Genomic DNA, 576716 nt, shown 5'->3' with positions numbered 1-576716 from the left:
ATGAGGCCTCAAGGTAGGAGAAGAGGCTACTGCAGCAGCCGATTGGGCTGAATCTGAAAACAACAGGGGTAACTCCATGGGCGGTTCCGTTATGACTGAGGGGTTACTAGACCTCACAGTGCAGGGGATAATATTGGAAGTATCCAGAGTCGTCTTTTCTCTACAGTGCAAATGAACATCAGCTCTCTTACAACTCGGCAGGGTAACCGGCGTAGAGGGACCATCGGACAGGCGAACCCGTTTTTCAAGGGCCGCAAGAACTGTCGGGGCAAGGATGGAATTATCGGATGTTGAGATATTCACTAAATCATTCGGTTCATCCCCCATAATATATGGTTCATCCATTCGTATACTCATAAAACTCTTCCTAGAAGAGTTCAGACGAGCCGGAACACCCTCCCCAGTATCATTTAACAATTTCAGCATAACTGGAGTTTCTGCTTCCACATTGCACTGTGATCGCGCATATGCAAATGCCACTTCATGGCAGATTGTGTCATTTACCACTTCGAGTGACCGGCCAGATGGAATACTCGATGCGACCTGGTATTGGTCCATATTAGCCGTCTCAACAATTGGAGACAAATTAGATAGGACTATTATTTTTTTTGTTTTTTAGACTCTTTTTTATTGGCCACAGTTTTACAGGGGGGGGATCCACTGCGTAAAGAGTAAACCATAGGGACTATGCTGCAAATAGGCCACTGCCCTTGAGGTTAGTTTGAACTTAACAGGACTTTTATGTCGAACGGATATGTGTTTTATAAGTCAGACAATTAGTATTTCCTCAAATGATGTAATCATACCATTCATCCACTGGAACTGCAACGTAGCTACAATATCAAGAATTTGTAAAGTTCGAAATTGGAAAAAAATGCACTATTGCGTGTTGAGCGCAGAGTCTCTGTGATTTAAGTAAAGGGGCCAAACCTGTGGTCAAAGTTTACCAACCTCCAATTAGCCCAGGGAAGCAGCCTTGATTTTATATTATGGAGATAAACTTCAACAATTGTCGGCACACAAGGCTTTTTGCGCATACAGCGCCCCGCGCACCGCAACCCGTGAACCGTGAACAGTTAACAGTACTTCAAAAGTACTTGCACGGTGCGCGCGCGGGTGCGCTGGATGCGCGTGCTTTATGCAAGCCAGCGGGTGTGCCCACAACAGGGGGCGGGAAACGCCACAAGAACACACCTTCAAGGAACAAAAAAAATAAGTATTTTTAGTTAGCGAGCATTGCGTTGAGTGTTAACTCAATCATGACTGTCAAATGAAGAGGCGTGTCTTAACCAGGAGGCAAACCACCCTCAGGCTAAACCCCCTCCCACGAGTACAGCGTAAATGCAACGTGGTTATAGCGTAAATGCAACGCAGTGCAAAGTCCATGCACACCACGTAGAGAGTCACTGAGTGCACTATGGTTCGTGCCTCTCGTCTCGTTTAGGGTGTAATTCAAGTAAGCCAACAGACAGTCACCTTTTTTCTTTCCTTTCCTTTGGTCAGGCAAATGCGTGCAACCAATAATGACTTCCTGTCAGGTCCAGAAGCCACAGTCTCGCACGGCTTCCATACAGCGATTTCCAGGAGACATTCGGCAGCACCCGGCAGCACCCGGCGACAGTTAACAGTACTTAAAAAGTACTTCCACGGTGCGCGCGCGGGTGCGCTGGATGCGCGTGCTTTATGCAAGCCAGGGGGTGTGCCCACAACAGGGGGCGGGAAACGCCACAAGAACACACCTTTTTTCTTTCCTTTCCTTCGGTCAGGGAAATGCGTGCAACCAATAATGACTTCCTGTCAGGTCCAGAGGCCACAGTCTCGCACGGCTTCCATACGGCGATTTCCAGGAGACATTCGGCAGCACCGAAGTACCGAAGTACTTCCACTTTCTTATTTAGGGTCACTGATCAAAGTGGTACACTTGTGGGACCCCCTGTTATTTTTAAGAAGCCTGAAAAAGAAAGCCGCCCACTCTAGAAACAAGAGGTAGGCCCTGGCGACTCCCAAATAAAATCCCTGGAGCAGTGGGGTCTGAAGATTTTTTATTTTTAAAGAGGTTTAACCAGTGAATCTTTTGGCTCTTTCAGGAATAAGGCCATATGAACACAAAAGGTTCACAGCTTCAGACACCTGCGGAGCAATGACTGGCATAATCTCTTAATGACCTCTAGTGGTATAGAATACAGGGGAAAAGAGGATTTTAAACACAGCACGGCCACAAGGAGGTCATCTGGTGAAAGAAATGGAAAGAGGGACCAGGTACAAGACTGGCCCTGACCAGAAGCAGAAGCTGGGATAGGGCTAGCAGGTAGACCGGCTGAGGAGAGGATACTCCTAATGTCCTTGATTTGTTTAATAAAGAAAGCGGCCAAAGAGTCACACAGTGTCTGAGACGTAGAGGGTTTGGTGTTTTAAGAGAGAGAACGAACCAGAAAGAACAACTCCTTGGGATGATTCTGAGACTTAGCAACTTTATCAGCATAAAAGAAAACCTTAGCTTGTCGAATGGCCAAGTGGAAGTGTTTGGTGACTGATTGAAATATCAACCTAGCAGCCGGGGATTAGTCTATCTGCCATTTGCGTTCCACATGCCTCTGTTTAAGACGTAGAGATTTCAGGCTTCAGTAAACCATGGAAGAGAGGGGCAACGATCGGCTTTCATGGGTTCTAAAGGGGCCAGATGGTCAGCCAGCTACTCCTCGGATGCAAAACATTTTTTTCATCATACTAAGACAGCCTATCATAAGGCTGTCATTTAGGAAAAGAAATCTTATTTTACTCAGAAGGTGGAGATGGCACATAACCATCCCAAGGCCCTGTTTGAACTCGTCCATTCTCTTTCTTCCCTAGTCGAATCTGGGTCTCAGGCTTTGCCCTCTCAGGATCTCTGTGATTCACTTTCTTCTTTCTTTCAAAATAAGATCGACACTATTTGGCAAACTATTGGCCACACTGCAGAGCAGTCTGCAACCTCATCCCTTCCCTGTGCGTCTCAATCAAATGTTTACTTGGTCCACTTTTCCCATCTTCTCTGACCAAGATGTTCTTATGGCCATTCATCGGCTTAAATCAGATTTGCCTACTGACTCTATCCCTCTTGCCCTTCTCAAGGAAATCTTTGGTGACATTGTTTCTTTAATAACCACGGAAGTGAATGCCTCATTTCGTGATGGGTGTATTCCTAATGCTATGAAGCATGCACTGGTGATTCCCCTGCTCAAGAAGCCTTCTTTGTATCCCTCTGTTCTTGCAAACTTTCACCCCATTTCACTTCTTCCGTTTCTCATGAAGCTGTTGGAATATGCACCCATGCTATCTTCTTTTCTTGAGTCTTTTGGCTTTTTTGACTCATGTCAGTCGGGTTTTCGACCCGTGATGGGTATGGAATCAGTTCTTACTTTTGTGCTGGATGAACTGGCCCGCCTGGTTGGTCAAGGTGGGGTCGGCGTAGTGATATTGTTAGAACTATCTTCTGCATTCGACACAGTGGATCATCCCACCCTGGTCACCCGACTATTGGCAGCGGGATTATCTGGCCATGTTTTAGCTTGGTTCTCTACCTTTTTGGGCAGTCGATCTCAGTCAGTCTCTCTCCACCCTTTTGGTGCCAAACCTGTTATGTTATCTTGTGGGGTCCCACAGGGATCCGCATTGTAGCCAATTTTATTTAACATCTACATTAGGCCACTTCTCTGCCTCATTCAGTCCCATGGTTTCAAGTGCTACTCCTATGCTGATGATATGCAGATTCTGGTCCATCTTAACCTCTCTCAGCCAGATTCTGCTACACGGCCCAAGGGTTGCCTTTATGACTTGGTTTCTTGGATGACGGAGAACTGGCTTAAACTGAATGGTGACAAAACTGAGGTGTTGGTGGTTGGAACTCCCAACCCTCTTTCATTTTGGATGACCAGGTTTTGTCCTAGCTCTTTGGGCTCTTTCCCTATTCCTGCCCTCTCAGTAAAAATCTAGGCGTACAAATCTCTGCTTCCCTCTCAATGGAGAATCAGGTTGCATCTGTCTGTTGCTCTGGGCACTTTAAGCTTAACATTTAGCGGAAAGTCCATTCCAGACCCTTGATAGGGTTTTCACTAATGACACGTAGTATAACGTCACTCTGACCCATTTTGTGTATAAGAACCATATTTTGTGTGGAGACCATTGAAAGACTGACCGTACATCCATTGATGTTCACTGTAAACTCACTGTTTTAGATAATTGTTAATAAAACATTACTTTGCCATCTTCCTGAGTTGGTTCCGTTAACCCATCCATTCCATATGCACATTCCTAAGGGCCATAAACTCACGTGCTAACAGTGCGGATGGTTCCCATCTAAACCATTTCAGCCATTAGCTGGAAGATCACAGAGTTTCCTGTGGAGTACATCCGAAAGAAATAAACTTTCAAGAAGAATCGAGGCGGTGGGCAGGTTTCTCTTTGAAGAAATCCCTGCTCGGTTTCCACAGGCGCTCTGTGGATGGAAAGTGTAGTGCTCGGATTGAAGGAGGAGTCGATGCCGAAGGCCTCATGTTCATTAACGAATGTAAGTAGACTAAGGGAAATGGCAATATAAAGGGGCGGAATTGTCATATTTTGAGTAACGGAAAATTTTGTGTAGATAAAGGAACGCCTAAGTAATCCGAGTTCAAGGGAATTAGAAGAAGATGTCAAAAACTCCACTGGAGTAGCAAGATAAAGGGAATACGCACGGGCAGGACTCTGAAAGGTGATGTCTTACACTTTCTATAGGGTAAAATAAGTAGAGGCGAGAGAAGTATACCTCTTATTATAAGTAAGAGAAGGTGATCAGGAGGGTTATTAATGTGTAGTGTGTGATTATTTTAAGTGCTATCTTTTGTGTGATGTATCTTTTTTAAAAAAAAAATTATTGTAACATATAGTTTATTACAAACTTTTATTACAACACACCAGTAGAAAAATGTCAATTAATCACTCAACTATTCTCACATCAATCCATAATTCTATCTAAAAAGTTTACTATTGAGCAAGTTAGATGCACCGAGCTCCCACTCAAAATGCAGATCCATAAGTCGTCCATGTTCTCAGTTTTGGGTGCAAATTTACTCAGGTGTAGTGATCTAAGGTCATTGAGTTGATGGACATTCCGTTAGTAAATGTTTTAAGGATTCTGTATTCACTGAACAATTTCGACAGACATCGTCCGTTGTGTCGTCCATGTGTCTCATAAACAGCATTTGTTTTGTTTTATATGCATTTAGGTGTAGGTCGAAGAAAGCCATCACGATGATGTTGGGAAGGTAATTGTTTCAGATAATTAGGCATTTCCTCCAATTTGTTCATTGTGACTCCAAGATCTAATGCTGAGGGTAATCTTTCATACTTGGACACGTTTTGGATCCATGACCAATGTTTCAGTTTTTTTTTCTCGCAATTTGCGGATGTGCTGACAAGGTGTCCAACGTAATATTTGCTGCTTGCATAATCGCTTTCACCCTTTGAGAACAGGACAGAAGTAAACCAGTGTATAAATGGTTCTCCATTTGTGCAAATATTTTATATGCAGGTTCAGGATTGGGAAGAGACATCTTTTGAAACATCGCCATTGATTTCCATATCAACAGACCGTAAAGTCCGTCCAAGGCTAACTCATGTCTTATTATGGTCATGGATATATAGGTTGGCAGCCCCAAAACACGCCACCAAAAGATGCCTTTAAGCTGTGTCCAGATCTTAAAATTGATGTTCCATCTGGCTTCTGCCCCAAATGTTATTGCAGGGACTACTTTATGCAAGCAGAACGTGCATATTGGAATCATGGTAAATTTTCCAAATAATGTCTGAATTCGTGCTCCTTGTAAGGCAAACGTTCACATACGTTGGTATAAGTCTTGAACCTAACCCCCATTCCCGTATCCAAGTGTTGATAATATCCCCAGATATCGAATTTCTGACACTTCGTCAATCACTTTGTTGTAAATTTGCCACTTGAAGTTCTTATTTTTAATTCCTTTCGAGGGACCAAACTCCATGATTTTTGTTTTTTTTACATTTATCTTTAAGTCATTTCCATCCAAGTAGTTTTCTAATTCATGAAGGAGTCGGTGTAGCCCTATCTGTGTTAGGTCATCCAGGACCAGGTCATCGGCATAAGTTGCACAGCAGAGATGCTTGCCATTTACTTTTGGTCAACAACACCTCGCTTTCGCCAGAGCATTGGGAACATCCGCTATGAATAACTTGAATAGGGTTGCCGCCAACGGACAACCCTGTTTCACCCCTTTATTTGTGACAATTGGTTCAGATAAGTCACCTTGTTCATTTAACCTGATCCAAAATGAAGTTGAATATAATGCCTTTATTGGGTGCATCAAGGATTTTGGACAATTCCAATTAACAAGTTTCTTCCATAGCTTCTCGCGATTTATGGTGTCAAATGTCTGTTGCATATCAATAAATGCCAAGAAAAGATTTGACTTCCTTTCAATGGCATTTAGTTTCATCAGGTTCACTAGGGCCAGATTTATCTCAGTCCCAAAATCCTTAGTAAAACATGTCTGCCGCTCATCTGATGTATCCATCTTAATTGCCCATGTTGATATTTTTTTCTGCAAAAACGTGGCGAATACTTTGCCAATTGTGTCCAAAAGGGCAATCGGGCGATAGTTGGCCGGGTCAGCCTGATTGCCCTTTTTAAATATTGGCACAATTATCGCCTCTGACCACAAGGGCGGCAAAGCTCGATGATCTGCAATTACAGAGAACAATTTCTCGATGAATATGGACCACTCGTGGATATTTGCTTTCAGCATCAGATTCGTGATGCCGTCAGGCCCTGAGGCTCTCGAATTTTTTATCTTCGCAATGGCATTTTGTATGTCTTCACTGGTCTCTCATATATCCCAGCAACTTTCGTCAGGCTCAAACTTCTTAGATATTAACGTTTGTGTCATCGAGAAGACCTTCTGGAAATGTTTTAACCAGTCGCCTTCTGTGACCCCATTGCAGGTTGGTTTTCAAAGCCTCTATTCAAGATGTACCATATCTCTCTTGTATTGATTGTTTTAATTAAGAACAACATTTCCTCCCCACATTCTTGCTCTCATTGGAACTTGAACGCTTTTAACCAATTTCGATACTTCTGCTTTCTCTGTTTGATCCTTCCACCGGCCGATTCACCAAAGCGAGTTTTCATTGCACTTATGTCCTTCTTGAGCAGGTACTTTTCCTTCTTTAGGTTCTTGCTTCATGGATGAATATGAATTTTTGTGTTTTGTGCAAGGATCTAGAGTGTGTGCATGGTAATAATGCAGTGTAATTTGTCGGATCACAGGTTTCCTTATCGACTATCAGAAGGACTGTAGTCAAGTCAGTTATTTGTTTCGCTTTTAGCCTGAGTCTATTTCTCCCAGAGTTTACTTCCAAGGCTTGAGTCGAGTTTTCAACCTCAGTTCTGCGATCTAGCAACCACGACATAACCAAGACATCATGGTCACTGTTATCTGTCCGGACGATAGTCAAATTGTTGATTTTTGTCCACATGTTTCGAGACGTCCAGATATAATCTAGAGTCTTTTCATGCCCCATGTTGTGCCAGGTAAAGTTAGATGGTATATCGCCCTTGACATTTCCGTTTACCATGCAACAGTCCCGTGCATCAATTTCAGCATCCCATCTGGATCTTCTAGATCTTAGGGACTGTTTGACCCTAGTAAAGTCCAACATTGGCTCCTTATTTGAATCAAACCAGGTGATGTTCATGTCCCCGCATCACTGAAGAAACGAAAGTTGCAGAGGTGATCTTCAAGGGGTTCCAATACACATTAATCAGGAGTAGATTTTGCGTTATTTGTACAGGACCAGCAGGATGTCAAAGCAGTGTTGATTGCACATAGCTATTAGGGTTGATTTTTTCCATGACTTCCCAATTTGTGCCAGTTTTCAGCAGTGTTATTAGGCCGGAAAAAGGGCGACCTTGAGAATTTTTCTCAGCAGGATTTTTCAAGGTTAAATAACCATCCTTTACGGGCTGAGAGCGCATCCAAGTTTCCTGCAAACAAATGACAACGTTATTGGTCAAATCCACTGGGAAGTCATTGTAGGTGAGTGAATCCGCGGGTGTTCCAGGATATTAATGTGGATGGCCCCTCATGTCCGGTTTTCACTAGCTAGTGCTTTCTCATTCCTTGTTTGATGTTTCCAGATTGAGAAAGCGGGAATGATTCAATGGTCAGATGTTTCCTTATCTCATCACGTCGCTGCACAATAGATTATTTAGTGTTAAATTTTGCATTTCCATTGGCTTCGGCTTCACTTCCAATTGACTCATGTTCAGAAATGTCGAAGCCCAAACATAATAGTTCTTCTTTAGCAGCTATCATTGGGCCTCATTACACGGTAGGCGGTAAGGGTTTACCGGTACCGGTAAGGGCACCGGTACCGGTAAACCCTTACCGCCTTACTACGAGTTTCCTTTGCAGGACCCGACCTTAACAGCTGGTTTTACCAGCCGTTAAAGTAGGGTGCCGCAAAGGGACCTCGGTACTAATTACGGGGGGCAAAAATGGGAATGGGGAAGTGCCTTGGTGAATGGGGAATTACCGCCCCCGCTCACCTTGGAGTAGGGCGGTAATTCCACCATCCACCAAGGCAGACACGGTAAAATACCTGCGGCCACCATGGCGCTAATAGCACCATGGTGACCGCCTACCATGTAATGAGGCCCATTGTCTTTCTTACAGCCTGTGATTTTATGTGCAACAATACGCAATCAACACGGGCTTCAGACATGTATTCAACTATGCAAATGTCTTGTGACCGGATGGTCCTTAAAGCCGGCACAGAGTGCAACAACCTAATGACATTGCCTCTGTTTAAATTAACGTCATTATCATCAATGATCACGTTTTCAATCCGGATTTTCCGTATAAAGGGAGTGGATCCACCCTGGTAGATGTCATCAGCCGGGTGTGATTTTTTCATTTGGTAAGCTGCTGTGTGTTTCGGATTCAAAGATACTAGAGGCTTGTGCTTCCCGTCGAGGTCATTTTTTGTTTGCCTGGTTGAGATTTCTTTTCGAGCCTCAGACGGTACTACATTTCTTATAGGTGCAACATCATTCACATTTTTCTTCGGTAGTAGTTTGGGCAACTGCTGGTCCCCATCTGAAATCCGTCTTGTGATCTCCAAGGGACCGACTTGCTCATTGTTGGGCGCCGCTTGAGACACCGGACTGCAGTCCTGAGCAAAGTCATCAGAATAAGTAGACAAATTCCACGGATGAAGCCACTGAAAGAGTGGAGTTCGTATCCGAATCAATTTGCATTCTCTTTCTTGGATTTCCTGCGCTTAGTTTTATAGAAGCACCAACAGGTTTTGAAGAGCTTTCCATATGTTTGCCATTCTTAAGTTGATTCTCTCTCTCGAAAATAGCTTTGTTTTGGAAGATGTCGTCAAGTTCCTTATGAATTTTCTTGATCTACTGGTCTGCTTCATAGGTTTATCTATATTTTTCTTTTTTTCCGTTTTTTTTCTTGAGCAGCTCGCCACAGCTTGTGTTTTCATAGTATTTTCTTTAGGGATTAAGTTCTTTGCGGGACCACTGAATATCCCGTAAGACACTTTAGCGGAGGAGCACTGTTGTAAATCGGACGATTTTTCCACAGATATTATGGCCACGTGCTCCTTGTTTAAAGGTCCGGGTACCACTTCAGGGTTTCTTTCTGTATCCAACGGTATCCTGGCAGGCACAACCAACACCGATCCAATTGACATTTTATTCACAGTGACATCTTTACTCATGGTGTCTGGTGCACTTTGCAGCCGCAAGTTTTCTGCCAGCAGTGTTGGGGGAACAGTCAAACTGTGGGCAACCCTCGTTTTCGTCCCATCTGTGTCTCCACCACATTGTGTGCCGACATGAGTTCCAAGCGGCACCACACTCGATTTTGCCATTGGTAGTGTCGCATTGTGCACAAGCATTTGTTTCAAAAGGCCAGAAACCGACTCCATTGATCTGGATTTGTCCTTGTTTTCTTTCACCATTAAATCAGTCTGTTTAATATGGCTTCGTGACGTCCGGTTTCCAATTCTAATCGTGAATGAAGAGCCATATATAAACTTTCTAGTTTGATTATTTTTTCATTAATGTGGCCCAAAACTGCTCCATTGTTTTGTGTTGCCTCATTTAGATTTTCGTACAGTTTTATATAAGGAATTAAAGCCAGCGAGGATGCAGCCAACACATTATTATGTATCTGAATGGATACAGCTACAGACAGATTTGATTTTATGTCTGCTTCTTTCACAGTGGAGCTGCAAGGTCTGACATTACTTGTGTTTCCTAGATCATGGACACCACAGAGTGGGGAACTGCTGGCCCCTGAGCATCTGGGCGGATACGCCCTGCATACTCGGCGTCATGGGTGTGGAGCAGCTTCACGGCCTCTTTCCCCTTTGCTGAGGCTCACCATGTCATTGACGGGGAACTTCAGGTGCCACAGTTTGTGAGCCTGCATCGACTCCATGCAAATGTGTCATGACTGCGCCAGAGACTGCCACACTCGGACAGCCATCAGTGGACCTCTGTGAGGAAGGGCCCACATGGAAGGTATGTAAATGTACCCCTGTATCAAGTGTTTGTTGAAAAAAGCTGTATGTTTCATAGCACTCAGGCGTTTATTTTTTCCATCGTTCAATTTAAGGAAGCTCTCCAACAGCTGTCCTTTCATCAATTCAAAGTCTGCTTTTAGTCTCTCAGTCAGTCTAGCCTCTCGTCCTGCTAGGTCGAATCCCACGTTCAGAGTGACTGCTAAAATCGATGGCGACAGCAAACTGATATTTTCATTGCGGGGATCACTGGTCCTAATGGCGAGTAATGTCTCACTTGTGAAGTATCAAGAAGAAATAAGACTGTGAAGGGTTGAAAGTAACAGTGTTTGAAGTTAAGGTGAAGTAAACGATTGGCGACAAACAAAAGATAGATACGGTTAGTGAAACAAAAGAGAATGGATGGTGATTGCTCATATGTGTTGATTTCAGATAAAATAAAAGGTTTATTTAACGATCTGGTAAGTAGCGACTGTCAATCGAGACTTGTCATTATGGAGGATACTCCACTCATACATCTTTCAAGCACAAGCTCAAACAGTACAGTGCAGAATGGATAAAGGGCACAGGTGATAAAATGTTCATGCCATGGAGACAAGGAGCCTCATTGTCAAAAGCTGTATTGCAACACATGATTACATATGTTCACGCTGCGTACACAGGAAAGAAATTAGAGAAAAGACTGGCAATTTTAGAACTTTGGAAAATGTATCAAGAGGAGGAGGACACACCACTGGAGGGTGGGATTCTTAATCAGCATAAGGGGAGACATTTGAGCCATCATCTCCTCTTACCTTGTATGAGGTTAAGAGTGTTACAACAGAAGAGATAGGAGTGTATACGTTAAAGGAATTACAAGGAGTGGCAGGGTATAGTAACCTGACATATGAACCCCCTGCTTATAATAGTGATGACAGGCCAGAAGAGAGCCTAAGAAAGGAATACGCCTGTAAGTTTATTTGAGATAAGGAAGAAAGAGGCGGGAGATCAAATATATCGACAGATATATACTTAGAAATTACACGATTGAAAGGAGAAATGGACAGGGCTGACGAGGTAACGCTCGTACAGAACGTGTGGATGAGAAGACATTTACTACTCAAGTTAGATGGGAAAAGCCTGGAGGAGGTTAGACAGAGAGAAGATAAGGAAGAGTAAGAAAAGAAGGACAGGGAACGAGAAGGGAGATTAAGGGAGGATGAACAAGGAAGGAAAAGATGGATCGACAGGAACAGATTTACAGGGAAGAACAAGAAAAATATGAAAAACGGGCAGAGGAACAAAGGAAGTATAACAGGAAGTCTTACACAAAGAGCGATTGAAGAGAGGGAAAGGAAAGGAAATAGAGAGAGGTAAGGAAGAAGCACAAAGAGTGAAAGACAGAAGGTTGCAGAGGAGGAGAGAAAAAGAACAAAGACAGGAAGTAAGAAGGGAAGAATGAAGGCAGTAAGAAGAAAAGGCTAGAAGGGATGCGAGAACGCAAAAGGAAGTGGATGAAGAAATAAAACAGAATAGGAGGCAGCAAGGTCCGGATGCCAAGCTCATCCTTAAGGAAGAAATGACGCTGAGTGAAGAAATACAATCCGATAGAGTGAGAGAGATTCTCCCGATAAAGGAGATAATGCCAGAAACCCCTAGAGTGGCACTAGAGGAAGAAATATATGATGTGGAAGTCACTGGAGAAAGGATCGATAAAATATATCAGCAACTAAGATGAAAAAGCGAGTATGGAACTCGGGGGAGCAGGAACCGATCCCCGGTACCACAAACACAAATTGAGGAGGAAAATATGATTAGTGATGAACTCTAAGACTGTCTTTGAGTAAATTAAATCTAGATAGAGGTGAGGTGGATGATAATTACACTAGCTGTGGTTTAGAAATGTCAGGTGAAGAAAGAGAGTCAGGCCGTGAGGGAGAGGGTGCGTGCGCCCCTCTGGGAAGCCAACAGATGGATAAAAAAGTAAGATGGTCAGATCTGGAACACCCTAAAAAAAGAATGCCAGAACCCATATCATATCTTGAGCTCCCCCAAGACGATCATGTAGTGAGAAGGGAGAGTATCCACCATAGGTTAAGGTCACTTCCAGCAAGAAGGCAGATAGGGATGATTCCCCCTGCCATAGATAGACTGATAGTGGTATCCGAATACGGGATGGGGTTCTCACAGTTCCCTTTGTTAGAGAAGGGGGAGCAAGACTGCAGTACATCCCATGGCCCCATATGGACAAAGATAATTTAAAATGTAAGCTCCCTAGTCTGACTTCGGAACTGGGAAATAGATATACAAGCTAGAGAAAATGACAGCATGGAATACGTTGGCCATAGGGCATATAAAAGGCCTGCTGGCAGCTATTCTTGGGGAAAGGGCAGAGCACATGATGGAGCACCGTTTAATAATTGTAGGGCAGATGTTTGGAGGGCTCTCAGGGTACGGTATCCTGACACATCGGATATGGGTGCAATTGTGACATGAAAAATGAAGGAAGATGAAGACCCTATTGTTTATATTCAGGATATTCAGGAGAAATGGCAGCTTGAAACTCATGAACCATGGGAAAAGACAGCAGCATTATTTTAGCATATTTTGTGTCAGGGATTGCCAGAACCAGTACAAAGACAGATGAAAAAACTAGTGGGGATGGAAGCGAGACCATGGGCTGAGATACAGTTGACTATTGTGCATCATTGTCATTACTACAAGAGAAGAACTAAAAGAAGGCTGATAATAGATAAATTGAGGAAGTCAAATTGGTAATGAATAAATTGTTGACATTTGCCTTAGAAGGGGCGGTATTGACAAGGGGAGAAGGAGTAGGAATGCAAGAGGCAACAAATACATCACAGGTGAATAATTCACGCTCAATGGATCAAGGGGGGTATGGGTTTGCGCCACGAGGCAGAGGTATACGTTTTAGGGGAAGAGGAGTTCGATTTATGAACAACCAGGGTGGATTTCAGAACCCTCAGAATGAGAGTCAGAGTGTTCAGGGAGAATATAACCAAGGAGGGTTTGCCAGAGGGCCACCCCAAGTGTGCTGGAATTGTGGAATAACAGGACATATTGCGCGTGCATGCAGGTGCCGATGGAGTGTACAGAATGGCCAGTTTTCAAGAGGGGGTACAGCTTATCCACTGCCATACAGCACACAAACAAGTGAGGACTTTGCCCAGGATCACACATCCTATCAGGCACAGACATCGGAAGAACATCAGGTACAACAGCCGGGACAAGTGCAAATGCACCCACCACAAGGGCTGTCGCAACACGCGCCTATGCAGACACAACAATATGCGAATACAGGGCAACTATTGACGCCTAGACTAGGAGGTGTCACTGGAGTAGGAGGAAATCCTTTTTTTATGGGGACAGGGATGAGTTTATATCAACAATAGGACAGCTCACAGGGTGACTTGATATGTTCAGTACTATCAGTGAGACCAGACCCCCAAGAGGAACCAGGGGTCGATGTGACGATAGAGGGCAAATCCTTTTCTTTTATAATAGGCACTGGGGAAACCCAACCTTGCATACGGGAGGGAAAATATCCAAATTCAGGTATTGCCATGAATGCTAAAGGGTTCTTTGGTGCTACAAATTCAGTTCCTTTTACTGATAAGTTACCTGTTTCTATAGGGGAATATGACATGTCTGTTGACTTCCTATATTTACGACAGATACCAGTCAACAATTTGGGAAGAGATTTGATGACAAAACTCAACATGACAATTTCATTCACTGATCAGGGAATAGTGTGCTCCACATCAGGAATACACTATTTAAATGTGGGAGAGTTCATACTGGCATTTACAGGGCAAGTGGCTCTACGAGGAGTTCTGGTAGATCTTCCTACAGAGAGCATTTTGTTGACCTGGCTCTCTGGGCTAGTAGGTAAGAGAGTGAGCATACCTAATGAATTTTTATTCAGACCATGAATCCCTATGGATGATGAAGACGGACAGACTATTCCTATAGAATTGAAAGTAGCTATAGTACAAGGCGAGTTAGCAATGCTTGAAGGGGAAGATGACAAATGTAGATCATGGAGAACAGTGATAGCTCTTGAAGAGGGGTACAGATTGACTGACATAACAGATGAAGATATGTCCAGAGAAGAACATATCGATGACAAAGTGGCGTTCTTTATGAGCATTACATACTGATAAGGATCGAGAAAAGAGAAATCCCACAGAGAATGGCGATAATGCAGCAACGACCAGCATTTTTCCAGGAAGATCTAAAAAAGGTGCCATGTGTCCTGTGGGCCATGGGCCTCTATAACAAAGGTCTATTGAAGGGAATAAGGGAGATTAAAATAAAGCTTAAGCCAGGAGCAATTTGACCCGAGTGAGCCAGTTCCCTATTTCCTGAGAAGTTGATGAAGATATATTCCAGACTATTTCAGCACTGATGAATCAGGGTGTTCTAGTACCATCAGAGCCATTGTGCCATACTGCAGTGTATCCAATTAAAAAATCTAAAGGGGGGTCATGGAGATGTATCCAGGGCCTTAGGCCTCTTAATCAGATTGTAGAAGCAGAGTTTCCTTTAGTTCCTAATCCTGCAACAATATTGCATAGTATCCCAGTTGAAGCTCAGTATTTCATGGTGATTGATTTGAAAAAAGTGTTCTTCTCGATCCCTTGGCATAAAGACTCACAAGACCTAACTTGCTTTACGTTTAGAAAAAAAAGACTAACACATGCTTGTTTGCCTTAAGGGTATTGTGAGTCGCCATTGATCTTTAACAGGGTCCTACAGGTGGATGTAGGCAATATTAATCTTAAGAGTGTGGTGATACAGTACATAGATGAGATATTGATTTGCAGTAAAACAGAGGATGAATGTAGGCACGACTCTGTCCAACTAATGACTATTTTAGCAGACAAGGGAAATAAGGTGGACAAGGAGAAATTACAGTTTGTCAGGAAGAAGTGTTGGTCATAGGTCAGTTAATTTTACATGAAGGAAAGAAAGTGACGCCTAAAAGGGCTGAGAAATTATTAAAACTACAAAACTGGCAAAAGTGAGACAAATGCAACAGTTTCTGAGCTTTTGCAATTACGGCAGAGCCTGGGTGTTTGATTACAGCATGTATCCACTGCAATACGTACCCCCCAACATACTGACAAACTATCAACCCATCACCACAGTCCCCTTCCTTATCAAAATACTGGATAGAGTCACGTACCACCTGATCCAAAATTACTTGGAAACTAACAACCTCCTTGGCCTACGCCAATCAGGCTTCTGACCAAAACATGTGATGGAATCAGCATTATTGGACCTGAAAATTCTAATGGATGAGTTTAAAGACAAAGGTAAATTAGCCCTCCTTCTTCTACTTGACCTTTCAGCAGTGTTTGATCTAATCAATCACAAAATACTCTGTAATCATCTAGCATCAGCGGCCCACTTCTCATCGAAAAACATTCAGTGGATACAAACTTTCCTTATGGACAGAACCATAAGAGTATTCTCAGCCAGTGCAGCAGCACAGCCAACCCTGGTCACCTGCAGTATACCACAAGGCTCCGGTGTCTCACTCACACTCTATAATATTTTTACAAAACCTCTATTTGACTGCCTTGATGACTTGGGTGTCACCTACACAAACTATGCAGATGACACTCCAATCCTCATTCCCATCTCTGGTTCTCATGACAGTGATTCAGCCCCACTCAACGTAATCTGTCAAACTATCCGGACTTTGATGGCCCATCATGGATTATGCTTGAATGATGAAAAAACGTAACTCCTCCGCCTAGGATCACAATACCACCTTAACAAACGTGACAACTCCTTTAAAGCCTTCAGTATAGACGGCATCCCTATTAAGCAGCTCTAAACATTCCAAAAACACTCACATCTCCATGACAAGAAGGAATTCTCATTGGCTACCTTTCCAAGAACGTATCCTCTACAAAACTCTGACCTTGACACATAAATGTCCACATAAATCAGCTCCCAAATACATGGCAGACACATTCACTACCTCTCAATCCAACAGGCCTATGCGTTCAACACACCAGCTCCTGCTCTCTACTCCTAGATTTAAGTTGCAGAAAGCCAGAGGCAGCAGCTTCCAGTGGTAGCTGCCAGTTACTGGAACACACTACCAGCTACACTAAGGTTAGAAGATCCCTTCTGGACCTTCCGTAAACATTTGACAACTTGGTTCTTCACACAGGAACTACTAAACTAAGCTATGGTCAGCAATAAGAATGATATCCACAATAAGGACCGCTCAAAGTTATGATGACATTACTACTTAGCTTCTGTTATAATGTATATCATTTCATAGATGCAACCATGTAACCATTGCATTTTGTTTTTAAGAACAGCGCCCAGATGCCTCTGGGTTGGGTGCGCTATACAAATTGCAAAATAAATCAATAAATATACCAAACCACTTTTGCAAGCGTTAAAGAAGGAACACGTTGGTAGGAAAATGACAGAATGGACTTAAGAAATGGAGGAAGGATTTTAGGAGCTTAATAGAGCAATTTGTACAGCTCCAATTTTAGGGATTCCCAACTATAGCAAGGATTTTATTTATTTTTGCACACAAATGGGGCAGTCATGACAGCAGTGCTCACACAAAGGACAATATTGGGGTATAAGCCTTTGGCATACTACAGCAGGATTTTAGCCCGAGTTATGAGAGTACATTTTCTGTGCGAACAATATTTGGTTGCTGCCGCATTTGCAATTGAGAAGTCCATAAGTATTGTCATGGGCTGTTCTATGACTCTTTATGTGGAGCATGCCTTATTTGCCATTTTAGAGAAACCCAAGGACAGGATGTCCCAAAGAGCTTCATCTTACAAAGTAATAATTTCCAATCCAGTGATTAAAAACAAAAGATGTAAAATAGTAAACCCAGCCACATTCGTAGCTGACCCAGTAGAAGGAGGTGACCATGTGCATGACTTTGCAAATTATGTTGAACTCTATGATGATATACCCGGTGTGAAAGAGAATGCTTTGGTGGGAGTGGAGATTCTTTTTATTGACGGTTCTTTGAAAATTTACCAGACCAGAGGGAAGAGGCGTTCGTGCTCCACAGTAAGAAAAAACAAAGATTAAATGGTGAATTTGAGGTAGTGGCGAGTTCAAGACTAGCCTCACTTTTCAGCGCATGCAGCAGAATTAGTAGCTCTTATTTTTGAGCTCGAGAAAAATGAAGGGCAGGAAGTGACAGTGTACAGTGACTCCGCCTATGTAATGTCAACCGTACATGCATGGCTGTCACATTGGAAAAGGAGGGGCTATCTCTGCGCAGACGGCTCCCCAGATCAACATACACATTTATTAGATAGGCTCATTAAGGCCCTACAAATCCCAGTAGCCCTAATGGTCAAGAAATGTGCAGCCCATACTAAACAAAAAGACTATCTCTCGCGGAAACGAAGCTGCAGACATAGAAGTCATAAGGGTTGCATATTCACCTGATATTTTGAGTTTTGATACTGAAGACATTAAAGAAAGTTCAACTAGAAGCATGCTAGTATGAGAGGGGTTTAATGTGCTGTCAATTATGCACTGAATACAGATTCAGGGAAGAGCCCCACAGGAAGAGCAGGAGCCATGGAAACAAAGGGGGTTTTCTCTATCCCTCATGTAAGAATGATGACGACAGGAAAGCACTGGAAAGCCATTGATGCCAGTGACATTTTTTGAAAGTTGCACTTGAACAACTGCATTACCCCGAGCATATAACCAGAGAAAGTCTTGCTGTCACTATTGCAGAAAACTGGTTTCATTCCAAATCTGCTGAAACACGTTGCACATGGTGAATTGCATCGTGTGTCAAAAGGTTACTGCTGGGCATACACTAAGAACAATTAGAGGAGTAATACCTCGACCGAATGATCCATTGAAATATTTACATATCAACTATGTTGATATGATGCAGACATATAATGGGTACACGTAGTGGTGGTTTGTCTCTTCTCTAGGTGGAATGAAGCCAGTTCTAGTGCACACTCCGATGCCACTTGCGCAGCAAAGTTTCTAGTGCGTGAAGTTGTCCTGAGGTGGGGTGTGTGTCTAGTTCTTAGAGCCGATAATGGGCCACATATTGTCAATGAGTTATTTGAACAAATAGGACTTCTATTGAGTATAAGGCACATGTTTTCTTCTGCGTATCACCCGCAAGCAAACGGGATACGTGAGAGATTCAACGGCATCCTCAAAGAGAGGACTGCCAAGATTAAATTGACCTTAAAGAAGGGATGGCTATATTGCATACCCCAAGCTTTCTATGCCTTTCAAAATCAGCCAATTTCTGACCACCAACTCACCCGTCATGAATTAGTGATGGAGGGCGTCACATGAGAATACCTCTTATGCCTCCATCTATAGTAAGGGGTGATGCCCAGAGTGTAGTAAAGACTTTAGGTAATGAGATGCATGATTATTTGACATGTATGACTGCCAGTGTTTCTTTCATTTTAGATCAAATCAAACATTGGAAGGAGGGGCCAAGGAACAGAGAAGAGGACACTCCAGCAACCAATCCAAGTGAACTATTGCCACCGCCAAAGTTATATGTTATATGTTGGTGACTTGATTCTCATTAAGAATTTTACCAGAAGGTGGCACAAACCTAGGATTAATGGCCCCTTTATTGTTGAGGGAGTCTCCCCTTCTGCAGTTAAGGTATCTGGAAGATGAGCTTGGCTGCATCTACGTAATGTGAAAGTTTATAAAGGCGAGACCCAACCTCGGTTGCTGACCCAGAAGCAAGACAAGAAAAAGAATTTCTGTGTGTGCAGACTAGATCATTGACCTAGTAGAAGGACAATAAAGCAGCGAGTTATATATTTTACCAGGAAGTGTAAGGACTTGCAAGGAAATTCCAGAGGCTGAAATGAACTTTTAGAAATTATTTGAAGAAACACATTTTGCATCAGCATTATGCTTAAATGTCAGTTCTTGATTAAAAATTGGAAGAGGGATCAATGTCCAGATTCTTAACTTAATTGATAAAACACATGATACCTGTTGGCAGTAACACAAACAGTGTTGTGGTTGCTATTTTTGTGTTCATACTTCAATCCTACCATGCCCTTGTTAGGAGAGATGTTAACATTCACACCTTTTTTACATGATCCCAAGAATGGTCCAATGATAAGGAAAATCTTAACAGAGATAATTGAATAGATTGTGCAATTACAGATGAGAAATTGAATACTTGAAGTAAAAATGATTTGAGTAGAAGATAATGTGATTATAGAAAGAGCACATGTCCAACAAGTATTAGAATGGCACACTAAATGTTTTTCCAGACTCCTATGCCTGATATTTATGTATATGTATTCTTTTTATCTTTCTGTATCTTACATTTCTGAAAATCTATTTCCCTACTGATCAAATTGAAAAAAGATTGTCTATGATTCTTCCAAGTGCGGGTACAAATGATGATGATTTTTTTAATCTTTATGAGCATGTTCAGCGATTTAAGAGAGATGCAGAAGAAGATAATCAGGATATAAATACCTACCTTGATAATGTAGCTCACCTGGGGAATGATATGTGGTATCTGCACATGAAAAAGGTGGCAGAGAGAGCATCTGATGAGAATTGCTATGTCTGCTCTCTCATCCCCTATGCCACGAATACTGTCAAAACCTTAATTTCAAAAGAGATGCCGGCACAAGATGCAAAGTGCCTCAGTCATTTAGCAGCATGCACTACCAGAGGACAGTTCCAAGCGAGCTGGGCACATTGCAATGGAGATCAAGACAGTGGTTTCCATACCAGGATGATTATATCAAAACAATACAAATGAAGGAAACTGGATGGACAGATAGGATCCTGGTGTATCCTGCTGCAGACAAGGATGAGGTGATCATTGAAGAAATTAAGGGAATTAACTTTTCTGACATGTCGGAGAAGACTGGAATGCCTGGACGCTGGGAACGGTCACAGCTGCTGATCTATGGGTGAGTACCTACAAGTAAAGGATGGGAAGATGGAATGATGCCATGTGCAGCCCATCTGCCTAGGAAAGCATCAGTGCAAGGAATACAGAAGGTGAACGATGAGTGCTTGAAGTCATGGTCTAAGTAATCTAAATTACTGACATGGGTGGAGGATGAAGCTGGGTTAGTATCCGTAGTCCAATTAATTAATGCAACCATGTCCTTTCAAGGCAAAGGAAACATTATTTTGGAACCAATAAGGGGTGTAAAAACACCATGGACGTTCCAGGAATGAGGAGAGGGATGACTGTCCTAATGGATCGGTATTGGGCCTTTGGATCTAGAGCATATATGAAGTTGCCCAGGTACTGGGGTGGAGTGTGCTCTCCGGTATACATCCATGTTCCAGCATTAGTGATACCACAAAGTGACCTGAAGATTGAAGAAGGCAGCTGATCAAATGACAAGAAGAAGGTCAATAGAACTCTGGTGAAAGAGGAGATCAAATTACTTCTCAGAAAAATCAAAAGCAGCTTTTGATGATATTCCTGATGAGCACAAATCGTTCAGTAAAGCTGCAGTGTTGTTCAGATCTATGTTCATGCCTGTGGCCCATACTGCTGTAAACGCGAGATGGATACAAATTACCAGATGGGAGCTGCTGCAAACAATCAATGCCACTATGATTCAACGCGATACAAGAAGTGTTTAGGGCCATAAGGTTAATGACCCTCCAGAACAGGAATGTGCTTGACATGGTAACAGCCATCTAAGGGGGTGTTTGAACCAAGATCGGGCCTCATGTTGCACATTCATACCATTGAATGATGGAGAGAATGCAACATTGACAGAGGCCATATCGATGTTGACAGATTTGCACATGAAAATGGTGGACGAGACATCAGCAACTCAAGATGACAGTTGATTTGCTTTCCTGTTCTCATGGATTCCTTATTGGTTGGCAAACTTATTCAAGTTTCTTGGAGCTATTTTGGTGGTAATAATATTTGTATTCTGTATGATAAGGATAATAATTGGATAATGTGAATAAAACGGGCAAAAAGGCAGTAGGAATGAAGTTCATGATTGATGCCAAGGATGAAGCTGAAGTCAAGGAGCTGACTGATGATGCCATCAGAAATTACATAAAGGCCAGTATTGTAGCACCTGAGGGAACACAGTTCTGGTATCCAAAGGATCATATGAACTTCGTGGAATGATGTGTCAACTGTACCCTTAATGGACAGTTTAATTGCATGACCTGAAGTGTGGATGAAGACATTCAAACAGTGGGCACCCTGAGGGGGGTGATGAAGATATGGACACTGAAGAGACATTTTTTCAAGAGAAAATACAAAGGAGCAGACAAACTAGAGGACGTGGTCGAGGACTCGACCAGAGGAGGGAATGTAGAGGAGAAACTGTACATCTGCAGGCGATCCCGCCCCCTACCTCCCTTGGAGGGATGATATTGTGCCATGTCTGAAACCAGCCATAACACAAATACTGCAATGTATGTTTGAAAGAAGATATTCGTTGATGATTCGTTGACTACCATACCAAATGTACCACCAACGTGATGATAATCTACATAAGGAAAAACCAGCAGGAGTATGAAAAGAAGCTAAACAGGTGAATTGATGATGACATAAAGAAGTGTGCGCAATGTCTCAAGATAAAAAAGTATGACAAGGTATGAGTTCCAACCAATAAATAACGATGCAGGGGGTCAAATGAACTATCGATGTAGACAAGAAGAAAACTATGCAGTAAATAAGATGTTGCATAAAACAGAAGTTCAGCACCTGTACAGATGCTGAAATGCAAGGTAGATTAAGTCATCATAGAGGCCAGCTATAAGTATTAAATAGAATGCTGGAGAAACCACCACTGTACAGAACTGGACATTGGTATCATGAAATAAGTAAGACATAAAACCATTAAGTTAGACGGAAAGTTGTTTTGCAGCAGAATAGCGAGCTCATGTAGTTGTGTGGTGAGGTTGTCTGGCCCATAGTCAAGACTGAAGTAACCAAGGTCAGCTATCTATTCTGAAAAAGAACGAGCATGCAGAGGATGAATCTTTTCCTGTTAAGGTGTAAGAAAGAACACCAAGGATGACAAGTTTTTTTATACATTTAAGAGCATTTAAAACCTACAAAATAGAGCAGATCGTGGTCTCCTGTCACGTGAGCCAAGGATGGAAATAGAATTTGAACTTTTAGTCACAGACACGATAGGGAGTGCCCTCACACCCGTGTATTCCCAAAGATGAGAATACACTACAAGGCCAGGCACAAACTGTAATGAACCCATGGGGCCAACAGTAAAGACAGATCACAGTTCAAGGGTGTTTATTAAACTGTATGCAGGTTGGAAAAAGGCTGAATATGAATCTAAATCTAAGATGGGAGCAAGCATCGACCATCAAATGAAAAATAAGGCAGTCCCAGTGGCGTTGTGGCAGATAAAAGTGCCTATACTAAGAAAAACCTATTGCCAATCCTTACAACTAATACAAAAAGGTTGTGGGATAGTTTTCAAAAAGGAAAGAAGTCTTCACAAATAATACATCAGGATGCGGTAGCCTGGGTCTCCCTTTTGCACGTTTTGAGCATGGGGTAAGGAGGGGTTGTGGAGTGCAGTACACTCTCAACCTTCCCACAGCATGAGATGACAGTTCCGCTTTCAGTTATCAGGTCTGTCGATGGCCAAGTCTTCTTTCACTTGAAAGTCTCTTGCCTTTGAGGACCTGATGTATTCACGATAACAAAATCAAAGTTCCCTTAACAAATGATAGTTTGTTTCATTATGTTTGGGAGGATGAGGATTCCTCACCCCTGGGTCCCTCTCTTCTGGGCACAGACCCTCTTTACTTTAAGCGACCCTCTGCCGGGTTCACTTATGGCTTCTCCTGCTTTCATGAATCTTAATGTCTTTGTAACAGTTCCATTGGACATCCCTCTGCAGGGTTCACCGTTGTCGACACACTGTTTCTCAGGACTTTAGACTTTGCCCCCCTTTTATTGGCATCTCCCAATTGGTTTCACTCTTGCCGTTTCACAGTTCACTTTGCTTTTACTGATTGTGAGATTCACTTCCCTTCTTTTATCTACAGTTCCTAGGTTAAAGGATTTCAACTGAACAGGGATTTTGCTAGACCTCCTGTATGACCACTTTGACCTGTCTTGGCAGCCCTACTATGGCCTGCTGGAATCAGTAGTTTCATTCAACATGGAGTCGACCAGAGTCTCTCGAGTTAGCACTGACATGATTACGGTTCCCTGTGCAGGTGGTCTTCCCTTTAAACTTTATAGTTCTCTGAACTCTCCTCAATATGCTATTTGCAACCTTCGTATATCACAGTTCGGTTCTTATCGGTTTTCCCTTGATTCACTGGCTGTGATGAACCATTTTGACTTTCTTTGTATCTTGAGTGCAGGCCGATACCACGGTAGCCGGAGTTTCCCTCACTCGTGCATATCAACGTAGGCACGCTCCGTGTACCATCTGCATCTGCTGCAACACACTTGAGTTATTGTCCTCGGTTTTACGATTCCTTCTGTGGAGGTATTGTGGGTCTGAGCCGAAAAGGACAAGGTTGTGTCTCTCCTTGTCAGCCTATCCATATTCACCACCTTTCTCCTCCTCTTGAACTAATGTGCCTTGATAGCCGTCTTGTTGTGCGGTCTGCCTTGCTCGTTCTGTGCTCTGTTGCTCCACCTTTTATCCCTGTGAGGAAGGGAAAGGCCATCAGGTGTGTATGATTCTAGTCAATTGCCTGTCTTTGCTTGACCCTTGCATTGGGACATGTCAGGTAAACGGCTCCGGTGTTAGTCCATTGTCTTTCGTGTTGTGCAAAAGTGTTCATGTTGGAAAAGGGGGGGCAGTGTTTTTGAATGTCCTACCTGAGAGGATGGGAAAAATGTGTGGAAGGAAGGGGGATACTGCGTCTCACCAGTCTGTGTCCCACTCCCCAATTACCCACCATCCAGGTGATCCTCCCTCACTGGTCCACCCCCAGGAACTGGATCCAATAGCGATGGGCGTGTCATGGTCACCTCGATGAAAGATCCCCTGGCACTACCTATGGAGTTACCTTCAGATTTCTCACAAAAGACATTTTCATGGCAGAAGACATGGGCGAGGAGAGATGCTGGGCTAATTTGGTATGGGGTCATTTCATGCCCTGTCTCCTTGCAACCGGGTTTAAGTGCTGCTAAATGAACTGAATGTTCCAGAGATGGCACAGGCGTGCCAACCAATTGTATTAGTCCATATAACGAAGGACCTTATAGTTTGACGACCAATGCGAAACTGTGTTTCTAATGTTTCTGAAAGGACATGTTGTTAGAGGTAGGTATAAATTGTCCACCTGATAGCGGACAGCTAATAACAATCCTAGCTCCTATAGAAAAGTGTACTTAGATGTCTCCCTTAACCAATACCAACCCATAATAGGTTTTTCACTATTCCACATAGCATGATATCACTCTGACGCATTTTGTGTATAAGAACCATATTTTGTGTGGAGATCATTGCGAGCCTGAGTGTACATCAGTTGATGTTCATTGTAACCTCCCCGTTTAGGATCATTGTTAATAATTGTTAATAAAACATTACTCTGCCATCTTCCTGAGTTGGTTCTGTTATTTGGACTTAGAATTACTCTGGTGTTTTCCCATCCATTCCATATGCAGGTTCCTAAGGGCCATAAGCTCACTAGGTCTCCACACTCAGCCCACATTACCTACCATACCCTTTCTCCACACCTCCACAGCAGCTACCAAGACCCACAAACATGCTGCTATCAAGCCATCCACTCAGAGCAGAAACTGCTCTTCTATAAGATCCTCAGCCCCACCCATCAACCTCCTTCTCTCGAGCTTCCAAGGATCCCATAGAGCCTTGACGATACAATGTGCCCACTCAGATAAACATAGCGACCCCTCAGAAGCGCATCTACCCAAGGGGCCCCAGCCACCAAATGCGATCACAGTACCTGCAGACTCACAAGCCAAGTCATTCGCCAAGGGACTAGAACCTTGGACTTCAGACAGTGTATCACCAACCCCATGCCTACCAAAGTCTGCATTCTGGACTGGATAGCGGACCTCAATTGTCTGCCATCCATCAGCTCCAATTCCCCTTTCCCATGGACAGACCATAATGTCATCCTCTTCTTCATCTCACTGCCGAAGAAGCAGAAACGTGTGACCACTCCTCTACCTAATGCGCTAGCATGTAGCACCCACAAACTGACCAAAGAAAATCTGATGCCATTTCTAGAAGTCCCTGTCTTCAGACCACCCTTCTCAAGGATCACAAGGTTCTCGCCAACTTATCCAACTCCATGCTAAAACAGGAAGTTGTCTCCATAGCCCCATTAACGGCGCGGAAAGCGAAACCCATCAGACACTCCAACTCATGGTACACTCCAGAGTTAATCACACTACGAAACATGAAACACGTCACGCTTACCACCTGGCAGGAAAAACCCAGATGAATTTACGGAAGTAGAATTCATTAAGATATCTGAAAAAAATCAAAAAGGAAATCATCCGGGCCAAAGCTGCATCCTTCAACACTAGGATTGCTAATGCAAAATCAGTTACCAGGGAGATCGTCTCCATCTTCAGAGGGCTCAAACCCCAAGTCTTGACCACAAAGTCCCTGTCCAAAACCAGCACCTAGTGTACCAGCATCCAAACTGCATGCTCAGTAAAATAGACTTACTACATAGCAAGATCCAATCTAGTCAGAATAACATAAATACACATCATCACCCAGCCACAGCATCCACCCGAACACTCCCACCCAGGATCTCCCCCTTTCTCCTTCAAGGATGTCTTGGAACTCGAAGTTCTCACCCTACTGAAGAACCTTAAACCTTCAAAATGCAAAGGCGATGCCTGCCCTGCCACGATTATAAAGGACTGCACAGCTGCTCTGGCTCGCCTCTTCACAGCCTTTATAAACACCTCCTTTGCCTCTGGACTCATCCCCCCATGCCTCAAGGAAGCATGGGTATGCCCCCTCCTGAAAAAAACATAATTTATCCCACATCCCCCAACAACTACAGGCCCATAACAGTCCCCTTCCATCTAAAATTCTTGACAAGGTGCCATAATTGCAGGTCCAACACTTCCTTGAAACCAATTGTATCCTGGGATTATGTCAATCTGGCTTTCACCCCAGCCATGGCACTGAATCAGCACTGCTTGATTTAAAAAGAAAAACAGCTGGATGAGATTAAGGAAGTAGGCAAGACGGTTCTACTCCTCCTCTTGGACCTATCAGCTGCATTTGATCTAGTCGACCACAACACCTTTTGTCACCTCCTCACTACTTTGGCTCACTTCTCACCCATAGCTACAGCATGGATCATAACCTTCATAGAGGGAAGAGCCATGAGGGTGTTTTCAGAACAGGCATGCGCTGCCCCTGCTACCATCCATTTTGGAGTGCCGCAAGGCTCCTGTATCTCTCCCATACTCTATAATATCTTTACTAGACCAGCTACAAAGAAGACACCAAGGCCCTTAATGCAGCCTAATCCACCATTCAGGCCTGGATGGCAGCCAACTGGCGTTGCCTTAATGGAGACAAAACAGAAATACTTTTGGTAGGGTCCCAGGACACTGAACAGTCAATACACTGCGTTCACCATAGACAACATAGAGATTCCTGTATCATCCTCAGTCAAGACCCTTGGGGGTGTACCTAGATTCCATCCTCTCTATGTCACGTTAATTCAGCGCTATTGAATCCTCGGCAGCCCACTCTACCAAACTATTGAATGTAGCCAAGCCAGTCTTGTCCACCGAGATCTGCATCACCATTGCCAGAGCGGTAATAGGCTCAAGACTTGACTACTGCAAGTCCTCTTCGCAGAACCAAAAATATACTGAAATTATAACTTATCCAAAACAATGCACTCAGAGCAGACATCAGCATCCCCAAAAGAGAACATATCTCTGTAGCGAGGTGGGAAGCCCACCTGCTACCGATCAAAGAACGCGCCCTATTCAAAACAAGGACATCACTCACAAGTGCATGACCATCACAGACCCCCGTATCTCTCCCAAAAGGTAGTCATAGCAGGCTCATCCAGACCTACCAGAACACTGTACTCCCACCGACTCGTCCTTCCCAGAGTCAGACACGCCAATAGCATGTGGTGCCAGCTTCCCCTTCATTTCGATGAGACAATGGAACTCCCTGCCACCCACACTCAGAGCAGGACCTTCCCACTATGCTTTCCGGAAAGCCCTCAAAACCTGCCTGTTTGACTAAACTATTCACACAAGATCCTCATTACTGCCAGTTCACACTGTTGTATATACGTGCCCATGTAACTATGTAAATCCATGTACTTATCTCTGTAACAGAGCCTCAATGACTTGGGACTGCTGTGCACTTTTCAAATGAAAAAATAAATACATTTACATTTTTTTTTTTAAAGTTCCGTTTTTGAACACCGAGGTTATTGACGGGCTGGGTCTATTGGTACAAGAACTGTGTTGAATGCTTTCAATTTTAGCAAAGCACATACAATAACTTAACTTCATTTGTAGACCATGGAAATGTGCCACAGCAAATAAATAGTGTTGAAACGTGTGTCATGTGTTTCTGGTTGCTGTACTCTCATAACTCACAGGCAATGGAGTGCGTTGATTTTTGCAGGTCTTGTTTCACAAGCAGAACTGAACACATTGCCAATGATACTGGTGTCTGTCCTGTGAGTTGGAAGGCAGCTCTCTGTGCACTACTATAGGTGTCAAATAGCAGGACTAAAGAGTACATAAGAGTAGCAGCACAAACACTAATGGCATCTGTATCTAGTCAGTCAGCCCCACAGCTGTCAGTCACTAAAACAAGGAATCAACTGCATACTCATTTTCAGCAATGGCAATTGGGAAAGCATGGTGACTGGCTACTGGTGGTGAGAGGTCTTGTAGTTCACAGATTCCTGTACATGATAAACAATTAGGAAACTATGGGTTGTTCTCTATACTTGCACCAAACGTAACAATGCTCCTGAATCTGTTGTGTTTTTTCAGATATTTCCAGTATTTGTAAATACAATGGGCCTCATTACGACCCAGGCGGTAATCTTCCGTCATTACCGCCATGGCGTAATGAGCGTTTACGCCGTGGGCCGATGGCGTAAAGAGCGCCATATTACAGCCCATCACGCACGAGCATTACGCCATGGCGGTAATGCAATTAACGCCATGGCGGAAAAGGCCCCTACCGGTATCGTAAAGCGTAAGTAGCGGCCACCGTAATTAGCGGCCACCGTAATTTGCGGTGGCCGTAAAAAGCAGGACCGGAAATAGCGTCATCGCGCCGGAACGGGAAACAGCACGTCGGCCATCTTTAAAAACACAATCCATTGCCATCCTACCGAACAACACCAGATCCAACCCTGACACCTGTCCCAACCAATCACCCACCCATCCAACTACCCAAAAATGCCTAAAGCTGTTAAGAAGGCATGTGACCGCCAGCGCCAGGAAAGATTCAGCCGGGAGGAACTCTGCATGCTTGCGGAGACCCTGCAAGACAACGCAGCTGTCGTTTTCTCCCCTGAAATGACCAGGACAGCGATAGGGAAAAACAAGGCCATCTGGGCCCTGGTGGCCGAGCGCGTCAGCGCGGTGGGGACAGTACCCCGCACCCCACAGCAGTGCAGGAAGCGCTGGGACGACCTCGGCATACGGGTCAGAGCGGTCATCTCTGCGAACTGCAACCTTGCAATGGGTACCGGTGGAGGGTCGGAATCCCCACTAAAACTCCAACCGTGGGAGGAGATTTGTGCAACCACGATTGGCATGGAAGCCATTGAAGGCGTCGGAGGTATGGAAAGGGGAGCTCCGACATCAGGCGATGAAGGTAGGTGCCTCAAACAAGACATGCCATAGTCACTGCAGTCCATCCATGTGTAGCACAAGGTTGCCCTAGAGTGTAAATGCAACACATTTCCACACTGCCCATAGCCACATGCGAGCACCACCCTGTATACACTGCTGGCACCCGCATACCTGCATCCACATTCCACACTAAAAGGAGACAACCTGCATGGCCCTGCCTGAAATCTGCCTCATCTACTGACCAGAATAATGTCTATCATTGTCATTCCAAAGTCCGCAGACCCATCAATAACGCCCTCCCTCCTTTGCTCCACCACAGGCACAGATTCACACCCTGAGGACCAGGACACCCCTGCGACGAAGAGAGCCAAGAAGGCCAATTATACCGTCCCCGCACCCTCGACCTCAGCTGCAGTGAGGCAGACCCCACAACAAGCAGGACCCACTGCAAGCATACCGGACGTCCCACCGGCAAGCACCCCTGTAGTCAGCAGGCCAGCAGCAGCTGCTCCACCTCTACCAAAATTGCCTGCCACAGAAGGCACCGGGTCAGCGGCCAGCAGCAACATGGGTGAGACAGCTGCAATAGCTGCATGTTCAGACTCAGACATTGAGGAGCACGAAGTCCGAAGCCCCACTGACCTACTACATTTCCCCTGTTTGTCAGACACCAGCCCCCATGAGGATCACACACAGGGGCACACAGAGGTAGAGGAGTGGCCTTCTACCCCAGGCCCAGTCCTCAGTCCACAGGAGGGGAGCAGCCCCTCCATCACACCACCAGCACTGGCCATGGGCCAGCAGGGGCAGCAGTCCCTCGAGGACATCACAGAACGGCAGCAACAACTGTCCACGATGCTGGCTGAGCATGCCGCGGAATGTGTGGGGGCTAGGGCAACCATTGAAAAGGCCACGGAGACCCTAAGGGCCGAAGTTGCGCAGAGCACTGCCACCCTGAGGGATGCCATGCAGGCCATGTCCAGGGACATCTGTGCTGAACTTGCCGGCTTGCGTCGTGCGCTCACTGAGCTCACCCACACCCTACAGGACGGGCATGCAGGGGGGCAGGCAGGGACATCCTCCACTGCCAGTTCTGCACAGAGCAGCCCCGTCCGACGTTCCCTTGAGATTCACTTCCCTTCTTTTATCTACAGTTCCTAGGTCAAAGGATTTCAACTGAACAGGGATTTTGCTAGACCTCCTGTATGACCACTTTGACCTGTCTTGGCATCCCTACTATGGCCTGCTGGAATCAGTAGTTTCATTCAACATGGAGTCGACCAGAGTCTCTCGAGTTAGCACTGACATGATTACGGTTCCCTGTGCAGGTGGTCTTCCCTTTAAACTTTATAGTTCTCTGAACTCTCCTCAATATGCTATTTGCAACCTTCGTATATCACAGTTCGGTTCTTATCGGTTTTCCCTTGATTCACTGGCTGTGATGAACCATTTTGACTTTCTTTGTATCTTGAGTGCAGGCCGATACCACGGTAGCCGGAGTTTCCCTCACTCGTGCATATCAACGTAGGCACGCTCCGTGTACCATCTGCATCTGCTGCAACACACTTGAGTTATTGTCCTCGGTTTTACGATTCCTTCTGTGGAGGTATTGTGGGTCTGAGCCGAAAAGGACAAGGTTGTGTCTCTCCTTGTCAGCCTATCCATATTCACCACCTTTCTCCTCCTCTTGAACTAATGTGCCTTGATAGCCGTCTTGTTGTGCGGTCTGCCTTGCTCGTTCTGTGCTCTGTTGCTCCACCTTTTATCCCTGTGAGGAAGGGAAAGGCCATCAGGTGTGTATGATTCTAGTCAATTGCCTGTCTTTGCTTGACCCTTGCATTGGGACATGTCAGGTAAACGGCTCCGGTGTTAGTCCATTGTCTTTCGTGTTGTGCAAAAGTGTTCATGTTGGAAAAGGGGGGGCAGTGTTTTTGAATGTCCTACCTGAGAGGATGGGAAAAATGTGTGGAAGGAAGGGGGATACTGCGTCTCACCAGTCTGTGTCCCACTCCCCAATTACCCACCATCCAGGTGATCCTCCCTCACTGGTCCACCCCCAGGAACTGGATCCAATAGCGATGGGCGTGTCATGGTCACCTCGATGAAAGATCCCCTGGCACTACCTATGGAGTTACCTTCAGATTTCTCACAAAAGACATTTTCATGGCAGAAGACATGGGCGAGGAGAGATGCTGGGCTAATTTGGTATGGGGTCATTTCATGCCCTGTCTCCTTGCAACCGGGTTTAAGTGCTGCTAAATTAACTGAATGTTCCAGAGATGGCACAGGCGTGCCAACCAATTGTATTAGTCCATATAACGAAGGACCTTATAGTTTGACGACCAATGCGAAACTGTGTTTCTAATGTTTCTGAAAGGACATGTTGTTAGAGGTAGGTATAAATTGTCCACCTGATAGCGGACAGCTAATAACAATCCTAGCTCCTATAGAAAAGTGTACTTAGATGTCTCCCTTAACCAATACCAACCCATAATAGGTTTTTCACTATTCCACATAGCATGATATCACTCTGACGCATTTTGTGTATAAGAACCATATTTTGTGTGGAGATCATTGCGAGCCTGAGTGTACATCAGTTGATGTTCATTGTAACATCCCCGTTTAGGATCATTGTTAATAATTGTTAATAAAACATTACTCTGCCATCTTCCTGAGTTGGTTCTGTTATTTGGACTTAGAATTACTCTGGTGTTTTCCCATCCATTCCATATGCAGGTTCCTAAGGGCCATAAGCTCACTAGGTCTCCACACTCAGCCCACATTACCTACCATACCCTTTCTCCACACCTCCACAGCAGCTACCAAGACCCACAAACATGCTGCTATCAAGCCATCCACTCAGAGCAGAAACTGCTCTTCTATAAGATCCTCAGCCCCACCCATCAACCTCCTTCTCTCGAGATTCCAAGGATCCCATAGAGCCTTGACGATACATTGTGCCCACTCAGATAAACATAGCGACCCCTCAGAAGCGCATCTACCCAAGGGGCCCCAGCCACCAAATGCGATCACAGTACCTGCAGACTCACAAGCCAAGTCATTCGCCAAGGGACTAGAACCTTGGACTTCAGACAGTGTATCACCAACCCCATGCCTACCAAAGTCTGCATTCTGGACTGGATAGCGGACCTCAATTGTCTGCCATCCATCAGCTCCAATTCCCCTTTCCCATGGACAGACCATAATGTCATCCTCTTCTTCATCTCACTGCCGAAGAAGCAGAAACGTGTGACCACTCCTCTACCTAATGCGCTAGCATGTAGCACCCACAAACTGACCAAAGAAAATCTGATGCCATTTCTAGAAGTCCCTGTCTTCAGACCACCCTTCTCAAGGATCACAAGGTTCTCGCCAACTTATCCAACTCCATGCTAAAACAGGAAGTTGTCTCCATAGCCCCATTAACGGCGCGGAAAGCGAAACCCATCAGACACTCCAACTCATGGTACACTCCAGAGTTAATCACACTACGAAACGTGAAACACGTCACGCTTACCACCTGGCAGGAAAAACCCAGATGAATTTACGGAAGTAGAATTCATTAAGATATCTGAAAAAAATCAAAAAGGAAATCATCCGGGCCAAAGCTGCATCCTTCAACACTAGGATTGCTAATGCAAAATCAGTTACCAGGGAGATCGTCTCCATCTTCAGAGGGCTCAAAGCCCAAGTCTTGACCACAAAGTCCCTGTCCAAAAACAGCACCTAGTGTACCAGCATCCAAACTGCATGCTCAGTAAAATAGACTTACTACATAGCAAGATCCAATCTAGTCAGAATAACATAAATACACATCATCACCCAGCCACAGCATCCACCCCGAACACTCCCACCCAGGATCTCCCCCTTTCTCCTTCAAGGATGTCTTGGAACTCGAAGTTCTCACCCTACTGAAGAACCTTAAACCTTCAAAATGCAAAGGCGATGCCTGCCCTGCCACGATTATAAAGGACTGCACAGCTGCTCTGGCTCGCCTCTTCACAGCCTTTATAAACACCTCCTTTGCCTCTGGACACATCCCCCCATGCCTCAAGGAAGCATGGGTATGCCCCCTCCTGAAAAAAACATAATTTATCCCACATCCCCCAACAACTACAGGCCCATAACAGTCCCCTTCCATCTAAAATTCTTGACAAGGTGCCATAATTGCAGGTCCAACACTTCCTTGAAACCAATTGTATCCTGGGATTATGTCAATCTGGCTTTCACCCCAGCCATGGCACTGAATCAGCACTGCTTGATTTAAAAAGAAAAACAGCTGGATGAGATTAAGGAAGTAGGCAAGACGGTTCTACTCCTCCTCTTGGACCTATCAGCTGCATTTGATCTAGTCGACCACAACACCTTTTGTCACCTCCTCACTACTTTGGCTCACTTCTCACCCATAGCTACAGCATGGATCATAACCTTCATAGAGGGAAGAGCCATGAGGGTGTTTTCAGAACAGGCATGCGCTGCCCCTGCTACCATCCATTTTGGAGTGCCGCAAGGCTCCTGTATCTCTCCCATACTCTATAATATCTTTACTAGACCAGCTACAAAGAAGACACCAAGGCCCTTAATGCAGCCTAATCCACCATTCAGGCCTGGATGGCAGCCAACTGGCGTTGCCTTAATGGAGACAAAACAGAAATACTTTTGGTAGGGTCCCAGGACACTGAACAGTCAATACACTGCGTTCACCATAGACAACATACAGATTCCTGTATCATCCTCAGTCAAGACCCTTGGGGGTGTACCTAGATTCCATCCTCTCTATGTCACGTTAATTCAGCGCTATTGAATCCTCGGCAGCCCACTCTACCAAACTATTGAATGTAGCCAAACCAGTCTTGTCCACCGAGATCTGCATCACCATTGCCAGAGCGGTAATAGGCTCAAGACTTGACTACTGCAAGTCCTCTTCGCAGAACCAAAAATATACTGAAATTATAACTTATCCAAAACAATGCACTCAGAGCAGACATCAGCATCCCCAAAAGAGAACATATCTCTGTAGCGAGGTGGGAAGCCCACCTGCTACCGATCAAAGAACGCGCCCTATTCAAAACAAGGACATCACTCACAAGTGCATGACCATCACAGACCCCCGTATCTCTCCCAAAAGGTAGTCATAGCAGGCTCATCCAGACCTACCAGAACACTGTACTCCCACCGACTCGTCCTTCCCAGAGTCAGACACGCCAATAGCATGTGGTGCCAGCTTCCCCTTCATTTCGATGAGACAATGGAACTCCCTGCCACCCACACTCAGAGCAGGACCTTCCCACTATGCTTTCCGGAAAGCCCTCAAAACCTGCCTGTTTGACTAAACTATTCACACAAGATCCTCATTACTGCCAGTTCACACTGTTGTATATACGTGCCCATGTAACTATGTAAATCCATGTACTTATCTCTGTAACAGAGCCTCAATGACTTGGGACTGCTGTGCACTTTTCAAATGAAAAAATAAATACATTTACATTTTTTTTTTTAAAGTTCCGTTTTTGAACACCGAGGTTATTGACGGGCTGGGTCTATTGGTACTAGAACTGTTTTGAATGCTTTCAATTTTAGCAAAGCACATACAATAACTTAACTTCATTTGTAGACCATGGAAATGTGCCACAGCAAATAAATAGTGTTGAAACGTGTGTCATGTGTTTCTGGTTGCTGTACTCTCATAACTCACAGGCAATGGAGTGCGTTGATTTTTGCAGGTCTTGTTTCACAAGCAGAACTGAACACATTGCCAATGATACTGGTGTCTGTCCTGTGAGTTGGAAGGCAGCTCTCTTTGCACTACTATAGGTGTCAAATAGCAGGACTAAAGAGTACATAAGAGTAGCAGCACAAACACTAATGGCATCTGTATCTAGTCAGTCAGCCCCACAGCTGTCAGTCACTAAAACAAGGAATCAACTGCATACTCATTTTCAGCAATGGCAATTGGGAAAGCATGGTGACTGGCTACTGGTGGTGAGAGGTCTTGTAGTTCACAGATTCCTGTACATGATAAACAATTAGGAAACTATGGGTTGTTCTCTATACTTGCACCAAACGTAACAATGCTCCTGAATCTGTTGTGTTTTTTCAGATATTTCCAGTATTTGTAAATACAATGGGCCTCATTACGACCCAGGCGGTAATCTTCCGTCATTACCGCCATGGCGTAATGAGCGTTTACGCCGTGGGCCGATGGCGTAAAGAGCGCCACATTACGACCCATCACGCACGAGCATTACGCCATGGCGGTAATGCAATTAACGCCATGGCGGAAAAGGCCCCTACCGGTATCGTAAAGCGTAAGTAGCGGCCACCGTAATTAGCGGCCACCGTAATTTGCGGTGGCCGTAAAAAGCAGGACCGGAAATAGCGTCATCGCGCCGGAACGGGAAACAGCACGTCGGCCATCTTTAAAAACACAATCCATTGCCATCCTACCGAACAACACCAGATCCAACCCTGACACCTGTCCCAACCAATCACCCACCCATCCAACTACCCAAAAATGCCTAAAGCTGTTAAGAAGGCATGTGACCGCCAGCGCCAGGAAAGATTCAGCCGGGAGGAACTCTGCATGCTTGCGGAGACCCTGCAAGACAACGCAGCTGTCGTTTTCTCCCCTGAAATGACCAGGACAGCGATAGGGAAAAAGAAGGCCATCTGGGCCCTGGTGGCCGAGCGCGTCAGCGCGGTGGGGACCGTACCCCGCACCCCACAGCAGTGCAGGAAGCGCTGGGACGACCTCGGCATACGGGTCAGAGCGGTCATCTCTGCGAACTGCAACCTTGCAATGGGTACCGGTGGAGGGTCGGAATCCCCACTAAAACTCCAACCGTGGGAGGAGATTTGTGCAACCACGATTGGCATGGAAGCCATTGAAGGCGTCGGAGGTATGGAAAGGGGAGCTCCGACATCAGGCGATGAAGGTAGGTGCCTCAAACAAGACATGCCATAGTCACTGCAGTCCATCCATGTGTAGCACAAGGTTGCCCTAGAGTGTAAATGCAACACATTTCCACACTGCCCATAGCCACATGCGAGCACCACCCTGTATACACTGCTGGCACCCGCATACCTGCATCCACATTCCACACTAAAAGGAGACAACCTGCATGGCCCTGCCTGAAATCTGCCTCATCTACTGACCAGAATAATGTCTATCATTGTCATTCCAAAGTCCGCAGACCCATCAATAACGCCCTCCCTCCTTTGCTCCACCACAGGCACAGATTCACACCCTGAGGACCAGGACACCCCTGCGACGAAGAGAGCCAAGAAGGCCAATTATACCGTCCCCGCACCCTCGACCTCAGCTGCAGTGAGGCAGACCCCACAACAAGCAGGACCCACTGCAAGCATACCGGACGTCCCACCGGCAAGCACCCCTGTAGTCAGCAGGCCAGCAGCAGCTGCTCCACCTCTACCAAAATTGCCTGCCACAGAAGGCACCGGGTCAGCGGCCAGCAGCAACATGGGTGAGACAGCTGCAATAGCTGCATGTTCAGACTCAGACATTGAGGAGCACGAAGTCCGAAGCCCCACTGACCTACTACATTTCCCCTGTTTGTCAGACACCAGCCCCCATGAGGATCACACACAGGGGCACACAGAGGTAGAGGAGTGGCCTTCTACCCCAGGCCCAGTCCTCAGTCCACAGGAGGGGAGCAGCCCCTCCATCACACCACCAGCACTGGCCATGGGCCAGCAGGGGCAGCAGTCCCTCGAGGACATCACAGAACGGCAGCAACAACTGTCCACGATGCTGGCTGAGCATGCCGCGGAATGTGTGGGGGCTAGGGCAACCATTGAAAAGGCCACGGAGACCCTAAGGGCCGAAGTTGCGCAGAGCACTGCCACCCTGAGGGATGCCATGCAGGCCATGTCCAGGGACATCTGTGCTGAACTTGCCGGCTTGCGTCGTGCGCTCACTGAGCTCACCCACACCCTACAGGACGGGCATGCAGGGGGGCAGGCAGGGACATCCTCCACTGCCAGTTCTGCACAGAGCAGCCCCGTCCGACGTTCCGGACGTAACCTGCGCTCCACAGCCAGGGGTGCCCAGGGGGCCGGGAGAGGGGGCTTGTAACAGCCTGTGCCCACTGTCACAGGCATCTGTTGACACCTACATGGGGTGTGTTGGGGTGTGCAGGGGGGAGGGGGGAGGGGGTGTGTTGGGGTGTGCAGGGGGAGGGGGAGGGGGTGTGTTGGGGTGTGCAGGGGGGAGGGGGTGTGTTGGGGTGTGCAGGGGGGAGGCGGGAGGGGGGGTGTCACGACGATTCATAGTTTAAATACACTTTTTTCTTTCCTAAAATGAAATGTGTGGACATTTTCATTGAGTATGTGTGCTTTATTGGTGTACAGTCCACAGTGTGCATGTCCCAGAGACACACAGTGCCCCAAGTGCAGTCTCCATGTGATTCACACCAGCCGTGTGTGCTAGAAGCAGTGGTCGATGATACTTAGGCGCATTGCACACCCCTCCTGTGCAGCGCCTCCTCCATGGGGTGCCGCCCCATCTGCACCCTCCTCATCCTCATCGTCAGGTGGTTGCAGTTCTGCGTCAGGGGGCAGGGGCACATTCCGTCTGACGCACATATTGTGTAGCATGACACATGCCATGACGATCTTTGCCACCTTCTCATGGTGGTACAGAAGTGCCCCACCAGACCTGCTGAGGCTTCGGAACCGTGCCTTCAATAGGCCAAATGTCTGCTCTATGACCACACGAGTACGTGTATGTGCACGGTTGAAGTCCTCCTCGTGCTGGTTCTGCGGGTTACGGACTGGTGTAAGGAGCCACCTCTTCAGGGGATAGCCTGCATAACCTGTATGTAAGCGAGAATGTATGTGTCAGTCATGTCGTCTGATCAAGAACATGATGTGCCAACATGGCTTGCATCCAACTGTTACTTTGGCTCACTTCTACATGCACTAATTGATTCACACAATGCAACCAGTATATGCTCATGGCTCCCATGGCCTGTTTTGCATGCCATCACCCAATGTATGCAGAGGGGTTGAGTGCATTGTGAGTGCCCATCCTCTGTCTCCGTTCTCTGTGTTACTCACAGCCAGGTGGAGTATGCATCATTCTCCCCCCCCCTTTCAGCTAGGTGGAGTATGCATCATTCCCCCCCCCTTTCAGCCAGGTGGAGTATGCATCATTCCCCCCCCTATCAGCCAGGTGGAGTATGCATCATCCCCCCCCCCTTTCAGCCAGGTGGAGTATGCATCATTCCCCCCCCCCTTTCAGCCAGGTGGAGTATGCATCATTCCCCCCCCTATCAGCCAGGTGGAGTATGCATCATCCCCCCCCTTTCAGCCAGGTGGAGTATGCATCATTCCCCCCCCTTTCAGCCAGGTGGAGTATGCATCGGTACGTCATTCACCTGCCCACTTCCATGACATTGGACTCACCGAGTAGCCAGGATCTTGGGCCTGCATGTCGCTCCATGTAGCGTGGTATTGTGGAGTCCCTCAGGACCATAGAATCATGGGTTGATCCGGGGAATCGGGCACAACAATGTTTGATGATCTTGTTGGAGTCACAGACCATTTGCACGTTGATTGAGTGGAACTGTTTCCGGTTGCGGTACGGTACCTCCATGGCACGTGGGACCACCAATTCCACATGGGTGCAGTCGATGGCACCAATGCAACCGGGTATGCCGGCTAGTGCATGGAAACCCACTTTGGTGTTTGCAATGTCCTGGGCAGTCCGTGGTAATGAGATGTGGTCGTCTGTGTGCTTGAGGAGGGCATCGAGCACTTGGATGAGTGTTCGTGAGAATAATGGTTGTGAAATGCCATGCAAGTGCCCCACTGTGTGCTGGTAGGTGCCTGTGGCCAGGAAGTGGAGTACAGACACTACCTTCAGTAGGGGGGGGATGGCGGTTGGAGTTTCTATCATGCTGACGATGTCGTTGTGTATCATGTCTACGATGGCGGTGATGGTGTCCCGGTCCAAACGGTACAGGGTGTGGATCTGCTCAGCAGTGAGGTTGAATGGATTGGCTCTGATGCGTGGGATTGGGGGCTGCCTGCGTGGTGGCACTGGCTGTGCTGGTGGGGCTTGCTGGGCCTGCCTTGCCCTCCTTCTCCTCCTGCGTCTCCTCTGTGCTGCCTGTTGTTGTTGTTGCTGTTGTAGCACATGCATTGCTATCAGGTCCTCCAGCCCCAACATTGCTAGTCGAATTGGTATCATTGTGGAGTGTGACTGGGTGTGGGAAGGGGTGGGGTGTGCTCTTTTTGTACTTCCTGAGTCTGTATTGCCTTCACCTGTGCTGTTTCTGTGTACCTGTGGCAGCTGCATTCACTTTATATGGCCCTTTACGGTTGGTTCGCGATGGCGTAATTAGCACCATGGCGGTAAGGTACTTAACGGGCTGGGTGATGGCGTTAGGTGCATGTCCGCTTGGGTCGGCATTTGCGTACCTTTCCGCCATGGCGCTAAGTACGGTGTGGCCGGTCGCGTGCGCGCACCCTTAGCGCAGTTAGCGGCAGCGTTAACTACGATGCCGCTAATGGCATCGTAGTTAACGGTCATGGGTCATGATCGGACCTGGCGGAAAACGATGGCGGTAACCATTTACCGCCATCGTTTTTCACTTAGCGCCAGGGTCGTAATGAGGCCCAATCACATGCAAAAGAGGCGCTATACTGGATTTATTCCATTCTCTCAGCAGTGTATTAGTTGTTAAGGTGGTTGCGGTACTATTGTTACGTGTTTGAATTTGAGTAGCCTTTTATAGCATCTTCTTTTGTTTTCTTCCAGGCGATTTGAGAAGGGCGCAATCATTCCCAAAGCATGTCATGGATATGAATGTTCTACAATTTTTTGCTGTGCATGCCAGATAATTGCATTAAGAAATGCTGCAACAAATCTCTGAAATAGGTTGAAAAAACACACTGGACACAATTAGGATTGTCAAAATGTTGGTGCAAGTATAGGGAACAATTGATAGTTTCCTGATTTTAAATTTAGATTTCACCACTTTCCTCATAGCCGGTAATACTTTACACCATTTAAATCCACAATGTGGGTGACCTTTTTACATAGCTGGTAATACTTTACACCGTTTAAATCCACAATTTGGGTGACCTTTTTCCATTGTTTTATGTATATGCTGTTACAACCTATGGCACTGCAAAGAGCTGGCATCCAATGTGGTCCCAGATTTTCCCCTGCTCGCAGATTTATTGAACAGAGTGTGGGTGGTCAGATGCCGTCAAACTATTTCCTGTAATATGATGAACTTCCATTCTTTGTTCTTTCATGACGGAGCATGAAGAGGTACATCCCAAAAGCCAAGGGTGCGTTTTTGAGTGTTGCAGGTGTCACGTGCCGCACATTGGTGCTGCTGAACATGACCACCATGTACCTTGTCTCGCATTCTCTGTCATAACCTGCCACTGTGGTCTTTCAATAACCTCAGGCAGATCTGAGACTGGCAACAGTCCATAACCCAAGAACTCCCAATGCACCATCTTTGCAAGTCCACCCAGCCTCCAGGGATGCCCGTCACTCTTGGACTGCGGGTAAGCGCCTTGGTGCTTCTGCCCTCCCCGCACCTTGCTGTACCCCAACGCACTCCTAGGCCACCCGCGCCAATCCCTTATCAGCCTGATGCCTACGGCACTGCCATCGCTACGCCCCCACCGATTCTTATGAGGAATAAGTGCCTCAGGCTATGCACTCGGCTCACTGCCTGCATCCCACACCTCAGCCATTCTGCCCATCGCAGATATGCAGACCCTGCCCCATGCAATGGGAAACCACCAGTTCTGCTATCACTACGCACCATCTGATCCTCAGGAGGAATAGGTTCTTCGGACTATGTGCGCAGCTCACCGGGTGCGTCCCACACCAGGCTCCTCATCCATTCCAATCATCACAGATACGCAGACCATGCCCCACGCAACCTGTTACCTCCAGTTCTGCTATGGCTACAACCCCTCCAATCCTTACGAGGAATAGGTTCCTCAGGCTATGCAGGCGGTTCATCCCTCACTTCCCTCTTCACACTCCTGAGCCATTGCGCTCTATACATACATGCACGCCTGCCAGACCAATCCATAAGACTATCAACTGGACTCTAATCAATGCAAGATCAGTCCCGGCCCACGTAGCTGAAATCCATGACCTCATAACTTCCAACAACCTTGACTTACTTGCCATTACTGAAACCTTGCTCCACGCCACTGCAGGCCCAGCCCTCTCCATCGCCATCCCTCCAGATTACGCCATCCTAAAATGGAGGCAGCATCGCCCTCATTTTCAAAAACACCCTCTCCATCAGAGCCACGCACACCAACGTCATCCCTAACTGCGAATCTATAATCGCCAAGCTCTCCATGTCACCTACAGACTCCACCTACATCCTCCTTATCTACCACCCTCCGGGCCTCATCCTTGCCTCCAAGGGTAAATAACTGCAAATCATATTCTCCTCCATCGAGCCCAACTCAAAAATTGTAATTCTGGGTGACCTCAACCTAGGCCTCAACGATCTAGCAGACTCACTAGTCACCAGCATAGCCACTGCAATCAAACAAATTGGGTTCATGCAATGATCCCTCCAGCCCACCCATGACAAAGGCTGCACCCTTGATTGGATCAGCGACCTCAATTGCAACATCTCCAATCCTGCCATGTCCCCCTGCCCATGTTCTGAATACCTAGTCTGGCTCACCCTGCCAAACCTGAAGGTATGGCCCGCTGGACAAAAAACCTCAACGACACCAACCTTGCCCTCTACTTGTTACCCTTGCTCACCCCAACCCTCAGTAGCAGATCCAGCAGCTCTGGTTGACATCTACAAGCAAATCATTGCTCAGCAGTCGACACGCTTGCCCCATTCAAACGTCGGAAAGAAAAAATGTCACAAAAAAATGCTTGGTGCACACCTGAGCTCTTCAAAGCTTGTGCCAAAAAGTGTGCCTCGAGGTAGCCTGGAAAAAAGAAACGCCTCTCTCGCTAAAGTCCTCTTCACCACCCTCGCCAAAGACTATAGAAGGGAAATCCATGCTGCCAAAGCCAGCAGCTACAACTTCAGAATCAGTAATGCCAAATCCAACTCCAGGGAACTATTCCCAATCCCCCACGAGCTAGAGACTCCCCCCACTCAGCCAGACCTGATAGTGAACAGCAAAATCCCAGACACCCTCACTGGAAAATTCAACTCCCTCAAAGAAAAAATCCACTCCAAACTCCACTCCACTCCAAACAACTTGCCTGCCAGCCAAACCACAACCGCCCACAGCACCCAACGCCTTACTGCCCCCACCTGCGCCCCATTCAACTTCCACCCAGTCTCAGTCCCGGACATCACCAAGATCATCAAGAGTCTCAAACTATTGCATTGCAAAGGTGACACCTGCCCAGCCCCAATAATCAAATACTGTGCTGGGACACTTACTCCTATCATCACAGCCATCATTAATAATTAATTCTCCACCAATTTGGTGCTAATCTCCCTACAGGAAGCAGGGTTCCTACCACTACTCAAGAAATTCTCCCTCGAACCCTCCATACCTACAAACTATTGCCCCATTACTATGGTAGCTTACCTCCTGAAGATCCTGGATCGGGTAGCCTACAGCCAGATTCAACAGTATATCGAGGAGAATAATATCTTGGGCATTCACCAACCAAACTGCCCTACTTGACCTGAAAATTCAGCTCAATGCCGTCAAGGATACTTACAAACCTGGTGTCCTGATGATGCTGGACCTCTCCACTGCATTCGACTTGGTAGACGACCAAACCCAAACCCTCTGCTCACAACTTGCCTAGACAGCTAACTTCTCATCATCAGCCACCAATTGGATTGGGTAATTCCTAGCTGGAAGATCTTCATGAGTCTTCATCGATGACTTTTCCACAGCACCAACTCCTGTCACCTGCGGAGTCCCCTTTCTGGTTCATACGCTCAGGATTTAGCCACCACCTGCTCAGTGTATGAAGTCGTACAAAATTGGATGGCATCTCACCTACTTTGCTTCAATGATAATAAAAACGAAATCCTCATCGTCGGCTACCACTCCATTCTACACAACATAGACCCAGCCTACAAGGAGTTTGCCATCGACGGTTACCAAATCCTCACCTCTGCTGCAGCCAAGACCCTTGACGTATACCTGGATTCTAACCTTGACCTATCGCAGCAAGTAAACTCTATTGCTTCATCAGCATCCGACACAGCCAAACCTGATACATGCCAGCAAGCCTTTTCTCCACTCCCAACTGCCGCTCAATTGCAAGAGCCATCACAGGAGCCAAGCTCGAATATTGCCGTGCCTTATTTACCAGCACCTCCGAGCTCAACCTGAACAAACTTTGAACAATTCAGAACAATGCTCAGCGAGTGGCCATATGTCTCTCCAAATCTGACCACATTTCAGAAGCCAGGAGAAACTCACACTGGCTTCCCATCTGAGTAAAGATCAAATTAAAAAAACGTTCCTTTACTGATGTCTCTCCAACATAGCCCCGACCCTCCTCTCATGCTGCGTGGAGAAATACTCCCCAGCCCGACGTCTCAGATCTGTGAACTCTCATTTCCTCCAGATCCCAACTTCAATCGCCTATCATGGAGAGTAAGAGATTCCTGGTTGTTGCCACCAAACGTTGGAATACTTTCCCTCCACACTCAGAATGGAACCAGATAACTCTGCTCGTCCTAAGACTCATCATTCACCCTAACGCTTTTTTTCTCACCCCCAATCCCTTCTTCTTTTCCCCTCAATTTAACTAGTGCCTACATACCTGAGGGTTTTGTGTGCTGAATTAAATGCAAAAATAAATAAATAAATATGTGTGACTGGCCGTAATGGTACTGGTGGAGGTAGCAGAGTTTGTGCTGTGACTCCCTGTTACCGGCTGGGATTGGTCAAGAGACCCAGAGAACTTCGGTACCCAAGTTTATTTTGTTATACCTCCTCAAAAACAGTTAATTAAGTACTAGTCCAGGCTTGGGTGTTTGTTAACTCACAGGGACTCCTAACAAATGGAATTCTGTTGATTCTTACTGTGCCTCCCACATAGGCGGCATTCCGGGGTTAGTTTGGCAGTCCTCTAGGCCAGTCCTGTACTCTTCAGGTCTGGGTAGACCTCCCTCTATGGCAGCGTTCTACGGTCTCAGCTCCTCCGCGTTATTCCTTATAAAATTCCCATGAAGTAGAGCGCACTCCACTCCACTTCTTCTGTTCTGGCACAGATAACAAAAATAAGAGGTGGAGTGTGGTTGAGTGTCAGGTGTGCTGGACATGTTAATGGATTTGCTGCCTGTCCATTGTTTTGCTACGAGATGTGTGAAGTCTCTCATCACTTTCCTTTACAGACCTCCCCCTCCTGCTGATGCCCGCCTTTATCACCAGCTAGAAGGGCGGAGCAGAGCGGCGTGTGGTTGAGTATCTGGTGTCCGGTGGGCTGGGGGCCTAATTGGAGGAATGCAGGACCTTGAGGAGTGCAAAGACCCGGAAAGAAAGTGAACCGGCTCTGATGACACAAGCAGGAAACCTAAAGCGGACACCCACTCGTCTATTGGAGAACCGGGAGCTTCTTGCAGGTAAGACAATAAGTAAAACCGCAACTTTGAATATCGCTCTGCTCTCCTCCCCTATCTCACATGTTTTCTCACATGACAAAACTCCTCTCCCGGAGGTATACCAACTTCCCACACCATCAGATTTGTCAGCCTCTGGAAAACCAGTTACAATTGCTGTACCGGGGCTGGAGAAGGGTCCCTGTTGATGAACTTAGACCATATTGCCCCTAACGAAAATACAGACGAGCAGCACTATTGTGTGGTGCAAATGAACACTTCATCCAGAAAAGAAAAAAATGACATATTTACCATGATGTCAACTATCACCATCGCCCTGGCACTTAACTCTATGAACACTTGAATGACACATTAAAAGACCATACGACCTTACCTGCGATGATGCAGTCCAACCTTTTCTTCTTGGAGGGTTTTGTCACGTTGCACGAAAATCGAGCTGAACGAGAGCACCCCCACCTTGATTCCACAAGTGAGAAACATCAAAGAGAGTCCAGTCACAAAGTCTGTTCTTCAAAATGTAGGGTTTCTCAGACAGTGGATCCAACAGGAGAATCAATACAGGGATAAGAAGTAGCCCCTGTATCTGCCCAGACCAAGTACTGGAAGAAATCCAGGTTGTGGAGAAACCTTGCAGGGTTAAAACAAACCCAGTTCTCGCTATTTTTGTGCAGAAGAAGACCAATGAGAGTTGCAAGAACCAGCTGATGGAAAAACTGATACATGTAGACACCCATTAGACAAGTACTAAGCAACCTTTGCCGCAACAACAGAACCTCACTGTTAGAGAGAATTCTCCAGTATGGCTAATTTCCCTTACTTATTGAGTCCTTCAGCATCTTTACTGGATTTCTAGGATTTATTTTTTTTACCTGGTAAGAGTGTGAGCCTTTTTTCCAACTCTTACATGTGTTTTGCTGTGTGTTTTAAACTTTTGTGTTCTTAGACTGTGGCGTCTCACCTACTCATCATCTTTCTACTGTATGTCACACAGCATCTTTAGTGCAGTGACACTGGGTTGTCTTTTAGACTTTCCACTTTAAACTCCATTTTCTGCGACTGACTACTGTCTCCCAGAACATGTAAAGTTGCCATTGACTTTACTAGTCTTTTCAAATTTACAGACCTAGTACAAACTATCTTCCATAGAGACTGGAAGGGTTAATAGTTATCCCTTTTTGTCTGTTTCTTATGGAACATTATTTCGTTCCCCTTTCCCTAAGATTTGGCTTGTGGCAGTGGTATCTACCATTTTTTCCTACCACGGACTATGAAAATAGCCTTGGTACTGTTAGAGGCTATGGTGGTAGCCTCGAACTTTAAACCCCTTTTTATTTTATTTGCTTCCGGTTGGGTTTATTCACCATTTCTTTTTGTAAAGGTCTTTCTCGTGTTTTACTCTGCGTGCAAAACCAGGTTTGGTTCCTTTGTTCACCGTCCTTTGGCAGGCTTCTGCACAGAAGCCCTCCTTAGGCACCTGAGTGTCTGGGTGGACAGGATGTGAGGGAGGGGCTTGAGGCTCACTGCACAAGTCGCATTCTAGTTTGATTGGCTAGGACACCAGGACAGCCACCCTGCTGTGTGATTGACAGCCAGGCTTTGTGAATGGGGAAAAACTGCTTAAAAGTAGGTCTCTGGGACTTGGAAGGCAGAGTCGCCACTGGATCGAAAAAACCAAAGAGAAGCTGAAGGAAGAGGACTACTGCAACTACTGAACCTCCCGAATCGCCTGAAACTTCGATGACAGGGAAGATCTGCAAGGAATCTACTCCCCTTGAGCTGCTCGGACCAACCAGTTCGCCAAACACCAAGTAAGGCCTTCCTCTCCTGGTCGAATTTGCTGTGCACTGCTGAAGTGAACGAGATAGCCAGGAAGACCGGACCCTGATTGGGTTTTAAGGAGCGCACCTTTTATTCGTCGTTTTGCTCTGCTGCTGGTTTCTTCCCTAGGCAGTGCAGGACCCTCCAGTCTTCCTCCTTCTTCTTGTCAGTCTGACAGTCACTTCAGGAACCATGAGCCTTATGGACCTGCCAGGAACTTCTGCCTCAGCTACAGCATTCTTCTTCCACTAAGATACTGTTCAAATCTGGTCGTTCATTCCGTCCGACCATGGAGAAAGTGTTTGAAATCTTCCTCTAATCCGAGGGCTTGTCCTTCTCTACTCTTTTAAATAATTTTTCTTCCGACCAACTTCGTTTCGAACTCTTGGCAAAGACTTAACCGCAAACTACTCTGAACTGTGTCATCCTCTGCAAAGACACTGAACCATTAACATTGGCCAAGGCCTATTGATTTGAATCCTAGTTGTAGTAAGCCTTTTCTAGATTGCCCTGCTTATTACTTGTTGGTGCTGCTTGATTTTGAATAACCTTGTCTTTCCCTCCCTTTATAAATAGCTCGAGTTCCATTTTGCTCACACTTCATTTTGAGCCTAACTTGTCCAGAATTGACTGGGTCGTGTGTAGTGTATTAAGATTGTGATTTTCTTCTGCTTTATATTAGTTAACCGTTTTATAACTGATGGTGTAAATAAATGTATATTCTTTTATTCAGAAATCTTGAATCAGTGTTTGTTTGAACCATAGTAATTGTTGTCCTTTGTGTAACTTCTGATACTGCTCACTTTACTCTTGAGATAAGTCTGGCTGCTCAGTCTTAATTGTGTGTGGTGTTCCCAAAGGGTACTGCATATGATTCTGCCTAACACTCACGAGGGGAACTCCCAAACAGGCCCCAAGGAAAACACGATCAAAAGTCACAAGCTCTTCGTGTACCCCTGCCTTCGGGCTGCCTTCCACTGTTTTGGAAGGGTCACCCCTATGTGATCCCACTTTGGGGGTTACAAGTCCAATCCTCCAAATTATATTGGACCTCTCCACTTGCTCGATGCACGAGACAGTTTGCACTCAACTAGTGGAGACGTGTCGGTAGAATCCTCTGCAAAGTTAGCAGGGGCGTCTCTTCCTCCAGGCTCACCCATTAGGGTTCGTGCCACAGCACCATTTTCAACCATGTTGGAGAAAAGGAGAATGCTGACTGCCGATCAAAAACCTAAAGGGGGAATCGACATTAAATACTTGCCACTGAGTAAATGAAGATTGTAACAAGTAGGTGGAAATTCGACTCCTGGTTCCAATGTTGGACATGTTCCGACTCCTGTGTTGGTACCAAACCGACTTTAGAGTGCCTGAGGGGGCCCCCAACCAGTTTGATTCCCACAACCCTCGTCTCCCTCATCTGAGAACAAGATCAGGGAGAAACCCTTTGATACACGAGGCGGGACAGACAAACACCACACCCCAAGCTAACAGTGCACCTATGAGGACAAGAAATCAAAACCCGAATAATCGCTCTCTGAAACTAGAGAGAATCCGGGATAGGGACCACAATCTCATCCTCAATCGCAGAACAGTGCTGGAATTATTGCACTGTGTCCCTAATTTGAGGCAACTGACATATGCAGATCTGAAGATCATCGAGTTTGGAGATGAGCTCTGTAGGGATTCGATCTACCTTCAGGACACCTCTCTGGTTGTAAAGAACATGTTTACTGAAGCAACGGCAAGCCATTTGATGTTGCGCTTCGATCTAACTCCAATCAGGGTGCCGGAGCCTGATATTCTGCAACCGCCACAATTGGCCTTGCAAATCAACAATTTCAATGCTGCAGCCACAGATAGTAGTGAAACTGCAGGAGAAGCATGGAGTGTAAACCCTGCCGTAAATTACTTTGACCGACTATGGACAGGTAGGGTCCCTGCTGGCCTGGGGTCCAAATTGAATGTCACAATCCAATCATAGTCTTCATCTCGTCAAGTAGGGAGCACTAAAGCGCTGCCACCTTCACAACCGACGAGAAGTCAAATATCAGATTTGTCATGGTTGCCGAGAGCACTGATATTTCAGGAAAACCTCTAGCCACTCAGGCCAACTCAGGATCTGTCACCTTGGCCAACACAGACAGTGAAAAACACCCTGAGGATCACCCATTTAAAAATGGCCTCTTGGAACACCCGAGGCTTCATTCACCTTACTAAACCAAGCAGGACAAATCTGGGAGATTACGATTTTCTTTGCTTAAAAGAAACCTGGCTTCAAAAGATCCTCAAAGGTTTTGAAATTTCACTGAGTCAAGCCATCGAAGAAATAAAAAGGGCATCCATCTGCCAGTTTTCTAACAGCTGTTAAATCCGGCAGCTCATTGAACCCAATACAGACAGCCTCTTTTCGCAATGACTTTCAATCGGCTGGGAGGCCTTTAAAGATTAGATTGCTGAACTGATCGAGGACGCATACATAAACCAACCGACCCAATACGTTGTCATATGTGGTCACTTAAACACACCAGTATGGATTGGCAAGGCGCACGGATGTGACATGTCCGTTGAGAACTCGCGGCATACCAGAGGAGCCATGTGGAGCTCTCTGATGGATTCAAAAGACATGCATATGCTGAATGGTAACATCAGGGGTGATACACCCCCGCAGCCGACGTGGGAGATCATGGACTGTTCATCAGTGATTGATCACATCTTCGTTTCCAGAAATGTTCTCCCTTTGGTTACGTTGTTTAAAGTGGTTAAAAGAACTAATAGTGATCAACACTGCTACTTTTAGAATGGACAGCCTCTAAATCTAACATACAGGAAAGGATGCCTGTGGCAGTCTTGGTTTATAACGGTGGGTCCCGTCTGAAACTATCTAACTATAGCATTAAGAAACCTTTGGTGGATTTCCAAGTAGCAGGCTCCACAATGGAATGTGCCCCACTCTTGGAACAATATTCTATCAAGTGCATGAAGAGAACCCAACCAACTGTAAACCATCTACGCGTATTCAATGTGGAATTGGTGGTGCAAAGAAAAGAGGTTAGGAGGCTATTAAGGGTGGGAAAAAAAAACAGACTCCTCCAAGGACCAAGAAACTGCACGTAAAAAAAAAAGAAGTTACAAAAACGGCCTGCTCTCCATCAGATGGTCATGCACCAGAATGACACTTAAACCAAGCTTAGGGCACTGGCAGGCAAGAACTTGAGGGCCTTCTGGTCATTGATAAAATCAGTTGGGATCGTGTCTAATGACGGGCAGACCAATCTGATGAGTAACGCTGGCTGGATTAACTATTTTGAAAAACAATATGCTGCGGAACCAAATAACAATTTAACTCATTTCCCTGCTCAGGGTATCGAGCATTGGGTCTTTTCCAGTGACATCATCGACATTCGAAAACGCATTCAAAGGTTGAACAGATCGCAAGCACCTGGTATGGATGGTCCTACCAACTATATGTTGATAGAACACCTTGAAGAATGGGCATCCTTATACACAACTTGCTGACTCAAGTTACCACAACCCATCAAATTCCTAGTTCATGGAGGAGGGCGACAGTGGTCTCAATCTTCAAAAAGTAGAGCGGGAGAACCCTAAGAACTATCAACCCATTGCCTTGCTGGACGTAATTGTAACGGTACGATAATCTTGTACCACTTTCACATTTGGTGCACAAAAGCAAGCTACAACCCCTTTAAAACTGGTTTTGCCAATGATGTTGGCACTTCAGTTAACATAATATTACTTAACTTACTGAAGGGCAACACATGAGATGGCATGCCTAAGATCTTAATGGCCTTTGTCGATCTGGTCCAGGCATTCAACCAGATCAACCATTGCAAATTGTGGGCAAAACTCAAAGCCAAAAATTGCTCTGCAGCCTTTTTAGACTTTTCAAAAGCAATGCACTTCAACACAACATCAAGACTTTGGTTGGACAAATCCGGCCTTCTATACAACAAAATCACTACTTCGAAGGGAGTTAAACAGCAGTGTCCAATGGCCCTGGCTCTGTTCAATTTCTTCTTGGCAGACATGAAAGACTCCAACTTGTCAATAAGCTCTTTTCCTCCAAAGGTAGGGGGAGTCCAGCTATCCCGCCTACTGTATGTGGACAATGTGGTCTTAATCAACCAAACGCCAGTAGGATTGCAACAACTATTGGACTCACTTCATACTTATATCAAATGTAACAGCCTCAAAATCAACAAGGAGAAAACAAAAATCTTGAATTTTGGAAAATCGAACAGAGGGGAAAACCAATACTCGTTGCTCCTCTATGGAGTGGGAATCGACCAAGTGCACTAATTTAAATACCTGGGTGTATGGCTCAGCGATGCAATATCAGAAGCCCCAATGGTGTCACATCTTCAGGGAAAAACTAGAGCCCTTGTGAGTCAAACATGTGCTTTGAATTAAAAATGTGGCTGTTTTTCAATAATGACGGTATTGCTGTTCTACAAATCAAAAGTGGTTCCTGCCATAACATACGGAGCAGAGGCAATGCCTAACATCCCTGAGTCAGTATGGCCATAGTTGGAAGGCACAATTTGGAAAAGATTGCTGGGTATCCCCCGTTCCACACTGATTCAAATCATCCGGTGGGAGCTGGTGCTCTCGTCATTAAAACTGACTGTAGAATGGAACAGACTGGCTCTCATTAGGAAATGCTTCACAACTTCACGCCCAGCCACTTTGGAAATGCTTTGCAAAGAATTTACGGCAACTCAAAACTTCACACTGAATAAATGGAGACTGAAACGACTAGTCAACTGGAAGAGAACAGAGATTCAATACATCTACTAGTGACTAACCCTATATGGATCAAGAAAAAACTTAAGGAACAGGACTGGATTACAACCTTGGAGTGAGCCGCAAGTTATCAATCAGTCGCACATCTGCCTTCAGAGCCCCGAAAACTGAACATGGTTTGCAATGATCTAAAATAATTTCCCAACAGGAAATTTAGAGACCAGTTTTTGAGAACCTGTGTGAACCTACTCCCTACAAACAGGGTACGGGTGATCTGTGGCCTATCAGAAGGGAATAAATGTTTTTAATCGTAAATACGACTCTGAATGTGGAAACTTTAAATACTTCATCACCTCTTGTCTGGCTCTCACAGAGGCACGTACAGCTCAATTTGGCTCTTTACTATCTGAGTTTCGTATTCTCGGCTCTGATGTTTGGTGGAGAAGCTTGATGGAAGAAAGTAAAACTCAATTTGTAATTGCGGTGGTTACATTTGTAAACAAACTATTTTAAGGGAAATATGGAAGACATCCCTTAAAGACTTGGGAGGAAATTCCTGAATTTTGTTGTATTTAAACTGTGATCTCTTTGCAATTTTTTTTTTCAATTATATGCAATTTTTTTAAAAAATAAATAGAAAAAATAAACACGTTGTCCCTTAGTGGCGGCATTCCGCTTAGGCTCCCACCTGTCTGCCAGGCCCTCCTGCTTTGCTCAAACTTCCATTCCAGGCGTCCCTTACCTGGGCTGCCGTCTCGACTCCGGCTCCCATCTGACCAGCATTGGTTCCTCCTAATATGCCCAGGCGAACGCCTCCTCGCAGGCGGCCACCTCCAGCTTCCTAGCCATCATACACCTCGACCCCTCCTTCAGAACACAGAAAAAAACAGTCATTTTATTAGGCTCCCCGCCTCAGGCCTGTCCCAACACCTGTTCCTCCTTTCTCCCTTCTCTTGCTGCCAGTCCGTCCCTGCTCCTCCTTCATCACCCTCACTTGCCGTCCCATTGCCTCTATGCTCCCTGACGCCCCAGGACGTTACCTGCAGGCACCTTCTCCTTCACACTGCCACATGCTCATATTGTGCCCTTTCAAATTTGGCAGGCAGTCTTTACAAACCTGCGTACAAAGATGGAAGCATAGCTTTTCCACATTATCCTACCTCTTCTCCAGCTCTGGTTTCCAAAATCGTGTATTTGGGGTCCCGGATTCAAATGGGTCACCACCTTTATCTTGGTCCTCGTCATCAATATTGTCCTTAGACTCATGTAGGTGGGGTGAAACATTCCCATGACCTGAAACATCTTCATTTGTTCCTCACAGGTTATTAATAGATACAATCTGGTGCTTCACTCCCCAATCAGGCCCAAGGACATAAGGGTGAAGCTCCACCTCATACCACTCCTTCGGGATTTGTAGATGTTATAGGAATGTTAGCACACACACTGATTATGTATCAATTGCCAGAGGAAGATGGCATGTGCCTGACTTATTTGAAGCCACTGAATCTAATCTCCTTCTGCCTAACAAGAAATATAAGATTATTTACCTACATTCAACTTGCATTGAACAATTTGGTCCATGAGTATTTTGTATTTGGTATTACCACTCAACGTCAATAGACAGTTTCTTTGGAATGTATAATGGTCACCCAAGGAGACAGAGATGAGCGCATCTGGTGGCTGAAATCCATGGATTACTGGAATGGTAACCCAACCCGATCTGATCATAGAGCAGGATGCCAGCCATCTAGGCAGGGGTGCAAGGTCAGGTCATCTTTCCACAGTGTACACAGAGTAAAACGGCCCATCTGTGTTGCAACAATACCTTAAAATACTCACAAGCACATGAAAATGTGCTCTTCAAAAATGCACCAACTAATCAATACCAATTTACAATCTTCTAATTAAGGTGAAAAGGACAATTTCTACTTGTGTCAATATGCAATTTGCCAATTATATTAACAACCTACAGTTTGTATCAGGTACCTCCGAAATCAAAGCATCCTCATGTCAGTAAGGAATGAATCCTTGCTAACTCCTCCCTCTGGATCTCTGAGATGCCATTGTTCTAATTTTCTTTATTGCATACATGGTTTATTAAGACCTTTATATATAACATATCAAAATAAAATCACTATTACATAGCAATTCATTGATTACACTTGACATAAAATTAACATACATAACTTAAAACTTAAATTTACCACAGCTCATTTAAATACAAAAAGGTTTAGCACAAAGATTGCATTCAAAAATCCATCCCTAGCATTATAGACAACCTTAAAGCAAACATCCTCCCAAACAACAAAGTGCACATCCATAAACTAATTCCAACTACCTGAATAGCCACGTTTCTCCCCACTCGTCATAGATTTGCTTAGTAAAGGGTCTAAGTGCATTAGTTATCTTTACTTGGTTTCCCAGTAACAGCTGTAGCCAAAATTCATTTGAAGTCAAGAATTGATTTGCTTTGACAAGGGTATACTCTAAGGCTACTCTAGAAAACATATGGTGGGACAAATCGCGGGTATACAGACACTCCAAAATGAAGTGTTTCCAGATCTCTAAAACCCCTTGCCTCCTACAGAGACGAGCACATCCATCGTCCCTTGGCAATCCTGTCTGCAGGCCCCAGGTGTCCAAGGTGTGCAGTTGGTTTAATCTGAATCCCATGAACATCAAGCGATAACTATGGTTTGGGAAGTACTTAGGTAGCCGCGTGGTGTCATATTCCCTTACGGTGTTGGAATATTTTTTCAAGGAAACATATGTTTTTAAAGGATCACACTATTTAGCCCAGTCAAACTCATGCATTTTAAATTTTACTCTGACCGCGTTTACTTCCAAAAGACCTTCACCACACCGTTTCCCATACCTAATCCTTACATTCGTTCCCAAAAGAGTTTTACACCAGTGATGATTCCCTTTGAAGGATTTCTTTTAGGATCCCATATAAGGAACCTTTTTGCGGATATACATTTGTTTGCAGTATTATAATGGGTTGGGCCTCCCTCCTACACCTGATAGCATGATTAGCATGATAGATTACAGACTAATCACAGGACAGAGGGGCAGTTTCGTTAATTGGCGACCTGACTGTGTATGTCGTTTCCAGTAATGTCCCAGATGGACGTACTGTTCATTAGTTCAGAGAGAATCAATCAGACTCCTGCCTGTCTATTTTCTCCCAGCACTGTAATGTGATGCTGATTACTCAAAGGGTACAGCTGAAACTATACCCTATGTGATGGGCAGTCTGGAGTGAGCTTATACAACCTCAGAAAAGCAAAATACATCTAGCATCGAAATCCTTGTGCAATTCTACTCTCAAAGCGATCAAACAGGAACATGGGGCAGAGAACATTCAGTTCCTTGCAAATGGTACAAAATGAGAGCAAGGCTAAAATTAGAGCTAAAAGCAAACGCATGTCCAGAGCGGACAAGAGGCACTCCAACTACCTCCGCCTGCAGCTGGTGCAGCTGGTGGGTGTGAGGCGTGACAGTGTTTCTATGCAGGCTAACTGTACTGCTGGGATAAAATTAAAAACGACCGCCCCCTCCACCTGCCCCCAAGCCTAAACGAGGACAGAAAGTGCTGAGAAGCACTTAACCACTTGAACACCTCTTTTCCAATCCCCAAGTGTCCTTCCTTGGCTGCCAAGGCTGAACAGTAACCTTCACTTAGACTTGATTGCCATTTTCAGAGAAATCCGGATACAAACGTGCTTTTGATTCTGTTCATTCACTTGCATAAGAACTTCAAAAAGCAGAGTGGGCAGGGTGTGGAATGTCTTCTTCATGTCAGAGGTGAATACCTAGCAAGTGGCAGATTTTAATGCATGACACCGCCATCCAGTCCTGGCCCCCTTGCGTGGTCCAGTCCTTTTGCATGGTCAGAGGTCCAATTAATTATTCTTTAACTGTTTGTCCAAAAGGGAATATATAAAGTAGTGGGAGACCTGTTCTTTTAAAGTCAAAAGCATTTCATTTCATATAATTTCATCTATTTGTATTGCACTTATTCCTTAGGAGAATACTGGACAGAGACGCCTGGGCACAGTTGACCTAATGGAAGCAACAGAAGCAGGAAAATATTAAAACGGTTAAGAGAAGAGATGTGTTTTAAGCTTCTTCTGGAATACAGGGAGAGAGTCAAGCTCCTGAAGGTCTAGAGGTAGAGAATTCCAGGTGCGAGGCACAAATACAGAAAAACACCGTCCCCATGATGGACAAAATGAGCTGTGGATACCAGCAGAATGTTTTGAGCAGATGAACGTAGAGGTTGTGCTGGGGGATAAGGGGTGATCTTGGGAAGTTGGGGGCAAGACCATGGATGCACTTAAAAACAAGAAACAGGATCTTGAAGAGGATACTCTATTGTATTGGCAACCAGTGAAGGGATCTTCGGTGATGGGTTACAGAAGCAGACTTGGGGAGATTGTAAATAAACCCAACAGCAGCTTTTTGGGTGACTTGAAGATGATAGATTGGACTTGCCGGAATCCCCACATAGCATTGCAAACATCAAGAGTAGAATGTGTCAATGCCCTGACAACCGCTGATGACCCACCTCAAAAATGAGGGGAAGAATAGGTTGCAGGAGTCTGAGTCGATAATATATCGACTTTAGAGTCTCACTACCTGCAGATTATAATTCAGACTAGACTGCCAAATGCAATCAAGATTTTTTACATTAGGTGAAAAAGCGATAGGAAGATCAAATAGGTCAGGACAACAGGGGGGTTGATGTCGTTCTGCCAGAAGACGGTTGGGACCAAGAAAGATGACTTCTGTTTTAGTGGGATTAAGTGGCAGTTTGTCTGCCAGCAACCAGATTTTAATAGCTTCAGCACAGTCTAAAATCTGTTTAATGGCATCTAAAGTTTTATTGATTTGGATTTACATCTGTGTGCACAAAGTGGGTGTTTTGGCAGTCTGCAGTGTCTGCCGTGTTTGCTGGTCCTATCCCTTCACAAGTCTCTCTACGATTGCTGCTGTATTGAGCCCCGCCTCTTGCCTCCTGACACAGCTAACTCAGACCTTCCTGTGAAGCGGCCGCAAAGTGGGTGTTCAGTGGCACTCTGCAGTCCTCTGGCCAAGGAGCCAAGGAGGCTGACGCTGTATGGTCCTGCGCAGAGACGGAGTGTCACTCCCAACTTGTCTCGTCCGGATTTTAGTTGCTTATTTATACAATTGCCCCACCTGTGGTACTCCCAAGGTGTTTTCCAACGTGCATTGTGTATGCCATGTGGATGACGCCCGGCATTAGAGCACGGCGGGCACGTCAATAGAGGACATTCCTGAGACCATAAATTCTGCTCTACCGTCTATGCCTGCCAAAAAAAACCCAGAACAAAACAAAAGAAATGTCTTCATTTTTTAAGAAAAAACAATACACTGCTGAGCGTCTGAATAAAATGGAGCAGATCGAGCCCAACGTACTAGTTCATGAGGCACAAAATGCAAACACATCAGACCTCCATTCTACATTTGGTGGAATAGACAATAATTTGCTACTAGAATTATGTTACCAAGTTAGCAGCTCCATGCAGCCAGTAGTGGAGGCAGCTCTTGACACTAAAAACTATGAAGAAACTGTTCCTCTGGGGTCTTAGTAATCTCATCTGCAACTTCTTAAAGTCTAAATCCCGTTCCTGGGTTCTAAACACAGCGTCTGTCTACTTCACGCAACATGGCTATGGAGGAAGATACACTGTCTTCCAAACCCAATAATCATATTAATAGGCAACACAATTCTTTAAACTCAACATCGAGACCGAACATTGATGTTGTACATTTTGCAATAAAGATTCTACTGCAACTATGTGGGCACATTCATGAGGAGGTATAGAGGCCAGTACAATCATGGGTACACTACTTGAAGGCACTCAAATAAAAAAGCCCTTGTCTACGTTGGAGGAGAGGGCCAATGCCATGGCCAAATCGGTTCCTATAATCATTGAATCCCAGGATGTTGGTTCAATAAATGGCCCTGTTGAGGACTCCTTATCCTCATCCCTTAATTATGCCACAAATAAGGAAAGACCTTTAAAAAAACACCTAATGCTACGACTAAAAGTACCCAAGAAACCTCAAACTCGCAATCTGGGTTTAGATACTCTACCTCTGAATTCAACCATCGTTATCAATGACTGAACCTATTCTGCAGACTAAGAAAGTGAAGAAGAAGGAAATGCGGCGGAAAAAACGACTACATCAAAGTGGGGGCACTCTAACGAGTTGGCTATTGAAAGATAATAATATTAGCCAGGCCCCCCTACAACCTGAGGTAGTTCCGATTTGCATTGTAAATGAGCAGCATGCATTACCACCCTCTATCAACATTACACCAACACAAAGACATGAACCAATAGTCGGGAACATGCGTAATACTGAGGGCACAGTTCATGAAACCTCGATGCCCACAAATTTGATGCTGGACAATCGAATAGTAACCATTACTCAGGTGCACTCTACTAATAAGAAGGATGTAATTAACCGCCCGGTCCTGTTGAAACTATTTGTAAAAGTCCCTTCTCTTCACACCTTAAACTCCAATCACATTGACTGTGTGAAGCCTTTAGGCCCAAGTTTTATTGATATGACCAAAATGTATTGCTCATTACCAGCTACAGCTTCCTTGGTCTGTGCCCAAGAAAACTCACTGGAATTTTTGGGCAATAAATTAGATTCTTTACCGGTGATAAGGACTCATTCTAAAACTTGTGATCATTGTAAGAACATCTCAAAATGTGATATACAACAACCAACTTTACCGCCAAAGAAAATTGTGACTCCCGGATTTAACAATACACAGGGATGGAATTGGTCAAGGAGTGTTATTCCGGGTGTTGGGTTGACCCACGATTGAATGAATATAATTTCTTGGAATACACATGGCCACTCTCATTTTATAACCGGGGGTGGATCTCTTGCCTCCCTTATGAATTCTAATATAGTGTTGTTGCAGGAAACATGGTTATGTCAGCCCTTCTACTTAGATGGATATGTGATTCATCAGGTACCTGCAAAGAAAGGATTATTAGGCCGTCCCTCTGGAGGTTAATTAGTAGGGGCAACACAAGATTTCCTTTCAACACATATTGTGCCTATAGATGTGGAAGGTAACGTCTTGGCAGTGGAAGTAGGCTTAACACAGGGGGAAACCTTAAAAAGAATGCTAATAATATGCATTTATGACCCCCCCCCGATGGACAAAACAGAGCCTATTTTCGAATACATAGATAAGCTCATAATGTCCTGGATTGACGACCTAGAGCCTGACATAATTCTATTGGATGTGACCTGAATGCAAAAAGTGGTGAATTTGCGTCCAGAGCAAATTTTCCCCACATATTGAAAACAAATAATAGATTTCTGAAATAATCTAATATTAAGGGATGTGAATAGATCCTCTTTTTATCCAGCTGGGAACTCACAACCCTTTATGGTCGTTTAATGAATGATATTCCTGGTAATCCAATTAGGAATGTGGGCATGACATTTGGAAATTTGGACCAGTTATGTGGAAATGGACCACTGTTAGAATGTGCATTTTGATTGTGTGTCGCCCCTACCAAGTATAGTGATCATGGTATATTGGTGTTACACTTGAATGGAATAGGTGGGGAACCAATGGAAATAGGACCTGGGAATTTGGAGGTTAACCAGGGAGGAAACAGGATTCGCTGGTCTGAAGGAAATATCAGAAGGGCCATTAAAGTCATTTCAGATACCTGAACTGATGGGTTTAACTATTTGAATATAAGATATGATATGATATGATATGATATGATATAGCATTTATAACACATCTCTACACAATTGTTTCTAGGTGTGATACGCTTATATCGGAGGGTATTGAATCCTGGATGTCGGATACCACCTCAAAAGTTGGGGTGGTACAGGGAAGACCCCTAACTCTGGCGGAGAATAAAAGATCAAAGCCTTTTGATATGGAAATACAATTGGCTAAGCGCAGGTTACGCCGAGAAGTGAGATCCATTAAAAGTTGTACACACTCTGTTCATGATGCCCTAGCTAATACCAAAAAGGCCAAATATGTGTATTGAAATTGGCATAAAAAGCACAAAGCAGAAGGCTTAATGTATAAATGGCAGCAACTATTAAACATCTTGCTGAGCCATAATCCTAAAACAATTTGGCGTACCCTTTCTTTGGCTAGGGACCCGAAGGAGACAAAACAAATTATAAATCCTATCTCTGAATAAACCTGGTGGAAGTTTGTTGAAGCAAAGATGTGGAGACGCAGACAAAATGGAATAGAAAAGATAATAGAGAAGCACTCGTTGCCATTGTATTTTAATAGGAAATGAATAATTGAGATAATAAGAAAAGCAACATATTCATGGGCTCCTGGACTATTGCTGTGTTAAAGGCTGATCCTGAATATTGGGCAGTGTTAATATGTACTCTGTTTTTGGACGTATGTCAGCAGAGGAAGATTCCACTATCCTGGAATAGATCCATACTGGTTTCTATTTATAAGGCAGGAGACTGTTCATTGCCAGAAAATGACTGCCTGTTATTATTGTTAGACACTACAGGGAAAGTGTTTGCCACATGCGTTCTGAAACATCTACAAATATGGGTGGACAAAAAAGAACTTTTACATCCACTACAAACAGGTTTTCGTGCTGGTAAAGTATGAATTTTAATATCAGGATTCTGGATAGACTGATTACTAATGGAAAAAGTAAATCGAGCCGTTCTCTATGTGTAGCTTTTGTGGACTTTAAGTCTGCTTTTGACCTAGTCAACAGAGAGCGATGGGTTAAAATGTCTGAATGGTGCAGCTCTCCGTGGCTATCTGCAGATAAGCAAGTCACTTCATAACAATACCACCGCTAGAATAGGGTTAGAACATGGAAACCAACTCTCGGGTGAATTCAGTATAAATAGAGGAGTTAAACAGGGATGTGTGATTGCCACGCTCCTCTTTAATTTATATTTAGCGGATTTGATTCCCCAACTAGAGATTGAGGCCAGATGATCCCCCAGAATCCCCCAGAATTATGTATGCAGATGACCTTGTTCTTCTTAGCCATACTGTTAGGGAGAATTCTCCAGAATGGCTAATTTCCCTTACCTACTGAGTCCCACAGCAGCTTTGCTGGATTGCTAGGATTTATTTTTCTCACCTGGTAAGAGTGTGAGCCTGTTTTCCCACTCTTACATTTGTGTTGCTGTGTGCTTTACATTTTCTTGTGTTCATAGACTGTGGATCCTCACCTTCTACACAGGCATCATCTTTTTACTGTGTGTTACACAGCACCCTCAGTGCAGTGACACAGGGTTGTCTTTTAGACTTCCCAACTCAGACTCTATTTTCTGGGACTGACTACTCTCTCCCAGAACATGTAAAGTTGCCATTAACTTTATTAGTTTCTTTTAATCCACAGACCCAGTGCAAGCTATCTTAAATAGAGTACTGGAAAGGGTTAATACTTATCCCTTTTTGTCTGTTTCTCTTGGAGCATTGTTTCGCTCCCTTTCATAAAGACTTGGCTGGTGGCAGTGGTAACTACCCTATTTCTCCTACTGCAGTTATCTTAAATAACCTTGGTATAGTTTTAGGCTATCTTGGTAGCCTCGAACTTAAATCGGCTGGACCATATTTGTTTTAATTTGGTTCCAGCTGGGTTTAGTCACCATTTCTTTTTGTAAATGCTTTTGTCGTGCATTTCTCTGCATGCCAAACCAGGTTTGGTTCCTTTGTTCACCGTCCTTTCGCGGGCTTCTGCACAGAAACCCTCCTTAGGCGCCTGAAAGTCTGGGTAGGCAGGATGTGAGTGAGGGGTTTTAGGACCCCTGCCATGGGTTCCCTTGGTAATCCATGTCGCACTCCTGTTTGATTGGCTAGGTGACTGTCCCACCGGGACAGCCCCCCTGCTGTGTGATTGACAGCCAGGCTGTGTGAATGGGGGAAAACTGCATAAAAAGCAGGTCTCTGGGGCTGGAAAGGCAGAGTTGCCACTGGAATGAAAGAACTAACGAAGAGCTGACAGAAGAGGACCCCTACAACGAATGAACCTCCCGGTGAAGCCCTGCTGCAGGTACGAATCTTCATACTCCAACGACAGGGAAGACCTTCAAGGTATCTTCTCCCTTTGAACTGGTGGGCTGTCATGATTCCTGCCCCTCATGTCCCCAGCCCTCCAAGATGTCAGACTGGAGCCAGGCCACAATCACCTACATGGCTCTCAAGGGCCTCTCCATCCCTCCAAAGACCCACTTGGAGTCTGACTTGGCACTTGTGGCACCAGACTCACTCACTCCCATAGGATAACATTGGGGATTGGACTTGTAGTGCATTGATGGGGACAAGATGGATGCCCCCACATATTTCGGTTCCCAGAACTACATGCGCGGTCTAGTCTTTTGGGTGTGGTTCAGCCCAGAGACACCTGGGATACCCAGAGACTATTTAAGCCACACCCAGGCGGAGAAACATGCTTTGCGTTTTCTGCACCTGCAGCGTGACACTCACCGTGTTCGGATCGGTCTACAGTAGGCCTGCATCTTTCTTCTGCGTTCAGCTCCTGCAAGAACAAGAACACTGTTAGGAACAGCCTTACCTTGCGGTGCTTCTGCCCATCATTCATTGCTCCTACTGTTCTGCAGGCATCTTCGGCGGTGTCATTCCCATCCCGGTACGCCGCTTCCTAAGGAAAAGGGAAAAGAACAGAAAAAAGGCATTAGTAAGCATTCTGCAAATCTTCGCTTATTTATAAATACTGTACGAGCTTCAAACGCTTACCTGAATCCCAGCCACTCTGGGGGAACTCTGTCTCCGGAACTTCTCATCCATTTGCAAGAGGGAAAAGACACTCCATGTTAGCGTGGAAACATCTAGAGGCACTGCATACTGCGCTTACCACCGCATGTGTTCTTCATAACCGGCATCCGCGCTGAAAATGTTGCAGCACCTAAAAGACACAGAAAAATAACTCAATACAAATATGAAAGGGGTGCATAGCGCATCGCGCTCTCACTCACATTCAGCGCTACTCATCTCAGCAGCACACCGCCATCTCCGGATGCCGGCCATCATCTAAGGAAGGAAAGGAATGAAGTTAGAGAACTGTTCAAAAGACTCATTATACTCACCTGTCGGGCTCTTGCCCGTGAAGTAACTAGGCAGCAACGAGCCCGCATCAATCAACACGCCCCTGCGCTGAAAGCAGGATGGAGAGCACACTATCCAGGAAAACAAGGTGAGCTGTGGATCAAAGGGAAGGGTTGGACCCCGGGAAGAAGGGGTTCAAGCACACAGAGACAATAGGGAGTTAAACTCTACCAATCATGTGTTTCAGGCCCAGTCTCCAGTCGAATAGCCTCCAGGGAAGGGTTCGGGGTCGTAAGAGGTCAGAACAGGCTGAGTGACGTCCCCGTGGGTACCAGGTGAGCGTTACATGGGACCAACCAGTTCACCCAAACTACAAGCCAGGTCTCCTTCCTCTGGTCGAATTTGCTGTACAGAACTACAGTGAACCGGATAGCCAGGAAGGTTGGACCCTGCTTGGGTTTTAAGGAGCGCACCTTTTATCTGTTGCTCTGCTCTGTTGCTGGTTTCTTCCCTGGGCAGTGAAGGACCCTCCAGTCTTCCTACTTCATGTCAGTCCGACAGTCGCTTCAGGAACCGTGAGCCTGCAGGACCTGCCAGGAACGTCCACCTCAGCTACAGCTGCTTCTCCATTTTAAGGTACTGTTCAAATCCGGTTGTTCGTTCCGTCTAGCTGAGGTGAAAGTGTGTGAAACTTTTTTGCCAATCCGAGGGCTTTTCCTTCTCTATTTTTTAAACTAACTTTTCTGCTGACCAACTCCGTCCGGAACTCTTGCCAAAGACTTAACCCCAAACTACCCTGAACTGTGTGATCTGGAGCAAAAGACATTTGTCCTATTGACTTTGGCCGTAAGCCTTTTGTTTTGATTCCCTCACTGTAGTTCCTTTTTCTAGATTGCCCTGCTTACTTACCTGTTGGTGCTTCTCAATTTCTGCCAAACTTTCCCTCCCTTTTAAATTATTGGCGTGCCATTTTGCTCACACTTCATTTTTGAGCTTAACTTGTCCAAAATCTATTGGGAGTGGTGTGGTGTAATAAGAGTGTGATTTTTCAACTGCTTTACTTTCGTGAAATGTTTTACAACTGATGTGTAAATAAATGTATATTATTTTACTCAGAAACCTTGAGTCAGTGCTTGTTTGAATCATAGTAATTGCCGTCCTTTGTGTAACTATTGATACTGCTCACTTGCTCTTGAGATAAGTCTGGCTGCTCAGCCATCGCTACCACTTTACTGTGTAGTACAGGCTTGTACCAAAGGTGAATTTGTACTGTCACTTGTAGTCTTAATTGTGTGTGGGGTTCCTAAAGGGTACTGCATATAATTCTGCCTAACACATACTGTAGATGGAATTACGGGTTTACTTGGCGTACTGGCACGATATGCCAATGAAAACGAGTTGACCATGAATCTCAAGAACACTTAAAAAATAAATAGACCATTCATTGAAAACAAGTTGGACCAAATTCAGTACACTTCTTCATATAAATATCTTGGTCTTGATCTAATGCAGTCCGCGAGCTATGAAAACGTAATAAAAGCTAAACCCATGAAGGCAAGATGATTAATCTTTGTGATTAAAAGATTTGCAAGAGAAAGAGTTGGACTCTCTATGAGCAACACTTTATTATGATATATACAGTGGTTCTCCCGTTCTATATTATATGGTCTAGAAGCTCTTCAAATGTATAACCTAGACTGGTTGAATCGAATTGAAGTTTTTTTTGCTATAGTATGCTGCATTTACCACAGTCTACCACAGTCTACCCCAATGGAATATTTGCGACTTGAATTACGGCTTTTGTCTATGAAGACACTGATATTAAGGAGCATGGGTGAGCTGTTTTTTTTTTTAACACAAACTGTTAGTGATAACCCGCCTCTAACTCGTAAGGTCTCTTATGGACCCAAGGGGTTACAGAATGTTGATAAATATCTACAACTGATAAAAGAGCTGTTTCTTAATGTAAATTGGTACCTTGACTTCACCCGCAGGACTCAATATGAGGTCTTGAAGAGAGTGTTTGACAAGAAGGTAGCGCAGTGGGATTGGGTCTGTATTTATGACCATTTAGCTACGCTTCATGGGTACGCACCGGTGTCACTGGTGACCCACAGGTATATGAGCCCTAAAACCTATGTATTACTGTGCCCTTACCACGAGGAGCAAAGGCTCAGGCCTATGATCTGGACAAATCAGTTACCGTGCTTGCTACATTGGGGGGTCATTTGAAGCTGCATGATGATGACAGATAATGTAGAATGTGTAGGATCCCGGGGAATAAGGAAACAGCGATGGCATATCTTCACGGAATGTCCCAAATTGGGCTCACTATACATGATCTATTTGGGACACCTAGTTCATAGTTACTAGACCAGTAATTTTGGACATATTGCCTTGCTACAAATTCCACCTCAATCTATATCGCATTGTATCAAATTTGGCTTGTTGTTAAATGACATATTGGAAAATGATCCTATTAACATTCCCATGATCCAAAATATATACGTGTGCATAGAAAGACAGATATATTTACTATGTGATGTGTTGTTTTGTACTGATGATGGGTTTACACATTTTAAGCTTTTAGAGCTTTTAAAGTTTTACTGGGTCTTTGTGATAATGTGTTTGTTGATGTTAATCCGTATGTTTTATGATTGTGTTTTTAGCTTTTAGCTTTGTTTGTAACTTTGTGGTTTTGATGAGTATGAACGTTTTATGAATTAATTTTAAGTATGAGTATATGTGTGTTCAATTTTAGTGTAAAGTTCTAACAACTAAAAAAAAGTATAAATAGATATCTTTGTGTCATCAGCATTTGCGTGATAACCGAGGCCAGAGTTGGAAAAAAAAATGTAGTATTGGTCAAATATATAGGTTAAAGAGCAGGGGTGACAGATAGGAGCCCTGCTGAACACCGCAAGGAACAGGAAGAGTGCTGGAGTAATAGCCATTTTCACCTGTTGGGTCCATTCGGACAAAAAGGATTTAAATCATTTTAGAGCATCCTCTGACACTAGGGCAACTTTAGCTGATCTTAAGATGTCATCCCAGGGAGCGAGAAAGGCCTAAACCCTGTTTGAAACACATAAAGAAGATGCTATTCTTCCAAGAATTTCTGAAGTTGAGAGGTGGCGACATTTTTGAGCACACAGATGATTCGACTAAAGTTAGCCTGCTTTAGAGTTCCAATCCGTGTTCTTAGAACAAGTGGACTTTGACTTCTGACGTCAAACCAAAAGGAAGTAGAGGGACAGGAAGGAACGATAGAGGCAATACAATAAAGTCCTATAAATATGCAGCACCCTAGTGTGAGACCAAGCCTTTTGTGAATGGGTATGCCATTTGATTTCCTGCTCCCAAGCCAGTTTCCTGTAGAGTGGCTGTCTTCTGGGGAGGGTGTTACCTGCTGCGATGGGACTGATTGTGTCATTAATTCCTTTCCTATGGTAGCCTCTTCCCATGTGGTCAGGGACGGCCACCGCTAACTGATCCTGACCCTGTGAGCGGCTATGTGATGAAGGACCACATGGGGGGAGGTGACCCTCAGGGGATAACATGGCATCAACAGATGAATGCACATACCCCATTTTCCCTTTTAGGGATGTTACCTCTGTATCCCAAGACTTTATGGCTCATTGTAAAAGTTCTGTTCCGTTATCCACAAAACCTGCTAAAGACCTCTCCCAGTATCATGCATCCAAAAAACCTAGGAAAGTACATTTCCCTACATATAAAAATACTGAGACGAGGAGGCTGAAGAGAGTAATGTAGATCCACAAAGCCGAGAACTGTAGAATGACCTCTAGTAGTTACAAGCACTTGACAAGTGCCGGAAGATGGAACCTGAATGAGCAGAGGAGAAGCTACTTGGGTGAACCACTTTTGCTCGAGGACGTACAAGAGACTGGTGAGCCACTGTGGAGAAGTCTGTGGAGCCAACCGGCTCAAGACAGAAGGAGGAAGGCTGCAGTAACCAGTGCGCCCCATTGGGACCCCATCAGAGACAGATGGCCATTCTGGTCAACGGCAGTGGTAATCGGAGAACTGCGCCTCACCCCCAGGAACATGGACAGAGCCGTGGACAACAGGCGGCAGCCATGAAGGACGTGGAGGCTCATGAGAGATGACAATGAACTTGAAAACTGGAGGGGGGGCACTGAGTATACCCCGATGGCCCTAAGGAGTGCTTCAGAAAGCCAGTGAGTCCTGGAGAGAAAGAGAGGGACACTGGGGCACTTCAGGAATGATACCAAGAATGCTAATTGAGAAGTGAATGAAAGCGAGCCCACTTTTGTGAAGTAAACCCCGAGATAGGTCAAGGTAGGAGAAAACTCCTAAACTCATCAACTTTTGCAAAGTTGCAACAGCTCAGAGTCTGGGACCGATGACCAAGAGGACCAAAGCCCTAGAGTAGTTAAGGTGAGAGAAAGGAACCCCTGCCCTCCTGAACTTTTGCAAATGTACAAGTCAGCAAGTGTGTGTAAAGTGAAATACATTAAAAGCCCTAGCAGGAGAGAATACCAGGCAAGCATAAATCTGCAAGTCGGTGTAAAGTGCAACACATTAAAAGCCCTGGCAGGAGAGTATACCAGGTAAGTGAAAGTCTGCACGTGTCTATAAAGTGAAGCAGGTTACAAGCCCTGGCAGGAGAGTATGCCAAGCAAACCCAAGTCGATAAATGTGTGTAAGGTGAAACACATTAAAAGCCCTCGCAGGAGAATATACCAACCTGCAGCTCAAGTTTGCAAATTGTAGAACACAAGCCATCCAAAGAAATCCTGGCACAGGAGTACCCCAGGTAAAAGCCAAAACAGAAAGTAAAGAGAGATTGAAGATGAAAAGAACCTGGCAGGGAAATACACATGGGATTATGTATAATTGGAACCAATATCTAAAACTGTGTTAGAATACTAAGTGTTTTTGTTACTCACTAAGAAACATCAAGGATGTTTTGTGCCTTATGGAGTTTTGAGACACCCTGAACAGCAACCTGCTGAAGAGAGATATCCCCTAGAACTGTGAACCTTATCCATTGGGAACTTTGGTGTTGGAATACTTTCACATTTCCTTTGAACTTGAACATTTGTGCACTTCAAGAACAAAGACATTACCCCTTTACACATTAGAGTTACTTTAGAATGTGAGGGCAACTTTAGGATTTTGGGAACAGGAGAGTTTTGCCGTGGACATGTTGACATTGGACAGACCCTTAGCTTTGTTTGAGGAAGGGAAACACCTCTTAGAAGTTGGCACAGTGCAGAGTTGTGCAAACCCTTATTATTTAATAAAAGTCTATAACCACAAATATTGCTTCTCTGTGTCTTTGTCAGATCTCTGGCTCTGGCTCCTCACACAGTCCTCAGAAAAGGAACACAGAGAAGCAATCTCTAAGGCTACAGTCTTGACAGCAGTGGCAAGGACAGCCTTGTCTCTGAAGAACACACATAATCCTTTCACATCTGAGCTGGACTCACTGGGCTGATGCCTGTGATATAGAATTGATGTGGCTCTAATAATGAGAAAAAACATTCACCATGCCATAACTCAGGTATGACTTATATTTGAAAATGTATCTACCACCAAAACAGTAGACCCATAATCATAGCATTTTGGTACGGAGTGCATGTCCCAAATGCAGCTCCTGTCACTGCAACTGTCAAATGGGTACCTGTGACCACTGAACCTGCTCTGTGCAACTGGTAGAGCAGGCGCTGCAGATCAGGATACTGATGCAGCAGGGCACATGTACACTCGTCATTTGACATGGGGCATATGAAAGAGGAATCTGATTGGTAGATTCCCCTTCCAGAGATGGAATTACTTGCATCATTTTATTATATTAATAAACATCAAAAAGCCAGGCCTTCTATAGTCTTGCCAAATGGCAATCCATCACAACACATTGGACCGAGAATGAAATGTGTAGTGGACATGGCCATTGCTGATATCACCCTCCTGAGTAACTAACAAGATCCTGCCGACTGTTTCTGTTGTTCATGTTTCAACAAGACTGTGGGCCTCCCAGACACAGCCTGCATCCCTTAACCTATGCAAGTACCCAGATCCTTCTCTGATATGAATAATTCAGCAATTATTGGTATTCTTATTGGGGCTTATATTGAGTTTGGACCTAGATTCCGGAAGCAACAGAGCACTTTATAATCATAGGGTTTAAACCCAGTGAGGGAAGCAGAGAAATAAGGGCCGGGGAGTCCTAGTAATTTGACAGCAAACAATCTTTAATCAACCAGATAAGGAAACAGGAGGGAGCAAATCACCCGGTTTCAGGTATGGGGAGTGGAGGGAGTGTGCACCCAGGTGTTACGGAGAAGCCATTGCTTGAAGTGGAGGGTCTTGAGCTCCTTCCTGCACTGTGGAAGTGTCAGGGTGAGCCTCATGTTGACTGGGAGGATGTTCCAGAGTCTTGATGCACAGACAGAGAAGGCCTGTGTTGTTTTTCTTTCCTTCCTGCACCAGCAGAGTTCATGTCTGCACATGTACTTAATTGGTCAATCGCAGTCCTCCGTAGATGCTGAGTTTCTTAGTGAGGTAGCTTTGGTATTTCAGGGTGAGAGCCTTGTAGAAAATGAAGCATGCAATGTGTTCATGGTGCACTGTACATATTGGATGCATCCTGTGATAATGCATTTAGCACATTCAGAACTAAATGTAATCGTTCATGTGATCAAATATTTCATATACAAGCAAAGAAATTGGCAGGCATATCCAAATGTTGAGGACATGCACATGAGTAAACTACCTGCCAAGCAAAGACCAGAAGTATTTGAAAAGAGAACATGAACTGTGAATAGAGATCATGCACCCCAGCTGATCATTCAATGTATTGAGTAAAGTAAAGTAGATTTAAATATTTTCAATCAACACTGGGAAGTGTTATATGCCCAAGAGGTCATTAAGAAAGGCTTTGGAAAACAAGGTATTATTATGGTATTCATTGATTGCAGGCCTAGCTTTGAGAAGCAATGAAGTGCAATCATAGCAGGAAGAACAAGGTTAGGGAGTTAGGGAGTAGAGAAACAAGGGAGTGAGATCTAAAAACAAAGATGGGTCTACAAGTAAGCAGGGGGGAAACAGTGGGGAACAGATCACCCAGTCTCAGGTATGGAGGGGAGTGAATGGTCTATGAACCGAGATATTGAGGGGGAAAGGGTTCCAGAGTCTTGGGGCATGGACGGAGAAGGACTGTCTTCTGGATGTTCCTTCCAACTGTGAGCAATTGCCAAATGGCTAGCATATAAAATGATCTCCAAAGGAGGAATCTGCTAACCAGGTCACACCTTTGTTGCAGATTCATGCCAAAAGCATAGCACACTTGCGGCAGACAACATCAGCAGCCTGAACTGCATCACCCGCTCTGCTCATGATGTAGTGCAGGTTCTTTTTTTTCAATTAAATATTTTCATTGATAGCAATAGGAAATTCAGCGAACACAAGAAAATAGAATCACATTGTCACAGTTGCAGATACATCACATAGGTACATATTCATTAGTCTCAGGAGAGCCATCTTCAAAACAGAACATTCTCAGTCATCACATATCAGTCATCACATACTACGGTTTGAAGAGTCCAAGAATTCCATAGGTACATCAATAAGTCCAGACAATTCTCCCCATAATTTCAACATGCCCTCAGCCATATTCGTAAAAAAAGTCCTATATGACATCGATCTACTAAATATTGGAGTACCAGTGACACGATTGAGGTCTACATACAATTTTAGTTTTAATGTATTTATTTAATGAATTCTTATTTAATGCATCATGCCCAAAGGCCTCAGTGCACACATATGAAAACAAAACAATCAGGGGATAAACAAATCAAGATAGAGAATCAGGAATCCGGTGTCAGAAACCAGGCAACACCACAGGGGAAAGAACCCTAATCCTTAGAATTGAAAATATACGTGTTTATGGCCTTCTTAAAGCGGATGGGACATGGAATGTCAAGTGTGCTGAGTGAGATGGAGTTCCATAGACCTGGTGCACATTCGTAAAAGCTGGTGCCTCCAAAATTCTTCACCGTGTACCGAGGATTGACAAGTTTATTGGACCGTTAGATCAAAGAGTTTGCATGACTGGAGCCTTGTGGAACCGTTTTCAGAAAATAGTCAGTTGCTTTATCTAACAGACATTTGTTGAAGAGAGCAAGGATTTTGCGAGATACACAATGATGGACTGGCAGTGCATGGATCTCCTTGCCTTCGTGATATGGCTAGTTGGATCCAGTCCACATACCGCTCTCACTGAACCATTTTGGGCTACTTGGAGGGTTTTCAAGTTGTTTTAAGAGGTGCTGCCACATACACTATTACAATAATCTATTATGGGGTTTAATAACGCAGAAGCCACTGATTATATATTAGCAGTTGACACATTTGACTTGATTTTCCTCATCATTTTGGTGGCGTAGGTACATGAGGCTTTTACATGTGCAACATGCTTCTTCACATTGAGACCTCCTGAGTCAAGATAGACCCCCAGGGTCTTCACAGAAGACCTAACCTAAATTGGTACAGTCTGCGATTCTAAAGTCACTGTATTCATCCTTAAGTTTTTATATAAGTTGGTCCGACCCCATGATTATCTTTTTTTTTTTCCATTATTGAGAGCTAATGAATTTGTGATCATTCAAACCTGGATTAGGTCATTGGTTTTAATAATTTTTGCTGTGAATAGCCCTTGTTTTCAACTTCTGAATCACGTGTGAGGGGATCGCAAATCTGTCCACTTCGACCTCTTATTTACTGCTATTTAATTCAATTATGCTGGGTGTCATTGCTCCTTTTGGCCTCTAGAACTTGCTCACTCCATCTTGTAGGATCCTTATCCATTGATTTTTTTTAACTTTGTTTTTATTGAACATTATGCAGCATAGAAGAAACTCCAGGAAGACCTCGGCACATCCATAAAAAACACAATATCATGCTCCTCGAGGGTCAATCCCAACCTCTCCTTCCACACACGTTTAAAGTGTTGCCTACCCTCTAGATTTGCCACAATTCGAGTTTTATAAATCCTAGCAAGAGAGCCCCTCCTTGTGGGTGATGCCACCATCATTTTTTCAAAAGGCGTCAATGGACGGGTCAAGTCAGCAACCCATTTAGGATGGGTGATGATCCCTTTAAGGCGCAGGTATTCAAATGCCGTGGGTGGGTTATTCACCATCACAGCAGCCAGTTGGTCATACTCGATGAAGGCATTCTGGAGGAAGAGCTGGGCTGCCCTCTCCAGGCCCATGTCTGACCAGGATTGATTATCTCGGAAGCCTTTATTTCCCAGGTTAAAAGTGGGCCCCCGCAGGCAGGTCAGAGGAGATGGCCAGGAGGAAAGCAACTTATTGTCTTTGTCTATTTTCCAGGTTGCCCATAACACAGCCAGGGTTTGGTGCGATCTGAGTCGGGCGGGTAGATTTTTGAGAGAGGCCCATAGGAGATCCCTGACTTTTTTTTGGTGGGCGTGAATGTCCTCTATATAGGTCCAATATGTGCCCATGTCGTCCCTCATGTGCTCCAACATCACACAAAGCTGGGCTGCTTTGTAATATAACCGAAAGTCTGGGAGTCCAAACCCCCAACTTGATTTTTGTAAGGTTAAGGTCGAATGTTTAACCCTTAGCTTTTTACCACCCCAGATGCAGCGTTGGACACAAGCCTGCAATGTTAGAAAGAAGGCATCTGGGATTATAATGGGGAGGGCCAAAAAGAGATAGAGATGGCGGGGCAAGATATTCATTTTGATTGTATGCATGCAGCCAAACCATGAGAGCATTAGAAGAGCCCATCGCAAGAGATCTTTAGTTATCTTTAACAGGATCTGAGAAAAGTTGGATGCGAACACTGTTCCTAGGTCCCTGGGGATGAACACTCCCAAGTACGGAATGGCCCCACATTCTATCCTCATACCTTCCAGTTCTATTTTACCTTAGACCCCGCGGTCTCTGGCCCCCATGGGCATGATGCATGACTTAGATCAATTAATTTTTAGACCCGAGAAGACCCTGAAGCTTCGGATCTGGTCTAGGAGGCACGGGAGGGAATCATGGAGATTGGTCAAATAAGCTAGAATGTCGTCGGCAAATAGCGAGAGTTTGAAGTCAAGATCACCGCACTGGACTCTGGTGATTCCAGGGTCCGGGTAGCTACAAATTGGAGTCGACGGTAGTAAACAGAAGAATATTCGTTAAAAAGTTATTCCTACAGCTAGGTCTTTAGCAAACATTTTTTATAGCCCTACATGTGAGAATCCTTCTATAGAGTTGGAGCGAGCCCTAGTGTGGACTGGTGTGCCGCCTACAAAGAGATGTAGAGGTCCTGGCCCTTTCCTCTCTCACTACTTTCCTAAATTTCTAAAAAGGTAAGTGTGCACTTGCTGGTGGTCGGTGTTAGTCTTTATTAGTACCACCTCTGGTATGTGTGTTTTATCAAGGTTGTTTCTGTGACCACTAAGGTTAGAGAATAGTTAAAAAAGCTAGTTTTCTATTCACCAGACAGTGATTGTGTGTTGGGTATAGATAGCTTTGATAAATAGCTTTTTATACATTTCTTATACGATCCCTTATACGATCCCTTTCATCAATGTATATGGGGTCTCGGAGTATGGCTTATCAGTCCAATACTACTTCAACAAAGGGTGCGACCTGATCGCAATAGCCAGGGGCTCCATCGCTAAGGCGTATAGGAGGGAGAGATAGGGCACCCCTGGCAGGTACCCCTAGAGGGCATAAGGGATGCCGGAATAGTGCCATCAACAGATACCCTTGCCAAAGGGCCGTTATATAGAGTTGCAATCCACCAACGGAACTTGTCTCCCAGACCCATTTTTTGAAGGACCTTACCCATATAGGGCCATTCAACGCGGCCAACGGCCTTTTCCAAGTCCAATGAGAAGATATAGGCCTCTACATCGCGATTTGAAACCTCATGCATGAGGTCAATAGTATTACTTATATTGTCTGCCCCCTGCCTTCCAGGAATAAAACCGACTTGGTCTCCATGTACCAAGGACGGGAGGAGCTTAGCTAGCCTGTTGGCGAGAAGCTTGGCCAGGATCTTAACATCTGTGTTCAGGAGAGAAATAGGATGGTATGACTGACATTGGGAGTGGTCTTTTCCCTCTTTAGGGAACACCACTATAAGAGTCGACATCATTGATTGAGGGAGGGCTCCTGTATCCAACGCGGCGTTAAACATTTTGGACATGAATGGGGCGAGAGTGGAACGAAAAGCTTTATAAAAGCGGACCGTGAAACCATCATCCCCGGATTGATACCTCCCTTCAATGTGGAAATGGTGTCTATTACCTCTTGAGGAGTAATGGGAAGCTCAAGGGGACCGGCCGAATTGGGGAGGAGGTGGGGAATAGGCAGAGAATTTAAGAAGCGATCAATATCTGAACCGTTATCGTTGTACCCCGAAGTGTACATGTGTTTATAATATTGGCGTAACTGTTCCACTATCGATGCATCGCTAATGTGTTTCTCCCCCTCTGAAGAACGAATGGGGTATACCCTCCTGCTGTTTCTGCGTTCTGGCAACCTCCAGGCCAGAATCTTATCTGCCTTTTCCCCCTTCTCCATACATTTCTGTTTAGGAAAGGCAAGTTTTCTCTCCGTCTGGCCTACCAAAAGAGCTGCCAGTTTTGCCCTGAGCTGCTGAAGCTTCTCCCACTTGCCTGGAAACATTTGAGATGTTAACTTTCCCCCTGGTTGGATAGCTCTTATTTTCTCTCTTAACATTTTATCCTCCCTACCTTTCCCTCTTCTTCCTAGAACCCATTTCTATAAGAATACCGCTAGCTGTGGCCTTAAACGTGTCCCATACTCACATCAGGCCCACTTCCCCGTTATCGTTAAGTACAAGTGACTCCTTTACGGCAGCTAAGAGGGACTGGGACAGTTCCTTGTCCTGCAGAATGAGGTCATTACATGACCAACGGGACCCGTTGGGGGGGGAGCGGCGGCAGACTTAGATGGGTCCTGGCCATGTCATGGTCCGAACACGGGATGGATTCACATTGGAAAAGGTGATGCGTTCTCGAAGCGAGGCATCGACCAAGATATAATCTATCCTCGAGAAAGTAGCATGGGGCCTTGAGAGGAATGTGAAAAAAGGGTCATACCTCTGTTTAGGCGTCTGGGAGTCAAACAAGCCCAGTTCATCGTTAACCCTTTGGATGGAGGCAGCCAGTTTCTTCTGTAAGCGCAAATTCGTGTGCGGGTTAGCTGACTTTCTATCGGACTCCAGGTTGAGAACCATATTAAAATCCCCGACCACAAGTAGGGTACCCTCAGTGAAGGCTATCATTTTTTCCATCATCCCCTCCCGGAAGAGATCCTGGGCCTCATTCGGGGAATATATAGAGACAGTCATAATCATCCACCCTCTGACTTCCCCCTTAACCATAATGAACCACCCTCTGGGTCGACGCGCTGGGCCTTCTGGGAGAAGTGAGCCTTGGGGGACACCAAGAGCACAACCCCATGCTTTTTTGCTGTGTAAGATGAGTAGAAGGAATGCTGTATGGCGTGAGCACTAAGCTTCGGTTCTTTCCCCTTGACCCAGTGTGTCTCCTGTATAAACAGGAAGTGAAGCAGCAGTCTATTGAGTTCCCTAACCACCATTGACCTTTTGGTGGGCAAATTTATCCCACGCACGTTTAAGGGCCCCAGAGCCAGTCCATGAAAAGAGTCTTCCATGAGGGTAGTAAGCATCTCCTAAAGCGCCACTTCGGTAGCACATAAGTCCAAACTCCTTGTCTTGCTTCCATGGGTATTGGTTATTTTTAGAATGACCTAAACCATTTTGACCCCAACTAGCGCTTGGTAGCAGAAATCCACACCTAGTAAATACGAACCAGAACAAAACTCCCCGCCCCCCTTCCCGACCCCGAGCGCCTGGACGTCCGGTAACAAAGAAACTGCTGTAAGGTCAGGCCACCAGTGTCTACCCCCACCCAGGCTTCTGAACTCAAAATCTTCTTCAATGAGAGCCCCCCGGCCCCCATAGCTCAATACAAGAGACATTATAAGCACCTGATGCCCATACCGACCAAAGCCGGGAATGGGACAAAACACTGCAAGAAATAGAAGCAACATTTTGTTAACCAGTTAAGTCAGTCCTAGTCTGTGCCAGGAGACTTAAGCACAAACAGGAAGGCAGAAGTGTTGGGGAGATCGACCCTGAGGGCTGAGATGCAGGAGAAGCAAATGCAGTGGTCAGAAGCAAGGATGGAGGGGCATCCACATGAGGGTAGTCCTCCAGATGTTATGGATTACCAGGGCCGGACACAGGGTCCATCCACATCCCTGAGGCAATTTCCCATCCCGACTTTCCTCTAGGGGAGGGGCACCAGCTCCCACTGGGATCGCCCCCCACTCCCCTCCAAGGGCACCATGGGGTGAAAGGCAAGCCACCTCAAGAAGAACCAAAGCAGAGGCGGGTGTCCGGGACAACCGGCAGCAGGCTGACAAGAGGCTCCTCCTGGGCCGATGCAGGGCGAGGGAGGGGGTCGCAAGCCTGCACTGGCCGAGGTCTCCCGGCGCTCCTATGCAGGGGTTCCTCTCCTCCTGACGATGGCCTCAATTGCAGATCAGGCCCGCGGGGGGCGGGCGGCAGAACTCTCCCCGTCGGCCACCGACTCCAACCAGGCTCCAGCAACGGTGGCGGGCTACGCAGCAGGGCCGCGGGATGGTGACGCACAGGACACTGGGACTGCCTCAGCAGCCCCCCAGCCCCTGGTCGCAGCCTGCCGGTAGAGTCTCTACAGCTCTTCCCGCAGCCCCCAAATCCAGAGGCACAACGCACGCAGGGGAGCATGACGCGAATCACAATCACGGCGGCTCTGCCTCATACGACGACCCACAGATAAGGGCCATCAGACAGGAAGGAGAAGAGAATCTCACCGGGGGGAGGCAGGACAGGCACAGGACCGCTCGGCCCCCAGCAGCGGGAACGATGGGCCCGGCAGGCACCAGTAGATCGCAGGCAGCAGGCCCCTCCCCCACCTCGGGCTCAGTCCGATTGCTGCAGAGCCACGAGCAGGAGAGGAGGCCAGCACAGTCCCTCCCTGGAAAGCTGGCTCAGATCTCCGGCCTCGCAGCACCTCCAGGTGCCGGATCTCCCCTCACTCGGTGCCAGGGGGGTTCGCACGACTTCTGGGGGGGTCAGCGCTTCTCTCCTGGGGGCCTAAAGGGGGCTCAGATCCCTATTAGTATGCCCTATAGAGGAGACCGGTGGAGATGCTTCAGCAAATCTCGGCACCCCCTGCTGGCTGCTTATCCATTGTTAATTGTCCAAAACTTGACTCGTGCAAATGTTTTTTTTCTTTTTTAATCTAAAAGAAATAAGCCTCACGTCCATGGCATATCCATCTGCGTGTTTTGCAGCTATTCCTTGAAATAGCATCCTTGATCCCAGGCCAACATAAACTCCTCACCATCTTGCACACAAAGCTAATTCTCTAACGTCTCCTGACTAGCTGGATTGAATCTTTGTACGAACCGGTGTCCATTTTCCTATCATGGCCGTCCTTGCCACATTACATTTTCCTCTATAGCAAGCTTCTATATTTCTCATCTACCTTGCGTTGCTGTGTATTTACACCTATTGATCAGCAAGTTACTTTGTCTTCTTTGTATATGATCATTTTATCATTTCGTACATGTTTCTCTTGTCGCTTCAAATACATCATCACTCTTATGTATTTTCATATCGTTTCAGTATGTCCTTGTATATCTTCTTCATGACAGCACTACATGATGTCCAATGGTGCGTGCTGACATCCTTCGACAAGGCATCATTCCACTGTCTCAGTGCGAGGATACATTTGATACGGTTGTCTGAGTGCATATCATCTTTCACACATTCAATGCGGTATAGGCATAACACATGGAGTCCCATATACGGCTCTTCTACTATTACAGTATGACGGCGGTAAGGGGGCAGGAGTTAGAGATAATGGGTACACCTGCTTCTCTACATCCCCACAAACCAATTGATATTGCACAAAAGTCAGCTCCTGTGTGTCAGCTCTGCTGTGGAAGGGAATGTGTATTAGTCTCAGACTGCCTTTACTGCCACCTGGAAGGACAGCCACCCAGAGGTCTCAGCCTCGCTTTGATTCTCTTTGTGAGGTCTGTCAACCTCCCTTCCCTGAGAATGCTAGAGAACAGGCAGTGATACTGGGCCCAGGTATTAAAGGAGCACACCCATTATGGAGAAGTAGCCTCACACCAGAGTGCTTCATGTGTAAAGGTCATTATGTTGTCAGTAGGAGGTAACAGGATGAGAGTAGAATAGGAAGGAGTGCTCTGGCCAATGGAAGAAGCCTTCCACCATCTTGTTTCTCGCTGTCTCACTTTCCCTTTCCTGCCTCCTCCACATACCTTGGAGCAAAGCACTTTGGTTGCAAGATCAAGAGGGCAAAGTCCATTCAAGCCATTAGCAGGGTTTGGTCCCCTAATGCCGGCTAGCTTTAGACCAATCGCCTTAGGACTTGTGTGCTTAAAAGAAGGAGTCTTGCACCCCTTCAATAGAACACCTTCAGTTCCTCCTGAGTTGAAGAAGGAGCTGTCCAAGACAGATCTTCCCCCTAACCACTCCCAGGGACTATTAGGAGTTACCAGCGCTGCGGACCAGGACCAAACAATCTGCAACCGATCTTCTGTGCCAGAAGAGCAGATCCTGTAGTGGAGTATCCTGTCCTTGAGCCCTTTGTGAAGGCCTTGCAGCAACCTGGACCGCCAAACCTGCCGAAGCTCCCTGTTCTTCGCCGAACTGGTTGCTCCATGTTCCCCACATTCTAAATGAGAGGGAAGGTGCTGGTGCTGCATCTGCGCTCCTACAACCAGCTGAACTATTGCACTGCATCTCCATCAGCCTCAAACAGAATCGTCTCTTTACAGAGGTCGTCAACTGCCAAGGCCGAAGCATTGACTCAATGCCAGAAACCAAATCAAATCTCTGGAGGGTCACTCGCCAACCTTACCACACAGCTCGGCCCAGCTAGCCTGAGACCAACCGCCTTATTTCTTGCATCTTCACGCCCCCTTGATCACCACTCCATGCCCAGCGTCAGACAACTCGACCCGCTAGAGCATCAGTTGCAGACCTTTGCCAGTGGCTAAAGCCTGATTTGGCCAGGTCAACGTTGAAGTGTTTTTGGGACTGCCCCGACCTGCAGCACTTGAACCGCTGTCGTTCGACCACACCGAGCACCTGAATTCGACCCTGCGTGACGCTCGCTTGCTGCCAGAGCCTCAGCAATCCTACGTGCCCACAGCCTGAACAGCTCACATTAATGTGCAACCCCCCTGCCATATGTGTCAGCCCACCAAGACCCTAATTCAGGTAGTATGACACTGAACTGCCCCCCGACCCACTTAGGCCCTAGAGACAGGTTAGGTCACGATTGTCCCTGTCTGCACCAAGAGATTGTTTTTAGTAGTATTTTACCTACCACACCTGGAACGAAACTCAAAATGCTACGTCATACAGTATGTCACATCTTCTCTGTATTTTGTCTGGGGTGGGTTTTTGTAGAGTAAACACTTTTCGTTATACTTGGAGATGGTGGGCCTCATTAGGACCCTGGCTGAATGGGTTTAACGGCACCAGTAAAGGTCCCAGAGCCGTTAAAACCATTCTGCCCTATTACTAGGTCCCCTTGTGGGATCCGCTCTGGACGTCTGGTCAGACCAGATGTCCTTTGCGGGTCCGGCGAGGGGACAAGCATGCTAACAACGGGCCCGTTCATAATGGGTTGTTAGCATCATCCCCATTCCCATTGAGCCCAATGGGGATCAATGGGAATGGGGATACATTTTTACCAGGTCCATGGAATAGGCAATTACCAGCGGCATTACCAGGTACCACCAGGGTCCTAATGAGGCTTGGTGTGCTTTATTAAAGTGTTTATATTTTTATAGAACCTTGTTTGGACATTCCCTTTATTTTGAACTCTGATGCTAAGTTGTTTGGGTCACTGCGTGGAGTGCATTTAAAGGCCCGAACAGAAGTGCCTTCCACATGAATGGCACGATTTTAAACACTGATTAAAGAGCCATGTGGAAGGGGGCCTACCTGTCATTACCAATGGATAAGCAGCATTTTAATGTATGAAAGAAGTAGTAATCAAAGATCCCTGTCACATAGAAAACAGGATTTTTAAACATGGTGTGCGCAAATAAATAAAAGGTTTTAAAAAGTAAAACAAAAGTATCACTGCTCACAGAAAATGATTAGGAAAACAAAACATGATGTGCGGGTTGACAAAAAGCATTGTATATTATATTTCACCTACAAAACTCCATTGACATTTTGAAAAGCCACTGGGGCTCATTACGACCTTGGCGGTAAGGGGTTAACGGCGCTGGTAAAGGTGTCGGAGCTGTCAACCCCTTACCGCCCTACTACGAGGTCTCCTCGCGGGATCCGCTAATGACGCCTGGTAACGGGTCCCGCGAGGAGACCAGCATGCTAACAACGGGCCCGTTATCAACGGGCCCGTTGTTAACACCCTCCTCATTCTCATTGAGCCCTATGGAGGCTCTAATGGGAATGGGGATGTTCAGGGTCTGGTTTCCCTGAATGGGGAATTACCGGGCCCTCCAAGGTCGGAATGGCCCGGTAATTCCTCATTCAAGGAACCTGGACCCGGTACCCAGTAAGGGAGTAGCCATGCCGCTAATAGCGGCATGGTTACTTCCTACCTCATAATGACCCCCACTGTCTTTTGCTGGCTGTGAGCAAAATTTCACAAGAAAATCTCCCACTCCCAGCTGGATGTCACATCTCTTATCTAATGACCAGCGCAAATAACGCGTCCTGCTAAGGTGTCAAAGGTGTCAAAATTCAGTGTTCTCCAGACCTGCTGGCTCTGAAATCATTGACTACAAGAAAAGTTACTTTTCGCTAGAGCATGAGTAATATGTGTGAAAATGGGGGCACCCACTTCAAAGAACAAGCTTCCAACAGAAATGAGACTGATAAAAAATACTCTGGGTACAGGCTGACCCAATGAAAACAAATGGGCTGAAGGCAGGAGGAGGGCCATTTGTCTCACATGGATATTCATAATTAATTTAAAAGGACTATTATCATTTAGGCCTTTTTATGAGCCATCATAAGGAGGATGGATTTCATCTATGTAAAAAATTGTATGGAATTTCCAGTCGATTTTAGGGATATAAAATTCATCTACTTGCCAGTCTTGGAACTATAAGAGCTATCTAAGATGTGTTTTTGGCTGATTTGAAAATGTTCTAAATGTGAGAGTTGGTGAGCGGGTGGAAATTCAAATTAGGGATATGCTTAATAACTTACATATTCATAACTGTTGTGCACTTTATGGAAATGGCAGAAAGGTGCCACATGGCCGTGCTACATGGTACAGATGTGGTGGTCCGCTTATATAATTCTCCATGATTAGCTGAATCAGAAAATGTTAATTATGGTGGTTTCTAGTAAAATTATGAAGTTGTGATACATAACTAGTTTTTGCCACAAAGTTGAAAGGAATACAGAGGGCGATTACAAATGGGATTTGCTCCAGACCCCTAAACTAATCTTGACTTGCAGGCTGGTTTGGGAGGAGAGAGAAAGGTCATCCAATCCTAGTGTCAGGAATTATTGCAGGGTACTTCCCCAAGATTGTAAAATGGGTGGTTTCATTGACGATATGTAAGGGGGACTGCACAAGGACACAAAACAGACAGACAGACAGACAGACAGACAAGAGACAGGCCATCAGGAAGGCAGCTGATACTTATCATCTGACAGCTCTAAGGAGAAATCAGAGGAGATTGCTGAGATTGCATCTGGGTGGAGCTGTCTATTCCTAGGAAGGCCCCAAAGCTGACTGGGTCCTATGGTGTACAACCGGAGGCCATCTTTGAGAGTGGAGTGACCAGATCCCTGCTCTATCTTTCTAGAGTGTCCTGAGATGTAGCTGGCTTTCCTGTACCTTAAACAGAGCCATGCCATGTAAGTATAACTGAGCCCTGGGAAACCAAAAGGTGGGGGAGTCTGCTTGCCTTGAATCATTTCCCTTTATAGCGTGTGAGGTGGGGGGTCAAAACTGTGTAGATCCTTAGCCTATTTAACTAAATATATTAGTTAATTAATTCCCCATTTGGCAGAACAATATGGGTGTGAATTTTGTTAAAATTCGAATTCAACAAAGCGCACTTCACAGTGTGCGCTGAAAATTATAGCTTATAATTTAATTGGGTAATCCTTTTTGTCATGCAAACCCCGACTTCTTTACGGAAGAGGGATGTCTGTGTTATTAAATTAGTCCAACCTTTTTATCCAGCTTCCACAACAGAGGCCTTTCAGTAAGGGGGATCTGAAATCCAAAACCCCCAAATCATTCCAATTTTACTGTTTGAATTCCCAACACAGACCATGCAAAGGGGGTCTGAAAAACACACCGCTAAATCATCCTGTGTTTATTTTAAACCAAAAGTGTGGTGAATTTATAATTGCCATATGTATTTGTAAAAATCTTGAAATCCCACTGCTAGCTTTTTAAGCCTGCAGGAAAAACAAAATCGCACAACATTACATGATAAGTTCTTTGTTATTGATCAGTGTAATTATTTTGTTAAGGGAAATTTGCAGAAAGTGAAGAATTGTGATTGTGTTCTTTTTAACTCACTTTTGTGGTTTATTTATGCAGAGAGAAGTTGATTGTTATGCCTCTGATAAAGTGGTGTTTGACATTTTCGAGCAAATTTCTATAACTTTTAATTTAAATAAATACCAATATACTTCACATACTCCGGCCTGGTCCTTGGCTCATTGTTATCTCAGGGGAGAGGGATCCCAGGGGCATGATATGTGTCTGAGATAGGGCTAAAGAAAGTAATCTGTGAAACAGTTTGTTGCGTAACCACTTGAGTGGGGAGGGAAGGAACTCCCCGTGTTGAGGTTGGCTTCTCAATAAACATTTACAAATTGGGGCTCAGGCCAGGATTTAGCTTCCTATTCCTGAACCATGACATTTACATTGTGACAGTATATTCATTTTGATGCTATTTCATTAAGGTGGAGGGAACGTCAGCTTTGTTTTGTGTGCTGCAAGGACTTGACCCCTGAGTTCCAGGAAGGTGTACAGGAAAAATTAAGATTGTGTAAGAATGTATTTTTGTGAGGAAATCAATCAGGAACAGGGTGTTTTTGCAACTGCATAAAGTTTCACTAAGGTGCAAAAAGCCAATAGTGAAAATGACTATTGTACAAATTGATGAAGCAAGGGAGACATTATTTCTTAAAGGAGAAAGGGTTGAGGACAATGCAGGAAACTGGCATAAAAGAATTGTGTGGGAGGTTACCTCAGTAAGCAATGACATTTGGTTTGACAGTGGAATATTGCACAAAGCACTTGAGGCCTTTTCTATGACCACAACTGCTCGTGATGAACAGATACAATTGGCTCAGCTAACGGCTCAGTTATATTTTCATTTGCTGTTAGTGGAATAGCGCTGGCAAAATAGTGAGGCTAATAGGATGAATCAGGCTGGAGGTCTGTCACAGGCCCAGGATCGTGTTCAACAACTCAAAGATGAGTTAAAAACACTGCAGCGAGAGAGTGCAGAGCATGAAACACAGTTTTCTGCACTGGAAAATGCACATATAGAGTGTGCATAAAATCTGAGCGCACTGCAACACAAGCTAAAACTCCAGGCTGCTCATAATACAGTAATTTTGGAGGACATTATTGCATTCCAATCAGAAATAAAACAATCGGAAACTGAAAATAGTCAATTAATTATCAATGAGATGATTCCCAAAATGACTTTGATCAGATACATCAGCAGGTAAATACTCTGAAACAACAGAGGACACAGCTGTCTCAGAAAAAAGACAGCTTGAATCAGGGTAAAAGTGTCCTATTACAGTGGATAAATCAGTTGGAAATGGAGGTAGAAAAGGGACAGTCAGATTCTCAGGAACTGACCAGAATTACAGAAGAAAGGAACATGCTTGTAGAGCGAGTGAGGCAAATAGAAGCTGAACTATTAGAGGCAGCAACATGCAGGGATGAACAAAACAAAGGGATTCTTCTCCTGAAGGAAAGGTGTCTTAAATATGCATGCAGCATACAAGGCTCACAGAGGGAAAATGAATCACTTCAGCAGGAGGTGCAGCAAACAAAGGATCGGTTGGCAGCTCATAGCAGGGCGCATGAGATTAATCAGGTCTTAGTGTCAGAAATAAAAAGCCAGCTCTCTGACTACCAACTGCAAAAAAATAAAGAGAGACACAGGTGTGAGAGCCTCACCAACGAAATCAAAAATTATAAACAGGACCTGAGGCACCCCGACCATTCAGGATATGGGACAATGCCCACTGATCAAGGTGAGGGGCCCTTCCCAACAGGGGCCTCATGCCAGTCATTTACAAACTTTCATGCCCAAATGGGAGCTGACTTCATGCATGCCACCTATCCAGAACAGGGCGACATGAGGCAGTTGGACTTACACAGGCCTAGTCCAACTAAGCAAGCAGGCCAGTCACTGTCTGATATTGATGAGTATTCATCTCTACCACACAAAAGGGAAAGTGGCCAGACCAGTGTGTCCTGGGAAGTAAGGAATGATATGGTAAGTACTTCAGTCCATGAAAACTCTTATAAGGAGAAAGTCAAGGAGTTAGATCGGCTGATGATGTGACTACAAAGAGACCACCTTGCCCGCTTTTCTGAAGGAGAAAAGCCATACCTTCAGCCTAAGAAGGGCATTGTAAAAACCTCTTTATATTCAGGGGAAGGGGGGAATTCCACAGACTCCCTGGTAGGAGGTTTGAGGAAAATGGGTTCTATCCTTGGGATGAAAGTCAATATATGCTTCTTTCAGATAGTTCCCAAAGTTCTGATATGATCACCACAGTGTACAGCATACAAGTAACAGAAACGTTGAATCACCAACCTGGCCTTCGTATCTTGCTTGCAGAATGGAGTGATTCACCTGACGTCCTCTCTCCATGCCTGATAAGCAAGTACCGAGTGAAAATGCCAGGGAAACCCTTGTGGGGGAAAAACCCTTTGATGCTTGAGAGCGTTGGGTTGTACGCGAGTGCTGCCTTCGTAGCTAGAGAGCGTAGTATTTACCCGGCAAGAATGGGATGGACTGCGTTCTGCCTGAATGTCCAGTACCACAGGGAGGCTGCAAGACATAGGGACAAGATTATCAGGGAAAGGGAGTGTGGTCATACATCTCTGCCGAAAGCAGCAGCGTTACCTAAGTGGGGAGCCTTAGCAGATCAGCTGTGAATAAACAGAGGCGGGGTCTTGTGTCCCACTGGAAGGCGCCCTCCTTAAGGGAAACAGCAGAATCAATAAGGAGAGAAAGGAGAAGGCGAGGGGAGAAATGGAATCAGGGTTTATGAGAGCAACCTACCGGGAACGGGAAGCAGCAGGGTAAGTAGAGAAGCAGAAGATGTTTCCGTGTGAGAATCGAAGGGGAAGCTTGGGAATGTGGTCCCAGGAATGGAGGCACTTTGCTAGGACTCAAAAAGGAATGTGGCAATGTTACTCAGAGAGAAAGGGAGAGCCTGGACTGAAATGAAAAGCTGGTAATGAACGCCTACGTTGGCGGAACGGTAACTGAGATGCACCCTGCTTGAGGGGATTGTCGAAGAAATGACCACAAGGTCTACTGGTGAGTGAAGGGTTCCTGAGAGAGACAGAATCAGTTACGAGGCAAAAGTAAAGTATTCAGTAGTACGCCAATCGTGAAAAGCCTAGAAAGCGATTCTCACAAAGGGCGGCCGCTGTAAACAGTAGCAACGCACTGAAGCGTCGGATCCAAGACCAGAAGAAGGGGAGGAGCGCATTCCAAGCCATTTCAAAGAACTGAACCGCCACACGGCGGAGTGGACGCCATCTTGGGGGAAGCAACATGAATGCATGAGAGATGACGCCAACGGCGCCAGAAGGACCAGCTCCGAAGTCCACCCATAACAGTATGCTCCCTCCGAAGGTAGGCGAACCCCGGTTTACCTGGGTGACACCGGTGAAAGGAGCGAACAAATACCCCTTCCAGTCCACAAGGTACTGAAGGATCCCCCCGCCGGTAGCGGGAATCACATATACCCAACATCTCATATTCAGGACCAGTGTCAGTCAGAACCGGAGGGGGTGACCCTGCAGGAGTCCGATGGAAGCGGTTCTGAACATCTGGTTTCAGCTGTGGCACGTGAAAAGTGGGGTGGATGCGCCTCCAAGAAAGTGGAAGCTGCAGTTTGAATGCAGCGGACCCCGTCTTTGCCAAAATGGGAAAAGACCCAAAGAACTTAGGGGATAGCTTAGACAGGACAAGTCTTCAAGGGAGGAATCTGGTAGCCAATCATACCAAATCTCCGATCTGAATCGATGGAGCCAGGGTTCGATGCATGTCATTGTGCTTCTTACTCCTGGACTGGGCTTCATGTAGGGCTTCACGAGCATTCCGATGTCCCTGTCGAATGGTGTCCACAAGTCTATATATGTCAGGGAATGGGGATGCTCGAGGCATCAACGTGGGAAACACTGAGGGGTGAAAGCCATAGGAACAGAAGAAAGGGCTGGCTCGAGTAGCTGCATGTGTAGCGTTGTTGTACGTGAACTCGACCAAAGGTAACATCCCCTTCCAGTTGTCTTGGGCAGCTGATATATAGCACCAAAGGTAACCCTCAAGGGTTTGGTTGAGGCACTCCATCTACCCGTTCATCTGCGGGTGATACCCCGAGCTCAGGGCACGTGATATTCCCAGTATGTTGCACAGTTGCCTCCAGTACCTTGAGGTGTATTGTGGACCGCAATCAGATATGATAGTCTCTAGGAGACCATGAAGAGAAAAGATACAGCCTAGAAATACCCGTGCCATAAGCGCTGCAGACGGGATTGAGGGTAGTGGGATGAAGTGTGCCATCTTGGTTAATGAATCCACCGAGACAATGATGGTGGTGCAGATCTCGGATACAGGAATATCCACTATAAAATCTGTTGAAATTATTTGCCATGGTCTTGAAGGAACTTGCATCTTAAACAGTTCTCTGAATGGAGGTTTCCGGAGGGTCTTGGTCTGGAGACAAACGGTGCAGGATGCGATGTAGTCCTGAACATCCTGCCTGATGGTAGTCCACCAATAATGCCTCTGAATTAATTCTAGAGTATTTGCGAAAGCACGATGCCCGGCTGCTCGTGAATCGTGGCAAAGTCGTAATACCTCCTTGTGTAGATCTCCGTCGGGAATGAAGACTTTCTCATCTTTGAATATAAGACCCCTACTCTTGGTCAACTTATGTCTTGGGATCAGCTCTGGTTGAGTGGATTCCAAGTCCTTTGATCTGGCCTCAACCCTGTGTAAAATGTTATGAACCACAGGCACAAACACAGATTTAGGGAACATAGGTTCCGATTTAAATAGAGACCTTTTCAATGGGTCCCTCTGGGACAAGGCATCAGACTTGTTCTGCCTGGGATAAACGTAAACACAATACGAAAGGGAGAAAAGAAGTGAGCCCATCGAGCTTGGCGGCTATTACATGTTTGCACATATTGATGGGTGCTTAGGTTATGGTGGTCAGTCCTTACTTCTATCAGGTGCTGGGTGCCCAGGAGTAGATGACGCATTCTTCTAAAGCGCGTTTAATAGCCAGTAGCTCTTTTTCTAACACAGTGTGGTTGATCTCGGCAGGAGACAGGGTTGTTGACATGTAGGGTATCGGTCGCTGACGTTTCTGACATCAGGTTGGAGGAGCACTGCCCCCACAGCATGATGAGATGCATCACATTCCACAATGAACCTTAGATGTTGATCTGGCATAGCCAGGATGGGGGCCTTTGTGAAGAGTGTCTTTAGTTCATCAAAGGTTTCCTGTCTTTCCGCTGACCAACAGAAAGGTATACCCTTCTTAAGGAGGTGTATCAAGGGTTGGGTGAGAGATGAAAAATGGGGTATAAAAAGCCTGTAAAAATTGTTGAAGGCCAAGATCTCTGGATATCCTTGATTGATTTAGGAGCAGGCCATTCGGTGATAGCAGAGACCTTAGTGGGGTCCATGGAAATACCTTGTCTCGAAAGGATGTACCCTAAATATGCAACAGTAGATTTGTGCAATTAACATTTTTCTGTCTTACAGAAGAGATGATTCTGCTGAAGACGGTGTAGCACCTCCCGCACGTGCACGTAATCTCCAAACCCAGGTCTGATGCCCCAGGTGGGAAAAGACGGGAGGGAACCTCCTACAAACCATGGCTTCTAGAGGAGGGGGCCCGGGTGGAGGGGAGATGCCAAGCCCTTGAGTAAGCTTCCTTTCTAACCCAAACAGAACCCCTAAAAACCTCTCAGCCTGAAAGAGTCTCTCCTATGCCCATAATGTTAGAACCCAAAGAGCAAAGGGTAAGTAGGAGAGGCCAAAGAAGAACCCACTTTGTGGAGGAACTCCGGATTATCCACTTTGAAAGAAAAGAATCCCTGGAGGATTCAGGTGCGCAGACCCTCTCTTTAAAAAAAGGGGAATCCCTCCCAAAGAATAATGGGTCCCAAAAGACCCAGAGTGGAACAGGGTAAGTATGGAGACCAACCCAGAACCACACAGAAGGGAAATGCAGGGGGGTGTCCTTTCTCCAAATAGGTTCTGAGAACTGTTGCCAGGTAACGGGGGACAGCCAAGGAGCCGGGGAAAAGGAGGATTCCCCAACAAGTTTCAATGTTTTTGTTGACAGATTCCTGAAATCTGACACAAAAAATTGCCCAAGATCTCACAGTGTTGGAGTTCAATATTAAGAAAATGACCACTGCACTTTCAAAATAACTCACACTTTCTTTGCACCTTGTAGGACAAAGAAGGCCGAATGTATGCACTTGTTAAGGTGCAGGCTAAGTGTGAATTATCAGCTCTGGTGAATACTGGATCCCAAGCCACCCTCCTGTCGAAAAGGGCCTTTGACCAAATAAACTCAGGACAAAGGAGGGCCACCAAATTCCACTCACACCACTTCCCGGACAACTCAAAATGTTTGATGGGAATGATATTTCCATCGAATGGACTGCGGATATGGACATACAAATTGGACTTCACCCGCTGAAACATTCAGTGATCGTTGGAACTCCAGAGGGGACACCGTGTTTACCGGCAGACAATCTCCTGAGGAGGTTATCACCTCTGATCGACTGTGTAAACAAGGTCCTCTGGACTCAGACTAACAATACTATCAAATTAAAAATGAGTACCAATTATGTAAGAGTGATTGGTACATGTCATGTAATTGATCAACGCTCTGAGAATGTAGAGTTCCATTTAAAAAATAACTAATGCCCAGACATCACTGTCATCTCTGTAGAAAAACAAACTAGTAATGGGAACCCTTCTCCATTCTTGAAAATCAACCTTCCTCCCAGTTTTAAATGGCAATCCACATTGGAAGGGAACACCCTAACATTTTACACCAGTACAAAATCAGAAGAAACCTTGAGTCCTGTGAAAGCAGACAAGGAAGAGTCCGCTCAAAGTCTGATGGACATTCAGAAAAAGGGCAAGCAGTTGTTTTTCCCCATTCAGGTAAATGACGGGGAGGAACCGGTGCTCACTAGAGTATGCCTGAAAAATGGAAGGAGCTTCATCAGCGAAGAATTATTCAGGAAACTCCCGAAAGATCAGACCATTCCCACGTTTAAATTGATTGACAAATGGGAAGTATGTCTGGAAACCTCAAATTCCAAACATCTCCTGCCTAGCAGATGTATGCTAAAAATGTCCATTGGCAACAAAAGTATATAATTGTTGGGTAGTGACAGATGTCCCTTCCGCTTTTTGTCTGGGAAATGACATTCTCACCCGATTTGCAATCGATTTGGACCTTATTAATAATAAAGCCTGGTCCCGACTGGAGAGTAACCCCGTAGGCTTTGATAACATTGAAAAAGCATTCCAGTTAGCTCATTTTCTGCCTTATGTGGTGGAAGTTCAAGTGCAAGAAGAGGTTACCATCCTAGGACAGGTGCAACAATTTAATCTTCCCCTCAGAATTTAGCGTGGACAGAACCTCAAACATCAGAACGCATATATAAATCAAAATTCCCATCTCCAACAACAAGGATTATATTTAAATCTGACACCTCCAGTTGACCTAGAACACAACACCATTTCAATATTGTTGGATAACAGTGACCCTCGAAGTATCACTTTGGGCACAGACACCTTTATTGGAATGGCAGTTGATGCCCAACATTATTCTATTGATTTAGGTAATTAAATCATGGGACCAATCCCAAATGACTATTTTGAAATCAGCAATGGTAGTCCTCCAGAAAACATTTTACTAGGCACAGGGGGAATTTCCTGATGTACTCTTCCTGCCCCCACGGTGTGGAAGAGGTGACCTGTGACATTAGGAGGGAGGAGGTAGAGTTCAGAGTCAAGGACCACTACCTCGAATTCCCTGTCCAGGTCAACACCATCAAAAGAAATCTCTCCACCCAACTGGAGCATACCACTGAAATTGCCAAGCCCGAGGTCTTTCCAGGTTTCAAGCAGATGGTCGAGGAAAGGATCAATCTTGCTGATGCCTGTGAGACAGAGGAGCAAAGACAAAAGGTAAAACAGGTCTTCCTGGAATTCCAATATATGTATTCACTGGACTCATATGACTGTGGACGCACATCCATTCATTCAACCACCATTCCCACAGACCCTGAGATGACTCCTCTATTTGTGAAACAATACCGGTTACCTCTCGCATCTATGAAGTCACTCACAGAGATTATTTAGAATTTAGAATCCTGTGGGATAATTCGTCCAATCCACGGTACCTTCAACAATCCGGTACTGGGGATGCTCAAATCAAATGGAGACTATGTGGTGCTGACCTGAGGGAGTTGAACAAACAAGTCCACATGTCAAAATGGCCACTCCCCTACATCGATCAGGGACTTGCTAAGATCCAGTGGTGAAAGGTATACACTGCCATTGACCTAACCAGCGGTTACTGGACAGTACCCGTAAATAGGGAAGACTAGTACAAGCTTGCCTTTACCTTTGGGGGCTGCAACACAAGTGGACCCGAACTTCCTTTGGATACATAAACTCTGGCAATGAGTTCAACATCTTTCTACAAAAGGCCATGCCAATTTGGGAAAAAGGGGAAATCTGACCCCTTAGGATCATGTTTTGATTAAGAGCTCAACTGTTGAGGGACATACAGCAGAATTACACTATGTTCGTACCCAGTTGCAGAAGGCCAGAGCAAAACTGTCCTTTCAGAAGACACAGTGGTGTAAGAACCGAGAGAACTTCTTAGGCATGAGATCACACCTGAGGGTCTTAATCCCCCAGCAAAGAAGGTGGAAGCCTTATTGAAATTAAAAGACCCTAAAACCCTGTGAGAATTAAGAAGCCTTCTTGGACTATATATATTATAGTCCATAGTTCATTGAAGACTACACAGAGGTCACTTTTCCGTTGGTCCATTTATTAGTCAAGTGGGAGTAGGGTCCAGAATCATCCAAGGCAGTTAAACAACTTTCCCAGGCTCCTTGTTTGTCTTACCTCATGAAGAACAAGGAGTTCTTCTTGGAGACAGGGTTTTCAGATACTTGCCTAACAGCGGTATTGTACCAAAAGCATGACAAAGTCAACAAAGTTATCTCATACACGAGTAAGACTTTGTCCTCTGTGGAGGAAAAATTCAATGACTGCGAGAAGGCACTCCTGGCAATGGTGTGGGCACTGACAAATGCCAGCCCATACATACAGAGGGAGAACATCATTGTTGAAACTCCTCATCAACCCTTGCAATATCTACAAAGTGACAGAATCCGGGTGGAGAACGTTAGTAATTCCAGAATGACTTCCCCCATTCTGTCCATGGACGGCTTTCCTGTGGAGCTCAGAAATGGTCAAAACAAGAAGAGTCCCCCAGCGCAAGGGTTGGTGGACTTGCATGATTGTTCTCAAGGAAACTGTCTTGAGGACAAAAGTCTAATGACTAACAGCAACATGGAGGCATACTTAACTTTCCCATACAAGGTCTATGAAGAAGACATGTGTCAGGGGATACCCACAGTTTATGTGGATGGCTGCTGCTACCGTGTTGATAATGGGTAAAAAGAACTGGTGTCTGTCATTGGGAATGCCTGGGTGAATGATATCCTGGAAGCATCTTCTGGTTACAAAATAGGACCCTGAAGTAGTCAGGTTGAAGAGTTGATGGCCGTATATCAGGCCATCCTCACTGCAGTGCACCAGCAACTCACTGAACTGGTCATAATCACTGACTCTGATTATGCCAGGAATGGGTTTGAGGAGCACCTAATTAACTGGAAGAATCAAGACATGATTTGTGCCAACAACAAACCCATAAAGCATTCCAAACTCATCCAGTCAATCAATGATCTGGTGACCTCCAATGACATGACCATCTATTGGAAGAAGATAAGAGGTCATTCCAAAAAGTAGCCTGCCTTTGGCTCATGTTACCACAAAAGGTGAAGGAGGTATATCTCTTGATTGTCCCTTATGTGATACTTTTTTTAAAAACATTTTTTATTGTGATATAACCACATTTGAGTTTTTAAACATTCTTCATAAAATTACTCAAAGCCCATTACAACATATTGATACAAATGTATACAATTTTCAATTAATAAAAGAAGGAAAGGAAATAAAATAATTGAACAGCAACAGTCAAGAATAAAATATCATACAAACACATCTCCCATCCACTACACCAATTGAGTTACCAATATTTTTGTGGGATGAAGCCTCTGTATTGCAATAGTCTTATTACATTTAGTGTCAATTTGGTTTCGTGGCCGGCAATCATTCTTTCCCAAAAGGCACTTGATGACAACCGGTCGAGTGACCTGACTTGTGTCCCAGGTACCATTACAGAATCTCAATAGATGCTCAAGTGTTTTTTTACTTGGGTCTGAGCATTCCACACATAGGCTCCTAGTTGCTTCTGTAAGTCCCCATTTAGTCAATACTTCACCCGTCTTGATCAAATTCAAGCATACTTGTAAGAAAATCTGCCTTCTTTTCACATCTGGGAACTTCATCGAATACGTAGGAACAAAACCCTGCTTTTTCCCATACTTAAAAAAGATGTGGGGCTGGTAGAAGACCTCACCGTATCTATTGTGTTGATCCAATCTCTTAATGTCAGGGCTTTCTTGAACTTCAATGGGTTTGTGATCAATGTGTGTTTGTCTTGTTAACAGTAGATCATTAGATTTTCTGCCACCTGTCTAAGTTCTCTCAGAGTTAGGGAGGTGTCTGAGTTCAAGTTATCTAGAAGATTTCGTACAGTGTATTAGGCATAGGCGCCACAATAGCCCTATATAAAGAGAGTAATTTCCACTCTGCTGCGATTTTAAGAGATTTTAAACCTAATTCGTATCTAAGAGTGGCAGTCTGTGGGCCTCTGGGCAAACCTAATACCTGCTTCCAGATATAACTCTCAACTTTTTGCCAATCTATTGACCATAATAAAGGTTTTGCCTCGATTCCATACAGTAGCACAGGAATAATTTTTGCCACATAAAACTTAATTACTGGCATAATGGTAAATTTACCGTACAGATTCAAAATCTTCTTCATGTGTGCTATTAGTTGTGTACATTTGGTCAGTAGTTCTCCGTACTGTGTCCCAACTGTAGGGACCGCATGCAAAGTGACGCCAAGGTACACAACTTCTTTTACTACTGGAATCAAACGACCACCTATTGACCAAGGATATCTTGCTCCTTTAATACCCTTACTTCCAAAGGCTACAACCCTTGATTTCTCTGGGTTTACCACCAAATCATTTATTTTCATGTATGAATCACGTGCGTTTAGCAGTCTTTGCAGACCGACAGGAGTCCTATCTAGTAGGACAATGTCGTCTGCGTACATAAGCCATTTAATGGCTAATGAGCCCACCTTAGGGCTTGCCAATGCTGAGGACACTATAAACTGTCCAAAGTCTCCCAGATACAACTTGAAGAGGAATGGTGCCACCATACACCCTTGTCTTACTCCCCTATTTATACTTATGTAATCTGACAGGTGTCCCGCTAGAATTAGTCTTACTCTAGCTGAATTTCCTTCGTGGAGGTTTACTAGAATGTTTAACAGAGTTTTCGGAGCACCTTTCTGCTCCATCTTGACCCAGAGCTTATCCCGATTCACCATGTCAAAAGCGCTTGATAGGTCAACAAACGCACCATAAAGTCTACCTATGTTTTTTTTATCTTTATGGTTTGTTAGGGAGGGTAGTATAATACCATTCAAGGATGTGGAGTGGCCTCTCCTAAACCCTGTTTGTTGTTTGGGAATTATGTTATTCTCTTTTGCCCAGTTTTACAAATCTCTTAGTACTAAACTAGTAAACACCTTACTCTCCACATCCGACAATGTAATTGGCCTGTAACTTGTTGGATTTCTACGATCTCCCTTCTTGAAAATAGGGACTATAATCGCCGACCTCCAGGAGGGGGGAATCAACCTTTTGTCTATCACTCCCCTAAATAATGTATACAGGATTTCCGCCCACAACGTCCCATTTCCTTTGAAAACTTGATAGGTGAGGCCATTGGGGCCCGCAGATCTAGACGCAGAGGATTTATTGATCAAGTTCAAGACATCCTCTCTATCAAAGTTCAACCCCCAATTTCCACCTCCACCCCTGAAGATCGGCGCTCCCTGTGGTTTGTGGTATTTGTCACAAAAATGTGTCAACCAGCTCGATTCGGGTACATTATTCGTTTGAGCTATGTCTTGATCAATTTTGAGTGAGTTGATAAGAGACCAAAAGTTATGTGACAAGTTGTTTTGCAGAGCACGCAACATTTCTTCTCCATCGTTTTGCCACAACTCTTCTCTATGATGTCTGGACCAACTCCTAAAGTTGTTTGAAATTTTTTTTTGTCTCCACTACAAGGTCTAATTTACTCCTTGCCATCTTTCTTGCTAATCTTAGTTGTCTCTGTGTCTCACATTTTCTTTCCCATATTGCTTCATCAAAATGATGTTTATGGGTTTGCTGATGACCCTTCTGGATACTCTTTGGGCAATCAATTGACCATATGAAGTCATGAAAAGTGAGCGCCATGCAGTTTTGATATAAAACTTCGGGGCAATCCCAGTTATGGAGTCTGTCCAGACCATCATTTAGACGAGCACCTTCACTCTGATATTTAACCAGGCGATTTTTCTTGGCATTTACAACTACTTGATTGTCCCACACCTCTATTGTGTCCCTACAGCTCCAACTTATTTGTGTTAACAATCGCTTATGGTCACTTGTACCCCCGTCTTTAACGGCAAAGTGTGTACATTTCCCGAACCAGTTTGTGGTTAAGAAGACATCCTCATTACGACCCTGGCGGAAAGTGACTGACCGGACCGCCACAGCGTAAATAGCGTTTCCGCCATTGCACGATGGAGCAAAGTGCGGCCCATTCCGACCCATCGGGCACGAGCACCACGGCATGGCGGAAGTGCAAAGTCCGCGATGGCGGAAATGACCCCAAAACGGCCCACACCGCCGCCGTACGGCGCCCTAGGTGCAATACCGCCACCCATCATAGCGGACACCGCAGTGAGCGCCAACCGGAAAGTACGGTGACCGTAAATATACGGAAACGGAAGTAAAAACATGGGCCCGGAACGGGAAACAACACGCCGTACACCTATAAAACCACAAAATACACACAACCACTAAAAACACCACCCTGAGACACATCCCAACCCGTCATCCACCCTAGTGAAACCAAGAAAAATGGGAAAAGTAGCGAAGAAAGCGTGCGACCGCAAGCGGCAGGTCCACTTCTCCCGTGAGGAACTCACCGTGCTTACAGAGACCCTCCAGGAGAATGCCGCCGCCGTCTTCTCCACGCAAATGACCAGGACGGCACTTGCGAACAAGAAGGCCATATGGGCCCTGGTGGCACAGCGGGTAAGTGCGGTGGGGACCGCACCCCGCAACCCACAGCAATGCAGGAAGCGGTGGGACGACCTGCGGATACGCGTCCGTAGCATACTTTCTGCCAACCGCAATATTGCCACAGCCACCGGGGGAGGATCGGAATCACCCATCAAGTTGACCCCCTGGGAAGAAATCTGTGCCTCCACCATTGGAATGGAGAGCATAGAGGGAGTCGGAGGGATGGAGAAAGGAGTGCAGACATCCGGAGAATCAGGTAGGTGGCCCAAATAAAACCATGCCAAATCCACAATGTCCAATCATGTGATTCACATGTGTCCACATAGCGCAACAGCAACACATGGCCAGGAGAACGTCCACACACATTGGCCTGATAGCGCACGTTAAAACTCACAATAAATACATAAATAATTAAAAACCCCAAAAACACCCACTACACGTGCAGCAGGCACACCCTAACTGCAGGCTGCCAAACAACTGCACCCTCACTCCACACACAAATGAAAGCACCTCCAAGGCCCCGACCCAAATCACCCTCAGGTACCACCCCAATGCATGTGATACATTGCCATTCCAATTCCCACAGACCCATTAATAACGCTCGCCCTCCTTTACTCCACCACAGGGTCCGATCCAAACGACGAGCTCCAGGACACCCCTACCAGCACACCTGCAAAGAGGGCCAAGACCGACGGCCAAAGACCCTCCACCTCAGCTGCACGCATCAAGACACGGCAGCAGCACATATCAAGTGGCAGCACACAGGAGGGAACATCAACAGGCACCCCAGCAGCCAGCATGCCCACAACAGCACCACCACAGGTCCCCCCAATGGATGCCACAGAAGGTACTGCCTCTGGTGGCAGCAGCACCATAGGTGACACCCCATTAATGGCAGCATGCTCCGACACAGAAGACGGGGATGTCGAAGTCAGATCCATCCATGACCTGTCCCAATCCCCCTGTCTGTTCCATCCCGTACACCATGAGGATACCACGCAGGGGCACCCACAAGACGACGACTGGCCATCCCCCACAAGCCCTGTGGCAGGGCAACATGAGGCGAACAGCCCCTCTGTGACACCACCGCAAATGGCCATGGCACAGCACAGGCAACAGTCCCTCGACCAGTTAATCGTGCAACAGCAGCAACTGGCCACGCTCCTCAAGGACCATGCCGATGTATGTGGGGGCACTAAGGCAGACATAGAAACATCAACTGAGACACTTAGGGCACAAATGGAGAGTAGCACCGAGAGCCTGAGAGTCCAAATGGAGAGTAGCACCGAGAGCCTGAGAGTCCAAATGGAGAGTAGCACCGAGAGCCTGAGAGTCCAAATGGAGAGAAGCACCGAGAGCCTCAGGGGGGAACTGCATGCGACGTCCAAAGACGTATGTGCCGAACTTGCCGCAGTGCGCCGCGTGCTCACTGAGCTCTCACAAACCCTTAGGGACATGCATGGACGTGAGCAGGCAGAGACATCATCCGTTGCAAGTTCCGTCCAGGGCAGCCCCCAACGTAGATCTGGGAGGAACCTGCGCTCCACAGGCAGGGGTGCCCCTGATACCCGCAGAGGGGGTTTGCAATAGCGACTGCCCACTGACAATGAGCATCTTTGGACACTGGTGTTCGGGGGGGAGGTAGGAGGGTGGAGGGGGTGTGTTGGGCTCACTTGGGTGGCGGGTCGATAGGGTGTTCAACATGATATCACATATGCCATAAACAATGCACGATCAACCAATGAGATGTGTGGACAATGATCTTTGTGTACTAGGCCATCATAGGCGTACAGTCCATATTGTGCATGTACCAGACACACACAGTGCCACGAGTCCCGTGTCCATGTATCAGCCACCAGGCGTGAGTGCTAGAAGCATGCATCTATGAGATGCTGACGAATGTCACGGCCCTCCTGTGCCTCGCAGACTCCTTGAGGTGCTGCCACATCCCCACCCTCATCATGACCATCTTCAGGTGCTTGCAGTTCTGCGTCAGGGGGCATGGGCACATTTCTACGTACGCACATGTTGTGTAGCATGACACATGCCATCACCATCTTTGAAACCTTCTCATGGCTGTACAGGAGTGCCCCGCCAGACCTGCTAAGGCACCGGAAACGGGTCTTCAGTAGGCCGAATGCCTGTTCAATGACTACACGGGTACGTGAGTGGGCATGGTTGTAGTCCTCCTCATGCTGGTCCCGTGGGTTCCGGACTGGTGTGAGGAGCCATCTCTTCAGTGGATATCCGGCATCACCTGTATGTGGACGATAAACGAATTATGTGGAATGCCATTGCTACGTACGCACCCCCCCCCCCTTCCTGCCAGGTCATTGCCGCATCACATACCCCACATCATCATGCATGAAATGAGACTCACCGAGTAGCCAGGATCTGTTCCCTGCGTGTCGCTCCATGTAGCGTGGTATTGTAGAGTTCCTCAAGATCATAGAATCATGGGTTGATCCAAGGAATCGGGCACAACAATGTGTAATGATCCTGTTGGAGTCACACACCATTTGTACATTCAGAGAATGAAATTGTTTTCGGTTGCGGTACTGGGCCTCCATGGCATGTGGGACGACCAATTCCACATGGGTGCAGTCGATGGCACCAAGGCAACCCGGTATGCCGCCAAGTGCATGGAATCCCACTTTTGTGTTGGTAATTTCCTGCTCCGAGCGTGGTAGAGAGATGTAGTCGTCTGCGTGCTGCAGGAGGGCATCGAGCACTTGCAATAGTGTCCGTGAGAACAGTGGCTGAGAAATGCCATGCAACTGTCCGACTGTGTGCTGGTAGGTGCCTGTGGCCAGGAAGTGGAGTACAGACACCACCTTCAGTAGGGGTGGGATGGCGGTTGGGCTATCTATCATGCTGACAAGGTCAGCCTGTGTCATGTCCACAATGGCGGCTATGGTGTCCCGGTCCAAACGGTAGAGGGTGTGGATCTGCTCATCAGTGAGGTTGAACGGATGTGCTCGGAGGCGTGGGATTGCGGGCTGCCTGCGTGGTGGTAGTGGCTGTGCTGGCGGCCCTTGCTGGCCCTGCCTTGCCCTCCTCCTCCTCCTGCGTCTCCTCCGTGCGGCCGGTTGTAGTTGGTGTTCGTCTTCTTCTTGGAGTTGGAGTACTTGCAGTGCTATCAGGTCCCCCAGGGCCAACATCGCGAGTCCTGCCGGTAGCATTTCGGAGTGGGTGTGGTTGTGGGAGGAGACTGGGTGTGCAATTTATGTGTTTTCAGGCTGTATGGCCTCCACCTGTGGTGATTCATTCCACCTGTGCAAGCTGCTCTCCCCTTTGGGCGAGCACGTCCCGCACACAACGCTGCAATTCAAGGAATGGCATCTTGCTATTACAATCATGTATTAGTACCCGATGGCCGTGTAACATTGGTTGATATGTACATTCGGCTATGGTCCCATTGTTTCACGTACATTCTTTGCAGTCGCGAACAGACTTGTGAAGGGTCAGTGGAACGTAGTACTCGAGTAACGGTGGACCCTCATGCATCACTGCACCGGGGTTCACCGACGGGCGGGGCGTCCCATTTGTGAGTGAAGGCAGTTGCCATTTTCACACACAGCCGCACTAGATGGATTAATTTTTGATTTCAAGCGGCCACAGATGCCTTTTCGACGTGATGTTGCAAATGAGGAATTCGAAGGGCGGCGCTTTCGGTTTTCAGCTAGCGGCGAGGAGATGCCCACAGGTCTGACTGCAAATATAACGTTCTATTGTTCAATGTCCTTGGGACAGGGGCCATGGCGAGGATGCAATGATTGATATGAATAGTTTGGGATGCGCAATAGCGACGTGGGCGATGAGGCCGGACGTTCCCAGATACATGTTACTTCACAACACTGGAATTACGGGCTGGGGCACAGTGGATTTTGCAGGCTGCATAACGCACAGACTCAATGGAAATTTCACATGTCATGTGAGTATGGAAACAGGCGTTTTCATTCCGGGATGAGGGAATGATGTATGGATGCATGGACAGATGATTTGATACAGAGTTTGCCATGTACAGGGATTCTTGGAATCTATCCGCCTCCCCTGCGCTATGTGATGCAGGGCTGCCATAGTGGGACCATCGTCTATCTGGCCTTGTTGAGCCCTCCCTGTCTCGACGCGCCTTCAGACACTTGTGTCTATGCACGTTACCAATCCCATCAGATGGATTCTGTTTTAACAGACGCATGCACAGGTACACTCGTTTGTGATAGTGTTTTCACCTCGATATAGATAGTTATGATTCGCAAGTGGTTTTTGGGTGGTGATGATCCTTTGGAGTGGGCTAGCATGCATATGGCTGTGGATTTAGTGTGATCATTGAAGTGAGTTGTTCGAATGTAGTTCTGATGGCCATTCTATTCTTTTACTTTTCTTTTGGTTGACAGGTATCTCCTCCCCTTTTGCCACTGCCATCTGTATGCCACTCCTGCAGATGGGTTTTACTCCCGACACCTGCTGCTTTGTGTTAATCAGTGGAGCAGCATTACGATCTTATGGGACGATCGCCAATGGGCCACATGCCCTTACGCAGTACTAGTGGCTCGGAGCAACATTTCGGCCTTTCAGCTGGACTAGTGCCTCCCTATTGGGACGGCCCTGCGGTTCTAGGCGCTTCCATGTTGCCTTTTCGTACGAGAATGTAGCCCCTGTGTACCATGAAGGAACAGGGCGTCACACAAGAAGTAGCTGGTCATTTATTGCCGATGCAGCCCACAATGGTGAAATGTGTTTTGGAGTTCATGGCCTAATGGCTGTATGGGCTTGGTGAATTTGTTGTGCATTAAATTTCTATTCTGATATGGGCCGTGTAGCGTTCTTCTTTGCAAGTGATGTGGCATATTCCTATTTGGGGAGCGATGTATTGTGAGGAGATCTGCATTGGGTTCCAGCTTCGGAGTATAGTTGCGTGGTACTGTGCTGGGCGCGTTTGCCTACGAAGCCCAGTGAGGTCAGGGGTGAGGGCTGCCAATATGACTGTTTGAATGATGTCATGCTCAGGGGCGGGGGATTAGGTTTTGTGTAACAGATGCCGGTCAGCCAGGTGGATTGGTGGAATGATGTGATTATCGGAATATTGCTGGTCACAGGTGCCTGTGTTTGCGTGCGTTTCTTGGTGGGAGACTGAGGTCATGTCCATTGGAATAGCTTCTGTGTTCGTGCCATCTGTGCCCTGCAGCTCCCATTGGCCCCTCTTGTGATTCTTTTGTTCGTTGGCATGCATGGGTGACTTGTACATTTCACTGGTTGCATTGTGACTTCGTTGCACCTACGGGGAGTTGTACTATGTGGCCAGGGAGCGGTGTACAGGCACTCAGTGGGGCCGTTTACGGTTGATTCGCGATGCCGTACTTCTCACCATGGCGGAATGGTACTTTCCGCCGTGCTTGATGGCGTTAAGTACATGTCCGCTAGGGTCGGAATTCGCGTACCCTTGCGCCATGGTGCTAATTACGGTTTGGCATGGCGCGCGCGCGCGTACTTGGTGCAGTTAGCGTTGGCGTTCACTACGGTGTCGCTAATGGCATCGTACTTTACGGTGACGGGTCATAATCGCACCGAGCGCTATTCGATGGCGGTATTGCATTTCCTCCATCGTTTTTCGATTTCCGCCAGGGTCGTAATGAGGCCCATAGTCCAATGTAGACTCTGTGTGCCCCCTCCCCCAAGTGGTGGCAGGCGTTACATCCCCTTCTACCGATTCATTTAAAAGTTTTAGATCCCATTCATCAAAGAAATCTATGTTATTTCTTTCATTCTTTCCTTGCCAGATTTATGTTTAATTTGAATGTATTGTGAGTTTAAGTCTCCTGCAACTACTATAAAGGCCCCGGGGAAGGTAATCCTGATGCCACTAAGGACTACCGAGATTGATTCTAGAAATTCCGGTAATTTTTCCCTGGCCGGGTTCCAATATAAATTGAGAATTATTATCTCCTTAAATGATGCATTACTGGGGAGAGTGGCTGCTCTTACCACTAGAATTCCTTCTTGTTTATAGGGTATAGCTGTTATTTCATTAAATAAAGCCCTTCTACAAGCAATCAATAAACCCCCCATAGGTCGACCCTTGGCTTTACTGTATGCTGGTTGAATTGCCAGGTTGAAACCCTCCAGTTCTGGTGTATTGACTAACCAGGTTTCTTGTAGTAGAATCAAGTGACTCTCCCCGAATAACAAGGCTCTCATTTCATTGTTTCTAAATGAGATAGAGCCTCGTGTATTCCAACTAGTGATTTTTAGGTTTTTGCTACTAAAGAGATGCCTGCACTACCCCCAGCTTCTGACATACTGGCATGATTATTTCTGGTAGCATTGGCTAGGATAGTGGTTGGGACCCCTCTTTGGATTGGCCATCTTTCGTTTTATGCTGTCTGACTTGTACAAAAGGAACTTTTTCCTGGGCAGCTCCATTTTCCTCGGCTCTTTCAACTACTGTGTCATAAGACGGCAATTTATCATACACTTCGAGACCTAAACACTGCAACTTTTCTCTCACATTTAGAAAAGCCTTAACCCCCATTTTAGAAACGAATCCAACTTCAGCTAAATTGGTGCGGCCCGATTCTGGAAAGTAAACATAATCAATATCTTTTGTTGAAAATAGATATAATTTAGGAAGTTTTTTTACTAATAACAAAATCACTCCCCTATTGAAAGGTTTACCAGTCTGTCTATTTTCTTCATTAGTAAACCAAAGTCTCGGGACTGCATAAGGTGTTAGCTCTTCTTCGGAGTTCATAGTATTTTCAATCATAACTTCAGAAGATTGTGTTGTCAATGATGGAGTCCCGCTCCCTTCATTTCCAGTTCCTACGCATTGATCTGGTTTCTTAGTCTCCAAATTGGGTAAAGAATCTTTGGTCTCACCCTGTGAATAGTCTGTCTGAGGTTCCGGTGTGTCAACTGGACTTCCAATTTTGCTCTTGTCATGTTGAATATTGGGCCAATCCTCAAACCGGTCTCTCTTCGTATTAGGGCTCTAGAAACAATTTTCTGTTTAGGTAAGAATATTGGTGCAAGTTTTAGCAGCTTCCCTGTTGTCTTTGATCTGGAAGCGTCCTGCTTATGTGGATTTTTGTCTACATTTGTAGATTTTACTTCTGTCTGAGTGCCCGTTGATTTTTTGTCCATTTCGACTTCTTTTACTTTTTCTGGAACAATATTAGCAAGAATTTTTTTCTTTTGTTGTTTTTTTTTGCTTTTTTGATACTGTTCCTCCCTGATCCAGATTCCGTTCGTTCTTTTCCAGTTCAATGTGATTTTCTGGGTTATCCCCCAGGTCCGAGATCCCCTTTACAAAGCTATTTACATTTGATCTCCTTATTTTTGAACCCTTCATATTTTTTGTTTTCTTGTCCTGTCTACATCTAGACTTAGAGGACATGTGATTTGGTTTTTGGTTTTTCTGCCTTTCCCTTCTCCGTCTCTTATGAGATTGCTGTGTACTCCTCTTCCCTGGAGTTTCATTTGCAATTACTTCTTGTGCTGATATCTCAATTATTTCATCTTGGTTTCCTGGAGACTGTTTGAATAATAAATCTGCGACCTGTGCCAGGCAGCAGAATTCTTCCATCACAGACTCTGTTAGAGGAGTATCATCAGCAAGTATGTTCAACCCTGACTGAATGTCATCTTCTTTCTTGTCCGTTTCCTGTGGTTTTAAAGGATTTATTTGTCTAGAATTGATTTTTGATAGCAAATCCTTAATCTCAGAGTTCTCCGTTAGCAAAGAAGTTAGTTGTTGTTTAATTTCACTTAGATCTTCACTTTGTTTAGAGAAGCCGTCTTCCATCCTTGTCAGTGTGGGCAATACTGAGCAGTTTATTACATTGCTTTGCCCTACCACTGTAAATTCTAATTGTTCAATGTCTTTTGTCATTTCCATCAGGATTCCTGTGTGTGTCTGCACATCCCTTTTAAGAAGTTCAAAAACTTTCACCAATGAATTCAGAACATAATTCAAAGCTGGTAAGGTTGGATCCCCTTGCTTAAGATCTTGATTCTTGCCCCCACGGGCGTCCGTGGATCTACGGACAAGATGATCTATTTTTAGTTCATCAAATGCAGCTGACTCTCTTCGAAAAGCTTATGTTGAGTTCAATCTCTCTCCTTGATATGATGGATTTTGGGTTAAACTCAAAAGGTGATTAGGGGTCCTTGAAAGATATATTACTGAGACTGGTAGTTCTGGTTGTCTATTCTCAGTCATTGAGTTGGGATCCTGGTTTAAGAGCCTCAGGGAGTATGAAGTGAGGGCACTCAGGCTATTATGCCTACGTTTCTGGAAATGATGATCGATAGTCCCTTTTATATTTCTTGATGTCAGAGTGAAATCCCTTAGTAAAGTGGATGGAATGTTTTTAATTGTATCTCTCAAAATTTCTTCTGCTGGTGTCTTATCGACTTGAGGTTCTTGATGAATTTGAACCTCCACTAGGTTGGTATCATTTATCGGGGTAGTAGGAATATCTGGACCTGGAATGTTTTCTTCAGCCTGCAGAGAATTTTCCATGTACGAGCCATCCCACTGAGGAGCTCTTAGATCATCGGCAAAGGGACCACTCCTCAGATTGTAACGGGAGGACATTTCTCAGTTTTGCAGAGCTCTTTATTGAGTATCGTAATGGATGCTCAATACGAATTATTGTTATTCGTTTTGTAGGAAATTATTGTTATTATTCAAGTGCAGTTCCACACTTTGTTTTAGGAGATAAAATGGTATAAAAAGGGATCAAAGGAGTACTATCTCCAACAGTCTCCCTTTTTTCACACCTTTGTTTCTTCAACCTTTTGCCTGCAGTTGAATTGTATTAGGTCCGTTGTTGCAGTAGATTCAGAAAATAAACCGACACACAACACGCAAATGCTGCGTTTATCACGGTGGGTATAATCGGTTTGTAAACACAATTCTTTTACGAATCTATAACGGTGCAAAGAGCCTGCAGAAACTACCACTCTGCGGAGCTCTGCACACGTATTACCACCTCTGTTACCCAGTCAGTGGGATCAAAGAGACCCAGACTCCACAGTCTCCGACTGAACGCCGGCGCCAGGTAGCACACAACACACAGCGCAGAACAAAACACGCTACGCCCTCAAATTAAGTGCCAGTAGTTTCTTTTACAACTTAGTCAGCAGGTATAAGGATCAACGGATAAGTAGGCCAACTTCAAGTTACCTCCCACCCCTGCTGACTGCTACTGCCCTGTTCCTTTGCAGGCACTTATTTATCCGAGTTCAGGAAAAACGTACTCGGGTTCACTCATCTCGACTTTTGCTCGCTTTTGCTTGTTTTACGGGCTGCCACACGCTGCTCGGCTGCTCGCTGACGCTTCCCCTTCACTGGCACTTCACCTGCGTCCCGTGTCCATGTCTGCGTAGCAGTCAGCTCACCGGGCTCACCAGGCTCAGGCTTAGCCATCCTTAGTCGCTATTAGACACCAGCCAGAAGCCACCGAGAACCGCAGAGAACCACAGAGAATCGCACACTGGTTTGCGTTCACAGTGTTCACAGCGTTCCCGAACGCTCGCAGCAAACGCCCCCAACAGACTTCCCGTTGGAAAAGAGCACCTTGCGCACGTCACGATTACTGTCAAGCCGCACTGGGACCTGGGAACACAAACACAAAATCAGCCGCTTCCGACAGAATCTGGACGCAATCTCTCTTGGTATCGCTCTTATGTGATACCATAAGGCCAGGTAAAGATTTAGAGCACTACTGCCCCAACCCAAGGAGCGGTCATCCCATTTGTCACAAGGCCAATACAACTGTTTTTTCTGTTTTTCTACTTAGTTCCCATGTTCCCCAGCCCCCCTGTCTTGTTTTGTGGCGCCTGGAAATACTTGTGTATAGGCGCCACACAAATGTCTAATAAAAGCAACACAAATAAATACATTTGTATTACAAGTAGACGTAAAACCAAAGCAAATAAATTCCCAAAATTCAGACTCAAGAGTGGTGCGCTGGTCATGTCATTGCTGGCTACCTGGGGTTTAAAGGAGATAAGGGGGGAGCTGAGTCTGAAACGTTGTGTTATTTGTGATAGGAGGAGCAGAGGTGATGTCAATATATTTAGTACACGGTCGCGGGTGCTGCCTGTGTACGCTGTGGGGTCTGGTATAATGAGAAGGCCTATTGTCTTATCAAAACAGTTGCACGCACCAGTTAACTTTGAACGTGTCTGGATTGGGGGGTGCACATCACGTGACAGTTGATGATTTATTAGTGAATCAATATACTCAGTAGCCAATCCCGTACCTGAATTCAATAGTGATGATGTAGTGGACCACACAACCTCTTGAGTGGTGACAAGCTCCATGTCAGTTCTGTTCTATGGAACCTTCTGAGACCTTTTTGCATGTAATACACCTTGTTTTCCTTTGAAAAATAGTACAAACTGAATGGATTTTGGGTTACTGTTGTCTTTACAAATTCATGCGATACTGTATGTGCAGTATTTTGATTTTGAAAAACACATGCAATATGTTCCACTTGAATTGGAACAACAAAGAAGATAAGGCCCTGCCTTGCAGTGCTCCTGGCCCCCTTTGTGTCCCTCTTCGGCCACCATATCCCTTTCGGAAAGAGTATTTTACTTTGGATAGTAGTAGCATGGAAATGGAATATTTATTTTCTCTGGCCTTTGCTGTAGAACAGCTGCAATTGTACACAACAGAAATATATGCATTGAACATGAAGAAAACAATAACGTAAAATGTGTAATGATTAGGGATGTAACGGTATAACGGTATACCGTTAAAGATACCGTGAGCCACTCAATTGAACAATAATACCCGTTACATTGTTGATACCAGTATACCGTTTATACCGTTAAGTGTGCTTTTCAATCTGATTTGGAAAGGCTGCAGTAAGCAAGTGCTGCGCAGTCTTGGTCTTGCACAGTTGGGTGTGCCATCTGCCAAGTAGTTTCAGTTGGAGCAGTTTTTAATGCCATTCCATAAACCACATGTGCCTGACACAAAATCAATATGTTAGCAATAGGAAGAATAAATACAGTGCCAGTGGAAAAGGGTTTACTTTGGGTTGGCGGCTTTGGGGTTTATATATTTATAATGGATAATGTTTGCTACACATATGACAATGGGCGATTTCCCTGGTTCTATCTTTGAATTTACATATAATAAGTCACACTGCAAAATTCAGTCATCTCTGTGGGTATTCCCTGCTGCCATACCAAAGGGTAACACGTCTGTGATTACTGAACACCTTTTGGCCCGCAAGTAAACTAAAGGCTGTAACATAAAGAGAGCGTGAGTGTGCGTGTGTGTGTTTGCGCACAAGCTTATACTACCATCAGCCTCCATTGATCTGTGGCATGCAGGTTATAAAGATGGCAACATGTTCATCTTCACCAGTAGCCAGTGGGGGAGCTAAAAGCCTAAATGACCACTTAAGAAAAGCTATTCAGTTTGCTTTGCCAGTCGCAGAAGGGCTCTCCCTCCTCCTCTCCACACGTGCGTTTGTGTTTGGTGGAAGCAAGGGGTGGCATTTCAGTGGAAAGTATGTTAAAAATCCCAATTCTGGCCCTGGGTGCCTGGTTTTCTTTTTTATGATAAATCTGACAATTTATGATCTTTTAGAAAATATTTGTTAAGATTGGTTAACTCCACCTGCTGTACCGCGATAACCATGATATACCATCATTTGGCAAGAAGGTTATCGTACCATCATAAACTAATACCGTGACACCCCTAGTAATGATACAATTAATCAGTGCATCACAACGCAAGAGCCGATTGAAACCAGATTTAGACAGTTTGTAGATGAGAGTAACATGTATCACAATATTTTATAAAAACGATATGTTGATACATTTCAAATGATACACATGTGTCAAATTCTTCAATTTGAAAACAGGGACGCATGTGCTAATATCCCAAAGTTCTATGTTCCTCGTTTATATCAAATACAAATCGAGATATTTCTCTTAGATGCTTAATTGACTTTGTATTGAAACACTACATTTTAAACTGTATACAATTTGGTGCCACTATAAGGTCGAATAGTTTTTGTAAAGTTAAGTATTATTTGAAATATAAGTAGTGGTATAAACCTATGTGGCGTTATGGTGGCTAATAGTGCAATTGCAAGTACTATTGCCTGGGATTATATCATGCAGTTAATGCTGCCTTGGAGAGCCATAGTAAAGACTGGATGCTTTAGCAACAACATGCATGCTGAAAGAAATTAATTCCCATCATTAAGAACCATATGATGTACAATTGCTCTGCAGCCACCTGCCTGTCAATGTTCAGGAAGTAATGTGGGCAGGATGTGGGTATTAAAATAAGTATTGTTACTGGAGAATAGTACATCTCCAGAACAGAAATCTAAAAAGACTGAAAGCACTAGATGCAGGCCCTTTTAAAACTGTACATGCATCTAGATTGAAATGAATACATTCATATTTTAGGAAAGCCACACACATACATCCACACAGACACACACACACTCCCACACCAATAAACAAAAAGAAGCAAATGCAGGTTTACTGAAAGCCACATACACATGCTATATAGAGCTGCACCCACACATTCAGAAAACATAGGATACATGTGCGTTCAGCATAGAACATGTCATGCAGATTCAGGAGAACTTGCAGGAGCCAATGCAAACAAGTTACTTCTTGCTTGTACATGGCTGAACACAAAGGGCCTCATTATGAGTTTGGTGGTACTTTGGCAGTAATTCTGCCGAACTACCACTAAACTTGTTTACTATTACCCCTAGTTGGTCCTGCAGTCATACCGCAGGATTTCTACTGGTGGGATTGTGGTGTAAATCCCCATTTTCAGAGTCCATATGACTACATGGGAGTTTAGGGCAGAAATATACCTCCAGCAGTAGTTCTTCAGTGGTACTTCCAGCACAAAAAACAGTAGTAGGGTGGTGGAGTCACCTCTAGCTTTGTGATGGAGGTAAATCCTCCACCCCACCACCAAACCTATAGTCCATTGATGCAGGAATGCAGTGGGAATGCGACAGGAATGAAATTACTGCAGCATTGCTGTCATTGTCTAAATGTCAAGTGGCCTCTACATAGTTAAAACATTCACTATCTCATGCCTGCACAGGGATGGGTTGGAAGAGCGTAAAGTAGCTTGATTGTTATGGTTGTTATGGTTCCATTATCTTTCTCTAGTACCATACTTGTGTTGATGCTGGAGAAAATCAAAGATTTCAACCACACATGCATGTGAAACGCTTACATTGAAAAATGTGTGATGTTTATAAAGACACTCATGCTAAACAGAAATGTTAGTATGACTAGTGTATTTTAGATTACCATAATATTCAGAGGAAGACTGCATGATTCAAGTGGATTCCAATGTGGACTTAAAATAGTGAGATTCATATAGGCAGGTGACATTTTGTTTTGGTTTAAGTATTTATTTTGTATACATTCCACATTTAAGTGGTTTCCTGAGTGAAGCTGGAGTCCCAGTTGTCTGCAAATGAAGTTTTCTTTTATATACCTTTCGATTTTCTGAATATCTCAATCTCTGCTCTTTGCCCTGATTTGTTGGGGAGCAATTGTATAAATGCAAATATTAGATTGCAGTTTTACGTATGTGCAAACCTCCATCCAAAGATAAAAATACCGAACAGAGTTTAGGATTATAATGGTTATCAGACAAGAAATGCTTACCAGATCGCATGCGACACCTCGGCTTTGTGCCTGACCGTGGAATTGGAGGTCATCAGCAAACCGCCCTATCCATTGCTTGTAAATACTGTCAATGTATCACCTGATGGAGGCTGACAATTGTACGGTAGGCCCAAAAACTGATTGATAAAAAAAAATACAAGGGGTCAATACAGAGTGCATGTTTGCAAGAAAAACAAGTTTTATTACATATATTGGGGATTTATTTTTCAGATTTATTTTCTACATTTAGCTTTACACATGTAGTTCCAATGAACCTGCCATTTCTCAATGGGGGCAGTATATTCACAACATAGCTCAATATTCTGGCAATATCTCAACATCATGTCTTGCTCTCACCAGATTATGAAGAGATAATACATTCTGTTCTTAGCTCTTCTGGAATGCTCGGCCTCGCACCATTAACTACTATCTGTGCAGCACTTCCACTTCCCTCTAAGGACCTTGGCTGACTGAACACTCGCTAGGGGGAAGCAAGAATACAATCAAATTAAATTAACAAAACAGAAGCTCCAAATTGCAGCCTCTAATTCTGGCTAACAGAAGCTGCAACCTCTAACGGGCCTAATCCAAGATGGCGGAACACTTGCTAATGCAGCCGACAGTCCTTATGTCACTAAACTTCAACATCTATCCTACTAAATATCACCTTATGTGAAATCTCAGCCACCCTTCAAACAACATTTTCTAAATTCTCCTAAATGCACTAACTACAAAGCCCTTTAACTATTGCAGGCCTAAACTGTAACCATGATTAACAATATTGTTGCTGGTCACCCTTCCACCATGTGACGTTCTCTAAAGTGTGTTGAAGCTAATTACAAATAGCATGCGCGCAGAAATGCAGAATCAAATGGCAAAAAATGCTAACACTAAATAACCAGCTCTCTATGCTAATAAAATGTATGCAGTCTCAACCTCCTCTCATGGTTGGGACGTTGCACTTGCATACCAACACAGACATTCACTGGGTAACCTGCACGCCAACAATAACATGGTGGGAGAGGTGGAAAACTACTTGCTCTGGTTATCGGACCAAAATAAAAAACAGCGTTTTGGTGCACTGGTGCGTGGGACTGATGGCATGATCTTCTGTGCTGCATGAAGCAGATCATTAGCTTAAATGTTTTCACCAGCACTGACTAAACCACAACAAGTAATCACTTACGCTGGCATTTGGGTGACATTTGCCTAGTGTCTGTATCATTCCGATCTTTGACAGACTCCAGCGCATGCCTCTGATTACAACTGGATGGATATGGTGTGTGCACCCGAGAGCCTTTTGCACCCATAAACCAGTGCCATTGGTCATGTCCGGACTTATGACTCAGACATGATCCGCAACAACGAGAATGACACAAAGAAAAACCCACGTAGATATTCCAGGCGCCCCAGTAAAATGGATATATTGGCACAACTTGAAGCTATCCTGGCAGAGATGAAATCCATAAATCAATGTACTCAAGAGACTAACACCACAAAAACAGGATATTAGGAAATAAATGAAAGACATTAATAGCTGCATACATTTGTGAGCCGAATAAGTGCTGTGTAGGACATCCTTAAATCCATCTCAAATGAATTAGACACTGCTGTTAAAAGGCGTGTTGCAAAAATGGAAGAACAGGACAATCTATGCCTGCTGGGGGTCCCTGAAAATTTGCAAGGATAGGATATGCCTTAAGGGCTGCAACAGGCATCTCGCGTAAGGAACACATCTCTGGGGTCAGGAGGCAGGTACACTGGCTCCCCATCAAGGAAAGGGTGGTCTTCAAAACCTTGGCCCTAACACATAAATGTCTTCATGATCAGGCTCCTTTGTATCTGGCACAAAGGATCACCAAACAAACAGCGTCCAGACCCTCGAGGTCGGCCTATGCCAACCACATCACTGTTACACACACGCGCAGAGTGTGTGCAGGAGGCACTAGCTTCCCTACAATGGCTGCAACCCTGTGGAACAAACTACCAGCTCAGATTAGATCCATCGACTCTCACACAGCCTTCTGCAAGGCCCTAAAAACCATGCTCTTTATCTAAAGAGCATATCCCCATGAGCTCTATACTGCATATGTCACTATGTATAAGAAACCTATCTGTACTGCATTTGTTACCTTGTATAAGAAAAGAATAATGTGAACAACTGCAATGTATCAAACTGTAACAACTGTAACCTGACAAAATGTATCTAAGCATTCTTTCTTGGGCCGCTTATTGTAACCCTCAAGCAAGCCTCCTTAAGTTTCCTTAAAGCTCCTCGTTTCCTGTGGGCTGTAGTGCGCTCTACAAATACAAAATAAAATAAAATAAATATGGAAGGATTCATATATGCACTATTTCAGCACTCCCTGAAAATTTCAAACACACTCAAAACTATCATCGAGAGGACATACAGAGCTCTGGTGCCTAAACCCAATAAAGGCAAACGTCCAAGGAGGATAATATATATATATATATATATATATATATATATATATATATATATATATATATATATATATATATATATATTACACGGTTAAGTTGCTAAACCCATAGGAAGAGCACTTTTTGGGCGGTTTCTAACTTCGCTCCCCCTGTACGAATACACACCAAACTTTGCAAAAAAGTATATGGCCCATTTGTGATGTCATCTTTGATCTCCTGGGTGTTAGTCTTAGCAGTGGCGTGAGTTATGGTTGCTTAGCTTACCATGACTGACGAATTTGTGGGGGTTTTCGGTTTTACCTGTAACCAATTATTTTTCCCTAAGTGCGGAAATTATTAGTATTTGTGCACACATTATTTTTCCAGTGCGCCCCTTAATAATGAGGTAAGCCACATGTGAGTGTGCGTAGTAAGTGAGATACCATCTCCAAAGAGCTTGAAAGGAAATGTCCCCTTCCCAACCACTGCAATTTGTTACAAATCAGTGTAAAAGGTGCATTTTATAAAAAAAAAAATCAAACATATAGGCTAAAATAACAAACTATATTAAATGTGATTATAAGGAGAGCTCATCATCCAGTCCAGGACTTCAAGATATGCCATAATACCTACCAAGTGTACTCCTGTAGAGAGATAAAAAGTGTATGTGCAAAAAAAAGCTTTGCATGCTCAGGATAAACAATAGGTTTAGTTCTGGTTATTCATTTGTCCACATTGCTCAGAGACATGGCAGAAAGTGTTTAATGCCACTGGAAAAAAACACTCATGTTTATCACAAAAAACACATACCGCTTATCATTGATGTGGCTGTCATAAAATGTAGACAGGATACGATTTTTGCAAATGAAATAATGGCAACTAAAAGCAATGTGTCAGAAAACAATAGCTCATGTGCCACTTTAATGAAGTAGTTCAAGGGCCAGGAGTACATGCCTCTCATAATTTGTGTACTGACAATTGCATCAGAATAACTGCACCACAGAATATGATTATCAGAATTCCTTGGGCTCTGCTAACTATGCCGATTACACTGTCATGTGAGTTGTGACATTACTTAAAAACAGGAAAATGTGCCCAACAAAAACGGGAAACCATTAATTAATAGGAGCTTACACCCTGCTTCTACCCACAAAGTTCCACTGATATTTTTTCAAATCTGTGACCAGTACAGCAGTGGCATTGGTAGGAACTCAAATAATATTGCTGTCCGATATCAAGAAGAATTGTATGGGAAATTGCATTATAATAAGCATGAAATATCCCTACTCGCAAAGCTAATTACTTGTTTATTCCCTGAAAAATCATTTCATTCCAAGTAGGGAGCAAAATCAATTCAGAACCATGCTTGTAACCCTGACATATGAAGTGAAATGACAAGGCACATAACAAAGCTTATAGTTTTGCCCACCCTTCCTTACCACAGCCTAGACAAAATTCAACAGGTTTCTTCATGAGCCCTGTTGAAGACAATCACATATATTTGCCTTTTAAGTCAATAACAGCAATGCTCAGAGGTACAACAGATTCAGAGCCTTCTTCTTTAACTAGGGACCCCTCTTCTGCAATTCACTGCTATTAGTTGAACAAGACACATAAGGGTTGCTAGTGGCATTACATGCAAACACATGATTATATTGAAAAGCCCTCAGCAGCAGAGCATAGAAAGAAAGAGGGTGCAGTTCCCTGGACTGTTACTACAGTTTCCAATCCTTTAGCAGACGATCAATGCATTTTCTTCACTATGCTGTCAAAAGCTTTGATTTCATTTTCAAAAAGTTGCTGATTCGTACTTCACCCCGACGGACTGCTCTCCTCTGGTCTTCCAACCATACCACTCCAATGCTCCTGTGCTAGCCTCCAATACCAGTGTACATGGCTCTGTAATAAGTGAGGGATTGTAGCAGTAAAACACTAACTGGGATATTTGCATACCCACAATACGTTGTGATTAAAACATATTCATCAATAATTATGTGCATAATTACTATGAAGTGGATACAAGATTGTTTGCAATATAACCCATCTTTAAATTGTTGGTTTGGATTATACAATTGCTCAGTGCAACCGTTTTTGTGTAGAAGTGTATTGCCATATCATTTGTTAAGGTTCCATGCCTCATGGAACTCTGATAACTTGGGAAGGCTGCAGATTGTGTGAAAAACATTCCAGTTATCTGAATATTTGTTACCCTAATAGTATACACAAATAATGCCAGGCATAGTCCATACCGATAATCGCTTGCAGGCCAAATTATTGATGTTGCAATGTTGCTCTCCATTTGTAGAGTAATGTTAGCAATGCTAAAGTAGGCGACGTTGAGCATGACATTTGCCTACTCAAAATCCTTAGCGGGCAAATTAATATTTCAGTGTTATAATGTATTAAGTGGGCCGCTGCAAAGTGCTTGTGTGGCATATGTCCAATACACATCAAAGTAGCCTGCTTACTTATAATCAGTATCTGATATTTAAGCTGACAGTTGGGTTATATAGTCTACGTGACGCTTTTGCTAGGGCACCATGAGTAAAGAGAAATTGAATGTGCTTGAATGCCATTCATATTATAACAAACATAAAACAAGTGGATATAGTTCAAAGTCTGGTAACCTTTTAGAGAGATATGGTAGACAGTCAAGGTTGTCTGGTAATATCTGAATGTGGCCTGGAGTAGATGTTTGAGTCATAAGTTATGCATCAGGTAGAGTCAAGTATACATAGCTCTCAACTCACACGCTTTTGGCGGGTGTCACCCGCCTTGTAAAGTGCGGATTCACCCGCCGAGCCTCCAGCACGCCCATTCATTTCAATGGGCCTCTCACCCGCCAAAAACAAAATCGGGTGATTTCACCCACCTTTGTGACACAAATGGTTGAGAGCTATGAGTATAGGAGTCATGGAGGGAAGATAATTTAGCTAATGTGTGCAGGCATATCTTAGTTATACCTTCTGTTCATGGAGCCACTTTTCCATTTAACCCCTTGTGGGTGTATTCTTTTTATTGGGGGTTTAAGGTCAAGCTTGCATAGTAGGGCAAAGTAAGTAGGCTAGACCAGAATATAAAGACTAGATATTATAACTTAGCTACATTTTGAGAGAATCAAATATTAGGTACCTGCTGTGGCTTGTGCCTTAGTATATATTTATGATTAGATGGGAATTGTCTGTGTGCGCTGTAAAAATTCTTCTGAGCGGCAACCGGAAGGAAGCAGGGCAAGCGACATGTGCACAGCTTAGAGGGAACATTACCTTCAACCATAACGTCCCCGTAACAACATATTTCCATGTAATTTCATGGGTTCTTACTAGTAAAACTTAACCATAATGTCCCTTTAACAACGTTTTTTCACAGAATTATTATTATGAATGCACGAGCATTGCTACAATTCTGATTTCTAGGCATTGTGAGATTCTTTTGTTTTTTAGAGCTCTGTACATCTTTTACTGTCACTCTGGTAATTTTCCTTTGTTTTGTGTTCTGTAATATAGAAAAGGCTGAGTAGCAGTCGTTTCATCCAGAACAGAGGGCACCTGGTCAACGAAAGATTAGCATGCCATTCTGGTATTTCCATCGCCTGATTCAAGGCGGCCTCTGATGGCGCGCTTTGCGGCTCCATTCCATACTTGTTTGTGTTTGTAGTCAGTTCCAAGCCCGAATATCCTGCAGATGACACTTCTCTGCTACTCAGTGGGACTTCAGACGTGTTGTTTGTCTTGTTTTGTGATGATACGTATATACAATCATCATTTGTTGAAAGGTTTGGATCTAAACTTTGAGTAACAGGCTGTCCCACTCTCCTATTTTGAACCAAGGATTTCAATTGGAACAGTTCCAGTACTGAATTTAATAGGCATGTTTTGTCTGCTCTTTCTAGGTCCAAGGCCTCCTGCAGCTTCTCTTGGATTGCATTCGCACATTCTGCCTCATGGTCAATTCTAGATTGTAGAGATGTGACAAACGATTCACTGAATATAATTTTCGAATGAATCATTGCAAGGAGAGTGGCTTGATCTTTTGTGTTTTCATTCAAGGTCTCGTACAGTTTAAGAAATAGGGCCAATGAGATTGTAAGCACGGCCATCATGTTGCATTGTGACTTGAATCAAGATGGGAGAGCCCCCTGCCTCGGGTCACCCATTGGCTTGTGCGAAAATACTCTGTCATCCAAAGACAATGTAGCCGTAGACTGATGGTGCTTCAATGTGTGACGCAGGGTTCCATTTTCTGTGGAGAAGGAAATTAAGCATTGGGTTTTGGAGGGTAAAGCATTTCTTTGTAAGGAATTTCTGAATCCAAAATATTAGAAGCACTGTCTTTGATGATTGTTGGTGACATCAGTGACAATGACTGCACCGTTTAAGTCACCACCCTGTGGTTAGGCTTTATTTGTTCTCCTGTGGATCCCGGATCACCAGCCAGATCTTCTTTGTGTGGTATTAATTCAACCTCTATAACCGCCTCTTATTCTGCAGGTCAGATGCTGTTTTTACATTGATGGTGTTTTCCAGAGTGTCACCGGGGGACTTGTTAATCTCGAAGAAGATGTTGGGGAAAAGGACACAGTTCCGGCTATTACTTCATGAAACTGGTCCAAATGTGGAGCATCCTGCCTCAGACAAACACCTTCTGGGTCATGTATGGTGATATCTTCCATATTTCGGGTGAATTGAATCCCCAAATTCTTTAGCTACTTCCAGTTCATACAGTGCTTAGCCTTTTGGCATAGCTTCACTTTGCAAGATTTCCGTGTCTGTGAAGTCAAGAGTGACCCCCATGTGGAATGAAGTTCTCAGGGAAGTGTTAGGCAAGGCTTCGGTGGATCATGTTGGAATCTTCTCATTTATTATTGCAAGGATAGTGGCCTGATCTTTTGTGTTTTCATTCATGGTCTTGTACAATTTAAGAAATGGGGCCAATGAGATTGTAAACTCGGCCATCATGTTGCATTGTGACTTAAATCCAGAGGGGAGAGCCACCTGTCTAGGGTCACCATTGGCTTGCGTGAAAATACTGTGATATCCAAAGACAATGTAGTCGTGGACTGATGGTCCTTCAGTGTGTGATGCAGGGCTCAATTTTCTGTACAATTGGAAATTAAGCATTGGGTTTGGGAGGGTAAAGTCATTTCTTTGTAAGGAATTTCTGAATCCAAAATATTAGCAGCACTGTCCTTGATGCTCATTGGTGACAATGACAGCACCGTTTGAGTCACCACCCTGTGGTTAGGCTTTATTTGTTCTCCGGAGGAACACGGACCACCAGCAAGTTCCTCTTTGCATGGTGTTAATTTAACCTCTATCACAGCCTCTGATTCTGCAGGGGAGACTGATCATGGAGGAGCCTGGTACTCAGTGAGACTCTGAGGGTAACCAAGTAGCCAGTCGGTGCCACAAACAGGTGGTCAGCAGGGGAGGGAGAGAGAAAAAGCAGAGGAGAAAAGTAAGATCTTGAGCTGCTTCCGGAACTTCAGGTGGTCCGGCTCAAGTTTGAGAGGGGCAGGGAGACCATTCCAGAGGGAGGCACCTGCAGAGGAAAGGGATATACCCCACTCTCTGCCTGGAGAACCTTCTGACTCTCAGGTATTTTGGAAGAGAGAGTTGGAGGTAGTACGGGCCCTGGCCCTAGAGAGTCTTGTGGATGATTCAAAGGGTCTTGAACTTGATCCTTGCAGCCAATGGGAGCCAGTGGAGAGATTTCAGGACTGCCAGGATACAGTCCCTGGGCTTAAGTCAATGATAAGTCTTGCAGCCCTGTTTTGGATTAGTTGCAGAGGGCAGAGAGTAGAGAAAGGAAGGTTGAGAAAGAGGCTGTTGCAGTATTCCAGCCTAGAGAGAACCACAGCTCTAGAGACTGTGAGTTTCTGCTGGAACGTGAGAAAAGGAGAATACCTCCGAAGAGTTTCAGCTGGTAGTGGACCTTCTTTGCAAGGTCCGTGATGTGCGGACTGAAGGAGAGGGTGGAGTCAAAGATGACACCATGGATTTTCGCCTCACAGGAAGGCGAATGAAGAGAGACCAAGGAGGGGGGCCAGAGTGAAAGAGGGAAAGCGGCATCAGGGGTCCCAATGAGAAGGACCTCCGTCTTACTGGACTTAAGGCAGAGGTTGTTGGAGGCACACCAATCTTGAAGCATGGAAAGACAGTCAGGAATGAGCAAGAGAGGAGAGGTGGCTGAGAGGTGCCAGAAGGAGAGCTGAGTGTCATCCGCATAACACTGAAAGGTAGAGATTTGGTGGGCCAAGGGGGCAAAGTAGACATTGAAGAGCCATAGTGCGAGGTTAGAGCCCTGAGGAACACAACATGTGGAGAGAGAGTTGGTGGAGGGAAAGGACACAAATTGGACCTAGGAGGGTAGGTCCTGAAGGAATGAGATCACCCACTCCAGAGCCTGATCCGTGATGCCCAGGTTCTCACAAAGTCGCTTGATCAGGATGGAGTGGTTGACCATGTCAAAAGCATTGGAAAGCTGAATGAGGATGATTTAAGAAAGAAGGCTGGAGTTCAGATTAGATAGCAGATCTTCATGTGTGTTCAGGAGAGCAGTTTCTGTGCCTCTGGCTGCTCTGAAGCCTGAGTGATGGTCATGGAGACACCAGACAGGTTCAGTCTGAAGGCCAGCTTTTCCAGGAGTTTGCCCAGGAAAGGATATAGATTGGGTGGCAATTTGCCAGACAGGTAGGATCGGCAGAATGTTTTTTTTTTTAGGGGGTGCACAAGGGAGTGCTTGAGGAGAAAGTGGAAAGATCCAGTGGCAAAGGAGTGATTGCAGAAATCGGCCATGGCTGGAGCCAGGGTGCCAATGTGGTCCTTGATGGGAGCACTTGTTTTGACAACATTTTCATAGATCGGACTTGTTTAGAAGCCTCATCAGGTGTTATCGGAGAGAAAGAGGAGAAAGGAGGAGGAGAGAGAGAGGCGGCCAGAGGGGCACCGCGAGAGGGACAGGGAGAGGAAGAGGTGAGCGAGGACAGGATGTCCTGACTTTTGGTGATGAAGTGAGAAGCCAGAGTCGTACAGAGGGCCTCGGAGGGAACAGGAGAGGTGAAGACTGCAGAAGGATTGGCCACCTCCTTGAAGATTTTAAATAGTGTGGCCGTGCTGCTAGAGGCCGCAGGGACAAAGGCTTGGATGTGGGCTCTCTTCTTGGACAGGACAGAGAGTCTGTGTTGCCTTTGGCAGAGGTGGCAGGGCAGTTTGTCAGAGGATGCACCCAAGGCTTTCCACTTCTTCTCAGCCACTCTACAATTGTGTTTCAGGGCGGGGAGGTCACAGTCATACCAAGAGTTGCACTTGGAGGTAGGCTTCAAACGGATTCTCATTAAAGGAGCAAGGATGTTCAGAGTGTTGGAGATAAAAAGATGAAGGTTAGAGAGTGCTGTGTCAGGGTGTGAGTCAGCCACAGGTGTAGGAGGAGCAGTGAAAATAGAGGCAAAGGCATCCAGTGATATACGCTTCATGGGCCGAATGCCCGAGTACATAGATGGCAGTGCTGGCGTGGACTTTGCCTGGAGAACAGAGAGTTTTAGGTGAGAGGAAAGCAGAAAGTGGTCAGCCCAAGAGAGAGGAGTGGGGTGAGGGTTAGAGAGGGGGATGTCTGAGGAGATGAGAACATTTAAGGTGTGTCTGGCAGAGTGTGTCGGACCAGAGGATAGAATGGAAAGAGAGAGTGTTATGCAGTTTGCAGAAGAGACTAGAGGTGGGATTCGAGGCATCCAGGTGGATGTTGAGGTCTCCAAGGAAGAGAAGGTGAGAGGTAGAGGCAAGGAGAAAAGAGGAGAGGTCAGGCCACTCTGAGAGGAAAAGGGCAACCTGGCCAGGTGGTCTGTAGATTTTGGCCGCAGTCAGAGAGGCCACGATGGATAGAGAGCCTGCAGACCAGGCATTCAAAATAGGGGCCAGCCTGCGTAGCAATGACAGAGCTACTCCATCTCCGGGTCGATTGGTTCTTGGCTTGGAGGGATCTTGTAGCCGACAGGGAGGAGAGTTTCAAAACTCATGTCAGAGCTGGACGTGAACCACGTCTCGGTGAGAGTGAGGACATCAAGGCCAAGTTCTTCCAGGAGGTGTCAGATGTCAGAGGAGTGTTTGACAGCAGAGCGAAAGTTGAGAATAACGATGTGGAGCACATTGCCACATTTGAAAGACTTCCGGGGTGGGGTACAGGCTTGAGGTACACCCAGCGGAAGTGGTAGAGGGGCCTGAGAATGGGCAGAGGTGGTAGCAGGAGGTGGCATAGTAGCAAGAGAGGAGGAGGAAGGTGCCAGAGAGGAGATGAAGAAGGAGGTAGCAGAGGAGCCAGGAAGGTGCTAGTAGGAGTAGCGGGAGAAGGAAGGAAGTTGATAAGGCAAAAGACACTCCATTTGAAAAGGAGGAGATTGGGCTGAGGGTCCTGGACTAAGGCAGTGCCATTGGGATAGACATTAATGGTGGTCTTGGAGGAGTGAAAGGAGGCCAAGAGGACCGTCCACCGAGTACCACCATTAATGGGATAGGAAGGGATTGGAGAGAGACGCGAAACCATATGAGGGCTCCATAGGTCTGTTGAGGGTACGACAAAGAGATGTCCGTTAGAGTCTGCCTGGAGGAAGCACTGATGTAGGTATCAGCGATAGGGATGCCTGGGTTGGAGACCAGAATGTCCCTCTTGAACTTCTTCCTTCCAGATTTAGTGAGAGGTATAGCAGTTAGAGAATATGGGAGAAATGGACAGCACCATAGAGGGTGCAAAGAGGAAAATAGGAGGTGGAGGGAGCGAAGAAGCACAGCCCTGAGCCGCACAACGCATGATGCGCAGAGTTGGGGGGATTCACACAGAGGAGCAGACAGGTGCCACACAACAGTACAACAGTAACCACAGTGGATGGGACCAAGAGTGTGTGAGAGAGCCTAGTGGGAAACAGATAAAAGTGAAACAGTAAACACAGTGGGTGGGGCCTGTGTCATGATTGACTCCATCTTGGAACCTCGAGGACAAAAATAGGGTTCTGTGTAGTAGATCATACAACCTAACTAAGCCATGTTTGCAGATGAATTCAAATCTGATTTTGACCACTTTGTGATAAACCCCAGGCATTGAAGATGTTGAAATGTCATTTGTCTGTGGGTTCAGATCTCCTGTATAGTTTGTGAGCTTCTGTCATCAGCATTATATCATCTGTGAATAAGAAGGCAGATACTCCTGTCCAAAACCAATTACTGGACGAAGAATCTTCATAAAATGTCTGCCATTCTGTCTTTCCTCTACCCCTTGAAATTTATGAAAGCTCTATCAGCTAATGTTTGGTTTTGGCAAGAAGTGTATTTTTTTTTTATGTGTCTTAGTAATATGTCTTTGACGCCACAGACATCTGAAATTAAATATGGTCCTGACCCACTGAAACTGGGGGAAAGGTTTGTGAGGGCCAATAATTATAATGGTCAAATAGTTTTCCTTCAAATACAAACAAAGCAACTTATCCCCACCTCATAGAAAATCCATCAAAACCGAAACCGTCAATATCTTAAAATATTTCAATATATGAAAGCCACTCAAATGTCTCAGATTGATGACTGTAGAGAACGTGTCTATCCTTACCAAATAAATGCTTCTGGTTAACGCCTCTATATGAAGCAGGTATGCTTTACAACTTTATTTTGTATTAGTTTCTGTATTTACTGTGGGTTTAGAGCCTGCTCCTCCAAAGACACTTGGAGGGGAGGCTGACAAAGATAATTAAATTGATGAGCAGCCAAAGATGTATTAAAACCTCCACAAATCCTGGATCTTTATACAAATAGGCACTAAGCTTGTAAAAAGGGATGCAGCGTTCCTTCTGAAATAAGCCGTCTGCAATGTTAGAAAATTGAAAACGTACTAAGGTTCTAACCAAATACTATGCCACGCGACCCCCTGAATCAGGACGGTTTACATCTTTAAGAGAAGAAGTAGATATGTAAATAATCAGATCTTTAGAAATGTATCCCAACATGGTGGTGTTCCCCATGATAATAGTCAGCTTACCCCCAAATTTCGATTGATGTTAATGAATATTTGTTTATGTCTTTCATGTGAAATGTAGGCGTTGACATTACCTTGATGAAAGAACCTTTGGACCCACCGACAAAGAACTTCTGGGTTACTTATGCTCCCTTTTGAGTGTGCCTTTTCTACCAAATACAAAACCATTATTAATGGTCCTGTTGTATTTAACAACCTATACAAGCAGCAACCCTACATCCTAGGCCTTATGTACCCCTTTTGCAGCACCCTTACATATTTCATGAGAAGTAATTATATCTTCTGGGCAATCAAGTGGGTAAAGTCTTGCTTTATTTTGAAAGGAGGCCTCCATTTTACTCCAAAGGTGAGCTTGGGCATTCCACCCTAAATAAAGCAGTGGAGATCATTGATATCAGTTAGGATGTGTAAATATTAATTGGTCGAAAATTAATTCATCTAGGATATCACAGATATCGGAATGGCCCCCTGGTTAGCAGCTTCAATAAGAGGCTTTCAAATGTAAGTTTTTTAATCTGCATCAGAGAATCTTACTTCCTCACAGGGGTGTTTCTAGGTCTGGAAAAGATCTGGGGCTACTATAATGTCTCAACTGTCGGGTCTCGGGCTAGCCAGCCTTTGGGTTGTAGCCCCTGAGCTTTTATCCGGGGCTACAACCAAAAGACCCAGGGCTATAGCCCCCTACATCCCTCCAAGCGACGCCTCTGCGTCCTCACTTGGAAACATCTCATTCGCAGACCCCACACCAACATCTCCGACAAAGAGACTAGCTTGGCAGATATCTATACTCCTGCAGATGCTTGCTACCCCTCATCCCAGCCAAATGGTTAAATATACAACAATTGTTCTGCAACCCAAAGTGGTCACTACACCCACCTGCATAAACAACTTCCATCCTTTTACAGTCGGCTTTCCTATTAGTGGATGAACCCTGAATAATCCTCATCACTTGCAGAAGCACCAGCGAAAGCTCACTACTCATTAGCTTCATCAATGGAAAGCCTCAGTGAAACAGTCTAAAGAATTATCAAATTGTTTGTATATTTGTCATTGAAGATGCCACTACATTATCTACAGCAGCCTCTACTGAGGAATCTCAAAATCTACTAATTCTTTACTTCAAGCTTGACCATTCAGTGATCATGCTGGGTTCAGACGTGATCATATTCCGTGCTATGAAAGCCTTTTAATTCAAAGTCAAAATAGGTCAATGCTTAAAAATGTGGATTTAAACAGTGTGAATGGAAAAACTGCAGGTCAATAACCATGTAAAAAGAAAGGCAGACTTCTCCTGCCTCCGGAGGATGTTGGAAAAAAAAACTGTCCTCACAGTGCTGGTGAGATAGTGAGTGCGTTGGCAAGTTCAGACATAGATGGCATGTCATGGAAATCACACATAGATGCCATGGCAATCACACATAGATGCCTATCCTATGACGCCCCTCCCTACCTATCCGAAAGGATCACCCTCAACTTGTCCACCTGACCCATTAGATCCCATCTGACCGACCAGATTCATGTACCAACCTTCAAAAGAAGCAAAGCCGGCGAGTCCAGCTTCCAACATTTAGCACCTAAAAGCTGACACGCTCTACCCACTGCCTTAAGAAATGAAAAAGCCTACACCACATTCCTCAAACAGCTGAAAACTCTCCTGTTCAACTAACATGTCTCCTCTCATGTACATACTTCATGTACATACTTCAGTGTATGCAATGTATTTTGAATGTACTTACCTCCGTAATGTACACCGGCACCAAGCAATGTATTGAATGTACCCACCTGATGTAATGTTATTCATGTACCAAGTGAGCACACTATAACAAGCGCCACGATGCCCACGGGCAGATGTGTGCTATATAAATTTAAATAAATAAATAAATAAAGATCCCGGCAGGGTGACCTCTGCCTTTCAACCTTCCAAGGTCGAAAAATTGAGTACCACTCTGTGGGATAATAATGTCTTCTGTATTTCAGCACTCTGAGTCTTATGGGTGTGTAGCGCTAACAAATATGTTATTATTAACAGCATGTTAATGAATACTTCTGAGGCTCCAAAATTGGAAGTTACATGTTAAACACTGTCCAACCTATGGAAGTGTTTAACTTCCCAACTGACATTTTTTAGAGTTTGTTGGCAATATCTGGACATAAAAATGTCAAAAAAGGGCACCACTCAAGCAATGCCCATTGGAAGAAGAGTCTTGAAAAATTGGACTCAGCTTTGATTTGCTTCCTCCTTTCTGCCTCGCCTCTCGGCCCCTGCATCTGTTTGTCTCTGTGGCTTTCCATATTGTCCATTAGTACCCGGCGACGGCACAATCAGAATGAAAGAGCCATTCTGATTGGCCCTCGCCGAGTCATTACCAGGCTGGGAATCTTATTTATTTATTTATTTATATTTATGTAGCGCGCAAACAGCCCAGGGGCATTGAGGCGCTGTTACTTGCAAGAGCTTAGTTACAAAGGTACAGGAATGGTACCAGTCGTTGGCACATTATGAATACTACAAAACATAATACTGTTGTTACAGCTGGTGCACTTGGGCATTACACCACAGCTTATGCAGTAGGTCATATGTTAAGTATTCATGCTGATGCGAAGGACTTTATGTGAAGAGGATGGTTTTCATAGCTCTTTGGGAGGCGAGCTGTCCGGAATGGAATCCTCTGTCCGGATTCGACAGCTTTTGTCACCGGCAGGGGGGCGTGGCAGCCCCTCGGCCAATGAAGATACTCGAAGCGGGGCCATCCCCGCTCGAGCCTCTCCACGGCTGAGAGGATACCTTCGCCCCCCGCCGGGGACTGAGGTAAGGCTTTTTACATATTTTTCCTCCCCTTTCCTCCCACCTCCCTGCCCTCCCCACATCACTTACCTTCTATCCCAGGTACGTTTTTTTTTTTGTTTTTTTTCCCTTCTCCTCCCTTCCGCCCACCCAACCACCTTCTTTTGTTTTCGGGAGCAGACGCGCTGGAAACGCTTCTATTTCCAGTACGTCTGCTCCCGATATCCGCCATGGAAAGGTAAAACGGACTCAGTGGCCATTTTTATTTGTTGTTTTTTTTTTTTTAATGCTGCATCGTTTCGGGACCAAAAAAAAGCTTTTAGTGCCCCGGTCACACAGTTTTTGCTGGCCGGGTTACTAATAGCTATATGCCCCTCACAGTGGGGGCATTACGGACTCTGGTAATGCCCCAGAGCCTTCGTTAACTATGGGCCCCGGGGCATTACCTGAGTCGGTAATGCCCCCACCGTTTGTGGCATATTGCTTTATTCAGAGTCTCCCCACCCACTGTTGATTTAAAAATTCTATTTTAGCTCTTCTCGAGGTAGAGGGAGGCATCATGTTCGAGCTGTTGTTTAAGTTATCCATCTTTCAACACAGTTGTTTATGTTGAAATAAACAATATATGAATTCCCTCAGTCATCAAGCTTCTTCATGCTACACTCACAATTTGGTTACTCATGTGATTTAATCACGTGCGTCATCTCTGAGGTAAAAGGCAAGCTATGCTTTGTTATGCCGTACACGTGGATTAAAGTGATTCCAAACGGGTGCGTGTTTACCTTCATGCTATGCAATCTCTTGAAAAGTGTAAGATATTCAGCAGTCGCAGAATTGTTATGATTAGAAAGGCCTCTGTTTTGACCACAGTGTCATGAATGGAGGAATGCATGCTTCTATGGCCAATATTGTATTTGTCATTTGCACAGTTCCGTTTTACCATTATTATAGTCTCAATGCGCTGTTAGTGGGAACACCCTCGAAAGACTGAAGACTGAAGTCCAGAGTCATGAAGTGCGATTAGGATGTGTGTGTGTGCATTTGGCCAAAAGGCTTACCAGGGCAGACCAGGCTCCAGTAGAGTAGCATAACAGCATGGCATAGCACAAAGTGTTATAGCTTGTAGTACATTATAAATACAGGATGTCATATGGTATCCCATTATGTTCCCCAAAACTGCCCTTCTAAGCACTTTGGCCCTATATATTATGAATTCATATATAAACCGGATGACAGGGTGGTGCTAGTGCTCTGCGTCAATTTGTACACAGAACTATAATAACAACACTGGCGATGTCACCATTTCCATAGGTATCACTCGTGATCTCACATCACCTCCCTATCTTAGGGTACTGGCTCTACAGCCCACCAATCCCCTATAAAGGTCCACACTGATGTCTCACCAGGTGGTCGTATTAATAAAACCTTCTGTATCCTTTCTCTCATCTATCCACCTTGCATCTGCTCACCTCTTTTTTGACCTCCTCCTTCCTCCAACTGATGTTCCTGCGCTCCTCCCCGTCTTACGGATGTACCTCCTCTGCTCCTCTCCACTCCTTGCACCTTCTTCCTTCTCCTATTCTCTGCACTTCCTGCCAGTCAATTGCCTCTCTCTATTTCACTCTCCCTCTCTGTCCCTCCCCAACAGTCAAGCATACCACCTGCTTGTAATTATCCTTTTTATTTCCAAAGGTGTATTTACATATATGCTGTTATGTTTATGTTGGGCGCCATATAGGAAGAGAGCTTTTTAGCTACTTATAGCTTTAGTACCTGTTTGACAAACCAAAATGGAACCAAAAGAAAAACAGACACACAGCTCTGAATTTTTCTGGAAAATATTGTGAAGCTCTGTCAGGGGAGACCCATTTATAGGAAGTGTTCCCATGCAGTTTCTCACTGGAACATTATGCAAAAAATAATGAACAGATTCGCAATAAACCTTCACGAGAAGCTGGCACCCGATCATAAAAGTATGCTCTCACTTGTGTGGTTCTAATTGATCTTGCATTCTTTTAAATTCCCCTAAAGTGGCTAGTATCCGATTAGCAACAAGTAGGCTTGCCGATCTTCTGCACAGATCAACGGGCCAATTTTGAGGCCTTGACTGGTCATTTCCTACCAGGCTGGCAGATTTCAATATGGGGAACAATATTGGCAAGTGAAAGACCCCTAATCAGATTGGCTTGAGGACTGCAAAGAGTCTCTGGCTGGTCACTATTGAAGCCTGTCAATGGGACCCGCCGTAAAAATTGGCCAAAATTGGGAATTTTGCAGCTCTCTGCACCCTCCCCCCACCTCTCGGAGTGCTATGTGGTGCAAGCAAGAAACAAAATAGCTGCATGTATGCATAGATGATAACATTAGCGTCCTACAGGCGCTAAATATATGAATACTGACTAGGAGCTTTCTGAGTCCACTACACTTGCCTAGGTGCCTCCTGTGCCATCTCCCTCTCAGTCCAGCTATTGCGAAATGTGTGAATGTAATCCAGAACAGCGGGCTTGTAATAATAAAACATCCACTCCAGACACTCAGCTCTCCTATCACTATGCTCACTCTCTACTCTACACCAACTGCACCCATCAATCAATTTCAGCCTATCGCTCACATACGAACAATACTCCATGAACAGCTCAACAACCTGCTAGAACGCCGCTATACCCCATGAAAAATTGACCTAGATGCACACATAAGCATCCTACACAGGCCTAATGCCACCTGAATTCAGTCTCAGTGACCAACCACCAGACTGCACACATTCAACTGATCTCTCAATACCACCACACCTAATGTTAGAATGCAGCTACCATCAAGCAATCGCATCAGCTGCTCACATATTTAGTGCACCCACGCAGTGAATATGTATGCAGCCGTTGTGATTGCTCTCTCGACTGACCTGTACTACGGTGCCCGAGGGCGTTCAACCCCCAATCGCTTTGAGGTCATACCAATGATATATAGAGCGCTATATAAATGCCAAATAACATAACATAACATAAAATTAGTGGCCAACAGAAAAGACCTTTTTTAGGTCTGACTGGACCTCAAGGAATGGCTTCAGAGACACTAATGAAGGATCACACATTGTGTATGCAACAGACACTGCTGATAAGCATATGTTTGTGTCAGCTGATGATGGAGAAATGAAATTTAGGAATAAGTGGGGGCTATGTGAAACTGAGAGGCATATGTGAAACACTGCCATTGATTAAGATTGGACTGCTTTTTATTGAATTAAAAGAGAATTATATGCCCCAGTGACCTCATGCCAGACTCATGTTAAAGGGGATAAGAAGCCCATCTGTATCATGTAAGATTGAATCATGTGTGATGTATATAATTCGAGTTATGAAGACAAATATGATTCCGAGAAAATTGACATTTGGTTTGATGATAGGTTATGGAAGTAAGGTTTGAATAATGAAAGCTCCAAGTTGTGACTATCTCTGCTCATAAATAAATATATAAAAACAGTAGGTCCTCCCAAGAAGTGCATGCTGAGATATGATTAGTATTTTCCAACTCACCATAAAATATAGAACTCAAATAAATATATATGCCTGCAGTTATCTGAAAAATTAGGGTAGCTGCCATGTTGTTAGATTTTTAGGATCACTAATAGTTAAACCCACTTGTCATTTTGGTATGATGACTCTTTCTCCTCCCTCAGCCTCCTTCATTCACAATACCCAACACCTTGTCCTATCAGCAGGCACTGGGCGTATTTGGGGAGAGGGAGGAAGAGAGCTGGCCAATCCATAGCGTGGGAATTATGATAATAATGGAGTGTCACCAGCACTATTACAGATCGATATTCATTCTGAGTGGAATCTTTCTTTGACTTTTTGACTCTTCTGACCTTTCTTTGGACTTTTAATTTTTCCCTTGACTTTCCCACTCTATTGCTCGAGGTAGCCTACTGCTGGACTTTTGGAAAGAACAGCTAGCAGAGAGACAGGGAGAGCTACCCAGGCCTTAACCATTGCAAGGAAGAAGGGATACTGTGAAATCTAAAAGCTAGCTGGACCTCCCATTTAAGGAGACAGAGGAACTATGGGTGCTGGGGATGACCCTTCACAGAAGTCTTTGAGCAGGTCTGTGCCATCCTCAGAAGAGCTGTGCTGTTTTCCTTGATGCACCATAATCAAGGCCTCCAATGTAAGTAGATTAATCCAAATGCCAGCCTTAATTTTCATCTCGCATAGCGGGTAGAGAGGTGGAACTGGGGAGACCCTTGGCACATTTTCTTAAATCTAACTCAAATTCATTCCACTATAAAAAATCACCCTAACCATTTAAAATGCATTGTGTTGGGAACTGCCTGCCTTAATACCTTCCATTAAATTTTGGGGATTGGGGAAGCTGTGTGGATCCTTGGTGCATTAAATTGAAGTTAAATCAATTAATTACCATATAGAAAATCATGGGATGAGTGTTAGAGTTCGAAACTAACACAGTTCATGCCCAATATGTTACAGCCGGTATAGACAATAAAGTACTTGGGTGACTCTACCTTTCTGAAACCCCTGTCTTCTGTCCATTATCCCAAAATTAGTAACCTTAAAACGCTGCTATTCAAGTGAATGTAGAGTGTGGAAAAAAATCCCATTTATTTACTTGCAGCCCAAAATGATTTTCCCAAGGTTCTGCATTTTATGAAAATACAAATCCCATTGAGTTCCTTCACTAAACTTTGCCTTTCAAATAAAAATCTGTTTCATTGTGTATATTTTTCAAACCTTACCTTTTTAATAAAATGATGTTGCTTGCATTCCCACTCCCTGTGCCTTGCCTTCAAATTAAGGGGTGGTATTTAACTGATGCCTGGGGGTGGAGGGTTGCTGGGAGAGAAGAGCATTGTGATAACCCCAAGCAATCAATGAGGGTTGTTTCAAATTTCATAATTTTTAATGTGCAAGAAACCCTCTTTGTGTGTTTTGATATAAAGTCGCTACATTTTATCTGTCTGCTGTAGTATCTGTAAGTTAATTAGAAATACATGTCAGTCAATTGGTGCAAGTAATTTGAAATTGTGATATTGTGTTGTGCCACGGCATCGGTGGCTGATGTTATGGTTGTTTTATGGTTCTGTGTCTAATCTTAAATACATATATATTCTTACTATTGTAAGAAACTCATGGTGGCAACAGAAAAAAACAGACACAAGTGATCACAGTTCAAGGGTTTTTATTAAACTGTATTCATGGGTGAGAAAACCGCTAAATCTGAACTTAAATATAAGATAAGAGCAAGCTACGACCATCACATAATAATAAGGCAGTCCTAGTGGTGTCTTGTCAAATAAAAGGGCCTATGCCAAATAAAATCTATTGCTAATCCTTATCCCTGAGTTACAAAATAGTGTGGGATAATGTTCACCAGAAAAGAAAGAAGTGTTCACAAAATTATGAGTCAGGATGGTATAACTGGGTTCTCTCTTCCCCACATTTTCTAGCACATGGACAAGGCGTGACCTCTGAGCACAATACACAATCGGGCCTCTCCAGCACAAGGTTACAGTTCTTTTCAGCTATATCAGGACCTTCGGTGTCCAAGTCTCTTTCATACAAAGTCTCTTGGATCTGAGGGCCTGATGTGTCAACAATAGCAAAACAAAAGTTCCTTTCTGTAATCTTTTACGTTGGGGGATGACTCTACAACCCTGGATCCCCCTCAACCGGGTTCTGGTCCTTCTTGAATGTTAGCTTCCCTCCGTCAAGTTCACTACGGCCTGTTACTCAAAATATTTGTATCTGTAGTTGTCATGAGTCTCAATGTCTTTTTAAACAGCCTTTCACTGTGGACATCCCTCAGCCGGGTTCACTCTTGTCAACACAATGTTAGGCTTCACCCCAACTTGCAGGCATCCCTCAGCCAGGTTCATATTTGCCGGAAACACAGTTCACTTTGCTTTATCACAATTACAGGATTCACTTCCCTCAGCGTTTCCCTTGGCATCCCTCTGTGGGGTCACACTTGCGTCCATTCGCAATTTCACAATCTTATCAGAAAGCGGTGGATTCCTTCTGCTAGCTTTCTCTTGGTATCCCTCCGTCGGGTTCACCCTTGCCACAGTTCACTAGATGCCTTAGGTTCTTTTCTTACCTAAATCCGGTTCTCAGCCCCATGTCAGGCTTCACATACTTCTATTCACACACTGTTCTCAGAGTTATTGGTCATCCTATTTCGTAGGCATCCCTCAGTCGAGTTCACATGTGCCCCAGTAACCAACTTTCATTTGTTTCCTCAGCGTGTCAAAAACTTTCGATTGTACAAGGGCTTTGCACTCGACCCTTGTATGACAACTTTGACCTCTTACGATGGGCCCTCCTAGGGCCCCCTTGTTATTGGTAGTTTCAACAACAGGGGGACCAGCCAGATCTTTTGAATGAGCGCACCGTGGCACCAGACCACTCTGCAGCTGATCTTTCCCTGGTGCTTTAAAAGTTCAGTAACACACAAGTTCTTTGTTCATAAGGTCTTTCACATAACAATGCCGTTTACAACCTTCGCTCAACACCATTCGGTTCTCCCAACAACTCACCAGCTGTGATTAACGGCTTGGCATTTCTTGTCTTTAGAGTCAAGGACAGTACCACTGTAGCAGGCATCTCTAACCGCCTTAGTTATCAGTGTGGGAGGGCACCATGCACTGTTGACATCTAGTACATCACACGCTAGCTGTAGTTCCTGGTCTTATTATTCCTTTCAGTGAGGTTTTGTGGGTCTCTGGTTGAAAAGGACAAGGGCACTTCTCTCCTTGTCTGTTCGGTTCTTGACTCCTTTCTCCTCCTTTTGAACTGCCATCCTGTGCTGCCTCCTGGTGTGGTTTGCCTTGCTTAAAGTGTGCTCTCGTGCTCTGCCTTTTTCCCTGTGGGGAAGAAAAAGGGCTGTCAAGTGTGTGTAGTTTTTGCCAATCGTCTGACTCTGCCTGACCCTTGTGTTGGGACATGTTAGGTAAACGGCTTGGGTGTTAGTCTGTTGTCTTTTACATTGTAAGAAAGTGTTTGTGTCGGAAATGGGGGGGTCAGAGTTTCTATGTATCCTACAGGGTATGATGGTTGAAAGGTGTTATAAGGAAGGGGGTACCGCGTTGCACCCGTCATTGTCCCACTTCCACTCCTAGAAGACCCCCATCCAGGTGATCCTCCCCCACTGGTCCGCCCCCAGGAATTGGATCCAAAAGCGATGGCCGTATCCTTGCCACCTGGATGACAGATCTCCGGGGACTAGGGGATGAGACACCTTCAGGTTTCTCACACTATACACTGTCCTGGTTCTTAGCTCATTAGTGGTACAGATGGTATTTTCCTGGTGGTGCGAGATAGGTTGGAGGCCTCACTAAATTTGAATCTTTATAAGTGATTTGGGTGTGTGCCACCTTCCTTGAGGGGGGGAGGCACTCCCTGAGTTGAGAGTAAAGCCTATTAAATTCTGATGAATCTAGCTGCTCTGGCCGGGATTAGAGAGAGTCTTCATTTGTGACAGTGAAGTAGCAGCAGACTATTTATTTGGGTGTAATTGCATTGCAGTGGATGGAAAGTTGTGTTGTGTTGCATTGTGAAGGTGCCATGCAGACCTGCACCCTGGGTTCCAGGGCGGTGTACAGATAAAACAGTGTTAATTTTGAGTTGTCATTGTGAGAGGAAACTAAGCAGGAACAGGGTTGAGATTTGTGCTCTTGCATAGAGAGTATATAAGGTGCAGAACACATTTCATAATGAGCACCATAGAAATCAATATGGCCAGGAAGTACCTCCTATCCAAATTGTTTATTAAAGGTGAATGGGTAGTACAAGAACATAAAAATGTGGCAAGCCAGAATGATGCAGAATGTTACCTCTGCAAATGTGGACACTTGGCAGGATAATGGGCTGTTACACCAGGCCCTGACAAATTTTTACATGACACAAACCAGCAAAGATGAGCAAATTAAAATGGCTCAGCTCACAGCATTTTCATATGCTGATTATGGAAGAAAGACACCAGAATACTGTGGCCTCTGTGCAAATCCAAGCTGTGATTTTGAATCAAGCCCAGAAAGAGTTGAAACACTTAGAAGCGAAAGTGATACAGAACCAACATGTGTAGTTAAAATTAGGAAATATTATTGAACGGCTAAAAGATGAGTTGACAACACAGCAGTGAGATAGGGAAGAGCGAGATACTCAATTTTCTGCAGTGCAGGGGGAGTATAAAGAATGTGTTGAAATTCTGAGTGCAAGTCAACACAAATTAAATTAAGAGGTTTCACATTGTGAAGAGGACAACGGACTAAGAGACCGATTAAGGGCACAAAGTAAAGTGTTAGAAGCCACTCAAGCAGTGGAATTGAAAACTCAGGACTCTGCATACCAAAAAGAAATAGGAACTGAGAAAAACAAATGTGAGAGGTTGGAAATCGAAATAGCCAAATACAAACAGGCTTTGAGGCACCCAGAACAGTCAGGGAATGGAAAAGTGCCCTTTGGTTATGGAGTGATGACCTCATTACCAGGGACCTCAAGCCAACTCAACACCTCATATGTACAGAGTGCAGCTGACTTCATGCATATCACTTCTCAAGAACAGGGAAACATGAGGCAGCTGGACTCAACCAGGCCTAGACCAACTGATACAAAAGCCCAGTCCTTATCCAACACTGATGAGAGGTCAGGGTTAGCAAGTAGAAGGAAAGTTTGCTGGACCATTGGTCACTGGGAATTTAAAAATACCCTGTCATTTACTTCTGGCAAGGCAGGCTTCTGTGATGAAAACATCATGAAGTTGAACCTGCAGAAAATGAAGTTACAAAGGGACAACCTGGTCTCCTTTACAGAAAGAGAAGAACCAGAGTTTAGGCCTCAAAAGAGCAACTTAAAAACCTCCACACATGCAGGGAGGCGGGGGGATTCCCCACAATCCTGGTACGGAGGGCTGAGGAGGATGAGTACTCTCCGATGTGAAAAAGGGAGTGCAAGGGAAATGACCCTGAGAGCCCACAGCACCACAGGAGAGAAACGTCCAGAGCCTGTAATTCTGGGAGGTATTCCTGGTCTCATAGAGGTAGGGAGCACCTAGAGTACAGGGAATGGACCACCAACAGTAGCAGCTCTGAGACAGAGGTGGCATGGACCTAGGTGCAGCGGAAAAAGGAAGTCTGCCAAACAGAGCAAAGGTTTGGTGAAAAACCCAATTCTGCAGATAAATGCCACAAAAAGCATCATGACTCCCTACCATAAGAATGCAAAATACTCAGTCTGGAGTATATAGAGCTTCATGACCAAATGATGACATCATTTGGTATTAAAAATCCGAGGAATTGCATGGAATTTACTAAGTGGACATTCTCCCATGAATACTCCAGCTTATTTGCAGGGCTGGCGGACCAAGATCACCAACAATGGTCCAGCTATAAGGTGGCAATTTTAAACAACTTCTCAATTTATAGGAACCAGCAGGAGGCCTGCAAGTTGGCATATGACCTGCAGTGTAGGGAAGCCAAGCGCCTAGAGGATTTATGCAGGAGCTGAAACAAGCATTTGGATCGACTTTTAGGCAGTTGAACAACAATAGCCGGGAGTTCATCAATACATATTTTTACACGCTCCCAAAATACATAATGACCCATTTAGTATGGGGTTTCCATGAGTGTAGAACTTTGGATTGGGTGATTGAACAGGCCACCAGAATCTATGAGGTCCAAAAACCATCTGAAAATAAGAATAACAAGAAAAAACCCAAACCATCAAACATACCTGCCACTGCAATGGTAGCGGAGGTGAAAAATATTCCCTCAATGGGCTTGGAGACGGGGGGCCAATCAGCAGAATGAGAGGCATAGTCAGGCAGGATACCAGAGCAATACTTCATCTAACCCTGTCACCTACATCAGTCCAAAATACAAGGGTAACAGACCCATCTTGGGGTCTGTCTACACTCCCCCAGCACATAAGGGGGGCCCAAACAGGTAGGTACCGGCCCGGGAATCTTCCCCCAAAACTTCCCATAGGAGAGAAGTAATACTCCACCTCACAACCTAAGCTTCTTTCCAAGATACCCTTCAAACCCTAATTTCCAGAATAATCCTCCTTTCTCTACCCCCAGGACAATAGATTCCTGAATCCGGGAGAAGGGAGACCTAGTATGGAAGGTTATCAGGGAAACTCCCAATACCCAAACTGCTCTGGGAGAAAGGGCAGCTACCCTTTCTGGGAGCAGCAAAGCTATGAATCCAGACCTTACTACCAACCAGACAAAATGTCACAACTGGAGCAACATTTCCAACAATTAACCCATGACTTGGGTGGCACGTTGAGGGCTCCGCAGCCGCCTCAACTGGAAACTGCTGCTCTGAATAATTTAACACCCGGGTCTGATGCCCTGGGGGGGGAAATGATGGGAAGAAAGCTCTAACAGCCAACAGGTTCCAGAGGATGAAGCCAGGGTGAAAGGGAGATGCAAAGTTCTAGAGGAAGTTTCCTTTCCTAATAAAACAAAACCCCAGGAAACCCCTGAACTTGAATCTTCTGTCTGAAAAACTGGAACCTAAAGAACATAGGGTAAGTAGGAGAAATCAAAAGCCAAAGACAACACATTTTGTCGAGAACTTCCCTTTCGAAGGAGAAGAACCCCTGGAGGATTCAGGGAAGAAAATATTCTCTTTCAGAGATGGAGGGATCCCTTCCATGGGTCCCAAAAGACTGTGATTTTGTATGGGGTATGGAAACTGACCCAGTGGAAGAAACGCTTAAACCCAAACAATGTCGCCCAGAGGACCCACAAATCACAGAGGTATCCTTCCCCAAACAGGTCCGGATAACTGTCTCCTGGAAAAGGGGGGACAGCAAAGAATCAGGGGAAAAAGAAAACTTCCCAATCCCACCTGTTTCTGGGTACAAAATCTTTTTTAAAAATTCCCAGACTCTGACACAAAAACTGTCCACGATTACACAATGTCGGAGTTCAATATTAAAATGTTAATTGCCAGGCTGGCACAGAATGCACATTTTCTTTGCCCCTTGAGGAGGGAGAAGGAAGATTTTACACTCCTGTCAAGGTACAGAGTCAGTGTGCATTATCAGTGCTGGTGGATACTGGATCACAAGCTACCCTCCTGTCCAAAAAGGCCTTTCACCAACTAAACTCAGGAATGGTAGAAAGTCACCAAATTCCACTCATACCTCTTCCCGGACAACTCAAAAACTTCAATGTGAATGATATTTCTGTCGAAGGGACTGCAGATCTCGAGATACACATTGGGCATATTGGATACAAAATGAAGGATACTGACATGCTTCATCCTATCCGCACAACTATGAATCTGATCTCAAAACTCATGTTTAGAAAAATTAATTTATACATATCACACACATAAGACACTAAAATTCCCAACCTTAGTTTTAGTGTTTTATGTGTCTGATATGTAAAATAAATGAAAAAATGTATTTTTTAAATGTAGCAGAAATATGCTGTGTTCTGACCCAGTTGCAAAAAGCCATAGCAAAACTGTCCTTTCAGATGTCACTGTCGTGTAAGACCCGTGTGAACTTCTTAGGGCACAAATTCACCCCTGAGGGTCTCAGTCCCCAGGCGAAAAAGGTGAAAGCATTATTTAAATTGAAAGACCCTACTAATCTGCGAGAACTAAGAAGCCTCCTTGGACTCACTAATTAAAGTAGAAAGTTAATTAAAGACTATGCAGAAGTCACTCGACCCCTGGTCCATTTATTAAAGTCTGGGGTCATGTGGGAGTGGGGTCGGGAACAATCTGTGGCAGCAAAACAATCAAAGAGAAGCCTTTCCCAAGCACCTTGTTTGGCTTACCCCATAAATAACAAGGAATCCTTCTTGGAGACAGAGTTCTAAGATACTTGCTTAACAGCAGTGTTATACCAAAAGCAAGAAAAGGTCATCTTGTATGCGAGGAAGACTTTGTCCTCTGTGAAGGAAAAAATCAATGATTGAGAAAAGGCACTCCTGGCAATGGTGTGGGCATTGAAGAATTACCACACATACATCCAGGTGGCCCACATCAACTCCTCACCAACTCTTGCAATACTTACAAAGTGACTGGATCTGAACAGGGAATGTAAGTAATTCCAGTCCAGAATGACTTCTTGGTTTCTGTCCATACAATATTTTCCTGTAGAGGTAAGATAAAGCCAAGAAGAGTCATCTACCACAAGGACTCATGACTTGAATGACTGTGCTCGAGAAAACTGTCTTGAGGATGAAAGTTTAAGGACCAATGACAATATGGAGGCGTCCTTACTTTCCCGCACAAAGTTTATGATGAATACATGTGTCAGGAGATACCCACAGTTTATGTGGATGGGTGCCCCCAGTATGTTGACAAGCACGGGGGAAAAGAACTAGTGGCTGGCACTGGGAATGCCTAGGTGAATGATGCCCCTGATTCCCCTGATGGTTACAAAATAGGTCAGCGAAGTGGTCAGGTCGCTGAGTTGATGGCTGTACATCAAGCCATCCTCACCGTAGCACACCACCAACTCAAACAACTGGTCATAATTACTGACTCTGATTATGTCAGGAATGGGTTTGTGAAACACATGATTAACTGAAAAAATCGAGGCATGCTGTGTGCAAACAATAAACCGCTAAAGCAATGGAAATTAATCCAATCAATTGATGATCTGGTAACCATTAGAGAGATTGACCATCTATTGGAAAAAGATCAGAGGTCACTCCAAAATAGAGGGACCAGACAAATCTGAAATTGACTTGGCTCACCAGTTGGCCAAAACTGGAGTGATTCATTGGGATGTCATAGGAACTGAATCCCTGTTGGGGGAAATCCAGGTTGCTGCTGTCATCAGGTCCCAAACCCATACCAATAATGAACTCTCAACTGCCCAGTGGAGTAAAGAGATACCAGATGCAAATATGATTACTGCACAAAAAGATGACCCAATTATTGAAAAATTATATCAACATATTGACCCAGTGAATTTTCCTCTGACAGAATCCAATTATATCCGGGTGTTGATGAAGTTTAAAAAACATTTCTGAATCGAAGACGGTGTGTTGGTACCGAGATCCATATCTGGATGGTACCTACCTCATTCCAATGCCTGATATTAAGTCATGCTCATGACGCTGCCGGTCACAGGCGGTTTCATACCACACTAGAAATCTTGCACAAGGTTGGATATTGGCCACATATAGGCCAGGACATCGACATCTACTTAAAGGGGTATCTTGTGTGTGCGCAGTCTCAACCAAATTCTCTCACACACAGAGCTCCCCTACAGAAAAGGGAAATGAACTGCCTTGGTTGGATGTTCAAGTCGATTTCATTGGGCCAATATTTCACTCCTCCAGAGGAAACAAGTACATGTTTACCATGCTAGAGGAAACAAGTACATGTTTACCATGATATGCTTGTTTACCAAGTGGGTAGAGTGTCTTCTAGCCCTGAACTGAAAGGCAGAGACAGCTGTCACACTAATGATCAACCACATATTCTCTCATTTTGGACTCCCCAAGAGGATTGGGTCAGACAGAGGAAGCCATTTTACCATTGAGGTGATGACCAAGATGTGGGAGATACTAGGGGTAAAAAGAAAAATCCATATAGCCTACTGCCAAGCCTTGAGCAGAGAGTGAGAGGTACAATAAAACTATTGTGGCCATCTTGAAGAAGTTTGTGTCAGACTCTGGTCCAAGTTGGGACCTCTGACTACCGCTTGTCCTAATAGCCATCAGGTCCACACCATATTCTACAACAAAAATGTTTCCATTTCAGCTCATGACTGGACTAAAAATTGTACTATCTCAGCATCTGCTCTATAGAACTCAAGAGCAGACCCTGATCAACGCATCCACTACCAATGAGTACATTGAAAATTTAAGGAAACACCTTCAGTACACTTTTGCTTATACTCAGCAACATTTCGAAAAGTCGGCAGAAGGAATGAAAGCCTACTATGACTTAAAACCTACCAAGAAGGAGTATGAAGTAGGAGACACTGGCTACGTGTGCAATTTCCAAAGGAACCAGACCATGGAGCAGAAGATCCTCCTCTCTTGGCACAGTGCCTTTTAAATTGTCAATAAAATCTCACCTGTCGCCTACAAGATCTGCATCCCTTGGAGAACATAAAGAAGAGAAATGGGTTCATATCAATCAGATGAAAAGCTGTCACAGCAGACAGACTTTAGGACCGATTGAAGAGCCCAGTGAGGGTAGAGCCCCGGAACCATCTGAATAAAGAAAATAAAGGATGGAAACCTGGACAGAGAATATTGCACATTTACAGGGAGTATAGGAATTTATACTCACAAAAAATGTATACAAATAAAAAAATAAAAATGTAAGATGTGTAGAAATGTTCATGTAAGAGTAATAAATGTCAATGTGCTATGCACTGTTGTTTTGTATTTCAAGTTGTATGCCTATTTATCGGGGAAAGAAGTACTGTATAATATACTTAATCTCTCATTTACTCTCTGCAGACTGAATAGCTCCTTACCGTCACTGCTTGGAGGTAGGAGGTTAAAAAAAGGGAGGGTTTCATGACCAAACTCAGAATCTAAAAACAGTGGAGTGAAGACCAGTGTGCCACTCCCTCAGAGAGCAGACATGCTCCTACTTGGAAGTTCATGGAATGAGCCAAAGCAAAGATAAAACAAAAAACCCACTCTCCCTTCCTCTTTTCTATGGGTCACCCTTAGCACATTTCAATAAATCAAACTCAAATTATTGCCACTACAGAAAATCACCCTATCCATTTAAATTGAATTGTGTTGGTAACTGCCTGCCTTAATCCTTTCAATTAAATTGTGGGGAGGAGGGAAGCTGTGAAGATCGTTAGTGAATAGAATTGAAGTTCAATTAATTCCCGTATAGAAAATCATGGGATGAGTGTTGTTAGAGTTTGAAACTAACAAAGTTAATGCCCAGTGTGTTAGAGCCAGTACAGACAATAAAGTACTTGGGTGATTCTACCTTTCTGAAACCCCTGTCTTCTGTACAGAACGGGGGTGTCCATAATCCCAAAATAAGTAACCCTAAAACGCTGTCATCCAAGTGAATGTAGAGTGTTCAAAATGAGATTTCCTATTTATTTACTGGCATCCCAAAATGATTTTCCTATAGCCCTGCATTTTAGGCAAATACAAAGTCCAAACCAATTTTCACATTGAGTTCCTTTCTTAAACGTTGCCTTTCAAATAGAAAGCCCAAAAGATTTGTTTTCATTGTGTCTATTTCTCAAACCCTACCTTTTAATAAAAAGCCAAAACTATTCTGCTACTGTATTCCCTCTCCCTGTACCTTGCCTTCAAAATAAGGGGTCATATATAACTGATGCCTGGGTGGGGTTTGCTGGGAGAGAAGAACATTGGGATTACCCCAAGCGATCATGGGGGGGTTGTTTCAAATGTCATAATTGTAAATGTGCAAGAAATCCTCTGTGTGTGTTTTGATGTAACATCTCTACATTTTACGTGCATGTTGTAGTATCTGTAAATTCATTAGAAATACAAGTCAGTCAATTGCTGCACGTAATTTGATATTGTGATATTGGCGGCTGATGTTTTGGTTGTTTTATGGTTATTTGTCAAAGCTTGAATAAATATTTAATCTTACAATACACCGGCCTGTTTCCTAGCTCATTGGTGGTACAGAGGGTATTTGCTGGGGTGGTGGCCTCACTAAAGTTTAATCTGTATAAGTGCACTGGGCACGTGCCACCTTGCTTGGGGTGGAAAGGAACTCACTGAGTTGAGAGTGACCACGTAATAAATCATGACAAGGGCATGATCCAAGACCATGATAGAGGGAAATCAGCCACGCGATATGGCTGAATGCAGTGGACAGTACCCATATCAGGTCCACTGGGGCTTCCTAGGGAGGGGCCGAAGGTCATGCCTTGTAAAGTAAGAGAAAAGGACTTTCTATTGTACCAACATAATAACTTTTTATGGAAAACCATATAATACTATTCAGCAATACGTGGAAACAAGCCTATGTGATAGATCAAAATGTCCGAGTACAGGTATCTAATATACATTATTTATTAATGCAAAATGTTAAAACATCTGTTAGAAAAAAAAGGAGAAGACAGGCATGTCTTGTACACAAATCAAGCACAATTATGTGATATTTAACAAACATCTCTAAAACCATAAGAATAATAAGGTGTGTATTCAGCACGGAAACAGATGATGCATACAACATGCAATCAAAAGGATGGCATAATTGTTTCCATTAAAAGTTATGTATTTATTTTTTATAATTATTTTTTATTCAGAATTTGGTTTTACAATTAAAAACCTTAAACTTTTATCACAATGAGAAAGACACTTCTTCCTACCAGAAACAGAAAAATCACCTTGAAGGCAGAAAGTTAAATATCAACAAAAAAGAAATATAAAAAGAGAAGAAAGAAGAGAGAAAAGAGACGAGAGAGATGAGAAAAGAGAAGGAAAACAAAAACAACAACATTTTCCTAGTTCATCAAAAAAAGCACGATAGACATTAATACACTGCAAGAACAGGAAGGCATAGTTAATTCCAAAAGACCCACACCATCAGTTTGTCTTTCCAACTGAATTTTCTTTTCCTTTAGTGCGAAGGGCCTTCATACAACTTGACCTAATGTGCTGGCCTTTTCCTGTATACTTAGAAACTCTTCTTTCAAGTAGGCCAAAAGAGTCAGTGTCAGGGAAGGTCTTTCTCCATGTAGTAACAATGACCACCAGTCCTCTGTTGATCTTGTCCTGTTTTGAGCAAATAATTTACCCAACCATAGGCTTCTCTCTTGCATTAGACTAAAGGTCTCTCTCTGCTCTTCACATAATCTACACGAATAGTCTCTTACGGTTGTGGTTTTTCTTTCTTCCAATAGTTTTTTAGTGAGCATTAAGTTCATACGAAATCACATGAAATTCATTCTACGTTGAGGATATAGGAATCTTTTCAAATATTACCCCAGGTTTCCTCTTGCTATGTGTGCCTGATCTTTTTGACCATATAACTTTAGAGATCTTACCTTCTCTCTGGTGGAAATCCAATCTTGGTCCAGAAATTTTCTTTTGGTCTTATTCGGGAAATTCATTAAAGTTTCCTCCATCATGATCAATTCATCTAGAATCTTCAAACATGACGTTCTCCAGCTATTTACAACTTGGCCACTGCCCCCACCCACACCCCCACCACAACCCCACCAACACCCCAACCACACCCCCACACCCTTACTTACTTTGTGTCCCTGCGATGCCTGATCCCTTGCACTTCTGTGAGTGGGAACCGGCGCTGCAGGCTGCTTTTCTTTTTTTCTTTTTCTTTTTTTTTGGAGGTGGGGGGTGACTGCGGGGGGCACCCCCACAACCCCTGATCACAATATAGTGAGCAAGGGTGCAGGGGACAACCCCGCAGCCCCCAGCACTGAATGTGTGATTTGGTCGAACTTTTCAGCCGCTTGGAATTTTCAAACAACTGATATTTGGCATTCAGGATTTTAGGCTTTTAAGCTCGGTCATTTTGGCCATTTCCCTTCCCTGGACTTCGTATTTACAGGAACCCTGTTGTATTAGTTAATAATGAAGGTCATGCCTTGGGCACAGTGGCCACTAGGCCTGGCCATATTCCAGGCACTGTTGCCACCTCCGGTTAAATGGGGATGACTGGGGCAAAACCTAAAAGCTGTTTCTGGGGGTACATATCCTGCTGATAATGGGCATATTGGGTTGTTTGGGTGTGCTTCGGGTATAGCCAAAGGCCATGACCACTGGTTATATAGGGTGCCTTGGTTATGGCTGAAGGCCACGACTTATATAAAATTGTGCCTGTACCTGGACAGCATGTCAAGTAGCAAAGTTGTATAGCTCGGGGTGCCCATGGCCTGAAATGGGAAACGTGGCCATAGGATATAGTTGTAATATATTGCCAGTGGTCACATCGGGGGGCTTTAGGTGGTCCAGGATATGACTGAAAGCTATTCCCTTTTATTAAATCCATACTTAAACAATATGTGACCTGCGTACAGGCTTATGCTAAAAAGCCATGTCCTACTTTTGGGTTTTCCTACTTACATATTTAATTTCATTTTTTGCTCTGTTTTTTAAAAACAAGATGTTAACCGAATCACATAGAGAAATGGGGAAAGCAATTTACATGGCCTGTTTTAGCTATTTGAAAATGAGATACATTCAACTGTTAGCGGTGCATTCACACACGCCTAGGTTGCTGCGAATCACAAAGCAAATCAAACAGTGGAAGCTTTTATTTTAATAGAATAGAAAGTGTTTGTAAATGCAAAGGCACCAGCTGTAGCTGATGAGATTGAGTTATATTAGACATTAAAAGCATTGCACATATTTCATAACAAAGTACATGCCCTTGAAAAATTAACAGAGTTCTTTTTGGATGTCAATTGTATTTCTAATTTATAAAGATGCATATTCAGTGGAATGTGGCTTTTTAGCCTTTTTGAAAACTCAACTGCATATGGAGAAAAATACTAGGCCAACACCTGCACAATTCATGGTTAAGCCAGGGAAACATGTAATTGCCTACAGAACATTTCAATTAACTTTTGAGAATAGGCAATGCGATGTTCTAGGAGAAAAGGACAGCAGCAAACTTGAAACACTAAACTATGCTGTGAGCTGGCCAAGTTTTGTTCTGGGTAAGGTACCCAGTCATACACCATGATAATAACATGTCAATAATTTCCACTATCTTCTCAAGAAAACAATATTTAACCATGGAGGAAAGAATATCTGGATAGCCAACGAGATCACAGATAAGATTAGACAATGATACTGCAGATCAGGATTGGTTGGCAGGGAACTGGTGGGGTTTTAGATAAGACTTAATTCACCCGATAAAGTGAACACTAAATGGGGCGGTTAAACACGCTTCATTGCTTCCCAAAGCCAGGTCCACGCTCAAAAAATACACTGACAATAATAAAATAAAATAACTTCTTGAATGTCCTGTAGAGCAGGTTCCATGGAAGGCAGAGTTGCCAGCCAATGCTGTTCCACAGAGCCGAAGGGACTGGATGTGTTCAGTATTAAAGCAGCAGCTTCTAGCTTCTATACATTTTAAGCTTGCTTAATGTTAAATCATGTTAAATAATGCGGAACGTTAAATATTAGCACACACTCAAGTTATTGTGTAGAAGGGAAAGAGAGAGCTGCCCCTGATAACAGACACGGGGAGGGGCATAAGCTTTGGGTGACATATTCATCTGCCTGTCAACAGAAGTGAAATGAAAACATTATTTGGTGTTTGTGGCAATGCCTCCAACACTTCTACAGTTCTTCAATGTTCCACATGTAAGTCAATGGGATGTGCTTTGTGGCGGTTTGAAGCAAGATAAACATAATGTTTCCACAAAAGCAAGAGAAGAGTCTTTCCAATATCAACTAAGATGGCAGGGTAGTATATGTACTCCCTCTGTTGTCTTCTAACAAGAGGCAAATCTTCATCTGCATTTCACAGCTGATGTAATCGTGCATTGATCTCAATAAGAGTAACTACATGGGGCAAAACAGGCATTCCAGGGTCCATTTTCATCACTAACAGCATTTGGTTTTTAGGAAGGAATGTCACCCACTGGTGCATGTAGAGTCAATGGGGCAGTAGGATAAGACCTTGGCAGACAGAGGTCTGCAGGCAGTATCTGGCATTGCGCCCATGTCATTTCTCCTTCGCTCACCCCACTTAACGTATCACACTTGCCCCTTTTCACTATGCATTAGATGCATAAGCGTTTCTGTTTCAATCCCGAGGCAGTACATTTTTTCCCATTGCACACTGAGGCTTATATGCCAACACTTACAATGAAAAACATATATATATGAGGACTGGCATGAGGTGTTACACATTTGGAAAGGCTACTTGGCTGCTAGCTATGCAGTTTTTATTACACGATTTTCTGTCTAACCTTGTTTTAAAAAAAGTACTCTGGTGAAGCCATTCATTCACACATGATGCAAAGATCTCTACCTAGACACCATTCATCAAATCTATTTTTCTACAGTTTCTCTCTAGCACCCGTCGGCTCTCAACATTTTTAGTAAGGCATTGAAATCAATACATTCTTGTACCCTAATGACCAAAAGCAGTGCATTTTGTATGCCCTTAGTTGTTATAATATATATATTTCTTGTTATACGCCGTTGCACCCTCAGCCTTTATTTCTCTTGTCCTTTTGGTATGGCAAGGACATCCCAGGTACGAAGAACTCCTCTTCATCTACAGCGTCACATCTTTCTCACTACTGCAAATGTCAACACTTGCTATTCACCAGCTAGAGATTCAAAGAGCACATTGTACATTTAAAATGGTTTTATTTATTTTGAAGCTATTGAAACTAAAATCTATAAAATGTTGTACTCTGTATTGGGGTTAAAAGACCTGTTATGCTACATTGCAAATGACAGTGCTTCCCCCTTCAATATACTTATGATATTTTGTTTCCTAAAATGTGTTTTTTATGATGCTGGCAGCGGTGCACAGCGAAGCAAAATGGTGTGTAGATATGTTTTTCAAAGAGGCCTTATATTGTGAGTGAATTATTACACAAACCATGCTACACAATTTCTGTCAAGTTATACTAATTTTACTTTCCACAAAACGTGTTCTGTAATATTGTTCCCAACTATGTTTTGTCAAATATTCTGCATGAGTTCAATGGTTTGCAAACAAGGATTTCTAATCTGTATATGTGTCCATAACAGTGCGCTTGGGAGGGTTTAAGCCATCCCAAATTGAGGAAGTCAAAAGCTGAAGGCAGCACTCTGCATGAAGTATAGCCCAGGGCACCAATAGGAAAATGAGCTCTACAGCAAGAGCCTGTCAAAACTCTCACATATGGGAGCAAAGTGATTACGTTTGAGCAATCCATAATAGCAACAGGTATACACTGGCAGAAGATCCAGCCCTTCTCATATAAATATACCCTCATGAGAAAGCTTTAATAAAGATGCAAGTCCAAAGCAGTACAAAGTTACACACTTATCAGTTGTGAGAGTAGCACTGTAAAACGGGAGGGGGCTCCTTCAAATCATTAAATACAAGGGCACAAGTAAGTATTATCAAACTTAGTGATAGAATGAAACATGGAAAATGGGCTCTAAAAGCTTGCTTTTGCTTTAAACGTTTGTTAGCATTTTGTGCATGGCAAAAGGCTGATGTGGCTGGTGATTTAGTGCAGAATCTGCAACCCCAGTCACAGATTACAGCTCACAGTTTCCGCCAACGAATAATGAATACATGACCATTTTATGATATAAATCATTTATGAAATGCGATTTTGGAACTGAGCTGAAAAGAACCACAGTGGTTTCAAATTGCCTCTTAGAGCATTTTCCCTGAGAAATGGGTTAGAGTGTCCCTGATATGCAACATTTGTATAGCAGTATGTCTGTGGTTCAAGGCTCTGGTGGTGTCATGGTGGAAAGGCATTCACATGAGAGTCAGTGTGAGTCGACCAGGGCAGTTGATTAAAGTTCTGGTGGTCATCTCAAATATGTCAATGACTTTACTTTGTGCTGTGGTCATTGGGGATGGATTGCGACATCACAGGGGGTAAATGAGGGCGGTTTGGGAAGGTTTGTGGACACAATTATTGATTGCAATGCAGGATTTTCTATGAGGGTTCAAAGTGTTTAGTCCAATCAGATTTGTGTGAGGAGATTTTTTCATGTCACACAATTATGAATTACTTGTCCTGTATACAAGTTTTGGCAGTGCCTTTTCATGCAGTTCTGTTCTGCAATCTGTTTGAATTTGCTGTCCCAGTTGCATCTGGGCCCTGAATACAACTGTGTTACTTCTTGCACCAGCGTACACTCCTTTTTGACTACTTTTGTAATTGCTGGTGAGTTTTACGAGGCGAGCCCCAGCATTCCTCCAAAGAATAATTCTTCCAAATCACATGAAAGTCATTTGGTCGTTCCATAGCTTAGCCATAGATTCCGCTAAGCATTAACATGTCTCACACCTGCACTTTGTTAAACTAATCATCATCTGAATTGGGATGAAAGATTGAGTGGACCAAAAGAGGGCATACTAGATATTCAGAGAAACTAGATGGATAGATAGATAGATAGATAGATAGATAGATAGATAGATAGATAGACAGATAGATAGATAGATAGATATGCTTAGTAGATAGATACTAAATAGTGTGTGTTGGCTTCCCAAGATTGTTTGCTGTATCGACCAGATGTGATTGCCACTTGTTGACTAGCACGTCATCTGATTCTCTTGTATGAATTTGGCTATGCGTAGTTAAATTGATAGTACAAACCATGCTTCTTCATTGCAACATAGGAAGTAATTCTGTAACCTGAACCACTTGCAAACTACACCTTTACTTAGCTCAAGAGCCCTATACTTTGCACTCAATCCAGGTCTGTCACACTTACCACCACCTGCCAAACAAAGCCTTTTACCTGGAAGAACATTGTCCAATGATGCCTGCTCATCGGTATCAGGTAATAATGTCCCCATACATAATGTCCCCATACATTATGTCGCTGGGATAAAGCCATTGGCAACATTATATATGGGAATGGGTTGCAGGGTTGTCCCCTGCTCCCCTTGTAAAAATAAAATATAATTTGTGGGTTGCAAGGTTGTCCCCCGCATGTTCAATATAGTAATGCCTCTGCAAAAAATGTTGACTTTTTTGTCAGGAGACATTTTGCGGGGACATTATTATATGGAACCGCCTCATCCATTGGAAGGAAGAGGTATTTTATCTTTCATCTGAAGTAGGAGTACTTTGGCATCAAATGTAATCCAAAATAATTACAAAAAGTTGTTATTTTTGAAAATGTTTAATTGCTAAAGAAAGGTGCGCATTAACTTATCAGATTGCCCATTTCCAAGGAGTGGTTGAGTGGACCATAATAAATTATGCATGGAAAGTTGGAGACAGTTCAAGGGTTTTTAGTTTTTCTTAAACAAGTTTTAATATGCAAATGGTTTAGTCTAAATATGTGCAGATTGTTCAACATATTGATTATTAAATATATCACACTTGGCTGAAAAAAGTCCTGGGTTTGCCCACTAGCAATCAGTAGCACCTACTATTTAATACCAGCTCGTAATGAGGGCCTAAAGAAAACAACTTTATCTATTTGGCTCTCTCCTAGGATTTTCTAGAGATGCTGTATCCTAACACTGCCCATCATTGTCAATGTGGTTTGATGGGAAAAGAGCCAATCTCAGATACTCTGGTTCAGTCTCACTTTAGTTGCTCCCTTTCACTACTCTCCCTGTTCTTACTATCACCTTGTCCTTGTCTCGGCTCTAAATGATCTGGTGCAGCAGTCCGATAAGGCTGGAGTGGGGGCGCTGGTCCTATTAGATCTGCCTCCAGAATTTGACACTGTTGACCACTCCATCCTATTGGACCAGATCGCCCAAGCTGGCATTGCCAGCTCAGTGCTTGCATGGTTCTCTTCTTTTTCGTCTGATAGGAAACAAATACTCTCCATTTTTCCTTTTGGCTCTGTCCCTGTTACTCTTTCTTGTGAGGTCCCACAGGGTTCAGCTTTGTCTCCCATTCTCTTCAAATGTATACATGTAACCATTAGTGGACCTCATCCACTCCCACGGCTTCTGATGATACGCATATGTAGACGACACACAGATTCTAGTCCAACTGAATCTGTTGCATACTAATATGTCATCTCAGTTTAGGAGTTGTCTGGAGGCTGTGGGTTGTTGGATGGCCTCAAATTGGCTTCGACTGAATGGGGACAAGATGGAGCTCCTTGTGGTTGGTCCTCCATCTGCCACTGCCCTGTGGACCCCTTATTTCTGACCTTCTACATTTGGACCTCCTCCTACACCTTTGTCTGTTGTCATGGACCTGGGAGTTAAGTTGTCCTTCTCCCTCTCTATGGGGGCTCAAGTTGAAGCCACCTGTCAAGCAGGATATTTTCAGCTAAAAATGCTGCGGAAGGTCCTTCCCTTTCTCCCTAAGCATTTTCGTGCCCCGGTGGTTTCTTCTCATGTGAGCCGCCTTGATTACTGCAATTCATTACAAATGGCACAGCCCCTTTATCTAATGCAATGTCTACAGCAAGTTGAACATTTGGCAGATCGAGTTGCCACTGTGTCCCCCTATGGCACGCATGTCATGCCCATTTTGCGGACGATACATTGGCTCCCCGTGATCAAACACATTGAGTTTAAATCTCTCTGTGTGGTTCATCGGGCTCTATATGGCCAGGGAGCAGAAATCAAGAGTCAGATGTGCCATGCATGGCAAGAAGGTTGGATCGACGATGATGAGAGACTTTTTTTGATAAACCGCAATCCGATCTTACCAGCGTTCTATCTATTACCCAAAACCCACAAGGATGCCACAAACCCACCAGACCGACCAATAGTGGCCAGTATAGGATCCATCTTAGAGCCTCTATCTATCTATATTGATTTCTTCTTACGACCATTCATTGGACAAATGTGTTCCTATGTACAAGACACCACGTCAACCATAAAGAAATTGGACACCCTGTCTGTGGGCCACAATGACCTTCTGGTTACCCTGCACGTTGAATCGTTGTACACTAGTATCCCTCAACGTGAATGCATTGATGTTTTAGCCACCTACCTCGATCGAAAAACCAATATGGAACCACCAACTGCCTTCCTACTTGAATGTATCCGGATTGCCCTTACAGAGAACTACTTCATCTGTGAGAAAACTTTTTACCAACAGTGCCACGGCACCTCAATGGGAGCGACTTTTGCACCTGATATAGCGAATCTCTTTATGGATTCTATTGAAGACAAATCTATTTACAACACTAACAACCCATTCAAGGACCAGATAGGGTTCTGGGTTCACTACATCGATGATGTACTTATGACGTGGAAAGGCAACAAAGCTGAATTACAAGAATTCTTCGTATGGCTCAACAGCAAAGACACCTGTATTAAATTCACCATACAGTCAGACAAAATCTCCATCCCTTTTTTAGATCTAACGGTGTACAAAACAGCAACTAACACTCTGGCTACCACTCTCTATCGCAAACCTTCAGCTAAAAACACTCTTTTGGAATTCAAGAGTTTTCATCCTGCAGCCCTCAAAGACAATCTACCTTTTGGCCAGTTCTTACGCCTCAGGCATAATTGTACAACCCGGGAAGACTACGACACAACCAGTAAAGATCTCTCACTGCGTCTCAAGGAAAGAGGATATCCGAGCCACATCATTCGTCAAGCAAGGAAAAGAGCAAAAAACAGAAGTAGAGAATCTTGTCTCTCCCCTACACCACGGGATCAGTGTAAAGACAAAATGACCTGTGTCACCACTTTTACTCCCCTAAGTAACCAAATTAAGAAAAGTATTCTACACCACTGGAGTATTTTACACACAGAAACCTTCAAACCTCTCAAGCCTCGTTTCGCCTTCAAAAGAAGCAGAAATTTGAAGGACAGACTGGTCAACACCTATACTGAATCCACCAAACCCATTGAAAGACAGAACACCTTATGGAACCTACCTCCGGTGAAAGGCCATTACAGGTGCGGATCCTGCTCTGTTTGCTGACTAACCAAAGACATGAAATCCATCGAACTCAATGGCAAGTCTTGGTCTTTCAACACATTTACCAACTGTAAAAGCAAATGGACGGTATATGCCATACAATGCCCCTGCAAACTACTCTACATTGGCAAAAGTAAATGAGAGGTACGACAACGCATTTGCGAGCATCGCTCATGCATTAAGAACGGAATCCCAGATAAACCGATGGTAGCACATTTCCAAGAGAAAAAACACACACACAATGACATTTTTTGGTTCATTTTGCAAATGGCCAAAAATCCCTCTAGAGGAGGTGACAGAGATCTTACACTGCGAAAGTTGGAGCAACAATAGATATATCGCCTGAACTCAGTCAAGCAAGGCCTCAATGTTGCCATCGAATGGAGCCTATTTTTCAAATAATCATTTTTGCCCTATCCAGCCTATTTTTCTTGAGCTGTCACACCCCTAACCCACCTTTTCTAAATGAATCACTATTGGTATCAACAAGGATGTCTTTCCGAACCATGCATTTTGTGTGCCCTTCTCAAATATCTGACACGCCATAATAAACGTAGCACATCAATAGTCAACATCGTCCTGACCATGCCATGACCCGTGCCTACAATGTGTACTTTATTCTATCTCTTTTCCACTGAATGTCATGTGGTTGTTGTCACCAATGTAAACTATGAACAAGTTCCACTGTATCTGTATCGACAAAGATGCTGTTTGCCAAAATATGGACTATGTGCCTTTTTCTCAATACCTAATACACCACCATAGACGCAGTACATGACCAGTCAATACCAATTAGATTCCACCATGACCTGTGTCTACAACTTGTATTTCAGTCTTTTACCTTTCTAATTTAATGTCATGGGATGTTTTGTCACAAATGTACGTTTTTGGCACAGATGTAATTCATGAGCTGCTTTGATGCACTGCACATAGTGCACTGACATGACTCCCCCAGTCTCTTACGAGATGCTTGCCCAACCCTGTCCTCAGCGCGCATGCGTTTCTCTTTCCAAGATAGCGTTCCTAACCACACAAGCACATCTGGAGCTCTCTCAGCGTTCATCGCGCATGCGTTCCAAGATAGTGTTCCTAGCCGCACACGCGCATTCAGAGTTCTCTCAGCGCTCCAATGCACGCATGCGCACACTACGATACTTTCCCTTCATTTCACTCCGAGATAGCCACAGCTCCCCACCGCGTACAAGCAGGACCGCTGGAGTTTCATTCTTCAGTCATTAGGTACGTTTTTTAACTTAGACTGGCAACGCTTCAATTTAGCCTGTTTGGTGCACTCTAGTTATCTTGTCATTTAATCACAACCGCCGCGATTTTCACGACGCCAGCATTTTGTCTAATTCAACAGCTAGCATGTGTCATGATATACAACACATCACTGATGGCCGTTTTAAATCATCCATCACGTTCCATCCATGGCTTTAATCACTTTAGAATCACAATTCTGGCAGCAATCCTCCATCCACGACTCCCCCCCCCCTTTTCACAATATCACAACTCGCATAGCACTTTAGTATGCAATTCATTTTGCCGCCTCAGGTAAAAACCTCAGCTAGCGAGGTTTTTAATCCCTTTCAGCTCCAATAACCACCCTTCCTTTTCACAATATCACAATTCGCATAACACAATTTTATACAGGCATCACTCAAATCACCTTGCCGCCTCAGTTCAAAACCTTACCTAACCAGGTTTTTTCATTTTTCCAGTGCCTACATCTTCCCGGTCACTGTTTACAACGACTCTTGGTTTCCAGCTTTACACCTGGAACCAGAACATACCTTCAATTAAGGTATACCTCTTCTAAAAATGAACACTATACTGTAAATCTAATTTACATTAAGGTAACTAATTGTTACCCATTTCTTCCTGTAGACCCAGGCTACAGCTGCTCGCCTAGTCTAACCGCTGATACTTCAAGGTAGGCCATGATCACGCAGGTTTTTGTGGTCCCCCCTTTTCAAAATACACTATCTAAAGACTCTCTATCCTTTTTAGAAACCCCTCTCCCAATTGAACCACGTCCTGATGAAAGTCCGGACCCTTCACCAAACAACACCTCTACGCTCAAGTGAAGGTTGACTCCATCCCGGACTGGAAACATATTCTTGTGTCGACAACAAATACTACTATTTGTCTAAGTAGTACTGAATTCTTTCGCACAATATGTTACTAACCTCCACCTATTTTGAACTGTGATTTTTAAAAAAACTTCAACTCCGTGTTGAGGTTTTGGCTCAAGCAAACTGTTTCTATACCTATTGTTTTTTAGTTATTCTTAGAAGTCTGTAATAATCCTTTGAACAAATCTATTTACCTTTAAATCTTTTCTTGTGACCCTGTTTTTAGCCAGCATCTACACACTGGCTACCTGCCCCTCTTAGCCTACCTCCTACACACGGTTAGAATAGGGGTAGCCTATGACTCTTCTCTTCCTACAATCGCACTATACCTGCCGCATTGTTTATTCACTTCCCCAATAGCCGGCAGGCTACTAGCCGGCCTATGAAGTAAGGCCTAGGAAAGAAGGCCTGTGCTGACGGAACTGACAGAGCACCACAGAAGGCAGAGGCCATGATTCTCTCTGCACTTGAACTGCCTTGCAAATACTACATGGGTGAGTCCAGCCCATGCTCGCCACAGTGTAGATAACTACAACCTTTATCACGAAAATCTGCTTATAGACTACCAACTAACATCTTGTTATTACATCTTCACTTGCTGCGTTATGGACACTGATAACAAATTGCCTATCTATGCCTAATTTAGCACATTCATTGGTGACTGTGACCACCACGCTTAGCTTTCACACATTAGCATGTGCAAATATGTGTGCCCCACATGATTAGCACATGTATGACATCCATAACCCGTTGTCTGTCCATTGTTATTGAAATCCTGCATATACAAATCGCCTTTATTGATTATCAATACTATTGCCTATAGTTGTATCTGGCTCATTAATGCTGCCAGCCTTTACCTATATTACCTAGCATTACTACAATGTTAATTTTACTATAAGTATACCCTGCTACCCTAGAGATCCTTTAACTCAATTGCAACTGCCTATGCACTGTTCACGCTTCTGTTTAGTTTGATCAGCCCATTGACTTAACCTAGTTTGTACCAGCGTGCATGGCTGTATTTCTCATTTGGTCCATGTTTACAATGCTTATTATCTTCCTTCACCTGACTGCCCTTAGGTTGATAACATCCCCCCCTAGATATGCCTTCTGAAATCCCCAAAGGTACTCTTACACTGGACGTGACCTCCCTAACCATGGAACAGACCTTAGGAAAGGAACTTATTCCTAAACTTATTATAACTAACATTCCATGTGATCTTACACAAAGGAACTCTAAGCTACGCTGGAGATTACCAAAGTTATACGAACTGCCTGCTAGATACCTTACTACCAGTGCTCATAATAGGAATCATCACAAGGATGCGGCTAAATGAAATTACTCCTCTGTAAATAGTACTACCAACTATAAAGATAAAACAGACAAACACTACAAACGACATACCAAACGATCCAAACACAATAAATCTGCCTTACCCAGCCCCACCCTTAAGGGAGCACTTATTAATGCCAGGTCATTAATAGCCCATGCCACATAAATTGCCGACATCATAGAAATAAGTAACTACGACTTCTTAGCCATTACCGAATCTTGGTTACGCCAAGCAGCCAGCCTAAATTCTCGCTGTGTCTACCAATGACACCATTTTCAGGGAAGACAGAACTAATTCCCGTGGAGGAGGCTTAGCACTCGTAGCCAAAACTGATTTGTCAATCAGAATAGAAACACCCCTGCACACCAAATCTCGTGAGTCCCTAACTGTCAAGCTTCTAACTTCCAACTCCCAAACCATTAACATTCACCTTATCTATAGGCCACCAGGACCCATTAGTTCTTTCGAAGAGGACATCTCTACGATACTCTCTGATAATCTACAAAATACATCTTAAGCCATACTATTAGGAGACCTGAACCTGGGCTTCAATGATCCCAAAGACACACAAGCCACAAATATTACCAATGTCCTATTGGAGCTTGGCTATACCCAAAGAGTGACACAGCCTACCCATGAGAAAGGCCGAACACTTGACTGGGCGGCGGACCATAAATGCAACACAACTATTACCTCTATCAGTCCACAAGCTGGGACAAACCATGCTCTTATAGCCTTTTCTATAGACATTAAAATCCCCCAACCGCAACAGAACAGTATAGCACCTCCAACGCTAACAAGGAACAAAAAAACATAACCACAGACAGGTTATTACCGCTAATTCTACCTACCCTAAACCCACTGCCTGTCACGACCCTCGCCCAAAACCCCCTCTGGCAAACCCATTGGCCAGGTGGAGTCAGGACTCGGGCCTCTAGAGCCTGGCATCCTCTTCAAAAGCCCCCATGGGGCCCGTCCTGGCACCTATGGCACCAGGCTCATACACCATGAAAAACAATGTGCTTGGGAACTACTTTATTGTATTGTCAGCCAACATGGAGGCATCCACATAGCTTGGTTCCTAAGAACTAAGCTATGCGGTCTAGTGTTTTGGGTGTGGTAGCCTAGGGACTACTTTACCTGGACTATTTTGTTGGGGCTATTTAAACCACACCCGAGCAAGACAACGCGCTTTGCCTTACTTTGCAGCTTGCAACGTGACACTCACCGTGTCCAGCTATTCCCTCGAACCTCGGAGAAGCAGAACCTGCAAGGAGATAAAAGGAACATCATTAGCAGCAGCATCTTACCTGCAGTCTTCATCTTTAAACACTCGCAGCTACTAAGAACAGCTTCCTCGAATCTGCACACTTCCCGGACAGAACGACTTGAAAGAGGAAGAAAGAGGCAACATTAAAGAAAGCAGTAGAGACATTTACAAATTACGAACTGTTCAAAAGGTTTACCTGGCTGGTCGCCTCTCGGCTGGCACCACTCCGGACTTTCCACTCGCGCTGAAGTACACCGCGTCCTACAAGGAAGGAAAACACAGGTTAGCAAAGGCAAGACTTTGCAGCGCTGCGCATAGCACTTACTTACCGCATCATAGCGCTCTTAATGCGCCATCATTTACCAGCGGGGCTCAACCAAACCAGTTCGCTGTGCTGAAGCTCCGCATACCTAAGGAAGAAAAAAAGAGACATTTTAAACAAAAAAAGGCATGCAGGATAGCAACAAAACTAAAGAACAGCAATAAGACCTACCTGAACAATATCAAATGGGCTGGCGTCAGTGAAGTAACTGGACCGCACTCACCCATGAAAGACAACACGCCCCTGCAAAGAAGGCAGGACGGAGAGCACGCCTAATTCTACCACAAGGTGAGGAGAGGGCGCCAGAGGGACTGAAATCATATGGGGTGGAGGGAGGATACTTACCCCAGTCGGTCAGTCTTGAACACAGTCCTGCTGTATTTTCAGGCAGAACCTTCACCGCAGACCACATCAGGGCAAAGCTGAGAAGCATACCAGCGAGTAACCCAGCTGAGCATAACAGAACGCAAAGCCTACAATAACAAATCCACCTGGGCGCCATGGAGACATCAGAAATGGACCAATTGGCCCAATTACTAGGAGAGCTTCGTGCTGAGGTTCATTCTGCCCGTCAAGAGACTAATGCCCTCCGGAGAGACCTAATAGTGACCAAAGAACGCACTGAAGAGATTAGCAGGCAATACTTGAAATCACAGGCCGGACAGCCGCCTCTTCCTGGAAGTAATCCAACGATGCAAAACCCCGCCATACCACCCACTTCGGTACAGATCATGTTACCTGGAACAGTGCCCCTGGCACCACCAGAAAGGTTCTCAGGCGACCCACGGAAGTATGCGGCATTCATCAATCAGTGCCGCCTTCGTTTTCTTTGTAGGCCTGGAGCATTTCAAAACAACCAAGCTCGGGTAGCTTTTGTTTTATCATACCTGAGTGGTATTGCAGCAGATTGGTCGGTGCCGTTGGTAACCCATGACGATCCTCTATCACATGACTTTGTGGGGTGCTCGCCATACCCAGGAACAAGCAGTAGACAATGAACTCTTGTCCCTCCGACAGGGAAATAGGACTTGTTAACGTACATTGCTACCTTCAACAGACTGGTTGCCAAAGCTAGGTGGCCAGAAAAAAACAAAAGAACCACGTTATTCCATCGAGGCTTACGAGGTGAATTAAAGGAGGTCTTAGCCAAGGTGGTTGATCCACCAAGAGATTGTGCATAATTCATAAATCTGGCTGTTCAGCTCGACCACTGGTTGCAGGAACGAAAGGCAGACTGGTCTAAAACGGACCCTCGGACCGTGTATGTTCGACCAAGGGAAAACACACCCCGTGTACCTGAAAATGCTGTAGAACCCATGCAGATTGGAGGGATACGGCCTCCATTAACAAAACAAGAGCGGGACAAAAGAAGACAACAACAGCTTTGTTTGTATTGTGGGAAACCAGGACATTTCCTGAAGGACTGTCCAGTAAAACCCCCAAGAAGAACAGTCAGGGCCACAGAGAAGGATGAAGCTAAGGAATCGGAAAACTACCAAGCTCGACAAACGTAGAGGTCAGTTTGTCGAGTGAGAAGAAAGAGTTGCTGACCTCGCACTTTGCAATACCAGTGCACATAATCACAGTACTATTACGAAAAAACAATAAAAAGTTTGCTTGGACCGAAGAAGCAGAAGAAGCATTTCAGGAACTTAAACAAAGGTTTACCTCCACTCCAATCCTGTGACATCCTCATCCAGACCTCCCTTGTGTCGTTGAAACTGATGCGTCCAGTCTCGCAATCCTTTCACAGAGAGACCCGGAAACAGGCCAGCTACATCCTGTGGTCTTCGGGTCGAAAAAGTTCTCACCTCCAGAGATTAAATATGCCATCATGGACAAGGAACTCCTGGCTATCAAATCTGCCTTTAAAGCCTGGAGGCACTACCTTCTGGGGTCCAAACACACCATTGCAGTCATCAGAGACCACCGAAACCTGCAATATCTCAAAACAGCCAAGGCCCAGTCCTCGCGTCAATTACTGTGGGCCCTTTTCTTCACTGAATATGATTATGTAATCACATTTCGACCAGGAGTCAGAAACAGAAAGGCGGATGCCTTATCTCGCATGGGCATAGATGAAATAGCATATACAACTCTAGACCCAGTACCTATTATACCTGAAGACAAACTCTTGGGTATCACGACAGCCTTAACACAAGCAGAACTACGAAAAGAAATCCAACGGACAATGAATCCTGATGCCTACCTCGCATGGCAAACTCAAGGAGAACAATATACCATCAAGGACCACCTACTCTTTTTTAGAGATCGCCTATATGTACCCAAGAAGGAATTACAACAGCATATTATTTCAAACTATCATGATTCACTGATCGAAGGGCATCCTGGGATCACCAAAACCCTAGCTAAGGTGAAAGAGAACTTTTGGTGGCCTACCTGGCGTAAGAACATCATTCAGTATATTAAGTCCTGCGGTGTCTGCGCACAAAATAAATCACAGAAAAAAAACCATCTGGTCTCCTACAAACATTGGACATTCCTCAAGTTCCATGGCACACTCTTTCCCTTGACTTCATCACTGATCTACCTCCAAGCCAAGGGTTCAACACCATCCTTGTAGTTGTGGACTTCTTCTCGAAGATGGCCCATTTTATTCCTCTGAAAGGCCTCCCAGACGCAGCCACTTTAGCAAAAGTGTTCCTGGAGGGTGTGGTTAAGCTACACAGCTTCCCTTCGGTTCTGGTCTCTGATCGAGGCAGCCAGTTTGTTTCAAACATCTGGAAAAAATGCTGTGCAATGGCGCAGATCGACGTTCGGCTATCTACCAGTCCCCATCCCCAAACGGACGGCCAAACTGAGAGAACCAATCAGACACTTGAGCAATATATACGGTGCATGCTGCACCACGAACAAAGGAATTGGAAAGGCCTACTATGGATAGCCGAATATGCATATAACAATTATTTGCATTCAAGCAGGGGACAAACGCCCTTCTATACCCTTCATGGCAGACATCCACGTACCTCTGAACTAGACCTTCCAGCCAGCTTGGTAAAGACTCTACACACAACCATTACTCAGGCTTTCAAAAGGGCAAAGGAACACCTTATTCATGCCAAAGAAAAACAAAAGAGATTCGCCGACCAACACCGGAAAACGGCCCCTGATTATCAAGTAGGAAACAAAGTTTGGTTAACCGCTAAATTCGTACCCATCAAGGGAACCCGGACCTTTCATCCCAGATTCTTAGGATCCTATACCATTAAGGCAATTATCAACCCAGCAGCCGTGAAACTGGATTTACCACCTAATCTACACATCCACCCGGTATTCCATGTGTCCCTCCTGAAACCAATGCAACCCGGCACACGGATTGGGACACCACCTAAGCCCACACTTGTTGACGGAGAACCAGAATTCGAAGTCAAAGATATCTTGGACTCTAAATACTCTAGGACCAAGCTATATTATCTCGTCGATTGGAAAGGATTTGGACCACAAGATAGATCCTGGGAGCCCAGTGAGAATATCCACGCACCATGACTAATCAGGAAATTCCATCGGAACTTCCCAACCAACCCTGGGCCAGACAGAAGGAACACCATGTGAGGGACCTTAGGGGGGAGTGCTGTTATGACCCTCGCCCAAAACCCCCTCTGGCAAACCCATTGGCCAGGTGGAGTCAGGACTCGGGCCTCTAGAGCCTTGCATCCTCTTCAAAATCCCTCATGGGGTCAGTCCTCATACACCATGAACAACAATGTGCTTGGGAACTACTTTATTGTATTGTCAGCCAACATGGAGGCATCCGCATAGCTTGGTTCCTAAGAACCAAGCTATGCGGTCTAGTGTTTTGTGTGTGGCAGGCCTGGAACTACTTTCCCTGGTACTACTTTACCTGGGCTATATAAACCACACCCTGACTGCAGAACATGCTTCGTGTTACTTTGCAGCTTGCAACGTGACGCTCACCGTGTCCAGATATTCCGTTGAACCTCGGAGAAGCAGAACCTGCAAGGATACAAAAGGAACATCATTAGCAGCATCATCTTATCTGCAGTCTTCATCTTTAAACACTCGCAGCTACTGAGAACAGCTTCCTCAAATCTGCACGCCTCCCGGACAGAACGACCTGAAAGAGGAAGATAGAGGCAACATTAAAGAAAGCTGTAGAGACATTTACAAATTACGAAATGCTCAAAAGGCTTACCTGGCTCGTCACCTCTTGGCTGGCACCACTCTGGACATCCCACTTGCGCAGAAGAACACCGTGAACTACAAGGAAGGAAAACACAGGTTAGCAAAGGCAAGACTTTGCAGCGCTGCACATAGCGCTTACTTACCGCAGCATAGTGCTCTTAATGCGCCATCATTTACCAGCGGGGCTCAACCAAGCCAGTTCGCTGTGCTGAAGCTCCGCATACCTAAGGAAGAAAAAAAGAGACATTTTAAACAAAAAAAGGCATGCAGGATAGCAACAAAACTAAAGAACAGCAATAAGACCTACCTGAACAATATCAAATGGGCTGGCGTCAGTGAAGTAACTGGACCGCACTCACCCATGAAAGACAACACGCCCCTGCAAAGAAGGCAGGACGGAGAGCACGCCTAATTCTACCACAAGGTGAGGAGAGGGCGCCAGAGGGACTGAAATCATATGGGGTGGAGGGAGGATACTTACCCCAGTCGGTCAGTCTTGAACACAGTCCTGCTGTATTTTCAGGCAGAACCTTCACCGCAGACCACATCAGGGCAAAGCTGAGAAGCATACCAGCGAGTAACCCAGCTGAGCATAACAGAACGCAAAGCCTACAATAACAAATCCACCTGGGCGCCATGGAGACATCAGAAATGGACCAATTGGCCCAATTACTAGGAGAGCTTCGTGCTGAGGTTCATTCTGCCCGTCAAGAGACTAATGCCCTCCGGAGAGACCTAATAGTGACCAAAGAACGCACTGAAGAGATTAGCAGGCAATACTTGAAATCACAGGCAGGACAGCCGCCTCTTCCTGGAAGTAATCCAACGATGCAAAACCCCGCCATACCACCCACTTCGGTACAGATCATGTTACCTGGAACAGTGCCCCTGGCACCACCAGAAAGGTTCTCAGGCGACCCACGGAAGTATGCGGCATTCATCAATCAGTGCCGCCTTCGTTTTCTTTGTAGGCCTGGAGCATTTCAAAACAACCAAGCTCGGGTAGCTTTTGTTTTATCATACCTGAGTGGTATTGCAGCAGATTGGTCGGTGCCGTTGGTAACCCATGACGATCCTCTATCACATGACTTTGTGGGGTGCTCGCCATACCCAGGAACAAGCAGTAGACAATGAACTCTTGTCCCTCCGACAGGGAAATAGGACTTGTTAACGTACATTGCTACCTTCAACAGACTGGTTGCCAAAGCTAGGTGGCCAGAAAAAAACAAAAGAACCACGTTATTCCATCGAGGCTTACGAGGTGAATTAAAGGAGGTCTTAGCCAAGGTGGTTGATCCACCAAGAGACTGTGCATAATTCATAAATCTGGCTGTGCAGCTCGACCACTGGTTGCAGGAACGAAAGGCAGACTGGTCTAAAACGGACCCTCGGACCGTGTATGTTCGACCAAGGGAAAACACACCCCGTGTACCTGAAAATGCTGTAGAACCCATGCAGATTGGAGGGATACGGCCTCCATTAACAAAACAAAAGCGGGACAAAAGAAGACAACAACAGCTTTGTTTGTATTGTGGGAAACCAGGACATTTCCTGAAGGACTGTCCAATAAAACCCCCAAGAAGAACAGTCAGGGCCACAGAGAAGGATGAAGCTAAGGAATCGGAAAACTACGAAGCTCGACAAACGTAGAGGTCAGTTTGTCGAGTGAGAAGAAAGAGTTGCTGACCTCGCACTTTGCAATACCAGTGCACATAATCACAGTACTATTACGAAAAAACAATAAAAAGTTTGCTTGGACCGAAGAAGCAGAAGAAGCATTTCAGGAACTTAAACAAAGGTTTACCTCCACTCCAATCCTGTGACATCCTCGTCCAGACCTCCCTTGTGTCGTTGAAACTGATGCGTCCAGTCTCGCAATCCTTTCACAGAGAGACCCGGAAACAGGCCAGCTACATCCTGTGGTCTTCGGGTCGAAAAAGTTCTCACCTCCAGAGATTAAATATGCCATCATGGACAAGGAACTCCTGGCTACCAAATCTGCCTTTAAAGCCTGGAGGCACTACCTTCTGGGGTCCAAACACACCATTGCAGTCATCAGAGACCACCGAAACCTGCAATATCTCAAAACAGCCAAGGCCCAGTCCTCGCGTCAATTACGGTGGGCCCTTTTCTTCACTGAATATGATTATGTAATCACATTTCGACCAGGAGTCAGAAACAGAAAGGCGGATGCCTTATCTCGCATGGGCATAGATGAAATAGAATATACAACTCTAGACCCAGTACCTATTATACCTGAAGACAAACTCTTGGGTATCACGACAGCCTTAACACAAGCAGAACTACGAAAAGAAATCCAACGGACAATGAATCCTGATGCCTACCTCGCATGGCAAACTCAAGGAGAACAATATACCATCAAGGACCACCTACTCTTTTTTAGAGATCGCCTATATGTACCCAAGAAGGAATTACAACAGCATATTATTTCAAACTATCATGATTCACTGATCGAAGGGCATCCTGGGATCACCAAAACCCTAGCTAAGGTGAAAGAGAACTTTTGGTGGCCTACCTGGCGTAAGAACATCATTCAGTATATTAAGTCCTGCGGTGTCTGCGCACAAAATAAATCACAGAAAAAAACCCATCTGGTCTCCTACAAACATTGGACATTCCTCCAGTTCCATGGCACACTCTTTCCCTTGACTTCATCACTGATCTACCTCCAAGCCAAGGGTTCAACACCATCCTTGTAGTTGTGGACTTATTCTCGAAGATGGCCCATTTTATTCCTCTGAAAGGCCTCCCAGACGCAGCCACTTTAGCAAAAGTGTTCCTGGAGGGTGTGGTTAAGCTACACAGCTTCCCTTCGGTTCTGGTCTCTGATCGAGGCAGCCAGTTTGTTTCAAACATCTGGAAAAAATGCTGTGCAATGGCGCAGATCGACGTTCGGCTATCTACCAGTCCCCATCCCCAAACGGACGGCCAAACCGAGAGAACCAATCAGACACTCGAGCAATATATACGGTGCATGCTGCACCACGAACAAAGGAATTGGAAAGGCCTACTATGGATAGCCGAATATGCATATAACAATTCTTTGCATTCAAGCAGGGGACAAACGCCCTTCTATACCCTTCATGGCAGACATCCACGTACCTCTGAACTAGACCTTCCAGCCAGCTTGGAAATGCCAGCGGTAAAGACTCTACACACAACCATTACTCAGGCTTTCAAAAGGGCAAAGGAACACCTTATTCATGCCAAAGAAAAACAAAAGAGATTCGCCGACCAACACCGGAAAACGGCCCCTGATTATCAAGTAGGAAACAAAGTTTGGTTAACCGCTAAATTCGTACCCATCAAGGGAACCCGGACCTTTCATCCCAGATTCTTAGGATCCTATACCATTAAGGCAATTATCAACCCAGCAGCCGTGAAACTGGATTTACCACCTAATCTACACATCCACCCGGTATTCCATGTGCCCCTCCTGAAACCAATGCAACCCGGCACACGGATTGGGACACCACCTAAGCCCACACTTGTTGACGGAGAACCAGAATTCGAAGTCAAAGATATCTTGGACTCTAAATACTCTAGGACCAAGCTATATTATCTCGTCGATTGGAAAGGATTTGGACCACAAGATAGATCCTGGGAGCCCAGTGAGAATATCCACGCACCATGACTAATCAGGAAATTCCATCGGAACTTCCCAACCAAACCTGGGCCAGACAGAAGGAACACCATGTGAGGGACCTTAGGGGGGAGTGCTGTTATGACCCTCGCCCAAAACCCCCTCTGGCAAACCCATTGGCCAGGTGGAGTCAGGACTCGGGCCTCTAGAGCCTTGCATCCTCTTCAAAATCCCTCATGGGGTCAGTCCTCATACACCATGAACAACAATGTGCTTGGGAACTACTTTATTGTATTGTCAGCCAACATGGAGGCATCCGCATAGCTTGGTTCCTAAGAACCAAGCTATGCGGTCTAGTGTTTTGTGTGTGGCAGGCCTGGAACTACTTTCCCTGGTACTACTTTACCTGGGCTATATAAACCACACCCTGACTGCAGAACATGCTTCGTGTTACTTTGCAGCTTGCAACGTGACGCTCACCGTGTCCAGATATTCCGTTGAACCTCGGAGAAGCAGAACCTGCAAGGATACAAAAGGAACATCATTAGCAGCATCATCTTATCTGCAGTCTTCATCTTTAAAACCTCGCAGCTACTGAGAACAGCTTCCTCAAATCTGCACGCCTCCCGGACAGAACGACCTGAAAGAGGAAGATAGAGGCAACATTAAAGAAAGCTGTAGAGACATTTACAAATTACGAAATGCTCAAAAGGCTTACCTGGCTGGTCACCTCTTGGCTGGCACCACTCTGGACATTCCACTTGCGCAGAAGAACACTGTGAACTACAAGGAAGGAAAACACAGGTTAGCAAAGGCAAGACTTTGCAGCGCTGCGCATAGCGCTTACTTACCGCATCATAGTGCTCTTAATGCGCCATCATTTACCAGCGGGGCTCAACCAAGCCAGTTCGCCGCGCTGAAGCTCCGCATACCTAAGGGAGAAAAAAGAGACATTTTAAACAAAGAAAGGCATGCAGGATAGCAACAAAACTAAAGAACAGCAATAAGACCTACCTTAACAATATCAAACGGGCCGCCGTCAGTGAAGTAACTAGACCTCACTCGCCCATGAAAAGGTGAGCTATTGATGTGTGGGAAAGAGTCATGCTCAAGTCTCAGTGTGTGTAAAAGCAGAGAGTAGATAGTTTGAGGAGAGTGACTGAGGGGGATGGGAGAGGTGATTGACTGAGAAAGAAAATGTGGGTGGAGTGAGAAGTTGTGTCGAGGGGGAGTAGTAGTGTAGCAAAGAGAGAAGTAGTGGGAGTTGGGTATCAATGTTAGTAGGGAGAGTGGAGTAGTAGTAGTTTGGAGAAGGGATAGTGATAGCGTGGAGAGAGTAGTAGTGGTGTAGATAATGGGAGCAGAAGTGGTGCAGAGGGAGGAGAATAGAAGAGGTAGTAGAGGGGAGACAGAAAGTAGTAGGGAGTAAGACCAGAAAGGTGGAAGCAAACAGTAGACAGAGGAACATTGGAGGACCAGAAAAGGAAGTGTCAGGGAGTGAGAGAAAGAAGATAGTGTGTGGAATAAGAGGAGAAATTGGAGAGTGAGTGTCTGAAAGGTACCAAACTCCATTCTAAGTCATTGCAGGGACATTAGAGCTGGGACCAACTAGATTATTTCTTGAGGGAGTCTTAGATATGAAAGGAGTTTGCCTTTAGGCCATTATATATAGTAATACAGGCTTTGGACAGTAGGGGTTACTGATCTCTATTGACGATCCTGTGTTTGAGGGATGCCTGGATTAGGTTGGGAATACCCATCTCTAGATTAGATAGAGAGTGAGAGCCCTTAGAAAGCCCACCAGAGTTAAAAGGTATCCTCACAGACCTGAAATGGAAATGCCAGCTACAACACCCTCTAACCCCCTTGGAAAACATCTTGAACACACACTTAGGCACCAGCATGTATAAAGCATTCATAAATAGGGGACACCTCACACCCCCAAACACGACGGCAAAGTGGGACAAGGAGCTGGGCTGGGACGACAACCAAGAGGGTTGGGATGTTTTTTACAGAGCGGTGTGGAAGTCCTCCATTGCCGTGCAATACAAAATGCATAACTGCAGGATCCTTTTTAAGGCAGAATTACATGCAGTACACTTTGGGAACACTGCACATAATTAAGATAACAGGTGTAAGCACAATCTCACCTTTGGTACAAGCCTGTACTACACAGTTATTTTGTAGCAGTGGCTGAGCAGCCAGACTTATCTCAAGAGTAATGCAGGCAGCACAAGATGTTACACAAAGGACATACAATCACAGTAGTTCAAACAAACACTATTCAAGGTTTCTTGGTAAAATAATATACATTTATTTACACTGCCATTTGGAAAACATTCCACTAGTAAAAAAGCAGCTCAATATCACACACTAATAAACTACAGTACACAACCAATAGGTTTCTGAACAAGTTCAGCTCCCCTGAAGTGGGAGCAAAATGGCACTTCGGTTACTTTCAAAAAGGGGCAGAAAGACAAGGTTAAAAAGAATTTAAAGCACAATTACTTTCATAGGCAGGGCAAATAGTTTCAGTTCACTACAACCAACAATTCAATTCAATAGGCCTGGGCCAAAGTCAATGGTTCAGAGTCTTGAATAGGATAGCACAGTTCTGGTAGTAAATGGTTAAGTCTTTGCCAATGTTCGAGGAAGTAGTTTTTCCGAAAAAGAGTTATATGTCAGTTTAGGAGTGAACAAGGCCCAAAAGTTGGGAAAGTTTCACAAACTTTCACTGCGGCAGAAACTATTTACACACTGTGTTTGCACAGTACCTTAGTTATGATGAAAAGCTGTAGCTGAGGCAGTTGTCCATGGCAGTTCCTGCAGATCTCGCTCTTCCTGTGCATCAGTCCTGGGGACAAGAACAAGGACGTCGGGAGGTTCCTGCACTGTCCAGAGAAGAGGCCACAAGCTTGGCTAAGCGTTGGTTTAAGGTGTGAGTGCCTTAAAGCCCACAAACTGGTATCCTTCTTACTGGCTATCCGGATTTCAACAGCACTATGAAGAAAATTCGACCAGTATGGAGATGGTGTCCAGGCGGCTTACGAGTTGGTTGTTCCCACCAGCTTAAGGGAAGAAGCCATCCTTGAGGGAGCTTCTCTGTCGATGGAGTTTCAGACAATTTGGACCTGCAGCATGGCTATACTGGGCAAAACAACAGTCCAGGAGTTGCAGCAGTCGTCTTCCTTCAGCTCGTCTTCAGTTCTTTCCTTCCAGTGGTTTACTCTGCCTTCCAAGTCCCAAAGACCTGCTTTTAAACAGTTTACTCCCATTCCTTCCAGTTAGCTGCCACTCACCCAGCAGGGTGGCTTTCCTTGCCGGACAGTCAGCCAGTCAATCACACCACAGTGCATTCAGCTATCATAGGAGAGTAAGCACAGGGAGTTTCGGGCACCTCCCTCACATCCTGTCTACCCCAGACACTCAGGCGCCAGAGGTGGGTTTCAGCACTGAAGGGCATCAAACAAAGGGACCAAACCTGGTTTGGCGTGCAGAATTAAACATAGGAAGGACCTTTCCTAAAAGAAATTACATACAAGAAAAAGATGATGCCTATGGAGTTTGTCTAAAACACCATATCCAAAGAACACAAAAGTAAAACACACACCAAAATACATGAGAGAGTGGGAAAAAAGGCTCACACTCTTTCCAGGTAAGAATGTAAATCCTACAAATCCAGAAAAGTTGCTGGGGATCTCAAAAGGTTAGGAAAATTAGCACATTCTTGAGAATTCTCCCTAATACTCGTCCCCCCCAGACTAAGGGACAGGAGGATTTAATCCACTCCTGGATAAATCTCCTTACTCCAGTCGGTAAAACATCCTGGAGAGACCATCAGCATTTTGGTCTTGACACCCAGACGTGTGTTCAATGGTAAAATCAAACCCTTGCAGGCTGATTGACTATCTCAGTAGTTTAGGGGTTTCCCCTTTCATTTGCATCAACCATCTGAAGGGTTGGTGGTCAGTCTGAATCACAAAAGTAGATCCATACAAGTATGGTCTAAACTTCTTCAGTGACCACACAATAGCAAAGCATTCTCTTTCAATGGCTGCCCACCTGTTTCAGGTTCCTTCAGCTTCCTGCTGATGAAGCAAATGGGGTGCTCCCTACCTTTCTGAACCAGCTGACTCGGAACTGCACCTATACCAGTATTGGAAGCATCTGTTTGCACAATGAAGGTTTGGTTGTAGTCAGGAGCTCTTAAGACTGGAGCTTGACAAAGGGCTTTCTTAAATCCTTCAAATGCTTGAGTGCACTCCTCATTCCACCTGACTTTTTTGGGGAAATTTGGGTTCTCTATGAAGTTCCTATAGTAACCAGTGAGGCCTAAGAAGGCTCTCACCTGGGTTTGAGTAGTAGGGGGTGCCCAGTTTTGTATGGCTTGTACTTTACTAGGCAATGGCCTGATTTCACCTCCTCCTACCTCATGTCTAAGGTAGACCACTTTTCTCTGACCAATTTGACACTTACTCGCCTTTATGGTCAGATGGGCCTGTTCAAGAGCCTGCAAAACATATCCCAGGTGGTCAACATGGTCTTTCCAAGTAGGGCTGACCACTGCAATGTCATCCAAGTATGCCATTCAGAAGTCCTCCATCCCATTCAGAACCTGGTTAACCATCCTTTGGAATGTTGCAGGTGCATTCTTTAGTCCAAAAGACATTACCTTAAACTGGTAGAGGCCTGATGGGGTTGAGAATGCAGTTTTCTCCTTGGCATGGTCTGTCAGTGCTATTTGCCAATAGCCTGAAGTGAGATCAAATGTACTGAGGTATTTGGCTGAACCAAGCTTGTCCACCAGTTCATCTGTCCTTGGTAAAGGATGGGCATCAGTCTTTGTGACTGCATTAAGAGCTCTATAGTCCACACAGGATCTCAACTCCCTGGATCCTGCCTTTGGTACTAGTACAACTGGACTAGACCATGGACTTGTAGATGACTGTATTACTCAGAGATCAAGCATTTTGTTGAACTCCTCATTCTGAAAGAACAAAGAAATATCGAAGCTGAGTACCACAAAGGAAATACACCAATCATGGGCTAAAATGATTCATAGATCTTTTATTACTGTACAGTTTACAAAGAAAAACAGATAGCTATCTGGCTCCCAACACCTTGCAGTGTGTACGACAAAGAGAGGTGAGAGAGTGCTGAACATCTAAACAGTTGCGTATTTATACATTTCATGCAATATTGACCAGCCTCTCTTATGTTGAAAATTCGTGGTCTAGAGTTTGTGCCTAGTTCACATACAGATTTTACAATATCATGCGAAGGATTACATAGGTCTGTATTTCCATGAAGACACAATAGCGATGTATGCTCTTGGATCACGCAGTAAGCCTTATTCCAAGTTTCTTCACAATGTAGTTCAGCGAAAGCATATGCTCAGGGTTTGTTGTCCCAATGTTTATACAAGGATGAGGCTTGTGAGCGCAGATAAAACTTAGATGACTGTTCATATGAAGCATAAGGTCTCTTTGCTCAGGTTAAACAGTCGGCTCTTGGACAACCTAAACATTAACAGAACTCAAAGATCGGAAGGCTTGGCTGCAAGTCGAAAACATAGTCCACCATTTTAAAACGTAGCACAGACGAGTGAAAATCAAAATGGCGGATAAATCTTAAAATGGCAGCGAAGTTAACCCAAAAATCGGAACTTTGCAACACGGTTTTTCTGTATAGCGCAAATAGGCTTAGGCCAATATAATGCTAAGGAAGCACTATATAATTACAGTTTAACAAACCCTCCTTTTGGCCTAAGCTAAGAGCTTTACTAAAAATATTTGCTTTACTTGTAACTCCACGTTTCAGTGTCCGTACATCCTGAAATACATTCATAAGATATATCAATTGCCATCAAATCCTTAACAGTAATATCCTCCATTACAAAAACATTAGTCATTTTCTCGGGTGCATGTATTTTCGGTCCTAATGTTCCTACAGTTTGCGCACAACATCCTCCTTACATCGAACATATGACAGGAAGACATTAAATGCAACAACAACAGAACAACAGAATACCAAGGATTACCATTAAGACTGAAAAGAGTTTCCATCCCCAAGACCGTAAAAAGTACCAGAACCAAGCACTAAGATCCCCGTTTCCCTTGGGAACATGTACTTCAGTACTTAGGATGTGCAGATTTTGTATTGCCTTGAATATGGTAGGGGAGGAGTCAGGTAAGAAAATGCAACAAGCAGATCCCACAAATGTACATACTCCACCAAGCTCAACCAGGATGACGTCTAACACCTTGCGGTTCTGTAGAGCCACTAATCTAATTGCTTTTTGTAGAGTATATCGGTGGTCTGGTTGATGGTTCTCTCCAATTGCTAGTCTCCTAATATCCTTAGAATTCATGATCTGTCCCCAAAATGGCACAAAGGATTTTGCTACATCACCCATGACTTGTGAGGGAGTATCACCGTTCTCATCTCGCCTTGGCGAGCCCTAAAGACCTCAGAGGTGCTAGCTAAATTCGAAGCACAAGGTCTCTTTGCTCAGTTTAAACAGTCGGCTCTCGGACAACCTAAACATTAACAGAACTCAAAGATCGGAAGGCTTGGCTGCAAGTCAAAAACATAGTCCACCATTTTAGAACCTAGAACACACAAGTGAAAATCAAAATGGCGGATGAATCTTAAAATGGCGGTGAAGTTAACCCAAAAATTGGAACTTTGCAACATGGTTTTCTGTGTAGCGCGAATAGGCTTAGGCCAATATAATACTAAGGAGGCACTTTATAATTACTGTTTAACACTTCATGTGGGATATTACATGATCTGACATCCTGTAACCTCTGCTTTTAACAGGTAAACATTCACAAGTGAGAATCTCATGCTGGCCCCAAGGGGTCAAGCCTGTTGATAGTGAAAACAGGGAGGCAAACTAATTTAACAGAAACTTGCACTCCTCCTGTTGTTCCAATGTCAGATTAGAAGAGAGATTGACTCCTTCTATCTTCTCATCTAAAGGCTGGCCTCTGAGTAGGTCAGGTAGAGGTTCACTCTCCTCCTCCTCTTGAGCTGAAACTAGAAGCAAAGCTCCTACATCTGGTCTAGAGACATAAGCTTTTAGACGGTTGGTGTGAAAGACTCTGGGAGCCTCCTTAGGAATGCCTAAGTCCACCAGATAGTCGACCTCTCCAAGTTTGCCAACAACCTTGAAGGGTCCTATCCACTTGTCCTGTAAGGCCCTCTGCCTTGTAAGTACCATAACTAGAACTTGCTGGACTTGAGTAAATTCAACTATGTTGGCCTTCTGGTATTGCCAATGCTTCACCAGAGCCTGACCTGCTTTCAAGTTATCTGATGCTTCTGCCATCATGTGTGACATTCTCCTCCAGAGACCTATCACATAGTCAGTGACTCTCACTGGCTTAGGGGAACGAGCACTCTCCAACCCCTCTTCAATCACAGCCCAGGGGCCTTAACTGGATGGCCATGGAGAAGTTCAAAGGGACTAAATCCAACTCCCTCCTGAGGAACTTCTCTATAAGTGAACAGAAGGCATTGCAGTAGAAGGTCCCACTTTCTTCTAAAACAACTATCATGCTCTTCATTGTATGGTTCCACCTCTCTACCAATCAATTTGTCTGTAGATGGCAGGCAGTTGAGAACTTGTAAGTCACTCCACAGTACTTCCACATGGCCTGTATTCAGTGAGACATAAAATTTGATCCCCTGCCAGAGATGAGTTGCTTAGGTAAACCTACCCTGGTAGGAATACCAAATAGGGCCTTAGCCACAGCCTGAGCTGTAACAGTCCTCACCATTCACAAGAACACTGTCTTTGTAATACTCTTTAGTATTGTCTGGAATGGAATTGTAGACATCTAGGTTCTGTTGTTCCCACAGACCCAGGGACACTAAAGAAACTGTTACGCTCACCTGGTCTCCACAGGGCGCTGAACGGGACCGGACGGTCCGATGTTGAATGGCTCCTCGTACCCCCTCTGATTCCCTCTCATGAAAACAGGTTTGCCTAAATGTTAAATGAAATGTTACCCAACCGTAAGGAGGAGGACCAACTCCCGCCTCGCATGGCCTTCCTCTGCACCCCTCTGCTATGTCTCACCTTAGTGCTATGAATGGCAGACTCTCCATCCCGCGACTGTATGGAGGGGTGCGTAGTAGTTCAAGGATCTAGTTACTTCACTGATCCTGCAGAGTTCTAGACAACTATGACTCAATGGGGTAAGTCTTTATACCATTGGTATGGATTGCTTTAGAGTTCAAGTTGCCCAAGTTCAAACTTCTTCCCAGGAACGATGAGCTGGATTCCAAGGTAAGTTCACACCAAGGGTTACACTAGCCTGATTCGGTTTCCCTTGTGGCTTACCCTTGTTATGTTTGGTGCCCTCTTTTGGATTCTAGGTATTAGAATTTTCTTTGATATCTTTCTTGAGCTACTTCCACTCAACCTTCTTCTGAGTTGCCCAAGAATCCTTGTGAGTAGCCCTTTTGGCAACCCACAAGTCAGCAGCCCTTGCTAACTTCTTTGGATCAATTTCCTTAGAGTCAGCTAAGTGCTGTCTCAGCTCAGGACAGCAGGCATCATAAATAGATTCCAACATAAACAGATTTCTCATACCTTCATAAGGGTTAACTCTGTAACCCTTAACCCAACCATCTAGGTTCTTCAAACATTCACACTTCCAGGTAGCCCAAGGTGTGCCATCATGCGTTTTGATGGTTCTAAACCTCTCAAGATATTGGGAAGGAATTTCAAAGCTAGTTTCACAATGTCATACTCCCTTCTGTCCACTTCTCCCATCTCCATTACAACATCAGATGCAAATGGGGGTAGCCTAGAAAAGAGCCAAAGAATCAGCTGATTCCCAGTAATGTTCTGAATCCCATGGTTATGTTCAAAAGTTGCCAGCCAAGCCAAAATATCAAGCTTTACCTCATACATAGTTACTGCATCTTTGGGCATGCGAGGCCTCTTAGGACTGGAAGACCTAGAGGACTCTGGAAGAGAACCATTCTCAAGAGACAACTTTTTCATTTCATGTGCATGAATCAACTCCATTTCTCTGTGCTTAAGTTCTTGATGTTTAATTTCAGTTTGGGCTTGGATTCTTTTGAATTCTAACTCAAGTTTCATCTTTTCAAGAGAGTCAAACTTTGGACTCAAATTTGGACCTGGTAGGGCCCCCGTGGCAAAGGATTGAAGCCTAAGAGCAGGTAGAGGTAAAGTGAGGCCAACATCTTGAGACTCCTCTGCCTCATCTAAGTCATCAATAACATTTGAGTTGGACTCTGAAACATTATCATCCTCATCATCATTTTCCACAATTTCATCAGCAATAGGTTTAGCAGACCTATTTCTTTGACTTTGACATTCCAACAACTTTTCTATCAGTACATTGTTCTTGCCTATAACAGTGAGGTTCCTAGCTTGACACATTTCTCTCAGCTGATCAACTGTTAAAATGACTAGGGTCCCCTGTCTGTAGCTATCCATATCACACATGATAAAACAATTGCTTCTCTAGTGGTGCTTAGCCTTGGGAGGGTTATTTGAACAAAGGTAAGAGCAGCACTCTCAATGTAACAACTATACTTGATCCTCACCACTGTACACCAGTGTTAGGCAGAATTACATGCAGTACCCTTTGGTACCAGTGCACATAATTAAGACTACAGGTGTAAGTACAATCTCACCTTTGGTACAAACCTGTACTACACAGTTATGTGGTAGCAGTTGCTGAGCAGCCAGACTTATCTCAAGAGTAATGCGAGCAGTACAAGATGTCACACAAAGGATTTGCAATCACAGTAGTACAAACAAACTTCAAGGTTTCTTGCTAAAAGAATATACATTTATTTACACCGTCATTTGGAAAACATTCCACAAGTAAGAAAGCAGATCAATATCACACACTAATATACTACAGTACACAACCAATACGTTTCTGAACAAGTTCAGCTCCCCTGAAGTGGGAACAAAATAGCACTTGAGTTACTTTCAAAAAATGTTAGAAAGACAAGGTTAAAAATAATTTAAAGCATAATTACTTTCATAGGCAATAGTTTCAGTTTGCTACAACCAGCAATTCAATTCAATAGGCCTGGGCCAAAGTCAATGGTTCAGAGGCTTGGATAGGATAGCACTGTTCTGGTGGTAAACGGTTAATTCTTTGCCAATGTTCGAGGAAGTACTTTGCCAGAAAAATAGTTATATGTCGGTTTAGGAGTGAACAAGGCCCCAAAGTTGGGAAAGTTTCACAACCTTTCTCTGTGGCAGAAACGATTTCCACACCGCGTTTGTACAGTACCTTAGGTATGACGAAATGCTGTAGCTGAGGCAGTTGTCCCGGGCGGTTCCTGCAGATATAGCTGTTCCTGGGCTTCAGTCGTGGGGACAAGAAGGAGGACGTTGGGAGTTTCCTGCACTGCCCAGGGAAGAGGCTAAGCATCGGTTTAAGGTGTGAGTGCCTTAAAGCCCACTAACTGGTATCCTTCTCACTGGCTATCCGGTTTTCAACAGCATTTGGAAGAAAATTCAACCAGTATGGAGACGGTGTCCCAGCGGCTTAAGAGTTGGTTGTTCCCACCAGCTCAAGGGAAGAACCCGTCCTTGAGGGAGCTTCTCTGTCGATGGAGTTTCAGGCATTTCGGACCCGCAGCAGGGCTTCACTGGGGAAACCAACAGTCCAGGAGTTGCAGCAGTCATCTTCCTTCAGATCGTCTTTGGTTCTTTTGTTCCAGTGGTCGACTCTGCCTTCCAAGTACCAGAGACCGGCTTTTAAACACTTTTCTCTCATTCATTGCAGCCTAGCTGCCACACACCCAGCAGGGTGGCTGTCCTTGCCGGACAGTCAGCCAGTCAATCACGCCAGAGTGCAGTCAGGTCTCCTAGGAGACTAAACACAGGGAGTTTTGGGCACCTCCCTCAAATCCTGTCCACCCCAGAAACTCAGGCGCCAGAGGAGGGCTTCAGCACTGAAGCCCGCAAAAGGTCATCAAACAAAGGGAACAATTCTGGTTTGGCGTGCAGAGTTAAACACAAGAAGGACCTTTCCTAAAGGAAACGGCGAAAAAAGATGACCAGAGTCTGCTTTTACAGAGGGGTCATGGGCGCCATATTGGAACACATGGCTGACCCTATTTTTAGCTACCGGTGTTCACGGTCAGGAAAAATCATGGTTGTTTGTTCTAAATCCACTGCCACCAGCTATTTCAAGAGGAAAGGGTAACATTTGGCTGATAAGCAACCCCTCCAGCACTCTATCGGATGATAGTGTGTGCTGTGTCTATGAATTTAAAAGGACTAGTAAAGTCAATTTAACTTCACATGCTCTGGGAGACAGTAGTCATTCCCAGAGAAGGTATTTAAACCTTGGGGAGTCTGAAAGACACCCCTGTGCCACTGCACTGAAGGTGTTGTGTGACACACAAGAAAAAGATGATGCCTTTGGAGTTTGTCTAAAAACTCCATATCCAAAGAACACAAAAGGAAAACACACACCAAAATACATGAAAGAGTGGGGAAAAAAGGCTCACACTCTCACCAGGTAAACATTAAATTCCTAGAAATCCAGCAAAGTTACTGGGGGTCTCAAAAGGTAAGGGAAATTAGTACATTCTTGAGAATTATCACTAACATCCTTACACAGTGGCACCTAACCCCCCAGTGTCTAGCCAAAATGTACAAGGGTATGACCCCTACTGCAGGAGGGGATACACGCAGGTGTGCACATACTGGCACCAGTGATGGAGTTGCCCCAGCATACAGTTGTTTTGGAAGGAAATCCTGGGGTGGATCCACCAGATCGAAGGCATCCATAGGGACATTACCCCCCTCCTGGTACTCTTTTGGGTTGAACTAATCGAGGAAAGGTATTTGCTCCTCCCGCATATGCCCAGACATTTGCTACTAGCAGCGTGTGTCTGCATCACGATAAAGTGGAAAGCCAGCTCCCTCCCCACCAAAACAGATTGGCTGCACAAAGCGAAGGAGATCTACGAAATGGAAAGCTTAACAGCACTGCTAATGGAATCACACACACACATTGACAAACAATTGCTCCCTTTCCTGCAATTTTTTAGAGAAGCACATAGTGAATTGGAGTAACTCACGAACCCAATCCAATGCCATAAAACCTGGCACACTGCTTCCCAACCATCAAGTCTCAGACTCAAACCTACACCTGCCCAAACGCGGCCAACAGTGATCACCCTCACAGTCAGGACCCATAACATCCTGCTACTCACTCAAAGCAATAATACATCCCTATACACAGCTCACATGTTCCCAGCCAACAACGTTAACTCGCAACTCCCACTAGGCAACAATCAACCGAAGCGGATAGGACTCGGGAAGAGGCATTGGGAAAGGGGGGGTCTTTCTTTTATCTTTTCCTTCTCTTTACTGTCCTACTTCCACTCACTCCCCTCCACTTTCTTTCTCTTGTGTTGTGTTGATGGGGGGACGATGTTCTAACCGGAAAATGTAAAAATCCAACCTTGTTGATCTAATGTTCAATTTGTTTACTGCATTATGATACAATGTAATGCTTTTGTTGTGTTTTTCTAGGTCACAACAAATAAATATTTTAAAAAGAAAGCCCCCTGACTACTAAAGAAAAGAAAATACCCTTGAACTGCCTTTGAGGGTTAGTGTAATCTTGATGCCATCTGTGACACAAGGGGCCGCATTACGACCCTGCCGGTCTGGCTAGAACAGTGGTGGTAAAACCACCACCACCGTTCTTTCCGGACCGGCTGATTAAGAGTCCTGCAGGCGGGAGGTGTCATTCCCACCAGGTCTGACCTGGTGGTTTTAACACCACCCGCTTGCAGGCGGAAATGGAAACACCGGCTCTGTCATAGACGGAACCAGTGTTTCCATTGTCCCCATCCCCAGGGGACTTACACAATTCCACCTCCGGAATTCCTGGGTCACTGGGGTCGTCATGCCCCGGTAATTCCGGAAATCACAGAGGCGGAATGGTAATACAAGTCCGGCGGTAACCTGCTGGTTTTTCTGTCTTGGTTACCGCCGGACTCGTAATGAGGCCCAAGATGTATAATGATCTGGGTGTGTAGAATGTGGAATGGTTCCAAAAGTGGTTTAACTTTAAAAAGTAAATAGAACCAAGAGCACAATGAATGCAAATAAATGACCGCATTCAGCTAAGGTGGTGCATGAAGGCCAGAGAGCTAGGTGGGACATCTTGGCTAATTATCAGAGTGACATCTGATAACAGAAGATAATAGTCAAACGGATTTAGTTCAGGCAAACGATATTCAGCTTTATCTAAGCAGTGGCAGACGCTTGGAACCAGATACATCACAGTAACAGTGAGAGAATTCACAGGAGCATCAGCTATTGGATAATTGAGATATTTCTTATCCTATTAAAAGTGACAGACATCATGGTAGACTACGGCCAATGTTAAGATTGCCAGACAGACCCGTTTCTATTTTGCTTATCAATAATAGATTTACAAACTGTTTTTGTACTTGAAATACTTTTTGATTGAGCAGTTTGATGTTTTATCCACAATTGATTCTGTAATTATATTCTGTAAAAATGAATTAGACTGACGTGGTGCATCTTATTTTAATGTAGTTGTATTACAATTCATTATTGTTCTACTATTATTGAACGAATGAGAGGTTTTATATTGTACATTGCTTTCCTACATAGTATATTATTCAACGTCCAAATCAATACTTCTTGAGCAATGGGAAAATAGTGTTTGTAAAATTGCACGTGTAACATTTTTAACCCTCTTTCACATGTTCAAGTGCCTTGTTTTCTTGGTACTCAAAACATAAGTGTCTGGATGCCCTAGTGGACAGGCAGCAGGATGGGCGTATATGGAAATTAAACAGAAAGGAGAAGCTGCTCACGCCGGTTGATACTGAAGTGGTTACTGATTCAAAACCTTATTGTATCAACCTATGATTTAAATAGTGATTAAATCAGTGCCAAATTCGTTTCAGTGCCAGATAAAAACACACAGACCAATAGTGATTATTCATAAAACATAAAAATAATGTATTGCTTAATAAATAAGAGCTCTGCAAAGGGATAGTACCGAGCATTGCAAGCTGAATTGCTCAAACATGTTTGTATCTGGGGTTGTAGATACATATCTGCAATATGCAGTATGTTGTAATTATCCACAAATACAGATAAAGTGGATGCATAACCCATAAGTTGCACAGAAGACCCAGGGCCTCATTACAAGTCAGGCGGAATGGGCTAAGTCGGGCGGGACCCAGTAAGGACGCCTGATAAAACCAGGTGTCATTATCGGGTCCTGCGAGGGGAAGAGGGAGCTAACAACGGGCTGGTCGTAATCGGCCCGTTGTTAGCTCCCTCTCCCATTCCCATTGAGCCCTGTGGGGGCTCAAATGGGAATGGGGAAGGTCCGGGCCCGGGTTCCCTGAGGGAGGAATTACTGGGATCAATGAGAGTGGCAACACACCACACATTGCTTGCGCCCAGTGTACAACTTGAAGTGAGCCTCCAAAACCTTTCTTATTTGCATGCATTGTTTAGCATTGTATTTTTGTTTCATCTCTTAAAATAATGCCTTTTTTATATTTTGATATGTGGTGCTTTGGAGCGTACAACCTTTGTAGCCTCCAACATGCCTACCAGAAATGCAAGTACTGCTTATACATTCTGTTTAAGGTAGTGATTTAAAAGTTTTTTTAAAATGCCTTGCACAGGTCCCCTTCCCACCCCACCACACACTACCCACCCTGAAGTTTGCGGTGTGGGGCTAACTACATATTGAGTGAACCACTTTGCTAGTGACACAGCAGTTTCTCAGTGTATACATTCTGGGTGATGTCAAGTACGAATCAAACACGATGCTGTGCGCTTACATTCTCCGAGATGGCCATAGAGTGGAACAAAAGCTTGTCAAGTGTGTCTTTACCTGATATACACTGTTAGGAAATGTCTACATCAAATGTGAAATAAAAGGCTGAGTATGTATTATTTGTACCTGAAACATGAACTAACCATTCACACATGCATACTGTGTTTAATTGACCATTTTGTAAGTAGAACAGTAATTAAAGTGCTGGATTATTTTCAGTGCTCTTTGGGTCTAGACCTTTCAGCATGAGTGCATTATAGCTGCTAGTTTCAAATAATTATAGTAATTGACTGTTGCCACATAAACCTCATGTAGACCGCAGCAGATTAACTATTTCATTGACAACTAGTTACTTAACAGGTGTTATTTAGGCCATATTTTAGAAGAAAAGGGATGAGTTGGGGAATATCATGACACTACTTAAATATACATATATATTACAAAAAATATATACCCTACGTATTACAAGGTATTTGAATATCTTGGATGCTTTGACAGCCAGGTTATTGACCAATAGAATTTGGACATGTGAGAGCAGGTGGCATGTAAAATACACACATGGATAACTTGACGCTCTTTAGTCCAAGTCTTCTTTGAATCCACCAGGGATATGTTCTGTGTGCCACACCACAGTCTCATCTGTGGAGTGAATGCAAAGTGTGTAATTGATAGAAGGAATATACAATGCACGCTGCTTCGAGTTAATTTTTAAAAAGTATTTGTTATGCCTCATTTTGATTATCCGTGCACGGGGCCCCCATATAGCCTGGAAGAAAAGCAGGAGGCAGCATCAGGCAATGGCAGGAATCTGGGAAAGATGACAATAAAGAAAGGGTAGGACCAACATTGTTAGGTGCTTTATTTTATTTGTGGTCAAAGTGCTCCATTTTAATACGTTTAGCTACCACTTTTGTAACATTTTTTACTACACATTATATGAACAGTTTTTACCCAAAAATGTTCAAATACCTAAGCAGCCGCTCGAAAAGAAATTGGAATTGTAAAAGCTCGCTAGTCACTATTTCAGTGACTAGTGGGCATATTGGAGTGTCACAGTGAAAGTCTCAGGGTTTTCCTCAAAATAATATGAGATACTAGACATTTAGACGTAGAAATGCTAAAGACAAATATATTAATATTGCAGGTGTGGATGGATCAGTGGGTGGATAAAGAGAATTGAACTACTAGTGCGATCCCATTGAAAAGAATACATACTGTCTGGCAGGTGAATGTACAGTAATGCAGGGTTGTCATTTCACCAAAATGCCAGGGGTAGCGGAAGTGACATCACACGACCCTTGACCCCTGATGACATCACAGGAAGTGATGCCATTTGACCCCGCCCTGAAGTGATATTGCGGGAAGCGATGGAACATGACCTTCACCCGTTGACAAAACAGGAAGTGGCATCACATAGCATTCTACACTACGAAAAATATGGTTACGATGTCACTATAATCTGATGTACATTTCATACAGGAATGGATCGCCATATGTATCATTAAGATCAGTGTGTATAGGCCCATATTACCAAATCACTGTGAATGCAAGCAGACGTCCATGACCAAATGATAATGATGTGTTATTATATAGCACTTGCTTAAGCGCTTTATATAGAAAAAAATATACACCCAATATCACCTAGCATATGTTGGTTTTCATTTATCCACCCCAGAAGGATGAAAGGCTGAGTTGAGTCCTTTCAGAACAGACTAAATCAGTGACTCGCCCCCTGGAGTGTGCTCACCCCCTGAAGTTGCCTGAAGTAAACTTTTAATGAGTCTAGCAATTATTGTATAGAATTCCAGAAAGACACATTATTTGGTATTGCTATTCTTTCTTATTTAGGGTCAGTGCTGAACGTGTTAGACTTGTGGAACTCCTGTTCTTATTTTTCTTATTTTTTTAAGGGGCATGAACAAGAAAGCCAGCCACTCCAGAAGTAAAGAGGCACATTTTAAACGTTTTTTTTTATCAGAGGGCTCAGTTGCGACCTTTGGCGACCCCTAAATGACGTCCCTGCAGTAATGTTTGTAATGCTATCCAGACTCATTAATGGGGACACAGAGACGAACAGTGCTGACATTTCAAAGAAACAAACTATTAAAATGGTGCTCTGTAATGCACTGTTCTGGGAGATCTTCTTCTGGTAGACAGGCCCTACACGTGGATTTCTCTTCAAACAAGTGTTTTCAGCAAAAGTGGGCCTTATTTCACAATGCTCCTGTTCGGCCGCACTGTAACTGCCTTGCTCCATTCGTTCTTGACTTTGTCTTGCTTCCATTTCGTATCTGTGTACTCTATGGAGATCGGCCATTGCAAATTTCAAATGGGTTTGGTTAATAAAAGGTATAATGGTGATGACGGCCCACCAGAGAGAGACCTTGTCAAAAAAGTATAGGTAAAACATGTTTTTGCCTAACAATTTATAGCTAAAACATGTGTTTGCAAAACGTATTATAAATTACCTATTAATGATAAGTAAAGTGTGTAGTAACCAAGGCAAGCAGGGATGGGTGGAAGAAAATGTGTAATACATAACAATTTCACAATTCTACAGTTAATAAATCTTGATCTCACACACATATACAGATTAGCAGCGAGGTATTTACATACATGTGGAATGTGACAGCAGAGCATCCTTTCATTGTTATACATTGTTGAAACAGATCTCAATGGACTGTGCTGGGCGATCCTCCTCAACTACATTTACCAGCTGATACAGTCCTGGATGGCACAAAATGAACTTTGTCTAAACAACGACAAAACTGAGCTACTTCTGGTCGGCACACAAACTCCCCTCAAGAAACTTGACCCCACATACAAACACTTCATTATTGATGGAAACACCATTGCCGTCTCTAAGGAAGTTAAAACGCTGGGCGTGTATCTAGATTCCTCCTTAACCTTCTCCAGGCAAGTTAATTCCATAATCTCATCAGCAGCCTACACTGCCAAACTCATCAACGCTTGCAGACCCTACTTATCAGCAGACAGTTGCCTAACCTTAGCAAGAGCCCTCATTTTGTCAAAACTTGACTATTGTAATATCCTCCTGGCGGGCACAGAAACCCACAGTACCAAAAAACTACAGGTCACTCAAAACATTGCCTTACAGGCAGCACTGAACATACCAAGAAGAGAACATATCTCTGATATCAGACGCAAAGTGTGTTGGCTACCAGTTCAAGACCAGATTAAATTCAAAACCTTAGCAATTGCCCACAAATGCCCCACCAACATTGCTACTAAATATCTTACTAATCTGCTTACTGCAACCGAAACCATCAAGCCCACACGCTCCACGTCAGCATTCCTTCGCACAGTGCCAACATTCAAAAGAACCAAGGCAGGGGGACGTAGCTTCCCAGTTGTGGCAGCCAAAGGTTAGAACGCCCTACCACTAGACATCAGAGCCAACCCCTCTCACACCTCATTTTGCAGAAAACTCAAGGCCTGGTTCTTCACTTCCAATGTGTAGCCCTCGATGCTGCAATGCCTACTGTATATTTACTATACAATCTGCATATGGAAATACTTCCACTCTACTTCATCAGTACACCACTTGTTTGAATAAAATTGTACATGTAAATCTCAATGATTATTATACTTACGGATCCTGTGCATCTGTAAATTATCCTATGTCGTTAATTATGCTACTTATGTGAATAAGATTGCACATGTAAATATCAATAATTATTATACTCACGGATCCTATGCATCTGTTAAATATCCTATGTCTGTAAATTTACTCAATATAATATATGCCAAACTTATGTTTTCTATTGTTGACTGTACCACATTACTGGTTTTCCAGCGCCCAGATACCCACAGGTTTGGCGCGCTCTATAAATATCAAATAAATAAATAAATAAAATAAATAAATGAATGTATTCATACGTGAATTTCTCCGAGAAATAACATTCGGCATCGGTAGCATACATAATTCATGACACATACTCTGACTCATGAAGCAGATGTTCAAGTATATTTTAGTTTCATCAAGGTGAAGAATGTGATTTATTAAAGCTAGAACATAGATTTTAGCAAAGAATAAACAATGACACACATACATGGATAGTAAAGCAAAACTGGAGGCAGGCTGTGTTAGTGTGTATTGCAGCTGAAAGTGTCTTCTGCATTTCCATGGCGACTCATGATTGTGTAGATGTTCTGAGACTATGTTGTGTTCCAGAAGCTGCAGGTGTTGCTCCGTCAGACCTTTATTTACCATTTAAATTGGCAAACACAGTGATGCACTGCACAAAACACTACTATAATATAATGCTACGTGGAGTGGAGTGGGTTTACCTATGACTCATGGAGAAAATGCACGCATGGTGACCATTCCTTTAACTTGGTCAAAGCGCACCTAGACGAGTCAGTAGAATTGCAGTGTGTGAAAAGTGAGCATGCCCCAGAGGCCTGCCTTTAAAGGCCTTTACTTTAACACTGACCTCAGACCCCACTACCATTTGCATAATAACTGAAGTGTAAACTGGGGTCCTGTGCAGATTGTGGGTCCTTTAACTTTGTTTGCAGAAGGAGGGGTTTGTTTGTCTGGGTCCTGATCTCTAGACCCAACATATGATGATTGGAGTCATATTCTGTCTTGTTTTCCTTTCTCTCTTTGCAGCTGAAGGTCCTTTACTTTCTTTTCTTGTAATCTGCTCTAGACCCAACATATGATGATTGGAGTCTTATATCCTGTCTGGGTTTCCTTTCTCTCTTTGCAGCTGAAGGTCCTTTACTTTCTTTTCTTGTAATCTGCTCTAGAGCCAACATATGATGATTGGAGTCTTATATCCTGTCTTGTTTTCCTTTCTCTCTTTGGAGCTGCAGGTCCTTTACTTTCTTTTCTTGTAATCTGCTCTAGACCCAACATATGATGATTGGAGTCTTATATCCTGTCTTGTTTTCCTTTCTCTCTTTGGAGCTGAAGGTCCTTTACTTTCTTTTCTTGTAATCGGCCCTAGACCCAACATATGATGATTGGAGTCTTATATCCTGTCTGGGTTTCCTTTCTCTCTTTGCAGCTGAAGGTTCTTTCTGTTCTTTTCTTGTAATCTGCTCTAGACCCAACATATGATGATTGGAGTCTTATATCCTGTCTTGTTTTCCTTTCTCTCTTTGGAGCTGAAGGTCCTTTACTTTCTTTTCTTGTAATCTCCTCTAGACCCAACATATGATGATTGGAGTCTTATATCCTGTCTTGTTTCCTTTCTCTCTTTGGAGCTGAAGGTCCTTTACTTTCTTTTCTTGTAATCGGCCCTAGACCCAACATATGATGATTGGAGTCTTATATCCTGTCTTGTTTTCCTTTCTCTCTTTGGAGCTGAAGGTCCTTTCTTTTCTTGTAATCTGCTCTAGACCCAACATATGATGATTGGAGTCTTATATCCTGTCTTGTTTTCCTTTCTCTCTTTGGAGCTGAAGGTCCTTTACTTTCTTTTCTTGTAATCGGCCCTAGATCCAACATATGATGATTGGAGTCTTATATCCTGTCTGGGTTTCCTTTCTCTCTTTGCAGCTTTTTGTCAGTGGGTGCTTACAAAATTAATGAAATTGTAGTGATGGTGTAACACTGCTGCAAACAAGTGCAATGGTGTGTCTATTGCAGCATACTTCCATTACAAACCCTAACAACATTAAACACACATGAAATGCTACCTTCATTTAACAAACTATATTAGCAAAATTCAATAATCTGAGCTTAATATATATATCCCTTGAAGATTATGGGTAATTATAATTGTTCTTTTATAACACGCTTAATACCGACGTGTGGTTTACAAGCGTGGGATCGGGATTCAAACATGTGCTGCGCTGTGTTGTCTTGCTTCCAACCAAGACAAACGTGTTGCCAATGAGCTATCCCTCCTGCCCAGCCAAGATTTTTTGGAATATTTATTTTTTTGTATTGTATTTAGTATAGAGTTTTGAGCAGAAGCACTTATGGAGGGAAATAAGCAATCTGCTTGGCAATGCTGGGACCGGTGGGGTTCAATAACAGAGGTGTTACTGAGGAACAGATAACAGATAGAAGCCAGAGAGGACCGATAGTTTGCAGGGTAGCATATGCAATGGGATCAGGAGTGACATAGTAAGGGTGAAAAGAGAAATGGGAGTACACAGAGGGTACATGTTCTTTACTAAGGAGGCGAAGCTGAATGACGGATTGAAATGAGTGGATTTTATTTGAGTTTTTAGCATGGAGAGAACGTAGGTTCCAGTGGAGAAGGGCAAGGAGTGAGGGGAAAGTGGAAGCAAGGAGAAGGACAGGTTGGTCAGCGATGTGGAGTTTAGGGAGAGAACTAGAGCACAGGATGAAATGAGGAGAGTAGCAGGAGACAGTGTTAGCCTGGGAAGTGCATGCAAGTTAATGCAGCGATGTGAACATGTCTAGTAGGTTTTTCATAGAAATCCAACCAGGATATAGGTTCAGGTTTGGAGGTGGGAGATGGGAGTACAGGGTGAGAGTGTAGAGGGAGCAGGTTCAGAAGTTGAGAGCTTTACCGACAGGAGAGAAAAGGTAGAATGGCAGGCTGAGTAGAATGGCCTTGCTGTAGTCAAGGTGGCTAAGTACCAACATCATTATGCAGCTTTTGGTAGTGCTGTATACGTGCGGAGTGGTAGAGTTTCCTGATATTCAGCAGGTTAATAGAGGTTGCAACAGAAGCAGTGATGAAGTGGTGAAGGTTGAGTTTGCTATCGCTATCAAAAAGGATGAAATGTTGTGCTGTGGAGGAGGAGAGTTAGTCACGTGGAAAAGAGATGGGCGACGGAAGGAAAGAGGCATTGGATGCTAGAAGATAGGTCACTTTGGTCTTGTATGAACTATGCAACTGTGAAGTCTCATAATTCACCGGACCATGGAGGCAAATGTGGATATACGGGCAGAGATGTAGGGATTAATAGAAGGGAAGGAGATTTGCCTGCTATCTCAGAAATCAGTGGTGAGAAAACCCAAACAAGAACGACGTGCGGGATGAAAGGCAGGGGGATAAGGACAGAGCTCTGAGGATTCAAACTGAAGGGGAGGGTGGGTCAGAGAGCTGTCCATAGTTTATATGATAGTGATGGTCCAAGGGCAGTAGTTCAAGGCCACTCAGTCCAGGGCGGTGATCTGGATGTCAATGTCAGAAAATCTGAAGGTGAGAGGAGTGTTACACAGTGTCAAAGACAACTGAGGGGTCCAGAAGGTTTAGGATACATGTGCATGGCCCTTTCTGATTGATTCCTTGTCTAGCAGAGCACTTTTAATTGCACCATTGAAGTCAGCACCAACAATCTCTGGTCGCTCTTGCTTGTAGCTGGATTTCTTCTGCCGAACAATCCCGGCATTTGGACAACCATTGTTTATGTAAAGCCCAAAACCCAGGGGTATCAAGGCATTTGTAAAAGATACAGTAATCACATATGAACAGATAGCATCATATGGGAGGGCATCATGTAAGTCTGACAGACAGTAGTAAGGGTCTGGTGGTAGGGAGTGGCAATGAGTGCCATCATGATGTGACAGAGTTAGTCATATTTATTGAACAACCACGTTTTCACAAGTCTATTCAAGGCATGGTGGGAAGGCTCATTTTTGATATGGGGTGGCAGAGTGTTTCAGAGAGTAGGGTCTGTAACACTGAAGCTCACGCCACCTGCTCTGGCATGTCTGAAGCGAGGAGCAACTGAGGTGGTGTGATTGGATGAGCGGAGGGAGTGTGACTGGTGTCTCTTAGTGATGCTGTTGTTCAAATAAATGGGGGTGTCTTTATAGATACAGCAGTGGTCAATGGAGCGCGTTTTAAAGTCAATATGGGCTTTGATGGGTAGCCAGTGAGATTTTTTGCGCACTGCGATAATATGATCAGACCGAAGGAGTCCCAATGAGGAACATTGTGCTTTATTTTGTAAAAGTTTAACTTTGGGGAGGTTGGTGACTGATGTGCCCTTGAGGAGGACATTACAATAATCTGGTATAAGCCGTAGAGGAGGCAAGGGTGTTGATGTGGTAAGCTCTGCGTTGAGGTAAACCCTTCAGGTTTTAACCTGCTTGAGGACTAGGATGACGGAACCGTCAATCGAGAAGGAAGAGTAGACTGAGTCAAGTAGTTTGAGGAAGTGGGCCAAACCCACAATCAATAGCTCTGTTTTGACATCATTGAGGCAAAGGTAATGGTTGGCCATCCAGTTATGGATAGTGCTATACACATTATTGATTGTGACAGGGTCTTTTTAGTGATTGCAAGAGAGAGGGACAAGGATTTGCGTGTCATTAGCAAAGTTAGTATAGATAATGCCAAGCGAGCCCAGGATGTCAAAGAGAGGTTTAGTGTAAGTGTTATATAATGTGGGGGAGAGGCAGGAGCCTTGGGGGACACAGAAGGGACCGGAGTGGGATCGGCTGCAGCATTATCAATGTAGTTTCATGAGATTCGTTCACTCAGGAAAGATTTGACCCAGCTGACAGCGTCTGTGGAGAATTGGAAGTGGGAGCTGAGGTGTGAGCTGAGAGTGTCATGGTCAACAAGGTCAAAGGCTGCAGAGAGGTCAAAGAGAAGGATGATGGCTAGGTTGCCTTAGTCGTGGATACTGTCGACTTGCATTGTAAGGTCAAGTAGTGCTGTTTCTGTACTGTATTTCGGTCCGAAGCCTGATTGTCTAGCTCACAGGAGATGGTGGTATTTGAGGAATTGTTGCACTTGCAGGTAGGCAATGCGGTCCAGGATTTTGAGTAAGAATGGTACTGTTCTTATAGGGTGGTAGTTGGTGGGAAGGGAGGGGTCCAGTGAGGGCTTTTAACGCCCATATGCTGTTTAGAAAATACCTGCCAACAGGTGTCCCACACCTGGCACCCACAACACAGGAGTGCACAGACAAGGGCAGGTTCTGTTTGGCCCTTTTCGCACCCGGAGGTCCTAGTCTTCTCCTTCCCCACTCAACCAGTCTTTCTAGCTTCAATCTGCCTTGCCTTTCTGACAATACAAGAGTTATCCAGAGTTCAAGTCTTTTGTAATCTTTTGGATACTCCTAACTCAATTCGACTTATACTTGTGCCGACCTCTCAAACTGAAGGACTGGACCTAGCTGCTGATTTCCTATTTCTTAAATTATGCTTGTCTTTCAGAGCCCAACTATCATGAAGAAACTGTCTGTCAACACTAAACATGTTTTTATTACACACTGTATTCACCCCATACATCGGTTTCTTTCTGCATTTGATAGTTATACCTCTACCTGGTTTGGCTTAAAAAAGTGCAGCTCAAATCTAGGCCTGCTTTAAAAAAGATTCTTGGTTTTACCAGGCCTGCTTTATTGAAAAATAACATTTTACCTCGTGCCTTGTTTTCATAAATTGATTGATATTACGAAGCCTGAATTGTTTACACATTACATCTTGTCTCTAGGCCTGTTTGCTGATAAACTGCATTGTGTCTTTAGGGCCGTTTTCCATAATCTGTTTGCAATCAGCAGACCTGTGTATTGCTTTTTGTCCCTAGGTTCATCTTTTAAATAATTACATCTGCTACTACATATCTTGTTATTTGATGTTATTTAACAAGAAAATCAGACATAATCATAAAGTAGTGGTTAGTTCATTTGAATCAACAGCAACACAAACTTTCTAATGATCTTCTTTCTAGCAGTGACTTAATATAGACATGAGATAATTGGACCTGACAAATAAAACTCATTCAATGACACAGCATATTATAGTAATCTTTAACCCACAGTTTATTCATTATTAATCTGTGTAACCTTGACATTCCAATTCATGCTCACTGCCTCTGGGTCTGTTAATCATTCAGTGAGCTTTATTGTGTTGCCGAGTTGGCTCGCTGTGCTGGAAAACTTTTTCTGTAGAGAAGAGAATTTTTTTTTCTGTCTTCCTTGGGAGGCGTGCCTCTCCCCTACCGACATCCTCAGAACACTCAAAACAGCTCACACTCGCGGAGCGAGCGGAGTGAGTTGAGTGTTCTTGTGTTCGTGTGGCGTGTGAGCGGTGTCGGCCACTCACCGGAACCCAGACGAAACTTATGCCCACCCCTTGGGGTTGTTTTGGTTCTTTTTTCTTTTTTTTTGCCAAAGAACGTAAAACAATAAATGCACCTGTCCTCCTGTGTCCCTACCTATGTGTTGCTAAGGAGAAAAGGACGAAGAGGAGGAGCATGATCCACAGTCGCCCGCACACAAGAGGCCCCGGACATTGAGCTGCCTGAACGGTAAGGACTTCACCATGTTGTAATACTAGTCTGCAGCTTAGGCGACTTAACGCAGAGCAAACTTATTTCCTGTCGCATACATTTCAATAATCCTCACCTATTTAGAAAGGTCTAATACTCTTAGACATTGAAGGCACTGCTGGGGTGAATGCGGGCAATCCTTGCCTTTGAGCCCCATGCTGACAATCATCAAACTGCAAACATCCCGCCAAACTATTTGCGCATATCACATCCTTAACAGTTCTGAATGGGGCAACATTCTGAGAAACTGCAGACACTTGTGAGGTAACTGTTGGCAACCAAATCCTTTGAACCCTGCACTGTCAAGTGAAGACAGAGAACAAAATAGGACCTACTCAAACATAAAGATAAAAGGGTGGAACACTTTACCTCATCAAATCCCTTAACCTCCGTGGAGTCACCTAATATAAACGAAAGTAATGAAGGAGACATAGAGGCACCCTAATGTGGTTTGCTTCAATAAACACACATGAAAATATGGCCACCGCAATCGAGCCGTCTGGACCCCGCATACGGCAAAGTGTAAAATCCTTCACTGCGGCACACCCTACCCAAATTCCAGCACCACCTCTCATGAACGCCCAGTAGACAACAGCGACTGACAGCACCAAGAATGCCGGATGAGTGCAGAACAAAAATCGGCCATAGAAACTGAGGACTTCCACCTTGCCTCAATTCCAGACGAAAGGTAAATGGACCTAGGGGACATGAGTAATGGACGTTTATTTGGACATATCTACCCACCCACACTTGGAAGCAATAAATGCCCCAACCAATGAGGAAGAAAACACCCCATTCCAGGCACCAGATGATAATCACCTATCACTTTTAAACACGCCTGAAAATTCAATGAACACGACAGTAAAGGGAAATGAGGAATACAAAGAACAGCGATCACAACTAAAAACCCCTCATGATCCACTGAACTGTGTCCCAACTCTCCCGATATCACAAAACGAATCAAATGTGGCACCTTCATTCCAGAAAAATAAAGCGATCGAAACCAAATAAAAATGGCAAACCAAGTATGACAATCTCAAAAGACACTCGTATGCCTTGGAATACCCCATATCAATGGGGAAAAAATGACCGGAAAGACTGTCGCTGGACATGAAAGAAATAGAAGACATAGGCCCTCATTACAACCCCGGCGCTAAACCATGGCGCTATTAGCACCATGGTTGGTGTCGGTGTTGTAACGAGTCCGCCATGGTGAAATGGGGAAATACCGCCCCATTCCAAGGTTGGAGGGCGGTATTTCACCATTTCACCATGGCCCTTCCCCATTCCCATTTTCGCCCCACAGGGCTCAATGGGACTGGGGAAGGCGATATGTACGGTACCGCAAATTGCGGTACCGTAATTAGCACCAAGGTCCCTTTGTGGCACCCTACTTTAACAGCTGGTAAAACCAGCCGTTAAGGTCGGGTCCCGCAAAGGGACCTCGTAATCAGGCGTTAAGGGTTTAACGGCGCCAACACCTTTTACGGCACCATTAAACCCTTAACGCCACGGTCGTAATGACCCCCATAATGTTGAATCAAGAAAAACAAAATCATATCTTCGATCTGTCTGAACCTCTAAGACATCGAAACCTAATGGCAAATATGACATAAACACCATCCGCTGACATAAGTAAGGAAGCACCACGATCTCAGAACTGCCATGATCTAACAACACCACATAGAAAGAAGGAATCAAACACGCCACGTCAGCAGGAGGCTGAATTGGGAAACCCGGGTCCTCATTGTACCGTGCTGAATGCAAAATGTACCTGTGAGCAATCCACTCATCATCCGCTCAAAACAATTCCAACATCGATGGTAGAGCTCCAAAACATAATGGCTGCATCAACTCATGCACTAATTCCATTTTTTAAATTATATGAAACATTGACCGACACTATCAAAGACCAAGCGATCCTTCTAGCAATGATACACACTAAGCAAATTCAAGTTGAACTTTTATAACTAAAACAGAATCAAGACTCGACATAGAGGCAGCAACATCAAGCCAATGGCAATTGAGATTTGCAGATATTGCTAGAAGAGACAGAGTGGAAAAAGCTTAAATAACGGCGGCAATGTTGGAAATACTATCAGATAAACAGAAGAAAACTGCAAATTCTGGTCACAAGGAGAAGGCTGATCCAAGTCAACCAACTGAAGATCACCAGTCCATTGAGACCAACTGCAACAGAATTAACAGAACAGTGCTAAATAAAACTCAGGACGCAAGTGACGAAACTAGAAAGGCACAAAATATTATGGAGGCTCTGGCTCCCCCAAACAGGAAACCATACAAAGATGACTCACAGAATCAAATCCAGAGGCCACTATGCCAAGAAAGGATTCTTGCCCAAAAAGCTCCCACGTTACAATTGGACTGTTTAAAACAGATAGAAACATTCGCCATATTTGAACGACAGAAAAATGACCAAAAAATAAAGCAGTCTGCCATCGATCCTAAATCGAGGGTCCCACAGCAAAGTAAAAAGAAATGGAACGGGAAAAGAGGTTCAAGAGCTTTACTGTGAAATCTAACAATGCCAAACAAACCAAGTACCACGAAATACCTACCGACTGCAACATCTCACAAAGCCTGCAACAATAACAATCAACAGTCCACAATTGAAAGGAACAACACAATCGTCTTGACATCAGAAGAACGTGTGGGCCGAGACAGAATCCAAGACATGTCTGTTTACCCAGATGATAAATCAGAAAGAAGGATAAATGGTATTCAAATGCTAGACAGACCAGCAAAAGACCAAACATCAGACCCTAACTCAAATGATGAGCGGACTTCGGAGAAACCAGTCATAGATGGAATATCAGAGTCCACAATAATCAGCAATGGAAAAGAAGATAAAATGTCTTTAATGATCATCGATGAGTATGAAGATTCTGACATCCACAACAATTCAACCTTAAATCTTTCATCAGAAACCATATCAGATGATGAACTGAGTATATATGAACAAGACTACAGCTATATTACAGATGATTCCCTTCTAAATCAATCAATGCAGCAATTGAATAAAGAAATAATAATATAGAATAAAGTTCAACGAACAATCCACAAAGTACTGCAGATGAAAGGATAGAGCTACCGATTTTTAGAGATCCAAGAATTACTTTGCAAAAGAATGTGATCTCCATAGAACGCACAATACCAAAGGATGACAGCCTCATACTCAAAAGAACTAACATCATACGATTATTTCAAGCAATTCCGCAGTTAAAAAGGATACACTCTACAGATATCAATCTTGTAGAATTCACTCATGTCGAGAAAACCGACCAAGTCCTTATACATCTCACGACAATAGATCTTCTAACAAGGGTTATGGATCAGACAGACTTTTTGACGAAATTGGGCTTCACATGTGTTGTTGTCAATAAGAGAGAAAAGAAAGGGCTCCCAGAAAGACGGGACAAAAGCTTGCCACACGAGGAAGTGCATAGTTGAACATCAAAAAGCGATACTAAGACATCAAACCCACAAAAGAACCATACTCCAATTAACCATCCAATCAGGCGTGAATATGATGATTTTGATCCTGGGGAATCCCTTAGTGATGAATACTCAGAATAACAACTAAATAAAAAAGGAAACCTGAATATATTCCTCTGTAGTTGGAATACCAGGGGTTCAGGTCATATGTTACACAACAAACATAACGATCTGCAGGAACATCAAATTATATGTGTCGGGGGGAAATTCTGCCGGGGTCGGCCCGGCCGTCCGCAGACCTCCGGGCAGGGAGGCCCCAACTCCTCCCGTATATCCCAAAAGAGATAGAGTATGAGACACACACAAGAAGCAAGGTATATTATTAAACACAAACGGCAGGGATGGGTCAAGGATCATACGCGTCTGACCTGACACACACACAATCGTGGGGCTCGCAGGCCCTTTTTACTGTAGTATGACGCACTACTTGCGTCACTTTAGAAAGTTAACAAAAAAACCTATCGCCACTCTTAATTGGTTGCTCGAGTGGTAGGGTTAGTATAGCATACGTATAGAGAATAATATGAGTGGACAAGGGTTAGTCAGGTGATATATCTGGGTTGCCCCTACAATTAGATACATGAGAATTGTTACATGAAGACTCCTAATGATTGGTTGATGTTAATGGCGTCAGTGATAAGAGCCCCATGTTCTGATTGGTGCGCCCGTGAGCTTCCCAGCCTGGGACCATCGCTGTTCCCAGCTCTCGGTGTACCTGCAATTTGCAACAATGTTTCACTATGGGTACATGCAGACAATGTGAAGACTTATTCATGAGCTGGACGGCCGACTACTCCCACTGTCGCAGATGTCCATTGATCTTTTCAAGTGTATCTGCCTGTGTCTTGTAACGAGGGATCCAGACGCCTCCTTCCTCCTGGGCTTGGCATCTTGTCAGGTTCGGCTTGGTCACGTGAGGTGGGACCGTGTTTGAGGCAGAATTCTGCACAATTAATATTGTTTTTCCACTGTGTGCCTGGTTTAATTTGCAGGTGCGACTTTGATGTTGGTGCACAGCGTGCGAGGTTGCAACATCGTGCCCTTGATGGTCTGCTTTTGGAATGTGGGTTTGCAACATTACGACCTTGGCTGTCTGCTTTCGCCAGGCTCATTCTGCAGGATCAGCAACCTGACTCTTGTTCTGTTAACGTCCACGGCCTACTTAGGCCTGGTGTATAGGCGGAACCGTTTGGTGCACAGGCGCTTTAGGTTATAGTCTCATATTGTTTTATGACCAGTATCGTGTCTTCGTTATAATTCTCATTATGGCACCTAGGTTTAGAAGAAGCGTAAGCAAGCTCTTTAGATGAGTACATGGTACGTCTTGCGTTTCTGCATTTTGAGAGCCTAAGTGGAAAATAATAAAGATGCACGTCCGTGAGTATGTCTGTCGCCTACGTCATAGCACTGAGTATATTCTTCGTGTAGATTGGTGCGGGAGTGTCCAGTGTGTATATTGGCACAGGTGTGCTATCCGTTGGCTAGGTCGTCATGGCATCTCTAACGACGTATAGGTTTTAGTCTAGTTGATCCATGCTGCAGGCATCGGCATGGGCAGGGCGAGCTGCTGGGCAGGCAGATGGACACATCCGTATGTTCCTGTACCAGGGTATCTGGTTGTCTGGTAGATGGGCAAACTCCTCTCGTGGCGGGTGCTTGGGCCGTGAACCTTTAGGCCAGGCGCGAGAGGGGGAAGATGGGAGCCTGTTTTTCCATTTTCCCACTTCAGTCCCCCCTCTGGTCGACTTGTCGACCACAAACATATCCTTTTCGTTATCTCCTCTTACTCTCCATATTTTAGTTATTCCTCCTAAATGTCCATAATGGTTAACATGATCTTCAAATGACCAATACATATATTCACAGGTTCCTCCAGGAGTACAGTATACCCATTTCCCTATGTAACTCCTGGGGTTTCTTGGGTTCTCGACCTTCACCGATGGTGGGTCCAGGTGGTTGGTGATGATCTGGTTGCGCAATTTCTCTCTCTCTTGTATGATTAAGCCTGTGTGTTGGCCGTCATCTGCTGGCATCAGTGGGTGCATACCGACCATTTCAAGCAACTCGTCAGTGGTGCGTGCCTTCCGGGCTTTCCAAAATCTTATTATTATCAGTGTAGCTCCAGCCAAAATAATACAACCAACTATAATTTTCAGTCCATCTGACAGCCAAGATGGCATCCATGACCATAATAGCGAAACCAGCTCTCATCCTTTTTCACACCTTTACTTTCATCCACCATTTTGGAGTGCAACTGGGCCAATTGTGAAACTGCTTCTGTCAGTGTACCGTTGTCAGCATCGTAGGCAGGAAAGAATGTGCAGCATGATTGTCCTATCTTTGCGCAAACTCCTCCTTCCATGGCAGTGAGGAGGTCCAATACATATCTGTTCTGCAGTGCTACCATCCTTATTGCTCGCAGCTCCTCTTTTATCGCGTTGAATCCGTTTACTGTAGAATTGATGGTCATCATAAGTTCCCATCTAGTTATCTGGAGCCATTTTGCGTTTGCGTAAGCCTGTAGTCCCGGATGGATTATTGAGGAGAAGAACATTGCTGCTCTGCTGAATAGTCTGTGTTCTGGCGGGATTGAAGTGAGTGCAGTTTCTGACCTTCCCCATAGGTAATTTCCTGTCAGAGGTTCTCCTTGTCTTTTCCGTCTATTTAGGACAGTATCATTGCCGTTGGTTCTGTTCCCTGGCTCCTCCTGAGGTGGTGCAGATCTCTTATTTCTCTTGTCCCCTTCATCCATTTTGGGAAAGTTCGCCACATTCACATGCTTCTGGGGTACCACTAGTGATGGTACATTGACGTGCACCATCGTGCATACACCATTCCACAGAGGGGGCAGTGTGTGATATGCCTTTTCTCCACAGGCCCAGTAATGGTCCATTATCACTGCTGTTCCTGCTCCCCCCTCAGGTAACTCCATCACGCTTCCACAATTGGTGTTGTATCCTACGTCCAGCTCTCCTTTATGTTGGTAGCATACTGTAGGCGCAGTCAGTGGCAGTATTGTTATCGGGTCTTCATCCGTTTCTATCCATGTGAGCATAGGCACGTATTTGATCCAAATCGTCCAACATCTGTGGTTGTGTGCATCAATAGTTGAAATAGTTTCTTTTGTTACCATGTTGCTGCCAACCACTCCTATCTCCCATTTGTTGTCCAAATACACTTTCCCCGTTATCGTCATCAGTGGCCTCTCCCAGCATCCTAGTTTACCAGGAACTTCAGTGGCGTACCAATCACATGATAAATACTGCAGTGTTACTTTCTTTGTTTCACCTTTTGCAGGACCACTTGTTATGTATCTGAATGCTTCAGCATGCAAACTGCTCTTGTGGTAACTCAAATAAGTTTTGAGGAAGTTGTTTTCATATGGGTATGAGTCTCGTGTTTTCCACGTCATATGCGCCACTGTCCCTTGAAATCTTCCTTTCGTTTGGAACAGTGCCAAGTATATTATGCATCGTGCTGTTTTTTCGTCTATTTCTGTGGCAACAAATGTTCGAGAAGCGCTCATGGCGTATGGTATTAATGAGCAAACGTAGCAGCTGTCTTCTGTTGTCTGCTTACCAATGCGGGTCATGTGTTGATACCATATGTTGTTTGAGACGTGTGCTGAATCTTGTATATAATTGTCAATACCTTTATTATCTGAGTATGTGCTGCGTTGAACTCTATTTTGCTTGTGCGCAATTTTACTAATATCACCTTACGTAACACCTGTTGCAGCTGAGGATGGGGGTGTGTTAGGTTTGGGTACAGCAATAATATTGATAGCACAGCTGTACTCCCATACAGAGGCAGCTACGAACCCGGTGATTATCAAAATCCCTATCACTTTTATTACATATGCTAATTTCACCGGCATTTTGCTCTTACCTTGCTGCAGTCCGGCAGCGTATTCTTGCGACGTTAGAGTTGCCCGCCTGAAAATTCTCAATATGCTGGTTATTAAATGTTAGTTGTTGTTTTTTAAGCTCTCCCTATCAAATAATCATTCAGTGCCCAGGCGAAGAGCTGTTCCCACGCTAATCTAAGCGATCTATCTCTTAGGGCAGGCAAGTATGGGTGGAGGTGGGGCATCGAGTATTCTATGGCCAAAAGGAACGCTGTGTAGTAGACACGTACCCTTTTCCTTTTCAGGTACATTGGCCTTTTTATTTCATATACAAATTGGTGTGACAATTCTTCTGGGTAATTATCGTCTGAGGGTACCATCTACTCCTGGGCAGTGAATTTGTTAGTTATCTACTTTCTTAGCAGTACAATAATACGCGGTTCCTGCATGTGCGAGAGAAAAGAAAAGAGAGCATTCACGTGTTTACATGTGTATTTGTGTAAGGCAAAGTCCTTCAGTTCAGTTACTACTGTAATGGGGACAGGGGTCAGTGGATGGTGGGCAGGGGGTTTTTGGGCTCAACTGATGGGCGTGGCTTTTACTCTTTGAGCGTGTGATCATGGGGTGTGCTGTATGGGGATCACCCCTTTCTTCTTCAGTTATTGTCTCTGGGGAGTCTGGGGAGTGACAAGGTATGGGAATACTTGGGCCGCTGGCTGTTGTAGAACTTTCTTCCTCCGTTGTCGATGTTGTTGCTGTTCTCTCAATGGACCTGTCGGTGACGCTGGGGCGGGTCTGTTGTTTGTAGATCTTTACGTCGTGTAGGTGGTTCCAAGCACGCTTGTCCTGTAGCTTTACTGCTCTTGTTGATACCTCCTCTACCAGATGGGGACCAGTAAAGCGTGGGCTGTTCCACTTCCTATTGAAGTTGCGAAGTAGTACGTGGTCATCTTTAGTAATTTTACACAGTCCTTCCTTTTCCAGTTCTTTATCCGCGTCTTCTTGTTGGATTCTATTAGACCCGCCCCGTGTGCGCTCGAGCTGTTGAGACACAAACACTACACTAGTAATCAAAGAAGACACATATTGGTACATTTCATCACCAAGAACACTTGCAGTGCTTTCGTGGTCGGTAAATGCTCTTGACGTTGGCGTTAGGGGAAGGCGCATTTGACGTCCGGTAACCACCTCATGGGGAGTGAGGTGGTGTTCGCACCCTGGCCTATTCCTTAGCTCAAATAAGGCTAATGGAAGACAATATAACCAACTCCTCTTTGTTGTTTGCTGTATCTTTGCAATTTCCTCCTTTAATAGGCCATTCAGGCGTTCACATACACCGTTGGCCTGTGGGTGGTATGCACATGCAAATTTATGTTGAATGTTCAGCAGTGATGTAATGTGCTGAAACATCTCGTTTGCGAAATGTGGGCCATTGTCTGACCTTAACACCTCGCACACTCCCCACCTGGGGAAGACCTCCCTCACTAGGAATTTAGCTGCTCTAAATGCATCTGGGTGTGAACAAGGCCCTGCCTCAATCCACCTAGAAAATGGGCATACTACTACAATCATATACCTATTTCCTTGACATATATTGATCATATCAACATAGTCAATATGGAGATGCCGGAAAGGTCCCTCTGGCCGGGGTATAGTACCTCTTATCACCTTTAGAGTGTGGCCAGCCGTAAACTGTTGACATGTGAGACAATTACTGATAAAATTTGACACATGCGAATTTAACTCGGGGCAGAACCAGTCCTCCCTAATTCGTGCTGCAATTACTTCCTTGCCTGTGTGGGCTGGATGATGTAGTTGGTTCAGGGTGGTGTTCAAAAGTGCCAATGGTATTACAACCTTTCCAGTGCCACCCTGGCTCCATAGTGCGTCGGTTGGTGACATTGTACATCCTCTTTTTACCCATATTTCTTTTTCGGCCATTGGTGCAGCCGCTTGTAACTCCATAATCTGTGTGGCTGGGAGATGGGTGTACCCTTCTCTTATCAACATCTCCTTAGCCATTCCCCTCCCTCTCCCTCTCTGTGACTCTGGGGGGTTCCATATCTCACCAAAGTATGCAGCATACTTCGCATGTGCGTCCGCTGCGTTTCCCTTCGAGACGTGGTCCTCACCATTGGTGTGTGCGGTGCATTTCACTAAAGCTAATTCTTGGGGGTCATTAATTACTTCAATTAGTTCAGCCAATAAGAGGGCATGTTGCACTGGAGTGCCATCAGCTCTCCTAAACCCTCTTCTTCTCCATTTCGACAGCCCTGAGTGGACAGTGGATGTAACATATGCGCTGTCGGAATATATGGTCACCCGTTTGTCAAAGCTTTCCTTCAACGCCAAGATCAGTGCGACCAGTTCAGCTGCTGAGCGGAGTAATGCTGTGGTAATTGTACACATTTCATTGCCACACACACCGGTACCTCCATCATTTTTACCACCGCAGCCCCAGTTCTCCTCACACCATCCCTCTGATCGATAGTTGATGACCCATCAATAAATAAGAGCTCACCCCCCTCTAGTGCATTTTCCTCAACTTTTCTAGTACATGAGTACATTTCAGTTATTTGTGTACAGTCATGGGCATAATCTCCCTCCTCAATTACTTCTGCTAGGAACCTTGCAGGGTTGACCGTGCTACATCTAACAATTGATAGTTCGGCTCTGGATAGAATGATCTCATAACCTGATGCTCTTTGCGTGGTTAGGGTGGATTTAGGTTTATTTAATATCGCAAAAAGTGCATGTTCCACAAATAGCGTAGTCGGGCACCCCATGGTGATTGCTGATGCCTTTTCCACTGCAAAAGCAGCTGCGACGAGACCTTGTTCGCAGGGGAAGTGGCCTAACATTACAGGATCTAAGTGGCCACTGTAGAATGCTACTGGTTTGTAGCCCATGCTTGTTTTTTGAGCCAACACTGCTTTCATTACTGCTGAGTCGCAATGTGAAAATATAAAAAATTGCCGCTCATAGTCTGGGGATGCCAGTACCAGAGCAGTTGATATCGCATCTTTTAATTCATCAAAAGCTTCTTTCATTTCCATCGTCCACCCCAGTTTTTTATCCCCTTTATTAGCTTCCCGTAACGCCTCAAGCAGGGGTCCTATGTATGAACTGTAATCAAATACCCAAGCTCTACAGTAGTTGCAGAGCCCCAGGAACTGCTGCAGTTCCCTTACAGTTTGTGGCATTGGAGTGGTCGAAATAGCTTGTGCTCTTTGTGGTGCGATCTTTCTTCCATGTTGCGATATAAGCTGACCAATGTAAAGTACCTGTTCTTGACAGTACTGTATCTTTTCCATGTCTACCTTGTAACCTTTGTCAGCCAATATTGTCAACATCTTTAAGGAGTCTTCTCTGCATGTTTTTTCGTTTTTACTGCAAATTATTATGTCATTCACATTCTGCAACACCGTGCTTTCTACTTCAATGTTACCCAAATCCATCTGTATCACTCTATTGAAAATTGAAGGTGATTCACAATACCCTTGTGGCAATCAGGTGTGCTTCCACTTAGTGTTTCTGTAAGTGAAGCTTGTCAGATCTTGTGAGTCTGGGCGTAATGGTATTGAGAAAAAAGCATTTTTAAGGTCGATCACTGTAAATCGTGATGCTTCTGCTGGAATGCCACACAAGATTGTGGCCGGGTTTGCAGCTACGGGATATTCCGCTTCTACTATGTTGTTCAAGGGCCTGAGATCCTGTATAAAGCGCCAAGACCCTCCTTTAGCCTTGCGCACTGGGTACACAGCCGTATTACATGGTGATTCTGAGGGGACCAATATACCATTATTTATAAGGGCCGTTATGGTTTCATATATGCCCTCATCTGCCTCTTTTGATAGTGGGTACTGTTTTACTCTGGGGAGTATTGCACCTTTTTTCAATTTAATTTTTACTCCCCCTATACTTTTTATGCAGCCCACGTCATAGGGGCCAGTAGTCCACAATGATTTGGGTACTTTTGACATATCGTCCTTAAAGAAAGGGACAGGGGTGCATGCGGGTGCCTCAAGTGCCATTGCAATTTTCTGTGCTTCTTGTTTGTAGGCCACTCTTAGCCATATTTCCACACTCATCATAAACACCATTTCACCTTCCTCCTTTTCATCTGAAAACAGCTCCTCATCTGACACCTGGGTGAGCCTACATCCTTCTGCTAATGCTATCACTGCCCTCCATGCTCTTCCTTCTCTGTCTTGGGCATGTACAGCAATATAATGAGCTGTTGCAATAATGCTCTCAATATCCATTGAAACCACCTTCCCTTCTGGTTCATTAACAGGTGTTTCTGGTCTGAACAGGTATGCTGCTGGTCTTCTCCATATTTTCCCTTCTATCCCTGGCATCCATGCAATTGCCATGTCCGTTCCATACTGGAAGAGTTCACCATCTACGGGCTCCGCCCTAATCGCTGTCTGTCCACAGTATGCTTGCATGATCTGTCGTGCCGTGAGCATGTTAATCCCCGGAGTAGAGCAAATTATGCCGTCCTCAGTAAAGGAGATCGTCATATTCAACCTGTTCATTATATCTCTCCCCAGTATATTTACTGGTGAGGCACTATAATATAAAAGTGGAACTGACAGATCGTAATCTCCAATAGATAAGGGAATGTTATCAGTAAAGGGAACCAACCCTCTAGCCCCAGAGAATCCTTGGGTGTTCATGGTCTCGCCTGACATCTTAAATTTACCTTCCCTTATGCAAGACCGGGTCGCCCCGGTGTCAACAAGGAATGATAATTTTTTGTCACCTATCGTTACCTCAATGCGTGGTTCCTCCGCACTATTAGGTGTTACTGACAGGATGGGACACACCAAGGCCGTCTGTGGGGCTGTCCTATTGGGGGTACAACGACTGGCCATTTCCGGTATAAGGGTTGTGTCCCAAAACCGTCACCCTACCCAGTTGTGTTTGTGGTATTTGTGGTTGTTGTGTCATCGCTACCTGTTGTTGTGGCAGTGTTTGGGGCTGTTGTTGTGTTAATTGTTGTTGTTGTTCATTTCCTTGTTGCAACATTTGCTGTTGTGGTATGACCTGCTGTACATGTGCGGGCCTTGGTTGTCCCTGATCACTCCATGATGGTGTTCCTGGTCTAACTCTACACGTGCGTGACATGTGCCCCAATAGTCCACAGCTCCAACACACCGGTGGTTCCCTATTCTGCCATGGAAAGCTCCCTGTGTTGTCCTGGTATACTGGTTGCCCTATGGGGTAGGAATTTCTAAGTCCTCCCACCTGCGGTTGGGTGCCATATCCGTACCCTCTCCCTCTCATAATTCCTCCTCTCCCCCTGTTATAATTATAATACCCAGCTCCTTGCATTGTGTATCCTCCTCCCATGTTGGGCGTGTATGGTTGGAGTTGCGGCACCTGTTGTGTTGTAGTCTGTGAAGGTGGTATTTGGGAGGAATCTTGTGCAGCCACTACTTGTGTGTGGGTTTGGGTCATTGTTGTAGGTGTAGTTATTAGTGCCCCTTCCATTGTGTATTTAGTAAGCTTTTTCTGTACTAATTTAGCCTCTTCCGTTTTCCTGTCCTCTTCCTTTTGTTTCATTTCTCCTTGCTATGTCCTACAATGATGCACTATAGTCAGTTGTATTTCGGGCCATGGTTTTGCTTCCATTCCCACTACTTTCTTTAGTTGTTTCTGAACTCCTTCTGGGAGCCCTTGTACCAGTATATGGTAAAATATTGCTGGTGTTTTATCCCATTGTTCTCTAGTTTCCATGCGCCACTTCTCTTGGATTTCCTGGATATAATCAACAGGATCTTCGTTCTCATGCATCTTGCGGGATGTAATTGCTCCTATATCTGATGTGTCTGGGTACTGTACCCTCAGTGCCTGCCATAGTGCATGTCTGCAGTTTGCGAACGGTGCCCCATCGTGCGATGTATTTGTTATTGTTACCCCATGAAATCCCGCTCTCTTCCAGATGTCATCCGCTCTATCCCCTAATATTGATATTAAAAGGCCCTTTACATCTCCTACTGCCAGCTTCTGTCCTGCGGTGTGTTTTTCCATTTCATATATCCATTTACCCGCACCTCCACTTAATGATGGGAGCCTGCATTTTATATTTTCTTTATCGGTATGCTTCCAAGGAACATACTGTGGTCTAACCCCACCTCTCTCCAAAAGTGGCATTAAATTATTTTTCGTTTCACCCTTTGTGTTCCATAATATTGAGTCCTCACACCCTTCCTCCTCTTCCCTTTCTTCCACATTTTCACTTTCGTTTGTATTTCCCCTGCTCATACCTCTTTCTTCTCCATCTTTTCCCCTTCTTCCATCTTTCTCTGTATTTAATGTGGGCATGTGTATACCTCTTTCCTGCCTGCGACTAGGGAGGTCTCTAAGCCGCCATGTATAGGGTGTCAGTTCGTCGGTGAAGGGCGCTAGTTTTATTTTGCGTAACGAACGTGAGGTGGTTGATAGGGGAGGGCGTGATGGGGATGGGGATGATGGGGATGTTGCGGCCTCATGTGCCTGTCTTTCCTCTATTCCTTTCTTTCCCTCCTCACTTCTCTCCATCTCATCCTTTCTCCTACTGATCCATGGTGAGTCTATGTTGGTCCGGGTGATGTATAGTTTATCTAAGCTTTCCCTTTCACTGTTTCTTCCTTCATTTTCCACTCCCTCTTCCTCACTACAAGAGCTAGTCATAAACGGCATCCCCCACTCGGTCGTTTTCCCCTTGATCGTTACTGTTTGTAAATCTATTAGGTCCAGTTCTCCTCTTTCTCCTTTATCAACCGCTCCCCTTTGTGCTGATATTGTTGCTACTTCTGTGTCATCATATACATCCCCCCATGCTCCACTCTCCCTTCCCCTATCTCCTCTTTCTCCTTCATACCTTTCCTTCATCTCCTTACTATTTTCCTCCCTTTTTCTTTTCAATTCCTCCATCACTTCACTTCTCATCTGTTCTAATATTCTTTCATCCTCTTTCTTCCTTTCCCATTTCGCCCTTTCTTTTTCTACTATACTCTCCATCACCCTCCCTTCTTCGTATTTCTTAGTTGATTCTGATAGTAACCTCCTCCTCCATATTGCCATTTCTTTTTCTTTTTCTTCTTCTTCTTCCCTTTTCTTTTCCCGCAGTACTACTCTTGATACCCTTTCTGCTGTTGCTTTTACCCTGTCAGCTTCTCTCCTTTGCTCCTCAGTTCGTTCCCTTATTTTTTCCAATTCGTTCTTACCTTCTTTCCTTTTCCTCGCTCTCTCTCTCTCCTCCCTCTCAAGCTGCTTGATCAATTTATTCTGTTCATCCCTTAATTTTGCTAATCATTCCTCCAAAATCTCTTCTTTTTGTCTTAACAGCTCTTCCCCCCTCAATTCTCTCTCCCTGGCATTATCCTCGTCTGTTTTCTTTACTACCTCCTTCTCTTCTCCTGTTAATGAACCTCGTAATTTTAATAATATCTGTGCAGCTACCCATTCATCATTTCCTATTTCCACAGTCTGCTCTTCTCCAGTCCTCCCCTCCCCTGCTGGCATTTTCCTATGAGCCACATATGGTGGAGGGCTGTATACCGGGTTCGAGTATCCCTCAGCCACCCTTAACTGTCCTCTTTCTATTTTTCCCAATTCTCTTAAAGGGTACAACCCCCCTCCCTCTGTTTTTACTCCCGTTGCTATGGGTATATCATTGCTCGGTTCCTTTTTTATTTCATCTGCTTTATTATTCTTTTCTCCTCCCTCACCTCTGTTTCCCGTGTTCTTTGGGTCCTCATTCCCCTGTTTCCCATCCTCTCCTTCCTCCTTAATCTGTGTTTCTTCTGGTATTTCCCCCATAGTGAATATTCCATTTGGTCCTGGTCGGGACCCCTGGAACATCCTCCATAAGTTAAACACCTCCACGTGGTTTGCCAACTTCTTCCCTTTATATGTATTGTGCAGATGATTTAATAGTGAATGTTGGGCATATGGATCGAAGCTACCGTTAGGCGGCCACGGTGTTAACATTTTGTTATCCGTCCCCTGGGTCCATTCTATGCTATACTTAATCAGTTTCTCCCTATGGGGTGGCAGTGTTGTGCATATGTATTGTAGTGGCGTGGTGAGGGTGTTCCCCCACCCTCCCGATCCTGTTCCGTATGACATAGTAGCGCTCCACTTGCTACCCTTCCCTAATCTGGTATCAGTTTATCCCACTAGTAGTTTACAATATACATCCTTATATCGTTACCTGGCCCCGTAAGTTTGGGGACTTGCGATAGTCCGCCAAGGAAAATTATAAAAATATAGTATGTTACATTTGTAGATTTTCCTCTGCCTTTCTTCCTTTATACAACACCCTTACGGCCCCCTGCGGCCGAGGCGTACGTAGACCCCTGCGGCTGCGTACCCCTTATTACGTTCTTATACAGTCGTCCTGTTTTCACGTGCTCCTCCCCCTTCTACACTTGCCGTGGCCGGCGTTCTCCGTGCACAGCCACGTTCCCCGTTTCGCCTTTCCTCGATCAACTCGCTTACCGTTTATCTCCGTTTCCACTCCCTTACCACAGTTCTCTTCCCCACCACTCTCAAAACGAAGATGCCTCGTGCTTGCGATATCCTATGAAAACCCTACTGGTGACGTCACCGATCTCTTAGAGCTACTGGTAAGTTCTTCATATATTCTTTAAATCCAAAATACACCTCCAATCTACCCCCGTTAACGCCACAGCTGTCTTCCTGTCACTCCTGGAACAAGGTAATCAAATCAACAATATAATCGGACTGCGCACGCTGCGTCGCCTCGCGTGTGATACGCCCCTCGACAGGAGGGCTTAACCAGCCAATTATCTTCCGTATTGGGCAACTAACTAGCTACCGCCTACAGGGAAACGTCATCTACCTATCGAGTGTCTTGCTCGAACAATAGGGATCCTCATCTACTCATTGATCAATAAATGCCAAATCGTAGGAAACCACACACACACACACCCTTACACGTAGTCGCGACCTAGGCCAATCAGTTTCTATGAGCGGCCGCACGTGATGTTTTCGTGCTCCGCCCCCTTCTCTCGCGTTACGTAGCCAACTGCTCTCGCGCTTGTTCAACTACCATTCATTCTATTTCTAACACTAAATTCTCAAACCTTCGCCGTTCACCTGTGAAACACCTCCCGCCTCCCGTATTTAATTCCTCCCCCCTCCCTCACAATTTCATATTGTTTGTTGTGCGTGGCATGCTCACCAAGTTCTCTTGATGCGGGGCCGCTCGAGTGCTCGTCACCTCCCCTCGTCTGGACCACGTCTGGACACTCGCCAACCGCGGGCGTGATACTTCTCAACCGGCTCCCGAGGGCCAATATCCGGATTGCGCTTTCCGGTCTTCTCGCAGTTCCGCGATGGTCCTGTAGTCCTCAGAAGGGGGCAACGGCAGAGGGGGCCGCGCCGCCGGGCCTCCTCGCAACCGGAGTGCCTGGAAAAAGTAAAAAATAAAAATGCCGATCTTAAACAGATCCCAGCAGTGCCTCCAACTTGTCGGGGGGAAATTCTGCCGGGGTCGGCCGGGCCGTCCGCAGACCTCCGGGCAGGGAGGCCCCAACTCCTCCCATATATCCCAAAAGAGATAGAGTATGAGACACACACAAGAAGCAAGGTGACTCTGCTGTTTATTAAACACAAATGGCAGGGATGGGTCAAGGATCATACGGGTCTGACCTGACACACACACAATCGTGGGGCTCCCAGGCCCTTTTTACTGTAGTATGACGCGCTACTTGCGTCACTTTAGAAAGTTAACAAAAAAACCTATCGCCACTCTTAATTGGTTGCTCGAGTGGTAGGGTTAGTATAGCATACGTATAGAGAATAATATGAGTGGACAAGGGTTAGTCAGGTGATATATCTGGGTTGTCCCTACAATTTGATACATGAGAATTGTTACATGAAGACTCCTAATGATTGGTTGATGTTAATGGCGTCAGTGATAAGAGCCCCATGTTCTGATTGGTGCGCCCGTGAGCTTCCCAGCCTGGGACCATCGCTGTTCCCAGCTCTCGGTGTACCTGCAATTTGCAACAATGTTTCACTATGGGTACATGCAGACAATGTGAAGACTTATTCATGAGCTGGACGGCCGACTACTTCCACTGTCGCAGATGTCCATTGATCTTTTCAAGTGTATCTGCCTGTGTCTTGTAACGAGGGATCCAGACGCCTCCTTCCTCCTGGGCTTGGCATCTTGTCAGGTTCGGCTTGGTCACGTGAGGTGGGACCGTGTTTGAGGCAGAATTCTGCACAATTAATATTGTTTTTCCACTGTGTGCCTGGTTTAATTTGCAGGTGCGACTTTGATGTTGGTGCACGGCGTGCGAGGTTGCAACATCGTGCCCTTGATGGTCTGCTTTTGGAATGTGGGTTTGCAACATTACGACCTTGGCTGTCTGCTTTCGCCAGGCTCATTCTGCAGGATCAGCAACCTGACTCTTGTTCTGTTAACGTCCACGGGAGCTCTTGCTTGCGGCCTACTTAGGCCTGGTGTATAGGTGGAACCGTTTGGTGCACAGGCGCTTTAGGTTATAGTCTCATATTGTCTTATGACCACTATCGTGTCTTCATTATAATTCTCATTATGGCACCTAGGTTTAGAAGAAGCGTAAGCAAGCTCTTTAGATGAGTTCATGGTGCGTCTTGCTTTTCTGCATTTTGAGAGCCTAAGTGGAAAATAAGATGCACGTCCGTGAGTATGTCTGTCGCCTACGTCATAGCACTGAGTATATTCTTCGTGTAGATTGGTGCGGGAGTGTCCAGTGTGTATATTGGCACAGGTGTGCTATCCGTTGGCTAGGTCGTCATGGCATCTCTAACGACGTATAGGTTTTAGTCTAGTTGATCCATGCCGCAGGCATCGGCATGGGCAGGGCGAGCTGCTGGGCAGGCAGATGGACACATCCGTATGTTCCTGTACCAGGGTATCTGGTCGTCTGGTAGATGGGCAAACTCCTCTCGTGGCGGGTGCTTGGGCCGTGAACCTTTAGGCCAGGCGCGAGAGGGGGAAGATGGGAGCCTGTTTTTCCATTTTCCCACTTCATATGCTTACAAGAAACGTGGCTATCTGTTGCCCCTGTTTCTGAAGGGTAAGTAGTATTCCTGAACCCTATAATAGTACAACCGAAAGGTCTTCCGGCCTCTGGACTTTTGACTTTGATCAAATTAGACAGCACATTTAAAACAATTCAATCAATGAATCCTAATCATTGAACGCAGAGCACCATTGTCCAATACAAAATTGAGAATTAAACTGTGAAGATGCGATCACAGACGATTGGAATTTCCAACCTTTACTGGAACCCCGTAGCGACTGCCCCATCCAGCTTCATTGACATTGTACTGTCTGCTATAGATGATACCCGATTAAAATACAAAGAAAAAGAAATTGTTATCTGCAGAGACCTTAATATCCATCTTTATGCTCAGGACGGTGAGGAGCTGGACCAGATGAAACTAACCCCACATGCCCGAATTTGGGCAAAAGAGATGGACAAAAGACAAATCGTGCTGATAAACGAACATCACACAGAGCACCGACATCCAAGACCAATACGGAGAGGAACTCATTCACATGCAATACTGGACTACATCTATGCATCTGACGGTATTGCGGAAACCACAGTAAAATGTGAAAATAACCACAGAGTTCACAGTGATAATAACAAAATATCAATCCAATGGAATGCGATAATAGCTCATCTGCACAAAAAAGAGCTGCCAAATTTAGAACTAAATAATAATAATAATATAATAATAAATGGAATAACACATCTAATAATCTCTGAAACGCAAGTAGCAAGTCTACCTGAGGTTTTTAAAAACTCACTATGACACAAAGGCGATAAAAAAGACTATCAATGGATGCTCAAGCCATTTATGTACCCCAAGAAACACAGAAAGAACAAACTGAAACAACATAACCATGCATATAATACGCTTATTGCTTAGAAGAAAAGAGAACTTCATAAGAAACTAAGGAAAGACAAACAATCCAACTCATACTCCTTATTAAACATCAAAAAACTAAAGCAACAATACTATAATTGGCTTAAAAGCACTAAAGCAATTATATTACAAAATGATGCGGAAACAATGCTTAAAGCACTCCAGAATCAATATACCAGAAATGTATGGACATTGTTAAATGAAAACACTGATTGAAACAGAAAAAATCTCAATCCTTCAAGATGCCCTGGGCCTGATGGGATCAGTAACGCACAACTCAAAAAAGCCCCTTACTATGGGTAAAACTATACAGGGAAATGTTAAGATTAATTAACATCACTAAAACGATTCCGGCCACTTGGAAAACAGCGGTCATTGGACCCATTTACAAAGAAGGAGATAGGACAAACCCTGGCAACTCTCACCCTATAGCGTTATTAGACCCACTAGGGAATGTCTTTGCCTCCTTACTTCTGAAGAAACATGTAGAATGGGCAAAATTGACCAGAAGATTCGACAAGAGACAAACAGGATTTGTTCAAAACGTGGGGACAAATATCAATCTAATCATCTTAAATCTTCTAAAACTGGAAGCGTATAAAGATATAAAAGTGACCATGCAGTATTTATCGACCTTGAGCTTGCGTTCGACAACATCAGCAAGCTCAATTATGGGAGAAATTTGAAAATTTGAGGTCTCCTGCAAACATCCTACAACCTATAAAAGCTCGTTATACCAACACGACTGTTAAGATAATGCTATCTCAAGCAGATCACTTGACTAAAGAAATCCCAAAAGCCAATGGCCTGAAGCAAGATTGCCCTCTCGCAGCAACTTTATTAAGTCTCTATATTTCATATATAATGGACTCCTAAAAGACTGTTTTGGCTAATCCCCCCACACTTAATAACACCCAAATTGCACATATACTCTATGCTGACGATTTAGTAATCGTTGACAAAACGCAAGTGAAACGGCAAAGAAGAATTAACACTTTAGCTTCGTATATTGCTACAAAAGATCTCAAAATACATGTAAAAAAACCCTGAGTCTTGGCTCTGATCCATAACTCAAACCCCAAACAAAAACGCCTAACAATACTTCTTGAAGGGAAAAATCTGGAAGTAGTAAATACAATGAAATACCTAAGGGTAAAGATAAACTAGTCAGAAACTGAAAAACAATGGGTAGACGCCCTGAAAGAAAAAGCACAATCTCTCTCTCGTCAAGGATCTATACTGCATCGCAAATAAGGTGTCTACTCGTTAAAACCGTCAATAGCATTCTACAAACTGAAGATTATGGCTATCTTGACATATGGCTCTGAGACTATGCTAAATTCAGCACAAGATATGTGGACGAGCATAGAGGGGATAATATGAAAGAAAATACTATATTTGCCTCCAACATACCCAGCACTGCGAATATGTCATGAACTGGCCCTACAATCGCTAGAAGCCGAAGAATCCTGGAAGTCCAGAGCTCTATATAGAAAGACTCTTTTATAGGACCATATTCCATCTATCGACATACTCTGCCAAAAGGAAACATCAATAAAAGCAGCAGTGCTGAACCTATGGAAAGATGCCTGTCAGAGAATACTAGAACGTGAAGACATTAGCACAGAGATGTTGATAAATCGGCCACAGAAAATGAAATTAAGAATGCAAAGGAACATTTGGAGCCGAACAATCCAACAGAATGCACAATACAAACTGTCAATAACACACGAGATTGATGTCAGAGCATTGAACCAACTCCCGCGGTTTCTCCAGCAATTTCCAGAACGAGCCATGAGGGACACCTTCCTGAGAATGTGCCTTAACATACTTCCAACTAGAGAGTTCTTGACAAAGACGAAACAGTTACTGGAATCGCAAGTCTACTGTTGATTCTGTAAACTTGAAAACCAGATAGAGACTCTATATCACATTATCATGCAATGCCCTGCGCTAGTCGAGAAAAGAAATGTGTTCAGAGACATGCTGCCTCAATCAAAAATTCAACACCATCCGAACGAACAATGGGCCTTAATACTGGGAGGAAATGACAACCCACTAATCTTCCGAGTTATTCAATTCTGTAACTCAATAATGGACTGAAATGAATTGGAAGCGTAACTAACTTCAAGGAAATGTACATATGAGCTTAAAATAGCCCTCCTTCTAGTTAATCTTTAATGGACTAAAATGAACTAGAATCGAAAACGAACCCATAAAAAAAAGAAATGGAATGTTAATGAAAAGTTCAATTATTTTGCTGTTATTTCTTTGTAATTTTGGAATAAGAATTTGAGTGAACAAGTTTGTAAAAGAACCAAAACATCAATAAAATAAAAAAAACAAAAAATTAATCATTCAAATATAAAATATCAAAATTCCATTGCAACCCTTACAATAGAAACTAGGGCAGCATTTATACCTGAATTCATTTCAGACTGCACTGCAAGCATACCTGTACTTGCATGATCCATCCATCAAGTTACCTTTCTAGATAAAGGATTAATTAGGTGCATAGTCAATGATCAACATTTGCTAGGTAGCAGGCAGGATTAGCGTTATTAGATTAGGGGGGAAACCTGACTTTTAGGCCAGATGTCTTTCTTTAACCTTTTCAAAGATATAGCTTGGACGTGAGAGGCCCAAACTAACAAAGGCGATGCCATATATTATTTGGGCTACACATTATTCTATGTTACCTAAATCTTGCTTGCCTATTACTCTTGCTCTCTTGTTTACTCTTAGGAATTTTCCACAGGTTACCATAAAATCTGTCTCTCTCTCTCTCTTGCGCTCTATATATCAATCTTTCATAGGTCACCATTTTGACCATCTCCTGCACGTTTGTGGTTTGCTTGTGGAACCCAGAGCCTCAATATTCCCAGTTTTGCCTCTAGCAGGGCTCTGGTCACCCATTTTCATATTTATCGAGGTGTGCTGAGAGCAGATGTACCATGAAGGATGCAGATCGGGAAAGGTATGTTGCTACAATCATTTGAACGCATTGATGGATGACCAATCCTCTTGCAATGCTGGACACGACCAAATAATATGAAGCATATTGCAGGTTGAGTCTTGACAACTCCAGCGTGTAGCCTGCTGTGTCAGCCCTGCACCAGGCATGTTTTGGGAGAACCAATGCCACCCATATTGTTTCTGAGCATTCCTAACATTTGTCGCTGCAGAACTCATTATTTGGTGTTTGCATAATTGGTGTGCCACCTGTATGCTGTTTGACAGTTGTAAGTATTTCCACCTGACACCATGTTATGTTTGGCTTTCAATATGGCAAAGCATGGTCTTTTATTCTCCTCTATCAAGTCCTTAATATGTGTGATTCCTGATTCATTCCATCCCAACCAGGAATCGCCTTTTTTGCCTTTTTTGCATATTGTATTATTCGATTTTTCCACCATGGGGCTCACAGGTGCCAATGAGTGTCTTTTTCAAGTAGTGTATGAGCTCTCATCCACGCCATTATGTCAGTCCACAAGTTGGATGTGCCCTGACCGTATTATTATCATTGAAGATCACAACTGGGCTTATTTTCTGTGTTAGTTTTGTTCTAATTGAGTCCATGCAGGTGTTTTTGTCTCTGTATTGCTAAAGAAGGTTGCCACCTGTGCAATTTGTTGAGAATGGTAACATAGTTTCACATTGTGGAGTCTAAGGCCACCTGCAGACATGGGTGCATGTAGTTTATTTGCTTTAAGTCTCGGGCGCATGCTGCTCCACATGAAATCCTTGATTCCTTTAGAGATTTATTTTCACCAGTAGTTGTGGAACCTACAGGGGGGACATGCTGAATACACAGTTCATCTTTGATATCACCACTATTTTGGCTATTTGAGTGCAACCCCACATAGAGATGTTAAGTGCGGTCCATTGTGCAAATAGACAGATAAGTATCCACCACTGTTCACTTGGGCACTGGGCTGCCCTCATAAGAGTCCCACCTTTCTCACACTGTTGTCCCATGGTCCAAACCTTTTCAACATGTGAAGCATGTTTTCCCAATTCACCTGATCAAATCCTACTTCAGCATCTAGGGAAAGTGCAATTGGGGGACTGTTTCCATCTCGCTTTCCTGTGAAAGTACATGTCACAATAATCACATGTTGTCTCTGGACATTCTGCAAGTGTTGCATGTATTATTTTCAAGATGACCTCTTTCAGTCGTGTAGCCAAGACTTTTGCCAGGATTTTGCTGTAGGTGTTTATTAGAGATATCGGGCAGTAACTGCAACATAGAGATACGTCTCTTCTGTGTTTAGGAATAATTGTAATAATATTCTTATATAATTCCTCCCACATTAGGCCCCTTTTATCAGCTTCATTAAACATCCTTGTCAATGTTTTCACAATTTTAGTGCCTTCCGCTTTGTAAAATTGTAGCTCGTCCTCACTAAGAGATTTGCTTCTATTTATTTTGCTAATGGCTTTTTCAATCTCTTCCCAGGTCAAGCTCCTAATAATTGTTCATCTTCTGATCCTGAGGTAGGGAGGGGTAGTGTATCCATAAATGTGTCTTCTGCTATATGCTCTGCTTGGCATTCTAAACTGTATAATGTCTCATAGAAGCTGCATAACTCTTGTTTATTGCATGATGGGTCTATTATGCGTTCATCCGCCTTTCCGATTTGATCATAGAGATTGTCCCCTTTGCTCCTCTTGTTTTAGTCGGGCAGCCGCAGGCAACCTGCTTTCTCCTCTTGTTCATAATGTGTTGTTTTTAATCCAAAAGTGTCAATACTGCCTTCTTTGAGAAGAATTTGTTAATTTCAAATGTTGCTTTCCTAAGCACCAACAGGTTAGTTTAACTTGGGTCCTGTTCATATTTCCATGTTAAAGTCTTATTTTCTGCCTCTACCGCGACTTGATGCTTGTTATCTTCCATTTTATTTCAAGTGTCATTCTACATTAGGCTCCCTCTCACATATGCCTTTCCAGCTCCCCATAAATTACCTAGTGTGTCAACTAGCCCTTTATTGTTAATCAGGTATTCTGCTATAGTATGAAGATACTCCTTGTCCTTTGGGTTGCCCCAGGAGTCTGACATTCGATCTCCATTTGCTACTTCAGAGCGATCTACATTTATGGACATTGAGCTATAATCTGATATCTCGCCAGGCACAATATCACGGTGTGAGATTGTGGGTGGTATTGGTTAAGTTTGTAAGTAATGATCTATTCTTGTTTGCAAGTCCTTATTTGTTGGGTTCAGGAGACACAAGGGGTCAACTAGGTCAAAATCTTCCATTACTTTCTTTTATATCCATCTATTGCTTTTTTCTATCTGTTGGCATGCCCGATCTATCTCGGTATGGATCAATTGCTAGGTTCAGTCACCCCCACGAGTACAGGAGCTCTAGCCAGAAAGAGTTTGTGTATCAGAATGGCTTCTCCACATTTCTTCCTGTTAGTCTAGCAAACTATAATGCAATCTTCTTACCCAGTCTCTGCTTAATTAGCCAGCTTCTGTATTTTTGGAGATGGGTCTGCTCTATGGGTACTATGTCGGGATTTTTAGAGGCGAGGTACTGTAATATATTTTTATGCTTCACCGAATTGTTTAAGCTATTTATTTAGCTTTGGCTTTTATTTTTGTATCATCTGCCTGGCAACTTTTTCTTTTCAGTATCCTGCTGGCAGTGAGCTCATGTACCATGTTTATCAGCTTTTCCGCTACGAAATGTCATGATCCTTTTTCTAACACTGTCTAGCTTTTGTGTGGGTCTTTAGTTCATTTCATCCAACAAAACAATTAATACATACAATCAGTTACAGCATTACCCAATTCTGTTAACAGTCGTCGTACCCTCCCCAAGACATCTTACCTCGTTCCATGTGGAGAAGTGGCGGTAATATTTGATGGTGGGGTCCTCCACAAAGACTTGCTTGTGCCTGTTGTTTGACGATGAGGCAGGTCCGTCAATGTTCTACCTTTCCCTGAAGCCCTTGCTCCCCACCCACACCTTTGTAGCCTCTATTATGTGCCCACTTCCTTATCACTCAGTCAGAAGCAGTATTCATAAATTCCTGTCCTGGTCTTGAATTTGAAAAGTCTGGAATCAATTTAGCACCTTCTTGAATGTAACCGCCCACCAGTTGGCACATACTAAGGCTGGTGCATTACCGTCATGGCCTCCTCCAGGATCTCTCAATCCACACCTACTACCAAAGTATGCTCGTTTGTGGGATTATGTTCTTAACCTTGATTTCTCCCTTGATTTCTCCTTGTCTATATCAGGTCCTATCCCTTCTCTTGCTGCTGCCTTTTTGTCTGGTAGCATTTTTCACCTACGTGTCCGAAATCTGTCTGACACGTTTTCCCACCTTTGACTTTGTCTTGCAGCATTTGATGGGTCTTCTTTTTCCCCTCTGCTTCTTGTCCCTGTTGCAATGTGTCCCTCTCTTACACCTCCAAGTCTCATAGGAATTCCAGCAGTTCTCCTTGGTCTGAGTAGTCTCTTATTTTGATGTCATACAAGATTGGCATCTTAGCAGGTTCCAGCAATCTGTACCGTATGTTCCATTATTTTATCTGAGATTTCATAGATCAGAATCCTTTCCTCACTCCCATCATTTGTTTTGAGAAATCTACAGTGACATATACTTGTTGTCCGTCCCAAGATATTTTGTTTTCATTCTTGGTGGCCATCAGGATCTACCGCACTCTGTGGTACTTCAGGAAGCATGCTATCGGTGGACATAGAGTCTTGAGGCGGGTGTTATTTTTCTTTCGGACCCTGTGTGCTCTTTCCAGCTATCACGAAAAATAAATCTTCAGTGCAACTGGGTTTCATTCTTCCAAAACTTTGAGGAGGTCCCTCATTCTATGTTTTCTGGTAGTGCAAAAAAAGGATGTTACTTCTTCTGCTTGGGTCATTCAATTCATTGCACGCTAATTTCAATTCTAAAATTAGCGATTGGAGGGTATGCCCTTTGTCTACTGTCCCTTTAGGCCGACTAATTCTTTATTCCATTTCTGCTAATCTGTTGGGTAAATTGCACTTTTCAGACTTCATGGTTAGTATCTCTGCATGTGTCTTTTCACACATGCGTGCATATAAATGCTAGTGGCATTGGGTTTGTAAAACTGACACAGCAGTAGATCTAGCCATTATATTTCTGCAGTTATTTGTGGATCCTCCTCACTTGGATTTGCCATGGTGCAGATTCAAATGAATCGATGCACTTGTGAATGGTTAATTATTCCTTTTGCCTTATTGGCCCAATGCTGATTTGTGTGATTGAGGTTATTCTTCACTTAAGAGAGGGAAACGGCCGAGTTTGTTAGCCATAGACAAGCTTGGGAGTTTCTGTGTACTGTGCAGGTGCAGATGTCCCTACTAAGGATTGGGCTTGGTTCCTTATAGATTTCTAACTTCTGAGGAGTAGTTGGCCCTTCAGATGATTCCCCCTTCAGGCTGTCATGAGTTTGATAAAATGTGCAATGACTTATCTGTGCAGGTGCTTCAATGAAATAGTCGGAGCATGGTTTTGCATCATCTTGTAAAGAGAGGGTATCAAAAAAAAGGATTCCGGCCTTCACATGTATAATTCATTGAGCAGTTTCATATCTTCCTAGCAGTACTGCTTGGCGTATGAGGCTTTATTACTTTTTCTCATTTGCATGTGTACCCACCTAAGATGGCTTCTATTGTGCCGTCTAACTCTCCTCCTGTGTTGTGGATGCCATACTAGCTGCCAAGTAGCTGTTTAAATCTCTTGCTTGTAGAGTCCACTGTAGTCTTTTGTGCACCTCATCCCTCTCTGCGAGTTCTGCAAAGGGCTTGCCCCAGATCAATGCTATAATATGGCTTCCCCCCAGTGTGTCATCCATCATCTGGCCTGCACTCTCTCCACTGTTTCGCCTCTATCCTGTCCTTGTAACACATCTCACTTTCTTCGACAAAATCTACCCCACCGGGAATTATTTCTGAACTGGTAGGTACAGACAGTACGCCGGACCACCCTACAGTGTTCAGGCCAACACAGCATCCTTTGCTTGCAGTAGGTAGACCACTCTTTTGGATTAGAGCTTTCCATCTGCTAAATCACCATTTTGTGTTACACTGCCTGGCTTTGTAAGGCTCTGTCACAGCTCAAAATGTTTTAATTACTGCAGGTTCAAGGTGTTGGGGGAGCTTGACACTTCTGTTCGACACATGCTTCTCTCTTAGTTCTGAAACCCGATATCAGCTCTACTTCTATAGCTTCATATTTCCAAATGGCTGTGGTCTGGTGAGTTGGGGGTACTAGTGTGAAACTCGATATCAGCTCTACTTCTATAGCTTCATATTTCCATATGGCTGTGGTCTCTTCAATATTCCAAACTGCCTCCATGCAGTACATGCGTGGCTGTGCTTACATAACCTCTGCATCAACTGTGCAACTACATAAACCTCATTTTGGGGTTTCCTACATTTTACACCCTTCCCTTCCAAATGCCAGTAACTCTGTTGGCCTCACACTGTGGTTAATTTCAATAAAAAAACCTAGGCTTCCACCTCAACGCTGAGATGTCCAGCAAACCGCGGCTTGATGAAATCTAATGAAAAATCACCCCTTGCTTAGAGATGAACCAGAAGATGTAACTGAACAGGTAACTAGATTACTGCAATCCCATGTGTATAGGGCTCTCCAAACACCAGACCCACTTCTGCATCATCTAAAATCAGGTTGTGAGATATCTACAAACCCACTAACCCTTTGTAACAGACAACCTATCACGCCAGCACTCAAGGAATTTAAATAGCTCCCACTCAAAATCAAAATCCATCTGAAGGTTGTGTGCCAGTCCCACATGCACCTGCATAAACAAGGACCCAATTAACCAGGTATCTACCATCCTCCAATCACCAATTAGGCACCTTAAGGCAGCCAAGAAAAACTCTTGGCCTAAAAGGTTTAAAAGTCTTAGAGGGAAAACCGTTTTGCTCTGTCTGCACAAACATTTTGGACTATTTACTCTCTGAGAACTGCCCACATTTTGTTAGGTTCAAGAAAAATCAGCTTTGCTCAAGTCAGACTTTCCAGAAAATTGACAAACTGAGTAACCTCCCCAGAGCACCCTGGTGATCCACCTAGATTCCCTCAAAGTTTGGCTTGCTATGTCTCCACCAACCAGGCCCAGTCCAAGTCTAAGCAGGCTACACTTGTCTTGCAGATCTTTTTTCTCCCCTAGATCCACCTTCAATTTACAATTGTTGCGTTGATGTTTAGTCTATCTTGCTTACTGTGTTGTCGCCACCGGCTTTTTACACATTTTCTTTTTAAACATTCACTTTCCATTGACTCTGTGTTTGCAGATTTATTTTTTTAAATTGTATATATGTTGTGTGTTCGGGGTAGGGTTTCGGGGTGGCGGTTGGCGGGTGTCAGGGTGAGTTGTTTTGGGCGGGGTTTAGGGGAAAATCCCCATTTTAAAAGCAAACATAATTGCCAGAAATGACCATGTTAAAAAAGTGCACGTTTGAAATACAATTGTGCAAAAAAACAGCAAAAAAGTGGGTCCTTCTATTTATTTGATTTGTTGTCTAATAAGCATGTAGAATACTCTGTAGTGTACCACTTTTGTGTGTCTGCTCTTCCCTGCCCCTCCTGCCCTCCCTGTGTGCCAACAGTGCTGTGCAACATCATTATTTCAAGTCTGTCCATTGGAAGAAAAACAAATAAATAAATGAACACATGACTTGCAATCCTGAGCAGAGGTACATAAAATATTTGGGATATTAATGAGGGCCAGTTCAATAGACTGACAGCTACAGAATCCGTATTGGAGTGGGTATTGTAGACTGATTAATCCAGATAGTAAGAGTTCCTGCAAAAGAGGAGTCAGAAAGGGCTTTTGGATAGTGGGGAGGACAAATAGAGGCCAGTATTTGGTTGGGATATTGGATTGAGCTGAGGGCTTCTTCAGAAAGGGCAGGACGGTTGCAATTCTGAAGTAGACTGGTATATTGCTTGGAGAGGAAGCGAGGGATAGAAGAGGGTAGAGAGACAGGAGAAAATACGTGTTGCAAGTTCCTTGACTGTTTCTGGGCAAATGGTTCAGCAATGGCAGTGAAGGGGATTGTTTTGTTGACAGGCAGATGAATATGTCATTCATACCTACTGCCCCTCCCCTACCTCAATATAACATAGGTGAGAAACGGTACTCACTAAGGCGACCCTACTGCCCTTATGTTAGGCAGATACAGCAGGACATTGACCTAATGTTACTAAAGACGGCGAGAACAAACAGACTCAGAGTGAAATAACACACATGCATGCAACAGACAGGAAGCAAATATGCACTCACTATGAAGAAACATGAACACTAGGTCAAATATGCAATATCAAATGCATCTATTTAGACATGAATAATTTTAACATAAATCAATGTATAAACTGAATGTAACATGAACTACATACGCATATAGCTCACTAACATAGAAATGCAATAGTAATGGGCAGCTATCTTTTCCAAAACGGAAGCTGCAGAATGCATCTAAGTGACTGAATGGCCTCGAGACTCCTTAAAAACTGAAACTGCTAAATTCACTGAAAAACAGACCCTTGCAGGTCACAGAAAGTAGCTACACAACCCAAGCTAAGGTTACCTAGAAATTAAGGAGCAGGCGCGGAGAGAATATAAAATAATTCCGAAGTCATAAGCCATATTTTCATAAGATTAATTGAAGACTAGTCTTTAAAGGCCAGGTGCAGGATAATCAAAAGCTAAAACCTTCATAGGGAACAGATTAAGCAAGTTCCTAGTGGTCGTACAAGTAATAACACTCACATTTATATTAGCTACATTTACAATAAATGCATGGTGAAATCATTCAAAACGCGGTCCTCTCACATGTGACCCATAATTCAAGAACACTATCTTTTCACGCCTTACAAAGTTAACTATGAAGAAGTCACTCTGGCTCACGGCCAATGAATAAGGGATATGATCTTTTTTAATTCAAAGGAAAGCAGTCGTGGACCTCGCCCCCGCTTCTCCCATTCTGGTTCATGTGTTGATGACGTGTCAATTGCCCCTGGTTGGTCAGCAAGATGCAAACCAATAGCAGTCTGCCTAGTATGTATTAAACTAACCATTCATTTGCTGCAAAGGTGATTTCTGTTATCGATTTAGAGTTGGTCCCATGAGGAGCCAGTACATATGCATTACCCAATTAGAAGGTTAAACCATATAGAAATATATATGTAGTTTATACCCTAACTAATCCCTTCATCCCATAGGTTTTGCATTTTGAAATACATGTTTTTGGTTTAAAATACAATGTTTTGTATGAAGAGCTCTGAGACAGTCACACAATTTGATGCTTGTAGGCTGTACCTGCTTTACATTGGATTGTTAATAAAGCTGATTTTGACTTTCACTTTGACTATTTCAGCTTTTGACTACCAGTTACACCTCTAGCATTATTGAAAGTAGCACTGGAGCAGCTTATCTACCCAGTGCACACCACAAGAGAGAGTCTTGCTGCTACAATGGCATAAGACTGGTTTTTACCAAATATATTAGAACATGTGGCACAGTTTATCATGAACTGCATTTTTTTCCAGATGTTCACAGCAGGACACACCTTGAGAACAGTGAGAGGCGCAATTCTAAGGACTAATGGTCCTTTTCTAAATCTACATGTAGATTATGTGGAAAGGTTGCAAGTATGCAATGGATATAGGTACATGTTAGTGGTGGTTTGTCCCCTTTCCAGATTGATCGAGGCTTGTCCAAGCACACACCTGGTTGCTACATGCACTTCCAAGTTCCTTTTGCATGAAGTGTTCCCTGCAAATGAGTTATTCAAACAGGTAGTGCTTCTATTAGGCACGAAAAACACGTTTTGGTCTGCTTAATCATCCACAGGCCAATGGTATCTATGAGAGATTAAATGTACTTCTCAAGGAAAGAATAGCGAAATTGATGATGACTCTGACAAAGGGTTGGCTGCATTGCCTGTCCCTTGCGGTGTTTGCACTGAGAACCCCCCACTGAGAAACCAGCTTGGTTCAGATCACCACATGACTCCCCATGAGTTGGTGACTGGATGCCGCATGAGAATACCCTGTGTTCCTCCCACTAGAATAGAAATTGATGGCCGCAGTGTAGCAAAGTCATTAGGTGATGAGATGCATGATTATGGAGAAAATTAAGGCTGCAAACAGGTACTCGAAGTATCAGGAATGAATAGTAGAACTGCTGTACTAATGGATTGCTTTTGAGCCTGTGGATCCAGAGCTTATCTGCAGCTGCCTAAGAATTGGGGGGGGGGTGTTCTATAGCGGTCATACATGTTCCTGCAATGGTGATTCCCCAAAGTGATCTTTAGATTGAAAGCTTTCTGGAAATGGATGAACATCAGAGAAAGAAGAGGTCACTGGAACTCCATCGGCTGAAAAGTGATAACTACGTCTTAGCAAAATCAATAAAAGCATATGACAGTATTCCAGATGAACATTCACTATTTGGCAAAATGGAAATGATAATTACATCTGTATTTATGCCAGGACTCCAGACTACAGTGAATGCCAAGTGGTTACAAATCACCAAATGGGAGCTGCTACAGACAATCAACAGAACTATAAAAGGATTCAATGCAATTCGAGAAGAATTAAGGCCCATTCAATTGATGACCCTTCAGAACAGGTATGTCTTGGACTTGATTACTTCAATGGAAGGTGGCGTTTGCGCCAAGATCGGGTCTTCTTGCTGTACATTCAACCCTGCCAATGATGGAGAAAATGTAGCCCTGACAGAGGCAATAACTATCCTGTCGACACTGCATACGAAAATGGTGGAAGAAGTAGACGAGACTGAAGGAGATGACTGATTCTTGTCCCTGTTTTCATGGATTATGACTTGCATGGCGAATGCTTTCAAACTACTAGGAGCAATACTAGTGTTGATATTGCTTGGATTCTGCATTGTGAAAATCATCCTTGGACAATGTCAAAAGACAGCAGAGAAAGCTAACGGGGTGAAGCTAATGATCAATATAAATGGTGAAACTGTTGAGCACAGCCAAAATGAGAGCAGCACAAGTGAGAACATAAAAGGATATCTCCTACCGCCCCAGGATATGAAGTTCTATTACCCTGAGGATCGCAAACAAATACATAGGATGCTGGGTATTATGTGCACCATCTGGGGAGTGCTGCTATATGACTGAGTGTGGATGAACATATAATGAATGCAGGTCCCTTAAGAGGGGTAATGAAGATATGGATCCCAAAGAAGCCACAGTGTGAAGAGAAGGTGGAGAGGATTGAGGAGGTGGTTGAGGACTCGGCCAGAGGTGGGAATGTAAAGGGGCAGATGGCATCACCTCCTGTGCCTGCCCCCTCTCCTCCGTCATGCTGGAATCAATGTAGGAAGACTCTGTGCATGGCACCAGGTATAGTCCCTATAGCACACCAAAGATATGAGAGACGTCATGCACTCAACCATATTGAATGTAATCTCATACTGAAGTGGTGAATGGATGTTGGCATACACCAGCAGACATAGAAGAGCTGTATGTGCGAACAGATGAGAGTAAAGTGACGTCATGAAGGTAAGACATGATGACACCCAGAAACGATATAAAAATACTTAAATAATTAAGGTGTAATCCAAGTAACAAAGTGATCAAATATTAAGAGAAGAAGAAATCATCTATGACGAGAACACAAGTGATATGAAGCTCAACTAATGTATATATGCAGAAATGCAAGGCAGATGAGTTACATAGAAGCTAACTGCAGTAGAAACTATAACATGAATAAAAGCGACCATGATGAAAAAATTGACGTCGGATCATGTCAAAACTACCTCTGAGACAAACCAGGGCCACAAATCAGAAACACTGCAGAAAACAGCTTCCTGTGAGGGACAAAACATCTATTTTATTAAGACGAAGGAAAAAACAGCAAGACATACTTGGAAAGTACAACAGGAGTTAACAAGGATAAGCTATGAATGAAGGGCACATTTCTCTTAGATTAAGCGGAAGCAAAAACATCTTCAGGTGCCACGTATTGGACAATCAAGAGTACAGAAAGCAAAAGTAAGTCAGAGCAACCAAGTCTCCAGAGGCCAAGAGGAATAATAGCACCCAGCACAATTAAATCGAAAAGCAGTTAAAAACAGGTGAACATGAACACATTTGTGGCCTGCTGACACGTGATGCAAGACTCTAAAAGAAGGTCAATTCATTAAGCCTCAGAGGAAGAAAATGGTGTACCCTGACTCCCTTAAAAATGCCAGAGAAGAGAACATCCAGCAAGGTCAACTACAAAGGAGAAGCCAAGGATCATGGTCTAGCTGATGACAGATGGTAAGCTAATTGGCCAATGTGGGCAGTGGTCTGTCATTGTTCTCTTAACCTGGTTTTCACTCTATTCGCGTGCTTCTAGCGAGCTGAATGTCCATGCTTGGGAGAGTATGCCAACCAATCATGAGTGGCTATATAGCAACATACTATACAATAGCTATTATTTTTATAATCAGTATTATACATATTTTGTGTCATGCCTACTGGATAAGGGACAGCCACTCATGTTAGTAACACGTATACATATCATAGGTATTTATGTTCCCCTAACCAATTTCTCCCCTCGATACGTTTTACTGTTTGCCACATAGGATGACATCATAGCTGACATGCATCAGAAAAAAAAGTCTTTGTGTACGAGAAAAGTAACCGAGAGTTTGTAAGCAGCATTTTGTATGGCCACCAGATGTCTCTACTTTATTTGAGCTGGAAATAAAGTAGTACAATGCCATATTCTTTGAGTCTGTCCGGTTATTTGAGTCCGAGTTCATTTACTATTGCAATTGTCCTGTGCGCATGAGACACACTCCAAGGTGCTACTTCAAAGCTCTCCGAATGATTATATGAGTTCATGGTTACAATCATTTAAAGGTTATCACAAACGTTGTGAAAGATCACCTGAACACCAGCCCCAAGTGCATTATGGGTTAGTGATTCAAGCATGCAACCATTTTATCACGGACATTACTTTCAAATATAAAGATTTGTGCTAGTTCTTATGTTCACAAATTGCGCTTTGATGCAAAACAGACATTAACCCTCATTTGTGCTATGTCTCAACATCCAATTCCTTACAGAGGTACTTCAAAAGAGTACAATAGGAGTATTCCAGACATTCTGTGTTGGTATTATAACGTTCTATCAGAGAATGACTTACATGGTTAGTCTAGGTTTTGATAATGTGCTTTGTTCAGTAAGACAAGTGTAACCTTCCTATTATGAGTACAACATATGCCCGAAAAGAACATCGTAAAAGTTTTAAAATGACCACTTCACAATAATAAATAATGTCTTTTAGTAGCTTCTTTTGCAAATAAAACTAGCACCCACAAGAGCACACTTGTTAAGATATCTGTGTTGATTTGCCTGGTCACATTGCTACTAACAATTGCTGTGGAGGCTCTATCAAATGTACGCCTGTCCCAGAAAGAATGCTTGCTTAACATTTCCAAGCACTTTTCAAGCAGTTGGAATGTTTCAATAACAGTTCCCAAGCAGTGATCAGTATTTCTCATCTACGAGCAGTTCATTTATTTACTAAGCCTTGAGTGAATGCTGAAGTAAGGTATTTTGGTAACCAGTTTCCTTCTTAGGAAACGCATGAGATATGCAATTCATTTTGACTATGGTGGTAACAGGGCTACCACCTGCACAGAAAGAGATAGAGACATGGGGCCTCATTCTGAGTGTGCCAGTCCGGTAACAACGGTGCCAGTAAGCCTAACGGCATCGTTGTTACCAGACCAGCACAATACGACTCTGTGGGCGGGTGCTGTCCCACTCTCCAGGGTCAGACCTGGTGTTAGGCAGAATCCAGTGCAGTTCCCTTAGGGAGCACTACACCAGATTAGGACTACAGGTGAGAGCAATAAATCCCATTTGGTACCAGTCTGTACCACAAAGATTTAGTTGATAGCTGTGGCTGAGCAGTCAGACTTATCTCAAGAGGGAGATCAGCAGTATTCAGGGTTTACACAATAGGTAGTACAGTACTGTGGAGCAAGGAAACACTGACCAAAGCTTTGTATCAAAAAAAGAATATATTTATTCTATACACATCTAGTTCAAACACATAGATCACAGTTGATAAAGTAAGTTAAGTTTAGTCAAGGAAAAACATATACAACTCCCTATTCAATTGTAGATAAGTTTGCGGTAAAGTAAAAACTGAGCAAAACGGCACAGTGAAAACCAACTACAAATGGCACTCTAGCAATTCAACCAACGGGAGGGAAAGCACAAGTTAAACCGAAATATCTTCAGACAACCCCTAGCAACACTTCCCTGAAGTTTCATGAACAAGTAATGCACAGTCACACTTTAGCCAAAAGATAAGTGAATGAAAACTGAGCAAAATGGCACTCCCCAAGTTAAAACAGTAGGAAGGAAGAGGGGTTTAGAAGATGTAGGTGCATCAACACATTTCTCATTGAAAACCAATCTAGTGAGAGCAGATCGAACAAATCAGCCAGAGTCAATAGGCCCGAGCCAGAGTGAGTGGTACAAGACCAAGAGCTTAGGAGCAAAAATGTTTTTGTAGGTGCAGTCAAGTCTTTAGTCGAAAAATATTGAAGAGGTAGATGCGAGGTGAAAGACAATGTTAAGAGAGAGGGCGGCCGACCCCACAAGTTGTCAAAGGATTTAAAACACCTTTAGGGTTACTACGGAGAAAGGGCGGCCTGGCGGAACAAAGTACCTTAAACATGTAGAAGTGGCTCCTGCGGTGGCGGTTGTTCCTGGTAGTTCCTGCAGGTCGAGGTGTACAACAGAAGAAAAGAGGCTCTCGTCGTGGAGGAAGGTTTGGGTCGCTGCACTACCCACAGATGAAACCAGCCACGGTGCTGCCAAACTAAGTTTAAAAGGTACGCTCCTTTTAATCGCGGTCCGAGTCGATAGCTGCCTGGCTATCCGGTCTCCAAGTGCTGGGCACTGCCGATTCGACTAAGGTAGGTCTGAGGAAGCATTAGGTGAACTGGTTGACCCCACCAGCTCAAGGGAAGGAGGCTCCTTCACTGAAGACCTCCTCTCGTCGTGTGGAAGAAAAGTGGTGAGACGATCCGGCAGGGCTTCACCGGTGGTGTAGAAGCTGAAGATGTCTTTGGCTTCTCTCCCCTTCTTTTCCGTAGTTCCAGTGGCGACGTCTTGCTCTTCCAGTCCTCAGCACCCTGCTTTTATGCAGAAAGAGACCCATTCATACAGCCTAGTTGTCACTCACACAGTGGAGTGGTCTTCTTGGTGGGAGACCCTCCAGCCTATAAGGTTAGAGTGCGACCTGAGTTGCTGTGGCAACACTGTCCAGGGGTTCTACTCCCCCTCCTAAACAACAGACCCACCCCAGACTCAGAGGCGCCGAAAGGAGGGCTTTTTGGCAGAAGCTCGCCAAAAGAGCGAACAAAGGATCCCCGACCTGGGTTAGGAGTTTAGAGTAAGACACAAAAAAGAAATTATATCAAAGTTCTGGCAAATAAAATCTACCGGAGTAAAGTTAATAATAAAATAAACCAGCGGTATGTTAGAGGCTGCCAGTAAAAGTGTTAGCCTCGAACAATGGGAAAATCCCATAGGGAAATATTTGCGGTGGAATATAAAAGGTAGTAACCACTGCCACCAGCCATTTGTAGAGGGGGACTTTAAGGTACCCTCTCGAAAATGAACATAGGGGAAAAACTATTAACCCCTTCCAGTACTTCCATTTTAAGATGGGTTATACTGTTTAGTTCATAGAGATTGACTAGTAAAATCAATGGGGACTTTACATGCCCTGGGAGACAGTAGTCCGGCCCAGGGAATGGAGTCTATGTTTGGGGGTCGCTACGACACCCCTGTGCCACTGCACGGAGGGTACTGTGTAACATATGTGCATAAAGATGGTTCCGATGGGTGAGAGAAAAGATCCCATAGGCATTAAACACAAAAATAGCCTCGAACACACATAGCAAAGATGCCTAAGAGTGGGAAAAAGAGTCTCACTCTTAGCAGGTAAAAAGAAATAAACCCTTCATATCCAGCAAAGCTGCTGGGGGACTCTATAGGTAAGGGAAATTAGCCATGAAATGAGAATTCTCCCCAACACTTGGCATGCAGAACGGCACCCACCGGCAGAGTTTCACTGAAGCACCGGCACCCTCATTTACGGTGCCGGTGCTTCCGTGGTCGCCATTCCCAAATGGGAATGGAGATTTGCATTTACTGGCGCCTGACTTCTCAGAAGGCAAGGGTCGTAATACCCCGGTGTTACCGGGAAGTCATGCTCCTGTAAATATTGCAAGTCCGGAGGCAGCTCGCTGGTAACACCGCAAGGTTACCGCTGGACTTGTAATGAGGACCATAGAGTGAGACAGAGAGACCCAGAAAGACAGAAATAGAGAGAAAGAGAGAGTCAGCACGACAGAGACAGAAGGACAGAGCTAGTGAGAGAGTGCACAGAGAGATGAAGAAAGACAGAGAGAGCTAGCTCAGTGAACGATATTCCCGGCAGAGCTCGAGGGTTAGTATTTATTTCAAGAAGCAGTGGCTGTATGACTATGGTGAGGCTACGTCAACAGCACAGTGTCTTGTATTTCTCTGCTCCAATGACTACAAAATCTACAGCGCACTGAAGGTAAATCTCCCCCTCTTTCAATCAGTGGTTTCACCCACACACTTCCTTATGCTTTCATTGCATGTTCTCCTATTTGCTAATAGGGCACAAATCACTGCATTAAGCACACAATCCATGTACGCGTCTATAGCTCTCGCTGCCCAGCGTTACCTAATCCTGGTTATCTGTATACACGTATTTTCGTCTACTCAGACTTTCCATCTCTACCCTTTAATTGCAATCAATGTGAAGTGTGTGTGTGCTTCTTTTTCCCTTGGCTACCTTCTTTCTGGAGATACCATTTTGTTCACCCCAGAGGGCACCCGTGTAATGGAGTCATGCAAGATAGTATTCATTCAAACGTGAATTATATTGTTTATTTTAAAGTTTTTTTAAATTCCATTTTTTATTGATTTTATAATTTAAATTAGCTGTGTGAGCGCATGTAAACAGGTAGACTCTGAAGCTTAATTAGGATGCCCGTGGTTGCTGATAGTATGACTGAAAAAGTATCCAAGCATGATTGTGCTACTGCCCATGGGTACATCTGTGTGCTTACATTTGCACTCCCGATTTTGTCATCACATGGAGCAATGTCTCTGTGAGTAATAAAACCTGTCACCCACGCCCCCGTCACCCAATCCCCCCCAGACCCTCCCTGCCATGCTCGCCACCCCCGACACATAGTCCAGGACATTATTTTCGCAAATCCCAGCTATGTATGTAAGAATGTATGTATGTAAGGAGTGTGGCCGTCTGTGAATCATGTGTTTTCCTTGTGTCTGCTTTACTTGCTAAGAATAAAGGCACAGTTAAGCCCGAGAAGCGTCAAGGGCGAGAACTTTCTGTGCTGCCTGTTTGGCTGTTTGCTGTGCCGCTGTCCCGCCTCGCAATAGAACATCATTCATTTATGAACGGTGGCTACAGGATTAAGGTATTTCAATCTATACTCATTTTCCTACCTCTGCTGCGAATATTTTACCTCTTTTGATCTGCCTTAAGTGGAGTTCATCACTAAGGGGGGAAAAAACCCCACAAGTCTGTTCATCATCACACACTGAGGACTGCAGGCTGTTGCCTTTGACTCAGTGTGGCTACTCACTCAGCCCCTTTTCATCATCACACACTGAGGATTGCGGGCTGTTGCCTTTGACTCAGTGTGTGTCAAAATACAGTCTACAAACAACCTCTGCACAACGACTGGTGATCAGTACATCTGATTTTACAAACAAGCGGGTTGTACAGCTGATTAAAACCCCCTCAAGAAATGTAGTACTTGGACTTTTACAAAGCCCATTATATCAGTACAGTGCCACATCCTATAGTTGTAGCGCGCCTATTCAGCGCCTTGTCGCTTTCAGCATGGAAAACATTAACACAGTCAGTATGCTTAATGACTCTAACAATGGTCCGCACACCAGGCAACGTGCTAAAATGGAAAAAGGAAAGCTTTCACAAATAACAAAGCCTAATCAGAAGATTTTTGACATTTCTCACTCCCCCGTGGCTATCCTGACCTTGCAAGCACAAGAGAATTTACCACCGGTGTTGCCACACTTGATCGTTAGTAGCGCAACGCCTATGCCTACTCTGGCAACTAAAGATCAATCACTGCAAGGTCACATCCAACTCACTAGCTCAACTTCACCTACAAGAACCATCCTGGTGCAAACAAAAGATAGCATGGAAATGCAGCACCTAAATAAAAACTCCTCTAATGAACAGAACATCACAATCCATGAGAGTGAGTTGCCTGCTTTTATTTTTCCACCAATTGCTGAGCAATCAAAACATGCTAACTCTGACACTTTACAAGCTCTTCATTCCACTCTCCCACCCTGGAATACGGATGTTGACTCACAATTCACGCCGGTGATAACACAGCGGGATAAAGCAGCCTTAGCTAAAAGACGATGGCAATCACTTTACGAAAGTGAACGTCTTTCACGCGAAATAGCAAATTCCCTCATAGCTCAACGAAATCCAAAGATAGCCTGTCTCTCTTTGGACATGATCGAGACTGAAGCACTCTTGGCAAACCAGGAAAAGCGTAAAGTAGTCTTTGGCCATTCAAATTATACCTCATCACCGCTGCCAACAATATGTAACCTGGATAGCATGGGGAAATTTGTTCCATCTAACACGGAGACTCCAAAGCAGAACAGTACGTCTCAAATTTTACCACTGACCCAATCCAATCTCTCTACTGAAACTAAAGAGATTAAACCTCAGCCTTGTCAGTACAATGCATCCATGCAAGAAACAGACAATATGCCGTCTATTCCAACCACTATGCAAGATCTTCAAAATATGTTAATAGCAGTGACATCTCAGACAAGGATACCATTCTTAAAAATGCAAGAATCATGCGTAGATGCGAGCAAAGATCAGGCAACTTTACTAGCCCTTATCCAAGCAAAACAAATCTTTATAGAAGCCTTTGTTCAAAAGATCCAGGATCGCTTGGACCATGAAGCAGAAATGACTCAAATATGGCAATCCCGGTTGTCAGATTTTGCCAGAAAAGATTGTGCAGACAGCACACAGCTCACTTCGGCTTTAATCACCATGATGTCATCCATGAATCGACCGAGCAACCTTCGTCAAATGACTTTGCTCAATGTCCCCTACAAACCACGAATGACAAGGCGATAAAAGGCCAAACTGCTGGATTTGGGGTGGATCGACCTCAAATCCTAGCAGATCATAATCAACCAATAGCAAGTGTATCAGCAAATATTCAACCTCAAATTATGGAACCTAATCCCATTTTAGGAGCTACTACCTACCCTATTTTTTTTGCCAACTGCCACTCATACCAAACCACAAAATAAACCTAAACCAAAAAAAAGACAGACTGGATCGAAAGCCTTCCTCCGCAACCTGACAACACCTAAACCAGTGCTGCCAAAACCAATAACAAAAAACATAATTGGGCCAGCCGTCGTCCCTATACCAACTGATGTTTTGGTAGAAACCAGAACCTTACCATCTCAGAAAACACGCTGGAAGAAACCACAGATGATGCCCAAATGAACACTCTATCAAACCTATCACAACATCTAGAGGCTGACCTAGACATTTCAGAAGAAGCCCAGATACGACCAAGCGAAGCATCACTCATCATTATGGATGAATATGAACAAACTAAATCCCACCAAGACTCTCAAATCAGTCTAACATTTGAAGATATCTCAAACACATCATTATGGATCGACGAAGTAACCAACCCACGCAATGACTCGGTTCTACCACAGACGCAAAGTAGTCCTCAAAATAAAAATCCATTAACCATCAGATTAACTCAGCCAATTTTTGCTAACCCAAGGAGACCTAAACTCTCACGAGCGGTATTACTGAGACGTGTAGAAGCAGATACCCAAGAGCTGATAATGAACAGATCAAATGTCCTACGTTTATTCAGCGCCATACCGTAAATACAGATAAGAACGCAAGAGATCCTGGAATTTGTAGATGAACAGCATCTGGATCAAACCTACCTACTCCTCAACTCCGCTAACTCCGCTAGCGAAAAAGATCAGATCATGAAAGAAAAAAAAATCTAAACACACTGGGATTTGACATACATTCTGTTGACTCCAAAAAAGAAGCGCAGATGGAACTAACTTCACAGAGGAAAGGTTCTTCAAAGAAACAAGAACATCAGATAGACTGCAAACAAAGGACCTTAGAAGATGCAAAAAATACTACTCAGGAATGACAGAAACGAGAACAGCACATAGATAGCAAACGCAGGAGCACAGAAGATGTCAACTACAATACACAGGAATGGCAGATGCAAAATACCCAAAAAATTGATCCTAAGATCGGCAATAAATACCCAGATCACACCATGCATCACATACGGAGAGTAATGGAATGGTCACGATTAACAACTTCAGAAAGTGCTTACTCTTCTTTTTAACCATCATTGCAACCTTTTAGATCTGAAGTTTCATTATGTTCCTGGAACACTCGAGGACATAGTCATCTCTTTCGCGAACAGTCATGCGACCTGTCACAGTATGACATCATCTGCATACAGTAATCATGGATAACAACAGAGCCAATCTGTGACGGATATACAACTCTGATGGTCCCTGCAATAAAAAACAAAACAGGACGTCCATCTACAGGTCTCTTGACCCTTATTAAAATGTCAAACAATATTATAGTCATTGACTCATTCCAAATAAATGAGTGGATTCAAATCACGATACTCCAGTCAGTCCAAACCAAAATACCATTAACTTATGACATTTTTGGCATTATCAATGCCTATTGGAATCCAATGGCCATTACTGATGAGTTATATATTGACACATTTTTTACATGTATCAACAACATTACTTTACAATACCCTGTTATTCAAACAATAGTATGTGGAGACCTTAACATACATCTTTATGATAGCGGAGGGACTGAACTAAACCAGAACAACATGTCCCCAAGAGCTCGACGATGGCAGAAAGAAACATCTACTAGGGGACTCATTAGAGTGCCCTTCCTTGATACCCAAACCAATAAGCCGCTCAATACATGGACCCGTGGCACATCAAATGCCATAATAGATTACATCTATACATCAAATCAAGTTGCATTGAAGATAACACAGAAAAAAAACATACAAACAAAACACAGAAAAAAAACATACAAACAAATCATAGTGATCATGCATTAATGATAATTACATGGGAAATGTACAACCCCCAGAAACCAAAAATAAATTTACCAGAACTAGTAGTTAATTCAAACCAGGCTAGACTGAGGATCTCTCAAAATGCCCTGGTGATATTAGCAAACCAAATTACCTTGTCAACAATGACAGATGACAAACGCCTAAATTATCCACAACTCTTGCTGCCATTTAAGTTATCCAGAACAACAAATACCCTGAACAAACACTGTCATATACATGCCTATTCAACAATAATAGCAGAAAGGAAAAACAAACTGAGGAAGGATATTAAGAAAATACAACAAAATACACCCAAGGATTATGACCAAATTCGAGTATTAAAACAACAGTACAAAAACTGGATGAGATCCAACAGAGCACTTCAAGGGCAAAACGATGCAGAACAAATGCTGCATGCTTTAAAAAATCACAACACCAGAGATCTGTGGAAACTATTGGCCCCACCAACAGATAATCTACCAAAAATGACAACTGATGTTGACGAGCAAGGATGGACTTCACATTTTCAGAAGCTTTACAACATAAACTCTGATTTACACACTAAAGACTCTACAAAACATCACTCCTGGACTCTCACATGGCAACTAGAGGATCTAGAACGAGCCATTACCAACTTGAATCCCTCACGCGCTCCGGGACCGGACAGCCTCTCAAACCAACTTATCAAAGCCAATAAAACCTTATGGGCACACTTTTCCTCCAACATCTACGAAACCATTAACAAAACCAAGACCATTCCACCTTCTTGGAAGACAGCAATTTTGATACCCATTTACAAAAAGGGAGATACAAAAGATCAGGCCAATTACAGGCCTATTGCCTTGTTGGACCCGCTAGGAAAAATGTTTGCTACTTCTCTTCTGGACAAATTGAACACCTGGGCCAAAGCAAACAACATACACGCACCAAGACAAACAGGTTTTGTTAAATATGTGGGAACCAACATCAACCCACTCCTACTTAACTTGCTGAAGCAAGAGGCCATCCGCAATCAAAGACAAATATATGCAGCATTCATAGATTTGAAGCTCGCTTTTGACCTAGTCAATAGATCACTACTATGGTCGAAATTGCGAAAATGGGGCTACCCTGATGATATCTTGGAACCAATAAAGTTACTTTATGGGGAAACCTCGATTAGAGTCCGACTGTCACAAGACGGTACAGTAACTGATTCCATCCCAACTAACAATGGACTCAAACAAGGTTGTCCCCTAGCGGCAACGCTTTTCAATTTATTTACATCAGGCTACGAAACTGAGACAAACTCGCCATTATCAAATCCACCGAAATTAAATGCCACAACCATCCCACAGAACACAACAACAGACGAAACCATTGCTTCTTAATAATCAACCCCTTGAACAAGTAACAACAGTTAAATACTTGGGGATTTGGATGAATCAATCACCCACTGAATCGAATTGGTCCAGCTATCTACTGGCAAAAGCTTTATCTCTAGCCCGTCAGGGTCGAGTTCTACACTTGAAGTATGGAAGATTCACATTTAAACCAATTATATCATTTTACAGACAAAAAGTCACAGCGATTTTACTTTATAGAAGCAAATCCATGATTAACATCGACAGATCTATATGGCTGCGTCTGGAAGGCATGTTCTGGCGGAAAGTGCTCTCTTTACCTCAATCGTTTCCAATGGCCCGAATCCGATACGAACTGGCACTTCAGTCTCTTACCTCACTTCAAACATGGCGAAAACTAGATCATTACAGGAAAATCGTTCTGACTTGCATATTCCAGCGCTACATATTTTCCATCAAAAAGAGCTCACAACTCACGCAATTGCCTTACAAACCTGGAAGAATCATATGGAAAATACTAGAATAACGTCAGACATATCCATGGAGCAGCTAATTCAACGTCCAGTAAAAGCAAAACAAAAACGTGCGCGCGACGATTGGATAGCAACTATCAAAGCCAAAAGACAATTAAAACTTAACCAGGAATGCAAGTTGGACATGCACCCATTAAACGGTCTACCGTTATATTTACAAGGTTTTCCATCTGCCTCTGTCAGAGGCACTTTCCTACGGTTCCGTTTTAATTTACTACCAACACAAGAACTGCTACAATCCAGGCAACTTCTAACCAAGGAAAATTCCTTCTGTCGGTTCTGTAAACAACAAACTGAACTAGAAACTCTACAGCACATAGTTACCTTATGTCCAGCACTTGATGAAACCAAATCCCGAATTAGAGACATGTATCTCCCATCTACAATCAAACTCTTACCAGAAGATCGATGGCCGAAATTTCTACTTGGTGGCTCAAAGAAAGACATTTTCACAATTGTCCGTTTTTTTATGTACTATTTGAATCTAATAGAGGAAATGATATGGTCTAAGAAAGAGACCTTCTTTCTGTTTTGGAATGTATAAAAGATGAAAGGTTTAAAATATGAACCATATCATTTTAATAAAAAAATAAAAATAAAAGGCACGCAGTCCAGATGAATCATTGGCTTGAAGATGACAAAGATGCGTGTCATGGTGGCCACAATTGTAGATTCCTGTCATCCGCTTCTCCGCCCTGGTTCCCGAATCCCTTGCTGAAAGATGGAGTGACTCTGTGATCCACCTTAACCGTGTGCAGTGTCCACGAAAATGAGCTCAACTGTGCCTAAGCGCTCGGGTGCTTACATAGGACTTCTGTGAGCTTAGGAGCCCATTGTATGAAGCCATGCCCCTCTGCGTGCATGCAGTGCTGGTCATTGGGCTGGATTCTTCGGGACCAGATCTCGGACTGGCCTATAGGGCATTAGGGCAATGCAAGAACCAAAAACGCAAAAGGCTAGTGTGGACCATTTTTTTGGGTCAAAGCGGGCCACTTTTGAGGCCAGTTTGAAGAGTTACATCATTATGTGGCTAGTAGTCTTGACGTTGCTGCAGAATACATATTCAATCAATTGCACAACTTGCATCACATGTTATCAAAAAACTATTTTCAAACAGTCTGTAACAAAAGGAATTCATTATCATTTGCACCTGTGGGCCCCTTTTTCATTGGCGTCCGAGACAGTTGTATGCCCCCGTCTTCCTGGATCTTCCATTCGGGAAAACCATTTATGCTTCAAGGGTTTTAATTTGATTATCATGCTTGTGTTGTTTCTGAAGCCAGGATTCGACCACAGGTCCTTAGGATGAACGTCGAGAGACTTCCCCACTAAACCACTTGTATGTCTTGTCATGATACACAGAAAATATGGAATCAATCTTTGCAGGTTTAAAAGTTGTGCGCCTTGTTTACTTTGCTTGCAGCATCATAGGGACCACTCCCCTCTTGGGTTATATTTTAGGTGTTAATAATCCAATAACAGTATTACCCAAAATGACCTTTTACAATTAACCTTTTGTCCTAACTGACCTAATTATAGTGGTCCTAATTGACCTTCTGCACAATTGATCTTTATATTAATTTAGTTATTTTATATATGTATTCGGTTGGTTTTGGATTATAAATAATATAAGGGGATTGGGTGGGGATTTACGGGTGGTGGTTTGGCTTGGGTGAGGGGTTGCGGGGGGTTTATCCCCACATATTTGTCCTAATTGACCTTTTAAATTAGGTACATTCTCCTGAGATCAATTTTTCCGAGGTAAATTGTGAAAAGGTCAATTAGTATACCTCTGTTAATAACAAATTGATCTCCTGAAATGTTTATGGGGGGCCTTAGAAAATCCTCTCTCAATCACCAGCTCCTCGAAGCCCCGCCCCCTCAGCCAGTCGCTGGTGGGATCCCCAGTTAATATTCTCCATTTCCAGCAGGTGCATTCAAGAAAAAGAACTGAAAGGAGGGGCACAACGCTTGCAGCTCCCTTCTGCATCATGGATTATTGTTATATCGCTGCATCTATAAAGGCATGAATCAGCATAACATGATTAGAACTGTTTATTGAATGCAGGGCAACAGCACTCGGAGAGCTCGAAGAAAAAGAAAACTCCAGAATCAGAGAAACGTGGGCCGCCATGAGGAGAGACTTATTAGTGTTGGGCTCTGAAAGCGCCATAATATAAGAAAATATGTTCCAATGCAAGAATTCAGGTCGGAAGAAAGACCTATGACAGCACAGAATGAAAAACAAAGTGCACCATCTAAAGAGAGAGAGATGAGGCGAATTATTGATAAAGTAACAACAAGAGTGAATAAAGTAAAATCGAAAACCAGCAAGAAGAGAAAAAACATGCGACAGAAGACCGAGTTGAAGGAAGGAGAAAATATACAGGGGAAAACTGACAAAAAAGGAGAGTGCTTCAGGTGTGGGATGCAAAGAAATGTGACTAACAGCAGGGAAAGAACATGCGCCAAATGCCAAAGGATAGGTCACTTTGCAAACAAGTGTAAGAGCAGGATCGAGAAACAGGTGGAAATAGAAGAAGATGGCAGCAGCAGCTCAGAAGAAGAAGATGAAATAAAGCCAGAGAGAATGCTCAGCGTAACAGGAAAAAGGAGAGAAAATGGAGAGGCAAACCATATTGTGAAGTCAAAGTGGCTGAGAAGCCCATCAGATTCTGGATCGGATCTTACACTAATATCTAAAGAACTGTATAAGAAATTGTGGAAAGGAGGAGCAAACAAATTGACATACAAATCTAAACCGATGAAGATGAACTCAGGAGTGTTTGCAGGAAAAGAGATAAAACTGATGGGATACATGAAAAACCATAACATTGGGGCTCATAATGAGTCCAGTGGTAGCCATGCCGGTTAAACCGGCAGGGTGCCGCTGGACCATAGTGATTTACTGGCGCTGGACTTGCCAGATTAACCGGGGCATTACAGCCCGAGTGGTCCGCTAAATCCGGCGCCGGCAACCCTGCCGTTGCTTCCATGAAACTCTGCGGACGGGTGCCGTCCCGTCTGCCAGTCCTGACATGGTGGGCGGGACGGCACCCTCTGCAGAACTCGTAGTTTGTCGGTCCGGAAACAACGGTGCCGTTGTTTCTGGACCAGCAAACTTGTAATGAGGGCCCATGGTCTTTTATTGGAAATAGATACATTCTTCTCTTGTATGGAAACAGAATATGATATATGATACGTCATTTATAAGGCGCCTGTACACAAGTATTCCTAGGCATGACAAGGGAGGGAAGACAGACAAGTGATCTTACTAGGCCTTGTGTCATTCAGATCGTGCACGTGCAAATCGTGCAGGAAGGGAGAGGGGAGAGTGCCAGGGAGAGGGAGAGGGAAGTGCCAGGGAGAGGGAGAGGGAAGTGCAATTAGGGCAGCATTGCTCTGAGTAATTGCAGCCAGGGTAGTGCATCTCTGGGTACGTGCAAGGAAGCAGGGGACTGTAGAGGTTATAGGTACAGCCCCTGATTGTGCATTAGGCATGGAGGCAGTGTAGGGGAGATTGATCATGGAGGAGCGTGGTACCCAATAAGACTCTGAGGGAATCCAAGCAACCAGTCGGTGCAGCAGACAGGTCAGTCAGCAAGGGGCTTGGGGGGAGCATATGAAAAAAGGAAGGTCTCGAGCGGCTTCTGGAACTTCAGTTGGTTCGACTCAAGTTTGAGAGGGGCAGGGAGGCTATTGCAGAGGAAGGCACCTGATGAGGAGAGAGATCTCACCCCACTCTCTGCCTGGAGAAGCATCTGACCCTCAGAGAGTTGGAGGTATCTGAGCAAGGGCTTGAGAGGGAAGGTATTTTGGACGACAGAGTAGGATGTAATGCGGGTCCCGGACCCAGAAACCCCTTTGGATAATGCAGAGGGTCTTGATCTTGATCTTTGCAGCCACCAGCAGCTTGCAGAGATTTCAGGGCTTTAGATAGAGATACGGTCCCTGGGCTTGGGGCCACGGATAAGGCTTGCAGTCCTGTTCTGGATTAGTTGCTGAGGGCAGAGACTAGAGGAAGGCAGATTGAGAAAGAGGCTGTTGCAGTAGTGCAGCCTAGAGAGAACCAGGGCTCTGGAGACAGAGAGCTTCTGGGGGAAAGTGAGAAAAGGAAGAATACTTCTGAGGAGGTGCATCTGGCAGTGGGCCTTATTGGCAACGTCTTTGATGTAAGGGGAGAAGGAGAGAATGGAGTCAAACATGACACCAAGGATTTTTGCCTCACAGGAGGGTGAAGGAAGAAGGCCCAGGGCAGGCAGCCAGAGTGAGAGAGGGAAGGCGTGAGTAATGGCCCCAATGAGAAGGATCTCCATCTTACTGGAATTAAGGCAGAGATTGTTGGAGGCGCACCAATCCTGAATCACGGATAGACAGTCAGGAATGAGCGAGAGAGGATAGAAGGCTGAGGGGAGTCTGAAAGAGTACTGAGTGTCATCCGCATAACATTGAAAGTTAGAGGAGAAGGTAGAGATGAGTTGGGCCAAAGGGGCCAAGTAGACATTGAAGAGCCAGAGTGAGAAGATAGAGCCCTGGGAACACCACATGTGGAGAGAGTGTCAATCTGGAAAAATGAATACCCTTCATTTGAATGATAGACGTAACTTGATGGCCATGGGCGAACCGTTTTATGCACCGAATTATAGAAATATAGACTGTTATGCTTGACCAACAAGCAGCCATTTTAAACGTAGCAGAATCGCCATTTTTGCTTGTTAACCATTGCTCATTGCTTTCTGTCTAAAAACTGCTTTGCAGCTTGCAATTCTTGCGGATTCTGCTTACTCTGCTCAACTGTTAACATTGTTGTCTGAATATGAAAGGACAAGGTCGCAGGACTGAAGAGTTTTCTGAACTCCTCATGAGTAGCCCAGAAAGGAATGCCCACGCTCCCTCTCTGTAGCCTTGGGAGGAAGCTGCAGGGCATTTAATCACTTCGCAGCTGCCAGCCAGTCTCGTACGATGGTAGAATATGTTAGAATAATACAGTTAAAGGCTTGAATTATGCTTCTCTTACGGCCCCCCTTCGCAAGACCCCTTAGAACATGTCGGCTCCCAGGACACGAATAGTACCTCATAGATAGTAAAGCTTGGAATGTGGCTCTTCCCCCGTGTACAGATTGCTTCCAAGAACAGAACCCCCGTGTTCTAAAAGATGCCTCTGCACTTTCTAAATTGCACATTGTTACTAGAATAGACTTCGAAAGCATTATGATCGTCATACTCGTCGGATATTTCCATCGTCATCCCGAGTTCAAAGAAACTTAATACAGAGGGGTGTTGAACATGACTTTGCTGATTGTATGATATGCATTTTGTATATATGTAACTGATGTACGTCATTCGCTCTCTTGCTCCCTCGAGGTCTAGGAAACTCACGTCGCGGGGCGTGAGATCAGAATTGGCCAATTGATACTATCTTTTGCTTGCAACAAACCCTAGCATTGGGAATTTGAAACCTCGTGTCTGGCGCATCTTTTCGTGTATGGTCATTGCCTTGTTTCCATAGCACGAGGGACCCTTAGGGGCCCCTTTCAACATGGCGCCCGAATAGGGACCCTCCCCCACTTGCCCCATCGTACACGTTGTAACGGAGTAAAGGCGGAAGAACGGCGAGGACGGTACGGTCGAGCCGGGATCAAGAAGTGTACGGGGCGCCCTGTAGAAGAGAGGAGAGATTCCTTCCGCAGATCTGCACACATCTGATCCCTGATCGACGTACCGGGCCAGAGGGCAAAGGAGGCGAGGGTCCCGAGACGAGGCAGAAGCCAGAGAAGCACAGACACGACGTGGGGAGAGGGTGCGTTAGAACAGGCGACTTGTTTTATCAGGTGAGTCATTCCCCGATTTAAAGAGAACCCTGATTTTTGGTAGAGTGTTGATTATGCAAACTCAAACGTCCAGTTAAAGTTGGCTAACCAAAGGGGAAGGTTAAAGAAGCATGCCTGGAGTACTGTCCACTTTAGCGGAGCTTTTCAGCTAAGGTAGACAGTCCTTGGAATATGGCCAAAGTTGGTGGGTGCGATAATATTTTGTGAAATTTGGCATAGGCAAACTAGAAAGCAACCCGACCATCAGTGGCCGATTAATGGTAGTTTTGAGATGGGGAGGATAGATAACCTAGAGAGGGTGCTGATTAGAAAGAAAGCACGACCTGCAGCTTTTGAGACCATCAAAGATTGGAGGTGGGAAGCGATGCTCCGATTAAGGAGTAGAGAGAAGCATGCGCGTAGGCATAAAACAAAGCTTGAGATAGCAGAAGAGAAGGAAGAGGAGCAGTGGACTGAGAGTCTAAGAAGGGAAGGGAGACGGGACCAGATGAACATAGACAGAATATACCCGCAGCGGGAACTACACATAGCAGATGAATTAATGGAACATTTGTTAACTAACACGGGTCAAGGCCCAAAACCAGAATCGAAACCAAACACGCCAGCAGTGACTGCCTGGGCCCAACCAATAGCTCTCATACCCCCTCCCGCAGCCCGAGCACTTCCCCTCACGCAAGCGTTAACCCAAGCCCCGCCCACAGCACGAGCACTCCCACAAGCGCAGACCGCGGACACACAATTTCCCAGCACCCAGCAAGGCCCTTCACAGATGCCACCTGTGTCACTTGTCCCATCCGCACCTCCCGCTTTAGAGACAGATTCAGCACCATCCGCCCCTCCCGAAGTCGAGATTGAGACTCGGGAGGCGAGAGGCGGGGCTGAAGGAACAGGATTTGGACGGATAACTCGAAGCGCGATCAGCAAAGAGAGAAAGATTGAATTACGGCAAGAGGCAGAAATGTCCATAGAAGGGAATGATGAGACGGCAGCATTGGCCTCCTTGTATGGGTACCGAAGAGGAGACGAGAGACAGGTAGTGTTGGAATGCATGGGGACATTTTTGGTGGGAGACTGGAAAAAGTTGCTTGACAAATTACCACCACAACGATTGTTAGATTTGAACCAACTAGCATGTTGTAGAATAAAAGATGAAGAAGTGAAGGAACATGTGGATAGACTTTTTGATCTTAAAAATGAGTTGGATAATGAATATGCCGAAATGTTTGCTGCACCTGGGTACAGGGGTTGGGATATTAGAAGAGAGGGGAGAGGGACGGTAGAATCATACATAGAGCGGAGACATTCAAAGTCATCTGTACAGAGGGGCGACAAGCTGAAAGTGTGTATACTAGAAGCGATAAAGTGGGTGTCGAATCCTAGTATTCCAACAATGGTCATACATGACATATTTGACGGCTATTCCATGCCAATGAAAAGAAAGGCACTGCAATCGATGGCTGAACATTTGACAGAGAAGGATATAAAAAATAATAAGGCCAGCCCACCTGAGATACTAGCGGTATACAAGAGAGCATTCGAGCGAAGTACAGGAGAAACAGGCCTATCACTAGACTTAGGAATACTATTGAACCTAAGAGAAGGGGGAGGGGTCGTGAGTGGGGCATTTCCAATGAGAGAGGTCCCGCCCACGTTTGTACCAAAAGTAGAGATCCCTGCGACGGGTACAGTAGGAGCGCAGGTAACACCAGCCCATTTCACCGCCCAGTATGTGCATGTCCCCTTTTCCAGGCAAGAGGTGAATACTATAAAACAGACGATTCCCGATATAAGAAAGAATCCAGCAGGTTTATACAAGGAAGTAGAGTCAACCCTGAGATCAGCAGTGCTTACTATGAGCAATATAGATTTGATTTTCCCAGTCATTTTGCCAGCAGATATATGGAAACAGATGAGGACGGTAGATGACGTGGAGGCTTTTGGCGCCACATGGACGGAGTTACTACTGGAGGATAAGAATAGAAAAGTAGGGGAAAATCCGGGAACCCGCATGGCAGATCTACCGGAATCCATAATGCGGAGATTAAGAGAAATAATTCCAGAAAAAAGGATTCAGTGGGACAAATTAACTACTTGTGTACAGGGCAAGGATGAGCCAGTAACGGATTATTTCAATAGATTTGAATGAGTATTCACAGACTTCAGTGGGCAGGATGTGAGCACAGAGTCGGGGAAAAGGCTATTTGTTGATAAATATGTGAGGGGACTAATATCGCCAATTCAAGATATGTTAATGACGTCGGAAAGTTCCTGGGCAGCGAAACCGGTGAGTGAGATATTACACATAGCCCAATACTACGAGAATAGGGTAAATGTGGCGAAAGAAAGAGAGGTGAAGGATAGAGTAAATTTAAAAACAAGGGTGTTGTTGCAGCTGGTCATTGGATACAATAGAGGTAGAGGTAATGCACAAGGCCGGGGAAATTTGAATAATATGCATGGGGTGTCATTGAGATTAAACCAATGTGCGTACTGTAAGGAGGAAGGACACTGGCGAGCGCAATGCCCGCACCTACAGAATAGAGGTAGGTTTGGTCAGAGAAGGCCTCATAGAGGACATCAGGGGTCGAATGGGCCAAGCAGAAGTAACATGCAGCAGCAGCAGGGATATACCAATGGAGGTACTCAAACCCAATCATATGGCCAAAACCAAGCACAACAGAACCAGACATTGAACCAAAGTGTTTCGAACCAAAATCAGGGCGGGCAGGGCCAACAGAGAAATGATCAGAGTGGAGGACATCGAGGGGGAAATGGGAATATTTTTGATACACAACCAAACACGTATTATAGCAGTAGCGGTGACTACACATCGGACGATGTGTTATTTTCGCGATAGGACAGCCCAACGACAGGGGTCGGAACCAGTGTCTATTCCCGTGAATCAGAGCGGACCCTACATAGAAATGAAAGTCGGGAATAAGGAGCACCGTTTCCTTGTAGATACAGGGGCACAGAAGTGTTCGATAGACCACCACTTGGTTCCGGAAATACCACTGTCGGGGCAGAAGAATGTTTCTGTAGGGTTCGCAGGTACACCAGTAATTAACCCCATGTCCGAAGCTGTCCCAATTACAATAGGACCATTTACGGAACAGTGTCCATTTCTTTTGACAGAGAATTGTGGAGAGAACTTGCTAGGATTAAATTTGTTGAGAAGATTGGGGGCAGTCATACATTGTACGGCAGACGGGGTGTTCCTCACGATGTGGCCTCATGATGCACCAGTGATGGAATTTATGTCAAAAGAGTTGCCAGAAGAGCTAAGTGGAGTACCAACCTGTCTGTGGGCAATGCATGATAATGATGTAGGATGCTTGAAAATAGAGCCATCAAAAATAAGTTTGAAAGAAGATGTAACACTACCACGAATTCCCCAGTATAAGTTTTCTGTTGAAGGTGAGAAGGGATTGAAAAGCATTGTTACTGACCTGGTGAGATTGGAGGGGGGGGTTGAGGATATTGCAGGAAGCACGTGCAACAGCCCGATTCTTCCAGTTTACAAGAAAGGAGGCAATGAAGTACCCTATCGTTTCATAATTGATCTGCGCGCATTAAACAAAGTGGTAGACCCACAATTCCCTTTGGTCCCAGATGTCACAACAATACTGACAATGATACCAGCCACTGCAGAATACTTTAGTGTAGTCGAGTTGAAGAACGCATTCTTTAGCATTCCAGTGGATAAAAGCAGTAGATATCTGTTCGCGTTCACTCTAGGAGGTTGATCATTCACATTCACACGCATTCCACAAGGATATACAGAAAGCCCGAGCATTTACAGCAGAGCGCTAAAAGAGCAGCTAGACATACTAGAATTACCCGAAGGTTGCGTACTCTTGCAGTACATAGATGACTTGTTATTAGCTGCTGACACGAAAGAGATCTGCAAAGAAAGTACTGTATTACTCTTGACACATTTAGCGACCCATGGTCATACGGCAAGTTTGAAGAAATTCCAGTATAATCAAAAGGAGGTGTCTTATTTGGGATACCTACTTTCGAAAGAAGGGAGAAGATTAACACCAGAACTCATAGAAAGTATTTCTAGTATGCCTATTCCAAAAACTCAAAAAGGAGTGAGAGCTGTAATAGGAATGGCCTCTTATTGTCGGCAGTGGATCAGTAATTTTGCGTTGATTGTGAAGCCGATGATAAAGTTGACTAAAAAGGATGCAGAGATGCCTTTACAGTGGGATGAGGAATGTCAGAAAGCGTTTCAGCAATTGAAAGCTGCATTGTGTGCTGCACCAGTTTTAGGCACTCCCAACTATAAAAAGATCTTCAGACTATTTGTGAGTGAGAGTGAAGGATGTGCATTGTTGGGGGTCCTGACCCACGTTTGGACCATTATGCTACAACATTTGGTGCTGTGGGCTTAGGAAATCCAAGATGGCCGAAAAAGCCCACGTGTGCGCCAGAATGTATGAAAACTGCGCAGTTGTGCACACTAAAATGGTTGCCTAACTTGCCACCCACCAATGCAAGCAGGATGGGCCAGGGTGCCATGAGTGAAATGTGTGCCAAAGGAAAAAACGCACTTTAAAATCACCTTTTGTTTCTCTGAATGCCAGCTCAAAATGCCTATTTGCAACACATCCAAAAATCTCACTGAACACCAACGGACATCTGGCAGAATAAAGTCTTGTGGGCATACAAAATCTGGAAAGAGGATGAGCCTAAAACAATGTTCATCACAAGACTGGCTGAGCTGTGGATTTCAGCAGTTTAAGTAAATTTGAACTGAAAGAAACTAAAAATCTAAATTTAAAAGAAATGAGTGACCTACTTTTGAGTGTCACATAGGCTGCAATTGTTAAATGTCATAGTTTTAAACTTAGAATCAGCATTCTAGCTGCATATGTAAAAAATTGTTAGTTATTTGAATGCAGAAATGACATGTGGCTAAAAACTGGCTTAAAGAGATTCCAATTTTGCCTGGCAACTACCCCCATCAGGAGTGAAACTTGATTCACAAGTAACTTCTCAGGCCTGGCTGTTTCCTGCTGGCCACACTAAGGATATGCCATCTCTCTGATAATTGAATTAAGGGGAGCCCCCACAGAATACAGGAGCTCTGAACAATGCAACCCCCTTCACCCAGGCAGATGGTTTATTGCAGATGTCGTAAAACAGCTTCCTCTTGGCAGAAGCTGGGAGGGGCAGGGTCTCTGAGCTTGGCAGAAACTGGAAAGACTGGTTTCTGTACCATGTGACCTGAAAAAACCACACCCCTTTGGGGCCAGAACATAACTCTAAAAAGATGAATAACTCATAGTACGGACTTGTGAAAATTATTTAAATGACACCATAATTCTTGTGATTTTTCTGCCCACATTTTAAGAGGATTTTAGAACCGGTGGCATGATCTGGGGGCAAGCTAGCAGTTAAGAGGGTATTACTTAAAATGTATGCATGTTAAAAATTTGACAATTCATCAATTAATGTCCATACTCCTTGCGCACATGTGTGTAAATTTGGGGTAATGTCCGGTATTGCAAACCAGTTAAAAAGTGCAAAATATTGCCATTTCTGAATGCAAGCTCTCAGGAAGAGCAGATTTGGACAGGGTATACCTCCTGTAATGCATGATGGGTGCATATGATTTTAAAACAATATGTACCTCTGCAAATATGTATTTGGTTCAAATCTAGATTTGTGTGCAAGTTGACAGGAGGAGTGGACTTTCTGCAGGCTGTAAAATGACATCACTCTGACACAACTTAGCTCCCCCAATCAGGGGAGAAATGAAAGCTTGGCCAATGATAAGTGGAGAGGGGAAGGGTCTAGTGATGCTGCACACACACCCATTTTAAAAACAGATAAAAGCAGACAGACAGGACAGATAGGGAGATTCATTTCCATCTGCTGCGGGACGCTCTACCGGAAAATCCATACTTTACCTCCATCAATCTCCAGAATCCGGAGAGAGAGCAGACCCAGACCAGACCGCTGTTAGCAGAACCAGAGAGAGCTGACCCAGATCACTGTGAAGTGCCGAGACCAGACCAGAGTCCAGTCTAAAACCTGACCAGATCCGTGGCGAGGCCCATTCTATTTCAAAAATATATTGTGAGTACCTAGCAAAACTGTGTAGAACCCAATCTCTCACTTAAAATAATCTAATGCAAGCTATTTTAACTTGAGTAAAGCTATCACTTGTCCTTTTCTAGTGCTAGTCCTTGTAGTTCCTCTGTAATCGCGAAAAACGCACTCGCGAATTTTGCCGCGATTTGCAAATTTCTCAACGTGTGAAAACAGCAGTTTTCTTGCTTTCATTTGCCAAAAATTCGTTTAACCTGCTAGTTACTCCTAGATACTTGCTAAAGTGAGCCTGAACTCATCTCAAGTATATTCCACTCACCCTGAACCTCCTAGAGGGAATTAAAAGCATTTTAGTATATTTTTCACTTCATTGCCAGCACATATAAAAGCATTTTGGGCCTGTGTTTAAAACTCCGATCTGTAGTCTAAGCTTGCTGGGGTGAACTGAATTACATTTGATTGCATTTCTGAGACTGTGTGCTTTCCTTCCATTTCCTTGCATTGCATAAAGGGGGGGAGGGGATTGCCAGAGAAAAGTGATTACATTGTTTTGTTGAAATCATATTGAGTATTTTCTGTATTGCATTTTTCATTCAACATTACATCCATCTGAACTTATATAAAGTATTCTCTACCACCTTATTCTTCCGTTCCTATTCACAAGTGTGCTAGTGCCAGACTATCCATTATTGATTACTGATCAGATTAAGTGTGATATCCAATTATTAATTTATTATAAAATGTGATATATATATATATATATATATATATATATATATATATATATATATATATATATTGTTTAAATTATCAAATAAACCTTTTAACTTGCAAAACAGAACTACTTCTTCGCTCAGTGGGGTCAGGGGGATTCCAAGGGAGGGGTGTTATATAGGGGTAGTCATCCAGAACGCATGAACTGGACATAAAGATATTTCAATAAGAGTTTCCATTCAGTATCCCAGACTAGACATTGATTTAGCTGTAGTGTTGACTTGAATCCTCTTACAAATTGGGGGCTCGTGCTGGACGTTTGGGTTAGATCTATCACTTGTGCAGATTAATACAGTGTGCCAGCTGACCAGATACACATATCCGGTCGGATCACCACGCGGTGTTACGCTGTAAAGCACTCCTCAAAGGAACGCTCTAAGAAAAAGGTCTGTTTTGCAAAAATAAAATACTAATCTCTGTAAGTCAGGACAGAGACCAATCTCTAGAATGACGACCTTGGTAGATATGAAAATAGCCAGAGAGCACTTCTTACATAAGTTATTTGTGAGAGGTGAGTGGACTCACCAGGACCGCATGGTCTGGTTGCAGGCCATCACGCAACAGGTCACTGAAACAGGGTCAGATATATGGGGAGATCAGGGTCCCCTACATGTGGCCCTGAGTGAACTATACATGGCTCCTAAAGCTAAGGATGAACAAGACAAGATGGTTAGGATAGCGGCATACCTGTACCTATATATGGGAGACATGCAGGATAAATGTACTGAAAGCCAAGATCTGGCGAATAAGCGACAGATGGCGTTAGAGAAGGTCCAATCTGACCTGGTCTCTTCTGAGCAGAGGCTGCAGGGGAGCCAGGAGTCAGAAAATGAGAGTAGACATCACATCATTAAAATAATGAGGGATATGGACATCCTGCAACAGGAAAAGGCTGACCAGGATACCAGATTTCTGGCCTTGCAGAGGGAGTACCAAGAAGGTTTGGACTCCCTACTGCAGAGCCAGAAAAAGCTGGAGCAACAATTAGACTTTAACAGGGCATGCACGGAGCAGGTAGCCACCCTGCAAAGTCATCTAGATAGAGTGAAGGCAGAGAGCAACAAGCTGATTTTGAAAGACCTGGATACCCAGGCAGAGTTTGATGAAGAACGCCAGAAAGCTGGTGCCTTTCAAAGGCAGAGGGACGACCTGGCGGCACAAATGCAGGCTCTTAACCAGGAAAGAGACGCCTTAGGCCAGGAAGTCTGCCATTTAAAAAGAAAAACAGAAGAAAATCACTTGGTCCTCCAGGGGCTGGGTGACCTCCAAAAAGAACGCCAGAACTTGTTAGAACACACCAGGAGGGTGGAGGATGCTCTGGCAAGGTGCTCCAGGACCAATCAGGAGGCACAGAGAGAGAATGAGGCTCTCTGCCAGAACAATGAAAGACTCCAACAACAGGTAGCGATGCAGGAGAGACTGATAGAGGCTAGTAAGGCCTTAACTGAGGAACTGAAGGCGCAGGCTCTTGCATTGCAACAGGGAGCAGGGGCGGATAGAGATGAGGTTCGCTGGGAAAGAGAAACTCCTGAGCATAACCCCAGGAGCCCTAGTACCAGAGGCCTTTATTTCTCTCAGTCCCTGGACTCTGCCACCCCCATGTCCCCTGGCGCACATGAGCACAGGGCCACAGGGATGGCAGATTACTATACAGACAGAAGCATGGGGCTCATAGGCCAGTACCACCCAGGAATGGAGGGGCGGGCATCCGGGTATGGGCACCCAAGCACAGTGCAATTTGATGGGGAACCCCAGGTGAGTAGGCCCATTAAGGGCATCCTGAAAACCTCTGCCCAGTTAGGTCAGTGGGGGGGGTAGCCATCAAATCTTGGCAGCAAGGAGGGATCTGAAGACTCCTCTGAGCGGTACAGGACACAGGAGACCAGGTCCCCACATTCTGCCAGCCATTCCCAGGCTCGCAGAATCCGGGAAAACCTGGAAGAACAGACGGGAACCTCTGGGAGCAGTGCCTCTGAGTCAGAAGATGAATGGACCAGGGTTACCCGAACCAAAAGGGCCAATAAGACAGAAAGGGCCTTGCTTAAGGACCCCTTAAAGCAGATTAAGGCAATCAGGAGCGTCATCACGCCTTATCATAAGAACGCCAAGTATTCTGTTTGGGAGCACTTAGAGTTGTTTGAGCAAATGATGGAGACTTTCCATTTGAAGGACAGCCAAAGCTGTATTCAATATGTAAAGTGGACATTCTCCCCAGAGTACTCCAGTTTCTTTGCAGGGCTGGAGGACCAAAATCATTTAAGATGGTCCACCTATAAGGCGGCCATCTTGAAACATTTTTCTACTCATAGAAATCCTCAAGAGGCTCGCAAGGCAGCCTACAATTTACAATGTGGGGAGGATCAGGCCCCACAAGAATTTGTGCAGGAGTTAAAGCGTGCTTTTGCACAGACCACAAGAAGGGTGCGCACGGATAGCAGAGAATTTATTAATACGTTTTTCCATGCCTTGCCCAAATACATAATGACCCAGCTCGTGAAGGATTTTCACGAGAAAAGATCTTTAGAATGGGTCATTGAACAGGCGACCTGGATCTATGAGGTGCAGAAGCCAATAGAAAATAAAAATAATGCGCCCAAAAACCCCAAAGCCAACAAGACCCCTGCTGCTGCCAAGGTGGCAGAGGTAAAGGTCACCCCCGTTTTAGAGTTGGAGATGGGGGGGCCTAAAAACCTACCTGCACCTAATAATGCTAGGCCCAGAAGGTCCTCGGGCCAGTCACAGACAGGGGGCCAGGGAGGCAGCCCCACAAATGGGGTCCCTCGCTCTCCTGATTATGTAAGCCCCCGGTACAAGGGAAACAGACCCATCCTGGGTTATGTGTGGACTCCTCCAGCCCAAGGGGGGGGATCCAGCCAAGCACCTAACCCAGGGAACTTCCCTCCCAACTTCTCACAGGAGGGCAGAAACTCACCAAACCCTGGGCAGAACTTCTTCCCCAGGTATCCACCCAACTTCCAACCCCAAAATCCTCCTCCCTTCTTTCCCCAATTGCCTGAGCCCAGACAACCGAATCCGGGAGAGGGGAGGCCAAGGGTGGAGGGGTATCCAAATCTTCCCAACCAGGGGTACTACCAAAGAAGGGATAGCTACCCTTCCCGGGATCAGCCCAGGGGAGAAAACAGGACCCCGTATCAGCCTGAGCGGGTTTCCCAGTTAGAGCGCCAGGTTCAAAACATGGTGCGGGATCTGGGCCACATACTGAGGGCTCAGCAGAACCCTCAGATCGGCATGCCGGCGCAGAACGCACCCAACTGTGGACCTGGTGCTCCAGAACAATGACGCGGGCAGCACCCCGATAACTCACCGGTTCCCAGTGAGGAGGCACAAGGGGAAGGGGGGTGTAAAGCCTTGGAGGAAGCTTCCTTCCTCACTTGTAAACAGCCCCTGGAAACCCAGGAACCGGAAACAAAATCTCCTGCCCCTGAAAGTCTGCCTCCTAAGGAGCAGAGGGGGGGTAGGAGAAACAAAAGACCCAAACAGACTCAGTTTGAGGAGGAGGTACAGATCTTCCAATTTGAGGGAGAGGGATCCTCAGAGGATCCTGGGAAAAGGATCTTCTCCTTCAGAGAGGGGTGAACTCCTCCCAGAGAAAAATGGGTCCCTATGGATGCAAATCCAGACTGGGGAGATGTGGAGACTGAGCTACCGCCGCCCACCATCTCATCCCAGAACCAACCGCAAGAAAATCCCCTGGTTCAAACCCATCCTGATGACTGCCTCCAAAAAGGGGGGGGCGGCCCAGAACCGGAGCCAGGGGAACCCACAATGGCTCTGATCTCCAGTTGCCAACTTTTTCTTTCAGATTCCCAAGGCTCTCCACAGAATTCTGCCCAAATTTCTTCTCTTGCAATGTCCAAAACCAGAAAGTTAGCCCACCAGTTGTCCAAAAATGTGCATTATCTGTGCCCCCTTGACGAGAAGGAGGGAAGATATTATGCCCCAGTACAAGTACAGGGGCAGGGTACAATTTCAGCGCTGGTGGACACGGGATCTCAAGCTACCCTTCTGTCCAGAAGGGCCTTTGACGGACTGAATGCAGGAAGGGGAGAGAATTACCAAATTCCTCTCACCTCACTTCCTGGACAACTCCAGAACTTTGACGGGAAGGAAATTCCCGTCGAGGGGACGGCAGACTTGGACATTAAAATTGGGCGACACAAGTTGAAACACCCAGTCATAGTTGTGACTCCAGAGGGCACCCCTTGTTTACTAGGGAATGACCTCCTGAGAAGGTTATCACCCCTAATAGATTGCGTAAACAAGGTCCTCTGGACCCAGACTAGCCGACCAATAAAATTAAAACAGAGTGTCAACCATGTTAGTTTAAACGGCACCTGCCACATGGTTGAACAAAAATCTGACTAAGTAGAATTTCACTTCCAGAATAGCCAAATTCCAGACGTGACAGTAATAGCAGTAGGACAACAGACTGGTGATGGAGGGTCCTCTCTATTTCTGAAAATCAACCTTCCTTCCAGTCTAAATTGGTACTCCACGCTGGAAGGAAACACTCTGAGATTATATACTAATCCACAATCAGAAACTCCCACTCCTATAGTCCAGAAAGATGTGAAATCAGCTCAGAGCCTGGCTGATATTCAGCAAATTGGAGAGCAGTTGTTCATCCCTGTCCAATTAAATGATGGAAGGACTCTGTTCTCGCTCGAGTGTGTGTGAACAACGGTAAGAGCTTCATCAGCGAAGCCATTTTCCGCCATCTCCCAAAAGATCCAGCCATTCCCACATTCAAACTGATAGACAAATGGGAAATGGACCTGGAAGCGCCTAATTCCAAACATCTCCTGCCAAACAGGTGTATGCTCAAAATCTCCATTGGCAACAAGAGCATAGTCCACAATTGTTGGGTCGTGCGAGACGTCCCTGCCGCCTTTTACTTAGGCAGTGACATTCTCAATCGCTTTGCCATTAGTTTGGACCTAATAAACTTCAAAGCTTGGTCCCGATTAGCGGATAATCCCATGGGCTTTGATGATCCAGAAAAAGCATTTAGGTCAGCTCAATTGCTACCTTATGCAGTTGAAATTCAGATCAAAGAGGAAGTCACCATCCCAGAAAGGACCTGACAATTCTCCCTGGAAGTGAAAGTTAAAAGAGGACAATATCTGCAAAACCCTGATGCTTACATACATCTAAACGCTTCTCTCCAACAGCAAGGGTTGGGGGTAAACCCAACACCATTAGTCAACATAGAACACGACACCATTCCAATAGAGGTGGATAATAGCGACTTAAAGAGTATTACTCTAGCCGCAGGCACCATTATTGGAATGGCGGTTGATGACCAACATTTTTCCATAGATTTAGGTAATGAACTGTTAGGGCCAATCCCCAAGGACTGGTTTGACAGTGACAGTGATGACAATACAACACCAGACAGGATTTTTACCCGGCATGGGGGGAACTTCCTGGTGTACACTTCTTGCCCTTATGGTAAGGAAGATGTGACTTGTGACTTCAGGAGGGATGAGGTGATTTCCCAGCTCCATAAGGGCTGCCTTTCCCACCTGAAGCCTCCAGTCCAAATCAGCACTCTGACCAGGGACTTCTCCACCCAGCTGGAGGAGGCCGCTGAAATAGCCAAACCAGAAGTCTTTCCAGGCTTCAGGCAGATGGTGGAAGAGAGAGTCAACCTAGCTGATGCCTGTGTGACTCTGGAACAAAAGCAAAAGTTGAAACAAGTTTTCTTGGATTTCCAAGATCTCTTTGCGGTAGACTCATATGACTGTGGTCGCACTGACATCCACACAACAAGAATCCCCACGGACCCTGGCATGACTCCTGTGTTTGTGAAGCAATATCGCTTGCCTCTCGCATCAATGGAGTCCCTTACTGAAATAATTAAGAACCTTGAGTCCCGGGGAATAATTTGTCCAGTCCACAGCACCTTCAATAATCCGGTGCTGGGAATATTGAAGCCAAACGGCCAGTGGAGACTCTGCGCCGACCTCAGGGAGCTCAACAAACGGGTCCATACTTCCCGATGGCCTCTTCCCTACATTGACCAAGGGCTGGCCCAGATTCAGGGGTCACAGGTATTCACTGCAATAGACCTGACCAATGGATACTGGACTGTGCCTGTCAGTAGGGAGGACCAATACAAGCTGGCTTTTACCTTTGGGGGCCAGCAGTACACATGGACCCGGACTCCCTTCGGATACCTCAACTCCGGCAATGAATTCAACATTTTCCTACATAAGGCCATGCCCGACCTGGGTGCGAGGGGTAACCTGGCTTATGTAGATGATGTCCTCATCAAAAGTTCATCTGTGGAGGAACACATAGCGGTGATCCGTTATGTTCTGACGCAGTTGAGGGCCGCCGGAGCAAAACTTTCCTTTCAGAAAGCACAGTGGTGTAGAACCCGTGTTAATTTCTTGGGGCATGAGATTACTCCTCAGGGTCTCTGTCCCCAGGAAAAGAAAGTGAAAGCACTTCAGAAACTGAAAGACCCCACAACTCTGCGGGAACTAAGGAGCCTCCTTGGACTGACTAATTACAGCAGAAAGTTCATTGAGGGCTACGCAGAAATCACCAGACCCCTGATTCATCTCCTGAAGGGGGGGGTCAAGTGGGAATCGGGTCCAGAACAAGCCGAGGCAGTAAAACAACTCAAAAGAAGCCTCTCACAAGCGCCTTGCCTAGCTTACCCTGTCAGAAACAAAGAGTTCTTCCTGGAGACAGGGTTCTCTAATACGTGCTTGACGGCCGTATCATACCAAAAGCATGACAAGGTCAATAAAGTAATCTCCTATGCGAGCAAAACTTTATCCTCTGAGGAGGAAAAATTCAACGATTGTGAGAAGGCACTCCTGGCAACGGTGTGGGCTTTGAAGAATTACCGCCCGTTTATCCAGGGGGAACACATCATAGTGGAGACTCCACACCAGCCTCTGCAATATCTCCAAAGTGACAGAATCCGGGCCGGAAATGTGAGTAATTCCCAAATTACTTACTGGATTCTGTCAATGCAAGGCTTTCCTGTGGAGGTCAGATATGGCCAAAACAAGAATAGTCCACTCGCGCAAGGTCTGGCTGACTTGCATGATTGTGCCAGAGAAAACTGTCTCGAGGACGAAAGTCTAAAAATCAAGGACAACATGGAGGCATACCTTAATTCCCCACACAAAGTCTTTGAAGAAGACAAGTGTGAGGGAATGCCCACTGTTTATGTGGATGGATGCTCTTACCATGTTGACAACAACGGGGAGAAAGAACTGGTGGCTGGCGTAGGGAATGCATGGGTGGAGGAGTTCCCAGAACCCTCCGCTGGATACAAAATTGGTCCCCGAAGTAGTCAGGTGGCAGAATTGATGGCTGTGCATCAGGCCATCCTCACTGCTGTCCAGCATCAACTCCACGAACTGGTCATAATCACAGATTCGGATTATGTACGGAACGGGTTGGTGGAGCACCTGGTTAATTGGAAAACCAGAGGCATGTTATGTTCTAACAACAAACCCTTGTTGATCCAAAACATGGGAAGTTGATCCAAAACATTGATGATCTGGTCACCTCGAAAGGAATGACCATCTATTGGAAGAAGATCAAGGGTCATTCCGAAATAGAGGGACCAGACAAAACTGGAAATGACTTAGCTGATCAGCTGGCCAAAACCGGGGCCATCCAAGGGAATCTAATTGAGATTGAGTCCCTGTTGGGGGAAATCCAGGTCACTGCTATCACTAGGTCCCAGACAAATGCTCACAATGATCTTTCAATTGCACAATGGAGTAAGGAGACCCCTGATGCTGATTTGATTACCGCTCAGAAGGGGGATCCAATAATTGGTCAATTTTACCAGCACCTTGAGGACCCTGAGAACTTTCCCCTGACGGATACCGATTACACTGGGAAAGAGGACCTAAGAGTGTTGATGAAATGTCCAAAAATGTTCCGGATCCAAGACGGTTTGCTTGTAAGGAAATCCAAAGCTGGCCACGATCAGTGGGTGGTTCCTACCTCATTCCGAAACCTGATGTTAAGTCACGCCCATGATGCGGCCACCGCCGGTCATAGGGGGTTTCACACAACATTGGAAATCTTAAGAGAGGTTTCATACTGGCCACACATGGGGCAGGACCTCGACCAATACTTGAAGGGGTGGCTTGTGTGTGCACAATTTCAGCCATCATCCCTCACGCACCGTGCGCCTCTCCAAAAGAGGGGGATGACACTGCCATGGTCAGATTTACAAATAGACTTTGTAGGCCCCGTGATTCGCTCTGCTAGGGGGAATAAGTACATGTTGACTGTGACATGCTTGTTTACCAAGTGGGTGGAATGTCTCCCAGCCCCAAATTGCAAGGCAGAAACTGCAGCTGCCTTGATGATTAACCACATCTTTTCCCGTTTTGGTCTATCTCAAAGGATTGAGTCAGACAGGGATAGCCACTTCACCAGTGAAGTAATGACAAAGATGTGGGAGATACTGGGGGTCAAAAGGAAGTTGCATATTGCTTACCGGCCAGCTTCTTCTGGGGCAGTAGAGAGATATAACCAAACCATTGTGAGCATATTAAAGAAGTTTGTGGCAGATTCTGGGCCAAGTTGGGATATCCGATTACCTCTGGTCCTTATGGCCATCAGATCTACCCCTTCATCTGCAACCAAAATGTCACCATTTGAGTTGATGACTGGACGCAAGATGGTGCTTCCGCAGCATTTGCTCTACAGGACCCAAGAGCAGACACTGATAAATGCCTCCACAACTCATGAGTATGTGGAGAATTTAAGGAAACACCTTCAACATGCTTTTGCTTATGCTCAGCGGAATCTAGAAAGATCGGCTGATAGCATGGAGACCCACTATGACCTGAAGACTTCCAGGAAGGAATATCAGGTGGGGGACCGGGTCTATCTATACAATTTCCAAAGGAACTAGGCCAAACAGCGAAAATTTTTGCCTACATGGAAGGGACCCTTTGAAATTATAGACAAAATCTCCCCTGTGGCCTACAAAATCCACATCCCCAAAGGTCCTTTGGCAGCGGGGGAAGACAAGTGGGTCCACATAAACCAGTTGAAATGTTGCCATCCCAGGCACACTCTGCAACAACTGGAGGAATCCTCTGGAATCCTAGCGGGTACTGTCTCAGACTAATTCAGTTCCAACCATAAAACATACCACATCTAGTCTCTAAAATATTGTGATTTGCATGAAACTGTCTCTTAGTTATACTGTTTTTTTTTTAAAAATAAGAATGTAATGTTTCGTTATGATGAAATGCATATGCTGCCCCACTATCTCAACAGTGGTGGAAAGACGTCTATGAGTAGGTATTGCCGCTCTTCCTTTGTCGTCCTAGGAGAAAGAAAACCTGGAGACCGGCCAAGGAGGATGATCCGGAGACTGGGAGGATGACGCAAGGGGGCCCAGGGTACCGCCCAATATTCCCATCAGGACCGGCGAGGAGAACCGATCGATCCGACCGGATGGAGGGAAAGATGCTGAACTGTGCCATTTGCAGAATTGGAAGAAGATTATGCGGACAGACCAGTGCGTGGGTCAAAACCCTTGTGCACCCGACTCCCCATCGACTCAAATTCAAAGGGCAGTCACGTGGGGGGATTTGTTGGGGGTCCTGATGGCCGAAAAAGCCCACGTGTGCGCCAGAATCTATGAAAACCGGCCAGTTGTGCACACTAAAATGGTTGCCTAACTTGCCACCCACCAATGCAAGCAGGATGGGCCGGGGTGCCATGAGTGAAATGTGTGCCAAAGGAAAAACAAACTTTAAAATCACCTTTTGTTTCTCTGAATGCCAGCTCAAAATGCCTATTTGCCACACATCCAAAAATCTCACTGAACACCAGCGGACATCTGGCAGAATAAAGTCTTGTGGGCATACAAAATCTGGAAAGAGGATGAGCCTAAAACAATGTTCATCACAAGACTGGTTGAGCTGTGGATTTCAGCAGTTTAAATAAATTTGGACTGAAAGACACTAAAAATCTAAATATTTAAAAGAAATGGGTGACCTACTATTGAGTGTCACATAGGCTGCAATTGTTAAATGTCATAGTTTTAAACTTAGAATCAGCATTCTAGCTGCATATGTAAAAAATTGTTAGTTATTTGAATGCAGAAAACTGGGGAACAGAAATGACATGTGGCTAAAAACTGGCTTAAAGAGATTCCAATTTTGCCTGGCAACTACCCCCATCAGGAGTGAAACTTGATTCACAAGTAACTTCCCAGGCCTGGCTGTTTCCTGCTGGCCACACTAAGGATATGCCATCTCTCTGATAATTGAATTAAGGGGAGCCCCCACAGAATACAGGAGCTCTGAACAATCCAACCCCCTTCACCCAGGCAGATGGTTTATTGCAGATGTCGTAAAACAGCTTCCTCTTGGCAGAAGCTGGGAGGGGCAGGGTCTCTGAGCTTGGCAGAAACTGGAAAGACTGGTTTCTGTACCATGTGACCTGAAAAAACCACACCCCTTTGGGGCCAGAACATAACTCTAAAAAGATGAATAACTCATAGTACGGACTTGTGAAAATTATTTAAATGACACCATAATTCTTGTGATTTTTCTGCCCACATTTTAAGAGGTTTTTAGAACCGGTGGCATGATCTGGGGGCAAGCTAGCAGTTAAGAGGGTATTACTTAAAATGTATGCATGTTAAAAATCTGACACTTCATCAATTAATGTCCATACTCCTTGCGCACATGTGTGTAAATTTGGGGTAATGTCCGGTATTGCAAACCAGTTAAAAAGTGCAAAATATTGCCATTTCTGAATGCAAGCTCTCAGGAAGAGCAGATTTGGACAGGGTATACCTCCTGTAATGCATGATGGGTGCATATGATTTTAAAACAATATGTACCTCTGCAAATATGTATTTGGTTCAAATCTAGATTTGTGTGCAAGTTGACAGGAGGAGTGGACTTTCTGCAGGCTGTAAAATGACATCACTCTGACACAACTTAGCTCCCCCAATCAGGGGAGAAATGAAAGCTTGGCCAATGATAAGTGGAGAGGGGTAGGGTCTAGTGATGCTGCACACACACCCATTTTAAAAACAGATAAAAGCAGACAGACAGGACAGATAGGGAGATTCATTTCCATCTGCTGCGGGACGCTCTGCCGGAAAATCCATACTTTACCTCCATCAATCTCTAGAGAAAGCTGTACAGAAAGATCCAGACTTTAAATCCATCAATCTCCAGAATCCAGAGAGAGAGCAGACCCAGACCAGACCGCTGTTAGCAGAACCAGAGAGAGATGACCCAGATCACTGTGAAGTGCCAAGACCAGACCAGAGTCCAGTCTAAAACCTGACCAGATCTGTGGCGAGGCCCATTCTATTTCAAAAATATATTGTGAGTACGTAGCAAAACTGTGCAGAACCCAATCTCTCACTTAAAATAATCTAACGCAAGCTATTTTAACTTGAGTAAAGCTATCACTTGTCCTTTTCTAGTTGCTAGCTGTCACTTGTCTTTTTGAACTTTAAAATTTCAAATCTGAAAAACGACCTTTATTTAATCGCTCATATCCCCGTGACCGTTTGTCCTAGAGACTTGCAGTAACTTTCATCTGGAAGCTGAGATCCTAGGCTGTCCTAGGACCCCAAAACGCTAGTCCTTGTAGTTCCTCTGTAATCGCGAAAAACGCACTCTCGAATTTTGCCGCGATTTGCAAATTTCTCAACGTGTGAAAACAGCAGTTTTCTTGCTTTCATTTGCCAAAAATTCGCTTAACCTGCTAGTTACTCCTAGATCCTTGCTAAAGTGAGCCTGAACTCATCCCAAGTATATTTCACTCACCCTGAACCTCCTAGAGGGAATTAAAAGCATTTTAGTATATTTTTCACTTCATTGCCAGCACATATAAAAGCATTTTGGGCCTGTGTTTAAAACTCCGATCTGTAGTCTAAGCTTGCTGGGGTGAACTGAATTACATTTGATTGCATTTCTGAGAACTGTGTGCTTTCCTTCCATTTCCTTGCATTGCATAAAGGGGGGGAGGGGATTGCCAGAGAAAAGTGATTACATTGTTTTGTTGAAATCATATTGAGTATTTTCTGTATTGCATTTTTCATTCAACATTACATCCATCTGAACTTATATGAAGTATTCTCTACCACCTTATTCTTCCGTTCCTATTCACAAGTGTGCTAGTGCCAGACTATCCATTATTGATTACTGATCAGATTAAGTGTGATATACAATTATTAATTTATTATAAAGTGTGATATATATATATATATATATTGTTTAAATTATCAAATAAACCTTTTAACTTGCAAAACAGAACTACTTCTTGGCTCAGTGGGGTCAGGGGGATTCCAAGGGAGGGGTGTTATATAGGGGTAGTCATCCAGAACGCATGAACTGGACATAAAGATAGTTCAATAAGGGTTTCCATTCAGTATCCCAGACTAGACATTGACTTAGCTGTAGTGTTGAATTGAATCCTCTTACAGCATTGGCGGTTTTGACACAGGAACAAGGTGGAAGGAATAGGCCGTGCGGCTATTTTTCTTGCACGCTGGACCCTGTAGCGTGTGCACTACCACGATGTTTGCGATCCGTCGCAGCGGCTGCTGCATCAGTGAAACAAACGGAAGGAATGGTATTGGGGCACACTTTAATTCTGATGGTGCCACATGCTATAGACGTTCTATTAAATAGGACGCAGACACAACAACTCACCTCAGCTAGACTGACAAGATATGAGCTCATCTTGTTTGCACCCCACATCCAAATTATGAGGTGCAGCGCATTGAATCCTGCAGAATTAATGCCAATTCCCATAGCAGAAATTGGTGACAACGAATCACCACCCCATGAATGTTTAATGATCATTGAAGAAGAAACAAAGGGAAGGATTGATTTGAGCGATATCCCTCAAAAAGAGCCAGATGGGGAGTTATTTTGCGATGGCTCTTGTTTTAAATTACCTGATGGCACATCAACGGCTGCATACGCAATTACTACCCTAAAGAGAGTTGTAGCGAGCAGAAGGATCCCCTACAATTCGGCACAAGCCGCAGAAATAATAGCACTGACCCGAGCCTGTGAACTCTCTGAGAATCTGAATGTAAATATTTATACTGACAGCCAGTACGCCTTTGGCGTGGTTCACAATTTTGGCCGACTTTGGGCTGAGAGGGGTTTCTTGACATCACATGGAGCCAGGATTCAGCATGGCCCTTTGATTGTGCGATTGTTGTCTGCGCTCACGTTTCCAAAACGCCTAGCTAAAGTAAAGTGCGAGGCGCATAAGAAAGTAATATGCAGAGTGGGAGAGGGAAACGCGTTTGCAGACAGGATTGCGAAGCAAACAGCCATAGATTTGGGGAATAAAATGATGACAGTACAGACTGAGGAAGTACCTTGTATGATAGAGAATGGAGTTGCCACAGTCAAAGAAATGCAGGTTGAGGCCACGACCGAAGAGATTCAGGGGTGGGCTAGGGGCTCTGCTGAGTTAGATTTGGAAGGATGTTGGGTGGACAAGGAAACAAAGAACTGGATGTTGCCAAATTGTTACGTAACTGCAATGGTTATAATGGCGCATAGCCCTACCCACATTTGCGCAAAGAAAATGGTACAGCATTTATCCACAGTATGGAAGAATGAACACATAAAAAAGAATGCAGAAAGGCTAGTGCAGAATTGTATCACGTGCCTGCAACACAATGTAGGAAAGGGAACCGTGTCTCCAGCAGGTAGTTTAGGCCCACCCTCTATGCCGTTTGAGGTGGTCCATTTTGATTTCATAGAAATGGAAAGGTGCCAGAACTACAAGTACGTGTTAGTGGTAATCTGTGCATTCAGCAAGTGGGTGGAGGCATAGCCTTTAAAAGACTGTACTGCCATGTCCACAGCAAACGTAATGCTGAAGGAGTATTTCTCCCGGTTTGGGTTGGCTCGTGTCCTGTGGTCAGACAACGGCCCCCACTTTGCGGGTGCAGTAGTGCTACAGATCTGTGCAGGTCTGCAAATAGAGAAGCGATTCCACAGTTCCAGGCATCCCAGTTCTGCTGGGCTTGTGGAGAGACACAACGGAATCATGAAGTCAAATATAGCGAAAATTTGCGCTGGGAGCAAGTTGAGTTGGGTGGTGCATTACCCCTAGCGCTGTTGTGTATGCGCACATCTGTGCAGGCTAAGACTGGGTTCTCCCCTTATGAGATTATAATGGGGAGACCACCAAATGTATGGTGCGCACCGCAGCCTAGAAAATTATGTGAGGTTGAGCATCCTATGTTAAGCACTTACTGTGGACTTTTAATACAAAAGTTGCGTTTGATTCATCAGCAGGTGCAGGCGGCTTTGCTCATGCGATATACTGACCAGGACTCTCACTGGAGCCTGGGAGCTGGGTGCTAATCAAGAACTTTGAACGGAAGGCAGCACTAGCACCCAGGTGGCGTGGCCACTATCAAGTACTTTTGGCAACACAGACGGCCATCCGAGTGGACGGACGTAAGGCATGGATCCATGCTACCCATGCCAAAAGGTTTCCAGCGTCACTGAAAACTTTGCCTGATCCAGACGATGAGAAAAAGACAACGGTCTCGGAAACGAAAGAAACTATTGCCAGTCCAGTGCCACAGCATCAGCCTGAGCGAGAAGTGAAAGTTGAAACAAAGCGCAAACGAGAAGTGAAACTCGAAACAGAGTTTGAGGAGGCTGCCAGTAAGGGGGAAGGGCGAAAAAGTGCCCCAACGTTGCTCAGCAGAAACAACATCACTGCCGAGCGACACAAACCCTTCATTGCAAACACAAGCAGAAACAACGCGTGTACCCCTTTGGCGCCCACCAGTTCTCGCAAATGCACCAAAGCCAGAGAAAGAAACTACATCATTGCCGCGACGCCCATCGCTGCCCATCATTGTGCCACAGGCTGACACTGAGCCTGACACTGGAGATACAAGGGCACTATTCACGGATCATACAATAGCAGGAGTGAATCGATATAATCTGCGGCCTCGACAGGCAAAGTGATCCACAGATCTTTGGTGCTTTTCTTTTTGTCCTTTGGTTCTACTCACGGATGGAATAGGAACCAGGGGCGTAGAGGAGAGAAGGTGAGAATTGCGCAAGTCGGACAATTCAAAACTCACGGCTCCTCGGTGCGCTTATAGAGTACCTGTGTCCTAAACCAGAGCGGGACAAGCTGGATGCACATAGTACTCTATCAATAAAGAACTGTTCAGAAATCGTCTGAGCAGTGGGAGAAAGAACAACTAATCTTGCTCGGGAGTGGATAAATGATCCAGGCTGTGAAAAGGCTGGGAGAATTGAACTATGACATTTTTCGTTGAACTTTTCTGGCATCAAGAACGAGAGACATTCACGACGAACTTCGTCAGCAAGAAGAAGGACGATGAAGAACAAGTCAAGACCGGTTTCAGCCTCCTCCTGCACCCCTGCTGAAAAGATAATAGATTTAGAGATTATAAATTTAGGGAAAAAGCATGATGAGAAGAATAAGGTACTAATTTGGACATTGGTCTTATGTTTCTTAAGTATGACAGTACCAACAATAACAGCTATTACATTATGGTTCCGGGAGTACGTACACCCATTAGAAACACTTTTGCAAAAAACAGCTACTGAAAGCCCGGTTCATGTAATTACTGGTACTTTGTCCCCAATGGAAAAAGACATAGAGAAGGTTACGACAACAATACATTGTTGCTCATCATGAACATGACCCATGCAGTGTTAAAGAAAAAATATTGCTGGGTTTGCGCCCATTTACCACAGCATGGTGGGAAAGGGATAGGATGGTATGCACAACCATTGCCATTAATTTATTCCTGTGAAGTAACGTTAAGTGCAATGTTCTTTGGGAAATGGAACAAGAGTAATACGGGTCAGCATGAATTTGAGGAAGTAATCATGAGACCTGTGGGTTGTTCCATATTCCAAAAAGCTTGCGTATTTGCACTAGAACCCGTGAGAAAGAATACACGAAAAATAACAAGACTAGATAGATTACATAGGCAGAATAGACCAACCCAGCCAGCAGAAAGAGCATCAGTAATGACATTTCGGATGAGGGATGAATGGAACAAAGATGCTGTGCCCCCTGCCTATGCAGTGGATCACAGCCTCAAAACTGTTCCCCTATGTGTACAGAAAAAGGGTTCCTATAAAGTAGGAACGTTTAGTAACTGCCTGAACACAGTGGTTTTAAAACATGAAATAGAACCCGTGTACGTGGGTGACCCTGTTTATTTTATATGTGGAGAAAAAGAATATCCATGGTTACCTAGGAACTGGGGAGGTACATGCTAAATATGTCTACTGTTTCCAGGAGTGTTCCTCTTGGAGACAGCAGAAGTAGCCAGACGAACAAAAGGTAGAACTCGAAGGAGTAGTGAGGATGGAATGATAGCAATGGATATAGCCAAATCATTTATACCGTTCTTGTCCCAAATAGAAAACTCTTACAATATAAGAAAACTGTCTGGAAAATTACAAAAAACAATAGATTCCACAACGGATATTTTATTGAATATGACGTTAGAAGAAAAAAGAATAAGACTGATGGCACTTCAAAACAGGATGGCTCTCGATATAATATTAGTTGATCGTGGGGGAGTTTGCAAGCTCGTAAAAACTGCATGCTGTGTGTATATCGATGATTACTCCCCTACGATATTTAAAGCGATCCGGAAATTACATGTCATAAGTTCCACACTCTCTACTGAAGCAGGGGGTTGGGGGATAGAATCCTGGTTATGGGGATTATTGCGGTCTTGGGGATGGAAGTTAATTTCAATACTAATGATGGTACTTGGGATATTCATAACATGCTGTTGTTGCATACAATGCTTACCAATTATATGCACTGAAATAACTGATGGATGTACTAAGGGATGTATGCACATGGTGTTGAGAGGAAAACAAACGCATGGCTGGAATTACAGAGACACTGAGGAAACAAAAATAGTAAAACAATTCATGGCGATAGACATTAATGATGGAGATGATCCAGATGCAGATACCCCAGACTCCTCCTCAGAAGAGGAGGATACAATGAATAAATAAGACGTTTGCCACAATGCCAAAAGGAGGGTTTGTCAATCTGGAAAAATGAATACCCTTCATTTGAATGATAGAAGTAACTTGATGACCGTGGGCCAACCGTTTTATGCACCGATTTATAGAAATATAGACTGTTATGCTTGACCAACAAGCGGCCATTTTAAATGTAGCAGAATCACCATTTTTGCTTGTTAACGATTGCTCATTGCTTTCTGTCTAAAAACTGCTTTGCTGCTTGCAATTCTTGCGGATTCTGCTTACTCTGCTCAACTGTTAACATTGTTGTCTGAATATGAAAGGACAAGGTTGCGGGACTGAAGAGTTTGCTGAACTCCTCATGAGTAGCCCAGAAAGGAATGCCCTTACTCCCTCTCTGTAGCCTTCGGAAGAAGCTGCAGGGCATTTAATCACTTCGCAGCTGCCACAATGCTCGTACAATGGTAGAATATGTTAGAATAATACAGTTAAAAGCTTGAATTATGCTTCTCTTACGGCCCCCCTTCGCAAAACCCCTTAGTACGTGTCGGCTCCCAGTACACGAATAGTACCTCATAGATAGTAAAGCTTGGAATGTGGCTCTTCCCCTGTGTACAGATTGCTTCCAAGAACAGAACCACTGTGTTCTAAAAGATGCCTCCGCACTTTCTAAATTGCACATTGATACTAGAATAGACATCGAAAGCATTATGATCGTCATACTCGTCTGATATGTCCATCGTCATCCCGAGTTCAAAGGAGGGGTTTTGAACATGACTTTGCTGATTGTATGATATGCATTTTGTATATATGTAACTGATGTACGTGATTCGCTCTCTTGCGTCCCTCGAGGACTAGGAAACTCACGTTGCGGGGCGTGAGATCAGAATTGGCCAATTAATACTATCTTTTGCTTGCAATAAACCCTAGCATTGGGAATTTGAAACATAGCACGAGGGACCCCTACGGGCCCCTTTCAAGAGAGGCGGTGGAGAGAAAGGACACAAGTTGTACCTGGGATGGCCGGACCAGGAGAAATGAGGTCAACCACTCCAGGGCCGGATCTGTGATGCTCAGGTTCTCACAGAGACGATTGATCGTGATTGACCATGTCAAAAGCAGAGGAAAGGTCAAGGAGGATGAGGACAGAAGGACGGTTAGAATCAAGATTAGAGAGCACATCTTCACTGATGTTCAGGAGGGCAGTTTCCATGCCTCTAGCTGCTCTGAAGCCGAACTGATGGTCATGGAGACAACCAGCAGATTCAGTGTGGAGAGTAAGCTGGGAGATGGCCTGCTTTTCCAGGAGTTTGCCAAGGAAAGGAGTGATTGAGATCAGGTCATAGTTTGCCAGACAGGTAGGATAAGCAGAAGACTTTTTAAGGAGGGGGTGCACAAGGGAGTGCTTGGGACAGAGGGGAAAGATCCAGTGGCAAAAGAGTGATTGCAGAAATTGACCAAGGCTGTTGCGAGGGTGTCAATGTGGTCCTTGATGGTTCTGGAGGAGCAAGGGAGCACCTCTTTGGATGCCAATTTAATAGATCGGACTTGTCTAGAAACATTGTCAGGTGTTGTCAGAGAGCAAGAGGAGAAAGGAGGAGGAGAGGGAGAGGCGGCCAGAGGGGGGCTGAGAAAGATAGAGGGAGAGTAAGAGTAGAGCGAGAGCGAGACAGGATGTCCTGAGTTTTAGTGGTGAAGTGAGCAGCCAGTGTGCAACGAAGTGGACAAACTACCCTCTATCCATGATCGGTGTGCTTGAACCAGTACATGTGTGCACAAGACTCCACTACTCCAATAGATATGCTTGCATTCACTACACATATACACTCATCTCCTCGGGTCCCACTATCAATGTACTCGCACCCAGTGTATATACACATACAACATGTTCGCCACCACTGTATCTTTACCTAGTGGGTGGGTGCACACACCATTCTTGGTCGCACTTTACTTGTACATGTCCTGCCATCACTGTTCTTTCACCAAGCACATATTCGGTAGTGGCTGGGGAATTCTTTAACTGTCGGGGTGTAAATATTGGTTCCAGATATACCACATCGACCAAGCATAGCGATGGAGCCCACAACAATCCACAAGGTTTTGGGGGTGATCTACCCTGCAAATCTTTTTCTAAATAATGGGTTTAAATGGTGCATTTTAGAGCACACCTTGTAGAGGAATTGGGTAAAAAGCCAAACAGTTGGCAATTGGTTGTGTCGGGTAACTTGTGTAAAAATCCAATAGATGCAAATCACCAAAGGTGCACAGGAGCATTTCCCCAACAAATTTTCATGATGCCTTGTCCCACAATATGTGCCAGTATAAAACATTTTCGCATTGGCTGTGGCCATGCATTCCCATGCTGTCTGCACCGTTATACCCTTGTATTCCCATTTAAGAGCTTTGCGCAAAATGCCAGTAATGATACTATAAGAAAACATGTCTCTGTTTGTTCTGCCAATATAAGGCAGTATCCCCACGTAAGAGAATACTCCATTTGGCTTTACCATTAAAATGCATGCCAAAGCATGAAAACATGTCCAAACTGGCTGCACTAAAATGCCAGTCGAGCTACATAATAGTAATTATCCTGCTTGCTTTATCAAAGTTGCCCAATACAAAATGTCATACCACAATAAGAAATTACTAGAGTGGCTGCATTGAAATGCCAGTCTAGCTACACAATAACATTTATGCTTTCTTTATCAAAGATGCCGAATACAAAATGTCATCCCAGAGAACGAATACCACGGATCATGCCTGCTTTATCAAAGCTGTCCAATATAAAATGTCATAGCACCATAAGGAATGACTAGACTGGCTGCATTAGAATACCAGTCTAGCTACATAACAAGATGCTTGCTTTATCAAGCATGCCCAGCAAAACATGTCATGCCTGCTTCTAAGGGGCGCCAGCGCTTTGCACTCAGACAAAATCACATGAATGATTAATGTGATTATGTGTGAGGTGCTAGGGGGCCCAGGGGGCAGATGCGTGTCAGGAGCTGGTGTCCCAGGGTACCGCCATGGCATAATGCGCAGTAAAAACTGCCATGCCTGCCCTCTGAGGCCCTGAGTGCCTCACAGGCCCACATTAAGTCTGTGCGTGCGAGGTGCTGGGGGGCATCCCTTCCACCATTGCCCTCCAGTGCCTCACATGCACAGATAATCAATTATGTGCACATGCAAGGGTCAGGCATGACATTGCATGTGAGGACTGGTCTGGGCTGGCATTCTTTGCTGGGAATACCCAGTAAAAATGACATGCCTGCCCTCTGTGCCACAGTGCCTCACACTCACACAATGAATGTGATTGTGTGTATGCAAGGCGTTGGTTGGCACAGACGTCAGGCATGTTTTTTTTTACTGGACATCTATTACAGACGCACAGTAATAAAAATGACATGCCTGTCCCCAGGGTCCCTAGCTCCTCACACGTGCACACAATCAAAGTGGTTATGTGTGTATGACAGTCTAGTAATACATACCATGCCTTCCCCCTGGGCACTCCAGCACCCTGCATACACACATAGTCACTTTGATTGTGTGAGTGTGTTTGGCGGCACATGGGCAGACATGGTTTTTATGACTAGACATCTATAATAGATGTCCAGTAAAAAATGTCACCCCTGTTCGCTGGGCCCAACATCACTAAATACACGCATACAATCAAAGTGATTATGTGTGTATGCAAGACGCTGGGGGGCAAACAGGGGCAGGTAAGGTATTTTTAACTAGACATCTATCATAGATGTCCAGTAAAAAATACCATCCCTGTCCCCTGGACCCCACAGCACTTCAGAAGGAGAGAAGATTTTGGCAGTTGGGGAGAGGAATTGTGTAACAAAGGCATTTTTAAAATGCCTTTGTTGTACACCCCTCCTTCCCCTACTCACCAAAATAAACCCCTCACATAAGCAAACAAAAAAACACACACACAAACACACACACATTAACACAACCTTCCCACAGCAAGCATTCTCTCATTTACTTAAGCACGCATCATCATGCACTCACTCATAACACAAGCATACCCGCATCCATACACACAGTTAAATAATAAATAAATGAACATACACACACATTTACACAATATACACACAGCAAGCTCTCGCTCATTCACACAAGAACCCATCTTCGTGCATTCACTGTGTGGGAGAAACGAATTTGCATGTGTATTTGCAAGTTAAAGCAGATTAACTGTAAAACATGTATCCCTGATAACATAAATCTGTCAGACAAAAAGACATGGTACTTGTTGACAAAAGTAAGGTATATCATGTTTTGGCTGCAAAATACCAGCAGACATTTGAAAAGAAATGCCCACTTTATTTTCGTGAAAACGTTTCTGTAGGCCCGAGGCAAACCTTGTGCTTGCTGTGGGACACATGGCACAAAGAATTCCCCAACGGAAGGCCTGGTTTTCATCCATCAGCTATTTTACAACAACAATAAAATAAAAAGTAGCTTGACTGAAAGGTGTGGAAATCAAGTGTCCTTAAGACTTGTCATGATTTATTACGCCAGCTAGGGAACTCCTTCCCCTACAATGGATGTCGCGCAGAATAAAATGCTTTTTATTTTTAATATACTACAGATTCTTTTTGAGTAGGCCACCAACCTGTTTCGCACCCAACCTCCACAAACACCCCATGACAGAATGGACTAGGAACCAGGCCGGTGTGTATCCATAAAATATTTATTATTTAACGAAAAGGGAAATCAACCAATTGAACAGCCACTAATGTTGTGGCAACACAAAAAGCAATACATCTCTACAAAACAACCATGTTAAGATATACTATTACAGTTTATTCGGGTTTTTTAATAGCAGAACAGAAAAAGAACAATTGACCACAAAGTTATAGCACCAACAGTTAAGCACTCCCCCCTGCAACAATGGAAAAATGGGTTTTCAATGATTTAATATTACTGCTTTGGGACAGCCCACAAGGGTACTTTGGGCTGCTTACATTAGAGGACAAATTGGGCTTTAAAACAGACTAGCTAGCACACTTAGGAAATTCGATTTGAACACAGGCAGCACATGAGAAAGAAAATTAAAAAAAAATAAGTGGAATGCAATTCAGAATCCGTGATGAGGGTGTAGGAGGGGAAGAGAAATAAACTAGGGACAACAATTTTTCCAATGTTAAAATACATTTTTAGAAAAACGAAAAGACAAATCACACTCATTTTTCTGTGAAGTGACAGTCAAGCTCTGACCAATGAAAAATGACGGAAATGCAACTCGATATCCACACCCTGAATCGGATAGAGGAAGGGGAATACTCTAGGAAAAATGCTTTTTAACCTCTTAAATAAGAGAGTTTCTCGTCCTTGACATTACATGTGTAGTGCCAAGGACGAGATAGTGTGTCCTTTTTGGCATTCTGTTTTGTGCAATCCTGTTAAGCAGGGAACGCACAAACTAAAATCCAATACCCGGGCTATGTGAGGAGGAGGTTCTGCCTCACGGCCCAGGGGTGGGATTACTTTCAGTTTCACATCAGCGGGTGTATGCATGCTGACATGAAACTGAAATGTAATTTTCACACCTTTCACCCCCTCTCCTCCTTCCAATGTCAACTTTTTTGACAACTTTTTTGAAGCATTGCTGGGCGCGCTCGATCCGCGCCCAGCAATGCCCACTAGACCACCAGGAATCTGTTTCTGAAGTGGGGAGGGAGAGGGGCTGCATACAATGTAAGCAGCCCCTCTCCCTCCCGGCCCCCAAAGCATGGGGCCAATACCCTGGGGGCAGATAGGTGATCATCTGCCCCCAGGAAAAGGTGCAAACAAAAATAAAAATAAAAATAAAAAAATAAATAAAAAATAAACAGAGTTTTGGGTGGGGGTGGGGGCCACTAGGCACCAGGAATTTTTTGGTAAATGAAAGGGGGTGGCCCTCTAACCCCCACCCTAAGTGGATGGGGGAACCTCATGTAGCCCTCCCAGGGGGCAGATGTCTGCCCTCAGGAAGGGCTACATGAGATGCCCCCCATTCATTTGGGGTTGGGGGAGAGGGCTGCCAGAATTGTTAGTGCAGACCCTCTCCCCCCAAGCATGGGGCTGCGGGTTTGGGCCCCCCTGGTGACAGATGGGAGCCCATCTGCCCCTAGGGAAGGGGCCCAAACAAAACAGGAAAACCAAAAAAAAACAATTTTGTTTTGAGGGAAGGGGGTTGGGGTCCACTAGACCATCAGGATCTTTTTTGTGATGAAAGGGGGGTGGCTCTCTCCCGCCCACCCCAAGTACATGGGGGTACCTCATGTAGCCCTCACTGGGGGCAGATATCTGCCCCTGGGAAGGAGCATCTGCCCTCAACGAGGGCTACATGAGATGCCCCCCAATCCATTTTGGATTGAAAATGTTGAAATGTTGGTGCCGGACCCACCCAAGCAGGGCTGCAGGTTTAGGCCCCCCTGGACAGATAGATGCCCATATGTTTCTAGGGAAGTTGTCCCAAACAAAAAAACAACAACAAAATAATGATTTCTGGTGGGGGTGAGGGGGATCCAAGGGCAACCAGGCGTTTTTTATTATCATGAAAGGGGGTGGCCCTCTCCCCCCCCACCCTAAGTGGATGGGGGTCACATCATGTAGCCCTCCCTGGGGGCAGGTTTGTGCCCCTATCTGCCCCCACTGAGCACTCACGAGGTGCCCACCCATCCATTTGGGGTGGGGGAGAGGGCCACCATCAATCTTGCCACAGGCCCCCCAAGTCGGGGGCAGTATGTTGTCCCCACCCTGGGGGCAAATAGGCACACTAATGTGCCCATATGCCACTAGGAAAGGTGCAAATATATATATATATACTTGTTTTTTGGTGGGTGTGGGTGGGAGGCACTAAACCACCATGGATGTTTTTAGTAGAAAGGTGGGTGGCCCTCTCCCCCACCCCAAATGGGTGGGGCAATCTCATATAGCCCTCCATGGGGGTAGATTGCTAGTGCAATCTGCCCCTAGGAAGGAATACATGAGATGCCCCCACATCCATTTGGGGTGGGGGGCAGAGGGCCACCAGTAAACATTGGAATCCCCCCTCCCCCAATGCATGGGGCAGTACGTCTTGCCCACCCTGGACACATGGGCACACAAATGTGCCAATCTGCCCCTAGGAAAGGGGCAAAAAAAAAAGAAAAGTACAAAAAAAGAAACTTGTTTTGGGTCGGTGTGGGGGGGCCACTTAACCACCATGGATGTTTTTAGTGGAAAGGGAGTTGCCCTCTCCCCCCCACCCCAAATGGATGGAGCGCATCTCATGTAGTCCTCCCTGGGGGAAGATTGCTAGTGCAATCTGCCCCTAGGAAGGAGTAAATGAGGTGCCCCCTCAGCCATTTGGGGTGGGGGGCGAGGGCCACCAGAAAACATTGGAATGGCCCCCCAATGCCTGAAGCAGTATGTTTTGCCCACCCAGGAGGCAGGTGGGCACACTAATTTGCCCATCTACCACTAGGAAAGGGGCAAAATAAAAAGAAAATTAAAAAAACATATTAACAACTTGTTTTGGGTGGGTATGGGGGGGCCACTAAACCACCATGGATGTTTTTAGTGGAAAGGGGGTGCCCACAGGTGTCTTCTTTTCGGACGTGCATGGGGTTGCCTATTTTCCTTGGTGGCTGCAACACCCCAGGCCCAAATCTGTTGGTTGTCCACACAAGCAAAACTCCTCAAAATCTGCTCTGCCGAAAGACTTGGGGTTACCAGTGGTTTAGCCTTTTCCCTTTGCGCCCAGGTAGGTGCACCTACAAATGTGAGGTACTGTTTTTGTCGGGACACCTGTGGAAACTCGTGACGGTAGGACATGTGGTATTGGTGGTGTGTTTTGGTGGGTGGGCAGAGTAAAATGTCTGACAATTGTGTTTTTTTTGCTAGATTTCAGACTTTGCCAGGGTTTGTGGGTATTAAATTTGGAGGTGATTCACGCAAGTCAGACCTCTGTGGATTCCCACGGGTGTCTTCTTTTCTGAAATGCTTGGGGCTCCCTGTTTTATTTGGTGGCTGCGACACCCCATGCCTTAATCTGGTGGTTGTCTGCAAGAGCAAAATTCCTCAAAATCTCCTCTGCCAAAAGACTTAGGGTTACCGGTGGTTCAGCCATGGGGTACACATCTGTGGATTCCCACGGGTGTCCTCTTTTCGGAAATGCATAGGATTCCTTGTTTTCCTTGGTGGCTGCAACACCCCAGGCCCAAATCTGTAGGTTGTCCACAAGAGCAAAACTCTTCAAAATCTGCTCTGCCGAAAGACTTGGGGTTACCAGTGGTTTAGCCTTTTCCCTTTGCACCCAGGTAGGTGCACCCACAAATGTGAGGTACCGTTTTTTGTTGGGACATCTGTGGAAATGAGTGAAGGTAGGACATGTTGTGTTGGTGGCGTGTTTCAGTGAGTGGGTAGATTGAAATGTCTGAAAATGTGGTTTTCTTGGGCAAATTTCGGAATTTGTCTGGGATTGTGGGTAATCAATTTTGGGGCGATTCGCACCAATCACAACTCAGTGGATTCCCATGGGTGTCCTCTTTTCAGAAATGCATGGGGTTCCCTGATTTCCTTGGTGTCTGCGACACCACTGGCCCAAACCTGTAGGTTGTCCAAAAGAGCAACATTTCTCAAAATCTCCTCTGCCGAAAGACTTGGGGTTACCAGTGGTTTAGCCTTTTCCCTTTGGCGCCAAGGTAGGTGCACCCACAGATATGAGGTACAGTTTCCATTGGGACACCCGTGGAAACGCGGGATGATAGGACATGTGTTGTTGGCAGCGAGTTTCGGTAGGTGGGCAGAGTGAAATGTCCGACAATTGTGTTTTTTTCGCCCGATTTCAGACATTGCCAGGGTTTGTGGGTAATACATTCTGAGGCGATTCGCGCAAGTCAGACCTCTGTGGATTCCCCCGACTGTCTTCTTTTCTGAAATGCATGGGGTTCCCTGTTTTATTTGGTGGCTGCAACACCCCATGCCCAAATCTGTAGGTTGTCCGCAGGAGCAAAATTCCTCAAAATCTCCTCTGCCGAAAGACTTAGGGTTACCAGAGGTTTAGCCTTTTTCCTTTGCGCTCAGGTAGGTGCACCCACACATGTGAGGTACTGTTTTCTTTGGGACACATGTGGGAATGCGGGAAGGTAGGACATGTGTTATTGCCGGCGTGTTTTGGTGGGTACGCAGAGTGAAATGTCTGAAAATTGTGGGTTTTTTGTTTGCCAAATTTTGGACTTTGGCTAGGATTGTGGGTAATATATTCTGGGGAGATTCACGCAAATCGGGTGACCTCTTTTTGGAAAAGCATGGGGTTCCCTGTTTTCCTTTGTGGCTGCGACACCACAGGCCCAAATCTGTAGGTTGCCCGCAAGAACAAATTTCCTCAAAATCTCCTCTGCCGAAAGACTTGGGGTTACCAGTGGTTTAGCCTTTTTCCTTTGCGTCCTGGTAGGTTCACCCACACATGTAAGGTACCCTTTCCGTCGAGGCACCTGTGGAAACCCGGAAAAGTAGGACATGTGTTGTTGGGGGGGTGTTACTGTGGGTGGGCAGAGTGAAAAGACTGTGAGGTACCCTCTCCATTGGGACACCAGTGGGAACACGGGAAGGTAGGATAGGTGTTATGTTTGCAGGGTTTTCATAAAGTTTCGACCTATTTGCTGCTGCACTTTGTCACACAACCCTTTCATTTCCCAAACGTGACCTACATTTAGTCGCTGCTTTAGGCACTATACACTTTTGAAACCTGCAAAAGTCACCTACACTTCAATAGGTCTGCCTGAGCTCTTTCAAAAAATGTATGCTTGCCCGTCTTCACCACATTTGTTTTCCTTATTTAAACATGCCAATGTACATCTGTTTTGGGTGTAAGCATAAACATCCTGTGTACCATGGCTCAGTTTTTGGCTTGTGGTATTGCTTGTTTTGTGAAACATTACGAAAAATGTGTGATTTCCTAACTGGAAACTTCGGGGGAATGTACCAGAGCTTTTTTTTTCTCAAAATTTTCAGAAGCCATTGCCTTACCGGGCCAACCATGTCCACCACATACCTTTTTTTCTGTCAATTTCCCGATTTGTCTCCAAACTAAGGAATTTTTCCCTAAATAGTATTTGCCTGACCTGCAGAAATCACCCCTTCCTAAACTTGTAATTTTGTCTTTAGAAATGTATGCCTTTCTGTATTCACATTCAGCTTTTCTACCCTTCTCCTCAATTCCTCAAGGCCAAAATTGCTTACCTCTCACAAAACGGCTGGTCCCCATATGAAAATATATTGTTTTGGTTTCCACTCATCCAGTTCTTGAAAGCCTGGAAAATGGGGAATTCAGCACAATAAACCACGTGTTCCTAGCACTTACAAGGAAAAAAACACAGGCTTCTGTGTACATCATTGGGGCTTTTTAAAGCCATTTTTATTTTCAAACACCTGTGCAGGCAGTTTTTGCCTTGAATGTTTAAAAATCCTGTTTTCCACGTCACAGGATTCTTTGATTTCTCCTTCTTGGGTGAATTACATTGCTTCTGGTCCATTGATAATGACAGGGAGAGACCTTTCCCCATGTTTTATTTTATTTTACATGAACAAAAAGAAAAAGCCTGCTGTTTTTGTTGCAGTGTTTAAATGCTTGCCTCTCATGTGAAATAAAAGCAAAAGCCAGGCCGTTTTTTTGGTTACAGTGTTTAACTTCTGGCCACTCATGTGGCAGGGAAAGCAAAACAGGGCCATTTTTGGATGCAGTGTTTAAATGCTGCTGTTCAGGTGAAAGGGACTTCTGTTTGGGGCCTTTAAATGTACCCACACTGTCTCTGCAGTACAATTGTGCCTGTCTGATGGATGACCATAATGTAATCAGGGGGTGTGAATACGGGGGCATCAATTAAGGAAGGCTGAAACTCCAACTTCAAATAATAAACAACTAACTTCAAAGAGACTAATAAAACAACTCTGGTCACAGACTGGCCCAGAGTGGGAAATGGCAGATGGCATGGAGGAAGTGACGCTCCTATTTGAACATATGAAGTTTCCATTTGTTTAAAAGGACTATAATCATGTAGGCCTTTCTTCAGTGACAATAAGTCATACTGATTGCATGTATGTATCATTTTTTTAGGCAATTTCCAGGCAGGTTTGCTGATGTGAAATTCATCCACCTATGAAACAAAATCATCATTGAATTCACCAAACCATCATGCACCACCACTGTACCGATCCCCTCTCAATCGCTGTGCGACTCACTCTCTCTCCATTTTTACACCACAGCTCTCAAAATAACAAACACTCTAACCAACAAACTAGCTCTCCTACACCCACCAGGCAACCCACCCCCCCATACCGACCAGCCCACCGCCTGCGACCACTACCCAACCAACGTTCGACTCCTTTAGTCCAATATCACCCGACCAATTTCTCAAACTTCTCTCTGCCCGCAAACCATCCTGCTCTCCGCTAGACCCCTGCCCGGCCACAACCCTCAAAGAAATTTTTGCTTCTACCTGTGCAGGAGAAAACGCAAGATCCATCATAAATGACTCCCTTTCCTCGGGAATTTTTCCTGACACATTCAAAACAGTTCATGTCAAACCTCTAATAAACAAAACCTCCCTTGACACTCTCAAGCCCAAAAACTACCGCCCCATCTCAAACACCAGGTTCCTTGCTAAACTCATCGACCGGACCGCCTACTCCCAGCTGAATGCCTTTGTCAAAGCCAACAATCTCCTAGACCTCGCGCAAATAGTTTTCAGAGCCTGTCACGGAAATGAAACCACTGTAATCTCAATCTGGGATGACCTTAAAAGCACGGCAGACTCCGTGGGATGCGCCGCATTAATCCTTCTTGACCTATCTGCCGCCTTCGACACAATCAATCACGCAATCCTCCTTGACCGCCTCCACTCCCTAGGAATTCGTGGAACCGCTCTCAAATGGATAGCATCCTTCCTCAAAAATAGGAACCAAATAACCCTACTCTCCAACTATTCCTCCCAAGCCCGACCAGTCGACATGGGAGTCCCACAAGGAGCATGCCTATCAGCCCTCCTGTTCAATCTCTACATGGTGACCCTCCCACGAATAATTTGTTTACACAACATCCTGTGTTACAACTACGCTGATGACACTCAACTAATTCTAAAATTCCTGAACTCAAAACCCAACTGCCGACCTGACCTCGCCTCCTGACTCCTCGACATAGAGCTCTGGATGACCACAAACCACCTCTTGCTAAACCCCTCCAAAACCGAAATCATGTTATGTGGCAACACCAAACTTCTTCCACACCCACTACCCTGGTAATCCGCCATGGGCAACTCACCGACCCCATCTAATTCAGTAAAAAACCTTACACCCTAGACTCTGACCTAACACTCTTGCGCCAAGTCAACAATGTCTCAAAGTCCTGCCACTACCACCTTAAAACACTTAGGTGCATTTTTCCATACCTCTCCTTTCCCAACAGACTGTCCGCGGTCCAATCAATTGTTATATCAAGACTGTACTACTCCAACCCCCTCTACCTCGGAGTCCACGCTTACCAACTGACTAAATTACAAAGAGCACAAAACGCTGCAGCCAAACTGCTACTAGCGCTCGGCCCGAGAGACCACATCTCCCTAGCCTTCAAAACTCTGCATTGGCTTCCCGTTGCCCGAAGGGTGACCTTCAAAACATTAGGCATTTCTCACTGAGCACTGCATAAATCTGGACCTCAATATCTGCAAGACAAATTAAAACCCTATCACCCTCCACGTACTCTAAGATCAATCTCAGCCGGCCTCCTAGTCATACCTAAAACAAACTCAGTCAGGTTAGGTGGATCATCTTTCTCAACCATGGCCCCATGCTGTGGAACGCACTCCCACCCCACATCCGACGCACGGAAGACCTCATGTCCTTCCGCAAACTACTGAAAACTTGGCTCTTCCCCTAAGACCGACCCCGAACTAAAACTAACTTAATCTGGATAACAGCATCTCAATGACTTTACCAAATACTAGATCATAAATAGCAACACAGCATCTTGATCCAAACGAGAAATTGAAAACTAATTAACTTCTATTGGTTAGCTAAAATGAACAAACAAATAGAATGAGTAAAAAAAGAATCAAACCTGCGAAGAAGATAACATTGAATATGTTGTACGAGAACAGCAAAGTGGCTGAAATTAAGGAAATTGGCAAAATAAATGTAATGGACAAGAGGAACAATGTGGACGTAATGATAAAATGGATAACAACAATTCGACTAAACAAAAATACTAGATCTTAAATAACTTAAAACAAAAAACAAAACAACTTCAAGATCCAAGCGAGAATTCGACAACTAATAACTGCTAGTGTAAACTAAAAGGACAATAAGAATAAAATGAGTAAAGCAGATCAAAGGAGAAAAGTGAAAAAGAATAAATTGTACGAAAGCAGTGAAGCAGTTGAAATTAATGAAATGGGTGTAATGACTGCAATGAATGAAAGGAACAAAACAGATGAAATGAATAAAGTGAAGAGGAGGGAAAATTAAAACAGGAGATGGATGACTACACAAAGAGATGACATGGAATGTATAAGTGCATAGTATAAATAGAAAGTACAGAATAGACGATTTGAGTACATGAGATGGGTATAGTGCATGGGACAGATGTAGAACACGTAACAGATAGAGTGCGCATGACAAGTGAGATGCATTGAACCGATAAGGCAGGGTGAATGAATGAAGTGAGTGAAGCGGACGAAGTCGTTCAAGTGGATGAAGCGGATAGAGCGGATGAGTGCGTAGAGCGGATGAGTGCGTTGAACGGATGAGTGCGTTGAACGGATGAGTGCATTGAGCAGATGAGTGCATTGGGCAGATTAGTGTGTAGAGTGGATGAGTGCGTAGAACGGATGAGTGCGTAGAGTGGTTGAGTGCGTAGAGTGGATGGGTGCATAGAGGGGATTAATGCGTAGAGCGGATGAGTGCGTAGAGGTGATGAGTGCGTAGAGCGGATGAGTGCCTAGAGCGGATGACTGCTTAGAGTGGATGAAGCGCATAGAGCGGATGAGTGCGTAGAGCGGATGAGTGCGTAGAGCGGATGAGTGCGTTGAACGGATGAGTGCGTTGAGCAGATGAGTGCGTTGGGCAGATTAGTGTTTAGAGTGGATGAGTGCGTAGAACGGATGAGTGCGTAGAGTGGTTGAGTGCGTAGAGTGGATGGGTGCATAGAGCGGATTAGTGCGTAGAGCGGATGAGTGCGTAGAGGTGATGAGTGCGTAGAGCGGATGAGTGCATAGAGCGGATGAGTGCGTAGAGTGGATGAGTGTGTAGAGCGGATGAGTGCTGAGTGGATGAGTGCATTGAGCGGATGAGGGCGTTGAGCGGATGAGTTGCATAGAGGTGATGACTTGCGTAGAGGTGATGAGTTGCATAGAGGTGATGAGTGCGTAGAGGTGATGAGTGCATAGAGGGGATGAGTGCATAGAGGTGATGGGATGTGGTGAGTAGAGGGGATGAGTGTGTAGAGGGGATGAGTGCTCAGAGGGGATGAAAGCGTAGAGGCAATGAGTGCATAGAGGTGATGAGTGTGTAGAGGTGATGAGTGCGTAGAGCGGATGAGTGGGCAGAGCTGATGAGTGGGTAGAGCGGACGAGGGGGTAGAGCGGATGAGTACATGGAGCAGATGATTGCGTGGAGCCGATGAGTGCGTAGAGCGGATGAGAGCGCAAAACGAATGAAGCATGGAGCAGATAAGAGCATGGAACAGATAAGAGTGTGGTGCAGATGCAGGTTGTGGTGCGGATGTAGGTTGTGTGAGTGGATAATAGAATGGAGCGGATATACAGTGTTGTGATGATTTAGGGTGTAGAACCAATGTAGGGCGTGATGGGCCTGACCAGATGTAGGGTGTTGAGTGCATGTAGGGTGCAGTGGTATTGAGCCAATGTAAGGTGCTGTACGGATGTAGATTATGGTGTGGGTGCGGAGCGGGTGTAGAATGTAGAGCGGGTGTAGAGTGCAGAGCGGGTGTAGAGTGCGGATCTGTGTAGAGCGTGGAGCGGATATCGAGTGTCGAGCAAATGGACGATATATATGTGCGGGACGGAATGATTTGAGTGCATGGAACATTTGAAAGAGCATGGCAATGAACGGTTTTTCGAGTGCTTGAAATGGTCGTAATGCATTGAACGTGTAGGGTGCGGTAGTATTGAGCCAATGTAAGGTGATGTACGGATGTAGATTATGGTGCAGGTGCGGAGCGGGCGTAGAGTGCGGAGCGGGTGTAGAGTGTGGAGCGGGTGTAGAGTGCGGAGCTGTGAAGAGCGCAGAGCGGATATCGAGTGTCGAGCAAACGGGCGATATATTTGCAGGATGGAATGATTTGAGTGCATGGAACATTTGAAAGAACATGGCAGTGAACGTTTTTTCGAGTGCTTGAAACGGTCGTAATGCATTGAATGGTCAGAGTACATGGAACGGATGGAGTACTTGGTACTATTGGAGTGGGCCAAATCTCAAACACCTAAGGTAAACCACCATATCACATCTCCACGATTACTCTCTTCTTTACACCACCACTCAACTAGAACACAGCGATACTATGACACCATTCGGTATAGCTGTTCTCATACCATCATCTGCCTCATACTCCCCATCACCATAATTAAACACTGCTGGCTATACACCCTCCAGCCTAGGCATTCTCCTCAGGCCTAACACAGCCAGAATCGGTCTGGATAAAAAGCTGCCAGAACGAACACATAATCTTGATCTCTCAACCACTACATCTACTGCTAGAAAGCAGCTATCACACGAATGCCACACCAGCTGCACACATATCTGGTGCTCACATGCACCCTTTGACTCTCTCTATTCTCTCTACTGATTAGAACTTCGATTCCCGAGGGCGTTCAACCTACCAGCGCCTTGAGACTATACCAATGGTACATGAGGTGCTATATAAATGCAAAATAACATAACATAACATAACAGTAATGGCCATATTAAATGGTTTTCTGGCTGATCTGAAAATGTTCCAAATTTGGGAGTTGGAAAATGGGTGGAGGATGAAATTAAGAATATGGGAAATCCATTGCATGTTCATAACTTTTATGCATTCTGTGAAAATGGCAGAAAATGGTCACATGGCCGTGCAACATGGTGCGGGCCTGGCTATCATCTTATTTAATTCCCCGTGATTAGCTGAATCAGTAAATATGTATATAATGGCAGTTATTTGTAAAATGATTAAGTTTTGCTACATAACTGAACAGATGGCAATTACAAATGGGAATTGTAATATGTCTGCTCCAGACTCCTAAGCCAATCTGTTGGAGGGGGCATGGTATGCCAGAGGTCTGTGGATTACTACGAGCTCTCCCATTCAGCTGCCAATGGCCCAACAACCCTTTCCCCAGAACAAACAGAAGACTCAGCCAAGGGCAGGTTTAGATCTGTCGTTTATTACAAAAGCTGACATGGATCATACAGGACATTCACAGATCTCCAGAATCTCCAATTCCAAAAGACGTGTCTCCCCTTTTTAATGCAGAATTGTGGCATCACGTGGGACCTCTCCAAAAAACGATCCCTCATGTTTATTTGGTGCTTGTAGTTGCAGACCCTGTAGATATTCCGTAAACATCTTACTCTACAAGTCCTTCCATGTCAGGTGGCTGGTCTGCCCCATCCCTAAGAAACCTATCTATTACATTGTTGCAGGGTCACAGGATTACCATTGGCCCGTGCCCTCCTGCCATCGACCCCTGGATTTCTGGTTTCACTTCTTGTCTTAGTTGCTGAGAACTGTTTGTCTCCCTACCATGGGTGAACACCATTGTGTAGCTCAGCTGCATCACATGTTTGTAGACCACAAAATTGAGCTCTTCGGGTCTGCAATTATGAAGATGTATTCTGCTTTTCTGCAACTGGCCCCTTGTCCTTTGAGTTTTGGAATGTGCTGTTTATCTTTGACCTTGGCTGTGAGCTTTGGCCTTCCTGCTCTGTGCAGCATGGTTCTGCTTCCCTCGTCTCTTGTCCTATGGCTTGAGGCCTTCTGTGATTTTCATTAGACTTATACTCTGATTTCTACACACTTATATAGTGCTATATTTCCCATAGGTAAGTCATGCTTGGTCCTACCAGACTCCTTATGCAATCCTGTAGGTCCATAGGGTTAGTTGCCATAAGCATCTGCAAGCTTGTTCTGCATCTTTTCGTTGCCTTGCGTTCAGCGTTTCTGCACTCGGCTAATGAGGAAAATAATAAACATTTTGGCAACATTTATATGTATCTGTCCTCTATCTTCAGAACTGTGTATGGGTGAGCTCTGTGTATACATGTGTATGTTTGTGTAAGCTGTGCATGATTGCGAGTGTACTTCATGACTGATGCAGCTATGTCGTAGTGCCACTAAAGATATCAGCACAGTGGTTTCTCAGCATTTAGTCAACATTGTCCATAATGGCATTTGGATCCATCACCACTGTTGAAGCACCTGTATCCATAAGGACATTCACTGGTTAAGGTTGGAATGGCTGTCTGAGAGAATATCTCTCTGCATACGTGTCACTGGTGCTATTCGAATAATGAGTGACTTTGTGCGTTTTGTACCCTTCGGGCCGTCATGTTCATAGGGGCATGGGGATGCATTCCTGGGACCCTCTCTTCAAAAGTGGTGTTTGACATTTCAGTGCGAATTTCGTAACATCTCATTTTAATACATAAAAATATCTATGATCTCAATACCCCAGCCTGGTTCTTGGCTAAGTGTGGCACGGGGGGCAGGGGAATCCTTGAACACATTATATGTTGTTCAGACAGGGCTAAGTGAACTTAATATTACAGAAATAACAGTATTTATTGTGGCACTTTAACTGGTGGGGACAAGGTCCTTCCTGTGTTAATATTGGTCCTCAATAGATATTGTTACAAAGTGGGGGCACGGTAGCCGAGAATCAGCCTGTTGTTCTGAGTCAGGACAAGTGCATGGTATAGCAGGCCAATAATTTTTGCGTAAAATCGCTAGGTGTTTGGTGGGTTATTCATGTTTTGTTAAAGTACCACTTTGGTTTCACGTCTGAGAATCAGATGACTATTGAGGAACAGGGAACAAAATTACCAAAAGTAATCCAAAAGTAATTTGATTTGACCAGATATTTAATTTAGAAATTGTAGACATTTACTGACTTCAAAAAACAAGATTGTGTTGCGGTAGAAAGTGTTTACAAATTTGTACAAAAAAGTGACTTTTAAGCAAGAGTGCTGTAGAAATCGAATAGGCAATACATCATCTCTTCTCAAAGTTGTTCATTCTGGGTAAATGGGCATAGATGGATGCTGGCACCTGGGAGGACAGAATTATTCAGGAAGTTACAGCAGTAACCATTGATATTTGGCTGGAGAGGAGTCTGTTACACAAAAAGTTATAACAATTCTACATGACCCAAAATATTAAGGAAGAGCAGATTCAAATGGTACAGCTCACAACTTATTCATACTTTAATTTAGAATTAGCTGAAGAGAAAAATAAAGAAGCCAGTTTGCTGGATACAACTGGGGATCTTAAAGAGACCAAGAAATCATTACAGAAATTAGAAGAACAATTACAAAACAGCTGGGAATGCAACTTTCAGCCGTGCATGATGCACAAAATCAGTATATGGAGGATGTGTGCACACTCCAAGCACGCTCCACTCCAAGACAAATGATCAAACTGCTTACAGTAGGATGTTGTTAGATGAAATTGTAGCTTTTAAACAACCCATAAATTAACTAAAAGCCGAAAATAGCAGATTATAAAAGGGATTGATTGCCAAGGCGAATTTGATCAGATGCACCAAGACATAGGCAGTTTGAAAAAGCAAAACAGGCAAGTGATCAGGGCAAAACACCTCCTGAACCAGGAGGTAAATCATTTGAAGATAGGGGTAGGAAATGATCAGTCAGGTTCTCAGGAATGAGCAAAATTAAGGAACACAATGCACAACTTTAAGAGCAGTTGAGGCAAGCAGAAAATGACTTAGTACAGACAGTGCATTGCCGAAAAACTCAGGAACAGGAAATGTGCGCATATCATACAAAATTCTCAGAGAGAATATGAGGCACTTCAGGATGAAGCACATAAAAAAAACAGACCGACTAGTGTCTCAGGGTACTGTCTTTGATGCCAGCCAGGCCTTGGTGTCAGAATTAAAAAGTAGACTCTGAATGTATCCAAGAAATTAGGACTGATAGAAACAAAAGTGAAACATTCATTAATGAAACACAAAAATACAAACAGGCTATGAGGTACCCTGACCAATCTGAGTATGAGACAGGGCATTCTGATAAAAGAGATGCCCTCCCTTCAGGGACCTCAGCTCAATTTTCCACAATCTCCGATGTGCAAACTGGAACAGACCTCATTTCTACCACTTACCAAGACAGACAGAAGGCACGGTGGCCGGAACAATGTGTCCTGGGAGACCAAATATATTGGGAATATTTATGATCTGGAAGACTCTTGTGATGAAAGAATCAGGGAGTTGGATTTTCAGAAAATGAAACTACAAAAAGACCAACAAGCCGGCTTCTCTGAGAGACAGGAAGAAATATTTCAGCCTAGGAAGGCCATTTTCAAAAACTCCCTACATTCAGGCGAATAGAGGGAGTTTCCCAGCTTACTTGGACGGAGGGAGATTACACTCCTGAGTCCATCTGAGGAAGAGACTGAATACCATTCTCCCCCAAAAGATGATCTTAGGGGATGTGAACCTGAGAGTGCACGGCGGTCCAGGGGAGAGGAATTCAGGCCCTGTGATTCTGGGAGATCTTCCCGATTTCATAGAAAAAGGGAGCGGCTAGGGGACACAGAATAATGTTTCAACAGCAGCTCTGAGTGAGATAAAGAATAGACTCAATTGCAAAGGCACAACAGGATAGCCAAACAAAGAAAGGGTTTTGTAAAAGACCTAATCAGGCAAATCAAAGTCATAAAGAGTGTTTTGACCCCATGCCACAAGAATGCAAAGTGTTTGGTATGGGAGCACTTATAACTTTGTGAACAAATGATTACATCATTTGAGAATAATAATTACATCAATTGCATTGAATCTGTAAAATTGACATTTTACCCAGAATACTCAGGGTTCTTTGCTGGACTGGAGGATCAAAGTCATTCAAGATGGACATCCTATAAGACAGCCATTTTAAAAATCTTTTCCATCCACAGGAACCCACAAGAGGCCCGTAAGGCTGCTTATATGCTGCAGTGTGGGGGAAATCAGGCAACCAGAGAGTTTGTGCAAGAATTAAAACTTGCAGATTCCAAAGGAGTGAAGGTACACAGTAGGGAATTTGTGACCACTTATTTCCATGTGCTTCCCAAAAACATAAGGACTCAATTTGTGTGTGACTTCCATGAGCGCAGGAAACTGGTTTCGGTCATAGAGCAAGTCACAATGATTTAGGAATTTCAAAAACCCACTGAGACTAAGCGTAACCCCAAAACTACCAGACCATCTACCACACCTGCCTCTGCAGGTGGTGGAGGTGAAAAACTACCCCTGCATTGGACCTGGAGATGGGAGGCCCTAAAATACCCCTCCTGCAAACAAGCAGAATGAAAGGCAGAGGGGACTCTCCACCCAGGTCCAATCGAATAGCAGTCAGGCAGGTCATTAGAATAATGACCCCTCTGACACTGACACCTATGTAAGTCCCCAGTACAAGAGTACTAGACCAATCCTGGGGCATGTGTACACTCCAAAGGGGTGGGGGGATTAAGTAAATACCACCCCAGGAAACTTCCCTCCAAATGTTCTGCAGGCAAGCAGTAATACTTCACCTCCCAACCTGACTTTTTCCAACAGGTACCCTCCAAATCAGAAGTTCCAAAATAATTGTCCTCCTTCCCCTGGTTCTATGACTGTAGATCCCTGAACCTGAGAGAAGGGAGAATTTGGACTGAAAATGATGGGGGAAATTATCAATACTTTAGCTAATCCCCTAGAAGGGACAGTTATCCTTTTAGGGAGCAGCAGAGGTATAAACAGCAACTTCCCTACAACGCACCAGAAAATGTTACCCAGCTGGAGCGACAAGTCCAGCAGTTGACTGATGATCCGGGGTGCACGCTGAGGGCTCAGTCGAACCCTCAACCTAACCTGGCTCCCCAAAATACCCCAACACCTGGGTCTGATGCCCGGGGGAGGAATGACTCAAGACAATGTCGGACAAACCACAGGTTCCTGAGGAGGGGGCCTGGGTGGAGGGAAGATGCCAAGCCCTAGAGGAAGCTTCCTTTCTCCCCTTTCTAACCCAAACAGTACCCCTAAAAATCTCTCAGCCTGAAAGTGTCTCTTCTACCCCCAAAATGTTAGAAGCCAAAAAGCAAAGGGTAAGTAGGAGAAGCCAAAGAAGAACCCACTTTGAGGAGGACCTCCGGATTATCCCCTTTGAAAGAGAAGAAACCCTGGAGGATTGAAGTAAGCAGAACTTCTCTTTCAAAAACAAGTGATCCCCCCAAAGATAAATGGGTGCCAAAAGACACTTAGAGGGACAGGGTATGTATGGGACCAACCTAGAACAAGAAACACTTCAACCCCAAAAGGGCGAGCCAGACAGAATTGAAACGGAGGGGGTGTCCTTTCTCCAAACAGGTTCTGAGAACTGTCAGCAGGTTAAGATGGACAGCCAGGGAGCTGGGGAAAAGAAATATTCCCCAACAACTCCCATTGGGAGTTGCAAAGTTTTCTTTACAGATTTCCGAACTCCGACACAGTATATGTCCTAAGATCACACAGTGTCGGATTTCAATATTAAGAAAATGACCATGTCAAATAAATCACACTTTCTTTGCACCTTGGAGAAAGAAGGCCAATTTTATGGACCGGCCAAGGTGCAGGTCAATGTGGCTTATCAGCTCTGGTGGATATTGGATCCCAAGCCACCCTCTTGTCCGAAAGGGCCGTTGAGCAACTAAACTCAGGACAGGGGGAGGGCCACCAAATTCACCTCACACCACTTCCCGGACAACTCCAACATTTTGACGGGAATTATATTTCTGTTGAAGGGTCTGCAGATCTGGAAGTAAAAATTGTGTGAGATCAAGTTAAACATCCAGTGATAGCCGTGATTCCAGAGGGCACACCTTGTTTACTGAGAAACAATCCCCTGAGGAGGTTATTGCCTCTGATTGACTGTGTAAAGAAGGCCCTCTGCACTCAGACTAAACACCCTATAAAATCAGTACTAATTGTGTAAGCCTGAATAGTTCCTGTCACTTAATTGATCAATGTTCAGAGAATGTAGATCACCATTTCAAGAATAACCAACTCCCAGATATCACTGTCATCTCTGCAGGAGAACAAACTGGTGATGGGAATCCTTCTCCATTCTTGAAAATCAACCTACCTCCCAGTTTTAAGTGGCAATCCACGCTGGAAGGGAACACCCTAAAATGGTACACTAATCCAAAATCAGAAGAAACACTGAGTCCTGTGAAACTAGACAAGGAAGAGCCTGCTCAAAGTCTGACAGACATTCAGAAAAAAGGGTGAGCAGTTGTTTTTCTCCATTCAGTTAAATAAGGGGGAGGAGCCAGTGCTCTTCAGAGTATGCCTGAATAATGGAGGGAGCTTCATCAGAGAAGGATTATTCAGGAAACTCCCAAAAGATTAGACCATTCCCACATTTAAATTGATTGACAAATGGGAGGTAGGTCTGGAAACCCCAAATTCCAAACATCTCCTGCATATCTGGTGTATGGTAAAAATGTCCATTGGTGACAAAAGCATAGAACATAATTGTTCAGTAGTGAGAGATGTCCCTTCTGCCTTTTATCTGGGAAGTGACATTTTCAACCGATTGGCAATCAATTTGGGCCTAATTAATAATAAATCCTGGTCCCAACTGGGGGGTATCCCCAAGGGCTTTGACAACACTGAATAAGCATTCCAGTCAGATTAATTGCTGCCTTATGCCGTTAAAGTTCAAGTGCGAGAAGAGGTTACCATCCCAGGACAGGTGCACAATTGACTCTTCCAGAATTTAAGCAAGGTCAGAACCTCAAACATCAGGGCGGCTATATAAATCATAATGACCATTTCCAACACCACGGTTTGTATTTAAATCTGACACCTCTATTAGACCTAAAGCACAACACCATTTGAATATTGGTGGATAACAGCTACCGACAAAGTATCACTTTGGGCAAAGACACCTTTATTGGAATGTAAGTTGATACCCAACATTATTCTATTGATCTAGGTAATGAAACCATGTGACCAAAAATCCAAATTACGTGGACATCAGTGACAGTATTCCTCCAGAAAAGATTTTTACTAGGCATGGGGGGATTTTTTTGGTGTACTCTTCCTGCCCCTATGGAGGGAAGAGATTACCTGTGTAATCAGAAAGGAAGAGGTAGTGTTCCAATCAAGGACCACTGCCTTGAATCCCTGGAACCTGCTGTCTAGGTCAACACCATCAAAAGATGTCTCCACCTAACTGGAGGATACTGCTGAAATTGCCATGCCCAAGGTCTTTCCAGTTTTCAAGCAGATGGTCGAGGAAAGGATCAATCTTTCTGATGCCTGTGAGACAGAAGAGCAAAGACAAAAGCTAAAATGCTAAAACAGGTCTTCCTGAAATTCCAAGATATATTGTCAGTGGACTCATACGACCATGGACGCACATCCATTAATTCAACCACCACTCCCACGAACCCTGAGATGGCTCCAGTATTTGTGAAACAATTCCGGTTACTGCTCGATTCACTCACCGAGATTATTAAGAACCTAGTATCCTGTGGGATCACACAGTACCTTCAACAATCTGGTACTGGGGATACTGAAACCAAATGGCCAATGGAGACTATGTGCAGACCTGAGGGAGTTGAACAAACAGGTACATGTCAAGATGGCCCCTTCAATACATCAGTCAGGACTGGCCTAGATCCAAGGGTCAAAGGGGTACATCGCCATTGACCTGATTAATGGCTACTGGACAGTACCCTTGAGTAGAGAAGACCAGTACAAGCTTGACTTTACCTTCAGGAGGCAACAGTACACGTGGAACCAAATCCCCTTTGGATACATAAACTCTGGCAATGAGTTCAAAATCTTCCTACATAAATCCATGCCCGATTTGGGTGAAAGGCGAAACCTGGCCTATGTGGATGACGTTTGATCAAGAGTTCAACTAGGGAGGAACATATAGTAGAAATCTGCTATGTTCAAACCCAGCTGCTGAAATCCAGGGCAAAACTGTCCTTTCAGAAGGTACAGTGGTGTAAGACCTGAGTGAACTTCTGAGGGCACAAGATCACCCCTGAGAGTCTTAATCCCTAGGCAAAGAAGGTGGAAACTTTATTGAAATTACAAGACCCGATTTCTCTGCGAGTATTAAGAAGCTTTCTTGGACTCACTAATTATAGTCAAAAGTTCACTGAAGGGTACGCCGAGGTCACTCGACCCTTGCTCAATTTATTAAAGGCTGGAGTCAAGTGAGAGTGGGGTCTTGAACAATCCAAGGCAGTTAAACAACTGAATAATAATAATTTAGCATTTATATAATGCTACGAACCCTCAGGTATCTGAGCGCTGCTTATTATTACCCGCGGTGTGTGGTGCTCATTTATCGACCTTGGAAGGATGAAAGGCTGAGTTTGGCTGTGCCGAGATTTGAACCTGCGTAAGCAGACTCTGCACGGATATCAAAGCGAGCGCTCTACTCGCTGTCCTATCGGACTGGCATGCATGAAAAGAAGCCTTTCCCACTCTCTGTGTTTGGCTTACCCCATAAAGAACAAGGGGTTCTTCTTGGAGACAGGGTTCTCAGATACTTGCCTAAGAGCGGTGTTGTATCAAAAGCACGATATGAACCAAAAAGTCATCTTGTACACAGGCAAGACTTTGTCTGCTGTGGAGGAAAAATGTAATGACTTTGACAAAGCACTTTGAGAAGGCACTCCTGGCAACGGTGTGGGTGTTGAAAAATGACCGCCCATTGATACAGGGAGAGCACATCATTGCCCAGACTCCTCAGCAACTCTTGCAATATCTCCAAAGTGACAGAATCCGGGTGAGGAATGTTAGTAATTCCAGAATTACTTCCTAGGTTCTGTACATGCAAGGCTTTCCTGTGAAGGTTGGATATGGATAAAACAAGGAAACTCCCTTAGTGCAATTCTTGGCAGATTGTGCTCAAGAAAACAGCCTTAAGGATGAAAGTTTAATGAACAACAACATGGAGGCATACTTAACTTCCCCACAGAAGGTCTATGAAGAAGACATGTATCAGGGGAGACCCACAGTTTATGTGGATGGATGCTCCTACCATGTTAATAACAATGAGGAAAACAAACTGGTGGCTGCCATTGAGAATGCCTGGATGAATGATACCCCAGAATACTCTGCTGCTTATAAAATAGGATCCCAAAGAAGTCAGGTTGCAGAGTTGATGATCGCTCATCAATCCATCCTCACTGGTCATAATCACTGACTGATTATGTCAGGAATGGGTTCGTGGAGCACCTGATTAACTGGAAGAATCGAGGCATCGTTTGTGCCAACACTAAACCCCTAAAGCATGGCAAACTGATCAAGTTAATTGACAATCTGGTGACCTCCAATGAGATGACCATCTATTTGAAGAAAATAAGTGGTCATTCCAAAATAGAGGGTCCAGCTAAGACTGGGAATTACCTGGCTGACCAGCTATCTAAAACCATAGCTCTGCAGGGGGATTTCATAGAAACAGAATCCCTGCTGGGTGAAATCCAAGTTGCTGATGTCATCATGTCACAAACATGTGTGAAAAGAGAACTCTCAGCTGCCCAGTGGAGTAATGATACCCCAGATGCAGATTTGATTACGGCACAGAGAGGACCCGATCATTGGGAAATGTTATCAACACATTGAAGACCCCGGGAGATTGTCTCTAACAGAGTCAGATTGAACCAGCAAAGAGGATATCTAGGTGTTGATGAGGTTTTCCAAGATGTTCCGGATCCAAGACGGTGTGTTGGTAAGGAGAGCCCCATCTGGCTATGACCAGTGGGTGGTACCTACCTCATTTTGAAACCTAATGTTGAATCACACCAATAACGCTGACACTGCCAGTCATAGGGGGTGTCACACAACATTAGAAATCTTGCCTAGTAGCCACACATGGGCCAGGACCTCGACACTTTCCTAAAGGGGTGTCTTGTGTGTGCTCACTATTAACCCAGTTCCCTCACACACAGAGGTCCTGTACAAAAAAGGGGAATGACACTGCCTTTGTCAGATTTGCAGATCAATTTCATCGGGCCAGTGATTCACTCCTCTAGAGGAAACAAGTACATGTTGACTGTGACATGCTTGTTTACAAAGTGGGTAGAATGTCTTCCAGACCTGAATTATAAGGCAGAGACAGCTGCAGCACTGATGATCAACCACATCTTCTCTCATATCGGCCTTCGAAAAGGATTGACCCAGACCGAGGAAGCCAATTTACCAGTGAGGTGATGGCAAAGATGTGGGAGATTCTAGGGGTAAAAAGAAATGCCACATGGCCTGCCACCTGGCCTCAAGTGGGGGGCTAGAGAGATTCAAAAAAACAATTGGGAGTATCTTAAAGAAGTTTGTGGCAGACTCCGGATCCGGTTGGGACTTCCGATTATCGATTGTCCTGATGGCTAGTAGGTCTACACCATCTTCTGCAACAAAGATCTCTCCATTTGAGCTCATGACCAGACGAAAAATTGTGTTACCGCAGCATCTGCTCTATAGGACTCAGGAGCAGACATTGATAAATGCGTCCACTACTCATGAGTACATTGAAAATGTAAGAAAGCACCACTAGCATGCTTTTGCTTATGCTCAGCGCAATTTAGAAAAGTCAGCTGAAGGAATGAAGAGCTATTATGATCTAAAGACCACCAAGAAATAATATGAAAAAGAGGACAATGTTTATCTGTACAATTATCAAAGGAATCAGGTCAAGGAGTGGAAATTCCTTCCATCTCGGTGTGGTGCCCTTAAAATTGTAGATAAAATATCACCTGTTGCCTATAAGATACGCATTCCAAAAGGAGAACAGACAAAGAAAAATGGGTCCAAATCAATCAGTTGAATAGCTGTCATCCAGGCACGCTTTATGACTGAATGAGGAGCCAAAGTCGAGCAGACTGAAGAATGAAAAGGAAGGATGAAAAACCAGATAGAAAACTAAGACGAATATTTATATAACGGGGAGTAATTTACTTGGTGCTCAATGTAAAAAGGAAGAGAATAAATAAAATGTGTTTTGTGAAATTATGAAAATGTCATTTTATACTTGTATACTGTTGTTGTTATTAATTCTATAAAAAATCTTCTGGGGAAATGTGTGTAAAAAGTACTGAACTTCTTTTTCTTTCTAATATTAGAGAACTAACATCCTTAACTTCCAGCATGGGGGAGAAAGGGCAGTCTGGTGAGAACCCGAGAGACCCCAGGAAGAAGGAAGGAAAGAGGGTGTTGTGCCATACCCTCCAACTGAAAGATGGAAGGGGAGTTTGGAGTGCCCATTCCCTAATGAAGGAAGAAAGGGGGTGCTGTGCTACACCCCGCAACCCAGAGATGGAAAGGGGTACTGGAGTTCACACTCCCTAATGAAGGAAATTGAACCGGACGAGCAGGGATGCCTGATGAAACCCCTCTCTGCCCTGCTCTTCCCCACCGAAGAGTCATGGAAGCACAGGGGGGGGCATGTGGGTTGTAATACAAGGCCCCCAAACTTAACGTCCATGTGAAAAGGCTTACCTGTCATTACCAAAGGAAAAGCAGCAATTTCTATTCACAACTGAATGAGAAATTCAAGTGCCCTTGCACCTGAAAAACAGGATTTTTAAATACTGACTCAAAAATGGCTTTGCATGTGTATTTGAAAGTTAAAACCGAAGGACCATGTGAAAAAGGTCTACCTGTCATTACCAAAGGAAAATCAGCATTTTTATCCACAAAGGAAGAAGGAATTCAAGGGCCCCTTTCACATGAAAAACAGGACTTTTAAAAACTGACAGAACAACTGCTTTGCATGGTTATTTGCAAGTTAAAGCAGTTTAACTGTTAAAAATGTACCCCTGCTAACAACCAAATGTCAGGGAAAAAGACATGGTGCGTGTTGTCAAAAAAGTAATGGTTATTATGTTTTGCATGCAAAATACCAGCAGACATTTGAAAATATAAACCCACTTTATTTGCATGAAAAAAGTTTCTATAGGCCCTTTGCTTGCTGTGGGACAAATGGCACAAAGAACTCCTCCCACCGAAGGCCTGGTTTACATCCCCCAGCTATTTTACAAAACAATAAAAAGTGGCTTGCTTGAAAGGTGTAGAAAGCAAGTGTACTTTAGACTTTCTGTCTCTGCAGGACAAATTTGCCTGGCTGATGCATGTCCAGAACGTAAGCAGGGGGTGTAAAAACAGGGGCTATAATTAAGGGAGGCAGAAACTCCAACTTCAAAGAGCAAACAACCAACTTCAAAGAGACTAATAAAACACCTTTGGTCACAGGCTAGACCAGAGTGGCAAAAGGCATATTGCATGGAGGAGGGGAAGCTCATATTTGCACAAATGAAGATTCTATATGTTTAAAAGACTACAATGATTTAGGCCTTTTTCACAGCAAGCATAAGTTGTACTGATTACATGTATGTATCATTTTTTTATGTCATTTCCAATCAATTTTGGTGATCTAAAATTCATCCACCTACTACTCAGAGAACTTTAATGGCCATCTAAAATGGGTTTATGGCTGATCTGAAAAGTTTCCAAATGTGGGAGTTGGTGAATGGGTGGTGGTGAAATTAAGAATATGGGGAATAAATTGCATGTTCATAATGTTATGCGTTCTGTGAAAATGACGGAAAATGTTCAAATGGCTGTGCAACATGGTGCAGATCTAGCTGTCATCTTATTTAATTCCCCATGATTACCTGAATCAGAAAATATGTATATTATTCCAACTATTGGTAAAATTAGGAGGTTTTGAAACATAGCACATGTTGCCAATAATATGACATGAGAACAGATGGTGATTTCAAATGGTAATTGCCATATGTTTGCTCCAGACTCCAGAGCACATCCGTACATTTGGGCTGGAGTTGGGAGAAGATATGTTGTGATATGATAGGTCATTTATAACGCGCCTGTACACAAGTGTTTCTAGGCATGACAGGACAAGGAAGGGAAGACAGAAGGAGGACAAAACAAACAATCTTACTAGGCCTGTGTCATTCAGATTGCACAAGTGTGTGGGGAGCGAGGTGATAAATGACAGGGAGGTGGGGGAGTGCAATGGAACACAGTAAATGCTACCTGGGAAGTGGCTCATTAAGTGCAGGGAGTCAGTAAACTTTAGGGTTGCAGATACAGTGCCTGGTCACGAGTTGGGCTGTATCCCGGCTGGGATACTGGCCAAATTTATCAGAGTTAGCACCCACCCGTCTGGCAGTATTACTCCGGATCATGGGTTGGGCGGTAATGGTTGCTCCCAATTCCCCATTGGGTTCATTGGACCATCCTTGAGAGTGGAGTGACCAGACACCTGCCCTATCTTTCCAGAGGTTCCTGACATGCATCTGGCTGTCCTGAACTTTAAATAGAGGTTTAAATTTAAGTAGACATGAGCCTTTTGTAACAAAAAAGGTGGTGGAACCTGCTGGCCTTAAATCCGTTTCCTTTATAGTGGGCAGGGGGTATAAAACTGTGTAGATCCTGCATCTATTTAACTTAACATTTTAATTTAATTAATTTCCTTTGACAGAACACTACGGGTGATTTTTGTTAAAATTTGAAATTAACATAATTAATTTCCTAGTGTGTTCTGAAAAACTATAGCCTATAATTTAATTGGATAATCAATTTTTGTCCTGTTAACCCTGACTTCCTTAAGGAATCGGGGTGTCTTTGTTCTTACATCAGTCCAATCTTTTGGTCCAACTTTCCCCAACACAGGCCTTTCAGTGGAAGGGGTCTTAAATCCAAAATTCTTCACTCCTTTTAAATTTTCTGTCAGACTTCCCCAACCTAGACCAAAGTAAAGAGAGTCTGAAAACAAACTGCTAAATCACCCTGCGTTTATTGTAAACCAAAGGTATGGGTGAAACCATAATTGCCATATCCATTTGTCCAAATCTGGAAACCAAACTGCTAGGAAAATCAAAATTGCACAGCACTACATTAGTCAATTGTGTTCACTGACCAGCGCTAATTATTTTGTGAAGTGAAATTTGTAGAAAGTAAATATTTGTGATTTGTGTTCTTTTCAACTCACTTGTGTGACATATTCATATTGAGAGAAGTTTATGGTGATGTACCACGGATAGAGTGGTGTTTGCCATTTCAGTGCGAATGTCATAACATCTAATTCAAATAAATAAAAATATGTATTATCTCAATACCCCGGCCCAGTTCTTGGCTTAGTGTGACACAGTGGGAAAAAGCCTGGGCGATATTATATGTTGTTCACACAAGGCTAAGCAGACTCAATATTACAGAAATAACATTATTTGGTGTGGCACTTTAACTGGGGTGGGAGGGGTCCTGCCCGTGTTAATAGTGCTCCTGAATAAAAATTGTTACAACTCATAACACAAGCATACATGCATACATACAGATATTAAAAAGTAAATACATGAATATACAAACACACGCATTTACACAATATATACAAAGCAAGCACTCTCTCATTCACACCGGCATCATCATCATTCATTCACCTAACAACACAAGAATGCACGCATCCATACACATAATTTAAATTAAAAATACATGAACATAAACAAATGTACCTTCTGCGGTCGGTCGTGAAATTTCCTCTACATCGCTCCAGGCCCTGCTAGCATGTCCAGAAATCTTCCTGGTGCCTACAGACGCCCCACTTCAGCCTGCTCTGTCTGTATGTGGGAGGAGGCGCTCCCTTGCACATACAGGCATGCAGTTCTCCAGCCAGCATTTCCAATGAGCTATGCAAGGCTGGAAAAGCAAAACGGTCCCAGCCTCGCAATGCTCATTTTATTTTTTTTATTTATTAAAGTGCATATGTTTGTATGAACAACCTTTCACGTTGAAATTAAAATGTGCAATTCACATCATTTCATGACAATGCATTTCATAAAACATAAAAAGTTCATAAAACACTAATTAACGCAACCTAGATAATTTTAAAATGTATTTCAAGAAAATGTCAATCTAATGCACATTGTATACTTTTATTAAGAAACAAAGATGTAATGTTACCCTTAACATGTTCAAGAAGAGGGGGCATTCGCTAAGAAAGGCACACTCTGATCAATCTTTGACTTCTCTTTTCCCTATGCCAAATGTGATGGGCTGGTTTTATGTGATATTACTGCATTTTAAAGACAGAATACAAAAAAAACAGATTGTTTTTGCCCTTTTTTGTGTCCATTTAAAAACGGCAATATGACATGCTGCCGCCCGCCCCAATGTGATCCCATCCCCACCCTCTCCTGTTGGTTGTTATGTAAATCTACCCCATTTCCAGCACAACACACACCAAGTCCACACACATCCCTACATGCAAACACTCACACAGACATGCACTCACGCAGACACACACACACAGACACTCAGCTGTCAGCCCCTGTGCGCACTCGTGCGGTCTCAGAGTGATAATTCTAAATCGATCTTTTTAGTTTTCGGTCAAGCGATAACTATGTTTTCACTTAGTACCCATGGGCCGCAGATGCCACAACAAGCAACTCAACCACATATAGCATGCTCCTAAAGTGATCTGTCTCATGCAACCAAAATGTGCCATAACCTTTGTCATAAAATGCGCTCAGGGCTAAGCAGTGCATCAATATGTGACAAACTGTCTCCACATTATGCGTACATAATCTACAAATCTGCTCATCAAAAGAAACACCCTTCCAAGCTCCAGTATGTGCATTAAACAGGAAGAATATGAAAACGTAAATACAAAATAAAACCTATCAGCGCAGGAGTACGCATCTTGACTAAATACTGCGGGGGCCTGTGGTAAAATAGCGCATATTATGCATATACAGTATATTTACACATTTTTGCCAACCGGGACAAGGTGAGCGCTAAACCTGCGTCTTTGGGCCCACTTTGCTTACAAACATGGGAACCTCTTGTTCCGAGGTACAAGGTAAGGAAATGTCACGGCAATGTTCAAGTTCCAGGTTCTCCGTGTCTCTGTACCAAAAGCTATGGGTATATCGCTGGGCATGAGCAATGGTGCAAAACTAAAGGGAAATCTGCTTGTTACCCCTGAACTTAATATGTACCCAAAGCTTGCAGATTGACATGGTCCACAATGACATTAATGATTGCAGGCCAAGTTCTAACCTAATAGCCTCCACCGGCACCTCGCCAGAAGTCCCAGTATAGAGTGTAGAATTCTAGCCTCCAATTTGGGAAGCCAGGAAATAGCCTTCTCAGGCAAGACTCCAAGCGCATCCATAATTCCCGGTATAATGGAGACCTTATAGGCCGTTAGCTAACCCTCAGTGGAACAGCCATCACATTTGTCACTGGTTTCCCTAACGGCCAACCATTTTTTCCAGGCTTTAGGTGGAATAATTTCTGACAAATCAGAAAAGGATGCAGATGCCTTGATGTCTATCCCCTGATACTTATATCAGTTTGGACCAAAGGAATAGTACCCAGGTGCCATTTGAACGATAAGCCTTCTTGCCGATGGACATTATTTTGGTTTTATCAATATTGATCTTTAAACATTCTTCTGAGAAATGTACAGAGAATCAAGAGAATGCTGGAGACCTTTGGCTGTTCTATCCATTATAACAATGTCATCGGCGTCAGTGAGGCAATAGACGTCCATCAGAGCAAAGTGAGGAGGATGATTACGCGCAGTCTTAAGTGCTATATCTAAATCAGCCATGCGTAAATTAAATAGCAACAATGCTAACACACACCCTTGCTCAAGGCCAATATTTGTGGCAAATGATCGTGATAAAATGCCTTCATGAGAAAGCCGCGCCTTTACATAAGTATCATAGTGCAATTGTTTTTATAAAATAAAGTAGCGAGGGATCAATGCCCCATTTAACCAATTTGTCCCACAATTTTGCACTAATGACGCTATCAAAAGCAGAGCTCAAATCGAGGAAGCAAAAATACAGAGATTTTTGGGGAGATTGGTAGGTGTCCGAAATTAGAGAAAACAAAATCCACATTGGATGAGAAGTGCTAAAGCCCTTTCTAAAGCCGAAGTGGTTTTAATCTAAAAAATGATTTGCAGAAGACCAAGATGTAAGCATCTCAAGCAGAATTATAGCAAATACTTTAAAACTGCAATCTAACATTGCTAATAACCTATAACTGCTAATGGAATTACGCCAAGAGTTTGCCATGCTGTCGGTCTCACGTGAAAATAAAACTATTTTAAGAGGTCAGCCCATAAGTAGGGAGCATGTTTAAGGATCACGTTACAAAGGCCATCAGAGCCAATTGGCCGGGAAGGCTTAATTTTTTGGTTTTATGCATATGCATGGAAATATTCATGAACTTCCAATTATACGGAAGCATCATTAAACTGGTACTTGCATAACCATTGTTTATATTCTGCTTTAGCCTTAGAAACCATACTTGTTTTATCCACATAGGTCAGTAGAGGGCATCGTTTTGTCCTGCGCAGCTCAGCGTTTAATTCATGTTTCTTGTTTGCGATGCCAACACCATAGGGAGCCCAGCCTTTCTCTCGTTGGTTCTAGCAATATACTGGCCGATTCATGGAATTAATGTGCGCTGAAGCGTGCGAAAGCGTGCGACTCGCAGTGCCAGTCCGGAAATCGCAGCGAAACCCATGCACAGCGATTCATGGAAGTCCGTGCACGTGTAAATCCCAGGATGTGCGCCAAAATTCTGCGTGGCGTACGCTGGCGCACATATCTCCAAACAGCGTGCGCTACGTGCACAGCTAAATCGCACATAGCGTGGCGCACACAACAAAAGTAGGAGGAACAGAGGGCGTGACACGCGGAGTGGGGAACAACGTGTAAAAATGTGGGCGTCACGGGGGAAGTACAGGAGGCAAATGCGCGGAACGCCTACACGCACGTTCAAAACACGTATTCATGGATTCGAATGGGGCTAACGCGTGTACCAAAAAAGATGCGCTAATCCGGGAACATGTACACCAGCAAGAAGCAGGTGTACGTGGACCCGCGCAGCATAAATGTGTGCAAAAAACAACAAACAAGCTCAGACGCCAGGATGAATATACCATTCCTAGCAGCAGTGGTCATGGGATACCACAGGAGGAGGAGGAGGATAGTCAGGCCCAGAATTTTCACACCCAGAACCAGCCTTTTTGGGATGCCTGATGACCAGGTGTATGGGAGGTACAGGTTTCCACCTCACATAATACTCGACCTGGTGAGTGAGTGGGAGGATGACCTCACATCACCCACCCTGTACTCCCAAGCACCCAGCCCCCTGGAGAAGGTCCTCAATGTACTGCACTTCTTGGCCACTGGATCATTTCAGCGGACAAGTGCTATAGTGGGGGGGGTGTCACAGGCCACGCAGTCATGCTGCCTACACCAGGTCTTGGCCATCATGACTGCACGCCCATCAGTCCGCAGGCACATATACCTGCCCAGAACACCTCTAGAAAGGCAGGCTGCCGTCCAGGATTTCTACGGGGTGGCACAATTCTCCAAAGTCCTAGGTGCCATTCATTGCACCCATGTGGCTCTACGTCCTCCCAGGGCATCAGAGCACATCTATAGAAACCGCAAGCACAGGCATTCCATCAATGTCCAGGTAGTATGTGATGCAAAGGGAATCATCACCTCAGTATATGCCAACTATCCAGGGTCTACCCACGACAGTTTTATTTACAGAATGTCAACCCTAAACCGGGACCTAGAAGCTGGGCGGCATGGCGATACATGGCTGCTCGGTGACTACAAATGCCACAGCACATGCATGCATGTCAGATACTGAGTAATGTCACAACCCCACTAATGATACCCATCACCACCTCCCCAGGGGACAGTCCCTACCCTCTGAGCACCCACATGATGATGTCAATTCGGAACCCCACCACGCTACCCAAGGAAAGATACAACACAGCCCACATTACAACCCGGGGCATAGTGGAGTGCACATTCGGAGTGCTCAAGTCACGCTTTCGCTCCCTTGACCGTTCTGGCAGGCAGCTGTTATACGCTCCCCCAGTAGTGTGCAGGATCATAGTGGCAGCATGTGTCCTGCACAATTTTCAACACGCCGAGGCCTGCCCGTGGACATGGTGGTTCCCCCACATCCCCAACCACATGCATGGCCGCTGCGCAAAGGAGGGAAAGAGCATGGGGTGAAGCAGCCCGTACGAAGCTGGTGGCCAATTACTTTACCTAACATCACACTCCTGTGGAGTGCACACAGCCCTGGCACATACCATCTGACAATCAATGATGATGACATAAGGGACAGTCAACTGTGACAAGCATACCAGCCTGGGATTGGTCACCTGGAAGTGTTACATTGTGTGCATCCCTACCTACACAAACACCACCAATGTTGTGCCGTCAAAGGACACACTTCTATGCTGCTAAATTCATTACCCCCTTGCCAAAAACAACATGACAACAGTGCCATGTCACCCAAGCCCTCCCCAGCATCGCCACCCAACACACCATGGCATGTCATGCTATTTGAGAGCAAACAAAACAATCCCAAAAACATGACACAAGTGTCACAAAGTACAGTGTCCCTAATGGTAACTGGCCACACACAATATGCTCCCAGTAATGTAGAACTAACAACACACATGACCAAATACTTACCAACAATACAATGCAGCTACACAACCTCAAACCTAGCATAAACATGACAGTACAAATTTAAAGTAGTGGTAGTCTTACAACCTGATTTTGCCAGCACATCGACCACTTCCAACTGTACAGTGCTGCTGCCACGCAAATGTGTAAGTGCACTGCTTACAACATGAACTCCCTCTCCAAAGTAGACGGCCTTGTGAAGACATGAGGAATGAACCTGCAAATTAGGAGGAAGACATGGATGCATAAGCACATATCAATACACCATGCAGTGTACAATACAACAACAATATCCACTAGGAATGTATACACAGTATTGACTACAGACTGCCCACACAGCTCATGGGAATCCAACGTCACTGTGTAAATCACTGTCACTTGGGCACACCCTTTGCAAGCCCATAGAAATGAGAAACAGGAGGGGTGTGTGTCTCACAAACCCAAGCATCTAACCCAAACTCAGGACAAGCCTGCATGTGCCAAGCCGGAATACAGTGGATGCCCACCGGAGCCACACAAGGCAACACACTGTAAAAAAAAAATCAAAAATCAAAAATGGCCATGTGGGGGCTGGGGAGGGAGGCCACCCAGGAGGTCCGAGGACAGGGTGCGCACCGACAGCCACCTGTGTGGATGTTGGGGGAAAAAAACACCTCCATGGGCTCATTGCCTGCACGGCTATGCCAATGTGGGAGAACTGCTGCTGTCGCTCTCATCAACCTCTGCTGCTGCCACAGGAAGTGGTGGTGCTATGGGAGGCAGCCCACGCAAAGCCCTGGTATGGTCCTCCATGGCAGCAAGAATGTGCGTGTGGAAGGTCTCGTTCTGGAGGATTATAGTGCGGAGATCCCCATGCACCACCTGACGTGATGCCCGGATCTCCTCCCGAGTTGCCTGCATCTCAGCTGAGAGCGTGTGAGCCGCTCCAGCTGCTGTTCTGTCCTCAAGTTAGTGGAAGCCTCAAGGTCAACAAGAGTCTCCCTGAGGTGATGGAGTTCTACCCTCAGGGCTTCCCTGTGGCCCTGGGACTCAATTGATATCGATTGGCGTAGAGTCTCCAGTGCCGCCCGTCTGTCCCTGTTGGACACCAACATGTCCTCCCTGTGTGATTCGCAAATGGATTCTGTTGCCTGCTGTAGTTGCTCCATCTGCCTTTCAGGGGGGACAATGGAAGTGGCCACCCTCTCCATTGCTTGAGCCATCATCTCAACTGATGCTGCCTGTTGGGTTGCGATACCGTACATGGATTGTTCCCATGTGGTATTGCCTGGTGGCGTACGGCCACCGTGTCAGCGGGCACCACACCTGTTTGGGGCAAGGCGATCTGCGCCTTGCTGTGCCGGCACTGCCTCAGGCTGCAGGACTGCATTCCCCCTCTGATCTGCTGGCCCAGGAACAGGATCAGATGTTGTGGAGTGTGACCCTGCATCCGTAACCGCCAAAGGCGGATTTACCAACACTGACATCCCCATAGAGGGTTCTACCCCTGGTGCAGGTGGGTTGGACAGAACAGAATCCCTGCCAGAAACACTTACCTACGACGCCACATAGGTCTCATCATCCTAATCAGCACCTGAATAGAGGTCTGGGGAGGTGCACCCAGAGACACCCCTGGACAGAATGGTCTGCAGCAAGATTGGGTTCTTACCCACCACCACACCACGTCCCCCACTGGTGCCCAGTCATTGCTGAGATCCCTCCTGGGTCTGCACCATCTCCTCAACCTCAACAGCATCAAGTTCGTCATCCCCTGCAAAAACATGAAAGACAAAAAATGGAAACATGCATTAGCACCATAGCACACAAATAGGCCTGACAAGCTACAGAACCAGTACATGATTTACACATGTCCCACATGACTATAACCCTCCCATGCATGCACTGTCACTGAGTTGGAAGGGGAGGCAAAAGGCAGACACTGATGACACCAAGATGGAAGAGCAACACATTAGCTGCATGCTGGGTAGCACTGCCATCAAACATTGGCCTGTGAGTGGCATGTCCAATACACAAACATGACACATGCCATCACACAGATGGCATGTACCATAGCCATGGTACATTCCACAAGCGCATCCATATGTCAGTGAATGAATACTGTCAGCCATCCATGTGAGATGGACATGATGAGATGAAACATGCTACATAGGGTGACAAAATAGGCATGTGCCACACACTGCAACACATCCAGTGTACAAAAATACAGTGATTGCAGGCCGATGTACACATCAATGGTTGTGCACTTCAACATGACAGGAAACAACTATCATGTTCCACATTCAAACAGGCCCCAACAATGTATGTGATCAGGCCAATACTCAATCAGCCTGAATGGTCAAATCATTCACCTAACAAGGTAACACATGTGGGCCAATGTGGGGTTCATCAATGACAGAAGCATGTCACAAATTTGACAATAGGGCTGAGGAATGCGTAGCAAAAGTGGGAGAATAGAAACAATCAGCCTGAATGAACACTGAAAAATACAAACAATGTTGTTGCAAGATGCCACTTCAAGGGCAACTGCCGTAATGTTGCGCTAAATTACTACTGTGGGCAAAGGGATACTGTCACACCCAAATCCAAGGCCGCTGAATGTTTTGGATGAAGCAAATGGGTGACCCATACCACTCAGGCACACACACCCTCACCTGGCACTCAATCAGAACCCGTCACCCAAACAACATACACATGCATTGCACACACATGCATGGGCACTCACCGGACAATGCATCATAATCAGGTAGTTCTCCAACACCTTGGATCTGTTCCTCTGTGACGAAGGCCCCAGCAACAGAGTTATGTTCAGTGAGTTTGTTGTCCTCTTGTGGAGACCCATCACCAGTCACCAGAGTAGCGGCATGATTTGAGGCCAGCTTGTTCTTTGCTCTGCCTTTCAGGTCATTCCACTGCTTTTAGCAATCATCAGATATGCGCCTCACAAATCCAAGGGCACTTATGCGGTCGGCGATGATCTGCCAGTGTGCCTTACGTTGACCAGTTGTGGTCTTGGACCCTGCAGTCATCAGCATTTCGTGGCTATGTGCCGACACATAGGCCACAAGTGCATCAAGTTCCGGATCATTAAAGCAAGGCTTCCTTGAGGTACCGGAGTGTGTAGCCATGTCTGGGGTCTCAGCCTGTCATGCCAGAGCACCCTTCTCCCTCTTCTTTAAAGGTGGAGCAGAGCCAGAGTGGCTTACGCCGCTCTGTTCAGTAGGGGCAGAATCACCGGTGGACTGGGTAGTAGGAGTGTGGGAATGCACAATGACCATAGGTCTTGATGCAGGCATTGGTTGCAGGGTAATGTTGGCAGGGGGAACGTCAGTTTGATGGACCTGTACTGACACTGTCCTGGCTGGGAGAGTCAGAGCTGGGGCGGATGGAGCTGCAGCTGCCCCTGCAGCCTCCCCACTCTGCATACATGGGGCAGCAGATGACATAGCTGCCCCAGATCCATGTGGCTTGGTTACAACAACTTGCACTGCCACACGTGGCCTAGACTTGCTGACCTGGAAGTCAGCCAGGGAGTTATCCTGTGCTAGGTTAGGTGCCACAATGGTCTGGTCCAACAGGGGCTGAGCTGGGATGGTGTCAGCCATGTTTCCCTCAACCATGGGGGGGCATGGGTGTCCCTGATTGTTCCTCCACACATGGGGGTGTAGGGGCACCCTGCAAATCCCGGCCACGTCCCCTATGATGCCCACTATGCCCATGTTTTGAAGGTCGGCCACCTTTGCCTCCCTTACCGCTTGGTCGCCTCCCAACCATGGCACTGATATTGTTGAGTGTATGGGAGTTGCAGTAAACTATTGTCCTTGGCAATTGAGGGATCAAAGGGGTAGGATACCAGATGGAATTCGTACCCTAGTGCTCTAACAAGGCTGTCTGTGACCCCTGGGCGAAGATGACGGGTCACACAACGCACAGGCAACCCAAAATCAAAAATGAATGTGCATGCAACCCCTCGTAGACCATGTGCATGAAAAAATGAACCCGCACTACGCTGTGGTACTCAGAAACACAAAACTAAGCATACGCGTAATACACGCAGCCTACAATGACCTCTGAAGGGGATCGCGACACACGGGGCAAGCACAGTTGCTAAGTACGTGCGGAACTCACCGTCTGCCTGGAAAAAGAATGTGAAAAATATGCGCAACACCCCCGCCAAAAGAAGAATTGTACGCTGTCTTAGGAGACAGGACAAAAGGAGAAGTGAACTATGTTTGAGGAAACAGGCTCAACAAAAATTCAGAAAAGAGCTGTCAGAGGTAACAGGGAGTACGAACTAGAAACGCTGTGAAGTAATTGCGTGTGAATTGACAAGAAGTACAGATTTCACCCACTCGCTCTCCACGAAAAGCACGTACAAGGAAATGGCGTCCTACACATAGCTTTTAAACCGGCCCACACGTACACATCAGATACGCGTGTACGCGGGCGCTTTCCTCCAAATACACGCGATGACACTCGGACGTGCAGTTTTTCCACGTGTGCTCTGTCATCACGTGCTATGAGGGAAACGCCTGAGCGCATAATGTAACTTACGCGCTTACGTGCTAAGGGCCTTTGGTCCAATGGAATCGCGTGCATGTGCTTATGCACTTACGCGTTAAGGCCCTTTCCTCGAATTACACGCTGACGTGCAATTTTTTACGTGCCAAATCACTCCGTAGCAAGCTGGCCACGCGAAAATACACGGAAGACCATGCTCCTGCCCAGAAGGCCGAATTACTGCCCCCCAGAACCCCTAGCACGCTCCCATCTGCCATCTGCTGCTGCCTGACTGCCTGCTGCCCACGTGCCCTGCCATTTGCTGCCTGCAAGTCATCCAGGGGTGTAGTTGCTGTGACCACCTCTGCTGGAACCGAAGACTCCCGACTGGGATTCCATCGCTCCACAGCCCAGCCCCAGGACCCAGTTGCCCATCCACTCCTGCCTCTGGGGTTGCCGTGTCTTGCACAACACCATCTGGCAGCACTGGCAACCCCCAGCCAGAGAGGCAGAGGGCCACCAGCTTCACTGCCACTGAAGTTGGTGCCGTGGTGGAGCAAGTCCTGGGGCAGTATGATGCCCTCTTTGGAAGTTAGCCCGCCGACAATGAAGGATGGACCAGGGTCTGGATGGACATCATGACTGCCATCAACGCGGAGGGGGTGGCAGTCTGTGACTTACATCATGTCAAGAAGCGCTGGGAGGACTTCAGGTCCAGGACCCTCAACAAGGACCGACACCTCGCTAAGGCAGCGGATGCCAAGGGGCACCGGGGCCAGCTGTCGAACCATCAAATGAGGGTCCTGGAACGCATATGCCCAGCGCTCTACATCCAGATCCTTGAGAGGCAGACCCGTCTGGAGTCGAGCGGTAAGTGTACATGCATGTTGATAGTACGCTGTGCGTGTGGTGGTGTACCAGTAGTGTGCAGGTTGCACATGTGTTTATGTAGGGCCATGTAGGGATGTGTATGAACATGGGCGTGAGGTTGCCACAGGTGAGTCCTCTCAGTTGTGAGACACATTGATGGTGTATGTGTTGGTAAGTATGCTGGGCAAATGCAGGTGTGGGAGCACATATGTTTGAATTTCTGTGTATGTACATTGGCATGGTTGTGTCATGGATGGTGGTTCATAATGCATGTATCTGCACTGTGTACATGTGCATGTATGTGTATCTGACAAGTGTGCAACTGTGATGCAACATGGATGCATGTGACACTGATATGTAGAAGGATGAATGGCAGATGTGACATAATGGGGATCTCATCACTGCAAAAGTTGGAGGAGATGTAGACATGCATGTAAGCGTGGTGGCGTGTGTGCATGCCTAGTGCACTCCTTGTGTTTCATGTGATGTCAGGCTCACCTTGGGCTATTCATGCTGTTGTATGTGTATGGATGGTGCTGCCTGGTGCAATATTGCTGTTGAAATGTTCATGCGTGTGAGTTAAAATGACATGTGTGTCGTGGAGTGTGATGCAGGTTCTGTTGTTAAACAATGCCACTCATGTGCAACTGTCATGCGTGTATCAGTCCATTGTACAGTGCCCTGATGCCTGTGTTTTATCTCTCCCTGTCTGCAGCGTCAACTGAAGAAGAGGGCGGAGAGGGTGCTGTGGAGCACAGCGGCAGGGATCATCCCGCCAGCCAGAGACCCAAGGCGCAGCTCCCCTCCCAGGTTGTCATCTTGTCGGGGATTGAGGAGTCCGATGCCGCGTCCCAGGCCGCAGCTGCCGAGGGAAGGTCCGAGAGGCAGAGGTCGGAGTTGGGCTCCTCGGCAGCAGAAGAGGCAGCTGAGACCCCACAGGGTGCGATGGAGGAAGATGGCACGCAGTCATCCAGGTTGGTGGGGGGTTTGGTGGAGGAGGAGGCCGTGCAAGGGACAGACACGGGGTCTGGAGGTGGGGATTCCACTGGTGCTAGTGGTGCAGTGCAGGGGCAGGGACAGGAGGCAGCACAGGCCACCGCGGAGGTGCCTATTTGTAATCCTGTCCCTGATCCTGTGACTGCATCATCCCGCACCAGCAGGGATGCCTACGTCCAGACCCGTTTTCAGGGAGGGATCCGTTTACAACAACTGGCCTTCCTCTCCCTGCGGACGTGGCTTTCCGGGACCGGATTGAGCCTGTCCTGGGTGGGGTGGCGTTGCATCAACGGGCCATGTGAGGTGACCTGCAGTCTTTTCATGAGGAGACTGCATGTCTTCTCGAATGGCTCGTTGACCGCGTTGACCTACTGGGACAGCTCACCAGGGCCAGATTCCTCCGTTTTCTGGACCTTGTTTCGACCGCCTCCTCAACTGAACCCCCTATGCCCCAGTTGTCCTCCATGCCATCTTCCGACCCATGTATCACCTGGGTACCCTGTGGAACTGCCTCTGACCCTGCGGCCCGGCTGGTGGAGGACACATCCCTGCCACAGTCGGGAGTCGGACGTCCAGCAGGGGTGGCCACCTCAACAACTGCACCCCAGCCGGAGGAGGCAGCAAGAGCCAGGGCACAGGCAGAGGCACAGCAGCAGCAGCAACAGGGTGGGAGCCATCATGGCTCGGGGCCTTTGACATCGGAGGGGCAGGCATCGGCCAGAGGGCAGGAGGACGCAGGACTGGAAGTGTCTTCCATGTGGGAGCAGTTAGGCCATGTTATAGTTGCACCACCACCCCCATAGGGCCCTTTCGCGTGTGAAACTTCCTGCAAACCCCGTAATACACGTACCCTGCTGAAATCGCGTGTGCGACTGCCCGCGAACCCCAGGAATACACGTGCCCCACTCGCACAGGGCCAATATTCCTGGGATTCGCGTTTCACACGCGAAAGGGCCCTGTGCAAGCGGGGTACATGTATTACTGGGGTTTGCGGGAAGTCTCACACACGATTTCAGCAGGGTACGTGTATTTCGGGGGTGCGCAGGAAGTTTCACACACGAAAGGGCCTGTGCGAGTGGGGTATGTGTATTCCTGGGGTTCGCGGGAAGTCTCACACGTGATTTCAGCAGGGTATGTGTATTTCGGGGGTGCAGGGGAGTCCTACACGTGAATGGCAGTGTGGGTCCTCCCAGGTGTTCCCTATATACCCTCCACAGCCCCTGCAGGCAGCCCACACCATAGGGGACTACCCTGCACCCCTGGTCATGTCCCGCAGGCAGCCCATCCACCATGGGCATGCCCCCCAGCCAAGCCACATGTCACCTTGCACTACTGATCACCAACGCATGACTCCCTGCACCCCTACCCCCAGCAGTGCAGGGCACCTGCCAGCAGGCACCCACTCATGTCCCACTCATGTCCCCTTGCACCCCCACACCCCAGCAGTGCAGGGCACCTGCCAGCAGGCCCCCACTCATGTCCCCCTGCACCCCAAGCAGTGCAGGGCACCTGCCAGCAGGCCCCTACTCATGTCCCACTTCACCCCCAACCCCCAGTAGTGCAGGGCACCTGCAAGCAGGCCCCCACTGAAGTCCCCCTGCACCCCCACCCCCCAGCAGTGCTGGGCACCTGCCAGCAGACCCCCACTTATGTCCCACTCATGTCCCCCTGCACCCCCACCCCCCAGCAGTGCAGGGCACCTGCTAGCAGGCCCCCACTAATGTCCCCTTGCACCCCCACCCCTCAGCAGTGCAGGGCACCTGCCAGCAGGCCCCCACTCATGTCCCACTCATGTCCCCTTGCACCCCCACCCCCCAGTAGTGCAGGGCACCTGCCAGCAGGCCCCCACTCATGTCCCACTCATGTCCCCCTGCACCCCCACTGTAAAGACTGAAAGGGGGTGTCTGTACTTCCGCTCTCTATATGGTAGAGGAGAGACACAGAGGACCCCAGCCAAGATTCTCTATTATTGGTACGTGGTCGAGCAATCAAGGCCTAGCTTCTCAGGAGGTGATGCAGGCTGGTTCTTAAGTACAGTGCAGTCCCCGAACCTCCACAAAGGAATGTCCACACACTGTATTACTGAAAACACAGTCTTTATATAATTAATATTCAAAGGTATGTACACAATCACAATAACGCACTTTGTACTCGGAAGTCAATAATGATAAATATATACAATTCTAAAGTGGCACCACCAATGTTATCGAATCTCATTAAAGTGCATCAACTGTACGGTTAAAATGTCACACAGATCAATAATGAGGAAACCAGCAATAGAGATAGGAAGGAACGCAAGATAGTTGAAACAGTAGGCAGAATGCTGACCCCTACCACTAGGCACTGTTCTGTGTGGAGATCCCCCCACCTGGGCAACCTGTAAATAATGATATATAGCACAAGCCCAGTCCATATGTTCAATAGTCTTACTTCCTCCTATTAAGGTTTTACCCCCCAATGTACCTGGTGGAGTAGAGTTCTCCACAGATGCGTCGACCGATCCTTCTTGAGTGCCTCCCTTTAAAGCAGGAGCCACGGATCGTCGAGATGCGTCGGGGGAACTTGGAATTCGGTGTCGGGGAATCGACGGCCCTTCTTGAGGCGCCTCCCTTTAAGGCAGGAGTCACGGCTCGTCGAACGTCCGACGGTGAACAGGTTGAACTACGGCAGTGAAGTGGCAGCTTTGTTCCTAGTGGTACTCGTCGATGACAGAGCGTTGGCGTCTTGCAAGGAAGAGGAATGCGGGACACCTCAGTGACGATAGTTCTGGACTGCAAAGAGATGATGAAGAACTGTGGCCCAGCAAGGGCGTCGAGTCGTTGGCGTCTCTGTGGTCTTTAGGTGGCGGGAAACCCATTGGTGGATGCTCCTCGGCGCGTCGACGGTCGGGCCTTCTCCAGCAGGAGACACGCGGGTGACGAGGCAGCGGAGAGCGTCCGATGATCAACTGAAGTTCTTAGGCAAACAGGAGCACGGCGGCTCCAGTCGGCGACGGCGGTCGTCGACAGTGGTGGACAACAGTCCGAGTGCTTATCCTTGGGATTCCGCAGCAGTCCCCGTCTCGGGTCGGCAGCCTTTCGTAGGTCTGTCTACCAGGGAGCTTTGGCAAAGATCAGCTGTGCACGATGGTCCCTCGTAGCTCGGGAAGAGGGTGCCTTACCAGGTCCTCTCTGGGTCAGTCCTTGGAGGCACAGCAGCTTTCAGATTGTGAAGGAGAGCAACAGCACTTCTTCTCATCCAGCGGGGCTTCAAGGTCAAGCTTCAGTTACTCCAGTTACTCGTCGTAACGGACTTCAGCTTCTGAACCTGATTCCTAGCAGTGAGAGGTCCCCAGATATACTGTCAATCTCCCATTCATTCCGCTGGGTCACACTCAAGCTTCCAATCACGACTAAGGGCATTCATGCAGGCAGGCAGCCAATCAGGCACACAAGGTATTCAGGCCATTCACTTCTCTCCAGACACTCACAACAAGTTATGTGTATTGGGACAAGTACCGAGCCATTCAACACTCCAAGCTGCATTCATACCGGTTTCGGGCAGGGCTGTCTCAGTCATTATGTCAACCACCAGATACTAGACATCACCAACACAGAATGCATATTCGTCACACACTCTATTCACCCAGGTCCCACCCACAGGAGGTACCCACAACATGCATTACCGGTAAGGCTCCAGCTAGTCTGGCCGGGCCTTCACAATAACACCATATATGGCATTTCCACCCAACAGCCAGTCAGGGAAAAGGGACAGAGTCAGGGCTTCCCAGGACTTTGGAAAAACAAGGTAATGGGTAATAGAAAGCAAGAGGCCACTGGGGCCATCTTGTTTTCCATCAGGAATCGACGGATCCCAATGGCAGGGCCGGGGCATCCCAAATTGGGGGATACTCCGTGCACCTGTCAAATCAGCATGGAGCTGCCACCAGCCCATACCCTGCTCTGCGGGCCACCCACAGGTGCCCAAAAACATACACTAGGGGCACAGGGTTGCACCCCCACCCATGGGTGCCATAAGGGTATCCCACGGGTCCGTTCACCAAACCAAAAGAGAGAGAGCTGCACCGCCAGGAGTCCCACCTGAACTCCTGCGTGGAAAAAACACGACAGAACACATGATAAAAAGCAGTAAAGGACAAGGATACGGAGGCCCTGTCCCTCCGATGCTTTTCCAGCATCACACCCACCCCCCAGCAGTGCAGGGCACCTGCCAGCAGGCCCCCACTCATGTCCCACTCATGTCCCCCTGCACCCCCACCCCCCAGCAGTGCAGGGTACCTGCCAGTAGGCCCCCACTCATGTCCCACTCATGTCCCCCTGCACCCCCACCCACCAGCAGTGCAGGGCACCTGCCAGCAGGCCCCCACTCATGTCCCCCTGCACCCCCACCCCCCAGCAGTGCAGGGCACCTGCTAGCAGGCCCCCACTAATGTCCCCCTGCACCCCCACCCCTCAGTAGTGCAGGGCACCTGCCAGCAGGCCCCCACTCATGTCCCAGTCATGTCCCCCTGCACCCCCACCCCCCAGCAGTGCAGGGCACCTGCCAGCAGGCCCCCACTCATGTCCCCTTGCACCCCCACGCCCGAGCAGTGCAGGGCACCTGCCAGAAGGCCCCCACTCATGTCCCACTTATGTCCCCCTGTGCCCCTACCCCCCCAGCAGTGCAGGGCACCTGCCAGCAGGCCCCCACTCATGTCCCACTCATGTCCCCCTGCACCCCCACCCCCCAGCCGTGCAGGGCACCTGCCAGCAGGCACCCACTCATGTCCCACTCATGTCCCCCTGCACCCCCAACCCCCAGCAGTGCAGGGCACCTGCCAGCAGGCCCCCAACCATGTCCCATTCATGTCCCCCTGCACTCCCACCCCCCAGCAGTGCAGGGCACCTGCCAGCAGGCCCGCACTCATGTCCCACTCATGTCCCCCTGCACGCCCACCCCCCAGCAGTGCAGGGCACCTGCCAGCAGCCCCCCACTCATGTCCCCCTGCACCCCCACCCCCAGCAGTGCATGGCACCTGCCAGCAGGCCCCCACTCATTTCCCCTTGCACCCCCAACCCCCAGCAGTGCCGGGCACCTGCCAGCAGGCCCCCACTCATGTCCCACTCATGTACCCCTGCACCCCCACCCCCCAGCAGTGCAGGGCACCTGCCAGCAGGCCCCCACTCATGTCCCCTTGCACCCCCTCCCCCCAGCAGTGCAGGGCACCTGCCAGCAGGCCCCCCTCATGTCCCACTCATGTCCCCCTGTCCCCAGGTCATGACGATCCTCAACCATGGCCCTTATGGCCAGCCTCCCCAGCCCAAAGACCCAACCAAGTATTGCATCCACCCACATAGAAAAGGCAATTACATGATACAACCCCAATGGCAAGTATGTAAATGAACACATGTCCGTCACACACACACAATGGGTGCAAGTGAATGTGAAAACCCATATCATGACATGCATGAAACCAATGAGATAATAACACACATCGAAGTATGATGAAAAAAATGTATTAAACACAACATGAATGTAATCAAAATCCAACACACAACAAGGGGATGATAAAAGTAAAGCTGCATGTCTGTAAAAGAATTAAAAAAAGAAAATCATAATCCAAAGAAATCCAAAAGAAATGAAGTCCAAAGTCACAGTCCAACAAAGCAAATCCAAGGGAAAAAAGAAAGTGCTCCACGGTGAAAATAAAAAAAGAAGAGAACAATCCAATGGTGAACTATGTACAGATGAACAATCCAAGGTCCATGAGCCCAACTGATGAAATGAAACCTATCAAAAATACTACCTAATAAAAAACTATACACAAAAACGTGGTGCATTATCCAAGCGCAACCAAAATAAAGAAAAAACGAAAGGAAACCTAACACTATCTAACTATATACAATGGCGGCGGGCAAGTCCAGCGGCTCACTCTGTGGTGTCCCGGGCCAGGGCACCATCGAACTCCATGTCTATTTTCCGGAGGTGGGCCTCTGTCCTGGCCCCGAGGTCTTGCAGGGAGGCACTCATGGCCTGTTCCAACTCCCTGCGAGTTGCCTCGAAGCACTCTGCCCGCCTCAAAGCCCGACGCATGGAGAACTCCGCTCTGACCATGGTGAGCCGCGCTTCTTCTGCCCGCCGCCGCTCCGCACCTATCTGCTGGCCCAAACGGTGCCACACGGAAGACACTCCCATTCCTGGGTCCTCCTGCCCTCTGGCCGATGCCTGCCCCTCCGATGTTGATGTCCCCGAGCCATCATTGCTCCCACCTAGAGCCTGCTCCTGCTGCTGCTGTCCATGTGCCGTGTCTGATGGTGCCTGCACATCCTCCATCAGCTGGTCTCCAGTTGTGGTGTTCACCCCTGCTGGGCCGCCGACTCCCGACTGTGGCAGGGATGTGAGCTCCACCAAGCTGGCTTTGTTGATCGGGCCAGGTCCACAGGGGGCCCTGGTGGAATCTGGCCCGGAAGACGGTGTGGAGAACGACTGGCGCATAGTCTCCACAGAAGAGGAGAGGTCCGCCAGTGTGCGCGACACATGTAGGAACCCACCAACCAGGGCCCCTCCCAGCAGTGCCATGTCACAACGCTGCTCTCCGTGATGGCGTGCGTTCTCCGCCCAGGAGGAACGCACGTCATCACGAATGACACGCGTGCGTAACGCAACACCAACCAGGACGGAGCCCATATGTTTGTGGGACCCCTCGTCCACAGGTAGTGGAGAGGCAGATGACATGGCACTCTCTCCTACCTGCGGACAGGCCTGGGACGGGGCCTCCCTGCTGGTGCATGGTGGTGCAGTCACAGGGTCAGGGACAGCGACATGCACAGGCCCTTCCGCGGTGACCTGTGCTGTCTCCTGACCCTGGCCCTGGACTGCACCCCTTGCACCAGTGGTACTACTCCCACCAGGCCCCATGTGCGGCTCAGTAGCGGGCTCCTCCTCCTCTGTGGAGACCACCAACCTGAATGTCTCCACACTGTCTTCCGCCATTGGAAGCCCCTGTGGGGGCTCACCCGGCCCTTCCGCCGCAACCGTTGTGGCAGACGCAGCACCAACCCCCTCGGTCCCGGATGATGGTAATTCCTGGGAGAGTGGCTGGGCCTTGCGTCGCCGCCCAGTGGAGGCATCCCCGCCACTTGGCTCCATAGCGCTGTCTCCGCCCTCTTCTTCACTTGACGCTCCGTAGAGGGAGACATAGAACACAAGCATCAGGGTACAGTACAAAATACCCTAGACAGGAAGCAATAACACATGAGTGGCACTGTCAAATGTCACTTCCATCCTGTCATTCCACAACACATGGGTGAATGCACACAACACACATGCAGAAACAGTCCAGGCGCCTGCAATCAACATCAACATCCATCTAGAAGGGCCCCTGTAAACGAAGATGTTGCCTTCAAAGTCACATGCATCCATGGCGTTTCAAAGTCACACACACACTTCTCAGGCACACACACACACATGTGCACCATACATGAACATGACATCAGCACCCATTCCTCTCCCCCCCTTCATGTCCAGGAACAGAGACAGCCATGCTTTCATGTGTGCATTCCGCATAGAACTCCCCATGTTGCATTAAAACACATGCACCAACCATGTGGTTCACACATAACTGGTCTCACATGCATGACCATGATGTCCCTGCACACACACATCCATATATGGCCTATGTCACACATACAGGCAAGCATCAGACTACCAGCACACTGCAACATGCCCTGTCTCACACAGCAATGCTTGGCCACTTAACGCTCAACTCTAGACGGGTCTGCCTCCGAAGGATCTGGGCATGGAGCGCTGGGCCTATGCGTTCCAGGACCCTCATCTTGATGTTACTCATGCGTGCCCGGCCCCCCTCCCGAGGCACCGGGCCTTGTGGAGGGTCCTGGACCTGAAGTCCTCCCAGCGCTTCTTGGCGTGCTTGATGTGGCGGGTTGCGACCCCCTCCGAGTTGATGGCAACCACTACGTCGTCCCAGATCCTCTCCGTCCTTCCTTGTTGGCACCTGATGTTCCAAAGAGAGCATCATAATGCCCCAGGACATGCTCCACCAGGACACCAACTTCGGTGGCAGTGAAGCTGGTGGCCCTCTGCCTCTCTGGCTGGGGGTTGCCAGTGGTGCCAGATGGAGATGTGCCCGACATGGCAACCCCAGAGGCAGGAGTGGGTGGGCAACTGGGTCCTGGGGCTGGGCTGTGGTGCGATGGTATCCCAGTCGGGAGTCTTCTGTTCCAGCAGGGGTGGACACAGCAACTGGACCCCTGCATATGGCTGATGTGCAGGCATCAAATAGCAGGGCACGTGGGCAGCAGACAGTCAGGCAGCAGCAGATGGCAGGTGGGAGCGTGCTCGGGGCTCTGCGGGGCAGGAAAATGGCCTTCAGGGCAGGAGTGTGGTCTTCCGTGTGTGTATGCGTGGCCAGCTTGATACAGAGTGATTTGGCATGTGGAAAATGTGCACGTCAGCGTGTAATTCGAGGAAAGGCCCTTAGCGTGTAAGCGAGTCAGCAAACGTACGTGATTTCATTGGACCAAAGGCCCTTAGCGCGTAAGCGCGTCTGTGACGTATCGCGCATGGGCGTTGCCCTTTCGCGTGTAAAACTTCACGCTAACCCCAGGAATACATGTACCCCACTCGCACAGGGCCCTTTCGCATGTAAAACTTCACGCAAACCCCAGGAATACACATACCCCACTCGCTCAGGCGCTTTCGCGTGTGAAACTTCCCGCGCACCCCCGAAATACACGTACCCGGATCCAATCGCGTGTGAGACTTCCCGAGAACCCCCGTAATACATGTACCCTGCTGAAATTGCATGTGAACCATCCCGCGAACCCCAGTTATACACGTACCCCACTCACACAGGCCCTTTCACGTGTGAGACTTCCTGCGCACCCCTGAAATACAAGTACCCAAATCCAATCGCGTGTGAGACTTCCACTGAACCCCCGTAATACACGTACCCTGCTGAAATCGTGTGTGAAACTTCCCGCGAACCCCAGTTATACACGTACCCCACTCGCACAGGCCCTTTCACGTGTGAAACTTCCCGCGAACCCCGTAATACACGTACCCTGCTCCAATCGCGTATGAAACTTCACGCGAACCCCAGTTATACACGTACCCCACTCGCACAGGTCCTTTCCCGTGTGAAACTTCACGCGAACCCCAGTAATACACGTTCCCCGTTTGGCGTTTGCTGTTTGGCAGCCCTGTAAACTGGTCCAGGGTTAGCGCAGCGCTGGATTGGGGATTTTGATGGCTTTTCCTTGCACGAGGGCGTTCTTGGAGGCGTAACTGGCGCTGCTGCAGGGTCGCTGCGCCACTCTGCACCACGGCTGGTTTTGGATGCTAAAATCCATGAATACGTTGTGCGCGGAAATCGATTTTAGCGCACGCGGCTAGCGCAGACATTCGCACACGCACACTGTGCGCCAGCCACGTGTGCCACTTTTGTGCAAAATTCTAAGAATTAATGTGATATTGTCTATTCTTAAACGCCCAAACAACATCCATCATGTATTTAAAGTCCCAATGGCAGGCCTGCATGATTTCCCCACAAGTTAGCCCACAGTGGGATTGAAACATTAAAGTTGTTGATGTCTACAGACGACAATAGGAGTCTATTCCCCGTAAATTGACCATAGGTTGGTACATATTTTATCATAAGATTTAACCTTAACAGTGTTACAGCTCATTCTTAGCATTAGATTGTCACTCATTTCAACACTATGGGCTCATTACGAGCCCAGTGATAAGCCGCCAGTGTGACCAGCGGGTATCTGCCGGACTCGTAACACTTCTCCGGCGCCTGACATCCCAGTGCCACCCCAATCCTGTGGAGTCCCATAGGATCCATGGGAGTGGGGAGACAGAAGCACTGGCACCGTTGCTAACGGTGCCGGTCCTTCCATGAAAACTGTGCGTATGGGTGCCGTTGCCCCCAGAAGGTCAGGCCTGTCAGGCGCAATTGCCCTTGCCCACAGAGTTGTAGTGTGGTGGTCCAGAAAGGGTGCTGGTACTGTGTAACCAGCAGCCTTATTTGCGGACCAACACACTAGTAATGAGTCCCTATGTGTCTGAAGATCAGGAGAAAGGTCAAGTATGACTTGATTTACAAAAATGAAATCAATACAACTGTTGTGATCTCCATTTGACCAGGTGACATTTATATCAGGAGTTTTTGTATCTAAAGGAACTAGGTCAAATTCAAAAAGTAGCTCATTCCATCCCATTCCTCTCCCCAGGCTGGGAGCAAAATGCTCACTCGTACCAGGAGTGGGTGGAACAGGTTTACAATCAGTGTTAAAGTCTCAGTCAATATAATACCACTTTTACACTACCGAGAGGACCACATGTACAGGGTGTCAAGAACCACATTCAGGAGGTCCCTAGTGGAAGTACCACCCGTGGTATCGTAAAGGGTGGCCAGTAGAGTACCTCCGGAATCAGGAGGGAAGTGTGGCAAAACAGCAGCAAGGAGATTGGCATGTTCCTTTACTCCTTAAACCAGGGTTAGTGAGTGCTCAAGCCTGGCGCCAAGACAGAGTTCCCCCCTTTGGGATTCCGATGAGTGCTGGCAGGGAAAGATGAAAAAGCGTGGTGAAATTATCCAGGGTCAAAGGAGAGGTTAGCCAGGTTTCCTGTAATAAGAAAAGGTGGAGTAGCTGCAGTTCCTGTCGGCCCAGTATATTAGTCAAGAAATAATGGTGATCATGTGTATTCTAAGAAAGGACAAAAAAATTATATTACCGGGGAGCACTCAGTCGTCCCAAGTACTCACGCACCCTTTGCAAGCTGTCTTGCATCCTTGAGCACGTGACATTTTTCCCTGTCCATTCATAGCTGAGACACTAGGGATGTGATGATTTCCATAGTATGTAACAGAATTATAGTTCCCACCGCCTAAGGATATACAGGTGATTCGCCAGCAGTCACAGCAGATGGAAAATTGATGCTTCAAAAACCAACTCCTGTAGTATGTTGGCATTGCTGCAGACACGTTCAGTAACCAAAGAAGATTCAAACTCAAGTATTTCAATATCTTGAGTGCAGATATGATATGATATGGCATTTGTAATGTGACTACACATAAGTGTTTCAAGGCGCAACGAGGCAAGGAAGGGGGAACAGAGGGAGGACAAAGACAATGATCTTACTAGGCCAGGTGACATTGAGATCACGCAAGTGCAGAGGAGGGGGGAGGGGAAAAGCGCCTGGGGAAAGGGGAGGGGATAGTGCTGCACAAGGGATAAAACAAGAACAAGAAGTGCAGCAAGCAGGTGGCAGATGCAAGGGTAAGTGCAGACAGCAGGTGTCCAAAAGTGCAGGTAGGGGGACAGTAGGGTTACAGATACAGACCCAAGTGCAAGGGTTGCCGTGAGGCAGTGCAGGTGTGCAACTGGGCGGGCAGGGACCTGGGCCCGAAATCAGAGGGTAGCAGTTGACCAGTGCAGCATCAGACAGGAAATCAGCAGGGGAGAGGAAGAGAGAAAGCAGAAGCCAAAAGAAAGTCTTGAGGTGCTTCCGGAACGGGAGATGGTTCTCCTCAGGTTTCAGAGAGGCAGGGAGGCTGTTCCAGATGGAGGCCCCAGCCAAAGAAAGCAATCTACCACCAACTTGTTGCATGGAGAAGCAACTGACTTTGACGGAGTTGGAGGTGGAGCACAGAAAAGAGCTTGAGTAGGAAGGTATTTACTAAGAGTGAGTTGAAGGTATTGAGGTCGCAGGCCCCAGAAGACCTTGTGGACAATGCAGAGGGTCTTGAACGTAATCCTTGCATCCACTGGAAGCCAATGCAGAGATTTCAGTGCCGCAGAGATATGATCCCTGGGCCTGCAGTCCTGTTCTGGATGAGTTGCAGGGGGCGGAGAGTAGAAGCAGGCAGATTTAGAAAGAGGCTGTTCAAGTAGTCCATCTTAGAGAGAACCAGAGCTCTAGAGACAGTGAGCTTCTGGGGGAAGGAAAGGAAAGGAAGAATACCTCTAAGGAGGTGCAGTTGATAGTTTGACTTCTTAGAGACGTCAGAGATGTGAGGATAAAAGGAGAGTGTGGAGTCGAAGATGACCCTGAGGTTCTTAGACTCACAGGTGGGAGCAGGAAGAGGGCCAAGGGAGACCAGCCAGAGAGTGACAGGAAAGGAGGGTTCAGGTGTGCCGATGAGGAGAATCTCCATTTTACTGGCATTGAGGCAGAGATCGTTGGCGGCACACCACTCCTGGATAGCAAACAGACAGTCAGAGATGAGAAAGGGAGATGAGGTGGCAGAGGGGAGCCTGAAAACAAGCATAGCACTGAACGTTGGAGCATAGAGCAGCAATGCAGTGGGCAAGAGGTGCCAGGTATTGGTTGAACAGCCAGGGACAGATCTAAGACCCCTGGGTAATGCATCATGTAGAGAGTGAAATAGAGGAACGGATGGGCCCAAGTTGGACCTGGCAGGGTCAATCAGAGAGGAATGAGGTCAGCCGGCAAGGGCCTGATCAGTGATTCCCAGGTTGTCATAGAGATGATTGAGCAGGGTGGCATGGTTGACCATGTCAAAGGCAGAAGAGAAGTCCAGTAAGATGAGGACATGTGGGGGATTAGAATCAAGGTTAGAGAGTAGGTCTTTACAGATGTTCAGGAGAGCAGTTTCCATGGTTCTGGCTGCTCTGAAGGAAGCCAGACTGATGGTCATGGAGACAACCAACAGATGCAGTGTCAAGATTAAGCTGGGAGATGGCCAACTTTTCCAGGAGTTTGCCCAGGAAAGGAGTGATAGAGATGGGGGCGAAAGTTAGCCTGGGCAGGAGGGGTCGGCTCATGGTTTCTTGAGAGGAGGGTGCACAAGAGAGTGATTCAGGGATGAAGGGAAGGCTCCAGTGGCGAAGGAGTGGTTGCAGAAGTCAGCCAGGGCAGGAACAAGGGTGTCAATGTGGTCCTTGATGGTTTTGGAAGAACAGGTAAGAACCTGTTTTGACGAGACTTTCATAGATCGGACTTGTCTAGAAACCTTCTTGGGGAAGAACAGAGGAAAGCAAGAGGAAGAGGGAGGAGAGGTGGCCACAATGGCCACAGATGGCCACAGATCATATTTAAGTCAGGAATTAAGTGCAGTAATTCAAACAACCAAGTACATTTAAAAAAAGGGTTAGTTCAGTCTCCACTCTCTTGATATGTTTGGATCCAGCTTGCTTAATAAAGGCCTTGGCAGGTGCTGGGGTACACAATGAAGCAGCACGTTTAAGCCATGAAGATTGATTTTGAGTTTGTGCTCCAGTTACATCCCCCTGCTGAGCATTGCTAAAACGAAATGAGAGGGAAGAAAGGGCTGTGCACACGCCTGGTCCATCTGAAACCAAAGGGACATCTCCAGAATTGACTGGGGTGTTGCTAGACGCAGCCTCATTATTTACTATAGCGAGCTGACACAGCACAGAAGAAGAATCTATCGCAAGACTGTGTTGTTGCAACCAATCTTGAGGGGGCCACAGGCACACGAGAGGTTACGCCAGTCGATGAAGTGGAAATTGTGGCTGGCATTTCAGGAACAGGAGTCTACTATTTTGGGACATGACGAAAGGACCCATTTATCTAACTGGCTATGGAGGACTTCTTGTCTGATTATTACATCCCTGAGATCATAGTTTATAATGTAATGGCCATCCGTAAGGGCCTTCTTAACCCGACTGAGGACTGTCTTGTTTTATTTTTTGTATATGCTGAAGAGTTAGTAAATTCCACCCGTTTGCCCGTTCGTAGAAGACGGTCACGTTGATATCGGCTAGTTTGTCTGCTCAAGTGAGCTTCGGCAGGGCTTTTGAGTAAGAATTGCTCAGCATAATGGCTTCCAATGCTTTCTCCTTAGTGGCAGCTGAAACTCGCATGTTTTCACACTGGAGCTCTACGGGATTGGAAGAAGTAGGCAGGGTCATGCTGCTAACACTAGCTGAGCTAGATGTAATTGGGGGAATAACATTGTCAGCGAGTAGAAGGTTCTCTAGGCGGGTCTTGCTTGTTTATTGCAAGATCAATAATAGCACCAATATTAGATTTAGATGTTTCCCGGCAGTCAGGACTGGATGTAATAATGCTATGAACTACTATAGCCAAGGTTCAATTTGTCTCCTGTTGTTCTTCGGCCATTTTGGTACAAAGCAAAAAATAATGCATTTAGCTTAGAGGAAACAGTGTGCGCGGGAATCGAGAGACGATGCCTTCCAGTTTCCTCACCTGCTGTGGAACACAGTTTGATAGTGAGATTCAGCTTTACAAACACTTTCTGAGGACGAGAGGTCTGACGAGGATACGAGCTTCTCTAAATCAGGACTTGCCGATAGGATATTTCCCCTAATATTATTGACACAGGTACTGTCGGGTGCACGGGAGTTACCCTGCAAGCTGTGGCAAAGATTAATCAGAGATTCATTGTTGTCTATTATTGGACAACTGTGGTGGATGCTTTCCTGGAGGGAACTCACAGCAGGAGAAGTGGTCACTGGCTGATTGACCTTGTTATGGGAGCTGCAGTCCTGTTCTCAAGGAAACCAATGATTTTTGGTTGTGAGAAATCCTATTTGCCCCTGCCGTTTTTGTTATCTTTTTTTGTGCAGGGGGGAGCAGTGGGACCGGAAGTGTCATGTACCAGACTGCGCGTGCGTTTGCCGCATGAGAGAAGGCACCAGGAAGTCCATATCCTGCTTAGATGCACTGATGTGGGAGTGAGGCTCCTTGGTCGCAGTATGTCAAACGAGAATCCCTTGCCCCGCAGGCCACGAGCCTGCAGAGCTATGCTGCTGGAAGGACACAGAGAACGTTCATGCTGCTGCACCAGCGCAACCAACTGAGCGACCAACAGTGCCCAGTAAGCAATCGGGCGTTGAACAAGTTTCCCAAAATAAATATGTGGCGGAATAGAGCTCAGCACAGAGGAACCTGTTTAAAAAGATCACTGCAGTCACTGAGCATTAGCTGCCCCTTTCACACCTTCCCAATCTTTACTGATGGGTTCCTTCATCATGAAGGCTTCATGTATAATTGATGCTGGGTATTGCCTTCAGGCACCAGTCAGCAGAGACGAGTCGGGAGGCATCCCGCAATATGAGAACTCTGCCAGAGATCCACTCGAGCCCCCCACACAGAGCCTTGCCCTCCCCAGAGAGGGGTGGATCACGCTTCACGTGACCTGTCAGTATAGAACTGTGAAACACCGCTCAAGGGGGCCTGGAGTTTTGTAGGCAACTCAACCAGGCAAGAATATAAGCGAGGCCGTACTTCGCTGCAGCTCTGCTTCCACTGCTTACTCAGCTTCAGAGGAAAGGACCTTGGAACATCTGCACAATGCACTGTGTGCAGTACCTCATCAAGCCGCACCAGCGTTGGCCGATTCTGACAAGAAGCATCCATGGCTCAATGAGCTTGCGCATCTGGGGAACCATAACTTTCTCTCAATGTTTCCCTTTGACAGTTTAGAGCATGCCTTGAGCTGAAAAAAACAGCAGATGGAGCAGAGTTTCACTGGGCTAGCTTCTCCATAATGGGCAAAAGGGGCCCAGACCCGGTGGGTTGACTTCCCATCACCCATTATGGACAGGCCACCCCTGCACATATTCACACAAGGGGAACTTGCACTTGCACCCAAATGTATGCGTATACTGCCCCTGGTCCCACACCCAGTGTCCATACAACCAGTGCACATGCAAATACCGCCCCTTTGACATGTGTATACCCTACCAAAAAAATCTGGATTGAAAGTGGATTGCTACTGGATTTTCCCAAACATTTAAATCCTCTTTAAATCCTCTTTAACTCCAGAAACTCCCATTGTACTCAGTGGATTGCTTTTGGATTCCTTTTGGCTTCATGCACCCTGAAATATGTTAATTAGCAATCCTCAGTGGAAAACAATCCAAGCAATCCAATCCCCAAACAATCCACTAAAAATCCAAAAACAATCCAATCCCCAAACAATCCACTAAAAATCCAAAAACAATCCAATCCCCAAACAATCCACTAAAAATCCAAAAACAATCCAATCCCCAAACAATCCACTAAAAATCCAATCCCCAAACAATCCACTAAAAATCCAAGACAACCCATTCCAATAACCCAAACAATCCACTAAAAATCCAAAAACAATCCAATCCCCAAACAATCCACTACAAATCCAAAAACAATCCAATCCCCAAACAATCCACTAAAAATCCAAAAACAATCCAATCCCCAAACAATCCACTATAAATCCAAAAGCAATCCAATCCCCAAATAATCCACCCCCAAACTATAAAAATCCAAAAGCAATCCAATGCTCAATCCAGCAAAAATCCCAAAACAATGCAATCCCCAAACAATCCTATAAAAATCCAAAACCAGTGCCATCCCTAAATAAATCCAAAAGCAACAGATTACATCTGGCTTCCTTTTGGCTTAATGCACCCGAAATATGTTATTTATAAATCCTTCCTCGTAGAAATCCAAAAGCAATGCAATCCCCAAATAAACCTTTTGAAATTCAAAAGCAATTAATGTAGTCACCAAATAATACTTTACAAATAAAAAAAACAAAGCAATCCTCAAAATATCCTTTAACAATATAGGCATTGTTTCGGTTTATGAGCTGGACTTTTTTTTTAGGAGTTTAAGAAAAATAATGTTTACTATAATCCTGAAAAGAAATGCTTAAAAACACATTTGGCTCACCTTGTTGAATTGGGCTTTAAAAGCGTCACTGTGACTTAATTACTACCCATTTCACAGTGTTGCATTTTGAATTGCTTTTATAACAATAGTGATGACTTATTAGGTCACAGTCATTTAGGTAACATGGCCATGAAAGTCAAGACCATTTAATGGCATATTAACTATATTTAAAAAGAAGCAACACATTTTTTTTCTTCCCACTATATTTATTAAAAAGAAGCAGAGGTTCAATCGGACACTGTGTACATAGCACAAAAACACGACTGTAGCAATCCCAAAAACGGGTGCTTACAATTTAAAAATAAAGGGTGAGAGGGGACCCAGAACCAGTCAGGTGGGATCCAGCCCAGGGAGCAAAGGTGAGAGGGGACACAGAACCAGTCCAGGGGGGGGTCACACGAGTATACAGGCCCAGCCCAGGGAGAAAGCAAGTCGGTGGGGTCCAGCCCAGGGAGCAAGGGTGAGGGGAACCAGAACAGTCCAGAAAGTCACACGAGTATCCAGGCCCAGTCCGGGGAGCAAGCGAGTCCGGTGGGGCCCAGCCACGGGAGAAAGTGAGTCCGGTGGGGTCCAGCCCAGGGAGCAAGTTTGAGAGGGGACACAGAACCAGTCCAGGGAGTCACACAATTATCCAGGCCCAGCCCAGAAAGCAAGTGAGTCAGGTGGGGTCCAGCCCAGGGAGCAAGGAAATGCCCAACTACACTGGTGTAGAAAAGACCAGGTCTGGCTCCTTCTTCATCCGGTAGTTCCCAATTTTATTTTGAAGGGCTTTTCTGTACTCGGATGCAGAGAGTATTGGAAAGCCCATTTCCCTGGCTTTAACATGGATAAATTCTGAAATGCAAAAAAAGATTTGTGTAAAAAGTTTTATAAGAGCAAGCAAAGTACAACTAGTCGCCGCTATAAACTTTATGAAACATAGCAACTAGGATGCAGGCTATGTGAGCAAAGCGGTTCATGATACGATCGTATATTTATATATCGTCTATACACAATGTGTTTCAAAGCGCTTCAAGGCAAGGGAGGGAACAAGGGAAAATACAATGACATTCTTACAGGCCATGAACAGTAAGGATGTGAAATTAACTATTGTACTCGGCCTGACGACAATTCAGATTGTGCTAAGACATAGATATGATATGGCATTTATAACGCGCCTATACACAAGTGTTTCAAGGCATGACGAGGCAAGGGAGGGGAAACTGAGGGAAGACAGACTACTAGGCCAGGTGACATTGAGATTGCGCAGGGGCAGGGGGAAGGGGAAAAGTGCATGGAGGGGGGGGGAGAGGGAAGTGTGGAGCAGAGGAGAAACGGATAAATAGAAAATAAATAAATAATAAAGGCAACAAACAGTGGTAGTGCAGCCAACAAGTGGCAAGTGCTGGGATAAGACAGCAGACAGGGTGTGTCTGATAAATGCATAAAGATAAAGGGCGGGGGGCTGTATGGGTACAGATACAGACCCCAGTGCAAGGGGTAGCCCAGAGGTAGTGCGAGTGGGTGGCAGGGTGAGCAGGTACCAGGACTGGTCTAGATACCTCATCAGGTGTGACAGGGGAGAGGAAGGAGAGAAGAGGGGGGGCCCAAGAGATCAATTGTGAAGCAATGTGCGCACCAGCAAAATCAATCTCTAGTGTTCCATGTGAGAAAACAGTCAGGAAATGGATATCTACACACATGACACATACGCGCCAAACTCACTTCCCACCCAAGTTACCTTGGAATTTAGGAGGGATTGCAATGTGTATAATTTACAACGGCAACTGCCATTTCAATTGTATTCATTGCAATCCAGCACTTTGCATTTGAATAGTAATGGTTTGGAAAGATCCTTTGGTATATTTGGTCCCTGCGTTTATGTTAATCTCTTCTATTGTGGCATATTTGAGTTAAGGATGCTGTGTTTAAAATATTGCTTTACTCTAACACCTGATTAATATTATCATCAGATGTATATGTACATAATTTATTAACATTGGACTGATACAAGTCTGGGTTTGCCCTGAGCCCGAACCTGCGTTTGCAGATTATGCACAACTGTTTGAGAAAGTGCCCAACTCAATGAGCTATCTTATTAAATTGTCAATTGCCCCATCTAATTCATCAAGATGATGCATCCCTTGCATAAACTCTCTACCAAGAATGTTGTCCAGTGTTTTTTTCTGACTGTTGTGTTGTAGACTTATTTAAGAAACTCTTGGACAAACTTGGCATAGACAGTGAATATGTGCAGAAATGCTCTCTTTTTTTTTTTTTTTTTAGGAACCATTGCGACAATGCGCATACTGCATTAAAACTAGGAATTGCATTTTGTCGTGTTTCCATGCTGATAGTTTTCTTTAAAAGATGATGCTAATATAATATTTAATTATATTGACTAGAGATGGTTTGGATGTTATGCTTGTAACACAACACAACATCTGCCACTGCTGTGTCCAACAGTGTGATTCCACTGCAGTAGAAGAGTTGCCTATAGCCAGCATAAATAATGGTATCTCTATTTTTTTGTAGAGTAATAAATACCGCCCAAAAACAAGCACTGGCAATGCCAATAGTTTGGGGTTTTGTGTAGGCTTGGAAAGGCAGTTGCCAGGCAGGCACTGCTTTAGTGGCATTAACTGGCTATCAGTGGTAGCAACTGCAAAATGGAGCGAGCATCTGTGCATATAACAGTAGTGCCTGGCAAATGCCTAATACTTATACACGAGCCAAAACTGTTGGCTTTGCCAATGCTTGTTTTCAACAGAACCACATATAGTGCTTATAAATTGAGTGGGTGGGGGCAGACCTGGTTAAGACATTTTTATTACACCAGTGGCCCGTTTATAGCTTCAATTAAGGGGATCCAAGGAGTGTGTGTTTGGGCAGAGGTGGGTGGAAATGTTCCTTGTGGCTTTAATTTTCACATCCTGAATGGTAAACTATAAGTCCCAGAATGCAAAATAATGTCAACCTGAAAAATCTCTTTAACCCCACTGTATTTTCAGCGATTTAAGACATGCAAGAAGTTGTGTAATAAACAAACGTAGATGTGCAGCTTCTTTGTCACAAACTTCCATTTGAGTTCTAATTGTCCTATTATGCACATGAAAGGCACTGCCACTGAAAAAGATACGTGTTTGCAACCTAAGCACCTCAATGACCTGCAGAGCGTGTGCGTGTGTGCCTAGGGAAACTGGCAGTGGGCACTATATAACTTGGTGACAGTTAGGTTCTATGGGACCTTCCATCACCTTTTCCGTTCCGGTATACAAAATATACAAAATAAATGTGTTTCCTTGCAAAGAGGTGCACCAAGCTTTTAACCTAAGAGGATTGGTTTTCCTTGTTTGGAGGTCTTGCCTTACAGGTTTAAGGATGTGTGGGTTAGGGAGGGGGTTAATTACAAAACGAGAAAGAGAGTCTTAGGGCCTACCAAACCTTCAATAAAAAGCTTTAAACTGCCTGAGAGAGTTGGGGTGATTTCTGTGCCATTTGTGACGATCCCTAACCGGGCCAAACTTTCTAACCTCTTCTAACCCTGACCCACCCCTCCTTGTACTTCTCTACCCTATCCATCCTTTGTCACGCATTGCTGTCCCATCCCTTCCCATTCCCACTGTTGCTCGAGTATGCTTTACTATTCTCTATGCACCTACTCCACCCCTCTACACCATACCCCTCTCTAAACCATCCAATGTCACCTCATCCCACTTAACCACACAATCTGCCTCTCTCACCTTCTGTTCCACACTACCATGCCCACCCCACCTCACCCATATCTACCAATACCAATCGAAGCTCAGGGGTCACATAGATAGGCTTTTGGTTATCAGCCCACACAAGAAGTCTGATTGTGCATGCTGCAACGCTATGCGGCAGTAACCAATCAAGGTGGCTATTTCCGCAGCAGTGGGGCAGCATGTTTGGTAGAAGCATGCATGCACCACTGAAGAAAATGCACCACGTATTGTCCCTCGAGAACAGGCATTAGACTGGGGGCCCGAGGACCTGGAAACCTCTCCTGCTGTCCAGGCACTATACAAAAGTTCAACAAGTGAATAGACTGAAACTTCGAGGGGTGCAGCGGGGCGTGGGTAAAGAGGCAGATCGTGTCTTCCTACGCAGTCATGCTGCAATTGTTAGCATTTCGGTGGTGTTCACTTCACAAGCTGCTAACACACCGGGCGATCGTAGGATTTCTTTGGCTGCTGTTGGCTATACCTTTCCACCCACACACATAGTTCATTCTTTTATGTGAACGTGCTCTGTTCTGAAATGGTGTCCTCTCCCGTGAACCTGCTCGGTTTTTAAACAGTCTATTCTCTCTTGCCTGTACAGGGTCTGAACTCTGAAGCAAGTGTTCTGTGTTGTTTTTATCCCCTCTATTATTCTGTTGATTTTAGAGGCGGTTTATATCCTCTGCTTCATGTCTACCTGATTATGCAGCCTCTGTCCTGTTCTGCTATAAACACTCCCGTTATGAAAGAGGAAATATAAGGGTTTTCTGGAAAGTTTGCCCTAAAGTCACATACTAAAATTATCATTTACTCCAGTCTTGACGCCGAGTCCAGAAAATGCTAATATTGACTATAGGCTGGATGTGTGGCTCCTTTCTTGTTCGTTAGGCATGCAGAGCTGCTCACAAAACGCACATGAGTAAAATGGCGCACGAGTTATGACGGCTGCTAATTTTAAAAGATTGGAGCTGTGTTTGGAATCACTAGTATTTGTGTGTGCGCAGATATGGCACGAATGTGAATAAAACCGCATACTTAAAAACAAGCAATGCGGCAGGCGGAAAAGCCACCATCCATCGGCGTGGGAAGCAGTAAACCTTGTGGCTGTGGGTGTCTGTGTGCTTGCGAGGGCTGATGACTGAAAAGCTATTGCGGGCAATGCGTTTTGCATTTGCTGAATTTTCAGGCATGCGAAAAAGTAAATATCCACATGTACACAATTAGCAGTTGCTACAAACCAGGGCATTTTGAGGCGCCATTGATTTGAGATGAAAATCATATTCTCTGAGGCAAAAAAATGAAACAAATTGGACCATTGAAAGAAAGCTGGAAAAATAAAAAACAAAGCTGCATTTATCACGAGCAATTGTAAAGAGACCACTAGTCACACGCATCGATGTAAACTGAAACATGTGCGTCTGTGTTACCTAACGACGCGAACATAAATAAGCGCGTGGTCACTAACCTTTTGTGTGGTATTTATCCTGTTTTTCGAGCCCACCAGCACGGCCGCCGTATCTTCTTCCGCCGCCATTGCTACCCACGTTGCCAGGCCCAACAAAAAAAAAGCTCAATGCCCCTCCAAAACAAGCCGAAAACAGGCCGACTCCGATTGCAATGAGCAGAAAGTAACAGCGCTCACTCAAAACGAAGTGGTTAGGTCTCCAAAGTAAGAAATGCAACAGAATAGCATAACTATACATACACAGTGCTAAAATAAAAAATATTTTACAATAAGCTGCTGCTCACACAAGCAAATTTAACTCCACTCTCCTCAGAAACACTTTTTTTTAAAACACCCTCTGTTATAAGCAGCACAGTTAAATGATATTCTCTATTTATTTATTTATTTAAATTATTTACTGTTCTTATATAGCGCCCAAAACCCTGAGGTGTCAAGGAGCTTTTACTTGCTGATTACAGAGCAAAAGTACATACAATGCTTAAGGTTACAGTATAAGTACATAAAGATTGGAAAATACATGGTGCCAGCCACATGTTGCATGGCAACCGGGAAGGGGGGGGGGGGGGCATATAGACACACAGGCGACCAGGGAGAGGTGGGGAGCAAACGGACACACAGGCGACCAGGGAGGGGGGTGGGGAGCATACAGACACACAGGCGACCAAGGGGGGGAGCATACGGACACACAGGCGACCAAGGTGGGGGTGGGGAGCATACAAACATACAAGCAACCAATGGGGAGTGTTCTGAGGAGCATACGGACACACAGGCGACCAAGGGGGGTGGGGTGGGGAGCATATGGACACACAGGTGACCAGGGAGGGGGGTGGGGAGCATACAGACACACAGGCGACCAAGGGGGGGGAGCATACGGACACACAGGCGACCAAGGTGGGGTGAGGAGCATACAAACATACAAGCAACCAATGGGGAGTGTTGTGAGGAGCATACGGACACACAGGCGACCAAGGGGGGTGGGGTGGGGAGCATCTGGACACACAGGCAACCAAGGGGGGGTGGGGAGCGTACGGACACACAGGCGACCAAGGGGGGTTGAGGAGCATACGGATACATAGGCGACCAAGGGGGGGAGGGGGGTTTGGGGAGCATACAGGCACACAGGCGACCAAGTGGTTGGGGAACATACAGACAGGCGACCAAGGAGGGGGGGAGCAGACGGACACACAGGCGACCAAGGGGGTGTGGGGAGCATATGGAAATACAGGCGACCAAGGGGGTTGGGGAGCATACAGACACACAGACGACCGTCATGGACAGGGGTAGACAGGGCCTTAGGAGTTGGCCTTGTTAGGAGGGCTGGCCAAGCCTGCCGGCCTTCCCATTGGGCCAGATGTAGACAGCCCCAGCCAATCCCATATACCCAGCAGCACCGTGCCCAGCATCCTGGTGCAGGCAGTGGAAACGACCATCTTAGAATGGCAAAAATCCATGGACATAAGGCAGGTAAAATGCAATGCGGCAACAAACAGAGCGTTATCAAAGCTCAACAGTGTTTAAACATTCTCGCTGATAAGATGTCTATGCAGGCACAATTATTGCAATATTCAACAAAGTCAATGTACCGATGCGCGCCTCGTGTGGGAGCCCAGTGGTGAGGGGCTTACCTTTGCACGTGCATGCAGGCATAATAGTAGAGAGCAGGGGAAGAAGAAAGTTGCAGTCGCTCTGGCAGCCGCATGTGAATGAAGAAAAAAAGATGACTAAAAGTAGGTGACCTTATTATTACAAAATACATTTTGTTGTGTGTCTTGAAAGCACATTTGCAAACCATATGGAGATTAGGCTCAAATTACTTTTCCTTCTGGTAAATGTAGTTTTTCAGTGAAAATGGGGAGGAGGATGGGGTGGGGCAACTAAAATTGCACTTTCTTTTTAGTGTTACACATATTTCTATAAGGATATGTTTGTCAGCATGGTTTATCATGTGATTTGCACCTGTACCTCTTTTACTGCAATGGGCCTGTCAACTCCTGGAACTTGCTCTGGGTGGACGAGGTCTGGTATCTGTATGAGCAGTCTTCACAGCCTCCACCACACTTGGGTCAGGGTACAACACATGCCAAATACCTCCTGCAGAGGACAACCCGCCATTAATTTTCTGTGAATTGTTTAATTCATTTTTCCTTGTCTCCACTGGGGTCTTGATATCTCCCTTTCCAGTGCAGGGAACCACACAAGGGGACTTTCTGGGTTCATGTGTGGGTTTTTCAGTCCCGATGGTGGACAATTTGCTATCAGATAAGTGCAATGCTGCATATGCCCGTTGTAATACAATGGGAGGAAAGTGTTCTTAAATGAAGGCTTTATTCCGGCAGGGTGAAGTTTGATTTTGTTCCACCACTAACAAAGAATAGCCACACCCACCCTTGTGTGGCAGTCTTATCTTTTTTTGTGTTCCCCCATGCAAAAACATAAATCTCTCCCAGTGAATGCTATGCATACATGTCAATATGCCCCATTACGTTTTTAAAGTGCAAGTTTATTCCTGTTTTATTCCTTGCATCCTGGAGCTTGTATTCCCCTATTATAAATCCAGACTCTACGTCCCAGAAAGCAGAATGAAAATATCAGCACTGGACTAAGGTCTCTTGAACGGATGTTTGCATGTATATGGGTGCATAATGGAGATTGCAAAATTGTACACTTTTTTAGACTCTCCGATTTAATAAAAGCGCTGCCCACCACAGCCTCTCTGAAGCTTTGTTAAACTTAATGGAAACCAATTTACTATCAAAAATAATATGTAAACAAACATGTGTGTCTATAGCATGATTCAGAGATTTTTTTTAAAATAATGATTTAATGAATGCTCCTGCCGTAGATCAAAGTTGTCACATACAACACACACAGCAAAAGTGTTTACCAATAATAATACAACACAGCATCACAAATAAGAAAAGTGGATCAGAGACCGGACTCAGTATCGGCCATGTGCTAAAAACAAGCATTGGCAAAGCCACTGAAGCCACGTGTAAAACAAGCATTGGCAAAGCCACTAAAGTCACTGAAGACAATGGATAGAGTGCTATTCCTATGGCGGCAAATCCGTATACCCTGAAGATAAAGCTTAGCGACTGGGCATTATTTGATAAAGAAATAGTTAAGTGCAATGGAACTTTTAGTGCACAAATAAAAGTTCCAAAAGAAATAAACTGTGTGACATTTTTAACCACATTAAAATCCTAAATAACGGCAAACAATGTTTAAACTAGGTAAACATTCCAACATTTAAATGCAGTAAACATGTGTGCCTAGAGTTACTGGATTGTTTTTACTGAGAAACAAGTTGGAAAAAAATCAAAAATAAATCTTCCATTGTAAGACCAAACAATCCTTGCTGGTAAAACAATACAAAATAAATGCGGTAAAAATGTGTAGTGTTGCTGGATTGTTTTTTATTGAGAAACAAATTGAAAATAATCCCAAAATAATCCTCACTTTAAAATCAAACAATCCTTGCTTGTCAAAAAATCCAAAATAAATCCAGTAAAAATGTGTGCCTGCCAATTAGTGTTAGTGGATTGTTTTAACTGAGAAACAAGTCAGTAAAAATCCAAAATAAATCCTGTAAAAATGCGTGCCTGCCAATTAGTGTTAGTGGATTGTTTTAACTGAGAAACAAGTCAGTAAAAATCCAAAATAAATCCTGTAAAAATGCGTGCCTGCCAGTTAGTGTTAGTGGATTGTTTCTACTGAGAAACAAGTCAGTAAAAATCCAAAATAAATCCTCCAACCCAAGACAAATAAATCCTTGCTTGGAAAAATCCCCAAAAAATCCAAAATAAATCCCAAAAAAATCTGCAGCTTGAAAACAAGCCAGAAGCAATCCAAAAACAATCCAAAAAGTGGATTTCTTTTTTACTAGGGTACTGTCCTCCCCACTTGATGCAATCTCTGGCTTCCTACGATTGGTCTCTTCTTGAACATGCCCCCATACGGTTGTTTCTCCTGCTGGTGATACCCATTGAGCTCAGATTGAGTCAGATTCATGGACTTCCTCAAGTTGGGATCTGAGGGCTGCATGCGTTGAGCCTCAGAGCGGCAGTGCTTGGCATGGTCTACAGGGCCTTAATAACGCCAGGTTGACGTTCCAGCACCAGAAGGCTGTAGTGCTTCACCCTGCCATGGGAAACAGGTTCATACTGCAAGAGACAAGCTGCCAGGTTATTATATCAGTCTTGCTGCATAGCAAGGCTGTTTCCTTCTCTGAAATCACCACAGGATGCTCAGTCCCAAAAGCCTGAAGGGGCGAGTGCACGCTGGGGTACAGCCCTTTCACCTGCAGCAGGGTCCGATGGGACATGCCAATAGCATCTTAGAATCTCAGCTCTTTGTAGCTACGGTTTCCAGCTTCCTTAAATATTTGAGCATGCAGGAGGCGGGCATCCATCTACACAGAAGGTCTGGCATTCATGTAAGTGCACAAGAGTTCAGCATCCAACTGCCCAGTGGCGAATACAGCCTCAATGTGTCTGGGGTGGTGGCCACGATCCATGTGTGTGATAGTAAGATTTTTAGACTCATCTTTCTGTCCAGTGAAAGAGCCCTGCTCAGCCATTAGTTGATGCTGCTGTAGGCTTATCTTGGAGACCAAATAGGTAGCTCTAAGATTTCACAAACTCTCCTCCCCAAATTCAGTTGCATGCTACCATGCTGGTGACAGAAAGCGTCTAGTTCCAATCAACATTCTATTAAAGGAAAGACAAATTAGAGGAAAGTGTATGTCACTGACAGAGGCGACTCCCTCCTAGGCTGCCAACATTAAGCTCATATGGATATACAATTAGATCCACATGCAAAGGAGCAAGTCAGACTGATATGCAAATGGATATTCTTCCTTTGTGAAAAGTACAGTGAGCACAAAGCAATGGCTGCGGACTCTCAGAGTGGCAAAAAAACACAGACCAGTTTATCATGTCATGTTCTTTCTAAGAGGGGCGCCTGCTACATATTTTTGCAAGGAACTTAGAGTTGGTCACCCTAAGTTACCTGGGGAACCCAGACGTGGACTCCTTGCTCACTGTGTTCCGAGAGATGCAGCTCCATCTCACTGATGAGGCCCAACAAGGCTGAAACACGTGTCCAGGGTTGCTGTTGGTACTCTTGTTCAAAGGAGGTTGCCTGGTATTTTGGCACTGAACTTCCCTTGTGGACGGGACAAAGACTGATATGCAAATGGATATTACTCCTTTGTGAAATGTACAGTGATCAAAAAGCAATGGCCGCGTACTCTGAAAGTGGGAAAAAAAACACAGAACAGGTTATCATGTCATATTCTTTCTAGAGAGGGGCGCCTGATATCTTTTTTGTATTTTTGCAAGGAACTTGCAGGTGGTCACCCCAAGTTTTCTGGTGGAACCCAGCCATGGGGAGTCATTACAAGGTGGGCGGTAAGGGATACCGGGCACCGGTAAGGAGACCGGTGCCAGAAATCCCCTACCGCCCTATTCCAAGGTCCCCCGGCAGGGACCGTAAGGAACATGTGGTCCGACCACATGTCCCTTACGGGTCCCGCTAAGGGACCAGGGCGCTAATAACAGGCTTGCAAGTCGCGAGCCCGTTATTAGCACCCTTCCCATTCCCATTGAGTCCTAAGGGGGCTCAAATGGGAATGGGGAATGGTTTGTGCAATGGGGACTTACCGGTCCCACCAGGGTCGGACTACAACGGTAAGTCCCCATTGCACAACAGCGGTGCCGGACCCGTTATTGGTGGCAGTCATGGCGTAAATAGCGCCATGACTACCACCAATCTCGGAATGAGGCCCATGGACTACTTGCTCAATGTGCTCAGAGAGACACAGTTCCACCTCACTGATGAGGCGCAACAAGGCTGAAACACGTGTCTGGGGTTTCTGTTTTGTCCAAAGGAGGTTTGCCTGGCATTTCGGCCCTTGTGGATGGGAAAAACGCTGATATGCAAATGGTTATTCCTCCTTTGGTTATTACTCTAACCTCCCTTCGCGAAACGGGGAGTCCCAAATCTGAGTGACCTCATACTCTATGGTTGACTGTGTGTGTTTGGCATGGATGCGAGGAATGGGGTGGTCTTCAGCATCAGTAACCACAGGGCGCAGAGGGATGAATGGAACACAGGATGGATGCATTGTAGACCCCTGGGTAAACTGAGATGGAAAGCAACAGGGTTAATCCTTGCCTGGATCTTGTAAGGTCCTAAGAAGCAAGGAGACAACTTGGAGGGACACACCCAGCATGGAGGATAGTTACTGGATATCCAGACTTGGGATCCAATGTTCCATTCAGGACCCTCTGATCACAGTTGGTCGGCCTATCTCTTGTAGGTCTTTTGGTTATCTTGAAGACTGAGTCTGGCAGTTTTGTGGGCCTCAGTGATGAGAGCTAAGGACTCCTCCAGCAATGGGATATTTGAAGTCAGCATGGTCACAGGTAAGATGCTACGAGGATGTTGTCCGTAAGTACACAAAAAAGGGCTCATGCCGATGGTGGAATGGAAAGCATTATTATAAGCTAATTCTGCAGTAGGTAGCAGAGACCCAATTGTCCTGCTGTTTATTGGTAAAACAGCATAAGTACTGTTCAAGAGTGCTGTTGAGGCTCTCAGTTTGCCCATTAGTCTGAGGATGAAAACCAGATGATGGTGCCCTGTCTACTCCTAGTCTGGAGCATAGGGTGGTCCAGACTTTTGAGATATGTTGGCTACCTCTGTTGGATTCGATCTTCTCCGGCAACCCATGGAGGCAGAATATGTCTCTGTATTTGTATTTGTTTATTTGTATTTGGTTATTATTTATTCACGCACCAAACCCTGAGGTAACTGGGCGCTTGAGAAACTTAGAAGTTATATAAATGTTGAAGAAAAGCACATTACAGTCAAGTGTGGAGACAGCGAGTGGGGCCCTAGTTACAGGTGGGTCAGACAGCAGGAGATAATGTACAATAGTATAAATAATCAGGTGAGAGTGAACAATCGCATAAATAGGCATTGGTCAGATAAACATAATGGTGGCATCTTAGTGAGGAGGCTTATTGCTCAGACAATTTTTTATCCTGGCTTTGAAAGTGAGGAAGGAGGTTTCCTGTCTAAGAGGGATGGGAAAACAGAGGCTATTTCGGATGCTGAAGGGATGCCAGGCAGACGGGAGAAAGCTAGGAAAATGAGTCCACAGTGACCATGATACAGGTACAACCCTTCAAGAGAGGGAGACCAACGATGAAGTCCGTAGAAAGGTGACTCCAGGGACGTGAAGGAGGCAGACTCTGTTCCAAAAGGCTTTTGGGTTTTTGGGTCTGATGTTTACTTCGGGCCCAGACCAGACATGCCCTAATATACTCTTCGGCATCGGTAGACATGCCTAGCCAAAGGAATGAATTCTTCATGAGGTCCAGGGTACACTTCTTACCTCGATGCCCAGCTAAGGGGTTGTCGTGACACCAGGTCATGACCGACCAGCGTAGGGTCGTATCCGGCACAAAAAGGCAGCGGTTGAAAGACACTAGTCCAGTCTTCATATTGAGCTTGCCTTTGGGATCGGTAACACTCAGAGCTGGACTCAGAATGGTGGCTTCCTTAAGTTGCTGGAGGTAAGAGGAGACCTGAGATACGATTCTGTTCCGGAGAAACAAACATTCTGGAGGGGAGCTAGAGGATTCGTCCTGTGCTTGACGGCATGAAAGGGCATCAACCAGGGTTTTTAGGCTCCCGGGCAGGTAAGTTATCGTAAAAATCGTATTGAGCAATAAAATGTCCCCATCTAGCCTGATGAGAGTTAACTCACTCCATTTGTTGGAGCACTCTTAGGTTCTTGTTTGTCGGTGCGTACGGTAAATGGGTGACTGTCATGATCTCTGCTTCCAAAAGGTCAGGGTTTTCCCAACTCCCTTGGAAGCAGATCCATAACCCAGGTTCAGAGTGCCAACCAGTCCCAATTGGGACCTTTTGGACCCAGTCCTGGTGCCAGTGGCACCAGGCTCATAAATATGCCCAGTCCCAGCGCTGGAAGCGCCAGGCTCATAATGCTTGGGTGGACTTACCTGCAGCAGACCATGCTGCTTACTTGCCTGCCAGTTGAGCCTCTGATCCTCTTCTGTTTGGAACTACTTTTCCTGTTGGGTGGGGCAGGTGCCACTCCCTAGATTCAGAACACTGGAACTCTTCTGGAAAGCAGGAACTCTTTTCTTACCTAGGCGTGGCTGTGGAAGGAGACACCTAAGCACTACAGGAGGCTATTTAAACCACACCCGATGGATGAATCTTGCTTTGCGTTATTCTGCATCCTCTGCAGCAGAACGCTCATCGTGTCTTCTGCATCTGATCCTGGGCCTAAGGAAAAAGGCTTACCATTCTGAATCCAGTCTTCAGCAACACCTATAAAGACAAGAAAGAACAGGTTAGCATTACGGTCTTCAGTGACAGCTCTTCACTTACCTGGTCCATCGGCTGTCACCAACGCCTCGCGCTGCATTCCGGCATCTGAAAGACAAAGGCTTACCTACTCTTCGTGCGCTCCGGAGGTCTTCACACTGCATTCCGGCATCTGAAAGACAAAAGCTTACCAACTCTTCGCACGCTCCGGAGGCCTTCGGCGCTGCATCCCGCATCTGAAAGACAAAACAAGGTGCGTTTGAAGACATTGGGGAACTTTAATACTCACGTGCCATTACTCCTTTCCACATCTAACCCAGTGGGTATTCTGGCACCCTGCAGCCGCTCCGAACTTGTACCTGCAAAATAAAAAGACAGTTAGAGCGCATCGTGAAGCAGGCAACAAGCGCTTACTTACGTGCTTCCAGGCGCTTCTATTCATCACACGGGCTCCATCTTCAACTCACTTCAGCCCGTCATTCGCCATCGCCGGAACCCTGCAAAACAAGAAACATCATTACTAAAGACTTTAAAGACATTAGAATTACTCGAAACTTACCGTTCGTGCAGTAAACGACGGACAGCAGTCCTCTGAAGTCAAGAGGCCTGCTCCCCTTATCCAGTGAAGAAACTGGTTACAGCACCCTGCCCCGAGGCAGATGGAGAGCACAGCGTTCACTTACCTAAGGTGAGAGCGTTAACCTTTGGGGTTCTACAGGAGAAGAGAAAGGGAAGAAGAGAGAGACATTCAATAACCCAGTTCCTTAATCCCATATTTTCTATCTGCAGACATCTTTCCCTTCGAGGCAGACATACAGTGCACAGAGGTCCAGCCCAAAGAGCCAGCCGTGTGTTACACATCACCTTTGAAGATACGGTATACGCTCAGTCAAGACCGGCGCCTCTACGGGAATCAGGTGAGCGTTACAGAACGCAAAGCCTACCACAAAACTCCCGTCCAGGCGCTATGGAAACCTCGGATACCGACCAGCTAGCCCAGTTACTTGGGGAACTAAGGGCAGAAGTGCATGCAGCCCGTCAGGAAACGAACGCTCTAAGAAGGGAACTGATTATTTCCAAGGAGCGAACAGATGATCTCGCTAGACAATTGCTACAGTCACAAGCCGGACAGACCCCGTTACCCGCATCTGGGGGAAATCTTCCTTCTACATCCTCTATGAATCCAGTGCAGATCAACCTACCTGGGAATGTACCTCTGGCTCCGCCCGAACGATTTTCTGGAGACCCAAAGAGGTTTGCAGTATTTATCAATCAGTGCCGGTTGCATTTCTTATGCCGGCCAGCAGCCTTTCCAACTGATCAAGCTAAAGTAGCTTTTGTGCTTTCGTACCTTAGTGGCAATGCGGCAGACTGGTCGATATCTCTAGTAAATCAAGATGATCCGGTCCTCCATGATTTTCAAGCTTTTCAGCTCAGTATGGAAAAACTGTTCGCAAGACATTCACAGGGGCAGGCCTTGGACAATGAGCTTCTTTCGCTGCGACAAGGTAATCAAGACCTTTTGGCTTATATTGCGTCTTTCAACAGACTGATAGTGGAAACTCAATGGCCTGAGGACAAAAGGATTACGCTGTTTTATAGAGGTCTACGTGGAGAGCTCAAAGATGTGTTAGCCCAAGTAGTGAATCCCCCACAAGATTGTTCGGACTATATAGACTTAGTCGTTCACATAGATCACAGACTGCAGAACAGGAAGGCCGATCGTTCCAAGTTTGATGCTCGAGTATTTTCCAAACCGCCAACTCCTTCCAAAGGAGTAGACTCCGGGGAACCCATGCAAATAGGGGGTCTGAAAGGTCCTCTAACACAAAAGGAGCGGGAAAGGAGAAAACAGTTGCAATTATGCCTCTATTGCGGAAACTCAGGGCACTTTCTTCGAGACTGTCCGGTGAAACCTGCCAAGAAGGCAGTAGGAGCTGCAGTTACCAAAGTTACAAACTCTGAGCAGGGAAACGACCTCGCCCGACAAGAATAGAGGTCCTCTTGCCGAGCGTGAAAACCAGTTCCGTGACCTCGCATTTCGTGATACCTATGGTCCTCATTAGCCCTGATAATCCGGATCGATTACATGCAATTGAAGCTTACGTCGACAGCGGTGCCATCGGCAATTATGTGGATCATGAAATGGTTTTGAGGATGAATCTAACTCTTTGTCCCAAGGCTGTAAAGGACGTCATTACTACGGTGGATGGTACGGAGATAGCCTCCGGGCCAGTAACGCATACCACTCAAGAAGTGACGCTAGTAAGTCAAGATGGACACCATGAGAAGATTGTGTTCGATGTGATCGAGGCCCCTCAGTTTCAGATTATTCTAGGAATACCTTGGTTAGAGAAACACAATCCTCTGATCGATTGGCGAGCAAGAACGGTCCAGTTTCCAGAATGTGTCTCTACTTGTCAACCTCCACCTGGTGTTGCACTGGCAGCAATTTCTTCAGAGACTCCCCAGTTACCTCCCGAATACCTAGAATACCAAGATGTTTTCCGGAAGGATCAGGCTAACTCTCTACCTCCTCATAGGTCTTATGACTGCCAGATAGACCTGATACCTGGATCTACTCCTCCTTGTAGTAGAATTTATGCCCTCACCGAGCCTGAGAACCTTCACCTTCGACAATACCTGGATCAATACCTGGCAAATGGGTTTATTCGTCCTTCCAAGTCCCCTGCTTCTTCAGCTTTGTTCTTCGTTCCAAAAAAGGAAGGAGACCTTAGAACTTGTATAGATTATCGCTCCCTGAACCAGATCACCGTTAAGAATAGATATCCGTTACCTTTGATCCCTGAACTCCTGGACCAAGTCAGAAAAGCATGCATATATACAAAGCTGGATCTTAGAGGAGCTTACCACTTGGTACGAGTAAAAGAGGGCGATGAATGGAAGACGGCCTTCCGCACCAAGTATGGGCTATTTGAATATCAGGTCATGCCCTTCGGACTTTGCAATGACCCGGCCGCCTTTCAATATTTTATGAACGATGTCCTCAGAGAGCTCATAGATGTGTGTGTTGTTGTTTACATTGACGACATCCTTGTTTATTCTTCATCGGAATCTGAACATCGGAAACACGTGAAAATGGTCCTCGAAAGATTGCGTCAACACAAACTTTTCCCTAAGTTGGAAAAATGTGTTTTCAACGTGACTGAAGTTGAATTCCTGGGATTCATATTATCACCTGGCGGAGTGCGTATGGATTCAAAGAAGGTCGATGCAGTTCTCAAATGGCCATCACCATCCTCCGTAAAAGGTGTGCAAAGCATGTTAGGCTTCGCTAACTTTTACCGCAGGTTTATCCCCGAATTCTCTCGAATAGTCCAGCCCATCACTGCCTTGTTAAAGAAAAACAAACGTTTTGAATGGTCTACCGAGGCGGAACAAGCTTTCCAGGATTTGAAGACTAAATTTATCTCTGCACCAATCTTAAAACACCCTCGCCCCAAACTCCCCTACATCGTGGAAACTGATGCTTCAAGCCTTGCCATGGGGGCAGTTCTATCACAAAAGGACCCGGTAACCAATCAGTTGCATCCCGTGGCATTTTGGTCCCGCAAATTCTCGCCTCCTGAAATCAATTACACGATTACTGACAAGGAACTTCTGGCTATCAAGTCTGCCTTTAAGGCTTGGCGGCATTATCTGCTGGGGGCCCGACACACCGTTACTGTGATTACGGATCACCGAAACCTGCAATATTTGAAAACCGCAAAAGCCCAATCCTCTAGACAACTCCGTTGGGCATTATTCTTTGCCGAGTTTGACTTCATAATTACCTATCGACCTGGTACAAAGAACGGTAAAGCTGATGCCCTTTCTTGGATGGGAGTGGAAGAACACTTGATCAACCCTAAACCTGTACCAATCATTCCCGAACAAAGAATTCTGGGTGTAATCGCCACAGAATCCATAGAGGAAGTTAAGGATAAAGCCAGGCAACTTGTAACTCCAGCAGACATACAGAATTGGCATCTGCAGGGAAAGGACTTTGCAGTAAAGGACAACTTATTGTATTTCCAAGAATGATTATACCTACCCAGCACAGATTTACAGAAAAAAGTAATCTCTTGTTATCACGATTCTTTAATGGGAGGACATCCCGTTATGGCCAAGACCTCAGAAAAGATCAAGCGCTACTTCTGGTGGCCGTCTTGGAAAAAAGATATCAGAGACTTTATAATGTCCTGTGGAGTATGCGCCCAAAACAAGAGTCAAAAGGAAAGACCAGCAGGCCTCTTACGCCCTATTGACATCCCACCTCGCCCTTGGCATACGCTTTCTATGGACTTCATCACCGATCTACCTCCATGCTCCGGATACAATACGATTCTAGTAATCGTGGACTTATTCTCCAAGATGGCGCATTTCATTCCGCTCAAAGGCTTGCCAACAGCAGCAACTCTGGCCCGAGAATTTCTCGAAAACATCGTCCGACTGCACGGTTTTCCTTCGGTTCTAATTTCGGATGGAGGTAGTCAATTTATTTCTCATTTTCGGCGAAGTTGCTGTCGGTCGGCTCAAATTGATGTGAGACTATCGACCAGTCACCACCCTCAGACCGACGGACAAACCGAGAGGACCAATCAAACTCTGGAACAGTATTTACGCTGCATGCTGCAACAAACTGAAAAAACTTGGAAAGACATCCTTTGGATAGCCGAATATGCCTACAATAACTCTGTCCATTCGGGAACTGGGAAAACCCCGTTTTTTCTTTTGTACGGCAGTCACCCTCGAACCTCGGAGTTGGATCCCCTCCAAGATCTTGAAACACCAGCAGTAGACTACCTGCATTCTACAATCACCCAAGCCTTTAAGGAAGCTGTTTCTCACCTTCAAAGGGCTAAAGAACAATACAAGAAAGGAGCAGATCAACATCGGAAGGAAGCCCCTCAATATCAAGTAGGGGATCAAGTCTGGATATCCACCAAATATCTACCTCTAAAAGGGCCACGCACATTCAACCCAAGATACCTTGGTCCCTATTCCATCACTACCATAGTAAACCCAGTAGCGGTCAAGTTGGACTTGCCCCCACACATGAAGATACATCCGGTCTTCCACGTCTCTCTATTAAAACCCGTGCAACCTCAAACCCGACTAACTAAATCTCCAAAACCTATCCTAGTTGATGGAGAACTCGAGTTTGAAGTCAAAAGCACTCTGGACTCCAAGATCTCCAAATCTAAACTATTCTACCTAATTGACTGGAAAGGCTACGGCCCCCAAGAGAGATCCTGGGAACCTCCTGAATATGTCCACGCTCCTCGCCTAATCAAAAGATTTCACCGAACATTTCCTGACAAGCCAAAACCCCCGGAGAAGCCCGGTTTGGGAGGGGCCTTGAGGGGGGGTACTGTCATGATCTCTGCTTCCAAAAGGTCAGGGTTTTCCCAACTCCCTTGGAAGCAGATCCATAACCCAGGTTCCGAGTGCCAACCAGTCCCAATTGGGACCTTTTGGACCCAGTCCTGGCGCCAGTGGCACCAGGCTCATAAATATGCCCAGTCCCAGCGCTGGAAGCGCCGGGCTCATAATGCTTGGGTGGACTTACCTGCAGCAGACCATGCTGCTTACTTGCCTGCCAGTTGAGCCTCTGATCCTCTTCTGTTTGGAACTACTTTTCCTGTTGGGTGGGGCAGGAGCCACTCCCTAGATTCAGAACACTGGAACTCTTCTGGAAAGCAGGAACTCTTTTCTTACCTAGGCGTGGCTGTGGAAGGAGACACCTAAGCACTACAGGAGGCTATTTAAACCACACCCGATGGATGAATCTTGCTTTGCGTTATTCTGCATCCTCTGCAGCAGAACGCTCATCGTGTCTTCTGCATCTGATCCTGGGCCTAAGGAAAAAGGCTTACCATCCTGAATCCAGTCTTCAGCAACACCTATAAAGACAAGAAAGAACAGGTTAGCATTACGGTCTTCAGTGACAGCTCTTCACTTACCTGGTCCATCGGCTGTCACCAACGCCTCGCGCTGCATTCCGGCATCTGAAAGACAAAGTCTTACCTACTCTTCGTGCGCTCCGGAGGTCTTCACACTGCATTCCGGCATCTGAAAGACAAAAGCTTACCAACTCTTCGCACGCTCCGGAGGCCTTCGGCGCTGCATCCCGCATCTGAAAGACAAAACAAGGTGCGTTTAAAGACATTGGGGAACTTTAATACTCACGTGCCATTACTCCTTTCCACATCTAACCCAGTGGGTATTCCGGCACACTGCAGCCGCTCCGAACTTGTACCTGCAAAATAAAAAGACAGTTAGAGCGCATCGTGAAGCAGGCAACAAGCGCTTACTTACGTGCTTCCAGGCGCTTCTATTCATCACACGGGCTCCATCTTCAACTCACTTCAGCCCGTCATCCGCCATCGCCGGAACCCTGCAAAACAAGAAACATCATTACTAAAGACTTTAAAGACATTAGAATTACTCGAAACTTACCGTTCGTGCAGTAAACGATGGACAGCAGTCCTCTGAAGTCAAGAGGCCTGCTCCCCTTATCCAGTGAAGAAACTGGTTACAGCACCCTGCCCCGAGGCAGATGGAGAGCACAGCGTTCACTTATCTAAGGTGAGAGCGTTAACCTTTGGGGTTCTACAGGAGAAGAGAAAGGGAAGAAGAGAGAGACATTCAATAACCCAGTTCCTTAATCCCATATTTTCTATCTGCAGATATCTTACCCTTCGAGTCAGACATACAGTGCACAGAGGTCCAGCCCAAAGAGCCAGCCATGTGTTACACATCACCTTTGAAGATACGGTATACGCCCAGTCAAGACCGGCGCCTCTACGGGAATCAGGTGAGCGTTACAGTGACAACCTTGTTGAAGCAGATGCCGCCACTCCTCACAGGCCAGCTTCATGGCCAGTAGTTCTTTCTCGATAACAGAGTAGTTATGTGGGCTGCAGGAAATGGTCTTTGAGAGATATGCTACCGGGTGCTCCACTCCCTCATGTTCTTGAAGCAGTACTGCTCCTAAGGCTACAGAGGACGCATCGGCTTCAACGATGATTGGTCTTGTCTGGTCAGGTTGGCGCTGAATGGGTTCAGAACAGAACAGTACCTTCAGTTGAACTAAACCGGTTCCTGCAGCTTCTGTCCATTGGAACGGTGAGGCAGTCTTCTTTAATAGACTGGTTATTGGTAACACCATATTAGAGAAATCAGGGATAAATTTGCGGTAGAAGTTGGCTAAACCCAAGAACCTTTGGACTTCTTTTACAGACGTCGGGTTGGTCTGACAAGGATAGTGGAGACCTTCTTGGGATTCATTTTGACACCTTGACTAGGTAAAATGAAGCCCAGGTACAGGACTGTGGAGAACATAAACAAACACTTCTCGGGTTTAACCAGTAGCTTGTTGGTCTGCAGCATGGAAAGCACTTCTTTCAAGTGGGCATCATGTTCCTGTGGGTTGGTGGAGAAGACCAGGATATTGTCCAGATATACAATGGTGAAATGAAATAGGATATCTCAGAAGAGCCGTTCCATGAACCGCTGGAAGATAGCTAGAGCATTCACCAAGCACAATGGCATTACCCTATACTCAAAATACCCAAACGGGGTCCAAAACAATGTCTTCTACTTATTTCCCTCACAGATCCGAAGGAGAGAAATTATATGTACTCCTGAGATCCAGTTTGGAAAATACGACCGTCCCCTGAACTGCTTCCAAGATGTCAGGGATGAGTGGCATGGGGTAGCGGTCTCTTATGGTGACCCAGTTTAAACCCGAAAGTCAATGCTCAGCCTTGGCTCTTTTGAATCCCTCTTGGGGAAAAAGAAGAGTGAAGGAATAGCCGGGGAGCAAGATGGATGTATTTGGGTTTTGATGAGATTGGCATCTAGATATTTGCGTAACGCCTTCTTTTCATTAAGCGAGAGGGAATACATTCGCCCAAAGGGAACCAAGGCATCAGGAACCAACTCTATGGCGCAGTCTTCAGGACGGTGCAGAGGCAGTTCTTGTGGAATCTTGTCTACAAAGACTCTCTGGAATTCCTTAAGGTTGGCTGGCAGACAATGTATCCCCACTGGTTCAGTGACGGACACTGCCTTGACCGTCTGATAACCGGCTCCCTGCAGGCAATGTTGCTTGCAATAGACTGAGTGAAATCCCTGCAGATTGTGAGTTCAGCCAATGGTGGGATTATGTCTGCGAAGCCACGAGATCCCCAGAATAACCTCTGTCAAACTCAGATTGTTCAGAGTCTGTTTTAAAGGATCACTCCTCCTCCTCACCTGAACTGGAGAGACTTGGTGTAGGCAACTTCTCTCCTCTTATTCTGTAGTCTTTCCTTTTTTTATGTAGGAATGGTCTACCTTGAAAGGAAGCCACAATGACCTGAGGTAATACTAGCGGGTCTGTGACCTCGCTTCCGGGATATCCTGAATATGGGAAAAGCATCCTTAGGCATAAAAAACCCCATGTAAATGAAGTTCCAAGAAGAGTTCCAGAGCGATTCCAGGCTGGATGATGAATGCCGAAGGGTCCTAGGAAGTTGTATTCACAGGTGAGTCTACTATGGACTCCCCACAGGGCGAAAGGCCTCAAATCCGGAGAACCACCAGAGTTTGAGGATGAGAGAGGAAGAGCAGGTCTGAGCAGCCGAGGTGGCCGCATAAAGGAACACAAAACACAGGGCTGTGAGGACCAGCAGAACAGTAAGAATCTCCAGCGAGAGAAAAAAAGAGCTGGACGAACGTGCCGTGCCGCAGCACAAGGGGAGAAAAGAGAAAGTGTAATAATTGATAGTGGAATAATCAATTGAGACGGGTACTCCAATGGTTCTCCAAGCGCCAATTCACCCATGTGTGTGACAGCTGCACAGCCGTCAACTATCAGCGACCGTACAGTAAGAAAGGTGCAGGCAGAGGGATAAGCCGCTGCTGCTCTCTCCTAAACTCCTTTTCCCTTGCGCATACTACCTCTTAACGCTTGTTTCCACATAAACTATATTCATGCACCAAATGGGCCTTCTCTCTTACGATTGCCACACTCTGGGCCTCATTACGGATCTGGCGGTAGCCATGCCTGTAACGAAGGCACGCCTGCCGCCAGACCCGTGATTTTACTGGCACCCACGAATAGGCAATTACCGGGTCATGCCGTGGTCGGCGGACCCGGTAATTGCCCATTCACGGGTGCCGGCAATAAGGGACTCGCCATCCCCATTCGGCCCAATAGGGCTGAATGGGAATGAGGGGCATCCATGAGTTGTAATCGCGGATGCTGCACTGCCCGCCAGGTCGGACCTTGCGGGCAGAGTGAGACACGCGAGCACAACTCGTAGGATGGTGGTACGGTAGCAACGGTGCCTGTAGCGATACCGGCGCCATTGTTGCCTTACCGCCATACTTGTAATGAGGCCCTTTATGTTCCCTGATCTTTTCTTTGCGGTTTCTCCCTCTGGGTTGCGGTTCCTTTCCATTTTCTCCCTCTAGGTTGGGCTCCTTTGCGTTTTCTCACTCTAAGATGATGTTCCTTTGCAGTTCCTCCCTCTAGGTTATTTTTCTTTGCATTTTCTCCCTCTAGGTTGGGTTTCTTTGTGTTTCCTCCCTCTAGCTTGTGTTTTCTCACTCTAGGTTGCTATTTCTGTGCTGTTACTTCCTCTCTGCTTTCGCTCTATAGGTTCCTCCCCTTGCTTGTCTACTGCTGGTTATTGTTGTTTGTATGCTCTTTCTGCATATTTTTGTGCCACCTAACCACCCCCTACTAGGGTCCACTTCCGTGTGTTCACTGTTGGTTATTGTTGGTGCGCACAAGGTCTTCTCCCCCTTCCAGGTGCCTGCTCTTCTCTGTGTCCACTTTTGCTACACTTGATTGCTGCTTTACTTGCCCCTTCCCCTCTCTGGCCCTGCTGCTCCAAGTTTTCTGCCTACTCTCCACTTTCACGTGCATGTTCGCTCCCGCTGTTGAGTTTAAGTCGTGTGCTTGTGCTTCTCTGTTGCCCACAGTTGTTTGCTTCATCTCCCGCTCACCTGCAAGCTAGCTCCCACTGTTGAGTCTACGTGCATGTGCATGTGCTTGTGCTTTGCTGTTGCACTCCTTACTGTGCCTCCCTCTGCGCCCCCCCACTGTGTCCCCACCCGGTGCATCCTCTGTGGTGTAGCTCTGTGATGTGATTCTGCTGCTCTCTCTTCTCCCTCTTTCTTCTCATTCTCCTTTCTAGCTACACCACTCTATGGTGCTCTCTGTCTCACCCATCTACTCTTACTGCTTTTCTATCACATATCATATCCTCCTCATAAAGCCTGTAAGGATGTAAGGAACACGTTTAAGAAGGACATCCTGGTCTCTAATCCAGGCCTTCACATCGCTGACACCCACGTTAGTGCCTCCTCCAGACAGACTCTCACCGACATCCTCTTTGTCCTTCCCTCTCCCGAACTATGGATTCTACATTTGGTTGATGTTCTTTCACCTTTCTCTTCATCTCCCATTAATGGTGGTACAAGATGGGAGGCCTTCTTGGCCTCCTTCCTGTCCTCCAAAATCATAATTAATGTCTATCAAAATGGGACCATCTTGGTCCAGGTTACTCAGCCCAACCTCCTCCTCCTCCTGTATAGGTGTCTCCCATGTCTTATCAACTTCCTCCCTTCTCCTGCTACTCTATCTACCCTCTCTGGCCCCTCAACCTACTTTCTCCTCTACCTGTCTGACTTCTCTTCCACTCCCTTCCACCTCTGTTGCCTCCTCTGTGGTTCACCCTGTTGCCTCCTCTCTGGGCCCTTTGCTACCTAGTGCTACCCCTACCAACTCTCTGGCTCTTCTGACACCTTCCTTTTCTACTGCTCCTGCTCCTCTGCCACTCACCTCCTCCTCCACTGCCTCCTCCCTGGTGCCTGCCTTCTCTTCCTCTTCCCAGGGCCATTGACCCCTTCCTTCTACCTCTGCCCTCTCTTGGGCCACTCTGTCTCTTCCACTGGCTGTACCTCTCTCCTGTTCCCCACCCACGAAGTATTTCAAAAGTGGCAACCTGGTCCACATAGTGGCAACCTGGTCCACATAGTTAAGCTCAATGGTCACTCTGCTGCCAAACACTCCTCTGACATCTGTCACCTCCTTGAAGACCTTGATATGGATGTTCTCGCTCTCACTGAGTCTTGGTTCTTGGCCGGCTCTGTCACAGGTTTTGACACTCTTCTCCCTGAGGCTTACAAGATCCTTTTGAAACCCAGGACCAATCAGCCCAGAGGTGGAGTGGCCCTGCTCTTTCCTGAGTGGGTCCCCACCTCTCACTCCCATTCAGGCTTACTCCTCCTTTGTATGCCTGGTATGTAGGCTCTCTCTCCTGGCCTCTTTCTGACTCTGGCCTCCAACTACAGGCCACTTGGACAGGTCAGCTTCTTCCTCTCTGAATGGGCTGATCTCTCTTCCTCTCTCCTCACCTCCACCTCTAAGCTTCTCCTCCTCTGGGATTTCAACATCCACGTGGACTCTTCTGACAACTTTGGGCTTTTCTGCAACCTTAGCAACCCTCTCTCCCTCTCTATCCATCCCTCTGTTCCGACACACTCAGCCGAACACATCTTGGATGTTCTCATCTCCGCAGTCATCCCCCTCTCTAACCCTCTCACTACTCAACTCTCCTGGACTGATCACTTTCTGCTTTCCTCTCTCCAGAAACGGTCTTTCCCCCTGTCAAAACCTACCCCAGCATTTCCACCTTCCTTCGCCATCATTTGAGCTATGATGCTGGTGTCAAATGCCACTTTTGCCTCCACTTTCTCTCCCTCTCCTACCCCTGCGGCTGACTCCCACTCTGAAACAGCCCTCTTCAAACTCCATCTCTCTATCTCCAATGCTCTCGATAGCCTTGCCCCTGTCATGAGGATCCATCTGAAGCCTGCCTCCAAGTGCAATTCTTGGTTTGACTCTGATCTGGCCGTTCTGAAACTCAAGTGCAGAGCGTTGAGCAGAAGTGGAGGGTTTTTGGCTCATCCTTTGACGAAATGGCCTGCCGCCTGCTCAAAAAGCAATACCGTCTTCTCCAAGAAGTTGTCATCATTCATGCCCGCACCTCTGTGGCCTATAACAGCTGGCCAAGCATTTTCAAATCTGCAAGTAGTTGGCCAATCCGACTGCAGTCTCTACCTCTCCTGTTTCTTCCCAGGCCCTCTGCACAGCCCTGGCCTATCATTTCCACACAAAAAATCTGGACATCCTGTACACGCTATCCTCCTCTCCTCATCTCTCTCCCTCTACCTCTCTCAGGCCTCCTCTGGCCCCATAATACCTGATGAGGTCTTTAGTCTGGTCTATGAAATGTTCATCCAAACAGGTGCCCTCCTGCTCCTCCAGAACCAATACGGACAACAGTGTTTCCCTCGCTCCAGCCTTGGCCGATTTATGCAATAATTCCTTTGCCCCTGGATTTTTCCTCTCTCTTTTCAAGCTTCCTTGTGCACACCCTCTGGAAAAAAGCCAACTATCGCCCGATCTCTATCACTCATTTCCTGTGCAAACATCTTGAGAAACTGGCCATCTCTCAGCCAAACTTCCACACTGAATCTGCTGGTTATCTCCATAGTCATTAGTATAGCTTCGGATCGGCCAAAGGCACAGAAACCTCTCTAAGGAAACTCCTGTCAATATCTGCTCTCCAACCATGACTCCAACTGTCACTTTGTCCTCTTCCAGCTTGACCTCTCCCCATCCTTTGACATGGTCAATCACGCCACTCTGATCAACCATCTCAGTGTGAACCTTGGCATCATTGGTCAGCCTCTGGCATGGCTGACCTCCTTCCTCTTGGACCGAACATCCCAGGTCCAACTTGGGTCCTTTCTCTCCACCACCTCTCTTTTCATATGTAGTGTTCCCTAGGGATCTATCCTCTCACCCTGGCTCTTCAATGTCTACCTGGCCTCCCTGTCCCACTTAATCTCTACTTTCTCCTCTAACGTTCAGTGTTATATGGTTGACACTCAGCTCTCTTTCAGGCTGCTCTCAGCCTTCTCTCCCTTTGCGCTCATTCTTGACTGTCTATCTGTGATTCAGGGATGGTGTGCCTCTAATGACCTCTGCCTTAATGCATTAAGACAGAGATCCTTCTCAGTGGGTCCCCTGCTCCCACGTTTCCTCTCTCCCTCTGGCCTCACTCTGTGGGTCCACTCCCCTAACCCTCCTGTGAGGCAAAAAAGCATGGCGTCATCTTTGACTCCACTCTCTCCTTCTCTACACACATCACAGACCTTGACAAGAAAGCACACTTCCAGCTGTACCTCCTCAGAGGTATCCTACCTTTTCACACCTTCCCCAGAAGCTCACCGTCTCAAGAGCTCTGCTTCTCTCCAGGCTGGACTACTGCAACACACTCTTTCTCAATCTTCCTAACTCTACCTCTACCCTCTTCAACTAATCCAGAACAGGAATGCAATACTTATCCCTGGCCTCAAGCCTAAGGACCGCATTTCTCCAGCAAAGAAATCTCTCCACTGGCTCCTCGTGGCCCTGGGGATCAAGTTCAACCCTCTGCATTATCTACAAGGCTTTCTGGGGCTGTGGTCCTGTCTATATCCAAATCTCTCTTCCTAAATACCTTTGTTCTAGAGCCCTGGGGGTAGAGCTCTCTCCTCAGCAGGTTCCTCCCTCTGGCTTCCCTGCCCCCCATCAGACTTGAGCCGGATCACCTGAAGTTCCGGAAGCTGTTCAAGACCTTACTCTTCTCTTCTTCCTTTTCCCTCTCCCCTGCTAATCTACTATCTGCTTCTCCCTGCACTATACCCTCACCCTCTACCCTACACTTCACATTGCACTGGCATGATCTGAATGTCACAAGGCCTAGTAAGATTGTGTGTCTTGTCATCCATCTGTCTGCCCTCCTTGTCTTGTGGCACCTAGACACACTTGTGGCAAGGCACATTATAAATCCCAAATCATATCATATCATTAGACAACCCATCATGACAGTTATTACAAATACTCAAAAAGATTGGAAGATTGCTGTCGCCACACCCAACCAACACACAGTCCCTAATTTTGTAAGATAAACCACATATCAGGTGATCTTATGGGCCTAGGCCCGGTCCTCTAATGTAACCAGGCCAGAACTTCTTTTCGTGGGCATCCTATGGTTCAAACTTTGTAGGCTGCTCCACATTCCTGAAGAAAAAATTGCTGTTGTCCATAATAAATCCTCTAAGATTTTCATCTGCAATCACAGCCATCAGCACTATCTTTATAATACCAGATTTAATTTTAGAGTCACCGGGACAAACAGAAAATGAAGGGTCTTGTGCTACCTCTCCAACATCAGGAGGCAGTGTTGGTATCAAATTTCGTGCAAGCTCTCCAGCTGCTACGGCCAAAATAGGTCTCTCAGCTTGGGGATCCAATGTAGCATCCTTTAATTTTGCAACATTAACCTTCAGTGGATGGGCCAAGTATGCCTCATTTAGGTCCATTCGGCAAGCTGAATCATTGACATGATTTTGAATGGTTTGAGAACAATCATGTACCTTATCCTGATGGAATTGTAATGCACACTGGTCTATAAATTCCACACTTAAACAGAAGTCAGCAAAATGATTGCACTGATTGTGTTCTAGTGTAATGTTCATCTTAACCTGGTGCCATTGAACTGCACTAATATGTGCATGTTGGTCCATTTGCTCGTCCAGCAACCCTGCTGGTCCCTGAGGTGGTTGAAACAAAGACTCCGGGCTAACTATCTCCTCTCTCTTCAAAAGAGATAGTGTAGGAATAGGTCCGGTTGAGTTTAAACCATTCATACTTCTCCAAAGGATTCCACTGGTTATTTCAGCAGAAGGACACCCATGATTGACTTGGCAGGCAAGAACATCTATTTTCGAAACCTCACTCACCAAGTATGAATTTAAGGATTGTTGAGGATTCGCAACATTATAAACATGAGTCAAACACGTTCTCACATCATGCAATCTCTGTCTTCTGCGAGGACTTATTGCAAGCACATTGGACAGCCGATTCCTACAGGGAATTGGAGATGCAGGTGTAAGGCCTTCAAGCAGCAGCCTTTTTACTGCCAATGGGTCCCGCATCTTAGGTTGACAGGACTGTGGCTCAACTACATGCATAGATATCATTTTGGAGGCAAAAACTCTGGTGGACGGCATACTGAAGGATAATGTCAAGTTTCCAGGCAAATACTGTACTCCCACAATTTAATAGAGGAGGTAAATATATGGGATCCAAACAAACACTTGCAAGGTGGAAGCTTCCAAAAAAAGGTCAATAGATGCCCAACAGAGAGGCCACCTTAACACTCACCAGTACTTAACCGGCCAGGCTGACAGAACCTCCTTGGTCCTTGGTGAATCAGGACTTGAAGCCTCAGTTTTTCTTGCAAAGCAATTTCATGTCTTAAAGTACTTGACAAGAACTTTGCATACATATTTATAAGAAACCACCAGGGGAGATCAGGACATGGGTAGAGCATGTCCCCTGAGTATTACATCTTATCATTGAGGTTATAGCCTTATTGGTTTCCTAATCCTCATCCTCAAGTGTAGCAGTTTCAATTAGTCTTACCAATTCCATAAGTAAGTCAGATTTTGATCTTTGGGCAAGAATACTTCTGGTATTATTTAACATCAGTATCCAGAATAGGCAGTGCCCTCAAACTATTTATAAGAAGGGCAATCAAGTTAATTATCGCCCGATTACCCGTCTTGATGCAGATAGTAAGGTAGAATTGAAAACGTGGGTTTGTGATATGGGTATTCTGATCAAGTTCCAAATAGGATTCAGAAAAGGTATGCCAACCTCCCTAAGTGGTCTACTAATTAAGATCATACGTGGGACCGCATGGACTAAAGGCAGACCCTTTTATATGGAGTACTGGTAGACCTATCTAAGGCATTCAATACCATGAATAAAGAGTGTCTCTAGTTTAAATTTAAACAGTGGGGTCTGCCTTTGAATCTGCTGTCAATGCATATTCGTGAGAACACCCAGGTGCAAATTAGATTAGAGGGGCAGGGTCATCTAACAAGTCCACTTCGAACAGAAAGAGGTCTGAGGCAGGGGTGCATTCTTGCCCCCTGCCTCTTCAATCTTTATCTGGCAGACTTGGATGAGGCTCTACAGCCACAAGCTTGTGTTAGTCTTAGGATAGCCAATCAAACAGTTAGCTGAATTGCCTATGCAGACGACATTGTGTTGTATGACTACACTCCAATAGGCCTCCAGCGTCTGTTGAAGGTTATTGGGGAATATTCCTTAGAGAATAATATGCTGATTAATCCATCCAAATCGAATATAATTCACTTCTGCAGATCGGCAAAAGGGAGTATTGGTTTCAAATGGTTCTTTAATAATGAAGAGATTGCTATGACAAAGCAAGTCATATATCTGGGTTTTTAAATTACACTGCACCCAAATATGGCCCTTGTGTATACACATTGTAAGTGATTTCAATCCGGCACTTCACCTAAGTCAATGCCTAGTGTGTAATGCACAACTGAAATCCTTATTTATTTATTTACCTAAAAGTTCTTTTATTCTGAATGATGTACCACTCATATCACGCCCCTCTCTTGGAACCCCTCCCACCCGGTAACACTGAACCAGGAATCAGGCTGGTTTGCAAAGTTAAAATATATATTTATATAGTTCACAATATAATCACACTATGTTTAATGGGTATACAATGATCACCAATGGGGTGATGTAACACTAAGCAATCTCTTTAATCACAAGGAGTAATAACGAGCAAAACAATTCAGCACCGCAATAATACTTTTGTGTGTGTATGTTCAAATCAAATAGCAATGTGGTTACTATTTCCCCCTGCACACCCTCAAGCCCCCAAACAAGCAATGTAAAGAGATAGGAGGAGAGATATCAGGTATTCAGGAATGCAGAATTCAAACAAAGTGTGAATCCCAATTTCCCCCCAACAAACACGAGAGAGAAAGAGAATTGATTGGATTTGGAATGTGGTTTTTGGTTCTATGGAAAGATGTGGATGTTAGCTAGAAGTTTACATTTTATTTCTAGCATAACATTTGAAGAAGTTATGGTTGTTTTAGTTGAGGTCGTTTTTTTCTCAAGTAGGCACAACAATGGAAAACAGGTAGGGGTTTTTAAAAGACAAACAGGATTTCTTTACACTAGATTATGACTATAGAAAAAGAGAATGCCACGCATGAATCTCCATCAGTCCTGGCCAGGGACCCTTCCTGTGGTGGATAATCAATTTCTTTCTAGGATTCAAATTATTTATTCACAACCCTAATGATTTATGAATTTAAATGCAAATGAGAGACTTAACACAAGAAAGTTCTGATAATTCAAAAATACTCCTAACAATATCAGGTTCTGAAGACAAGATAGAATGGATTTAGATAGGGATAGACTATGGACAGTACATATGTTAGTGACACAGTCCTATTCTATGGATACTCTCTATATATGTTTTGAACTGAACCGTCAGGGATTCTGGTCCGTCAAGATTTCTTGTCAGAAATTATGCTGGGCACACCGGACTGGACAGGCTGCTTGGCACAATGGACTGGACTGGGTCTGCAATGGCTCTGGTCACAGCTATCTGGTCACAGCACGGCACAATTGGATTGGATCTTTTGATTCTGGTAAAAATTCTTTTAGCAGGAAAGCAGTTACAGCACAGCCCGGCTGTTTCTTTTGTTCCCATTTAGTTTTGTGGGATTCCTTCTGTTTCTGGAAATTCAAGGCCTAGTTGAAAATGGTTCAACTAATGGAATGGGCCTTTCCGCTTGCCAAGATTCTGGAGTCTGGAGCAAGGAAGATGTCAAGTTCTCTCGCAGGGTGCCCGCCAGCAATCTGTTAGTGGGTGAAGCTCGTCAATTTGGGCTTTGAGATCTATAAGAGCGGTCTCAGTGCCATATTGCGGTCTGAAGCCCGATTGACGAGTGCCGAGGAGTTGGTTGGTCTCTAGGTATTTTTGGATTTGGAGATAGGCCACTCTGTCAATTATCTTCAGGAGGAAAGGGACAGTAGTGATGGGCCTATAGTTGGTGGGGATGGAGGGGTGTAAGGTTTGTTTTTTAAGCAGGGGGCGAACCCAGGACTCTTTTAAGCTAGATGAGAAGGAGGCATTGATGAGTTTAGTGATGAAGGGGGCAAGGTCTCTAGCGGCATCCTTGATTATCTGGGCTGGGCAGTAATCAACTTTGCAATTGGGTGGTTTTAGTGAAGCAATGATTTTTTCAGTTTCATGTGTGGAAACTTTAGAGAATTTGACGGGTGTTAGGCTAGATTTGAGCGTGGGTGTGCTGGGAATTTCACTAAGAGGGAGCAAGGCTTTTTTTATAGCAATTTTTGTTGGTAGTGTTTTTACTTGAGTCTCCTCTCTCCCTTGATTGGAGGAGAAAACGGTGTCACCATGATGATCTGGGTTTATGAGTCAGAGAATCCTCCCCTTGTCCGTTGAACATTAAATCTACTTTTAGTGCAATACACATTTACAAATGTACAACCTCTATAACCATAACATATATAGATTACATATTTTGTGGAGCAGATACTCTTCCAAGCACCATAGCTGTAGGATCTTGGGTCTGCTTTTCACAGAATTTCGCCCTTTTTGTCTGGAACACATGGGCCCTCATTACAACCCAGGCGTTAAGGGGCTAACGGTGCCGTAAAAGGTGGCGGCGCCGTTAAACCCTTAACACCTGATTACGAGGTCCCTTTGCGGGTGGCACTTTAACGCCTGCTTTTAGCAGGTGTTAAAAAACCAACCCGCAAAGGGAGCTAGGAGCTAATTACGGCACCGTAATTTACGGAGCCGTAATTAGCGCCTTCCCCAGTCCCATTGAGCCCTATGGGGCAAAAATGGGAATGGGGAAGGGCCATGGCGGCATGGGGAATTACCGCCCCGCCAACCTCGGAATGGGGCGGTAATTCCACATTCCGCCATGGCGGAGTCGGTAAGTTACCGGCATGGACTATGGTGCCATTAGCACCATGGTCCAATGCCTGGGTCGTAATGAGGGCCATGGTCCAATTTCGGAGCAAATTTCCACAAATGTGCGCATTGTATATGGACATAAGCATGTGAAGTTTCATGCTTTTGACATAAAGACATTTGGTGTAAAACCATAATTTCTATTGTTACTTCCCAGAACATAGCACAGAGTTCTGGTGCCTCTTAAAATGTGCAGCCACAATTTAGATTCACAAGTCTGGGGTTTACATATTTTTCACAATTGTACACAGTAAATTATCAGTCTTTTTAAAAATGTGCTTTTTATCCTTGTGAATCAACAAATGGTTGTCTGTTCCCACCTCCTTCCTCTACTTGCAGCTCAGGAGCAGTCTCCTCCCAGTTCCTTCAGACAGAGGCCATTTACGATGCTTCCTAATTAGCATCTTCTTGAGATGGAGGAAGTCCTTTGTCCCCTTCCCACAGCAGCCAAAATTCTCCTCCCACCGCTTAATCATCACATGGGTGTGAGTTCCTGATGGAGAGAAAGGCCTGGCCCCTATGGGGAAGTTGTTATACTGGTTTGGCTTTGAGTCAGGCTTAAATTCAAATGTCATTCTGTTGCATTTTTTTTCTTTGGTTTAAAATAAACTTGTCATTTCAAAACAAACATCCAGAACACTTATTTCAGATTTTAAACCATGGGATTTAAATAGGTACAACCTAGGTTATTCTTAATAACAGGTCACTTAGATTTCAGACATAAGATTTCAGTTGTATAAGTTTACAGTTTTAATGCAGGCTTCTGAAAGCAGTCACTCAGGTGGCTGATGGTACTGTGCCCAGATTTTGACAGATCCCACAGGCAGGCACTTTGGCTGTGGATGTTTTTATGACAAATTCAGCTTTTCAGGATATTGGAATTTCAGAATGATTTCTTGAACTCAGTCAATTGTAACACCCAGCAAGAATATTGGATGTTGGTGGGAGTTTTGTACTTGGATGGTTTTAGTGAGGCAATGATTTTTTCAGTTTCATGTGTGGAAACTTTATAGAATTTGACGGGTGTTAGGCTAGGTTTGAGTGTGGGTGTGCTGGGAATTTCACTAAGAGGGAGCAAGGCTTTTTTATGGCAATTTTTGTTTGTAGTGTTTTTACTTGAGTCTCCTCTCTCCCTTGATTGGAGGAGAAAACAAGGTGTCACCATGATGATCTGGGTTTATGAGTCAGAGAATCCTCCCCTTTTCCCTTGAACATAAAATCTACTTTTAGTGCAATACAAATTTACAAATGTACAACCTCTATAACCATAACATATATAGAATACATATTTTGTGGAGCAGATACTCTTCCAAGCACCATAGCTGTAGGATCTTGAGTCTGCTTTTCACAGAATTTCGCCCTTTTTGTCCGGAACACATGGGCCCTCATTACAACGCAAGCGTTAAGGGGTTAACGGTGCCGTAAAAGGTGGCGGTGCCGTTAAAACCTTAACACCTGATTACGAGGTCCCTTTGTGGGTGGCACTTCAACGCCTGCTTTTAGCAGACGTTAAAAAACCAACCCGCAAAGGGAGCTAGGAGCTAATTACGGCACTGTAATTTACGGTGCCGTAATTAGCGCCTTCCCCAGTCCCATTGAGCCCTATGGGGCAAAAATGGGAATGGGGAAGGGCCATGGCGGCATGGGGAATTACCGCCCCGCCAACCTCGGAATGGGGCGGTAATTCCCCATTCCGCCATGGCGGAGTCGGTAAGTTACCGGCATGGACCATGGTGCTATTAGCACCATGGTTCAATGCCTGGGTCGTAATGAGGGCCATGGTCCAATTTCGGAGCAAATTTCCACAAATGTGCGCATTGTATATGGACATAAGCATGTGAAGTTTCATGCTTTTGACATAAAGACATTTGGTGTAAAACCATAATTTCTATTGTTACTTCCCAGAACATAGCACAGAGTTCTGGTGCCTCTTAAAATGTGCAGCCACAATTTAGATTCACAAGTCTGGGGTTTACATATTTTTCACAATTGTACACAGTAAATTATCAGTCTTTTTAAAAATGTGCTTTTTATCCTTGTGAATCAACAAATGGTTGTCTGTTCCCACCTCCTTCCTCTACTTGCAGCTCAGGAGCAGTCTCCTCCCAGTTCCTTCAGACAGAGGCCATTTACGATGCTTCCTAATTAGCATCTTCTTGAGATGGAGGAAGTCCTTTGTCCCCTTCCCACAGCAGCCAAAATTCTCCTCCCACCGCTTAATCATCACATGGGTGTGAGTTCCTGATGGAGAGAAAGGCCTGGCCCCTATGGGGAAGTTGTTATACTGGTTTGGCTTTGAGTCAGGCTTAAATTCAAATGTCATTCTGTTGCATTTTTTTTCTTTGGTTTAAAATAAACTTGTCATTTCAAAACAAACATCCAGAACACTTATTTCAGATTTTAAACCATGGGATTTAAATAGTTACAACCTAGGTTATTCTTAATAACAGGTCACTTAGATTTCAGACATAAGATTTCAGTTGTATAAGTTTACAGTTTTAATGCAGGCTTCTGAAAGCAGTCACTCAGGTGGCTGATGGTACTGTGCCCAGATTTTGACAGATCCCACAGGCAGGCACTTTGGCTGTGGATGTTTTTATGACAAATTCAGCTTTTCAGGATATTGGAATTTCAGAATGATTTCTTGAACTCAGTCAATTGTAACACCCAGCAAGAATATTGGATGTTGGTGGGAGTTTTGTACTTGGATGGTTTTAGTGAGGCAATGATTTTTTCAGTTTCATGTGTGGAAACTTTATAGAATTTGACGGGTGTTAGGCTAGGTTTGAGTGTGGGTGTGCTGGGAATTTCACTAAGAGGGAGCAAGGCTTTTTTATGGCAATTTTTGTTTGTAGTGTTTTTACTTGAGTCTCCTCTCTCCCTTGATTGGAGGAGAAAACAAGGTGTCACCATGATGATCTGGGTTTATGAGTCAGAGAATCCTCCCCTTGTCCCTTGAACATAAAATCTACTTTTAGTGCAATACAAATTTACAAATGTACAACCTCTATAACCATAACATATATAGAATACATATTTTGTGGAGCAGATACTCTTCCAAGCACCATAGCTGTAGGATCTTGAGTCTGCTTTTCACAGAATTTCGCCCTTTTTGTCCGGAACACATGGGCCCTCATTACAACGCAAGCGTTAAGGGGTTAACGGTGCCGTAAAAGGTGGCGGTGCCGTTAAAACCTTAACACCTGATTACGAGGTCCCTTTGCGGGTGGCACTTCAACGCCTGCTTTTAGCAGACGTTAAAAAACCAACCCGCAAAGGTAGCTAGGAGCTAATTACGGCACTGTAATTTACGGTGCCGTAATTAGCGCCTTCCCCAGTCCCATTGAGCCCTATGGGGCAAAAATGGGAATGGGGAAGGGCCATGGCGGCATGGGGAATTACCGCCCCGCCAACCTCGGAATGGGGCGGTAATTCCCCATTCCGCCATGGCGGAGTCGGTAAGTTACCGGCATGGACCATGGTGCTATTAGCACCATGGTTCAATGCCTGGGTCGCAATGAGGGCCATGGTCCAATTTCGGAGCAAATTTCCACAAATGTGCGCATTGTATAAGGACATAAGCGTGTGAAGTTTCATGCTTTTGACATAAAGACATTTGGTGTAAAACCATAATTTCTATTGTTACTTCCCAGAACATAGCACAGAGTTCTGGTGCCTCTTAAAATGTGCAGCCACAATTTAGATTCACAAGTCTGGGGTTTACATATTTTTCACAATTGTACACAGTAAATTATCAGTCTTTTTAAAAATGTGCTTTTTGTCCTTGTGAATCAACAAATGGTAGTCTCTTCCCACCTCCTTCCTCTACTTGCAGCTCAGGAGCAGTCTCCTCCCAGTTCCTTCAGACAGAGGCCATATACAATCCTTCCTAATTAGCATCTTCTTGAGATGGAGGAAGTCCATTGTCCCCTTCCCACAGCAGCCAAAATTCTCCTCCCACCGCTTTATCATCACATGGGTGTGAGTTCCTGATGGAGAGAAAGGCCTGGCCCCTATGGGGGAAGTTGTTATACTGGTTTGGCTTTGAGTCAGGCTTAAATTCAAATGTCATTCTGTTGCATCTTTTTCTTTGGTTTAAAATAAACTTGTCATTTCAAAACAAACATCCAGAACACTTATTTCAGATTTTAAACCATGGGATTTAAATAGTTACAACCTAGTTTACTCTTAATAACAGGTCACTTAGATTTCAGACATAAGATTTCAGTTGTATAAGTTTACAGTTTTAATGCAGGCTTCTGAAAGCAGTCACTCAGGTGGCTGATGGTACTGCGCCCAGATTTTGACAGATCCCACAGGCAGGCACTTTGGCTGTGGATGTTTTTATGACAAATTCAGCTTTTCAGGATATTGGAATTTCACAATGATTTCTTGAACTCAGTCAATTGTAACACCCAGCAAGAATATTGGATGTTGGTGGGTGTTTTGTACTTGGATGGTTTTAGTGAGGCAATGATTTTTTCAGTTTCATGTGTGGAAACTGTATAGAATTTGACGGGTGTTAGGCTAGGTTTGAGCGTGGGTGTGCTGGGAATTTCACTAAGAGGGAGCAAGGCTTTTTTATAGCAATTTCTGTTTGTAGTGTTTTTACTTGAGTCTCCTCTCTCCCTTGATTGGAGGAGAAAACAGGGTGTCACCATGATGATCTGGGTTTATGAGTCAGAGAATCCTCCCCTTGTCCCTTGAACATAAAATCTACTTTTAGTGCAATACAAATTTACAAATGTACAACCTCTATAACCATACCATATATAGATTACATATTTTGTGGAGAAGATACTCTTCCAAGCAGCATAGCTGTAGGATCTTGGGTCTGCCTTTCACAGAATTTCACCCTTTTTGTCCGGAACACATGGGCCCTCATTACAACCCAAGCGTTAAGGGGTTAACGGTGCTGTATAAGGTGGCAGTGCCGTTAAACCCTTAACACCTGATTACGAGGTCCCTTTGCGGGTGGCACTTTAACGCCTGCTTTTAGCAGGTGTTAAAAAACCAACCCGCAAAGGGAGCTAGGAGCTAATTACGGCACCGTAATTTACGGAGCCGTAATTAGCGCCTTCCCCAGTCCCATTGAGCCCTATGGGGCAAAAATGGGAATGGGGAAGGGCCATGGCGGCATGGGGAATTACCGCCCCGCCAACCTCGGAATGGGGCGGTAATTCCACATTCCGCCATGGCGGAGTCGGTAAGTTACCGGCATGGACCATGGTGCTATTAGCACCATGGTCCAACGCCTGGGTCGTAATGAGGGCCATGGTCCAATTTCGGAGCAAATTTCCACAAATGTGCGCTTTGTATAAGGACATAAGCGTGTGAAGTTTCATGCTTTTGACATAAAGACATTTGGTGTAAAACCATAATTTCTATTGTTACTTCCCAGAACATAGCACAGAGTTCTGGTGCCTCTTAAAATGTGCAGCCACAATTTAGATTCACAAGTCTGGGGTTTACATATTTTTCACAATTGTACAGTAAATTATCAGTCTTTTTAAAAATGTGCTTTTTGTCCTTGTGAATCAACAAATGGTTGTCTGTTCCCACCTCCTTCCTCTACTTGCAGCTCAGGAGCAGTCTCCCCCCAGTTCCTTCAGAAAGAGGCCATTTACGATCCTTCCTAATTAGCATCTTCTTGAGATGGAGGAAGTCCATTGTCCCCTTCCCACAGCAGCCAAAATTCTCCTCCCACCGCTTAATCATCACATGGGTGTTAGTTCCTGATGGAGAGAAAGGCCTGGCCCCAATGGGGGAAGTTGTTATACTGGTTTGGCTTTGAGTCAGGCTTAAATTCAAATGTCATTCTGTTGCATTTTTTTTCTTTGGTTTAAAATAAACTTGTCATTTCAAAACAAACATCCAGAACACTTATTTCAGATTTTAAACCATGGGATTTAAATAGTTACAACCTAGGTTACTCTTAATAACAGGTTACTTAGATTTCAGACATAAGATTTCAGTTGTATAAGTTTACAGTTTTAATGCAGGCTTCTGAAAGCAGTCACTCAGGTGGCATATGGTACTGCGCCCAGTTTTTGACAGATCCCACAGGCAGGCACTTTGGCTGTGGATGTGTTTATGACAAATTCAGCTTTTCAGGATATTGGAATTTCACAATGATTTCTTGAACTCAGTCAATTGTAACACCCAGCAAGAATATTGGATGTTGGTGGGTGTTTTGTACTTGGATGGTTTTAGTGAGGCAATGATTTTTTCAGTTTCATGTGTGGAAACTGTATAGAATTTGACGGGTGTTAGGCTAGGTTTGAGCGTGGGTGTGCTGGGAATTTCACTAAGAGGGAGCAAGGCTTTTTTTATAGCAATTTTCGTTTGTAGTGTTTTTACTTGAGTCTCCTCTCTCCCTTGATTGGAGGAGAAAACAGGGTGTCACCATGATGATCTGGGTTTATGAGTCAGAGAATCCTCCCCTTGTCCCTTGAACATAAAATCTACTTTTAGTGCAATACAAATTTACAAATGTACAACCTCTATAACCATACCATATATAGATTACATATTTTGTGGAGCAGATACTCTTCCAAGAAGCATAGCTGTAGGATCTTTGGTCTGCCTTTCACAGAATTTCACCCTTTTTGTCCGTAACACATGGGCCCTCATTACAACTGAAGCGTTAAGGGGTTAACGGTGCCGTAAAAGGTGGCGGTGCCGTTAAACCCTTAACACCTGATTACGAGGTCCCTTTGCGGGTGCCACTTTAACGCCTGCTTTTAGCAGGCGTTAACAAACCAACCAGCAAAGGGAGCTAGGAGCTAATTACGGCACTGTAATTTACGGTGCCGTAATTAGCGCCTTCCCCAGTCCCATTGAGCCCTATGGGGCAAAAATGGGAATGGGGAGGGGCCATGGTGGCATGGGGAATTACCGCCCCGCCAACCTCGGAATGGGTCGGTAATTCCCCATTCTGCCATGGCGGAGTCGGTAAATTACCGGCATGGACCATGGTGCTATTAGCACCATGGTCCAACGCCTGGGTCGTAATGAGGGCCATGGTCCAATTTCAGAGCAAATTTCCACAAATGTGCGCATTGTATAAGGACATAAGCGTGTGAAGTTTCATGCTTTTGACATAAAGACATTTGGTGTAAAACCATAATTTCTATTGTTACGTCCCAGAACATAGCACAGAGTTCGGGTGCCTCTTAAAATGTGCAGCCACAATTTAGATTCACAAGTCTGGGGTTTACATATTTTTCACAATTTTACACAGTAAATTATCAGTCTTTTTAAAAATGTGCTTTTTGTCCTTGTGAATCCACAAATGGTTGTCTGCCCCTGCCTCCTTCCTCTACTTACAGCTCAGGAGCAGTCTCCTCCCAGTTCCTTCAGACAGAGGCCATTTACGATCCTTCCTAATTAGCATCTTCTTGAGATGGAGGAAGTCCATTGTCCCCTTCCCACAGCAGCCAAAATTCTCCTCCCACCCCTTAATCATCAAATGGGTGTGAGTTCCTGGTGGAGAGAAAGGCCTGGGCCCTGTGGGGGAAGTTGTTATACTGGTTTTCCTTTGAGTCAGGTTTAAATTCAAATGTCATTCTGTTGCATTTGTTTTTCTTTGGTTTAAAATAAACTTGTAATTTCAAAACAAACATCCAGAACACTTATTTCAGATTTTAAACCATGGGATTTAAATAGTTACAACCTAGTTTACTCTTAATAACAGGTCACTTAGATTTCAGACATAAGATTTCAGTTGTATAAGTTTACAGTTTTAATGCAGGCTTCTGAAAGCAGTCACTCAGGTGGCATATGGTACTGCGCCCAGTTTTTGACAGATCCCACAGGCAGGCACTTTGGCTGTGGATGTTTTTATGACAAATTCAGCTTTTCAGCATATTGCAATTTCACAATGATTTCTTGAACTCAGTCAATTGTAACACCCAGCAAGAATATTGGATGTTGGTGGGTGTTTTGTACCGGCATTCTGCCGTTTCAGCATCCAAGAAAAAGGATTTAAATGCAAGATTTTGGATTTCTTTCAGTAAAGCACTGCTTTTCCCTCTGTGCTCCATTTTTACTTGTTGTGAAGCCCAGTGACATGTTTCAGGAGTGCGCTCTCGGTTCCACCACTGACAACATGCATGGTAGATTTGGCAGCTTCTTTTTGTGTTGTAAAGCGCGATTTCTATAAGTTTTGGCGTGCATTGGGGTTTTGCAGCCAGTTTGGTAATTCTGGCACCATCAGGACACAGGGATGCCACAGGGCAGAGCATAAGTGGGTTAATACATCCCACAACATTTAGAGTGACTGATTGACCAATTTGTTTGCCAAATGAAAAGACTTCTTGATATAAATTGCTGATTCTCCATAATCCCCTTAATAACCTTTTACAAAGTTTAAATCATTCCACCTTGATTATTGGAATGGATTTAGAGACTCAAGCATGGGACCTGGATTGGGTTTGACTTGAAGGGAGATTGTGGAAGAGGGTTCTAAACTTTCCACCACCCCTGCCCATGGGGAGCCTGTGCTTCGAATTTGGTCTAACTTCACTGAGGGCCAGTTTAGATTGGAGGATAGTATCTCTCTATAATGATTCTTCTTCAGAAATCCTCATATGATGATATTAGAGTTATGTTAATGGAAGTAAAAAACCTAAGTCTTAGTTAATGAAATGGTGTTGATATTTCAATCCTGGAAAACTGCTCTTGTGCGGTTTATCATTTGATCGAAAATCCAAAGGGTGCGAAATTGGCCATCACGAGGATAGACAGGATACATAAAATACATACGATGCAAAGTTACAGCTTGCATGCATCATTAACCAGTCTATATAAGCCTTGAGGCACCTTACCCCCGTATTTACAATTCCCAAATGCCTGTTGGCCAGGTCAATTTCTGAGATTTCGTCTAAATCTGCTATCAAATGGTCAAGTTATGGTGCACATGCAAAGGAGTATATCCTTGGTGGTCAGTGTTCATTTTGTAATGGAACACTAAAGCAAACCTTGAAGCATATTCTAATTCTATGTCCTGCACTCCAAGATCAGCAAGGCTCATAATTCAATTATTTTTTAAGTAATAGTAGGTGGTTGAACATGGAAGAATTCTGGGAACGATTTTCCTCCGGTGATGAAACCTTTTAACTATGGAAGTTCTGAGAATTTTCACACATGTTGGTCTTTCAAAGTGATAATACTTTTGTGTTTAGATATGTTTATATTAACTCTTGATTTAGGTAAAGGGCCAGACAGTTTGCAATCACTTTTGTATGGTAACTCATGATGAAATAATCGAATAGATACAAGTCACCAAAGGTTCACTTCATGCATTTCCCCTCAATTTATGCCAGTATAAAAAAAACATGTTTTTATAATGCCTGTGCCCCATAGTTCCATACTGGTTCCACCAATACATGCCAGCATTCCCATATAAAAAGATACGCATGTTCACTTTGCGCGTAATGCCAGTAATTGTACTATAAAAAAAATGTCAAATCTGGCTCTGCTAATATATGCCAGTACCCCTATTTAAGAACATACTCCTTTTGGATGGGCCAGTAAAAGTGCCTTGCCACAATAAGAACTTATGTCCAAACTTTTTCCAATAAAGGCCAGTCTAGACACGTAAGAACACTAATGCTTGCTTTATCATAGGTGCTCAGTAAAAAATGCCATGCCACAGTAAGCAATGGCTAGACTAGTTGCAACAAAATGCCAGTCTAGCCACGTAATAAAACACACAAAAAAGAAGGGAAACTTGAAAGGCTTGTGCTGGTCATTGGGTAGCAAGTTGCTTCTAGTAGTACAAGAATATGAGTACTTGGGGATCTGTTATAATAATAAGCATACCCTCGTATCGAGAAGCTAACTTTGCAATTGGCAACTTTAGCTATGCAAGCTTCTATTAATAAAAATATGGCAAATATTCTTTATGCTCCTTACTTATGTTTTACAAGCAAAAAGTAGTCTGATTAGTACCTACGGTGCATATTCCTTAATTTTCTAATTTTTTTTAATCCAAACCGTTGTTTATTAGTTCGATCAACAAACTTTTACAACTTTTATACTTACAGAGTTCTTCATGTTATACATTTGATATTTGATATTTTCAAATAGACTCTTTGTTTTCCTACAAGTCTATTCCCTTTACATACATTATGCAATTTAATATAAATTATATCATACGCAATTAAAAGTTCCTTCATATGCTATTCACCATATAGCCGGTTATTTATCAGCATATGTACATACATTAAAAATAAGGATAGTGTCGAGCACTATTGTTAGTACTTCAGTTCTGCACTTAAATGTGATTTAACAATTTGTGAGAACTGCCGGATAAAAAGTGCAGCACCCAATCACATAACAACTAAAGCAGCAGGCAATTAACATTTGCTGAGGAAAAAGCATTGCAATTGTTATGTTAGTTACAACAGCAGCTAATCCACCCCTTGCAGCTTTTGGTACATATTCTCAAGTTCCTGGTTTATGATTGTTAGGAGTCTGCACAGGGCCAATATAAAACTCGTTCTAGTCCCCCACATACAGGCTAACCATAGCCATTCCCTGTTAGTCTCGGAGCCTGCACCATCTGTTGCAATTGTTAATAAACGAGTTGCCTCAAAATGGGGACAGAATATAACTAGATGTTTCAGCGTTTCTATAATAGACCCATCATTACAGAACCTGCAGCCCAAGACCTTATCTGCTTTCAGGAGAGGGTTCCAACTACCAATTCTTTCCATAGTTAGGGATTGGTTCATTTTAAAACGAAAGTAGGTTTCCCTAACTTTATTACAAGGAAATTGAATCACATACGGTTTATGTGGACGTCTTGGGGTGCTGAAAAGCGCAACTTCCTTGTATCCTTTAAGTTCAGCTATTCCACTTAACGTTTTACACCAATCATGCTCAAAAATACGAAATTTAACATAGTTTGGTCTAAATTCCAAATCTGCTGGTTTGAGTGCAATTTCGGCTAGTAATTGGACCATTTGTTGTGTGTGGTAACTTGTGATGGAAGATCGTTCAGAAGCAACCATCAACTGTCCCAGATCGTCATACAAACAATTTACTGGAGGGTATAGCATTCTGGCAAAGTTAGACAATTGCCGCCAGTTGTGGCACGCAGACAAAGCAGTAAGACCAAATTCTTGCCTTATTACCGTATTTGTGTAGATTTGGCCAACCACAATGCCCCCTTCCGTATGCAGCCTTGTAGTTGGTCAAGAAAGCTGTTAATGTTCACAAGGCACATGTCCAAAGCGAAAGGAAGCACAGATTCCACTTTCAATATGTAAAATTGCAATAGTGGCAATAGTGAGAATTTGCAGAACTTTATGTAGACCATCCGCATTTGGGTGGAAAGAGGAGCCGCTTTCTTATTCAGTACCTCTTTCCACTTTGCCAATGAGTCGGAATCAGTTATTGTATAGCCAAGATAGCGGATGGCAGGCACTATAGTCATGGGAAACTTTTCAATTCTGCACTTTTGAGTGGTGTTTTTCCTCTTAAAATTCCTAAATACAACAATGTGAGATTTTTCTACATTACATTTTAAATTGTGGCTCTGACAGTAAGAGGCAAGCAAGTCTAGTTTAATTTGGAGACCTTTGGGAGTACGATCAAAAATTACTATATCATCGGCAAAAGCTAGCCATTGTATTTTTAAATGACCAAGCTTTGCCAGATAAGAAATATGTTTGCTCCAAATGTCATCAATGCCACATAAGTAAAGATTAAAAAGCGTGGCCGCTAGGTTGCATCTCTGCTTCACACCAACATCAATCCTTATCGGATGCGTTGTTGCACCTTCCTTGTTGACTCTTACAAGATAGGTGGTGTTTGCATGAAGCTTGATATCAACTGTATGATGTACTCAGGTATATTGATGGCAACCATTTTATTCCAGAGTAGTGCACGTATGACACAGTCAAAGGCAGAAGTAAGATCTATTGATGCCATGTACAAGGGACCGGAATTCCGTACTTTGGTTTTCGCTAGCAAATGCGCCATAATTGTTGCATTAAGGGGAGTGCCCATCCTTGCCCGGAAACCTACTTGATACCTGGACAGGATCCTAAGCTGCCTAATGACCGCTTGTAATTCTCCCAAAAGCAAACTAGCAAACACTTTCGCAGCAGTATCAATTAGCGCAATAGGTCGAAAGTTACCGTGATCAGATCTTACACCTTTTATATATATTGGCACAATGATGGAAATTAGCCAGGAAGGGCGGGTGTCAGCGCTTAATAGAATGTTATCAAAGAGTTTTTTAAAGATCTGAGCCGCATAGCTGGATGCTGTTTGAGAACACATGGAGGAATCCCATCCGGGGCCGCTGCTTTAGAATATTTTAATGCGATTATCGTGCTCTCTATACTAGACATTGACCATGGAGAGAAAGACGAAGTGGCTAAGCTGGTCCATTTAAACTCAATTTTTGCAAAGGCCACAGGGAGAGAGAATTTTTTTTTTGAAGAATATCTTCCAAGCATGTGCAGAGATTATAGAATACTGATCAGTGGGGAGTACAATTGTACCAGCCCTGAGAAAGGCCCATGTGGATCGTCTATCCCTGTGGCAAAGTGTACTAAACATTTGCTGATTAGTCTGGTTGTGCATTAAATGCTTATGAGTTCTGCATTTGTTACTATAAGTATTCAAAACCCTTTTTTTTCCATCACAAAATCCCCTCAGGTGGGAGAGGTTTTACGAATTTCACGGAGAGCCATATTCTTGGTTCTCTTGGATTCGAGAATTATGTTGGAATTTGGAGTAGTGAATCCTGCGGAATGGTGCGTAGTATTTACCCGCAGAGAGTTTAATCCCCCAGTTATTATTCTGGATAGCCCGTCGAGTTCTTGATTTGGGAGAGTTTGGTGATGGTACGAACTGTAATAGAACATAAGGCGTGCAGAGATCATGTCGTTTACCTTGTCACAGAGTTTAGTGGCCCAACGAATTGACAACCCAGGTCCATCCCCTTCAAGCAACCCCTGTTGATGGTCCTTGACTAATACTGGCACATCTACCTCTAGGTTCAAATGAATCATGTAGTGGTCGCTATAGCTAGGATCATAGATTTTGATGTTGCTGGAGCTGGACTGCAAGCCCCGAGATATGGCAAAATAGGCAATACAAGGAGCTGCCACCTCTCCTCCATGTATAACACACATCGCTGTTCTCAAAAGGGAGAATATCGAGTTCCCAAGATGCCAAATACTCTTTCCACAATTGACCTCTGTATCCCGCTTGCTGAGTAGCCCCACAATTCACATAGTTAGAATTAGGTTTCAAACAATATGCATTGAAATCCCCTTCTAAAACAATATGAGAAATGTTTATTGAATATACATATAGCACAAAGCTTTGTATAACATTTGATTTAAAAACACATGCTCATTACAATTAACCAATAAATCATTGCTGACAGCTTAAAATACATTGGGCCTCATTAGGAGCCAGGCGGTAAGGGGTTTACGGCGGCGTAAACAGCGCCGACCCTTACCGCCTGATTCCGAGGTCCCTTAGCGCCATGGAGGTTTTAACACCTGCTTTTAGCAGGTGTTAAAACCCATGGCGCTAAGGGACCTTGTTGTTAATTACGCCACCGTAATTTACGGTGGCGTAATTAACGCCTTCCCCACTCCCATTATGCCCTATGGGGCAAAAATGGGAATGGGGAAGGGTAAATGGGTTAATGGGGACTTACCGCCCCACTCACCTCGGAATGGGGCGATAAGTCCACCAACCACCATGGCGTAAACGTAGTTTACGCCATGGTGGTAAAGGTACGACCCAGGCGGTAACTTACCGCCTGGGTCGTAATGAGGCCCATTGCGTTGTTTTACAGCTAATCTCAGTATAAACATTTAGAAATCTCAACAATGTGCATAAAAAATCTAACAGTAAAATAGATCAAGTTAATGTCATTGCCTTGTAGAAATTCATACCATAATCGAGGAAAATCAGATATGCTGACAGCATTGGTGTATGATTTAAAATATTGCAGCCGGAGACAATTTAAGCTTTCACATATAACTAATAGGTGAAACAGTGATTCCTCTAGTAAATTGCCACATAATCTATAATATTTATGGTTGTATTCAATTTTATTCGACCAACTTTTAGGTGATAATGCCACAGATGTATTGAATTTCAACAAAAGATAGACCCAAAATATATTAGGGCTTGGATATGCCAATATATATCTCGGAGTGGCTACACATACTCGTCTATATTGGCAAAAATCTTTGGCAGATGTTAAAGATTCAAGGTGGTTCATATTATGATGGAAAGCCAATATAGCCAATTTCTTTTTGAGCAACAATTTAATGTTACCTGTGTCAATTGAATCTCCTTCTGCATTAAGCTACTGGCTATGAGTGCTTTTCAATGTACCAATTGTGCCAACTGGTTTAGAGGCATCCAAGGCTAAAAATGCTTGTATGTAAGGAACCATTATTGTATCAGTTGGGACACTGGTTAAACGCTGAAAGAACAGCACACATTGAGATAGGTAGACATCCCATATGCCCTTTAGGTCAAATTCGAGGTACAAATATTGAATGATTATGTTTTTGGGTAGTCGGAGCAGACGCCTCAATAATTTGGCTTCAAGCCGAATTAGTTCAATTTGGAATTTGTGACCCCAAATCGCTATTGCGTAGGACAATATGGCAATTATTTTGGATTTATATATAGATAAAACTGCTGCTGCACTGTAGCCAGTGTTGCTACCAATAAATGCACTTAATGCGTTTGTAGAGGTCTCACATTTCAATTTTATTTCAACCAATTGCAGGTCCCACTTCAACTTGTCATCGATGACAATCCCTAAATATTTATAGGACTAAACTTGTTCTAATGGGGCATCAGATAAGGAACAGTTAAAGCGTTTCGGCCTCGATTTCTTGGTGAAAACCATGTTTTTGCTTTTTTGATTATTAATAATGAGACCAATATTGGACGCATAATTGGCTACAGCATTTAGCATCATTTTTAACCCGGCTGGGGTGTAGTCAAGAAGTAAGAGATCATCTGCATATGCTAAGCAACCAATAGTCACATTCTTTATTTTAATAGGATTTGCAGCATGGATGTTGAAGGAGACAATCATATCCGCTAGATACAGGTTGAAGAGTGTTGCAGCGACCATGCAACCCTGTTTTACACCACGCTTAGAGGGCATAGATTTGGATAATTTACCCAAGGCGTTAAGACGTGCGCTCACTGATGTATCTGCATGGAGTAACATCAACATGCGCTGCAAGCCACTTGGAACCCCCCATGCTGTCAGTTTACGCCAGAGCTGATTCCTGCATATGGTATCGAAAGCAGCGGACAAATCAATAAAAGCACAATTAACATCAAGTTTCCGCTGCTCCCAAGAATGTTCAATGGCGGAACTTAATATTAACAAATTGTGTAAGGTGCTTAAAACAATATCACAAGTAGGATGTGCTGATAAAACTTTGTCAAATAAAGTATCCAGCTCTTGAAAAGCAAGTGGTAAATTGAGAGTTGCAGGATTGTGGTATAAACAAACAATAAGCATTGGAGTTGACTGTTTGGCCTTGAACAAGATCAAAACGGCCAGCGTTGCCAATGCATTATAAACCTCTAACACAATTACATTCAAGTTGGTATTTAAACATATCGCTAAACCACCATACGGCCTACCACATATGCCTTGTTTTGCTTTTGTTTGGTGGACGGTGTAACCAGGCAACAAGAGTTTGTGCTTGCACATGGTTTCTTGGCATAACATAATATCACATTACATGCCCACATGCGCGTTGCTAAACCATGACTTTAGGTTACTAAATATATGATAAGGAGAAGGGCCGGTAGTGGGGAGTGTTATTCATTGCTGAGTTTAGAGTGTTGTGCAAAGCAGCTAACCATGACCAGTCCTTACTAGTGTTGGATAAGCCTACTAATTGAGCAATTACTTCTGCATTTACCCCACTCTGTGCGTCACCAGAGGCTAAATTTGGCAACTGCGAAGAAGTAGGCACCAAAGGAGTTTCGTTGAAAGAAATGGCATCATCGATAGAATCGAAGAGGTGCGGCATCAGGCCAATAAAACCCAGCTCTTCCGTATATTGTAAGAGGAGGTTGGTAATAATGGCCGATTGCACCTTACACACCATACGATGGTTCTGGATTGGCGGCATGGTAATCCACTCAATGTCAGTCGTGTGCAGTGTGCGAAGCGCTGGAATTCTACTAAAGGCCTGCAACGATGCAGATCGATTGAGCCGCTTTATGCCATTCTTATCCAAGATGATTTCCCATCCTATGATAGTTGTGGACTGTTTGCTCATTTCCCCCATCACTTCGAAGTCCCGCCCAGGATGGCTTGGAGATGAATCCCGCTGCCTTTGCTTTGCGCCCACTCCCTTTGAGTCATGCGAGAGTGGAAGCTTCTTTCCAGACTCACAGCGATCCCCGGGGTAGTGAGGCTGGTGTGACTCATCATTAGGTGAGACGGCCTCGAGATTCGGCTCCATGTCCAGCTCCGTCTCACTATTATGGCAAGGTGTGACTGCTACCTTTCCTACTTGAGTGATTTTGTTGTCAATAGATTAATAAAATTTAGGTAGTTGAGTCTGAGAAGACGAGTGCACTACCTCGTCAGTAAGAGTTGGCAGTTTTTTGGAATTATTTTTAGAGAGAATTTCTCCAGGGTCCAAAACACTTTTAGTGGTTTTCAATACATCTGAACCCATCAGTGCTGCAGGTTCGTTACTCTTTACACTTTTTTAAAAAAATATTTCATTTGCTATGACTTGTGCAACAGGTTCTACATGAGAAATTTGTGTCGCTTTTTTTCGATCTACTTTCCTTTTCAGAGCTCGGAAGAAAAGTATTTTTTCCTTACTTGAGATGAAGGAGTGTTCAGCGTGAGGTGGGGGCTTTCAGCAGCAGTAGGTGCAGTGCATCCAGGAACAGAAGCAATTTGGTCATTTGTCTCTAACAGTGTGGTTAGTGCTGAGGGACTGTCAGGATGAATCGCCTGACTCCCCTCCGTGCAACCAAAAAAGCCGCCCAACTTCTCTTCCCCAGTGCCAGGTTATAGAAAAAATAGGACCTGTTCCAGCTTCTCAGCATGTGAGGCAACTTCCATACATAGTTGGGCATGCGTGAGAATGTGGCAGGAGGTGTCAGGTCTTGGGGAAAGCACAGTTTGCGCAAATGATTGGGGGAATGAAAAGATAGGACAGGGAGCATTCATGACTTTAGATCCATTCAGAGGGGCAACTGGATCATCTGTTTGCGTAGTCACGGAGATATTAAGAGGTACATCCATTTTCAACAGGTGATGCGCCTCTGGTTCTCGTCTAAGACGGTCAGCAAATATAAAGCCCTCCAATTTGTTGATTTTTAAGAGGATTTCTGTCAGATCTGATTTGCAGTCCCTTAACTCATGTGTATTCATGGCCACGATCTAATAAATTAAGTATTCTTGTTAGTACGGGGTAAGATGCTTCAAGGGATTGCATGTCCTGTGTGGGTTCTAAGATATCAAATCCCAAGGGATGATTCGACAGCTTTTTGGCAGGCGAATACAAAGGATCTACTCCAGACTTTATAGTGTCACTTGGAGCTGGGGTTGGCGAGGAGGGCCAAGAACTAGAAGCAGGAAAGTTGGAAGACTTGGTTGTGTGTAAAGGAGGTGCTGGAGAAATGTTTATGTCCTTCATATTTACCACATCTTTACAATGAATATGCACATCAGCTCTTTTGCAACTAGGGTAAGTGACAGGAGTAGAGGACCAATCGATAGCCGCACCCATTTTTCACGAGCAGAGAGTACGACCGGGGCTAGAATAGAGTTGTCGGAGGGTGATGAGGGAATGTCATCAATTGAATGGTCAGGGACAGGAGCTACATCCATACGCATGCTAAGAAAACTTTTGCGGGAGGTTTACGGGGAAGGCTTACTTTGCAGTGGATCAGAGTCAGTGGAGGCAGACTCATTTGTTGCCGCTGCGAGTGCCTGGGCACGCACATACGAGAATGCTACCTCATGCCTAATTGGGTCCTGATCAGTAACAGGACCCCAAGATGCTGCAAAGCCGGTGCCTTCACAAGGCACCGAAGCATCTCTCTTCACGGAGCACTTTGACATTGCCATTTGTTTGTTTTTCCGGCTTTTTTCGTGTTCGCAGGTTTGGGAGGAGATGATTTTAGAGGGCAACCACTATGCAAACATGAAACCATTTAAGCCTATCGTGCAAAGTGCTGGCAGAACAAGCTCAAAACCCCACAAAATACACAACTGAGCCCTCAAAATACCAAGAATATGACACACCCTAGAGGGGACCATGTTCTGGTGCTCTCGTGCTCACCTCCTCACCGCCTAACAGCCCAACAGCCACTTGGAGCCCACTTCGATGCGCACGCGCGATGTGCGTGCGCGAGGGGTTAAGTAGGAAGTTGGAGCTGACAGGGGCCGTGCGAGGAGGGAGGGGGGCGGTGCCAGTCATGGAGTGACTGCAAAGCAACAAAAAAAAGAATGAAACAGTTACCATTTAGAACATGAAGGTATGCGGAAGCATAGAGAGCCTAGTGCTGGAGCTGCGGCAAAGCCGCGGCAGCAGTTTTAAGCAAAATCAGAGAAAAGCTGTTCGTGAAGAGAATTAAAGTGTCCAATGCGGCGTATCGTCGTCAAGAAACTTCCTCTTGCGCACGGCACTTAGTGAAGAAGCAATTAGCTGTTCAATGCAGGTCCACTGGAAGGCAGCAAGTCCGGGCAGCCCAACAGCCACTTGGAGCCCACTTCGATGCGATAATTATGAATTAGTGAAGTGGCATTACCTTAAAGGAATCTTTTGGAAGCAATTGTTTCTGCTTCCTAAGAGTATGCCGATTGTAACTATTCGGTATGAGTTGGGACTTCTTTCTTTACAGGGCATAGTTACATGGAAATTACACTCTCTCTTTAAAAAATGTTGGTTGGCTTCACCACACTCCTGCTTTGATAAAATTAAAATTGTAATGGAAAGTGCTGGCAATGCTGTAATCGAAACCTGGAAAAATGATTGTTGGCTTCTGAAGAAAGAAGCTGATATTTCTATGGATATTTTGTTGAAGAAAGCCAAGGCAAAACTTTGGATAGCTGATTGGCTTGCTACTCAGGCAGCATGTCAAAAATACAATTATATAAACATTTTCTGGCAGGGCCTGAAGCTTTCAATGTGTTGCCTAAGTACTTAGGGAAGTTCCTGAGTTTACATTTTAGTAATATTTTTTAAGAATCAGGCTTAATCTGTTATTAAATTGGGATGTGTTAGCGATCTGATCACAATATCCTTTATATGATGTAAATAGTAGGTTTTGTCATTTGGCTCGAGAGATGTTGGTCCACTTACTGGAAGATTGTGTGACCTTAGAGGGGCAAATGAGTCTTTTCTTGACAAATTCAAAGCAGAGTATAGACTGTTGTCCCGGGAGAAATGGTTGGGTTTTTTGCTAAGTGATTGCAATCCACATCCTTAATAATAGCGGCAGTGAAATGTGTTTTATTATTGAATTTAATGTGGCTTTTGGAGAAATATTATGTGTGATAATGAATTATTGATGATATTGTTAATTTCAGGTGTTTTTATATTACTGGTCCATGTTATTTTATACACATTGTGATAGACGACTTAAAACAATGAAATTAGTTAGGTAATTATTGCATTATTATGTTGTTGTAATGATGGGTAGAAGTTCTGAATTGAACTGTAAACCTAAATAAATAAATAAACACATGAAGTTGGCTTTGCCCAAAAATGACGGAAGAACACGCCATGGCACTGAAGGAAATATCAAAAATAAATCAATGATCCCCAATCTCCCAGAATCTTGCACACACACACACACACACTGTCACATTCCTACTCATTCACAAACTAGTCACTCACCCATAATCATTCTCTCACATCCACTCACACTACATTCTCCATACAGACGCTCATACACCCACCCAGAACATTCAAACACACACTACCATAGTCCTACTCATTCACCCACCAGTCACTCAACATATACCTGCTCTCGCATCCACTCACACTTCATTCTAAACACAAGCACCCTTCCACTCAGAACACTCACACGCACATAATCACATTCACCCATACACATTCTCCCATATCAGTTATCCCCAGCCTCCCAGCCTCCCAGACTTCTTCTCTATCAATGTCGCATTTTCTTTTGCTTTTTGCATTCATTCTTGTGCAGTTACCTTACTCTGACCACCTTGTGCATGTGCCAAGTGTAATGGTATTTAATGTATTTGCTGAACTACAGTGCATTTTTACATCAAAATATAGCTGGCCAATTTCAGCGTGTGCATCCATATCCTTCACAATGGGGGTTGGTAGCTGTCTTTTACTCTCTTTCAATTTCATTTTTATATTCACATTGTTATCTGATAAGCCATTAAGCAATTCGACGTATTAGTTATTTTGGCCTTTAGCCTATCATGTATATATATGTAGGCACGGGCTTTGAATGTCATTACTGTGTACAATATATATTTCTAAGCATTGTATGGCGTATCTACACATATTCACTTCATTGTGTATTATTTCCACTAAACTTTGTTTTTCTTTAGTAACGCTTGTTACTCAGAGACTCATTCATCTATTTAATCTCTTGCTCACGCTCATCACTAGCTTATTACATGAGTATTAATTCTGCTGAAGTCTCTTATTATCCTTGCCAGTACATTAGTACAAATAATGGACATTCTCAGTCAATATCTCCTCTACTAGCTTAAGGTGGAAGAAAAGATGGGCAGAAAAATTCACAAGCCTCTATTTCTCCTCTCTAGCTGTTGAGGTTAGATATAATGTTTGTATTGCTTCAACTAGCACACCTTCTGGTGTCCACATATATATTACCAATTTGTGTACAATCTCTTCAATTTAATTTGTCCATGACTCAATATTTTGCATCAGTCATTGTCTATGCAATCGTTTGATGATATGGCTAGATTTTATGTTTGAACACAAGTATGCATGCATCTATAAGACAATTCCACAATGTCTAAGCCAGAACAAAAACCTGCATACTCTAATGAGAATATATAACAGGGACCATCTACTTCCATGCACTAATGCAACTTTACACACATCTGTGATTTTGCCCACATTTTTTGTTACTCAGTGCATGGGTGTGGTGATACCAGTGATGTACTTTTCCTATCATCCCAGACGGATCACCCATCTTGATATAATATGATAGGTTATTTATATTGCGCTTAATACCCAGAGGTTTCTAAGCATGGACGCAGGGATCGAACCTGTGTTGCTCCATGTTGTCTTGCTTCCAGGGCGAGCACATTACCCCTGAGCTATCATCCGAGAAATCTTGTTGAGATATTTCCTTATATACCACTTTTTTCACTGAGTGGCATCCCCGTATCTAACATCCTTTGGAATAGACTTCCACTCCACAATTCTGTACAATAAACATTCTCCATTTTACAGTTGAAACTCAAATGCATTTATGTAAGAGAAAACAACAGGTGTTTCCCTTACTTTATGCAGGGGAAGTCACTGCAATATTATATATGAATGTTGATAACTTATTCACACAAGTAGAGTTAACCTGCATGTCACAATCTCGCAAGGTGATACACACACAATCACTCCTTAAGTCAGTTGCATGCACTTCTATATATTAATCTTCAATATTACATGTGCACACAAACACACACACACATAGACACACACACACACACACACACACACACACACACACACACACACACACACAATCACATTCATACTCATTCACCCACCAGTCACTCACCATACAACTTCTCTCACATCCACTCATACTGCATTCTCCACACAGACACACAAACACCCACCCAGAACATTTAAACACACACTATCCTACTCCTACTCATTTGCCCACCAGTCACTCACAATATACCTTACGCTACATTCAACAAACAGGCACCCACTCACAACATTCAAACACCCACTATCACACGCATACCCATTCACCCACCAGTCACTCTCACTCATACACCTTTTTTAAAAAAATGTGTTTTTGGTTCAGTTACAAAAAATAGAACCTTTACAAAATGTATTAAAATACATATTAGCATCATACCTTAAAATTTTCATTTTCATCTAATTTTCAACTCGATTAAAAACTTCTTAAAACAAACATTACATTTCTTTACATTTTGTATTTCAATAAAATACAGCAGAACTGACCGTAATTCAATTTCATCTCTTAACATGAGTATCATATGTTTCCAACAATGTTAGATGCGAAAATAAGTGTAAGCTACATATATAAGGTTCAGCACTTAAAATGAATTACAATAATTTCTAAAACGATTGCAAGGAACCTAGAACCACACTATTTGACAAATATTCTCATTAACAGATGTTTTAGTCTTTAGAGTGGATGGCGAATTCTTTCACTATAAATTTCAGACAATCTTCATAGTGAATATTCACAAATTGCATCAATCATTTTATTCTAAGAGTTTTAAAATGCGGACAATATAAAATTAAATGTTTCATTGTTTCGTTTGTTTCAGTGCATGAAGGAAAACGACAATTACTTCTTATACTTTTGTTCTCTTTTTACTTCAATTTTACAGTCCTTTCTTTTGTGTGATATAAGTTGAATTTATACCATAAATATGCAGTTCTCATACGATTACAAGGGAATAGAGTAATATGGTCATATCTAGGCATGTGTTTTTTAATATATGCATAGTACTTTGTTCTGTAGTAAAAAACCAATCCATTTCAAATAATTTTTTCTTTGCATAACCTGGCCGATGATGCACATCGTCAACTGTGAGATGTAATTCATTAAGTATAGACGCATTCTAGAATGGTAAAGAACAAATGAGAGGGAATTGGCCAATTCTAAAGTTTTTTTCATGTCAATATATAAGAAATTCTTTTGAGGAAAATATATTTTTGTGTAGTTTGTGACCAATCTCAATTTCCATCGACTAGATAAGGCTACTGATCCAAGTTTGTGACCTAGGATGGCGTTAGGCAAGGACATTGGAAGGTGCATGGCAGATTTCAGCAGAGTGCCTTGTAATTGGTTTAAGATCACACTAATGTCGCATAGGCATATGTCCAGTGAGTACAGAATTACACTTTCGATTTTAAGCGTTAGAAAATCGATAAGCGGAATGAATGAAAATGTGCAATAGTTTGCATATATCATTTTCAATTGTGAAAGCAATGGTCTACACTTGTATTTTATTAGGTTGGACCATGATTTGATTGAATTCTGTTCGGACAAATTATATCCTAGGTAGATCGTGTTTGTGATACAGGGTATCGTAGTTTCTAAGATCTTCCACTGGTATCTTCCCTGTTTTTGATTAAGGCTGAATTTCATAATAGCCTTTTTTGCTGGATTGGGAGTTAAGTTATGTTCAATAACAAATGCTTCAAAGAGCTGTAATTTTTTTGTTTTTTTGAAGTCCTGCCGGAGTTGGATCTAAAATTATGATGTTGTCAGCGAATGCAATCCATTTTAATTGGATAGCACCCACCTTCACAGAGAATAGATTTTCCTCTTACCATTTCTTGTCAAGATCCGAGAGGTATAAGTTGAAAAAGGTTACCGCCAGGTTGCATCCTTGTTTTAAGCCCAAGGATGTATTGATTGGCTTAGTAATTCTTCCTTCCGCTGTTATTTTTATTTTGTTGGAAGTATTAGAATGCAATTTGATGAACCAGTACAATAACACATTTGGAATGCCCTTATCCGACAGTTTCTTCCAAAGCAGGTTACGCACCACAGTATCAAAAGCTGCTGTCATGTCGGGCGATGTCATGTCAGGGCGATGTAGCAATACAGTAGATGGGTGTCTCCTACTTCGCTGGCGAGAAGGGGAAGCAACTAGCAATAATGAACAATGGTCAAGCCAGCGGATTTGTAAATAAGTTCACTTAAAAGGACATAGTCCAATCAGGAACAGGAACCCCCAGTCAACACTACAGATCACCTCATACAGACCACAGCAAAAACTTTGAAAAACATACATTTTTTATTATTTAGTCAAATATCGTTAAGAAGTTATTAAAAAAAGTAACATACAAAAATATAACACTAATAAAAAGCGATGTGTGATAATAGTGCTAGTCACAAAAAGGAGGCTGCAAACAATTCACTGCCAATTAACAATACAAGGGAAGAATAGCAATCATCCCTCATATGAATGTTCAGTTGCCAGGACAACGTGTTCTATCAGGGAAGACCCAATCTCTCAAACAGGAGAAGTCAGGTCAACTGGACAAATGTGAAAATAGAAATTTAATTCAAAAGTTGATTAAATCAACCTATCACATCGGCAGGAAAGAAAGAGGACAAATGTTATGGTCCCAAATAGGGCAGTCCAATAACGTATTAGCACTGCAAGACCTCACAATCCTAAAACCATACACTAAAAATAGGATGCTATACGTCATCAGGGCGATGTAAACAGGGTTCAACGTTTTCTTTTTTGCTCCCGCAATCACATGCACCGCGATTGTGGCATTTAGTGTGGTGCTCATTCCTTTCCGGAAGCCGGTTTCATATTTAGAATATAGAGCATTGTTTTCAATGTGTTTCTCAAGGTCGTATAGCAGCATGATTGTAAAGATCTTCGCCTCCGTGTCTATCAGGGAGATTGGGTGATAATTCTGTGGAAGAGCAGGATCAGCTTTCTTAAAGATAGGTACGATGTACGATGTTAGCCAGGATGGCGGGATAATTCCCAAATTAATTATGTTTTGGAATTTCGTTTTTAAAAGGACAGCCCACAGGCCTGAATCTGTTTTGTACAAACATGGTGGATAACCATCCGGGCCTGCTGCCTTCAAATAGTTAAGTCCGGAAATGGCCCACTTAAAGTCATCTATTGACCAATTTAACCGGCCAATATCATTGTAGTCCAGTGTTATTAGTGCGACATTTATGAATTTCTGTGGAAGCTGAAATTTCTCAGTAATGTATTCCTGCCATACATATTCTGATATACAATTCGGCATAGTTAGTGTAGTTGGTTTTCTATTGCTTTTTAATGTACGCCATATTGCTTGTGTATCGTGTGTCGTTATGGCTCTTATTAAAGCACAGTTTTCTTCATTGTATCTTGCAATCCATGCATGTCTAAGATCATGTTTATATGCACCCAGTATTCGATTTCGTAGTAACCGATGGTTTTCACTGGTTACTGTTTTATTTCTCAACTGCCTCAGCGCTTTATTTTTTTCACACTTCAGTACTTTGCAATTTGGATCGTACAAGTGTTGTTTGTCTAGTTGTTTTTTGCTACAATGCACTAAGGCAGCTTTTATTAATTGCGAATGAATATCCCCCATCTCTGTTGTCGGTTTTCCCTGATTTGCCTGATTTGCTTTTTCCATTTGCCCTGCTACGTGGTTGACGAAGCGTTTGCGTAAGCCCTGACTCCACCTAATGGATATTAGAGGTCGATCAATTTCAGCCAGTCCAACAGATGGATCAGTTTCCAACTCCGAATGTCTCAATTTCAGGTCGGTAAAAATCTGGGCATGGTCACCATGAACTATTGGATTGATTGTTAATGGTGTAGTGATCACTAAGAGATTGTATGTAGTAAACATAAAATCAATCGTCAATTTTTTTGTCCCTCATATCCATGTGCTCATGGGATTGCTAGGTTCAGTCTCAACCATGTCCATATCTCAGTCCTTTAGAAAGACTCTCCATTTATTTCCTCTGCTCCTAGACAGTGCACTGGCAGTTCTTCCTTCCACGGACTTAGACGTACTGCAGTCCGAGTTAAAGTCCCTGCCTAGTATAATTTCTGCAGCTTGATATTCTTTAGTTATGGTTTCAAGGCAATTGTCTACCTCGTCTAATGCAGCTTCAATGGTTAAGGTTGCCGGGTTCCAATATATAGAAATTAAAATTACTTGGGCATATTTGTATTTAACAGGATCCCCAGTAGGCTGGTAGATTCCCATATAGTCTTTGAATTGAAGTTTAAATAATTGTCCACTGCTATTGCAAGGCCTCCAGAAAGACGACCTTGATTGATTCTGCTAGCAGGTGAGGAATGTGTTGTATATCCAAACACAGTAAATTTGTCCATTTTCATGGATTCCTGCAGCAGAATAATGGCCTGACGATCATTTTTAGACAGTGATTCATGCCATTTCGTAAGATTCAGGTAGCCACATGAGTTGCATGAAAGAACTTTTCGTTGCTCACTTCGATATGGCTATGTTTTGATTGACATATCTCTGTTTTTAAATATTGAGTTCAACATTGGTGCTAGCCATGGTACACTATTTGTTCCAGCTGTTAAATTTAGTAATTCCTGAATTGTACGCTCAGCGCCGTTTTGGGGATTTCGAGCCAGTCCAGGAGTCTCTCTAGTCTCTACAACAGAGGGAATTGCATATGCAATAAATTCTTTAGCATCAGCCTCAAATTCAAAGGTACTTAGAGTAAGACCTTCGTCTTTTATTGCGTTTCTACTGAACCACATGAATTTCATTACTGCTTCAGAGATAAGGTAGCATATGGCCCTGTAGTTGTTTTTATTGCTAGTGAGTCTCTTAGAATATCCTCCGATTTGAGCATCCTTAGTTGCGGTATTCGCATAAGTAGTGCAAGGAAAAATGTTCGATTGATGCGATTGTTTCCCAAAGATGCTTGAGAACTTTCCAGACCAACAACATATATTTTTTTATTTTCGGCTTGTTTCTTATAGGCTGAATCCGTTTCGACAGCAGGTCCTTCAGATGGTAATATTCTAGTAGACTCAATCACTTCTATGATGTCCAATCGAGATGGAAGAACCTTTGATATCATTTCAGCGTTAATTGTTCCATCATATAATGCTTTCCGCAGAAGTTCAAGTGTTTCATGGTGTTTTGTCGCAGAGTCCATTTTGATTTGAGCCACTGGAATGGGCACACACTGTGCTGAACCATGGGTTGAAGTCCGCTTGTTATCTAGTAAAATTTGCGGAGTTTCAGTTTCTGGAATGCACTTGCTCAGTGCAGGGCCATGTATTAATATGCGCTTGTCTTCAAGGCCAGCTTCAGAAGAAATGATATCGTTTCTAGTTGTTGCCATTTCCTTGTCATTATGAGGCAGCGATGGAAAATTTGCTAAATTCCTTATTTTCCCTCTGCCATTCACTACGATTGACCTTTTTTGGTCCAGGGACTCATTCTCCTTCTGGTTGACAATTTCTCCCTTTGATTCATTGAGACGAGCTTCACTATATGATTTCCTGATAGGCATCTTTATTATGGAGCATTCCTCAGAGACATTGTTGGCTGTGTCCATTCTAGTGGTGCAACTTCTGCTGCTTATAGGAAAATAGTTGTCCAAATAGATTTTTGGTCCATTCTTTAAGGTTATTTCTTGGATGTTAGATATCCTATTTTTTTGGATGGCTTTTTGTGTCTCTGTTCTCTCTTCAGGCATTTTTAAAGTTGGGTTGACATTTCGGTTTGATTATTTGTTGTTCCTGTGTCCATATTTGTATTCGTTTTAGTTTTTTTTTTGCAGCATCTCTTTTGGTATAATGTTTGGTGGTGGTATTAATGCCTCCTGGCTTTCCTTTGTCAACTGCTGTAGATCTATGTAATCCTCATCCATAATTTCTATTACTGAGTCACTGTTCAGTGCTCCTGGAGACGCTTTTTGCACGTTACTGGAGTCAGCTTTGCTTTTGGTTCCTTTTAGGAGGGCATCTTTTCGCCTTTTTGTATATCTTTTTACGGCTCTTAAATGTAACTTTTTTGCATGTCGCGACATGAAGAAGGAATTCTCTTCGTTTGGAGGAGCTTCTTTTTCCTTTTCCGGTTGCTTCATCTGATCTAATGCCTTCAGCAGGACTGTTGGACTGTCCAGACAATCATTGGACTGGGCTAATTTCGCAAATTGGTAGGTGATAGTTGTATTAATCTCCTTTACTGATGCTTCAAGTTCTTTCAATTCCTTTTTACAGTCACATGTCTTAGATAGAGACAGGATGGGTGATGGAGCAGAATTAGATTAATGTATTTCTTCCATATCACATTGTATGATTTTATCTTTGTGGACTGGGAAAATGGAGAATTTCTGACTCAACATCGATTCCTCCCTGAAGGATCTTAGAGTATCAGCAGCCATAATAAAACCTTCTATTCTGTCCATCTTGCAGCTTTTATGCTGTGACGTAGCTTTTATTTCTTTCCAGGTGATTCAAATCATGCCCTTTATTGAGGAGATCGAGAATTTTAATTATCACCGGAAATGTTCCTGAGGATCGCTGATCATTGTCTTCCATTGGGCTAGAACCCCTGAAAAATTCGGGCTGGAAAGCCTTAATGTGGGCATCGACCGGTTCTGGAGAGTATGTTAAAGGTGGGGGTGGACTTTCTTCATTTATGTTTTCTGGTGGTTCTTTGTTTATTTCTAAGTAAGTCAGCGGGTTTCTCAGAGATTGCAGTGATAACGGATTTGTCTTTTCATGGAGCCAAATACCTTGGGCGTTAACATTCCTATAGAGCGGCTCACTTGTTCATCCAAATCAGCCATTTTCTTCATTGTAAAGTCATGGTGTTCTTTGTCAAGAGTGTAATCAGCTGGTGATTCAGAGCAACTGTGGAAGTCTTCGGCCGCTCTTCATGCTTCAGGGCTGATCGCGTTGCCACATGAAAAAGACTGCAATAACGTGGAGATAGAGGTTCTAATTGGATCGCTGGCATGTATTATGGCGACATGTGAGGTCATCCTAATATGATCCGTGTTCTCCTTGGAAGTGATTAGCGCAAATTCCTCCAGCGCTGCAGGCTCAATATACGATGTGCAGCCATGGCAAATCAACGAGTCAATGCTTGTTGATGACAATGGAATAGGTAGGACCTCATTGCACTGCCCGCTCCGCAAGCCACTTGCCTTCTCCTTTGTGTTGAAGTTCGTTACAGAAAGAGATGGTTGTGAAAATTGTCTAGAAAACAGTTATTGGTTGTTGTTTTAAATTGCAACCTTAGAATTACAGCCTTAGGGAGGCAAGCAGAAGTGCGGGCAATGGCGGCACAATAAGAAAAAAGAATGGTTATTTAGTTTGCTTTACAAGATGGTTATTTACCTTGCAGGATAGGCACCTCGTTCTACACTTAGTAACTCCTAAATGGTAGAGACAGAGCATAGGAGGAAGAGTACTACAGTTTGCTAGGTTACTAACCGCCGGCCATGGCCAACAAGCCAACCAACAGCAAACAGCGCTACTTAGAGCGCGTACTTGATGTGCGCGCTTATGCACGCGCAGCTCTGCTAATAAGGGCTTCTGGGAGTTGGGGGCGGGGCAACCTAAAAAAAAAGGTAAATATACATAAATATGATGGGTATTTATACTATATACTGTTTAAATAATGGGTCTTGTGGTGGTAGAGAATATAAGTACCGTTAGAGTCCAAATCAAGCCCAGGTATGAAAAAATGAAGTAAATGTCCCACGGCATCCTCATGCAAGGTCAGATTGTCTTGCCAGCAAACAACGCTACTTAGAGCGTGTACTAGATGCGAGCGCGCTGATGCGCACGCAGCTCTGCTAATAAGGGCTTCTGGGAGTTGAGGGCGGGGCCACCGTTAGAGTCCAAATCAAGTCCAAGTATGAAAAAACGAAGTAAATGTCCCACGGCGTCGTCATGCTGGGTCAGAGTGTCTTGGCAGCAGACAGCGCTACTTAGAGCATTTACTTGATGCGCGCACGCTGTTGCACGCGAAGCTCTGCTAATAAGGGCTTCTGGTAGTTGGGGGCGGGGGCACCGTTAGAGTCCAAATGAAGTCCAAGTATGAAAAAACAAAGTAAATGTCCCACAGCGTCCTCATGCAGGGTCAGAGTGTCTAGACACTAATCTGGGTACTTTTAAAGTCTTCTTCATAAAACGGAGTATGTTGAAAGCCAAATCTGGGCGAGTCAGATTGCGGACTCTGAAGTTGGCATTGTAGCAGTCAGTCTTCTACCATACCCAGTGGCATCAGGCAGTGACCCCCTTACTGTCGACACGCTCTGAAGTGCTGCCTGGAAACTGGAAAGGAGTGTTTAAACCTTCTCTCAAAACCACTCACACTGCATTCTCCACACAGGTACGCACTCACCCACCGAGAACATTCAAACACGCACTGTCACATTCCTACTCACTCATTCACCCACCAGTCACTCGCGAATAAACTTTCTCTCAAATCGACTCACACTACATTCTTCACACAGGCATGCACCTACCCACTCAAAACATTGAAACACACACTATCACATTCAATTTCATCCACTGCCAGTCACTGACCCATACCACATACATACAACTGACACACACCTCACACTTACAAAGATACACAGACACAACTCTTCCAAAACGTCTTACAAGTTTCCTGCTTCAGCTTCGGTCCGCTGTGTTACTCCAGGCCTCTGGCTCCTCCACAGTGCTCATAGGCAGGAACCAGTTAGCTTGCAGAGCTTCCTGGTTCCTGTATATGATGCAGCGCAAGGAAGCCAGAGCAGAATGGGTAGGAGCTGAACATGGCATGTGCCTCATTTCACGTTCGGCTCTGATCCCTACTGAGCAGGAGGCAGGACACCTCCTTCCCGCACCACGAGCCCTAGCACAGCCTTCACCCTGATGAGAGACCTGGTTTGACAGGGACCCTGCACTGTGGGGGCTGCTGAGCCCCCACGAAACCAGTGCACAGAGAGGCACAATTATCGGTAGTTTGCACAATATTAGTGCCCAAATTCATCCAATAAGGATCTTGCTTCACATGACTTCTAGTAAAATCAGCTGTGTTTGTGACCGTTCAACCACAGTGTAAATATCACCAGTGTGTCATGCCTGGCTGGTAGCTAATTGATTAACTATGCTTTTATAACACTCTTAATACCGAGGACCAGTGTCTAAACTTTGACCGGGATTCGAACCTGTGTTACACTGTATTGTCTTGCTACCAAGACAAACGCATTGCCACTGATTGATCCTCACGCTCCTAACAACTAAGCAAGTATACTTTGTAATGCTGCTGTTATGATCCAGATGAATTAAAACTACATTCATTCAACTAGCAAATTAAACTTCGGCCTTTTCATGACCATCAATCATGTCTGTTCTCTCGGCATCCTTGCCCGCCATCTTTCATGGTAGTTGGCGCTGAAACTGTGATTAATGATGCGCAGTTGTAGGCCCACAAATAGCTTTTTCATTTATAATGTATCGTGTTGAATATGTGAGCAATCAGTGTCAGTTACCCTCCTGAACTCATTGGATACATGTTAACCACTTTTATAAATCAAGAACCACCTTAGGATATTAAATAAATACAGCCAATATTGATTCTTTATTTTACAAAAACCTGTAAATATACAACAGTCATATTCATTTTAAATGTTGATACATAAAAACGAAAAACATTGAACACGGTACGAAGCCATCGCCCATCATCAAATCAGGATTAATCATGTGTCACGTAATTATTGTAGAATCGTGCCCATTGGATCTTGTCTAAAGTCCTCACTGTCAAGGTTATTAGATTGTTAGTGTACCATGCACGTTGCATGCTATTCAACTCAATTTGTGCATAGATTTCCTTAGAGTTGCATATCAAACCGTATAATTCCAATTAATATTAGCGTCAGCTGTTCTAACCTAGACAATGAGTACTGCAGACCAGATTCAATGGGCAGGATTCTACAATAATGACGGGACACATGAATAATCCTGTTGTGATGACAGGCAGTGGCATCCTACTGTGTTCAATGTTTTTCGTTTTGCTAACAAGCACAATTGTACTAACATAACTAAAAAACCTGTTCCTAACCAAGATGGGCGGATAGTGAGGCATATTCTCCTGTCCCAACAGTGACGGTCTATTCCTTTGAGAAGTTGTTATATTCCAGGGAATGGTAGCATTGCGGTCTCTTGACAAGGCTACACATCACCGAAAGGCCAGTTAAGGTGGGATTGCTCAGACATGGGGCCTCATTCCGAGTATTGAGGTAGCCATGCCGGTTTTAGCGGCATGGATACCCCCATACTGGGTACCAAGTCCGGGTTCCTTGAATGGGTAAATACCGGGCCATTCTGACCTTGCAGGGCCCGGTATTTCCCCATTCAAGGAACCCGGACCCGGTACATCCTCATTCCCATTAAGCCCCCATAGGGGTCAATGGGAATGAGGAGGATGCTAAGAACGGGCCCGTTAATGACAGGCTCGTTGTTAGCATCCTGTTCTGCTCGAGGGACAGGTTTTACCAGGCGTCCTTAGCGGGACCCGCGAGCATACTTCCTAATTAGGCAGTAGGGGGTTAAACGCACCGGCAGCTCTACCGGCGCCGTTAACCCCCTACCACCTGGGTCGTAATGAGGCCCATGGTCCAGAGAGTTGTCCAGATTGAGTTACATTGCGGAAAGACTCAGTGGCGTTTCAGTGATTTTAATTAAGGAGCTTCCTTTTCTTTCCCTTTCTGCTTTCCACCGGCCGTGGTTTGTGAAGATAGTTTACACTGATCTGTGTAATATGATTGCAACTCCACTTTTGGGAATTGGAACAATGGATTTCAGATATTTATTCAACCGCAATTGCGACGAGATATAGGTCATCAACTTTAAGTGTACTATTTATTTGTGGCAATGTGTTATACTCTATAGTGAGATACATTAGAATCAATCTGCAGGCTGACTAGCACAAATATACATACACATTTTTAGAGATATCAACCAGCACATCTTTACTTTGACCTTCAATACCAAGTGGTGAGTGATTTCATGTCTGTATAGTTATGACAGTACAGGGTGGCATCAATAGGTGTCTGGTTGTAGTTTCAATGATTCTAGGGAAGAATGGGGTTTTGCTCGGCATTCCTTTAGTAGTGTGCATTGTTGGAGGAGAGTGCCATTACTATGACTATTATTTCTATTTAGATACGTGATGCAATAGAAGAGCGCACAAGGTACATTTGTTTCCTCATTTTTTGATGGGCCTATTTGATGTGACAAATGTCATTAGAACTGCTATGCCTAGAATGCAACTAATAACTTTAGTAACCCTCTGTTTTTATTGTTCCTTTCTCTCTTTATGTTTGTATGTTATTTGGGTTTGTCCTTTATGGACTTCCATATAGGATTTTTGTTTAATCTGGTGGTTTGTCAATGAATAATGAATGATTACAGTATTTTATTTTGATATACTTTACACGTATCTACCACCTTCACATTGTAATGCATTTACCAATTGTGTGACACATTTTCTAAATGTGTTAATTGATTGGTATACAACCTTGCTGCCACGGGTTTGTGCTGCCGGTGTTTTATGTACACTCATTTATGTTCTTGTCAATTACATGTGATGTAATAATTCAGCCTCAGAAGAAGAGCAGTTGCGTGAAACACGTGTCAAGCTGGCCCAGAACTCAATACATTCTATGCCACCAAGCATTCAATATTTTGACATATGCACAGTGTGAATGTATCTGTGTTTTCATACTTTCAACTTTAAACTTTTGTTTTTCATGGAAAAAGGTTTGCAAAAAGCTACGTTATTCAAAAGTATGCACGTATGTATGAACGGTATTTAGGCAGTGCAAACATATTTACAAAGCAACAGAGAACTTACAAAAATGGGGAAAAAAACAGAGATCAGACACGAAGAGCAGGGAAGAGGAAGGAGGGTGGGTTGTAGAAGTGATATTTGAGGGTCATCAAACAAAGAAATGATGCTTGAAGACCTGGTAAGAAAGCCCACTGTGTTAACCACTCCCCTAAAATATCTGTGTTCACTGTGGGGGTCTCATTTTTGAATTCTGACAAAGCCCACATAGTCTATCAGGAGTGATTTTCCTGGCCAAGCAGATCACAAAAAATGGTGGTAAATGTGTTTACCACTTTTTTGTGACCTCTAATTCTGCTCCGTTTGGATGGTGGGGTTGAGGAGTGGGGTGGACATAACACGTCCACCTCGATTTCCCATTATGCCATACAAATCCGGGCACTTTACCTACAGCATGGATCTTCAGGCTAGTGTTAATGCAATTTGTTCCTATGGAATCCACCTGCAAGCACCACCTGGTAAAAGCATGCAGATTCCATAGAAATCCATAGTAAGGGCCACCTGCAAAGCATACGTTACAGGCAATATTTTACACGTTTTCACCATGTAGTGGAAAACTGAAAAGTAAAGGCAGACATTGCCTTTGCTTACTCCTTACTTTTCCACTACATGGTGGAAAGTAGGGGAAATTGCACGAAGGAGACCTTATGTACAAAAGTGCAAACTTAGGTGTGCAATTACAGAGGGTCATCAAAATGACCCACCTTTGTCTTTCAAAGTTCAACATATTGGATGCAATGACACATTTGGTAATAACAATAGCATTCAGAAGCAGAAAGAATCTGGCATGAAGCTGTATGGAAGAAATGTGATAGTAATATGGAATGCAGATTGCTGATGCTTGGATGCTTTTACATTAAACCTGGTGACACAAACATATCGGTGTAGCGAAAGGGATGGCATCAGGGTATCAGAAATTAAATGATTAGCAAGTGTACTTCGACTTGATTCAGGTGGTGCTTTTACTCCACCATCAGTTCTGGCTCATAGATGGAACTTTAACACTACCTAGTGAGGCTACTTAGTTTGGTTCATTAGAGGGTTTTATACACATCATTGTCAAACTAAAACAAATATTGAGTACAATGAAAACTTGGGTAATGATAACATCTAGTGATACAGTGCCTAGAAGTGGGAAAAACCCATCATTAAGATGTATGTAAGACATTTGATAGTAATATTGAGGGCTAATCTCTACCGCATGCATGCCTTTACCATAAACTAGTGCAATAAACAAAATAGTTATATAGACAGAGGGATGGCATCAGCGTGTCAGAAATTAAATGATCAGTAGGTGAGAGTAGATTTGGTTCAGATGGTGCTTTAGAGCCATCATCAGTTTTGTCTCATAGGTGGAACTTTAGCACCACCTAGTGAAGCTATTTATTTTTTTCACTCTCAGATACTGCTTTGTACCACCATATGTGTTGGCTCATCAGTGGTTCATTAGCACCACATAGTAAAGTTACATAGTTTTGGCTCGTATGTGAGATCCTATTAGTTTTGGTCCCTAAGGTGCACTTTTGCATCACCTAATAAAGCGACTTTTGGCTCACCCATGAAGCCATGAATTTGGCATATCATTGGTCAAACCTGTAGCTTTAATTCCTGGCTAGTATTTTAGCACCCAAAAGAGGGAGCAATGGATACTGTTTAAGATGTGAGAATAGATAAGTAGCAGATAACAACTAATGAGGTGTTTGGGATTGGTGAAGAGCAGGGACGCATTCCTGCTCAAGTGATGCTCTTTGCAGATATTGGAGGTCACTCCAGGTGGGGCATTGTGCCCCCTTGACCAGGAAATTGAATGTCTTCATGGTAGGCATCTAGCAGAGAGCAATTTTAATTACTATTAATACCCGACGAGGGACAATGAGCTTGTTACAGGCAAGCTCATTGGCCTTCGCACGGGCATTACCGACCAGGAATCCCTCTCCCCCACAACATTCCTTCCCTTCTGTCCCCTGTGGGGGCAGAGGGTGTGGCAGCCACTCAGCCAATGAGGAGGCTCAGAATTGGGTAACCCCTGCTCCGAGCCACCACACGGCTGGAGGCTGCCATCTTCCCCCGCCTGGGATTGGGTAAGTGTTGTTCTCCCCCTCCGTCCCCTCTCCCCAATCCCAAAAAATTCCTCTCCTCCCTCCCAACCCCACTTACCTCTTTCTATCCATTTCGGGAGAGGGCACACTGAGAAAACTTCTGCCCCAGCGCGTCCTCTCCTGATGCATGACAGGCCCTCATGGACAGGAAGAAGAGACTACATGTAGTAGTCCCTTCTCTCCTTTCCATAGTGGCCATTTTGTTTGTTTACTTTTTTATTCATTTTCAATGGCCGCCATGGAAAGGGAAAACAGACCCCTTTCTTGGTGGGCATTTTTTCTTACTTTTCCTTTTTTTTCTGTTCCCAAACACCAGGAACTGAAAAGAAATGCTCTTATTACCCCACTCATATGGTCCTTCGTTAAGACCCTCGATTCGCTCGGGCCTGTAACTATGAGCCCCAGGGAATTACCTGAAGTGGTAATGCTCCCACTGCTTGGGACCTATTGCTTAAGAATATCAGTTTGCACAACTATATTTGACCTTCCTTTTCTGCTTTGCCCCATTCTTGTGACAATGTCTACATGATAGTTTAGAGTTACCGGCAATGCATAACAATAGAGTTTTTTGTGACCAGGTAGGGGAACAAGGACAAAGACAAAGCTCCTTTATAAGGTCACAGAGCTTTGAGGTGACTTACAAAACCCTTTTTACTTATGTAGGGGATATATTCTTCCTTGTAGTACATGGCCAAGAGATCTTCCAGTTGCTGATACATGTAATCAATATAGAATCTGTTTCTATTAAAGAAAATAATAATAATAGGCAGATAGTAATGTGTTGCAGAAAAGTGGTTTAAGAAGCAGTTTAATAAAATGTATCTAAAACGGTTTTGGTTTTGTGATTTAAAGTAACCATTCACATGCAGTTTCTTGCTCCAAAGTGTCTTACTACAGTGGTTCATAAAAAAGCATACTAGCACAAAATGTTCCTCATCAGTTATTGGCTGCAAATGGTCTTAGAAAACAATTTGAGAAGAAAGCAGTTTCAAAATCTTGTCACGCCTTTAAGTGGTGACGTGGCAGCCGACATTATGCTCTGTGCGGGTTCAAGCAGCAGGCTTTCCGACGACACAGCTGAAGCATAATAACTGGTTACAGGAGTGGTTGTGATGACATTTTCTCATTGCTGTTCACTAGTGATATCACAACTAGCCTGTAATTGGAACATTATTCATCGGCTTTCATAGGGGTATGGCAGGCTGCCGAATATTGTATACATTTTAAATTTCTTGTAAGTCTGCGTTATTGTTGGGCACTGAGATAAGCCTCTAGCCATTTTTCGTTCCTCATGCTTAGTTTATTGAATCTATGTGATTACTCCAATATTAGTTTTGGTACAATTTTAAAATGTGATGCCATTTGATTTTATTGAATCCTTAATGCAAGCATTTATGCTGAATTTACTGTTGCACTATGTTTACGATCAGGCAATTACTGCTGTGATCTTCTGCTGATTGTATACTTTCTGAAGCCTCTGTGAGAATTAATTTCTCGAAGATCCTTGCGCCGTGCCCAGTGGCGTCATCACCACTTTTAGAGACCTGGCCTTATCAGACAGTGATGCAAATCCTATTTGGGCTTGTTTGTGTCCATTCTGGGCATTCGGCGAGAGACGCTGGTGGATTGAACTGGAACCTCTTAAACTACTATTCACCAATTGATTGAGATAGCTGGTAAGATCATTCTCCCTGTGTGTATACCTTTAACATTATGATTTGCTACTCTAGCAAGACAATAGTATTTCTTGGATACAATATAGACTCTATCTCATTGAGAGCCTTCAACAAAATCAGGGATAAAAAAATGTATGGTTTTGTACCTGTCGGCCTAAACACCCACCCAGCAAGCTCTTTTACTCAACCAAAGTCAGCTCTAATTAATGCTATATCAGCTTTGGGTTATGGACTGGATCTGCTAGATCTAGTGGAATTACACAACCTGGATCTATTATTCATTACAGAGAACTGGTTTAATGATGCACCCCCTGGCATGTTTACACCATGGTACCCCATGATTATTCTATTTAATACATTAGTCTGGTATTACATTCAGGGGGTGGTATTCTCCACACAGACCAACGCTCACCAACTCAGAACATTCAAACATACACTATCAAACTCAAACCCATTCACTTACAAGTCACACTCACTCTTACACCTTCTCTCACATGCACTCACACTGCATTCTCCACACAGATAGGCACCGACCCACCAGAGCATTCAAACACACTATCACGCTCGTACTCATTCACCCACAAGTCACACTCACTCATACACCTTCTCTCACATCCAGTCAAACTGTATTCTCCAGACAGATAGGCACCCACCTACCATAACATTCAAACATGCAGTATCACACTCATCACTATCACACAAATCAATGGAATATATCCCAACTATAGGCCAATTGCCTTGATGGATTCGGTAAGCAAGGTCTTTGCTATCTTGTTGTTGAGAGACATTAACACCTTCTTGAGTCAACATAGCATCTTATCTCCCTTTCAGGTTGAAATTTGTCAAAACATGGGTACGTCTCTCACTGCCACCATACTTAAACATCTACTGTATAATGTCAAGCACAATGAAGGTGGTAATATGATATGATATTGATATGATATGGCATTTATAACGCGCATATACGCAAGTGTTTCAAGGTGCGACAAGTCTTAGAAGGGGAATCTGAGGGAGACAAAGACAAAGATCCTACTAGGCCAGCTGAAAATGAGACTGCGCAAATGCAAGGGAGGGGAGAAGGGGAAAAGTGTGGAGGGAGTGGGGAGGCAAAGGGGAGGAAACTTAAATGGTTTAGCTGGAATTTATATCAGCATTTGATTGTGTTGTAAGAGAACACCTATGGAATAAAATGCTCAAATACAAATTACCACCCATATTGATGCAGCTAATTTCTCTTTTACATCATAAATCTATGTTGAGAGTTTGCTTGAATACATTTCTTAAATTGCATCACCTTCAAATGCCTCCATGAAAATGCTCCTATCTACTTAAATCATGTAATCACCCAAAAAATAAGCACCAGATCCCTAAGATCTAATAACCATTCACTATTGGCAATACCCTGCTCTAGAAATACTATAGCAGGGTGCGCTTTCTTCCAATACCTAGCCCCTAAACACTGGACATCTCTTCCGCTCACCATCAAAAATGAGGAAACGCTCAAGGGTTTCAAAAAACTGCTGAAAACTTGGCTATTTAACCTATACCAATAACAATTGCCATCACAACATTTTGTAAATAGTTCTGCATCTGTCTATATCTTTCTGCTCTGTTAATAACTTGATTCCATGCTTTTACTTTTGTCATGTATTTTTGCCAATGTAACTGCGCCACATTGGCTCCCTTCAATGTATGCATGTTTTAAGCTGTCTGTAACCTCGCTGTGATTCCTGTTAAAGTGGAACTCCGACAGTAGTGCTTCTTTAATGCTTACTTAAGTGACATAGCAGACTTAGACTTGTGGCAGAAAAATGACATGTGGCTGGTAAAATTGGGGCATTTGAAAATCCACTGGTTGGTCTTTGCGGACGGCAATATTATATTCAATAGGACACTGCACGGTCAGAAAAAAAATAATTAAATCTTTTCTATGAGTATTGTATAAGGAAAAACTTGATGGGACATGGTGCAAAATTGAAGGTAGTTATTTTCTCGAATAACAAAAACCCCAAAACTGTGTGATGGTCTTTGGGGACTGAAAGAGTAGAGCTGCTTTCATATTTTCGTTATCTTGGCTATCATCATACGAACACGTCTTCCTTCCGTAACTATGTGATAGCTAGCCTTAAAAGATAGGCTGGCTCCCCTTGTAGCCCACATGAAAATGATATTTGGAAAACTATGTAGATTTTCTATTCTTCCTATCCGGAATTTTTACACAGGCAAGACTGAGCCAGCTCTACTATATGGGTTAGATATGGTACCTGTAAATTTGGGTCCATATCTTGACTCTCTACAGGGTACAATTTGGAAGACTGTATTGGGACTCTCACTTTCTATTCCCAACCCCATCATATGTCACAAAATTAATATGATTTCACTCCAGGCTCAATATCTTTGGCATAAACTGTTAATATTTTAAATGTTTATGATTCCGTCGCACAATTCATTTTATACTGATTTAAAACAGATAATGGCTGATTGCTCGCCAATAACAGTCACTTTATTCAAGGATGAAATGCATTCAGCTCTTTGGAGGATGATTGCAGATTGACTGTTGAATCGTTATCCAAGTATTCCTTATATTGTGAATATGCCAGTTTCCCCCTCCTAGAGGTAAAATGTCAACTTATCTCAAATGTTTTCCCTGTATGAAGTCATAAAATATACATGAGATTCAAATTGAATCAGCTTCATACAAAAGAGAGGATGAAAAATTGCTCCACTATTCTAAGGACGCAGTGTTAGTTTTTGCAACTCGACGACTGTCACTGAAAGCCATAAACACTGGATCCTGGACTGTCGAGCACTGGATGGCATTAGGTCTACCTCTTTTGTTAAAGAACAAGATAGTTTCTCATTTGACTACTCTAAGGAATTGTTGTGGTCAAGACTCATGTGGGGTGACAATGTGTCTTTAATTATCTCATTAGTTTGTTTTTTGAATTAAATTGATTTTATTATTTAAAAAAATTGATGGTTTTAATATGTACTTAAAATGTGTGAAATCTATTTTTGTATGTATGCTCATCGTATTTGAGTAAGGTTTTTTGTAAACCAACTCACAAAAAAAAAAATAAGATTATCCCATTTTACTACACTAAATTGAGATGAGGAGTCTCAAATTGGGTACTCCGATTTAAATGTATCTCATTTAACGGCTTTTAAAATAATTCTAGCCAAGACCTTTGTAACTAACTTGGATCAATTCTTAGCAACAACTGCACTTAGCTATACTCAACCATGGATTATATGCAATTTGAATATATGACTAGATGATTTCACTTTGCCGTACTGAATCGGATTACAGGAAATTATGAATAGTGGTAACTATCTCGCCTTCACATCAACATGGACAGTGCATGGATATGAACCTACTGCATGACACATGTATTCATATGGATAATACTGAAACGATCTCCCGGTCAGATCATTTTATCTATGTTTCTCTTTTACTATTACTAGGAATTCATTCATTGCTAATCAACATAAGGCAGTATTGAAGAGGAGTAGACCAAAAGCAAATACCCCTCCCCTCTGGCCCACCCTCCTGTCCAACATTATAAAAGAGAGAAGCATTATTCATTGAGGCAGCCAAACCGCTCTTATCCCAGGCAAGTGCATTAGGGAATGGACACAAAGCAAATTGAAAGTGGCAAAAATAAGTGATTGTGGTATATTTACATATTCAATAGACATGAAGTAAATTACATTATCATGAAGCTACATGAACAATAAGTTAAAAGAATGCACTTAGACATTAAAAATATTATACTGCACTCATTCATGTAGGAAAAGACACATATAAATAAATGCATACATATGCGCACAACATGAATAACATATGAATATATTTCAAAAACGTAGAAATCTGACAGCAAAATGTATCCATCTCATTTAAAATGGATGTCGTAGCATAGATTACAAATGAATACAGGCCTTTAAGCCTCAGGAAAGTTAGAATTGCTGAAGCCACAGAAATAGTGGTATAGGCAGGATTGAGAAATAGAAAAAGGGAGGGTCTGCTCAAGCAGAGCCAGGCACACGAATTTGGCAGCATTAAATAGTATAATAGACCATTTATAGCAGTGCTTTTCAAGAGCTTTTTATAAATGAAATTTGCATTATGTGAGAAATGGATAAGGTTGACAGATTAGCCAATGGGGATGAGACAGCAAGCCTTATGTCCTTGGCATAGTTGGATAAAGCCTGTCATCTCCATATCCTGTGTTCACAAAAATGAGAATAACAAGTTTTATGCTGGTCAGCATATTATGAGGTCATTGGAAGGGGAAATAATGATGCATTTCAGGAAGCATGTGTAGCCAATGAGAGAGGGTAATGCATTTTATTCATGAAAAACCTGTCCAAATACATTTTAAGATTTAAGATTTAAGAACAGAACTGGTGTGTCATATATTTCTGGTAATAAATGTATGTTATAGGTAGAAAAGCTTTAAGACTTTCTTTTGTCAGCTAAAGCATCCCGGTTGTCAGGGGAACCCTCCTGGCATTTGGGGAAATTAAGTTCTTACTTTATTACATATTGAGTGTTTCTATCCAAGGATGGCTTTATTAGGTTATGTCTGAGAAAATTACCTTATCTCTACATATGGCAACCACAAAGGGATGTTTTAATCTTTTGCAGATTACAACAGCACAATCCCAGAATTCTCTGATGTGCTGCACTGAGGGGCATGGAGATCTCACAGAGCTGGATGGGAGGGGAGGAAGGTTGTGCAGTCTGACCCCTTTATAAAACCAGTGATGGTGAAGTGTCCTTTCCATGCCCATACAGTGATGATCCCTCAGTGGATCACCTGCGAAACTGATCATGTAATATATGCCCTCACCTGTGCATGCCAGAAATGGTCTATTGGCAGCACAAAGAGTAAGTTGAAAATCTGCATACAACAGCATGTGCCTGCCATTCAGCATAATGATGCGAACTACCCTATGGCTAAACATTTTCACGAATGCCACAATAATGAAATAGACAGTTTTAGATTCTTTGGCATACACAAAATAGAAATGGGCCTGAGGGGAGTCGATAAGGAGAAGCTGCTCAGACAAAAAGAAACTCGATGTATACATTGAGTTTCTTTTTGTCTGAGCAGCTTCGAAAGCAAACAGCCCAATGGGCATAACATCGACGAAGAATTGTATACCTTTCTGGGTTGCTAAAAAATGGGCAAAAATGCTCATGTCCCCTGTCCAAGAACCATTTTTGATGAAGAAATCCTAGACAGTAACTATGAGTGTCTATGAAAGTAATTTTAGCTCTTTTCATCGCAGTTTTCTGTTGTTTATTTGTTAATTGAGAATAATGGACGAAGGCTGAAACTTCCAACCTCGATTAATGCAAAAAATAAGTGGTTTTTTCAATGTTTTTAACTTACATTTTTTATGGGTTATTAGTGATTGCTTTTAGTACACTTTTTGTAAATGAAACATAAATTCAACACAATATTCTCATGAGGGTTAGATGTAAACAGATCAGGGGTAGGATGTTACACGTTTATTCAAATGTGTCGCAGACCCACACATTGTGGCCTGTGTTGACAAATAGTGGAGAAATGCTAGGGTGTTTTGAATAGCAGATGTGGTTAAGTGTGATATGCTGGGGTAAATGTAATGAGATAGTGGAGAAAACCTTGACAAGCCAGATTCATACTGTGCAAATCTCGATTATTGAGATCTGTTTTTGACACCATATTCTGAACTAAACATGCTAATATAACTCTTGTCATTTGAGACTTAAAGAGCAAAATGTTGCTAATGCACTAAGCACTTTGTAAAGGCATCTTATGTAAAGAGTTTAGATGGGCTCCAGATAACTACCACTATCACAATCTGCACTAAGCGGCTGGAACTGCTCAAGGTGTAGACAGTATAGATTTCCAATATATTACCTCATTACTATATGTCAAACAAAGGGGTCAAGGATGGGCACTAAGCATTTGACAAAATGGCACTGTGGTATATGCCATCGGAGAAACCCATACTTTGAAGACGCACATTTGGTACTGTACGCTAGGACGTAATATGCTGCTATGGCACGTGTCATTTTAATTTAAGAATTTATGCTGCTAATGCATGAAACACTTTAAATAAAGTTGATTATTAAGATCTATACATGGCACCTTACTTTCTTAACGAAACATGCTGCTATTGCACTCGTCACTTTAATTTTAAAAGGACAATGCTGCTAATGCACTAAGCACTTTACTAATATAAAAACTATGCATTTTACGTAAAGAATTTAGATGGGTTCCGGTTTACTACCATAACCTAAAACAACCCACACTATGTGGGCACTTTCGTTCATGACCTACACGGTAATGATATCCCATCATATATGGAGGCATATAAGTCTCATTTTAAATACATGGAATACCTACATCTGGTTGCAAGCAGGACAAAACATCAAAAATAAAAGTAAACACACAGCATATAAACCCAGAGGCACACCAGGCTAAAATGGCCGACACAGAAGTTGAGTGTTTAGGGAAAAGGAAAAACTGGTCCTTTTTCTATTTTCTGCATTAACCTTTCCTCCTCCCCCTCCTCTTTGCCTTCCCCTCATGTTTTAAATGGTTTTACAACAAGGAGGCAAATCGTTTTGAGCAAGCAGTGAGTTAGCCGCGGAACGTGTGAACGTCTCAGCACTGGGAGTGCGGCACTTTGGGAGGACCTATTATTTTGGTCTTTTTTCTACTGAGGAATGGATTTCCATGTTTTTAAATGCTACAAATTGTTCCCTGCAATATAAATAAAGGAAGAAACTGAAGAAAAACATTGGTGTGGACCTGGACTTTTCTTTTTCCAAACTTGGTTGGGCTATGATTAAATGAAAGGTAGAATTGCCAATATATAGGACAATGTAACAGGTTTGATTTAAGAAGAGACACCTTGAATACTTATTCTGAAGGAGATAGAAGGGGACACATCACACTCCAAGATGGAGTATCAAGTATTAAGTATTATTATATCCAATAAACCACACACAATCAAAGAAACTAGCAACCACTACCGTAGCATCAGAATAAAGGTCACTTTTAAAAAAGGTCAAAGTATCTAACATATTTAAAAACTTGAAAATCATTAAAGAAATCGGAAAAAAGTAGTTTTCTTCTTGCCTTAGCATAAAGGCAGCAAGAAAAAAGAAACTATATCTCACATTGTATTGAATCAATTTAGAAAAACTCATCTCTTTAAGTTTGGGTTGCACTTTTAGGTAATTGAGGCCAATGGTAGAATATGGAGTCTAAATTTCATCTTTGTCTAATTTTGGCAGCCAGACTAAGTAATTTCCATACCCCCAACGAGTGTTTCCACCACAACTAGTTATTAGCTAAGATACTCCTTTGGGACATGGCCTATTGCCCAATCAATATACCTCTAAATGAAAACTGTACAATGGTTTATCTGGATTTTTACATTTATGCCCCAACACCCAGGTGCATCTAACTACATTACCTTGATCGATTCCATTTTGGGGTTTCATTTGTTTCAATTGATGCACATAAGATTTCTTTGTGGAATCTTAAATCAGACACTGCTGAACAGAGCAAAGATAACATTGGTCTGATATAAGGTTCATATATTACCAGGGGTAGACCAAGACCATCATGCACAGGTACGATTGGGGCACTATTGGGGAGGACTAACATATTGTTCACAAACATTTGACCCTAGAGTAAATTGAGGTTATTGGAGTATGTCCCTATTTCTGAGCCCTGTACAAAATTGCATGGCGAACCTTTGCATTTCATACTTCTGCAGTTGTGGTTAGTGCCCAACAACCAAACCTGCATGCAGAATGTATCATCGCTCCAACACTTTGTGCAAGCTTGCACTTACTACAAGCAACGTGATGCAACAGGATCCATTTGCCATCACTCTTATGCCCAAATAATCAAAGTGATCCACCTGTCTAATTATTTCTCCAACATACTTTAAAATTATCTTTACTGATTTGGTAGGATGACAGGCCAGGCTTTACAAAAATGTTATACAGCTTCCAGTGACTTGTTGATTCCATTTGTAGCCTGTGATACCAAAACCACATTGTCAGCTTAAAGTGATATACCAACCATGGCAGCTCCAAACTTTGGTGCATCGCAATCTAACTCTTGGATGGATAATGCTAGATCATTAATACACAATAAAAGTGGCAAGGGGCCAAAAAACATACCGGTCTGACACTGCCTGTCATTTGTAAGGCCCTGCTGCACTCTCCTCTTATACCATATGTTACTTGTTTATTTATTTATTTTTAACATTTGTAGAGCGCCCTACAGCCCAAGGGCATTGAGGCGCTTAAAAAGGATCGTAAGAAGGCATATTTAAGGGTTACAAAAAGCCGCCCATCAAGTATTCTTGAAATTACATGTTACAGAACACATTGGTACATACATTAGCAGTAAACATACAGATTGTTTAGGATGTGCACGTGGGGCCTGCAGGTTTACACGAAGAGCTTGGTTTTGATGGCCTTACGAAAGGCACCATGGGATTCAATTAGCCTAAGGTGTGGTGGTAAGGTGTTCCAGTGGGTGGCAGCCATGGTGGGGAAGCTGGTGCCACCAGCACGTGCTTTGTTGGTTTTTGGAACAATAATCATGTTGGCATATGCTGTTCTGGCTGGCCTGGTGGTGCACGTTTTGGCGATCCTTTGGACAAGCTAAGGTGGGGCCATGTCATGGAGGCATTTGTGCGTCAGGGCAAGGGTTTTGAATATGATTCTTTCCTTGACTGGGAGCCAGTGGACTTGTTTTCTGAGACCTGAGATATGGTCCCTGCGTGAAGTACAGGTGGCAGCCCTAAGGGCATTGTTCTGAACCAGTTGTAGTTTAGCAAGGTTTTTCCCTAATGTTCCTATGAGTAGGGCATTGCAATAGTCAAGCCTTGAGCCGATTATTGCCCTGGCGATCGTAAGGCAGTTCTGTTGGGAGAGATATGGCCTCACGGCATTGAGCAGTTTAGAGTGGTAGGCTGCGGCGGAATCTATGGCATTGACCTGCCTGTCCATAGTCAGGTTCTGATCCAGTTAAACACCAAGGGTTTTGACTGTTTGGGAGACTAGGATGGGGATGTTGTCAACGGTGAAGGAGCTGTATTGCTTGTCCAGCCTGCCCAGGGTGGATGGGGATCCGATAAGCAGAAATTTGGTTTTCTCAGTATTGAGGCATTGCCAGTTTTCTGCCATCCATGATTGGATAGTGGAGTAGATGGAGTTGAGGGTGTTAAGGGTGTTGGACGTGTAATCACCCGAGAGGGGGATGAGCACCTGAGTGTCATCAGCATAGTTGGTGTATGAGATGCCTAGGGCATCCAGAATTTTGAAGAGGGGCCTCGTGAAGAGATTGTAGAGGGTGGGGGCAATGCAGGATCCCTGTGGGACACGGCATTGAATGAGGCTGGGATTGGCAGAGGCTGTGTCTGAAAAAACCTTCATTACTCTTTCTTGCAGAAAGGAGGTTATCCATTTACAGGCCCTGGGGAGAAATTAGATGCAGTGATGAGATGGTGGCATAGGGTCTTGTGATCAACAAGGTAACAGGCAGCAGATAGGTCCAGAAGGAGAAGTAGTGCTGGTTTGCCTGCATCTCTAAGATTGTCCATCTGATTTTTAAGGTCAAGGAGGGCCGTTTCGGTGCCATGTCGTAGCCGGAAGCCAGATTGCCGAAGCCCTAGGAGGTGGTTGTCCTCCAGGAACTTTTGCACTTGCAGGTAAGCTGCTTTGTCCAAAATTTCTAGTAGGAATGGGACAGTGGTGATAGGTCTGTAATTCCCTGGGACAGATGGGTCTAGGGCGGGTTTTTTGAGGAGTGGTCGGACCCACGCTTCTTTGAGTCCAGCTGGGACGTGGCCAGACTGGAAGGATGCGTTGATGAAAGCAGTGATAAAAGGCGCAAGGGGGATTGCACAGTCCTTGATGACCTGTGCAGGGCAAGTGTCCCCTTTGCAGTTAGATGGTTTGATAGACGTGACGAGGGCAATGACTTCAGACTCAGTCATGTCCTTGAATTCAAAAAGAGGGGGTTGGTTGGTGTCGGTGGTAGGTGAGGGTGGGCTGTGGTTGTTGGCTATGGTATCGATAAGAGCCCTTTGGTGGGCCAGGATTTTGGAGTGCAGGGTGTCCAGTTTCTCGAGCATGGGCGATTGAATTTTGTTGCACCAAGCCTCGTTTTTAACAAGAGTGGGAGGAGGGGAGGTGGGGGTTTCAAGCTCTCTGAAAATGGCAAAAATGTCTTTGTTGGCCGGTTTGGCATTGGCTATCCTTGTGTTAAAGGATAGGGCTTTGGCCTTGATAACGGCTGTCTTATATTCATTAGACAGTGCCTTGAAAGCAGCTTTAGTAGAAACTTTGGGGTTGTCCTTCCAAGAAGTATGAGCAGCTCTCTTCTTGGATCGCAACTGTAGGAGCTCCTGGGTAAACCAGGCGTTTGTATGTTTGGCATTCTTTGCTTTTTTGAGGGTAAGTGGGGCTACCGTGTCTACGGCTAGAGTGATGCTCTTTTTAAAGTCATTGGCAAGAATAGTGGGGTCATTGCTAAAGGGGGGAGCAGTGCAGGCACCAGAAGGTATGGAGTGAGATTTTCCTGGTGAGCAATTTAGAGATTCTTGAGAGTGCGGCAGGAAGCGGAGCACTCGGCATGGGGGGTCATTTAGAGGTGTTAATGTCAAATATAATGCTGTGATGGTCGGACCACTGAATGGGAGCGATCTCTTTGATATTTAGTGAGCAGTTGTGGTGGGAGATCCCAGTCTAACATGCAGCCTTTGGTGTGGGTGGGGGCAGTGATTGCCTGGGAAAATCCTAGAGTGGAGAGGACCTTGTGAAAGGCAGTGGCGTTGTGGTCACTGGGGTCGTTTAGGCCGAGGTTGAGATCTCCTAGGAGGATGACTTTAGAAGTTTTCTTAAGATTGTCAGACAGTGAATGGATTAGGGCATCATCGAAGTCTGAGCTGGGCCCGGGAGGGCGATAGACAATGTGGAAGGCAATAGTGCAGTTAGGTGATAGATTGAGCTTAAGTAGAAGGTAATCAGAGCTTGAGCCCAGGTCCGCCTGGACTCTCCTGATTGAGAGTGTCTTCCTTGCGATGGCAGCAACTCCACCACCTCTGTGGGAAATACAATCCTGTCTAAAGATGGAGAATCCCTCGGGAATGGCGAGGGATAGGGCAAGGCCTGATGCTTCGTTTAGCCAGGTTTAACAAATGAAGAGGATGTCTAATTTGTTTTTGACTATGAGGTCGTGCACATCCAAGGCTTGTGTCGGTAGGGACTGGGAGTTGATTAGGGCACATAGCAGTGGAGGGACAGTCGTGTTCCGTGTGTCCGAAGTATTTGTGATGATGGGCAGTGCAATCACATTTAAGGCAGTAGCACAGGGTGCAGTCACATTTAAGGCAGTAGTAGTACAGGGTGCAATCACATTTAAGGCAGCATTGGCACAAGGTGCAATAACATGTAGGGCAGCATTAGTACAGGGTGCAGTCACATTTAAGGCAGCATTAGCAGAGGGTGCAGTCACATTTAAGACAGCATTGGCACAAGGTGCAATCACATTTAGGGCAGCATTAGCACAGGGTGCAGTCACATTTAAGGCAGCATTAGTACAGGGTGCAGTCACATTTAGGGCAGCATTAGTACAGGGTGCAGTCACATTTAAGGCAGCATTGGCACAAGGTGCAATCATAATTAAGGCAGTAGTAGCACAAGGTGCAGTCACATTTAAGGCAGTGTTAAGCATGGCACACTGTGTGTCTGGCATCACGGAGCATGGGTTGCAGTCATGGGTGATAATGCTCTGAGGAGGCGGAATGAAAGGAGCATGCCCAGATTTAGTCTGTGGTGGTCCCGCCAGGCTCTGGACCTGAGGCGTGTGATATTAGGAGGTACGCCGGGGTGAACGGTGCCTTAGCAGGCATTGAGTGTGGCCTTGAGTGCACTCGCCCATTCGGTGAGCTTGTGGTTGGTGAGGGGCTGTCTGCTGAAAGCGAATTGCACATGATGTGTGCATGGGTATCGGCAACTTCACTGCTCAGCTTTGCAAGAGCGGGGATGAGTGGTTGTGGGATTGACCAGATACTGAGGGAGGATGTGCGGTGAGTTCTAGCCCCGAGGTGGGCTGACCTGGCATTTAGAGTAGGGCAGCACATTGACGGGGGGATGGCGATTATGCGGGAGCATAACATCGAGTTTCTTCGTTCAGTGGAACTGACATTAGATGGGATAGGGTTATAGGTGGAGCCTTGACTCTTACCTTGAAGCGAATCTCCTATGGCCGCAGTCGACGCTGTCGAGCAGCGGAGAGCCGCAGAGAGTGTGCTAGGCCTTAGCTCCTGGCCTTCGCTCTCCTGCGGCTTCGCCTGTCGGTGCCCCTTCCAACTTGTGTTATGGTTGCATTATTCTTATATAGTAGTTGTATCTAAGCAAGAACAGAACATGGTGGGACGATATCCTTTAATATTTTCTTTAAAATAACCCCAACAACAGTATCAGACACCATTCGAAAATCCAATAAAACCAGGAAAAGAAACCTTTTTCTTTGGTTGCCATTTTTTTGTATTGGGCATATAATAAAAATCATTGCCCAGTAGTACCTTTAATTGCTTTATTGTGCTTAAAACCCCATTCTAAATTACTTACGGATCAATGCACAAATATCCATTTGTAAGGAGGATTTTACCATACACTTTGCTAGGCAAAGAATACGTTCTATTGGGCGATAGTTCCCAGTCTGATTCCTTTCTCCTTTCGTAGAAATAGGGGCTAATTGGACCGTGCTCCAAGAACACGGTTAAGTGTGCATTCAATTAATCTTATTTAAAAACAAAATTAAAAAGAGTACTAAATATCGAGCTCATTTTGAAAATAATCTGAGGGTATTTTGTCTGGGTCTGGATCTTTGCCAGACTTCTATGCCAATAGAGAACAAAATACACGGTTTCTGTAAAGAAAAGTGCAGTCCTACATAAAGTGTTTGAAAGTGCATACACAAAAAAATCGGGGGAAGACTAGGCACTTCTTCCCTCTGTTTATTCACCACCTAGCCTCTAGCAATGATTGACCAAAAAGGCTGCTGTTTTTTTTTAATTGCTGCGGTGCTCAAAGAGGACTGAATTAAATCAGTGGATCTTCCTTTCGTGTAGAGTTCTATCGTCGGAACTCAATTGAGCAATCATTGATACATTTGCATTGATTCCTGACCTCATTGCTTCATGTGGGGATGTTTTTGCTAATGTACATGCATAATCTTACCAGCTATTTGAACCAGTGCAAATATTTTCAGAATGAACAACAGGAAACATTACGAATGATCTTTGTCATAGTAGACACTGTCCTAGTCCTAGCCACAGTCCTTATCAGTCACCATCCTTATGTTCCTCACAGTCTTAGGGCCTCATTACACGGACGGTGGTAAGGGTTAACGGTCACCGTTAATGGTAACGGTGACTGTTAACCCTTACCGCCGTACTACGAGGTCGCTTTGCGGGTTGGGGAATTTAACGCCTGCTTTTTGCAAAGGGACCTTGGTGCTAATTACGGCACCGCAAATTTGCGGTACCGTAATTAGCACCTTCCCCATTCCCATTATGCCCTATGGGGCAAAAATGGGAATGGGGAAGGGCAATGGTGGAAGGGGGAATTACCGCCCCACCAACCTTGGAGTAGGGCAGTAATTCCCCTTTCCGCCAATTTACCGGCATGGACCAAGGTGCTATTAGCACCTTGGTCCACCGCCTACCGTGTAATGAGGCCCTATGCCTTAGTTTTCATCACAGTCCTTGTCAAAATACTAGTCCTCAGTGTTAGGGAGAATTCTCCAGAATGGCTAATTTCCCCTACATACTAAGTCCCTCATCAGCTTTGCTGGATTTCTAGGATTAATGTTTTCACCTGGTAAGAGTGTGAGCCTTTTTTTCCCACTCTTGCATGTGTTTTGCTGTGTGTATTTAACATTTTTTGTGTTCATAGACTGTGGAGCCTCACCTACTCCACAGGCATCATCTTTTTACTGTGTGTTACACAGCACCTTCAGTGCAGTGACACAGGATTGCCTTTTAGGCTTCCCAACTCAGACTCCATTTTCTGAGACTGACTACTGTCTCCCAGAACATATAAATTTACCATTAACTTTATTAGCCTCTGTAAAACCACAGACCCAGTACACCCTATCTTACATAGAGTACTGGAAAGGGTTAATGCGTATCCCTTTTTGTCTGTTTCTCTTGGAGCATTGTTTCGATCCCTTTTCATCAAGACTTGGCTGGTGGCAGTGGTTACTACCCTATTTTTCCTACCACGGTTATCTTAAATAACCTTGGTATTGTTTTAGGCTATCTTCGTAGCCTCAAACTTAAACCCACTAGACCATATATGTTTTATTTCAGCTCCGGATAGATTTATTCACCATTTCTTGTTGAAAATGATCTTCTTGTGTTTTACTCTGTGCACCAAACCAGGTTTTGTTCCTTTGTGCACCGTCTTTTCGTGGGCTTCTACGCAGAAGCTGTCCTTAGGCGCCTGTATGCTTGGGGGGACAGGATGTGAAGGAAGGGTTTAGGACTCCCTGCACAGGGTCACCTTGGAGACCAATGTTGCACTCTGAACTGATTGGCTGTGGTGACTGTCCCGGCGGGACAGCCACCCTGCTGTGTGATTGATAGCCAGGCTGTGTGAATGGGGGAAAACTGCATAAAAAGCAGGTCTCTGAGTCTGGAAAGGCAGAGTCTCCACTGGAACAAAAGAACCGACGAAGAGCTGATGGAAGAGGACCCCTACCATGACTGAACCGCCCGGTGAAGCCCTGCTGCAGGTCCGAATCCTCAAACGCCAATGACAGAGAAGATCCTCCAGGAATCTTCTTCCCCTGAGCTGGTGAGACCAACCAGTTCGCACAAACTGCAAGCCAGGACTCCCTCCTCTAGTCGAATTCGCTGTACAGAGCTACAGTGGGCCGGATAGCAAGGACGGTCGGACCCTGCTTGGGTTTTAAGAAGCGTCTCTTTTATTTGTTGCTTTGCTCTGCTGCTGGTTTCTTCCCTGGGTACTGCAGGGCCCTCCAGTCTTCCTACTTCGTGTCAATCTGACAGTCGCTTCAGGAACCATGAGCCTGCAGGAACTACCAGGAACGTCCGCCTCAGATACAGCTTCTTCTCCATTTAAGGGTATTGTGCAAATCCGGTTGTTCGTTTCCTTCAGCCGTGGGGAAAGTGTTTGAAATCTTCCTCCAATCCGAGGGTTTGTCCATCTCTACTCTTTAAACTAACTTTTCTGCCGACCAACTTCATCCGGAACTCTTGGCAAAGACTAAACCGTGAACTACCCTGAGCTGTGTGATCTTGAGCAAAAAACTTTTGTCTTATTGACTTTGGCCCTAAGCCTTAGTGAATTGATTCCATCACTGTAGTTCCTCTTTCTAGATTGCCCTGCTTACTTACCTGTTGGTGCTGTTCAATTTCGGCCTAACTTTGTCTTCCCCTCCCTTTTAAATTTCGAGATTGCCATTTTGCTCCCACTTCATTTGTGAGCTTAACTTGTCCAGAACCTATTGAGAGTGGTGTGGTGTATTTAAATGTTATACAAAAGATGTGTAAATAAATGGATATTCTTTTACTCAGTGGGGAAACAGGGGTCACAACAGGCTACCTATTGATATCGAATTTAGGTTAGGAATTCAAACTCACACTGAGTGACTGCAGGTATTCATCTTATGTGAAACAAATACCACAAGATGAAAGGAGGGTTTGGCTTACAAAAGTATACTTCATTTTATTTTTCGTACATACTAAAAAGGACACCATTAGTTCGTCTTCTAAAAAACCACACATGTGACAACATAAAACACAATATGGTAAAGAGCAGCAAACATTTTTTTTGTTGTGGACCCCTGTTTCCCCACTGTTTTGCAGTCCTCTCCCAACGAGCCCCTAACAAAAAAGTGGACACACCTTGCTCTGATAATATTCCCTGCTTGAGGGCAACCCATATGTTTGGTTGAGCACCACCTCCAATCAATAAAGATGGAAAGTGTAAATATTGTCTCATTCACAGAAGACATATACAAAACATTTCTTGACATGCCATCCATCTTAGGCACCCCAATGGCTGGACCAGCTGCCACTCCACTTGTCAACACAAATGATTTGGATCTTTTTACACAAAAAACAAAAAATTGATACGGACCCAATCACATGGGCAACTTATGATCGAATACCTAAAGGCCGGGGTAATCCCTGAGGGCCTGCAGATTAAAAACATACCAAGAATATTTTTGGAAAACCCTAAATTTATGAAAGGATTCTCTGGAGTTGGCAACAAGTGTTCCCGCGACTGGGTGATTCTCATTATTGAGACAGCCGATGAAGAAAGTAAAAAACAACAAGAAGAATTAGACATTTTGGAGAAAAAGATGAAGGACGAGTCGATCATTCCAGATATAAAATCTGCATTAGAAAAAATGAATGAAGAGATGTCGAACTTCCAAACCTTTACCTTAAACAAAAAAGTCTGGAAATTGAAAAAAGATATTGCGAATTATAAAGAGGAAATAACATACCCTTATTTAGTTCCCGGCTTTTTTTAACAATACAAGACAAACCAGACAAACTGGAAAGGTCAATTCCATCCTAGACCACAAAAGAATAGGAAGTTTGTCACTTTTTCTAATTCTTCTAATAGTAGCGACTCTGACACCTCCTTGAATGCCCCGAACACGAGCAGTACAATCCCACCCCAAAGGGGACAACAACAGTTTTTTCAACAATGAGGAAATTGTGGCAGAAACAGACAATGGGGCAACCATGGCATGCGGACCCGGCAGTGGATTCCGCCCCAAACCTGGTAACCCCAATCTTTAATTTAAGCACACATGTGCTACTGCCAGATGAGCTATCTTTCCTCTCGAAAGGTTTGTCTTTTGTTCCCGTATGCAGGACGGACTCTTTCCAGACAGAAGTCGAAATGTGGAATTTTTTCTGTATCATTAGGTTAAAATATTTCTTCCATGACAAAGCTGACCCACCACCTAGCAGCGATAATCGATCGGGGAAAAAAAAAACTTCAAATTTTATACCGTTACAATCTATTGTATCGCCGGAAATTCTTGCATTTGAGAACAAAATTCTAAGAGAGATGAGATCTCTATGTGCTAGTAAGAACAAATGTCAAGATAATCTCTCCAAATCAGAATATCTTGCTTTAAAAAACCTAGAAAAGAATCCTTTTTTCATGATAAAACCGGCGGATAAAGGGGGAGGTATTGTTCTCTGGGACTCCAACCTTTATAAAATCGAGGTAGAAAAACAATTGTTTGACATCTCAGTATACAAACCCATTGCATCAGATCCGACCATCAGGATCATGGAGGAAGTTATTAGCTTGGTCACACATGCAGCAGATCAAGGGTTGATCAATGATGATGAAAAAATGTTCTTGATTAACAGACAACCGGTCACCCCAGCGTTTTACTGTCTCCTTAAGATACATAAGAACCAAATTACACCTCCAGGACGGCCTATTGTGTCAGCTATAGGCTCATTGTTAGAGCCCCTATCAGTTTATGCTGATGTCTTTTTGAGACCGTTTGTGAGTCGTATGAAGTCTTTGGTTCAGGACTCTACAGCAATGATCAAAATTCTAGATTCACTTACTATTGATACTCATGACATTGTTGTCACGCTTGATGTGGTATCTCTCTACACCAACATACCACAAGTAAAATGTATCAATGTAATGCTAGATCTCCTAGAAACACGAGAGGATAAACGTCTGCTTTCGGCCTTCATCGTTAAATGCATACACATCGCACTTACACAACATTTCTTCATATACGAGAACTCTTTTTTTCAACAACTTAACGGAACAAGCATGGGGGCCACATTTGCACCTGACGTGGCCAATTTATACATGGACCATTTGTAAAAAACCATGTATACGCTGCTACCAAACCATATACAAAAAATATCCAAGCCTGGTATCGTTACATTGACAATATATTTATGATCTGGCGGGGAAACAGGGAAGAACTCAATTAATTCAATATCTGGCTTAATAAATGTGAGTTGTCTTTAAACTTCACTTGCAAGGCTAATAACACAAAAATTGCCTTTCTTGACCTATTCATTTATCGAATGCCCAACAATTCCATCGGGACAAGCTTGTACAAGAAACCAACTCAAATGAACACTCTCTTGCAATTTGAAAGCTTCCATCCGCAATCACTAAGAGATAATTTATCTTTTGGTCAGTTCTTGCGTATCAGACGCAATTGTACTGACAAACAAGACTTTCTTTTTTAAAGTGAGGCATTAAAAGGTAATCTAAAGGGTGGGGTATCCCCACACATCATCAGAAGGTCCTACAAAAGGGCAGCAAACATCCAAAGGAAGGATTGCCTTGCGAAACAAGTAGAACGGAATTGGATAAAATAACATGTGCATCATCTTTCACCCCTATAAGTAATGATTTGAGAAAGCCTATACTCATAAATTGGAAGATTATTAATACAGAGTCATTTAACATTCTTCCCCCCCGTTTTGCTTTTAAACGGTTGCAAAATCTAGGAGACAAGTTAGCCCACACATATCCGAAGCAACCTCAAAATGTGCCTAAGCAATCCACCTTATGGAACCTCCCCCTGGTCACAGGACACTTTAAATGTGGAAAATGTCTGATGTGCAACTTTACTAAAAATCTGAAATACATTGACCTAAAGGACAGTGTTTGGCAATTAAGATCATTCACTAATTGTGCCACTAAGTGGGCTATCTATTGTATCAGGTGCTGGTGCAGGCTCTTGTATATCGGAAAAACCAAAAGAACAGTCCAAACAAGGATAGGAGAACACTGTTCTTGCATTAAAAATGATACAACAGATAAACCATTGGTAGAACATTACCGTAAAATGAAACATTCTCATGATGATCCATTCTGGTGTGTCTTACAAACCCTAGATCCTCACTCTCGGGGGGGTAACAGGGATTTAAAACTGCGTAAGTTGGAACAAAAATGGATTCATAAACTAGACTCTGTGAAACAGGGACTCAACCTTTATATTGAGTGGAACCTGTTTATTCGTAAATAATTAATTCATGTTTTTGGGTTTGATTCCAAAAAATGTTTGCACGACATCCCGGCACCGCGCTAGGTAATTACAAATATTTTCCACACTGGGCCGCCAATGGACTGTCGTGTATATGGTTGAGAAGTCTTCTCTGACATGTATTAGTATGAGACGCGCATGCATTGGCCTTAAACATGCATTGGTATACATGCACTTGAAGGGCGGTGTGAGTTAGCCCAACATGGCCGCCACATCAGCACGTCTTGTCTGGGCAATAACATTCTGCACAAGATAGTCGCGTATACACGTCAGCACGCAATCACTGCTACATACAAAGGATCACGTGACTCAGTAGCTTCGTCTTCCATTATCCTACGGATCCGTGAACGCTAAAAATAGAAGGCAGCACACGTAAGTTTGCAGCGTTTGCTTGAGGTCAACGTATCGCTATCAATTAAGCAACTTTTTTGCTAACAACTTGGCCATTATCAGCTTCCTTTGTGCCTCTTGTGGTGTAGAACCCGCAGCAGTCAGGAACCACTCACGAGGGCCCCGCCGGGTTGTTTGACCATTGCAAACTGAACAGTAGCTGCCCTCCTTTTGTTACATGAGCTAGCATCTAGGGGCTTCTCATCAGCACGAGCACACGCGCTCTTTCAGGTAACATTACGCCAGTCCTGTGTGTAGAAGATATTTCCATTCGAATTGTGGAGAATAAATGTTTGCTTCTCTCACGTGGTCTTACAGCCATATTTGCATAAATCAAATTTGCTTGTTGGGCTGACTATGAAAGAATACCACCATTAAAATAAGTGAAGCAGATGGATCTAGTTTTAATATCAGTTGAAGGCATCCACAGCCTGTGATTCCCTTCAAGAAAATTGTTGAGGTATTTTTTTTAAACATTAAGTGATGCAATTATAGGTCACTGAACCCCCCTTTTTTCCCATACCTTTCCCTTCCCTTTCCCCATTCTGCACTGGATTGTTTACAAGTGTAGAGAAAACATTTGCATTTGAAAAGGATAAAAATAATAAGGCTAAAATTAACATGCATGATCTGTAGTAGGCACAGTATCATATGGGTAAACAAGAGAACCTGAGTGAAATATGGTGATACATTCATTATGTTGTAATGATATATACATGATGTGCATTTGAAAATGGTTCATAGGCTGGCAATATCAGCAAGCATTGGGTGATGCAATAAATGTTTGAAAAGTGTCTTATAGGTTGGTAAAAGATATGTATTATTTTTGTAGATACACTGGTAAGGAAAGAAAAGATTTTTTCTGAAGATACGACATTCAACAAACCCGTACATCAGGGGTATATGTGTCCTGGCGAAAGCCTTAGTTGGACGAGTAGGCGTCCGTTCACATCAGATGACAGTCTTCAGATCTGTATCTATAAACCTAAGGCTGGAAACAGACTCTTTTTGTCGGCACAAACATTTGGGGGCTTCTTTGAGAATGAACTGTATTTGATATTAGTCGAAGTCACCCATTTTTGATTACTAACATCACTTGAGTCGTTGATGTGCTTGATTGAGATACAAATATGCCAATCAGTACTTTGTTATAGATACAAAACACATCTTTGCTGCTCTTTACCGTATTGTGTTTTATGTTGTCACATGTGTGGTTTTTTTAGAAGACAGACTAATGGTGTCCTTTTTAGTATGTACGAAAAATACCATATTGTGGTATTTGTTTCACATAAAATGAATACCTGCAGTCACCCAGTGTGAGTTGGAATTCCCAACCTAAATGTGATATCAATAGTTAGCCTGTTGTGGACCCCTGTCTCCCCACTGTTTTGCAGTCCTCTCCCAACGAGCTCCTAACAAAAAAAGAGGACACACTTGGCTCTGATAATATTCCCTATTCTTTTACCCAGAAACCTTGAGTCAGTGTTTGTTTGAATCATAGTAATTGCTGTCCTTTGTTATAATTCTGCCTAACACTCATCACAGTTCTCATCACAGTCTTAGGCCTCATAACAGTGTTATGCTCACCTGGTCTCTGCGGGGGCGTTGGGACACGGTTGGAGCCCTCCCGTGGCTTGGCTCCTCTGAATCGCCTCTCTCTCCCGGGTGCTGGAGAGCCTGCTGTTCTGGATGCTGGTATTTCCCCTGAGAGAAGGTGAGAGCTAATGAGAATGGTGTGGGGGTGTTGTGACTTCCCTCGACCCTCTCATGCCAAAATGAAGTGTGCAAGTGTTTTCGCATGCAAACTCACCTGTTGTATTGTAATGTTGAGCTATCCATCCTGCTTATCGTAGCAGGGGCACGCAGAGCGGACCGAGTTGCTTCACTGGTCCATGGAAGTGTTGATCCAGACCGGCTGCAACCTTTACACTTAGAAGTTAAGTATTTTGGTTGTGATTATAGTTTGTTTACTATAATGTCTTTGTCTTGTTCAATAATAATTCTTGCAATGTCTAATCTGATCCCAATAGGTATGAAGAAGCAGATCGGAGTCGTGGAGCGATTCCGGAGAGTTCATTGAGCCTGATGGAGCTGGTAAATAAGCCTTTATAATGGAACTCTAGTCACTGGTATGGCAGCCAAGTGTTTGTTATTGTTATGAATTCTAACCTGTTATGTTCTCTCTTTTCTCTTGCAGGAGAAAGCCGACAGTGAAGAACGAAGTCCAGATGCTCGATTCATCTCCGCGGTTGCAGGGTGAAGATGCCGCGAAGAAAAGGAACGAAGTGGAGCTCCGGGTAGCTGGATGCCCGCATCAGGTGAGAAGAAGGCTCCAACTACGGAAATGATGGGATGCAGGTAAGAGGTGTGCACATCGATGGAGCGCTGGGAGCAGGTAGGAGTGCCATTGGCGATGGAGTAGCTGTATTCAGGTAAGAGGTACACACTGCGATGGAGTAGCTATATTCAGGTAAGAGTCACGCACTGCGACGGAGTAGCTGGATTCAGGTAAGAGGCGCACACAGAGATGGAGTAGCTGGAATCAGGTAAGATGTCTTCAGAGATGAAGCAGCTGGAATCAAGTGGATACACAGGTAAGAACAGCGGTAAGCGTTACGCTGCAGAAGCAGAACAACGTGAAGCAGAGGGATGTGGATGGGTTGGCCTTACATAGGCTGGCCCTGGCCCCTCCCTTTCGCCCCACCTAGTGGCTCGACCTTGCCCCACCCAGGGACTCCTGCTCATGCTTTCCAATGTTGTTCTATGGCCACTCCCGGCCCTGCTGCATGTGCCTTAGGCACAGAGTGTGCTAGGCACACTTTTACGGGAGCCTGGTCCCAGAGGCGCCAGGACTGGTTCCATTTGGACCCTGGGGATGAGGGAGAACTGGCCCTTAGTTCTTTGGCCATGACACACAGTTCCAGTCCTCATTACAGTCTAAGTCGTGGTCTTGGTCTCATCATATTTCTACTCCTCTTGACAGTCCTAGACCTTGTCACAGTCCTAGTCCATTTCATAGTGCTAGTTTAGATCAGACAGTGTCCCACGTCATAGGGCCTCATTACGAGGTTGGCAGTAACCCACTAACTCTGAATCTGGTCACCTGACTTCCCGGTGCCACAGGGACATTACAAGTCCCGGCAGTGCGGGAAGTCAGGCACAGGATTTTGTAAGTCCCCATTCCCGGTGGAGTAACATAGGACTCCTTGGGAGTGGGGAGACCGAAGCACTGGCACCGTTGCTAACGGTACCAGTGCTTCTGTGACGACTCTGCCTACCGGGGCTGATGTGCCCAGCTAGGGCAGACCTGCCTGGCGCAGCAGCCACAGCAGTCAGACTCGTAGTGTGGCAGTCTGGAAACAAGGGTGCCGGTGAGCTTACCGGAACCCATATTTCCAAACCTCCATACTTGTAATAAGGCCCATTGTGTCTCTGTCATTTAGTAACAGTCAGTCGCACATCCTCTCAGTTAAAGTTAGTCTCAAATATAATCATCCTCTCTTTCAGTTATATTCATTCTCTCTGTCAATATTACTTTATCTGTCACAGTTTCTCTCTCTCTCTCTCTCTTCGCCTCTGGCTCTCTTTCTCTGGGTCTATTCTTGTCTTGCCCCACTATATGTCCCTGTGTGTGTTCCCTCTCTATTGATTTATCTTCTTCTCTCACTTGTTCTCTTCTATCTCTTTCACGCTTGGTGAGTGTAGTGCCAGTAAGGGTGGATATGGTGCACGAGAAAATGAAGAGGAAACCAAAGGCTCCATGGAGAGTTTGTGTGGGAGCTGATGTTGAATGGGAAATGCAATGCAATCTATGAGAGTTGCACTCTGTTGTTCTGCAACAATGGCCCAACATGCCTTAATATGGGGGTCACAGAGTTCTGTGAAATATCATTTATGGCTTGTGGATTAATGACGCATGTACACAAAAACACCATATTAAAATGTGTAGGTAAGTTTGTGTTCAAGATTCTTGCAAAATATTTCAGACAGTCTAAAGCAACTACCTACAGCTCTTAAGCTTTCTTCCTGCCACTATGGTGAATGCCATGGAACTGTGGTTCATCTGGAACTTAACCTGTTTTTATGGTACTGTTTGGCTAACTAAAGTAAGGCCAATGAAACACAGGATTACTTCTCTGTGGCTTGTAACAAGGCAAAAACTCTTTGGATGAAAATAGAATTTAAGTAACTCACTGAATATCTCAGTATCTATCCTGGTAATATCTCTTTCACTTACAATCTGCTGGGTTCAAGTGGACCATCCTTCATTTTTGGTTTGTGGCACCTTTAGGGGTGTGTCTTCCCATTCCTGTTTCTCTGCTTCTCAGGAATCATGTTCTCCTTGCTCTTGATGCAAGATAGTGACACAACAGCAAGAAGGAGGGCTGAGAGCCACCTGCTGAGATCCCCAGAAATGCCAACAGGCTATGGGCCACTTAGGTTGGTCAGCAAGGTGGGTCATGTATTGCCTCTACACTCTGTGTTTAGGGGACGTCACTCTCTTCCATGACTACCAGTCTTTCTGTACCTGAAGGGTGGCCTGTGGGGACTGTGTTTCTAAGAGGGTCGCATCTGCCTCTCTTCTTGTCTCTTCTGTGCCACTTTCTTGTCTACTCTATCACCGCCCTGATGCTCTGTCACATGCTCATTCCTCTTCCCTTCCTCACCTTTCTTCTCTCAGGCCTACAGTGTATCCGTTCCTCTACTCTGTTTTAAACAAAGCCATGTAATACCTCTCTGCCTTTCCTCCTCTGGGGTCACTCTAGACCTCATCTCCTTCTTCCATCCTCGTGCTTTCTGATTTTCCTCCTTGTCTTGCTCTTCCTAACTCTCCTCCTTCTCTAGTCTTACATCCCCTATCCTCTTCCCCAATCCTTCTCACTTTCTTCCTTCCTCAACACCTTCTCATTAGTTATCAACTAGCCTCCTCTCTTTCCCTCTTTCTCTCTTTTCTCCAATGTGGTCTTTACTCACCAGTCTCCTTTTTTATTCTCCAGCTCCCCTTTGACCTCCATTCTTCCATCCCCCCCAATTTAAAATCCTCCTGGCATCTCTCCCTTCTCTAGCCTCCAACCCTCATTTTCTGCTGCTTCTCCTCTTTCCAGCCTTCTCTCACCCTGTCCAACGCTGCCCCCTTCATCCTGCCCACCTTTCTCCAGCCACCAACACCACAATGTCACTCTGTCCAAGTGCCTACAACTCTTTGCACTGCCTCGATGCTTATGTAGGGACCTTGCGCTGTCTCTGGGCACTGCCCTCCCTCAACATGATTGGGCAAATTGTTTTTTTCTGTTTGTTTTATCAATTCTTCATGCATAAAATCAAAGTTTATGAAAAACTCCATTTAAACTCCCTAGTCCCAGCAACACCATCCCTATCCCAGTGTAAATTGTGCCCCCATCTATTCCCGATCCCTCCTCCACTACACACCTCTTTCGTCTTCCCATAGATCTTCCTAATTTCAATAGTTGGAAACAAGTTAAACCAAAATCTCATAAACTGTGTGCGCTACCAAAAAGAGGGGAAGAGCTTTAGCTATTGCAGCCTGCATCCATAGGCATTAACTTCGTTACCTAAGGCTGCCTGTAAGCGATGGGTGTTTCTGTCTTCTAGTGTCTGAAACCACTCTTGCTCCCAAATTTCGTTTTTGATTTTGTCGGGGTTTGTTGTCAGTACTTCTATATTCGAACCTAGGGATTCAAACGTAGCTCTGCAGCAACTCTCCCACTGTCCTACGATGTCTGGGCCCATCTTGCACACCTCTTCACTAAGGATTTTGAATGGTGGAGAAGGGGACGCTAGCAAGCATTTTCAAAATAATGATAGGCACTTCAAGACTGTTTTTTTGCATATAGCGATAATAGGCCCAATTCATATCTGATCACTATCAAATTTGGGAGTTTTAGGATCTTCCTCCAGAATGCCCCTTCTAATGAGGTCCACACTTATAAGTGGTGAAGATAAAGCCCTCCGTTCCAAAAATCAAATCCGGAGTATCTACCGGCTCAAATGAGAATTTTCCAAATCTCCTTTGAAGCAAAATCGCTTGAAATGTCAACATAATAGATTTTTTTTAGAGCCAGAAGCCTTGGGCCGTTGTCCCTCCTGTTATTAACAGGGGTTGGCAGATAGAGCAGGGACTTGGTTTCCGTTAATGTTTTTTTTTCCAGGTACCATTTGTGTCTAGAATTCCCTTTCCTACTTCTGGTTCCGAATACCATAATTGATATTTTTTTTATTGATTTCTAGGCCATTTGCCCTCATGAATGCCAGCAAAGCATTCAACCGCTGTTGAAGTCCTATCAGGACATAATTAAGGTACAAAAACCCTCCTCCTTATTTTGCATCAAGTGTCCAATTTCCCTTTTAAAAATATTATTTTTGATGGCCTTTTTTGCATCATACCTGTGGGGGTGGTATTTTTCCAGACACTTGGTAGGGCTGTTTTTGGCTCTAAATGTAAGTAGCAAGGAAACATAGTTTACTCCCTGATCTCCCACCTCCAACTTCTCAAAATTGGTGTTTAGGTCTGTAACATCAGCCGGCTTGAGTCTTATTCGGTTGCATCCATTAGAAGTTTCCATCGAGTGCTGCCATACTTTATTCCATCTTTTGGTACCCGACCCTTTTACTGACAGCCTGGGGAGGGAGTGGCCGCTATTTTTTTGGGAAAGATTCTCAGAGAAGTGACTCTTTTGTCTAATGAGGGGCATACAAAACGTAGTCTAAAATGGATGAATAAATCCTTTTTGACCAGACTGAGCCGGGCAGGCAATCGCCCTCACATTGTCCATTTAGCATGTGCAGCTGTTTAGCTTTCCTTACGTCCAGCCACGCCAGTGCCCTCCTATTTCTTGTTCCCTTTTGGCCCGCCTCCTCATCAATCATCACCCCCCTGTTAGACAAGCAAGGTGCATTTAGATCTCCTCCCACATGTAGTCGATCTTGTATCGGCTATGTTATTCGTCCATAATGTCAACGAAAAACTGCATGATCTTGTTTGCTTCAATCCCCACTGGATTCCAGTAGATATTTACAATTAGGATCCTCGACCAACTGGCCGGTGACATCCCACCCGCTCTTACACATGTAGCCTGGAGAAATGGGTTCAGGCATAGGGAGCCCACCACCGAGAATCTTTTTCCATTTTTTACCAAGGTTAGGAGACCTGCCGAGGGCCTCCCTTTCATCACACGTTTGGCTGGATTAATGTAGGCACTGTACCCATCATAGACTGAAGCACTTGTCAACCAAGTCTCTTGCAACAAAGAATATTCATGTTTCCAGAAGTAATGTCTTCATCAGCCGCCAAATGTGAGAAGCCTCTGGTGTTCCAAAAGCCAAATTTCCATCCCTTCTCTTGCTGTTAATTTTGATCATAATCAATTTCCCGCCTCTTCGGCTCACTTCTATCTCCCTCTACACCTTTAATTTTTGAGGGGTTAGTGGTTTGCTTTCCCATGATGCTACTCTTGAAAGTTATTTTAAGCGGACCCTCCCATTTGAATATAAGACTGTTTTCATCAGATGCTTCGTTCTCACTGTCCAATTCTTGTGTTTTCTCAGGAGTGTAACGAGTTTCACACTTAGCCCTTTCATTTGTTCTTATTTTTACTTTTGGAGGGCTGTCACTTGTCTTGCTTTGTGTTAGGGGCCTAACTTCCAGAGGTCTTTCTCTGGTCATCAACACTGTCAGATCGAATACCCACGGATGAAGTAAGTGGCTTCAACGTAGGAGGGAGGATTTGGCCCCTCTCGATGATGGGTGCAAAATTGCTCTGCCCGTCTTTCTCACATTTATGAATTCCACAACTTTTATGTCCCCTGAGTGAAGAAAGTGGAACGAGGGGAAGAGATGAAACAACTTCATCACGATAGGTTTATTCAGAATCAACGCATTGTTAAGGGGAATAAGCCTTTCTAACCGTAATTTGAGTGGTGACCTCTTATCCTTATATTGCTTTGCGGGCTCAGCTCTCCTTTCGTGACTTTCAAATTTCATAAAGGCGATCAGCACTTTTTTCATTGTTTTTTCCACCTTGAGAAGAGCCGATTTCACCACCCCTTCCTTTCTGCATTCTAATGAGGTAGGTTCAGAGCTCACTTTTGCACTAATCGGCCGCCTTCTTTCTTCCATTGTCAAGAAGTGTGGCACAGTTTGGTCTTTAGCTGCCCCGTCACTATAGAGCAACGAGCGATTCACATTTTGTGATCTCCATCTCACTGAGTCTAGCTCGACCCACTCATTGGGGAAATTGTTGTCATGTACTGTAAGTAAGGACAGATCAAAGTCCTCCAACGCTTTGCAGCTAAATTCTACCTCTGGAAGTAGTGAGATTGATTGTTCTTCTTGGATCCACATTTTTTGGTAACATTATGGGGGACAACTCTCTAGACGTACTTCTTAAATTTGTAGTCATGGGCGGCATTGTTAAATTCTTTAGGAACGCCCGACATTCGTTGGATCTAATTTTTTGCTTGGCTGTTGCCAAATTTTTTAGTTTACGTCAGTTGACTCCACATTATTGACTTATTCCAGCCTCTTGCATTTTTTTTCCTTTTGTGGAAGATTGGGAAGGCTACTGGACCCTTTGTCTTGCGACCGCCATTGTCCAAAGCCCCTTCATTTCACATGTTAGTCGGGCTATTATGAACATTCAGTGACCCCTGGATCTCTTTGTTAACATCCAGATCCTGTGAGATCGTAACATCGTTTCGAAGGCAAACCTCTTCTATTAGGATCTCCTTGTCAATCCCCATTGTGTTTCTCAGTGCATCCTCAACCGACCTTGAAGTCTTGTTTTCATGCTTGAACGGGTAGGCCCTTTAAGTGAGGTAGGGCTATCTGGGATGGATGGGGATGCAGATCTTAGTCATAAACCAATAATCAGAACAACTCAGGAAGTAGGGAAAACGTAGCTGTTTTATTAACAAGAATCTAAAACAGGGAGTACAACGGATATCAATGGATTCGCTAGATGTCTCCCAAAACATTCAATAAAAACAGTTATTTAATAACAAACATTCCTCATCACTGATGTCATACTACGTGGCAAAATACGAAAACCTACTGGGGGATGTGATAGGCTTAAGGGGAACATCTAGGTATACTTTCTATGGGGGACGGAACTGTGATTGGATCTCTAAGGTCAGGTGGACAGCTGTGCCCACCCCTAGTGCAATTCATCTTCACTGTCATAAAATACACAAAGTTTCATTGGCTTTCAAACTATAGGGCTCCTCACTATGTGGCCCTCTATGATTGGTTTTGCACGCTTGTACCTTTCTGGAATATTCCACTGGCTAGCATCACGCAAGCTAGTACCCAGGTGCTGGAGGGTTGGACTTGACCATGCCTCCCCCCCGATTAGCCCATCATACATCATCACTCCTACTGTCTGCCATTTGAATCAGTCTTTGAACTCGGCCTTGCAAGTATCACTGTGCCTGAGAATAGAATGGAGAGTGAGCGTGGCCTTATCTTCTGGTCTCACTGTAGCTCGCCTCAAGTCTATTTCCATCTTGACCATGTGACAGGAGACCATGTTTTGAGCTCCTTCTTCGCATTTAACACTATTAAATGAATCAAAACTGGCACTTCTAGTGTTTTCCATTACACCTCAACAGAGGCTTGTCTGGCTTCTCATGTTCATTGTATCTTCTTGAATAGAAAAAAACAGTTCCTTGGCAGCCCCAAATCTTGACACTGGGCCAGGCAACCTTTCTCGAATCTTCTTTCAGCATCAACTGTTTTCTTCAACTGGCCCACACTTTTAGACCTTCTGTTCATCAGGACCCAGTTTGCTAAAATATGACGTAGAACATCCAGAGTCTATGCACACTTATATATATATTAGCAGCACCACCTGTAGTCTATTCACTACGTATGGCCAGCCTCATGATTACTTAGTTTACTTGTGTTTCAGCATCTGTACAGTAATAAAACAGCTTTCATTTCTTCAGTGCTCTCCGCAGGTGCAATTTTCATTTTGCTCACGAAAAGCAGCTCAATCTCTTGCTTTGCCATGAGATTCTATAAGGTCTATATACTCTCTTCATGGGCATATCTTCTTGGTGTGTCACTTCTGCTTCATGTGACGTCACCAGTCTTCTCTTTCATTCACCTTCATACTTCTTCCAGAACTTCCTTTAGAAGACTGTCATTTCTCCATGGGTACATCATATAGGGCTTTCTCAATTTTTCAAGGACTCTTTGTGGTATAGGGACCATTATTGGCGCAGTGCATTTTGAAATTTACAGTTTCCAAAATATAGGCAAAACGGGGGCAGGACTTCCAGTAGAGGCACTTGGCTGCTCCTCTACAAGCTCATGCTTGTTTTCCTTCCCAGACACTGTCCTCCCTCAACATGTTTGGTCATATTGTACCTGACCAAGGCATCCCTGCCTCTCTGTGAGACCCATTTTCTGTTTGCGGGGCCCTGTGCACCAAGGCTTTATCTCTGCCAAACTCGATCTCGAATCCACACGGAGTGCATGTGCAGGTCAATGTTTGGATCGAAGAGCTCAGCACACCATGGCCTAACAATGCTAGCACAGGTTGTGAACTGAGGCTGGTGAACGGAATGATCTTTGGATGTTTTCTTTACGTTTCTGTAAAGGCTTTGGCCGGAAGTGCATACAATTATTTAATTAAGCTATTCAGGAAGACATATTTATTTGTTATCGAAACTTCATATTTATTTGTAATTAGTGTGCTTAGTTCTAATAAAACTTTTCACGAAAGCATTAAAAATGAATTTAACATACATGAACAAACAGATCTCATTACACCGAATACATTACGCAATTTATAATTTCAATTCTTTATAATTATAAATGCATCTATATAATACATAGTTCTAAGTTAATTTCTTAAAATCAATATGTCAGTTAAAACTCTCTAATGTAATGCTACTGCTCTCCATCTCCCTGCCACTCAATCCTATTATGCAGCTTTCTGTCATGCATTTATTTATTTCCAATCACCAACCACAACTTCCATAAGGCGATGATCAAAGATACTTGAGCTCCTGTGGGACATTGGGCCTCATTCCAAGGTGGGCGCAAAGGGATAACGGGCACCGTTAAGGACATCGGTGCTGGTAATCCCTTTGCACCCTATTCCGAGGTCCCTTAGCGGGTCCCGCAATGGGCGCCTAGTTTTACCAGGCGCCCTTATCGGGAGCCGCTAAGGGACCAGAGAGCTAATAACGGTACCACAAATTGCGGTACCGTTATTAGCTACTTCCCCATTCCCATTGAGCCCTATGGCGGCTGAAATGGGAATGGGGAATGTTTTTTAATGGGGACTAACCGGTCCCTCCAAGGTCGGAATGGACCGGTAAGTCCCCATTGAACCAGGTCGGACCCGGTACCAGTATGTGAGGTAGTCATGGCACAAATAGCGCCATGATTACCTCCATACTCGGAATGAGGCCCATCGTCCCCACAAAAAATATGTTTTAAAGTATTTAATATTGTGCACAAATTTCCCTAGGTGCAGAATATATATTCCTTAACCCGGGTTGCACAACAGGCCAGAACACGTCTATTAGTTTCCAGCATGTCTAGAAGCTCGCAATGTCTGCACTATCTCTCTGCTTCTACCAAGCCGAGTCTTGGCTGGCATACAGCTAATGTCCTCACATTTATTTATTTTTTATTTATTAGATTTTTTTAGTAAGGCGCCTATACAAAAAATGGTGTTTCAAGGTGCCACCAGACTAAAAGGGGGTGTGGGAACAAGGGAGAAATATAACGGTCCTACTAGGCCTTCCGATCGTGCAAGTGCAGGAACAAGAAGTGCGAGGGGGAAAGTGCAGTTTGCGCAAAATTCGAAGTGCTGGGATAGGAAGGGGAGCGCAGAGCAAGAGGAGAGAATGCAAGTCAGAGCGGGGGGATTGAGGGGGCGAAGAGGGCCACAGGGCTAGCAGAGTGCTAAAAGGAGACCAGGTGGGCAAGTGCCAGGGAATGCATGGGGTCCATGGGGTGAGGGTTCACATGCTAAGTGCGAGGAAGGGGGTGGACTGGGTGGGGTGGGATGGTGCCCTGTAGAACTTAGAGGTAGTTAAATATGTAAGGGCTCCTGTTTGGGACCCTATTCTGCCCAGGAGGGCTCTATGATCAATAAACAAATTAACACGGTCAGTCTTGCCTATTCGATTATCCCCAGAGTATCATTAATATAACATAACAGACAAACCTTTTTTCAATGGATGTTTGAAAAAAACTGCTAGCACAAGTTGTGAACTGAGGCTGGTGAATGGAATAATCATTAGATGTTTTCTCAGGCACAGTGGTTTTACTTATCTTTCAACGTTTCTCTGTCCCCACAGGTACCAAGTAAAATCCCTTAGACAAGGGTCGTCCAACTCCTGGCGTAAATTAACAGGATGGGGGTTTCTTCTTCACTCTGTCTCTTACAGACCCATCCCAGACACAACACTGTCTTGTGGGGGAGCAGGGTAATTTATAATTTTGGGATAACGCATGACTTGTGCATTAGCGTCCCCAGGGGGAGTGATATATTCACCAGACTGCTTCATATCATGAATGATGAATTTGACCCTGACCATGGTCCGTGCATCTTTTAGCTGGTGACACCATTCGGACCCCATGTCTACATACCCTTCACCCCTACAGTTAGGGTGGGGACTTTCTCACAGGCCTCAGTTGCCAATGTAAAATGATAGACATATTTAGTTAGGCCAGCTGTGGTTTGCGGCTTAAGTAATAATAGACAAGAAATTGCAGGCCCTTCAGTTTGCAGGGTCTTTCTGGAGCTTTCCATTGTTGTTTCTCCTTATGCCGGTCAGATAGCACAACGAGCTCAGCACCCGTTTCTGACATCTCTGTGCAGCCTGCTGATGCAGGTTTGAATCCCAGCAGGGCCAACTCAACCTTTCATCCTTCCGAAGTTCATGCAATACCACGCTGTGGGATAATAATATTGTTATGAGGGCGTTGACAGGCACAGGTAAGTCTTCATATGCTATATTTATTAGGTTAAATAGGGAAAAGACCCCCAACAACAGCAGTGGCTGCTTACACTTACAAAGGCACTCTCAACTGACAAACCCAGAACGCTGACAGCAAAGTAAGCAAACACAGCTTCTGTGACCTCACTAGAACTGGAGGTGAAAAACATTCCATGTCATTTAGCTTTACTAAGCACAAAGAGGAAATGCCATGAACAGCAACATCATAACACATCTCCCTTTTTTTCCAAAACTCCTTCACAAATCCTGCATTTCACACTCAACCTCTTTTCACAGTGGCGACCCTATTTTTGTTCCAAACTTGGCCACCAGCCACACGCACTGCACCCTTCAACACAGCAACAACCCTGACTGGGTCAGAATATAACAAGTCTCCCTTCTTTCTCACCACCCCTTTCTTAATCCTCACCCAGTCACCACACTCCACACGCAATTCCTTCCTTCCTCTCCTTCTGTTTTCACGCATGACCCATTCACTCTTCTTCTTCTTGAGGGATTTTCTCACCTCATCAATGACCACATCAGATTCTCTGCTTCTGCCTAACCATGGCGGACACGCCATGGAATAAGGTTTGCGACCTCTCATGAGTTCGAACGGGCACAAACCGGTGGTGGCATGAGGTGCCATGCGCAACGCCCACATCCTATTTTGAATAGTAGCTAACTTGTCAAATCCACACTCTTCCCACATGCGAATGCTCTCCATTACGCATCTATTCAGTCTCTCAACTACTCCATTTGTTTCCGGATGATAAAGAGCTGCCCTCTTATGGCTCACACCACACTTTTCTAAATACTTGGGAAAACATCCCCCAGTAAATTGCGTGCCATTGTCCATAAGAACACTCCCTGGGAGACCCTCACTCGCAAAAATCTCTTGTAACACTTTAATCATACTTTCTCCCGATATTTCTCTCACAATTCTAAAATCCGCCCACCTGGAAAAGAGATCAACTACCACGACAACAAATCTTCCCCGACCATATCCCAAATCGACAGGTCCCAGTATGTCCATGGCCACATCACACCAAACACGGGAGGGCACACCCACATCAATTAACGGTTGTTTCTTGGCTTCTACTCCCTTCCCGCTCCTCATGCAAAATTGACACTCACCCAAACGGACCTCAACTTCCTTATCGAATCCCGGCCACCAGTAGTCTGTTCTCAGTACTCCTTTAGTCTTCGCAATACCAATATGTCCACTGTGCGCCAAATCAACGATTCTTCCTCGAATGCCCACTGGAGCTACTGCCCTCTCCCATCTGAAAAATATCTCATCAGCCACCGACAGTTCATCTTTCACCTCCCAAAAAGGTTTTTCTTCCTCTAACAACGCCGATTTGTTCGGCCAAACAGTAGAGACAACATACGAAATCACCTTACTCAATACCTTATCCTTTCTTATCTCATCCAACCACTCTTGCTTGGATACAATGCCTTCTGAACTTACAAACACCATCTCCATGTCATCCTCTTCAATCCTGTCCTGAGAGTGAACCCTTACCCTTGACAAACTGTCTGCCAAAATATTCTCTTTCCCGGGAATCACTTCAATCACAAATTTGTGGGCTTGCATTCTCGTGACCCATCCAGCCACTCTGCGCGAAATCTTGTCCAAACCTTTCGACTCAAAAATGACTTTCAAAGGTTTGTGATCCGTCCGGATTACAAATTCCACGCCCCAAACAAAACTTTTAAATCTTTCTACCGCCCAATAACATGCGAGAGCTTCCTTCTCCAGAACTGAATAACGTACTTCGGCACCTTTCAAACCGCGCGATGCATGTGCTATTATAACTTCTGATCCATCATCTTGTTTCTGCGCCAGAACAGCTCCCAGGCCGCCCTCACTAGCATCTACCGTAATGATAGTCAACTTTCTCGTATCGAAACATCCCAAAGGTTTTGCCATATCAATTTCCTCCTTGATTCTAGAGAACTCTACATCACATTCACGACTCCATATAAAGTCTGCACCTTTCCTTAATATTTTCCTCATCTCCAGAACTTTGGTTGCATAGTTCTCTACGAACTTTTGATAAAACTCTGTCATACCTAGAAATGAACGGAGTTCACTTTTGGTCGTAGGCTTCTCAATTTCCTTTATGGAGTTAATAATGCCTTCTTTGGGTTTTACCCCCTCAGATGACACTTCGTACCTAAGTAATCCACCTTGGACACTGCAAATTTACACTTTTCCTCCCTTAAAGTAATGCCTCTCTCTTCAAAGATTTTTAACACAGCGTTTAAACTCCTGTCATGCTCACCCAACGTCTCACCACATATTAACACATCGTCTTGGAAGCAAAACACACCCTTCACACATCCAAGTAACCGATCCATGATCTTTTGAAACACTGATGAGGCCGACGCCAAACCGAACGGCATTCTCCTGAATTGAAACACGCCTTCATGGGTTATGAAAGCCGTGACCTTTCTACATTCTTCTGTCAGCTCGACCTGGTGATATGCAGACGCCATATCAAGTTTAGAAAATATCTTCCCCCGGCCCACCATGGTCAACATCTCACCCATGTTTGGCAAGGGATGCCTATCAACCATCACACACTTGTTGAGCTCATGCATGTCTATGCACAACCTTAGATCGCCCGAGCTTTTTTTTACTACTACAACCGGTGACACCCACTCGACACCTCCTGCTCTTTCAATCACCCCCATTTGTAGTAATTTCTTGAGTTCATTCTTCACACCTTCTCTCAAAGAGAAAGGTACAGGCCTAAGTTTCGCAACAACTGGCAAACTGCCCCTCCTTAGGACAATCTGGTGTTGAAATCCCTTCACTTTCCCCAAACTTTTCTCAAACACCCCACAATGCTCTGTCACATACTTGCCCGCCACAGTGGATGGCAACGACACTTGGAGCACTTGCTCGGGATGGTTTGGATCTAACCGTATAGCCAGACTCTTCTGTTCTCTCCACCCGAGCAACGATTGCCCTTTCTTAGTGACATATACTTTACCCTTACACCTCCTTCCTTTGAACTCAAATTCACTCCACACGTATCCCAGCAACTCAATCTTGTCCTGATTGTACCCTCCGGGATTGATGTCCGGCTCTATTAATCGAATTACCTCTCCACACATCTCCTTCTCAAACACACTTCTGGACACTAAGGTAATCTTTGAGCCAGAATCAGCCATCATGGAAACTCCATGACCATTCACATTCACTATCGCATACGGCCGCTCACAGTCGTCCCCATTTTCACCATCCATCACAACATTAATGGTATTGACAATGACATTCTGCATCGGAAGTATCACTTCCTCTTCTGACGATCTCCCATCCTCTTCTTCATTGATGTAAAGGACCTTCCTTTGACTGAACTGACTAGATTGATAGTTTTTGCAGCAGTTCGCAAAATGGCCTTTCCTTTTGCACTTTGCACATGTCGCCTTACGACCTGGACACACGATAGATGAAGCAAAATGCGTGCTGCTCGCACATCGAAAACACAATCTGTCCTCTCTTCTTTCTGTTCTCTGCACTGGATCTTGGCTTCTCTTCTCTTCCCCGGTGACTCTATTCGACTGCTTGGATTTCCCCCTTCTTTTGCTCTTGCTATCTGCCACACTTAATACTTCATTCTTGACTTCCTTATGATCATTGGTTTCATTCTTCGATAACTTCGCAACACATGCCAATGAATGTTCCACTCGCTTTGCAAGATCCAATACTTCATCTAGGTTGGGGTCATCCCTCAGCCACAACTCCTCACGTATTTTACTGGATTTACAGTGAGTCATAAACTGGTCCCGGATATGTTCCTCAAATGTACCCTGAAACTTGCAAGTTAATGCTAAATGACGCAGGGCTGTTACATATTCTTCAACCGATTCACCCTGAGCTTGCATCCGCATGCGGAAATTATACCGTTCCAATATTGTACTGGTCTTGGGGTTGAAATGCTTGTCCAGTTTCAACAGGGCCATATCAAATTCATTTGCAGCATCACCATCGCTGCCAACTCCCGATGGCTGGGGAAGAGTCTCGTAAATTCTTTGCCCTTCATATCCTAAAAAATGTAACAGCAAAGCCAACTTCCTTTCACTAGAGTATGATGTCCCGCCAGCAGCCTTTATATAATGAGCAAATCCCTTGCGCCATTGAGCCCAAGGAATTTTTGCAGCTCCTGGCACCGGCATAAATATTGGTGGACCAGCTATCCCTGGTAAACCCGCCATGCTTCTTGGACACTCAAAAGGCCGCTGCTCGCTTCCCTGCCTTGTTGGGTTAACACAGCCTCCCTTTTTTTTTTTTTTTTTTTTTTTTATGTGTCCCAGCTTGACCTTCTTAACTGATGTGCTATCTACAGTCCCCCTTCTGTGTGCTGTATTCTCTGAGCGACAGCTGGTTGACACAATATTTCCTGAAAGATTTGACTGGCCCAAAGTGGAACAAATGGCACTATTTATTTTAACTTGTCTCTACATCTCTTTACAGTGCCCCACGTACATTTAAGAATCCCTAGCTAAGCTCTTTGAAATTCTTAAAGCTTTTCATCCAGCAGCTGCGTGGTACCCATTCCTCTTCCACAACTTCTGGTGCGCCTCTGCTTAGGGTTTTACGGCAGTCTATCTCCTCCGTGCTTCTCTCCCATGCAAACTCCCTTATTATTCTTAGTGCGCCTCAATCATCAGCTGTGTGGTACTTTTCCTCCTCTGCGATTTCTGGTGCCCTTCCACTTAGGGTTTTACGGCCGCCCCTCTTCTCCGTGCTTCTCTTCTTCCCTGCAGGAGCTCTGCGTCCGCGTCCATAGGAAGGAGATTCCTGTCACACCGTCATCGGCGCCGATGCTGACACTTTTAACGGGATCACAACACGTCGGCAGGGCGCGATGACAGTTCTCGTTTGGGTAATGCCGCAACTTCTCCGAGGCGAGCGTGAACGGCGGCACGCTGCGAACGTAGCAGCACGGATCGGGCCTGGTTGGGAGCGACTTGCGCAAAGCGGCGCTAAACTTACTTAATAGCAGGCTGCTGGATCTGGGTGGCCACTCAACGCCGCGCGGTAGCGGAGCGGCCAACGCTGGATAAATCTTCCCTCGGGACCGCCGCTACTACGCTCTGGGGATAGCGGAGCGGCAGTCTTTCCTGGATCTTTGTTGGGGGTCTTCAGAAACATCCCATCCTCGTCGCCATTGTTATGAGGGCGTTGACAGGCACAGGTAAGTCTTCATATGCTATATTTATTAGGTTAAATAGGGAAAAGACCCCCAACAACAGCAGTGGCTGCTTACACTTACAAAGGCACTCTCAACTGACAAACCCAGAACGCTGACAGCAAAGTAAGCAAACACAGCTTCTGTGACCTCACTAGAACTGGAGGTGATAAACATTCCATGTCATTTAGCTTTACTAAGCACAAAGAGGAAATGCCATGAACAGCAACATCATAACAAATATCAACTGTTATCTCAGCACTCAGATGCCTGTGGGCTTGTAGCGCTGTATGAAGTTAGATTTTTTTATACTCACATGGCACGAAGCAAGGCTACTCATAGGGGGCGGGTTGCACGTGCATGCCCCAGTTAACTCGGGTCTTTCAGCAGCAAGGAGAAGACTGCAGGCCCAGTTTGTTTTTGTTATAGTAAATGCTAACCTGTTTTAAAGTAGCACTAAACAGAGCTGCCACCGTTTCTAAAGCGACATTTTATGCCACGTTTCTTGGTAGCTCCGTCCTTCCCCTTCTGTACTCCTGCCTGTTTTTCTCACATAATGTGATTTGAACAACAACCTGTTTATAATAATAAAGATTCAATAATACTGTTGCCAAGGACGTATCTCACATGTAAAGCATTCTGTGCAGAAACCATTTCAAGCATTAATGGAACGTTCAGGACATCATGCCAGGCATTCAGGCACAGCCTGCCCCACCCCCATACGGCTAGCCTTGGTACTGAATGCACTTGCTGAACTTGTATTATTCTGTTTTATGGCAGTGATGTGTGCAATGTCATGCTGCTCTCACAGCCAAAGCTTCCTTTTAATTAGCCACTGCTATGATACTGTGGCGCGTGTTTAACACATGTGGAGCTGTGTGTGCATAATTTGCTCACAGCAAGGGAATTGCAACATTCGGTATCGTAGCTCAGATATCACCCGTGTTGCTTGCAGAGTCAAACAGCAGTAGATACATGGGCCTCATTCCGAGTTGGGTGGTAAGGGTTAATGGGCACCAGTAAGGAAGTTGGTGCCGGTAAACACTTGTCGCCAAATTCCAAGTTCCCTTAGCGGGACCCGCAAAGGACGTGTGGTCTGACCACACGTCCTTTGCGGGTCCCGCTAACAGCACCATGGTTGCCTCCAAACTCGGAATGAGGCCCATGGCCTTTTACTGCATACCAGAGCTGTATTACAGAAACGGGTTTTCCAGAGGAAGTGTAATTTTGCAGGGTATTAGCAGTGGGAAAATTGCCCAAAGGTAAACAAAAGGTTTCTTTCATTGCATATTTTGCACCAGGGAAATGTCTGCCTGTGGGATAATGGGGAGTCGTACCAGCCTTAGGGCAAACCTTGTATTGGGGGCAATGAGGGCCACAGGGATAGGCGAGTGCTAAGGGGAGACTAGGTGGGCAAGTGCCAGGGATCGCTTGGGGTGCAGGGGGTGAGGGTTCACATGCAAAGTGCGAGGGAGGGGGTGGACTGGGTGGGGTGGGCTGGTGTCCTGTAGAACTACGAGGGAGTTAAATATGTAAGGGCTCCTGGTTGCGACCCTATTCTGCCCAGGAGGGCTCTATGATCAATAAACGCAATGAACAGGGTCAGTCTGGCCGATTCGATTATCCCCAGAGTATCATTAAAATAACATAATAGACAAACCTTTTTTCAGTGGATGTTTATATTAAAAAAAGGGAGACCTAATGGCCTAATAGCACACAAAATACTCAGAAAATTGTATTGATGGCTGAACATGAACCAAATACATGGTATTGTAGAACAAACATACTTGAGATATTTATAGCTCAATTCTTAGTACATGTTGACTTAAAATAATAGGTTACCTACTGTTGTAAAGGAAAGTAATTACAGGGATTACAACAGTTAATACAATTTCTAGACACAGTGTTGGAACAATGGTGGACAGTGTTGACAAGTGACACAGGAAATGGAGCATGGAGAGTCTACAAAGGTGTGTTTCGCCCCTCACAGGCTACTGTATGAGCCTACCTTGCACGGGCCTTCATCAGGACGGAAAGACTTGTGATGAGGCCTGTTCAATGTGTGTAAGATGAAAAACATGGGGCAGTTTCATTATTTCAATATTATTGAAAAGGCAAGGGAGAATCATTATTTTTTTGTCAAAAACATTTCGTGCTCAATTTATTCTTACTGTGTTGTAACAAATAACTCTGCACGGTTCAGTAATTGGAAGGGGATGGTGGGATATCTACAGCAAATTAGATGTCCTCTCGTCTGGACTTAATACTTTCATAATTTTAAATGTTGAAGTCCAATCTATGAGACCAAAAGCCTATGTCAGTGGTCTTGTAGAGCATCATCATTTGTCAACGCCTTATTTTAATCAATGTTGACTTACCTGCGCAAACCACAGTGTATTTATGAATTTTGCAATGACTGGGTGGCGCGTTCGCATTTATTGCTGACGCTGAAGATCTATGATTGTCGGGCAGGGACTCTACCTGGGTGCCTATTGGGTTTAAACAAAGTTGATTTTAATTATCTGATCACCACCACAGAGTTTGAATAAGTTATGCCACTGTGCATGGAGAACATGTAACAGTATCTTCGTGACACCTTGTCTCTTGGTCGAGCGGTAAATGCACAACTGAGGTCTGCTTGGTGGCACTATGAATCACTGCTGGTTATTTCACTTAGAACAGATAGTCATGTCTGTTGGAAAGGAAAGCATAACCATGTTTGTGCTCTTCCAGTCCATGTATGCATCAGAATTGCGCCATATACAATCGATTAAAAATGTAATAAGTAAATTGTGTGGCAGCCTAATTACCTTAATTGCACTTGTCTCTGTTTATCATGCACGGGTGGCATCAGGCGCAATCGCCGCGTGTGAACACGAAAGTCCTAGACGGCATGAGGATCTCACCTCGTGGGTATCTGCAACAGATGGTCAAAGGTGCAGTGTTATAGTGAGTTAATCGTCTGTTAGCCCGATCGCACCCGTCAGACGGTCGCTTACCTCTGGCGTCCTGTTACTGGAAACTCAGCCACGCGGTAGTCAGCAAAGAGTTTGTCATAACGGCGACCGCTTGTATATATAGCTGTCCGCCATTTTGAATCGTGGACGCAGCGCAATCCATTTTACGAAAGGAAATTTTCTTGTCTGCGCCTTTAAAAAGTTTACCACCTCATTATAAAGGTGGCTGTCAAAGTCATGTCAAAAGAAAATATTGTTGAAAATACAGTTGCCATGGTAACCGTTCGAGCCATAGTTACATGGCTTGATGTATCAGGCACGTGTGCCTTTTATTTCTCCCTGTAAATGGTACATGTGCACTACCTTTTGCCCTCTAAGTATCCTAATCCAAAAGACTGTGAAAAAACTCTGGCACTTAGTGAAGCATCCAGGGACTCTGGATAAAATGCAATGCTTCACCTTCAAGAAGAATAAGAACTTAAAAGAATCTCTGGTGCCACTTTCACCGAACCAGTGGCACCAGTCAACACCTTGTGGGGCCTACCTCCTATTCAGGGTCACTTCATATGTGGCCACTGTGTAGCATGCGATCTTACAGTACAGATATGCACCTTTGAACACAACAACATCAAGTGGAAACTACAGGACCACACCAACTGCAATACAAAAAGGGTCATTTACGTTATAAGTGATTTCAATCAGGCACACACCCAAGTCTCGCCTAGCATGTAGTGCGCAAATGAAACCCTTATTTATTTTTGTCTATAAGTTCAATATTCTGAATGATGTATCGCTCATATCACACCCTTCTCAAAATACACCCCCCCAGGTCACACTGAACCAGGAATCAGGCTAGTTTGCAAAAGTAAATATTTATTTATTTATTTTAATATTCAAATCATACATAGGTTTACAATAGATATGTATATGGGGCAGCGATCACCCAAAGGGTGACAATACAATTCAGAAATAAGCAAAGCAATTGAATTTACTTATAAGTAGGCAAAATAGAGAACTCAGGGAAAAAGAACAGTCTTGTTTTGCACACAGATAACGTTTAGGTTAATTTCCCCCTGCAACGTTTTGTTTAAATACAAATGAGCAATCCTACACCAATGTGAGTAATCAGCAGGTTTTCAGGAATTAAATACAATGTCTAGAGTTATAGGCAATCCTCCCTCCCACACAAGAGAGAAAACCTTATTTTGGCAAAGAACACTTTGAAATGACAGGTGAAAATGGCTTGGTGAAATACTGCAAAATGGTCAAAATGCTAAAATGGAGACAAATTCTAAAGAAAGCAACACTAATCAGTTCTTAACATGCATGGGCTATAATATGAACCACAAAATACACAAAAATACACTTCAGATCATGATGGGATGGAAAAAGCACATTGGAATGGGCAAAAGACACGTGTACATTGGCTGAAATAGCAAATTCGTGGCAAACTTTTACTATTCGATATTGAAGAAAAACGGGTCAAATGCTCCATTTTAGTTGTGGGGATAGCTAAGGATGTTAGGTTTCATTTCTATCTTTAAAACTGTCGGAGTTATAGAGGTTTTAGTGAGAGGTGTTTTTGAACATAAAGATGCGAATTTGGACAAGAACTTCCGTTTAAAACCAGAAAATATGGATTATGCTTTTACTCAAGACTAGAGCATTCAGACTAGACAACCAGGTCGGGACGAAGTAAGCTCTGAGACTGATTCATGACTTCAGTAACAGATCACCAGAGCGCCTTCCTTCCCCGGTGGAACCAGTCCACACACTCGAAGTTGGATTTATGGATAAGAGTTACAAAAATCAAAATGACTATGAAAATGACGCTTTAGCAAACAGACAGGATAGGATAGCACTAAAGATTTTGACACTGTTACTGGATATGAAAGTAACGATAGTTCAGAGATTATTGTGGAACAAGATAAGGCAAGATATACAATAGTTCTCTAGCGTCCTGTTAATACTCACAATCCAATGGGATTTAAAATTTTGGACCGTCACAGTTCTGGTCAATGGATCCGGTCTATCAGGGAAGGACAGCACATCTGCTAGGCCGGTCGCCGGAACTGCACGGGATCTGCCCTTCTTGTTTCTGGATATTTTAGATCAGCGGGATGGTGAGCTCAGCAGGCAAGCTTTTATGATAGCAAGCCAGATAGTCACAGGATGCTTCCCCCCACCACAGCGCTTCACTAGGTTGTGAGGATTATTTGAGGATTGAGGTCTAGCTGAAAATGGTTCAGCTACTGCTTGGCCTGGTGGTTGGCATCTAGATCTAGAAGGATGTTGCATGCTGGATCAAGTGCTTCGCTGGAATCAGAAGAGAGAGTGTGTCCATGTGTTGTCAGATGCCCCTATTTATCCTGTCAAATGACATCACCCAATGGGTGTATGGGCCAGCTTAACTAAACCTGCCCCTGTTAAATGGGATTGGATCAGAGCCTCATCTCTGCCTTGCATCTGGGTGATTGGGTCAAAGACAGATGATGTCATGTTTATGGTTTGATTTTTACAATACTTAGAAACCTCCCCTCACCACTAGTATCAAAGTCAAATTTTGTCATAAATACATATTTATACATTTGTAACCTCTACAAAAATCACATACAAGGATTACATATTTTATGGAGTATCTGTATATCTAAATCCCACAGCTGTGAGACATTGTTTGGCCTTTCTGCAGCATTTTGTCCATTTTGCCTTGAAAACATTTTCCAAAATTTCTCCAAATTTCCACAAATATGCACGTTTTCCATAGGAATGTGTGTGCAAAGTTTAACAATTCTAGCATAAATACAGCTCCCATAAAACCACACATATTGCCAATCCTGTTCACAATTCCTGTTCAGAATATGCTACACAGTTCCACCAAATTTTCAGATGTAGGGCCAAAAATTAGCTTAACAAATCTGCATGTTTTATATTTTTCACCACTTCTGATAGCAACTTATAAATCTCTAAAAATGATCATTACATATTCTTTAGCAGAAAATGGTCAGCCTTTTGTCTGTCTCTGGAGGCAAGGAGCAGCCCCCACCTTTGGGATTTCCTTCTGCAAGCCTAGTTTATGACCTCTTCACAAGTCAATTTCCTGGCCTGGAGAATCTGCTATTGTTCAGTCCCTGGCAGCAGACACAAGTCTGGCATACCCCACAATTATCATGTGTCAGTGAGCATCTGCTGAGAGCAATGCCCTCCCCTTGGGTGGAAAACTGTTAATCAACCACTTGCAGGCCCAGCCAGCCTAGGTTAATTCTTAATTTCTTGACCTGAAATCCAGCATTAAACAAACTAGTTGCATCAAATAGCATATATAATTTACATTCTTGATTTAAACCTGTGGTATCAAAACAACTAAGATCTGTGTTCCTTTCAGCAACAGTCCTTTTATATTTGCTAATCTGGCAGACCTTTAGTTTAGACAACCTTAAAGTTTAATCAGGAAAGCCCATTTGACAGGGGCTGTCACTCAAAGGTAGCTCAGTGTGGCTGCGCACAGATTTTCGATAGGAGTTGTCATTCACAGGCAATCCAGCTGAGAAGGTGTGTTGCTCTTAACATTTCAAGACCTTAGAAATTCACAGTGCTTCATTAGATTAAATGAATTTTAGCGCCAAGCAAGATTTTGAGTCTTGGAAAATGTTATGTAGCGGTATTTCGAAGTTTCAGCAGCAAAGTAAATGTAATTTACAGGAAAATTTTGGAGGTTCAATTGCAAAGCGCTGCTTCTCCCTCTACACTCTATGTTTACTTGTCTTGGAGCCCACTGGCACTTTTTCTGTGGCATGTGCTCTGTTCCACCACACATGCACCATGGGTGGCAGGTTGTGCAGCCATCTTTTTGTGTGTTGAAAAATGCGGTTTTGGAGCGCACAAGGTTATCGCCACCATTTTACTGTTTCTTGCACCTTAGATAGAGTGAGGCCGCATAGTATAGCAGAATGGGTCAATACATCCCACACATTCCCCCTCCCGACTTCGTTTTGACTTCCAGTCGGGGGGGAGTCTGACGAGTGGGATGTTCTTTTCTGTCCATATGGAGACATTCAGATGCTTCTCCCATCAGCGATTGAGGCAACACGCTCTCCTTGCCGGTTCGGGTTTGGATGGGACGATATTCCGGATTCCCTGGGTTTTTCCTCCTGGTCCCCAGTGGTCCTCCTTGGTGATTCTTGGGATTTAGTGCCAATACTAGAAAACAGAACATAACACGGTTATGAAAATTATCCCACTACTGTACCCACATATTTTCTGGGCATCTCAGCAATGGGAACGACACTTGCATTCCCTAACAATTGGCAATTTTCCCCACCTACATTCAGTGATCATTTATCCATTTTCTCAGCTGTAATCAATGAATATTTAATAATTTTTCTAGAGGTCTGGATTTTCCCCCTCTGGGTTACCGGGAAGCTCTTCTATCTGCCGCAAAGTATGCCTGGGGTGACAACTCTTTAGCTAGTTTTTGTGGACCCACTTGTCTCCCCCCCTCTGTCAAACTGCCCTTGGGGATGCGGATTCTGTAGGTGACTGCTGAGATTCTGTCCACAATTTCAAAAGGACCCCGCAAACTTGGGAGCAATTTGCGCTCTTTGGCTTGGTTCCTTTGGAAATTGTACAAGTAGACCCAGTCTCCTACTTGATTTTCCGTTTTAGTTGTCTTAAGGTCATAGTGGGTCTTCATACTGTCTGCAGAACTTTCTAGATTCCGCTGACCATACGCAAAAGCATGTTAAAGGTGTTTTCTTGGATTCTCAACATACTCATGAGTTGTGGAGGCATTTATCAAGGTCTGCTCTTGGGTTCTGTAGAGCAGATGCTGGGGTAGCACCATCCTTCGTCCAGTCATCAGCTCAAATGGAGACATTTTTGTTGCAGAAGAAGGAGTAGATCTGATGGCCATCAGGACAAGGGGTAATCAAATGTCCCAACTTGGCCCAGAATCTGCCACAAACTTTATTAATATGCTCACAATAGTTTTATTGTACCTCTCAACTCCACAACTATAGGACTGCCGGTAGGCAATGTGTAGTTTCCTTTTTACCCCAAGTATCTCCCACATTTTTGTCATCACTTCGCTAGTGAAGTGGCTACCTCGTTCTGACTCAATCCTTTGGGGTAGTCCAAAACTTGAGAAGATGTGATTGATCATCAGGGCATCTGCTGTTTCTTCCTTGCAATTTGGGGCCGGGAGACATTCCACCCATTTAGTAAACAAGCATGTTACAGTCAACATGTACTCATTCCCCATAGAGGAGCGAATCAAGGGCCCGATAAAATCGACTTGCACATCTGACAAAGGCAGTGCCACCCCCCTCTTTTGGAGGGGCGCACGATGTGTGAGTGATGTTGGCTGAAATTGTGCACACACAAGACACCCCTTCAAGTATTGGTCGAGGTCCTGCCCCATGTGTGGCCAGTATGCAACCTCTCACAAGATTTCTAATGTCATATGAAACCCCTGATGACCGGCTGAGGCCGCATCATGGGCATGACTTAGCATCATGCTTCGGAATGAGGTAGGGACCACCATCTGGGCATGGCCAGATATGGATCTCCTCACCAACAAACCGTCTTGGATTCAGAACATTTTTGGACATTTCATCAACAATCTGAGGTCTTCTTTCCCAATGCAATCGGTATCTGTCAGGGGAAAGGTTTCAGGGTCCTCAATGTGTTGATAAAACTTACCAATTATTGGATCCCCTTTTTAAGCCGTAATCAAATCAGCATCTGGGGTCTCCTTACTCCATTGGGCAGTTGAGAGTTTATTGTGAGCATTTGTCTGGGACCTAGTGTTAGCAGTGACCTGGATTTCCCCCAACAGGGACTCGATCTCAAATAGATCCCCTTGGATGGCTCTGGTTTTGGCCAGCTGATCAGCTAAGTCATTTCCAGTTTTGTCTGGTCCCTCTACTTTAGAATGACCCTTGAGCTTTTTCCAGTAGATGGTCACCCCATTTGAGGTGACCAGATCATCAATATTCTGTATTCATTTTCCATGTTTTAGTGGTTTATTGTTAGCACAAACCCTATCCGTACATAATCTGAATCAGTGATTATGACCAGATCATGGAGTTGGTGTTGGACAGCAGTGAGGATGGCTTGATGCAAAGCCATAAAATCTGCCACTTGACTACTACGGGGGCCGATTTTGTACCCCGCGGAGGGTTCTGGTGCATCATTCATCCATGCATTCCCCACGCCGGCCACAAGTTCCTTTTCCCCGTTGTTGTCAACATGGTAGGAGCACCCATCCACATAGACAGTGGACATTCCCTCACACTTGTCTTCTTCATAGACCTTGTTTGGGGAATCAAGGTATGCCACCATGTTGTCCTTGATTTTAAGACTTCCGTCCTCGAGACAGTTTTCTCTGGCACAATCATGCAAGTCAGCCAGACCTTGCGCGAGAGGACTCTTCTTGTTTTGGCCATATCTGACCTCAACAGGAAAGCCTTGCATTAACAGAATCCAGGAAGTAATTTGGGAATTACTCACATTTACGGGCCGGATGCTGTAACTTTGAAGATATTGCAGAGGCTGGTGTGGAGTATCCACTATGATCTGTTCCCCCTGGATAAACGGGCAGTAATTCGTCAATGCTCACACCATTGCCAGGAGTGCCTTCTCAAAGTCATTGAATTTTTCCTCCACAGAGGATAAAGTCTTACTTGCATAGCAGATGACTTTATTGACCATGTCATGCTTTTGGTATAATACTGCAGTCAAGCATGTATTTGAGAACCCTTTCTCCAAGAAGAACTCCTTGTTTTTGACAGGGTAAGCTAAGCAAGGCGCTTGTGAGAGGCTTCTTTTAAGTTGTTTCACTGCCTCAGCTTGTTCCGGACCCCACTCCCACTTGACCCCCCCTTCAACAGATGGATCAGGGGTCTTGTCATCTCTGCGTAATCCTCAATTAACTTTCTACTGTAATTAGTCAGTCCAAGGAGGCAACTCAGCTCCTGCAGAGTAGTGGGGTCTTTTAGTTTCTGGAGTGCTTCTACTTTCTTTTCCTGGGGACAGAGACCCTCAGGAGTTATCTCATGCCCCAAGAAGTTGACACGGGTCCTGCACCACTGTGCCTTTTGGAAAGAGAGTTTTGCTCCAGCAGCCCTCAACTGTGTCAGAACATAACAGATCTCTGCTATTTGTTCCTCCACCGTTGAGCATTTGATTAGAACATCATCTACATAGGCCAGGTTACCCCTTTGACCCAAGTCGGGCATGGCCTAATGCAAAAAGATATTAAATTCATTGCTGGAGTTGATTTATCCAAAAGGAGTCCAGGTCCAAGTGTACTGCTGCCCCCCGAAGATAAAGGCCAGCTTGTATTGGTCCTCCCTACTGACAGGTACAGTCCAGTACCCATTGGTCAGGTCAATGGCAGTGTATACCTTTGACCCCTGGTTCTGGGCCAGCCCTTGGTCAATGTAGGGAAGAGGCCATCGAGAAGTGTGGGCCCGTTTGTTTAGCTTCCTTAGGTCAGCACAGAGTCACCACTGGCTGTTTGGTTTCAAAATCCCCAGCACCGGATTATTGAAGGTGCTGTGGACTGGACGAATTATCCCACAGGACTCAAGGTTCTTAATTATTTCTGTAAGGGACTACATGGATGCGAGAGGCAAGCGATATTGCTTCACAAACACTGGAGTCATGCCAGAGTCCGTGGGAATTGTTGTTGTGTGGATGTCGGTACGACCACAGTCACATGAGTCCACCGCAAAGAGATCTTGAAAATCTAAGAAAACTTGTTTCCACTTTTGCCTTTGCTCCAGAGTCTCACAGGCATCAGTTAGATTGACTCTCTCTTCAAACGTCTCACTGAAGCCCGGAACGACTTCTGGTTTGGCTATCTCAGCGGCCTCCTGCATCTGGGTGGAGAAGTCTCTGGTTAAAGTACTGACTTGGACTGATGGCTTCATATGGGGAAGGCAGTCCTGGCCGACTTGAAAGATCACCTCATCCCTCCTGAAGTCACAATTCACCTCTTCCTTACCATAAGGGCAGGAAGAGTACACCAGGAAATTTCCCCCATGCCGGGTGAAGATCCTGTCTGGTGTTGTGTTATTGTCGCTATCTTGTGAAAAAACAGTCATTGGGGATTGGTCCTAAATCCTAGATCGGTCATCAACCACTATTCCAATAATGATGCCTGTGCCCAGATGATACTCCTAAGGTCGCTGTTATCCACCACTATTGGAATGGTGTTGTGTTCTGTATTGACTATTGGTGTTGGGTCTAACCCCAACCCTTGCTGTTGGAAATGGGCATTGAGGTGAACAAATGCGTCAGGATTTTTCAATTTCTGTCCTCTTTTAATTTTTACTTTAAGTGTGAATTGTCGGGTCCATTCTTGGATGTGACTTCCTCTCCCATCTGAATTTCACCTGCATATGGCAGCAATTGAGCTGACCGAAATGCTTTCTCTGGATCATCAAAGTCCTTGGGATTACCTTCTAATCGGGACCACGCTTTGAAGTTTATTAGGTCCAAACTAATGGCAAAGCGATTGAGAATGTCACTGCCTAAATAAAATGCAGCAGGGACATCTTGCACGACCCAACAAAAATGGACTATGCTCTTGTTGCCTATAGACATTTTGAGCATACACCTTCTAGGCAGGAGATGTTTGGAATTGGGTGTTTCCAGGCCCATTTCACATTTGTCTATCAATTTAAATGTGGGAATGGCTGGATCTTTTGGGAGTTTTCGGAACATGGCCTCATGGATGAAGCTCTTACCGTTGTTCACGCACACTCGGGACTCTTCTCTGTGAAAGATAGTGAGCTAAAGACTCTGGGTAAGTCTCTCGCAACCAGGACTAATGTCTGGCAGAGGGACTCCCAGGACCCCCCTTGTTAATTTGGAGTTGTGGATTTAACCACGCTGGAGGATTACACCCAGCAGGAGGTTGGGGAAATTATTACCCGTTTGAGGCAAAAATCAGGGGAACCTTTATTGACATGGATGGTGAGATTGCTAGTGTCAGGAATTGGAGGCTGTGGAAGCGCTGGAAGCTTTGATCACGCTCCAGTCCTCACCCAAGATGGCCGTCGGCCCGCGCTGGAAGCTTTGATCACGCTCCAGTCCTCACCCAAGATGGCCGCCGGCCCTTTATAGGCAGGCTCCTCCCACAAGCCGACGCGTTGTATCTGTTTACCAACGCTCGGTTCGTGTGGAGATACTCTCGTGTAATTCATCCGTTCCGGCTGCCTGCTTTCGCCCATTCTTTCCTTACTGTGCCTCTCTGCCCTTCTTGTGATTATCCTTCACTTCGCCTACGTTCGCTTTCTACCTTCCTGAATTCAACGCACTGCCCGTGGTACGTGACTTGCCTTGTGCCGTGCCGGGCTTACTTTCTCACTACCTCCTCTTTCGGTTGGGATTTCCTTTGGGCACTACTGGTCTTTTCATTTTTCCTTTCACTTTCAGGAACCGGGGGTATTTTTGCAACCGGCGCCGTCACTCTGTTTTAGCGAGCGGAGCCTTGCTCGTGCTACGACCTTAAGGAGCCTTTTTCTTACTGGTGAGTGGTTCTTTCGCGGTACTTCTTCTTCTTCTCTTCCTGCAGTCCGCCTCCGTGGTCTGTTCTGTACTTTCATTCTAAGCTACTTACCTTATACTTACCTTTCTTTTCGGTACTTTCTCTCTGTTATTCTGTTTAGTCTTTACTGTCTGGCTCCAGAATCCCTCTCCTGTTCTAATGTTCCACCTCTCCTGTATACACTGAGCAGTAGTATCATATCTATCAGCGGTGGAGTTTGTTTCAAGTCTAACGGACTTCCTTGCCTGCTACGAACGGAACTACCATCACTGGAAGAGAGGAGATCTAATCGCCGCCCAAACAGAACCCCATTGGAACAGGGTTTTTTGTGCCTTAGTGCTTTTTCCCTGAATCTAGGACTGGCCCCCTGGGGATCCCCGCGGTCAGGGAATATCTCTGCCAAGGTGGCCTCCGGAGGGGACAGACCCTATCTGTACGATAAAAAGGCTCGAACACCAAAAGACAAGACTCCCACAAGGAAGAGGGATCAGAAGAGATCAGAGGCCACTCCGGAAGACACAGGTGAGCAGTTGGGGGAGGAAGCCTCGGTACCTGACAGATCAGTACCTGACAGCTAGATGGGAGCGCTGCAGGGTTGTTGGTAGATTCCACGGACTCACCGCGTTTTCTACCCTTGTCAACTGACACCAATGTACAGGAGGTCTTAAGGGCAGGGCCGCCCCCTGATGACAATGGTCAAGATGCACAGGTGTCTTTGTTGCACCTAGCAGCCCAAGCATGTAACCGTAAATAACCCATTACCACAGATTGGCCTAGTGAAGAAACAAAGTGGTATACTTTGAGAGAGGCAATTCAAAAAGTCAGAGAGCATGTTATGAAAGAGGCAATTCACATAGATGCTCCAGGACACATGGGGGCCGTGCCGCTCTCAGTTTCAACTCGAAACATGGTGATTAGAACTGCGCCACCCGCATACAAAAGTTTCATTATGACTTTGCTCGTAGGTATGACAAGCAAACCCACTGATGAGGTAGTGGATGCCATTCGGCAACTTGTAGATTTAGCGGAGTGGGACAAGAGTGATGACAAGCCACGGGAGAGAGAGGGGCGTAGTGAGAGAAGAACTGAAGGCAGGAGGCAAGATAGTAGAGACTCCCGAGTGTCCCGAAAGGACATGTTTCTGGCTTTGTTAAAAGACGGTGTGCCACGAGAAGAGATTGATGGCATTGAAACCTGAGTAATGTATGAATTATACAAAAAAAGAGGACTTGCAGCCAAAGAGCGCTATAAACAGGTTAAGAAACAGGTAGTAACCAAGCCACAGGGGGACACCTCACCTTCCGCTCCTCCCGAGGAAGAACAAGAAGAAGGGTCTATGGGGACACCTTCCCCGTACTAGCCAACATACGCTGATTTGAGGAAGGTGGTGAGTGCAATGCTAGAGGCGGAGTCAAGTCACACTCATTCGAAATTTGACAAGTGTTGATTGACCCGATACCTGAATATGTAATTGGCTTTGACATTCTGGAAGGGTTGACTTTGGGACTTGGAGGTAAAACGTACCAGTTTGGGGTGAGTGCATTGATCTGTACACCCATTACCATAGGCAAATTGAAGATGCCCCCAGTACAAGTGCCTGTGGCAACTAAGCTGGTAGCAATGAAGCAATACCGCATTCCTGGGGGGCACAAGGACATTTCAGACACCATCAAAGAGTATGTGGAGGCGGGTGTGTTACGCCCTATCACCACCGCATGGAACAATCCTCTCTGGCCTATTAAAAAGGGGGATGGGTCGTGGAGGATGACGGTGGATTACCGTGAGTTGAATAAACACACTCCTCCCTTAGTGCCCGCAGTCCCAGATGCCATTACCTTGATTGAGAATGTCCAAATGTTTGAAGGGACTTGGTATGCAGTGATCGATTTAGCCAATGCATTTTTCTCTGTGCCAATTGCTGAAGAGTGTCAAGAGCAGTTTGCATTTTCTTGGCGTGGGCGTCAGTACACCTTTACAAGGTTACCTATGGGGTACATACATAGCCCGACTATCTGTCACCGGCTGGTGGCAGAGCACTTAGACAAGATACCGTGTAAACCTGACATACAAATCTCTCATTACATTGATGATATTATGATTCAGTGCAAGGATGAGCACAGTGTGCAAAGTCGGTTAGATGTTATTATGGAAGGATTAGAAGGAAGGGTGGTAGATTAACCCAAATAAAATTCAAGGCCCAGCTGAAACAGTGATTCAGGGATTCAGTGGCATCATGGGCATCAAGAAATGGTGCCAAAAGCCTGACAGAAGATACTTGAATTCACCACTCCAATGAACAAAAAGCAAGCTCAGCAGTTTATAGGGCTGTTCGGGTTTTGGAGACAGCACATTCCCAATTTAGGGCAGATATTGGCCCCCCTCTACAAGGTGACACACAAGAAATATGAGTTTCAGTGGGGGTAAGAGCAGCAGAAAGCATTTGAGTTGGCGAAAGACACCGTGCAGCAGGTGCTTGATTTATGGCCATTGAAGGAAGGTGAAGTGGAATTGAATGTGTCTGTACAAGACAATTATGCTAATTGGAGTGTGTGGCAGAAACAGGACAGGAAACGTGTGCCATTGGGGTTTTGGAGTCGTAAGTTACCCGATGCTGGTAACTCATACACTCCGTTTGAGAAGCAGTTGCTGGCATGTTATTGGGCCCTTGTTGATACCGAGCAAATGACGGTGGGCCATGATGTAGTGATGAGGCCAGAAATACCAATCATGCAATGGGTACTGAGCTCTCCTAAAACGCATAGAATAGGACATGCTCAAGAAGCCAGCATAATTAAATGGAAATGGTACATTCAAGACAGAGCCAAATCAGGGAAGGGTGGAGTTACAAAATTACATGAGCAAGTAGCCAACATACCGCCCTCAGATTATATACCACCGGAAGCACCTGAAAAACGTGAGTCTCCCGTGAAATGGGGAGTACCTTACAGCGATTTGACCGTGGAGCAAACAGAGCATGCCTGGTTCACGGATGGCTCAGCCCGATATGTGGGAACTGAGCGATACTGGAAAGCAGTGTCGTACAATCCCAAGACAGAAAAGATGTAGACAACGTCAGGGAAAGGGAAGAGCAGTCAGTTTGCAGAGCATTACGCAGTTTACCAAGCATTAAAACAAGAGACCCCTGGTCGATGTCATGTGTACATAGATTCATGGTCAGTGGCGATTGGATTGAATGGTGTGGTTGCCAACCTGGCAAAATAATGGGTGGAAGATTCATTCAAAAGAGTTGTGGGGAAAAGAACTGTGGCAAGATATTGCAGAAATGTTATCACAAAGTGAAGTCACTGTGTATCATGTGGACGCGCATTGTGCCACAGACTCATTAGAACGTTTGTTTAATTCTGTTGCAGACGAACACACCAAGATTTCATCTGTGGATGCGGAGACTCAGGAAGACGATTTGGAGGGTTTGGCCAAATGGGCTCATCAGAAATGTGGGCACCTTGGAGAAAAGGCTACTATCAGGTGGGCACAAGTTCGAGGAATCAGTCTTCCTTTAGAGGTAGTGAAAACTATCATTTTGCAATGTCCAGTGTGCCAACACCAACAGCATAGACCTATCCCTCAGATTGTTCGGGGTACATTGCGAAGAGGAAAACTACCAGGTCAAAGTTGGCAGATTGATTATATCGGTCCCATGCCAATCAGTAAAGGTTGTCAGTATGCATGCAGTATTGTGGATACATACTCAGGATATCTGATGGTTTTGCCGTGCAAGCATGCAACACAACTGAACACCATCAGGTTGTTAGATCAGATCATATTACATTATGGAGTGCCTTTACAGATTCAAAGTGACAATGGGTCACATTTCAAAGGCAAACTGATACAGGAGTATTGCCAGGAAAAGAGCATTGAGTGGCTATACCACGTGCCTTATTACCCTGCTGCTTCAGGGCTGATTGAACAAATGAATGGGTTGTTGAAAGAACAGCTGCGCAAATCTGGAGATGGCAATTTGGCAGGCTGACGTGATCATGTGTTTGATGCGGTGCAAGTATTAAACAATAGGCCTGTGAATGAGCATGAAATTCCTTTGATGCAGCTAATGACTCCTACTTTACAGATTCAACCCAATTCAGCCAGAGAAACCCTATCGTACTGGGAAATTACCCCGGGTTCTTTGGCTCCCCACCGGGCGACTCCAGAGCCAGCAGGAGTAGAGTTGCATTCCCATGAAGAAATCAGATTAGACCCAAGAGGGATTGTTGTAATTGAAACAGGGATTAGAGTACAAATTCCCCCAGAGCATATGGGATGGATTGCCCCTAGATCTGGCCTAGCATTGAATGGAGTTCAAGTGTTGGGAGGGGTATTTGATGCTGATTACCAAGGCGAGATCAAAGTCATCCTGATGAATAGTAGGGACCAATTGTTATCGATCCACAAGGGTGATCGGGTGGCCCAATTGATTATCATTCCCGTTAAGTTGTCCATGATTAAAAAGGGGGAGCCTCCTGCAGTGTTAACTACCCATGGGGATCGTGGTTTTGGCTCTTCAGACAGTATGGTACCGGGTGCGAAGGTGTGGGTGGAAAGTCCCAGTGGCCCACCAGTGCCCGCAGATGTCATTGCATCAGGCAAAGACCAAGTAGTTCTAGTCATGGAGCCCGGTAGAAAGAAATGGCAATATGTGCCCGCAGACAAATGTTACCTGAGAGAGTGATGTACAACACTGATATCTCTTTTCTGGGTTTGCCTTGTAGATCCTGTGTCTGGCTGGTGTAATTGTGGTACTAAATGGACTCCATTTGGGAGAGTTAAACAGCATGCTGCTACCAACGTTAACAGGCCGATTCATGGAATAAATGTGCGCCGAAAATTCCGGCGCAGAGGGGCCTATACGTGCGCTGCGCCGAAAAATAGCGAAAAGCGCAGGGAAACCAGCGCACGTCGATTCATGGAAGTCCGTGCGTAAGAAAAGCATAGGACGTGCGCTGAAAAAGTGCGCGGCGCACGCCGGCGCACAGGTCAACCAACGGCGTGCGCCACGGCCACTGCGCTATCACTCCGAGCGCAGCGCACAGCTCTAAAGTAGGCGGAACACAGGGCGGGACACTCGGAATGGGGAATAAAATGGGGCACAACACTCGGAATGGGGAAGAATGTGGGCGGCACGGGGAAGTACAGGAGGCAAGTGCGCGGAACGCCCACACGCTCTCCGGCAACACGTATTCATGGATTCGAACAGGGCAAAACAGCGCTCGATCAAACCAGCGCACAGGCCCAAAAACGTATGCCACAAGTAAGCAGGCGGTAGCGTCCCGACGCACTTAACGAAAGTGCGCCAAAACCTGCGCCAACAAATACCACCCACATACAGCAATGGGCCATACCGTGACCCCAAAGGACAAATGATGTGCAAAGGTGTACGCCATTTACACGGACACCCACTGTTCAAAAATTTGCGCGTGTGTGTACAACGGGTTGCGCGAGAAGTCACTCGCGCGATTGCCCTGGGTACTTGTATCCCGGGGTGCGGGGAAGTCCCACACGCGATTGCCCTGGCCACGTCGATATCAGGGGTGCGTGTGAAGTTCCACACGCGAAAAGCCAGGGTATGTCATTTACAGGGGTGCGCGGGAAGTTTCACACGCGAAAAGCTAGGCTACGGGAATTCCAGGGGTGCGCGTGAAATCCTACACGCGAAAAACTAGGGTACGTCATTTACAGGGGTGCACGGGAAGTTTCACACGCGGCTCTGCTGGGTGGGTCCTCACAGGTGTTCCATTCACACCCTCCACGTCCCCTGCATGCAACCCACACCACAGGGGACTACCCTGCACACCTGCTCATGCCTCCCACCACCCCCACCCCCCCAGCAGTCAGGGGCACCTGCCAGAAGGCCCCCACCCATGTCTACCACAACCCCCACCCCCCCCCGCAGTCAGGGGCACCTTCCAGCAGGCCCCCACCCATGTCTACCACCACCCCCACCCCCCCCGCAGTCAGGGGCACCTTCCAGCAGGCCCCCACCCATGTCTACCACCACCCCCACCCCCCCAGCAGTCAGGGGCACCTGCCAGAAGGCCCCCACCCATGTCTACCACAACCCCCACCCCCCGCAGTCAGGGGCACCTTCCAGCAGGCCCCCACCCATGTCTACCACCACCCCCACCCCCCCAGCAGTCAGGGGCACCTGCCAGAAGGCCCCCACCCATGTCTACCACCACCCCCACCCCCCCCGCAGTCAGGGGCACCTGCCAGAAGGCCCCCACCCATGTCTACCACCACCCCCACCCCCCCCGCAGTCAGGGGCACCTACCAGAAGGCCCCCACCCATGTACCATCCATGTCCACCTTCACCTGGGTCACAACCCCACACAATCATGACCGTAATGGACAGTCTGCCCTGCAAGAATTCCCAAACAACTATCCCATCCACCCACATATCAAACACAATGACATGTGACACACCCAATGTAAATCATATGAATTAACACATGTCTGTCACACACAGATGTTGCAAGTGAATGTCCAAACACCCCACATGTCATGCATGAAAGCAATGAGATGATACAACACATTGAAGGATCAAATGAAAATGTATTAAAAATAAACAAGGATGGTAAAAATAAAAAATAACAATAAACATGCAATGCAAACTAAATAATAAAAAAGCACAACCAAAAAAATCAGGAACACTAATTAACAAAAATTAAGTAAAATAGGGGTCCAAAGTCAAAGTCCAAAATCAAATCCAAGTACAAATGAAAGAAGAAACACATTGCCTCATGTGAAAAATTCAAACAAATATTAACATCCCTCAAACTATCAACATGATGATCCGGGTCCATGAGCCCTAATAAATGAAACCTAACTATTTACACTAAGTAAGAAAATGTCTATATACAAAAATGTGGTGCATTGTCCTTTGGCAACCAAATAATAACATTAAAACAAAGGAAACCTAACTACAACTAAACTACAGAACTATATACAAAGGCGGCGGGCAAGTCCTGCGGCTCACTGATTGTTGTTCCGGGCCAGGGCATCATCGAACTCCCGCTCGATGTCCCGGAGGCGGCCCCGTTCCACAGCCCCGAGGGTCCGCAGGGACGCCGATGTACCCACCTCCAACTCCCTGCGGATGGCCTCGAGGCACTCGGCCCGCCTCAGGGCCCTCCGCATGGAGTTCTCCGCCCTGACCATAGCGAGCCGCGCCTCTTCCGCCCGCCGCCGCTCCGCATCTATGGCATGGCCCAACCGCTGCCACACGGAAGACACTTGACGTCCAGGGTCCTCCTGCCCTCCGGCTGATGCCTGCCCCTCTGATGGTGATGGCCCCGAGCCATCAAGGCTCCCACCTTCTTCCTCCTGCTGCTGACGTACTGGTGCCGGTGCCCTGACACCTGCTGCCTGCACATCCTCCATTGTTTGGGGTGCTGTTGTTGCGGTGGCCACCCCTGCTGGACTCACGACTCCCGACTGGGGCAGGGATGTGTCCTCCACCAGCTTGGCCCCATCGTCAGAGGCAGCTCCACAGGGCACCCAGGTGACAGGTGGGTAGGAAGATGGCACGGAGGACGACTGGCGCATAGGGGGTTCAGGATAGGAGGGGGTCGGAACAAGGCCCAGTGTATGGAGGAACACAGCCTGGTCTCCCTGAGAATGGGTCCGGACGTGGGCAACCCTGCTGGTGCAAGATGATGCAGACACAGGACCGGGGACAGGATTACACACAGGCACCTCCGCGGCGGCCTGTGCTGCCTCCTGTCCCTGCCCCTGTGCTGCACCACTAGCACCAGTGGAATGCCCACCTCCAGACCCCATCTCAGTCCCTTGCACGGCCTCCTCCTCCACCAAACCCACCACCAACCTGGATGACTCCCTGCCATCTTCCGCCGCGGAACCCTGTGGGGTCTCAGCTGCCCCTTCTGCTGCCGAGGAGTCCAACTTCCTCCTGCGCCTCCTGGACCTCCCCTCGGCAGCTGCGACCTGGGACACAGCACCGGACTCCTCACTACCCGACGAGATGACAACAGGGGAGGGGAGCCGGGCCTTGCGTCTCCAGCTGGCGGTGGCATCCCTGCTGCTGTGCTCCACAGCACCTTCTCCGCCCTCCACATCAGATGACGCTGCAGGCAGGGAGAGACAGGAGACAGGCATCAGGACACTGTACAATTGACTCACACACATAACAGTTGTACAAGAGTGGCATTGTCATACTCCAGACCTGGCATCACAATCCCCAACACACTTGTCTCCTCAACGCACACACATGAGTCATTCAACAGCCATATTGCTACAGCCCGCTACATACATTCACATACAGCAGCATGAGCAGACAAAGGTGAGCCACACATCACATGATACACACGGACTCAAATACACATGCACACATGCAAAGCACACATCCAAGCATGTGTACCACTCCGCAAACTGTCAGTCATGAGATGAACATCCATGTCACATTTGCAATTCACTCTCCAACATGACAGTGTCACCTGCATCCATGTAGCAACACTGTTGCACCCTTCACAACTACACACACGCACACGCTGCAGACTAATGCACCTGGAATCAACATCCATGTGTCACACCACAAGCATGCCAACTCACATGCACAGTCAAACACATGTGCCCACACACAAGCATTTGCACTGCAAGCACACACACACACACATGCACCATCCTTGTCTCACACATCACAGGCACACATGTGCTTGTCTCACAGCCCTGCACACACACATTTATACATGGCCACACAAAGACATGTGCAACATGCACACTCCTGGCACACCACCACACACACAGCTTACAATCAGTATGCATGTACACTCACCGCTCGACTCCAGACGGGTCTGCCTCCCAAGGACCTGGACATGGAGCGCTGGGGATATGCGTTCCAGGACCCGAAGTTCATCTTGCGACAAGTGGCCCCGCCGCCCCTTGGCATCCACTGCCTTCACAAGGCGCCGGGCCTTGTTCAGGGTCCTGGACCTGTAGTCCTCCCAGCGCTTCTTGACTTGATGGAATTCTCGGACTGCCACCCCCTCTGCGTTGATGGCAGTCACAATGTCCGTCCAGATCCTGGTCCGTCCTTCCTTGTCGAGGCGCATCCGTCCGTAGAGGGCATCATACTGCCCCAGGACTCGCTCCACCAGGACACCAACTTCGGTGGCACTGAAGCTGGTGCCCCTCTGCCTCCCTGGCCGGGGGTTGCCAGTCGTGCCAGATGTTGTGCTCCCTGACATGGCAACCCGAGAGGCAGGAGTGGGGGGCCAACTGGGTCCTGGGGCTGGGCTGTGGAGCGATGGTACGGCTGTCGGGAGTCTTTGGTTCCAGCAGGGGTGGTCACAGCAATTGCACCCCTGGCTGATGTGCAGGCAGCAAACAGCAGGGCACGTGGGCAGCAGGCAGTCAGGCAGCAGCAGATGGCAGGTGGGAGCGTGCTCGGGGCTCTGGGGGGCAGGATTCCGGCCTTAGGGGCAGGAGCGTGGTCTTCCGTGTGTGAACGCGTGGCCAGCTTGATACGGAGTGAATTGGCATGTGAAAATCATGCACGTCTGCGTGGAATCCGAGGAAAGGCCGCGTAAGCACGTCAGCACGCGTACGCGATTTCATTGGTCCAAAGAGCCAGGCGCGTAAGCGCGTCTATAACGCACGGCCGTTTCCCAACCCGCGTGATTGGTCCAAAGGGCCAGGCGCGTAAGCGCGTCTATAACGCACGGCCGTTTCCCAACCCGCATGATTGGTCCAAAGGGCCAGGCGCGTAAGCGCGTCTATAACGCACGGCCGTTTCCCAACCCGCGTGAAAAAATAAACCTCCCGCGCGAGCGTGTCAGCACGCGTACGCAATCTCATTGGTCCAAAGGGCCAGGCGTGTAAGCGCGCCTATGACGCACGGGTGTTTCCCAACCCACGTGAAAAAAATACACGTGCCGCGCGAGCGCGTCAGCACGCGTACCCGATTTCATTGGTCCAAAGGGCCAGGCGCGTAAGCGCGCCTATGACGCACGGGTGTTTCCCAACCCACGTGAAAAAAATACACGTGCCGCGCGAGCGCGTCAGCACGCGTACCCGATTTCATTGGTCCAAAGGGCCAGGCGCGTAAGCGCGCCTATGACGCACGGGTGTTTCACAACCCACGTGAAAAAAATACACGTGCCGCGCGAGCGCGTCAGCACGCGTACCCGATTTCATTGGTCCAAAGGCACACAGCGAGTAATCGCATATTCAACAGCGTGCGTGAAAAACGCCCGGTTACCATTTACATCTGATTACAATTACAATATTAATAACGTACATTTAACCTGGTAAACCTCGAGCATGTAGTCACACACGCTCGGCCACGACACATGCAAAATTACAACAGGCAATACGGAAAGACGTACGCCTGCAGGAAGCAGGCGTACGTGACCCGGCACGTCTAAATATTCACGTGAAAACATCCTACAAGCTCAGTGCAAAGATGAACATACCGTTCCTAGCAGCAGTGGCTGTGGGTTACCAAAGGAGGAGGAGGAGGAGAGTCAGGGCCAGAATTTTCTCACCCAGAACCAGCCTATTCGGGATGCCTGATGACCAGGTGTATGGGAGGTACAGGTTTCCAGCACACATCATACTGGACCTGGTCAGTGAGTGGGAGGATGACCTCACATCACCCACCCTGTGCTCCCAAGCACTCAGCCCCCTGCAGAAGGTCCTGAATGTACTGCACTTCTTGGGCACTGGATCTTTTCAGCGGACAAGTGCCATAGTGGGTGGTGTGTCACAGGCCACGCAGTCACGCTGTCTACACCAGGTCTTGAACATCATCACTGCACGGCCATCAGTCCGCAGGCACATATATCTCCCCACGACTCCTGCAGAAAGGCGGGCGTGCATCCAGGAATTCTATGGTGTGGCTCAATTCCCCAAAGTGCTTGGTGCAATTGACTGCACCCATGTGGCTCTACGTCCCCCCAGGGCAACAGAGCACATCTATAGAAACCGCAAGCACTGGCATTCCATCAACGTGCAAGTTGTATGCAATGCCAAGGGAATCATCACATCAGTATATGCCAACTATCCCGGGTCCACCCACGACAGCTTCATCTACAGAATGTCTACCCTAAGCCGGGACCTAGAGGCTGGCCGGCATGGAGATACATGGCTGCTTGGTGAGCATGAATGCCACTGCACATGCATGCATGTCAGATACAGGGTCATGTCACAACACCACTAATGATACCCATCACCACCTCCGCAGGGGACAGTGCCTACCCTATCAGCCACCACATGATGACCCCAATCCGGAACCCCACCACGCCACCCGAGGTAAGGTACAACACAGCCCACATTGCAACACGGGGCATAGTGGAGCGCACATTCGGAGTGCTGAAGTCACGCTTTCGCTCCCTTGACCGTTCTGGCGTACAGCTGTTATATGCTCCCCCACTAGTGTGCAGGATCATAGTGGCAGCATGTGTCCTGCACAACGTTGCAACACGCCGGGGCCTGCCCGTGGACATGGTGGTGCCCCCACATCCACAACCACATGCACGCCCGCTGCACATGGGAGGGGAAAGGGCACGGGGGGAGGCAGCCCGTACGCAACTGGTGGCCAACTTCTTCACCTAGCAATCACAGTGCTGGCTAGTGCACACTGCTCTGGCACATACCATCTGACGATCAATGATGACACTACCTGACAATGTCACAAAATTTCTTGGCAATAAACTGTCAGAAACACATCAGCCTGAGATTGTTAACATGGACGTGTCACTATGTGTGCACCCCTACCTACACATACACCAGCAATGCATAACTATGAAAAGACACAACTCCATTCATCAAAAATGCATTGGCACAGGCGAATTGCTACATTACAACATTGCCATGTCACCCAATCCCTTCACAGTCCCGCCACAGAGGACACCATGTCATGGTATGTGAGAGCAAACAAACTGACCCTCACAACATGACACCGGTGTCACAAATTGCAGTGCCCCAAATGGAACATAGCCGCACTTGAACAGCTAACCGTGATGGAGGCACTACTACACACCTGTGTAAGAGTCATTTCAATCAAATTACACACCAACCCACCCTGAAGCCCACCAAAACAAGACACAATGCATGTAATCAATGGTAGTCTCAATACCTGATTGTGCTGGTATGTCCTCACCGTCCAGATGTACAGTGATGGCGCCACGCAAAAGTGTCACTGCACATCTACCGACATGTAGTCTGACTCCAGAGAGTATGCCCGTGTGAAGAACTGTGTGAAATACCTGCAAAACATGAGTAACATATGTAAGTTGAGGCACATATCAAACCATCATGCATAGTTAGGTGCAACAACAATGTACACCATGAATGTCTACACAGTATTGACTATGGACTGCCCAACAGCTCATGGGAGTCCAATGTCACCGTGTAATTTGCTGTCACTTGGGCACACCCTTTGCAAGCCCATGGAAACGGAAGCAGGAGGGGTGTGGATGCCAGGTACCCAAGCATCGAAACCAAACTCAGGACAAGCCTGCATGTGCCCAGCCACAATACAGTGTATGCCCAGGTACCCACACAAGGCAACACACTTGAAAAATAAAAATATGATGAGAAAAAATGGCCATGAAAGGGCCGGCGGGGAGGGGGGGGCCACCTATGAGGTCCGAGGACAGGATGCACGCCACAATCCACCTGTGTGGATCATGGGAAGTAAAAACACCCCATAGGCTCGTGGCCCACACGGCTACTCTGTTGTGGGAGATGAGTCGCTATCGCTCTGGCCAGACCCTGCAGCTGACTCAGGAGGTGGGGGAGCTGCCTCAGAAGATGGTGTGACAATGGGAGGCAGCCCACGCAAAGCCCGAGTTTGCTCCTCCATGGCTGCAAGCAGGCGGGTCTGGAAGGTCTGGTTCTGGATTATGATCATGCGGAGGTCCCCATGCAGTAACTTCCGGGATGACCTGACCTCCGCACGAGTTGCCTGCATCTCGGCCGAGAGCGTCCGTGTCAGACGCTCCAGCTGCTCCTCTGTCCTTCTATGGGATGAAGCCTCAAGCTCTGACAGGGTCGACCTGAGGTGATGGAATTCTTCCCTCAGGCCTTCCCTGTGGCGCTGGGACTCCATGGAAAGTGATTCCCGCAGAGTCGCCAGTCCTGCCCGCCTGTCCATGTTGGACGCCAACATGTCCTCCCTGTGTGCCTGGCAGATGGACTCTGTAGCCTGCTCCAGTCGCTCCATCAGCCTTTCTGGGGGGACAATGGAAGTGGCCACCCTATCCATGGCCTGTGCAATCATCTCGGATGATGCTGCCTGTTGGGTGGCCATACCGTAGATGGATTGCTCCCAAGCGGTATTGCCAGGTGGCATACGGCCACCACGTTGGCGGGCACCACACCTGCCTGGGGCAAGGCGGACTGCGCCTTGCTGTGTCGGCAAAGCCTCAGGCTGCAGGACTGCATTCCCTCTCTGATCTGCAGCCCCAGGAACAGGATCAGAGATTGTGTGGTGTGGCCCTGCATCCGTAACCACCGGAGGCTGAGCTGCCGACACTGACATCCCCATTGAGGGCAATAACCCGGCTGCAGGTGGGTCGGACAGAGGAGATTCTCTCCCAAGAACACTCACCTGCGACTGCACATAGGTGTCATCCTCCGAGTCTACACCTGAATACTGCTCGGGGGAGGAACCCCCAGAGACACCCCTCGACAGCACGACCTGCAGCACTTGTGGGTTTTCACCCACAAACACACCACGTCCCTCACTTGTGGAATGTCGGCCCGGGTTGCCCTCCTGGGACGGCTCCACCACCACATCCCCAGCATCAACAAGTGCGTCGTCCCCTGCAAAGACATGAAAGAGAGAAATGGAAACAGGCATTAGCACCATGGCATACAACAAGGGCTGATGAACAACAGAGCCAGTAGTTCAATGACACATGTCCCACATGACTGGGAAACCTCCTATGCATTCACCATCACTGGGTCTGGAGGGGAGGCTCAGGGCACACAATGATGACACAGAGAATGGAGAGCAACGCCTGCTCCCCATGCTGCCTAGCACTGGCATCACACATTGGCCGGTGATTGCCATGTCAAATGCACATGCCATCACACACATGGCATGTGACATAGCCACCAAGTGAAGAGGGAGAGGAGGGCAACTAATTTGGATTTTGGCCACTCTGGTCCTGACATTGCTTCATCACATCAAGAAGTTAACATGTTGGACATGGATCTGCTAGTCCCAATTGGCCACGATGCACAGTGCCTTGTCAACATTAACAAAATGCAGTAAACAATGAGATTCCACCTCCCCATCACCTGTAATGGAATCATATAGCATTCGTGAAGCACCTGTACAGAAATGTATGAAGGTACAGCGGAGCACTGAGGGGTGGTGGGCCAGAAGGGGATGCCATTCAACAATCCTACTGGTGCTGGTGTCATTCATGTAACGCAAGTGCAGAGGTGGGTGGCACAATGAAGTGCAAGGGGAAGTTGCGGCTGGTAGTGCTGTACAAGGTAAGTAGGACTTAACGTCGAGGGCAGATGGTGGTAGGCGCAGACAAGTGCTGGGGGGGTGGCCTATAGGGGTACAGAGACAGTCATGCAGTGCTGTGGGCTCGGAGGGGACAGGGGAGGTACACACTGCATCTGGCTCGGCAAGGTCCTTGCAGATTTCAATGTGTCCTGCAGAGTTGTCAGATGCCGCAGATATGTGCCCTTGGATTGGGGCTCTCATCTTGGTGAGAAGGGTGAGACGCTATTGCCTTTGGAGCAGGCGGCAGGCCAGTTTGCCAGAGGATGAGCATGATGCAGGCCATTTCCTCTCTGCCACCCGGCACCTGTGTTTTGGGTTCACAAGATCCGAGTCATGCCAGGAGTCAGCATTGGCATGGGGCTTCAGGCGGATTGTCATGACCGTGGCAAAGACATCCAGTGTACCTGACATAGAGTGGAGCATGGAGTGGGCCCTGTCAGGATGGGAGTGAGCCTAAGGGGGAGCTGGATGGGGGGGAGATTTTGGCAGCATAAGCCTCGACTGACACACACTTCATGGGTTGGAATACCAAGAAGGTGTGTGACAGTGGTGAGGGTGGCTTTGCCTGTGGGGTGGTGAGGGTGAGGTGGGAGGAGAGGAGAAAGTGATCACTCCAGGAGAGAGGAGTGCAGAGAGGGATGGAGAGGGGAAGGTCAGATGAGATCAGAGCATCAAGAGTGTGCCCTGCAGAATGAGTAGGGACAGACGGGAGTTTAGAGGGTGATAGGGAGTTGCTGAGGTCACGGAAAAGTCACGTGGGGGGGACAACAAGCATGCAGGTGGATGCGTACATCACCAAGGAAGAGGATTTCAGTGTCTGGGGACATGAGTGAGGAGGAGAGGTGAGGCCACTCAGAAAGGAAGTAGTACATTTGACCAGTTTTCCGATACACAGTACGCACAGTTTGTGAATGTCGAGGTGAGATGGAGAGAGACGTCACACAAGCCATTCCAGAGGGGAGTAGGTCTACGTAGGAGTGACAGTGGCAGGAATACCCTCAGGGAAGGCAAGGGCACACCCCCCCCTGCACAGTAGTGCCGGGCCAAGGAGAGGATCTCCTGAACGTCAGGTAGGAGTGTGTCAAAGATGCAGACAGAGCTGGCCGTCAGACATGTTTCCATGAGACCAAGGATGTCAAGGTGCATTACCTCATGTAAGTGACATATATTGGAGGAATGCCTGATGCAGCGGCAGAGTAAGGAGTGTAAATGTGGAGGAGGTTGACAGCCTTGTAGGACTTACGGGGAGTGCTACAGATCAGAGGTGCAGCATGTGTAGGAGTTGGAGTGGGAGGCGGAGAAGGATCATGGGAGGGTGCAGGGAGGCAGTGCAGGATAGATGAGGAGAGAGGAGGGGGGACAGCAGGAGAGGAAAGGAAGTTGATGAGATGTGGGTAGCATTTGTCAAGGAGAATAAGGTTGGCCTGAGGTCCTTGGACTGAGATGCTCCCATTACCATACACATCAATTGTGGCCTCTGAGGATTGGAAGGAGGCCAAGAGTACACCCCAACGGGTCACACCATTGATGGTGGAAGAGGAGCAAGGAGAGAGGACTGGGACCATGTGAAGGGTCCATGGGACAGGCAAAGGCATGTATGAGCAGATGTCAGTGAGAGTTAACCTTGAGTAGGCTCAGATGTACTTGTCAGCAATAGGGTGGGTCGCATTGGAGGGCAGGGTGCCCTCATTTGACTGTTTGCAAGCAGGTGTCGTGAGTAGGGCACGATGGTCTGAACAGTAGAAGTCAGGGAAGATAGACCATGAAGAGCAGCATGGAGTGTGAGGGAATGGGGCTTGAAACCAGACGGAACAAGAGCACACAGGTAGGAGGTGGGTGTCAAGGCAAATTCCAGAGTATGACAGTATGTTGAGTGCCATGTATATACAGAGGACGCATTAGCATGTGGTATCATTGCATGTCAGGCATGTGACGATGGAACTTGAATGGCTGGGGGAAAGTGTAGGAATGGTATGTAAGACATAAGATGAATAGACAGGGGAGAATGAGCAACAATGTTGTGACAAAATGACAATTCAAGGGGAACTTCCATGGTGTAGGGCCATATGTGCACTGTTGGCAGTAGGGATAGTGGTGTGGGCACATGGTGTTGCACTGAACATACTGGATGAGGCACATGGGTGACACTATCAACTCTGCCACACACCCCCTTGACAGGCACCCAACATGAAGGCTTCGCACACACACCATGCACATGGATATAACACACATGCATGTGCACTCACCGGATGATGCCTCGTAATCAGGGAGATCTCCCACACTTTGGAGTTGTCCCTCGGTGATGTAGGATCCAGCTACGGACTCGTGTGGTGTGAGTTCTATTTCCTGTGCTGGGGACCCACCTCCAGTCACCAAGGTTGCGGCATGACTTGAGGCCAGCTTATCCTTTGCCCTGCGCTTAAGGTCATTCCAGCGCTTCTGGCAATCACTAGCTGTGCGCCTCACTACTCCAAGGGCACTTATTTTGTCAGCAATGGTCTGCCAGTGTGCCTGGCGTCTGGCATGTGTGGTCTTGGACCCTGCAACGATGACCATTTCCCTATCATGGTCTGACACATACTGAACAAGTGCATTCAGTTCGGCGTCTGTGAAGCTGGGCTTCCTTGATGGGCCGGACTGTGCAGCCGTGCCTGGGGCATCAGCCTGTGCCGGACGTGCACTCTTCCTCTTCCGCTTGGAAGGGGGTGGGGATCCAGAGTGTCCTACGCCGCTGTGGACACTAGGGGTAGGAGCCGTGGTGGACTCAGTACTGGGTGTGTGGGATTGCACACTCAGCATGGGAGTAGGTGCAGGCATTGGGGGTAGAGGGATAGGGTCAGGCCTGATCTGAGGTGCATGAACTAGGACCGACACAGTCTTGGCAGGGTGTATGAGAGGTGGGGTGGATGGAGCCACACCCTGCCCACGGGGGGCAGCAGATGACCTATCTGGCATAGATGCGCGTGTCCTGATGACACCAATGTGCACCGGTGCACGTGCAGTGGACCTGCTGACCTGGATGTCAGCGATGGAGTCACCCTCGGACAGGTCTGGTGCCACAATGGGCTGGTCCAACAAGGGCTGATCAGGGTTGGTATCAGCCACATGACCCTCAACCTGGGGGGGGGGGGCATGGGTGTCCCTGACTGGTCCTCCAGACTGGGGGGGACAGGGGCACCCTGCAAGTCACAACCACGTCCCCTAGTGGATCCTCCACGGCCACCACGTGTGGCTCGGCCACCTTTGCCACCCTTACGGCTTGCACGCCTCCCAACCATGGCACTGATGTTATTGTGCGTATGGGAGTGGGTGTGCACAATTGTCCTGGGCAATTGGGTGTCAAAGGGGTTGGGTACCAGATGGTATTCGTACCCTAGTGCAGTGGCAAGGCTATATGACACCCCTGGGGAAAGATGACGGGTCACGCAACGCACAGGCACCCCAAAAAAGTTAAGGAACGTGCACGATACCCCTCCTAGACCACGTGTGCGTATGAAAAACCCTGCACTACGCTGTGGCATCCAGTAACACAAGAATGAACGTATGCGTGTCACACGCAGCCTAGATTGACCTCTGAAGAGGTACGTGACACACGGGGCAAGCACAGATGATAGATGCGTGCGCAACTCACCGTCTGCCAGGGAGAAATGCGTCAAAAAGACGCGCGTGTGCGCGTTGGCAACACCCCCGCCAAAAGAAGAATGGGACGCTGTCTGAGGAGACAGGACAACAGTAGAAGGGAACGCTGTGTGAGGAAACAGGCCCAGGAAAAAGAGCAAAAGAGAAAAAGCTGTCAGAGGTAACAGGGAGTACGACCTTTGAACGCCGTGAAGTAAATCGCGTGTCAACTGACAAGAAGTACAGAATACACCAACTCGCTCTCCACGAAAAGCACGTACAAGGAAATGGCGTTCTACATGTACCTTTTATGCAGGCCCACAGGTCCTGCGTCACTTCCGCGTGTAGGCGCTGAAGGGCCAGCCTCCAATCACACGCATTGACACTGGCTTGTGTTTCTTTCACGCGTGTTGGGAAAGGGCCGTGCGTTATAGACGCGCTTACGCGCCTGGCCCTTTGGACCAATCACGCGTGTTGGGAAACACCCGTGCGTCATAGGCGCGCTTACGCGCCTGGCCCTTTGGACCAATGAAATGGGTACGCGTGCTGATGCGCTCGCGCGGCACATGTATTTTTTTCACGTGGGTTGGGAAACACCCGTGCGTCATAGGCGCGCTTACGCGCCTGGCCCTTTGGACCAATGAAATCGCGTACGCGTGCTGACGTGCTTACGCGCTGAGGGCCTTTCCTCGGATTCCACGCAGACGTGCATGATTTTCACGTGCCAATTCACTCCGTATCAAGCTGGCCACGCGTTCACACACGGAAGACCACGCTCCTGCCCAGAAGGCCGAGTTACTGCCCCCCAGTGCCCCGAGCAGCCTCCCACGTGCCATCTGCTGCTGCCTGCCTGCCTGCCGCCACCGTGCCCTGCCATTTGGTGCCTGCACATCAGCCATCTGCAGGCGTACAGTTGCTGTGTCCACCCCTGCTGGAACTGAAGACTCCCGACTGGAAGAACACCACTCCACAGCCCAGCCCCAGGACCAAGTTGCCCACCCACTCCTGCCTCTGGGGTTGCCATGTCGGGCACTGAAACATCTGGCACCACTGGCAACCCCCAGCCAGAGAGGCAGAGGGGCCCCAGCTTCAGTGTCACCGAGGTTGGGGTCCTGGTGGAGCGAGTCCTGGGGCAGTATGATGCCCTCTTCGGAAGTAGCCGCGCCAACTATGAAGGACGGACTCGGATCTGGGACGACATCGTGACTGCCATCAACGCGGAGGGGGTGGCAGTCCGCGACAACCCACATGTCAGGAAGCGTTGGGAGGACTGCAGGTCCAGGACCCTCTCAAAGGCCCGGCGCCTCGTGGAGGGGGGCCGGGGCCACATGAGTTCGATCCAAATGAGGGTCCTGGCACGCATACACCCAGCGCTCCACTCCCAGGTCCTTGAGAGGGAGACCCGTCTGGAGTTGAGCGGTAAGTGTGCAGGCATTGCTGTGTGAGACAGTGCATGTTGCAGTGTGCTGGTTGTGTGATGCTGTATGTGTGGAATGGGCCTTGTAGGCATGTATGTGTGCAGTGTTGTCATGGCGATACATGTGCGACCAGTAATTTGTGGATCACATGGTTGTTGTATGTGTTGCTATGCAACCTGAGGAGGCCTATGCAGATTGGACACATGTGAGCATGCAAGTGTATGTTCGTGGACATGGGTGTGGGTGAGGGATGGATGCTGATGCCAGGTACATGTATGGTGTCGAGGTCGGTGTGCTTGACCTGCATGTCTGTGACTTTTGAATGGCATGGATGCATGACACATGTCTGTGACACTGTACAGATTCACTGATGCTGCCTAATCATCCTTGTATCCACTGTGTTTGTGATGTACGAGGCCACATGGATGTGACAGAGGTGAAGTGTGTGCGTGTGATTTGCATGACCAATGATGCATGTGAGTTCCATGACATCGTACTTTAGAAGAGTGCAGTGGACATGTATGTTGATGTGCATGCCATGGACCATGGGTGTTGCGTGTGTGTATTGCCTGACCCATGTGTTGTGGAGGGACATGATAGAAGTGTACTTTACCATTGCCAGTCATCTGATATTGCTTCCTGTGTAGGGGACCATTGTACAGTGCCCTGATGCTTGTGTTCTATGTCTCCCTCTATGCAGCGGCTAGTGATGGAGAGGGCGGAGACGGCGCTGTGGAGGTAGACGGCGGGGATGCCCCCACGGCTGCGGCGGAAGGGGTGGGTGAGCCCCCACAGGGGCCAGCTACAGCGGAAGAGGGCAAGGAGCCATCCAGGTTGGTGGTTTCTACAGAGGAGGAGGCGGCCGAGACTGAGGCACACCTGAGGCCTGGTGGGGGCATCCCTGCTGGTGCAAGTGGTGCAGTCCAGGGCCAGGGGCAGGAGGCAGCACAGGTCGCCGTGGAGGTGCCTGTGCATGTCGCTGTCCCTGACCCTGTGAGTGCACCACCATGCACCAGCATGGATGCCCCGTCCCAGGCCCGTCCGCAGGTGGAGGGGGTGTCTATGTCATCTGACTCCCCTCCACCTGCGGACGAGGGGACCCGTGGGCGCATGGAAAAGGTCCTGATTGGGGTCGCGTTGCGCACGGGGGTCATTCGTGATGACGTGCGTGCTTCCCGGGAGGAGCACGCACATCATCACGAAGAGCACCGTGCCGACGTGGCCCAGTTGGGATCTGCCATTGGCGCGGGTTTTCTGCAGGTGATGGCCAATGTGTCGGGCATCTCCTCCTCTGTGGAAAGTATGCGCCGGTCGTTCTCCTTGCCGTCTTCCGGCCCAGTTGACACCAGGGCCCCCTGTGGACCTGCCCCGACCAATGCAGTCGGCTCAGTGGGGATCCCATCCCTGCCACAGTCGGGAGTCGGTGGTCCAGCTGGGTGGACACCATGGCAACTAGACCCCTGCAGGTGGAGGATGTGCCGGCATCATCAGGCAGGGCACGTGCACGACGGCGTCGGTGGATACCATCAGCCTGGATGCCGTCGTGCTGGCAGAGGCAGTGGCTGCAGAGGCAGCGGCAGCGACGTGGGAGGCGTCATGGCTCGGGGCCATCAACATCGTAGGGGCAGCCATCGGCTGGAGGGCAGGAGGACCCTGGACAGAATGTGTCTTCCGTGTGGCAGCGGTTAGGCCACGCAATAGATGCGGAGAGGCGGCGGGCAGAAGAGGGGCGGCTCGCTATGGTCAGGGCGGTGGACTCCATGCAGAGGGCCCTGAGGCGTGCCGAGTGCCTCGAGGAGATCCGCAGGGGCTTGGAGGTGGACACTGCGTCAGCCCTGCGGGCCCTCGGGGCCATTGAGGAGGAACGCCTCGGGGAGATAGAAAGGGAGTTCGATGATGCCCTGGCCCATAACATCTCTCAGTGAGCTGCAGGACTGGCCCGCCGCCTTTGTATATAGTTATGTAGATAGTAGGTTTCCTTTATTCTTATTTATTATTTGGGTTGATTGGACAATGGCCCACGTTTTTTGTATATAGTTAGCATTAGTTAGGTTTTGGGTAGGTTTCATTTTATGGTTTTTAGGGATATTGGACCCGGACAATCATCTTTGTACATAGTTTGTGGATATTTTCGATTTTATTATTTGGACCATGGGGCAATGTGTTTGTTTTTGATTTCCATTTTGATTGACTTTGCACCCGCTCTTTTGGATTTCACCTTTCATTAGATTTTTTTTTTTTACCTGTTACTTTGTGTATTCATTTAGGTGTTTCTTTTTTTTTCCTTCTTACATTTTAATACATTGTTCTTTTGATTCTATTGTGTGGACTTCTCTCATTGGTTTGTTGACTGTCACAATCTGGGTTTTCACAGTCATGTGTTGCCATTGTGTGAGTCTGACGGACTTGGACTCATGCGCATACTGCTCATTGGTTATGTATCATGTAATGGGTATTTGATTTTTGAATGGATGTGTACCTTGGATGTGTGTATGGACTGGGGTGACATGGGGTGGGATGTGGTTGCCCATGGGATCCTGGGATCTGTATTGTGATTTCCTATTGGTAGGGGAACATCTGTGTGGGCCTGGTGGAGGGTGCCCCATGACTGCTGGGGGGTGGGGTTGGTGGGAGACATGAGTGGGACATAAGTGGGGGCCTGCTGGCAGGTGCCCCACAGTGCTGGGGGGTGGGTGTGGTGGGAGGCATGAGTGGGACATGGGTGGGGGCCTGGTGGAGGGTGCCCCATGACTGCTGGGGGGTGGGGTTGGTGGGAGACATGAGTGGGACATAAGTGGGGGCCTGCTGGCAGGTGCCCCACAGTGCTGGGGGGTGGGTGTGGTGGGAGGCATGAGTGGGACATGAGTGGGGGCCTGCTGGCAGGTGCCCCACAGTGCTGGGGGGTGGGTGTGGTGGGAGGCATGAGTGGGACATGGGTGGGGGCCTGGTGGAGGGTGCCCCATGACTGCTGGGGGGTGGGGTTGGTGGGAGACATGAGTGGGACATAAGTGGGGGCCTGCTGGCAGGTGCCCCACAGTGCTGGGGGGTGGGTGTGGTGGGAGGCATGAGTGGGACATGAGTGGGGGCCTGCTGGCAGGTGCCCCACAGTGCTGGGGGGTGGGTGTGGTGGGAGGCATGAGTGGGACATAAGTGGGGGCCTGCTGGCAGGTGCCCCACAGTGCTGGGGGGTGGGGGTGGTGGGAGGCATGAGTGGGACATAAGTGGGGGCCTGCTGGCAGGTGCCCCACAGTGCTGGGGGGTGGGTGTGGTGGGAGGCATGAGTGGGACATAAGTGGGGGCCTGCTGGCAGGTGCCCCACAGTGCTGGGGTGTGGGGGTGGTGGGAGGCATGAGTGGGACATGGGTGGGGGCCTGGTGGAGGGTGCCCCATGACTGCTGGGGGGTGGGAGTCATGAGCAGGTGTGCAGGGTAATCCCCTGTGGTGTGGACTGCATGCAGGGGACGTGGAGGCTGTACAGGGAAGACCTGTGAAGACCCAACGATCGGAGTAGCGTGTTCAACTATCCACGCCCCCCTGAAATGGACGTAGCCTAGCTTTTCGCGTGTGAAACTTCCCGCGCACCCCTGTAATGGACGTACCCTGGCTTTTCGCGTGTGGGACTTCCCGCGCACCCCTGTAATGGACGTACCCTGGCTTTTCGCGTGTGAAACTTCCCGCGAACCCCTGTAATGGACGTACCCTGGCTTTTCGCGTGTGGGACTTCCCGCGCACCCCTGTAATGGACGTACCCTGGCTTTTCGCGTGTGGGACTTCCCGCGCACCCCTGTAATGGACGTACCCTGGCTTTTCGCGTGTGAAACTTCCCGCGAACCCCTGTAATGGACGTACCCTGGCTTTTCGCGTGTGGGACTTCCCGCGCACCCCTGGTATTCCCCTAGCCTAGCTTTTCGCGTGTGAAACTTCCCGCGCACCCCTGTAATGGACGAACCCTGGCTTTTCGCGTGTGGGACTTCCCGCGCACCCCTGCAATTCCCGTAGCCTAGCTTTTCACGTGTGAAACTTCCCGCGCACCCCTGTAATGGACGTACCCTGGCTTTTCGCGTGTGGGACTTCCCGCGCACCCCTGTAATGGACGTATTCTGGCTTTTCGCGTGTGAAACTTCCCGCGAACCCCTGTAATGGACGTACCCTGGCTTTTCGCGTGTGGGACTTCCCGCGCACCCCTGTAATGGACGTACCCTGGCTTTTCGCGTGTGGGACTTCCCGCGCACCCCTGTAATGGACGTACCCTGGCTATTCGCGTGTGGGACTTCCCGCGCACCCCTGGTATTCCCCTATCCTAGCTTTTCGCGTGTGAAACTTCCCGCGCACCCCTGTAATGGACGTACCCTGGCTTTTCGCGTGTGGGACTTCCCGCGCACCCCTGCAATTCTCGTAGCCTAGCTTTTCGCGTGTGAAACTTCCTGCGCACCCCTGTAATGGACGTACCCTGGCTTTTCGCGTGTGGGACTTCCGGCGCACCCCTGTAATGGACGTACCCTGGCTTTTCGCGTGTGAAACTTCCCGCGAACCCCTGTAATGGACGTACCCTGGCTTTTCGCGTGTGGGACTTCCCGCGCACCCCTGGTATTCCCCTAGCCTAGCTTTTCGCGTGTGAAACTTCACGCGCACCCCTGTAATGGACGTACCCTGGCTTTTCGCGTGTGGGACTTCCCGCGCACCCCTGCAATTCCCGTAGCCTAGCTTTTCGCGTGTGAAACGTTCCCGCGCACCCCTGAAATGGAAGCAGCCTGGGATTTCGCGTGTGAAACTTCCCCGCGCACCCCTGAAATGGACGTACCCTGGCTTTTCGCGTGTGGGACTTCCCGCGCACCCCTGGAATTCCCATAGCCTAGCTTTTCGCGTGTGAAACTTCACGCGCACCCCTGTAATGGACGTACCCTGGCTTTTCGCGTGTGGCACTTCCTGCGCACCCCTGCAATTCCCGTAGCCTAGCTTTTCGCGTGTGAAACTTCACGCGCACCCCTGTAATGGACGTACCCTGGCTTTTCGCGTGTGGGACTTCCCGCGCACCCCTGTAATGGACGTACTCTGGCTTTTCGCGTGTGAAACTTCCCGCGAACCCCTGTAATGGACGTACGCTGGCTTTTCGCGTGTGGGACTTCCCGCGCACCCCTGTAATGGACGTACCCTGGCTTTTCGCGTGTGGGACTTCCCGCGCACCCCTGTAATGGACGTACCCTGGCTTTTCGCGTGTGAAACTTCCCGCGAACCCCTGTAATGGACGTACCCTGGCTTTTCGCGTGTGGGACTTCCCGCGCACCTCTGGTATTCCCCTAGCCTAGCTTTTCGCGTGTGAAACTTCCTGCGCACCCCTGTAATGGACGTACCCTGGCTTTTCGCGTGTGGGACTTCCCGCGCACCCCTGCAATTCCCGTAGCCTAGCTTTTCGCGTGTGAAACTTCCCGCGCACCCCTGTAATGGACGTACCCTGGCTTTTCGCGTGTGGGACTTCCCGCGCACCCCTGTAATGGACGTACCCTGGCTTTTCGCGTGTGAAACTTCCCGCGAACCCCTGTAATGGACGTACCCTGGCTTTTCGCGTGTGGGACTTCCCGCGCACCCCTGGTATTCCCCTAGCCTAGCTTTTCGCGTGTGAAACTTCACGCGCACCCCTGTAATGGACGTACCCTGGCTTTTCGCGTGTGGCACTTCCTGCGCACCCCTGCAATTCCCGTAGCCTAGCTTTTCGCGTGTGAAACTTCACGCGCACCCCTGTAATGGACGTACCCTGGCTTTTCGCGTGTGGGACTTTCCGCGCACCCCTGCAATTCCCGTAGCCTAGCTTTTCGCGTGTGAAACTTCACGCGCACCCCTGTAATGGACGTACCCTGGCTTTTCGCGTGTGGGACTTCCCGCGCACCCCTGCAATTCCCGTAGCCTAGCTTTTCGCGTGTGAAACGTTCCCACGCACCCCTGAAATGGAAGTAGCCTGGGATTTCGCGTGTGAAACTTCCCCGCGCACCCCTGAAATGGACGTACCCTGGCTTTTCGTGTGTGGGACTTCCCGCGCACCCCTGGAATTCCCATAGCCTAGCTTTTCGCGTGTGAAACTTCCCGCGAACCCCTGTAATGGACGTACCCTGGCTTTTCGCATGTGAAACTTCCCGCGCACCCCTGAAATGGACGTAGCCTGGGATTTGACGTGTGACACTTCCCGCGCACCCTTGAAAATCGCATGGGCCGCTTGCCGTGATGGTCCAGGGTTAGCGTAGCTCCTTGCGCTGGTTTGTGATTTTTATGAGATTTCCCAGCGCAAGGGGCGTTCCTGGGGGCGTAACTGGCGCTGCAGCGAGTCGCTGCGCCACTGTGCGCCACGGCTGCCTGGGGAAGCTAAAATCCATGAATACGCTGTGCGCCGGATTCGGTTTTGGCGCACGCGGCTGGCGCAGACTATCGCACGCGCACGCTGTGCGCCAGCCGCGTGCGCTACTTGTGCGCTGAATTCTATGAATTACCCTGTAAATGTCACATCTGTGCCAGTGATCAAGGGGATACTGATAGTGATGAGTAATGTTGTCCAAAAGCAGCCTTATGCCGATGCCGAAAAGCCAGCCAGACCGAAGACATGGATTCGTGAAATGCGGCAAACACGTCGGGAGCAAGTGAAAACAACCTTGATGCCAGTCATGCGAGAAGCATCTTCAGGACGGCGAAAACATTCTCCCATGATTACACAAACGGAGAATATGTGGATATATCTGGCACAGCAGGTGCTCAACATAACGCACTTTTGTCTTACTGATGTACCCAATGCTGAAGCCTTACTAACTACGTGCTTAGTAGCAGTGCCGACGCCAGTTCCGGTTCTAAAGCATATTTTCGGCATCACACACAATGATTCTTTGGTTCAAGATTCTGATATTAGGCAATCTTTTTCTGTCTATGAGTACTGCAGATTTTGCCAGGAAACCGATCGCAAATGGAGAAGAGAAATTTGACACGTGTTATAACCTATAATATAACCCAAGGCGATGTGTGCTACCTTATGACATGCAATCCAAAAGAAATTGGCAAATGCCAACAGCTCAATTTAACCAAACAGCAAAATCATACAGTGTTTGAGCAACGATTATGTTCGCGAGTGCCATGCACATGTACCAGTGTAAATAATACTATGGGCCTCATTACACGGACGGCGGTAAGGGTTAACGGTCACCGTTAATGGCAACGGTGACCGTTAACCCTTACCGCCGCACTACGAGGTCCCTTTGCGGGTTGGAGGATTTAACGCCTGCTTCTTGCAGGCGTTAAAATCCAACCCGCTAAGGGACCTCGGAGCTAATTACGGCACTGCAAAATTGCGGTGCCGTAATTAGCGCCTTCCCCAGTCCCATATAGCCCTATGGGGCAGAAATGGGAATGGGGAAGGGGAAGGGCAATGGCGGAAAGGGGATTTACCGCCCCTCCAACCTTGGAATGGGGCGGTAAATCCCCTTTCCGCCAAGGCGGTGCCGGTATTTTACCGGCATGAGCCATGGCGCTAATAGCGCCATGGCTCACCGCCTACCGTGTAATGAGGCCCTATGTCTTGTAATCATACAGTGATAGCTGCCAGTCATTTTAATCATGTGAAACTTCCAACAGGATGGCTCTTTTCATGTGGCAACATCACATACACTTATATTCCAGCTAACATTTCCGGAGGTCCATGTGCCTTAACTCGATTAGGACTAATGATGTTCCCTTTACACCCAGCGATAACTCGAGGCAAAAGGTCAACTTTCGAGTCTGTGTGTCTATCTCCCGATTGTGATTCACATGTACATTTGTTATCAGAAGCTGAGGTTCTAGCATTAACCCTTTCATTAGTGGGAGTTTGGGGTTTAGCTGCTGGGGGTTACAAATCTTTGATTAAATTAGCAGGTTTAGTAGTCAAAGGCCTTAATCATACTTCTCAGGCATTAGTTGAATTACTCCTTGATAGTCAAGTTAGAAAAGCAACTTTGCAAAACATAGCTGCTGTTGATTATCTATTGCTAAAGCATAATTTAGGGTGTAGCGCAGTTGAAGGTATGTGTTGTTTCAATCTAAGTGACCATTCACTATCCATTGAATGTCATGTTCGAGGTTTGAGGGATCTCATTTCTCAAGTGTCCCAAGATCATACTGGGAATTGGTGGGATTGGTTATTTTCATGGATTCCTGATGTTGGGGGTACACTACGTTACACTTTTGCTTGCATTTGCATTATATTAGCTATCATATTAGCTTGTTGTTGTTGTATTCAATGCATTTCTAATTTAGTTTTAATGGTTCGACGGTTTCAGAGACCGGCTCCTCTGCCACTGGGCTATGGAAGACAAGTATCCAAGGGTGGAATTGTTATGCTTGAGCTAAAACATGGCGCTGGTGCGCAGTGCATTCTGGGAGCGCTCAGAGCCATGATGGATATTTACTTCATGCCGCAGTGAAAAGCTGCACGCATTTTGCTGAGAGTTAGATTCACGGTGCTGAAGAAAACATGCTTTCCAAACCTGGTATGCAGTCAAGGACATTTCTGCTGGGAAAGCTAACTTTGTTATGTCTTGTTATGAGCTATGGGACTGTTTTTCGTGGTGCTTGTTTTTAGAGGAGGGAGGCACTTTGCTCCTTGAGGGTACTGTTGGTTGACCCAGCTAGCAACCAACGGCTGCTCATCAATGCGCAAGTGCGTTGCCAGAAGGTTCGAGAAATCGCCACCCCTTTTTGGAGTGTGCATATATGCAGAAGCCCTGAGCGCTCAGGTGAGACTTCAGCCGGAGGAGGACGCTTTCGTCCGGCATACCTTAGGGCTGTTGTGCTCTCGTCCTGGCTGTTATCGGGGTCTTCCAGCCGCTTCTGGCGAGATGAGGAATCCAGTTACGCTCACAGTGATGTATTTCTTTTTGAATTCTTTGCTTCTTATGTGATTATTTCCATGTTTCTTCTGTGATTTATTTCTATTTTATCACTGGTTGCTTCTAAGCTTTGAATAAATAGCCGTATAAGTGCTCATTATTTTCTAAGAGTATGTGGTTGCAAGTTATTGCGTCTTACTGCATTCAAAGTATTGGCTCCGTAATTGCATTGGTGATTTATGATTTTCCGTGCACTCTGGATGAGCAATACAGAAGGAGAAGATCATTTTCCCAGAATCCTCTGAGGACCCCTCTCATTCAAATTGGAAGATTCTAACCTCCTCCACAAAATGGGTCTTTTTAGGCCCTTTATTTCTCTTACTCACCCTCTCTTCCTTAGGTTGCAGACTTTCAGGGGCAGAAGATTTTGGTTCTGGTTCCTGTATTTCCAGGGGCTTTTCACAAGTGGGGAAGGAAGCTTCCTCTAAGGCTTTACAACCCCTCCCCCCTATGCCTCCTCCCTGGGAAACGGTGGGTTGTCGACGTTCTCACCCCGTCATTGCTCTGGAGTACCAGATCCTTGATTTGAGGGGTTCTGAGACGCCATGTTCATCTGAGGGTTCTGGTGAGCCCTTAACATGCGACCCAGATCCTGTGACAAGTTCTGGACCTGGCGCTCCAGTTGGGACACCTGCTCTGGCTGGTACCAGGGTCTCTGGTCCATCCTAGGTTGATCACGGGAAGGGTAACTGTCCTTTCTCCCATAATACCCTTGGGATAGTTCTGGTACCCCTCCACCCTTGGCATCCCCTCTCCCGGATTGGGCTGTCTGGGCTCAGGAAAGTGGGGAAAGAAAGAGGGTTGTTTTGGGGGTTGATGTTTGACGGGTACCGGGGAAAGAAACTCAAACCGGCTTTTGGGGGATTACTGCCCTCCTGGGAAAGGTAGGAGGGAAGTTTCTTCGGTTGGCAGCTACCTGGTTGGATCCCCCCTTCGGCTGGGGGAGTCCACACATAGCCGAGGATGGGTCTGTTGCCCTTGTTACAGGGGCTGATGTAGTCAGGGGAGTTAGGGTTCCCATTTGTGGTGTTACCTCCCTGACCACCTGTTAGGGATTGGCCCAAGGGCATTCTGGGTCTTTGGTTAGAAGGATTTTGCATGGGAATATTTTTAGGCTCCCCCATCTCCAGATCTAAAATGAGGGCAAAATGGGGGAAACCTTCACCTCCGCCACCTGAGCAGCAGCAGCAGGGGTGTTGGCCGGTTTGTGGTTTTTATTTGTATTTTTGTTCTCAACCGGATTCTGCACTTCATAAATGCGAGTTGCCTGTTCAATGATCCAGTCTAGTGATCTCTTCTCATGAAAGTCCCTCACCAGCTGGGTCATGATGTATTTAGGGAGTGCATGAAAGAGGGTATTAATGAACTCCCTACTGTCTGTTCGCACCCTCCTGGTGGTCTGCGCAAAAGCATGTTTTGACTCTTGTACAAATTCATGTGGGACCTGGTCTTCCCCACATTGCAGATTTTAGGCCGCCTTGCAGGCCTCTTGTGGGTTCCTATGTATTGAGAAATGCTTTAAGATGGCTGCCCTATAGGTGGACCATCTTGAGTGGTTCTGATCCTCCAGCCCCACAAAGAAGCTGGAGTATTCAGGGGAAAATGTCCACTTGACATATTGAATGCAACTCTGGCTATCTTTCAGGTGAAAAGTATCCATCATTTGCTCATAAAACTTGAGGTGCTCCCAAACTGAATATTTGGCATTTTTATGATAGGGAGTTATAACGCTCCAAGGGCCCTCTTAATTTTGTTGGCCTTTTTAGTCTTAGTCACCCTTGTCTACTCATCCTCTGACTAAGAGGGACTGCTACAGGAGATGGCTATCTGATCCTCTAGGCTCTCCCTGATTCTGCGAGCTTGGGAATGGCTTGCAGAATGTGGGGGCCTAGTCTCTTGAGACCTGTGGTGCTCAGAAGAGTCTTCTGGCTCTCCCCTGCTCAGAGAATTGGCTGAGTACCCCCCTCCCCACTGCCCTAGCTGGGAAGAGGTTTTTAAGATACTCTTGGTGGGTCTAGTTTCATGGAGTTCCCCACCAAATTTGCCAGACTGTTCCCTTGGTAGGTGATATTTTTGAGGATCCAATTCTCTGATTCTCCCCTCACTGGAGTCTTCCTGATCAGAGAGGCTAGCTCTAACATTTGGGAATCTGTACATGGACGCCCGCCCGTCCATTTCCAGGAGGCGCTTATCTGTCAGTCCCATATTTCCCATTCTGCTGAAGTCTACCATCCCCGTGGCCCCTGGATCATATGAGCCAGTGGACATGATGGTGGCAGAGTCCATGGAACTGAAGGGATCACATTCCCTGATGACAGGGATCCTGAGGTTATGCTCAGGGGTTTCTCTGTCCCTTCTTATCTCTTCTCTTTCAGTCCCTATTCCCTGGTTACATGCCAAAACCTGACCCTTTTGCTAGTCTATTAAGGCCTTACTGGTCACAATGATTTACTCCTGCACAGCTATCTGTTTGTGGAGCATGTCATTCTTTTCACAGAGAGCCTCATTGTCTCTCTGTGCTTCCTGCCTGGATTGGGAATACTGGGCCTATTTTTGCTGCAGGAGACTCACCTCCTGAGTTTGGTCCCTACTGGTCTGAGTGTTCTTTGTCAGAGCATCCTCCACCTGCCTGGTGTGCTCTAGTAGCTTTTCATATTCAGTTTTAACTTCACTAAACTCCTGAAGAGCCAGCTTTCTTTCTTCCATCTTAGTTTTTAATTGACTGAATTCCTGGCCTAAGGCGTCCCTCTTTTTTTTTATTTCTGGCGCTCCTCATCAAATTCCTCTTCAGAGTGGATGTCTTTAATAATTAATTTATTATTTTCCTCTTTCGAGGATTCTAGGCTGTTTTGTAGGGTAACTGCCTGCCCTGCGCAGGCTCTGTTAAAAGTTAATTTCTGCTCCAGTTTCTGTTTACTCTGTTGTAAAGAGTCAACCCTTTCCTGACATTCTTTTTGTAGTGTCTGTACTTTGGTATATTGCTCTGCTTTCTTTTGCTGTAAGAGAGCCAGATCTTCTTTTAGTTTGGTGATGTACTGCCTAGCCCCTGTTTCTGATTCTTGGCTCTTATGGAGCTTTTGCTCTGCAGAGTCCAGATAAATCTGGATTTTCTGCAGTGTTTCCCCTTGCCTCTTTGCCAAATCTATGTTTTCTGCATGCTTTTCCTGTCGGCTCCTATGTGGAGGTACAGGTAGGCCGCTATTTTGGCAATTTTACACTGCTCCTCTTTTATTTTTGGGGCCATGTACAGTCCGCTAAGCGCTTGATGTAATGGACTCTTGTCCTGCCATGTATTCAGGTCTATTGCAATGACTTATTCTTTTATTTCCTGCAGCCATACCTGTTCATCCTGTTCTGGCCACTCACCCCTGACAAACATTGTGTGCAGGGAGTGTTCCCTAGCAATATTAATTTCCACTGGGGTCGCCATCTCAGAAATATCAATTTCCTTCTGACTTATCTCAGAGTTAATTTACTTTTGCAAACAGGGCCAATTCTTTTGAGTATTTCTTTTGAGGGGTGCTTGTACAGTGTAGCACAGTATGCCAACCCAACAAGGTATCTGTACCCTGCAGGCTAGTATGCTGTGTTAGACTGTCACGATTGGTAAGTCAAATTCATGTAGCGTGCGAATGAAACCCTTATTTATTTTTGTCTACAAGTTCAATATTCTGAATGATATACCACTCATATCACACCCTTCTCAAAATACCCCTTCAGGTCACACTGAACCAGGAATCAGGCTAGTTTGCAAAGGTACATTTTTATTTATTTATTTTAAATCACACGTAGGTTTACTATAGATATGCATATGGGGCAGCGATCACCCAAAGGGTGACAATACATTTCAGAAATAAGCAAAGCAATTGAATTTACTTATAGGGAGGAAAAATAGAAAACTCAGGGAAAAAGAAAAGTCTTGTTTTGCACACTTAGTGTTTAGGTTAATATTCCCCCTGCAAAGTTTTGTTTAAATACAAATGAGCAATCCTACACCAATGTGAGTAATCAGCAGGTTTTCGAGAATTAAATACAATAGGCCTCATCACGAGTTGGGCGGTAACGCCGGCAGTATTATCGCTGGCGGTATTAGCCCTACCGCCAAACCCCCCGGTGCTATTAGCGCCGGATCACAGGTTTGGTGGTAATGGAATTCCCCATTCCCCACTGAGCCCATTCGGGAATGCCCCATTCCCATTGGGCTCAATGGGGAATTTTCGCGCTCTTAGCACCGGCGGGAAAACCGCTGGTGGTAATAGCGCACATTTTTGGCGGATTTCCCCTAGCTCAGAGCTGGGGAGAAATCCGCTGAAGCCCTGATTTGGCGGACCCTTAAATCCGGCAGTAATAGCACGACCGCTGGATTTAAGGGTTACCGCCAAACTCGTGATGAGGCCCACTGTCTAGAGTTATAGGCAACCCTCTCTCCCACACAAGAGAGAAAACCTTATTTTGGCAAAGGACACTTTAAAATGACAGGTGAAAATGCTTGGTGAAATACTGCAAAATGGTCAAAATGCTAAAATGGAAACAAATTCTAAAGAAATCAACACTATGAGCTATAATATGAACCGAAATATACACTTCCGATGATGATGGGATGGAAAAAGCACTTTAAAATGGGCAAAAGACACGTGTACTTTGGCTGAAATTGCAAATTCGTGGCAAACATTTACCATGGGATATTTAAGAAAACTAGGTCAAATACACTATGCAGTTTTTAGTTGTGGATAGCTAAGGATGTTAGGTGTCAGTGAGAGTTGAAATTTCTTTTCTATCTTTCAAACTGAGGGAGTTATAGAGGTTTTAGTGAGAGGTGTTTTCAAACATAAAGATGCGAATTTGGACAAGAACTTCAGTTTAAAACCAGAAAATATGGATTAAGCTTTTACTCAAGACTAGAGCATTCAGACTAGACAACCAGGTCGGGACTAAGTAAGTTCTGAGACTGATTCATGACTTCAGTAACAGATCCCCAGCGCCTTCCCCGGCGGAACCAGTCCACACACTCGAAGTGGGATTTATGAATAAGAGTTATGCGAATAAAAATGACTATGAAAATGACGCTTTAGCAAATAGACAGGATAGAATAGCACTAAAGATTTTGACACTGTTACTGGTTATGAAAGTAAGGATAGTTCAGAGATTATGGTGGAACACGATAAGGCAAGATATACAACCGTTCTCTAGTGTCCTGTTAATACTCACAATCCAATGGGATTTAAGATTTTTGGACCGTCACAGTTCTGGTCAATGGATCGTGTCTATCAGGGAAGGACAGCACATCAGCTAGACCGGACACCGGATCTGCACGGGATCTGCCCTTCTTGTTTCTGGAAATTTCAGATCAGCGGGATGGCGAGTTCAGCAGGCAAGCATTCATGATAGTTACAGATGCTTCCCACCACCACAGCGCTTCACTGGGTTGTGAGGATTATTTGAGGATTGAGGCCTAGCTGAAAATATTTCAGCTACTGCTTGGCCTGGTGGTTGGCATCTGAATCTAGAAGGATGTTGAATGCTGGATCAAAGTGCCTCGCTGGAATCAGAAGAGAGAGTGTGTCTATGTGTTGTCAGATGTCCCTATTTATCCTGTCAAATGACATCATCCAATGGGTGTATGGGCCTGCTTAACTAAACTTGTCCTAGTGAAATGGAATTGGATCAGAGCCTCATCTCCGCCTTGCATCCGGATTATTGGATCAAAGACAGATGATGTCAGGTTTATTGTCTGATTTTTACAATACTTAGAAACTTCCCCTCGCCACTAGTATCAAAATCGAATTGTGTCCTAAATACATATTTATACATTTGTAACCTCTACAAAAATCACATACACAGATTACATATTTTATGGAGTATCTGTTCATCAAAATTCCACCGCTGTGAGACCTTGTTTCGCCTTTCTGCAGAATTGTGTCCATTTCGCCATGAAAACATTTTCCAAAATGTCTCCAAATTTCCACAAATATGCGCGTTTACCATAGGAATGTGTGTCCAAAGTTGAACAATTCTAGCATAAATACAGTTCCCATAAAACCACATATATTGCAATTCCTGTTCAGAATATGCTGCACAGTTCCACCAAATTTTCAAATATAGGGCCAAAAATCAGATTAACAAATCTGCCCGTTTTATATTTGTCACCACTTCTGATAGCGAGTTATAAATCTTTAAAATGTTCATTACATATTCTTTAGGAGCAAATGGTCAGCCTTTTGTCTGTCTCTGGAGGCAAGGGACAGCCCCCACCTTTGGGATTTCCTTCTGCAAGCCTAGTTTATGACCTCTTCACATGGCCATTTCCTGGCCTGGAGAATCTGCCATTGTTCATTCCCTGGCAGCAGACACAAGTCTGGCAGACCCCATAATTATCATGTGTCAGTGAGCATCTGCAAAGAGCAATGCCCTCCCCTTGGGTGGAAACCTGTTTTTCAACCCTTGCAGGCCCAGCCAGCCTAGGTTAATTCTTAATTTCTTGACCTGAAATCCAGCATAAAACAAACTTGTTGAATCAAATAACATATATAATTTACATTCTTGATTTAAGCCTGTGGGATCAAAACAACTGAGATCTGTGTTCCTTTCAGCAACAGTGCTTTTATATTTGTTAATCTGGCACACCTTTAGTTTAGACAACCTTAAAGTTTAATCAGGAAAGCCCATTTTGACAGGGGCTGTCACTCACAGGTAGCCCAGTGTGGCTGCACACAGATTTTTGACAGGAGTTGACATTCAAAGGCAATCCAGTTTTGCTGAGAAGGTGTTTTGCTCTTAACATTTCAGGATCTTATAAATTCACAGTGCTTCATTAGATTAAATGAATTTTAGTGGCAAGTAAGATTCTGAGTGTTGGAAAAAGTTATGTACCAGCATTGTGAAGTTTCAGCAGCAAAGTAAATGTCATTTACAGGCAAAAATGGAGTTTCACTTGCAAAGCGCTGCTTCTCCCGCTGCACTCTATGTTTACTTGTCATGGATCCCACTGGCACTTTTTCTGCGGCATGTTCTCTGTTCCACCACACATGCACCATGGGTGGCAGGTTGTGCAGCCATCTTTTTGTGTGTTGAAAAATGCGGTTTTGGAGGTTTTGGCGCACCCAAGGGTTTCTCCGCTATTTTACTGTTTCTCGCACCATAGATAGCAGAGTGAGGCAGCATAGTATAGCAGAGTTGGTCAGTACATCCCACAACGTCATTGAGTTCCCATGTGGGTTACTGTACATAGGCAAGACAATTAGGGCAGTGAAAACCAGGATTTCAGAACACCGCTCCTGCATCCGGAACAAGGTACCAGACAAACAATTGGTGGTCCACTTTACCTTGAAACAACACACTGATACAGACCTAAAATGGTTCATCATACAAAAACTAAAACCCACAATAAGGGGCGGAGTCCTAACGCAACTTGAGCAAAGATGGGTCCAAAAGCTGAATACTGTAAACAAGGGCCTTAATATCTTAGTAGAATGGAATTCTTTTCTCTAACTACACATGACATATTGAAAATGGTGATGCAGTGAGGCTATCCTGTCTCTCTTGTGCCTCTTTCTGCTTTTGAAACACCATCTGCGTTGTGTGGTTTCCTTCTGACAATGTATGGTGCATCTCGTTTGTGCATCTCTGTGCTCCCAAATCAGCAATTGTGGGTGTATTCCTTTGAATAATGTATAGACATATGTTTTCAATTTCAGCAACATGGTCACCAATTGATGCAGCTTTGTTAAATTCAAATGATATGTTTGATCTTCTCACATCCATTGTACAAAAATGTGTCAATTGATATACTTTTGTTTAACTTAATTGATATGTTCTTTTGTGCAGGGTGCCTATAGTCTTACACGACATGACCTTATTCAACCAGACACATATAGACTTAACTGCCTCAGATCCTAAAGAATTGCCAAAAAATGTATCACTCAAAATAATGAGTTGACTTTGATATCAATTTGGGCACCGTGAGAGCACAGATCACAATTAAAGGTACAGCATACCCATATGGTGCGCCACATGTGGGGCAGAGATACATCACCATCAGGGGGACTGCACCTTGAGTATACGAATCAAGCTTGATGTGAATGCTACCACTTCAACTCACCTCTTTTCTTGCCATGACCCACAGAGCTGGCACAGTGCACATGTACCATTTACAGGGAGTAATAATAGGCACACGTGCCTGATACATCGAGTCATGTAACTATGGCTCAAACGGTTACCATGGCAACTGTTTTTTCAACAACAATATTTTCTTTTGACATGACTTTGACAGCCACCTTTATTCACCATCTATAGTTAGGTGGCAACCTTTTTAAAGGCAAAGACAAGAAGATTTCCTTTTGTCAAATGGATTGTGCTGTGTCTGCGATTCAAAATGGTGGACTGCTATATATGCAAGTGGTCGCCATGACGACAAACTCTTTGCTGACTACCGCGTGCCTGAGTTTCCAGTAACAGGACGCCAGAGGTAAGTGACCGTCTGACGGGCGTGATCGCGCTAATAGACGATTAACTCACTATAACATTGCACCTTTGACCAACTGTTGCAGATACCCACGAGGTGGGATCCTTATGCGGTCTAGGACTTGCGTGTTCACATGTGGCGATCGCGCATGATGCCACCCGCGCCTTATAAACAGAGAAATGCAATTAAGGTAATTAGGCTGCCACACAATTTACTTATTACATTTTTAATCGATTGTATATTGCACAATTCTGATGCATATATGGACTGGAAGAGCACAAACATGGCTATGCCTTCCTTTCCAACACACACAACTATCCGTAGCAGGTGAAATGACCAGCAGCGATTCATAGTGCCGCCAAGCAGACCTTGTGCATTTACCGCTCGACCAAGAGACAAGGTGTCACGTAGGTACTGTTACATGTTCTCCACGCACAGTGGCATAACTTATTCAAACTCTGTGGTGGCGCTCAGATAATTAAAATTTACTTTGTTTAAACCCATTAGGCACCCTGGTAGGGTCCCTGCCCGACAATCATAGACCTTCAGCGACAGCAATAAATGCGGACGTGCCACCCAGTCATTGCAAAATTCAGATATACGCTGTGGTTTGCGCAGGTAAGCCACCATTGATTAAAATACGACATTGACAAATTATGATGCTGTACAAGACCGCTGACATAGGCTTTTGGTCTCATAGATTGGACTTGAACATTTAAAATAATGAAAGTATGAAGTCCAGACAAGAGGACATCTAGTTTGCTGTAGATATCCCACCATCCCCTTCCAATTACTGAACCGTGCAGAGTTATTTGTCACAACACAGTAAGAATAAATTGAGCACTACATGTTTTTGACAAAGAGATAATGATTCTCTCTTGCCTTTTCAATAATATTGAAATAATGAAAATGCCCCATGTTTTTCATCTTATAGGCAGCACACACACTGAACAGGCCTCATCACAAGTCTTTCCATCCTGATGAAGGCCTGTGCAAGATAGGCTCATACAGTAGCCTGTGAGGGGTGAAACACACCTGTGTAGACTCTCCATGCTCCATTTCCTGTGTCACTTGTCAACACTCCGCCATTGTTCCAACACTGTGTCTAGAAATTGTATTAACTGTTGTAACCCCTGTTGTTGCTTTCCTTTACAACAGTAGGTAACCTATTATTGTAAGTCAACATGTACTAAGAATTGAGCTATAAATATCTCAAGTATGTATGTTCTACAATACCATGTATTTGGTTTATGTTCAGACATCAATGAACTGTTCTGTGTATTTTGTGTGCTATTAGGGCATTAGGTCTCCCTTTTTTTAATATAAACATCCACTGAAAAAAGGTTTGTCTATTATGTTATATTAACAATACTCTGGGGATAATCGAATAGGCAAGACGGAACCTGTTCATTTGTTTATTGAACTTAGAGGGAGACCAAACAGCCAGTCAGTGCAACAGATGGGGGCGTTAGCAGGGGAGGGAGAGAGAGAAGGAAGAAGAGAAAAGGAGGGTCTTGAGGAACTCCCAGAACTTAAGGAGATCCAGCTCAAGCCTGAGAGAGTCTGGGAGACCATTCCACCTGGAGGCTCCCGTAGGGGAGAGAGATGTACCCCCACTCTCTGCTTAGAGAAGTGTCTGAAGTGTAGAGATTTTGAGCTGGAAGACTGAAGGGCTCTAGCAGGAAGGTATTTAGTGAGAGAGAGTTGGATGTAGTGGGGTCCCAAGCCCCAGAAAGCCTTGTGGATGAGGCAGAGGGTCCTGAACTTGATCCGAGAAACTACCGGGAGCCAATGGAAACACTTGCGCAGGGGCACAATATAAATAAATGATCATATCATATCATTCTAGGGCAGGAGAGATGCGGTCCATCGGTTTGAGGCTAAGGATAATTCTTGCAGTCCTATTCTGGATTAGTTGAAGGGGGTGAAGGGAGGATAAAGGAAGATGCTGTTGCAGTAGTCCAGCCTAGAGATGACCAGAGCTCTGGAGATATTGAGTTTCTGGGGGAAGGTGAGGAAAGGGAGCATGCCATTGAGGAGTTGAAGCTGATAGTGGGACTTGTTGGCAAGTACGCGATGTGAGGAAAGAGAGTAGTCAAAGTTGACACTAAGGTTTTTTGCACCACTAGAGAGTGAGGCGAGGGGACCAATAGAGGGCAGCCAGCAGTTAGGAGGGAAGGAGTGAGCTGGGGGGTCCCTATTTATTTATTTATTTATTGAGCATTTTGAGCATTTGTAAGGCGCTTTATACAACAGCATTGTCTTTCAAAGCACCACATGGCTAAATGAGGAGGGAGCAGGGGAAATAACAGTGGCAAAATATTAATATACATTTGTGGTCCTACTAGGCCTTGTGGCATTCGCCCGTGCAAGTGCATTGAGTAGAGGTGCAAGGGAAGGGGATGGAACAGGGAAGAGAGGAGTGGACAGTGCTAGAGGATGGCCTGGGAGGGAAGTGATAAGGGGGGGCCAAGGAGGCAAACCTCAGGCAAAGTGCTGTTACAGGCGCCTCACGAGGTGGGATGTGGTACCACCAGGAGGGGACTCGCAGGGCAGCATAGTTGGGAGGGGTGCTGGTATCGACTGGGAGGAAGGACTGGAGTCTTGTGAGATTCATGAGGATCGGCCCATAATCACAGCAGCAGCGGGGTGACTAGCAAGGGAAATGAGAGAGGGAAGAGGTAGAGAAGGAGGAGTGATGGTATTGACTTGGGGAAGACCTGGAATCCTGTGGGAGTCATCCGGAACAGGCCACAGTTGCAGTGGCAGAAGGGTGATTAGAAGGGAACGGAAAGAGGTTGAGAAGAGCAGAGTTTCAAGCAAGTTTTCTGAACTTAAGGAAGTCCGGCTCAAGTCTGAGAGGGGCAGGGAAGCTTTTCCAAAGGGAGGCACAAGCTCAGGAAAGAGACCTGCCCCCACTCTCGGCTTGGAGAAACGTTTGAAAGTTAAAGAGTCGGAATCCTCTACTTCTCTAATAGGGCTCTATCAGGGAGGTATTTAGGCAGGGAAAGTTGAAGATAGCATGGTCCCAGGCCCAGAAGGCCTTGTGGATGATGCAGAGGGTCTCGAATTGGAAAGATACAGTCCCTGGGATTGAGGCCAATGATATGTCTTGCTGCCCTATTTTGGATTAGCTGGGGGGGGGTGAAGGGAGAAAATAGGGAGGAAAGAGGGAGATTGAGACATTGAGCTTCTGGGGGAAGGTAAGAAAAGGAAGAATGACTCTCTGAGGACGTGGAGCTGGAAGTGGGACTTCTTGGTGATGTCCGAGATATGAGGGGTGAAGGACAGAGCCAAGTCAAGATGACCCCAAGGAGGGAGGCCAGAAGGTAGGAGGAAAAGAGATCAGATGTGTCCTGATGAGGAGGATCTCCGTCTTACTGGCTTTGAGAGAGATCATTTGCTGCCCACAAGGCCTGAATGGCATGCAGACAGACAGGATGAGAGAGGGGGAAGAAGCGGAGGTAGAGGGAAGTTTGAAGGAAAGCTGTGTGTCATCGGCATAACACTTAAATGAGGAGAGAAGGAGGAGATCAGGTGAGCAAGAGGGGTGAGATAGATATTGAAGAGCCATGGTGAAAGGATAGAGCACTGTGGGATCCCACAGGGTGGTGTTGGAGGAGAAAGGGCCAGTAGTAGCTGAGAAGGGCGGTTCATGAGGAAGGAGGTCAGCCAACCCAGTGCCCAGTCAGAATCCTCATCTGGTGCTATGGGCAGAAGGGAGGAGACTGAGGAGGGTGGGAGGATGGGGACCAAAGCAGGCATGGGAGAGGAGATGGGGTGGAGGAGAGTTTGGACAGGATGCCCCAAGTTTTGGATGTTAAGTGAGGCCAAGGCAGTGCAGAGAACCTTAGAAGGGGTGGATGGTGGAGAGGTGAAACTGCAAGTGGATTGGTGAGTTCTTTGCAGATTTTGAAGAGTTCAGCCATGTTGTTACTGGCTCCAGAGATACAAGCTTGGATGCGGCCCCGCTTCTTGGAGCAGATAGAGGAGCAATAGTGCCTTTGGAGCAAGCAGCAAGCCTGTTTGATCCAATGAGAAGGATATCAGTCTTGATGACATTAAGGCATAGATAACTGACAGCACACCATGCCTGAAGAGCAGTCAGGGATGAGAGAGGGCGAAGAGGAGGCAGTGGAGAAAAGCTTGAAGGAAAGCTGTGTGTCATCTGCATAACACTGCAAGTGAGGAGAGAAGGAGTAGATCAGGTGGACCAGAGGGGCAAGGTAGATGTTGAAGAACCAGAGTAAGAGGATAGAGACTTGAGGGATGCTGCAGGTGAAGCGTGTGATAGGGGAGAGAAATAGGCCCAATCGAACCTGGGAAGGTTGGTCGAAGAGGAATGAAGTCAACCAGTCCAGTACCAAGTCTGTGATGCCAAGGGTGTCCCAGAGCCAATTTATCAGGGTGGAATGATTGACTGTGTCGAAGGCAAAGGAAAGATCCAAAAGGATAAGAACGGATGGGAGAGTTGGAATCGAGATTTGAGAGCAAGTCATCACAGGTGTTCAAGAGAGCAGGTTCTGTGCCTGAAATCAGACTGGTGATCGTGGAGACAGCCAACAGATTCAGTGTGTTAGGTCAGTTGGGAGATGACCAGCTTCTCCAGGAGTTTGCCCAGGAAGGGGGTAATGGAATAAGGACGTTACTTAGCATGGCAGGAGGGGTCAGCAGTGAGCTTTTTGATGAGAGAATGCACAAGGGAGTGTTTAATGCTGGGGCAAGAGAGGCAATGCTGTCTTTGATATTTCTGGAGCAGCAGGGGAGCACCTGTTTGGAGGAGACCTTCATAGAGAGGACTTGTCTAGAGACCTAATATGGTGCTATGGGCGAGAAAGAAGACAGTAGGAGGGAAGGGCAGATGTGGTCCAAGGGAGGTGGGAGGAAGGGGTGTAGAGGAGAGTGAGAACAGCATGTCTTGAGTTTTGGTTAAGATGTGGGTGCCCAGTGAAGTACAGCGGGACAGGGATGGCTGGGGAAAAGTGGAGACTGCAGTAGGATTGGCGAGTTCCTTGCAAATTTTAAACAGTTTGCTCATGTTGTTAGTGGCCCCAAAGATGCAGGCTTGAATATGGACCCACTTCTTCAAATGGATGGAGAGTCTGTATTGCCTTTGGAGCCAGCAGCAGGCCAGTCTGTCAGAGGATGTGCCTGAAGCCTGCCACTTCCTCTCAGCAACTCTGCACTTGCGTTTCAGAGAGGCCAGATCAGAGTCATACTAGGTGTTGTGCTTGGAGGCAGGATTCATGCGGATCCTCATGACAGGGGCAAGGATGTCCAGGGTGTTGGTGATAGAGAGGTGAAGATTAGCAAGGACAGAGTCAGTGTGGGAGCCTGCTGCAGTAGTGGGAGGGGGAATAGAACTGGCAGCAAAATCAGTAACTGACAATCGCTTCATCGGTTGAATGATGGAGAAGGAGACTGGCAGTGCAGGCAGAGGCTTAGTTAGAGGGACCTTACAGATCCAGGTGAGAGGACAGGAGAGCATGGTCAGACCAGGAAAGAGGTATAGTGAGAGGGTTGGAGATGGGGATATCCACTGAGATGAAAGCATCCAGTGCCCAAATCAGGAGAGTCAAGGTGAATATTTAAGTCTCCAGGGAGGAGAATCTTGGCGGTGGAGGCATGAAGAGAAGAGGTGAGATCAGACCACTACGAGAGGAAGAGGGTGACCAGACCAGGGGTCCTGCAGATGGTGGAGAAAGTCAACGAGAGGTTTGGGCAGAAGCCAAGCCTGAAGATGAGGCATTCGAAGGAAGAATAGGTCTGAGTGGGAATGATAGTAGCAGGGACCCATTCAGGGAAGATCAAGGCCACTCTGCCTCCAGACCGGTTAGGCCTAGGCTTTGAGAACATATTGTAGCCATCAGGGAGGTGTCTGCCTAAAGCAATGACAGAGCTGGCAGCGAACCACGTCACAGCGAGAGTGATAACATCAAGGTCAAAGTCTTCAAGAGGAGACAAATATCAGAGGAGTGTTTAACAGCAGAGCGAGAGTTGAGGGTAGCCTAGTGAAGCTGGTTGCCACTTTTGATGGTTTTCTGCAGAGGGGTTCAAGGATGTCGTACACCCGTTGGTGGTCGTGAATGGGCCAGGGTGTGGCAGAATGAGGACTGGCAGGAGAAGGGAGGAAGTTGATGAGAGACAGAAGACACCTATGAAGAAGGAGGATGTTGGGCTGAGAGCCCTGGGCCACGACAGTACCATTTTGGTAGACATTAATGATACACCTAGGGGATGGGAAGAGTGCCAAGAGTACTTCCCACCTTGTTCCACCATTGATGGGTGATGCAGAGAAAGGGGAGAGGACTGAGACCATGTTGGGAGTCCATAGGTCCAGAGAGGTTGCGACAAAGAAGATGTCAGTGACAGTCTGCCTTGAAGAAACGTTAATGTAGGTGTCAGTGATAGGCAGGCCTGGGTTAGAATCTGTTGATATCTTTTGCACCTTTCACTTGCAGGCTTTGAAAGAGATGTAGGAAATAAGATAGAATAGCAGTTAGAGTAAATAGGGGAGATGGATATCACCATGGAGGGAGAGGGCAGAGAGATGGGAGGGGGAGAGAGAGAGACATAGAAACTGCACTATGCATGATTAACTCATCAGGCAGCCTAGCAGCAATACAGGCTCAGACGGATCAGGTGTACGGCATCACACAGGTCGCAGAACAGGGTATTTCACTGCTCAGCAGCAGAGGATGAAGTAAGGTGACTCAGGTGGGATGAACACTTCTCTGGAATACAAGGAAAGGGTCATAAATCACTAGTCAGAAGGCACTTCTTGTGATAGCAGTGTTATGGCAGCTCTACATAGAAAGCGATCAGTCTGTACATGACATCTCTCCCCAGTAATCATAGGGCAAGAAATTCCAAAATCGCTGTGCTCCCAGTACTAGGCTGTAATCCTCAGCACGCGCAGTTCACCCATGCAATATCCCAGGAAAGCTAGCCTGTAACGTAGGATAATGGCAGTCCAGCAACAGATCCATCATGTGCCTTACACCAGGGACAACATCAGAACCACAGGGCCTCGTAGTGCACCCTCTCCATGGGCCATTACCTCGGCATAACACGCAGCAGGGTCTAAAGGGGCCTCCTGCCTTCCAATATCACTGGTGTGCCTTACCCCAATCTGGTGGGCCGCTTATCTCACAAGAGTGGAGCAGTCTGCTTTCTACCCAGACCAGCAGCTGCAGCAATGCGTCACAGTTAACAATATCTTCATTGGTCATTCAGAAGGGTTAGAGATTTCATTACGTTGTTTACATTTTTGGAAGGAGTTAGCTGAATTTCTTATCTTCAAATCCCCAAATATACTTAGTAGGGGACATTTGGGCTCTTTCATGGCTTTTATGTACAAATGGGCCCGTTGTATTGTCACGTAGCTATAAAGCAATGGCAACCCAAATTCAAGAAGGATGGTTTCCATGGGAGTTCCCTGCGAGAGTCCCAGGAGATTCCTCCAGACCTTTCCTCTAATTCTTTTAATCAGCCCAGGTGATTCCATCAGTGGTCTCCAAACTATAAAATATTGCTGCCATGAAACTTTGTTAATAGGCAGTTATAATGCTTTAGGTTGAACCCAGCTGTCTGTAATGCCCATGTCTTTAGCATAGCCATTAGAGGTAATCTCCATTGTTTCTTATTTGATACGTCCAATAAAGATAACAGCCTATAATAACAGCCTATAATTCATCGGATCTAGTTGATCCGTTTTTTTTATAGACAGGTAGAAATAAGGCTTGCTGCCATGAGCTGCCCTATCCCAGACTTGATAATTTTTCTAAATAGGTCAAAGAGGATTTCCGCTCACACCTCTTGATTTCCCCATAGGATCAAATTAGCAAAGCCATCAGAGTCTGAAGCTCCGGATTATGTTTAATTTATGAATAGCCATAACAATACTTTCTTTCTCAATCAATATTTTATTATTGCAAGTATGGTAATCGGCATGACCACTCGTACTTCTGTAGAGGAGGTCCCAAATGCGACCCGCATTCCAACCGTCCATTTTGAAGTACCAGGAATGTTCATGCTGAAGTATGTGACATACGAAGAGCAAATAAACCAGCAGAGAGCCGCAGTGGGGCATTGTCCAGTACCTAGCAGAAGAACCACACCCATTGAGGTACCGACACCTAAGAAAACCTGGACAGTATAGTATCCATTGGGAAAACCATATCAACAAATGGAATGGATGAAGATTGTCAGAGTACAGTCCCTGAAGACGCCAAAAGGAAGACGAAATGCGATGTCACAAGAACCCGGACTGACTCCCATATAGAAGATATGACGACCTGCGAGTGACAGGAGGAGACAAAACGCCATGGATAAGGGACATGTGAACCTAAAGTGAAAGGACAATGTCAAATGTAAGAAGCTTATGCCATGAGCACGGCAAAGATATTCAATTCGTTTTCAAGTGTACATATGCTTGGAACTGCAAGAAAGCTAAGAAAATTGTGCGTCTTGCTATGCTTAGTAGTAAGATAGATTGCGGCAAGCACCACCTATACATACTTACCTCAATAGAAGCATGTTATATAAATATACTTCCACTACGCACAAGGGCAGAATCAACCAAAGGTTACTAGTGGTCGCCTGAGGAGAGTTTCATAGTTAACAAATCAAGAATAAAAGCCAGAAACAAAACTCAGACAGAGACAAATCGTGCCAGAAAGCCAAGGTCATATTTGCTAAAATAGGCCAACAGTAGCTACAATTAATGAAGCAAGGAACATAATATCCTACTCAGAAAGGTCAAGATAAGAAGCAGAAGGCAAATGGTGGAAACAATTAAAATCAAATACACAAATTAAATAGAGAATGAGGCGATTTTACAGTGTCTGAATCATGTGACCAGCCAAGCAAGAAGAAGGGGGATTTTCACACCTACACATGGCAGTGTGCCATTTGAACATATCAGAACTTTTCCAGACAGAGATGCAGTCTCAAAGCCAACCACAGTGAAATCATTGACACATGACCACTAAAGTGATGATTGATTGTAGCAATAATTGGAGAAAGGCTGGGGGAGCTGACATGCACCCTGCACCTGGCTGACCATTCTGCATGCTGCTAGGCAAAGTGGAAAAGTATGAGTGGGGTTGGTGCCAACCCAATCATAGTGGACCAAGTAATCTAGGGTCCTATAGTTAGTAGAACCAATGGGACGTTGTACTTTTGGTGACGTCTACAGTAGCCATTTCTAAGGTAGGGCTTAGATGCCCCATCTGACAGTGTTTACCCAATCCCCTCACTACATTACCGTATGCAGATATAGTACCTATATTAAAGTTACCCTCCTAGAACCAATAGAATTGCATGCAACATTTTAAGCGTTATGCGTCAGTGATGACAAGTTTTTCGTATAAATGATGTGTTTTTATGAAGTTTGTTGGAGTAGTGAAGCGAGAAGGAAGATCTAGCAACCGCTGATATTCATGAGACTTCCTGTTTTTGGTCATTAAACCGACTCCCTTTGCCAAAGCATTAAGTTGTCATTATTGATTCGATGTTAGAATATTAATCTGCGTCCCCATCCATCTCACGGGTGCTGCTACTCATCTTAAAGTGCTATTGGCAACACCCAGCTTTATAGGCTAGTTGGGGGTACTAGTGCACACTTCCCTCAGGCATCTCATATTTATTTTCAATCATATTAAACCATGCTCCCTCACTGATGGGTTTAACAATCAATGAGGCTTTACTTCCCTTTATATCAATTAAGATATGTTAGAGTGTGTGGTGTTACCTCCCCTCAGAATGGAAATGTATGGATACCTTCCCTCAGAATGCTGTGCATGTTTTGCAGTATATCTTAGTCTTTTGTACTTATTCTTGAGTGACCTAATATGTAATTTCCTGTCAATCTCATAGCTGTTGGACCTCTTAACCTGCCTTATTTGTTGTCTGAGTGTCCTCTTATGATCACGCATAGCTCTATCAAAATCCCCTTCATGTACCTTTCCACATGAGCAAGTTTAACTTCTGCCCATCTGCAGTATGCCTGATGTTAACCCCAAACCCATTTCTCAATTTGATTGGGATCCAGTTTCTTCAGATGGTATATGTCATAGGTATCCAAGCTCGTAATATATCTACTAATACCTTTTAAACTGCCCTTAGTCCATTTTATACTGTTGGCACCATTATTAATATCAATGTCTACTATTTTCCTAGGTTGTTCTTTAGCACCCTGACATGGAAGATGGAAAGTTACCACAACATGATAGCTAAAATCATTCAATTCCAAATTAAGGTGAGCAGCACATTCTGCAACCATATAGTTGGCAACAAATAATCAGAGGAAGCCCGTTTGTTACCCACTCACCAGGAAGAATTACCCGGTATATCTCCAAAGAGTCATGCATTGAGTATAATCAGGTCCCAAATAATCCATAAACCTAATCCATGTCTTACCCTGCTTATTTTCAAACTTTTTGTGCATTTTACTATGCACCATCAAGCTTTTGATATCACTATTCACATGCTTGTCTATGCAGTGGGTATTTAAATTACTCCCAATAATGATCATATCTTTTCCATCATGATCATAATTACTCAATAGGATATCATATAAACTTGATTGGATAATTTCCGTTTTGTTCATAAAGGTGGGTCAAAGACATTTTGCATGAACAATTTCTTGCATTCATGTTCAGATTCGCAAATAATTTGTACTGCTAGGATATTATACTCATTTTTATTTGTGCCAATTTCTTTAACTCTATATTTAGTTCATATCCCAGTTTTTAGGCCCCCAGCTGGATGTCCAACTGGTCCTTTGTTTGCAAGATTTTGAAAAATGTTATTCCCATCCAGATAGAAAGGTGTTGTTAACCAGAATTCCTGAATCATGAATACATGAAAATTGGTCAATATCATATGTCCTCCCCTACCACATGTAAAACGTTTATGACGTCCCATATTCCAAGTACAGATTTTATAACTCCATGATCTCTTTAGCAGTAACCCTTTATTTGGTGCACAGATTCACTAACTACCATCCTTCCCTCATTTGAGGTAAGTATTTTCATTTCTATATCTTTGTTCTTCAATCCTGACATCAATGGGCTGACTTTAGGATAATAATCCAAATCAAAATTCTTCTTTAAGAAGATATACAAGTATACTCTGATCTTATTGGCAGTTTCACTAGATACATAGTGCACATGAATGTTTTGTTAAGGGACATTGTCAATACATTCTATATAGTTTATATCGCTAGATGTTAATACCCTTAAAAGGGGGATACGATTTAACAAATGTAGACTGTCTGATTGATTCAAAAGCACATAATTTCTATCTGGGAATAGATTACACATCATAAAAGAGTTGAACACTGCTACTATATTATGGCCAAATGTATTTGCTTCAGTTAAACCAGGATTGATAGCCTCTTTATTCTTGCCATTCTTCACTATAAACCTGTGGTTCAGGCAAGATGTAACCCTTTCCGGCTGTCACGATCCTACTCACCTGCCACCCAGCACCGCTACATGCATCTATGCGTTTATTTCCTTGTTTTACCGCTGCAGTTTTGGACTAATCTAATTGCATGTTCCATTCTGGCTTTTGGGTTAAACCAGCAAATGCATTCAGGGACATGTATGCTGTCCAGAAGGCAGAGGGCTGGAGGAGGCATACTAAATACATTTGTTTGCAACAAGCTACTAAGAGCTGCAGTGGGCCTGATTGCATTCACCTGTTCCAAGCTACTGCAGGCTAGGCTGCAGAGAGCTGGAGAGCACTTGATTAGAAACCACTGCTGCAACTGCTGCAGGCTACCGAAGGCAGGGCTGGGCTTAATTGAACACCGCTGCCAGAGTCTGTAATCAGCTCCACCCTGCTAGCAAGCTGGCTGGGAGGGCCTTTATAAGCTCAGTTTGAACAGAAGCAGTTGTCAGTCAACTGCTTCCACTGGGAGTTCTTGCTGGTGCTACTGTTACCAGTTTTTGACCTTTCCGGGAAGCCTCTTTTGGCCTTTGATTCCTGTTACTGTTGATGCTTGCAGCTCCCTCTCCAGTCTGCTGCAGCCTTCTGCCCTGCTCCTCTGGGCTCCCACCAGACTGCTCTGCCACACTCTGCTGCCTTCTGCCCCGCTCCTCTGGGCTCCCACCTGGTGGCTCTGCCGCACTCCCCTGCCTTCTGCCCTGCTCCTCTGGGCTCTCACTTGACTGCTCTGCCACACTCCACTGCCTATTGCCCTGCTCCTCTGGGCACCCACCTGGCGGCTCTGCCGCACTCCACTGCCTTCTACCCTGCTCCTCTGGGCTCCCACCTGACGGCTCTGCCGCACTCTGCTGCCTTCTGCCCTGCTCCTCTGGGCTCCCGCCTGACAGCTCTGCCGCACTCTGCTGCCTTCCGCCCTGCTCCTCTGGGCTCCCGCCTGGCGGCTCTGCCACACTCCGCTGCCTTACGCCGTCCTCCTCTGGGCTCCCACCTGTACCTTCTGCCCTGCTCCTGTGGGCTCTCACCTGACGGCACTGCTGCACTCCGCTGCCTTCCGCTGTGTTCCTCTGGGCTTCCGCCTGACGGCTCTGCCGCACTCCACTACCTTCCGCCCTGTTCCTCTGGGCTCCCGTCTGACAGCTTTGCCGCTCTCTGCTGCCTTCTGCCCTTCTCCTCTGGGCTTCCCTGCCTGGCAGCCTTGCCACACTCTTCTGCCTTCTGCCCTGTTCCTCTGGGCTCCTTGCCTTGCTACCTGCCTGTTCCAACTTCTGATATCCTATCCTGTCCTGTACCTAGTTATTTCTTTCAACACTGCTTTCTAATTGTATACATCTTGGTCCACTGTGGTGTCTCTACTTGAATCCGTTTTACAGTGTTACCCTGGGTTGGTCTCCGTTCAGATCAGATAAGGGAAGACTTCTGTTGCCTTCACCTAGTCCGTTGAAGTCGTACCTGCCTCAGTATATGGTCTTTCAGTTTTACCCTTGCATTGAGTACAACAGTTTCCTCGGCATGCCCAAGTCATGACGTTGCTGTATGACTGTTGTTAAGAGTAATCTGCTGGTACCTATCCCAAAGGCTTTCCTTAATCCCTGGAGACCCCTTATCAAATTCCAGTACACCCTTATTTCTGATCAATCCAAGTTGCCCAGTGTACTTGCTTGTCTTTGCCTTTACTCTGTCTCTTTGTTTACAGCCTGCTCCGGCAGTTCTTGTGAATACCTCTTTCAACTAACAGCTTGGCATGTACCTTTTAATCTGTTATATTCTAGCATTGTCTCTGGAATCTCCCTAAATCTACTTGCATACAGTGAGAGATAGCCTCTGCCCTGTACTCTCCCCCTAGACTTGTTACAGATTGACTGTCCAAAAAAGAGAGTTTTGATTCTTGGGCCAATGCTTGTTCGATCCAAGATGCCTCTGAAGAAAAACAAAAACCCTTGGCGAACCCCTACATCCTCCAAGCAAACTGCCAGCACCCAGTTACTTGAGACATTCACCCATAATGAAGCTACCGTCCTCCGCGAGAATGGGTATCTCTGTGCCAAATTTCTTTCACATTTTTCTGCCAAACCAAGTACTGTGGGATGGGACTCTGTGTTTTCTGCTAATCCTGACTTGATGACCGCAGAACAGTTACAGGAAGAAAATAGGTCTTTTACTCAGTACTTGGCATGCCCCTCCAAGACAAGGGCTGGTTGGGAGGCTTCAACGTAGACCTCTGTGAAAAGTCTTCCTACTGTGTACTGTTCCAGTGAACCTGTAAAGTATTGCCCTGTCACTATTCAGTGTGTTAGGGGTGACATCATGAAGCAAGATTCTAAGACGCTTTATGTTGGTGCTATGCATTATCCTGACAAACACAATGCCACTCATGCCTCTAGACTTGGTTCTGTTCCACAGATCTATTCTGGAACCTCAGAGTATTATGCTAAGATAACAGCAGATCTTTAGCCTTCTACCAATAAACAGTATGTTAAAGAAAGACCAGCTAAGACCCCCGAGGACGTCTTTGATTTGGAAAATATCCAGAAACAGCTATTTGCTCTAAAGAGGAAATCTATGGATTTAAATGACGACTATGCCATACTGTACGAGCTAAACGTAAGAGAGGGATACATTTCACCTTCAGATAACCCATGTCACCCTGAACCAGACATTCTCTCTGTAATTATTGATGACATTTGGGTTCCTAATGAGTTGCGTAAGTTAAAAGAAAGAACGTTGGAGCAAATAGAAAAATTGAAGCAGGAATATGCTTACCAGTTGCAGGTTAACTTGGAGTGCTCTTCTCTTTCTGTTCAAGATGCCAGCCAGGTTTTCCCAAACTACAATCTATTTGGTGAATATCTGTCCTCCTGTACCTCACTGGGTGAATCCTTTGAAAGGCCTCTTCTGTCTCCTGCTGAGTCTACCTCTGCTATCTTTTCGGACACTTCTGCAGACTCAGTACAAGAACTTTTCCAGGAGCCTAACCCTAGTTTAACTCCAATGCTGTCCTCTGCCCAAACTCCTTCCTTGGTTCCAACACCAGTAACCAGCACTGCCTTGCACAAAGACAGCAATGCAATTGACCTTTCTAGTGTTTACAACCCCACAATTACTGCAGTATCTGAAACAATTGCCAGTCCAACAACCCTCTTTTTCAAAGACTGTGTTTCAACGCTTGCTCATGCCTGTGACCTGAATCAAGACTGTGCATCCATTCTCATTGCGGTGTCCGCTTCATCACCCGAAGTATTCCAAATGCCCATAACTGAAATGAAACCACAAGAAATGAATGAGGATTACCTTGAATGCAAAAGCATATCCTTCAGTGAAAAGGAAGATTCAGTAATAGATTTAGTGTTTCAAGACCTTATGATCAGTACCATTGTTAGTGTTATGCTGCTTGAACATTTAAACCAGTGGAACAAGATTCCTGTACTCCCTGTAAGTGAAAGGATTTTGATCAAGCCTCCGCTAGCCTTGCACTCAGCAGTATCTCCTTCCCAAGTACTTGACCACTCCGAGCCTGTAACCAATTACATGAGTGTGGTATCCACGGCTCAAAACCTATTGGAATAGTAATGCCATCAAAAAAACAACTCTCTGTGACAAAGAATAAACTTACCCTTTCTGAAAGTCACCAAGATAGTTCAGTTATGCCACAGTCATCTGAAGGCAAAACATTTTCTTTGCATTCTGAGTCACATTCACAACCGCTGCATCCAAAGAATAACCTGAAACCAGCAATTCCTGTGTCTGTGACAGCCTTTATTGCTCTATCCTCTATTTATTTTATTTTTAAATCTGTTTATTGGCATTTGTTATTTGTTATAAACACAAGAAAATTGTCAAATCTTCCACCAAACAATAAATCAGATTGCGTCTCAGGTTATTAACATTTACAACTTAACATAACTTAACATAGAAACTTTAACTATCTCCAAATGTCTGCTTCTTGAGAAGCCGGTGCCAGGTGGGACACCGGGGTGGATTGGGAGTTTCGGGGGGTGAGGGGACTTCCTTTAGCATGGCTCGCATGAAGTTATGGTTGGGCTTCCTCGAGGATTCCACTCCTGTCCGTGGGACTTCCTATTGCGGGTTTGTGCTGACTCATGGGGGCTTATCGTCCGAGGGGTAAAACAAGGGGTCTGTGAGTCCTCTCCAGGCATCTAGGGTCACACTCGAGGCATCTGTGGATCTAGCTACACTTTCTTCCCAGGCTTTCGTTTCGGCTTGCACCCATCGTTTCAGTTCTCTGTGCCAGATTTTCTGTTGTGGTCCCGATGGTTTCTTCCAGGACATTGCAATTGTCCTCTTAGCCAGAATACACATAATGTCCATTAATCTACTAAGGTGTTTTAGCTTTGCTGGTCTGGGGTACGTGCCGAGTAGGCACTCCGCAGGAGTCCATTCATATCTGGTCAGCCCCAGAGATTCGCTTATCTGCTGTACAAAAGACCACAGTGATTGTGTCTTAGCACACCGCCAGAACATGTGGAACAGGTCCGCATTGTCCATTTCGCACCAGGTGCAATCAGGGCTTTGAGTGTTATAGAGTTTGGCCAGCCTGGATGGGGTTAGGTATGTTCGATGCAGAAGGTTCAATTGTATTTGTCTAAATCTGTGATTTCTGGACACTGTTTTAGGAAATATGAGGGCCCTTTCCCATTCCCCATCCGTTACTTCTCGGCCTATGTCTGCTTCCCATCTGGATTTTAGCCCAGCACTGCGTGGATTGGGGGTGTCATTTAGGTGGCCGTAGATCTGAGACACCGGTCTCCCTCCTTCTCCTAGTTCATATAGTAGCGTAATCAGGGGGTTCGTGTCTGGTTCCTCCGGCCATGTCGACCATCTGGTGCGTGCCGTGGATCTTAATTTTTGGTACCATAGAAACTGGCCAGCGTGGACATCATTTTGTTCTTGAAGTGTTTCAAATTCTATGAACTCCCCCTCCGTGTATAAGTCCCCCCATGAGTAAATCCCCTTCCGTTCCCAGTGCCTGAGGTGTTGCAGATCTGCGGGGGATTTGCATAGGTCTGAGACAAGCGGTATGTTCGGGGAGTATTGGTGTTTGACGTGTGCAAGCGATTCAGCCCTATGCCAGATTTTGCGTCCAAGGGAGACCAGTAGAGGGGCGTTTCTTGTCAAATGGGTGGGGGCCCAGGGAAGTTCTTTCATATATAACGGGGAGACCAGTGGCTGCAGGAGTGGCGTCTCCGATGTGGCATTGTCTGCTAGCCACTTGGTGACAAAGCCAAGCTGCGCTGCTAGGAAGTACTTTTCAAAGTTTGGGAATTGGATTCCCCCCTGAGTGTACGGTAGTGACAACGTGGCAAGCGCAATCTTTCGTCTTCCCTTCCCCCATAGGAAGTCTCTCAGCATACTTTCCAGTAGGCGAAAGAAGGGCGCTTTGATGTAGAAGTGTACGTTCTGAAATCCATACAAGAATCTGGGAAGGACAATCATTTTAGTTATTGAGGCTCTGCCCATCATGGATAGGGGGAGTTTCGCCCAGAAGGCCATAGATTTCCTCAAGGCCGGGAGAGCAGCTTTAGTGTTGCGCTCATGCATTTGTTCCGGGGAGTGCATTATGTGTATGCCTAAGTATTTGAACGAGGTGTGTTCCCACCTTATTCCCACCGAAGGAAGCTCCGATGCTTCCTTTCCCTTAAGATTTGCCAGGGGGAAGAGGCAGGATTTGGCTCTGCTGAATTTTATTCCAGAGACCTTCGCAAAATTATCTAGGACCTCCAGCATCGTGGGCACATTATAGTATGGGTCCCTGACAAATAATAGGACGTCGTCCGCGTAAAGAGAAATAATGTGGTCAATGTCTCCCAGCCGGATCCCAGCATCAAAAAATTGCTTTCGAAAATAGATAGCAATGGGTTCCAGGCCCAATACGTAGAGCATGGGAGAGAGGGGGCAACCCTGTCTGGTTCCTCTGCATATGTTCCAGACCTCCGATATATGCTTCCCAGTTTTTACTCTGGCTCTAGGTTTCGTGTAAAGTATCTTGATCCACCTAATGAACCTAGGGCCAAAACCAAACCCTTCCAGAACCGCCAGCAGCCATTCCCAAAAGATCGAATCGAACGCCTTGATGGCGTCCAGGGACAGCAGTGCGAACGCTTCTGTGCTATCTACAGTTTGGGCGATGACATGCTGCACTCGGCGCAAATTCATGGTTGTGTTTCGGGCTGGTATGAAGCCGCATTGGTCCTCATGTACTACTTCCCCTATGATTCTGGCCAGTCTATTTGCTAACACTGTTGTCAGGATTTTCGCGTCATAGTTAAGCATTGCTATCGGGCGGTAAGAGTCGCATCTATCAGTGGGTTTATTGGGCTTAATAATCGGGATCAGGAGGGTCTCTCTCATGCTATCAGGTAATATCCCTGTCTCATATGCTTCCCGAAAGACCTCGTGTAGCAGGGGCGTTAGTGTAGGCTCATACGTCTTATAAAACTCCGTGGGCAGGCCATCGCTCCCAGGCGTCTTGCAAGTGGCTAGTGAACTAATAGCTTCCGTGATTTCCTCTGTTGTGATATCTGCATCTAGGACCTCTGATTGTTCTGGGGGCATCCTGGGGAGTCCTATCTCTTCAAGGGTGTCCATGATTTTTTCTAGGGGGACCTGGTCGTCATGAGAGTAAAGGTGTTCGTAGAAGCCCTTAAACGTTTCGTTAATAGCTTGTTGTGTCTGTGCTACCCCCCCTCTTCAGTCTGTACTCCAGTGATTGTGTGTCTGGGATGTTCTTTCTTGCAGAGCCAGGCAAGCATTCTGCCTGGTTTGTCAGCCTCCGCGTGTATTCTATTAGTTTTGGTGTCATAATCAAATTTGGCGAGCCTATTCCATGCCAAGGTAGAGTTAGTTCTAAGTGCTCTGAGGTTGTCCTCCCTTTGTTCTGTGTCGACCGGGGCTGCTTCTAATTGTTCTATTTCCTGCTCCCAGCGGGCCAGGTCGCCCCTAAGTTGTCTCTTAATGCCCCCTGCCTTTGCTATTATTTCTCCTCTCGTCACTACTTTCAGGGCGTCCCACATTGTACTTAAGCGGTCTACGCTTCCAGTGTTTCTTTCTATGAAGTTTTCTATGAATTCGTGTAGGTCCGCCCTAAATGTCGGGTCACCCAGGGCATCTATCGGCATTCTCCACATTGGGATAGGAGGTCTGGGGCCAGTGTGATTCCAGCCCACCAGAAGAGGCGAGTGGTCAGAAATGGTTCTGCCCAGATATTGAGCTTCTTCTATCTGTGAAAGGTGTTCATTACTTATAAAAACATAGTCCAGTCTGGTGTGGAGACCGTGTGGAGAGGAGAAATATGAATACCCCCGAACATCAGGGTGACACTCCCTCCAGGTATCCGCCAAGTGTAACCTATTGACTAATAGAGTGAAGGCTGTAGTAGCTGCTGAGGGCCCTTTCGGGTGCGGGAAGGACCTATCAAGTATTGGATCATGGACACAGTTGAAATCTCCCCCCCAGAAAAGGATTTCATGCCTATTTAGCGCAATCTTAGTGTACATGGAGTTTAGGTGTGATGGGATGTTAGTGTTGGGGAGATAAGAATTCACTATACAAATATCTGATTGTTCTAGCCTGCCCCATATTATTACAAATCTTCCCTCTGGGTCAGACTCGGACTTAGTTACCCGGAAAGGGAGTTGTGGGTGAATCCAAGTATATACCCCTCTCGCATACATGGAATACGAAGATCCGACCCCCTGGCCTCCCCAGTGTTCACTTAGCCTCGCTAAGGATTCAGCCGTGCAGTGTGTCTCTTGGAGTAACGCTATCTGTACTTTCTTTCTGTTCAAATAGGACTTGACTCTATTTCGGCGTAGGTATGATCCCAAGCCTCTCACATTCCAGGTCAGTATCTTTATATTTATTTTAGCCGCCATTACAGGGTAATTGAGTCACACTCACAGTTGTCCGCCCCCTGTTGTCCTCACATGTCCCGCCATCTCGTCCTGGACTTCTCCCCGCCTGCCCTCTCGTTCCGGCCCCAGGTCTTTCGCAGGTTGGAGATTCTTGAACTTGTGTAGATCCCATTGTGTTATATGGGAAGAAAACCAAACAAAACTTTCCAAACTGACCCTAGCAGCTGCTTTAAACTTGCAGCGCTCAGGGGCTCCTGAGCCTTCCAGGCCACTCCTGGCCTTCCGGATCAGGTTGTGTGTGAGCAAACAGCTTACACCTTTGTTGGTGGGGTGGGTTGTTTGTCCGCCGCTTATGTGCTCCTCGGGTCTCGCGTCCGATGTAGCGAAATTAGTAGTAGGTCTTTCATGATGGTTCGTTCGTCTACGATTCGTGTAGCATCCCTTCTATTTGCTGCAGGGATTGCCCTTTGCCCGCATGCACCCGTGGGTGGGTAGTCATCCCCGATCCGAATTCGGTGGATCCTCCTTGTCATCCGCCAGGTTGTTATGCTCAAGCCACATATTAGCCGCGGCTGGGGTCTCCAGGAACGTTGCTTTCCCCTTATATAGAATCTTGAGCCGGGACGGGTATAAGAGCATATATTTCAAGTTGAGCTTTCTCAGCCGGGCTTTTATTGGAATGTAAGAGTTTCTGGCTCGCTGTACTGCAGGGATGTAGTCTGGGTAAATGACTATTGTGGAGCCATTTCTTTTTATCTCCCCGCCTTCTCTGGAGAACCGCAGTATGATTTCGCGGTCTCTGAGATTTAAGATCTTTGCTATAATTGGCCGTGGATGCGATCCAGGTGGGGGACGTCTCTGGAGAGACCTGTGGGCCCTTTCGACGGAGATCCCCTGGGAGAGTTTTGCCGCCCCTATTTCTTGCTGTAGCAGCATTTCGATAAAGGTCGTCGGGTCCGGGCCTTCCAGATCTTCAGGGACCCCCAGTATACGAATGTTATTACGGCGCGCTCGACCTTCTGCGTCCTCAGAGCGGGCTTCTAGCCTTGCTACCTTTTGTTCCAAATCTCTAACCGTCATCTCCAAGTCTCGGGTGTTCTCAACATTTTCCTGCAGGGCAGTCTCTGTCACTGTGACCCTTTCTGTTAGGTTGCGGGCGTCCTGCCGCATAAGTTGCATGTCAGATTTCACATCTTCGAGCCGTCCCTCGAGTGATGTGCGGAGGGCAGCTATTGCTTGGAGGACTTGCGTGTGTTTAAGGTCTTCCTCCTGTTGGGGCGGGTCTTCGGGGGTTTCTCGGTCTTGTTGTGTTGACTGCCGTTGGGGTCTGACCGTCGTGAAGGAGTCCATCGTGACCAGTTTCGGTTTGGTCCTGGGGGGAGACATCTCCTGACTAATGTTCTGTAAGTGCTGCCCCCTGCAGAGTGGGAATCCGTCGGCGACCCCTGCATTGATATTTTCGTGTGGGCTACTAGGGAGCTTTGGTCCCAGGGACCCAACCTCAGGTATTCGGTTGTTTCTGGCTACTGGTGTTTTCCCGCAATTAGGTTCAGGTTGCATGGGGGGCCCTGCTCTGGGAGTCGTTGTGGTGCAGATAGGCCCGGAGCCACAGGTTGTGTCCAGTATTTTCTGATTCCTGCCAGCTTTCCAATGGGGGTACCGGCATGTAGGTGTCTTCCCACCACTAGTCAGAATATTTGTCACTCTTCTCTCCTTCGGGCCTTAGTGGTGCGAGTGGGTCCAGTCCGCTGGGGTCTTCGTCCCGCGGGTCTTCCCGCGTATCAGGCAGCCTCTAGGGCGATCGGGCCCCCGCAGATTCAGACCAGTCCTCTTTGCAGGAGTCAGTGTTGGGCCCCAGGGCCGGCCGAGCCTCGCTCCCCCAGGCTGCTGAGGCCGTGTGAGGCAATTGCGGGTGGTCCCGTTAGGGAGTGCTGTGGAGGGGACCCGATCCCGCTTCCAGCGTTAGTAAGGGGCCCGCCGCCTTTCGTTCTATTCCCGGCGGCCGGTCTCGCCCTCGCACCGCCGGAATTGCTCCGTGTTCCCTGCTCCGGCGTCCGCGGCAGATGCGACCTCCTCCCGGCCACGCCCGCGCCGCGGTTTCTTCTACCTCCGCAGCAGTCTCCTGCGCCGGCCCCTGCTCTCAGATGTTCGTCGTCGGCAGGCTCCTCCACAGCGGCCGCCCCCAGCCGCAACGGTTCGTGGTATGACCCAGGGGGCCGAGGCTGGCCTTTTCCTATTCCGCGGCGGGCGCCGCCATCTTGGAATCCCAGGGGACTCGAGTTCGGGCTTTCCGTTCTCCGCCTTTCGGACTCCGATTCCACCCAGAGTTGTTGCCGAGTGCTGGCAATCGGTTCCCCCACAGTATTCTGGCCTCCGTTCGTCTCGTAGACCTGGGTTCAGCGAAAGTTAAGCGATATTCACAGGATCGCGGACGGAGCTCCGTGGAGGTCTGTCCTTACGGCATGCGCGCTGGCCACGCCCCTCTTCCTCTATCCTCTAAAGAGCTTCAGTCTACAATTCTGTTTTCCTGCACACCCACCTTACGTACTGATGTACCTTGCGAGTCGTTTGGTAGGGTTGTGAAGAACAATCATCCCTTTGCATTTTTTTGATCGAAGTACTACTATGAAGGAGTATAAAACCTTTACCTGCGCATTGATTTCGATTTTAGTGCTTCAACCCTTACTGTTTCTACTGTTTGAAAGACACAATGTACCAGGCCTTCTTTTGGGGCATCAGAGGGGCCTTGTGAGGGGGGCATACTGTCACGATCCTACTCGCCTGCCACTCAGCACAGCTACAAGCATCTATGCCTTTATTTCCTTCTTTTACCGCTGCAGTTTTGGACTAATCTAATTGCATGTTCCATTCTGGCTTTTGGGTTAAACCAGCAGATGCATTCTGGGACTTGTATGCTGTCCAAAAGGCAGAGGGCTGGAGGAGGCATACTAAATACATTTGTTTGCAGCAAGCTACTAAGAGCTGCAGAGGGCCTGATTGCATTCACCTGTTCCAAGCTACTGCACGCTAGGCTGCAGAGAGCTGGAGAGCACTTGATTAGAAACCACTGCTGCTACTGCTGCAGGCTACTGAAGCCATGGCTGGGCTTAATTGAACACAGCGGTCAGAGTCTGCAATCAGCTCCACCCTGCTGGCCTCCTGGCTGGGAGGGCCTTTATAAGCTCACTTTGAACAGTAGCAGTTGTCAGTCAACTGCTTCCACTGGGATTTCGTGCTGGTGCTCCTGTTACCAGTTTTTGACCTTCCCTGGAAATCTTTTTTTGGCCTTTGATTCCTGTTGCTGTCGATGCTTGCAGCTCCCTCTCCAGTCGGCTGCAACCTTCTGCCCTGCTCCTCTGGGCTCCCACCTGACTGTTCTTCCACACTCTGCTGTCTACTGCCCCGCTCTTCTGGGCTCCCACCTGGCGGCTCTGCCACACTCTGCTGCCTTCTGCCCTGCTCCTCTGGGCTCTAACCTGACTGCTCTGCCACCCTCTGCTGCCTTCTACCCTGCTCCTCTGGGCTCTCACCTGATGGCTCTGCCGCACTCCGCTGCCTTCCGCCCTGCTCCTCTGGGCTCCCGCCTGACTGCTCTGCCGCACTCTGCTGCCCTCTGTAGGACTCCTCTGGGTTCCCGCCTGACGGCTCTGCTGCACTCTGCTGCCTTCTGCCCTGCTCCTCTGGGCTCCCGCCTGGCAGCTCTTCCACACTCTGCGGCCTTACGCCCTGCTCCTCTGGGCTCCCACCTGTACCTTCTGCCCTGCTCCTGTGGGCTCCTGCCTGGAGGCTCTGCCGCACTCCGCTACCTTCCGCCCTGTTCCTCTGGGCTCCCGTCTGACATCTTTGCCACACTCCGCTGCCATCTGCCCTTCTCCTCTGGGCTTCCCTGCCTGGCAGCCTTGCCACACCCCTCTGCCTCCTGCCCTGTTCCTCTGGGCTCCTTGCCTTGCTACCTGCCTGTTCTAACTTCTGATATCCTATCCTGTCCTGTACCTGGTTATTTCTTTCAACACTGCTTTCTACTTGTATACATCTTGGTCCACTGTGGTGTCTCTACTTGAATCCGTTTTACAGTGTGACCCTGGGTTGGTCTCCGTTCAGATCAGATAAGGGAAGACTTCTGTTGCCTTCACCTAGTCCGTTGAAGTCGTACCTGCCTCAGTATATGGTCTTTCAGTTTTACCCTTGCACTGAGTACAACAGTTTCCTAGGCATGCCCAAGTCATGACGTTACTGTATGACTGTTGTTACGAGTAATCTGCTGGTACCTATCCCAAGGGCTTTCCTTAATCCCTGGAGACCCCTTATCAAATTCCAGTACACCCTTATTTCTGATCAATCCAAGTTGCCCAGTGTACATGCTTGTCTTTGCCTTTTCTCTGTCTCTTTATTTACAGCCTGCTCCTGCAGTTCCTGTGAATACCTCTTTCAACTAACAGCTTGGTATGTACCTTTTAATCTGTTATGTTCAGCATTGTCTCTGGAATCTCCCTAAATCTACTTGCATACAGTGAGAGATAGCCTCTGCCCTGTACTCTCCGCCCAGACTTGTGACACCGGCGTAGAACATTGCTTCTCGGTGTGTGTCATAATTTTGTCTGAAATAGGTCTGCTTTCATCTATAGTGGTAATTACGGTTACTATCTCCTTCAGAATCTCCTGTTTCTTCAATTCCATTTGCAGCTTAATCACTCAGTCCGTCAGGAGCGCTGCAGGTCTATTGCCTCTTTTTAGTCTTCTGTTTGTTTTGTTTTCTTGTTTTTTTAGAGGGGTCAGGTTGAGATCTATCGCCTAGACAGTAATTATCATCCACATTAATATGAGCTGATTTTTGGAGCTATCCTTAGATTTTTTTATGTTCAACTTCTTTAGGCATCTTCGCTCTTTTCTTGTGAAATAAATGCTCCCATCATGGCTTGCTTCAGGTTTAATGCAGCTCTTCCGACAGCACTACCCTTATGGCTGCCTTCTGCATCTCTCTATTTAAGTCCTCCTCTGCTGATACAGGCTGCAAAGGATCCATGGTGGGAGACTGTGATCCTGAATGATCATCAACTGCTCGTTTGTCGTTGTATATTGATTATATACGCATAAAATGCTGGTTTGGTGATATATACTCCTGTTATTTGTCATAGGCATTGACGAGATAATCATTTTCAATATCCAATAAATATCATCTCCTAAATTATCAGCAAATGATTCCGGAGTAACCATTAAGCCATTGTTTATCAGGCTGTTACCCCCTGTCTGAAAAGGGCCTTCAATACTTGCTGGCATTGGGTCAACATCACGTTTGGGACATTCTGCTGTTTGTTGATTGTTGGCAATCTCAGTTTGCTATGAATAGCAAAGATACAATAAAGAGTTATTATCTATCGATGTTAGCCTAGATGTATTTTTTCGGCATTAAGCCCTGTGCCGGGCGGGAGCATTACACATCAGATAATTCCCCTGGGCCCATAGTGACAGGCCTGAGCAGAGCGAGGGACTTAAAGAAGGCCCTGGAGGCATTACCCGATGTGGTAATGCCCCCCAGCAAGGGGCAGATTGCCAGTTTTACCCCGGCCCATTAGACTGGGGCACTGATGGTGTTTTTTTCCAGTTGCGAGATGTGTCGCATTTCGCAACAGAAAAATAAATGGCGGCCGCAGTCTGGGAAACATAGTCCATTCTCCCTTTCCGTGGTAGCCATAGTAAACAAAGAAAATTGCCACCATGGAATAGGAGAAAGGACTACACATAGTCCCTTCTCCCTGCCCATGGTTGCCATTAAAGCAAATGAAAAAGAACGGTAAACAAAAAAATGGCTACCAAGGAACAGGGAGAAGGGACTACACATAGTCCCTTCTCCCTTTCCATTGCAGCCTGACTGGTAAACGGAGCAATTGGTGCGTGGATTTCAGTTTCTTTATGGCTGGCGCTCTGGGTACTAATTTCCAATATAGTTGCCTGGTCCATTGAACGGTTCTATCTTCCTGATGGAAGTATGCCATGATTTCCTTTTTCAGATTACACATATCAGCTTCTATGCTATTATTTATCTTGCCACCCCCATTGGATGATGGCCTCAAGAAAACCATATTAGTTGTTCCATTCATGCTATGCTGGAACTCAATTGCTTTTTTAATGTTCTATCACACATTTTGTTTCGTTTTGTGTTTATGAGGCAATGTGAGGAAATTCAACACAAAATAGCCCAACCCATCTTCAATGCATTCATACCAACAGTATGAACAAAGTTTGTTTTTTGAAAAAGAAAACATTTTTGCTTTTTATTTCTTAAATGCCCCTTTGATGCACGCCGACCACTGCATGTTTTTTAAGTGCATGTTCCCTGCACCTGGGACAGGGTTTACTGCTGCTGGGGGTATCTGTAACATATGTGCCTTGTTTGCTGGCACCACGAGGCATTTCAAAGATGGCCTTTGCCTTATTTAATCATTGAGAAGGCCCCTCGAGTTCCTCAGCACTGCCTCCTCCTGATTGGCTGCCTTGCCCTACAATCCAGACTATCGGGGGACCAGCAGGCTTTAGCCGGCCCCCTCTTCAAAGGCCCATTTCTAAGGCGCTGTCCGTTCCTGTCGGTGCCTGGCCGTGCTCGGGTCCCACATCTACAGCAAAAATGCATCTCGTTCATATATCACTTTCAACGCTCCTTTTGTCTGTCTTGCCTACTTGTGCCATCACGTGAGTACTGCTAAATTGTGGCTGCCCCGGCTCCAATGCACTCATTTCCTCAGCATCTCAAGTCCTTCACCTCCCAGCTGCCCCATGCTCTTTGGTGACTCTGTCTTCTCCTTTTTACTCACTGTGACTCATTCTCACCGACACCCACGACTGTACTGCTGTGCTGCACTCCCTGTACAATTCCTCCAAGACTGTGCCTGTTTGCTTAAAATTGTTTCTAGCTGTACCTCCTTTCCTGCATTGAAATTAGCTGTGTGTTTGAAAATCGGTTCTAGCTGTACCTCCTTTCCTCTACTGTGATTAGCTGTGTGTTTGAAAATCGTTTCTAGCTGTTCCTTCTTTCCTGTTTGAAAGTAGCTGTGCATGTAAAAATCGTTTGAGATGTGACTCTTTTCCTGCTTGAAAGTAGCTGTGCGTGTGACAATCATTTGTAGCTGTGCCGCCTTCCTGCTGTGAAAGTGCCTATGTGCTTGAATATCTTTTTTAGCTGTGCTTGTTTGTGTAAAAATGTGTTTTTAGCTGTGCCTCCCTCCTGCATTGAAAGTGGCGGGGTGCTTGAACATCGTTTTTAGCTGTGCCTCCTTCCTGCTTTGAAAGTGCCTGTTTGTGCACAAATTGTTTTTAGCATTGCCTTCTTCCTGCACTGAAAGTGCCTGTTTACTTGAAAATCATTTTTAGCTGTGCCTCCATCCCACTTGTTATTTTACTCCTATTACCCATTGGGCCTACTGTGCCAAGTGGATCAGGTTCAGAACTGTGCTTTTCCGCATACTTGCTACACTGTGTTTCTTTCTGCCTTAGCTAAAATCGAACTTGGCTGTGTACTTGCTGTTACCATTCTTAGAATCACTCTTGCTGGGTGTACAACTTACTACCTTTTTTACAAACAGCGTTTACTGTTGCGTACATCCTGCATTAACATCCTGCATGTCCTACCTTGTCCTCAGTGCCCCCCCCTCGTACCCTCTGTCCCCAATTCCCTGTGTTCTTTGCCCAGTACCCCCCCCCAGGTGTCTCAGTACATCAGCCTGGTAAGTGTCCTCCTCGCCATTGCAGCTAGCTATGTCGCTATCTCTCCTATCTTCTCTAACTGCTTCTCTATTTCCTATCCCTCTCCTATCACTAAATTTGGTCGGAAGAAACTTAAGAAGGACATATTGGGCTCCAACCCAGGCCTTCCTATTGTAGACACATATGTCACGGCTTCCGCCAAAGAGACTCTCACAGACATCCTCTTTGTCGTTACCTCACCCGACCTATGGACCCGGAACATGGTTGCCTTCCTCTCTCCTATCGCCTCTTCTCCCATTAATGGTGGCACATGCTGTGAGGTCCCCCTTGACCTCTTTTCCATTTCCAGGGTCATCATTAATTGGAATGGAACCATCATGGTTCAGGGTCCTCAACCTAACCTTCTTCTCTTTGACAGGCTCCTACCTCATCTCTCAAACCTTATCTCTCCCCCTGCCAGGCTCCCTTTCCTACTGTGCTTTTCTCATCCCCTCCACAGACTCCCTTGCCTGCTGTGCCTTCCTCCTCCCCTGCACATGCCCCCTTCCCCTCTGTGCCTTCCTCCTCATCTGCACAGGCTCCCTTGCCTGCTGTGCCTTCTTACTCCTCTGCACAGGCTCCCTGGCCTGCTCTGCCTTCCTCCCCCTCTGCACAAACTCTCTTGCCTACTCTGCCTGCCTCCTCCTCTGCACAGGCGCCCTTGCCTTGCCCCACTGTCCCAGCTCATGTGTTGGCCGTGGCTCCTCTGTCATCCTCCACCATCCCTCTGGATCTTTTGCCACTCTCGGGGGGACCAAAGTCGCCTGCGCCCCCTGTGAAAGACATTCAAAGATGGCAAGCTTCTCCATATTGCCACACTTAACTCTTGCTCTGCTTTCAAACACTCGTCTGATATCTACAACCTCCTTGAACACATGGATCTACATCTGCTCACCATCACAGAGACATGGTTCAAGGAAAGCTGAACCCGGGGGGTCCTTTAATCCCATGGATGGGATGCAGAATAACTCTTACACCAAATAAGACCAAGTCATGAAGTTGGCAAAAAGTCTCTTTTGACTGTTTTAATATCAATTGTCTAGAACAGGGAGTTACAACGGACATCAACGGATGTTTGCGTGTGTTTTCTGAAAGCATTTATATAGCAAAAATTCATCATACGTGATGTCATACTGTGTGACAAATAAGAGAAACCTATGGGGGTTTTGATACACTCAAAGGGAACATCTAAGTATACTTTTGATATAGGGACTGGTTGTGATTGGGTCTCTACAGTCAGGTGGACAACTTATGCCCACCCCTAGTGCAAGTCATCCTCATCAGTTATTAGATACTCAGTATACTATTGGCTCTCAAAAATATAAGGCCCTTTGTTATATGGTCCTTTATAATTGGTTGGCACAGTTTTACCCTTCTGGAACATTCAGCTCACTAATAGCACGTACGTTGGTACCCCAGGTGCCAATGGGTGGACTTTTAGCATGTCATCCCACCCAATTAGCCCAACGTCTCTCTCATCGCTCATGCCTTCTGCCATTCAGATTGTCTTTGAATTTGGCCTTGCAAAGTATCCTTGCTCCTGGGAATAAAAGGAAGTGAAGGCACACTCTATCTCAAGTCCAGAGCAGCAAGCCCACCTTCTATTTTCATCTTTAGCTCACGTCACAGGAGACTGTATTTTGGCCGGTTTTGCAGCATTTAATAGTTTTTAATTAACAAACTTGGCACTCATGGTGTTCTTTCTGTGTACCTTAACACGAGACGATTCAATGCCTCACGGTTACTTGTTCTTTTCAGGTAGATAACCAGTTCTTGGTGGCTTCATCTTTTGACACCAGACCAGATAGCTCTCCCAGGCCTTTCCATGATTTAACTTCATGTTGCTGCCACAGAGCTTTTCCGATTGTTCCTTCTTTGTGGGTTCGAGCTTACTAAATATGTGACACTGATGTCCAGCTTCTATATAATGGCGGCACGGCATGCAGTCTATTCACTACGTATAGCCAGCCTTTACGATTACTTACTCTACTTGAGTTGCTGCATCTGTACAGTTATTAAACAGCTTACTTTTCTTGAAACACTTGTGTATAGGCGCGTTAAAAATGCCATATCATATCATATCAAGTGTTCTTCATACATGCAATCTTCATTCCGCATATGAACGTTTACTTGATTCTTTATTTCGTCATCAGATTCCATAAAGTCTATACACCCTTTTCTTTAGCCATTCTTCTTAGTGTGTCACACTTGCTTCCTGTGACGTCTCCAGCTTCTCCTTCTTTCGTCTTCATATTCCTTCAGTGATCTCCTCCAAGAGGTTGTCTTCTCTACAGGGATACATCATATAGAGTTTTCTCAATGGATACCTTTTCTCAAAGACTCTTAGTGGAATAGGCACACTCACTGGTGTCGTACATGTCTCAATTCCTGGCTCCCAGCATATAGGAAGGATGGGGGTGGGACTTAGTGCAGAGATATTCAGCTGCTCCTCTACACTGCTCTGTCACAAGCTTTGACACACTCCTCCCTGAAGGATACAAGATCCTCTTGGTGCCCAGTCCCAACGGGTCAGGAGGGAGAGTGCAATTTATCTCCCCAGAATGGATACCTATGTCCAACATCCCAATTCAGGCCTACTCGAGTGCCTAGTCTGCAAGCTCTCACTCTCTCCTAAATCTTCTCGCCTTTGGCAACCTTCTATCGGCCACCTGAACATTCTACTCTCTTCCTCTCAGAATGGGCTGACCTGGCCTCCTTTCTACTCTCCTCCTCCTCTCAACTCCTCCTGCTGGGTGACCCAAACATCCATCTGGACTCCCCTGACTCCTCAGGACCTATCTGTAACCTCTGCGATTCTCTCTCCCTCTCTATCTTACCTTCTGGCTCCACACACACAGCGGGCCACATTTTGGATGCTCTGACCTCTACTGACATGCCTCTCTCTGTCCCTCTCACTACCGCTCTCTCTTGGACGGACCACTCTCTTCTCTCTTCACACTTGAAGTTCTTCTCTCCTTTTGCATCAGCAAACCCGGCGTGGCGACTCGGTTTCAAAGTCACCAGACCTATGAAGAGTGACATCCGATGCCTTTGCCTCCACCTACCCTCTGCTTCCTACTCCTGCGGCTGACTCCCACCCTCACACAGCCCTCGCTAACTTCATTCTCTCTATCTCTAACTCCCGTGGTACTCTTGACCCTGTCATGAGGGTCTTACTGAAGCCTTCCAAAAAGTGTGACTCTTGGTACGACTCTGATCTGGCTGCCCTGAAACGCAAGTGTAGGGCAGATGAGCGGAAATGGAATTTGTCAGGCAGACCCTCTGACAAACTGGCCTGCTGCCTCCTTCAAAAGCAATATCGAATCTGCATCCACACCAAGATAAGAGTCTTAATTCAAGACTGCATCTCGGCGGCATCAAACAACACAGCCAAACTTTTTAAAGTCTGTAAGGAACTGGCCAATCCTGCAGCAGCCTCCTCTTCCGTCCTACCCACTCAGGACCTTTGCTCAGCCCTGGCTGCACACTTCACAGCAAAATCCCAAGACATCCTTTCGTCTCTCACTTCCACACCACATCATACACCAACACCTCTGGATACTCCATTGGCCCCTCCACCACTTTTCCTCTCTTCTCTCACCCCCATCGCACCTGATGAGATTGCCAGACAAGTCTGGTCTATGAAGGCCTCATCCAACTGCCCCTCCAAAACCATTAAGGACAACATTGACTCTCTCGCTTCAGCCTTCGCTGATCTCTCCAATCTCTCTTTTACCACTGGAGTTTTCCCAACTTCTCTTGAGCACTCCATTGTGCACCATCTGCTTAAGAAACCCTCTGCTGACCCGTCCATTCAGGCAAACTACCGCCCACTCTCTATCTACCCCTTTCTTGAGCAAACTCCTGGAAAAGATGGCTATCTCTCAGCTCACCCTCCACACTCAATCTGCTGGTTGACTCCACGACCATCAGTCTGGCCTTAGAGCATCCAAAGGCACGGAAAATGCTCCACTGAACACCCATGAAGACCTGCTCTCAAATCCTGACACTAACACACCCCCTGTCCGCATTCTTCTTGACCTCTCCTCTGCCTTCGACACAGTAAACCACAACATCCTGATTGCACGTCTCTCACACCCTGGGAATCATAGGTCTGGCTCTGGCGTGGTTAACCTCCTTCCTTTCCGACTGCCCATCCCAGGTGGAATGTGGGTCCTTTCTCTCTACTATAACTCTTTCAACCTGTGGCGTTCCCCAGGGTTCTAACCTATCCCCCTGTTTTTTCAATGTCTACATGGCTGGCCTGGCACGTGTGATTGCCTCTTTCATCTCTAACTTCCAGTGCTATGTGGATTGCATGCAACTCTTTCTACAGGCTACCCTCAGACACCTCCTCTAACTCGCTCATATCTGACTGTCTGTCCACAATTCAGTCATGGTGTGCTGCAAATGACCTCTGCCTCCACGGCAGTAAGACTGAGATAATTTGCATTGGGATTCCTGCTCCCGCTCTCCCACTCTCACTCTGGCCGGCCTCCCTTGGTCCTGTACCCGCACCCCCCTGCGAAGCAAGAAACCTTGGGGTAATCTTCGACTCCATTCTCCTTCTCCACTCACATTTCCAACATTTCTAAAAAGTCCAACCACCAGCTGCGCCTCCTCAGAGGTACTCTTCCTTTGTTCACCTTTCCCCAGCGGCTCACTGTCTCCTGGTTCTCTCAAGGATGGACTACTGCAACAGCCTCTTTCTTAACCTCCCTACCTCGGCTTTGTGCCCTCTGCAACTCATCCAGAACATAACCGCAAGACTTATCCTTGGCCCCAAACCCAGGGACTGCATCTCTTCGGCACTGAAATCCCTCCACTGGCTCCCTGTGGCGGCAATATCAAGTTCAGGACCTTCTGCATTGTCCTCCAGGATTTCTGGGGCCTGGGACCTAACTATCAAGAACAATGCCTAACTAAATACTGTCCTTCCCGAGCCCTGTGCTCATCTACCTCCAACCTTCTGTGAGTGAGCCGTTCTCCAAGCAGAGATTTGAAGGGAGATATTTATCCTCAGCAGGGGCCTCCCTCTGGAATAGCCTCACTGCCGCCCTCCATCTTGAGCCTGATCTCCTTAAGTTCGGAAACTCCTAAAGACATTCCTCTTCTCCTCTTCCTTCTCTCTCCCTCTACCCTGTTAACCTCTCTCTCCGCTCTAGCCCTCGCTCCATCCTTTTCCACACAGCTCGCTGACTGGCCATCGGGTGTACCTCAGAGTCTCACAGGTCCATGGCACTCTCGCCAGTCCTCTCACAATTGCCTCTGGGCCTGCACTTGCTTCATCATTACTGCACTTGGTCAATGACCCATGAGAGTGATATTTCTCAGCACTTACCCCAGCTTCTGACTGACTGGGAGGACTTGGACTCCCCCCTCCCCATGCCCCCACCCCCCTCTCCTGTACTGTCTGTGCACTTGCAACGTACCATGCCTTTAAGATTGTCTATTTATCTTCCCTGTCTCCCCTCCTTGCAAGGTGGCGCCTCAATGTACTTGGAGAAACTGCAGAATCGTTATCAGACGTATTTGCTGTTATCTACAATGTTAATTGTATTATATGCATTTACTCCGCCTGTGAAGACTTGTATCGTTCAGAAATTCAAGGGCTCTGAATGAATGCCTTGTTCCCTTCCTCCTTGAGCGCTTTTGTGTAGGTGCTTTACAAATAAACAAGGGGGTTCTGGGAAACTCTCTACCAGCACGAACACAGCCCATTGACTTGTTCTTGGGTGGATGGCCCCTGGGAGAGTCTCAACCAAATCTTTAGCTCACTGTTCTTTTCACAGAGAAGAAATGTCCCCGCATATCAATCTGTGTCCTGCCCAGGGGAAGTCCAGCACCGAAATGCGAGGCAATTCTCCCCTGAACAAGAGTACCACAGCAACCCCATACACGTGTTTCAGCCTTGTTGGGCGTTATCAGTGAGGTGAAGCTGCGCCTCTCTAAGAACAGTGAGCAAGGGGTCCATGTCTGGATCGCCCTGGTAACTTAGGATTGGACCCAAAGTTAATTTATGCAAAACAAGGGGGTTCTGGGAAACTCTCTACCAGCACAAACACAGCCCATTGACTTGTTCTTGGGTGGATGGCCCCTGGGAGAGCCTCAACCAAGTCTTTAGCTCACTGTTCTTTTCATAGAGAAGAAATGTCCCCGCATATCAGTCTTAGTCCTGCCCAGGGGAAGAACTGCACCAAAATGCGAAGCAATTCTCCCGTGAACAAGAGTACCACAGCAACCCCATACACGTGTTTCAGCCTTGTTGGGCATCATCAGTGAGGTGAAGCTGAGCCTCTCTAAGAACAGTGAGCAAGGGGTCCACGTCTGGATCGCCCTGGTAACTTAGGGTTGGACCCAAAGTTAATTTATGCAAAACAAGTACTTGGTACTCTTGTTCAGAGGAGAATTGCCTAGCATTTCGGTGATGGACTGCCCCAGGGCAGGACAAAGACTGATATGCGGGGAAATTTCTTCTCTGTGAAAAGAACAGTGAGCTCAAGACTTGGTTGAGACTCTCCCAGGGGCCATCCACCCAAGAACAAGTCAATGGGCTGTGTTCGTGCTGGTAGAGAGTTTCCCAGACCCCCCTCTGTTTTGCATACCAAGTACCTTTGGGTCTCACCCTAAGTTACCAGGGGAATCCAGACGTGGACCCCTCGCTCCCTGCTCTTAGAGAGGCACAGCTTCACCTCACTGATGATGCCCAACTAGGCTGAAACACGTGTATGAGGTTGCTGTGGTACTCTTGTTCAGAGGAGAATTGCTTAGCATTTCGGTGCTGGACTGCCCCAGGGCAGGACAAAGACTGATATGCGGGGAAATTTCTTCTCTGTGAAAAGAACAGTGAGCTAAAGACTTGGTTGAGACTCTCCCAGGGGCCATCCACCCAACAACAAGTCAATGGGCTGTGTTTGTGCTGGTAGAGAGTTTCCCAGACCCCCCTCTGTTTTGCATACCAAGTAACTTTGGGTCTCACCCTAAGTTACCAGGGGAATCCAGACGTGGACCCCTTGCTCACTGTTCTTAAAGAGTCACAGCTTCACCTCACTGATGATGCCCAACTAGGCTGAAACACGTGTATGGGGTTGCTGTGGTACTCTTGTTCAGAGGAGAATTTCCTAGCATTTCGGTGCTGGACTGCCCCAGGGCAGGACAAAGACTGATATGTGGGGAAATTTCCTCTCTGTGAAAAGAACAGTGAGCTAAAGACTTGGTTGAGACTCTCCCAGGGGCCATCCACCCAAGAATAAGTCAATGGGCTGTGTTCGTGCTGGTAGAGAGTTTCCCAGACCCCCCTCTGTTTTGCAGTCTGTGTAAATGTGAATACACTCGGCTACACTCTGCGCCTACTTCATATGAAAGTGGACATCATTAATTTATCAGCTGTTTTCTGAATATGATACAAACTGTATTGACAAGGGTACACATTCTGTAAGGATAGCGCCTGGAGCAATGAGTTTAAGGCTGCGACATAGCGCACATTCCTCAAGTAATTTTACATTTTATTTTTATGGAGCTTTGAAACAGGGTTTTGAGGCATTGTAGATTTGTGTTGTTGGTATTTTGTCCGGTTTCTTGGTGTTTAATGTATTTGTGTAGGGAATGGTTGTGCTCCTTTATTCTATTGTTTGTTCAGTATGTGACAGATTTTTTAATTCCCTTCAGATACATCTATTTAAACTGTTTGCCCTTTCTGCTTCTGCCTTTTCTCTTTTGTCTTTTCTTTTAAAATTGAAAAGAGCCAAAATAAACGATGCCTGCCCCTAATTGTCTTCCCTAAACACCAAAAAAGTGGTTTCCCTTTCACATGTCTCCTTCTCTTTGTGTGTTTGTTGAGGAAATCTCACCTCCCCAGTTGCTGGTTTTTCATGTAGTGTTAAAACATTGGTATGGATCATAATGTGGGTGTTGGTTCTTAAATTGGCATTTTGCTTTGGTTCTCTAGGCTGATTTGGCGTTTCATACTTTTGTCCCACTCAAGCCTCTCCAATCCATTTGCATTTCCCATTTGAGGTTATCATGGCACACACGTAACACTGGGAGTGGAAGGCCTTTTCAGGGGAGGTATAGCAGGAGGAGCTCAGTTTCTTCTTGCAGAAGGTTAGGAATGACTCAAAATGTTTGAGGAGCGAGGAAACATTGTGCAGTTTGTGGGCCCGAGCCACACTGCACCGCTCATCCTCCAAGTGGGTCGGGGAGGAGGAGGCATTGGGGTCCTCTTGGGATTGAGTGAAGGAGGAGACAGGGCCATAGGAGGGGGACCTGACTAGTGTCATGGAGACTGGGACAGCAGGGCCTCTTTTGGGTTCTCTCAGGAAGGCAGGGCCTCTAACGCATGCCTTGTCAGCAGAGGAGCAGGAGGGTACCGTTCTTCATGTAACAAGAAGCCACAGCAAGAGTTATGGAGGGGTGAATGGGTTTTTTTTGGATGGGTGTTAGCTGTTGAGGAGGAACTGCTACTCTGCTGGAATTGCCTCCGTAGAGGCATGCACTAGAGGCCCTGCCTCCCTGAGAGCATCCACAACAACTTTAATGGGGCGTGTTATATTTTTGGCACAACTTTAGAGCTTCCACAACACTGGCCTGATGCAATGGGGGATCACTGCTATGCCTCGCTATGGGTCTAGGGGTAGAGCTTGGATCCACACTCCCCAGCACTGACACAGCTGCTGTATTTTCAGGGATAAAGGATACATGTCCGATCTTTTGCATTCTTCCCATGACTGTTCATCATGCCACAGCATATTAAAACATAAAAATGTGTACCCATGTCGGTCCGCGCCTTCCCTTGGCACACACCATTCCAGAAAGGTGTCCAAGTTGATTGATCCCGGTTTCTGTTAGTTCTGTGTGAAGTACTGCCACACTTTTGACTTTCATTGTGTGCTAGCACACAGACTGCTCTCAAGTGGTCGCAATGTTGTTGGTGCTGCTGCTGCTGCTGGTTTTCTGTGTGCCTCATGATGATGCAATGTCCTTCTGAACTGTGACCGGAAGTATGCTCCTCAAAGATTCTGTACACAAGTGTAGGGTGAGCTTCTAGTAATACTCAGCCTCTGCATTTGCCATATCATTCCCCTCCTCCTCCACAGTACAGCTGCTTTCCAGCAACATTCTAGCCTGGAGTCTGATGGATGGCATCTTTCTCTTGATCATCTTCCATCATCATCATCATCATTATCTTCTGACTTTATAGTGGATGGGGTGGCAGAGTAAGGGACATGGGATTTTCCCAACTCCTCCTGCAGCTCAATTACTTTGTGTATTGTTCTTCCTTGATCTTCATTATATAAGAGCTTCACACCTTCTCTTTCTGCAGCTAAGACAATTGATAGAACTGCAAGTGCAGCCTTCTCTGTCAGTCTCTCTGGAGGTTGGCTATCATAGTGCACAGTCAATGTGCTTTCGAGTACTGTGGAATGTACTCCAGAGCCACTTGTGTGGGATTAATGGGGCGAACATGAGTTGGATGAAATCTTCGATTGACTGTGTACAATTCTGGCGTCTAATGTGTCTGCAGCAGGTTCTCCTGCAGGAGTGAATAAACATAAACTTTACCTGTCCCCCTGACAGTGGCGTGTTTGGATGGTGCCATGTTGTTCAAAATGTGTTGTGCACTTACTGACTGGTATGTCATCTGCTTCACAAATCACTGCTGCTCCCTTTCAGAAAAATCATAAAAACGTGACTCTCCCACAAGCTACACTTTGGGTTTCCCGCTCTGCGCTCTCCTCTTCCCAGACGTCACCTCATGGCACATGTCTCATCCACTTTCTTCAAGAGATGTACGCTGACTACTGTTTCACACATCTCCTCGAATATCTGCTGTTTCCTACCAGCGAAATCTGGCAGTGTGACTCTCCCACAAGCTACCCTCCGGGATTCCCGTCTTCTCCCACTCCTCCTCCAGGCGTAAAACAATGGCAAGTGTCTCATCCACTCACTTCAAGGCATGGACACTGATAGACGAATCACCCACCTCTATCTTCTCCTTCTTTCCAGCAAAGTCAGGAACCCATGTTGCTCCCACAAGCTCCCCTCAGGGATTCATGGCGCCCCCCACTACTACTCCAAGTGTCATATGATGGCATGTGTCTTGTCCACTTTTCTTCCATAAACAGATACTATCTGACATACCAGCCACCTTGCTAAATTGCTGGTGATGGCACTTGTGCTGTCCTGCCAGATCAAAATACTCCATGTGCCTCAAAGAGCTGAGTACACAAAATCGACCAGGATTCTAACTCTCTGAATGGGTCTCCAGTCAGTCTCTTCCTACCTCTACCTACCCTTCTTCCCTTCTTCCTACTGAACTCCTATAACTTAACTCCAGTTTATTCATCGTCCCCTACATTTCTGAAATCCGCCTCCAGCAACAGCCACCTGACTCTATGAGGAAAGCTTCCTAAAATGGAATGAGTGTTCAAGGCATGTTTTCCCCTTTAAGGCATATCACCAGACACACGTTTCAAAAATATTGTCCAATCTCAACCTGTTGAAATCACCTGGAAACGTGAGTCTGTCTGTGCATGTGTGCATGTATGTACGTGTGTATGCAGGCGTATGTGTGTGTGTGCGCATGTGCGTTTGAAGCATTCATGTAATTGGGAATACATTGAGCAAGTGATTTCAAAGTTTCCCTACTACTCCAATCAGATGCCGTGCAGGGTTTTACATACTTGCTGATGCTGGAGGCGGCTGCCTTAGTCACAGAGGTGATGTTTCGAGTGTTAGGAGCGCCATGTTGCGTGCAGCGAGGCCTGACGACTCGAGGTACACTCCTCCAACCTATGCAGGATCGATGGCGCTGGTATCAGTAGAATAAGCAAGGACAGAACGCGGGCAGAGCGATTGTGAGCATACGGCTGCAGTAACCTGCAGAAAACTGATGTTCAAACTTGACTACATTCGACCCTATATGAGTAAGGGGATTGCGGTGAGGTGCTCTAGCCCCCTCCATCTGCCCCCCCCAGCCCCGGTAGGCTTCCAGTGAGTGTATTCCGCATCCTATTAAACTGCAGCTAAGCAGAGCTCCCTGGGGGTAGTGGGGTGGCTTGTGGCCCTGGTGATCACTGGAAAGCCATATAAAGGGGGTCAATTGCTTAGTTTCACTGAATAGATTTATACATTTGGCAGTTACAGGTAGTTTTTGACATGGCCCTACCACCAGCTGCCGGACAGCTACCCATGAGATGTCAGCCCTGGTTGCCTGTTGAATGGAAGTTGTGAAACTGGGACTCCGGACCACGCACATTGCCCCAGGAAATAAATTAATTGTTTGATTATGCAAACCAGAATCCTGAACTGCCAATTGGCATTTTGAGTTTGAAACCAGGTATCTTGGTATTGTGATTTGGTAGCTCGTACTTGCGAATGCGCACAGTGAACAGTACTTTGATTGGCGAATTTTGTACGCTGACTACACACCATATTTGAAATCTTGGAATTGTGGTTTCATCTTGTGAACCTGTAATCTGAATCTGACAACATCCATATTGAGTTCGAGAACTTTGTAGTGTGACCTGGCTGCTTGAATTAGTGATGTTGCACAGTGAATCTAAATGGTGTAAAGTGGGAAGTGGAGTGAATAGCACAGTTAGTCCTCTTACTAAAGAAAGAGAAACACCATCTAATAATATTTTAGCAGTGGGTATAGTTTGGGGAGATAACGTACTAGCGATTCAATAAGTGTTTTACTGGTCACGGTCCATCGGAATCTGATCAGCACTGATAAGGAAGACTTTTTCCTTACACTAGGAGCCCATATTTGACCCATGTTGCAAGTGCATGCAATCTGATTTCATCTTAATTTCTGGAGATTTACATTGTTTTTGCCCAGATGATGTTACAAATGGTGTTGGTGACAGACACATTTATGGGTTGAGATCTTCTTGTTCTAATGGCAATATGTGGGACAACTTCTGGATGTAACTTAATAAAAGTAAAGGACAACAGTAAAGGAGATATCCCAAGCCAACCAACATGGAGCAATGACAGAACCTCATCTTGGATTGATTATGTGTAATGTTTCTTGTCCCCATGCCTTATATATTCGTCAGATTTCCAAATCCCCTCTTTAATTGGATAGACGGGAAGTTGTTTTTGCCGAGGTTAATATTCCAGAAAATCGAATTAACTAGTCTCCATGGACTATAAAGGTTTTTAACAATGTACTTGGCTCCATTTTGGTTAATGTATGGCATGATGCCGGTAGCTATCTATCTATACTTTTGAAATTTGTGTCATTATTAAAATGTGTCATTTAAAAATCTGTCACCTGCTATTAATAAGCTTGCTACCACAAATGAAAATCATATCGGGGCGATAACTCAGCAGCAACGTGCTCGCCTTGGAAGCAAGGCGACACAAAGCAACACAGGGCGATCCCCGGGTCCGCGCTTAGAAACCTCTGGGTATTTAAGCGCGTCATAAATACGCAACTAAGATAAACAACTCCTGTAACAGTGCCTCAATGCCCGCGGGCTGTGTGAGCACTTTAAAAATGCTAAATAAATAAATAAAATATTCATGCTTATGATGATGTGTTGGTTAATAGGAGATGGGAATATAAGAAAGTGATTTAGAGACTTGTTGGGGAAAACTGAGAATTTAAAATGTAATGAGCTCCTCATGTACTCTGCTATTTTTGTGTTCACAATAAGTCAATGCTAACAGCCATGTTTAACAGTGCCTTACAACCTTTGCTGTACAGACCCTATGTTCTAATGCACATGTCTCAACCACAAAGACGTTATCGCCTACGGCATTGCAGTGCTTGTTTCCATAGTTCTCGCCTTTGACGTGATTTCCGTTTGGCATATATATGCGTGTTTTAGAGAGACGCCTTTCTGGAAAGTAGTCATTTAGTAAGCGAGCAGTGTGAGCCCGAGTAGGCCGAAACATGTGTCTGGGGTTGCTGATGGTGCTCGTGTTCAGAGGAGAATTGCCTAGCATTTTGATGCTGAACTGCCTAAGTAGGTGGAACCAGACTGATATGCAAATGGCTATTTCTTCTCTGTGAAGGGTGCAGTGAACTAAAACCTGGTTGTAGACTTCTGGAGTGGAAGAAATTCCATAGAACAGAATATTTGACCCATGTGCGTTCTCAGTAGAGGGGCGCCCACACTCTTGTATTACTGAAGCTAAAACAGCCTATGTGTGTGTGTGGAATGCTAGCAGAGGGATGGGGAGTATGACAGATTACGATGCTGACTCGAGTTTCGAAAGTGGGATAGTGTGGACTGATGGAATAAGGATCAGTGCAAGCGCACCTATAAAACAGGTTTTGTGGAGCACAGTTTTCATGAATGGGGTACAAAAGAGGTGTACAATGATAAAAGGATTACTAACCTTCAACACAAATGTTTATTATTTCAGAGCTATCGTTTTAAAATTTAGATGGGATAATGTGCAGAGTTGTTATGTTATGTGATTTGGCATTTTTATAGCGCCTTTTAACATTGTTATAATTCCAAAGCACTGTGAGTTGAGCGCCATCGGGGAACGCAGTCCAGGTCAGTAGAGAGAGTAGCGTAGGAAAAGGTGCTTGGGTGCACTTGGTATGTGTGCAGACAATGTTCAATAGGTGGTGTGTAGCTGCATACTAGTGCTAGGTGTGATGCAGTGGTTGTGCAAGATCAGTAGAATGTGTGCAGCAAGACCGAATGGACTATGATATGTGCATTCTGGTGGTGCAGGTGCTAGAGAATGACGTTATGTGTGCAGCTAGGCCAAATTCGAGGGATAAATCTGCGTTCTAAAGACTGTTGAGGTGAACGTGGAGGTCTGTAAGTATGTGTGCAGCTAGGCCGAATTAATCGAGTGGTGTAGCTGAATTCTATTGTTTGTTGGTGCAGAGGCAAGAGTTAGCAATGTGGTGTGTTTGTGTATGTGTTTTTTTCCAGGCGGACCTTGTTCCTGTTCAGGTTCCACTGCCTGTCGAGGGTGTGGTGTCTCCCTGTTTCTTTAATGGTCAAATTGTTTTGGCAAAGACTGGGGGGTGGTTACAGGCATATCTGTCCCAAAAACACATGTTACTGTATAGGTGGTAGTGACTTACTTGGTCGGCAGTTCTGCTGAATAGAATCCTTATTAGATAGGTAATGCCTGATGCATTTCCAGATGGTTGGAATTAGGAAAGAATAAGTGCTAGAATGTTCCTTGCTCTATAATTCTCCACAGGGATTTCCCGATGTGGTGAACTAGCAAGCAAGTCCATTTCATGGATTGATAGCTAGTGCATATTTGCTGGGCAATGATCAAGTTCATAAGTGCTATTAGTGCTTGGGTTGCTAGTTCTGCTAGATCTAGCTAGATTACCGGTGGGTAGTTCTGCTATATACATTCACTGGTAGGTTTGATTAGCAGAGTAGCTGCTAGATGGAACTCCAGTATCTAGTTCTGCTCTTGGATTTCCAGGTGCGTAGAATTAGCAGGCCTTCTTGGACTGATTGCGTAGTGATCATGAATTTTATTGGTGCTTGGGTTACGAGTCAAGCACAATCGACCCTTAGATAACTCTAGGCCTCAGAGCGTACAGAATTCCTGCGGCTGAGGTGATGAAAACATTCTCTCAGGTACATGGGTGCCGCTGCGATTTTGGTTTCAAGCCTTGGCAAAGGCTCTAGGTAGTGGAGTTAGATATTGACAGGCCTGACGGTCTATGAAATGGTCCATAATCAATGGTTTACCATGCAAGGTGGTGGACGCAGTGGTAGGTCAGATGGTTTGCTGCATTCCCTTATGTGTTTTAGGTGAAGAGCCAAGTCTTGAATGCCTTCTGGAAATTCATGTAGACTTTGCTGTGTCTAATGTGGTGAGACAGTGAGTACCACAAAGTTGGCACCAGGGTTGAGTAGGCTGACCCTGCAATCCTGGCCAAATTGGAGGTGGGGACCGCTAGAAGGAGGGCAGTGCTTGACCTAAGGTTGCGATCCGGGTCGTAAGGCGTAATCTTTTCTTGCAGGAATTTGGGGCCTGCTTTGTGCACTGCTCGATGGGTAATACTTAGGAATTTGAAAGTGTCTCTGCATCCAATTGGGAGCTAGTGTAGGGTGCAGAGATCCGGTGAGATGTGGTCCCTTCGTCCCAATGCGAGAAGCAGTCTGGCAGCCAAGTTTTGGACTCTTTGGAGTTTCTTTAACTCGTAGGCCAGTGTACCCAGGTAGAGGGAGTTTGCATAGTTAAGTCTGGACATGACAATGTACATAATTACAGCCAGTCTGTTCAGGTAGGTGAGGTAAGGGAAGAAACGCTTCAGGAACCTAAGGTGGAAATGACAGGCTTTGGATGCCTTGTTGATGTGGTGAGAAAGAGTTAGGCCTAAGTCATTGTGCAGCCAAAGTTTTTGTCAGTGGTAGTGGTCGCAGGGTGAGGCAGAGTGTGGGTTGCCAGGGAGTCGGTTGGGGGAATAGAGCAGAATTTCCACATACCATTTTTCCTGGTTTCAGAAGATGGTTAGTCATCATCCAGCAGTCAATGTCTGAGAGACATGCTGCTCGGTCAGGGATGGGGTAGGTGGTCCATTTAGGAATTCTCAATATGATTTGTGTGTCATTGCATACTTATATCAACTGAGGTAGTGTGAGTGGGTGATACTGGGCAGGGGGGGGTCAAATAAATCTTGAAGAGAAGAGGCGAGAGGCAGGCACTGTGGGGTACTCGTGTGACTATGCATGCAGCAGAGAGAAAAGAGTGGAGATGGGTGATTTCTGCTATTAGGAATTCAATGATAATCCTGTGGAGCTCTTTGCTGCCACTATGGCAGTTCAGGATCCTTTTATTGTAATATAATATTTTGGCCTTTCGGATCTCTGATTTGTAGTTTCTGTGATGGTGGGCAAGTACTGATTTGCTTTGCAGGGTCCTGGAAGCTCACAAATTGTGCTCAAGGGAGGAGTTATGAGTTTTTAGGAGTGGAGTGAAACATTTGGGGGCAGGTCCTGTGATGAAGGGATTAGACATGGAGGGTAGAAGAATAAGGGAGTCATTTAACCAAAAGAGCTCTATGTGTAAGGATCTACCTGTGGTCAGGAGTGATGGGTGGCCACATAGCAGGGTCTCGGCTAGGTCCGATAGTACCCTGACTTTGGTCCAGAACTTGAACTGAGATGTAGTGGTAGAGGATTACTTGGGGGTGTGGCAGTGGTGTGGGGATGGAGAAAGGTATGGCAGAGTGGTCTATCCAGATGAGGGGTTGGGTGGTGGACTTGGAGATGAGGTCAGAAGAGCTGACAATTGCATTCTATTGAGGTTGTGGCAGTATAAATTGGTGCTCTGATATGCTGGGTGAGGTTGAGTGCCTCTAGGTTGAGTACCTCTGGGCTGTTGACCAGGGTTAGAGTCAAGGAGTTGTTGGGGAGTTTGAACCAGATGTTAAAGTCTCCCAGTAGGGTGAGTGCCAGATGCCTAACTAGAATGGCTGCTAGTGAGCCGCGTAGACTGTTGGCGAACTGTCTGTCATAGCCCAGGGACCTGTAGACAAGTAGGAAGCTGTGTGAGAGACTAGGCAAGACAGAGAGTTTGACTAGGAGGGATTCGCAGTTAGCTGTGCTGGGTTGTGTTTCAGGGGAGGTGATAGAGATGTGAGGTTTATGCAGTATGTCTAATACGCCTTTTCTGGAAGGTCATCTGTTGTAGGTGATGAGTGAGTAGTCAGGTGGGAATGCTTTGTGAGCGATAGGTTTGAGGTTGTCCGAGAACCAGGTTTCGGTGATGAAGATAAAATCAGGGCTCTCGGAGGTTAGGAGATCAAAAATGCTGTGTTTGTTCTTGGCTACGTAGTGGGCATTGAAGGGGAGGCAGGTGACTATGTGAGAGGTAGAGGGGCAGTGTTTACCTGGGTTGGCAGGGCTGGGATGGGTGGGGTCGTCGGAGGGTTGGTGATGGTGGTGGGGAGAAGGTTGATTGGGAAGGGCGTGTAGAAGTACGCATAGAGATGGTTAGGCGGACACTGTTGAGGGTGTGTAGAGGGCTGCGGGTAGCTAAGGACTGGAAAGAGAGGGCAGGCGGTTGCAGGTCTTCGACTCAGTAGTGGCATGGGATGTGCAGTTCGGGTGGTAGCAAAAGGCGCGGAGTGTTGAGGCATGGTGGTGAGAGGTGATAGGTGTTGTTACAAGATGGTGCACAGGGGCTGGGAAAGGGTGGGAGGATAGGGGTTGAAGGAGCGGGAAGAGGGATACTGTCTGCAAGGAGGGGGTGCGAGGCAGAGGTGGTAGAGGGGACGTGGAAGTGGGGGTAAGAGAGCAGAAGTGTTTTGAGATGTGTTGGGCAAGTGAGGCATGTACCTCATTCAATTTTGTTGTAGGGTCCCTTTAACATATTTGTTCAGTTATTTCCATATTTTAATAATCTTTTTTTTGCCAGCTCCCCCCTTCGCTCCGTGAAGCCACAATAACCATCCTGCTAAAACCCGGTAAACCCCCCCACTCAATGTGGCTCCTACCGTCCACTTTCACTTATCAACAGTGATGTCAAGATCTACGCCAAATTACTAGCCCTGCGCCTTGCCCCCTACATGCCACACATTATTCACCCTGATCAAGCGGGATTTATTCCGGGACGCTCCACCTCCTTGATCTTGAGGCGCCTCTTCAACATTATAAGCAGGGTTAATCCAAATGTCCACGCGTTAGCAGCGGCACTGGACATGCAAAAAGCTTTCGACTCTGTCTCTTGGAGGTATCTCTGGCGGGTTCTCGTAAAATGGAAATTCGGCCCCTGCTTCCTCTCTTGGATCAGGCTGCTCTACTCCAACCCTGTAGCCAGGGTCCGCACTGAAGACCGTTGCTCCCCCCTCTTCCAAATAGCTAGGGGCACGAGACAGAGCTGTCCCTTCTCCCCCCTAGTCTTCGCCATAGCGATGGAGCCATTCGCGGACATGCTTCGCCAATGTCATGCACACAGAGGCCTGCGTACCGCTGGTTCCTCGGATATAGTGTCCCTATCTGCCGATGATGCCCTCCTCTTCATCCGTTCCCCCAACACCAATTTGGCCCCGATTTTGGAAGATAGCGTCCTCTTTGGTCATATTTCTGGTCTCAAAGTAAATTGTTCTAAATCCACTCATTTCCCGCTCACTGCCGTCACACCCCCCCTCCTGACACCCTGGGATTCCCATGGGCCCAGTCAAACTTCACCTATCTAGGCATTGTAGTGTCTCATCAAGCTGAACGGGTTTTAGAAGAGAACTACCAAAAATACCTCACAAACCTTACAGCAAAGTCACTGGGCTGGAGCAAACTCCCGATTTCACTTGCGGGCAGGATAAGGATACTGAAGATGGTCGTATTGCCTCAGATTCTGTACAGGTTCGCCAATATCCCCCAGTGGCCGGGCAGCGGGTTCTTTCAGGCATTGACTCGCACCCTTAATACCTTCCGTTGGCACTAAGGCGCGGTCCGGCTTAAACTCCAGACCTTACCCACCCCAATGGAGGTGGGCGGCTTCGGGGCTCCTGACTTCCTCAAGTACTGGCTGGTGTCACAACTCCAATATACGTCATATTGGTTTAACACAGTGGAACCCCCACCCCATGTCAGACTCGAAAAGCTATCAGTAAGCGACCGTGATATCCGCTCCCTGGTTGTCACACCCATGCCGATGGTATTAGACTCACTCAATCCGACGGCCTGCACGTCTCTGGCCCTATCTAAAACATGGCAACTACTAGGCATCACCCACCCCTTTCACGGTAACCTACCGCTTTGGAACTTCCTCCCAGAGGTCCCACACGTCCCTTCCCTCATCTTTCGCCAGTGGGCTGAGGCTGGGTATGAACTGCTCCGGGACGTTTTTGAACAGGGCAATTTCATAGAGTGGCCTGACCTCCCACTATCGCTGAGGCGGAGACCATACATTTGGCTTCAATACTCGTCCCTCCGGAAAATCCTTAAGCACAAATACTCTAGTTTCCCGGTGCTACTGCCTGATGAGCCTGCAGTCACGGAGCTATCCTCTCCCCCTCCCATGAAGGGCAAAGTCTCCAGACTCTATACTCTGGTGCAGGCCAGGTCGGCCCCTGTATTCTCCAAATTAAAACAAGCCTGGGAGGACGACCTCGGGCTGGAAATGACTGACGAACTGTGGGCCTAGATGTGTGCACGCATTCATGGGGTACCTTCAACTCCTGCTTCAAACTGATCCAATTCAAGGTACTTCACAGATATCACTACACCTCGAACAGACTACACCATATCTCGAATGACCTCTCCCCGAGGTGCCCCAGGTGTGGCTGTGATGTCGCTGGCTATATCCACATGATCTGGTCCTGTCCCCGCCTCACCCAATTCTGGGATGCAGTGTGCTCTACTATATCAGCTATCCTCGAACACCCTATCACTCCATCCCCAATGAGGTGTCTTTTCCATGACTTTCCCGAACTCCGCCGAGAATCCAGGAAACTGGCTGGCCTCTGCATGCTACTCGCAGTACGCTCCATCTTACTCTGCTGGCTCCGGCCTACCACACCTACCCATGCACAGTGGCTCAGAGCAGTCACATGGGCCTCGGATACTGAAGAATCCTGGGCTGTACAACAGCCTGCCCATTCAAGACCTAGAGATATCTGGTTAAAGTTTTGTTCATTCATGTCTCCCGCTGATATTGCGTCAGACCCTGCATCTCCAGCTCTCTACCCCCACAACTCCCCCTCCACCTCCTGAATTGCCTCCCTCCCAGCCCCGCACCCACCTTAGAGGTATCCCTCATGTGTATAAACTGATCTTTGTACTTGCTCTGTATACATGCATTGTGTGTTACTCACCTGTTCCTGTGTTACCAAGCTAAACAAATAAAAGTTTTTTTCAAAAATCATCTTTTTTCATTTTTTTATTGTTTTATTGGTTAAAAAAATAACCTTTAGCATAATAAAAGAACATAGCAAACAAACATTTTCACAGTTATAAAAAGAAACGAATTCAATTTTCTTTTAAATCTAACTACCTTATAAAAAAAAAAGACTGAAAAAAGAAAAGCATATTCTATAAAGTGAATAACACAATTAAGTGCAAAAATCAATATCTATGTTGAAGGATCTAATAAAAGTAGTAACATCTACAAAAATAGAGGAAGTAGAGCCTGACAAACAGTAGTTCCACATATACACCTCAAATCTATGACTATGAATGAAGTGCGAACAACATTTATTCTCTATATTTCAAGATTTCCAAAAAAATGAAATGAATTTGAAGCAGTTGCATGAATAATTCCTAGACTCATTGCGTTTTCCCATGTAATAGCTTCAATATTGATTATAAATGTGAAATACATTTCAGGATTCGCCTATGTGGCCTTATGTTCTATTTTCACTTATTATTGAGTAAAGTATTTGGGCATAATCAGCAATCTTATGGGTGTGCAGTGAATGCTGCGACTGCATATTCAATGAAAGGCTTTTATTTCTGCAGAGGAATTGAATAAATGACACAATACGTGAAGGACTTTGGGATCAGTTATTTATTTGTAATTATTTTTGAGTTAAAATAGAAGTAGCTCTTCTGTAACACTTTGAAAGAGAAGTGACGCAGAGCGAATATGATCGTGATTTATGGAATTACCATTTTTTGATTAGCAAATTAACATGCACAACTATTGATCTGAAGGTTTTCATTTGTTGAAGCATTTATTGCAGGTTTACATGAAACATAATAACATAACATTAGCCGGACGCTACAAAGCATTGAGAGCTACGGAAATTAGCCTAAAACAAGATTAAGCTTGAGCAAAACAATACTTCCATCATTTAGCAGAAGATAAAGGAGGTCATGTGTCTTATGGCGGAACGTAAAGAGCATGTATATATATTTTACTGATTGTTTTTCCATTCCACATATTTTCGTTGATTTGAATGGTGAAGAGAAGACATGGAGCAGAGTTACCAGTCACACGTCGCCATTTGCTTAACCATACAAATCAGCATGCATTACAGTCAACTTCTGATTTTCATGCTGGTAGTAATGAACAGTGTTAGGGAGAATTCTCCAGAATGGCTCATTTCCCTTACCTACTGAGTCCCTCAGCAGCTTTGATGGATTTCTAGGATTTATTTTTTCATCTGGTAAGAGTGTGAGCCTTTTTTTTCCCACTCTTAGATGTGTTTTTGCTGTGTGTTGTACATTCCTTTTGCTCATGGGCTATGGAGTCTCACCTACACCATAGGCATCATCTCTTTACTGTGTGTCGCACAGCACCTTTAGTGCAGTGATACAGGGTTGTCTTTTTAGACTTCCCACTTTAAACTCCATTTTCTGGGACTGACTACTGTCTCCCAGAACATGTAAAGTTGCCATTGACTTGACTAGTATTTTTAAGTTTACAAACCCAGTATAACCTATCTTAGAGTACTGTAAGGGTTAATAGTTATCCCTTTTCGTCTGATTCTCATGGAACATTATTTTGTTCCCCTGCCTATAAGATTTGGCTAGTGGCAGTGGTATCTACCATTTTTATTCTACCGCGAGCTATGAAAATAGCCTCAGTAACGTTAGAGGCTATGGTGGTAGCCTCAATCTCTAACCCGGTGGACCCCTTTTATTTTTATTTGGTTCCGGTCGGGTTTATTCGCCATTTCTTTTTGTACAGGTCTTTTTCGTGTTTTACTCTGCACACCAAACCAGGTTTGGTTCCTATGTTCGCTGTCCTTTGGCGGGCTTCTGCACCTTAGGTGCCTGAGTGTCTCGGTGGACCGGATGTGAGGGAGGGGTTTGAGGCTCCCTGCACAGGGTCTCCTTGGAGACCCAAGTCACACTCTAGTTTGATTGGCTAGGTGGCTGTCCTGGACAGCCACCCTGCTATGTGATTGATAGCCAGGCTGTGTAAATGGGGGAAAACTGCTTAAAAGCAGCTCTCTGGGACTTGGAAGGCAGAGTCGCCACTGGAACGAGAGAACTACCAAGGAGCTGAAGGAAGACGACTTCTGCAACTACTGGACATCCCAGTGAAGCCCTGCCGCAGGTCCAAATCGCCCGATACTCCGACGACAGAGAATATCTGCAAGGAATCTTCTTCCCTTGAGCATGGTGGGACCAACCAGCTCACCAAACACCAAATGCTGGCCTCCCTCTCCTGGTCGAATTTGGTGTGCATCTCTGCAGTGAACCAGATAGCCAGGAGGAAGGAAACCGGTTTGGGTTTTAAGGAGCGTACCTTTTATAGGCGCTTTGCTCTGCTGCTGGATTCTTCCCTGGGTAGTGCAGGACACTCCAGTCTTCCTCCTTCTTGTCACCACGACAGTCACTTCAGGAACCGTGAGCCGGCAGGACTGCCAGTAACAACCGCCTCAGCTACAGCATTCTTCTTCATTTAAGGTACTATACAAATCCGGTCGTTCGTTCCATCCGACCGCAGTGAAGGTGTTTGAAATCTTTTGCCTCTCTGAAGGCTTGTCCTTCTCTACTCTTTTGAATAACTTTTCCTTCGACCAACTTCGTTTTGAACTCTTGGCAAAGACTTAACCACAAACTACTTTGAACTGTGTGATCCTCTGCAAAGACTCTGAACCATTAAGATTGGCCCAGGCCTATTGACTTGAACCCTAGTTGTAGTAAGCCTTTTCTAGATTGCCCTGCCTATCACTTGTTGGTGTTGTTGATTTTGGATAACCTTGTATTTTCCTGCCTTTTAAATTGCTGGAGTGCCATTTTGCCCACACTTCATTTTGAGCTTAACTTGTCCAGAATTGACTGGGTGTTGTTGTAGTGTATTAAGACTGTGATTTTCTGCTGCTTCATAATAGTGAACTGTTTTATAACTGATGGTGTAAATAAATGTATGTTCTTTTACTCAGAAACCTTGAATCAGTGTTTGTTTGAACCATAGTAATTGCTGTCTTTTGTGTAACTTCTTGAACTGCTCACTTTACTCTCGAGATAAGTCTGGCTGCTCAGCCATCACTACCACTTTACTGTGTAGTACAGGCTTGTACCAAAGGTGAAATTGTACTTACACTTGTAGTCTTAATTGTGTGTGGTGCTCCCAAAGGGTACTGCATATGATTCTGCCCAACACTGGAGTACAGTGGTGAGGATAAAGTATAGTGATTACACTTAGAGTGCTGCTATTACCTTGGCTCAACTAACTACAAGGCTAAACAACACTAGAAGCAATTTTAATCATGTCTGGTATGGAAAGCTACAGTTAGGAGACTTACACGGTTGATCATTTGAAAAATCTGTGTAGAGATAGGAATCTCTCTGTTAAAGGCAAAAAGTCAGAATTAATTGAAAAGTTGTTGGAGAACCAAAGTCTGGGGAATGCGTCTGAAATTCCTGCCCCTCCAGCACATGTGGAAAATGATGAGGAAGATAATGTGTCAAATATTATTGATGAGTTAGATGAGGCAGATGCGTCTCACAATGTTGGTTCCTCTGCTTCCTCAGAAACCTCAACCTTTGTCCACTGGGACCCCTGCAGGTCCTTCACTCAGTCCTGAATTCATTGCTCTAGAAAAGATGAGGCTTGAATTGTAATTCAAACGTATTAATGTTCAAACTGAACAAAAGCATCAAGAACTTAAACTCAGAGAAATGGAGATGAACTATGCACTAGAAATGAAAAAGTTGTCTATTGAGAATGCTTCTGTAAGTGACTTCAATCCAGCACTCCAACTAAGTCAATGCTTATTATGGGATGCCCAATGGAAGCCCTTATTTATATATTTTAATGTCAAAGTTCTTTAAATCTGGATGATGAACCCTTATATAATGCCCCTCTCTTTGAATCTCCCCGACCTCACTGAGCCAAGAAGTAGGTTTGTTTTGCAAATTAAAAGGTTTATTTGAAGAATTGAACAATATATTTATCACACTTTTATGAATAAAATAATATCTGAATAGCACACTTATGAAAATGAACGCTGAGCAGCAATGGGTAATACTACAACATCAACAATCTCTTTAATCACTTAGGAGTAGGAATAGAAAGGATAAGGTAGCAGAGAATACTTTGTATGATTCAAGGAAATGCAATGATGGGAAAGAATGCAACACAGAAATAAACTTGATATGGTTTCAATCAAAAGACAATATAATCAGTTTTTCCCCCTGTTACTAGCCACTCCCCCCACTTTGCAATATGAAGAGATGGAAATGAGGGCACACAGGTTTCAGAAATATTAATCAACAATGCAGTTCAATCCCAGTTCCCCCAGGAAGCTTAGAGAAAACAGGTATGAATTTTAAACAGGTAAAAATACTTTTGAATGTTATGTTATGTTATGTTGCACTTATATAGCGCCTTATATACCATTGGTATGGTCTGAAGGCGCTGGTAGGTTGAACGTCCTTGGGAACCGAAGTTCGGATCAGTAGAGAGAGTAGAGAGAGTCAAAGGTGCATGTGAGCACCGGGTATGTGAGCAGCTCATGCGGTAGTCGTGTAATAGCTGCTTCTTAGCGGTGGGTGTGGTGGTTGAGAGATCAGGAGAATGTGTTCGTTCTGGCAGATTTTATCCAGAACGGCTGCGGCTGCGTTAGGCCTGAGGAGAATGCCTGGCTGGGGTGGGGTGAAACCAGCAGTGTTTACTTAGAATGATGTGGAGTGAGTGGTGGATGTTGTTATGAGAACAGTTATACCGATTGGTGTCATAGTATCTCTGTGTTCTAGTTGAGTGGTGATGTAAAGGAGAGAGTAAGCGTGGTGGTGTGATATGAAGGGTTATATGCTCTTTCAACGTTCTCTGCATTCCAAACCATATTATATACGTCATGCAATTCTATCCGCTCCAGTCCGTAGCGTGCACTCCTATCCACTCCATGCACCCCAGTCTGGACCAATACACTATGTCCGCCCCCGCATGCTCTAGTCTGCCCCGCGCATGCGCTCTTGTCCGCCCCACGCATGCCCTTTTGTCCGCCTCACGAATGCCCTCTTGTCCGTGCCACGCCTGCCCCCTTGTCTGCCCCACGCATGCCCTCTTGCCCGCCCCACGCATGCACTCTTGTCTGCACCACGCATGCACTCTTGTCTGCCCCACGCATGCACTCCTGTCTGCCTCATGCTCTACGCATTCAGTAGCTCTACGTATTCATCCATTCTATGAACTCATCAGAACTGGATGCATCTGTGCTCGTTTGTTCTACATACTCGTCCGCTCTACGCAACATGTCAGTTCACTCAGGCCATTCGATCGCTCCAGGCACTCGTTCGCTTCAGGTACTCATTCGCTTTATGCCCACATGCGTACTATGCATTCACTTGTTTTACACGCTCATCCCGTATACGCACTCACCCCCTCTATGCACTCACCCCTCTACGCACTCACCCCCTCTACACACTCACCCCCTCTATGCACTCATCCCCTCTACATATTCATCCACTCCATGCACTTATCGGCCCCACACATTCATCCCCTCTCCGCACTCATCCGTTTTAGGCACTCGTGTTTTTCACGCATCCAACAGTAATATCCTTTTCTATATATTCATCTCTACACTCATCTGTTCTATTCCATCATCTGCTCTGCATATTCATCCTCTTCATATACTCCTCTGCTCTATACATTCATCTGTTCCATACACCCATCCGCTCCGTACGCCCATCTGCTCCATACACTCATCCTCTCCATACACTCATCGGCTCCATACACTCAACCGCTCCATCTACACATCCACTCCATACACTCATCCGCTCCATACACTCATCCACTCCATATACTTGTCCGCACCATACCCTCATCCGCTCCATACACTCATCCGCTCCATACACTCAACCGCTCCATCTACACATCCGCTCCATATAATCATCCGCTCCGTACACTCATCCGCTCCGTACACTCATCCGCTCCATATACTCATCCGCTAAATATACTCATCCGCTCTCTACACTCATCCGTTCCATATACTCATCCACTCCATACACACATGTGCTCTATACACTCATCCGTTCTAAACATTCGCCATGTCTGTATATTCATCTGCTCCGCCGATCTACACACTCTCCGCACTTCCGTATTCATCCGCTATCCATACTCGTGGGCTCTACATACTCATCAGCTCCACATACTCATCTGTTCTACACACTCATCTGGTTTATGCTCATCTGTTCTGCACATTCATCTGGTTTGCGCATACCTGCATTCTACTCGCTTCTCTGAAATGTTTGCACTCATCCGCGCTACTCACTCACCCTCTCTACGCACTCACCCCCTCTACACACTCACCCCCTCTACGCACTCACCCCCTCTATGTACTCACCCCCTCTACGCACTCACCCCCTCTATGCACCCCTCTGCTCCACGCACTCATCCGTTCCATGCACTCATCCACTCCACGCACTCATCCGCTCCACACACTCATCCCCTCTCCACACAATCCGCTTTAAACACTCGTGCTTTTCATGCATCCAACAGCAATATCATGTTCTATAAATACATCTCGTACACTGATCTGTTCTATACCTTCATCTGCTGTGCACACTCATCCTCTCCATATACTCATCTGCTCCATACACCCATCCACTCCATAAACCTATCTGCTCCATACACCCATCCGCTCCATGCACCCTTCGGCTCCATACACCCATCCGCTCCATACAACCATCCGCTCCATACACCCATCCGCTCCATACGCCCATCCGCTCCATACATCCATCCGCTCCATACATCCATCTGCTCCATACATCCACCCGCTCCATACCCTCATCTGCTCCATACACTCATCCGCTCCATACCCCCATCTGCTCCATACAATCATCCGCTCCATATACACATCCGCTCCATACACTCATCCGCTCCATATACACATCCGCTCTATACACACATCCGCCCCATACACTCACCCGCCCAATACCCTCATCTGCTCTATACACACATCCGTCCTATACACACATGTGCTCTATACGCCCATCTGTTCTATACATTCACCAGGTCTGTACATTCATCTGCTCCGGCAATCTACACACTTCCCGCACTTCCATATACATCCGCTATCCACACTCGTGCGATCTACATACTCATCCACTCCACATACTCATCTGTTCTACACACTCATCTGGTTTACGCTCATCCGTTCTGCACATTCATCAGGTTTACGCATTCCTGCGTTCTACTCGCTTCTCTGTATTTACGCATTCATCTGCGCTACATGCTCGTCCGCTCTACATACTCATCCGTTAAACATGTTTATCCATTCTATACACTCATCCGATGTACATATTCATTCGATTTCCACACTCATTCAAACTATACAGTTATCTGTTCTTCCATTCATGCATTCTTCCACTCAGCGCATTCATCTGTTCCACCTGCTTCATCCATTCTAACTATTTCATCCATGCCATTCACTTCTTTCACTCCTCATGCATTCTGTCTATTTCAGGAGTTTAATTCTTGTTACTGATTCCGTATGATTTACTCTTATTAACCATTTCACTGCTTTGATCCACTTTATTCGTTTAATTCTGTTTGTCCTTCTAGTATATTAGGGGTTATTAGCTGTAAATTTCTTTCATGAGGTAGTTTGTTGGATTGGTGTCATTGAGATGCTGTGAGTCTGTAAGGGGTAATTTGGTATAGGTTGGTTTTAGGGGAAGAGCCAGGTTTTCAGCAGTTTGCGGAAAGAAGCTAAATCCTCAGTTAGGCGGATGTGGGGTGGGAGGGAGTTCCACAGCGTGGGGGCCAAGGTTGAGAATGATGACCCTCCTAACCTGACTGAGTTTGTCTTATGTATGACTAGGAGGCCAGTTGAGCTTGATCTTAGGGTGCGAGGGGGGTGATAGGGTTTTAGCTTTTCTTGAAGATATTGAGGTCCGGTTTTATGCAGTGCTCGATGGGAGATGCATAAGGTTTTGAAAGTCACCCTTCGGGCTACTGGAAGCCAGTGGAGCGTCTTAAGGGCTGGGGAGATGTGGTCTCTTGGGCCGAGCGCAAATAGCAATTTGGCAGCTGCATTTTGTGCCCTTTGGAGTTTATTCAGTTGGTACGCGTGGACTCCGAGGTATAGGGGGTTTGCGTAGTCCTGACTTGATATAACAATTGTTTGGACTGCGGAGAGTCTGTTGGGAAAGGAGAAATATGGAAAGATGCGCCTAAGAGTTTTAAGGTGGTAGTGGCAGGACTTTGAGACGTTGTTGACTTGGCGCGAGAGTGTTAGATCAGAGTCAAGGGTGCATCCAAGACTTTTCACTGAGTTGGAGGGGGTCGGTGAGTTGCCCATGGCGGATGGCCAGGGTAGCAGGTGCGGAAGAAGTTCTGAGTTGCCACATACCATGATTTCCGTTTTGGAGGGGTTTAACAAGAGGTGGCTTTGGGACATCCAGAGTTCTATGTCAAGGAGGCAGGAGGCCAGGTCAGGTCGGGAGTTGGGTTTTGAGTTCAGGAGTTTTAGAATTAGTTGAGTGTTGTCGGCGTAGTTGTAGCACAGGATGTTGTGTGAACGAATTATCGGTGGGAGGGTGATCAAGTAGCGATTGAATAGGAGAGCGGATAGGCATGCTCCTTGGGGAACTCCTGTGTCGACTGGTCTGGCTTGGGAGGTATAGGTGGAGAGTGCTGTTATTTGGTACCTATCTTTGAGAAATTAAGCTATCCATTTAAGAACGGTTCCACGGATTCCTAGGGAGTGGAGGCGGTCTAGGAGGATTGAGTGATTGATTGTGTCAAAGGCGGCGGATAGGTCAAGAAGGATTAGTGCGGCGCATCCCGCAGAGTCTGCTGTCATTTTAAGGTCATCCCAGATTGAGGTTAGGGTGGTTTCAGTTCCGTGACGGGCTCTGAAACTTGATTGTGCAGGATCAAGGAGGTTGTTGGCTTCGACAAAGGCATTTAGTTGGGAGTAGGCGGTTCGGTCAATGAGTTTGGCAAGGAACCTGGTGTTTGAGATGGGGTGGTCGTTTTTGGGCTCGAGAGGGTCGAGCAAAGGATTTTTTATTAGAGGTTTGACATGAACCTTTTTGAATGCGTCGGAAAAGATACCAGAAGATAAGGAGGCATTTATGATGGATCTTGCGTGTTCTCCGGCGTAGGTGGAAGCAAAAATTTCTTTGAAGGTTGTGGCTGGGCAGGGGTCCAGCGGAGAGCCAGATGGTTTGCGGGCGGATAGAAGTTTGAGAAATTGCTCTGGAGATATTGGACTAAAGGATTCGAACGTTGGTTGTGTAGTGGTCGCAGCCAATGGACTGGGCGGTATGCGGGGAGTATTGTCTGGTGGATGTAAGAGAGCTAGTTTGTTGGCTAGAGTATTTGTTCTTTCAAGAGCTGTGGTGTAAAAGTGGAGGGAGAGTGAGTCGCACAGTGATTGGGAGGGGGTCGGGATGGTCGTGTGCAAGCGGGTTTGGAGCATTTAGAGATGATTTTGTGGAGTTCTTTGCTTGGATTTTTGCAGTTTAGGATTCGGGAGTTGTAGTGGGCTTTTTTTGCTTTCCGGATTTCGGCCTTACTGATAGAGGTGTCGGGCCAAGGTGGCTTTTCTCTCCTGGGTTTTGTTATTCTGCCATTTGCGTTCTAGGTATTTATATAGTTGTTTAGTGGTCTTCAACTCCGTAGTGAACCATCTGGGGAAAAGGCCAAGGCTTGTTGATGGTTTGCAAGAGGATGTGAGCCACATCAGAGATGCGTTGAGCCAGGAGTCGAAGGCGTCAGGGGTTAGTTGTTTATTGAGTTGGCAGGTAGGTGGTGGAGACTGGAGGAGGGCGTCTGCTAGGTATGGCACGATTATTAGTTTTTTCCAGCATTTGCATAGATTCGGAGGTTCGGATTCGAGTACGGGAAGGGGGTCAGGTGAGTGAATGGTGAAAGAGAGAATGAAGTGATTGGACCAGATGATAGGGGTGGGTGGGTTTAAATTAATCAGGGTGTTGGAGCTTTATTTATTTATTTTTATTATTTTTTTATTTGTTTTGGCTAAAATAAGGCTTTACAAAAATAAGTAAAACAATTAACAAAGCTGACAATCGGACATTACAAGGTTTACATATTTCTTTCAGAAATAAAATAATTATTTTCTTACCCAAACTCTGCCACTTTAGGATGTAGTCTCAATGTTCTAAATTATATTAGTCCATTTTCCCGAAATAAACCAGTTTAAATAACTATTTCACAGTTGATCAAAACCTGTATAGCAGCCGATGATAATGTGGCATTTGTGCCAGAAATGAGTCTTTCCCACAAAAAGTCTGATATGATATCTTCTTCTCTGTGCACAAAGTTCCTAAATAGTTTTAAACAATGTATCCATGAGCCTTCACAGTCCATAAGCAGATGTTTTAGTGTTTGCTTGGCAGGGTTTATGCAGATTGAACACAGTTTTTTTGCTTTGACCCCTTGATTTCGTTTCTCTAGAATTGCCCCGCAGTGGATTAAGTTTAGTCTCATTCTGAGGAAGTTCAGGCGAGACTTTCTATCAGGGGATTTCAATAAATAGCCTGATAAACACCCTAGTTTCTTCTCCCCCCTCAAAAAGGCACTTTGGACTGGGTCCGATGTAACAGTTTCTATTGTTTCAATCAGTCCAACAATTTCAATTTTTTTTTATATGGAGTGGATTTTGTATCAAGGTTTCTACTTCAAGATCTATTTTTTTCATAGCTTTCATTACTTTTTCCCCAAGTAAGTTCAAAAGTGATGATTTGCCCTGTGATTGTAGTGCCCTGAGATCTCCGTATAGGGAAGTTTTTTTACCCATGATTATCTCTCGAAACAGGGAAATCAGTTTCCAGTCTGCCATACACTTCAATGACTTTAAGCCCAGGTCGAATCTGAGGCTTTTTATGGATGTACAGTTTGGGAGGCCCAATGCTCTTCTCCAAAGTCGACCCTCTAAGATTTCCCTATTTGCTGCCCAGAGACCGAGTTTAGCTTCCAGACCATAGAGTATCACTGGTACAACTTTTGCTAAATGGTATTTTACCAATGGGAGGATGGAAAATTTACAAATTTTATGGTTCAGTTTGACCATTTGGGAACCGGCTTGAATTACTTTATCCATTACCTCAGAGTCTGTCTTATATTGGGCTGGATAAGCATGTATATTGTAACCTAAGTATTTTATCACTTCCACAACTCTGATGCATTTGCCCCCCAGCTTCCAGTTCTTGAATTTGGTTTTTGTCAATGGGTGTTTGAAGATTAGAATGTTTGATTTGGAAGGGTTGATTGTTAGTCTGTTTATTTCAACATACTCACTGAGTCTTGTTAACAGATGTTGCAAACCAATTGATGTTCTATCGAGAAGCACTATGTCATCTGCGTAGGCCAGCCAACAGATCTTTCTCCCATTTAAGGTCAGACTGGCCAACGCAGATGATTCTAGAAACATTTCCATATCTGCCAAGAACAGATTAAAGAATAGGGGTGCTCCTAGGCACCCTTGCCCCTATTTACATCTATAAGTTTTGACAAATAGCCCATTTCATCTAGGCAAACTCTTATATTTGTGGCTCTATGCAGTTCCACCAAGATTGATAATAATGTTTCTGGTATACCCCACTTTCGCAGTTTATGCCAAAGTAGTGCTCGTTCAACCTGATCAAATGCACTCGATACATCGATCCATGCTCCATACAATGGGGGCGAGTTTTTACTCCCTGTTTGTTCATTCAAGATGTTTAGAATTAGGCCATTAACATATGTCGAGTGTCCCTTCCGAAATCCTGTTTGAAATCGTGATAGGATCTCAAAATCTTCTACCCATTTCGAGACGTGATTTAGTAGAAGTCTCATAAATAATTTGCTTTCGATGTCGAGCAGTGCTATTGGCTTATAATTTGCAGCTTCTCGACGATCACCTTTTTTAAAAAAGGGTATTACCAATGCTGTTTTCCAAGAAATTGGAAATGCCAGTTTTTTAAGGATTTTCCTGAAAAGACATGATAGTATTTTCAACCATAATTTCGGTTCTCCTTTAATTGTCTGATAGGTCAGGCCATTTAGTCCTGAGGCCTTAGATGTTGAGGAATTAGTTATGATTTCATAGATTTCTTCTTCTTTAATATTAAGTTGCCAGGGCAAATCTGGTGTGGTTAAAAAAGAGGCAGGTACTCTGACTCTTGTAAGTCTCTGTAAAATAATCAACCCAATTTTTTTCACTGAACAAATTACAGCGGGAGCTACCTATTTCCCCCTCAAATTGACTTAATGCGTCCCAAAAGTGTTTGCTATTATTTTCTCTTAGTATTTTAAGGACATATTCCCCATCTGTTTGCATCTGGATTTCCCTTTGTGAGATTGACCATGATTTGTAATTGGATTTTTCTTTTTTAATTTCTATTTTCAATTGTTATACCGGATACCCCGCTTTCTTGATTTCCCGCAATGCTTTTCTATGCTCTCTTTTTCTCCTTTGTGTTGCTTCATCAAAGGCATGAAGATGTTTTTGCTTAACTCTCCCTGCTGAGTCTTCAGGTACTAGTGTTGCCCAAATAAATGTATTGAACCTATTCGGATCGCATTCCGGTTCCAGACTTGGGGATCTCTTTTAACCGCCTATTAAGCTTGGAACCCCATCCTTATATTTCCTGGCTCTAATTTTTCAATTTTTTCCTTCTAGATTCCGAGTTTCTCTTTCTGTACTTATTCCTAGAATATTTTGGAATGTTAGCTCGATTCTAGTGTGATCACTACCACCATCCCGTTTTAAAGTAAGGACGGAGGGTAGAGCATGTAGGTTTTTAGAGACAAAAATGAAATCTAAAGCAGAAGATGATTTCCCTCTATGCCATGTTGTATATATTCCTTGCTCACTCTCTCATGAGCAGTTAACCATTCTGAGGTCCCAGAATTCCAAAAATTCATGCCACAATCTACCCCTACTTATCATCCCACCGTTCAACTGTTTTCTCTCGCATTTTTGAGAGTCCAGACAGTTTGTATTAAAGTCTCCTGCCAAAACAATGTTGTTGGAGACTGAGTCCACCTTCACTGCTTCCAGTAGTAGGCCCAAGCTTTCCAGAAAAATGTCCAGTTTTGAACTGGCGGGGTTCCAGTAGATGTTTATCAAAACCCAAGTGGAGGGTTTCCCTTGTAGGTTTAGATTTGCTCTGCATGCTTGAAAACCCAAAGTATTTTTCCCAATTTCTACTATGTTTTTGAATATCTGATTCGTCAGTGCTATGAGCAAACCCCCCGCCGGTCGTCCTAATGACTTTTGTGATGCTGGTAGGAAGACAACTTTATATCCTTTGATGTTCAATGGGTTCACCAACCAGGTTTCTTGTAGTAAAACAATATCACCCAAATTAAAAAGATGAGCCCTCATCTCTTTTGCTCTTATAGCACTGGAGCCCCGCGAGTTCCAACTGAACACATTTAAGTCATCTTTTCTAAAGTTGCTGTGTTCCCAATCCTAGCTTCTGCAGTACTTGCGTGAGGAATTCTGGTAGAAGTGTAAGGGTGTTCTCTTTTGTCTTTAATTCCATTTCGTTGTTTCCCCCTTTCATCGGTTTCTGTTCATTTGGGATAGCTCTTCCCTTGTTTGTTGATAATGAGACGTTCTGTTGTTTGCTGGTAATGTTTTTTTCAGAGTCATTACATGAGACTTCTAATCCGTAGGATTCTAGATCCACTGACTCTTGTAACATGATTTTTTTCGCATTCTCTGAGGTTAATACCAGTTCCACCAGGAAACGATCTTGTGACATTGGAAATTTAACACTTTCTAGATCTTCTGATGATAGACAACAAAGGTTTATCACTTTCTTCATCAAACTCAGGATTACTGCCCTGCTCAATGATTTATGAAGCCCTGTATTAGAATGCAGTCTCAGCCAGACTCTTTGGATGGTATGATTTTTCAAGTTGTTTTGCTTCAAACATTCACTGGTTTTCAATGGAGTCAGTAATAAAAGATAGGTATCCTCTTGCTTTTCTGAGCTGTTCAATTTAACCGACTTTCCCTCCCCATTTCGAATATTGTTTTCGTGTATGATGTTTGTTTTTGTTTCATTAGAAGATATGGAATAGTTGCATTTAACAAGGGAGCACTCGATTCCTTACCGATCTTCTGATTTTTCACTTCAAAGATAGGAGCAATTATTATATTATGATCGCCTTGTTCTTACCAGGTTGAACACCTTTTTTCAGAAAGATTGGAGCCCATTTTACTGCAGAATTTTTTTGGAAGGCTCCATTTACTTCTTTCCTTTCTTGTGATTTTTCTGTTTCAGATTTATTTTCCATCTTGCTCTCCTTTGTTTTTGTCTTTAAATTACTGCCTTACTCTACCTTATTCTCTGTTTGCAAACCAATGCTTGCCTTTGTAATTACTATGATTCCTTCAGATTTTTTGCAATTTCCGGTTTTATTTTTTCAGAGTTCCTTTTAATTTGTTTCTGATTTTCCTTCTCTTGACTCTTCCTGTTTTTCCCCAAAGGTGATTGTCGACCTACAGCATTATTTGTTGATATGTCCTGCTCCTCGCTATTACTTGAAGTTTTAGTGGTTAATTGTGTAATGGTTTTTTCTGTTTTCTTTCCAATGTTCTTGTTTTCTTTCCGTTTTTCTTTTGATTTTTGTTTTTTTTCGGGTGTACTATCATTGATCTTTCTCTTTGTGCGAGGCGTTTCCTCGTTTTTCTCCTGCCTCGTGATGTCTGATCGCAGGCACGTTGCCAGTCTTGAATTATCTCTGATTGCTTCTCATTTGCGTTATCTGACTGCGATTTTTGCACTACATCTTCAATCTCCATTTCTCCTTCAACCATGTTGGCAAGTCTTCGAAATTCTTCCAGCATTGAGTCTGATAGTGGTGGATCGTCTAGTGAATATTCTCGAATGTTTTCTGTGATACCCTCTTCTTGGATTGTTTTCCTGTTTCCTTTCAATAATGAAAGTACCTCACCCAATAGTTCATTGTTTTGTTTCTCCATGAAAGTTTTTTCATTCAGACTTTGCTGTATGGAAGAAATGTCTAGACCTTGTTTTACCATTTCCAGGTTTAGTTCCCTGAGCGGTAAGGTCATATTAGTTCCAGTTACCAAACCAACTAGCGATGAGTCACACAATGCTATTTCCTTTGACATCTCCAAGAGAGTCCCATTTTGTGCTTGTACCTCCATTTTTAACATTTCGAAGACTGATACCAATGAGCTCAGCACAAAATTTAGGGCTGCCAATGTATCTGAATTGGGCTCTGATTTTGTCTTGTGTTCTTCCTGATGGACAGTGTCACTTTTTTCTTCTAAGTCATATATTATGTTTTCAGATAGCCGTATGTCTTGATAAACCAGTGTTACCACATTTCCCTCTTCCCTGGTTGGATTAATTTCAATCCCCAATTTTGCTGGCGATGAGGGGATTTCCGTGCTACAAGATGGAGTTTGTGGTTGCCTCAGGTTCTCCCATAGGATTAGTGATTCTCCATCAACATCACTATGACTTTTATGATGTTTTTTCCCAAAGTGATTTTCTATTTTTTGTTGGATTCCTTTTATTATGTACTCTAATCCCCGTTTCCATTTATTTGTAATTACAGTACTTAAGTTCTTCTCTTTAAGGCCATCTAACAGGTGTCCAGGTAATTCCTCTGCATGTATTTGAGCCTGGATGTGCTGGGGAGCATGAAGATTTATATTTTCCTGATGTTGTAGGTTAGTAAAAGTATCTATTTCTTGACTTCCACCAAGATATGAGCCATCCCCTTCTCCCTCTTGATCCTTAGTACTGCGTAATTTCATTTTGAATCTCTAAGTCCACACTCTGGTTTCAATTGAAAAGCTGTTTTGAGATGGCCTTTTGTTCAGTGCCCCTTTTGATGTTATAGAACTAACTACCTGTGAGCCTCACAATATTTCAATCTCCTACAGTTTTTAGATTTTCAGATCCTTGGACACTCCGAGTCTCGATTTGAGGAGTCCATTTCCCCGAAGAAGGTTTAAACCATTAGTGATGTGTTCTATTTTGGTTTATAGTGTGAACGGGATCAAAGGAGCTGTCTCCCACAGTACCCCGCTCACGCAGGGCACTTGCAGAACTTGCTGTGGGTTTACTGTAGATATAATATTGCCCACATACAATTAGGTGAACGAGATCAAATGAGCTGTCTCCCGCAGTCTCCCGCTCACGCTGGAGACTTGCAGAACTTGCTGTGGGTTTACTGTAGATATAATATTGCCTGCATACAATTAGGTGAACGGGATCAAAGGAGCTGTCTCACGCAGTCTCCCGCTCACGCTGGGCACTTACAGAGCTTTTTGTGGATTTAGAATGCTCTCATACAGTGTGCCGCCTTTCCTGTGGTATCTTCTTCCCTTTTTTAAAGGGCAATATAATTTTCAGATATACTTCCCTCGTAAACCAGCCCCCCAACACAATAGATGTAGCGTTTCCGACTCTCTACCGCTCTTTTAAAGCACCTACAATTTTATATTTCTCTACCGCTCTTTTAAAGCACCTACAATTTTATATTTCGCAAGTGCTTACCGTCTCTTCTCTGTTTGGCGCTGTGTTTTCCAATTGCGTATACACGCGCTGTGACCCAGCGTTCCAATAATCCAATGGCGGTAGTCACGTCCACCCTTCGTTCTTCTTGTGTATGCTGTTGAAGTACCTTTTAATATCCGCAGGTGCTCCAGCGCTGGTGCCGTATGGCCAGATTAGCTTTACCCTGTATTTCGCCTCCAGCACTCCAGCACTTAGCAAAGCAGCAAACAGTCAAACAGTCCTCATAGACTGCTGCTCGCCCTTAACTGGCTCGGCCTTTACGCCACAAGGGCGCCGACCTTCCACTTTTGTGCCTCACTTCCATTGGGCAGGGGCTCCCAGGTCAGGTCAGGATGATTAAAACTTCTCAAACGCAGCTTTGCACACACTCCTCCTTGGTGCAGGCGTGTGAACAGCCAAAAAGACCTGTCGTTAGTGCAACCGAAATCAGTGATATCACTGGCTGAGAGTGGCTATAATCAGCTTTCACAAAGAGGCAATTGGGTACACTTCTATGATCTGCTTTCACAGACGGTATTGGGTACAGTTCTATAATCTGTTTTCACAGAGGGTATTGGGCACTCTTCTAAATGCAACTTTCACTTGGAGGCTACTGGGCACACTTCTAAATTCAACTGTTGCAGAAGGGCTATTGGGCACACTTCTGATTGCAACTTTCATAGAGAGGTTATTGGGCACACTTCTATAGTCAACTTTCACAGAGAGGCTATTGGGCACACTTCTAAATGCAACTTTCATAGAGAGGGTATTGGGCACTCTTCTAAATGCAACTTTCACTTGGAGGCTACTGGGCACACTTCTAGATTCAACTGTTGCGGAAGGGCTATTGGGCACACTTCTGATTGCAACTTTCATAGAGAGGTTATTGGGCACACTTCTATAGTCAACTTTCACAGAGAGGCTATTGGGCACACTTCTAAATGCAACTTTCATAGAGAGGTTATTGGGCACACTTCTAAATTCAATTTTCACAGTGAGGTTATTGGAGACACTTCTAGATTCAACTGTCACAGAAGGGCTATTGGGCACACTTCTGATTGCACTTTCCAGAGCGGCTGTTAGGCACACTTCTAAATGCAACTGTCACAGGGAGGCTATTGGGCACATTTCTATAGTCAACTTTCATAGAGGATATTGGGGACACATTCTGAATGCAACTTTCACAGCGAGGCTGTTGGGCACACTCCTAAATGCAACTTTCACAGTGGGGCTATTGGTCACACTTCTAAGTTCAACTATCACGGAAGGGCTATTGAGCACACTTTTATAGGCAACTTTTACAGAGGATATTGGGGACACTTCTAAATGCAACTTTCAAAGCAAGGCTGTTGGGCAGACTTCTAGATGCAACTTTCACAGCGATGCTATTGGGCACACTTCTATAGGCAACTTTTACAGAGGATATTGGGCACACTTCAAATTCAACTTTCACAGGGAGGCTACTCGGCACATTTCTAAATGCACCTTTTCACAGGGGATATTCGGACATTTCTAAGTGCTACTTTCACAGAGAGTGTACTGGGCGTACTTCTGATGCAATTTGTCAGAGGATATTGGACACACTTCAAGGTCAACTTTCACAGGGAGGCTACTCGGTACATTACTAAACGCAACTTTTCACAGGGGATGTTGTATGCACTTCTAATTCAACTTTCACAGAGAGGCTATTGGGCACACTTCTAAATGCACCTTTTTCAGAGTATATTGGGCACACCTCTAAATGCAAATTTCACAGAGAGGCTATTGGGCACACTTCTATAATCAACGTTCGCAGAAGATATTGGGCACACTTCTAAATGCAACTTTCACAGAGAGGCTATTGGGCACACTTCTATAATCAATGTTCACAGAGGATATTGGGCACACTTCTAAATGCAACTTTCACAGAGAGGCTATTGGGCACACTTCTGAATGCAACGTTCACAGAGAGGTTATTGGGCACACTTCTATAATCAACTTTCCCAGAAGGGCTAATTGGGCACACTTCTGAATGCAGCTCTCACAGAGAGGCTATTGGGCATACTTCTATAATCAACTTTCACAGACGATATTGGGCACACTTCTAAATGCAGCTTTCACAGAGAGGCTATTGGGCACACTTCTAATTGCAACTTTCACACAGATATTGGGCACACTTCTAACTGCAAGTTTCACAGTGAGGCTATTGGTCACACTTCTCAATTCAATTTTCACAGTGAGGCTATTGGTTACACTTCTAGATTCAATTTTCATGGAAGGGTTATTGGGCACACTTCTAAATTCAATTTTTCACGTTGAGGCTAATTGGGCACACTTTTATAATCAACTTTCCAAAGAGGCTAGTGGGCACACTTCTAATGCAGCTTTCACAGAGGGGCTATTGGGCACACTTCTAAGTGCAATTTTCACAGTGAGGCTATTGGTCACACTTCAAATTCAACTTTCCCAGAAGGGCTATTGGGCACATTTCTAAATGCAATTTTCACAGAGGATATTGGGCACACTTCTAAGTGCAACTTTCACAGAGTGGCTATTGGGCACACTTCTAAATGCAACTTTCAGAAAGCGTCTGTTGGGCACACTTCTAAATGCAACTTTCACACTGGATATTGGGCACACTTCTAAATGCAACTTTCTCAGAATGTCTATTGGGCACACTTCTAACTGCAAGTTTCACAGAGAGGCTATTGGGCACACTTTTAAATTCAACTGCTAAATTCAACTTTCACAGAGGGGCAAATGGGACACTACTAGATGCAACTTTGTATAGAGAGGCTATTGGGCACACTTCTAAATTCAGCTTTCACAGAGAGTCTATTGTGCACACTTCTAAAATCAGTTTTCACAGAGAAGCTATTGGGCACACTTCTAAATTCAGCATTCACAGAGAGTTTATTGTGCACACTTCTAAAATCAGTTTTCACAGAGAAGCTATTGGGCACACTTCTAAATTCAGCATTCACAGAGAGTCTATTGGGCACACTTCTAAATTCAGCTTTCACAGAGAGTCTATTGGACACACTTCTAAAAGCAACTTTCCAGAGAGGCTATTGGGCACATTTCTAAATGCAACTTTCACAGAGAAGCTATTGGACACACCTCTAAATGCAACTTTCACAGAAGGGCACATGGGACACTACTAGATTCAACTTTGTATAGAGAGCAACTTTCACAGAGCGTCTATTGGGCACACTTCTAACTGCAAGTTTCACAGAGAGGCTATTGGGCACACTTTTAAATTCAACTACTAGATTCAACTTTGTATAGAGAGGCTATTGAGTACACATCCAAGATGGTAAAGGTTGAGTGGTAGGGTAGTTTGGCGAGAAGTAATTTCTTCTGTCCCCGCCCTTGCCACACTTACTTATTGTTGGCTTCTTGCTTCTCCTGCGGATACCTGCAGATATGACCTGGTGCCGTCTTTGTTGAGCCGTCCTTTGCCTCAAGGTCCTTAGCCGATGGGGCTGCTGGGCAGAGGGCTGCCCTGGGGGAGTCAGAGATAAGCTGAGTAGAGGATGGCTGGACCAATCAGGGCATGGCGGGCGGGTCGGGAGGCGGGAGGGAGTGCAATCAGGAAGCAGGTGCGGGGAGTCATCGGGAGGGCTGGTGGCTCACTGGGGGTGCTGGGGGCCTTGGAAATTTTTGCAAAAAGGCTCGAAGGGGCTGGGGCAGTGGCGGTAACTCACCAGCAGATCCAACTCGAAAGAGGGGCACACTGCTGCAACAGGGCCGTTAGGCCTACACACAAGGTCCTAGGAACCAATGGGAGCGTGATGGGCAGGTCAGGAGGCGAGAGGGAGTGCAATCAGGAAGCGGGTGCGGGGAGGGATAAGGAGGGCAGGTGGCTAACTGGGGGCACTGGGGGCCTTGGAAATCTTTGCAAAAAGCCCTGGAGGGTCTGGGGCAGTGGTGGTAACTCACCAGCAGATCCAACTCGAAAGAGGGGCACACTGCTGCAACTGGGACGTTTCTGTCTGAACGAGACGATTGCCTTTCTCCAGAAAATATATATTAGCGCCAAGATGATTATTGCTCCAATTATCTAGGATTATGTGGAGGAGAGAAGAATTTAGGAAAGATAACAGAGGTTCTGTAATGCAGTTCTGGACAGATTGAAATGGATGGAATAGTATTACTTTAAACTAAGAGATTGGTTATGTACAGTTCTAGACTAGATACTCACTCCTATGGCTTTGAATGGAGTGGGCCCCGTCAAAGATCTGGTCAAGGGTTTGGCTGGGATTCTCTCGCCACCGGACAGGTCTCAGTTCTGCTCTGAGCACTGCACTGCGGTCTGCGCGGTCTCTTCGACTGGATATGATGGGTTCTGGATACTTCTCTGCTTTCTGGGTCTGGATCTGGTCTGGATCTTCTTGCAGGGTGCTTCGCCAAGAAGTCAGTTGAGAAGTGGAATGTTTGTGTGTCCTATCTGTCCTCAGCAGTCCCTATTTATTAATTTCCAAAGTGGGTGGGAGGCTGATTCTCTATGCCCAACCCTCTAAGGATCTGATAGGTCATGGGATTCCCTGTCCCCTGATTGGATAAAGGAGCAGCCTGTCATCCTTTGTCATCTTTATGGCTTAGGAGAAAAACCTCCCCTTTGCCTCTGTACAGTATATCTTATTTTTCATAAAACACATATTTACAAGGTGCACCACTTGTTAATACTACATAAATTACATGACAGGTTAATTAAGGTACATTTCTGTTCAACTCTCATCTTCCTAACAGCTTTGGTTCAGAAATGACAACTTTTTTGCGCTTTTGGTGGGTTTCTCAATATTAATTCTGCACCAATTTTTAGACATGCATTCACACCCCATCTGGGCACATTTCTGTAATTTGTCAGGTTCCTGGCATACACACAGTGGTTACAATATGAATAATTCCGGGGTTTGGTCTCAGAACATCGCATGGAGTCCAGCTTAGTCTTAAATTGTGAGAACATTTTTCATTTTAACAATCTCAAAGTTGCACATTTTTGTCTGTTCAGTGCAATTTGTTATAAGCATGTTTCTAAAACATATATTTGCTGTGCTTTCTGAATCCACACAATGGTTTGTCTCCGCCTCCAAGGTCTGTGCTGACTCAGCAGTCACATGTCCTTTTTCCTGCCAGCAGTTTGTTGTCAGTCACACCTGAATTAGCATTTTCTACTCAGCCCAAGAATTCCTTTGTCTGCACTGGGAGCAACAGGCCAGGGTGCCACTCCCAGTTCCTTTTGACACCAGCCTGTCAATCTCTTAGCCAAGGGCAGGGGGAAGTCTCCTTTGTCCAGGGAATTCATTTGTACACAGTGTGAGAAACTTTAACTCTTAACCCAATGTCTAAAAATTGTCTTTTCTTATAATATAATTCTCATTTTTAACACCTACATCAAACAATTTCTTACTTCAAGCCTATTCAGAATATAGTTTTAAATTGTATCCACCTCTTAGGCTTCTGATAGCAAGTCTTTCTTTGACATAGTTTGGGCTCAATGTACAACTTTACACAAAATGGTTTTAAAACGCTGGCTTCTGGTAGAGGTGAGTAACGGTATTACACCCATTTTTGACAGGTTTCTGCCAGCAAGCAATCCTCAAAAGTGGACTTTGTTCAGATATAGATACACTTTTGTGGACCTTATATTTATGTAGATTCTTGAGGGAGAATGATGTTGACCACCCAACAAGGAGGTTGGATCTTTTTGGGTGGTTGGTAAGCCATGATTTCTACACATTTGACACCAAATAAAAACGGATTTTTGAAGACAGCTTTGTTTCTTTTGCAATGATTTTGCTCTGTGAGCAGCCAAATGATGGTTTTTGGCAGTGGTCTCCTGTGTTACCACTGACCTAGGCAAAAGTAGATGGTGGCCTATTTTTCAGATTTTCACTGCGCACTTTCTGGTGATTTCTGGAGAGCAGCATGGTTTCCGGCGGCCATTATGATGTTTCTGCTGCCAGCAATGCACAGTGATGTTGCAGGACTTGGATTAGTGGGTTAAGACATCCCACACTTTTCTCCCAGAGTCTTCGAGGTATTCCAGTCCCATGAGACCCTGTATGCCTAAAGAAATGTATGGTATGTATGAAACTAAGCTTGATGTTTTGGATTGGTTGGCAATGTTTGAGTATAACCATGGGATTCAAGACATTACAGGGAATCAGTTGCTTCCTTGGCTCTTCTCTAGGCTACCCACTGTTGCATCGGATGTTGTGATCGAGTTGGGGGAGGTGGATAGGATGGATTATGAGTGTGTGAAGCTAGCTTTCATTGCTAGGTTTGTGAAGACCCCTTTCCAGTACCTTAAAAAGGATTAGAACCCTCAAAATGCATGATGGCACCCCTTGGAGTACCTTGATATGTGAATATTTGAAAAACCTATATGGTTGGGTTAAGAGTTACAGAGTTAACCATTGTGAAGGTATGAGAAATCTTGTTATGTTTGAGTCAATATATGATGTTTGCTCGCCTGAGCTCAGACAACACTTGACTCATTCTAAAGAAATAGATCCAAAGAAGTAGCTAAGGCTGCTGACTTGTGGGTTGCCAACAGGGCTACTCACAAGGATTCTGGGGCAACTCAGAAGAAGGATGAGGGGAAGAAGCCAAAGAAAGATAACACAGAGAATTCTAATACCTCAATCCAAAAGAGGGCCCCAAATATTTACAAGGGGAAGCCACAAGGGAAACTGAATCTGGCTAGTATACCTCCTGGTGCAAAACCAGAGGTGGGTCAGGACAAACCCCCATTCATCAAGACATTTAATTTTATTTATTTATTTACTTGTTTTAATTCAAATTAATGATTTTTACAAAAGAAGAAGAAGAAAAAGAAACACAAGTTTTTTCACATTAGCTGACTGACGCTAGAATATGTTTGAGCGTCTGTGCTGCGGCTATTGTCCAAGCAGTCCTTTAGCCACCCATTAGCCTGCCCCACCTTAGTTCCTCATCTTTGCTCTAGGAAGCCGATAGATGTGGTAGCAGATAGTTTTCTCCGATTGGCTTTGTGCCAGGGCAGTTAAGCAGTAGGTGACAAATAATTTCGATCTCATTGGCGTTTTGGCAGAATCAACACGTGTTTGAATTGCTTTGACCTCGGACTGCCAAAATCTCCTGTGTTTCGAGTAAATTTAAGCGAGCTCACATGAACAGGTTTCTGACTGACTTATTGGGAAATGTACTCAAATAGTTTGGAACAGCGTTCAGTTTGCTTGCGTATGGAGGCGGGTGGTTTGTGGATTTTGCTGCTGCTGCACAGTCCAAAGTCCTGATCCAGTCCCGCTCAGCCATTTTCTTTTTTAATTTTTTCGGATTTCGGATGAGTTCCTCTTCAGATGAGTGAATTTCAGACAGCTTAAGTTTGCACAGTGTTGCCCATTTTTTTAGCACACTGCAGCTGGTGCCCAAAGTTACTGCCCTGATTATGTTCAGCATGGTTGGGCAATCCGGTAATAAGGTTTTCCTATAAAACATCATGTTTTTGATTTCGATTGTCGCTCCCAATGATAGCAGACCTAACTCTCTCCTGGTTAGGAGCATTGATGATGATTTTGGCAGGCCCAGCACTGTGCGCCAAAAATATCCTTTGAGCTTTGGCCATAGTTTTGCAGGTATGTGCGGTAGTGCCTCAGCGGCATAGGTGATTGAGGGGACCACCTTTGCACGGTAGAATCTGATCATCGGCATCAAGGAGAATTGGCCAAATTTATTGTCCACTGCACACGCCTGCGCTGCCAGTTTCTTTGCTTTTTCCAATAGAGACACTTGCAATGTTGCGTTTGTTCTTGAGCAATCTAGGCTCACTCCCAGATATTTAAAGTGTTGCACTTTTTCAAGGGCAGCACCCTCCAAAAACCAACAGAGTTTTTCCTTTGGACAATGTGATTTTTGGAGCACAAGTATCTTGGTTTTGGCCACATTGATTTGCAGATCATTGGCGTGTGTGTAAGAGGCCAAATTGTCTAATTGACGTTGAAGGCCAATCGGGGTGAGGTCCATTAAGATCATATCATTTGCATGAGCAGGCGTGTGGTTTTATGCAAGCGCATGGAGGGCGGGTAGGAGCAAATGGATGGTTCTGAATCTTTGAAGTCGCCCATATATGCAATAAAAAGGGCCGGGGCTAATGGGCAGCCCTGCTTAACCCCTCTTCCAACTGGAATTTCTTCCGACAACATGCCAGTTTGATTCAGTCTCACTCGCAGCTTGGTGTTTTTGTGGAGGGCACATATAGGTTGCACTATGTTACTAGGGCAGTTCCATTGTTTCAGTTTCAGCCAAAGAGTCTCTCTGTTGACCTGGTCAAAAACTTGAGCCCGGTCAATGAAAGCCACAAATACTCGCGGCGCACCATCTATGATTTTACTCTTTAGCGCGCTCAGGAACATGATGTTGGCGGAAGTCCCAGAGTTTTTTTGTGAATCCCATTTGGTATGGGTCTGCACAGGAGGCGGTTTTTGCCCAAATCTGGAAGTGATGTAACAGGAAAGACCTTCCAAATAGCATCTATTAAGGCAATGGGGCGGTAGTTTCTTGGCTCCTCTTCGCAGCCCTTTTTGTATATCGGGACCACAATGGCGGTAGTCCAGGACAACGGGATTGATTTAGACTCCTTGCAGCGTTTAAAGATCAGTATTGACCAGGCTTCTGGATTTTTTCTGAGGTCGAAATTGGTGATGCCATCGGGGTCAGAGGCTCTCGAGCTTTCAGTTTTGCGAAGGACTTTTAGTATCTCCTCTTTCTTGCTCAAGTCTATCCAGGGTTTCATATGAGTGGTTTCCCCTTGAGTTGGGGTGCAGGGGGCGGCTCAAAAAGTTGTTTAAAGAAAAGCGTCCACATTTCTACACCAATGTTATTTAGTGGAAATGCCTCAGGCGAAATGGCCGTAGATCTCAAGAGCGCCCAAAATTCTCATGGATGATGAGCACTCACAAGCTTCAGCATCGATTCTGCATCTTGTTGGTGCAAAATTAGGCGATGTTGTCTGATCCAAGACTTATAGATTGTTTGCGCTGATTGCAAGCGGTCTTGGTTTTCCAGCGACGGGTTGGTCTTCGCTGTCCTTTTCAGTTTCCTCAATTCTCATCGCTTCTCAACCAATGTCTCACAGTATGCGTGGCTGTGTGATCTTGTTACACGGCTGGTCGTGTTAACCGATAAGGTGAATGGGACCAGAAGTGGTTGGTAGTCTGGGAGCGCTTGAGCGTTCATTAGACTGGTCGTAGCCCTCACCTTTTGATATTGTAGGGTGATCTTCGCCAAAGAATCTGCTGATAGTTTGAGGCAGTTTTTTTATTATTGGTCTCCACTTGCGCTGTCATGAAGGTCTTTTGAGTAGGACATGATTTCCACTTTAAGCTCAGCAGGTTGTGATCACTAGAAACACATTTAACTACTTCAAAGGAGATTGCTAATGCTCACAAAGATTTGGTCAATGTCAGCATAAGAACTCCCCCTCTCCCATGTGGGGACACAATTGTGTCTTAGAAACACCTGCATTGTGTAAGGATCTTGAACTCATAAGCACTAGCCATTTACATCCTCTTTCTTCTCTCAATGAAGAGGATTTCTGAATAGCAGTCAGGTCATCGGTTGGCGGGCAGATGGCATTCAGGTCACCACATATTATCATTAAGGCCTTTGGGCACTCTACGAGTGCATCGTCAATGTTTTGCTCAATCAGTGAAAGAAAGGTATGGTCATTCATGGCTAGGGGATTCCAATACACGTTTAAAATAATCAACGTGCGTAGTGTTGGCTTGTGACTTTCTCCGATGTACTTTTCCCAACGGAGCAAAGTAGCCAACAATTATGTAGTTGCTTTCAGTGTTTTCTGATAATGTAGCCCACAGCCAGAGCGAATAGCTGTTATCAAGCCAGAGAACGGTCGGCCCAAAACCCCTTTTTTTGCTGGGGCAAAGGTTACAACATATCCGTCCATTGTTGGTTTTTCCTGAAGCCAAGATTCTTGTAAGCATACTATGTCGTATAGACCTAAGTTAAGACCCCCCTCCTTTGTCAGGTTTAGAAAGCCCCTGGTGTCCAGGACCCCAGTGACAGGTCTTTCTTCATGATGGCAGAGCCGGAGTGGGGACCCAATGAATGGTCCCAGACGCATTGGTTTTTTTTTCTGTTGATTGTTAGTGCCTTTGGGATCCAGGACCACAGTTGAGCCAGTGGGGCCTGCGATGGAAGTTGCTCCTTCTCTGTGTCTTTTGATGGTAAAGTTTGCGTTATCGTTCTCTGTATTTTTGCCTGTGGACCTAGAATAGGTCGCTCAGGTCTTGATAGGCCTTTGTCAGTGCGTTCTCCTGTTGGCTTGGCCTGGGAATACAGAGAATCAGCTGTCGCCTTCCATAGGGTCTGAGAAAGGGGGCAAGAACGACTGTCCAACCGATCAGGTCACTTTTCTTTTGCTCGTGTTTCTAGGTTGTGTTTCTCCAGGTCCATTTGTGACCATTTCTCTTGACCAGGAAGTTCCCGGTCGGTACGTTTTTGAGATTTCGGTATCCCGGCCACCGCGTCCCTGTTTCCAGATGGAGGATCTGGAGCCTTGCATGCTAATTCTAGCAGGTCAAAGCCCAGTTGCAGGAGCTTTTCTGCTGCGATGGAGATTCTGTGTCTTGTCTAGTTGGAAGCTATGTAAAGGTAGGCACTTGCTGTTTTCTCCTCGTGGAATGGCTCTACCAGGGCAATGTCATCGGTCCCCAGACTTCTCAATGATGGAACGCATCTAAATAGATTGAGCGCGAAGCCCCGGTTCAGGACTACGTATTTTTTATTGTCAAGTAGTTGTTCCAACTTGAAGGAGCGATCTGGTTTCGCTCGAATGGCTGGAGTTCGGTAGTCTGACTTGAGGCTTGATCTTTGGGGACGCGAGTTTGTTTGTTCAAAGCGCAGAACTTTTGAATAGCTTGCCATGTCAGAAGGCCGGCGATTGCAAGTGGCATGGACCCAGCGATTTTTGCTGGGGGGGTTGGTTCAGGGAACAAAGATGATGACTCGCTTCCTCCTTTCCATTAGAGAACCAAGCTTGGGTTAAAGGAGCTCCAAGCTCCGGTTTCTGTGAATGGCTTGGAACCACATGTGAAGAAGGTCCGTTTTCCGGCAGTCCCCAAGTTGCCTGTCTAATTAGTTTCTTGCATCTGTTTTCCAAAGTCTGGAAATGGGAGTCCCTGACTTCCACAGCTGTGAGAGGGAGATTATCCTCTTGACTTTTAGACGTCGAGTAAACGCTTAGGTTCAACAGCTCTTCAACTAACTCTGCTTCATCCGTCGTGGATTTTGGCTGGCAATCTGCCGGACTGGCTGCGGCTGTCGTCTCTGTGTCAGCCCTGCGGACTCTAATTTCGGAAATGGTTGAGCTCGCAGCTTTTGCCACTATCGGGGGATTCGGGAGACAGATGTAAGGTCCTCCCTCTCTGTGAGGAGAGTCTTCAGATAGGAGCCTGAGCTGAGTAGAACCCATTTGTTCATTATCTTTTGTGTGTCTGAAGTTAATGTTCCTTTCTTTGAAGAGACTTTAGGTGGACGGGTGGAGACTGGTGCAATCTCGGAGTCAGGAAGGATGAGGATCACCTCGTTATTTACAGCACCATTGGTGGTTTTCCCACCTGTCGTGCGCTTCTTGTTTACAGCCTCCAGTCCTGAAGGTCCAAAGAAGTTCTTTGCAATGGGAACTTCTGGTTTCTTGCTGCACCAAGATTGTGGAGTTTGGGTAATGCAGTCAGCGGACAGGACTGGGATAGGAAGGGATAAAATAGAAGTCGTAGCCCGTGAATCATGACAAGAATCTTTTGGCGGCGCACCCGGGCCCCAAGGGCCCCTTTCCACACGATCATTCAGTGCGTTTATGTAGCCTTCCAGAAAGATCAAACGGCGGTTCATCATGGCAGAGATGGAGGTGTGATCTTTTAGAGTTTTGTTGCTAGACTCGTACAATTTGCAGAACGTGGTAAGGGCAATTGTTATTGTAGACATGATTGAAGGGCAATTGTTATTGTAGACATGATTGACATTAAGTCTGCCTTTTGCCCCGGCGAGTCTTTTGACAGATTACCAGGAAGCTCACTTACTCAACGGTACTTTGGAGAGCTGTGCTTCTGTCGGGAACCTTTGCTCGAGTCGAGAAGAGGAGCCGTTCTTGAACCAGGTGGTGGTTCAGGGTGGAAGACTGGGGATTTGCCCAATGGCATCATAAAACTGGTATCAGGAGTTGGTGTAGCGGGATTTGGGCTGGCGGCTGCTATGCTGTTTTCATCCAGCTTGGGACCGTCTCTGTTTCTCGGCGCTGCTGAGGAGACTTCAGAATCCAAAATCCCAGGAACTGTGCGGGGGGCAAGAGGTGGCGGTGTGGTGGTTGCTGTACTTAGAATATCCACATTTTCATCTGTTTCATTCTGTGGTGGGGTAAGCACTGTGATGCTGCCCGGAGTGGATTCAATGTGTGATAGTTGCAAACGGTTCATAGACATAATTTCGAATACAAAATATTCGAAAGTCAAAAAGTCAAAAAAAAAATGTCGAAAAAAAAATGTCAAATTTTTTTTTAATGACGTTTTTTTTTCGAAATGGGGGGGTTCCCCCCAACCCCCCTTTTTTTATTTTTACCTATTTTTTTCACAGAAACTAGAGCCAAAAAAAAAATATAAAAAAAAAAACAATTCGACATTTTTTTTTTCGACTTTTTTGATTCGACTTTTTTTACTTTCGAAATTATGTTTTCGAAATTATGACTGGACACCGTTGCAAACGGCAGCAAGCGGGGTCTTCATCGGATCTGGTTGGTTCAGTGAGTTAGATTCAACAACAGATGGATCAACAGGCCCACCGAGCTTGGACGGAGGTCTGCATTCCCCTTCTGCCTGTGTTGTAGCAATAGACTGCCGTTTTGGAAAGGAAGGGGCCGAATTAGGGGAGCCAAAATGCCATCTTACTGTGGCCACTGGTGAAGAGCAGATTGCGACGCCCCCTGCTGAGACCACTGGGCCGGACCTCCAAGGACAGGGTGGACCAGCTGGTGGCTCTGTCAATGGTGTTTGTTCAGCATCTCAGCGTCAGAAAGTTCCTCTGAAACCGTGGCTTTTTTCTTTAAGAATTGTGCAAAAAAGATGTTAGGAGGTGGGACAGGAGTCAATGTTGGCAGAGCCCCCGCAGGGGGCGATCTTGTAAGGTTAGAGGCCGCAGTAGACAGACGCAAACGTTTGTTTGGTTGGGCTTTGCTGCCAAATTTTAGTCTTGAGTGAGCGCTGCGTTTCCTGCGGGCTGGTGCCTTCCTTATTTTTTGCTGTTGGTGGAGACATGTGGAGCCTTTTGTCCACCACGTGGGGTCAAATCTGCAGCAGAAAGATCCTTTTGAGAAGCCCCAGAGGATGCCAGTTCGTCTGACGTAGAAGGTTTAAACACCTGATCCGATGGCAGTCCCGCCTGTGACCCCGTCGGCTCATCGGTCTCCGGGGACGCCGGGCAGGAGTGTTGCTGGGTGTGGACCACCAGGCAGTTTCGAAGCAACAGGCAGGCAGGAGCAGGGCCTCCAGTGCAGGTAGGTGGCATAAATGGTGTTAAATGGACTGCGGCAGCATAGATAAGCCAGATACAGGAGACCCACAACCCGCGCCCGCAGCCTTCCTCCCACCCGGTCCCGTCTCCTCACCTGAGCCGGACCGCTTCTTCTCTCCTCTGAGGGACGGCGCCAGGCCTGCCTCAGATGGCAAGCGGTCCGAGCCGGGGGTGGGCGTGGCTAGGGCTCGATCCCCCGAAGCAGGGGCCCCAGCATCTTGCGGAGGAAAATTCTCACAGTCTGAGTCGTCAATCCACTGCGTAGGCAGTTTGCTTGGGGGCCCAGCTTCCTGGCCGGGGCCGGCGTACAATGGAGATAAACTGGCCATGCCCTTTCCAGAGCTCCGGAGGCAACGACCCTCTGACTCCCGTAAAGACGCTTCAACCAAAGGTACAGCGCAAAGCTGGGTGCTTTCCCTTCTCGTTTTTGCTGCCCACGCTGCCATGGACTACAGAGACTGCTACTCTGCAGTTACTCCGCGGCTGCTCCACGGCTGGCAGGGGTTTTTAGTAGAAAGTCTTCCTTCAGGTGTAGAGCTAGTAACAGACTAGCGCAGAGTCACAGGAAAAAAGCACTCTCCAGGAGGAAAGCAAGTAGCACTGCAGAGACTGCTACTCTGCAGCTACTCCTCAAGACATTTGGTAACTGTTATATTTGTGGGTCAACTGACCATGTGAAACGGGATCCCAGATGCAAGGGTAAACCTTCAGGGGTCCACAGCGTCTCCTTAGCCTTCTCCCCAGAGGATGTACCTATGGCAAGTGGAAACTTTCACCTACTTGCTGATGTACCCATGAGAGTCTCAGCTAGTGTTCCTTTAGTGTCCCTTGGTTTGTGGGAACAATAGAATTTAGATGTCTATAATTCCATCCCAGATAATACTAAAGACTAAAGTATTGTTCTTGTGAATGGCCAAGAGACTCCTGCCATCAGAGACGCTCGAGCCAGCATAACTGTGGTTGATGAATCATTTTTCAAGGTAGAGGATGTTGCTAAGGCACCCAAACACCTAACCAAGTTAGCTGGAGGCCCTGTGCAAATGCTTCCCCAGTTACCGGCTCTCATCCAGTGCAATGACAAGACTGACAAGATACCGGTTAGTGTGCAGAGTGAAGTGCCTGGGAGAGTCCTGTTGGGTAATGACCTGTAAACTCTTGTGTATAGAACCCCCAGGCCTCCCAGTAAAAGGAAACAGAAGCTCACTAGGCCTGCGAGGGAGAGGACCTTGAGAGGCTCTCAAAGGGGAATTGATAGAGGAAACTATCACCCCCAGTCCACAGGACTTATTAACTGCTATTTCGAAAAAGAAAGAGGCAAAGGGGAAACCTAAAACCTCACAGAATAAAGCAGATAGCACCCCGGTGCTACCAACCAGGACATCCCCAAGATTGTCCAAAGTCACACCGGTGACTCCTCCCCCAGCTGAGGCTGAGTGTGAAGTACAACCCTGTGTGGTTGATCCAGCTTCTGAAGAATCGGATCTGGAAGAGGACCTTACTCTAATTGTAGATCTGGATCCTGCTGACCATCTTGAGCTGCAGTCTTTACTGGCAAAAGGTGGACCCAACAGGGCAGACTTCAGCAGAGGACAAATATAGTGTCCTACTCTTGAAGGTCTTTGCCTACAGGCAGCTTCTCAGCTCGATTGTCAAGAGCCTGGGAAACAAACGTTGCATTGGGAAGATGGCCTCTTCTACAGTGAACCGACTGAGTCTATCCCTGGGGACTGCAAAACACTTGTAGTGCCCCTAGGAAACAGGCTCCAGTTCCTACAGTTGTCCCTTGACATACCTTTGGTTGATCATTTGAGTTTCAAAAAGACCAAGGAAAGGCTCTCTTTATACTTCTACTGGCCTAAGATGGGTACAGAAGTTGACAAATTCTGTAGGAACTGTCACACTTGCCAAACGTCTGCCAAGAGTGGATCCAAGAATGTGGAACCATTGGTGCCTCTCCCAGTGGTGGGAGTTCCTTTTGAGAGGATGGGAATCAACATTGTTGGTCCCCTTGACCCTCCCACATCTTCAGGAAACAGGTTTATCCTGGTTGTAGTAGACCATGCTACTAGATATCCTGAGGCGATACCTATGAGAACTGTTACGGCTCAGGCTGTGGCTAAGGTATTTTTACCAGAATAGGGTTTCCTAAGGAAGTGATATTCGACAGGGGATCCAATTTTATGTCCCACTACATGCAAGCCATGTGGAAAAAATGTGGTGTCACCTACAAGTTCTCTACAGCCTACCATCCACAAAGCAATAGACTGGTAGAGAGGAGGTTTAAGCATACTATGAAGAGCATGATAGGTGCTGTAGAAGAACTCCTTAAAAGAATGTGGGACCATCTACTGCCATGCCTTTTCTTTGCTTATAGTGAAGTCCCTCACGAGGGAGTTGGATACAGTCCCTTTGAACTTCTTTATGGCCATCCAGTCAGAGGTCCTTTGGCCCTGATTAAGGAGGGTTTGGAGAGTGTTCCTTCCCCCAAGCCAGTCAGAGTGACTGACTTTGTGATAGGTCTCCGGAGGAGAATGTCACACAAGATGGCAGAAGCTAGTGATAACTTGAAAGCAGGTCAGGCTCTGGTCAAATATTGGCATGACCAGAAGGCCAACATGGTTGAGTTCGCTCAAGTCCAGCTTGTCCTAGTTATAGTGCAAACAAGGCAGAGGGCCTTGCAGGACAAATGGATAGGACCCTTCAAGGTTGTGGGAAAACTTGGAGAGGTGAAATATCTGGAGGACTTAGACAGACCTAAGGATGCTCTAGAGTCTTTCACACCAACCGTTTGAAGTCATATGTCTCGAGACCATAAGTGGGAGCTTTGCTTCTAGCTTTAGCTCAAGAGGAGGAGGAGAGTGAACCTCTACCTGACCTACTCAGGAGACAACCTTTAGACAAGAAAATAGAAGGAGTTAATCTCTCTTCTAATCTGAAATCTGAACAAGTTTCTGTTAAATCAGTTTTCCTCCCTGTTTTCACTATCACCAGGCTTGACCCCTTGGGGCCAGCATGAAATTCTAACTGGTGAGTGTTTACCTGTGAAAATCAGAGGTTACAGAATGTCAGACCATGTAAGAATCCACATAAAGGAGAAGGTCAACAAGATGCTTGGTCTCGGGGTTATAGAGCCATCTACAAGTCCATGGTCTAGTCCAGTTGTTGTAGTACCATACGCAGGATCCAAGGGGTTGAGATTCTGTGTGGGCTATAGAGCTCTAAATGCAGTCACAAAGACGGATGCCCATCCTTTACCAAGGACAGATGAACTGGTGGATAAACTTGGTGCAGCCAAGTACCTCAGTACATTTGATCTGACGTCAGGCTATTTGCAAATAGCCCTAACAGACCATGCCAAGGAGAAAACTGCATTTTAGACCCCAACAGGCCTCCAGCAGTTTAAGGTTATGCCTTTTGGATTAATAAATTCACCTGCTACATTCCAAAGGATGGTCAATCAAGTTCTGAATGGGATGGAGGACTTCTGCATGGCATACTTGGATGACATTGACGTGTTCAGCCCTACTTGGAAAGAACATGGTGATCACTTAGGATATGTATTGCAGGCTCTTGAGCAGGCCCATCTGACCATAAAGCAATTAAATGTCAAATTGGTCAGAACAAAGTGGTCTACCTTGGAAATGAGGCAGAAGGAGGTGAAATAAGGCCACTGCCTAGCAAAGTACAAGCTGTACAAAATTGGGTCACCCCTACTACTCAAACCCAGGTGAGAGCCTTCCTAGGTCTCAATGGGTACTACAGGAATTTCATAGAGAACTATGGGACCATAGCTTCTCCCTTGAATGTAATCTCCTCTCCAAAATTCCTTAAAAAGTTCAGATGGAATGAGGAGTGCACTCAAGCCTTTGAAAACCTGAAGAAAGCCATTTGTCAAGCTCTAGTCCTAAGAGCTCCTGATTCTCAACAACCCTTCATTGTGCAGACAGATGCCTCAATACAGGTATAGGTGCAGTTCTTAGTCCTCTGGATGTGAAAGATAGGGAGTACCCCATTTGCTTCATCAGCAGGAAGCTGAAGGAACCAGAAACAGGTGGGCAACCATTGAACGTGAATGCTTTGCTATTGTGTGGTCTCTGAAGAAGTTTAGACCATACTTGTATGGATCTACTTTTGTGATTCAGACAGACCACCAATCCTTGAATTGGTTAATGCAAATGAAAGGGTAAAACCCAAAACTACTAAGATGGTCAATCTGCCTGCAAGAGTTTGATTTCACCATTGAGCACAGTCAAGGATGTTACCACCAAAATGCTGATGGTATCTCTAGGATGTTTGTAACCGACTAGAGTGAAGAGATTCATCCAGGAGTGGATTACATCCTCCTGTCCCTTAGTCTGGGGGAGGGCAGTGTTGGGGAGAATTCTACAGAATGGCTAATTTCCCTTACATATTGAGTCCCTCAGCAGCTTTACTGGATTTCTAGGACTGATTTTTTTCACCTGGTAAGAGTGTGAGCCTTTTCTTCCCACTCTTACTTGTGTTTTTGCTGTGTGTTGTACATTCTTTTTGCTCATGGGCTATGGAGTCTCACCTACTCCATAGGCATCATCTTTTTACTGTGTGTCAGTGCAGTTAAACAGGGTTGTCTTTTTAGAATTCACACTTTAAACTCCATTTTCTGGGACTGACTACTGTCTCCCAGAACATGTAAAGTTGCCATTGACTTTACTAGTCTTTTTAAATGTACAGACCCAGTACAACCTATCTTCCAATAGAGTGCTGGAAGGGTTAACAGTTATCTCTTTTTGTCTGATTTTCATGGAACCTTATTTTGTTCCCCTTTCTCTAAGATTTGGCTGATGGCAGTGGTATCTCCCATTTTTATTATACCGCAAGCTATGAAAATAACCTCGGTAATGTTAGAGGCTGTGGTGGTAGCCTCAAACTCCAAACCACTGGACCCCTTTTATTTTTATTTGCTTCCGGTTGGGTTTATTCGCCATTTCTTTTTGTAAAGGTCTTTCTCGTGTTCTACTCTGCGTGCCAAACCAGGTTTGGTTCCTTCGTTCGCTATCCTTTGGCGGGCTTACTCACAGAAGCCCTCCTTAGGTGCCTGAGTGGACAGGATGTGAGGGAGGGGTTGGAGGCCCCCTGCACAGGGTCTCCTTGGAGACCCAAGTCACACTCTAGTTCAATTGGCTAGGTGGCTGTCCTACAAGGACAGCCATCCTGCTATGTGATTGACAGCCAGGCTGTGTGAATGGGGGAAAACTGCTTAAAAGCAGGTCTCTGGGACTTGGAAGGCAGAGTCACCACTGGAACGAGAGACCAATGCGGAGCAGAAGGAAGACGACTGCTGAAACTACTGGACATCCCGATGAAGCCCTGCCGCAGGTCCGAATCTCCCGAAACTCCGACGACAGAGAAGATCTGCAATGAATCTTCTTCCCTTGAGCTTGGTGGGACCAACCAGCTCACCAAACACCAAAGACCACCCTCCCGCTCCTAGTCGAATTTGCTGTGCATCACTGCATTGAACCGGATAGCTAGGAGGAACAGAACTGTCATGATTCCTGCCCCTCATGTCCCCAGCCCTCCAAGATGTCAGGCTGGAGCCAGGCCAAGATCACCTGTATGGCCCTCAAGGGCCTCTCCATCCCTCCAAAGACCCACTTGGAGTCAGACTTCGCGCTTGTGGCCCAAGACTCACTCACTCTCATAGGATAACATTGGGGATTGGACTTGTAGTGCATTGATGGGGACAAGATGGATGCACCCACATATTTCGGTTCCCAGAACTGCATGTGCAGTCTAGTCTTTTGGGTGTGGTTCAGCCCAGAGACACCTGGGATACCCAGAGACTATTTAAGCCATGCCCAGGCTGAGAAACATGCTTTGCGTTTTCTGCACCTGCAGCGTGACACTCACCGTGTTCGGATCGGTCTCCAGTAGGCCTGCATCTTTCTTCTGCACTCAGCTCCTGCAAGAACACCGTTAGGAACAGCCTTACCTTGCGCCGCTTCTGCCCATCATTCATCGCTCCTTCTGTTCTGCGGGCATCTTTGGTGGTGTCATTCCCATCCCGGCACGCCCCTTCCTAAGGGAATGGGAAAAGAACAGAAAAAAGGCATTAGTAAGCATTCTGCAAATCTTTGCTCATTTTTAAAGACTGTACGAGCTTCAAACGCTTACCTGAATCCCAGCCCTTCTGGGGGAACTCTGTCTCCGGAACTTCTCATCCATCTGCAAGCGGCAAAAGACACTCCAGGTTAGCGTGGAAACATCTAGAGGTGCTGCATACCGCGCTTACTCACCGCATTTCTTCTTCATAACTGGCATCCACGCTGAAAATGTTGCTGCACCTAAAAGACACAGAAAATAACTCAGTTCAATACAAATAAGAAAGGGTTGCATCGTGCATCGTGCTCTCACTCACCATCAGCGCTACTCATCTCAGCAGCACGTCGCCATCCCCGGACGCCGGCCATCATCGAAGGAAGGAAAGGAACGAAGTTAGAGAACTGTTCAAAAGACTCATTATACTTACCTGTCAGACTCTTGCCAGTGAAGTAACTAGGCAGCAACGAGCCTGCATCAATCAACACGCCCCTGTGCTGAAAGCTGGACAGAGAGCTCACTTTTCAAGAAAACATGGTGAGCTGTGGATCAAAGGGAAGTGTTGGACCCCGGGGAAGAAGGGGTTCAAGCACACAGAGACAATAGGGAGTTAAACTCTACCAATCCTGTGTTTCAGGCCCAGTCTCCAGTCGAGTAGACTCCAGGGAAGGGTTCGAGGTCGTAAGAGGTCAGAACAGGCTAAGTGACGTCCCCGTGTATACCATGTGAGTGTTACAGAACGCAAAGCCTCACATCAAAATCCACCTGGGCGTCATGGAAACGTCAGAAACTGACCAGTTAGCCCACATGTTTGGGCAGCTACTTTCCGAAGTACATGCAGCCAGGCAGGAGACCAACACCCTGACGAGAGAGCTGATAGTAGCCAAAGAACGCACTGATGATTTAAGCTGGCAACCTCTCCAGTCACAAGCAGGGCATGCAGCATTGCCGGGAAGCATGCCCTCGATGCCAGCACCATCAACCAATCCCATTCAGATAACCCTTCCTGGGCCAGTTCCCTTGGCCCCGCCCGAACGATTTACGGGGGATCCCAAGAGATTTAAAACATTCAGGAACCAGTGCCGCCTGCACTTCCTTTGTAGACCAGGGGCCTTTCCGAATGACCAATCACGGGTCGCTTTTGTGCTATCCTACCTGAGTGGTAGCTCCGCGGACTGGTCTGTACCCTTTGTGGCCCAAGAGGATCCTTTGCTGCATGACTTCAGGGGCTTTCAGCAGGAGATGGAAAAGCTGTTCGCCCGTCGTACTCATGGGCAGGCATTAGACAACGAACTTCTGTCCCTACGCCAAGGGAATCAAGACCTATTAACATACATAGCCACGTTCAATAGACTCGTAGTTGAAGCAGAATGGCCAGTGGAGAAGAGAACCACGTTATTTCATTGAGGGTTGCGGGGGGTGCACAAGGATGTTCTCGCACAAGTAGTGAACCCCCCGAAAGACTGCTCAGAATTCATTGACCTTGTTGTTCAACTGGATTATAGATTGCAGGACCGAAGAGCAGATCGAACCAGACCGGACCCTCGCCCTATGTATGTGCATTCAAAGGACAATATTGCCCGCACAACAGAAGGTTCAGGAGAACCAATGCAAATCAGGGGGGTCAGATCCCCCTTGACTAAAGTGGAAAGAGATAAAAGGAGACATCAGCAGTTATGTCTGTACTGTGGAAGGTCAGGTCATTTCCTTAAAGAGTGCCCTGTGAAGCCAGCGAGGAGGACGGTAGGGGCCACGGACAAGGAAGATACCATCAAAGTTGCACACAGTAAGAGCGTACATTGACAGTGGAGCCGTTGGGAATTACATCGACCAGGATTTTGCGGCAAAGAAGGGTCTTCCGTTACGGCCTAACCCTTCTTTGCCAGGATGGATACCAAGAATGGATCGTTTTCGACCCCATTAAGGCACCATAGCTCCGGTTGATTTTGGGAATGCCATGATTCGTAGCTCACAATCCTCAAATCGATTGGCGAGCAAAAGAATTGGCCTTTCCCGAGACTTGCGCCCACACATGTTATCGCCAAGAGAAACAACCAAAAGACACCAGAACCTCCATGCTAGCGACTGTGGCAATCAGCACCCTACCAAGTGAATACCAGGACTTTCAAGATGTCTTTCAGAAAGAACAGCCTAATACCCTGCCACCGCATAGACCATACGATTGCCAAATTGACCTGATACCCAGCGCACAAATTCCTTGTGGGCGAATTTACGCACTCACGGAACCAGAAAAGCAGCACCTGAAGGCCTATCTTGACCAATACCTGGCCAAGGGGTTCATCCGTCCCTCGAGGTCTCCAGCAGCCAGTCCTCTATTCTTTGTACCGAAAAAAAGAGGGGGACTTGAGAAAGTGCATCGACTATCGCGCACTGAACCAAATTACCGTAAAACAACGCTACACCCTGCCACTGATCCCTGAATTGCTTGATCAAGTCAAAGATGCCCGAATCTACACAAAACTAGACCTGAGGGGGGCATATCATCTTGTTTGCGTAAAACAGGGGTACGAATGGAAAAGTAATTCCCTTTGGCCTTTGCAACGCACCTGCAGCATTTCAATACTTCATGAAAGATGTCCTACGGGAATTGATTGATGTCTGTGCTCTAGTGTACATCGACGATATTCTAGTATATTCCGCATCAAAGTAGGACCATATTAAACTCGTCTGATCCGTATTGGAGAAACTCTGTCAATACCAACTCTACGCCAAGCTCGAAAAGTGCTCATTCCATGCCTCCGAGGTGGAATTCCTGGGCTATATTCTCAGCCTGAATGGAATCCGAATGGATGTACACAAGGTAGATGCTATCCTGAAATGGCCATCCCCAAATTCATTCAAGGGGGTTCAAAGTATGCTGGGCTTTGCAAACTTCTACCGCCGTTCATCCCAGGATTTTCGCTAATCGTGCATCCCATCACGTCATTGCTAAGGAAAAGCAACAAAAAGTTCCAGTGGACAACAGAAGCCGAGGAAGCTTTCCAGGAACTCAAAGCAAGATGCACATCTGCCCCAATCTTATGCCACCCTCGCCTTGATCTCCCATACCTGGTGGAAATGGATGCCTCAAGCATGGCTATGGGAGCCGTCCTCTTACAAAAGGACCCCAAAACGGGCCAGTTACACCCTGTTGCCTTCTGGTCGTGTAAATTCACACCGCCTGAACTCAAGTACGCTATCACAGACAAAGAACTCCTGGCCATTAAGTCATCCTTTAAGGCATGGCGGCACTACCTCTTGTGCGCCAGACGCACAATCACTGTAATAACTGACCACCGGAACCTCCAGTACCTAAAAACGGCAAAGGCCCAATCCTCACGACAACTACGTTGGACTCTTTTTTTTGATGAATATGACTACGTGATTACATTTCGACCAAGGGAAAAAACGGGAAGGCCAATGCCCTTTCCCGTATGGGGGTGGAAGATCAAGGGTATCAGACCCCTGACCCAATAGCAATCATCCCGAGTGACAAGCTCCTAGGAATCACAGCAACCATAACTCAGAAAGAATTACATGAAGAAATCCAAAACCTGATGAGTCCGGAGCAATTACAAGCGTGGAGCGCACAATGAGAACATTACATGATAAAAGGTCAGTTGCCCTACTTCAGGAATCATTTATTCTTACCAAACCAAGAACTACGAGAACAAGTCATGTCCGGTTATCATGATTCCTTGATCGAGGGCCACCCCGGAATCGCTAAAACCCTAGCCAAGGTAAAACGAAATTATTGGTGGCCCACGTGGCGTAAAGACATTATCCAATTCATCCTATCTTGTGGAGTGTGTGCTCAAAACAAGTCATCCAACCAGAGACCAGCTGGGCTATTACAACCATTGGAAATCTCACCAGCACCCTGGCACACGTTGTCCCTCGACGGAGAGCACACCTTCCAAGAAAACAAGGTGAGCTGTGGATCAAAGGGAAGGGTTGGACCCCGGGGAAGAAGGCGTTCAAGCACACAGAGACAATAGGGAGTTAAACTCTACCAATCCTATGTTTCAGGCCCAGTCTTCAGTCGAGTAGACTCCAGGGAAGGGTTTGAGGTCGTAAGAGGTCAGAACAGGCTGAGTGACATCCCCGTGGATACCAGGTGTGCGTTACAGGAACCTGTTTGGGTTTTAATGAGCGCACCTTTTATTCAACACTTTGCTCTGGGTGCTGGCTTCTTCCCTGGGCAGTGCAGGAACCTCCAGCCTTCCTCCTTCTTGTCACCACAACAGTCACTTCAGGAAACATGAGCCTGCATGACTGCTTGGAACAACCGCCTCAGATACAGCATTCTTCTTCATTTAAGGTACTATGCAAATCCAGTCGTTCGTTCCGTCCGACCACAGTGAATGTGTTTGAAATCTTTCGCCTCTCCGAAGGCTTGTCCTTCTCTACTCTTTTGAATACCTTTTCCTTTGACCAACTTCGTTTTGAACTCTTGGCAAAGACTTAACCGTGAACTACTTTGAACTGTGTGATCCTCTGCAAAGACTCTGAACCATTAGCATTGGCCCAGGCCTATTGACTTGAACCCTAGTTGTAGTAAGCCTTTTCTAGATTGCTATACCACTTGTTGGTGTTGTTGATTTTGGATAACCTTGTCTTTTCCTCCCTTTTAAATTGCTGGAGTGCCATTTTTCTCACACTTCATTTTGAGATGAACTTGTCCAGAATTGACTGGGTGTTGTTGTAGTGTATTGAGACTGTGAATTTCTGCTGATTCATAATAGTGAACTGTTTTATAGCTGATGGTGTAAATAAATGTATATTCTTTTACTCAGAAACCTTGAATCAGTGTTTGTTTGAGCCATAGTAATTGCTGTCCTTTGTGTAACTTCTTGTACTGCTCACTTTACTCTTGAGATAAGTCTGGCTGCTTAGCCATCGCTACCACTTTACTGTGTAGTACAGGCTTGTACCAAAGGTGAAATAGTACTTAGACTTGTAGTCTTAATTGTGTGTGGTGTTCCCAAATGGTACTGCATATGATTCTTCCTAACAAACGAGGGTCCTTTGGAAACCGCTTACTTTTTCTACCTGGTAATAGCAGGCAGATTTCACTGTAATACATTGTTGTTGCATAAATGGCGGGCAGCATTTAGACAATTTTCACTACAACATGCAAAAAGGAGGAGTAAAGATGCTGATACAACCCTCGAAAAAAAATGAAACCGTTTTGTTTTGAAGTCACTCTGCCTTCATAAAGAAAGGATTTATTTTACAGCAACGAAGGTCCAAACCAGCTGAAGCTCCCTGTTCTGGTGCACCAAACCGTTGGCTGTGTATTCCCCACACTAGGAACAAGAGGGAAGTCATTGATGCTGGTTATTGCACTCCTCCTCCACTTCGAACTCGATTGTACTTTAAACCAGCTCGGCACTGCATTTTGTCCTAGCCAAAGCTCGTCACCTGCTAGACCTGAAGCGAATGGTTGATGCAGGGATCCGGACCGAATCACTGGTGAGTTACATGCTGAGTCTGACAGGGGGGTTACAAGCATGGCTCGACCAAGTTAGCCCTTGAACTGCCACTTCATCGATTTGCACATCATACACACAAGCTCACCACTTCGACAACGACGCCCACCTTCTCGAACTGCTAGAGCGTCACAACTGTTGGAGCCTGACTCATCGATTCATTGACCCCTGCTGGTGGCTAGAGGCCGATTCAGTCTGGTCAACTGCAAAGAAATTCTGGGACCGCCCCAACCCAATTACTTAGCACACTGGCAGAATACTGTTCAGGATACAACTAAATTCTGTGTGAAGATCCCCCCATCTGGAAAACCTGAATAAAAGGTAAGTTATACTTTGCTTTTATGCCATTGCCTAGTCTATATGTGTTCATTAATTGTCTACTTTTGTTCCTACAGATCCCACCACCCCGAAGTACCTGGGAAGCATTAGGAAAGCCGTACGCAAGATGAATATTGGACCCTTGGACAGACCCTGAAGGAAGAAGACCCTCCCTTTGTCACCATAGTAGCTTGGGTGCCTTGAAAGGCAAAGTGGTGGAGTTTTGCATTTTTACTCAATATTGCCCCACAAGGATGAAACCCCCCTCTTGAAGAAGTCGTCACTGGGCCGTCAATGTTGAGCAGGAGAAGGGAACCAAGCAGTGTCTAAAAGGAAGCTGAAACTCACTGTGGACCTTGAAAAGGTTTGGGAGTCCTTTGGGATTCATCAATGACCCTTGGTGGTTTCAGTAATTTGTGGCTGGCTACTGTTCGGTTCTTCAGTGCTGCAGCCACAGCATAGATGACAGCACAGCTTCTGGTGACTTGGACTCGAGCACTGTACTTCTTTTCAGGACACCACCAAGGCTTAACCCTCAGGACTCGTTCTTTGGTTCAGAATGGTGGGAAAAGCACCAGCGGGCCCTTCTCTGCAGGCGGTGACATTGGAAAGGTGGACAGGCGTTGTGGCGGCAGTGCCACTTGGAGATTTCTTCAGTTGGTTAGAATTTGGAAATCTCCTGGCATCAAGCAGCACTATGCCAGAGTCCCCCCTTGGAACCACCACCTGAGTCATCACTGCCACCACTGTAATCCGGCTTTCTTCTGGTCATTGACAGCCCCCAAACACAGGATGATACTGGTAGATTTCTTGGGCTCAAGATGTCCAGACAGCCTTCTTCTGGACCCACAAAGATACCTATGCAGGATGGTGGGCACTCAGGACTGATTTGCAGCACACTTTGGGTGAAGAACAGCAGTGTCACAATGTCCCATCCTATCTATGGGTAGAGGTCGGCTGTCTAGGTCCTCTCTTGATCAGTCCATGAATCAGCACAGCAGTCTTTGGATTTCTTGAAGAGTTGCAGCCACAGACCTCTTCCTCCAGATGGATTCAGGATACAAGCTTTCAAGCTTCAGATGTCTGGTTTTGATTTGCAGCTCCTGACACAGAGATATGTGAGGGGTATTCTGTTTTACACCAATCCCCCCATTCACTCAGGCTGAGCTAAACTCCGTCCTCCAATCACACACTAGGGCATTCATCATGCAGCACCCATTCAGGCTCGCAGGCATTCAGGTAATTCACCCAAAACCAGACACTTAAAACAGTGGATGTATATTGGGGGCAACTTCTAGCTATACAGAGCACACACTGCATTCACCCCAGGTTCAGACAGGGCTGGCTCAGTCAGACCACAGGCATTGTGACACACAACCAAAATCAGACACCCACAACACAGAATGTGATTTGACTCCTCTCACCATTCAGAAGGTCCCGCCCCTTGTGTGTCCCTAAAACAAGCATTCCCTTGGAAAAATCCTGCTAGTCTAGCAGGGGCAGCCCAGAGCATTATATGGTCCTTCACCCAAAATTCAATCAGGGGAGGGGAGAGAGGGCTTCTCAGGATTTTGATAAACAGGAAGGGAAGGCAGTCACAGTAGCCTTTGTTTAGTAATTCATTGATTTTTATGGCACGGCCTAGGTATCCCAAAATGGGGGCGAGCCAGAGGGCCTTCGGAATCAGCCACCACCTCATGCCCTGCTTTGTGGGCAACACACAGGTGCCCAAAAAGTACACACTAGGAGTACCAAGGGGTACCTCTACCCATGGGTGCCATAAGAGTGTTCCATGAGCATATGTTCAAAAATAATAAAAACGAAGAGCTGCACTGCTAGAAAACACAGACTAGAGAAGTAGTGGGACAAGGACGAGGAGGCCCAATCCCCACAAAGCATTTCCAGCATCACAGGGTGTTTATTTAAAGTATATAGTTTTATAATACCTTTACTGGACATTCCTTTATCTCGGACATTTATACGTCTCTGTGTGGGTTGCTACTGAACCACATTCACACCCCGCTTGAGGGTATAGCCTTCCCTAAGAACATTACCACAAAAGGCTAAGGTGGTAAATCTCTTAAATGCGCGTGTTTTACCTTCATGATTGTGTTGGCTCTTGCTTTGTAGAGGTTTTGAGGGCTGCATAGGCACTTTAGTTTCTGCTCATCCTTGTACTCCTGCAGGATAGAAGTCAATGTATCACACCTAGCAACTTGGTTTGCACGCAGCTCTTGAATGGTATATCACAAGCACCCATGAGGCAGCCAATGTGGGGAAGAGGCTTTGGTAGAGTTTGTCGATAGGTGTTTAGGAGTTAGGGTAAACGAGGAAGAGCTTTACGGATAGCGCTGGATAGAAAGGGGGATTTCTTGAGTAACACATGTATTATGCATTTTCATTATGTTGGTTTAAGTTTCACCACTCTTGCACTGACACATGCATACCATGTATATACTTTATGACTGGTGAGTTTAGTATCCAAACTGGTTTATTGTCATATAATTGTTTGTTTGTGAGTATGTACTCCTGCAATCAGTCGTATTAATTGTATTTGTTTGCTTCTTGGCATGGTAATACACTACCTCTATGACACACGTATGAACTGCAATGATCAGTACACTAAAGTACATTATGCTCACTTAGCTTTCAACGTGCATGTATTAAATTAATGCTTTCCCAAGTACTTAAATATGAGAAGCCGAATACACTGACATTTTCCAAATATTCTGCAACCCAAGACATGTATTCACAGTGTTCTTTTGCTACTGTACTTCTAGTGTATTCTACTGTCCTTGGCCCCTACAAGGGGTGTTGCTAGGTCTGGAAAAGATCCGGGGCTATGCTTTTGTCAGGACTGTCGGGACTGACGACTGTGGAACAAATATGTGCAAGGGAAAACCTTCTTATAGTCCTAATGGTGTAGGAAAGCACAGGTTAACAAGCTTCGAGGAGGTTAGACCACTTGTGTCAGTGTCTGAATAACAGGAACTCAATACGGTTTAGGCATGGCTGATTGCAGCCCTAGGAGGCAGGCTAGTTCCAAGAGGGCTGCTCCATGAAGCTCATGGGAATTGTAGTCACTTAGGTGAAGCTTCACTATTGATTATAACTGTGACTGACAGAAGCCACAAAGGCTCCTCTTGTGGCACCTGCAAGATCCAAGGCCCAAGCTTACCCGATTTGCTATTCTCCCTCATTGATGCATTGGGTCCAGCCTTCCTGACATCAGGCCAAACGTACATTGTTAACACGATCCAGAACAGCTCCAAAATGGCAATGTTTTTTTACTAAATCTGTTGTGCGTCTGTGCTCTGAACACAGAGCAGTGCTCAATATGGTGTGCAGTCATAATGTCGAAAAAAAAGTCGAATGACAAAAATGTTGGACAAAAAATGTAAAAAAAAAAAAAGTCGAATCTATTATTTTTTTATTTATATGTATTTTTTGGGTTTGGTAAGTATAAAAAATGGGTAAAATAAAAAAAGGGGGGCTGGGGGGATCCCCCCCATTTCGAAAAAAAAACGTATTGAAAAAAATATTAGACTTTTTTTTTTCAACTTTTTTTTTTCTACATTATGACTTTCGACATTTTTGTTTTCGACCAAATGACTATAAACCACTCAATATTACTCTATATCATGTTTTAACTGAGGCATCGGTGTGTGCATGTTTCCTGTGAATTCAGGCTGCCATTACATTTCCTGGAGAACCCCAACCACCTTTGGAGGTCATGCTTGAGCCCTTGATGGTGGCCTCTGCAGTTGCTCTCAACAAGCATTTGGCAAATAATACATCCTTGGGGATTATCCTGGCAGCAATGTTTTGGTCAAGAGGCTTTGAAATGTTGTTCTGAGAGTTGTTGTCCTTTGCTAGAACGGCCTCAATTTCCTGTGTGAAGACTGGGCAACCTGTAGATCCATGCTCTGGTGCCCAGTAGTATGTCTAAGAAAGTTATTCTTTGTGCGGGCAGCTCAGCTTATTTTTGGATGTTGTAGCAGCACTACCAGAGAAGTGCACAGAACATGCAATGAAAGAAAGATGTCCCCATGCTCTGATTTGCCCAGCTTCTCTATGGACAAGAAATCATCCAGCTAGTGCTTCAATGTACCACTGGTTGCATGTCGGTATGCCGTCCATCTCTCAAATTAACTGAACATTTCAAAGGAGGAGCAAGACAGAGAGCATCCCAAAAGCATGGATGTGTCCTCGAACAAGTAGTCCTTCATGCTGAAGTCCAGTAAGTGGAATCTTTGTGGGAGAACTGTAAAGTAAGCCAGTATACTGCTTCTATGTCCATCTAGGCAGGCATAGCCCCTTGGCATTGCAATGTAATGGCTGCCATTGCCTCATCAAGTGAAGCACACATTATCCTGCATTCATTTTCTTCAGTTCAGTCATTCACTTAATCACTCTTGCGATCAGATAAGTGGTGGATCATCCTAAAGGCGGACAATTCCTATATAGGGGCAAACCTACGGCAGCAGTACTGGAGAATAACAACAGTTCCGGAACCAATGAAAAAGTAGCCTACAGCAGCAAATGTCAATTTGTTCCTTTTGTGACAGACTATTGAAATAGCACACAAGGGGCGTTTTTTTTACACCCAAAATTACCATTCGCACCAGGGATGGCTAGTGAATTTTTTAATTGGAGAATAAATGTTTCCCACAAATATGTGGGAACAAACAAGCATAGCGAGGGAGTCTGTACCAACCTAGAAGGGCTTGGAGGAAGACCCACTACATTTTTATAACTAATGTGTAAAAAAGGGGCGCTAGACAGCACGCATTTTTTAAAAATTGGTTAACAAGCCAAACAGTTCACAATTGGTTGTGTAGGGTAACTCTCAAAAACATCTTCTTGATGACTTTTACCACAATATATATGTGCCAGGATAAAAAAAAGTATTTTCATGCTGGCTGTGTCCATACACTTCCATGCTGACTGCTTTTAGTGAAATGTCAGTAATGATATTATAAGAAAACAAGTCCATGCTGGGTTCTGTCAAAATATGACAGAATCCCCATGTCGGACATACTTCTGCTGGCCTTGCCAGTGAAAAGGCCATACAAGAATAGAACATGTCAAGAATGGCTGCATCAGTAAAGTCCCATCTTGCGACATAAAACACTCATCAAACTGGCTTTACCTTTGAATCCAGTAAAAAGCCCAATGCTACATCACAAAATGTATTCAAACTGTTTGCACCGAGGAAGGCAAGTCGAGCCATGTAATAATGTTTATTATGTTTCCTTTACTCTTCATGTGGTAAAAATGCAAGTTCTGCACAGTAAAAAGTCCCAAATTTAACAGCTGTGGGAGTAGCACTCTGAACGGGAGGGGACTTCCTTGATAGCCACACAGCTGGAGAATGCCCTAAATAACAGCTTCTCGCATTTAAAGAAACATAAATAATAATGATGGTTCACAGGTGAGTATAACATGCTTTAGCATTAGGCTGAGGCACGATGAACAGGCCTCAACAACTTCAGTAACATGTGTTTGTTTCATTTATTTGCTTAGCAGCTGCAGTGGCTTGTAGCACATTACTTTCGAGGTCATAAACCAGAGCTCACGGGTCCCGCCTAAAGGCAATGAATGCATGATCAATTTATAATTTGGCATATTTAATTAACAAAGCCTGATCTACTGGCAGTTTCAGAAAGCCCATGGCAGTATCAAATTGCCCCTGAATACTTTTCTGCATGGGAAGAAGGTCAAATAATTCTCAATGTGCTACATTTACACAGTAACTTGTTCTTGGTTCAAGGCTCTGACAGTGTCATGGTAAAAGGCTTTCTCATGAAAACGAAGATGAGATGACTGGACAGATGAATAAAGTTCTGCTGGTCATCTCAAATGTTTCAATGATTTGGCACTATGAGGTGGCAATTGGGGTTTGGATTGTGATATCACAAGGGGGAACCAGGTGTGATGTGGTAAGGTCTGCAAAACCCAATAATAGAAAATAATGTATGCCCTTCTATATGGATTCAATATGCAATTACCAACTAGCTTCTTGTTGGGAGACTTTTTATGTTGCAAAGTGACTGATGTTAATTCATTTAGATCATTATAAAACATTTTGATTTACGGGCGGTTCTTTGAAAGCATCCTTTCATGTAGTTCTTTTCTGTGTTTTGTTTGATAATTGCTGTACCAGGAGCGTCTGGGACCCTGAATAAACCTGTGTTACTTCTTGTCTGGCGTACATTCCTTTTTAACTACTTTTGTAATGTTTTACTGGTGAGTTCCAAGGTGAATGTTCCTTTGTGCATTTTTGGAGGCCCCAGTGAGATCCATCATCTTTCCCGACCAGACATGGCCCCGTGCTCCCAGAGGGGTCCTAACAGCTCAAATATCAAGGAGGGCCACAGACTCTGAGTTGCTGAAGGTCCACCTGGGCAGGGCGCTGCGTTCGGTGTGAAATGGTACTTGCCTTTAAAGGGAGACCCTGAAGAGTGGAGGATCACCTAAAAGGATACGTGAGTGTACCCGTGTATGAACACACAGGGAGCTGGATGGATTATTTTTGTGGTGTATAGGACTCACCCTCAAGAGGTGGAGGGCAATTGGTCGTAGTAGTCTTAGATTTTAGGTCCATTTATCTGATAGGGAATAAGTGGGCAGTGGTACATCTGCTTTATAGCAAAGGTTTGCGTAGTAAGCGCGTACCTTGTTAGACAACAGTTGTGCGCAGTGCAGGCATCTGGTATAGTTGTGTCTTTTTTTATATTTGTTTTGGGGTGTAAGAGTTTGAATGAGAGAAGAAAAAATTTGAAGAAGCATATGCATTAGTGTTTTGTGAGTAGTGGCGGTTTACCTTGGTAAAGTGGAAGTTGTGGTTTTTGGTTATCGTGGCTGTGAAGATTATGGAAGGGCAAGAGCCGAATTAACATGTAAATATCGGAAGACCTATGTAGCGCACGCAGGGGGTGCGGTCGAACGAAGGGAGGAGCAACCGCACGCTCAGTGTACCAACATAGGGCATTGTTGTTAAGGTGTTGGGCCTGTGGAGAGGCTAATAAACACGAATGAGATGGACCTGTGAAGGCCATTCTGTGTGAGAGTGGAATTAGAGGTGTGAGAGGGTGGGGCATGCGTAAATGATCAGTGCAAATGAAATAGGGTGAGCGAGTTAAGCAGTAAGTATAAAACTAAGTGAGTTGAAGTGTGCTAACAAGAAGAATAAGGGGAGCGAAGATATTTTAATAATTAGAAAGAGGGTGCGATAATTTCGTCCCACTGGATGGATGCTGACCTTGATCATGTGTGCAAAGAGTTGCCCTTATGGCACAATAATATACAAAAATACCACTTCCAGTGGCAAAACGACACAGATGGCAAGCGTTATCAGGAATGGCCCGGGGACGGAACATCGGGTACCTATAAAGGAGCCACGCTCAAAAAGAGGCAAGACATTCTGGGGCTCTGGAAGCTGTATGAATAAAAGAAAAAAAGAGATGGAGAAGGGGAGGAGGAAAAGGGGAGTCCACCGCCCCCTCCCTCTGCAATAGACCCACTGTGAAAACCAGCTGCAGGATATACAAAGATTAGGTGTGTATCTCCAGATAAGGAGAGAACAAACAAAAAGAAAGATGAGTGCAAAGCTAGCTCTGTTAATAAGGATGAGAAGGGGACAAATACATATTTAGTGGACATTAAAAAGAGCACACAACAACAATTTGACTCCATGTTCAGGTAAGCAGAAAAAAGGAATGGAAAAGGAGATAGAGAAAAAGGGAAAGGAACAAGTAAAGGCAGCTGACGAGCAGTGATGGACAGCAGGGCACATACAATTTCAAATTGATAACTGGGGACTGGACTTGGACAACGGCGAACTCGATACGATAGAGGGTGATTACACTGTATTAGATTGGGAGTACAGCAGCAACAGCAACCACGGGGGTGGCAAATCTGACACATGCAATCTAACAAACATGAGCAGGGGAAGGAGAAGAAACAAAAAGGAAGAAGAGCAAAGTGAGGAATCATTGGGGGACTGAGGAAATAGGCTTCGGAGTAGGAAGACTAAAATAGTAGTAGATAAAAGACCAAAGCGAGGGAATAAACCCAGAACACGAACTAGAATGCCCATTTTGCAGACAGAAAAAGGGGAGGTGCATTACGTACTTTGGTAGACAATGGATAGGGATAATTTGGACTGCAATCTACCTTCACTAATGGTGGGAGCGAATAAGTGGGTTTATGTTTTTTAGAAGGAGGCATCAGGGCTTGGCTGGCTATAAGTGACATTAAGAGTTTATTGGTGGCCTTGGTGGGGGAACTAAGTGACACAATTTGGCAACAAGCAGGATGTGCAGGGGTAAAATTAAGTTCTAACATAGATGATGGAGAGCCCTTTAACAATCATCAAGCACCTGTTCAGTGTTTTAAATGTTCCTCCCTAACCCCAGTAGTGTTTGCCAATTCATAAGGCAACAAGGGAGATGTCTCCCACAGCAAAGCCCAAATGAAATTTCAAGGGCTTAGCCACTGAGACTCCACCTCATTTATCTTCTCCCAGATGTCAACTCCCCTGTGGCTTATACCCTGAAATTCTTGCATGCAAAACTATGCCTCATGCATGAATTTCACATATCTGCTGCCACCTTACATTATTTGAGGGTTCCAAAAGGCTGGTAGAGGAAGGAAATGCCTTGAAGTATACTGGGATGGCAAAGCAGACAATGCACTGAACAAAGATGTTAATGTCTATGGTAGTGTGAATTTTGTTTGGGGCACAGACTGCTGTAATACCCTCTGTACCCATAACACAACCTCATCATATAATGTCAATACTGCACTGTGGGGAAAATAAAGGGATAGCCAAGGGTTTCCTTGTGGTGATCAGTTTTTCCCAAAAGCTACCAGAATTCATGGTTTTCTACAAAAGAGTAGGACAAGAGGTATATTGCCTGTGTCAAGAGAAATACATTAAACAGTGTGGTTTGTCAATAATGCATGCAATCCAAACATACCAAATAATAATGAATGATTCCATCAGATATAAAATATAAGAAAGCGACTATATAAATATGAGACCTGGCACAAATCCATGTTTTAAAAAACACAAACTCAATCCTATTGTTAAGTAAAACATAAATGGCATACTTCAAATACACAAAATATGCGGTCATAAAAAAAAATAGCTGAACTGTCAAATACAACATGTGAAGTGTCCCATGTGAGCAATGATGTTGCTGTGCCTTTTCAACAATTATAGGACATTGTTCAGTGAAATGTGACAAATATATGAAACCAGTGACAATTCCGTAGAACACTTTTTGAGTGTTGGAGGTATTGGTGAAAACCAAAGTCCATATAACAGAATGTACGACTGGAAAGATACTTTTGTTGATATGAATTCCTTTGGTCAAATAATGATGTTTCGTTTTTTTCTTTGAAAATGTACATTCTCTCATCAGCGGCTCAGAGGCACTCTTGGCTACTCCTACCAGGTGTCACAGGATGATGTTTGTGCTGTTCACTCAAATAAAGAGAATCCATTTCTGCTGCATTCTGCAACACAAATGACACAAACATGAGTCTTGCTCAAGCTGCCCTCGGAGGTGCACTTGACTTCCAAGTATATCTGATGGCTTGTGTCTCATTCACTCACTTCAAGAGATGGACTGTGAATGGTTTCTCTCGCCTCGCTGAATCTCTGCAACTTTCTCAAACAAAAAGCATTTGAGTGTGAGCCTCGCACAAGCTGCTCCCTGAATTGTCTGTTCCTACCATGTGTGAAGCACATCATGGAAGCTGTTTCTTTTCTCATGGCACATGTATAAGTTACAGCTAGTTAATGACCCCTAATGCCCAGAATCTCCTCCTTACTCTAACGATCACTTATATATTGTCGAGACGTCTGTGGGTGTCACACAAAACCAAAAGTCACGTGTGTGTCTTTCACACACACAGGGATTCCCGCTGCCTGGATGCACCCTCAAGCCCCCAGACACTCACTAG

At 45.3% G+C, this 576716-nt stretch overlaps 1 long non-coding RNA gene and 1 pseudogene across 1 annotated transcript; both read right to left on the bottom strand.

Moving 5' to 3' along the window:
• Positions 1–321097: 321097 nt before the first annotated feature.
• LOC138547061 (uncharacterized) lies at positions 321098–326222 on the bottom strand. Its single transcript, XR_011290987.1, has 2 exons — positions 326100–326222; positions 321098–321746 (listed from the first exon to the last, which is right to left on the bottom strand). It is a non-coding gene; the product is annotated as an uncharacterized lncRNA (long non-coding RNA).
• Positions 326223–329981: 3759 nt separating this feature from the next.
• LOC138562023 (tetratricopeptide repeat protein 9C pseudogene) lies at positions 329982–330510 on the bottom strand (annotated as a pseudogene).
• Between the last annotated feature and the right edge of the window lie 246206 nt (positions 330511–576716).

Source organism: Ambystoma mexicanum, chromosome 1q (genome assembly GCF_040938575.1).
Source record: "Ambystoma mexicanum isolate Mex_15411 chromosome 1q, UKY_AmexF1_1, whole genome shotgun sequence".
Classification (NCBI taxonomy): domain Eukaryota; kingdom Metazoa; phylum Chordata; class Amphibia; order Caudata; family Ambystomatidae; genus Ambystoma; species Ambystoma mexicanum.
This window is presented reverse-complemented; position numbering and strand designations above follow the sequence as displayed.